At 39.8% G+C, this 554,561-nt stretch overlaps 9 protein-coding genes across 26 annotated transcripts; 5 read left to right on the plus strand and 4 right to left on the minus strand.

Moving 5' to 3' along the window:
- Positions 1–67,269: 67,269 nt before the first annotated feature.
- Positions 67,270–258,696, plus strand: GNAL (G protein subunit alpha L; the record flags this gene model as incomplete). Of its 2 annotated transcripts, none has more annotated exons than XM_080339408.1 (12): positions 67,270–67,723; positions 137,469–137,541; positions 138,397–138,451; positions 138,635–138,754; positions 199,904–200,001; positions 245,914–245,968; positions 248,798–248,871; positions 249,367–249,425; positions 249,661–249,781; positions 251,354–251,484; positions 253,544–253,611; positions 258,550–258,696. In XM_080339408.1, 12 exons carry the CDS (start codon positions 67,270–67,272, stop codon positions 258,694–258,696), a joined length of 1,455 nt encoding a protein of 484 aa, XP_080195534.1. The 2 variants fall into 2 exon arrangements, with proteins under 2 accessions (XP_080195534.1, XP_080195535.1); XM_080339409.1 differs by lacking the exon at positions 67,270–67,723 and adding an exon at positions 137,057–137,195.
- A 2,063-nt stretch (positions 258,697–260,759) lies between these two features.
- MPPE1 (metallophosphoesterase 1) lies at positions 260,760–273,182 on the minus strand. The gene is made up of 10 exons (XM_080339705.1): positions 271,989–273,182; positions 269,858–270,209; positions 268,952–269,060; positions 268,527–268,630; positions 267,871–267,951; positions 265,834–265,942; positions 264,889–264,960; positions 264,655–264,777; positions 263,744–263,884; positions 260,760–262,304 (listed from the first exon to the last, which is right to left on the minus strand). The coding sequence occupies exons 2-10, from the start codon at positions 270,100–270,102 to the stop codon at positions 262,122–262,124; spliced, it is 1,167 nt and encodes a 388-aa protein (XP_080195831.1). The 5' UTR covers positions 270,103–270,209; positions 271,989–273,182; the 3' UTR covers positions 260,760–262,121.
- Positions 273,183–275,184: 2,002 nt separating this feature from the next.
- Positions 275,185–283,280, minus strand: LOC308037719 (uncharacterized protein). Of its 3 annotated transcripts, none has more exons than XM_080339702.1 (7): positions 283,225–283,280; positions 282,319–282,458; positions 281,661–281,741; positions 280,143–280,233; positions 279,052–279,235; positions 278,033–278,130; positions 275,185–275,479 (listed from the first exon to the last, which is right to left on the minus strand). In XM_080339702.1, exons 1-7 carry the CDS (start codon positions 283,255–283,257, stop codon positions 275,351–275,353), a joined length of 756 nt encoding a protein of 251 aa, XP_080195828.1. In that variant the 5' UTR covers positions 283,258–283,280; the 3' UTR covers positions 275,185–275,350. The 3 variants fall into 3 exon arrangements, with proteins under 3 accessions (XP_080195828.1, XP_080195829.1, XP_080195830.1); XM_080339703.1 differs by lacking the exon at positions 283,225–283,280 and adding an exon at positions 283,049–283,206; XM_080339704.1 differs by lacking the exon at positions 275,185–275,479 and adding an exon at positions 278,423–278,480 and having other exon boundaries at positions 278,062–278,130.
- A 9,761-nt stretch (positions 283,281–293,041) lies between these two features.
- IMPA2 (inositol monophosphatase 2) lies at positions 293,042–314,346 on the plus strand. The gene is made up of 8 exons (XM_080339283.1): positions 293,042–293,256; positions 299,563–299,696; positions 303,841–303,945; positions 305,304–305,349; positions 307,571–307,679; positions 311,162–311,270; positions 311,433–311,584; positions 312,426–314,346. Exons 1-8 carry the CDS (start codon positions 293,152–293,154, stop codon positions 312,539–312,541), a joined length of 876 nt encoding a protein of 291 aa, XP_080195409.1. The 5' UTR covers positions 293,042–293,151; the 3' UTR covers positions 312,542–314,346.
- A 17,347-nt stretch (positions 314,347–331,693) lies between these two features.
- On the plus strand, positions 331,694–346,419 carry CIDEA (cell death inducing DFFA like effector a). Of its 4 annotated transcripts, XM_080339363.1 has the most exons (7): positions 331,694–331,742; positions 335,861–336,017; positions 336,322–336,468; positions 338,661–338,842; positions 342,035–342,192; positions 342,619–342,636; positions 346,055–346,419. In XM_080339363.1, exons 1-5 carry the CDS (start codon positions 331,705–331,707, stop codon positions 342,165–342,167), a joined length of 657 nt encoding a protein of 218 aa, XP_080195489.1. In that variant the 5' UTR covers positions 331,694–331,704; the 3' UTR covers positions 342,168–342,192; positions 342,619–342,636; positions 346,055–346,419. The 4 variants fall into 4 exon arrangements, with proteins under 4 accessions (XP_080195489.1, XP_080195488.1, XP_080195487.1 ...); XM_080339362.1 differs by having other exon boundaries at positions 342,619–346,419; XM_080339361.1 differs by having other exon boundaries at positions 342,035–346,419.
- A 13,133-nt stretch (positions 346,420–359,552) lies between these two features.
- Positions 359,553–368,146, plus strand: TUBB6 (tubulin beta 6 class V). 2 transcript variants are annotated; one of them, XM_080340539.1, is made up of 4 exons: positions 359,553–359,721; positions 360,351–360,459; positions 361,374–361,484; positions 366,511–368,146. In XM_080340539.1, exons 1-4 carry the CDS (start codon positions 359,665–359,667, stop codon positions 367,572–367,574), a joined length of 1,341 nt encoding a protein of 446 aa, XP_080196665.1. In that variant the 5' UTR covers positions 359,553–359,664; the 3' UTR covers positions 367,575–368,146. The 2 variants fall into 2 exon arrangements, with proteins under 2 accessions (XP_080196665.1, XP_080196666.1); XM_080340540.1 differs by lacking the exon at positions 361,374–361,484 and having other exon boundaries at positions 359,692–359,721.
- A 5,108-nt stretch (positions 368,147–373,254) lies between these two features.
- On the minus strand, positions 373,255–400,455 carry AFG3L2 (AFG3 like matrix AAA peptidase subunit 2). Of its 5 annotated transcripts, none has more exons than XM_080340033.1 (17): positions 400,286–400,455; positions 395,929–396,028; positions 395,389–395,457; positions 393,848–393,963; positions 392,790–392,942; positions 390,540–390,614; positions 389,165–389,286; positions 386,351–386,624; positions 385,696–385,833; positions 381,509–381,662; positions 380,826–380,933; positions 380,542–380,667; positions 379,358–379,468; positions 378,592–378,707; positions 377,432–377,632; positions 375,584–375,778; positions 373,257–374,518 (listed from the first exon to the last, which is right to left on the minus strand). In XM_080340033.1, the coding sequence occupies exons 1-17, from the start codon at positions 400,406–400,408 to the stop codon at positions 374,276–374,278; spliced, it is 2,424 nt and encodes an 807-aa protein (XP_080196159.1). In that variant the 5' UTR covers positions 400,409–400,455; the 3' UTR covers positions 373,257–374,275. The 5 variants fall into 5 exon arrangements, with proteins under 5 accessions (XP_080196155.1, XP_080196159.1, XP_080196158.1 ...); XM_080340032.1 differs by having other exon boundaries at positions 389,165–389,289; XM_080340029.1 differs by lacking the exon at positions 380,826–380,933 and having other exon boundaries at positions 373,255–374,518; positions 389,165–389,289.
- Positions 400,456–402,046: 1,591 nt separating this feature from the next.
- On the plus strand, positions 402,047–416,590 carry PRELID3A (PRELI domain containing 3A). 5 transcript variants are annotated; one of them, XR_013921862.1, is made up of 7 exons: positions 402,047–402,148; positions 404,876–405,044; positions 405,465–405,554; positions 406,318–406,388; positions 406,483–406,585; positions 412,224–413,420; positions 413,997–416,590. XR_013921862.1 is itself a non-coding variant. In XM_080340005.1 (6 exons), exons 1-6 carry the CDS (start codon positions 402,117–402,119, stop codon positions 412,335–412,337), a joined length of 579 nt encoding a protein of 192 aa, XP_080196131.1. In that variant the 5' UTR covers positions 402,047–402,116; the 3' UTR covers positions 412,338–413,907. The 5 variants fall into 5 exon arrangements, 3 of the variants coding, with proteins under 3 accessions (XP_080196131.1, XP_080196132.1, XP_080196133.1); XR_013921863.1 differs by lacking the exon at positions 413,997–416,590 and having other exon boundaries at positions 412,224–412,621; positions 413,155–413,907; XM_080340005.1 differs by lacking the exon at positions 413,997–416,590 and having other exon boundaries at positions 412,224–413,907.
- Positions 416,591–423,717: 7,127 nt separating this feature from the next.
- On the minus strand, positions 423,718–552,755 carry SPIRE1 (spire type actin nucleation factor 1; the record flags this gene model as incomplete). 3 transcript variants are annotated; one of them, XM_080338847.1, is made up of 16 exons in its annotated part: positions 552,416–552,755; positions 539,478–539,512; positions 494,430–494,669; positions 471,005–471,130; positions 460,867–460,950; positions 459,636–459,800; positions 452,411–452,497; positions 451,894–452,023; positions 440,570–440,733; positions 435,326–435,416; positions 434,343–434,485; positions 428,046–428,183; positions 425,805–425,875; positions 425,050–425,077; positions 424,822–424,958; positions 423,718–423,970 (listed from the first exon to the last, which is right to left on the minus strand). In XM_080338847.1, exons 1-16 carry the CDS (start codon positions 552,738–552,740, stop codon positions 423,718–423,720), a joined length of 2,217 nt encoding a protein of 738 aa, XP_080194973.1. In that variant the 5' UTR covers positions 552,741–552,755. The 3 variants fall into 3 exon arrangements, with proteins under 3 accessions (XP_080194973.1, XP_080194971.1, XP_080194972.1); XM_080338845.1 differs by lacking the exon at positions 539,478–539,512 and adding an exon at positions 447,991–448,032 and having other exon boundaries at positions 552,345–552,755; XM_080338846.1 differs by lacking the exon at positions 539,478–539,512 and having other exon boundaries at positions 552,345–552,755.
- Positions 552,756–554,561: the final 1,806 nt, after the last annotated feature.

Genomic DNA, 554,561 nt, shown 5'->3' on the forward strand with positions numbered 1-554,561 from the left:
AATTCATACAACTTTGCCATCCCTGATTTATTTGAGATCGGCTTTTCATATAGCAATTTGTCTTAGGCAATTGGACAAGCTGAATAATATCCTGAGTGCATGTGAAGCAAGTACAGAGCTGGGCATCACCTATATGCTGAGATATGCTGGTATTTTACACATGGCTAAACAAAACGCTGAGCTGCACCCACTTCTGGCCTGTGGGAAGATGAGACCAATAAAAACACATGATGGGCATGCAGCGATCCACTCTGGGAATCTGTGCAGATATTCCAGTAACAAAGATGGTTTCAGAGCTTGTGTAAATTGAATGTGTCGTGAATACAGCTGGACAAGTTTACATATGCAAGTGCGAGTTAGCAGGGCAGTAGGGAAGCTAGCTCATTTCTGAAAGGAAGTCATACAGCCTACCCATACCTGGAAGGTCTTACTCGATTCAATAACTGACAGTTCAGGATATATGATGCTTCTCACAAATTTCCTCTTTTGTATCAGGACAAAAAGGGGTAGTGATGTCTCCTGGAATGTTCCTTTTTGTACTCAGGTCATTTAAGATCACAGAGATAGCCCTGATGCTTTTAGGCAATAGTTCAGTCACTCACTCAGCAGGTCAGGGCAGAGAATAACAGCAAAAGCAAGAAACTCATGGGGACAAGATAAAACCGTTTAACAAGTGAAGGAAAGAGAAAGGGGTGAAAAGACGATGCAAAGGTAATCACTCACCACCTCACAAGCAGACAAATGCTTGGTGAGTCTCAAAGCAATGGCTGCCTCCCCCGAAGCCTTCTCCCCGGAGTTTTAATTGCCAAGCATGATGAGATATGGCATGGAACAGTCCTTCAGTCAGCTGGGGTCAGCTGTCCCAGATGTGTCACCTCCCAGTTTCTTTCCCACCCCCAGCCCACTCCCTAGAGGAGCAGAGTAGGGAAAAGAGAAAGCCTCAATGCTATGTAATGCTCAGCAATAGCCAAAACACTGGTGCGTTTACAACACTGGTTTGGTCACAAATCCAAAATAAAGCACCAAATCTGCTGCTACGAAGAAAATCAATTCCATCCCTGTCAGACCCAGATCAAGGACCTTTCCAGTTGTTAACATCACCCATTTCAGGAAATCCATTCTCTTCTACCTGAGAAAGTTAACTATTACTTTTAGAGGTCAGTGCCTTCGTCCCACGTTTTTTGCCTCAAGCACTGAGGTATATCACAAATGTGGACACTTTGGGTTTTGATACCAGTGAGAGAACTTGGTCTCCACATTTTTTCTGGCAAGTTTAAGTAGAAATGCATTTATTTTTATTATAAGAAAGTGACAGAAGTTTTCAAGTGCTTTGTTTCAGAGCATGCTTACAGGTATAATGGGAAAATGACTAATATCTCATTCTTCACTTGTCCTGACCCTCTCCTCCAGTGGGCATAATGAAGATGTACTCTGTATTTCACAAGATCAGAATATATTAAATCTGTGCCAGCAGCATGCTATTGGAAGTTAGTATTGCTCCTTGACAACAGTGATTTATATGCCAGCATTTCGGGGAAAAGTTCTCTATCAGTATCACTGAAATGCTCACTGGAAAACTCTTGATTTGTTTTTGTTTCCTTAATTTGGATTGACTGTCTTCCTTTTGGGTTCATACACAACTTGCATAATCTCATATTTAAATAGTGCGAAAGCAATCGCACCGCAGCTCAGATGTTCCAATGAAGTTACCACACTTTTTTGCAACATGAATAGTGTAATATTACTTAGGGCTCACCTAAAAAGGGTATTGCTCAGGAATCCCTATTACTTCACGGTTCACCGTTTATTTGTCTCCAGCTTACCTTGCAATGCTAAGACGAGCCCTTGGTTCTGATGCAGGGAGGTACGCTGTTGTTGCATTGTTTTTTCTCTTTGTTTTGTTTTTTTTTAAAAAAAAAAAAACTTCTGGTAATTGCTTTAAAAGAACAAAGCTCTTTGTTTAAGGGTAGCTCAGGGAGATCATAATTGCTATAAGGTACAAGACTGTTTCCAAGTATTTGTGAATTGCTTCTCTTCTGCATTAAATATTTAATGTCTAATGTTTGGCCAAACTGTAGAAATTCCCTCTGGAATATGGGTGATGACTTCAGGAAGAGAATGACGACCTGTCAATTCAATTTTCAATATGACTCTCTTTAGAAAACCACAGCTATTAAAGAGTGGAGTTTTTAAAAGAAAAATAGTAATAATAATTCTAGGAGTACATGAGCATGTCCTCAGCTAAAAATCTCAAGCAATTAATTCCATACTTTTGAATATTTCAGAGTCAGGAACCATCAGTCTAAGAAAGTGATAATCATGCTTTCTTCCACAAAGATTTTTTTTTAAAGGATTGTTGATAATGTAACCTGGTTGCTTGTGTCTTCCCCTCCCCCTCATGCACCCAGTTCCTCTTGGATTTAATCAGACAGACTCCTTACTCTTACATCCAGCTAGAGCCAAGTGTGATGATGTTATCTGGTGGCATCCAGCAGCAGGGCTGTAACCCAGCTGCCCAGGAGGGAAGTGTGTCAAGGCTTCTGTTGACTAGTAAAATCTTGCTGCATCAGCTAAATAGCACCTGCCTCTTGCTCAGATATTCTCCTTCCAGATGTCCTGTTTTCACCTAAGAGACCAGGGTGTCCCAGGAGAGCTGACTACTACTTTTTCATTGTATTAAGACCTGACAGCATGCTGGGAATAGACCATTTCGGAGCCTAATGAAAACAAGCATGTGCTTCCTCCTCGCTAATGATACACTCTGATGTGGGTGCAGCCGATCAGAGAACACGTGCTAAACATTACAAAGGCTGCCCATTTTGAAACTCTAAAAATTCCTACTATTTGTCAGGCTTTTTTGCCTTCTGCTATGATGTAGGGACATTGTTGTAAAACATGATCACTAACTTACCTTCACTAGACAGCTAGATATACCAGAGACTGATGGCAGCAATCAAAGAGCTGTCACACCACCTTCTTGCAACAGCTCAGGAAAGCCTCAGACAGGTCGTATAGCTCAATATGCTGAACTGACTTCTAAAAGGTTAGGAGAGAAACAGATTAAAACAAAAGTCAGTGGAAGAAGAAGAGCAGAGCTTATGATAGTTAGGACTGTATCAAAATGTCAATATTTAATGGTTCTAACAATTCAGATATGTTGCGTGTTATCTGGCTTTAAAGTTAAAAACATTTATAACATTATACATATTTCTATTTATAGCATTAAGTATATATAATGAAATAGGCAGGAGGTTTAGTACTGCTGTTTTAATGTTATTCAAAAAAATCTTTAACTGTTAAATATCTTGCCTTTTTTTGATCATTACTGTGTGTTCTCCAATAGTTTATGAACATAGCTTTTGTATTTAGTTTTACTGTGTCCCTTTTCCACATCACTTTTCCTAATGAAGCAGCTGCTTGGTTGGTTGATGTATGAGGGTTCAGTTGTTTCTGAACTAGCTAAAAGGTAGTTTTCCACCCTTCTCCTCCCTCCCCCTTCTTTTGCATATTCAATCCACATTACCCAAGTGCAAGGTACATATTCAACGTGCTATTAAGAAAAATGACCACAGGTGAAGATTAGCACACTCTGGAAACGCATTGCTTACATCAGGGGAGAAAGGCTCTCCCTAGAGAACCCACTCTCCAGGGCTCTCCCCGGACCCCAGGCTTTCATGGGGTCCGTGCAACCCGAGAGTGAGCTGAGGATCCTAAATTAGAACCCAAGTTCAGTTCTCAAACTGAATTCTGGGGATCCAGTAAATTTTAGTCTTTCTGAAATTTGATTTCCTCACACTGAGGCATGCCACGTACAACTGCCAAGCCACAGACTAGACCCAAAACAAATATCTTAAAAATGGTGAATGAAATAAGTAGCTTCTAAATTTGGATTTAAAAGTCCCCAATGTTGGCACATTCCTTACTTCTGCTGGCAATGAATTTTAAAAGCAAGTGACTGTTCCATAATCTAAGTAACAGTTAACAGCCCAGTGTCTATTGATCTCTAATAGATATGGGTGCAGGTGTGAGAGTGTGCACACATGAAAAAGAAATAAAAGGACAAGAAACAAACCAATGAGTCTTCTGTATTTACTGAGATGATCTATTGACGTATAACCAAACCCTTGGGAGCTGCATAAGTAGTCAAATATTATCATGATTTTGGAACCAATCTCACGCAGTCAGGGAGCAGGATTCGGGGTAGGTTAGTGTTTAGCAACACATGAAAGGAACCCCTCTGACATTCGGAGTGAGCTGACACACTTGCGTCTGACACACTTCCTTAATACTTGGTTTCAATAGCAGCTGAGGGTCCTAAATGTTTTTGAGAACAAAGTATCTCAGATAGGTCACCCAAAAATTGTGTCACATGAAACTATTGAACACTTCTGGAAACTTGGCCTGGCTGCTGGAAACTGGCGTTCTTAACAGTATGCAAGCTAAAATAAATACTGAGAAACTAAAATGTAAAGTTATTATAAAACAAGGCCACCTAAAAGTTCAAGCACAAAGTAAAAACATCTTTAAACATCCTAATTAAAATATAGTAAAAACTATTTTTAAATAAAATCTTAAAATCAGAAGAGTGAGCCAGCACCAGGGGGAAAATAGAAGCCAAACCACAATCTTGCTAGAAGACACCCTAGTATATAATGCCACACACTTTTTCCATCCTTGAACATAAGAAATTTGGACTGCACTTCTCCAATTTTGGTACCTAGGTATTGAACATGATTGTTTTACCACATTGCTTAAGCTCTCTGCCAACAAGCCACATAGCATGAGAATGGTTGAATGAAATGCAAAACAATTAAGTAAAAAGCATATTATAAATGACACAAATGTCATGTGAACTTCTTAAAGCAAAAAATAATCTTCATTATTTACATATGCCTTTCATTAGCAGGCAAGGAACTAATTCTGGAAGTTAAACCTGATTTCTTTATATAGTGTTATCACCTACATAAAGGTTTTCCAGGAGGAACAGAACAATAGAAACCCTTTTGAACTGATACATTATAGAAATAGAAGATCTACATAAATCATTTTTTAAGTAATCTTGAATGGTGAAGCACTTAGTTGTGCCTTTACAATCACAACACCAAGACTGCTAAGAAGGAGGATTACTGATCTGTCTGATCCAAATCTTATCCAGACAGAAGCCTAAGGGACGTAAAGAAATCTTTGTTTCTAATAAAATAACAGAACCTGTTGTTGATAAAAATATGTACAATAACTTTGAAGTTCCTCTTGGCATTGCTTTTTAAAATATGAACAGAGATCATCACTGTTAGCACATAGCACATTATTGGAAAGCAAATCCTTTGTCCAATTTACAGTTTTTTAACTGAACTGAAACTATTAATAAACTTATCCTTCCTGCTCTTTAGACTTCTACCCCAACTGCTATTTGGCTTTATTCATGACTTCCTTTTATTAGAGACATGCCAAATCTGCTGTAGTGTCCACCTGGAAAAATGCCCACTCTTCACAGCCACTGAAGAAGTAGCCAGGTATTAATCTTAATTATTTGCATTGCAAACACACAAACTGTTTCCAATCTTATGAAAGTTTTAGAACAATATATTATTTTTAACAATTTATTTTAAAACACTTTCTTCTGAAATGGATTTCTCAAACTTGAAGGTTTTGTCTCATTTATACAAATGATTTATTTTCAAATCTTATTTTGAATAAAAACTTGTGGTTCCAAAACTGTCTGGTATCTCTGAACACAGAATTCCTTTTAAGGGAATCAGAGATACTTTTCCTGTGTAACCATTGTTTTCAATTAGATACTGCTGGCTAGTGGCACAAGTAAAACAAAACACACACACACACACAAAATCAAGCCAAAATGAGCAATGATACTTCACAGCACCAAAAATTAACGAAAAATGTAAGTGAGTAGTATGGTCAGAAAAGACGGGTCAAATTATTTTCAGTTTGGGTTCCAAATATTCATATCCAGACATCTAGAGTAATCTAATATATAAGCAGGTCCTGAAATTATCAGCACAAAGTGTCAAAAAGGAATAAAGACAAAAGAAGAAAACCTGAGCATCCCTACTGCAAATTAGACAAGCTTTGAATAAATATGTGTAGTAGTATAGTGTTTCTTGCCAAAGCTATCTTTTTCAGACTCTGAACCAAATGAATGTTCAGGGTAAGGCTTGCAGAGCTGATGGCACAGATGGGATGGGTCAGAACCGACGTCTTAGCATTCCCACTTTCAGAGCAGCAAAGACACACCCTCAGGGTTCATTCAAATAAAAGGAGAAAATGCGCAGTATGTATAGTGCTTTGAGTAGTACTATACACTTACTAGACATTGAGGTGCTGGAGAGAGTGCAGAGGACAACGAAGCTGGTGAGGGGTCTGGAGCACATGTCTGATGAGCAGCAGCTGAGGGAACTGGGGCTGTTTACCCTGGAGAAAAGGAGACTGAGGGGAGACCTTGTTACTCTCTACAACTACCTGAAAGGAGGTTGTAGCATGGAGGGGGTTGGTCTCTTCTCCCAAGTAGCAAGTGATAGGATGAGAGGATATGGACTCAAGTTGTGTCAGGGAAGGTTCAGATTGAATATTAGGAAACATTTATTCACTGAAAGGATTGTCAGGCCCAAACCATAGTTAATAGAAAGTAGCAAAATGAAGTTTATATGCAGTAATGCTCTGTTGAGGGGTTAGAGCGTTACAGAGCAGAATCTGAGGGAGAAAACACACATGCAGATGTACTGTCCTGCTGTTATAGGCAGCCCCAAGTGACTAGCTGGCATGTCCAAATGGTCCTTGAAGACTCAGGGTTCTTGGGGTGGGCCAGCAGACAGGAGACCCAGAGCCCTAGAAGCAGGCAGAGAGAACAGGTAGTCCACCCCACCAAGCAGCTCCAGATAGTCTAAGCACAATATTTTCCCCCACCTCCTACCCATATTTGATGTCTTGTCCCTTCATAAGATGTTCAAGCTTCTAGGCACTTCCATCCCCTCATCTATTTGCTACCTGATGCTTAAAGGTGTTGCTTTCCCAGGTGGCATCTGGTGCCTTATCCTATTGCTCAGCTATGTTTCCTTGCCTCACTGCTGCTTCTTTTCTTCATTATCCCTAAAGCAGTTTCTCCTAGCTCTTAAGGAAACTCCAGTGTCCAGTACTTGACTAACAGTGACTTGCTTATACTCTGTTTCCAACCTCAGCTCATATTTTCAAGATTTTACTATTATCCCACATCTAAACACCAAATCATAATGAGAAGCACTGAGTATCAAGCTTTGGCTTACAAGGCAAGTCCATACAAGGAGTTGATAACAAGTGCAACAAGCCAGCATGGGAGCTTTGCACCATTAGTATTAAGCTTGTAGTCTGTTACTAGCAGCAACAATACTGTTTTTGCTGGACACCTGGGCAACACGTGTAGTCTCCTGAAACCCAGCTCAGTGTTATTCTTGAACTTTCCAGTTTTGGTTCAAGGTTCATGTTTGAACTGTGCTATGCTTTCCCTACTGCCAGAGTAGGGCTGGAGAAAATGCTTCTGGCCTCTTAGTGTCCTAGGAGATGCTTAATTTCATTGTGGGCTTTTATATGGGGAAACTTCTAAAAACTTAGCTGATCCTTCCAGTTCCACACGATAAAGCATCATGACCATTTCCACCTCATTGTTGCTTCATAAACGCTTCCATAGTGCTCAACATTTTAGCTTTATAGCCTTTAAATTAATGCTGAGAACAGTCTCCTGGTGTCTGAACCACAGGCTGAATCCCAGCAGTATGTTGTGGTTGCCATGATTCTGCCTTCCTTCCCACCATCGCCCATCCTCTATGTGTCTTGGAAGAGTTTTCATTGCTCTGATATGTCTTGGTTGCTGTTTTGGAAAAAAGCAAACGTCCATAAAATTCAATATAAACTTTGGAATTAAACAAAGGCTTCTTTGTTCACCACACACATAGATTTTTTTTATTATTATTATTATTTCAAAGTAGCAAAGGAGAATCTTATAATTTGTTATATTTCACAAGATTTAAGCAAACTTTGATTTTGGAATTTTTAATTTCAGGATGAAGAAAGACCTGCCCTGGAAGACAAAAGCCTGGTTACTTCCTTCTGCTTCAGCAAGAGAGATGAGAATGTTCAGAAAAGACCCATCCCTCACAGCACTATCTATATTGTGAGTTTTTCCTCAGAAGTTTGAGTGTATTTCTGCAACTAAATCACAATACTGCAACTCTACTACATAAACATTAAGCAGGAATTTCACAACTGAATATAAATGACCATTTTGAAATTCATTTGTATTGGACATTTCTTCCACTCAGTACCTGATTCATGTATCATAGACCATTAGATGAAAAGGTGTATAATAGTTCAAACCTGTGGGAAATGGTGGTTTTGTACTGTCAGAAACCAAGTAGTTTGCTTGGAGTTGCAGGGCGGATATGTGTGGTGGAGGAGATATTAGATTGTTCCTGGAATCCTTTCTAGGTCATAGTGAAATAAAATAAGCTTCAGTAACAGCCAGCAACAGTAATCAGGAATCTACAGTATGTTGTATGGGAATTTGCTTATATTTTGACATTTATCCAAAATATAGAAATTATCCCTGCCAGGTTCTCAAACCTGGGCCAATAATCCCTTACACACTCACAAGAAAAAAGAGAAGCTTCTCCCTATGTATAGCTAAAAGACTTCAGCACTTTGCTATATCAGATGAGGTTTTTTATAGCAACACCAGGATACTTCAGTCTGACAAGGTCATATTTAAGTCTCTCACCTGTAGAAGGGAATTGAGGGAGACTTTCAACAACTGTTTTGAAAATTATTAAATATTTTTCCAAATGGAAAGCCAGACAGAGATGGGAAAGCAATAAGAGTTCAAGTGACTTTTATGTCTATGTTTCATTACTATCAAAGTTCTGAACTAAGGAGCAGTGATTATTACCTCTGAGAGGATAAGATATAGAAGAACATTGATATTGTTGTTATAGATTTATATCCATGACTTTAAATAGGCCCCAGCAAACTAAAGCTAATTTTAAAAGGGACTGGTAATTAGAAGCTATTCACCAAATTGTCATTAAAAAACCCCACAGTGCATTCCTATTACATCCATTGCCCTTTACAATGGCATCAAAGAGCAAGAAATAATCACAGTACCATATCAGTTCTCAGAACAAATGGATCATAAATTACAAATTTTAGTTTGTGCTCTACTCCAGAATAAAATGTCATCCATCTGGTCTGAACAAAAGTACTTCATAGTTTGGGAGAGGAGAGGTGGAGCTTAGTGTGTTGCTGATGCTGAAGTGTTACAGATGACAGACAGCATATAGACAGACAGCAGCTGACTGACTGAAGAGAACAACATTAAAGGAAGCTTGATTTCACTCTCCCTCCACCCGTATATTCACACAAGTCAAATATAAGTTGATGGGACTAGAAATTTCATCCGCGTCATCTTGTCACCACTGGCTACATGTTCATTATTGAATTACATAACAAATTGCAAAGCATCCCATCAGACAACATAGCCAAGAAAATAAAAAAAAAGGAGAGGGAAAAAAAAGCAGCAGCAATATATTTCACAACAGAATGTCATACAAACGCAAGTACTGATGGCATTAGCATGACAGCCGAGGGAAAAGAAGTTCTGACACATTGCACACAGTCCTAGGTCCACAGTCCTACCCAAACCTGGGGAGATGATTTTGAAGCTGTTATTTGGGCTGTTCTGGTTAGTGAAAAGGAGCCAAGTGTTGCAGCAGTTTGGGTTATATCTCTTCTTGCATAAACACACTGGAGAGCATTTTCTTTTCTTTTCTGTTCCATGACACCACTTTGACTTCTTTCAATCGCTGTGTTTCACAAAAATGGACCCTAAGGGCCCATGAAAAAGTTCAAAGCAGGTCACAGACTGCTGTGGGGTGAGAACAGACTGTATTAATTGTCTGCAATGGGGAAACTGAGTTGCTACCAGCAATTAAAGGAGGCTAATAGTTCTTTGGCTGATGTAAACACTTGTAGCCAGTAATTGCAGCTATTTCATGTTCCCCAGACCTGAAGAAATTGAACTGCTGCCATTTTGTCTGAGAAGTGGTAACTGACAGCTTAATTGACTTTTTTAGATGGAGAATGGGAATTCAAGCTGCATGCTACAGTAAAGTTACTAATTGTAAATCAACATTTTTCTAACTTACAGAGAATTTTTAAGAAAGAAACATGTGCAGTATGGATTTCAATCCAGGTGTCTCATACTCCAGAGACTGGTAGTAAGACCCCAGGAAAAGAACTTCTCTTCAAATGTTTGAGAGACACTGCTCTGCCATATAACCTACCACAAGCAAAAAAAAAGAATGATCAGGGCAGAGAAGAAGTGAGTGAAGTATAAAAATTTTGGAAAATATCAAGCAGATTTAGGTGAGATAGATTAAAGGAATGGAGGAAGAAGGAAAAAATATTACTTTTTATTTCTACTTCGTTCCTCAATTGTCTTTGCTAGCTACGCCAAAATATTTGTGAATGTATCTAAAAGTCCAACAAAGAAATACCAAGTAATCATATTGCCCTTCCCAATTACCTAGGCAATTCGGCAATTCTTCCTTACACAAACCCTTGTCAGTCCAGCTTCACAAGCAGCTTTTCTCTGTGTGGCACTGCTTCCTGCTCTTGTGCCATGAGTTTCAGCTTAACCCTCACTTTCTCTGCTCCTTGTTTCTTTGCTGTTGTTGGCCAAGACAAGGCATTAGCAAAGAAGCATGAAGGTGCTGGGAACAGACAGTTCTGGGGGCTTCTTGAATCCCCAAGAAGAAGATAAAGTAAACTGAAAAAAGAGGTGAAGAAGGTTTAGCTCCTCAAGCCCTTTAAGAGCTCGGCTCTGTTCATGTGTAGAAGGAACAACATGTCAACACTCCACAACGAAGATGGAGAAACAAAGCAGCTAAAGAGAACTTGACTGGGGACACAAGGAAGGTGGGGGGATTTCATTGTTCCTAGCTACTACTCTCCAGACATACCCATCTCCATGTTTCCCCTCCATAAAAGCCCAAAAGCTTTCCTTTGGATGGCCAGCCCCACTCCTACAGGCAGGAACACTCAGTGCTGAGAAGGTGAAGGAAACAAGAGTAAACAGTGTTTTCCATTGCCATCCACTGAAAAGACAATTCCTGTCTTTGTCTCTCATTTGTTCTTGTGTTAGTGTAAGATTTGTCCTTAGATTTCCTCTAACCTGTCTATTTGGATTATACAGAAAATTAGAGTGGGAACCGGTGGTCACCTGCTTTGATCATAGAATCACAGAATGGTTTGTACTGCAAGGGACCTTTAAATATCATTTAGTTCCCAGGGGCAGGGACACCTGCGATCAGATCAGGTTGCTCAGAGCCCCATCCATCTTGATTTTGAACACTTCCAGGATTGGGACATCCACAACTTCTCTGGGCAGCCTGTTCATCACCCTTATCATAAAAAGTTTCTTCCTTATGTCCAATCTAAATCTACCATTTTCCAGTTTAATTCCAGTGTTCCTTCTCCTGTCACTACAGGATCTGGTAAAGAGTCTTTCTCCTTCTTTCTTATAAGCTCAACTTTATATTTTGAAAGGCCACAATAAGGTCTCCCTGGAGACTTCTATTCTGCAGTCTGAACAACCCAAACTCTCTCAGCCTGTCCTCATAGGAGAGGTGTTCCAGCCCTCTGATCATCTTTGTGGCTTCCTCTGGACCTGCTCTAACAGATCCATGTCCTTCTTGTACTGGGGGCCCTGGAGCTGGACACAGAACTCCCGATGGGGTCTCTCCAGAGCAGAGGAGCAGAATCACCTCCCTCAATCTGCTGGCCATACTCCTTTTGATCCAGCTTTCTGGGCTGCAAGTGCACACTGCTGGGTTATGTTGAGCTTCTCATCAACCAATACTGCTGCTCTCAATTTATTCTCCACCCAGCTTGTATTTGTGTTTGGGATTGCCCTGACACATGTGCAGGACTTTGACTTGCTGAACTTCATTAGTTTGCCTGGGCCCACTCCTCAAGCCTGTCACGGTCTGGCAGGCATCCCTTCCCTCAGGTCAATCAACTGCACCAGTCAGTTTGGTGTCATCTGCAAACTTGCTGAGGGTGTACTCAGTCCCACTGTCTATGTTGTTAATGAAGATAGTAAACAGTATTGGTTCCTGGAACAATGAAAGGATGAGGGGGTCTTGCTTAAAGGAAAAAGTCTCCAGCTCCTTCAGGACAATAAAATATGAAATTCTAATGAACATGTCCCCTCCGTGACAAGCCTTTTCCTGCCAGAGCCCATAGACCTGCAGCAGGATATTAAGAAGCAGAAAATTCCACTTCAGGTGACCCCTAGAGGTTTTTTCAATAATACATATAACATATAATAAAACTAACAAGAAAAGATACTCTATATTAATTCCCACTTCAGTGACCATATTTCTTTCTTTCCTGTTCCTGCCTACAAAAGCCGGGTAATAGAGAATTTGTTTGAATAGTAGCTCAGGTTTGGTCGGACAGCACAGCACTAATACAGCTGCAATATTAGCCATGAAACTATTTTTAGTACACAATTTCCTTCACTTTAGCTTTGAATATCACGCATGTGAAATTTAAAAATCATGTTCTGCTGACTGTGCCCTTGGAACAGCTAAGTTAATTTTGAGAGTCTTACATCTTGTCCAGAGACCACTAGTTTCATAGGAACTGTACTAAGTAAGGCTGCCAATCACTATGAAACCTTGAGTTTGGGTAGTATTAGGCATGTGATGAAGCTGGAATTTGAGAACTATATATGCAAATGTAAACTTCATTAGTTAAGTTGTGCAATAGGAACATAAAATATAAATAAAAATGTGTTAAAGAGATGTAGCTTGTACTTTACAATTCTTTAATACACAATATACAGTCACAGTAGAAGTAGTGGTTCTGACATCCTTAAAGGTTACTAAATTGCATGCTGCCTGCTCTAGGAAGAATCCTGATTTTCAGTCACGATCCAACCATAGATCGTTGACTACCACAGGAAGTGTTCTTCGTCTAAGAAATATACTTAGTTGGGAAAACACAGCACAGCCAAGGACTCATAGCTGCCTTCTTCATCTCGTGCAGAAGTCAGCAGCCATCTTGGGAATGGAGGCCCCTGCCCAGGCAATCGTCAAAGTTCATCAGCCACCTCCTCAGCCCAGACAAGCCCTTTATGAGGCTGTATTGCCAAAGCACTCAGTGGCTCATGAAGCTTTAGTATTCCATAAATTCAAATCACATCGTTGTTTCTGATGTATTGTACTACCATTTTTGATTAATCAGTCTGAATTTCATGGCATGAAAGCCAGTGACAGTCGCCAGGAAATGGTGATGTTCCTAAAAAAGTTATGCAGGATTGTTAAAATATCAACTATAAAATTGCAAAAGGATGTTTTGTTGAGGAAGACTTTTCCTTTGTATGTACAGAAGACTGAAAGATTTAGACAGACACTTTCCTCTTCATTTCTAATAGCAGTGACTATTTTTTTTCCGCTACTGTTACACTTGTGCTTCCATTCCTTCACCCAGCTTCAATTTCTGGAATGAAAATAAGTCTTGCTATGTAAAGGATAGTAAAGAAGTTCTGACCTATCTATTTCCCACTCCAATTGTGATGCCACCCTGTAGCCTCTTGAATTTTCAGAGGATTTGTCAGAATTAGAAACTATCATTAAAATCGCAAATTAGGCTAGACAAATAGCTGTATTGCCCTATGGCAGCATAGGCTTTCCTACCTCTCTCTCCTACGAAATTTCAGGTTTCACTCATTCAGTTCTTTGTGCAGGTGAGAATTCAGTGACAGTGAGTCAGAGTTCCAAATGCACCTCAGCACCTAAAAACTGCCTAAGCAGGATGGTATCAGGAATGAAGCAGCTGAGCTGGAGTCTCATTATGTATCAAAATCTGAAGATCCCCCAATTCTGTTCCATATGTCCATTACATCTTTTAGGGACATTTGAAATTTTTGTGTCCCTTGAGGGACATTGTACCACTTCTAAAAGCCACTGGCTGCGTGGCCAGTACTTACCAGGCCGGAATGTGCCACCCACTGAAATACTTTGGTTCAAATCAGGTTTTGTTCCATTTAATATCATTACACAGAAAAAATCTTTATCACTCCTTCCCCAAGTCCTTCTCTCTAATGTTTTTTAGCCTATCTGGTAGAATATTAAAGGCTCTATATTCTTAGAAGTAACATGTGAGATTTCTCACTAATTGGCATCAGAGAATCCTACATGTGTCAGAAGTCAGTGGAAAAACAAGGAAGAATAAAAGTGTATAGAAACCAAGAACCAAGAGAATGCAAAGAGTGAAATATAGTTAAGGCTGCAGATAGAACACCCTAGGTAAGTACCAGATAAATGCAAAATGGTCCAAAAACAATCTACCTGATTTTTTGCAGAGCAAGCAGAGCTCTCCTGAACCAAACCATGAAAAGAGTGGGGCTTTTTAATATTGCACTACCAAATTTGTTTGCTAATGTACTGCTAAGTGAAAAAGAAAAGCAGGTTACATTAATGTGCCAAAGAGTATCAGGAATATTGCACAGTTAGAAAGAGAGAAACTTCTGAGCCATGTCCATTTTATATGGGCATCCAGTAAGGAGATACTTTTAAGATGATTGTGACAGATATGAGACTGCTCAGTGTGACTTGCAGTTATGGAGGAACTAGAGGTAAAAAAAGAAATATATATATACATATATATATATATATATGCCTTCTGTACAATCAAAATTCTATACAGCCCTTTGCACAGAGATGATCAAACACTAAGATTTTACTATTCACAGGCACTACACAGTGACAGCTACATCCAGTGACTGGAATATTAGCTTGAACAAAAATAACCCAGAAGTTGATTACTTATGCATGATATATATGGCACTGGAAGATATGATAGCAAGTTTGAAGAAATACCTAATTAAACATAGTGAGGTAAAACTCAAAGCATATATCAAAGAAATTGTTCCTTCTCACAAGTTGAATGTAAAGAAAAAAGTCCCCCAAAAGATAAGACATGTAGTAGTTTCACAAAATATCTTTTCTGATGCTGAAAATGTCAGACATTCAGTGCGAGATTAATCTGCTCAAAAGTAGGCATCTCAAAAGATAGGTACTTAGACATACTATCTTGTCTTAAAGTAGATATTTTAAATGGTTACATGAATTAAGTAAGTTTCTTCTATTTAATCCTGGAAATCTAGAGGACAGTCACAGAACTAGACATGTACAGTATAACGTTAGCAGAACTGAATCCCATCTCAAATGTCGCTGAGTTTATTTTGTACAAGGATGGAAAGCTACACAGTTAGAATGAAGATCAGAGCAAGATATTGTACATATAAGTATGCTCAAAAAAACCCCAGAAAATTACAAACGAATTTATAATGTAATCTATCTATGTCAGATCTTTGTCCAACCATGGCATAAATTCCTTGCCTATATGGTGGGAAAATTACAAGCAGATTCTGTATTATTATTCTCACTAGCTAGCAAGAGAGTTATTAGAGAATACAATAGCTGAATACACAGCCTCAAGTTGATGCTAAGATGCTGAATGGATAGTTAAACAGCTGAGAAATTAAGATCTGCTTTGTTGCTGAACTATTTTTTCTAAAATGTTAGCACTAATCTTAGAATGACACTTTTTGGTTATATAGTCACTAGTGATAAAAATAGGAGTATTAAAAAAATGTATTGAAATGATTGAACAGAAAATACATTGTAAGAAAAATTAACTTGAACTAAAGTTTTGGCATATAAACTACATCCATATCACTGCAGATTGACATTGAAAAGAGATAATTTCTTATTAGTTGTTTCTTGCTCCCTAAAGTGAAGAAAGGTAGGTTAGTGCACAGAGTGGGAGACACAACAACCTCTCCCACAAGAGAATTTTAAAGACACCTGTATTTTTTCTTTGCCTAAAATATCAGAAGAAAGCAGGCCACAGATGAGCCAATGGATTAGACAGCAGGAGAGAAAAGACCATGGAGAACAGTGTAGAGAGTAAACCCTGAAAGGATTTTGAGATCCAAGTGTCAAAAAGACTGATTGAGAACTATTAAATATTGCACTTTTCAAAAAGAAAAGGTAAAGTAACAGCAATTGGCTTTTTGAAAGCGGAAATCTTAGACCCGCTGAACACAAGCTCAGACCAGCACATGCATTTAAATACAAAGGCCTCTTCCCTCTCATAGAAGCTCTTTCCTCTGATGCTTGTTCAGTATGTTAATATAATAAAGGTCTGTAACAGCTCTAAGTTCACATGTAGATTTTTCACAAGTCACTACCTGAGAAGGCTCTGTTTATAGCAGAGATTCAATTTAAAAAATAACCATTTCTCACAATTGTCTTTTGGACCGCCTTTAACAGCAGAACACAGTTCAATTAACACTTTCTGAACCCGCAACACCTTTTGAAACTCTCCAAGAATTACATACATTTTTATAAAAAGCAGATTGAACAGGTTTGCAGCGGATTCTGTTCTATCCTCCTCGGAAAGACAGTAGCTAAGGACAAAGAGTAGTAACAAGCTAAAACGTTCCCTTCTACTAAGGCCCCTAAGTTAAAAGAGCTCCCAGTATCTCCCCATAAGCTGTAAGTTGGCCCAGACTGATGACATACCCAAGTTAACATGAAACTTGAGATCTGCCTATGGCTGCAACACCATAAATGAGTAAGGATTCTGCACAGTTCCACAGCTAAGGCCTGAGGGGATGAAACTGTGACCATAACTGAGATGCCAAGGACCTTACAAGGGTATTAGATGTGTCTAGGGCAGGACAGAGAGCCCTACGTTAGTCATGCTGATCTCAGACTGACAGCCAAACTACCAATGGAAGTGGTGGAGAAATACATCAAGGTTGACGATGACAAGGCTGCAGCACAGGGTATGCCTAAAGGTTTTCCACAAAGATAGGGTAGTTGAATTTGTGGTTACAGATGTGATTTGATTTTTCTTCAGGAAGAGAACCAAGGACAGAACTTTGCATCATCCCCTGCAAAGCGGATGATGGTGATCCATAAAACCAACATGGGAATCATTTTGTTCGCACATGTTAGTACAAAACTGGAGATTGTTTCTCCTCTTCTTGTTTTCATTGATCTTTGATTCATATCTTGCAACAGCAATTTTCTGTTTGGCAAGCGGATGCTTTTCTGAGACATGCTGCTTTCTGACCTCACTCTGTGTGTGCTCTGTTTCCTTCCTCTTCATCTGCCTAAATTTACTCACTGAGAACAAAGCCATCATTGTACTAGACCAGTGGTCCATCTGTTCTAAGAAAGCTGTTTCCACTTGTAGTTAGCACCAGATGTTTCCTAAGGAAGCATCCTCATGGTCAAAATATTGAATATGCTCAGTGAATATTCAAATGTACTGAATGCAAGGAATACCATGGAGTATGTAGAATATAGGTCTTTTTTGCATGCTTTGTTACTATCCTTCCTCAAAGGCAGGAGGATAGTATTTCACAGTGAACTGTAACACATTCTATTCAATTGTCAATTAAAATCATGAAAGATTTAAGAGGATGGTGATTTATTTCATTATTCATAAAAAAAAACCCTCAATATTTCTTGCTGTGTAAAGCACTGTAGTGATTTGTCTAATGCTGAGAACCTACAACAAATTGCTGAGTGTTCTAAGTTCATATAAGCCTCAATGGAGGCTGGAGTGTTTACAGAACAATTCTGAAATTCAGCATCTTGAAGCTTTTCAGAATTCAAGTTATGTGCCTTTCTCCTACGTATCTGCCACTGCTTTCATCAACAGTTTCATCATACCATCATAACTTAGTGGATCTTGCCATTTTGTTGTGCAGAATTACATAAAATGGGAGCTATCACCTATAGCCGTTCAAATACTGGGTGAAGTCATGCCCATACAGATCAGACTGCAGGGGAAAGATTTTAGGGTCAGTTGTTCTTTCTGGTTTTTTTAAGACAGGAAACTGAAACGTAAAACCTTTTCATGATGCATTTCTTCATTTTCTATTTGCTTGTTTCTGAATTCTATTTCCACTTGTTTGATCAGCCTGTTTCTGCCTTTTGAGACTCCCAAAAGCTTATTCTCTCAATCATAACCCATATATGAACTGTCTCCTGAGCTGTATCTTTGTGCCAAATAGCTGTTGAGGAGCTAGTATAAAGTCCCTGTTTCATTCAAAGCAGGTTTTAAATTTTAGTAAATGTTCTGAATTACACGGAAAATGTCTCTGAGTTTACTTCCTTTTCCAAATTAATAATTTTTTTGTAGAAGTATTTTTACTTTTCAGAAAGCCTGAGAAATTACGAAGTTAGTAAATGAAATCCAAAGAAGCAGAGACAGAGCACATGTTAATTCTAAAACAGGAGGCAGGTCTTTCTTAATAATTTTATCAAGCTGTCATCTCGGAGTGACCACCTCTGAGAAGCTGTCAGCTTCACTGATATAAATGAAGTTGGAATAAGGGAAGATTGCCAAGCATGGGCTGCTCCAAAGGACCTTAAGCAACTGCAGCCCCCACCAGTTCAAGGGGCAGTGAAGTGAGCTTTTAGGAGTGTTCAGGGCATGCCCCAGTGCTCTTCAAAACTCTGGGGCCCTGTAGAAAATTGTCGTACTGTTGAATATGTTGGCAGCATACTGACCATACAATTTTGTCTTGTACCAGCAACCAAAGTGTTAGGCACTTCAAATGGTTTTAACTATTCTGTCTGTCTAATATTTATTTCTACTTTGAATTAGTCTACTTCCATCTTCCAGCTGCTAGATCTTGTTGCAGTTTGGGTTGCTAGACTGAAGACACCATTGTTAAATTTCTATTCCCCATATACCTTCCAAAATATTCTCTTTATATCTATCTTTTAATTTTTTTTTGCTTCCAATGAGAAAGATCAGCTTGATAGACCAACTCATCCTAAACTTGCTATTGCAAAGCATGTTTTTCAATTCTTTAATAATTCTTACAGCTTTCCTTAGTTACCAAGGGCCTTCTTTGAACATGGATATCAAAACCAGAGGTAGAATGCCAGTTATGCTAAAGTAATGAAGCCAAATGTAAGATAGAAAGCTTCCTAATTGCTACATGATACACCTGCCTATGCATCTAAAAATTACATTAATCCTTTCCCCACTGCAGTGCTCCAGGAGCTGATTACTCACCACAAACTGCATTTTTTGGGTTCCACTCTTACCACCATTTCCATCTTCCTTCCATTTCTGTCTGTACATAAGCCAGAATTCCTTGTTTCTAGAGGTCTGACTTCTCTAAATTCAGTGATCCAAATAACTTGGATCACTTTCTCTTCCACTCTCAGCCTTTCTGTTATTTTTTTCAAGTTGACCATTTAGAAATCATATGCCTGGTTTCCAGAGTATTTTCTCCCACTATACAAATCCCCATCAGGATGAGGATATCACAGAATTAGAAAACAATCCACCAGGCTTCCTGATATGTAAAACAGGAATGTGTCAATTCATGTGCATTTTCAAGCATTAAGAGAAAAGTAACTGATTTATAAATGTATTTATAATATATCTTCATTTCACATAGTGATGGCTGGTTTTAGGTTTCTACTGTTTCAATGGCTTTAAAAAGCACTGTTGGAAATGGAGCCTATAAAATATGGAGGTGGAGAGTAGTAGAGCACTAACAAAAATAAGACAAAAGCATTGAGTCACCTGAAGGAAGGAAGTGTAAAAGCTGGAAAATGTTAAAAAGAAGAACAGAAGCCTGTCTTAAAACAATTGGAGAAATTACCCCAAAGGTAACAGACAAGCTGAGTTACAAGGAGGAAGAACGTGTTACAAGGAGGGAGAACATGTATGAGGAAGTTAGATCCTTAGATAACTGGAAATGAAGGATATAACTACACAGCTGCATGAAGTTACCACATTTCTACAGATGTTAAAAAACCTACAGATAGATGAGCGGTTTGGTGCTGGTATATACCTATAGCCAGGATACCAAAGGGACTGAATATTTATCCAACTACACATGATGTGCCTATGCACAGGGGTGCTATGTGTCCGCATAGGTGCTTAACTTTTCCAAATGCATCCCAAAATGCCTTTATTCTTCGGTTGATAGTGCAGGGACAAGAAGAAGCAGTGAAATACACACATGTTCAATACTTTTGTGTGCATGTACACAGCCACACATTCATCTGAAACTGGACTGTATGAGAGGTCTGACTGACTTCAACTAAGTAAAACCTCTGTGGTGAGCATAATTATTTCTTTAGAGAATTCTGAATAAGCAGTCATAATGTCATTATTTTTTTTTTTGTCTTTTAATGGACAGTAAAATTATGCCATATACCAAAAACGTGTTTGGAAAAGGAACTGTATCATCATTGTCTTTACATCCACACGTATGATGGTACATTTTTTGTGGTTATGCATGTAGTCTTACCACACACTTCTTCAACCAGTAGATATTTTCCAGATGTTTAATATTATGAGTAATTTAATGGAAAGCATACAGTGAGGTCTGCATTTGTCAATATGGAGAATCTCATCACTTCACAAGCCCTGAGGGTATTCTAGAGTAACACAAAGGGTCTATTAATAAAATAAAGCCTCAATCAAAGTAATCCAAGCAAAATATCTTATCAAAAATTAACATCTAGTGCTGGTAGATATGCATTAAAAGTGATGTAAATGCAACATTTGAGACAAAAGATGCCTGAAATGTTTGAAACCATATTTACAGTTACTGATAAAAACTTGGAATTCTGGAAAACTGATTATTTATGCATTTACACACAGGCCTTGTTGTTAGGTAACATTTTGTTTTGTGGGATCTTATTAGCCAAAAAAAAAGAAGAAAATTGGTAACATTACATTCACGTGAAAATGCCCATAGAAGGTTCATAACAGCATTATGATGATCAGGATGGAATTTTGTGACAATATAGTTGTAATGTTTCTATTTTTATGGCTAGTAAAGTGACCATGATCAAGTAAGTCTTTTAACAAATTCAATAATCGTTTAATGTAGAGACTTCAACACCGAAATTAACTGTTCAGTTTGTTCAAAAGGAAATACTACCAGTTTCTGAATCTGCATTATAGAGTTTTTTCATTGTTCTGACTTTTCCTTGTGGTGACAAGGAAAATCTTTCCTTCCTTGTATTTACTGATGAAATCAAGCAGCAGGATTTCTCATCAGACAAAATGCCAGCTGCGGGTAGAACAGCTGTACCCATCTTCAGGCACTTCTCAAAGCTCTAGAAATTATTAACTTATCTTTTTGTTTTCTTAAGAAACATTTTAATCACTCCATTATAAATAAAATCAAAGCACTTAAGTAGCTGGTCTTCTGTCTGGATTAAAATTTTTCTCTCTCAAGCATGCCACATTAAACACTTGTACTTACTATGGTTTTTAGATTCCCAGACTAATAATATGTCATTAGAGCTACATTTATCAGTACTTCAGAGGAAGTATCTACTTTGGTTTTATTCTTCACTTGTCATCATATTTTCTGAGTTATGCTTCAAATGCAATTCTTATAGAAAATAATTTATATAATCAGATTCCAATATTGGACTACTAAATCCCAGAAAAAATCACAATAAATATCCTGGGCTGTTTGAGACTGGATAGAGAAAAACCTTTGCTACAGATTATATATGAAGCAACTTCTCTGTTAAATTTGTATACGTGCATGAATAAATATAAAGTACTAAAAACTTGTAAGGAAACATGGCTGTGCTTTTGGGCAGAGGAGTGTTTGAGAATGGGGCACATGAAAGCTATCACTCAGCTTGGATATTGTTCCCTAGCTCATGGTTTATCCCTGCCTATCCTTGAGACTGCCAGCTTGATTTACTTCTGGCTTTATCAACCCTAAAATCAGCAGGAACAAAGATAAGAAAAGTCAGAACAGAAAGGTGGCGTGAGAAAGCAAAGTACTTACAAAGTAGTTGGTCTATCAAGTAGAAAACTATCCCTATTTTTTTTTAAAAAGAGTCTAGCAAATTTATTTCTATGTTAGTTTCCTGTAACATCAGAAAAGCAGATCTGAATTACCCACTGTGTGGTGTGTACTGCAGTAGCACCTAAGGCAGCTGCACTGAAGAGCAAGCAGCTGAAGAGCGCACAGTGTGTTGAATAAATGCCTCTCAGCTTGGATGCCACTTCTAACTATTGCTGTGAAATAATCAAGAAACTGAGAAACAACTGAGGAATAACTGAGAAACTGATGAACTCTTGGAGAGGAAACGCTTTTCCCATCAGTGTTACCTTTTGCAGTTTGGCCCTAGGATAGCCGTCCTTTACTACCGCAGGTTGCAATTTACTTCCTAGACATGTTTACACACCCAGTAGGTACATCCCACAGTATGAGAAAGTCCTAGGAAGGGACCTAGTTCAAGCAATTTTTCTTATTCCAGGGGCTCACTAAGCTTCAGGGGGTTTCCTACTGCCTTCTTATAATGGGCTGGGTTACAAAATCCAGAAATAGACCTTCTCCCTTGAGGACGCATTCACCTATGGCAGGAACAGCCGGCAGCTGGTGCTGACCGGCCTCACCTCATCAACAATGGGGGAACAAGCCAAGGCTCTGACCCTCGAATTTGATTCATTTCCTTGGACTTCAGACACTCTGCTCTTGTCGATATGACAGAAAAGCCTTTCTCTGTTAATGCCATTCCCAAGAACAAATGCTCCTCGCATCAGGGTGCCCGCACAGGGCGCTCGCACCCTCTTGCGGTGCTCAGCAGGGGCCCCATGGGCGGTCCCGCTCCCTCGGTAACCCGCTTCCCTGGCATCTCGCTCCTTCAGCATCCTGCTCCCCCTGTCATTCCACTCCCCTAGGGCATACCGCTCCCCCCGCATCCTGCTCCCCCAGCATCTCGCTTCTCCAGCATCCCGCTCCCCCCAGCATCCCGCTCCCCCCAGCATCCCTCTCCCCCAGGCAGTGCCCTGCCCAGCTCCTCAGCGGGACAGATGTTTGGAGCCCAGCCCAGCTAGCGGGGCTGTGGGAAAAGCAATGAAGGTGTCTGTTGACGAGCTCAAACCACTTTGAAATAGCTACTGGTTAGGGCTGCTAAGAGACAAGGTGTTTCCATAACATGATGAAGGCACATCTTTCTGAAAGATTTAATCTTATCCAGTAATCTTTCTTACTCCCTGAACTCTTAGAGTGAAAAATCCATTTTCGTAATCACACAAACAGGCAAACAACATTTCAGTGAAAAGCCTGACTGTTATGAAAAAGATTTATCTGATCTTCACCCTTATCTTTAGCTGTTATACACTGATTGCCTAGACAGACAAACAATAAATTTTAAGGAAATGGATCAATAAACAAAATTTAATATATGCCTTTCTAATACATCTCCATTTAAAACTACTTTTATTTAAAGTGTGCTTTTATTTTAAAAAGTCAAAAGGAAATAAAAGATCGAATGCCTAATGTGGAAGTAATAACATCTAATTTCAAAGATATAGAAAAAGATTATTTAAATAAGTTTCTAACATATTTATTCATGTTTTCATAAATAATAATTTTAAAATATTTCCATTAATCTATTTTACCATATGGATTTTATGTAAATGTGATTACTTCCAGTTAACTTAGCATACTGTCAGCCATTTCAATTCATAGATAAAATGCAAATTAACTTATAATGAAAAGTTAAGTGGTACGATTATGTTGTATCAGTTAGGGTTTATGTTTTATCAGGGCAGTTTCAATCATTCAGTTGGCATAACTAGAGGTTCAACTTCAAAGAAAATGCCACAGAGGAAGTGGGAGAAAGCCACAGGGATAATGTCCCAGAAAATTCTCCCTACTCCAAGTGAAACATTTCTGTTATACATCATAATCTATAGTAGTAAGGCCTATATAAAAAAATGCCTTTCAAGAATTTCCAGCAGAATTTCTGGGACAAATCTTAAACCAGCTAGAAAAATGAATCAGTGAGGTCAAAAGCACCCACCTCAGCTTTTTGTTCAACAGAAAGATCTGAGTCCTTCTTGGGATATCAGTGCATTGCTGTAACCCACAGACAAATTCAGTAGAATTAGACTCTTTCTGTAAATGGCATCTCATATGGATTGTCACACACTTTCAATTGGATTAATGAGTAAATATTTTACACCCAAGTACATCCCAAGTATAGAACTGTAAAAATCACTGTGTATGATTTAGAAGTAGCTTTCTTTTAAAAGAAAATATTTACTAGTAAGGCTCAATTGCTTCTATATATACTCATTGCTATATATACACACACCCCTATACATATATATAGTGCATTTATATGTAAATAGAATGTGATTTTGGAAATTTGAAATAAGAGGAAAACAGAAAAAGGAAAAAAAAAAGTTCTTGCCCCACAAAATTAATCTTTTAATTAAAGTTGTGTGAATAACTAATTTATTCAATTGGGTGGAGAAACTGAATGCTCACCTCAGATCAACCTCAGCATTTAGTATTTAGTGAAATGAAGACTCTTGTCCTCCAAGCTTTGTTCCCATTTGGGGAGAAAAAATTAAGGTTTCTTTCCTCAGTTTTCCTGCATTTGGGGTCAGAGAAAAGCTTGTCCACGTTTAATTTCAAAGTTCATCAACCCAAAGAGAAGATGAAACCCCAAAAGCCAGCCAGACAGCAATGCCAGCACACAGTTTTGGCCTCTCAGTTCCCATTTTTCTTGCCTAACATGAAGCAGCTCTTGAGTTGCACTAAATCCATGGGCAGGAGGCAATTCATCTGCCATCTCTTCCCTGGATTGGATTGTCAGGTGGTTGCGAAACATCAGTTTAGTCTCTTCTTCGTAGGTTTGTCCTGTGTGATCACTTCAGCTGGAGAATCATGGAGTTCCCTCTACACAGGAATAAGATCTCCAGTGTAGGCAATACTCTGGTGAAGAAATACAAGAATAAGGATGTATTTTGGTTAATGTTTCTACTGCAGAATGTGCATTGATTCACACTCAGTGTGATCTCTTGTTACAATAACTGTATGCAGATAAGAGTTCAGTATTTTTATTGGCTGAAAATTGTTTATATTTATTTTGACTGTTTATATTACTTGCTGAGCATTTAATGTGTAAGTCTGCAAAGAGCCACAACCTTTCATATTTGACTATCACAACCCAAACTGATCTCTACCTTCTCTACAAGAGGATGACGCCTAGAAATATTTCATGTAAACGTTCAGAACTGATTGCATTTCATGCTATGATAGTGAAAAGCTCTGCACTGACATGAGGCTGTCGTCCTCTAATGGCCACAAACTAGAACAAGCTCTGAGGGTGGCAGGGGAATGGTCTTTTCTGTCCCCTTAATTCACCTTAACCTTGTATTAAGGAACTAAGGTAGACAGCTAATAAGGTAGACAGTTGCACTGGTGGATACAAGTCACCATGGACTTGCCTGTGTGGTCATACACCCAGTTTTAAGCACAAAGTTTCTAGGTAAACCATAAAGTGTCTGGTTCCACCAGAATACTTGAAAAATCATATCAAGGTCATTATATGTTCTTGTATTTCCTTTATTGCGAACAGGTGCCTCTTTCAGCTTGTCTTTGGTGCAGAAGAGTCAGAAAAAGGTTTGTCTTTTTGCAATATATTGCATTAGCACCAGTCTTGCCAACTAGATGTCAATAGTCCAGAGCCTGCTATTGAACCAATAGAGTTATAAAGAGGTATTATTATACTAATGCATCTCTCTCTGTGGCATCAAAGCATTTGTCTTTATGTTCTAAATCACTTAAATCATTATGGCCAAATCAGAATATCTAACTATACTGTAAAACAGAAAAGTATTAATCTTCCAGGAAACTGTATTTTCCACTACCCCAAATCTGGGAACCTGTTGCTTTTTTCAAAGTTCTGTAGAATATTCAGGCTTTGTATTTTTACTTTCTATTTTACTTAGCAGTATTCACAAACTCAATGTGAAAAAAAAAAAAAAGAGACTATTTTAACAAATAATAACCATCTCTACTGCTGCTTGGAAAAGTATTTCTCAGCCCCAGTTTTCAGAAGTAAAAAAAATCAGATACAGACACCGGATGAAAAAGTTTGTGCATGTAAATCTGTAATAATTCAAAAATTGAAAACAGCCACTATCTTTAAAAACTAATGAAAAGGATAACCATTAAATTGTATTATGTCAGTAGGCAACTCTGCCAATATCCAGATTTCCGTTTTTTCCAACTAAGAAAGCAAATATTTTTAAGTCTCCATCCAGTCACCTGTGTTTTCTGATGGTGTTGTTTTATCATTTTTGTGCACTATTATTATTGAATGAAAAATAACCTATAGGTGTCGAAAGCAGATGATAATCATTGTTTCATTTTAAATCGTAGACTTTTTAGAGGTACTTGGTCATAGCTGATGTCAAAACACACCAACCATTAATGAATAGATTCAAGGAACACATCTCTGTAAGGCTGAAAATTAATCTTAACTTTTGTTGCAGTTATGGAGGTCAGCGACTTTCATATTTCAGAGGGCACGGGAACTACATTAATGCTCAAAATTTCTAGCTCACCTTCGCTGTAGCCACACTGAAGTGACCATCTTGTTAACTATACTTCTTAATGTAATTCTCTGGGCTATAAAACAGTCTGAAAGTGCTACCGAGGCAAATGAAGCATCCTCACATGTCCTTTCATTCCAGTGGGCGCCCCTTTCCTCTGTGACCTCCCGACGCTTGGTTTGAGAACATCCCAAGACCTACAGCACTGGCCATTGTGCAAAGCTACGCTGCCTGTGAGAACTCACACAAGTAAGGGCTATCGAGTAGGGCTGAGACTGTTAAAGCTGACAAGTTCTTATTCTTCTGAAGCACTCAGGAAATGCAAACAGGAGATGCAAAACATCTGCAGTCAGAAATAAGAGTCTGGTTGATACATTTCACAGTGGCTGCTGCAAGAGACAGTCATTCTAAATAGATGTTTGGCCTCGGTTTGGTCTTGAACACAGAGAAATTAAATCTGTCACAAGGACAGAAGAAATGGATTACCATCAATAGGATGGTAATACACCTATCTGCTGCTAGAATTAGGTTATTAATATTTAAGTGATAATACAGAATGTAAAAGGTAGTAGAAGATAGAAGGAAAGTTTTCAGATATCTATGCTTTTTAGTATGCAGGAAATTGCAGCTCTTTTAATTTTTCTATGGAGATATAAACCTTTCTGCAGCTCTCATTTTGTTTATTTTTCAGAATAAGATCATTTAACTGTAGTGTTGAGTAAATAGGAGCCCTATTACAAAACATAATGCTGGATCAGCAGTTTCTTGGCTCTTTTAAAACAAAAGATTGGTGACAACAAGGCATGATGAGTAAAGAAGTTTTCAAAAGAAGACAAAACCTTGTATCATGTTACAGAGCCATCCTGAAGGACACAAAATGATTTATTTTAGGCTAAAACTACGTAGGACCGTGCACTCAGGAGCACAGGAAATGCACTCCCAATACTAAGGGATGGGCAGACTGCAGGACATAGTTTAGTTAAGCTGCATCTTTTCCATGCCTTCCTTGCCACCACAGACCAAGTCACCAGCTCTGAGCCAGAGGTTCTCCTGCATCACTAGAGACTTTTTTCTGGCCCTCAGCATTGTCTGTCTCTTAAGCAGGGCACATCCCTAAGCTCAGAGACCTTCTATCTATTCCAAAGCCCTTTGAACCTGGATATCTGAACACTTTCCTGACCCATTTGGATTAAAATGCATCAGGGCTTTGGCTTTGGATTATTTATGGGTGAGCAATGACCGCTAAGAACAAATACTCAGGGACACAGGATGTTTACTGAAGTGATTCAAGCATCTTCCACATGCATTCAGAGTTCAAAGAGTTGTTAGTAGTTGCAGCAAGACTGGAAATAAGAGGATAACCTTGAGAAAGGCAACGTTTGGATGTAAATTCTCAGGAAGGATACGCATGCTGGATTTATTTGGCCATATTCAGATAAAGTGGGTTATCATGTTCTTACTCCATTCAAATACAATCATTTTAGTTGATTTAAAATAGCATAATGGCTTATTTAGACATAGAAGCAAATGAAGTATAAAGTTGCTATTCTGGAAATTGCCCTTTACCCTCCCATCTCAGTCTTGTATATTAAACAGTAGTGCACTGTTTTTAAGTTGGCTTCAAATCACTAGTGTGTTTCTCATTTATAAAATACTTTTTACAGCCTAATTGGGAGCAGTTTAATTCTCAGATTCTCAACTCCTTACTACACCAGTTGAGTCCAATTGACTGTAACGATTCAGAAAGAGGCTCTTTTGGAGACTTTACAATATGTCACGTAAATTGGTGTTCAGGGACTTTAAAAATACTATTTATGTTATATTTAACTAGAATATTATTCACATGATAAGAGTCCCATACACATTATGACATAATGGACTGTTGATGCTTAGAAGAAGAGGTCATACTTTATGGCCTCAAGGCAAATGAACCTTTTATCCTGGAAAAGGATCCATAGCCTAGGGCATAAGCCCAACTCACTATCATCAGAGGAACTTGGAGATCTGAGATGCTCATTACTTGTTCAGTCATCTAATTCTATCCCTTTTGCATTTATCAGTGTTCAGGCGTGTCCCACCTAATCCTGTTGTAATTATCAAATTGTACTTATTCATCATTTCCATTTGAAGACTGGACAAACTAACTGACTTTTATACAGGACATATCTTCAGGGGTCCATTCTAAAAGCCCCCTGTTAAAGCCAGGCAATCTGTTTTTCTATTACTTCTAAATAGAAATAGTCAAAAATAGTGGAGCTTTTCCTATAAATGCAATTACTACACACTTTTTCAGCTACGTCTTTTTAGTAACATAGCATGAGTTATAACTGGAAGAAAATGATAAAAGGGTTTGTCTGCGGTTTGGGTTTTTTTTAATCTATTTCTAAAACAATTCTTTCATTATCCCACACACTTTGGCACTTGGATGATTCTTACAAGACATGCTCCAGATAGGAGAACTTTTGCCACATGGGTGAACTCCCCAGTAGGGAGAGGCAGAACTTGTTCTGTGGAAATAATCAGTGCAAATAGCCTTTTTCTTGAAGAGCTTTTAGTACAGAGACAGAAATGGTGCCTGTGGAGTGAGGTGTAGAGTGAACTGAATGAATCAAGACATCAAGAGGGGTCAGAGGCAGGATTTGGTAGCATTCTTCTGCTCTGAGGTAGCAGGACTAGACTTTAGGGTTCCATTCCCACCATTATTAATCAATTGGAACCTCAGAGTGAAAAAACCTCTTCATCTCTTAATTCTCCAGTTCTCCACATCCACCATCTGTGCTGTCTCATTAGATTTTTAATTCTGTGAGCAGTTACTCTTACTATGCATTCGTGGCTCCAGATCTTTATAGAAGCTTATAATACAAATCATAAATAATAAAATCAGAAAATTTTGCTGGGAAATAGTCTTGGCACTGCTAGTCCTATAAACAAAAGCATTCTTTGTCTAACACACCAAAAATGTATGTCTTGAGTACCTGTCAGAAAAACAAAGGAGATTTGTTGTGAGAATTTCAACCCAGTTCTTCTCTCCCACATGTTGATAGCAAGTCAATCACCTAGTAACTTCTCTGGGAGTAGATCTAGGTCTTATATTTCTTTTATAGGCAAAACACTAACATCACAACATGCTGCATATGGTCATTACAGTCACATAAGGGATCCCTAGTTCCAAGGAGGGAGGAATTGCCAGGCAGAATTTTCATACTATTTATGATGGCTATTTTTCTTTTATCAGCTTAAAAAATAGTTTTAAAAAATATCTGAAATGCAAATAAGTGTAACCTAGTGATAGTTCAAATATCCAAGCATATAAATAACCCTAGATTTCCTTCCTGTTTCAGCTGCAGGTACAATATGTTTACATGCTCTGAGATACTCAGTGTGCAATCCTTTTCTAAAGAAAACAAGGACATGAACACATAGAGGTATGTAGAAGCCAAGGAACTTTATGAACAATCCTATGCCAGACTTCCTAGCCTGGCAGGTTCCCTTTATGGCCCGTCAATGACAGACACCAAAATCTAAAATACTACATGCATTCCTGGGAAATTTTGTTCATGTAGCATGTCCTGATTCTGCTGTCCTACATTCCAAAAAAAAAATATAGAAGAAGGGAGGAGTCAAGCAGATGATGAGACATCCACTTTCCCACTTTGCATTTCGTATAAGGGCTCTAGGAGACACAGCATCAGTACAGCAAGAACTGTGTTGTAGTAGTCGTAGTTCTTAGTATTGTAGCTTCCTTCAGTAGGATTGTAGCCAGTCAAGACATGTGAGGCTCTGGCAATGTCCCTGATCATCACCTACTGTACCCCAGCAACCTTCAGTTCCATGCAGTGACACCCGAAGATGAGATCTACGTTCTTGTGTGGGCTGCATTACATTGGAGTTGCAGCAGCTTCATTTATTTGCTGTTCTTACAGAAGGCACTACACTAAACTTATTGCTAATTGTTACATTAACTACAACCAGAAAGTTAATGCAAAGCACACCCTGATCTCCTCCTGCACCAGCAGATGCTGTTGGTGGAGCACACAACCGCCACGCAGATTGATCCGATAACAAATAGGTGAGTTGTACTAAAGAAGCACAACCTGGTTTCTCTAAGCAAAGCATTTTCAGAGAGCCCAAAGAGCTACCATGCACAGCAAATGAAACTTTCAAGAAATAAGGAAACATTATTTAATCCATTCTTTCAGAATAGATAGCCTTCAAATGAGAGTAGCTTGTTTTACAACAGAAAGGGCAGAATTCGGGGTCTATATGCAGGTAAAATGCTAAAACTAACCTACTTCATGAAATGTAGCTTTTTCTCACAAGTTTGTGACTACTTTCTGTATGGACAATTACCTTAAAGTGTACCATATTGATCTGCAAAATACTTTGCAAATGTCAATATATACCTCGTCTTGCTGCCTACAGCACATGAGGAAGTAAAATGAAAATGCGTCTGGACTTAATGACATGTAACTATCCTGGATGAATAATGTATATATGGTCAATCCCCAATACCCAGGAGACCATCAGCCCAACTTTAATGTTTGAGATAAGCAACTACATGTTTTAGATTTATCACTTGAGTTCTAATGCACTTGCCAAAGGACATTAATATTTAAATATCAAAAAATATATTATCAGCAGAAAAGCAGACAGTTAGGGAGGTTCTCTTTGGTTAGCCTTAATGCATATCTGTTATTCTGGAGAGTTTAGGAAAACTACTAGTCTTTTCACCTAATTCCATGGTACAGAAGATATTTAACTTCCTATATTTAGCCAAGAAATATATGCTGAAGTGAGTTGTTAGGTAGTTGTGATGCAACTGAGGGTCTTCTGTCATCTCCTGACTGAGGTCTGGTAGACATATATAAGAATTGTTTAGAAACGACACAAATATGAATTCTTTTCAAGTCATGAGACCTCAAAACACAGAAAAAGAGGACAATCCAAATCAAGCAACAACTAGAGGAGAAGCTGTTATTGTATATCTGTTATCAAATAAGCAATGATTTTTATTATTCTTCTTGAAACATCCTCAGAAACAGTTAAAAACATAATGTAGCTCCTACAGATTGGATTTGTCTCAGTTTTTGCCTTAATCTGCTGACCATTTAATGTGGTATTAGCTGATATATTTGGGGGGTGACTTCCCATGTTATTGCTAGAACAGGTATAGAATGAGGAACCCTGTGGTGTTTCTCTCCAGGCTGCCTGGCAGGCGTTGTTTCAGCTTTGTTTAGGAGCCACTGCCACTTGTGGGGAAAACATTAAAACTGCAAACTTGTCTTATATTTGTCCATACAGTAAGATTCTTGGTAGACGTTGGTTTCTTCTGCTCCACTACTCGCCATAAACAGTGGAGAGATTGATTTTACATTTATATTATGAGTGTAAATAGCTATGAGGTATTTCTTCAGATTTGAACTGCATGGTAGAATAATGTGCTTCACTATGCCATAAAGTACAAAAAGATTTTTTTTTTTTAAATTTTGGTTTCTCAATTTGTAGAGTATAGTTAATAAATAATATACTTTCTGGTAGTTGACTGTTCCATTCATTAAGCTTAATGTAAAGAAATACAGAGCAAGAACAATTCTGATTATCTTTGGCTGCTGACTCTAACAAATCAAGGGCTCAGAAAGGTTATAGATGGATTCTATTCTCATGATCTCAGTAAAACAATGAGTTTAACACTAAAAGATGGCAAACTCACTTGCCCTGCCGTTTTCCCAAAGGTGCTCTGAAAGGATCCACGAGAAACAAATCTCACAGCAGATGTTGTTTAACAGCAGCAAGGGGAGCACAACTCCAGGCAATTGGTTGATGCCCCTTGATATTTCTCAGGGGTCATCAAGGTGCCTGTATATCTAAATAACGTCTGTGATACAATTCAGTAGTAAAATACAATGCAAATGATATTAAAAATATATACACATAATATATATGAATAATATACAGTTTTATGGAGCACAGCATAGTTTTTATAATCTCCTTTGTCCAGAAGAGAAAGACAGAAGTCATCCTTCCGAGTTCCTCCCAAAGCAATGACCCAAGTCTACAGCAGAAAATTGAAGTATTTTATTGCTCCATGGACATGAGTGGGTTATTACTTCACAGAACTTGATCCACCACAGCATTTGCATCCAGTCAGAAATCCTTTGTGAACAGTATTTTACAAGAGAAAAGCAAACTCCCTGTCTGAAGAAGCCCCACCACTGATTGCTGCTGCCTTAAATGCAGGTTCTACGGAAGAGTAGGCATGGGCCCAGGAAGCTGATCAGTCTTCATACATAAAAAGGCTATGTAATTTATATTATAAAGCCTTGAATTTGTGTTTTTCATTTGAAGGGACAAAAGGCAAATAATATTATTGATTAGATATATATATATATATTTCAGATTACAGGAAAAAGTTAATCATAACCGAAAAAACTACCAGAAGTCTCTGACTTGATAAGTTCATTAGAGATCTTAGTTATGGAAGAGGAGGTCATGTACCTAATTATAAAAATATTTTCACTGCTTTAAGAGATTTTATTCTTATCCTGTTATTAAACTTTTAAGTTGATTCTTTTTTTTCATTTCATTTTGGCATTCTACTCTGTTTTGTTTTGTATTGTGCCTCTGAACAAGGTATACAGATATCTGTAAAAAAATAGTAATTGGTTTTGGTGCTTCACACAGAATACCTGATGAAAGCCTTTAGTTGCAGATTGTTAAACCATTAAATGACTAATAAATGAAAAGTTACACATATACCTGACCAAATCAATTCAGGCAAAAGAGGAAAAAACAACAAATCCTGATATCAAAGAGGTAAAATACTACTTCAGTTTGCATGAGACAAGGATTTCTTTCACAAGGAAAAAAAAAATAATATATTTGTTTCACATTTTTTAGAGAGATCCATTTATGCAAAATAATGCAAAGATATCGGCTATTAATTAGATTAGATGCAACAGTGTCAAGATTCTAGGACAGTCACCAAGTCATAAGTGATCTCTATCAACTTTTCAACAGAAAATCTTTCATTTTATACCCCTTAATTTATTCTCAAGCTGTCCTTTTTAAAAATTATCTACTTTATAAAGACTCTAAATTGGTTTTCTAAAATTCAACAAGAACATCTTCACTACTGAGCATTTCCTAAGAACTTATATGCTACAAATTACTAAAATGGCTGAAGCCTTCTTCAAGATGTTGATATATGGAAGTGCATGGCTATATAAAATTATTCCATAATAATTTTGTACTGTAAGAGTATTTAAATAAATCTAAAATTTATTAGGGGAACTGCTTATCAATGAATGCTTAACTTACACCATGTCTTCGGGGAAGAAATTAATATCCTCAGCAAGAAAGGTGAGGCCATAATTTACTTTATAGCCATGCAAGTTAAAAGACTTCTAAAGATGCATTCTGAGACAAAAAAAAAAAAATAGTTAGAGGAAAGAGAAATGTCTGGAGTCATGTGGAAGCAAATATTATAAAATAAGCTGAATAAAGGACAACTGAAAACCTATATAAAATATTGCATACAAACATCCAGTTAGTAAGAAAATTTAAGAATGATAGCAAATTGAGCTTGAAAGGGAACAGGAAGGTTATCCAGTGAGCTCATAGAATCGTAGAAGGGTTTGAGTTGGAAGGAACTTTAAAGATCATCTGATTCTACCTGCCCTGCCATGGGCAGGGACACTTTCCACTAGACCAGGTTGCTCAAAGTCCCATCCAGCCTGGCCTTGAACACTCCCAGTTTCTTGAACACATCCACAGCTTCTCTGGGCAGCCTGTTTCAGTGCCTCACCACCCTCACGGAGAAGAATTTCTTCCTAAGATCTAACCTAAATCTATCCTCTCTCAGTTTAAAACTGTTATGTCTCATCACTACACTCCCTGATAAAGAATCCCTCCCCATCTTTCCTGTAGGCCCCTTTTAAGTACTGGAAAGCTGCTACAAGGTCTCCTCAGAGCCTTCTCTTCTCCAGGCTGAACAACTCCAGTTGTCTAAGCCATTCTTTAGAGCAGAGCTGTTCCAGTCCTCTGATCATTTTTGTGGCCTCCTGTGGACCCACTCTAACAGGTCCATGTCTTTCTTGTGCTGGGGTCACCAGAACTCAACACAGGACTCCAGGTGCAGTCTCACCAGAGCAGAGGGGCACAATTGCCTCCCTCAACCCGCAGGCCACGCTGCTTTTGATGCGGCCCAGGATGCAGCTGGCTTTCTGGGATGCGAGCTCACATTGCTGTGTCATGTTCTGTTTTTCACAAATATTCATATTCACATTCATTAATACCCCTAAGTCCTTCTTCTCAGGGCTGCTCTCAATCTACTCATCACCCAGCCTGTATCCATGTTTGGGGTTGCCCCAATCCATGTGCAGGACCTTGCACTTGGCCTTGCTGAATTTCATGAGCCTGTCATGGTCCTTCAGGATGGCATCCCTTCCCTCTAGAGTATCAACCACACCACTCAGCTTGGTGTCGTCTGCAAACTTGCTAAGGGTGCACTCAATCACACTGTCCATGTCCCTGACAAAGATGCTAAATAATACTGGTCCCAATACTGACAGCTGAGGGACACCACTCCTCACTGGTCTCTACCCAGCCAATGAGTCATTGACCACAATTCTTTGAGTGCATCATCCAGCCAATTCCTCATCCACCTAGTAGTCCACCTGTCAAACCCTTGTCTCTCCGTTTTAGAGACAAGGATGTTGTGTGAAACAGTATCAAATGCTTTGCAGAAGTTCGGGGAGATTATGTCAGTTGCTCTTCCCTTATTCATTTGTCCCTTATCTGTTTGTTCCCTATCCAGTTGCTCTACCCAAGACAAGATCATGAAGCCATTATAATCTATTCTAACACCCATATAAACTTTTATGTGAGTTTAATTTAAATACCCCTTGAAGCATTCGAAAGTCATTATTTGTTGTCCACACAGACATTATAAATAACAATATCTTCCCACTTTACAGACACTTTTTATGTACTGGGAGACTTTTATCACATCTTGTCTTTTATAAACTGTACACACCAAGAGCCATTAAACTTGCCATTTAGATTTAAGACTGTTTAGGGACTGTTGATCTTTCCTGTTGCTTTTCTCCTTCAAGCAAGGTCATATCTATTCTGAACAGCAGTAACCAAAACTGTCTTTGTCCTAGGGCTGGATATGCCACCACAGAGCAGAGCAGAAAGATTATTATTTCATATATTATGCAAGGTTTCTGTTATGATTTTGCTGTTTTCAAAACAGTATGGTGTTGCTGACTAGGATTCAGAGAATAAACCATGGAAACTTTCAGATCCTTTACTGAAAAAGTGTTCCTTAAACAATGTCTTTTCATAATGAATTGAAGATTCATATTTAGCTGAGGATGCATTTATAGTAGCAAGATGACCTATCAAAGTTGAATCAATGAAAACTGAGATAATCTCATACTGTAATCCTCCTGCATCAAATGATGGAAAAAAAAAAAACTTGTGCTTTTATCTGAGCACTTGTGTATCTCTAGCACTTTTGGATCCCTTATACTCTTAGTATTTAGCTCAATCTGTCCATGTTATTACCAAAACAAGAAAATAGCAAAAATACAAGAGAGAAGCAAAGTTACAATATTACAAGAAGAAGCTGCCATCTTCAGTCTCTCAGAACACTAAAAGCATTGTTAAATAAAGATAATTTCCAAACAATGAAAGTACTTGAATTCAGGGGTTTAAAAATATTTCATTATTGAACATTGACATTTTCCTGTTAAATAATTGCTTGATTAGACTACATATTCTTAGATTAAAAATGCAAAACAATACAATTAAATCTGAGTTTAGTATTCCTCAAATTCAATAGACACCCTATTGAAATGATGTTTCTTAAATAGGATGTAGTAACTAATAGGAATTTCAGATCTTTTAAGTCTTTCACTTCCAATATTTTGTAAACTGTTTGGGTTATCTCCATAAAATAAAGTTCCCGCATCCTGTGTTCCCGTAGTCCTAACTCATGTACCCCTAGGTTGTGCAAAGATAGGGTCACCTAGCATTAACTTTTGGAAAAATATTTTAAATTAAATTGACCACAGAGTGCTTGGATTAATTTCATGTATAATTTCTAGTGCAAGATTTCCACAGGGAGTTATAGGAAAAAAGAAAAAACATTACTGATGTAATCATTATTTAGAATCACGGAATAATTTAGTTTAGAAAAGACCTTTAAGATCATTGTGTCCAACCATTAATGTGGTGCTGTCAACTCCACCACTAAACCATGTCCCTAAGAACCTCATCTACATGTCTTTTAAACACCTCCAGGGATGGTGACTCAACTACTTCCCTGGGCAGCCTGTTCCAGTGCCTGACAACCCTTTCTGTGAAGATTTTCATAATATCCAATCTGAAGTTCTTCTGGCACAACTTGAGGCCACTTCCTCTTGTTCTATCACTTGCTACTTGGGAGATGAGACCAACCCCCTCCATGCTACAACCTCCTTTCAGGCAGTTGTAGACAGCGATAAGGTCTCCTCTCAATCTCCTTTTCTCCAGGCTAAACAGCCCCAGCTCCCTCAGCTGCTCCTCATCAAACTTGTGCTCCAGACCCCTCACCAGCTTCTTTGCTCTTCCCTGAACTCTCTCCAGCACCTCAATGTCTTTCCTGTAGTGAGGTGCCCAAAACTGACACAGGCTTTGAGGATGGGACTCACCAGCGCCAAGTACAGGGGAATGATGACTTCCCTGCTCCTGCTCACCACATTAGTTCCGATACAAACTGCTTAGTGCTCACACTCTTTGTTTGTCTTTCCTTTATTCTCACTTGCTATAAATAACAGAAGAAACATTTTTAACCATTGTTATTTGGTTTACTTATCTTCAATGTAGGGCCCATGCCCATATACTAAGAACCTTTTTTAGATAAAATAACAGGACTTATGCCCCTAAATAGGCATTACATCAAACATTTCAAGCATTCAGAATTTTTGGAGATGAAGTTGATCTCAGCACCATAAAACACACACTTTACTCCATGTAAATCTCACTAGCCCAAGAGATATCTTTCTTCATTGCTCAAAGCCTGGAAGAGGGAGGAAAGGGATTTAGCCAGGTTTATTGATGACTAAATAAAGAAGTTTTAAAGAAATCTAAGTTTTCACCCATGCTTAATGTTATTTTTAGACTTACAAGGATAAAAAACCCTTTTCACACAGTCCAGATCTCAATACTGTAGTTAAACAAGTATAGTTATACAGGCAAGGAACTTTTAAATAACTTAGCTATGTTCCTAACTTGTGAAGTCTCCAGGGTGTTCTTTTTCACGTCTCAGGAACATAATGGATGTGTTAATGATGCTCCCATGTAGCTTGGCTGTATTTCCCTTTATTAAAGTTATATCATACAATTCAGGCACAGTTCACTGTAAATCCCAAACCCGGAGCTCTACAATCAGTTAAAAACTATATTCAGAATGAATGGGATCCAAATTACATCGTTTTTCAAGATGCATGTAAAATGAAGCCTCTCATTGCTGCAGGGATAAGTCAAGCTTAAAATGACGTTCTAAAGAAAACGCATTTTGGCCCTTTATGGATCAACTATTATGTGAAATATTCCTGTCTTCTGAAAAGGCAACAAAAACTGTTCTTTCTGTGCAAAACATGAGAGATTTCATCCAGGACAGTACAAGATGAGGCCAGTGAGGGAAAGACTATACAAACCTTCGAGTCCAGTATGGCACCATCTGAGCAGTTCCCAGCTCACATAAGTGCAAACTGCAAAGGAAGGACCTGACACAATAATTTGAGGACTTAATCCTGTTCAAATTGAAATCAATGGAAAAATGCCTTGTATTTCCTTTTTTATTTCTTACTAGGGAGTTTTCTGTGCTACTTATGCCTTATGAAACCCGCCTTTGTGTTTAAGTTGGCCAGTAACCAGGCTTTCGTTTTGGTGACTCTCCGACTGGAGTCTCTGTTCCTGTTTGAGATCCAGATCATCTACGCCTCACTTTAAACAGAACCATAGGTCTTTCTGTTTTCTCATGTGTGTTTTAAGTAGTTACCATTGACTTCTACTTAGAACTTTCTGGTCTTTACTTCCTTAAAGTGCATAAGAGATGTGGGGTCTATATAAATTTTGCAGGCTGGAACAAGCAAAGAAAAATTTTGATTTGGAAATAAGTGTGTCTATGTATATATGTACATAACATTATTGGAGAAAAATAATCTTACCTGAAATAAAGGCATTAAATGAGGAAAAAAAAAAAAAAAAAGAAAATTTTAAAAAATGTACAAAACAGTTCTAGAAGAGTCAACAAATAAATAAATCAGACATAAATTTGTAGCAAAATAAGGCAGCAGAAAATCAGTTCAGTCTGCTCTGTATAGAGGCTTCTTGTGATCTACATATTTACTCTTTCACTCTCTCTCTGAATATGGAAAATAATTTTCAGGCTTAAATGGCTCTTAACTAGAAAAATACCAGCAAATTGGGCAGAATTAGAGAAATTTTGAAAATATAGTGGAAGGATAGAGTTGTTTGACATACAAAAACAAAATCAAGCAGAAAATCGGATGTAGCGTGACTTAAAGAACATGCAAAAGAAAAAAGATGCAATTAGGTTATTTAAGTGTAAATTACTAAGATGTAAAAAGAATAATGACTGTCTTCAAGGAGAATCATTTGTTCTCAGAGGTATAAGAATAATTAGAAATCAAGATGGAGGAAAACTGGGGGCAATGTTCTTGACAAGAGGCTGTCCAAAGGTGTGAAACAGCCTCCCAAAGGCAACACTGGCATCCTCTCCCCTGAACTTCGGAATTTGTCTTAGACAAAGCAATTGAAAAGAACAACCTTGCAGCATCCAGGAAAAAAAGTAATTACTGAGGAGAGGGTTGAGATATCAGCTTCTTATCCTGCCTCAGTAGTCCCAGCACAGTCTGCAGGCTTGGAAAGCCACATCCAGGGTAGCAGAAGGCGGCGCACATGGAAGAGAAGAGCTTCCAGAGGCAGATCTAACACCTTCCCTGCCTGATGCTCTAGGACCACAACGCTGAAGCGCCCGTTACTAGACCAAGGACTGTGGGTAGATTGTCCCTTCCCTTCTGGGCCACGCACATTGTTCTCAATGATCTAGACAGAAATTTAATTTAGTATGGAACATCTTTTTCAGGAAGATTTTGAAAATACTGTGCTAAGGAGTGTATCAATGGTTAAGCAGTACCCTGCAGCTAATACTTTCAGCAGCATAACATTATTTGTTTAACTTATTGTTTAACTAGATTGAAAGAAGGGGTTCTATATTTTTATTTTTATCAGGTACATACTTACTGGGAGTTTTAAAGTAAGCCCTTATGGCTAAGACTAATAGGATTTTAAATAACTTCCAATGGCAGCTTGAAGCCAAGCATCCTTCCTAAAAATACACACATTTTTAAAATCACTAATAGTAAATTGCCTATTCAAATAACAATCTAATACTTAGTATGAAATAATAGCAGTAAAAACAGTGTTAGCTAAAATTCATCACAGCAGCTCAGCAAGGCTCCAATGTTGTCTACAGAACAAGACAGTGTACAATCAACTACATCCTGACCAGTAAGTCAAGTTACAGTGAACTTGCTTTTACATTAGTTTTCATAGTCTGTTGCTCTCCATTAAAAAAAAAAAAAACCCACAACGTGTATATATATATATACATATAGAGAGAGATCAGATCATAGGTGATACAGTACTCCAGAGCAGAATGAATAAGTTACAGCACTACAAGGAAATTTCATCTAAATTACATAAAGTATCAAAATGACTTAGGTAGAGCTACTTCATTCATCTGCTTGTATCTCCATATGTTCACAAGCTAATGGAGGAATTATAGCCATCATATCCTTTGGTTTAGTATAACTTCCAAATAGCTTTAATTGTGAAGACGCCAGTCCTTGAAGGCAATTTGAAATTTTATTCCATTTCAATCTAATTCATTCCATTATATTTTAAGTACATATGTGATCTCCATGAATGATCTTATTGCATGGGTTAGGTTAATCTGAGACTACGACATTAATGATACAGTCAAGCATTACTACTGGCAGGTATTTTTCTCTTTTTCTAATTGGTTTTAACTGATGAATGACAAGTCTACTCAAAGAGCTTTTATATTTTATTGCTATGGTTTCTCTCCAACTCTACTGTATTTCCAAGTGTCATTGACTATTAACAATGGTCTCTAACAGAAAACTGTAAAGGGCAACTAGTGATTCACTTTAAAATATTTTCTTTTCCTTTACCAAGAAGAGATGTAATCATCCAAATAATTGCCTTTATATTGCCTCTAAATCTGCTATTTATGAAATAATTTTATGCCAGGGGACTTTCGTTGGGAATTGATCCATTTCAAAAGAGGCAAAAGCTGAATTAATTCGTAGATCTGGCTTTAGTTCAGTAGTAAAAGAAGCCAAAAGAGTCCAGTTACAGAGTACTCATCCAACTCATCGGAGAAAGTGACTGAAGGCAGAAAGAAAAACGTCAAGCTCCTTCTGATATTCAATACAATTTCATTTTTGAGAATTGGAAGCAAAATATACTGTATAAATATAATTGTTCTGCAGTAAATTATGTGGAGAATAATTTGGCTTGTCCATAAATATGACACCATGTTGTAAAGCTGAATTTAACAGTCTCACACTACTTTACACCACTCCAGGTGCTTTCACCAAAAGTAAAAAGGACATTTTAACATATTAGATAATGGCACAACCTCCAAAATGGATGGAGAACAGCTTAATATCCAAACAATCAGACCTGTTAAAAAAAAAACAAAAAAAATCCTCCATACATTCATGCTATAAACCTGTCTCAGAGAACTTTCTGACAAATAATTGAAAGACATTGGAATACAAATACACTAACGAAAGTGCTTCATTTCATAGAAACGGGTTTTTTTAAGGGGCTGATTCATTGACGCTGTACAACGGGCAGCTTCACAAGTAATCTTTTGGTTTTCTCCCTTAATTTTTCATTTCTGTGGGCTAGTTATCTTATGATAATGCCACCAGATATCTGCGATATCCTCCAAAGAACCAGAAAGGTCTCAAGAACCTTTAGTGCCAGTGTTAGGTTAATGGTTGGACTTAAAAAGAATGGTTAACTGAAAAAGAACTTTCAGTGCCAGTGTTAGGTTAATGGTTGGACTCTATGATCTTGGGGGTCTCTTCCAACCAAAATTGTTTTATGATTCTAGGATAAGAAGGAATTAAAATAACCAAGTAAATGTGCTGCCTCTACTGAGAAAAAAAAAAATGAAAGTATCATTTTAACTCCAGGCCTGCTAGTGGGACATAATATGTATGCAAAAGAGAAATGCCATAAAAATATAGACTAAAAAATAGAGTGAACTATAACTTTAAAACTAGTGTGATAACTGTACCTGATAAGGCAGAAAAAAAAGATGGTTTTACATGCACAGTTAACAAAAAATAGAAAGGTAAGAATTAATATTAATAGCACTTGGGATGAACTTGAAACTAATTAAAGGGGAAAGAGTAATGAACTGTGCTGTAAGCAAAAACTATTAAAATGGGAGGACATTGCAAATGTCCTTCTTGAGCTGGCTATTTCATATTTGCAGTAATCGTTCTGGCTCAAAACTATAGTTAGTGAAATTCACTCATAAGAAAGTTAAGATTCAGTGCAAACATAAGACAGGTCTGCAAAATAATAAAAAACCACAGGTTTGAGAAAGAAAATTATAGAAATCTGACAACACTTAGTAAATAACAACAAGCATTTGTGTTATGAAATAAGATACTATTGGTTGGAAAAAACATAGTAAAGGAAGATTCACTGGATCCACTCAGTCTCCAGTCTCAGGATAGCTGTTCAAATACAGAAAGGCTCGTTAGGAAAATTAGGAAGTGTAGTATACCAGAACAAAAACTACAAAAAGAGTCTAGTTCATTTAGTCCAGAAAAATGAAGGCTAGCAGTAAACACAAAAAGACAGAGGTGGTGGGAAGTATGTTAAATAGAAGAGAGAAGGTATTACGATAAAGAATGTTTTTGTCCTAGAGAAAGTGGATAATAAATAATCAATAATCAAAATAATTACTTTTTAAGATATCTTCTGGTAGGATAAATGAGGAAAAGCAAAAAAAAAAAAAAACAAATTCTGATATGGTCACCATTGAAACTTCGATCTAAATTATAGCTTTTCAGTCCCTCCCCTGATAATGTTTACATGTTTACGAGGAAAGGTCAGTGTCAGCATATTAATTCCTGTAATCCTATTGTAATTCCTAGAATAAGATTTCATTGCACCTAGCTTTAAACCTCTGTAGTATAAACATTGCCTTCTCAGTTATTTGTCTAGTTTCTTCATCAAATAAGATAAATTCTGCAACAAGAGTTATCTAGTCAGTTTGAGCATTTGTGTGAGATGACTTCACCCCTGAAAACTATTATCCTTGTCTCTCGTCTGCAAAGAGTCCAGGCAACTAGATCAGATGCTGTCTAGAGCATAGAAATGTATCTTCAATACACAGCCAGCACTGCAAGGATCTAAGGACTGAAACGTTCTGTTGTCTTCCTGTCTCTCTCACCATTCTCAGGACACCACACTAAAATTCAGGAAAGCTAAACAGAGACAAAAGAACTTCCTTGTACAGAGTCCATTTCCCTTTTTATCAGTGTTTCCACTTTTACGGCTGGAAAATAAGCACATATTATTTTCATTTTACCCATCAAGATAATATTGAACTTGGAAGAACATTGAGCCACTTCTGTGTTGGGGTATTAGAAAGATGTGAACAAGTGACTGGTTTTCTGAATGGAAGGCTTGTTTCCACAAATCTCACAAACTGTTTTTTCTTGCCCCGTTTCCAGACATACTGTCATTGTCACTGGAGCTAAGACTTTATCATGACTTTTATAGCAAACTTTATCACTAATTTAAGGAAGCTTGAAATGAAACCTTTCCACACCAGAAAATCTTTAATTGATTTAATATAACAGAATTCAAGACAAGGCAGCATAATATGTTCAACATACAAGGCACTGTCAGGAAGTAGGACTTGTTCATTACTTAAGTGAGAAAAATCTTATTTTAAATGTACACAGTCTCTTTCGCTTGATAGTTCTTCTTTCTGGGGATGGTTCTAGGGGCTAGAATCCCCATATGGAAAATTCATTTGACCCTAAAGATTTTCCTAGGAAATGTGATCTCCCAAGTGTGTGTGTGAAGATTCCAAAAGCACATTTGCAAATGTTAGCCTAAAAAGTCAAAGTAAAAGAAATTAAAGCAATGCGGTTAAAACTTCCTCTTCAAGTAGTTTGAGACAATCGCAGCAGACTGCAAAAGATTCCATGGGCAGTGTTAAAGCAATCACGGTTGACACAAACCCAGAAACTGTTTAGTTTGACAATATTTCCTAGCCAACTTAATGGTTTTGTGTCTAGTGGATAATTGTTTTTTGACAGGCAGGCTGAGCACTTGCTTTTGCTGAGCCAGCTTGTCATCCTCCTGTATTGCACTAGCAAATTTCAATAGGCGCTGCACGCTTCAGCATCGCCAAGTCCCACTTCTCGGGTGGCCGCAATGGATTTTAGCATAATTAGCTCAAAAAGGCTGGAAAGAAGACTGGTGACCGTGATGTGTTTGAAGCTATTTCAACGCAGCACTACAAAAAAATAGCCCAATGGGTATAAAGAGAGAGAGAGAGGAGAAGAAACGCTCACACAACAGAGCTGCATTGAGTTATGCATCAAGTATGCATAACATACACGCATGCTCTAATAATCCAGCTAAGTCAGTTTGCTAATATGAAGAGTCACCATGCTCCCTCGGCTTGGGATTGTCATAATGTGCATACATGGTTTTGGAGGACGTAACAATCTTTCATTGCATCTTTGTATTAATACTACACTAGAGAGCCTTGAGCTGGTCAATGGCCCTTCACACAACTGCAACATAAATGCCAAATAAATCATCACAATCTGTAAATTTTATATGTGATGTGGCATTTAGTGGCAAAAAAAAAGAAGTGGTCAAGTTCAAAATCTGCTTGTGGGGACACCCTTTTGGGTCTCTGTGTAAAAGACTGTCAGCACACAGCTTCACACACGCCTTGGTAACAAAAAAGGGTCCCCTTTGGTGCTTTTCAAATTGTGAGTTAACTTAAAGCTTATTTCAAGGCAGCTGCAGCTGAGGAAGGAAGCGCAGGAACAGATAAAGAGTGCTGATGGAAGAAACACATCCTAAAACGGAATTGGAAGGAAAGGGCCTTCTTCCTTCTCTCAGCTGCTGAAAAGAGCTTTGTTTAGGACTAAGTACATGCAAACTGTGAGGGCTTTGCAGAGATTCAAAGCTTCCAAAAAGGCAAGCAACACTGGAGGTATGAATCCATCAGAAGCATAAATAAGATCTTCTGCATATCATCTCCTCCTGCTTCAAATTAAAATTTTTGAGGTTATTTTACATCCTCATTAATGCATACACACACATAAATGCTTTGTTCCATCCACTTGCTAAGCAAACTTGTGTTCTACTCCATCTCACATCCTACACCTATGACAGTTATAGCAGGGCTCCTTTCAAAAGCACAACATGTGACAGACAAGGAAGTTCAAGTTTTTTGTCTTTTCTTATTCCAAAACAAATAACTAGGGTGGATTTCTTTTAATCAGCGTGTGATATCTTAGGTTTTGCTAATTGCAATGTTGCAATATTTTGAGTATGAAAGTACTAAGAGACCTATGATGATTCTCAGTGTAGCCTCTGCAGGGAATTTTCTTGGATTATTTTCTTGGATGCAACCTCATCAATTTAATCTAGGAGGTTCTTAATGTTTTCTGCATTTGTCAAGGACTCTCTTACATGGGGCAGCCTAATCGGATCAGTAAGTAAGCCCAGTAACTCCTACCTGTTACTGTACATTCTGGCATGCCTGGGGTTATATTGCACAGGCTCTGTAGACACAATTTGTTCAGGAAACCTCAAAGTTACAACATAACTGCACACCACGCACGATCTCGGAAGCACTGGACTTACTGTTGTACTCATGCTGCCTGAGCATGAACACTGAGTCTAACATGTCACTGGAGGATCAGATTTACTACACATCTGCAGGCCACCTGTGCTGTGCATGTACAATGAGCTAAAAAGAAATGTATAAAATTTATTTCTTAGCCCTTTAACCCATGGTTGTTTTACTGTTGCCCACAAAATCTTGCTTGGCATATGTCACTTTCAACAGGCTGGGAAAAGGAGGGAAGCTTTGAGTGATAATAATGTCGTATTCTGAATGTAGCATAATGTATTGACAGAGGGCAAAAAAAGAGAAAAGGACTCATTAATGTTCCTCAAATGGAGGGCCTTTGTTTTTCATAGAACCTCACAGAGCATGTTACACAGGTGAAGTCAGAGAGTGAGAAAAACACAAGGCTCACAAGATTTTGAAGAGTTGGAATTAAGTTGCAAAGGGCAGTTACATCCCCAGCACCTCTCCAGTTTCACATGAGAGCAGAGATGCTGGGTGTCACCCACCCTGTCCTGTGTGACTCCTGCCTGCAGCTCACGAGGACTGATATGCCCTGGGCTGCTTCTCAGAGATTGCAGTGAGGAGACTAACCCGTCCTCCTCCACTCCTCAGGGAGGTCTGCTGCCTCCAAAACTGGGGCTGCTGTGGTCCAAAACATGCCTTGGCTAACCCGGTTGTGAACCCAATACACACTCACCCACCTAAATATGCCATCACACCTACCTGCCACTGCACTTTCCTCTCCATTACAGCACCTGTCAGCTCTCTTCCTACTTCTTTTTGCCACAGCATGACAGCTACTAGGAGCTATATGATTATTTTTATGCACTACTGACTGGGGATACTGTACTGATCATCAATCAAAGCCTCAAATCAGTTGCCATTAGTACACTGGCACATAATCAAAGAACGGTCCCTGAGAAGTAGGCATAGCAGACCTGAATATCAATTTGAAATCTTCCCGCTAAAGGTAATTCCTGTATTTAAATATGCAAATTCATAACCTAAATTTAAAAAATATTTTAATTACTGCCCCATGTTTCTGAAAAATCGTGCCAATTATTTAGACTTCACATTCAAATTCATTTCTTAAAAATCTTCTTAACTGAATATCTTTCTTCTTTCTGTTCTCTGTTAAGTATTAAAGCCCTGATGCAATTTTGTCCCATGCATGTTTTGAGCAAAAATAATATTTTTTTTAAGTAAAATTTCAGCCTTACTATTCTACTAATTGCTTTCAGTTGAGGAAGCCAATCTTGTTAGAAGAGCGCATGTACATATTGCCAAAATGTAGTTCAGGAGTTCATTAGCAGATATGTGCAGGTGTAGACCATACAATGGCTAAAATTATATTTTTAAAGTGCAACAGAAAGTGATTTTTATTAGACGTTCTGAGGCTCACCCAGCTTCTAAAAGTTCAAGTTTAAGGAACTGAGGAAGTGGTCTAGTCATTTTTTTGGGAAGATTACAAAAACAACTATGACTAAATTCCCAGAAGCTGTAACATGTAAAAAGCTAGACTAGACAATGCCTTCTGAGCTCACTGTAACTGTTTATTTATGTGAAAGTCAAACCACCACTGCATCAACAAGCAAATGCTGTACATTTTTCAATGTTTAAGAGAATGACAAGTGGAAATAGAAGACAGGATTAAATGCATTACTTCCCAAGAGGCTTCTATGGCGCAGTGAGAAAAATCTTCAAAGTGTGGGCAGAAATCCTAGCTCTTGTGAAAGCTGTGTTGTAACTTCCCAGTCTACATCTATACTGTACTTGCTCTGGTAGCTGCCAGGAGAGACCTGAAAAGCAGCATTCCCAAAACCCCACTTCCAAGCACCAAGAGAGGGTGGTGGAGCACTGGAACAGGCTCCCCAGGGAGGTGTCACGGCCCCAAGCCTGACAGTGTTCAAGAAGAGACTGGACAATGCCCTCAGACACATGGTGTGAACTGTGGAGTTGTCCTATGCAGGAACAGGAGTTGGACTCAATGATCCTTGTGGGTCTCTTCCAACTCAGAACGTTCTATAATTCTACGATTTGTCCCGTGGCCAGCCTGGTTCAATTTGCTCACAGGGTGTCTCTTTTCCCTTCCTCCCTTCCCACAGCCCTTCAAGAAACAGCGCTGCGTCGCTTGTCTACCTGACGTCAGTCTTCTAGTGCTGTCAGACACCACCACAAAGCCACGCCAGAGAACAGCTCGCCAGGCATGGAAAACCAAAGCCCATCCAGAGTAACCCAGCCCGAGCAAAGTGCAGATGTGCTGGCAGCTTTTCCCCTAAGCGAACTGGCTGCTGGCTAAGAGATACCCCAACAGAGAAGCAGTACAGATAGTCTGCAGACTAGCTGGGTATAAGCCTTGTCCTCAGCCTTAAATACATTATCAAAAGACACCGCAGATTTATCCTTACTCTAATACATCTTTTTCACATGTTATCTCCATTCAAAGAACATGTGGACACAATTTGCAAATTGTTTTAGAACTAGAAAACCCTGAGAGGCTTATGGAGTAGGTGGTATTCTGTTTCCAGAAATTACTATAACTTATTTCAGGCATATCCTGAGACATAATAGTGGTCATGTTAAAGAAAAATTGTTTTAGCTCCAAGAGACAGAGACACATTTTTTGTATGAAAAATGCAAGACACCTTGACAGTGCTCTTAAAAATAATAAAAGGAGGTTGAGTCCTGAAGCCTCTGCTCAAACAAAATTTCCACTGTATTCCTTTATTTGTTGTGGTAATTTTATAAAATATATTACTTACTCCCAATTTTCTTGAATATTATATATAGGTTGCATTTTTAATGTTAATAGCATTTTCTAGTTTTGATTTTGACAAATTCCATATCACCCATAAACTATAATTTATTAATTTCTGAAATGACATATTTGAGGAGCATAAGGAACACTAGATTTAAACACAATTTCATCAATAGCATTTCAATAATGGTATAAAAGAGAGCTGAGACTGATCATTTACCCATCACTCAAATGTGAGTAGAACTGAGCTAGAAAAGATTATTTACAATCATTTTATACAAGACTGTTTCAGAAACAAAGCAGAAAAAATATTTTCCAATTTGAACTACCTGGAACATGTTCTGCGGAAGGCAAAGTATAATTATTCAAATAAGTATTTGGCCAGTAATAAGTATTCAGCCAGTTTACAGAGTTAACACCCAGTGCCATGAAAAGAGCCATGGAATTGTTCATCACAAGTCTTGAGACCTTGGTTTTAACACATCCTCTGGCACACAGCATCACCCGTGGCAGCGTGCTGCTCACTGCAGAGCTGTGGCAGGCTCAAAGGGAAGAGAGCCACTTGCTGCATCCAGCAGCCTCCCAGCACTTCCCAAGAGCCAAGGTGGTGGCAGACCTTTCTCCAAGGGAAAGGGGCAGGGAGCAATCTCAGCGACTGAAAAAAAATGAGACATTATAGTTTTCTAGGAAAGAGGATCACCATGCCTCACAGTGATTTTTCTTCAGCTTGGTATATTCTGAGTTCTTTTTATTGTAGTACCATGAAACAGAAGTTTCAAAACCTATCAGGCTAACGTTTGGGTTTTCTGCTGCTTTGTTTCTGTAAACAACAAAAATTATGGACAGTTCATTCCCTCATTATACTGTACCACATGGGGACCTCAACAGGGTACCACACTGAGAGAACTTTCAGTTTGGCATTGCAGCTTAACAACTAAAAAATCAGTCAAATAAGCTCAGTTTTCCATTTCCCATGATTCCACTTATTCCTTTCTTTTTTCTTCCTTCCCTACCAGCCCTTCCTAACGCTGACCACTCTGTGCTCCCTCTTCCTGGGCTTCTCTTGCCAAACTCCTTCATCCTCTGCACACCACCAGGGCTTTCTCATGGAATTAGTTCCCTTTGGACTCCTCACACTCATGCCATGTCTCACTGATTTTTTTATCATCTCCTCTTTCAAGAGAATGGTTTTCTAGCAGCTCTTCTGTTGGGCTAGTGCCAAGAGCTGGAGGAAGTCACACCTGCTTCTCCCTCCTCCTCCTTTTCTTTGCCCCCTGTGAGTCACTGGCACAGAGGAGGCAGCTGTAAAACTGGGCAAGGGACCACTGAGATTTTCAATTATTTAAGAAATAAGACTTATTCAATCAACAAAACTTAAGGAAAAACAAAGAATATGATGTTAAAACAGGATTGAATGTTCCAAATGATACAGTAATGACTATCCATCTCCCTCTGTTTTCAGAAAGTATATATGAATATGTCAAAGTAATCCAGAAATTAGACAATTGAATTAATCTTTTTCATTACATGTGGAGGATATAATACTTTTATTACAGAAAATAAGTCCATTAACTACTCATCTACAGTAGTCATTACTTTCACAATAGTGAGTTTTTTACACACTATTCAGAATATTATGACTAAAAATTCTGAGAGTTGAAGTAAAAAGGTATACTTTCATTTTTTAAATTGTAATTACACCATAAAGCTTATTTCTACTCACTGATAAAGCTTTGTTTTAATGATGTGCACATCTTCAGCCCAGCATCCTTAGTTTAACACATATTAAGTAATAAAAAAAAAAAGGAAAAACTACTTTTTTCTATTAATCTCAGCAGGTTTTGGCTAGCCCTGCCTCTTTGTAATTTTTATGGTGCAAAACAAGTATAACAAACACCATTTTTTTCTCTGTTACTTAGTTTTATTATTATTTACATATGATTATAGAATCATAGAATCATTTCACTTGGAAAAGTCCTTTAAGATCATCGAGTCCAATTGTATTGTATTGATTTTTACTTTTTAATTTTCTCAACTATTTTCTATCAGCTTGGTAGCATTATGTTGATTTGAGTCCATCCAAATCACGGAAACAACATGTTTTTTTGAGAACCGCTATGGCAGTTTTTTAATATAGTCAAATATACGGGTTTTACATTAAATGGTTGTAGTGAGTTGGTCCAAGTGTCTGCTATACATATGTGCATAACAGTGTGGGGGAAAAAAGGGCAGGTTTTTTGTTTCTTAGCAGGAACACTAGCAATTCAGGGAGGAAAGGTTTCTATCACATTGAGTTGGAAACTATAAATAATAATGCATTAAAAGTGGGATCCAATAGCTGCTATAAAGCTCAAAAATCTCTTCCTAGACTATTTCACATTTCTAATGTGATTGTGAAGTTTGTAAAGGCTTTGACATTTGTATAGAAAATAAGAACTTATAAGAACTTACAAGAACTTACAACTTAAAAACAAGAACTGGGCTGGAATCAGGATCAAAATTTCATTATGCACCACCTGACAGTCTCACAACTTCAGTTATGTAAACTGTTGCCCACAGGAAGTTGCCCTGCCTGTGAAGACACTCTATGAAACAGCAACTCTTTGCTCTCGATGAACTGAGCGTTGCTTTAGCATTAGAGATGTCATGTAGTTAGACTGAGAGGCAAGCGAAAAATTCTCTTTCTAAGGCCAACATTGCCCCCTTCTGCTATAAAGGGCTCATGACATGTAACTTTCCAATTCGGAAATTTCTAGGGATTTTGGCTTCTCAACAGGGTAAGGTGAACAACTGCCTATTTACCTTACTCTTCTGCTAACAAATACCTGGAGTATTTTTTAGTATTTGGAGTGTCTTTTAGTACTTGTTTCCCATTATTTGGATTTCCCACTCTGAAATTTTTTAAACAAAATTTCCTTCTCATACATATTTATTCCCCTTTCAGATCAAAAATGTTCTCTGTCTTGCACAGAAAATGGTTTATCTCCCTACATTTTTCTATATATCTCTACAGTCCACTAGCAAATGACCTATGTAAAGATATTGGAGAAACAACAGCGGGAATCCATGAAGGTGTTTTTTAATCATAAGAAGAAAAATACTCATGAAACTTTTTGAGATTTATGGTACTAACAGAAAGGGCTGACTGTTTTGGAAGTAATATTTTAATATTGGATAATGATAGCCTTAGCTATAACTTACAAGAGAAATCCTGGTTTCTTGCCTCTTTTCGTTTACCACATAAAAAAAAAAAAAAAGTGCTAGGCTCAAAGTCCCAAATATCAACTGTCATACTACAAAAAAATGGCTACACATATTTTAAAATAATAAAAAATATGTTGCTGGAGTCTGCTTAATAATAATAATAAAAATAATCATGTTATATAGCTATTAAATTACAATCTTCCTGACTACTTTTTCCCCCACATTCTTCCTGCAGATGCCAGGAAACTTCTCTTCAAACATTCTAAGAAAGGGACTCTATCTCTTTTAACAGTGGGCATAAAGAAGAAAAAATCTAAGGTTCTTCTACATTAACTAAGCTGCTGACAGGTTACAAGAGAGAAAATTCAATGAAAATTCCATTGAAAGCCATTGGCTTTCTTCTGAGAAGAAGTTGATGTAGTCATCAACTGAATGTTGTTGGGTTATTTTTAATAAAACTTAATCATCCTACTTGTGAGGATTTTAATTTAGCTATCAACAGCAGGTTTCTCCGGTTCTGGTCTCAATTGTTGTAAATCTTCGGTATCTCAAATAATTTCAGCTGGTGTATTTACTGATATATTTTCATCTGTGTAAGTAGGAGAACTAAGATAAAAATATTTTGCACCTGGAGTATCAGCCCAAACCCAAATACAGAATTAGGTACTATTTTATATTCATAACACATGGGAGAATTCTGAATGTTTATAGTACTTCTAAAAATGGTGTATTCTCATATGCATTCAAAATACAAAGTTGACTTGTGGTCACCTCCAAAATTAAAAAAACCTAGTAACTCACCTAAGAGTGCAATAACAAATATTTTTCCTAAATTCACAAAAGGAAAGGGTTGAATGTGCTTTTACTACAAATGTTCCGAAATCTTTCCTTTTCCTTCTCTACATTTGGGCATATTCAAAGACACGTAACATTGACAGCATATTAATACTGACATTTAGACAGAAAAAGTTGATCCAGAGAATAAGTACAGGATGGCTTTTATTTAGGAGTACAGTTTAATCCTGTTGCCTGTGTGATACCACTAGACACAATACATCTAAATTACTTCTTCCCACTTGTTCTTTAATAACAACAACTCCTAGTCCACTCCTCCAACATTCCTCCTGCTGAGTTTCCCAGTCTTTGCTGCTTACATTCTCCATCATGTTGTTGAAGTCTCTAAAGGCAGATGGTGGAAGTCAAAGACTACTTTGAGATCATACGGGCATTACCGAGAAACTCTTTAACAACCTTGTTGCAGGCACATGTAGAAGACAGACTGTCATCATGAAACTCACATTGGATTTACGTGAGTATGAAATAACACTCAAACTAAACTGGCTAATCCATAACAAAAAAACAGACAAACAAGCAAACAAAAAACCCCACTAATTTTAAGTGTGAGTTATAAATTTTCAGCCAGGCTGAACATTTCTTTGCTGGGTCTTACTCGCGTAGCTTGCTTCAGTATAATTGATATTTTTTGACATACTGTATGAGAGTGACAGAACAGCAATATACTGAAGATGAACACCACCTGAAGACAGTGTAGAGCACTGAGTAAACAAGGTTTTGTAAACTATTCTTAGACCTGGGCGCAGGTCAGAGTACCAGTGACATTACGTGCAAATAACCATATTCTACAAAGCACCAAGTAAAATACATCATTTTAAGCCAGATCAAAATGCTGTGCATGATATAATCAATGAGTTGTAAAGAATAAACGCCATGTGACAAATGGAAATCGATTCTTTCAGTCAATTAAGAAGCAACTGGGGCAAAGACATGCACATTTAACCTTGTTCTTTCATTGCACTAACATAGTGATTATTAAGATAAGATGCTATTATATGGCATATTATGTTACAATACGATCCCTAGGTTTTGTCCTCTGACAAGACTAAGTGGTGCACCATATAACCTCAAGACCTGAGGTGGACAGAACTGCACCAGTAAGTTGACAATTCAAAGAAGATGAGATAATGGATGCTGGAAGGAAGCCAGAGAAATGTCCTGAACAGCACTGCATCACCTGTGTGACTGCTGGAGCAAAGTACAGAGCCCAGCCCTCCCAGCCAGCCATTTGGGCCAAACAGCACCTCTCCAAATAATTTTTTTCTCTCACTGGCACAAAATTCCCATGCTAGGTGGGACAGGGAGAGGAGGGAGCAAGACAAAAACAAGGCCCAGCAGGATTCCAGCAGCTCTTTTCTGTGTAGGATCGCATTTGGAGCCCTGCTGCTGCTGCAGGAAGGCTGTGGGGTATCGGTGCTGAGACAGGCAAAGTGCCAAAGCCTAACAGGGAGTCGGGTTTTTTTAAATTTCCTCTCTAAAATAAAAATAGACACTCTTTCTGGTAACAGCTTTCAGCAACCCGTCAGCATGTACAACATTTGAAAATCTGCAACTATCCCACTCTGTTCCTTTTTGCCATGTATGTTAGCGTGTCTTGTCCTTGCATGTCTGTTTGAATCTGAGGAAATAAAACCCTGGATCAATGGTTTTCTTGCACACCACAGCAACAACAAGAAATAAAAGCTTGCATCAAGTTGCATTAAATATTTGGGTTTTTAATGATATTTAAACTGGAATTAATTCACTCAATAAGGATTAATATATTAAATCTCAGTGCTAATTATACCTATTTTTAATAATTATATTGCATCATATTATATATATTATAATGCATACTGATATGATTGATAATTTTAATGAAATCAATATTAATATTACTTCATGATTAAAGTAATACTTTTTTACATTTTAAATTTAAGTTACATGTTTGAAAATTGTTCATTCTTTAATTTAATTGTAAATGTTATGGTACTGTATCCTGACAATGTCTAAATAGCTGATCTAAGTTTGCCACTTACAACAAAAAAGGCAAAAGAGAGCACTATTCATCTTTTCATTTTGCAATGCGCTGAACATGTGATAGGAATAATTGAGAACTGAGCCCAAAATCTTCATAGTGTCCATACGTGCCATTCATGGACATTTTTACCACAAGCACACTGTCAACAAAATGGCATTTGTTCTTAATAGGTTTTCCACTGTTAATTGAAAGTGTCCCCAGATGCCTTGCATAAATTACAAATTATAATTATTTTTGCTGCAGTTGATCAAAGACAGCCCAGAGAACGCAGAGTGTGTTTCCTGTCTCTTACTCGAGTACAGGAATCGCCAGAAGCAATCCCACTGGTGCTACGGCTCCACACCAAAGCAGAAGTTTCTAATCACTCCAGAAGCAGCTGGCACTCCAGAGGCTGTGGCCTGTGCCCTGGTACACTCACACCCGCAGCACAGTGAATGTCCAGAGAAAAGATTCAGTCCTGAGTAGTGATCAGAGACCAAGAAGCCACCTCGCTGACGCAGGAACAGCAAGATACTTGTTACAGCTCTCTGTGGCAGCCTTGTCCCCCGCAACTAAAAACTCAGCTGCAAGGCAAACTGATTCATAGAATCATTTTGGTTGGAAAGAGACCCTTAAGACCATTGAGTCCAACCATCACATAAATCTAGCACTAAAACATGTCCCTAAGATCCTTGTCTAAATGCCTTTTAAACCCCTCCAGGGCTGGTGACTCCACCACTTCCCTGGGCAGCCTGTTCCAGTGCCTGACAACTCTTTTGGTGAATAAATGTTTCCTAATATCCAATCAGAACCTTCCCTGGCACAACATAAGTCCATTTCCTCTCATCCTATCACTTGTTACCTGGGAGAAGAGACCAACATCCCCCATGCTACAACCTCCTTTCAGGTAGTTGCAGACAGTGATAAGGTCTCCCTCAGCCTCCTTTTCTCCAGGCTAAACAGCCTAAGTTCCCTCAGCCGCTCCTCATCAGACTTGTGCTCCAGACCCCTCACCAGAAGAAGAAACTGTCTTGTGCCCTCTTTCTTGGCAGCTGTTGATGGTAGAGTTTCATTTATGAGAGTCCCCATCCACTCAAATTACATATTGTGCCCAGGGAAACAGGGATGATGGGGTTTGTTAACAAAGTTCTCTCAGCTCTCACAAGATTTCTTTGTACTTGGTGTGTTTAGGTGTGCTCCCCATTCTCCTATCTACCCCAGGTTTCCCCAGAATTATCATCCAGTGTTCTTTCATGTCACCAATGACAGCTGACCCACAGGGCTATACCAGAGACACTCTTTTCCTCATGGAAGCCTTTGAATAGAAAGTAAATGGCACAGTTCACAATGGTTTACAGAAAGAGAGTTTGACAGAAATGACCAGTAACAATTGCACATCCACCTGTCGCTGTGAGCTTTCTCTTCTCCTGCAAGTCCAGCTAACCCTGGCTGGTTCTGCCTGGCCATTGGACCCGGCTTCTCATGCACCTTTAACATCAGTAGCTAGCTTTCACAAAAGGAAATCCAGCACTAAGTGACTCTGCTTTATTTTATGGTCCACATCAAACCTTCGCCAGTTATTCAGGTCCAGCTCCTTTCTTATTACTACATTTAACCCAAACCATCAATTCAGCTCCTCCTCTGGAGATGTGAAAGTTCACTTGGTCATGTTTAAGAGTGAGACTAAACAGGCAGTCAATAATTTATTTCCATGCTTGGCTAAGCCCAATATAAGTTCCTAAGTGACATGGGGCTTCAGTCATGAACTTGATAAATGCTCACACTTTGTTGTGAAGCTCCTTTATAGACTATTTGTTGCTTTTTTATATAAACATGCATGAAAGGATAGATACAGTATGACAATGCTGCCTTACACAGACCTATGTATAGGATTAACATACATTGAACTTTTAACAATAAGCAGTCACTTCAGAATGACAGTGGATTCTGGATGAGCTGACCTCTTCCCCCTTATTTTAGGGATATTGTGGTAGATCCAAGAAAACCCTAACCCTTTACTTACATTGCGATGGTGCCTCAGAAACATCCTCTGCAGAATTTCCCTGTTTCACAAGTAACCTCATAAATGTGCTTGTCAAGAAGCACTGAGAAATTAACCAACCCATTGATTCATCTAAATATACCAAATTCTAGGTGTACCTGTGTGTATTTCTGGAAGAGGCTGTGTATTTATGTTTTGAAACATGCTACACAAGATATGCAATCAAAATGAGAGAGAGGTGTGAACATGAAGGGACATTCTGTAGATGTTTTTGAAAATATCTCACAGATGGCACTTTCTAATGTGAATTTTTATGCATCAAAAGAAATAATAGGGAAAGACAAGGATAACATGGTAGTTTTGAAGAAAAGGGATTTGTTGCCTCAGACAGAGGATAGTCTCTAAGAATAAGGTAGGTCTGGGGATTTCATCTAGGAATATATCACCCTCCTAAAGAAATTACTTTCCTTGCCATTCACAGCTTGCACTGGCAGGCACTGCCCTGGACCGAGTCACCATCCCACTGTGGAAAAATGCACATGTGAAATCCTACCACCTTCATTTTACAAAAGGCTTTTCTCTAAGTTGGTATTATTTAGTAGAAGAAACCAATACTGACAGCACAGAAAGTGGGTACTACCACTCAGGATGACTCAATTTTAGAGATCTGGTTTGTTGTTTGGTGGTTATTTTGACCTTGTATTTTGGAGTAGTCATCTGGAGCCAAAGACTGATAGTGTCCTCCTTCATTCAGTAACCAAATTCCCATTAGAGCAGCACTTTTTGATAATTACCATCTCTGTACTGATAAACTTGCACATATCTCGTCTTCTTTAAAGGTACAGCTCTTCACAGGACAAAGAGATAATTCAACAAAGCCTGGAGGAACTGTATTTTATAAGAAGCAGAAAAAGAGCATGCCTGTCTTTCATAAAAGACCAGGAAAAGCAGAGTTTTCCCATGTTATTTAGTCTCTCTGACAGATCTGGAACCACTTATCTCAGAAACAGTATCAGCTGCTCTCTTCCCACAGGCATCACCAGACTCCCAAAGCAACAGAGAGAGATGGCAAAAGAGATCTGGCTACCTCCTCTGGATGATCTGGCCAGCTGTTTTTCCCAGGAGGCAGGAGAGCTAGTGAATTAGAGCACTTTTCTCACATCAGCACTCCTAAATCTCTTGATGCCTGTTGTTTCCAGTTCCAAAAGAGATCAACATAATTTGAATCCAAATTATTGACTAGATGGATCACCAATTGCACAGTGTCTCCAGCTACAAAAAGAAGCCCATCACAAACATGAAACCCTGTTCCAGGATCTCCTTTAGCCACTGCATGGTGGCACTACAGGCAGTATGAATGGTTATGAACTTATTTGAACCTCAAATCTCGCCCTCCTGCCCAAGCCTAGCCATGAGAAAATGCCAAACAACTCTGGCCAAAGCATGCTCAGTATTCAAACAGCTGGGCAGCTTCATTAATTGTTCCTAGAGGCAGCAGTGGTAGAAAAGCCTAGGACCCACCTCTGCCTACAGAATCCAGGGAGCACACAGTGGACACTTTTTAACAGTTTGACTTTACCTTGCTACCATCCTTCCTAAAGAAAACAAAAACCAAAAAACAAACAAAAAACCACACACACACAAAAAAAAAAAAACCACAAAAAATATAGCAGTAGTCAAAACTTTTTTTTTAACCGATAGTAATTAATAATGAAGAAAATAAATAAGTCATACAGACAGAGGGAATACATTCCACTGTAAGCGATATATGCAGTTCCTTCACTAACATCACAGGCAGTTATTAAGCATTATCAGAGGAAACTTATCATAGCCTAAGGAATGTCCCAGAGTTTCTAGCACCTCTTTTTTTTTTCTTTTGTTTTCTTTTTTTGCCATTCTGGCAATAGTGTTCACAATTAAAAATATCTAAGACACCTTGGCTTTGACACTCGCCACTACTAAAGTGGACAAAAGATCTATGATAGCACAGAATGGCTGCAAGAACCACAAAGCAGGAAACAAAACAGTGACTCCTGCCCACACAGGACAAGTACCATGCTCTTCACCCACGTTTTGCCTCTATACCCCCTGATTTCAGGATTTTACTAGCATGATGACCTGTGTAGCCTAGGACAAGAGCAAAGTGCCAAAACCTATACACTCTGCATGTCCATTTAAAAGAAGAACGACTGAATTCTACATTTGCATTTAAATAACATTAAAGACTTCATTAAGGCCATTTAGGCATGAATAAAGGCATCATTTGTTGCAATGTACTGCTCTAAGACCCAATCTAACACTAAACTAAATCTGTCTCAAGTTGGACCTGAAGTTACTCATAACAGCCACCGGAGGGAAACTAATATACAGAAACCACAAGTCCATTTCTATAGAGTCAGGAAACTCTCTGTGTCACTGCACTGTTTTTCAATACACCTTAAGTGAAATCAGATAAAAATTAGTGACACTATCAGTTAGAACAGAGTGACACTGAGTTATAAAAGTGATCCTTAAGGCTAGAAATATATGTATAGGTATTAGTTATTCATTGATCATTTTTATTATCTGTTGGGATTTAAATGTTTCTCTGAAGTTACTTATGTGTAATGGGGTTTTTTGGTCATCTTTTCTCTTTTCTAAATATAAAGTCCCTTTGTATATTCTTCAGAATAATGTTCTGTGCATATTTTCACATCTTCATAGTGTCTCTGCTTCTAGCCCTTAAAAATAAATATTATCTAATAGCTACAGAAGTTTGTGGCAACGAACTTTAGCCATAAGCAGGCATCTATTCAAGAGAAACTGTAGTATTCAGGGAGTCTGCAGCAGTTTTTTGTTGCAGAAGTATTTAATAATAAGCATCAAGATTTAATAAAATCTTTAGTAGCAAACTACCAAACCTTTCTGGATCTCCATTATATCACCTGGGTAGAACCTCTTTAAAACAGGATCTTGAAAGACTCAAGGCTTTGTTCTGGCTTTCTGTAAAGCAGCTACTAACAACTGTCACTGTCTGGATGTCATTTGCGGGAGATTTTCTGTAAGGCTGAAAACTTCTCCCTTGTAAGAACTCATAGAGATCTACTGCTAATGTCACCTGAAACTAAGCAATGCAGGGGAGTGGATGTTGTCCTGAAGAACAACCAGGCATGCCCAGAGGATTAACAAGACAATATAACTAGTTACAGCCTAGGTTTAGTAGTAGTTTGACTTTAGACATATTTGTATTCTCGAAAGCTGCCTGGTATTTCTATTCAAATAAACAAATGAAGGATGAAAAGGAGTGAAAAGCAGAAGATAAGCAAAGCAGATGATCCTCTCTGTTTACATTCTGTGAGGAGGGGAAAGTTTGTACTGGTCTAGATTTTGGGTTTGGCATAAAGCTGCTTGGAAGGGACAGTCTCTCCTCAGAAATGAGAAATACAGAAGAGGCCATGCTTCTTGAGGTATTCAAACTTCTCTGCTGAGCCAATCCTGAGAAGTGTGGGAAAGCTGATGAGAATTCAGGTTCCTAATTTATTTCCCTGATAATGAATCAAGAAATGAAAAAGAGTAAGACATGGGAAAAAAAGGAATGGGAAAGCTTCTTCCATGTTAAAGCACAACTCAATTAAATTAAATTAGTACTGGGAATCTAGAAAACACAGGACTAAGAAATTATTACAATGATTATAAAAATTGTTCTGGGCTTGCCACCTTTGAGCAGATTTCTCAGTTAAAAAAAAAAAAAAAAAGAAAAGAATAATTGATTTTGCTAGCCATAAAAATCCACAAACATTTATATAACAATCTGTTAAAACTACTTCAATATTTTTATCCCAGAACAAATATAATTTCAACATGTTTTATAAATGCTCCTCTTCATTTAATATTCCTTCCTGCTCTTTCTCCTTGATTTCGACAATAACCATTGATTAATGATTTCCTATTTTCATTGGTTTCCCTAGTGTAGGCTATTTTAGTCCTGTTAAGTGGTTAATCTTGGAAGGAAGTGTCAGTACTGATTTAGTCTAATTTAATTTTTAGATTGAATATTCTGATTTTAACAATTCTGACAGTTTTCACTGAAAAAAATACATTGTAGAAAATAATTATTTTATAAACCAAATTTTACTGTCTATTCCCATTTATATTGTTGTCCCCTCTTCTTCTTAGCCTCCAAAATTCATATTTGAACTATGATAGCCAGAGTTCCTTTCCAATAAAGACTTTTCTATGATTCTATTATTCAATATATTGTTTAGGTTGATTCTCTGTTGAAATGGAAAGAATAATTTGTTTAGTACTAAAATGAAAGTTAAGTTCCATTTATGCATCTTGCATAAATGCAAGTTTTTGCATAAAGGCACTAATGTAAAAATGTCTTCTAAAATAAAAGATTTCTTTCCAATTATTTGGAAGGTTCCAGAAGTCCTTATAGATAGCTGAGACTTCTTTTACAGCTCTGCTGGCTGTTCACATCAAGAGCAGAGTCCTCAAAACAAACAGCTCAGTCTGGAGAAGTTGTTTGTGTCAAGTTGAAGACTGCATCATGATGCATATTTATACAAGAATGAATTGAGGTTGCACAGATAAAGCACGCTTCCCTGACTTAAAAGAAATGTGCTACGCGATAGGTAGATACTTTATTCACACCCAAAATAGGATCACAGTCTTTTAATAGAAGTGTTTCCGAAGCCACATCCTTTCCCTCTGCCTAGATCAAGTCTGTAATAAGCAGGACCATTCCTCACCACAGAAGAAGGCTATGATGGTTTTCTGCTCTGTGCTTCAGATTTTGCAAGTTACCATTTCTGAAGTGTTACGATTTGGTCAGATTCAATCAGGTTTTCTCAGTGCAAAAACCATATCCATAACAGAAAACCTATTACAAACCCCTGATTCAAACATGGCTCAGCAGACTTTTTAAAGAAATCTTTACAAAGATATTAAAACAGATCACTGGCAGCCTCATGAGTTTATTATTCAAATTCCTTTAGAGGTAGCAACCAACTAAAGGCTACAGAGAAATCAACAGTTATGCCTCTGACAATAGCGCATTTTGTTATCTGATAACACTGCTAAGCAAACAAAAACTCCCAGTTTCTCTGCTTTGCTTCTACCATTCCCTGTTTTATACAGTACTGCAGAAGATTATCTTATCCTACAATTTGCATTTTAAATCTCTTTCTAACTGTTTTCTTTCTTCGTTTGCTCAGAACCTAGTTTCCAAGCAAGCTGACCTACTTTATCTTATTTTGGTACTTGCAGTAAATTCCCTTAAGCTTGTCTACTCTGACATTGCTTAAAATGTCTTCTACATACCAGTAATCATTTCTCTTAAAGCAAAAAGATCTACTACAACTGATGCAAGAATTATAAAATATTAGTCCTCCTGAAAGTCAACAACGTTTTTACATTGAAACAGCGTGTTTCTCATTAAACTCCATGAAAATGGCTGAGGTATTTTGGAAGTGAAAACAAACAAAAGCCTTCAGGCTGAAACAGAATTCATCAGGTGAAATTTAGCTCAAATACTATCTTGTACGGTCTTAAGTTAAAAAAAAAAAAAAAAAGGATACTAGTAATGGGACATACAAGGCAACTTTAATACAGGTGACAGTAACAGCCCCACTTTTAATAAACATAAATCTTTTATTCTTTTATCACTGGCAACAAATGCAAACCCTGCTTTAAGATCTGCTGAATTGTTTACAGTATTTATATGAAAGAGGCTCTCCAAAAGAATTGGTAAATGGTTTTACCACTATAATGCTCAGATATGACAAGATGTAAAAAAATACCATGGTGGTGAGTGAGAGATGATTTGACAAAATTGGATTTGGATAACTGTTGCTTTAAAACTATTACATTTGTAGCTGAATCCCCACTATAAGTATTTTTTTTATTCCACTTTAGAATCTTCAAGCAACCAGCAAAAGTGGCAAAGAAAATTTGTGGTGAAGGTTGAAGTTGTTCTGTGAAAACAGAGGCATTATATTTATTGTGTCTGTGCATGCTACAGAAACTAGAAGGGCTCACTGCAGTACAAAATAATTTGCATAGCTGTTTTTTTATTTACTGATCTACCAGTGCAACAAAACAGCAGCGTTAAGGAATGAGCTTAAAATAATTTACAGGATTTATGTAGCTGAGATTCCTGCAGGTGTAGCAAATATTAGGTGACTGTATCAATTTAGCAGTTAAAATTTGCTCCCAAAATTACTAGTATTTAGAATACTAATATCAAGGTAAATTGTGAAGCTAATGTTTCCTCCTGGAGATTATAGCTCTGGACTTGATGTTGGGAAGGAGAGACTATAGGACGGAGAAGATATAAATCCTGGGTTCTCCTCTAAGCTTGGAGAGGAAAAGCAGCCATTGCATTCACACATAATACAAAAATCACCATTTTAGGACTTCCTGAGATTTGCAGACTAGGAGACCCACCTAATCTCCATACATATCACATAGAGATCTGTTGGCATAGCTGTGCTCACTGGTAGGCTTTCTATCAGCAACACAGATTCCAGGCTTTAAGGACCAAAGCGTATATCAAACACCAGCATTTCCCTTTCCCATATACAGGCAATGATACAGCAGGGCAGTACAGGCACACTATGGATACAATTTGGTGCTTATTATAAACCTTAAGAACAAAAATAATAGTATTCAACCTGGAAGAAGCAAGTAACTTTTTGAGAAGTGCCTATCAAAGAAGATACGATCATCATCTGATGGAAGCCAGGTACATCCTAGACCCTTTATCCATGAGGAGAACTAAACAAACGCAAGTATCCAGTGTTTGTCACAGCACACATTTCTCTGCATTTTTTTGCCTCTGTTGCATAGCTGTCCTGTTTAATAAAACCCCAAACCTTGCAACATTTTCCACTGATCATCACTGAGGTCCTGAAAAATCTTAAGGAAAAAAAAAATCAAAATCATCTAGAAATAATATCCCAATGCAGGCTCTGAATTTATAAATCCTGACAAAGATATAGAAAAACAACATGGCAAAACTGTAGCCAGAATATGGATAAACTCAGTCACTGACACAGAGACTCATCCAAGCTACAAGAAGATGACAAAGAAATGTCCAGCCTCAGGAAAGCTTCTCCTTATATTTAAGATTCTTGCCTTAGCGAACTTCTGACAGATATCGATTTCCCTGGAATATCTTTAATTCCCACACAGTTATATTTTCAAGGCAACTGCAGTTACTGCATTTGTTTGAGTAAGATGACAAGCATTCATCTCTTGGTTGAAACTTCGAACACTGCATAAATCTTAAAAAGCTACATAGAATAAGAAACCATTGTTAAATCAAAATTGTTATAAAATCAGAAAGAGAGCATGAATTATTTTCATATGAAGTATTCAAGAAATGTATACATTTCACTTCTTTTTAGGAAACGATAAAGGTGCTTTTTCACAGGAATAACATTTATAGATTTACTTACTAGAGTTCTGTCACTCCTTGGAGTAAGTAGAGCCATCTTGTGGACATATCTAGCTGATGCATACGACTAGAAACCACCTCCAACTACTTATTTCTTCGGTGGAATTATACATGGAAATGAAGAAGAAAAAACAGTTCAAAGTGTTTTACTTAAAGTTCAGATCTTACTACATTATATATATTTATTAATTGTCCCCACAATTCTAAAAAGTCCTGGACAGATTGGAGAAGGTCCAAAGGAGAGCCGCCAAGATGATCAAAGGGCTGGAAAACCTGCCCCATCAAAGGACTTAGGTCTCTTCTCCCTGGAGAAGGCTCAAAAGGGACTTCATCACAGTATTCCTGTATTTAAAGGGCAGCTACAAAGAGGCCAGAGCCTCTCTCTTCAGAAGGAGCCACCTGGAGAAGATAAGGGACCCCAAGTACCAGTTGCACCAGGAGAGTTTTCATCTCAATGTAAGAAAGATTTTTTTTACAGTGACAACAACCATTCACTAGAACAACCTCCCCAGGGACATGGTAGAGTCACCATTGCTGGAGATTTTCAAGATGCAACTGGACAAGGTGCTAGATAACCTCATCTAGGCTACCTTTCCCATGAAAGGTGAATGAGATGATCTCTTGAGGGATCCCTTTTTGGGTCCCTTCCCCAAGGATTCTAATTTCAGTTGACATAAGGAGAATCATAGATAATTAGTACTACTGAAAAACTAAACCAGTCATTAAGCTCTGATTTGGATTACTAACCTTAGAAAATGTTAAACGTTATTCTAGGAAAGGTTCTCCAAAGAGTATTCAGATGAGAAAACTACATCATACTGAATTTCTCACTTTAAAGTCTCGAAAATCCCGGTCCATGGTCATTGGGAAGTAGTGATGGTGACTATTCCTCTGGGGAAAGAAAGAAGGCAGGTTGTTTATTGTTCTCCCTAAAGACCCAATTTTCTCTTGTAGGTCACCGAAGAATCTTTCAGTGGACTGAAGATTTGACATTTATAAGGTTGAATATTTATATCAGTGTTTGTCTGAGTGCTTTGTTTTTTCAAGCCATTTTCAACTATCCATACTTGTTATTACATTGGCTGATATTTCAAAATTATTTATAAAGCATGTCATTTTACAGTGCATATTCTGACAGGTTTCATCTGTAACCCTGAATATATCACTCACCTTCCCTTTTACTCACTGAGCATACACTGTACATGCTCAGGAGCACTTTATTGGGAGAAATTTCACCTAATCTGAACTAATTTGGCCAGATGACAGTATTTCCTTTACTGTTTGGAAAGCAACTCATTATTCTGCAAATGCTGTTGTATGCACCAAACTCGAAGAAACACCTTCACAGAAATAAGTATGCACATCGACATTTGGTACCCAAATAATGAATCCCTAACTTCCATCATTACTTTGTTTGGTTGTTGGTTTTGTTTGGTTTGGGTTTTTTTTCCATTATTTTATTGTATTGTTGGATGAGTAGCAAATTCTTCTATGTGATCCAATTACACTGAAAAGTATACAGCTGCTAACGCCAGGATCATGGCTATTTGGTCCAGACTGAATGTTTAGATTCTTCTTATCCAAATTCCTGTTCCGTTTTCAGCTGAAAGCTGAAATCTTTCACTCACAACCTGAGAGGTGGTATATCCTTTTGGTCCACAAAAACTTTCAGTCAAGACACAGCGGTGCTGCAATAGTGATTAAAACATCCTCTGCTGTGATGTAACTGCCTATGTGTTCTGCAACAAAATTACAACCAGGACACAATATAATCCTGTATTAAAATATACAGTGGAAGCAACAGCTATTAGATTATCTTTTTGGAGGTAAGGCATCTGTCCAAATAGTTGGTAAGCATTTTGAAGGGTATAAGAGAACAATGTCTACAGTATGCTGGATCCTGCTAATATTTTCACTGGCAAAACCACCTTTGTGTGGTGCAATCACAGACAGTTGATGCTTTCAGTTAAAAGGCATCTATTTACTTTTTACTAATGTAGGGTGTTGGGGATTTTTTCCAGTGAATGTTAATGTACAACTCACTGCTTACTAAATACATATTTTAGAGGACGTTCTCTAAATCGTTTGACACAGATAGATCTATCACAAAAACAATTCTGTTTCCCATATCCAGGAACTAAAAACTGTGGCAAATTTGTTCGAATACATTCATCATAAAGAAGTATAGGAATTGTACTTCCCTCCGTTATCTTCACACAGCAGTATATAAATAGTGGCATCTATTAATGTAATATTGGTCAGTGGAAAAAAATAGGAGACTAAAACAATGACAGGGTCATTACAAAATCCAAAGAGACGCTGCATGAATAAAGAGGTTCATGAACACAGTCAATATTACTGAAGCAAAAGACTTTAAATTATGCTAAGGCGTTGTAAGTTGTAATAGTGGACACATGACCTTTGCTTTAAGATGTAGGGACACGTTGTTTCATTCAGTAGCCACACACCCTCAAAAAACGACTTGGAATTTTATTAAATGTTACCGCAGAAAAACTGCTGAGATTACGAAGAACATGGAGACAAAGCTGAAGCAAATCACATTTGAGACACATTTGGAGTAACATGGATGTGATGTAACTGCCTACGTGTTCTGCAACAGGGCTTCAGGTGGAGGGCTGCCATGGCTTTTGGACCCATTACCAGCACCAGCCTCCCCTGCAGGGCCCGCAGCAGCACGCCGCTGGAGTACTACCATCGCCAACGCTCACTGAGGGAGCGAGCACACCCCAACATCACCTGCTATTTTCTCTCGCTGTCGCACCCAAAGCCTTCCTCCCACCGCACTGTTAGTCAGCGTGTGGGCGAGAAGCCGACGAGTGTGTACAGGGGCTGAAAACCGTGTTGTAGCTGTGAGGGTGGCAGGTTGGCAGGGGCCGGTGGCACCCTGAGAGGTCCCTGTCTGTGAGAGGCCTCAGTCCTGGGTTTTCCCCGAGGATGCCGTCAGGGGTTAGGCCTGGGCCGCCCCTCAGGAGGCAGCCGCCGCCGTGCCCCCAGGGTGTGTGGGGGGCTCGGGTAGTGTTGGTAGCAAAGCGACGAGGGTCCCCCGGCCTGTGCGCGAAGCGGGAGCTGTGAGACCCTCGCCGCCTCGGGGGGCAGGCGGCCACGGGGCGGGGGCGGCGTGAGGGGCCGGCAGAGCCGGTTGGCGGTGGGGCTGCGAACGTGTGCATGTGTGTGTGTGTGTGTGCGCCTGTGTGGTGGTGGCGGCGCGGGCGGCGTGCCCCCGCCCTTCCCCCGCCGGCGCCCGGCGCTGCGCGGTGGGCTGGCGCTGGGGTATTTACGGTAAGGTAGACCCGGCGGTGGCAGCTCGGTGTCAGGTGATCGGCGCTGAGGAGCCGTTGCCGCCGCCCGGGGAGGAAAATGCAACATGGCCCAGCGGGGCCGTGAGGGGCTCCGAGGCGCCCCCTCCCCGGCGCGTAGGGCCGGCGGGAAGCGCTGAGGCCAACCCCGCCGCGCCAGAGCCCGTCCCCGGCGGGGGCACCGAGCCATGGGGCTCTGCTACAGCCTGCGCCCGCGGCTCTTCGGCGACGCCGGCGGTGGCGGCGGCTCCATCTCCAGCACCGGCGCCGCCTCGGAGCCCGAAGCGCCGGTCGAGCCTCACGCCGCCCCGCAGCCGCAGCCCCTCGGCGCCCCGCTCCGGCCCGGCGGTAAGCCCGGCGGGGAGGCGGACGGGCCGCCGCTGCTGCTGCAGAACGGTGGCGGTAACGGGGCGGCCCCTGAGCGGCCGGCGCTGCCCAAGGCCGGCGGCCCCGGCGGCGGGGGGAAGGCGGCGCGGCAGCAGGCGCTGCACCAGCCGCCGGCGCTGCAGAGACCCTGGGAGAAGCTGCGCCTGGAGGAGCGGGAGGCGGAGAAGGAGGCGAGGAAAGTCAGCAAGAGCATCGACCGGGCGCTCAAGGAGCAGAAGCGGGAGTACAAGCAGACGCACCGCCTGCTGCTGCTGGGTACGTGTGTGTGTGTGTATGGATGTGTGTGTATATGGATGTGTGTGCGGGGCGTGTGCCGGGGCGGGCAGGTGCCCCGCGGGGTTCCCCGACAGCGCCCCCCTCCCCGGCTTCCCCCGTTTTCCTTGAGCGCCCTCCATCCCTCCTTTGTCTCCCCGCTGCTTCCCCCCCCCCAGCCCAGCCCTCCCGCCCGTCTCCCTCCTGGGCTCTCCCTCAGACAGGTTTCCACCTTCTTTTCCCTTCCTCCTCCCCTTCTTCTCTCCTCCCTTTTTCTGGCCCTGGTTTTGCAATGGAGAACACGATCGGCGCTTGTCCCTGCGAGGGCGAGCGGCTCCACCCAGGCCGGCGGGGGAGCAGCGGGGTCTGCCCGGGGAGGGCAGCCCTGCCCTGGGCCGGGGCGGCCGCCATCGCCCCGCGGGGGCCGCCGGGGCCGGGAGTTGCCATAGCGCCCGAGCTATTGGGAAACACTAAAAAATAACGCAGCAGAAAGGAGGAAAAATGGCCATGCAGAAAGATGTGTGTAGCCTGTAGATGATCCTCCTCTGCCATGTGTAACCAGGGAAGGTTTGATGAGGAGCGGCAGCGTGGTCTTGTGGCTCCTAAATCAGAGGAGTGCTGGTGGGCAATAGGCTCTGTATTTAAGGAAGCAGTGAGCGGTGTAAGGGGGAAATAAGCGGGCCTGGGTATGTATATTCCTCGCAGGCTTCGCCTCTGCTTCGAGATGTGTTCTTCAGCTGTTGGCTCTCAAATTTTTTTTTAGGGATGACTTGTCAGCTTTTGTCCCCTCTTCTCTGAGGTGCTATGTGTGGTCTGTTGCCACTGCTCTTTCTAAGCATTAGTTAATAGCCCTCTCCAGAGGATTTGTATCAGCTGATACATTTACAGTATGAAAACCACAGGGGTATCTAATACAAGCATCTGATATCCTGCAGGAAACAGAACAGTCATACTGCAGGGCTTTTTTTTAATGGTTGGAGGAGAGGGCTTATTTCACCTCTTAGCTCTGGTCATAAATCTGTATTTTCTTTTAGTGTGGAAACAGTGATTTGCTTTTGCACTAGCTTGCTTTGCGTGCTTTTGTTGCATGGTGTGGAGTTTTGGTGGCTATCTGTGTTCATTTCAGATATTGAGTAGTCTTACGTCTTTCTTTGTAAAGAGGTACTTCCATGTTATTGGATTCCTTCGTTCCTTTTGGTGGGTGAGGGGAGGAGAAAATATGAAATACAGCAGTGCACAAAAGGTGTAAGTTTGCTGGAACTGTAGTGCTCTGGTTCCCAAAAAAAAAAAAAAAAATCATGGGCTTTATTATTTCCCATAAAATATCAGCCTGTAGGATACCCAGTACATCTAGTAAAACGAAAAAGGAAGAAGATTTAGTTCTGATTCAATGGGATTAATAATATTATTTGTAAAATATTTCTTTTGATACTTGAACTGTTACAGTATTTAACTCTAAAATTTTAAATATTCGATTTTTTAAAGCATATTTGAAAAGTTTTTTTTTTTCCCCTGTAACCTCTGGAAATGTGTTGTGACCGGTATGGCTTCAAGAAGACAAAGATACTAGTTGGTGGCCTTCCTCTGGAGAGCAATGTAACTGCTTGAACAACAGAATCTTGACAAATAGATACTGTGCGTAGTCTATAATATGGGTAGTTGTCATAGTAAACCAGAGCAGTAAACACCTGTTCAGAAACAATGCAATTTGAAAAATAAACCATCTCTGACCCGTGGCACCCTGAAAGAAACTCAACACTCCTAAGACTCTCTGCGGTGAATTTTGTATTAAATCTGTGTCATAATCGGAAAATAGTCTCTTGATCTCCGTATCATGGAGAGGAAATACTGGATTATTGTTTCAGCCCTGGCAGATAAGGGCCTGGCATAAATGTTTGATTTGGATGTAGGGAGAGCTGCAGGTGCTTTGTGTTACTGTTTGCAAGTAAGTGGAAATGCTGCTCTAGATAAGGGGAGCTATTTAGAATGAGGAAGGGTTTGTTTGTCAGAGGAGGAGTCAAGCAAAATTGCATTGCGCTAGGTAATCATTTTCAGTCTTGCACAGAGGAAGAGACTTAGGATGTATACAAAGGTCTTTTAGAATAAAGAATATTATAAGCTTGGTATCTTATAGCATTTCTGGTGGTAACTCAATCCCTGTCCCTAAGGTCTTTCTGGCAGAGCGAACCTAAAAAGTGCACCTTTGCTAGAGAGAGGAGGAATGTCTGTGCAGATCAACATGGAGGAAATGCACAGCAGAGGGGAAATGGTGAATGCAGTGACAGCAGAGCACTGTCACAGAATAAACAAAGTTGAGCAACAGCGTTGGTGTGGGCTTTGTTTCTTTTTTTTTTAAATACAAGTTTGTGAATAATTGCTTCATTTTGATTTGTATGTCTTGCATGTGAACTGGGGCAAGTTTAGAGAATATTATCAAAATTTTAGAGGAAAATGCAGTGTATATTTTAAGGAGCTACTGCAAGATATCAAAAGGATATGCATATAAATGCGCTAGTATAAGAATGCTAATAATCTCTAGAGTCTCTAAATAAGTAGTATATTAGAAGAGAAGCTTCTATAAATGTTTGAAAACAACCTTTCTCTAAAAGCACACTAATTCTCCCTTTATTATGTCAAATGAAAACAATCAGCTTTATGATGAGCTGTGCATATAAGTTATCAAAATATTATGAAGTCTCAAAGGCTTTTTTTAGTGTATGTTGGTAAATGGCTAAGAACACATTCTTGCCTGTCACAGCTTCCCTCCAACTAATGTCTCATACTGCACATAATGTTTTGATGCTCCCTTCTAACCTATATTCAGAAATGCTTAATGCATGTTGTCATAACCAATAATTGTGAAAAGACGGGTGTGCGGTAAGTCCTTGAGATCAGCTGCCTGCATGTGCACCCCACATAAATATGTGTATCTGTATCAGGTGCCTGTTAACTGTCATGCAGGGGCTTCACTAGTATGCTGGAGTAACAACAAACAGAGTTTGGATTGGTTTGCTTGTTTTTCTTCTGCAAGAAGATTAAATGCACGTAAAATGGAAACTTGCTTGCCATTGCAACTGGCTGTTTCTTGTTTAATGTGTTCTTTAAAAAGAGGAGAAGGAGCTGGAAATCTTGAATTAATTACTGTGTGCTGTCTTATTCGAGTTCTCTTTTTAAATTTCCTTTTATTTTTATAGGTGAAAATGTTAAACTATGCAGAATTCCTAGGATGCTTTTGCTAACCCTGAGATGAGGAATATTTTTTAAGCACAAATATTTATTGCACAGATTTACAGGGTTTGGTCAGTGTCTTGTAGCTTTGGTTTCTGTTGTTTTGTTTGGTCTCTTTAATTTTGTTTGTTTGTTTTTTGTTTCCCAGAGAACTGCAGACACTGTCTTCTACAAGAGTGTTTTAGCTGCTGATTTCCTAGAAACTGTACAAACATTACAAATCACTTTATAGAAGCAATTTATATTCTCATTTCCAGTCCTGCATTTTAAACTATTTTGGGAGTAAGAGAGGTGAAGGGGGATTGGCTTTAAGTGGAGTCCTAACCATTGTGATATAATTAAGGCTCATGTAGTGTTGAAGTAAGCTATAGATAGTGGTGTGTGGTTTGGGGGGGTGTGGGGTTTTTTTGTTTGTGTTTGGTTTTGTTTTTCCTAGATGGCTGTTGTCTTCCAGTCTCCTCTGGCTCCTGTTTTTTCCATTTCCCCTATTTTTGGTTGCTGTCCTAACTTTGGATGACTTTCTCAAGCAGAACTCATTCTTTTGCACTTCCCTGCTGTACTGAAACTGAAAGTGCTGGGGGTAAAAGCTTTTCTGTTCAACAGAAACTGAAAGTGATGATATGGGGATTGAGGGAGGAAACATGGACATATCATTTTCTTCATTTAAAAGGTAGTGTAGCTGCTTACATGATATTTGAGGGTTGACTTGATAGTGAAATTTGGACAGATTTGATGATGTTTATGTACAAAAGTGTATAAAACATACAAAGAAACCTAGCTCCCCTGAATTCAGGGAAATCAAGCACGAAGATCCCTTGTCAAGCTTGGGAAGTTCCTAAGCAGTAGATCCCAGAAAGCTCAGAGGTGTCTAACAGAATTAATGCTTTACTGCAGTTTTGTTTTCTTAACTACCCACCTGTTGACTGTTTTCAGAATTAAACTGTGTTGCAAGAAGGATTTCTGCTCTGACAGTGGCTTTTGGACTAAAATTGCAGTGTTATTTATGTGTGTTGCATCAGAAAACCATTATCATTCCAAAACCACTTTTAAGTATTAAACTGAAGTCTTCTCTTAAAAAAACTTGAATTTTAACTTTTATATATTGCCAACTCATGCTTGTTGATAAGTACCTGAATTTAGTTTAGCTTGATGTACTGATACTTTCCCTGTGTCTTCATAAGGCCCTTGTGCTTTAGGTGTTTTTGTGTTGCCACCAGAGATGATGCCATCCCTGGTCCATAATGGAGCTGGGCATCGCTGCTTGTGTTGCACATTTTTGTTATATGCTGTCTATGCCTGTCTTCTCTTTACAAAAAAAAGTTGTTGGTTTATGTTGATATATTTGGGATGCCTACAGCCAGGTAGCTCTAGCATGTAGATAATGGGTATATAATTGGTAGGAACAGATATTTTCACGACTTGGAGATAATGGCATGCGAATGCTCACCAATGTAATAAAGTAAATGGGTTTTATAATCCCTAATCCTTTGCATCATTCTCATGTCTTTCCAAATGCCCTCTGGTTTTGTTGTAACTTACGCCATCATTTTGGAGTGCATATGCACACCTTGCAGGTGAGAGAACCAGTAGACAGAAGTAATCAGGATGTGTTGGAAATAGTTAATAACTTCCAGCACACTTGAAAAAACCCCAAAGTTATCCCTGATTCACAACACTTAGCTTTTCTTTATTTTGTAGTTTACTGACAAATTGCATTTAGCTGTTTTAACTGTTTTCTGTTCTTTGATTTTCCCTTATTTTTTAATCAGTTAATATTTAAGAAGAAAATACACTTTGTTCCATGTTAAGTGTAGCAGTGCTGGGAGGCTCAAACTGCTGTGCAAGGGTGGCTTCTGCAGCTGTTACTTGGGCAATGTGAACTTTCAGTTATTAGGCAAGTCTTGTCTATTGGTGTGTATTTCACAAATGCTTATTGTAACATGGTGTCTTCATTAAGCAAGCTATGCTAATATCTTCTTTGTCATTTTAAGCTTCCATTACCATTGTAACTTCTTAACTGCAGAGACTTTAGGGTATAATAAAACTTCTGGATCTGCACATTTGTTTTCTGTTTCCCCAGGCCTTTTCTTGCGAGTTTAGAAGAAATACAGTTTGAAACTTTGTTCTCATGTCCATCCCTTTACATTGCCCAGCCTGCACTCCATATTTCATACCTTGCCAACCCTTTGACATTCCTTAACTGAATCTTAGATTTTTTTTTTCAGTCTTCAAGATAACTGTATAAATAATAGCTATATCATGGAATTTTTTTTTTCCATTTTAGCATCTTTGAATCTTTGACAGAGTGAAACCATACAAAATTTAGGAAAAAAAAAAAATACACACAGTAAATATTTCCTGGAGTTATGGCTTCATTCAGCTTACTTTTCAAGTTGGGTATCATTGATCTTAGGAAGTTGAATTAATGTTTTAAAACGCCTTTCTTCTTTTCCTGTTAATCCAGCAGCCTGACTGAGCTGTGGGGCAAACCTGTCCCTCCTTCTGCTTGCCAACTTAATTTATTTGATACCCTGTTCTAGAAACATTTTGCTTTCGATGAATGATGTGGAAATCTTTCTTTTCCATAGACTTCCAAATGATAGTAGAGAAACAAAGTGGTGCCAGTAAGATAACAGAGCTGTCACTTACCCTCTGATCGAAGGGATGGAAACTTCTGAGTTATCATTTTGCCTGTGGGAAATCTTGACCTTTTGATGTTTTCTTAAATTCTGTGTGGTTTGGATCTTTAGTAATGTCCAGTAAGAGGCTCTTCTTAGAGTAGATGCTTGGTGGGTTAAACAGATGAGTAAAACGAGGCATGGAGCATATGTTATTCAGCCTGTTTACTGGTCCCACGGTCCAAAAGTAATCTAAAGCTGTCTTTCCCTGAAGAGACAGATCTATTTCTAGAGATGGAATTCTTACTGTGTTCTTAATAAAAGCAGCCTTTCATAGATAGTTAAAATCCTCCAGTTATCGCTAAGATTTACAGCTTTGTGTGGCTGTTCAACACTGTGAGGTATTTGTTATGCTGCAGTTGTCAAAACATCTTTCACTTTATAGGGAGAAACTTTGTCTTGCTGTACAATTACTTACAACAGTCTGACACAACTTTTTGGTATTTTGAATATTTTCTTTTGACTGATAATATCATAAATCAATGAGGCTGGATGGTTGGTTTGCTTTTTAAATACCTAGGAGTGCAGGGTCTGGAAGAAATGCAGCCTTGTACCTGGCCTGTGCACATTGTATTTATGCCTTCTCCAAAAGGGGGTGAGCGTATTAAGTGTGCTGACTAGTGGTATTTCATATTATCCCTGTAGCACTGTATAGCTATATGTGGAACTTCTATCTCTTGTGATTTGTCTGCACATGAATATTAAATAAAAGTTTAAGGACTTAAAACCTCATTGGATGAGCTGTATGAAGAAGAGGAAGGACATAAAAAGTACTTAAGAAAAGACTTATTTCTTCTTTTTTGTGTTCATCTGCAAGCGATCAAAAAATTAAAAAAAAAACCCTACCAATTAATATCTGTAACATAAGGCATGATATCAATTGCCTGTAGTGGAAGATCTTAACTGATAAGATCTCTTTGAGATCAAATTTAAATTGCTACCTCATAATCTGGCATTTTACATTTGTTTGTTTTTAAACTTAAGTTTGAAGAATTATAAATTCCACTAAAAGTCATGTTAAGTTTTCAAGAATAATAAATTATTCTTTCCAAAAAATACTTACTATAGTAAGTCAAATTGAGGTTGTATTTTAAATTCTATACTATTATCTTTAACTTGATTTTAGCCAAGAATTTACATCATGTGCAAACAATATGCATTTTGGAGCTTATAAAGCTGTTTAAAAGTAGAAATCTTCCCCCTCCTTCTACTACAATAAATTGAGTCCTTGCTCTCTGTGGGTATCGTTTCCTCACTCCAAATCCCTCTTTTTTTTTTTTCGTTATTTGAAAATACATATTTTTGAAACTTGTAGCATAATCTGTATTTAATTTGTCATATGTGGATTCAAGTGGATAGAATTGTATTTTTCTATCATGATGAAGCCTGTGTTAAACTGCCAGAAGTGTGGATGATCATGTATCCTTATTCTTCTGTGTAAGTGTAATTTACATTAAGCAAGTAATCTTTTATTCAAAGCTGTTGTGAAAGTTTCTGGAGACATTACCAACTCTGTTGTGCTGCAATTCTCTTAATTATGGAGAATTAGTCATTATGATTCTTGAAGCAGATGCAGAACACACTGCATGGTGTTAGGCAGTGCCACCTTAATAATCTTTATTTTCTTCAACACCTCACACATGGAGGACTAGGCTACAACAGAAGCAAATTACTTTTTTTTGAGTGAGAACACTCACTGATATTTCACATGCTTATGTTAATTTCATGTTGATTGGAGAAAAGTTTTCTATTCCAGATGATACTTTTTCAGTTGGAGATACACAACTGTGTCTGTGCCTGCACACATGCAACCACTGAAGTCCTTGTAAAACATGGTAGATTGTCCAGGCGAGTTAAACCAACCCTCAAGAGTGTGTGGTTGAATTATATCCTGGTGTATCTCACAGGCTTAAGCCTTTGCAAGAGCAGGGCAAGTCTAATTGATTCTGTAACAAGATTGAGTTTTTTTCATCCTTTGACTTGCTGGATATTTGAATTACAAAATAGACTTACAATGTTATCTTCTGTTTCTTCTAAGCTTGCTATACTTGTCTAATTCACTCTCTAGGAGAGATATGAACAAGATATTAAGCACTTCTAACATGTACCAGCAAAGACAGAATTCTTTTTTTATGTTGTTATACAAATGGTAAAACCTAAGATGTAGAAGAACAGAATAGTTTGTGTAAAGGACATATGCAGAAATAACCAGTTCATAATCTCCAGCGCTATGGTTGAAGAAGTATTGTTTTTGGGGTTTTTTTAACTAAAAATGTCTGTTTTCCTTTCTAAATGGCAAGATGCTGTGGAAGGTATCTATGTTTCTAACGTGTTTTCCCACAATCATTTAATCACCTAATGTTAAAAACTGAATAAAGAAAAAAATCCTTGATGTGTGCAAGATAAGTTTTTCTGCTTCAGTTGTGCTTAAGAACCTGGTAGTACACTACAAGTACGCTACTATTGTGTGTGATGCTGTGCAACCTGGTCACGTATAAACAAGCAGGAAAACTCCATTAAGGATCAGCTATAGCTTAAGATGACTTTCAGATCTTTTTATTCATTTGGTTTACTGTTTTGTGAATATGGCTTAATGCAGAACAGTAGCTGTTCAAACTGTTTTGCTTTTATACCTTCTTGAAAATATTTCCATGAAGGAAAACAGATGAGCGCTACAGGACAATAATTCTGGTTCAGATTGCATAGTTGATCTTCCTTTGATTTAACATTTTGAAAGTAAAACAGAAATATGAATTTTTTTAGAATATTTTCTCACATGTAGGGGAAAGCACAACAACCAATCAACCAACAAACCACTCTCTTTTTTGCGTAAATTCTGATGGCTTGTGTTTGTTTAACAGACTGAACTTCTTGTTCATATTGATCTGGACTGTCCCTATAGATGACATAGCACTGATCGGGGGGAACACGAGCTTTTGGCACTTGAAAAAAGACTGGGTAACAAACTGCATTTAAATAATGGCCAAGCATTGTTCCTTTTAGAAAATATTGTTTTCTTCTTACTTGTAAGAATATTTCGAACAGTCTTACACGTCTTGTGATTCTTCAGTGCTCTAATGCATTTAATTTCTCTTACTGGAAGACTGATAACAGAAGCAGTAGAACTATGTTTGATTTAGTGCTTCCTGATGTTTTGCTTTCAGCTTGGGAGCTGTAGCAATTCCTCTGCTGCTTCCGTGAGATTCCAGGTTCACCAAGGGTGTATAAGGCTGATGTTCCAAATTCAGTTGCTGCTACCTCAGGTTTTCTTACTGTACTTGATATGACGTCTGGATTCATGAGCTCGTTTGTTAAGTAATGTCTTTCCAAATTGATTATTATTGAAACAGTACAGCTGGTGTGCTGTTGATGGGGTTTTGTTTTGTTTTAAATGGAGAAACTGCAGCAGTATTTAAGGAGGCAACGTATTCCTTCTTGGGGCCTCCTACCTCTTAACTCTGTGTTACAGCAGTGAAGATGTTTATTCAGCAGAAAGTTGGGAAAAAAGAACAAGAGTACCTACAGTGGTGTTTGACTTGCAATATAAAGAACTCCCTTTTCCCAGCAGATTCTAGCTCCAGGTGCATGTCAACTATGTCTTGGAACTACCAGAGGTTGAAGGAAAACTGTTTCATGGAAAAGGTAAAAAGGAGAGAATAGTTTCTTGGTACTTGGAAGTTGCTCATAATTTGCTGTAGGAAGGATCACCTGAAGAGTAATCCGCTCCAAAGGCCATTTGGCAATAGTTGTTGCCTAGTAAAAGAGCATCACAGGAATGTGATGCTTTCTAACATGTCATGAAAAGTTAATGCAGTAAAAAGTCAAATGGCCTTTCAGATGACTCTTTTACAGAAGGGTTTGCGGGGTGGGCAGGGGTGAGATGGGACTGTCTTTCATGCTGTGCCCTGCTATGCCCAGTGCCATCGCTGGTGCTCCTGGTCCAGCCATTTCAGGAGAAGGAAAGTAGGACTGTGATGCTCTGAACAAGAAAGAGCAGATATTTCACACTCACTCCACCTCCCTATTAGAAACTTACTTGAACTGAGTGTTTACCTGGCATGGAAAGAAATGCTGAATTTATGTCTCTTAATCCCATGTCAGAAAAAACAATTTGAAGATACTGCTGTGTACTAAATAAATGTACATACAGCATCTTTTGAGTTCAGTCCTTTGTCCTTTAACACAGTTCTCTCTAAAGTCAGACTGATAAAGACTTCAGTATTGGTAGCTGCTTCATCAGCATGAGGTAAGCAACCAGACTGTGGAGCAGTTCTAAGGAATTTATGAATAAGTAGACTGAAAGTCCAGAAGTAACTGGTAAGGTTTTTCCACTTTGCTATGTAACCAAGAAATAAATTTACATCCCAGTATTCTCTGTGCTCTAAATTAATAAGTTGTTTGAATTTTAACACTAATATTATTAGGGTAATCTTCATATAAAGTGTTGAAACAGTGGTGTTGCTTGGGACCTTGTTTGAGTTCTGAGCAGGACATACACTCTGTCCTACACACCAGCTTCAGCTTCTACTCGGTTGGAATTCATACTATGCTTGCTTTCTCCAGCTTGTTTGTAGCTGTAATTCATATAGTTCTTCCATTCTTTGAAAGTAAACAATCTGGAAAATATTCTTTAAAAGCTGACTGTGCTCTTCACCTATTGCTCTTGTCAGAACTGTTTTTCCAACATTTCGGAAGTGAGCAGTGCCTACTTCTAATGGTGTTTTTGCTTGTGTTTATTTTCTGGAGGAAGCATTCTTTTTTTTTTTTTTTTTTTCCCCCGCTTCATCAGACAATTCAGAATTACTTTCTGAAACTGGCCTATAAAAATCTTTATACTCTGCTTTGCTGCTTCTAGAGATATGACCTTGCAGTGGCTCATTGAAGAGTATTATTTGATGTGCTTATCAGAAGGTTGCTGTTATCCAGCATTATTGCTCCTCCACACTTCTATCTTTTGATAAGGCAGCATTATTCAATGCAGTGTCTTTAATCGGTGACTAAAAGTTTACTGGTCCTGTGTGAACCTTACTAGTAATACTGCAACTAGTTGATGATTCACGATTAGTTCTCAAAGCTCATCTATTAGCTGATTCCTGATCCACTTAAAATTTGTTATATAGATCATTTGCAGAATAACATCAGGCATACATGTGCTGCTTACTTACAATATCAAATGTCTTACACTGACATAACTTTAACTTAATCAACTGTATTTATTACCAATACCCCTCAAATATTTATTTTTAATTAAGTGAATAACTTATTACTGATTCACTGGCCTTAGGTGGTAGATACTAGTGCTGTGCTGGATGGAACTTGACTTTTCTTGAGCTATGTGTAATCTAAATATTAGAATGTCATGCCTGGAGCGACTTTCTTTTCTGAGGCACTGAGGTTATTTTGTAGAGAAACAGTAAATGTGATTGACATTCTTTATGCTGTTATCTGAGGTGATATGCAGGACAATATTAAGAAAAAAGTGTTTAGATTACCTTGTGAAGAAAAAAAGCAGGAATCTCTGTTTAAAGGATGACTTGTGTTGACACATGCAGTGTTATTTGCTGTTACTGTTTTAAGGTAAAGAACATAACCTGACATTTCTTGATGAATGTTTTCATTAAACAATGAGGCTTGTCATCCACATCTTGGTCTAGCATGGTCTAGAAGAGCATGGTACTATTATGATTTCTAGAAAAACAAATGATTTTATTAAGCTGAGGAGATATTTTGGAAACAGCAGTGTTTTCCTTTCTATTCCATCTGTAGAATGTAGTCTGGTTTTAGGGTGGTTTAAACTGTTCACTTCCTTCTCCTTTTCTTAAAAAATACATGCTGCTTATTTCAACCGATACTTTAGAGCTGAAAATGCTTTTTCAAGGTGAATTATTAATCTAATTGAACATTTACTGCTACCACAGCCCAGAGCAGGAGGAAAAAAATAATCTCATTATGTTGGTTTTGTTCCCTTCTTTTATTTGTTACTCCCTGTGGTCCAAAAGCATCTTCTGTGCTATGTTAGATCTTGCAGGCAGTTGCTTGGACCTTTTATGAAGGCTGTCTTTCAAATCAGCTGACTCCTGTTACTTTTTGCCTTCTTTCTTTGTGGTTGGGAAATTGCTGATCATTCAGGTTTTGAAATAATCTTTGAGTTTAACTCTTAAATCCCAGCACCTAGTAAATGAACGGTTTTGGTTTAGGTCAGCTTTCTGTTGGCTTCTTTTCTTTTCGTAGCAGTTAGGAAAGATAGTTAGTATCTATGAGAAAAACTGCTTATTGTCAGAAGTGTATGCGTTACATGTTGGAAATCGACTCTTATTCTAGCACTTTACCAACATAAAAGTAGAGTTCTTACCTTCATAATACTGTTCTTATTAATAGGTATTTGAGAGAAGAATTAAATCTTTGTGAATGCATTGGGGTATTCTCATTCTTTAACTCATCCTAAATGCACATTAACAATTATCTCAATTTATAAAATACTTGACTGAGTTTGTCACCTGTCATCACAGACAGTCTCCTTTTTTTTTCTTCTTCTTCTCAGGTGTTTACAGTTTTTTCAGAGCACTGGATGTCTTGAAAAGCTTTCTTGACCCCTATCCATGGTTAACAACGTATTTAACATTTCAAAGGAGAGCCCTTCCTCAGTGGGTGTTCTGATAAATGCTCTAGCTGGAGCCAGGTCTTCTAGCGTTTTAATTAACTCTCCACACAGGGTCCCTTCATGTGGAGGAAACATTCATTTTCTTTAAAAAGAAATTCCAAAATAGATTGCGAGAATAAACAGTGGAGGGGGAAAAATAACTTGAAGTGTAGGAGCAGTCATGTTACTGATTCTGCTGTGGTGTGTGTAAAGATCTGAAGTCGTAAGTCAGTGTAATGTACAAGTATGTAAAATGTGTGCTTACATTGAAAGCATAGTGAGTCTTGCTGTGCTGCAAGAATCCCAGATGTGAACGTAACTCTGCCTGTCTTAACTCTGTCATCAGTCTGGAATTTACTGCTCGAGTTGGAAGAAAGAGCTGAGACCCAGAGGCATGGTAGAAAATGGTTTTCATGAATGTCATCTTTGAATGTCTCATTTTTCAGCTTGAATGGGGTACATGTCATCAGAAGTGCTTCAAAAGTACTGAGTAGTTTTGTCTTCCAACTTCAACTGGAGTCAAACAGTTAGCATCGAGGAAGCACTGTGTTGCATACTCTGAATATATCAATTCCTTCAAGAATAATAATATTTATTTTTGTTTTAGTGTTGTTTTCGTCACTTTGTACCTAGTTCAGTCATTGGGTTCATGTTTAAGTCATGGTGATACTTCATTCATATAAAATATATTTTATTTATTTTTTTTAAGGGAGCTTTTGTTCTGAGACTTTAAACTGAAAATGCGGTTTCTTTCATGGAGCCCATGAAATACAGTGTGCAACTCCTGACTCAATAACAGGATGCTGAAAAAATTAATATAGATTTCAGAAAAGCAGACTTCTTAAAATATTGACAGAAAAACTCATTTGCTTGTTTTCTTTTAAGTTTTCCCTTCCAATTGTAAATATCCATTGGTATTCATAGTGGAAAGCTTCAGGCCAAGAGGTTAAAAGCTAACAAAATCAGCTGAATGGTGTCATAAACCGAAAATCATTAGGAAGACTCAACTGTAACAATCATCAGGGTTTGGTTCTAACTATAGTTCACCTGTCAAATACCCACACAAAGGTCAGGCATTTCCATTGTGCAGGGTATCTGTTCAAACTTTATATATGCTTTATGTCAACATGCACTATGTTGTCTTTGGTTACATGACTGTGCTTCCTTTCTGCATTCTTTATAGGTTCATGCTTACCTTATGGTATATACAGTAGAGAGTAAATAATAACTGAATAAGACATGCTGACTGCAGGTCATCTTCATTTTTTTTAATGTGCAAGAATTCTTGTACAGTATACAGAAGCCTTCAGTGTCTCATAGATTTTTCTAAGGAGTGAACCATACGTATGTTGCCTCTTGTACAGATGGAAAATCCAGGTAGAAGTAGAATGTACTCAGACTTACCCATCATCTTGATTTTAATTATTAGTTCAGGTGTCTCTACAGCCTACTTCTAAAATAGAGAGCTGGTACAAAAAGCTACTGCCTTTGGTGTCCAAATTGCTGTATTAATGTTTGCTAGAATTTCTGAAAACTGCTTCTCAAATTAAATACTCTTGAGAGTGGGGAAACCTAAAGATAATGCTGCAGCTGTGTGTCCTTCTCTGCTGGCCATGCGTCCAACATGTGAAAACTCAGCTGGGAAGAAACAGAACCTTCTGGTACTGTTTTTATGTCCCAATGGCAGATTAATGATCTAGGCCTCTCAGATGCTGGTCATGAAAGTTCCCTGTCAGGAGAGCATGAGAAGGTCTTAAAAACAGACGGTTCCTGGCTTTCCTCCTGTTTTGAGGCCGGTGAAGAATGATGACTTGTAGGAACTGTTGATATCCTTTCACCTCACTTCAGATAAGGGTGGGATGCAATATAGTGAAGGGTATTTTGGCAGCAGCATGATTTGTTGGGAAAACAACCCTAAGTTGTTAAGGTTATCAGACTGTATTGCTACTGCAGATTTTGGTAACTGAAAATTCTCCATCTGACCAGCTTTAGGAGCAAGAGGATAAGCAAAGAATAATGGGAGTCTCTTACTGCACCAAGGAAAGGTCTTTGAACCTAGACAGATGGACAATTGTATTTCTGCAAGGGAGAACTTTGTCCCTGCCCATCACTGCTAATGCATGACGAGAGTGCCTGGAAAAAAATGAAACAGCTTGTTCTTGCAATCAGTAACTTGATTTGCCACAAGCTGAAGCAGACTAGTAGTTACTGAATTGGTTGTTACCAGGATTTTCTTGTATGGTCAAGCTCCTTCATAATCCTTACTGCTTTGGTTTATCACCTCAGCTGATAGAACTGTTTATGTAGTGGTACAATTTTTAGTATAGAGCTTCTGCAATAGTTACTTGATCTGCCATTTTTCCTGAGAAAATGTTCTTTACTATAAAAATTACATTTCACAAATATTTCTGAGAGCTGTATAACTTACTGAACATGTAATCAGTGGGTGTGATAACAGTGGATATTGGAAATCCTGCATTCCTTAGTTGGAATGAACTGGGATCCAAATCCCATTCAAGACATGATGCAATTTTATCTTACTATTTTAGAACCCACATCTATTCTGTTGCTCAGGGCTTGTCTTATAACTGTGGTACTATGCCTGAACTAATAAATGCTGTGGGATCTTATCTAAGCTGAGGTCAATGTTGGATAAACCATGTCAGTAATTCAGCAATAAATGAGTTGCAGAGCTGGTTTCTGACTAATGTAACTTCTGGATATTACCAGTTGCTCTAAAAAGACCAGAGGAATTATGAAGGAAGTTCAGTGACTTGGTCATTCACATTCTGCTAAAATTTATTCTATATTTGTGAACAAGTGGATGTGTAGTCAAAAGAAGCTGTGACTTGACTGCAACTAGAGTGGGAGACCTGTATCAGTATACCAAAGGTGCCACATGATTTCTGTGGTAGCACTAAAGCTTTGTCCTCTGTTTCCAGTTACCTGCTAGCTCAAGTGTAAAGAACGGTGTCACTGGATATGAAGGCACTTGTGCATGACCTGCTATGCAATCAAATGTGCAGTGAAGCAAGCCTCTCTGTGGCAAAGAAAGGCTATGGTTCCTCTTCCTTAAAGAAAACTGTAACAGCCTGTTTGCTCTGCCAAGCATCTTTCTTTATACTGGTTTCAACCAGTTTCACCAGTTTCCAGGTACCACTGCTGTTTGCTCTATCACCTTGATTTGTTCTTTACTCACTGTTTGCTTTGCGCTGAATGAAGCAGGATTCTGTGGCCAAGCTGCCGTGGCTTGTCCCACAGCTTAATTAAAACAGTTCATGCCATCTTTGTAATCTTGTGAATTGAAAGTAAACTTGAAAGAAAATTTTGGTTTTGTGTTAATTTTGTTTTAAAGGCAGCTTGGAGATATGGCTTGTGTGTTGTGTGTGGGGGGCTTTTGTTGTCTTTTTTTCTTTCGTAACAAAGCATGGTGGTTACTTTCAAGATCAGCTCATGAAAGGTCGTCTTCTGGTGAAAATTCAATACAAGACAGGCACTGGTGTGGCATTTTCATAATGGTAACCATTCTTTTTAGTTCCTGCTGAAGTGAATTCTCAGCTTCCTGATGGTCTCTTAATGAAGAGTTGCAAGCTTTATGTGGCTTAGTGGATTTTATCAGTTTCCACATCTTGCCTATGAATGAGTATATCCCAAAGTCAACTTTTGCTTCTGGTTGTTTACTTTTCAGGCCCGTGTATTTTCAGTCAGGTAAAACTCTCTTCTGTGAGACATTCTACCCGCTAACGGTAAAGCATAGTTCCTTTTGGAAGGCCAAGTGATCTCAAGGAGCGCTTTGATGGAATGAGATGCACTGGATCGGCACTTGTGTATCACACCCATCACACCATGTTACAGCAGATGCAGCGGATAGAACATTATGGTTTTCCATCAGAAAGGCAGATGCAGTGTTCATAGATACAGAGATTTGAAGATGTTAAGTCTAGGAGCTTATGTTTAATGGTATCTCACTGTGCAATCTTCACATGTTTATAATTCCTTTAAATATTTCCTGAGCTGTTCTCTGACATTATAAGAGAAAGATTGTTCTCTTGCATCAATAACTCAAGTCACAGATAAACCTGTAGCCACCAAACCAGTAACTGTGAAGAATACTGTGAATAGTCTCAGTGGATATGCATGGTACAGCTACAGGTTGCGTTCATGCACTGTAGATCACCAGTGATAACTGGTCAACTGTAGACCTAGAAGTAGTGGTTCTGAAGATATCTGACAAAGTTTATTACGGCTTGTGATTTACTTTTCTCTTTCCTGCTCTCACTCCCATCCCTCTTCCAGCTTACACAATATATGGGATTAAATGCATACACTTCTGTATTGATTGTGAAATTATGTTAGATGTTTAGATATTAGACCACAGCAATACAATTCAATTATTTCCTTCCTGTCTCACAGTTTCCCAACTTGTCTTTTTTTTTTTTTAGTAGCCCCTCTAATGCACAATCTACTCTGATTGAAAATAGATATTGAAGTCATTGAGAGCTTTAAAACCAGTTCATATACCCTTCACATTTTTTTGCAGCTGCTGTTCCAGAAACCATATGGGAAGGAAGGAATGTTGGTGACTGTCATTGACTTAGTAAATCCTTTCTGTTTTCTGTTGGAAATGGTTGAGGTTCAAATGGTGGTAGTACCCAAAGTTATTTAGGTCTGTAACTGCCTCACCCTATTTTTTTGTAAAGCAGTAATTCTGACCAACTTTGTCATATTAGGCAAGATTGATGTTAATTCAAGATGCATCTGATTCCTCTTTCATGATTGTTTGTCTTCATCCCTTACACCTTCCTCCAACTTTTGGTTTGCTGTATGCATCATATATATATGAGACCACGTGTACTCATCTAGAAAAGTGGTTGATCAAGCGAATAGACCCTTCTGCTGGCTGGAGCCTCAGTTTGCCTTCTGATATCTTGATCCGAACCTTATGCTATCAGAAGCCATGGAATTCACCGAAGGAATTATCCATTCTTTAGAGATGAGAGATTCCCATCTGTTAAATTTTGTTTTGCAATAAGTCTCTTGGCCAAAGTGTGGTAGATGTGATGCTAAAATCACATCTGTCCTTTTTAAGACATGTGACTATGTATTCATGATGCTCTATGCCTGTCATTGCTCTGGCAGAAAAAGAGGAAGGACAGAGGTTAGGTGGTTTCTGATGTGGCTGGTGTGTCCATTCAGTAGATTGGATTGTTCATCAAGCTATGAAACAATCCTGTCAGTGTTAAATGGGTGCACCCTCTTCTGGGTGTGAAGCTCACCCACTCAGTTTTGTTATGCAGAAATTATGATCTTGGGAAGAACTGAAGCTTCACGCCATCTTTTTTAGCCATTCAAAGGCCACACAAAATGTTGCGTCCCACCGTAGGAGATCTGTACGTCCAAGTGATGTTGGACATCTCAGCTATGATATGTTAGAACCACAGGACAGCAGGGACAAACTCAGGTCTCCTTTGCCAGATTTGATTATCCACTGTGATTGGTTTCTAGACAACTCAGCAGTTTGTTCTGCTCCAGGACCTCGAATTTTTAGTGGAGGAACTAATCAGAGCATTGCATCTCATATTTTGATGGGCTGATCTTATGAGTTATGTACCTTTGAAAAAGCAGTAGAATTGTTCATTTTACAATGACTTCCACTGTCCAATGTCTTACCATCCCTGAAATATCTCTTACCACTTGCAAGTGGAAAGAACAGCTAATTAGCAGAAAGGCAAGTTACTTGGTATGTGGACCAGCTGGACATCTGCCTCTAAACCTTCTTCTCTTCACCTTCACCTCTGCTTATGATCTCTTAGTCATTGTTTCTCCTTGTCTGCACATTTGCTTTGCAATGTTACTGGATTTACTGGATTTACTCTTTTGTATGTATGCATGTGCTGAGCTTGAGGAAGGCTCAAATACAAGTGTTGCCATAGGCTCCTGCGCTTTGTTTTGGAGCAATATGATGTGCACATATGCAGTACTGGTATGCATATTAACTGCAAGAGTCAGTCATTTGAAACTCGTGAGTACTGAGTAAATAATAAACTCACAAGTCTTCAGTGAGATGGGATGTTCATAACTTCATGAAATCTCCTGGAAGAGTTTTCTTTAGATGCGATTTTAGCTTGTATTTTGAGACGGAACTAGCTCAAACTAAACAAGTGGTGCCAAATTCTAAGAGAAAAAGTAAAGCTGAGAAACCTTTCCATTTTCTAGTGCAGAAGGGATAGCGTATTATACCTGAGACTTGGATTAGGAAGGTTCAAGTACAAGTATTTAGGAGATGTGGTGTTTCCCTAAAGATGCTGGGGAGTGATCTGCCTTGGTATTTTTATGACTGAATTAATATTGTCACTGTGAGTTTTTGCCTTCTATGGGAACCATGCATCCTCAACTACTACATTTTAGTGGATGTCAACCTACCAACACAATAAATAATGTTCTTATGCAGGTTTAGTCTCCTGCAAAAAAACTGTTTAAGGCTACTCTCTTCTAAGGTAGGAGAAACTATAGCTGGATAGTTCAAGTCCATTCATCCTGATAATCCCTAAAACTACTAGTGCATTGTTTCAATTTTAAGAAGTAAAATGTGATTATTCTGTTACATTTTGAGAAAACTGGCTAATTGACAACTTGAGATTTTTTTTCTTTTTTGTAAATAGATTGGTTTATCAAAACAGCAAGCATGGCATTTTAATGGAATGGTGTTAATGAAGTGGTGCTACTGTCACCAGTGATACTGGTCTCTTTACCAAAATTTGCCTGTTTGTGTAACCTATGTGGACAACTAAGGTGATTAGAAGGGACCTTATTTTACAATAAAACTTGAGATGCATAAGTAATGTGTAAATGTGACAGGAGGGTTGGACACTGTGAATCTCAGCTGTAGACTCTCTGCTTAGGACATCTTAGCCAGTTCGGAAAGTTTTCCTGCTTGATTTGACACTGACTTCTCCCTACTTTTCACCCTTTTGAGGCTTTCAGAGAGCACCAGGAGCCATTGTCTGGAATGGGGTAACAAAACCAGAAGGGAGACTGACCACAGAATGGCTTACAATTGAGTGTTATTCTTCACCCTGCATTCTTCTCGATGAATATATTTATTGCATTTTATCTTTAATCCTCATGGTGGCAGCAAATACTAAAAGAAAAGAAGCTAAGCTGGTGCCATCGGCCTGTATTTTAATTACAGTTTAAAATAATATGCTCGTGTTCTTATTTTTAGCTTTTGTTTCCAGTGGGGCAGCTAGAAAATAGAAGGTCAATTTGAGCTGTAAAATGTCCTCATCTGAGACTTTGGTTCAGTTTGTATGAACTGCTGAGAGCCATTTGGTTGGGAAAAAGTTTTCTTCCCCTTCCCTCCCCGACAGCAGCAGGTAAAGGTCATATTACTGAAGACCCTCACCTGTTGAAATAACTTAAATGGTAGGGCTACAGTTTCAGAGTCCAAAACATTGTCCAAAAGTTATTTTAGTTGTTGAATTGTGGAATTTTTTTGTTAACCACAGCACAGGTAACCAGGACTTTGTTCTTCTAGGCACAGCACAGCCATAGTCTTTCCTAAAGATAACAATTTGCCTACAAAGTCAGGGTTTGTCTGGATGTTGTCTGGAAGCAAAGCTATGGTATCAGCCTGCATGATCGATAGCAGTATAACTGTTGTCAAGTTTATAGCATCTGGCCTGGAATCCAGTGAAACCTATCAACGCAAAGCAAAGAAAGAAAGATCAAGTGTTAGTAATATGGTACTGGTAACCCAATAATTGAACAGAGACATCACTAATGCGTTAAAAAGTTGGCCACAGGTTTAGTCTGTGCTAATTAAAGAAGGGAGACAGAACTACCTTTAAGTATCTGAATTTCCAAAGTCGTATCACTTGGCTTGATTAGAGGCAGGTGAATTTCTTTCCTTAGTCTCGTTTGTTCAAATGTGAATAAACAGTTATTTCAGGGCAGTACTGCTGGTTGGTAAACCAGCACAGGGATGGGTTCACTTCATGGCATCTCCCTGACCTCAGGGTCACACTTCACTTTCCTGTGACATTTTTCCTCTGCCCAAAGTTGTCAGTTGTTTGTTCGCTCTGTCTTCTGTGTTTCATTTGCATGCTGTAAAGATATCATCACGTATCAAACTATTAAAACTTAAGCCAATACTGTTGAAATTCATGGAACACCAAGAAAAAGGAAACAAGATAGGAAAGCAAACAGCAATTCATATGGAAAACAAGTAAATATGGTCTATGAACACTTGCAGCAGAACTGCTTCTGGTATCTGAGCTTAAGTTGTTAAAAACTAGTTTGAATGTCCCTCTTTCAGCTATGGAGGAAAATACAGTCCATCCCCTGCACTACATTACAGTTAGAAAACTCAAGAGTTGGAAAAAGAGGAAGAGCTATTTATATGAGGCTATTTGCTGTATCTCAGAAGTAAGCTAAAAGGCCAGCTTAATGGCTCTACCTTCCTGAGCTGCTTAGGATAAAATGAATTTTAAAATAATAAAAACAGAAAGGATAAACTATTGTGCCTGTAGACAGCTGCTCATTTGCCTTTGAGTCTTTTAATTGTTTGAAATATTCTTTTTTTCAAATGAATTTCAGAGCTTAAGATAGGAAACTCTGCAGAATGAGTTATAGGACTAAGATAAGTTGTTACCTTATGAGAATCAAGATAATTTTTTCACTTCTCACTCTATAAAGGGCATTAAAATACTACTAGGGAAAAGAACTGTATGTTCTTCGTATTCATATTGGTCTTAGAAGGGGCATGCATCAAACCTAATTTGACTAAAATGAGGACTGGTCTCTCTAATAATATGTGATAACTTCTATATGAGCTGAAGCTGATGCATCCTGAAGAGGACAGGCTGATGTGTGTAGCTTTTCATTGCAATCATGCAAGTTCAGGATCTAAACCAGCAATTCTCCAGAAAATCAGTGCTGCATCTTAAAACTATGGTGTTATTTAACAATTGGCAGATCTCTTTTCCTTTTTCATAGTACTTATTTTGCCTTCTTGCCACGCTCTCATCCAAGGAAGTTTTGAAGCTAAATAATCCTTGTTGTTAAATGTGGTAGATTTATGAACTTCCATTCCCCAAATCACTACTTGTATTGTAAGTGTTAATGATGAGATTGCCCTTTCATGTACATATAAATATAGTACAGCCTACTGACCGTCACTGCTGAAAAAGCAGTATTTGATGCGATGTGGTTATGGAACAGACTACACATAAAGTCCCCTTTCCTTCTTGGTGACTGAGATGGATATTCTTTTACTTTGTTCATACTGTTAATTACATGGTGTAAAGCAAGTTTGCGGGAAGAGAACTTAGATTAGACCAATCAGTATAGTTGGAAGTGGGCAAACTGTTGTGTACACAAGACTTTGTGTAGTCTATGGTCAGAGCATCATTTTCATTCAACAACCCAATGTATTGCAAAAGCTGAGCCACCTTTTAAGGAATGCAAGAGTGTAGCTGTGTTTTTTTTCTTCATCATCAAGAACAGGGATTTATTTCCTTTTTCCTCTCCTTCATGTATGCTATTTATTTTGCTGAGAGTTTTGAAAAGCTGGGGTTGTCCTACCTGCAAGGTATCCTAAGTTTGTATTCTAAAACAGATCTGGTAATAGAAAATACCTTGTGCAAGGGTAGTCTGACATGCAGCATCCTAGACTGAAAACTCAGATGGAAAATGGACAGGATGTAGGATTTCAGAAAAGTAATTAGTTCTTGAATGTTGGGAGACTGACTTCTCTGTGAAGCATCTTGGTAACTACACTGGAATGTGTTACATGTTGTGAAGAGGTGGCTACTGCTTTGTAGTTGGAGGGAAAGGGGGTGATGTACGCTTGTGAGTATTGTGGATTCATTCAAACCAGGCTGGCACCCTATGCACTTACCAAACAGTGGGTTTTTTAATGTGCGACGGGTGTTGCCTGCAAAATTGAAAGGTGCAGAAAATAGGATGCAATTGCTGGAGTCATTTATAGGTATATAATCTTTAGAAACTGTATGGTTTCTGCAGTGAATTGATGAGCTACAGCACTTCAGTCTTTTCTGTGAAATGACTTGCTTCCATTTTTCTAGCTTACATCAGAATGTGACTTTGTGACTTTATTGCCCTTTGCTACTTCTTTTTTTAAGGCTGTGCAACATATGTAATCGCTACTTGTTGGATGACACTAATTCACAGTATTTGTAACACTGATGATATAAGAAATAATTCCCGAGGTCAATAGGTGTGTGCTACGCCAAGAGTAATTGCTTAAGAAACAGGCTGGTTGCTTCATCTGTTACATATTTTGCATTTAAAACTTTGTGGTTTTCAAACCACAATGTTTCAGTGGTATTGGCAACATTCAAATACTAATGTTGCTTATGGGTGGAGTCAAAAAGATTTCTGTACAAAATGTTGGCAACTGAGACTGGCAAGATGTACTTTACAGACTTAGTAAGCAAATCCATATTAACTGGCATATGATATTATGTCTTCCAGCACTTACAGAGTAGGTTACCAAAATGTTAAGGGCAAATCCAGTGATTCCTCGCTTTGTAACTATACAATAAGGCAAATAACACTTTTCACTTTATGGAGTTTAGCTGTGTCAAAAAATAAGTATTTGAACTTGTTATCCCCTCCAATACCATGCTGCATGGGGAGGGAATCTGAACTTCCTTCTGCCATTCAGCTATCAAGAGTTCTGTAGAGTAAAGCTGTAAACTACATCTTGAATGCAGCTTGTGCCTCACTGAATAGAAAATGTTTATATATAGCCATTTGACAACATTTACAGTTACCTAAAGACTTGTATCACTTAGGCTATTTCTTTACGAAGGTTAAGTTTATGAGTAAGTAAACAAAGGCTTTGGGTCTATTTTGAAATCATTTTATAAACACACAGTCTTTTGTGTCTCTAAGATTCTTTGAAGCATAAGTCAGAACCTTAGTGCATGAAATGAAAATATTTTTATTAGCTGGGAGTGATCTCGATTCAGAATTTGAGACTTTTTTTTGTATGTGTCTGTGATACTGATAAATTCTGTTTGTATATGCATAAAAGATGTATATGTACAAGTGTATTGGATAAAGTAAATGAATTTCTGTTTTAAAATGTAACCAAATCATTAACAGGCTGTCTATCTGCATTGATTTATGAAGGACAAAAAAAAATACAGAGTAAAATTAGGAAATCTGTTTTAAGTTATCTGTGTCACAGTCACTGAGCTCATGTCCTTTCCCCTTCCTTCTTGTTAATCATTCCCTCATGAGCTCCAGTCATCCATTTGGTTCCAGGATGGATGGGTCATTTCTCCCTGAGTTTAAATGCTGGATCTATAAACTGTGACTGTTTTAACATGTCTGTCTTGCATCCAGATTTTTGAGACCATGTTCCTTGTAGAAGAAAGAGGATTGCTAACCCCTGTCTGAAGAGTCTTTCTAAGGCACGGCATTGTCTGTTGAAAAGAAAAAAAAAAAAAAAAAAAAAATATGTGGAAAATGTCCTTTTAAAATCGTGAACATACCTACAAGTTTGCTTGTCTCTTTTCTGGATTGGGGAGGCCACAACAGTTCCCTTCACAGCCCTTTTCATCCATGTTAGTCTGTTTTGGGTTTTTTTTTTGTTTTTTTAACAATCAACATGTATCATCCTGTTTTCTTTTTCATTTTATTTCAGTTTTTTTCCTGCAGAGGAGCTTTTCAACTCCAGACTCTGCTTTCTAATTTTTTTCAGAACGATGCCTTTTGCAAATCCACATTGCACGGTGCTGTGGGTAGAGCAGGGGCTTACTGAACTCTGTGGCTTCCTTAGCACTCCTTCACCTCTGTTTGAATATTTGTATTCAGTAAGCCATTTTGGTGGTCTCATGAACAGACTACAGCATCAGAGCATAAGAGCCTGTAAGCTAGTTCAGTAGAATCAGTTACACAGGATGATTTTAGTAATCCATCGAAATTTACAGAAGCTTTACCTTTTAGGGGATTATATTCACGGTTCCTAAAATGTCGTGCTTTGGTGGTTTTCAGTTATGACAGTACTGCAGCAGTCAGTCTGATTGTATTTCTCTTTAATGTTGAGTCATATATTTTAATAATAGCTATTTGTTTAGCATTTCCTAGGATTTTGCACTTTCTAAAGAAAGCATGAGGTAGATAAATTAATCTTTAATTTGATCATGTGTCTGTAAACCTCAGATAAACTTGTTAAATAAACTTGTACGTGTTACGGGAGTGCTGTATTTTTATTATGTAATCATGAAGTTGCTATTAGTGCTTGCTATAAAAAGGTATTTTTAAGGAGTTGGTGTCTGTAGAACGTACGTTCAAATAAATACATGAAAAGCACTGGAGATGGGGTTTGGCAAAATGTGAAACTTGTTGATCAAGTGGTACCATTTTAATTTTTCAAGGTAAATTTTTCACAAAATGCCTCCCTTTTTGTCTTCTTTTTGACACCTCCACTCTCTTCCCCTCTCCCCAATATTATAACACATGCATTTCAACTTTTTTTGGATCCTTATAATTTGTGAACGCTTGCACAATTCACACTTCCCACACTTGTCAGTCTTCAGTAAAAACGCCTTCATAAGGTAGATATTATACAATTTAAAACATGAAATCCCCTTTACAATTATTTGTTATAGCTGTCTTCAGCTTCATCAGGGTAGCGGCGGTGAAATATTTCCCACTTACTGATTTCTCTTTGTAGCAGGAACAAAATCTTTTTCAGACCCAATTTAGCATGGGTAGCCAGAAGTGGGGGCGTTGGGCAAGAGGGAGATGTTCAAGGAGCACCTGGAGTTGCAGGAGATGGCCTTGGTTCTTTGCTTGGTTGGTTGGATGGTTCTTTTTTTGGTCCCGAAGCATCCAGCATTCACAGTCAACAAAATGATGGTAGAGGAGACAGTGAATTGAGAGCAATGTAGGTGATACTGCAGTCAGAAAAAATGCCAGTCTTGCCTTTCTCCCAGGGTTTTACTACTAAGTATGTGCTTTGTTCCTATTTCTTTGCATAATGAGGAGGTGAAGCGTATCTGGAAAAGCCTCTTCTGCCTAAAAATGATTTTATTAAAAAAAAAAAAATCATTTGACAGCCTGTAGTTGATAGAAAACATCTTCACTGGTGTTGGTAAAGCAAGCTCTTTTTCTGCTGCAGCCTGGGCCTTTTCTTGTGCTCGCTAGAAATGTGACGCTCGTTCTAATGACGTGACTAAGTGAACTAATCTCTTTAATCAACTAGTTGGATGAAATCCTGCCTACTTAGGACCTTTGGGAGAATAGTATGTGCTCCAGCCTGTGAACATGCAAAAAGATGCAGTTTATAATGCTTTTCTTTGTGAAAATCCATGCCAGTGAATGCAGATGGTGTCACCCAGCTTATTCCTCCTGTCACATGCAGCTGAGCAGGGTGTGTTTTTAGTAACAGGGGTTGTACTGTAACCAACGCTGTAGGAATTCAGACTGTAGATGAGTTTCCCTTCCAGACTTAATGACAGTTAAATGCACTTTCCTGAAATCTTAGTGGTGTCTTAGCACAACTGCAAGGTCGTGTTTGATTTCTTGTATTTGTGTGTGTGTGTTTTGGTTTTGGTTTGGTTTAGTTGTTTGTTTGGTTTTGAGTTTTCTTTGTGTACTGTCTTACCTCTCTTTCTACACTACTACAGTCTACCTCAGCTATATAAAAAGGGATTTCCAGAACCTGGTTTAATTTATATGTCTAGGATCTTCTGGCATTCACTGCTGCAAAAGAACTGGTGTGATGAATCTTGGTGAGCTTGAATGCAGTCTTGCAGCTGAAGAAGCAGGTCTGTTGTAAGAATAACTTAAATATTGCAGGAAGGCCCTGAAATAATTTTATGTTCCAGAGCACCCAGCACCAAAACTTCAAGGCTTAAGGATTGCAGCAGCCTTGGTGGGAATAGTGTGTATGGGTAGGTATTAAGAGGATTTGTAAAAGGTCATGGGAGACCATCAAACTGCAGTAAATGAGGACTGCTGAGAAACATGGTCCGCCCCCCCCCCCCCCCCCCCCCCCAAGGAACTAGTGCCTTTGATGGCTTTCTTAACTGCTCTGCTTTCTACCCCAGGTTTCCCAAGAGAGTTCAAGGTGGGCTGTTAGCAGCAAAGTTATTCCCATGCTTTGGTAGTTAATAACTCTTGACTGTCCTAAGTGCCAGGGTGGAGGCCGGGGGACACTGACAACAACAAAAAGCCAGCAGTAAGTCATCTGTATCAGGATTTCATATTTTTTTGAGTTGCCTCACTGTCAGGAGAACTGGGCATCAACACTGCCTCAGAGAAAGGCGCTGGCTGGAGACCATCTATTTCCTGTGCTAAGCCATGGACCAGCTGGAAAATGAGCTTGTGTTTCACTGTACAACATATACCATGGTTTGGGAGTACTGGTCTGTAATTAAGCTTTAATGTTTCACTGAAACAAAGACTTCATGGCCACTCAAGAGTATTGCGGTTCTGCCACAAGTTATTATTGTAACTTTCAATGAATGGCTGTGTATTTGCAGAATATGTGAAATTTGGGGTGGTATCCTTGCATGAATTACATGAGAAAGATATTATTGGCACCATTACTGAATTCAAGTTTTGAAAATAAGTCTAGGAGCCGTGTCTGGTTAGCAGCACAGTGGTGAATTTTGTGTTTGAGAGATGCTTCTCGCGTACTAGTCTTTTACCCTATTTTGTAAAAGTGCCTGAAAATCTCTCATGGAAATACAATGAAAATTAATAATTTTTTTGGGAAATACCCTGTGTTTGCTAGTCCATGTGTCAATATGTAATACATCAAGTGCTATATTTTGGACCATTTTTAAATGCATGTTATTGGTTGTGGCCTGTATGCCTTTTAAATAGGAAATAAAATGATCTTTGGCATACCTTTCAACTCTGACAAGTCCACTTTGTTTGTCTTACTGAGTGTCACCTAAAAACAAAAAAAACCTAAACAAACAAACAAACAAAAACCCCAAAAAGAAAACAAACAAAACCACCAAAAAACAAACAAACAATCTATCTAAAGAATTAATTATTCCAAGCTTTATGGTTATGTTATGAAAGGCCGAAATTGCCAATAGTCCTCTAAGGTAATAGCTGGGGTTAATGTGTATTTTTTAATGAGACAGATTTATTTTCATCAGAGCCAAAGTTCTTTCTTGCTTAGACTGTGAATTCCATAAGGGAATAGTAGGGAGTTAAGAGGGAAACATGATGAAATGTTGGTCTTTGAATCCAAAGAGGATTTAAGTCATGAACTCCTGAACTTGTGATCCTCAATTACTTATCCTGGGTGCGGGAAATCTGTTCTACTTTAATGTTTTTATTAATGTGACTTGGAATGAACTCAAGCATTCTTTTCTCTTAAAATGTGTTTAAAGAAAATAACTCTAGATTAAAAATTAAAAGATCTAGTATTTTTTAATCTGCCTTTTTTTTTTTTTACGCAATCAGCTTCTTACAAAAAAGTTCTTAGAGAGGTTTGTTTGTTGTTTTACAAGTTATGATGAACTTTGACAGCAGTACACTGAGAGCTGATGGCCAAGTATATTCAAATGTTACCTAATAAAGAAAATATTGAAGCCACCTGTTGCTTCTCCCTAGAGCACCTTGAAGGCTCAGTGCAAGGATTAGCCAGTGGCTGCACTGACCCATCTTCTGCAGTTATTGCAAACCATCCCAACACACCACCCATTTTTAACAAATTTCATACAAAAATCAGTTTTTTTGTTTACTTTATTTCTAACATATTTTCTCTTCTACCAAAAAAACATGGAAAAATCAGGCTCATGTTTTATATTCCTAGATGTCTTTCTGCTAGCCATTTTTTAACTCCAGGGCTGTTTTCATATACTGTGCCATGTTTGCCTTTATTGTCTGAAACACCCAGATCTTCTGTGCAGTGAAGATGTGAAATGTAGGAAAAGCAAGGCAGATATGTTCATGCAGCTGCAAATTAGTTGCCACTTTAGAGAATTCTTTTTTAGGTCTCAGGGTTCAGTGCAGCTTTAGTAAAATGTGAACTCACATGAGGATGGAAGAAGGCAAATTGAAATGAGTGCTAGAGCAACGTACTTCAGTATCACCGAAAGCCAACTCCTGACCTAGCAATGCACCCATTTTTAAAATCTTGTTTTTCAAATGATAAATCAAGATGTCGTAAAAGCTAAATATATTTTTCGGTGTGCCATAGCTCAAGGTCTGCTTTAAGTTAAGGTTACTTAACTTGTCATTCTGAATGCTTGTGTAATGTTTCATTAAATGTTTTAGAATTCACAAAGCATCACATGCACTTGCTTTCCAGAGCTGTGGAAATCTCTGTAGGAAAATAAGTGAAGAGAGAAAGGGAAATGTGATTTTCAGATCCTGGGATCTGACCTGCATGGTAGTCCCACGCTATTGATTAGATTGCAGTTTGGGTTTGCAGGGCAGACTACTGGATTTATTATGTGGATGGGAATCTCAGGTTTTTTTTATCCAGGTTATCAAAGAACTCTTGGGTTTCAGTTCTTTGTTTCGTATTATTAATGCAGTAGATTTGCAGGTATTTTAGCAAATATCACTGGTCTGAAAGCTATTTTTGTCAAATGTTGGAAATGTGTTTTAACAATTCCCAAAGATTGCTTTAGAAGTTTATATAGGCTGTCATAACTCACATGTCAGTTAACAACTTAACATCCTTGAAGTCTTTCTTTAATAATTTTTGCATGTAGAACTTAACTTTCGTGAACAGAAATAAGTAAAATTGTTCTCATTTGAGAAGTCAAATGAACATAACCATGAGAAATATCTCTCTGAGAAGGCCACTGTGCTGCTGTGCATACTCAGTGTGGTGAGAAACTCTTCCTAACTCATTTTCACGTTCGTACACTGAAGTTAATAACACTTTCTCACTTTTTCTGAAGCAGAAGTGAAGTGTTAGGTCATTCATAACTGTTAATGTGAGCACAGAAAGAGTGCTTGCTTAAAATGTGTAAAAACTGTTGTTTCTGTTTTCCTGGTTGATCTCTGTAAGGGCACATCTTTATTGGGATAAGCAGCCTGTGAGCTACAGGCCTGCTGGTGAATCCACTCTTGGCTGCCCCTTGATTAGGAAGCTCCTTACAAGCTCTCTAAATCGCTCCGATTTTGGCAGTCTGTTCCTCAGGCATGGACTCTTGTTGGGGGATCATTGGCATAAGCCAGGGCTGACTTCAGACTTGTTCTTCTCTGACTTTACCCACCACTGTTTGCACAGATTTCACAGGTGAAATGTGATGAACATACACAGTAATCCTATTTACACGGTAAGGAAAGATATTACATGAACTTCCTGGCTGTAAGGCTGGGATACCATGCAACGAACCATTTAAATGGCGCCTTGAAGGCTGAATTGTAGTTCTGAGGCTTCTTACAGCACTCACCACCACCATGTATGTGGATTTCACAAGTGCTGATAAACTGATGTGCATAACACCTAATTGAGAAGAGATTTTAGTTAGCATAGGTACCTGGAAACAGAGTCTCACAGCCTTTTTTTTTAAAAAAAAAATAAAAATCTGTTATCTAATTATCAACTGTTTGTTTATCTGGGGTTTGGGGTCTTTTTTTTCCTGGGGTGGTGGGGTGGAAAGGGAAGTAGAGGGTGTATTTATCTAGTTCAGGGCACCTAAGACTTATTTCCATGCTTTCCAATAAATGCTTTGAATTTTATGTTACACTATGTGTTAAGAACATACCAGTATATTATTATAATTGTGTAGGTGCCAAGTCCAGCATCTGGAAAACAAAACAGGTGAGATGAATGCTTGATTTAAACTACTTGTCTACAGTGACAGTGAATTCCTGTGAAATCAGAAGAGAGAATGTGTTTTATGTTCTGTTTTGGTTTTAAGAAATGTTCAATTGCTTTAACGACTTTTGCTGTTCATGAACTTATTCACTACAGCTTTGCAAGAGGGAAGTCAAGAGTCCTAGAAACAAGCATCCCTTACAGTGGAACACTTGTTTGTTCCCAGGGGAAGTCAGTTTTGTGCTTAGCATGAGGAAGGAATCCTGCTGGGAAAAATAGTGCCTTGTCATCTAATTGGAGGTTGCATCATGAAACAGGTTCATGAGGGAGGTTGGTGCAGAGAGAATTAAGGTCGCACAGGTATCCTTAGTTTAGAAGATTGCTTAGCTTCTGCATCTTACCAGTTCTTGTGTGTGGCTTGCTGAGTGTTTTCTTGTTGATGGCATGCCTGTGTTTGTTTTTAAAATAAGCTTATGAGACATTCTAGATTATCTTACATCAGCTTAACATGAGCCATCAGAAACATTCTGGATCTACTGTGCATCCTGTGCACACTGGAACATCTAAATTGATGTTAAAAGTGACACGTTATCCTTTCTGCAGATCAGCACTCGGGTTGGGAAGAAGATGCTTTGTGTTAGCTGTAGACAAGTGCCAAGTTTCAGCTCCCTGGGCATCTGCTAAGGTAGATGGTAGGGAGCATAGGGACTTCCACGTGATTCCTCCCTTGTCACGTCTTCTCTGCTTCTTTCCCCGTCTAACCACATTTCAGTCTTATTTCTCTCCCATCCTGATCTCAAGCAAAGTTGTCGGTGTGACTGAAATGCATTCTGTTTCCACTCTTCTAACCTCTTCCACGATGCAGCATTTGAGGATGCCAAAAATTAACTCATTCTCACAGGACCTCTCTGTGGTGATGTTCAGTGCTTATCAAGATATTCCTCAGTCCATAGGTTGTCAGATTCCTTTCTGCTCACTTTTTCCTTAGGCTCAGTCTCTTCTCAGAACTAGTTTGTCTTTCTGTGATCAGGTTCTCAGTTGGCAGACATCACTCCTACGGGTCTGTCCTCCACAGTTACTGGTTCTAGGTTCCCCCTTACCCTCTCCAACTCATCTGAAGTCCCAGTAACTTCTCTTTTAGCACACCCTGCTCCTGTTCTGCATGTTGGCAGTGCCACTTTTAAGTCCATGATGCTTGAGCCTTGCACAGGAGACACTGGGAGCATATCTCTGTTCTAGACTTTCATGGTCCCAAATCAAGGGCAATTGCAGTTTGGAGAATTAAGAATTTCTAAAATATTGAAGGATTTAAGCATTCCAGCTAGGAGGAGAGCAATTTTTCTCCTTGACTCCATTTCAATAAAAGGAAAGTCTTGGAAAGTTAACTAATTTTGGCAGATTTTCACCTGGATAGCAGGTGGGTCCCATTAGCTTAAAGTTTACATTGTCTTGTAGACTTCCAAATCTTGACTCAAAGCATGTGGATACTCAGACTTGGTTATGTGGTATCTGTGGGCTTTTTGTTTGTTTTTAAGAAGATGTCATCAGAATGTGTTAAAACAGGCAAATTAACGTTTTCTTCTTCATTCACAGAAATTACCTGTTTTGGCTAAATTTTCCAAATGTTCAGTCTGACATGACTCCCAGCATGTAAAATTTGTGCACAGCAGCTGACATTTGGCAAAGTCATCACCAGTCGAAAACAGGGTCTTGTAAAGGAAGTTGTCAGACAATCTTATTAATAGGCAAGCCTTGAAGCACTGCTGCTGGTCCATCTGGAGGCCTTTTCTCTTTGAGGTGCTCATGTGTTTTCTGCTCAAATGGCTGGATTTTACCCTGTTCTAGAGAACATACATTTTCTAGTGATGAAGCAGACTTTCTGCTGTATAAGATAAAAGATATAAGAAGCTGTCACTGTACAGCTACTGCGTCTTGGGCTCTAAATGGGAACGTAATGTCTATCTGTCTCTCAGAATTCAAGGCCGCAAACAAATTAATTACATTTGCACTATTAACAAGTTGATAAAAGGGAGTTTGGATTAGCTGTAGATTCAGCATCGATTAATGCACTGGTAGAGAAAGCTCCAGTGTGAGTTAGGAATATCCCCTCTCTCCTCTGGCCTGCATGCTGACATGTTAACAGTTGACTGTAAAAGGAAGAATCTTGTGGAAATCTTGCCAGCTGCTTTCTTGTTATGGAAGTCTTCAGTTTTGTAAACATACACTTCTTCATATGAACCAGCATTTTTGTAGTCAAATAAAAGAGAATTATTTAAACTACTGTTTAATGTCTTCAATTTTGGGCAAGTATACCTCTCTCTTTCAGTTTATAATGCTGATACACCTTGTATTTAAGTCATGACATGTACAGAAGGTTGATTTATTTGTTTTAGTGAAGGCACAAGTACAATTGTTTAAATTTTGTAATCATGCACAAACACATGAATGGAACAATAAGTACTTTTCTATATAACTTGAGTAGCTAGTAATTGATGATAGTCACTTAATTGCGTGGTTATGTTGCTTATGCGGCAATATGGGATGTTTAATGTGTTTGTCCATTATTTTTTTTTTAAACCTCAGCGTTGGAAACATATTGTTGATAGACTAAGGCCTGTAAAAAGTTTAGGAGTTGCTTTTAAATGTCTATTATTAGACATTCCACTGAAATTTTCAAATGGTTTTTTATAATTTGGTGATAGATGTGTTTCATGCAGTACTGTTAGGAAGTCTGGATTGAAAAGTGGAGACTGTATTTGGGTTGAGATGTCAGCTGTAACTTCTCAGTGATGCTGACAGCTTGCATATTCCCCTTAGTCTAGAAACCACAGTCTGAGCTGTTTTAAACCAGGAAAGTCAATGGATAACTAAGTACACAACTTCCTGTCTGCAGGGAAATTCCGTCTTGGAAAGTTTCAGGTGTTTGTCGTTACTTAAAATAATAATCAGAAAAATAAATTTGAACCTGTGTTTACATCTGTCAAAGCAAAAGAAAGATGAGGTTTGTTGGAGGAATGCAGATTGGGCCCATGATAATGGGCTATCTTGTTTAACTGTTGAAAAGTTCCGTTTTGTTGACATATTCCATATACTATTATGAAATTCAGGGTATGGTTGGTTAGGACTTAGGGTAAAAGAAGGTATACCTTAAAATGTTCAAAATACAGGGAGATATATACGTGTGTATGTGTAAATATATATATGTATATGTGTGTCTATATATATAAAAATATATATATAAAATACAAGTTTCAGATAGATTTTTCCCTGATAAAGAGGTATATTTAAGATCAACCTGACAGATAGGTTTCCAAATTGTTCTTGGAAATTCTTCAATGTTAAAGATTTTGTGATCTCCTGAATTAACGTGTTGCAGTGCTTATTTGCTTCCTGTAATTAAGCATTTTTTGGGTATTGAGCTGAACTCTCTTGCTACAAATCAAGCTGAGTATTTCCTGTTCTCTCTGGCTGAGCTGATCAGTATCTTTTTTGCAATAGTCTCCTGCATCTTAAAAACTATCTCATATTTCTTTCAGGCTAATTTCTTCTGTGTTAAACACAATTCTTTCAGTCTTCACAGGTAAGGCTTTTAATACATCTTACAGTTTTCAGACACTGTGCTCTAGTATTGATTTGAGAAAATCCCATCAGTTCTTGTTAGTATTTGCTGTAAAGTGGCTTAAAGGAAGCTGGCCTCTACTGGATACTTGAATTTTCTCCTTTCTGTTGAAAATCTACATTCAACGATCAAGATTAAAACACTGTAGTAACAGGTGGGGTAGTCACCAATGAATAACAGCCACCACTTTAGTATTACCTAGGTCATCCAAATGCTGTGTAAACAGTGGTTTGACCTCTTGACATCGTGGCTCTTAATTTTTTACTTACATGCTAGACAAGTTGTAAGTGGGCTGGTCACAAGTAAATCCAGGATAGAAACTGAAAGCTTCTTATCCACCTCAACAGTGTTGTTTGGAATGGCCTTCCTATTTCCTATGAAGTTGAATTACTTTACATTTTGAAGCTTCCACAAAGTGCGTTATGATGATGTATTTGGAAGTTTCTAGGAGAAAAAAACTGTACATGCGATATGAATCCTTATCTGTGTTGACATATCCAATGAGTTTTTGTTCATTTGTTTACATTCTTTATATTTCTTTGATACTCATTCAGTCTCTGTGTTCCTAACTATAGAGGGGATCATGGGGAACTTCTTTCCTTTTGTAATTTCACTTAGCGCACAACTGGAGTTCAGGCGTGTAATTTTGTCTTCGAAATAATCTCCTGCATGATCATGAATTTTTTGGTTAGAGATAGAATATAACTGGCTGATACTCTGCTGTTTGTGGTTTATTGCCGTACCATAGGTACCCAGCTGGCGTGCGCTGCTTGCAGGTTCACTAACACATTTCCTGCCATTGCAGGAACCTCGGCTGTTGGCGATGCCCTTGACCTTGCTGTTCTTCCTGGAACAATTTAGTGTTACGGCTTCTGCTCTTTTCTGACATGCTCACATAGATCAGCCTGTCACGTTTATGGCCTGTGGAGCAGTGCCAGCACCACTGGTGAACTCTGGACTCTACTAACTAGGGGCCTATTGAATGATTGTCTGTGATTGCATGAGCTGGTAAATTTGTTTCCATTTTGAATTGTTCCTGCAGGTGGCTTTATCTGGATTTTTGTTGTATTTTGGAGCAGTACTCTTTTTTTTTTTCTTTTTTTCTTTTTTTTTTTTCCCTAGGGGGCACTTCTTTCTTCATCTATTATGCATCCATGTCTTGAAAACTTACTTATTCAGAACATTTTTGATATATCACTGGTTCATGCAAGCACAGAGGAAAACAAACAACTAATATGAATCTGAAACTTCCAGTGTTGTTCTAATATTCTAACTGAAATTGAAATAGTCCACAATATTTAAGCAGCAGCAAGACCTAAGTTGTCTTCAGCTGAGCTGTGACTTCCTTTATGGATGGACTTGTTTCAGAAAACAACTCAGGAGCCTATCCGTAGCTACTGCTTGAAAGTTCTTAAGAACTTGGAATTGTTCCCTTCTTAATATTCCTTGAAAACCTTTTTCTCTTCAACTGGTGATGCAGAGGACTGAAGCCCAGAGTCTGCTTTAGGTACCAACTTAGACCATAAAAACATAATACAGTAGTTCTAGAGTAGAGCCAGATCTTGAGATTCCGAGAATCAGAAATGGTCAGGTGTACGTATTGTAGCTTTAGGCGTTTTATACAGAGACTATGCATACTTGTCTTCTGACCTTTTGCCTTCAGCCATGTATGAATAGACTTTATTTACATAGCACACTTTTAGAAAGTGCATATTCTAAATTACGATGGAAAGTCCTATTGGATTTCCAAAAAACCCAGAAGCCATCAAACCTGTAAAAGTCCACATATATATGTAGTGCTCTAACCTCTCACACCGTGAAACAATAAATGAGTGTTCTTACTGCAAATGGATCAGTGCTGACATTTCATAGCGCTAATACATTGCCCAGAATTATATTTAAATTTTTGTATTTTTCCTCTTTCTTGCAATATCACCCACTTCCAAAATGAATACTAAGTTAGAGAAATAACATTAGTATTTAGATTCCTGGTTGTAATACAAACTGTACTTTCTAGTAAGATGTAACGTATGTATTTATACAAGATATTGCAGCACTCCAGTTTTAGAATGAAATCAATTAAAAACTAAAGTCAAATCCAGAGCAAGTTATTCTTAGTTATACCTTTGAAATGTGTTTCAGTCCAGATGGTGTTTACAGTGTTAATGTCTGTCTTGAAGGGGCTAGCAGACTTTGAAAGGCTTCTGTCCTTGCTCACTGTAGTTTGTGTGGAAGATCATGTGGCTTTAGATTTTTTTTTTTTTCTCTTAATTTGGGGAAAAACACTAAACATGTTTTTATCTATTTTTAAAAGAAGCTGTAATTATGTCAAAAATACCACAATGAGGAAATATTGAGTATGTATAATAGGGTTTTAATGTATTCAGCATATGGTAAAAAGGGAGCCTGAAAAGATTTATACAAGAACATACTAAATTAGCACAGAAACATGCTAAACTTCTTAAAATGGATAACACTAAAAGACCTTTCTAGTTTTGTTCCAAACCACAATGAATAGCTTGGTGAAAAACATATTTTGCTTGAACCAAAGTCTGAAGTGAAGTAAGTATGCCAGAACTCTAGAGAATGAGTTCCTTGGCAAGCCTAGTAAGCATAGACTTCTTATTCATCACGTAACTTATCTGTTCTTACAACCCTTTAAAATTAAAATCCATGGAATTAAAGAAATAAAAATTATGAAGGCATATATGGCAAAACATGCAACTATAATGTTTGGATTTATTAGAAAACAGCCATTTGTTTGCTTTTCTGTCCTAAAAAGTTACTTTTTTAATGGAACAAATTTATTTTAAGAGGGAATTAAAATTGGGAATCGGTTTCAAATATTTCACAGCTTTCATTTTTAAATATAGGATTATCATAATGGTTAAAATATTATCATCATATTTAAAATCTTAAATTCCTCATCAAAATTAGGAATTAAAAAATCAACCTACATAAGAGTAAGAAATCTTAGTTTTAGTTTCTACAATACTTTGCATTTGTGAGGTTAAATGAGTTTAAACTCTTTCAACGTGCATTGTTGAGAGGCAGAGTGGTCTCCCTAATTATTCGCTACAGCATCACAATAGTAACAGACTTGAAGAGTTCTTTTAGTATCTGAAACAGACTTACTCTTCAAAATGTAATCATGTCAAGTTGTACAGGTATTTGAGATTAAAAAAATAATAGTGAACTGTCTAGAAATAGAATAACTTATGCTAAATACAGTGAAATTTCTGCTGAAGACACCTGTGGCAGATGGTTGAATCAGTACTTCGGCAAGACAAGAGATTAGTAAAATGTTGCATAGATGTCTGTCTCAAGAAAAGCTACTGTAAAATGGGTTAAATTAATAGAACTAGTTTTATATAATTAGCAATAAAATAATAAATTAAAGGTATTCACAATGCCTGATTTTAGGCTCTTTATGTATAACTATCTCTACCATAAAATGACAGCTTCTAGGAATCAGCTGAAGTAGATGCCTCAAAGCAGTAAATGTTTCAGCAATGTAAGTTTTGTTTTCCTGTGTCACTCTTTCGTCCTCTGCATGACCCCAGGAGAAACTTCCCTCTTTACTGCCAAGAGTAGGAACGTGGGGAGAATCACCACATATTCTGGGTGCCAGAATGGTCCTGTCAGCTGGTCTGAAGTTGGGACCTTTCCTCAGCCAAACTGCAGATATACTTGAGTTTCCTATTACTGTAATCAATAGATGTGTGGTCATTTTTTCTCACAGTGTGTTCCCTAACCTGTCTTAAGCAGTGTGCTCTTTGTGTTACAACACAAGCAAAATCACCCTCAGTGCTGTCGGCTCCAAAAAGAAAATGCTCTTCAAGAAATTCTTCTCTCAGTAATGCTCTTACATGAAACATTCTGACGTTGAAGGGTTTTTTTCTTATCTGTGTTTTCCTATCATAGATCTTTTGAACCAGATGGCTTCAGTTTTATGAAATGCGTGTCAATACCTTCCATTAAATTCTATGAACTAATAATTTTGTGTTTATATTTTGTAAAGTGATTACTACGCTACTGGTACCTGCATGAGGCATCATGTTTCCATTTTCAAGGAAGTTTTGCTTGAATCTGAAGCTTAAACTATCCAGGATGGGGTTTTGTCTTACTATCATGCACATTTGTTTTCTCGATTTCACTTGGTGTGTCTTTATGAATCTCAGTTGTTTGTGTTGGTGCCTCGAAATTTCAAATAAGGATTGGAACTATTTCCTAACTTGCATTATAGGTGTGTGCATAACAAATTGATGGCTGTACCTGGTTTTATACTGCATCTTAAAGATGAAGCCTTATCACAAAGTATGTGGCTGCTATAGTAGAATCCTTGAAATTTCTCCCCCCCCCCCTCCCTTTTTTTTGGTTTGTGGTAGGAAAGGTTTATTCATCTTAAGAAGAGGGTTGAATTCTGTATAGGCTGGCCTGCAAAAAAGCAGTGGTAGGATTTTAAGTTTAAACTGTACTTTTATGTTTTCTAAACTTATTTTATTAAAAGTATTTTGGTATAGTATGGAATAGATTTGCACCTCTTCCTTAGTGGTTTACTAAGTATGGCTTACAGTAGTGTACTTTATGTAACTCTCCTCTAAAATAAAAATTATGTTTATGAACTAGAAATGTATCCCATCTTCAAACATGCCGTAACTTTTTCAAATAGCTAAGAATAGGTTTTGGCAGCTGCTGATCCTCTGAGGGGATCTAAATCACTTCAGGGATAATGCGAAGCCCTGTTGGCTGTGGCAGGGATTTCATCTGTCCTCTGCATGTGTTCTGGGGCTGGATGGTCAGGCAGCAATTGCTTTCTCTGCGATTGAAGGCTTTGCTATGTAATTATGTTAACATGGCTGATATTGTTGTCTTTCTCTAACTCTTCCCCATGTGGAAATTGTGCCTCTGGGTTAAAGGATGGACAAGGAATTTCCAGACTGAGTTTGCTTAGCGGCTGCTGTCAGCAGCAACAGCTATACATTCGTGCCTGGCTTTGACAATGTTTTTGGGTGTAAAGCAGGCTTTAGACTTCCTGTAAGGATTTCCAAGCTTTTGGAAGCTTGTTCAAGCTATTGTAGAGTACTGCTAATCAGGCTGCCATAAACTGAAAAACCTCAGGCATTTCTGTGCATGGGTATAAATCAGCTGTGCAGTACAGCTGCAGTAGGGCCAGCAGAGGAGGAAAGGCCATGTGCATTTATTTTCATCCAGGAAATCCTAGATTAATATGGTAGCCCAGTGTATTCATGCAACATCTTTTTCGAAAGCAGAAACTGATCCTCCTCAGAGTGCCTTTCATCCCCCTGATCTGGGGTGCTCATTTCAGCATCCGAAGCCCCACACTTTCCTACCTCTGAGTTTTCTAGATTTGAACCCCAGCCCTTGCTCTGTCATACATGCTGATCTAACATCTGCCAAGTGAGAAACGTGGATCCCAGGCTGGGTGGTTCGGCCTGGCCTGGTGGCTGTGGGCACCCATGGACCTCAGTCAGCTTCTCAGAGCAGGAAGCTTCGGTTGGCCAGCAAACCATCCTTGTCTTGCTGCTCCTGTTAAAGGCTGAGCCCAGCAGGTGCAGCACTGGCTCTGTGCCTGTACTGCTGACACGGGACAGGTGGTGCAGCACAAGGCACCTCCAAAGAGCCTTCTTGGGCACCAGGTTGAGGAGATCTTAAAGTCACAGTGTAGTAAATTTGAGCATTTGGCACAGGATGGAAAAGGACTACATTAAGCTACATTAACGACTACATTAGCATCATTTCACATGCTAAATTGTTTACATTGTGGAGAACTGTCTTTATATCTCTTTGTAGAAAGTAGGGAAAGAACAGTGCATTTGTTGTATGCACTATATTACATTTTTTACTCTTCTTGTTTTTGTTTCCCTGTCTTTTATAACAAATATTTGGCAAATATGTATCACAAGACATCAGTGCGTCACCATGTCTTGTTTACCCTGTAGTTCAGCATGAGATGATACATGTACCTTCAAGGAAACTGACTTAAAAAAAAAAAAGGAAACTTGACATTTGAAATGTACCATGAAAGCCAGGTGCCAGATGTTAACCTGGAATTAGGTTAAGTTTGGTGCCTGGAGAGGCCCTCATCTCATGTTAGTTGGTTGAGGCCTGTGTTCAGAGATTGCCTCATCTGCTCTAACCAGGACAAGAAGCAACTTTCTTACTTCCTCTTTAAAGAAAGCCAAAAAGATAAAAAGTTCTCAAATGCTTTCTGACAATAAAATTAAATTAAGCAAATATAGAATAAGATTTTTAGATAGTAAAATTGTTCTCAGTACGTTCTTCAGTTTGTTACTTTCTCTGCGGAGTGGTGAGTAGTATTTTTTGCCTTTCCTTCCACCAGTGCCCAATATTTTCTTTCCCCATTCCCCAAATAACATTCATGCCTCTTTAAATTTCTCAGTCCATTAGCTTCAAATGAAGAGAAGACAGTGAATTAATTTTCTGAAGATAATCTTAGGATGGAGAAACACACCCTGATTGAAATCTTTCAAAAATTACTTTATCCTCAGAGTGAAAAATCCATGAAAAAAGTTGTATGTGAAGGCTGTAATATTAGAGACATTTGTAATATAATTTCTTAAATGAGAAATATATTTTTTCACTGAAGAAAATTATTCTCAAATGTATTTTAAAGCTCCAGGGGCCTCGGATCAAGTATTCACTCATTTGTCTGAAAACAACCCTTAAGTAGAGTTCAAACTCCATATTTAAATTTAAAAATGCTAAATCGGGTAACTTCTTTTTATAGAAGACAGGAACCTCCACACTACCTACAACTGAAGTTAAACCTTGCCCTTTTTATTGCAGTGAGAGCTGCCCTTAACCAACCGTGGTCTAACCATGTTAATATATTAAGCTAAATCTAAAAATATTGAGAAGGTAGTTTGGCATGCCTTATGCTTTACGTGGCTTGTTGTATTTATTAACTATATATATATATGGTTTCTAAAATAGTAGAAAAATGTGGAAAGCAAAGCTTCAGCCAACCTAAATTCCTTGGAGATGGGATTCCAAGGTTGAAAAAGATATTCTTAAAATCTCTGTCCATAAAAAATAAATATTCATTAAGCATGCACAAGCGAGATGTACTTTACTCATATGTTTACTCTCTTGAGTTTTGTGAGACTCTTTGAGCCTGGATTTTCCATGTTGGCACATGAGCTAGCAAAGCTGATGTTCTTGTGTGTTTAGGCTTGGTTTCTTCTCGCCTGGGAAGTGGAGGAGTTATTATTAGCTATTACTACCGAAATGAAATGTGATTTCAGGCCATATCAAATGTGTGACTGTCTTCCTGCTGCATTGCATAAGGGACCAAAAATTAGGCAGGACTTGGAACCTGCTGCTGTTGAGGCTGCCAGATGTTTGTCAAATTTTAAACAATTACAAAATTTCTACCATATCTTCAGAGTAGAGCTTCCTTCCTTGCCCCCTTGGCCAGCCTTCCCTCCCTCCCTCCTCCTGTTCCCTTGGCTTTTCTTGTAGTTGTGAGTGCTTGCTGTTCCTGCAGATCAGGCAACAGTTTCTGCTGACTACGTACATTTATTTATGTTAAGGCATTTTGCAATACTAGTAAAAGCTAGTGAAGGGTTCTTTTTTGAAAGAACTAAAGTTTTTGAGAAAGAGGGAGGGAGAACCAGTTTGGACCTTGAATATGAGTGAAATGGATGTGTAACGATTTAATACAAAGTTCATAGTTGTTGATAATGACTTGACATACAACATTTCAATCCTGGTAATTTAAGTGTTCTTATGAGAGAGGGGGCAAGTTCAGTTGTGCTTTTTTCAGATATTTGTAAAACGTTTTCAGATCACTGTGATTCTGGTGATATACAATGCAGAAGAAGTGGAGATCAAAAGAAGTAAGTACATAAGGTGCATAACCTTATTTGAGGTCTAATACACATTTGTAGTTTTTCATCAATTCAATTAGAGTTCAATTAGAGCTAATACCCAGAGAAGAAGTTTCTAGTATGTAGTGTTATGCAGCTGATGGCCTGGATGGGTGTACTCGGCAATCGATGAAGAAGTGGCCGGGTGGCTGGGCCCAAACAGTTGTGGTGAACGGAGCCAGATCCAGTTGGCAGCTGGTCACAAGTGGTGTTCCCCCAGGGCTGTTCTGTTTAGTCTCTCTAGCAGCGATCTGGATGAGGAGATTGAGTGCACCCCTAGTAAGTTTGCAGATGACATGAAGTTGCGCAGGAGCATTGATCTCCTGGAGGGTAGGAAGGCCACACAGAGGGATCTGGACTGGCTGGATCGTTGGGCTGAGGCCAGTTGTATGAGGTTCAACAAGGCAAAGTGCTGGGTCCTGCACCTGGGTCACAACAACCCCAGGCAGCGCTACAGGCTCAGGGAAGAGTGGCTGGAAAGCTGCCTGGTGGAAAGGGATCTGGGGGTGTTGATTGACAGGATTGACAGCCCGCTGAATAGGAGCCAGGAGTATGCCCAGGTGGCCAAAAAGGCCAACAGCATCCTGGCTTGTGTCAGGAATAGTGTGGCCAGCAGGACCAGGGAAGTGATTATATCCCTGTACTTGGCACTGGTGAGGCCACATCTCCAATCCTGTGTTTGGTTTTGGGTCCGTTGCTACAAGAAAGACGCTGAGGTGCTGGAGCAAGCTCAGAGAAGGGCAATGAAGCTGGTGAAGGGTTGGAGCACAAGTCTGAGGAGCAGCTGAGGCAACTGGGGCTGTTTAGCCTGGAGAAAAGGAGGCTGACAGGACACCTTATCGCTGTCTAAACTGCCTGAAAGGTTTAGTATGCAGGGTGTTGGTCTCTTCTCCTAAGTAACAAGTGGTAGGATATGAGGAAATGGCCTCAAGTTGCGCCAGAGGAGGTTTCAATTGGATATTAGGCCAAGCTTCATCCCAGAAAGGGTTGTCAGGCATTGGAACAGGCTGCCCAGGGAAGTGGTGGAGTCACCATCCCTGGAGGTGTTTAAAAGATATAGATGTGGTTAGTGGTGTACTTGGCAGTGCTAGGTTAATTGTTGGACTTGATGATCCTAAAGGTCTTTTCCAACCTAAACAATTCTTTGGTTCTATGATTTACAGTAGTAATAATAAAGTTCCTTAGAAAAAACAAATTTCCTCAGTAGTAGAGCAAATGTTTAGATGCTATTTCTAAATTCAAAACCAATCAAACAGGTATTCAAACAACCTCTTTTTATCTAAGCATCACTGTTTCTCAAAACAGACATCCATCACATGGAAAAATTGCAATAGGGTCTAGAGATGAGGATAGACTCTGGTGCTCCAAAACAATATTCAAATATTTGAAAGAGGAGAAGCTGTTTTGTCTGTTCACAGTCCTCTTCCTGTCCACCTGTTTGCTCATGTTATTTGACCAGGAACTTGCTTTGTAGCCTTTTCCTTGTTGCTGTCCTTGTATTGTGTGGATGTGCTTCCATACAGCTTCTATGAAGATGAAGCAGAACTGTGAGAAAATAGTCTTTAACTTTGCCCTGAATCATGCTGAAATCAGCTGACTTGCTCACTGAAAGGAGCTAGATGACCTATGGAAAAGTTGATACACCAATCTTCAATTACAGTCTTAGATCTTCCTGTCTACACAAAGGAGCAAAATAAGATTGTTCTGGCATCCTTTTTGTTTTCATAATCCTTATATGTCACTGCTTTGTTTAGCAGAGTCTGTAGTTATTATTTGAGTGTAGTTCTTGTAATTTAATAATCATCTATGATCACCAAAGACTGTTTTGTCTTGGGACAACAAATTAAACATTTCCTGAGAAAAACTGAAGAGAATGCACAAATTGCAAGTTACTGTACGATATCAAACTTTGTACATGTGCAGTTGTTTATCAGTTACAGTGTTTTGGTTTTATCAGCCATCAATTGTAGAAAACTTAGCCTTTGTTAAAGACCTGAAAGCACCTTATGGGAAGTATTGGCAACTCATTCTGCTTTGTAATGGCTGATTTAGACTATTTTCTTCCTATTCTAGCACCTTTGGCTGTGAAATAAGTTGGGTGGTTTCAGTGCATTGCCCTCCCTTTAAACCTTTGTATTTCTCCTAAGATATTGTATACTCTCAAGTGAGATTTTATTAGTATTATTATTATAATGAATTCTTGATTTAGAGGTTATAAATATCTTCTTTGGAAGTAAACTCCTAGCATCTATTTTGAAACAGGCTTTGAAGCATGTGTGAGGAATACTCCAGTGAGTTTTAGCTGTGTGGTTTCATAATGAAGGTCTCCCACAAGTTAGCTTTGAAACAAAAGTAGGCATTATCAACACTATTTGAAAAATAACTACGTGACAACTTGCACTGTTACCAAAACCTGAGATTTCAATGTAGGGAATCCTTCGGCTTCTAAGAGCTGGGCTTGCTTGCAGCTGGTAATGTGTCAGTGTCTTCTCTGTCACCAAGTACTGTATCTCAGGATCTGCTGAGAAACTCTTTCCGACAGCCTGATGCTTCTTGACTGTCTTCTCTGACAACAGAAAATCCTCTGAAATATTCTTGATATACTGAGATGGCAGTGGAAACTGACCCTTGGTATGGCGAATTTTCTTTGAACCTCTTAACAACTATTTTACTACAACTACCAGTTGCCATGGACCATTGGTATATTCACTGAGAGCAGTGCTTCCTTAGGCAGAGAAACTCTAAAAATAAACGAACAAACAAAAAGAAGAACTGCTTTTGGTTTTCTTCTCAGATGTTGACTTTGGGTGGCTATGATACAAAAGCAGTAAACCAGAACAGGTAAAGGCAAGGTATTTTGGGATCTTACATAGGTATATTTTTCTGAAGATATATTATAATGCTGTACTAATTACGCACATTATTGGAGTTTTTTATGAGTGTTTATATGTTTTTCCTTCCTCTTGGAAGCTAACCAAAGAGCTTGAGGATTTAAGGATTTATGAAAAGTCCTTTCCAATTCATTTTTAATAATTGTTTGCTAGAGTATAACTATTTTTTTAAATTAAAATGTGCATCTTATTAAAATAATAAACTGCCATCTCTTGAGCAAACATTCAAAGAAATATTAGACTGAATAAATTAGTAATATTCAAGTATTATTTTAAGTGAGGGTTTTTTGCACTTTTATTGCTGTGAAATTAGTAAGCGTGTAGTTCCTTAATGAGTACCTGAACAATACTTTCTTTATGCATTGCTTTTAATGTAAATTTTTAATTCTTTAACATTCATTATGCACATTTGGAGCCTTGCTACTGTGGATTCAGACTTTTGTGTCTGATCCACTCACTTTTTAAGTGAATCTACTCCAGCCACTGTGCAGTTGCCCACGGGACTCAGCTGATGGACCACTGAGTTGTTGGGGGATTGTGGCTTTGGAAGTGCAGTGTTATGTGTATATGGCACAGTGCCAATAGCTGTGCACAGATGAGAAATTCTTAATTTAACAGTTCCTCTAATTTTGGCGTAACCTTTATAGGTTAAAATAACATGCACGTTAGGATTATTGTTAATCCAGAGACTGTAAGTGTGGTCTCTTAGTAATCTGCTGGTAGCAGGGAAGAAGCTCAGAGTAGAGCCACTTCAAAAATACGCTGGTTGCCGGAGTTGAACTCCTGTTGACATTTAAATAGGGTGTCATGTTCCACAACAGATGAGAAACAATGCTTGGCAAGAAGACCATTTCAAGAAGTGTACAGGAAAATGGGTCTACTTTCTCTTTTCCCAGTGGTGGAAGAGCTATTTTGGTGCTGGAAACTGTTCCTGTGTGAAGTGTATGGGAAAGAAATAACAAAACTACGCTGAACCTGGAGAAGGAAAACAAATGATTTCAGGAGGGTAGAGCAGAGCAACCTCAGGACCATCTTTTTACCTGGGGAAACTGGAACCTGACCCTATGGCAAGAAGCAGCTTTGGAGAAGACTAGTAGCTAAAAAAAGCTTAAAAAGACTGGACTTTAGGAAAGAGCTCACTTGGACAAAATAGGAACATTAGAAGTACTAGCTGGGCTACAGGTTGCTTCTGCAGGAGTGCTGGTGGTATTCCATAGCTGAGTCATTGGCAATCATGGAAATAGCAGGAGTTAATCATTAACTGGTTTGTCGTTTGCCTGATTTTAACACACCGCTGCCAGAGCGATGAAGGATATTATGAATAATATACCACAGCAAATATTTGTAATAGCTTTACTGCTAGCACAGGTATATATATAGCTATTCTATTACCTGCATGTAGTACACAACAGTTTAAAACTATATAATTAGCCTATCACTTTAAGTAATAGCTTGAGATGGAAGCTGCTTCTTTGCTTGGATTACTTTAGATACTCAGTCAAGAGACAGATAATTTAAAATGTAATTTTCAAAACATCCTATTTCCTCCTTATTTTCTAAACAGATAAGTAGCAAGAGTAAAATCTTGGGCGCGTTGTGGTCACTAGAAGCTTTTCTTTGTCTTGAGGCATAGGTTGTATTTATCTAAGCGTAAGATAACTCTAAGCAAGCTAAGGGAACGATTGACAAGAGTCCATTTTCTAACTTTTCTTGACAGGAATACTTATTCTCCTTGTTTTTTCAAACTCTTCTGTGGTGTAAGAGACTGAGGACTGTTAGTCAGAAAAAGTTTCCTCAGAGGTAGGAGTAAAAACTCAATCTTCAACAATTTGAGGTTGGTTGTTTGGTTTGTTTGTTTTTACTCAGTAAAATGTATCATGTAATAGCTAGTTCCTTGATGTTTTAAATGTATACAACTTCATGCCAAGGAAGGCAGGAAAGTGCTGTTCAGATGATGAGTTCACGCCATGGTAGGGCATCTGTTGCAACAACAACAGCGTGTACTGGATAAGGATGATTTCTTTCTGGAGAAATCAGTTTGGACTTGTCACAGAAAGAGTATTCTAGCTGCCTGATTTCTGCTTAATAATCCTACTGGGCTATTTTTAACAAGGCCTAATAAACTTTGCCAGGAGCAAGTAGAGAGTAAATCCATGGGGCATCCAGGAGCAGGGCTGTAGGTAAAGGCAATATGTGCACTCTCAAAATTGCTGGGTTGTGAAAACATACTTTCTAGTTGGCCTGTGGTAAGAGAGACCTTTTCCGTACTAGAAACTTTTAGAAGCTGTCACATAGGAGGTTACTTCTACTGTCAGTGAGTATCTTCTCTTTTTTTGTATATGCAATTCTTTTTTGCATATCTATACATATTGAGTGTTACTTAAAGTGTTGCCAAGCATATTGATTTAATTTTCAATTTTTATCCTTCACTTTCCTAAGCAGCTTCTAACTTCTAAATAAAAACTCCTTTTGAAAATGTATTATTTTTCATATTTTCTCAGCCCTGAATAAGGGGTAATGTTAGGATAAAAATGGGGAGATTAGGCAAAACAAGTTCAGCAATTTGAAATCCCTGTGTTGTGAGGGTTTGCTTGGTTTGTTTTGAAAGCCAGTCCAATCAAATTAAAAGCAGACAAAACTAAATTTGGTTCAGAGTTGGCTCACCTCAGATTTCAGCAGGAGCTGTGAAAGCCAAGTTTAAATTGGGACAGGAAGGGAGGGAATGTGGTCAATAGCCTTATAGTTGAGCATTTTAAATAGGAAATCTGTTTATGCCTCCAATAGCACTTGCTGTTCTGATTTGTTTAGAAAAGCTAAAACAATTCAGAACAGTGCAGTTGCTTGAGGTTTTTCTGGCTTGGATTGAACTAAACGTTGTCAGAAATTTAAGCTCATCTCTAAGCTTTGATTCATCCAGTGAAGTGGTGTGATTCCAATCTTGACTTAAAGCACCGTCTTGCCATTATTTTATTTGTTTTCCCATATTGAGCAAAGCATTTAGTCTTAAGACTACATTGTATAACTTATTCCATATGCTTTTTGAAGAGAAGTTCTATTTTTGTCATAAATACTAAAATAATATTTCAAGGCAGAATTAATGCATATAATATGGGATCACAAAAAGTAAGGATCTCGAGAGGTGTTTTTGGAGGAAAATATACTGATACTGCTCACTGCTGAAATGTGGCAGGGATAGTTTGGCTTATTTTTGATTGGAGAAACAGAAGAATAAGTGCTTTCTCAGAGAGATAAAAACCTAAGGAGAATATAACCACTAGATAAAGATTTTTGTCTGGGATGAACACCCTCTCCCTGTCTAAGTCTGCATGGAATTTTCCATAGGCAGGGTCTTTGCATTATTTATTATATTTCTTTTCACTCTTTAGCTTCAATTGCTGTTCTTCCCTCATTCTTACTTCTTTCCCACCTGCCTCCTCGACTTCAAAATGCCAGGGGTTTTCAACTGAGCAGTTCTCAAAGCAGTCGTCTGAAGCATTGAATCACTAGTGACTTCAGGTGTCATCTTTGCTGATTCACTAAGGCTTCTAGCTGGATAGTTCAATGACTTATGTAATGCATTGTATTTATATGTACAATTTATATACTTTGTGCAATTTATTGTGTTTATGTAATTCATGCAAATAGTGGGAACAGGAATTCTATTCAAATTACTGTGTTAGAAATCCAGGGGCTGCTGATGTAGAAGAAAATAACCACATCCTTTTTTCAAATAACAAAATTCTAAATCTGCAGCAAACAAATTTGGCAGAAAGAATACATGCACGTGCAATTGGAGTTTAATCAGTCCTTAATTTAGTTCATATCAAGTTGTCATTCATACATTTACTACATGTGATGTTTGTAGTCCAAACCAGGTCTTGCATCTTTGGGGTCAGTTTGCAAATTACCAGTTAGAATGTTTTAGATACCTTTAACATGGTTGTAGACAAATCTCAAGACTCGGCACCTCAAATCTGGCAGCTGTAATGAGAAGATGTGCTGCGTGTTAGGAGACATAGCTCAGAATTTGCAGTCCAGATGTGGTGCATTCAGAGGATTTGTGATGATAGTTCATGGTCTTCCAGAGTGCCAAGTTTTATAAAATTCAGTGAGAAGGATGTGAGACATGCACACAAGCCATCTTTGCTCTGGCCCTAATAAATGCTTAGCAACGGTCTGGACATCTTTGTGGGAACGCTGCAGCCACCTTCCAGCTCTACTGAATGGTGCAGGGAACAACTGGAGTAAGTTGGCAGAGCTGGAATTGTAATGTGATGCAGAAGATCATGCATACGTTATGAAAAAGATGTGATTTCATAAATCTCTGTCAGCAGTGAAGGGGAGGTGATCGTGGCTTGTAGGCTTAATGAGACGTTAGTGAAAAGTGTATTGTTACTGGCATAAGAGTGAAGAGACTGTGAAATTTGGCAGGTATTTCATTTTACAGGGAAGAACACAGTACATATTTGACAGCGTTTAAATTTGTAGTCCCTGAGTAGTAGGACTCTGGTGCCAGGATTTTCTTTATTTGCCCTAGATCATGTGCCCTGGTTTCAGCTGGGATAGAGTTAATTTTCTTCCTAGTAGTAGGTACAGTGCTGTGGTTTGGATTTAGAATGAGAAACACAGGTTGGTCAGGGAAAAGGTTAAAACTATGTAAAGGGTCAAGGCTCTTCTAAAGAATAGCCAAATCCCTTCTCCTCCCTCTCCCCACCACAACCACCAGCTCTGCTTCTTTTCTTGGTTTTGACAGTGGTGAAGAGTATGAGACTCACATCTGGGGAGCAGGGAGATGGTCTTAAAGGAAAGGGTTACTCTGATCCTGCCTTCAAGGGAAGGGAATGTGAAGCTGACAAGGATTCCTCCCACTAATTTCCCTCTTCTGTCAAATACCTGTATTATTTTCTTTGTTATCTGGATTCTCTGCATCTGGATCAGGATATTCTTCTCTCTTCTCTCTCAGCTGTGCTAAATTTTACTGCTGCTGAGCATCACCCTTTTATTCCTGTAATCTTTCACTGTAGCTTCAATCCCCTTTTCTTATTAGCTCGTTCTTTCATTCTTTAACTTTCTCAGTCCTACAAGTATGCATTCATGTATACAGTTTTTATTTTCAAAAGTAGTTTGATTCTTCAGAACTTTGCTATACTCTGCTCACATTTTTTCAAAATAAAAAAGTCTACAAATGCCAAATGTAGCTTTTTTCTTACTGGTTTTCAAATGTCTGCCAGTCATTTTACGCAAACTGATACTGGTTGAGCACAGTTCAAATTTGGTGCTTAGCTCAGCTCTGCTCAACCAAAAACTGATAAACTAGAATTTCATTTGGATATATGGTTTTTGCAGATGCACCATCTTGTGAGTATAAAGCTTGTGCCTGGGATAACATTTGGACTCTAACTCTTATTTTCTTTTAGCCTTTTTTGAATGTACAGTAAGTGCCATACTCTAAATATGGGCAAAGTGTCGAGACAAGAGAACATTTTCAGTCTGAACCACAGTTTGATGTGTCACCTTCATCCTGCAGGAAAATAACAACGTTTAGAAGAGTTAAATGTGGGAGGAGAAAGAAAAAGTTAGCTGTATCTCAGTTTTATGTATGCATTTAATTACAAATGCTCAAGTCAGGAACATTAATGTTGCCAGATTCCTCTCCTTCCTTCTGTCCCAGTCCCCAAAGAATGTGCCAGACTTCGGGGCAATCCGAAAAAAGCCCATATAGTTTGGTTTGGTGTGTTTATGTTTTTGTTTGGTTTGCTTTCTGATCTATTAAAAAAGGTACCGTTTTACATAGAAGGGCATTACCTGTTTACATATCACAGTAGAAATTTGACTTTGTAGAGATACAGAAGAGACAGTTTTTCATTTTCGGGGGTTGGCAGCTGTCAAGTTTGTGAAAACATTCGTAGTTCTAACCAAGAACAATCTCTGAAGTTTCTCTTTGTTTGATAGTGACAATTTTGTTCTCTTGGTCAAGCAATTCCTGTAAAAACCTAACAGCTCATAGGAATCCGTCACAAATACAGATGGACCCCAGAATGTCTTGCTTGGGCACGCTAGTCTGTGCCTCTGGAAGAGGTGAGTTCTGATCTCGCCAGGACGGTTTCTGCAAAGGGAAATAGTCTCTGGCTCATCTTCTAGAATTCTTTAAATGTGTTTGCGGAACAGTGGAGCAAAGACAATCAGCAGGCAATTTGTTCTCTTATAAAAGGCCTTTCACAAGTTTTATCAGGGAAGGTCAACTAAGGAACTGAAAAGGTCATGAAGGGAGTGGCAGAGTATTCTCATGATATTAATATTTTGTTTGTCTTGTTTTAACAATGGATTTATGAGGAAGTTTTATGTCTTCACACATCTGTCAGTAGGCAAAGGATATATTTTGGCTACTCACATCAAGAAATGGCTGAGGAACTTGGAAAGGTACCAAGCTAGGGGGATGAGCTGGAGGATTTCTGCATTTGTGTCATCAGGGAGCCTATAACTTTGGCACAGTTACAGAAAATAGGAATTTCTTTTTTTTCACTTTCCAAATATGAAGTGGTAGATTTGCATTTAAAAAAAAGACTGGTTTATTTTTTCTTTAATTTCCAAAAGCAGTTCAAATACCTATAATGACATTTTAAGCTCTCCTCACAAGAACTCCATTTGCTTCTTACAGTTTTTCGTGAGTTTGCTTTGAGCAGATCTCAGGCTTGTCTATGCTGACCTTAGTTTGAACAATTTTAATTTTGATATGTGTGGCAAATAGCATTTCAGCTCCTCTCTCACAATAGTCTTCATGCTGCTATTCCTCTCTGTTCAGCATCTCACTTGTGCTTCTTCCCTAGTTAATGCAGTTCTGAGGTCTGGCCAGGTATTAATTCCTTCAGTCTCTGTTCCCCTAGTTGTGTTGCATTAAACCTCCTTCAATCTCACTGTTGTCTCTGTTATCCCTCTCTCTCATCTACCAAAGCTTTTTTGGAATTAAAATTTCGTTCGAAATGCTTGAATGGTTTTATTAAGTTGCCTTCATACCTGTGCTCTTGAGTAACATGTGAGCTAGAGCTAAAACAAGAATTAGTAAGTACATTAGAGATGCCTCTTAAAATGTCAGTGGTTTAAAATTCCATACATCCAGATCTGTAGATTTAGAGAGAAAATGTCAAGCTTTCCTTTGTTGTCAGAACTAGAGATGGTATTTGTAGACGCTATTTTGGAAGAGGGTTTCAAAGGAACATTGAAATTAAATATTAATGAAATTGGGAGGTATCTAGGAAAAATTCTACCACCCCCAGCCTCAGTGGTTGTCAGGTATTCTTCAGAGATTAAAAAATACCTAGTTGCTGGTGAATTATTTCATTTTTTAAAAATTATGAAAGCTTGATTGATTGTGATGTTGCTTGTCTGCTTAGAACCTAATTTACCTTTCCTTGTTTCTAATTCAGATCTTAGGGAGAATTGCGTAATTTATTAAGTACTGCAAATACATATTCAAAATAAATTTGTGGGTGGGCTAGTTATGTGTTAGAGAGGAAAGAGAGATGCACCTAGGTCTTCATATTAATGAGTCTGTGTTTATTTGAAAGCGTCTTCCTCAGATCTGCATGATCTTCATATCCTGCCTTAAGTCAGCTCTGGCCTGTCAGCTCTTTCACCTTCTGTCACCTCTTGCTTTTTCATGCCCTGTTGTTTGGGAAGAAGTCACCTGGAGCAGAGGACCCTAACCTGTTCTGTAGCTGAACATTGCTTCAGAAAGTTACCACATATATTCATTTGGAGCATTTAGGCTTTTTTAATCACAGAAGAACTACTTTGCAGAATGAAAGAAGAGCTGACTAAATTCAAGACAAATAAATGAACCATCTTTATCTTCTTAAAGAGAAGTATGTACCTACCTCTCATGCCCCAATTTGCCAAATCACCGGTGTCATTGGAGACTCAGGTAATACTGGAGATAAAGTATGAACCCTAAGATGTGCAGCATGTTGGTAGGAAAAGCTTTGACAGGTAATACTGGGCAGGAGACAGATCTGTGGGAGATGGATGAGTTGATGGTCAGAGGACTTCTGTGGAAAGCAGAAGAAACTGGAAATGGAGAATGAGCAGGGTGAGGTTTGTATTCATGGAAGTCATCTTAAGGGTAAAGACTTTGGCTTTTTCACACCAGAACTTCAGCTGCCATCACTGTTTTACCCATATGAGCACTGCCATCGCTGTTTTATCTAGATGACCATACTAAACTAGGACTAAATAAACGTTTGGCATCAAGTGCTCCAAAGTCTTGTGTTTTTTGAAGCAGACTATTGAGTTCTTCTTCACAGTGTGATCTCCTCCTGCACCAGGAAAGCCTTCTTGGTTGAAAATAGTTTGAATGTTTAAATATAGCTCCAAGATGAGCAGTTACAATCCTCATGCTGTATAGTGTTGCATTCTTCAAGCTTATTGAAGATTTTGCATCCACATTGCACTAAACTTTGTGGCTAAATCCCCTAAACTAACCAAGTGTTTAATTTTTTCCCTTTCATTTGGGCAGAGAGCTCAGGGAGCAACTCTTGTGGAAACCAGTCTTTTTTGCGTTTGATAACCCACAATAGACAGCACTAATTGCTTATTGGTACCTTAGAGCAATGATTTGCTGCTCTCCAGTTCTTTTACATGGTGTTCAGCTTTACTATTATAACCAGAGAAGTTGCTTTCAACCAGGAAGAAATAAAACAGAGAAACAAAAACTCAAGTTCCCTTTTTTTTTTTTTTTATGTGATCTATAGCTTGAAGCCTCTTTCATTTGTCCTGCAGAAACCACACTGCTGTGAGTGGTGATGCCTATCTCAAGTGCCTGTGGAAAACTCTCGTGCCTTATAATGTCTCCTCATCAAATGACCAGGCACAGGTCTTCTGTGGCCAAAATGCAGGCTCCTGCATCCATGTTGGGTATGCTTTTGGTCCCGTGAAGGAGACATAGGGAGCAGCTTGCTGTGCTGTGACCCAAGCAGTTCAGATATATGGTGGGGAACATCTAGTTTTGGACCTGTAATGTGTGTGGCAGCAGAGGCACCATGGAGCAAGCAGGGAGAGGGTTGCACAGAGGCAGCACTGGAACAGGCCCTCCCTGGTCCTCTCCTGGCTCCCATGGAGGGGATGAGAGGGTAAAGGAGCACTTCAAGGCCAATGGTTTCTGATATCCTGGACGTGGCTTTTACAGGAGAAACTCCTTTGCTTGTGCTTTGCTGTGCTCACATTTATGAGTATGGCTTTGCTGAAGCCTTCATTTTTAAGACAGCTTTAGAGGTGCCTGGTGTTATCCTAGTCTGAAGACCTCCCCCTTACTTTTTATCAGAAGTAGTGCTTGGAAAGGTTGATACATTCTGTTTTACGGACCTGTAGTGTAATTGTTGATGACTTTTTGGCAGCAGCTTTCTGTGCACTTATTTGGGGGGTTTGGTGGTCTTGCTGCTGTTCTGGGGCTTGAAACTGCAAAGAATGACACAGCTAGTAATCTGCAATAAAATTCAGGTCTTTCTTTTCTTGAGAAATGAACTATAAATGTCCTTGTTGCCAAGCACTTGATAACTATATAAGTGGGAGAACCTCTCAGTGATATACCTTAATAGCAGAATTAATGATGTTTGAACTTAAGTCTGTTTGTTGAGACTTCATTAGCTTCTCAGCTGAGAAAGCAAGTGGGGGAAAATGCACTTGCAGCACATGCGTTGTGCACGGGGCACACGGGGAGACGAGCACCCGGCTAAGTCCTCTTTCTCACTGTTAAACTGCTGTTGTTTCCTTCATGAGTTACATATATCGTGGGTTGCTTTCACCTTTTAATTTTTTTTTGTCTGCGCTGGATATATTGGGTTTATTTCAAGTCTACGTGTCTCTGTTTATGTGCCCAAAAAGTGTTTCTGTGTGTGCATATATACGTACAGCCTTTGTTGTTCAGGTTTCTGTAATGTGTTGTCATGACCAAAGATCAAACACATGAGCTATTTTTACAAGGTGATGAGTCCTTAGACAATCCTGTTTAGGGTTTGTTTTTGTTTTGATTTCAAACTGTCTTTTTCCTAAACACTGAGATATGACTGGCTTGGAAGTATGCTAACCATGGTACTGTGTTGATGAAGGGTTGTCCCTGTCTTAAGCTTTTTCATCTCCTGCAGCAAACTTTGTCAGTTTTTTAGGACAAGAGGATCTTATTATAGTCATAGGGGTGGAATCCAGTACTGGATTTTATTTGCAGAAGAGCCCCCTTTTAATGAGAGTAAATTCCTAGTGCTAAGAGCCAAAAATCATGTTTTACTGTTTCTTTTTTACTATTTGGCATGTCCTCAGACAATTTGTTTGTTGTGCTGGATCATCACGGGGTCTGTTAGATCATCTAACTGAAAAAAAGGGAGTTTGTTGTCCTGGAATGTCTCCAGAAGTTTTGTTCCACAGCCAAGTCCCTCCTATGCTCTAACTCTGAGGTCATCTACATAAGTCACGTTTCTTATGTTTAATTTATTTCATTTATTTCACTGTTGCACACTTGGAATCTAAAAATATACTTTATGCCATATATTTAATTAAAAAATTTTCAAATAACAATGTAAATATTTCTCTAAAGTTAGTCACCTGGCCTTTGGCCTTAGGTTGAAGGTTACTCATTCTGTACTCTTAACAGAAATGTACTGATTATTATTGCGTATGATAATTATGTCTACTTCTAAGATATAGATAAGGTGCTGAACGTTAGGGAAAGTTTTTAAATGGTTATGCATTTCTGTTTGTGAAAAAAAAAATCAGCATGTTTTGCTTTTCATGTTTTCTCATCTGATTTTTAAGGAGCAGTAGTTGTTGATGAGATATCTGGCAACATGCTTTGTCTGATAGCATCAGGCTTGCACAGTATACTTCTGTTTCTGTTCAGAATGTCCCAAGTTCCTTCTACAGCAGGTTTGATAGAATTTTTTGTGAAAAGTATAGCTGGGGGTAGGGTGTGTTTGTTTCTTTTATTTCAAGGTCATTCGGAACCTAATCTACATCCTAAAGGGTGCACTGAGAAATGTAGTTGCTCTTTAGGATTTTTATTTACTGATTTATGAACACATTTTTTTTAGGAAACATAAGTCTTGTTTATTGCCTCTTTTGACAAAGAGGGATTTTTATGCTCTGTAAATCAGGAAGGAGAGTTTCAAAGGGCTAGTTCCTATCTTTAGGTAATTACATATTCAGTGTAATCTTCTGAAACATGTATCATCTGTGTCTAAAGGAAACCAGACTGCTGCTGACAGCTCTTATCTCATGAGCATGAAAATTGGGAGGGAGCGGGTTTTTAAAGTTTATATTGTTCTTTTATGATGGTTATGAGCTCTCCTACAACCATGTGAAATCATCTACATGATTTCCTGCAAAACTGATGCTGCTGGCATTGATTGTCGCAGTGGATGGCAGGTACTGAAGAGTTCCCAAGTAAGAAAGTTAAGTGTGGAAGAAAAAGCAGAGAATAAAAAAAATCAAATAATTAGATAATGTAATCTTTCAGAAAACAATAGGTTAGTCCTGACAGTTAGACTTGGAAATCAAGTAAAGGAGATGCAGAAAGAAAAGGCAGGTGGTATTATTTAATGCACTTACTTCCTATTCTAAAGATAGCTATCTGGATAAAAATGTCAGTGGCATTACGGAGTAATTGTAGACCAGGATGTATTCAGTTTGCTCCAGCTGCTTGACCTTGCCTGGCTGTTGACTGGAATAAAACAAGCCATGTTGTGATCAGCTGTGAGAAGTTATATGAACGCCCATGGCTGTGTCTATAGGTAGATGGGCAACTGAACTGAACCCTGCTTGCTGAAGATTCTTTCAAGCTGAAAGCAAAACTGTGCTGTGTGCGCAGCTCTGCTGTGCCTCTCCAAACATGTGGATACTCACCCTAGAGAAATTAGTATTTGGGCCATGTGGCCCATCAGGAACTAACAATCAAAACTAGGGTGCAGCTGCTGTTAGAGCAAGCAGCCCAGTGAGGGTGCAGCTTCTCCCTGCAGGTCATCCAGGCACTGGACTGTCATTTTACGTCTTGCTAAACTTATGCAGACTTTGAGTATCTTGAACCTAGGTTTTTTGACATTTATTATTGGTGGGGTTTTCTTTTGGGAGATAGAAGAGGTGAAGAGGTTGACAGAAAAACCCTAAAATTATAGGAAACAGAGCCATAAGAGGTGAATTCAAACCAAAAGGCAGAAAACTCTTGTGTGTATGTGTGTTGTGAGTAACAAACGGACAACATACCTGTCACCTTAGATTTTTACTTAGGTAATCCTACATGGAGAATGGAGTAATCTGCTGCTTGCTTTTTCCTTTTTATTTTAAGAGGAGTTCAGGCTTACCTGAGTGTGTTGATAGGTAAATGCTAATTTTTGTATATATTGGCATCAGTGCATTTTACTCAAATTGTATTAACTTGTAGTTGTGGTAGAATCTGGGATGGAGGAATATGTCAGACTCTAAAGCAGGGATGTCAAACTCATTTTCACCAGGGGTCACGTCAGCTTTGCAGTTTCCTTCAGAGGGCCGAATGTAATTTTAGGACTGTATAAATGTACGAGTAGCTATACAGTCCTAAAATTACATTTGGCCCTCTGAAGGCAACCGCGAGGCTGACATGACCCCCGGTGAAAATGAGTTTGACACCCCTGCTTTAAAAGGTCAAAATGCCAGCTTTTGGAAAAAATAATGTATTGTCATGACCACTGTAGTGATGAGAGACAGGGTAGTTTACAGTTTAAGCGTTTTTCTTTGTGTGGCTCCCTACACCTTTGCGAAGCATTACTGAAGCTGGGCTGGTCTTAGGAGACTTGGGGATGTGAGTTGCTTGCCCATGTGGAATTTCTCATTGCCTGAGGTAATTGATGGCTTATTGACCAAGTTGAACAGTCCCCTATTAAAAGAACTGTTCCTTTTTAAGTGGAGAAAAACATTAAAATATATTAACTTTATTTTGTTATTTTAATAAAATGGATTCATTAATACTACTAAAAATGATCATGAGCAGAGGTGCTAAGCTGCGTGCAAAAGCTCTTCTCATAGTGAAACTTGCTGGTGACCATCTCTGCGCCTTTACTTTCCAAGCTATTAACACATCACTGAGAATACACTGATTTTGGCGTGCTGCCATGCAATGCAGTTGCTCAGCTGTACTTCCTGCTAGTAACCTTTATTTCCATTTTACAGTGATTTCTGATCACTGATTATTAGATCTCTAGATGAACTCACCTTGAATCCATTTATAGTCTGTGAAGAGAAATAGGCATTTCAAGGGAGGAATTTATTAGATAATAATATAACAATTTTCATAATTATTAGATTTTAAACATCTGTGCAAGAATGAGGTACATTGCACCCCACATTTGATTTATTGTATTAGCTTGACATCTGGTAAGAAGCTTAGCTGTAGAAATCAGCCTTTAGGAAGATTAATTGCATTATGAGACTCAGTCGTTTTCACTGCAAATGGTTAAAGTTGTTATTGATTACAGAATTTTGCATAATGCATATGGTTTTAACCCTTAGTGGATGTGACTGCGCATGATTATAGCAGACTTTCTGTGTGGGCCATGTCAGAGGTTTCTCTTCTTATCATGTATAAGACATTAACCCTCCAAGTGTTCACATGAGCAGATTCTAAGCATAAAATTGGAATGTGTAATAACATTATAATATATAAATCTGGTGTCATGGTTTTCACGTGCCAAATAAAAAAAATTATTATTTTTTTTTAAACACCATAGTGTACTTTTGGAATAGAGCAAGCTTAAAAAAAAGGTATTATATATAGGTAATATAGCATGGATTTGTTTAGCTTATAAGTAATCCAAGTAATCTTATAATTAATCAAAAAAATAAAGTCCCATGCCTAATGGGTATGTAGTATCTGTATTTCATGTCTGTCAATATTTTGAATTTTTCAAGTGCAGCCTTTCTTTTCAGTATATTCCAAAAAGGGATAGAAAAGGATTACTGGACATTTAAGAAGTGCATGTAAACTCTATGTAATGTAAATTGTATACTAACAGTAATTCAGATTTCCGTAGGCAGTTGAAATTACTAACAGTCTGCGGGAAGGGAAACACAGAATTTGGCACTATTGGAAGTATTTTGCCACAGCATCAGTTTTTTGTGTTACTCTTTGGCTGTGTGCTCTCTACAGTTTACAGAAGACAGCCACCAGCTCCCATTATAAATCACATAAAATTTTGGAGACAACATATGGAAAGGAACCAAGTTAAACGTGAAAATTTAGGCATTTGACTGAGTGACATCTTTTTCTCCTTTCTACTTACCTTCTTGCAGAGCATGCAGAGAAATAACCGGGCTGTTCAGAAGGCTGTAAATAGTGGAGAAGGTAACTTGGGCTGGGGAAGCAGGATGGTAAAGGCATGAAGAGAGCCTGAGGAGATTCACAGATTAGCGCGGAGGCTATTGTTTGCTGACACAATAGAAGGAACAGGCTCTGAAAGGTGTATGGACGCCTGCCATCTTCTGCCTCCTTTCCCTCCTCCTGACAGGACTTCCATGGCTGAAACAGCAGCTCGGTGTGCTGAGGTGGAAGCATGAGGAAAGACACTTCTCCATCCCTGGGTCCCCTCTCTCCCCTCAGCCAGTTGTGTTGCTCTCTGAGCTGGACTGGTCTGGGCATTGCTGTTGTTTCCTGCAGTCATGCTCTGACAGAGCTGTGCTCTTCTGGTGGCTCAAAACTTTTTTTTTCTGTTTCATTTATACATAGAATCATAGAATCATTTTGGTCAGAATAGGCCCTCAAGATTGAGTCCAACCATCAACCTAACACTGTCACTAAACCTTGTCCCTTAGAACCTCATATTTTAAACACCCCCAGGGATGGTGACTCAACTACTTCCCTGAGCAGCCAGTTCCAATGCCTGACAACACTTTCTGGGAAGGAATTTTTCCTAATGTCCAGTCTGAACCTTCCCTGCTGCAACTTGAGGCCATTTCCTCTTGTCCTATCACTTGATACTTCAGAGAAGAAACCAACACCCTCCATGCTACAACCTCCTTTCAGGTAGTTGTAGACAGCGATAAGGTCTCCCCTCAGCCTCCTTTTCTCCAGGCTAAACAGCCCCAGCTCCCTCAGCTGCTCCTCATCAGACTTATGCTCCAAATCGTTCACCAGCTTTGTTGCCCTTCTCTGAGCTCACTCGAGCACCTCAATGTCTTTCCTGTAGTGAGGACATGTACATGTAGTGAGGACGTCTTGTACATGGCTCACTGCCTCACAAGACAGAGTTATTAAATTAGGTGAAACAGTCGGGATTGTATTACATTAAATACTTTTCTCTAGCCGAGGGAACACTCTCTTGTGCCTCTCTGGAAAGCAGTGTTATGCCTTTGATTTCTGTCAGGCAAAACCAGTGGCTGGGCTTATGGTTCTGGATAAAACATTGCCCCCAGTAGCCCTTCATGTGCTTGCTGTGGCAGAAGCTGCAGCCCTCATTGCCCAGGGTGTCATGGCAAGGCACAGTGCACTACGTGCTCCACCTGGTCATTACTGGCAACCATAGGGATCCTGGGTCAGATCAGTCGCACTCATTCTCATCTCCTTCTCTGATACCAGCTGTCCCTTCATACCGTCTTCATAGCTTTTCTCTGTGCTGCTGCCAGGTTGTGATCGTGTCTCTTGGATGGAGATGACCAATGTTGATCAGTTTTTCCATGAATTCCTATAAGTATAATATTAATAACTTGATCTACATGAGGAATATTTTATTTGATACATATTGGGCCTCCATTGTGGAGGGCTGGAGGGTGTTTTCCTTTTGTTTTGCTTCTTGTTTTCATGGTGTGTGACTCTGACAGCTCATGGTCATTCTGAGATGAAATATTTCCAGAAATTAAGCTTTCAAAGGAGGACTCCATGATGATATACACATGCAGAGGTACTGCATTTGAGATGAAAAAGCAACTCAAATTTGAGCATTTGCTGTCTTCTTCATAATTTGCTTTTGCAGCCTCAATAAATTATTTTTAAATGAATTGTAGTGAACTTCTGCCATGTATTATGTGCCTTTTACAGATGTAATTCTTGAATCTTTCAGAGTGTCCAGCTGTCCATTCCCAAACACACTGTAAATTGTTGTATGGACCACAAGCATTTGAATGGTACAGAGAAGTTTTAATCTAGTTTAATTTAAGTCATTTATATGTTGAGACAGAGCATCTTTGTGTGTATTCTTCTAAACCCTCTTCTTTGTATAGAGTGTTAACACTGGTTTGTATTTCTGGTAAATGTTTTGCAGGACTAATCCACTAATAGCTGGTTTTCCCTATATGAACATGCAGCATCCTAAGCTGTCTAAAGGTTAAGAACTGATTTGTCAATGAAAATTTATAGTGGTTATTTTTATTTAAATCAAGTGTTCTCAATTAGTGTCCACCTAAAAGAACTATGTAAAAAATACAATAGTCATAATGTGTCTAATGATCCTTTAGTGGTAGATTATGATCGTATCTTTATTAGTGGTAGTAATTGTGGTGACAGTGTTGCTGACAGGCGAAGCCATTTCATACAACAATAGCTTTTGTGCTGTTGCATCAGGATCAGAAATGCAGTTCCTGAAGATTTGCATATTATGGAGAACAGGCTGCAAAGACATGGAAGCACAGTCTTGTCATTGTGTGTGGTGATGTGGGTGGCAGATTGCTATCGCTGATTCTGAGCAAGCAGAGCTGCTGTGTGGGTAGGTAGAAGGGCCTTTAAATGTTTTAGGATTGGTAGACAAATTAATTGGCTAGGTGTGTGGTGTTGAGAGTTGTTAAATACTCCAGCTATAAGCTTTTTAAAGCCCTCTCAGTGTTTTAGGATGCATAGTGTGGAGTCTCAACAGCTGCCTTAGCTTGGGTTGCTGAACTAGACTGCTTTTGCATTTGTACTACTGCTGACTTCAGACTGCTGTGATAGTTCTGCACAGCATTGCTCTACATCATTTGGACATTAGCTAAGATTTAAAATTTCAAGAAGGTTGCAAGGCACCAAGTTAGAATGGTTCTCGTAACAAAAGAAAACAAAAAGTACCTGTAATTATGCAGATTGGTATGGAAACATGACTCCATTGTTGATCTATCTGAAACTTTAAAAAATAGAGAAAATGTTGCCATATTTTAGAAAGTTTTCTCATATTATGCATTTTTATTTTTAAAACAAGCAACTTCTTTCCCAATATATGTGAGAAAATACAGATTTATCAGTAGCTTACTTATTAAGAGACTTGTTCCAAAATGTCTGAAAGTTCTCTGCACTTTTCAACCTTTTCTCCTTCTTCATGCATACACCCATGTTTTTTTTACCTTTCATCCCAAGTTAAATGGTCCTATGAGATTTCATCCAAATTCTTGATCCTTAGGGTAAATTAAACAAATATTTGCTCCAAAGAATCTAACCCATGTTACACAAACAGCCCGGTGTGTGCTGGAAAAAACTTTTGCTTTCTAGTAAAAATAGAATCAGTAAAATCATATGGGTTTGAGTTTCATTAACTCATTCCATAAGGGTTCCAGCAGAATACCATTGTAATTTTGAGACTAACAGGGAATAGAATGTATGGAAAAGAGAATAAAAGAAAACCAGAATAGAGGAAGTAGACTTGTTTCCCAGGAAGTGGTCACACTACGTTTACAATTGTTTTTTCCCTATCTGACATAGGTATGCAGATGGAATAGTCACCTATATAAGTAATCTGTGTGCTTAGTCTTTTTATCTATGATTTTATCTGTCCAGAGAAATAAATAAATTAATGTCACGAAAGCACAGAAGTTTAATTGCAACATAAACCTGGTTTTGGAAAGGATCACTTGGGTCCAGAAGTCATGTCTCCAATTATGAGCAAACATGTAATAGCTATTTAATCCAAAAGATCTTTTGCTTTGCACACATATACCACAAAAATACCTATAGGAAACTTAAAATCTATACCACAAAAGGCCAAGCTGAACATGACTCAACAAGTATTTGTTACAAGCAGGTGTATAGGTTAAGAAAAGATAGATGGATGAGGAGAAAAACACTGTGGTTTGTTATTCAGTAAATGTTGATGTTTTATCTGGATTTGCTAGTCCAGACTCATGCAGTTAAGCAAAAGCTCTATTTCTGCAATAAACATCATTGATATAAATCAGGGTGTGAGTCTGTGAAGCTACACACATCTTGGCAACGTTACTACCTGAAGCCAATTTTTACTGATTACTCGTGTGTGTATTAACATGTTTGGAGCCTTAAACAGGGTTAGGAAGCAAGCTTACTTGCTATGAACTTTCCAGTGCTTCTGGGTATGGGAATTGCATTAATATGCACTTGCTGGCTGCGGTTACAGAATTCCTTGATTCATGTTAAGTTCTTGTATGCAAGGATTGTGTTTATTTGTAACACATTTTCTGTTGGACACAATTGACCATTACTGACAGCATTCAGAAGAATTAGGGCATATTTTTTAGTTTGAATGCCAATAACTTAACTACGTAGAGATTTTTTTTTAAAATCCCCCATGTGCTGGGATAGCTCAAACTTAAATTTCTCCGGCAGAAGAGTTAAACAACAGTGTATCTCTACATCTATATCAAGACAAGAGGGGTGATACAAGCACGAGTAAATCACAGATCAGATATGTTTGTGGTGAATGTAGAGGCAACCTGGCTCAGCAGAATGTTGTCTGATGAAGAGGGGTGGAGGCCGGCGTGCTGCGACTGCCAGAGTTTTGCTGAGGCGTGTGCCTCGGAGTTAAAGGTGAGATAAGGCACATCTCATATATGTTCAGAGTCTCACCATTTTTTTTTCCCCGTTTTTCAGTCTTGTCCAAATAGGGAGATGGTGATAGTGGACCTGAGCATTTACTATTAAATGCGAAATTCTATATGACATACAAAACCCTTTATGAACTGCAGGTGAATTATTTGGCTTCATTGTTACAGCTGTGCAAGATGTTGGTCAGCGTGTTGCAGAGAATCCAGGACATATCTCCTGTATAGATCTCCCCTCCCCGCCCCCGCCTTTTTAAAGTAGCAACTCCATCTATAATTCTAGATGACTTCTTTATTTATTGATGAATTCACTTCTAAACTAGGGTGATATTAGCTTGTTTTGCTGTTTAAGTGCCTCCTGTTTTGCTAACAACATAAAAAGGTAACAGGGTTTCACAGATTCATCAAACGAGAGGTTGTCCTTTTTGCTTATTGCAAAAGCATCCATATCAGGTTGTTTAACAGTGTTATTTAATTGTAATATGTAAGAATATTCAAACCACACAATGTTACTTAGTCTTTTACATGTTATTAGGCCCTTGCTGAATTTATCTTAGTTTTGATCAGCAACTTCTGTCCCAGTACTGACAGATGCTCATGTGTGCAGTGCTGCCCTGTGAGTCTCTCTTCATAGAAAAGGATTCCTAGTCTGAAAAGACAAGTAATAAACACATGAAATTTTACCAATAAGTATCTAAATGCAAACACTGAGCTACTGGGATGGCCAGAGCAGAAATTCCCCTTTCCCTCTGCTTCCTTGTGGGACATGGATGATGGGTAAATAGGTTGGATAAGGAGTAACTAGATTGAATGAAAGAGGATTGTCCTTTCTTTAATATGATCATACTGCAAATATGGTTTTCACCTGATGCTGCTCAGCGCAGATTTCCCAGGAGCATCTGGCTCCTTGGAGCTAATCCTCCCCTTCACAAATGCTTTCTCAGGGCAAAAGTCTATCAGCCTTACTTCTTTGGGCTGAACCCAAGCTCCCTGTAGTTTTTCTCTGGAAAACCTTTCTTTCTCTTCAAACCCTGTCACCTTTTTTCCATAGTCTTTCACCACATCACTTCACCTGCTTTCTTCCTCTTCACTGCTTGCCTGTGCCTCACAGAGATGGGAGGTTGTGGTTTGTGGGACAGGACCAGGTAGGGGGGTTAAGCTGGCTTGTCAGGTGAGTTATGTGGTGACAGCTGCCAAGTAAAGGAAGTATGGCATGGGAAGGGGACAGCAAAACTGGGTCAGGGAGCCAGGGAACTCTGCAGAGCATTGCTGTGCCCCTCAGCATTGCCTGACCTTCTCCTGCATCAGTGAGTTTGTCCTTAATCCATGGACGTGAAGTCAGTTTGAGCTCAGGTCCGCAGTCACTGTGGAAATGCATACCTCACCTTCTCTGGCATGTCTCCCATCCCACTTCTTAAAACCAAAGAGCTCCTCTTGAAATTCTTTTAATGGCTTTTCTGAGGCTATGGGTTTAAACACGAAAGGATAAAGTATAGATTTTTTTTTTTTTTTTTTTTAGCATGACATTCACGTCTCTGCAAAGCAGGTGCTGTTTATTTTCCAGACCCTTAGTACTTTTAATACAGTCAATGTCATAATTCTTTGGTTCCTGGTTCATGTATCTTACAAGAATCCATATGTAGCATTTTAGGGAGTGTATAGTTTTGTGTTAATATTTGACATCTTCGGGGAGGCAAACTTACCAAGAATTTATTACCAGAGAGAAATATCCTTTTTTTTTTTTTTAGTACCTATACAAATACCAACTTATTTTTCTCTTTCAGACCATGATTTGACGATGAGGTGGAGCAGAAAACATGAGTACTAGTGAATTGCATATTCTGATGCGCAGTGACAGGCTGCAAGAAAAAGAAAGGTCAGTGAGGAGAAGCAGCCCAGGTCACCACAGTGTTACCCACTCACTGTAGTGCCCATACCTGAGGACAGTGACAGCAGACAGTTCAGGGACCCCGTGAGTGCAGAAGCAGGAAGAGCGGAAAGCAGGAAGAATCTCTCTTCCAGTTACTTAACTCCCCCTGTCCGCCTCCCCAAGCTTTTGTTTACATCTGTCTTTCCATTTGCCTTTTTTTTTTTGTTTGTTTGAGAAACAGAACCAGAGCCATAGTAGAGGCTGTGTAAAGGGAAAGTGGTTTGCAAAGGGTCTGGAGGGTTTCTGTAAAGAAGCTTTCTGGACCTCTGTCTAACGTTTGCATGAAAAAGCTCTGCATCAGTCCTCCTCAGGATTAGAGGGCCAAGAAGCAACTGGGTCTCTTGAGCTGCATTTATAGGAGCTCCCCATTAATTGTCACTGGGTTTTGTCCCTCTTTAGCCCAAACAGAATGGGCATGAGGAACAAGACTGTGAATTTGTGCCTGGGGTGCCCACCCAGTATAACTGTTTCCCTGGACTTAGCTTCAGCTGGGTTCAGTTCTTGTCCATTCAAGGAATGCTAACATGGCCTAACAAGGAAAAGGAAAGCAGGAAATAAAGGTGTCTCTGATTTCCCTCCAGGAAGGCTTGTGGTGTATCACCTGGTTTCACAATGGGCCCACACCAAGTTTGAGCATGAAGCAGGGGAAGATGAACCTTATGTGTACATGCTCAGTGTGTATTTATATTTATAGATATATATGTGCACGTGGGCAGAAGCACTGTGAAATCTCTCATTTTCAGGAGGACTAGGAACTTGAAGAGGATGCCATGTTGGTTGTCTGGGAAAAGCAGGAAGAAGCTTGCTCAGGATTTTGCTTTTATTCACACATACGATTTGTACTAGAAGCCAGTTTAGTAAAACAGCATTGATGAAACCTTTTAGAGAGGCAGTTATTTAGATTATGCTCACAGTTTGGGTTTGTCCATGTGCAGAGGAGACATACATTCATATTATAGCTGTGATTTCTCTTAGGGGAGGGAAAGGGGGGAAATTGCTGTGTCCAAATTGGGTGAAAGCTTATCTTGTGTTCATTATTGCTTCTAGGATATTGTACTTTTGAATGCATTGGGATAAGTGCTGTATTGGGAAAAGCAAAGGGAGGATTTGGAATATAATTACAGCCAAAAGTTCTTTCTGGGCACAGGTTGCTTGCGCGTGTCATTCTTGAACTGTGTGATCTTTTCTCAGGAGGAAGAGATCCAAAAGGGTCATGGAGGTTTTTGAGGGGGAGAGAGGAAATGAGAAACACTTTCCCTCTTTTGGAGAAAGGTAAAAGCAGGATATACTAGGATCCTGTCAAATCCTATTTATTGGCACTGAGCCTTTTCAAAGCTGGGAACAAATCTGCACCGAAAATCCCAACATTAGTAAATGCAGGAAGAAAACTGCTGAGGAGAGGAGGGGAAGAAACAAGGCACATTAAGCTTCTAGGACTGAGTGACACTAGCCAGATTTGGGATCTAGGTCCCAAACTGAGGTATTTGTTTAGGAGATAAATATGGCTACGCACATCTCGTGCATCATAAATTACGCCTTCTGACATTGAAGAACTATGAAAATCCAGACCCAGTTAGTGAATTCTAGCCAAGCCTGTCCAGTTTTGAGCCCTCTTAGGGCTACAGCAGAGAGTAAATGTGACTGCTCTTCACAAAAGACATTCATTGTGTATCTCATGCCTGACAGCCTCCAAAACCAGCGGTCACCCTGAATTGTGCTTCCAAACCTACCTGGGTCTGAGGAAGCTTTTGCCCCTCCAGACAGGAATATGTCAAGAGGAAAAAAGCAGTCTGTCCTAAAAAACGCAGTACAGTAATGCTTAAAAACGCATATTTTGGCCTGGCAGATCCTGTCAATTTTTTCCTGTAGTGTGTCTGCCACCCCTCCGCCCCCCGCTATGTAAGGAGGAAGATAAAACAGCTTCCAGAGTCTAGATCAAGCAGTACCACAAAACTACCTATCTGATACTTGAATTCAGTAGTCTCTTGAAAACTCCACATACCCAACCACAGGTGGAGCAGTACCTGTTTCTCTTCTGCATCCTGCCCTTTTCACCTTCCTATGGTGTGTGCTTAAAACAAACAGTACCTGTTCCTCTTCCTTGATCCAGCACTTCCCACCTGAGAGAATAATTGAAAATAACTACATCCTTCTGTTTGTAAAACATAGTTTCTTTTTGCCACATCCATCTCAAGGCTTTTTAGATAAAAATCATGTTGAATTAAGTTGATGGCAAATTTCTCTTGATTTTACTCGGGACCAGGATTTTGTGCACATACGTAGCTATCCAAATACTAATTTTTCACTAATCCATCTTCAAAAGTCTGAAGGAACAATAATATTTGGAGATAAAGGCTGATAATATTTTGGGACTTGAGAGGTGTTGTGTCCATTGTTCTTCAGTGCTCTTGTGCTGCAGTCAGTTGTGGATCATATTGGAGTTGTGCAGGTAGTTTCTGTGCAGTGGGAGTTTAGGAAGGGCCAGATGCTGTACTGCCATTTTTATGCTGAAATGCCAGTTTGCAGGGTGAGAGGAGATTTGGAAGCAAGAAGGAATACCTATGATGTTGTCTAGATTGATGCTTCATTTCAGGACCTAAAATGGAGGTAAACGAAGCAAGAAAGGTGGTTTCTTGTCTTTAGAGGTTTGTGGTGGTGGTGGTGGTATTAGCACCTATGTTTGGATTAAACAGTATTGTGGGCTTTTGGGAGAGCTTTGTTTTTTCATTCAGCTGATACAGCTTGGAATATTCAGAGGGGGTGGGGGGGAACCAAACACCTGTGTGCTGCTGTGACAACTTGCAGAAAGGGACGCTTTGTTTATTAGCAAGTCAGCACATGCTGTTTACATATGTGTGCGTTTTGTATAGGTGTACATATGTACGCCTTTCTGAGGGGGAGCAGCGTGCCCTCCGGGCAGGCTCTCGCCACCTTCCCGCCCCGCTGGCACCGGCGGGCTCCCGGTTGTTCTCCCCGAGGCCAAGCAGGATGGCAGCCATCACCTGTGGCAGCCGGGGATTTCAGCCCCGAGAGTGCCAAACCTTGCTCTGGTGCCAGCCGGCCTCTTCCACTACCGCCGAGGAAGGATCGGTGGGAACCCCCCCTCGATCCCAGACTGCCGTGACCCGCAGTCCCTTACCCCCCCCATCCAGGGCTGGGGGTGCTGCTGGGCCCGGAGGCCGCGGGTCCCGGCGCGGCGGTGCCAGCTCCAGGTTTTCGCGGCAGCGGCGCTGTCGGGGCGCAGGGGCCGGGGCTGCCGTGCGCGGCGGGGCCGGGGCGCGGTGCGGGGCGGCCCGGAGGGGAGGGCAGGGCAGGGTGGGAGGCGCGGGCCCCGCGGAGCCGCGGCCCCGTAGGATCCAGGTAGATCGGTCCGGCTTTTACCTTTCTCCTTCGGCTTCCCTGCGCGGAGGGTCTGGTAGCTGGGCTGTTTCCTGCTCTCGCAGAAAGAGGCAGTGCTGAGTTAGGAAGACAAAAATAGACCTTTACAGAGAAATATAGGGATTGTGTGCGCGGTGGGGAGGGAGAGCGGAGAGCGGCACCCGGCTGGTTTCCAGGAGGAGCCCTCCTCTCCCTCTCGTTGCATGTTAGGCATTTTTGCACAGATTTCTCCCCCCCACCCCCTCCCTGCCGGGGCACGGGTACCGCTGCCGCCTGCGCTCCGCATCGCTGCCGGGGAGCGAGCGAACCAGCTCGGTTTCGATCAGAAAGCGGCTAGAGACCATTTTATGTGAACAAGCCGGGGGGGAAGAAGAGGAGAGAAGAGAAACCGTCGCAGGGACACACGGATATAAAGACTTGTCTTCTGCTTCCCCCCCCCGCCCCCCCTCCCCCTCCTTCGCCTTGTAAATATTAAATCTGTAAAGGCAACGATTTGACATCCATCCTAAGCAGCGGCTATGGGGTGTTTGGGCAACAGCAAAACGGAGGATCAGCGTATCGATGAGAAAGCGCAGCGAGAAGCCAACAAAAAAATAGAGAAGCAGTTGCAGAAGGAGAGGCTGGCTTATAAAGCGACACACCGCTTGCTCCTGCTGGGTAAGGGCGGAAGGGGACAGAGATGGGGGCCGGGGACAGGAGGGGAGATGGTGTGTGCGGATGAGGTATGGAAAATGTAGGTTGTTGTGTGGAGCAATATGTGAGACGTCCACGGGTTGAGCTCGGCGCCTGAGCCACATGGATGCATACATAGAGAAATGCTGCCCGAGGTGGGAGATGCTGCCGTGTCCCAAAAAAAAAGGCAGCCAAACTCAAACCCCACAGCCTGAACCATGTATCATAATGTTCTCCCTTTCCTTCTCTCTCTTTTAGGGGCTGGTGAGTCAGGAAAAAGCACTATTGTGAAACAAATGAGAATCCTACATGTCAATGGATTTAATTCAGAGTAAGAATTATTGATGCTTTGTGAGTTATTTTTTAAATGCTGGAAACAGGTTAATGCACAGTGGGCTAGGAAATTTCTCCTTTCATCCCCTGTGTTTCGGTGGCTTGACGCTGCGTTTTGGGGGAGGGAGGGGAGGAAGGGGAGCGAGAATAAGGAAATTACTGCTACTGTATATTTGCATTTTCTCCTTCTGGCCCCTTTACTGTATTTTACACTGTTGCTACTGCAGCGCTTGACAGGCCCTTGTGTAGCAACAACATGGCGACTACTTTTTACATAGAAGCAAATAACTAAATATTGCATCTGTCTGTAATATAAAAATACATGTCAAGTCATATTCAAGATGACAGTGGCTTCTGTGTTTCCGGTATTTGCGTTAGTGTAAAACTGAAACTAATTTTGCATGTTTGTTAGAAATCATTCTGTTTACAGAGGCTACATCATTTTCTCTCTGAAGAACTCTTCGCCAGAAATTATTATTAATCCATAGTGTTCATTTTAGATAAACGTTGGCTTTCAACTGTGTATTGTTAATTTAGAGCATGTTTACAGCATGCTATAGAAATGAAAGAATGACTTCCAGTTCTATCAGGGGAGGCTTTGCAGATGTATGTGGCAATGATTGTCTGATTTTAAAAGAATACCAGGGATGAATGTGCATTGCTCTTCATACTCAACCAGAAAAGGGATAAGGGGAAAATATATTTGTCTTGCTGCTCTTTTTAGTTAGTATGTTGTAATGATTGAAGAACAGATAAACAAGCGATCAGTGAAAAAAAAAAAAATCAAATGCAACTGACTGAACTGCTTTGGAAGAAGAAAATCGAAGTGTTAATATTTCTGTTTTTAATGCAGAGAAAAGAAACAGAAAATACTGGATATTCGGAAAAATGTTAAAGATGCGATTGTGGTAAGAACACACTTTATACTGTTCTTAAATGCTTGGGTCTACTGGAAATAATAAGGATTGTGCTCTCCAAGATTGTGCTGAGAGAAATCCCATTTTGCTGATCAGATTGGATTATCTTCTATTGATCCTGTAGCCTGCATTAATCCAGATTAATGTGTTTGTTTTTGTTTTATCCAATTCTAGACTATAGTTTCAGCTATGAGCACTTTAATACCCCCAGTTCCATTGGCCAACCCAGAAAACCAATTTCGAATGGACTACATCAAGAGTATAGCTCCTCTTTCTGACTTTGACTATACAAAGGTAAGAATAGAAACCACTGATTTACTCTGCTTCAAGAGGCATTGTGTTGTTTCACTTCAATTTACTGAGATGTTGGGGTTTTGATACTTTGTGGAAGATGGGCATGAGAAGTGCTTATACCAGCATTACCACTAGGTTAAGTTTTTTACAAGGCTGTAGCCGTTGCACCTGTTTTAGTGGTGCAAGGTTTTGTTGTTACTGATTCTTTTGCTGCTGTTTGTAAATGCTTTTTTCTGCATTTAGTTCTTCTTATCAAAATTTCTGATCTGCATATTGACATTTCAAGTAAGACTTTGTTGAAAGCTGGTTTCCTGTGTGGAATTAGATGCAGGTTGTCAGTCTGAGGAGTTACAATCTATCTACAGAAAAGGATATAAAGGGATAGAGTGGCCCTAGTGGTGTTTTCCATACTTACTGCACTTCAGAGTGAAAACTCATGTGACTGGCAGTCGAGTAAGGTGGTTTGCTTCCTTATGTATTTATTGTGGCTGGTGTGAGCAGTGGTTTACTTGTTTTTACATGTTGTCCTCTTTTGATATGGAATAATTAGAAGACTAAGGGTTTCTATATAGAGGCTACTCTTTTGTAGACAAATGAGATATACCTTTCAGGTTAATTTGCATAGGCATCTTATATTTTAGGATTTTCAACTGTATGTTATTATTTATAGGAACATGCATAGAAATGTTTTATATATTATGTATGCCATGAAGCAAGTGCATAGAAATTCTGAATATTATAAGGAATTTTATCTTTGCAGTAGCGTAATTTTTAATTTGCCTTAAAATGATATCAAAAGCAATTTATTATGGATAAGGGACTAAAAAAAGGCTTCATTCATTGGCTAAAAGATTGGAAGTTGTTCGTGCTATCAACATTACCAAAGAAGCCATTTACAGTCAAGCGTCTTTAGGTTGTTATAGCTTCAAGGTGGAAGGGGGAGAAGGGGAAGAGTCGTTTCTTTATTATATGACTCATATTCTCTGGTGTGTGTTTTTGCCTCTGGTAAACCTACCACTTTGAAGGTTCAAGACAAAGAAGAAGTATCAGACATCTTGTACAGTTAGAATTTAACACAGAATGCAGATGTTAAGAAAACAACTGCAAGGTACACCCACATATTGCATAATTGCACAATTGGTAGATGTAAGTTGGTAAAAATGATAAACTCTTTTTAGAAATGGAATGCGAGTTTCACATGAAATATTTGTCCTACACAGGTATTGCAGTTCTGAGGCATTTGTTGCTCATTTTATGTGGGGTATTTTGCATCAGTTTTGACCCTTATATATTTGGGTTTAAAAAAGGGTTTAATAAATCTGGGTTTTTTGAGTTTCTGGGTTAAAAGAAAACTAAAGTGGACTTTTCATAGAGCTGCAGATATTTTTAATTTCTTTTAATTGTTCACAAAATTTCCCTTTTCATAGAAGCTAACTATATGTAGTCAAATTTGACTCACTGTGTTATATTTTATAGAGGGGAAAACTTATTCTTCTTGGAGGGGAAGAAGAATAGGAACCAGTGTACGGTTAAACAAGTAATAATTCATTTGGAATTTTGATTCAGAGTCCATTTTATTTTAAAATAAAACCTCAATTACTGTTTTTCTAATTAAGTGGGATTTTTGAAAATACTATCGCATTGTTTGAGATAATGTCAAATAAAAAGCTTGAAAGCTTAAAAAAATAAGAAAAATGTAGTGTTAGTTTAGAAATAAATATGTTTGTGTCACCTTCATATTTTCCCTCCTGTTTTCTTCTCTGCTCAATTAATAGCTTTAATATTTGGAAAATGTACAGTCTGGCTACTTGCGGGGGGGCAGTGCTAGTGTGTTATTTCTCTCCAGGAAGATGTATGAGCAAGACAGATTTGAGAAAGGGAAAAAAAAAAGTGCCGTTGTGCTTCAGGGCTTGATTCTATTGATTCTACTCCAGTTTCAGTCAATGATAACTTAAAGTAAAATTACTTTACCAACTGAAATAACTTTTGACCCATTTAATATTTTTGGATAAGGACAAATATAAAAATAAATACTTGGATAGTAATCAGTTATGCATCCTTTGCTAAGCATTACTGATTCTCTTTTTAATAGCAGATATATGGAATAAGACCTTCTGAGCCAGGGAAACCAAACACTATTTAGTAGAAGACACTCAGGACTTGCGGTTCTGTCATCCATACTTAAAAACACTTATAAAGGAAAAAATGCCAGCATAGGCAGTGCTTTGGTGTTGTCTCTGGGGTAGATTTTGGCATATTTTAAAATGTGACAAAGGTTACCCTTCTTCCTTTGAATGAGGGAAGAGGGAATTTTAGGGTTTTTAACAATATGGATGATAATGAGCTGCAAAAGACAGAGCCATTAGCGATGCAATATGAAGTAAAGATGTGTTATTTTTTTGGATGGCATTAACTATATAATCTTTGCAAAAATCAATGTATTTTAGTTGAAGATACATTTCATACACATTGGATGCAAAATGTGGGAAAATGACTGCACTGTATCATGAGTCCTTAAAGAGAGATAGCTGATGCAACAAGTTCACTGATGGCACAATATCACCAACGCTCATGAGGCACTAATTTAAATATATTTGTGACATAGTGAATATACTTGGGTATGCATTCTTAAATTGCATAAAAATTAACTAATACACATTGAATTGTGAAGATTTTCCTGTAAAATAAGTGGATTTGAAAATACTGCTCTCCTGAGGGTGAAACAATACTCCTAATTGCAATTTATGACTGAAATTCCAAGAACTTCAGTAGGGATGGGGTTCACATTTAGACTCAAAAACGTATTTTGAATTTTTGTTTGTTTGGTTTTTTTTTAATTGCATAACTCTCAACAAAATGTAAGCAGAACATCTTATGTAGTAGTGATACAAATTTTAAAACAAATGGTTTTCTCTTTACAGCCTTTTAACAGTCCTTTAGTAGTCTCTGGAGTGCCCCCTTCTCCCCCCATACTTCTGCTTACTTTAAAAAAATTCTTCAATTTGGTTTAGTTATGCTACCTTTAGCTGGTTTAGCTAATTTAGCTAATTAGCTACCTTTAGCTAATTTAGCTAGTTGATATAAAACAAAATGAAAGGTTTCTTGATTTCTTCTATGATTTCTGTATTGTCTTTCATTTCTTTTTATTAAAAAATTGTACCATTTTTACAAAAAAATTCTTAGGTGACTGATGCAGTCTCATTGTGTTAATCGTAAGATTTAAGGCTAGAGTTTTTGCAGAGTTAATAAATATGGGGAAGGCAAGGATCCACTGTAGTTTCTTCCTTGAAGTCTTGAATCAAGATAAATTTTCATCTGATAACTAGTTTAGGCATTAGCGTAGCTCTATATTCCAGGGTGGAATCAGCAGAAAAGCTTTAAAACTGAAACGGAAGCATGCACGCTGTATCGAAAAGGATTGTTTATTATTTTTGGCAAAGCGTTGATTGATATTTGCTAAAATTAACAGGAATTGACCTGTGCCGGTTTTAATCCTTTATTGATGGGGATTTATTTTGTCCTTTGTGAATGAGAGTGAACATATTAAGGGCATATTATGCTGGTAGCTGTGGAAAAACATGGTGTATTATGTAAGCGCGTGTTTACTCAAGTCCAGTTGCCTTTATTAAAGTATTTGAATGTTGTAGGCACTACAAAGCTGCTTGGTTCGTAAGTCCTTTCCCCTTTGTCTTCGCCAAAAATGTAGTCAAATTAAGTTGTTTTCCATAATATTTGTCTTGGGTCAAGCTCATCTGATCAGCTGTGTGTTGGTCTATAGCAGGTAGTCAGTGAGCTGCCACCAAACTCTCCAGTCAAATGTGTAGTTATACAAACCAGTTACCAGTGAAAGTCAATCATTTTCTTGATTGGGAACATGTAAACACTTCACCCAGGCTTTGAGTAGCGGGGAGGGTTTTCAAAAGATTCATTTTCCTTTGCTAAGAATGTTTTAGAGAGGCAAAGTTGTTTTGTTGAGCCTTCATAAAACAGTGAATCGTACAAATGTAGTCCCTTGTGCTGATTTTAGAACATGAGCTTTAAACACAACTTAAAAAGCTGTTTTATTAATCAGACAAGCTCTTTTATTTAGCTCTTAAAAGTGAAATGTTAACGTGGGTATTGACAACAGGAAAACTGTTTAGGTTAATCTGGTTTACTCTGCGTTTTCATATATTGCAGTTTGAGTTCAATGTGATGACTTGGATTTTCTTCCACACTTTCTTCTTAAAAATCAGGACTTTATATTAGTCATATAAAGACACAGGAAAGAAAGAAAAATATTTTTGGTCAGAATTTGAAGTTACATAGACTTTTTTTAGGCATTTCAAATATTTATTAGACCTGGTATTCAAATTGGAACTGGCGTTGATGCCTAGTGATGGCTGGTTTTCACGGTGTATCTCTCAGTGTTTGAAGTAACTGGAAACATTCCTCAAGTGAAATGTATCATTGGGCTGTAGAAAATCTTTATCCTAAATAAATACTTAAATAAAAGATTAAAAGCGTGATAAATACAGTCCATACACAGTTAAACTTGCTTGGGTTGTGTAGTTAATGCTGTGACTTTAATATCCTGTTCGACCACAATGTGTTTAAGTTTCCCTGTACTTGATGTGGCCCAAAGGAGTTACAAAATAGCATCATCTTACATTTTTCGATATTCAGATAACTCGCAGTATTTCCGTGTTTCTCAGGAGTGTGAAAATATACTGTATTTTACATGAAAATATCATAAAAGAGAGAACACGGTGAATATTGCCACTCCAGCAGCTTCACTTGCTTTTTCTTTTCTATCTAGTTTTTTCCTTTAGTGTTTCGTTTACCATGTTAGGTAGAAAAAACAGCCACAAGCTTTTATAATTATCTGTGATCATGATATTTCACATTACTCCAGTGTCAAGTCAAAATTAACTTTTCAAAATCAATTAGACTTTAAAAAATCAAGTCATTTGCCTTTTTTTGTCGTCTAAGATGGTACACCGATAGTTCTTCATTTGTTCTTCTTTCGCAAATGTAGAACAGGATCTGGAAGGCGGGATAATGATTAGATTGTGTAGGTCCAACAACATTATTACTGCTCTGAATTAATAACATTTGAAAAACTAATGAAGGTGGCTGTCAGAGGAGAACAGCTGAAAATGCTGCAAATCCGGATGTTTTTGGCAATGCTTTAGTCTTCACACACAGGTTAATATTGTCAATAGGAATGGTGCTGAAGAGTAGTGGATATTGGGGAGAAGCAGCAGTTAGGTGACAGGTGAAATTTCTTTATTGTGATAGCACTCGTTTTTATGCTGTACACTAATTACTAATTAACAGCAGAAACTGAAGTTGAGCTCATGTCATGTTAAGAGCAGATTCTGCTGATGCCCAGCAATGCCTTTCCTTCCGTATGAAATACCTGTTTACATACTGATGTAGCATGTGTCTACTTTTCATTAAATCAGCAAGCTGAGTCCTTAATGTCCTGATTAGTTGAAGTACAAAATGCGAAACATTTTGCAAATGAGATCAATAATATATTTCTGCATTACGTGTTGTGTTGTTCTTATTCCTTGTAAGCAGTAAGTTTGCTGTTGATGGATCAGTCAATCCAGTAGTGCTTTCAGAAAGAATCAGTTGTTACGTTGACTGTGTAGCTTCAAAAATATAAAGCTAGAATTGGGATCATACCATAAACAAGCAAAGGGCAATTTTTGAAAACAAAACAAAACTACTTCTCAACTTGATAATATATACTGGAACTGTAAGAATATAAAATTCTACACGAATTCTCTTCAGTTCCTTTATTTTGCTTCTTTAATAAATACTCTGATTTTACTGAAAACACAACTGGGTCTCTAAAATGGAAGTGGTTTATGTGGAGCATGGCTTTTCTCTGAGGCTCAGAATTTCTTGCTTGAAATACACAGTTTGTGTTTGGGGGGTGTTTGCTTTAGGATGAAGGAGTTGCTTACGTTCAGGCATAAAAATAAACTAAGATTTTTGCCTCAGTAAAACACTACTCCATTTAATAAAAGTATAATAGCATATTTATTCCTCCCTTTGTTCCAGATTCACTGCACCACTACTGTTAACAGTTGATACCAATTATAAGTAAATAATTACATGAATTTCAGTTTGAAAAGACAATTATTTGAGAAAGTCTTATGAACAGTGCTGATTATGAATCAAGTGCAGTGTTACATTCAATATTACATCATCATAGTAACACCAAATTAAATGTTTTCTAGCTTATATTGTGAATCGGATTTCCCAGATAGCAGGGTGGTATTCACACATTATCCAGCCTGCCTTATTTATTATCATCGCACAACACAGACTTTCACTGTGAAACTGGAAAGACATAATTTATTATTACTGCTAACTAAAACTTAAGTTACTTCTGTTATCTCCAAAATTGTTGACATTTACTGATATTACTTCAAGTTTTGTACCTATGAATACAAATTAGTTGGAGGTTTCTTGAAAGTCAAGCCAGCATCCAGTCAAATACTGTAAATTAATAAATGCCACATTCTTTTTTGCTACAATTTTAGCTGAAAACTTTATATACTTCTATCGCACTTTACAAGGATAAAAATATTTTTACATCTAAATTTGGATATTTGATTTGATGGCAGCAGGAAGAATAATAACTTGAATTATCATTTTAAGTGGGAGTGACTGATTTTCCTCACAGAGACAAAAATGTATTCCAGGGTCATTTATGAGCTTTAGAGTATTTTTGTTCATCAGGTATTTTTCAGTGTATACCCTAATTTTAAACTAAAGAAAGGTGGAAGCGATACGTTAAAGCCTGTGCCATCATTACCTTTGTGGTGGCCACAGGTCTGTGAAGCACACTGATTTATTTTCTACTCGGGTTGCTTTGGGGGGGGCTGTTGTTTTGTATTCCTATGCAAACTCCTGGCTGCTGCTCAGGTGTGTCCCCAAAGCGATTCTGTGATGTGCAGGTGGCAGCCGTCCCACTCCAGCCCAGGCGGTAGGAGCTGCAATATCAGCTGAAGGAATAACGTGGGTCACTGGGTTGGTGCCTGGCAGAGGTGTCGTGGCCTGGCCAGGGTAACAAACTGATACTGATTCCCCAGCTTCCTTCAAGGAAGAAACAGGAAATAAATTCTGGCAATTTTTAGCACTTTGGTTGAGCTACAGTGAAATCTCCAGAAGATTTCATTACGAATCAGTGTGTAGTTTATTAAGACTTAACATGCACTTAAGAGCGTTTGCAAGAACTTCACTTGTTTGTTCTCTCATGTGTAAATCAAACTGAATTATAATGAAAGCAAATGTAAATACATGCAAAGGGTAACCGCACTTTTAATGAGGACACGCTGTCCAATTAGTCTGAGGATTATGACATTTCAGAGTTTTACAAGTGGCAATTTTCAGAGGAAGGGTAGTAAAATATTTAATGAATTGTCATTATTTATAAACTACACGAAAACAGATTTTCCATCGCAGCCAGAGAAAAGGTAAACATAGCAGAGTATGTTTCACAATTGTCCTCATTACCAATTAATTATTTTAATCTCTTAAGCCAAAGATAGCAGGTTGGCATACTGCTTTTGCCATTTTCGAGTGCTCTGTAAAAGTAATGTGTTTACTAGTCAGGGAGAATCTTTTGGTTTTACTTCAGTGGCTGCGATAAAAATGGACAGATGAGGGATAAATCATCATATGCGTGCATATTGTCACTGGTGCCAGTGGAGACCTATGGAACAGGAGATATCACCTACTCAAATAGTTGAAGTGTCATTATTGAGACTTTCAAAGACGTGAGCATTCACCTGTACGACAGCCAAGAGCTGAGTCCCCTTTCTCCAGCATATGATGAGATTTTAACTTGTGTTTCTGAAACAGTATTGGGTGTTGCCAGCTTAGATCTTTGCTCTTATTTTTTTCATCACCTCCATAGCTTCATCCATAGCTTGTACTTATTGTCAATAGCGGATTACCTTTTTTAATGTTCAGTATAGTCTGCATCAACGGACGGGATATTTTGTTTGCAGAAGGTAGCAACCTGAGCTGAGGAAGAGGGAACAAGCTAAACCCTGTTAACAGAAAAATATCTGTATACCTTGCATACAGTGAAGTAAATAAGTTTTAAACCAAAAAGTAGTATGAACAATTTTTTTTCCCCTTTGTATCTAAGAAGCTCTTTAAATGTAAATAGGACTCTAAAGCAGATGAAAAGCAAGAACAATGTACATTTGCAGTAACTGTTAAAAGTTTCCATAAAATGTTTATGGTTTATTTTCTGCCACCTATTTAATTTAATTTGCTTTTCTGTAGCTAAAAGAGATTAAATTCAAGTGTTGTAGTCAAATTCTAGGACCTTCTCTTAAAAGGAGTCAGGAGGAGAATGTAATTTGTACAACACAGTTTTAAGTTTATATTGTCTTCTACTTTGGAAACTCTTGCAATAATTTCTTGGAACAGAGCTACCTCTGGCTGTAAGCATTCCAGATATTACTTGAAGCATGCAGATTATGGTTTCTTGCTTTAAATCAGTAGATTAATTTTGGTTGGTATAAAGTGCACTCTTGTAATTAATCTGCTAGTATTTGTTTTAAAAACCTATGCTGGATGTTTTGAAAGGATATTTACCCTTAGGCAAGATGAATATTGGAATTTTTGTCTGTTATGTCGACGTTAGAGATGAACTTTGCCTTTTAAATCTTTTTAAAGTAAACGTTTTCTGACACTTCTGCCAATTCGTTCCATTTGAGTTTTCTTATTGCTGTCAGTTGGTCTTAAACATATTTTAATGCAAATAATTATCCCACTGTTTTGAACTGTGAAATTGTTTAGCAAGATAAAATAGGCTAAAGATATGCGAGCCCTCTTATCTCTGTTAATTTGGTGAACGCTTTTTGATCACGTCCACCCTCACTTCCATAGGATGTTAAGTGACAGAGCTGTGCAGATCATTCTTTTCTTAACATACGCCCACAGACTTTCTTTCATAGGAGCTAAATAATATCAAATTTAAGAGCTGTCAGGTTGGAAAACAAGTAAAGGCAGAGAATGGTTAAGTGAAAGAGGGGAAAGTGTATCCTCACTTCCCTCTGTGCAGAGGACTACCTACCCTATTCCCTCAGACCTGCAGCTGACCGCAGGACCTGGGTGTCACTCAGCTCCAGAGAGCCTTTGGTGCAGCCCCTGTGCCTCAAGGAGTTCCCAATCCCAAGCAAAAGGCAAAGGCAGAGGAGAAATGTAGATGAAAAAAATCTATGCAATGAAAGTACGGTCACTTCTGCTTAGTCACAGGGTAGAGGAAGACGTCGGGTATCTCCGCTTGCTGCTGAAACTGTGTCATTAATTATCAGATTCCCATTAATTATCAGATTCCCAGCAGGTAGCGCAGAAGAGTGAGGCTTCATGGCAGGATCTGGAGCCTTAAATGTTTAAGTGAGAATATGCTTTCTGGCAGGCAGGTGTTCCTTAACTTGAACTTTAGCTTCTCCTTCCTTCTCAGGGTGTCAGTGTTGCCCGTTCTTTTTGAGAAGAGCAGACTTGCATATTTAATAAGATACTGTACTTTTAATTGAGCAGTAGAACTTCTATTTTCCAACCCTAGAATTATCATTTCTAATCATTGTTGTTACCTACTGGATTTCTCTTTAGATTTTAACAACAGCAAACTAAACAAGATAACTAACTAGCAACAGTGTGGGCATATGATGGACCAAAAGAGTGTTTAGTCAGGGAATACATAACTCAGAAATTGTAATTAAAAAAGGAATCTACAGGTCAAAAATCATGTCAGTAGAGGAAGATGGCCCTTAACGTTTCTGAAAGCAAGCCATTCAAACAGCAGAGGATTTTCACTGTATTTTGAAGAAATAAAGAATTAGATTTGCTCCCTGGCCTTTGGTTCTACAGAGCAGGGCTTGATTCTTCTCACTGATGAATGGGAGCCTAGCAAGAAGTATAATGTTCCATAAATTCAGAAGACATCCTAAAAACCTGTATTCCCTGGGGTCTAATCTTGCAAATGCAAATATATGCAAATATATAATATATGTGGACCTAAATGCATTGTTAATGTACTGCTAGCACAGCATTCCTGCAGCTCAGCTTCCGGTTATGCAGTGATATTAGTATCAAAATCACAAATAGTTTCAATTGAAAAACATAGCAAGCCAATAATTTCTCCCTGTTAAATTTATATTTGGGAGGTCGTTGAACACTTTTATGGATTTTCTTGGGGGTGGGAAAAGTTGTGTAGGTTACAGATTGGCACAAAACTTGAAATAAGCAAAATCTTTTTCAGATAAGTGACAGTTCTCTGGATGCTATTAAGCTGTGAACAGTAGGTCTTTTCAATAATCACTGTGATTCATTTTCATATTGTGTTTTTTTTAATAATAATGTCTTTAAAGGCTCCCTGAGCAGTAGGCTGCACAGCATAACTTTCTGTGCAGAAGGAAGGGTTTCACACAAAGAATCTTAGATAATTTACCATAAGAAACCATAAGAAAATTGTACCAGCTCAGACACAGGTTCATTTAGCACCAAATCTTACCTTTGCCCATGGCTGATAGTGAAACTGGAAAAGGAGTTTAAGAATGGGGCAAGCACATAGCCATGTTTCCCACGTTGATTGTCCTGGTCTCCACAGATTTATTGCTGAGGTATTTTTTGACTGGGAGTAGTATTTCTGTATTTAATAACTTTGGTGGACTTTTCTTCCACAATTTTTTTTCCTTCTTCTCCAGCCTCTGTGAACTTTCACTTACGTCAGTGAGTTCTGCAGTTTGTATTGTATGAGGAAGTACCACTTGATTGATTTCCACCCCCCCTCCAAGCCTGCTACCCACTGGTCTTCCCTAGTTTGTCTATTAGAAATATTTCATCTTTTGTACCTTGCCCTTCTCATTGTGTATCGTGTCATATCCCCCCAATATTTATAGTTTTGCTTAAAGTGTCTATTAGACTGGTTCTCTCACAGGGCTTGTTCCGTATCTTTGCTTATTCTTGTTGCCCTTCCACCTGTTTTCTAGTTTTACTAGACCCTGTTTGCAATGAGAGGCCAGAACTGCACACAGGTGTGGGTACGTTACAGATTTATGCAGTAGCATTGTGTTTTCTTTTTCATTCTCTAGTCTTTTTCTAAAAATTTCTAAAATTGTTTTGCTTTTTTTTGGACACTAAAGTTGATATCTTTATGGAATTATAGTAGATTATTTAATAATTCTAAGAGAACTGAACACAGTTGCAGGTAAAAGGAATATGCTTTAAGGTCTCTGTGCCACCATTAGCAGAGTCCAAGGGGTACTATTAATGGCAATTATCCTTATTCTCTGGTATTTTCAGATCTGTCAAACATATTGACTAGTTTGTTCAAAAAATTCATTGCATTCAATTTTTTTTAAGTCTTTCATGTGTAATGACGTCTTATTTGCTATGCTGCCATGTATGCCTTATGAAAAAGCGTGGTTTAAATTATCTACCGTGACTAATATTTTCTTCTGTGCAGAAGGAGAACACACTTTATTTTTGTTCTTAAAATGGAAAAGAAATTGGTCTTCAGCCTGATTTTGGAGAGGCAGTGTTTACAGTACCACGAAGGACATTTGTGCTTTCAAATCTGCTTATCGTTCCTTAATCGTTCGTTAGCATTTGACTGATTTAGCAGAAAAGACGACCATTGTTTGGAGCTCTTCTCATTAGAGAAATAAAATGTTTTAAAATACCAAAATAGCACTTTTTTTTTTCCCCTTGCTTTTCCGAATGCTGTATGTCACTGAGAGAAAATGTTTTGAACTTCTTGATCTCCCTGGGGGAAATGCTGCAAGTAGCAGAATTTTGTTGTTTTTATGTCAGTTTAGGTCTTACATGATTCAGCACTTATGGTTTGTGGGAAAAAAAAGTTTTAGATTATGATTAAAGGAGCAGAAATAGTAAGGAGTGGCTACTAAAGAAGGCGTCTTTTTACTGTTAATTTTTATTTATTGGCTTTTCTTAATTTTTAAACCTCTATCTCTGTTCCTCATATTTTCTCTATCAATTGTGACTGGTACCCTTCAAAGAGAATAGCTCCATTCTCTTCCACTTCTTGGCTTTTTTAACAGTTCAGAGAATTTAGAACCAGTTGCTATAGAATCTCCATGATACTAAATCTGTACGTTTAAGTCTGTTATGCGCAGTTGTCTGCAATAGGCCAACCAGTCATCCCCATGTGGCTGCCTCACGGGAGCAAACGAAGTCTCTAGGAAAGGGGATGGAAGAGGATACAGGATGCAAAAAAACTGCTTGCAGTGCAGGAAAAATTCTTTGTTGTAGTAATGGACCACAAACAATGAGTTAACTCATTCTGGGATGCATTAACAAGCCTGCTCTACAGAAAGACATGAAGTAATTATGCTATTCTGTTTGGCACTGGTGGGTCCTCAGCTGGGCTATTGTGTCTAGTTTTGGGAACTGAACTTAAAAAAGTAGACAAATGAAATCCAGAGGAGAGCATCAAGAGTAAGAGGAGACTCAGAAAACTGGGTATGTTTATTCTTGGAAAGAGAACACTCTGAGTTGAAGGGGAAAAGGAGCTGAATACAATTTTTAGTATTGAAAAAACTTTAATTATATGTTCTTGTGTGAGAATGGAAATGGATTTGAGGAGAGGAGAGAATTCTTTTCTTCTGTGTTGCATGGTAGTCCACATGTTCAGGATATTCTACAACAGCAAGTTGAAGGATCACAATCCTTAATCATGATCAGGTTTAAGCATACACTGAGATATGACTGCCCAGTTTTGTGCATTTAAGACTGTATTTTCAGTGACATGAATCACCTCAAGCTCAGGTGGAAAACTTCTCGAAATCTGGAAGACTTTGGAAGAGACAAGCTCCTGTCAGTTGGTCTTTCACATTAACCACTCTTCTTTCTGTTCACAAAGGTCCTGTGGGCATGTTGGTTGAAAGCCTCTGGGACTTCTTTTCCAAAACTAAAGCTTCTGTAATTATGTCTCAGATTAATCTGGACGCTGCATTAGTTATCTGCCTGACTTGTTGTGGCTTTATCATGTAAACAGACATGATAATTTCTCTTAAATAATCCATGTTCTTCCAGGTTGCTATTCAGACAGTCTTCTGGACTATGTTAATATAGAGTATGCAAAGCTATCTTGCATGTCCATGAATTGATTGTTTTAAATCTAAATCCTGGCAAGATGCAGATGATTCTGTTCTTCTGGTGGAGAATTATCCACATCTGCTAATCAGACAAGGCCTAACATTTTCGCTCCTAAAAGCACAGAAATATGGTTGGGGGAAGTAATGCTTTCAGGAGTATTCTCTCTAACAGCTCAAAGGAGCAGAGAGCATGCCTTCAGGTACTTTGAATTGAAAACGGCAAGTGGGAGTGTTTGTTTTTACACATGTATGCACTGATGTACATACATGCATTTAAATGTAAGATTTTTTCTGTTTCTTTATAAGGTTCTAATCTATTCAAGAGCGAGGACAGCTGGTGACTAACAGTGGGGTGAAAAATCTAGTTCATGAGCTGTTAGCTGTAGGCCCTTGAGCACATGGAAATGAGAAGAGGATTTGTAGAATAAACCAAGTTGTATCTCAGGTTTGTGGCATTAGAGGGAAAGTTCTTCAGGTGAAGGATGACAGGTGAGTAGCTTTGAAGTGTTGGTGACAGGTCCTAGCGGTGGCAGCATGGAAGTGCACGTGGGAGTCCCGCGCAGGTGCCATTGGTTGGTAGTCTGCAGGCTTTTTGGAGATGCGTGTTGTGGATTTCTTTGTTAGAGAGGCTTGATAGGAGAGTCATGGTAAAGCTGGTAATTTTGCTCGTGGGAAGTTTGAGGAGCTATGGAGACAGATCATAAAAATCGGGTATTATTAGTCCTCTTGCTCACAGAGGCAAATTCTGTAGAAAGGAGAAGCACCTCTCATTTAGTTTTCCCATTAGGAGTAGTTGCTTCTTTCATGATGGAGTAGATTTAAGGGGAAATAATGCTGAATTGCATCTTGCAATGCTGTGGACTTAAAGGATGATCACATTGAAAGGCATATCTTTCTTTTTTTTTTTTGGTTCTGCAATCACTAGGGGCGGTGCATTTCTTATATTTTAAGTACAGCCAGATGTCGTGCTAATACTATTCCTGATCCATGCTTACATGATAAATATGAGCATATACCTAAATTTTAGGGTTTTGAATCCTGAGGGAAACACAGAGATAAAAAGTATGGAGTAAATCAAAGTTTTCATTTTGTTTTTCCCTTTCTGAAATACAAACAACAACAACACATCTTTGCAAATAGGATAATTAGGTGTTATTTTTTTCTAAGAACATATTGCTTTGCATGCTCCCAGTCACCGAGAGGGAAATTTAAAACAAAATGTTTGCTAATCAGTTTATGAAGGACTATTCTATGGAGTTTGAGGATGTAATGAGGAGAGAATCCTGAGTGTGATAGCTTGACTGCTGGGGGAATTCCAGGCGTTTGCTTCTAGCAAGAGAGCACCTTTGCTCTGAGCACTCTCTGTTTGCTGTACGTATGGGCTGGCTGAGTTGTGTCAGTGCAGACTATTTCTGGGCAGGTTATTCCAGTGTTGTTAAGGGTGGGTTGTTGTTGGGACCTGATGAGTGGGTTTCACAACTGGAGGGCATTTTGCTGGCCAAATGACATTCTGATTCATTTACTTTTTGGAGGTGCTTATTTGCATATGATACCGTTTTCTTTTCCCCACATCAAATATTTTTCTCTCCAGGTTTTATATTTTAAGCACGTCATCAGCCTTTGAATTGGGTTACTGCTCGGAGAGCGCACACTAAGGAGTGCTTGCTGTGTAGTTTCACGTGCATTTCCTCCAGCAGCGCTGTCAGGCTAAGCCATCATCCTCCTCTTCCTCCAGCCCTCCCCCCTCACTATCCACTCTGCTTTCCCATTTTTATGTGCCCTCAGCTGTGTCCTGGTAAAGCTGTTTGTTTGGCCTGACCAAATGAGGTGGAGGGAAAGGCTATTTTTAGTGCGGATCATTTCCGTGGTTTTAACCGAGGGCGGGTGACACAAAATGAGGAAGAAGAAAGCGGAGATGGGAACAAGCAGTAGAACATAATGTGAAGGTGATGGCTATCCAAACAAGCAGGCTTACTTCCTCCACCCCTGTAGCTACAGTCACAGATTATAGTCAGACTGAAAGCCACTGGGCATCCATGGATGGAAAAAGTGTAGTGGGCTAGCAAGACCTCTGGTGTCACCCTACACAGGCCTTCCCAAGTTAAGGTTTAAGTCATTTCCAGAAAATTACTTTCCGACATATCCCAATCAGCACTACACTGATTCATTTTTAAATGGATTAGCTAAAAAGAAATTCTCGTAGCTGTTGTTCAGATGAAAGTTTTGCTTTATGTGCTGGTAAGATTCCCCTGTTAGCCATTATTTAATTTTTCCAGTTGGACCCCACAAGTGTGAGAGAAGACATTGCCTTTCTTGCCAGAATGTGATGGTTTTATTTCTGTATGCTAGGAGGGGCTTCTACAAAAAGAGAACCACCAACTCATTTCTGTCATCCTGTCCTTCTATAAACTGTTACCTCATAATCTAAGATCACCTGTGGCTGGCTAGAGGGGAAATCGCTCTCAATAGCAGTTTAAAACCAGGCCATTTTACATATATTCAGCAGTGAAACTCCCACATTTTCACAAGCTGTGAGGTACTATTGGAGAGACGCACTTGTGTCTAATGTATACATTTTAAAAGCCTGAGGGTCAATTCAGAATTTAGCTAAGCTAAATTGTGTTGTTTAGGAGATAAATCGAGAGCAAATAGGATATGCTCTAATGTTTAGTCTTCATGAAGTCCAGTGAAGCTTTTCAGTTGAACTTTTCAACTCCTCCTAAAAACATTAAAATACAGCCTCAGTATCTGTGCCTGTATTAGCTCAAGCATTAAATGATTTCATATCTTTTCCCATGGAGGAAAAAAAGATGATGAATTTAAATGTCTTTCTGGTGTTTCAACCTGTATTTACATTACCTGAACAAAATGGAAAAAAGAATATATCCATCCGTACAAAAATATGGACACCATCTTAGCTGAATACTTGAATAACAAGTACTGTGTGGAGGCAAGCTGAATGCCTCTCTGCATCTAGCAGCATTTGTAATTTGTTTTAAATTGTATTACTGCCATTCTTTACCTTAGTTTCCATGTTCACTTCTGTACAATCGGAATGATCTGTTATCACAAGGAAAATGTCCCAGTGATATTTCCGAAACATGTAAAGAGACACGTGGAAAGGAAGTTCACTATTTTTGTAGTTATGTGAAGTAAAATATTGGCATGAGCATGTTTGTCACCACGTTTGTTTGAAAAAAAAAAAAAAGCATCCTTAGAGTAGAATAAAATTACCCTCCATCTGTGTCTAAAACACAAATTATCTAAAATATAAATATACAAAAATGTGTTCAAATTTGGTATAATGATATATCAATAGAAGCCAATATTGTTGCTTTTTTTCTTCAAAATAAGTACCCAAAAAAGAAATGACATTTAACTCAAAATTTGATTTCAGCAGATTTTGTTATTATTTTTATTTTTTAAGATCAGAATTAATTTCCAGTAAGATTTGCAGAGTTGTAGACAGAAAAGGTGTTTTAAGCCCAGCCAATTTAGAATTAACCACTGCAGCCAACTAGAACTGAAAATTAACAGTAACAGAGAAAGAGAAATAACTGGTTTATTTTCCCATTTACATGAATGGGTGCCAAAAATATGTCAAGAACAAATAGAATAAAACTTAGAACTGAATCATTAAGATTTTTTTTTTTTTTAATGTAGACATTTTAAAAGATACAGCTTTGGTTTATTGGAGAGCTTGTCCGCCTTAAACTTGTGACTCTTCATTTTACAAGCAGAGAATGTTCAAGGGATGTAACACAACTGTTTGCATCAGTTGCAAAAAAACAGTGGGATGTTGTTTATTATAGTGTTTGTATTTGTAGGGTCATTTATTGTCAGAAAGAAGTGGCAAAAGCATTGATACCAATATCTATCTAACCACAGGAATTATGTAGGATTTTTTTTTTTCATGGATACACATAATCAGCACTGCACACTTGAATTATTCATCAGAACATTCTTTATTAGCTTTCCTTCTCTGCTGTCCCAGCTCTCCATGGGCCTGCTTGATCCCTCCTTGTCCCGTCCAGGGACATCTGCTGTGGGATAGGCGAGGTGAAGGAAAGGGGATGCTGAAGAAGACGCTCCAGTATCTCCCTTGGTTTCCTCTTCTTTCCTCCTTCTCCTTAGACTTGGCTTTTCCTTCCCTGGTGGGACCTGGGCAGTAGACTTCCCCAAAGGTGTCTTCTCAGCAGGAGGCTTGTTGGGTATGACCGGGCTGTTTCTGCTTCATGCCACCTGGGGAGACATCACAAGAGCCCGAGTTATATTTTTACCTGACACAAGCTCTCTGACGTGAAAAATGAACTTTTGCCCTGCATGTATGTGATGCTGCCCCTTTGAATTGTTTTCTGTCTAAAGTACATATTTCTCAATGTGGAACATTTTTAGCTAATCAAAAGACACTGAACAAATACACTTGGATAAAAGGAAGCAAGTTGATAGTACAAACTGTATGTCAGGTGGCATTCTTAACATCTGTATTTTAAAGCTGACTGTACAAAGTAAGAACAAATAACTAGCGATGCTTACAAAAATATTTTTATACATATTACCTGAAAGCAAATATCTTAGAGAACACGTTACCTAAAATATAGGAGATTTTGATAAATTCTTTAAACCATGTAATGTAGCTTTAAACTCATGCACAGTCTGCCTACTAAGCTTTTACTGTCTTCCTTTAAGGTTGGGGTTTGATTAAAGGTCAGTGTTACACACATTTCCACAACACATAGTAAAACCCTGGAATGAAATGAGCCTCACTTGAACATTTGATTAGACAAGATAATGTATTTCCCCCTGGAGTACTTTGTTATTCAAAACAAGCTCTTTAGGGAAGGAAGTTCACACCAGTTGGTAACTGTTCCTGTGGATACTAAAGAATTTTGTACAGCACACACTCTGCTAGATTGCACTGCAGGTCATTTAGGAGCTGGAAGCATAGCCCATGTTGATGTAAATGTATCAAAATGTGTTTAAAAAATAATAAAGAGCCTAATAGCAGACAAACAGCAGGCAATGATACTAGAAAAAATAACACCCAAATTCCCAGAGCCAGTCATGCACAAGAAGTTACGCTTGTCTAGCAGATGAATTTTAGGAATACTGTTTTACACCTTGTGTGTCAAAAAAAAAACCACTAAAAAAAAGATCTAGTGTGGTCTGATGCCCTTAAATTTAATATGGAACTGAGTAACTTACGGTTTTAACTTTCCTGTAAACGCAGTTGTAGACTTCAAGATCATTAGCTATTCTACTCTGTATATTAAACAGCTTTTTTTCCTCTATCGTTGCCCTATTTTGACGCTTTTGTTCTTCGCTTGCCATGTATCTTGAAAATTTTAGTGATTGGCAGAATGTGATGGTAGCAGGTTGTGTATGTTAGGATTCTACTAAGTTTTAACTTCTGACTGTTTCTGGTTATCTGTATGAATTGACTTTTGAGGGTAAGCTGGAAATGAATGTTGTATTCTGGACTCTTGAAACAAACACCCCCTAAACAAAGCCTTGTTTTCATGGGATGGGAACATTTCTTCAAGTTAGTAAATGTTTGCTGCTATGGAAGTGGTTTTAAAACATTTCATAGTATAGCAGTAAGTCTAGTATATCTCTGGTGGATACTTTGGTTTAGAAATCCTATTTAAATCTAATTTTGACTTTATTTTGGACTGCCATGATATTTCTGTCTTTGATTACAGAAGCCTCTGTTAAATGGTCATCCCAAAGAGTTATTGTGTTCTGAGTTCGCTGAAGCTGCTAGCAAAGCTGTCATTTGTATCTTAAATTTGTTGTATGGAATTATTATGCTGGTGGTCATCATAAATGTTTCTTGCATTTGGGGGAAGTGTTCTGCAAGTTTTACATAGTATTATGTTATATAATATCATTATATAATATTAAAGAGTCACTCAATATAGCTGTTTATGAATATGATACAAATGAGCTAACATAATTTTATATTGCCACCCTTGGTACCTAGCATTTCAGCCACAGTTTGACTCAGTAAAGAATCCCCCGTTGGAAAAAGAGACATGTTTTTGCAGTTAGCACTGATCTCTTCTGCGATTCCAGCAAGTAACTTAGTCATGTTTCTTCCATTCCTTCTCCTGCCTTTCTCCTTAGCTAAAGCAGAATGGGGTATGTGCCTGGCGTAATGTGCTTTTGGATCTTCACCAGGAGCTCTTCAGTGTTGTTCTCACTCTGGTAAACTGTAACTTGTTCCATAAGTAATGGAACTAATAATAAATTCTAGTTGCCTGTGGATGTATTGTAGATGCCCAACCTACTTCTCCAGTAACAATAAATAGCCCATTTCTCCTTTGGGTATCCTATTGCTTGATTTTTTCCTCAGGGTAGTCCCAACTGGCCAAGAGGCACCTTTTGGTGAATATGTGCTGACTGGCTGGTCAGACTGTGTGTGTCAGTCAGCAACTAATCTAGCAAAACCAGGTAACTCATTGAGGTCGCACTAAAACTTACCTTCAGTAAGAAAGTGTTGAGCCGACTCTTTTCCTCCAGCCAATGATGTTCTGCTTAGACTTTGAGCCCTCTGCCTTTTTGTGGCATTTGGTTGGAACTGGCCAGTATGTTGCATAGTTCAGTAGAAGGCATGGATGGTTGATTGTTGGACAGTTGATAATGACAGCATAGGTCTCCTTTTCTTAGGAAACCAAGCAAGGGAGACAGCAAACAGTTTAACAAGTTAGGTTACAACTGGAATTTAAATGCAACATTTACATTTTATGCTAATGGCTGCAGATAACCTTTCTCCTTGGATACAGTATATGTTTTAAGAACCATGGAGTGCTGCATATTTTTCCTTCTCAAGGAGAATGGAAACTCTACTGCTGATAAGAAGTCTATGTGAAGGAATTCTTGTGAACCGATTGGTGGACGATGGGCTCAGGTGCAGGATGTCAAGTGCAGCGTTACCCCAGGGTGTTGCTACCTGGGCCTGTCCTTGGCCAAGTGAACAGTGTCTTGTAAATAGTGTCCTGTATAAAAGTGGGTATTGTGTCATTTTTGTTCATGTATATCTTTGCTCTTTTCAACAACTTGTGAGATGTTTGCATGAACTAGTTATGCTCTCATTTCAGTCCTTTCCTTTTTTTAATGAACTTTTCTGCCAGCCGGCTTCAGTCAAGCATAACACGTCTTGATTTCTGTTCTTCTATTTGCATAAAGTGTGCAATACTGATTTTCAGAAGTGCTTACAAATTCAAATTTTACATGGCTAATTTGAGGGAGAATAGTTTATAACTATAAAAACTTTTTTATAACTGTTTTTTTTTTCCCCAGGAAGATACTTTTCCAGAACATACTGTGGAAGAAGATATTTTACATTCTATACCTTATCCAAAGATCCTGTCTTAAAACTGCAGTATCTTCACCATAAAGAATATGATTTTCTCGAGATCAGCTCATGGTTTGGGACTGGTGTTCAGCATCACCAGTGCCAGTGAGATTTAGAGCGACTGCTTCTATTCTAAGGTCTCATCAATAGTGAAGCACCTTTGGAATGCAGTTCACTAAAGAAAATAATAACTTCTAAAATAGAAAAATTGCACCATTCTTAACTAGTTCTAAAAATCCATTAACTACTACATTTTAATTCGGTATCCCTTTTAAACATATATTAAAAACTGAAAATATGTAGAACATAGAGCAACTTACATTACAATTCCAGGTTTATTATTTTAACTACATATCATTAAGCCCACAAAAAGATAGTTCTTGACAGGGACATCTGCATAAAATGTTCAATTGAAGTGTTTGCTGCTAGTTAGAAATACCCAGTGTCCCTTTTGCTTGTGGTTCATAAAATGAATGTAACAGGGAAAGAGGATAGCTGTTGTGGAAAGTTGTTACTACAAAATATGGAAAACATGAGATCTAACAGTATATTAAAACAAAAATAACCTTCAAGAGCTGTTCTAAATTAGGCAGAGCTTAACGGCTAAACAGACATGCATCAGGTTATTATTTGAACAATTATTCAGCTGATGTGCAGTTCATCCATTCAAGTCTTTTAGATGGAAGGCCAGTGACAAAGTTGTCCGTGACTCTAGTGGCATTAGGAGCCAACCAATATACCCCAGCACACCTGTGCTCCATTTTCATCCAAGAAAAGATAAACTGTCATAGATCTGTTTCATATAGTATTAATTCACCATTGTCCTGGTCTGGTTGACATGATTGTGAGTGGTATGGAATACAGGATTGCACAGCCATCATTTTCACGCTGTGCTATTAAAAGCAAGGGAAAGTTGTTGCTGCTGGAGAGGAATTTACAGAAAGCGAGTTCCTGACAGTAGGAACGCTTTAAAACTTCTGTCCTGCATGGAACTGACAGTTTGATATTAGTATATTGAACAGTCTTTACAAACTTGTTTTGATGTCTGAATTACTCCATTAATAATGTTGTTTTTTTTTTCATTTACTAGTATTAGATCACTCTTTTGTATGTGAAAGTAAATAGCTGTTTCACAAATATAAGTGTAACGTGATATTGCTGAGGTTCAGTGAATTACAACAGAGCTCTGCTTTTGCCTGCTGCAGATAAGACACGAGCAATGTGGTGCTTTTCAGATTACTGAACACTTAATGAATTTTGAGATGAGATTGTTCCCTTCATAGCTAGATAGTTTGAAGGTATGTTTTCTTCAAACATGACAGCTCTTCATTAAAAGCTGCAGGTATAATTTTGATTTTCATAGCATAATCTTAAGTTTCTTATGGGAAAAAGCCAATCTTATTCTAAAAAAAATGTTCAGTTTAGTTACAAAAGTGAAAATATTGATGAAAAATGTGAGAAAATCTGAAAATAGCAGCTAAAATTCTTTGTTTATTCAGTACTGTTACTAACTTAACCAAAATCCCTTAGATATTTGGAGTGTTTGTTTTAAGTTTAGTTTTTCAGGGTGGACACTGAAATTTGATTTGAAGTAAGAGATAGGAAAAGGAAAAGTATGCTTTTTACCTGTCTTTATACTCTATCAGCAGTAAGTGATGATTATTTGTAGCATTATTTTTTGTGGTGTATAACTAATTCATAAAACATGGAAATGGATTTACATATCCACCTAGTCAACAAAACCCCATTGCAGTAGTCTCAGTTTAGCAGAGTTGAAAATAGGTAGGTTGAAAGACTGTCATCTTCCTTAGTATAATCGTAGAGTAATCTATACAAAATACGTTAAGATAAACAGACGTTAAAATGTAGAGTTTAAAAGTCCTTCAGAAAAAGGCTACAAGCAAGCAGGTGGCTTAAAAAAATGTTGCCTGTCCTTACTAATCCCTTAATGGTGTTCCTTCTAGCTCATACAGTCTCTTTTTTTCAGTCCACTGAGTGAATAATAAAGGCCTTTCCCCCTTCCTGTTCCCCTGTCAGCAGGGCTGGTTGAACTGCTAAGCTGCCTAAATAGTTTGTAAGTATATCCTGACGTAGTTTATTAATCTATGCTTAAGATTGCAGGGATTCAGAACATTGTAAAATACATTGTATCATGCAGGCTCAGGCAGTAGTATGATTGCAGTACAAGAAAATACATTCCATTTTATAAATTTGTATAATTCTCCCATTAAAATGCTTTCCAAACAGTATTCCTTATTTTTATTTTGGAACCCTAATGCTCACTTTCCGGGACTCCGTTTAGTTGCTACGGCCTCTTGACTATTTTTATTCCACTTCCTGAGAAACGTGGATGTTGACAGAAGCCTTTTTCCAATCCACACATTGTCTGGAAAATCTTACATACTACATAAAAGTTAATCTACTTACCTGAAGACTCAACTTCTGCCTGAAATATCTTGGATCCCTTCCAGCATCACCAAAGAAAGGTTGTTGTTAGGAACTATCATATACAGGGGCATTGTTGAAAAAATACCTTGTTGTTTAAATTTAAACTTCATTGTTACGTGTTTAGTTATTGACCCATGTATGTGTGAAGAGAACTGCATTTCTTCCTTCCTCTCTCTCTTCCTTTCCCTCCCTACCAAGGGTCCTCCTGCCACTTTTCTTCCTCTTTCCTGCTCCCCCATTAAAAATAGAGATCTTCCACTTCATTAGCATTTTCCTGAGCAGCCCCAGCCCTGGTGTGCTCGGTCACAAGATTCACTTTCCACTCTTGCCAGCATCCCTACGGATTTCTTTGTCCTAGATAGCGCTTCCCCAGTGAGACACCAGATGACTTAAGGAGATTACAGAAGGGTGACCAGTTCTGTGAGAAGAAAGTGGGACGCATCTGGGCTCTGTTTGCATGGGAATCCTCCTGGTAGGCAGAAACTCTCTCCTTCTACTATGTTAGCACCTATGGGAAAACCCAACAAAACTCCTTAAATTGGGATAGCAGGTTTTTGCTTGCAGCAGAAGTTTGGCGTTTTACTTGAATTAGGATCCAGATCAGTGGTAGTTTTTAGTCATCCATAGATTTTCTCAAAGAGCTACTGTTCCTCAGTGGGATGTTTTATTTTCTTATTCCTCCAGAGGGGTGATTTCGCATTTTCTCCATGGTAAATTGTCAGTGGAGTTTGGAGAAAAGAAAACAAATATAGCAATATATCCAAGAAAGCCCACGTACAAGGACTGCTGTCTGTCAGAAAGTTTGTGGGCTTCTGAACAGAGTAGATTGGTAGTGAAGGGAATCAACACATCTTGTGGGTACTGATCTGGTTACTTCATTGCCCCTATCCCCTACAGATGATTAAAGGTTCAGCAAGATGGTTACAAGTTTGGAACTTTGGAGTATTTTATATTACTCCCAAGTTATGGTCGTGACCATTAGGCTGTGTGTGTGTGTGTAAGTTCCTCCTGATTGATACGCATTTTTTTCTAAAGAAAAAAAAAAAGGACCTATTTTAGAGTTGTCATGGTTAAGAAAACTGTCCAGCTTGTTTCAGCATTCTTTGGAGAACTTTTGTCTCAACCCCCAATTATGTTCTACTACCATTCTTTTTGTTAATACAGATGGAAAATTTAAATTGAAAATAATATGCCAACAATTAACTCTGAAGTGCTTACTGATATCCTAAAATAGTAATAAATGATTATTCTTAGTGAAGTATCTCAAAATTTCCTAGAGATGACAGTAGCATTTTTTTCTAATTTGTAGATGGGGAAACTGAGCCACCAGAGGTCACAGAGAACAGTTCGCAGAGCCAGAAATAGAGCTCAGGCTTTTCCACTTTCAGCTCAATGTTCTTGTCACTGGATACCACCAGATGGTCGCCAGATTATTCAGTAAATAAGCCTCTGCATCCTCCATAAATATTCCGCCAAAGCCAACTGGCTGTGTCTCACGCTTGCTAGTTCCCAGTCTGTGAGAGTGGCTGACTTGGCAGGTAATGCTGGAGCTGGCCCCATTGAGCAAGACGCTGTTCTGCAGGTTCACCAGTTTTACCAGGCAGAACAATCACTTCTCTACCACTGTTTTTAGCAATTCTTCTCTGCATCATAAAGGACTTTTTTTTTTTCTTTTAGTGTAAAACTCCTCTGTGTACGCTTGAGGCAAACAATCTGATTTAAAGAAAAAAAAAAACTCTTATGGTAACTGCCTGCAGATGTCTGAAAAGTGTCTAAAGAAATATTTTATCTGCTTTTGAAAGTCTGGATGACTTAATTGTTACTGTCTGTGTGCCTTGAAATTCAGAGGGTAGAAATGTATACATGTATACATATATATACATATATATATATACATGCACTTGTGTGTGTAGTATAAATACCAGATGGGAAGAGGAGGTTCATGACTGCAAAAGAAACTGTTTTCTAGTCTCTCTTAATTCAGTTCTTCACTTTCTAGTTCATAGGCCTTTTACTTTTGTCTGTTCTGGTGAGGGTTTTCACGGCTCTTCACTTCTCATGAATTTTGCCTATCCCATGATATGTGGCTCATATAGAAGCGTTTGAAGTGGCCCTTACAGGTCCAACATTCTTCTATTGGGGAGTTTAATAGAATAAATGCTGGCTGATGGCAGCTTTTCTCAATTCACAGTGCTACCATAGTTGTGCTACTAGTATTTTGCAAAATCTCAGCTTCTTTCAAACTAGGTAGTTAACTCCAGGAGCTAAATTCACCACAGGAGCTGCAGGGTGGATGAACCAGCTGACTGGAGTGGAGGTCTGACTGGTATTCTCTGAAACTGGGGGAAGCGGCTGGTTGGCTGGAGGCAGGACTGCCATGCACAAGGACGTTGGCATGCTCTGCAAGGATAAGCTGCCAGGAACCTCAAAGAGTTCAACAAAGTGCTCTGTCCAGGACTTGGGACAAATCAACCTTGAGCGTCAGTATGGACAGGGGACCAGTCCTCCTGGCCAAGTGGCAGCTCCACTGAAAATGATCTTGGAGGTCTGGTCAAGATGTTAAACATGAGTCAACAGTGTCTTGTCCATACTGACTTGCATTAGGAAGAGTGTCAGCTGGTCAGGAGAAGGGATTATTCCCCTCTACACAGCACTTATGAGGCCACCTCATGGACCTTGTGAGTGCTGAGTTCTGCATCCATCCACAAGTGTCAGAGAACTGCAGCAAGTCCAGTGGAGGAACCACTGAGAAAGTTAGGAGGGTGAAGGACGTGGCATGTGAGGTGAAGCTGAGCAAAATGATCTTGTTTAGCCTGGAAAAGAGAAAGCTGCATCAGGATTTAATAACAGTAGGCCCTCACCTAAAGGAGGAAGAGAGTTACGGAAACAGAGCCATCTCAGAGGTGCACAGAGATGAGATGTGGTGAGATGAAATGACAGACACAACCTGCAACAATGGAAGGTTGTGTTAGACATTAAGCAAAAAAAAATCACAGTGGCCAGATATAAGCAGGTTGCCTGGAAAGGCGGTGTCATCCCCATCATTGGAGATTGTCAAACTCATGTGGACAAGGCCCTGAGCACCCTGCTGTAAATGAGATGTGAGCCCAGCTTTGAGCAGGAAGTTGGACTGGATTATCCAGAGACCCCTTCCAACATAAACTTCTGTGATTCTACACCTGCATGTATTTTTTTGTTCTCACCCAAGCCTACAGTTTTATACAGCTTGACAACGTGTAGATGGAGTTTGTACTTTTGATTTATGAATTTTCTTGAACTTGGTGACAGAGAAAGAACACCTTGTGAAACAACATTCAAGCTATACGGACTGAATCACCAACAAAAAGCATCTAGATTAGCAGCTGATGAACTATTGTTACTCAGCTGTGCAGATCCTTGGTGTGCAAGAGCCAAGTAAATGTGTGAAGAGGTGTCCAGGGTGGTGATGTTGTAAGATGGTAACAGAAAGCTGTGTTAATTTGTGGCAGAGTTGCTCCTCCCTGTCAGGTAGCCTAGCTGAAACTATTTCTGTTGCAAGCATGTTTCTTGTATTGTTGCCACCATTGTGTAGCTGTTGGCCATCATCCTTCACAACCTAAGACAACTCACCAAGAGGTCAGTTGCACAGTTTTATAGGGCCAGAACAACAAAAAAAATCACATGCCACAGAAAGGACAAGTTGGTCTTCAAGGGATAGTGCTATTAAAGAGGTAGTATGTAAAAGTATCCTGTATCAAAAATAGCGTGGTCAGCAGGACAAGGGAAGTGAACCTTCCCCTGTGCTCTGCATTGGTGAGGCCACACCTGGAGTATTGTGTTCAGTTCTGGGCCCCTCAGTTCAGGAAAGACATTGAAGTGCTGGAGCGGGTCCCGAGAAGAGCAACAAGACTGGTGAAGGGACTTGAACATAAGACCTATGGGGAGAGGCTGAGGGAGCTGGGGTTGTTTAGTCTGGAGAAGAGGAGGCTCAGAGGTGACCTCATCACTCTCTATAACTACCTGAAGGGAAGTTATAGCAAGGTGGGGATTGGTCTCTTCTCCCAAGCAGTCAGCAATAGGACAAGGGGGCATGGGCTTAAACTCTGCCAGGGGAAATTTAGGCTGGATATTAGAAAGAAATTCTTTACAGAGAGAGTGGTCAGGCATCGGAACGGCCTGCCCAGGGAGGTGGTGGACTCGCCGTCCCTGGAGGTTTTTAAACTGAGATTGGACATGGCACTTAGTGCCATGATCTAGTAAACAGACTAGAGTTGGACCAAGGGTTGGACTCGATGATCTCTGAGGTCTTTTCCAACCTGGTCGATTCTGTGATTCTGTGAAAAGTAAATGTGAGAATTGAGCATTACACTTTCTGCTCTAACAGTTTCCACATTGGCAGGATCATCCCTGCAACATGTTGCTTCTGCTGTGTTTTTTCTGGGAGTTCTCAGTCTTCTCTGTTGGCCGGTGTTGTCCATGACCCCTGGTTTTGTCTCTCTACAGTAGAGAACAGGAGCCAGGCAACTCTTTTGTGAGTTCTCCCATCTCCACAGGGTTTAACTGAAAACTGGAAGATAGGGCAATTTAACAGCCTTTGTCTGTCAGCTTCAAAGTTCATTTGGTTTAAAAATAAGTCATGAGATGGAGGTCAGCTGCCTCTTCATGCACATCAGTGTCATGGTTTCAACTTAATAATTTTGGTACTGTGGAAATCATTGCTCATTTGTTGCAGTGTGTTCTCAAGTTTCTCTGCCTGACCTCTAGATGCCCCAAAAAGTATATGAAAACTGAAGGGTGGAGGAGAAGGGAGAGAGATGTTTATTGTAAACTCTACTAGAATTTTCAGATTTTACCTGTGTTGGTTATACAATTTTAAAAATCCTCAGTAACTAATTCCACTTAAAATGTTAGGACAGCAAGGAATTTCATGAAACCAAATAAATTGATCCTTGCAGTATATTTCTTTGGAGGTACAGACACATATCACCATGCTTTATGATTATTTGATGTACAAAACTCCTGTCACTACTATCAAAACTGACTTTGGAATCTGCCAAACATGGTGACATTGGAAAATGTAGGCTCAGGGGAATAGGGATAATGTGGAGTGCTGTCAAGTTTGCTGGCCTAAAAAAGTAGGCACTTTGATGCATGATACTCACACCCACCTGACGAATCATATTGTCCCCTTGCTTTCTAGTGGAAGAATTTAAGTATGATTTAAGAGTTACTTTGAACTTCTGGAGAACAGGGTTATTGTACATGAGATGAGGAAAATGCAACCCTCATCCACGTAGAAGAATGTGGCAGAGGAAAGTGTTTACACAGGCTTATGTCACGCTCAGCTGTACGCTAAAACAGCTGCTTGCTCTAATTTAAGACTAAGAACATTGACAGTGTCCACTGAAAACACTGGACCTATTGTGTTAGCAGTGCAGATAACCAATAGTTGGTATCTAGGCTAGTGCCGTCTTCATTTTTCGGGGCGGGGGGGAGTTTGTGGATTTTGTTGTTGGTGTGTGTGTTTTTTTTTCTTCTTTGGTTCTTTCTATGATCATAGTTGCAGAGCCTTTGGAAAGCAGCTCCCATTTTCATGCTTTTACACACATATCACACATATGCACGTCCACACCCTATTTGCCTTTACTTCTCACTGTTCCAAACATTTTGAACCCTAGAAAAAGGCGAGACCCTAACCTAATTGCTTTCTTCCTACAACGTCTAATGGATAAAAAAGTTATAAGGATTCTAAATTGTAACCTTCAGCTTCAAGTATCCTTTGCTTTAAGCCTAGACTTTTTTGTTGTAGCGATTTACCAGTTTAGTGTAAGGTTTTATTTCTAGAGAACAGTTAGGAGTGTAGTTTCAGATATATTCTTCAGCTGCTGGAATCCTATGCCTGATTTTAAGGGGTCAAGAGCTATGCTCCTTTTTGTGTCTTGTTCTGTTTGGCAGCTGAGGCCTCTGCAAAATACACAGGCTGGATTGAAGGGGAACCTTTCTTTGAAAATGCTGAGTTTGCAGAACTTTTGAGCAGGGGGCACGAAGCTCAAAGTGGTGTTTGTGAGAGAGGTTTTGTCTGCAAGGTCTCTTGAATCCTCTTCTTCACATAGGTCTGTCATGTTCACGAATGGCCATTTGCTGCTTTTCCCTGAAGGTAATAGAGGTAATAAAAAGTTCTGCACGTGGTTATCTTCTTTATTATTGATCTCCAAAAGGCTGCTTTATCTGGAAGGATCCTTGCACACTGCATGTGAAAACAATAATCCTGAGGCAGTCCACTAACCAGACTTCAACAAACAAGGATACTCCATCCCAAACTATTAACCCATCAAGAGAAATCGCATTCTCATCAGACTGAAAAACAAACTAATTTCCGCATCTTTCTCATTAAAAAACAACAACAAAAAACAACAACAACTGAACCAAAACGAACAAAACCAAAAAACACAAACACAAAACAAACAAGCAAAAAACTCATAGAAGTACTTTACTTTCTCTGTGGTAAGGCAGCACTGACATAATACCAAAACTCATACAAATTTAAAGGACCAGACAGCCTTAAAAAGGAGAAGTCCCACTGCCCTCACCCCTTTGAAGGACCTCTCTGCTTTATGGGCTGGTGGCAAGAAAATCAGGTGGGGTCAAGGTGGATCTCCAGGGTTTGCTAGCCAAGGTGATCCTGGGTTCTCATTCCAACACCAAAATCATGGTTTTATTTTTAGTGAAACTCAAGTAACAAGGAAAATCAGGTTTTTTCACTCCTGCAGATGTAGAAGAAGTAATAAGGAAAAATGACACCAAATATACTGGTGTACTAGTTTTCGGTTGTCTCCAACTGTGCAGCTCTAGTTGATACGTGTAACTGTTCAGAGACAGACGTGAACAGCTGTAATTCAAGCCTTTATGTAGAGAAGTGTGTGGACAGGACATAGACAAGAAGATATTTTTATTAACAGTATTGTCATAAGCATATGAAGTCTTTAAGCCACTGTAGCACACTATATGTTGTCTTCAAGAAAAAAGGGATGCAAAATCTTTGTAGAACAGAGCATAAGAAACTTAGCTGGTGCTCTGATTTTTGCATGGTGGGCGTGTTGCACGAGATGTTCTCCACGTGTTTGGGGGTTATATGATTCCTCTAAGGTTTTTGTAGTATGAGTGATGGTTTTGTTGGGTTCAGTTTGTTTGTTTAGGTTTTTAGTTTTGTTGGTTTGGGTTTGGTGGGTTTTCTTTTTTTCATAAAGGGGAGTGTTTTGTTGTTTGTTTTGGGTTTATTTTGTTTTGTTTTCTGTTGAACATCACTTTTTGCTTAAGGTATTTTACTTTTCACAAGCTAAGAAAGGTAGAAGAAATTCCAGTTGATGGAGATCATTTGTATAGCGAATGCCAACAAAATCTTTAGAACAAAATAAGACTGTAAGGTTAATATATGTTTAAGAATATATTAACAATTCAGAAGAATGCCCAAAGTTACCTTTATTTCTACATCTTGTTCTCAAGGGTATTGGAAATAACAAAAGCAGTAACACTAGAAACAGTCTTTCTAGTGCCACTCAAAGGGGCGGCCTTCAGTTTGGCACATAACTGTGACCAGTTTAATAACTACCAACTGTCCCATTTGAAAGTCTCTGAATCATTTCTCAGAGAAAAGGAAAAACTCAGAGATTATATGGAGTGGATACTATTGTCCCATTTAAATTCTGTCTTTCCCCCTGTCATACATAACCTGTTAAAATCAAATGTTCATTTTCTTATGGGAACATTTTCTCCTGGAGACATAAAAGAAGAGCTCATGGAATGTGAGGAAAGGTGTGAGTTTTTTCTTTTCCAAGGTCTTTTTATCTCAAAAAAGAAAACAGAAATAAAGGGCTTAAAATAGAAATAAAGGAACTCTCACCTGGAAGGATATGTGTTTCTCCTGAGTTGATGTGCAAAATATGTTTTTCAGAGGCATTTTATTTCTGATTTAAGATCTGTGTAACAGTTTATTTAGAGAGATGAAAATGGGGATCAAAGACCCCAAACTGATGAAAAGATAATGATTAAGATCGTCGTGATTTAAAGAAGTAATCTTTTTAAATTGTCGAGCAGAATCAAACAAGGCTGTACTATTTAGAGGGAGAAAAAACAACCTAGGTGGTACTTAGTCTAGCTGCTACTGTTCTTGCAAGAAGTGAAGCTATTTGCAAAAACCTATAAGAAATTACCAAAAATATGTGAAGAAAACCAATTATACATAAGGAAGAGTAGTTCAGCAATACTTCACCAGGCAGGGCTGCAGCAGCCATCGAGAGGGTCCCTCTGCAGAACCGCTCCAGTCAGTGTGCAGGTTAAATGTGACATCTGCCTCAAGTTGAATGGTTTGCAAAGCAAACTCTATGAGTTTATCTCAATGTGTTCAGGATGCCTCCTACTCCAGGGAGTAACCGAACTGGATGAAGAAAATCTACAACAATTTTTCTTTATTGCTCTAGGAGAGGAAGTTCCTATTCTAAAATCAAAAGTGTTGGACAATGGGACCATCTGCAGACTCTGTCCAATGGAAAGACAGGTGCTTGTGAAGGTGGGAAGTCAGTTCCCAGATGCTTTTTGAAGGCGCAGGAAAACTGTCAACATAATCTAAAATAAAGTTCTCAACAAAAACAAAAAAAATCCCTTTGCTTTCAGGTCGTGGGTGCAGCTCATGAGACTCGGTTGCTTAGACAAAACTAAAAAGAACTAGTGATCTCCTACAAATTAAAATAATGGAGAAAATTCATAAAATCTAAGGCCAGTATTATTTTAGCAATTGTGAAAAAGAAAAGTAATTTATTGCCTGTGCCTAGATCATAAGAAAATATATGAGTATCAGGGACAACACTTACAGAAAACTCGTGATGTTTCTGTTTGTTTATGTTTGCATGGTTGTACTTCATATTACGTTTATAGGGTCTTTAGTGTTTAAAATCCAGAAACAGTAAACAGACTGTCAGTATGAAATGCTGGGAGAAGAAACTCCACCTCCAATATATGCATTTTTTAAAAAAAATAACTTCCATATTGAAAATAAGTGCAAGTTAAAATGTGTTGATGGTCATTTAAAGAAAAGCATCAACTGTAGTATTTTATTATGTTCATCCTTATTATAATCTTCCATTTACTATGACAGATGTAAGTGTATTTTTTAACTCTTATAGACACTATGAAAAATGAAGGGGTATAATGATGTAAAGAATCATGAGGTAAAACATTGGCAGCTACATGGCAATACATTTGTACGTAATAACACAATAAGAACAGGATCGTCCTGTGAAGGTTTCTCTTGTTTCTATGAGAAGATGACTAAGTATAAAAAAAAAAACCCATAGCCAGAAGACATTTCCAGCTTTAAATCTCAACAACGGCAAGTCAGGCAAGAGCCCGTGGATCAGAATGGATCAGACAACATCCACAGAAAGTGCAGAGCAGATTCTTGCAGAGACCAAAACCTGCAAAACACTTGGGGATCCTCCGAACAAAGGAGACCAACTGGTTCTTTAAGGGAAAGGCCCTTCCAGTTTGAACCATTTGCTGTTACTCACTGGTGCTGGCATCCGGACAGAGGATCCCTCCCTCATACATTCCTTTCTCACTAGATATATAATTATTCCTTTACATGTTGTCATAGTTTTAAGCTTCTGACTCAGATTTCTTAAATACCATCTAAGACAACTGCATATTCCCTTCTCAGAAACAAGAGTAGAGGATGGCCTGCAAGGAGACGCAGTTGCTCTCCACTCTGACCTCCTTTTTCCCCATGACTTGCTGCTCTGTGCTCAAGGAGACAGATTCTCTTCAAGAAGGAGATTTTTCTGAAGATTTCTTACAATACAAATTTCTGCTAATGAAAAACTACATCTTTTGGACTTCAGTGGCACTCTGCATCTGTCCCAGTACCGCTATAAAGTCGGATGGTCACTTCCTTTGATCCAGAATGACACAGCTGGTCCACAGCTGCATCGGTGAGAGTCACTTCCTTCATGCCTACTGCCTCAATGCTTTCAGGCTTTGTGAGACTTGAGAGCAAGCTGTGACCAACTCAAATGGTTTTTACTTCATCTCTGCCACCACATAATCCAGGCTGTTGCGGGTAACCCCGATATAGTGATACATGATGCAAGTGGTTGGGGAGGAGTGTCGCCCATTCAGCTGTGCAAGCAGATGGTGCTGTGGTGGAAACAAGCGCACTCAGCAAGGCGTCTAATTGATAATCTACATCTTGTGAACCAGCCATGCAGCGATGCAACAATATCCTCATATGGAGTCATAAGATATGTATATCAATAATAGATGCTATTCGTGTTGCTGTGTTGTCTGATACAGACCTCTCTGCAAACACAGAAGGTCCAGGTTCTCTTGTTTTTTATTCGGGCTGGGGAGACAGTTGATAAGATTCTTTGGAATTCCTGACAGAATAGGGACAAAATCTTTTATATGCCTTTCATCGCCTTTCTTTTTATCGATCAGAGAGCAAGGAAAAGAAAATAGTTTGAAGAAATACTAGTTGTACAAACATGACCAAAACAAATTTCCTGACATACTTAATTTATTCTAGGGAATTAACCACATTTAAGTGCTGGACAATTTGTTGTTTGTTTATTTGTTTTTTCTAATTGTTCTATCCTAGCTCCTTTTCACAATTTTTATGGCAAATATATTTGTATTTCAGGCTCTGGCTTGAAGTGTAGCATTTGGAATTGTGCACCTATGGCATGTCGCACACGGAGTAGTTGAGATTGGAAGGCACCTCTGGAGGTCATCTGGTCCAGCTGCTGAGCTTAAGCCAGGCCACTGGGGGCCAGCTTCCCGTGACCATTTTCAGGCAGTTTCTGAGTATCTCCTACGATGGAGACTCCACAGTCTCCGTGGGCAACCTGTGCCAGTCCTTGGCCACCTTACAGTAAAAGAAGTGTTTCCTGATGTTCAGAGGGAACCTTCTGGGTTTCAGGTTGTGCCCAGTGCCTCTGGTCCTGTCACTGAGCACCACTGGAAAGAGGCTGGATCTGTCCTTCTTACATCTTCCCTTTGGATATTTATAGATGTAGATGAGGCCCTGGGAGCCTTCTGTTCTCCAGGCAGAGCAGCCCCAGCTCTCGCAGCCTTTCCTCACAGGAGAGATGTTTCAGTCCCTTCTTCATCTTTGTGGCCCTTCACTGGAGTCTCTCCAGTAGCATGTTCCTGCCTCTCTTGTAGTGGGGAGCCCAGAACTGGACCCAGTGCTCCATCTGTGGCCTCACCAGTACTGAGCGGAGGGGAAGTACCAACTCCTTCCACCTGCTGCCAAAGCTCCTCCTAATGCAGCCCAGCATAGCACCACCTTTGTTGCAAGGGCACGTTGCTGTCTCACGTCATTGCTGGTATTCATTTCGGAACCTGTTGATTTTTTTCTCTAAGCTTACTTTGGAGTAAAATAATGTATCTCAAGTTGTTTTGGATGATTGGAAGGTTAAGTTTTGTGTACTTTGCAAGATTATTAATCTGTCTTTGGGGCACTGTTTCAAATTTCTTCACAATTTATGTACATAGAATTCGTTTAATCACTGAAATGGCATATGAAGTGCTTTTCAAGATCTGAAACTTAACATTATATATTATTACTTAAAAGCCAGTTCATAGCTCTTCCCTACGTAGAAAAGGAACTATTTACTAACCTATTCCAAGTGATATTTTCTATATTTACAGTCTGTTCCTGTACAGAAAAGAGACGGTGGACTTGCTGGATTTTCTTACCAAAAAATTTTCTTGAATTAGTGTATTTTAATTAAGAATTCGTTAGAAAATGACAAGAAGAGTGTTGATTTTGAAAGACCATTTTTAATTGTTCTGTGTTAATGCTAACACTTTGAAAATGGGCATCTGCTTCCTTATAGATATTTTTAATTTTCATTGATGTATGTTGCTTTTTAGAGCTAGGATTATGAATAAGAAGGAACAAATAGTATCTAAAAATATTAATTATGAGAGAAACTTTTGCAACACCAGAAATCGTAGATCTATTTTGAAAGGCACAATCACATGGCAAAAACAAAGCAAGTATAAAATTGCATCAATTTTTTGAATTTGTATTCTTTTCCCTTATCTTCTATGGGTCTTATTAAAAATTCACTGACTGTGGGCCCATGTCTGTGACATGTAAATGATAAAGTGGATATAGTTGTGACAAAAGATACTCCAGTCAGGTCTTCAAACACGAATTTGACAAGACTGAGTTGGAGTCATGGCTACTAGGAGCGTGCAAAGATCTTTCTGTGTTGAGCTGGTGTTGTAGTAGTTTTTCTCATTACAAGGTCTGTGATCATTTACTGGAGCCCATCTCAGGGACACGGGTCTAATTCTGCTCCTTCCAGATTCAGGAATTCACCACTGGCATCCATAATGTGAGGCAAACAGTGTCTCTGTACTCGGAATTTGTCTAGAAAGTGTCTAGCCCTTTTTGTTGTCTATGACTTCAAAAGCACAACCTTGTGCTTTATTTGGGAGCGCTTCTTCATTGATTTTTTTCCTTCAAGTAAAGGTAGATGTCTTTAGAACATGTTACAAATTAAGTTTCAAGAGCCTTACACAGTTTTTCATTTTGGTTTCTGTTTCTCCTGGACAGGACTGTTTCTCTTAAGCTTTGAAATTGAAGAGCTGAGAAATTCAGCTGCTTGAATGCACCTAAAATAGATTATTTCAGTTGGTTTATGGTGTCATGTAAGAATAAGTCTCCGACATTCATTTTGATTGTGGAAAAGTATGCTTTGGTGGTTTGCAGGGGCACAGTGACTTTTACTGATCATTTAATGTTCCAGCAACAATTTAAATATTTCTGGTTTTTACATTGTTTTTCTTTTTAAATGATGCTTCCATTTAGTTAAGTAGAGGAAAAATTTGTATTCTTTCTCATTAAACTGGAAACTCTTTTCATTGTCTTTGTTCTCATGCTGTAACATTAATGGCAGATCCTGAGTACAGGTGTGGTGTAATCAACTATGAAACTATTTCAGAAGCTAAGCCTCGAGAATTATGCCGTGACAGTTTGCAAAAGAAAAGATTAAGATTTGAGCATAAACTTTTGCAAGTTTAACTTTCCTGGGAAGTGGAAAACTGAAGAAAAATCACATTGCTTGTTTAGAATATCCCATCTCCCTGGAAATCCATGGTGTACTGTGGCTGAAGTGTTCTGTTCGATGATTTGAAAATCCGGTGATGTATTCATGTTGATTAAGGGAATCTGTGTTGTTAAGTGTCCAAAGAAAACACTGTAGGATTAGCAGTTACAATAATTACTGTCTTAGGTCTGTGACTGCAGCTGGTATCTTCTGTGTGGGTATTGAGCATCTCTTTTCATACTTAGGTGTCACTTAGACTTAGGTGTCACATTTCTGCTCTGCAGACAATGCATGCTCCAAGAATACCGCATAAAAAGCAGTATGTGGCACTGCAGTTGAAGAAGGACACTTGAAATCTCAACATGATTTTACTGCAGTGGACTATTTTAGTAGTAAGGAAACCTTCGTAAGACAACATGTCTCTATGTACCTACATTTGCTTTTGAAAATTCGATCGTTGAAGGAACAATGTGGTGTATTGAGAAGGCAGGCATATGGGAAAGTGCAGGACAAGGTTTTCATGTGCCACAATACATTATTAGAATTTTTTTCTTTTATATTGACTCCAGTAAGAAATATTTGTGTTTAGAGGCTTTTTTCGTAAAAGTGTGGTGGACAGATTTTATTTTTGGAATGGTATATTGCATCCTCCTGAATAGTCTGAATAAAAAATGGTGTTTAAAAGTTACGTAATAACAAAGATTTTGGAGATACAAGCTGCACTTAGCTACTGTATAATGTGATTTAACTTGGTTAAAAAGGATTACTGCTGCTGAAGGAGTCAGTTTCCCATGGTAACATCAGAACACATCTATAATATTCAATTACAAGTTACCAGGGATTGTGCTTATCCATGTCCATTTCAGGAGTAGCATACTAAATAAAAAAGTAATACAGTAGTGACATACTGTGCTGTTAACCTAAAACACCAACCAAGTTTCAGCTAATTACAGGTAATTCAATGTAGATTGGACTGTAGTGTAATGTATTATCTCATCATGACTAATTTTTTCTGCTTGAATTAGTCCTGGTACAAGTGGTAGGTTTCCTGAGCTGTGAGTGAAGAGAGGTATTTTGGGGTGGGGTTTATGTGTTTGAAGGTGTCCATTCTTGCCTTCCATCTATGGGGGCCACACGTTGCCCCTCTTGCTGTGGCAAACAGGAGCTTTTGCCTGGGTCTTCAAAGCAGCAGCAGCAAGAGGAATCCTCAGCACACTCTAAAGGGGTCTTCTGCCAGGTTATGAATGGCATTTCAAAGTCCACAAAAATTTACATTCATGTTTTAATCTCAAATGTTTACACCGGCTTTTGAGAATGATCAGAAAATAACGCTGACCATATCAAGGATAAACATTTTGTACTGTAAGAAAACTGAGTAAGTGGTTCTTCTGTGGATCTTGCTTTACAACAAGAAGTAGTATATATATATATTTTTAATGACATATTCTATTAAGTCCCATACAGTTTATCCTTATTTAAATGTCACAGCCTGAAAGAGAACAACGTGGTCATTCTAAATATGCCATGATCATTCATTGCAGTGAGGTGTTGTCTTCTGTGAGGTTATATTTTGTGACTGTTTCCATAAGAGGAAATGACCGATTCCCTATTTAAGTTGTAAAACTCCCCATTTCTACAATGACACTAATACATCAACATCACAAGAATTTGTGTTCTTGAAATGACAGTTTATTTGAATTTTAAAAATTTTGAAGTTCTTAATAACTTCCTGTTTTAAATCCTTAAATGCATTTGGAGAGGAGGGGGGCATGTTCTAGCAGTCCAGAAATACACAGCTAACTGTTCAGTCAGAACTACAAAATTGATAAATACAGTCTCAGTGGTTATTACAAATACAGCTGCTCATTAATTTTTCAGTGTAGCAACCTTTCATCTGGAAATGCTGACTCATTAAAACCAAAAGTTTTTAAGAATCCAAGAAAACCTGGAATAGCGTTTCCTAACAAAGCTGGCTAAATGTGTAGCCAGGGAGAGCTTCCAAGACGGACGGTCAGAGCGCTCATCTGGGAAATTGGGATTTCTGCTCTGCCTGGTTCTCAGTCAGAGGGCAAAGCGGGATCTCTCTTTTCCAGAGGACCAGCAAGAACCACTGGCTTGCTGGAGTTGCAGAAATTCTCTTTCTCTGTTTTGGGTAGGAAGTTAAAGGCTTAACCCTGATGTATGTTGAAATAAAACATACCTTTTTTTTTTTTTAAGCAGATATATCTTTTAAAACGTTTCGTGCAGGCAAAGTGAACAAACGCAGCAGTTCATGGCGTTGTGTCATTTTACTGTCCAAACAGAAAATGAACGTCTCTCTATAAGGAAAAAAATCATCTGAATCCATTAAAAACAGACAGTCTCAGCTCGCTTGAGCTGATGGTGCTAAAATGCCTGTCCCCTCAGCACAAAAAGCAATAGGCAGGAAATAGCAAGGTCAGATATTATACTCTTCAGCCCTTTTACTTGCTAGAAAACACTTTCACCCTCAGCTGGTTTCCTTCCGTAATCCGGGACACTGGAGCCGTCGGGTTGGCCAGGGTGGGGTCTTGGCTCCTGGGCTGCGTGGCTGGATGTTGATGTGTTGTGCTGATGTGTAATCATTGACGTGCTGCATACTTCCATATGTGATTCCATAGTCGCAAGCATTGCTGTACTAAGTACCGTAACAACTTGTAAAGGGCAGGGGGAAAAAACGACTGTTCTGGACTTGGTTCTTACACAGAAGTTAGAGAATTAAAATAACAAAAGAAACATCTATGCAGTGATGTGGAATAATTATGATCTGTTTCTCAGGAAGAGGATGCGAGTGTTGGATCTAGGGTATGTTAAGAGAGAATGATATGAAAAAATATTACAGCATTCCTGTTTCTGAATCTTAAGAAAAATATAGCCCTAAGTAAAACTACTGCATAAATAAGGTCTCAAGTAAGTCTTTTATGAGAAACTGAATAAAAATGAGTAAGTTATGTTCCATGTAAAGAGTAGTTTCAAAATTCTTTGATCATAGAAAATATTAATTCTTACAAACGGAATATCTCTTAGGAATTTTGTTGAAATAGATTCCTAAAATGAGGATTTATGTCTTTATTTGACATTTGTCCTAACTTCTTATCAATCCTTTTGGGAAAAGCCAGAATCAAGTTTTAAAAATCAACCTTCTATTTATCTCTGCAGTTTAATCATTTGCAAATTATCATTCTTCCTGATAGTGCTCGTAATAATCTACTCTGTAAGCATGTGTATGTTCCACTGAATGCATTTTTCCAGTTATGTGTGTGGTTCATTTAGGATGATTAGGAATTACAGAGGTAAGTCCTGGGTTGAGTATTCTGTGAAAGTTTTACGAAACGTTTGCCTTGTCTTTGTGCAAACATATATCTAGAAATGAAGATACTGCTTACATTCTTCTCATGTAGCAGTGTTTCTAACTTGAGAAAAATTTGTATTTTAGCTGCCACTGATTTTTTTTATTATTATTATTAATTTGGTATTAAATAGTGCTAACTGCTGAATTGACAGGTCAAAAGGGGAAAAATAATTTGATAGTAAATAATTATGGAATATTTTTAATTAGTGTTTTAAATGTGAAATTAAGTTTTGCAGTAGAAACAAAACAGATACTTTTGGCATTTACGGTTAGCAACACAGACTATTGTGTAAAGTCATTCTCTGTTACTTCTGGTGTTACAAAACCAAGGATCATATTTTTTTAATTTGACTAATGATGATACAATTTGGAAAGCAAATACAAGACTATTCCAGAACCAGTGAGGGAAATCTTATGGTGACTCTTACCAGCAGTTACATGTTGCTTATCAAGTAGGAATTTTTTTTTTCCTTTGCAATGTGGTCTTATCTTCCCTTATTTTTTTTTTATTTTTGGAGACATACAGCATGCATTGGTGGAGAAGTGAAATGTTAACCATCAGCCAAAAAAATGCCTGAATCCTGATAGCCATGCCAGTGTATTGCTAGACCTCAACAAGAAATCTCTACAATATGTTGTCAGTAGATTTTTTTTTTCGTTTTTTTTTGCTTAATTGGAAATAAGAAAAGAAGGATTACCTTAAAGTATTTCAGTGAAACTGGAAATGACAGTAGAGAATGCCCTTTTAGTCAAAATCTAAACACATTGTAAAGCCCAATTGCGATACAATGGAGATACATTATAATATGTGAGCCAAGGTAAAGCTTGCTCTAGAAATGTATAGCAAAGGGGGAACAGAACACTACGGGTACCAAATGTTTGAGGTTGTTGGGTTTTTTACAGAGAGCATTGATTAAGAATCATAGGCAGAAATGCATGTAGACCTTTCAGTCCCTCTCAACTAGAGCACTTTCTTCTGCTCCTTGTCTATAGAAAAACAACAAAGACACATAACTCTCATGCTATATCTCTAAGATCCTTTGTAATTTGAGCAGCTGTGCTAATTCTACAACAGCAACTATCTGATATCTATGAGGTCTTTTATCTTAATTACTTTGAGAGTGATGCTTAAGGTGTTGAGGCTGATTCACAGAGCAAAGATTCATTTCCATTATGAATGTTGGAAATCATGGGATGCTTAATTTTTTTCATTTTATTCTGTCTATTTTGACTATTGCAAATTTGCTTCTTTCCTTATCAGCAAGAAAACAGAGATGTGACATACTCTACTAGCTTAATTAGATGTTCATAAAATTGCAAAGGAAGAGGAAAACAAGTTTTCAGTGACTACATTCACTCCAGCATATTCTGAGAAATTTTTGCTTGCCCCTGGCTGTGCTTTTGCTTTCTCCTTGACACTTTGCATTGTTAAAGTCTGAAGATAAACCATCATAACCAAACTTGCACATTTGTTCCCCACCCATTTAAATACATAATCAGAATATGTTCTTTAAATTATTTATTCTCTGTCTCTTTGTGAAATGTACTCAAAAAGCATTGCCTTGGGCTTTGACATTGGGCTGCCATTGTCTTATAGCCATTTCAACCTATTTATAAGCCTAGTTTTATACCAGGTTTTGTTATTTGATTATTTGTTACAGTGCTCTTTAAACCATCTGCTACAGGCTTTAAGTGAGTTGCACACACTGACATGGCTCAAGTGAAATACTTTCCACGTTAAAGCTTTTTGTTGATAGAGAGATCTTTAGAATTTCAGAAATTGAATTAAGAAAGGATTCTTGAATGCCATAAAAAGTAATTAAAAATTGCTCTTTTATGTAATACTTTGTTGCAAAATACTGTAGAAGTCACAAGACATCATCAGTCAGGGCATTTCTGTAATTGCTAGAGGGTCGGCTGTGATGGTTGTAAATTTTTATCAAGTAAATAAATTAGCTATTAAGGCTGACCTTTTTTCCTTCAAGTTTCAAAAGTTCCTCTTAAGAATACCTTATTTCCTGTTAGGAATATATATATATTTTTTCCTTCTCCAGTGCAGATGATTTGGAAAGCTTTATTGCTCTCCAAACTCTCTCTCCCTTCTCCCTCTCCTACCAGCCATATAGTGGAATAGATAACCAAATTAAAACCAAAAATGACAACAACAACAAAACACAAGCGAAAAAGCCCCCAAATACTATCCTTTATGTTGGAGGAAACTGCTTTTTAACAGTGCATCAAGTAAAATTGTGTTGAAAACTATGTCTTGCTTAAGAGCTATCACGTTAAGGGGAGGGAGTTCCTGACCTCAGACAACCTCTGGTGATTTTTCTACAGCTTGACTGGAAGATCAGAGTCTCTTGCTCAGGATTATACCTACATCTACCCCCAGATCCTCACTGTCACCGTGGATTGCAACCTTCCCATGCAGAGCTGCAGGACTTCTTGTCCTGAACTGCAGCACTGTGGCAGAGCCCACCTGGTTCTCCACAGCCTGTGGTAGCACCAGTGATGAGCCCACCACAGGTTTACTTGTGCTTTGCATGGAGAGCACGTTGGCCAACTCCTTGTCTCTCCCTGGTCCATCTGCCTTTGGGCATCAGACGGATCGTGTCACTATCCCTAGTCCTGAGATGAGCCTGTGGAGCCACAGCAGTTATTTAATGCTGTTATTTAATACCACAGCTATTTAATACTATGAACCTGCTTGCTAGCTGGTACAGAAAATCTGTTAAATAACTACTCATAGGTTAGATCTCATCCACATCATAGGAGGCTTAGTAATATGGGAGAAATGACATGTTTCAGAGGTTGGATTATGCCACCAATTTAAATCTTCAGCGCTCCTTAGTTGTGGGGCCTAGACTAAACACATTCCTGAAGTGTTTAAAAAAAATATCCATCTCTAAAGGTGGGCGATGCTGCATTTGATATAAATTGGGAGTACATTCATGTTTTCCAGGCAATTTCTTCCCAAAAACCTGTATTCTAGCTAAAAAAACAAACACAAAACACAGAGCTGGGCAAAAAAGCGGTCATTGTAGTGAGCATGTTCCTATATCAACTTATTTCTTCTGGCAGGTTCTCTGGGCTGAAGTCAGATGCTTGTGAGGTTCCTGCTTCTCCTGGTGTTCTCCTTGCTGGTGGCTTCTCCAGAAAGGAATCTTTTCCCCATAGCACCTGCCTCATTTGCGGTTTCTCTTATGTTTTTGTCACACGTTACCCTTTTCCTGAAGCAGCCAGGGAGAAGCTTCTCTTCACAGTTTCTACCCCTTTTGTCAGGCTAAATCCCCAGCTAAGCAATCTTCCGCTCTCTGGGATGTTTCAGTCAGAAAAACTGATTTGTCTGTTGCAGTAACTATTTATTTTTGTCCTAGTACTCCACAGTCGAAGCATTATGTTTCTCTTTCATAAGCCTGTTGCCCATAGTTCCAGTGGTTTTGTGAATCTGTCTCAAATATATAAAGTTTAATAAAAAAAAAAACCTCAGAAGTAGAACTTGTTTTCCCAAATCATCTCCAGAACTCATTATTGCTACATTTGAAACTTGCTTAGGTAATTGGGGTTATTGCATGGAAATTTGCAGATAAACTCACATTCACAGTGTGTTTTATATTTTTCATAATTTATATGGCTATAATTGCTTTTAAAAATGTTTGTTAGCCACCTTGGGATAAATTTAAATGTTGAGACCTAGTAATTCAGTTTAAGTAAGTAACTGTGATTGTGTGGTATTCCAAGGAAATTTTTCATATTTTTTAATTTAAAATTAACTTCTTTGCCTCTCAAATACGTTGCTAAATTTTCTATTCCTTGACATGTATCTGAATCTTTTAAATGCTCTTGCATCTGCTTGAGGATCCTCTCATAGTCCTCTGGAGACAATGTGGTGGGACACCATGTCAGTATGAAAGTCTCTCCGTATTGAAAAGCCAAAGCTTTTGCGGTTTAACTCGTTCATTTTTGAGTTTGGGGAGGGTTTCCATATTGGTATTGGTTTCAGAAACATACACATTTTGCAAGCAGAGTTCAGGGGCTAGTCAGTGACAAGGGACATTGGCAGAAATATTCTCAGTTCATATTTGTACTGTTCTTCAGCTGCAAAAAATAACAATCCAGCAATACACTGAATCTACTCATGGTGAATATGCTAACAGGAACTTGTGTAATTTCTGTCCAAAAAGTTATCCAGTTGTTCAAATCACCTCCATGAACAGGTATTTCCATTGGTGTGCTGTACTTTTGGCAGAATTATTTGCGTATTACGGTCTGCTATTTATGTTAAAATACTGAAACAGATGTGGTGTTACAAAAAAAAAAAAAGAAATCTTAACAATGGTATGGCAAATTCATAGAGTACATGGTCCAAACTGTTCAGAAACTGAAAAGTGAGATGGAACACTGGAACTGATTGCCCTGGTAGAATATTTAATAGTTTTTGGCTAACTGATTGAATAGTTAATAAAATGGATAGCAATACACTGGTTTTCACTGCAGTGATCCAGATAACACAAAGACTGCTTTAAAAAATATAATAATAAAAAATAAATAAATAAATAAATATATATATATATATATATAAACAAAGCTTCAAAGAGAAAATTCCTGAAGATAAAAGCATGCTGTATCTGTTTCAGCAAAGAATTCAGTTATATGCTGGCAAAGATGCATTGGAACTCTATTTAATGATTGCCCTGGCTCTCTGAGTGATTTAAGCAAGATATATAATCCCAGATAAATTTAACCATCTGAAAAGTCAGTGTAATGATTTAATACAGAGTTATGACATGCTTCAGTTGCAGTTGAAGTACTTTGTGACCTGTGCATAAGAGTCATTTTGGAAGTGCGCACAAGTTTTTCTTACTGTTTACACTTAGTAAAAGCTATGGAAAACACTTGTTTTCCATGGGGTATCAGTGTAAAACTTAGTACTTAAATAATTTAATTAAAATAGATTTTTTTTTTTTTCATAAATCCTCAGAAGTCCAAGTTGTTTCGTAAAGCCAAAGAGAATGAGATCAGTTGTCCCACTATTTACTGCTGTGTTTAATTTATCTCTGTTAAAGGTTTTGACTCTAAATCAAGTATAATGTAGTCTGTTCTTATGCATTGATTTGTGTTTTCCTTGGGCAATGTTAGTGCCCAAACCAAGATTGGACACCCCACGCTTGTGGTATCACCATCTCTCTCCTGGTTATAGAATCATAAAATAGTTTGTGTTGGAAGGGACCTTCCAAGGTCATCGAGTCCAACCTCCTGCCATGAGCAGGGACATCTTCAACTAGATCAGGTTGCTCAGAGCCCTGTCCAGCCTGGCCTGGAATGTCTCCAGGGAGGGGCATCTACCAACTCTCTGGGCAACCTGGGCCAGTGTTTCACCACCATCACTGTAAAAAATTTCTTCCTCATATCTGCTAAAACGTCTGTCCACATCTCTCTTATAGGCCACTTTTAAGTACTGAAAGGCCACCATAAGGTCTTCCCAGAGCCTTCTCTTCTCCAGGCTGAACAGCCCCAACTCACCCAGCCTGTCCTCATAGCAGAGGTGTTCCAGACCTCTGCTTGCTTTTGTGGCCTCCTCTGGCACCTCTCCAATGGGTCCATGTCTTTCCTGTGCTGAGGGCTCCAGAGCTGGATACAGGACTCCAGGCAGGATCTTCCCAGAGCAGAGCAGAGGAGCAGAATCACCTCCCTTGACCTGCTGCTCAGGCTGATTTTGATGCAGCCCAAGATACCATTGGCTTTCTGGGCTGCAAGCGCATGTTGCTGGCTCATGTCCATCTTTCATCCACTCCTACACCCAAGTCCTTCTAGGCAGGGCTGGTTCTCATGCTGTCCCCTGCTGGGCTCCCACCCTAAGGCTGAGGCAGGGGGCAAGGGTGTCTGTGCAGATTGCTGCTTCTCCTGGGGCAGTGGCCCTTGGGAACAGGGGGACGAGCATTTTCTGGGAGCTGCTCCATGTGGGCACATGCCCTATGGGTGGTCATGTGCCTCTGGGGAAAGCCAGCGGTGGCCTCTCTGTCATCCTCTGGCTTGGGCATCCTCATGGTTTGGCATGAAAGCGTGGGAGCCCTGGGTTAGACAAGAGGTGCCTTGTTTTTTTTTTTCACAAGCCATTAGGGAGAAGTCCATGCATCCACAAATAAAGTTAATACTTTTCTTCTAAGACTGTTAAGATGCTGACACTAAATACTCTGGCTGTGGAAGAACAGATTGGATGATGATGCACAAGTAGGTGTGTTAATCATACATGTGCTAATTTTCAAAATATGGGTTTTTTTCTCTTAGGTTTTTGATTAAGGTCTGAGGAATAGCAGAATAAGAAAGATGACAGAAATGTTTTCAGATTTCAACGCTTTATCTGTTTACTTAATGTTTTAACAAGAGGGCTGGAAGGTGGATGTGAATACTTCTGTGTTTGATGACATGTAATCGAATGATATGGTCATAGAGCATCTGTTTTCTCTGAGGTTTGTTAGATAACCTGTAGGTTTTCTAACTTGGTTCCTGGAAATTTTGTCTTTCATTTTGCTAAGAACATTATGAGCAGATATCATTACAGTTGCTACAAGGGAATAACAGTGTGATATAGCAGTAAATTACATTTGGGAGTTGCTAATGTGGCTATAAATCTGCAAGCAGAAAATTTCCAAGCCAAAGTTTGACTCTGCATTTTAGAATGTACCAGATTTATACTGCACTAAAGGAGAGTAATGTTATATATACAGACGGATGTTTTAATTGTTCTTTAAGTTGCCATTGGAATTTCTTGATTTAAATTAATGATCAAATACATAAAGTTCAGTAACATTTAGAAATTGGTTACTGTGGGTTACGTTTACAAAGAGAAATATTTTGAGGAGTAAAATTTAACAAGGACCAATTGCATGTATAAAAACAAAAAATAAACATAAAATAAAAATTGCAAGATGTAAGGCTGATGAGGGAGCTTGCAGGATGTCACCATTTCACCAAAAAGTTTAATAACCATTTTGCTTAGTCACAGGGAAAATAATATATTAAAACATGATACCAATCAAATTTCTTCATGGCTTGTCTCCACTTACATCTCTGAAGTTAAATTCATATATACTTGCTTGTGTATGCATTAATGGATCAAGGTAGTATAGCTATATATTCTGACCAAAGGAATCTTTCCACCAATATAATCATGCTTTCTTTTTGAATGATGTGATTAATCTATCAGAAGTTCTATCCTATGAAATATTTGTGTTCATGCTATGTTTTTGCTCTTACACTACTGCTGTTTTGTGGGTATGACTTTCTCAAACACTAATCAAGTGTAATTATTCTGAAAACACCAAACCAAAACAACAAAAAAATCAGTTTACAGCTTGCTTTGTTTGTGGTTTTTTTAATATATAAAAACTCTGTATTGTTGCTGTTACCCAACAAAGATATCTATTTTATGCCAAAGATTGCATTTATTTAATGATATTCCATCATACCTTTGTAGTCATTTTTATCTGTAAAAAGGATGAATATTTTTTCTGTTGCGATTCTGTTGTCTACAGTCTTTTTAAGAACTTAATGCAATTTTCCTTTTGGAAATGTTTAGTTCTTTCAACTTGCCTGAAGCCAGCTGACAGGAGCCACTTAACATTTTTGATGAGCTATTATATTAAGTCAGTTCAGTTAGCTGTCTAATCTTTGGCATCTATTTTAGCAAGGCCTTTATAATCTACACAATTGACATGTGGCAAATACAAAAATACATATTCTGGCTGCCTGTTGCTTTACTGAAACACTGAAGTGTCTCTTGAATCCTGTTAGCCAGTTTATTTCAGAAGCAGCAGATATGTTTATCTTGTTGCTTACTTCCAGAGGGAAAAGTGCTTTTCAGTATTCTCTTGATAATAAGTATTTTTTAGTTTACTAGCTATGCTGTTAGAAGTATATCTAGTAATGAACTAGACAGTAATTGTGTGCTAAGGGACTATCAGCATTGACTTCTAATTTACAAGCATATAATAAACAGATAGGATCACAGGTCAATTACTGACAGTGGGCAACTATGTTTATTTATGCTATTTTAAGGTTTCCTTGCACACCTGCATTTTTTCTCTGTGTACTGGATTCCGTAGCTATTGTTGATCAACTAGGGCAGTGTGATTGCCCTCTTGTTTCTACTAGAAATGCAGAAATAAGTTATTGATAGGTGTCCAAAGCAGTCACCATTAACAGAAGTTTAAGACTGCTGCTGTGGTAAAATGCTGTTTTAAGAAGCCATTGTTTTCACAGGGTTTTTAATGATTGTTCAGGGGAGACCAGCAGTCTCTTCAGGCTGTATTGGGCGGATGGTTCTGCCAACCCACTCACCATGAACGAGGCACTTGGCCAGTGTCCATATTGAAGGTATTGGTGTGCAGGGATCAACAGACTGCAAAACTGTCCTGAAAATAAGTGGCAATCACTGTCTTTCCTTGAGGAGAAATTGGGGAAGAATCAGGCAGTCCCTTCAGCTTCCTTTTAGTAGCTGTATTAGCCTTGATATGGCATTAGCATTTAGGCTACAGCCTATCCCAAAACTAAGTCAGTGCTTGAAAAGCCTTGCCCTGTCTGTGATGCCTGAAATTGCTCATGGCTGTTGGAGCCTTTCATGAGAGTTACAGTTTATGTACTTGCATAATAAAAGCATCAGAATGTTCACATTAATATCAGAGTCCTATTGCACCCGATGCATGAGCATGTGAAAGCAAAACGTCCTCTAAGCTTGCTGAGATTTGCTGCCAGTCTGTGGACTCCATGTGCTCAGTGCAGAGCCATTCTGGGTTGGAAACCGTCCATCACTAAAGGACAGAGCGAAACACTAGGCTGCTTGGATAAACATTAAGAAACTAGAAATTGTACGAATACAATGCATTGAAGAGCCAATTAATTAATATACAGGATGTTTCAAAAAGGCGGACCCAATTTGAAATCACTGTGTCTTTGAAACTGGCTCCGTCTTTTTGAAACACCCTGTACTTGACTGTTCTCTATCAGTTTTCAAAACGGTTTGTAAAAAGGCAATTAATGTGTTAGAGAATTAAGATAAATTTTTATGATTTCTGAGCGACAAAAATAGTAGTTTATATAGGGGATGTGGGTGTCCCTTAGTTTTGAACAGAAAAGTCGCAAAATTCTGTGATGTGGATCATTGGTCTCATCTGAAGTTTACTCTGCTCTTTAGCCACATTTTATTATAGTTTCCTTTAAAAAAACTATGTGAAAAAATAGGACTCTAACAAAAGGATACTAGGCAAAAGGCTTTGTTATTTAGTTCCTGTTTTAAATGCAGCATACTGTTTCTAAGTGTGATGCTGTAGAAAGAAATCTTGAAAGCGAAGTTTTAAATTGAGTTTGTTCATCTTACAGACTCAATTTGCCGTGATCTTATCTGTACAAATAGCTTATATGTATATTTACATATATATATCTCAAATGATTGCTTAATTAAATTGTATTGCATTAAAAACAAAAATTGATCTATATAAAGTAGATAAGAAAGCCACAACTTGAAAACAGAAACAATTGTATATGAGGAAGGCATTTGTTTTTAATTAAGTGTATCATACACCCAGCCTGACTGATCGATGAACTGATTGGAATCTCAAGTTCTCCAAGTCAATACTTGTTGTTTGTTTGGTTGGTTTTTTTTCATTGAAATGAAACAGCTTTTCTTTTTTATACTTAAAATGCATTGTTTGCTTTAAATGTAGATGTTCTCCAGATATATTGGACTATTTCATAGTGTTAAGGTTGGGACTTGCTACAACTCATAAAGAATTTCATTTCTGGTATGCAGATATTTTCTGGTTTAACTACATAAAAGGTCTATGGTGGAAGTAATGAAGAAGGCTCATCAGTGGTGAAATGCACTTCAACCTGCAAATGAGAAAAAGTGTGGATGAATAAACAATGGATCAGTGTGCACACAGGGAGGAAGAGAAGGTTACGGCTGGGGTGTATTTATTTGTTTAATTACAAGTAACTACTGGTGATTTTACTACCTTCTGTTCTAAGAAGTTTATGGTTGCTTAAAAGCTGTACTCTACAACACATCTGCTCCTAATGTCCCTCATGACGGATATTTAAAGAGTCAGGAATAGCCTGTATGCTTTTGTAGCCCAGCCGTATCTTCTCTTTTAGTCTTTCACAGGAAACAAGAGATCCTTTCAACCCAGAGAAGAAAAGGCTGAGAGGGGATCTCATTTACACTTACAAATATCTTAAGGGTGGGTGTCAAGAGGATAGGACCAAAGTCTTTTCAGTGGTGCCCAACTACAGGATGAGGAGCAGCAAGCACAGACTGAAACCTGGGAGGTTCCATGTAAACACAAGGAGAAACTTTGAGGGTGCCAGAGCACTGGAACAGGCTGCCCAGAGAGGTCGTGGAGTCTCCTTCTCTGGAGATATTCAAGACCCACCGGGACACATTCCTGTGCGATCTGCTCTGGGTGACCCTGCTTTAGCAGGTGGGTTGGACTAGATGATCTCCAGAGGTCCCTTCCAACCCCAAACTTTTTGCGATTCTATGAAAAAAAAAAAAATTGTGGAATGGAGCTTCCCTAGAAACTGAGAGTGATTGCTACTGGAAGAAGTTATTTCTCTATTTCATTTTAGAGTCAGTTGGTCAGGTTTTATAACAGACGGCAATGAAAGTCCTTGTCTGAATTGTCTTCACATAATTTCAAGGCCTTGCTCACAATTTATGTGTATCTATCTAAGGTTTTCTCCCCAGATCAAATTGAATTAGGTTAGTTCACATTTTTCTTCTGCCAGGTATAACATCCAGTAGCCCATTTTTGCTCATATATGTGGTAGTACCCATCTTGCATGGAGGTTGCTGATGGCCCCGTGGTGGCCCTGACAGGCACTATGGCACAAGTAATATCTGAAGGAAGCTGGGGAAGGAGGTGCAGAGAAGCTTCTTGAGGCCTTGTATGGTGGTTTCGTCTCAATTGCAGCAGGTTGGGGCAGATCCTATTTCAAAGACTTCAAATTCACTAGTTCTATATTTTACTTCAGTAGATGATACTTCAGTTGGTGGCAGTTTGATTTTAATTAATCTGAAGAAATGTATTTCCTACAATTTCTGACACAAGCGTGAACCATTTCTTTCTGTTTAAGGAGCTCTGGCAATATTTGCCTTTTAAACTGAGGGAATTACCTGTTTTTATAGTTTCACTCAATTCCATTATTTTATCTCTTGTCTATGCTTCAACATCATGTATTGAGATTCATTAAGTTATTTGGCAGTCACAGGACACTAATCATCTGTTTACAATATTAATCAGCGGCTTTCATGTTAGATTACATTTGAAGTGAGCAATAATCCTGCAGCGAATAGTAAATGAAAGACTGGGAAGAAGGGGAAGAAGCTAGCTTAGGCTCTGTAAAGTATTTTTTGAGGTACCCTGGAAATGCATCTCAGTAAGCTGGGCCACTTTAACAACTTCCAGCTCTGAAATGCCAACAAATTTCCCATCCACAAGTGTCATTATCTCTAGTCACCTATATACATCGAGATTTGTATTCCTACAGATACAGATTTCTTTTCGATTCTAGGCAGTTTCTGAGTTGCAAGAATATTTATGGGCTAGTAAAAAGTCCTTTGTTTCTGATGCCTCAGCAATTTCATTTGTTACTGAATACACATTCTTGCTATATTATACATATTAGGATGTTATTATCTCAGTTCTTCAAAGTGACATACTTTGCAGAATGGAAATTAAGAACTAAGCACTAGGAATAAAAATATTTTCTGCAGTTGGTAGCTAGATTTCATCTGAATTAATCTGGGAAGTTTGATTTATGGGGATCATTAGAATTAGATTCATAGGGGCTGGCACTGTGAGAATGAAAATTATTTAAAATGTGGCCAAGATTTACTTAAAAGTCTGTGTTACTTTTCAGAACTTTACTAAGACACCTTAGTCTTACTGAATAATAAGATACAGTAGTTGTACATCTATAAAAGTTATGAGCACATGCCTTCAAACGATGGGGTTCCTTTGAAATATATTACATTCAGATAGTCAAAATTCCTAGTTTCTGCAATTATATCCACAGTCTTTTTCCAGAATAGCTCTTCAAGGCTACAGCTGTCAGAAAAGACAAAATTTTTTTCCTTTAGAATCCTTATTCATATACTTACATCTACATTTGTGGTTGTTAATTTACAAATATTTGTTTGCTGAAATTCAATTTACTTTAGTCACAGAGAAAAACTTGTATTTCCTTTTCCTACTGTTTTAAATATTTCAGAATGAATGAGTTCCTGTCTTGAAGCTAGTCTGTCTTTTGCGTGTGGATGAGGACAGGAGAAAGTGACAAAGAGAACAGATAAAGTTGAAGAATTTAGATAAAACTTGTGCAGAGGAGTAGGAGGCTAAAGAGATCTGGCAGCAGCAGGCTGACTTTTCCATTGCTTTTGGATTTAATTATGAGAGTTGCTTGAGTTGTGGATTCTGCCTGTTAGTCACATGGTGTTGCCAGCATTTATTTCCGAATCAAATCTATAAAAGGAAATGAGAGTTCTTGGTCCTTGCAAACCACTTGTCTGGTAGGAAATCACTTACAAATAATGAAGTGCATACTAGACCATGAAATAGTTCCTTGATATATGACCTTCAAAACTGGTTTAAGGAAAACAGTCGAAGCTGTGAGCAGTAGAAACTTCTCAAACTGGAAGAATTATAAGCTGCAGGCTTGTGTTTCTTCAGCTCGCTCGGTGGTTGTCTTCGCTATGGAACTGTATTTACATAAGCAGCAGGGCTTCCTTATGGGCAGGGACGGGAGAAGCTGCCTGGGGAGCTGGGAGAGCCTCAGCCCTCAGCTTTGTACCCCACCATCCCGACTTCATTGGGGATATCCCCACCATCCAAGTTATGAAAACTGAGGCAGACTTGTAAGAAGGGCTGAGAGCACCCCAGGAGTAACTTGCATAGCGGTGAGGTTCTTATCGTTGGAAGGTGACAAAGTGCACATGTAGCTTTATATCTTCAAAACAGCAGGCAGGAATTAACTACGTGATTTTCACTACTCAATGAAATAACAATCCACCAGAGGATCCCAGTTTTTTCTATAGATTTGTGCCCAAGTGCATTGTGGCATGATAAAGACAACTGTCTTACTGTACAGCTAATAAATGTGATCAGATACAATACTACTCAAGATTTAAAACCGTAGGGGATGCAGATCCAACTCTGCCATGTTGCAGCATGTAAGTTGCTATTATTGGCTTGTGTTAAAAAAAAATCTTGATCATATTTCCTTCTGTGAAGTGTGTGGAGTTTACCAATATGTAATATATGTCTTATAGCAGTACTTCTCACTTCCATGACAGTCCCTTCATCGGGGATTACAGAGTGATTTGTCCATACTCACCAACTGTGTAACACATTGTGGTTTTGTGGGGTTTTTTTTTTAATGAAGAGCTTTCTGTGCACTCAGGGAGAGGTTCTAACATTGACAAAAACAAAATACCTTGGAGGAGAAGAATGTGTGTGAGTTTTGCATCCTGGGCACAACACGGGTTTTGGGCACTAAGTAATTTGCTTAAATTATTTCTCCTGCTTCCCTTAGTAGAGAGCTTGATGGCTCCCTCTAAATAGCAGGCAGGTAGCAGCATTCAAGAATTTATGATGGCAGACTGAAAGTTGAAATACACAATTAAAATGGAAACTAGAAGATTGAATCAGAGGTTTTTGTTTTAAGTATGATAAAAGCTTCATTGTTTAGCTCAGAAAAAAAAAAAAACAAAACACCAACACTATTTAATAAGTAGTGAAGAAAAAACGTGGAATTGCTCTTTGACATATAATGCATTTTTGTCTTCAAAGGCTATCTTATCTGCAGTGCTGGCCCCAAAGTATGCAAAAACACAACATCATGGGTATTTTGGCTTTGCTAGTATGATCAAAAGAACTTTCAGACTTCTGTGTTTGACACATGTGAGTTTGAAAAATATATTAATATGTTTCTCAAACCTTGTAGATGGGTTCTGTGGTCTACAATAGTGAACTTGTTGGTTTCTGTGAGATAAAATGGCAGATGGAACGTGTTTCTAACAAGCAGAAATAGAACTGCCGAGGCATTCAGGCTGATACCTTAACTGTACACACTTCTTGGAAATGTAGTGTAGAGTAAGAGCTTAAAAGTCAAGTCACAAAAATAGTTGAAGAAAGGGACATAAAATGTACTGTGCTGGTTGCATTCCTGGTTTTTGAACATTGTCAACGAGCTCCACAGCTTGTACACTTTGTCTAGATGCAGTGGCATGTGGTAGCTATATGAAAATGCTGCTTTTATACCTTTATAAATGCTGTCTGTTTCCCCAGCCTCTTTCCTTACACTTCCAAGTTGGATAAGATTCTCCTAGGAGTTAATAAACTAATTTTGTTTTCTTGGAACACAAGATGCACCAAGACCGGTGTGTTCTGTGAAGGTGGTATTTACCATCCTCCCATGTTTGGTTCTAATGAACTGAGGTTGTGCTTAGTGCAAACCGATCGTGCTTCAGGGCTGTTGCTTCCAGCCTAAAAAAGGCAAAACAAGTCAAATGAACAGGGAGAGGAGGTAGATCTGGATGTATTATTCTCTAACTCTCTTTGATAGATCCACAGTTAGGTTTTGGAGGAGGGTTAGAGGCCAAACTGCTGCTTTGCCTATCAGAATGAGTCACTAACTAGCAAAGTAATTGCGTTGATTATTGCACACCCACAAATTACAACAAAGAATACCTTGCAGGGGGTGGAGGTTCTACTTTTCCCAAAGGTTTCTACATAATTAATCTCCTGTAAGTGTTGGTGTTTTAGGAACATCTGAACCCTACTGTTAAGCATGGTCCTTGCTTGCACGTGGTTTCAGTGTTTCCCCTACCCTTGCTTGGGTGCTAATGAAGGTTTTGACACCACTGCCGTTGGAAAAATTCAAGTCATGTATTCTGCTTTTGTTTTTAAATTGTAACTCTGTTTGCTTGTCTTTGTTGTGGGCATTAGGAGTTTGAGCAGCTGCATTTTGTATACCTAAAGCAAAACAGCTCCCTTGCTAGGCAGAGCATTTCATGAAGGATTAAGAAGAGGAGCTGGCTGAGCCACAGGGGACACTTTTGTCTCATAAACAAGTGTCTGATTATCAAGAGACTACCTGTTTGTGGAAGAAGTAACTGAGCAGGCTTCCTTCCCTCTTAGCTGTCTTACCTGGTACTTTACTCTATAATTTCTGCATTAAGTCCATTAAAAACTTTTATTCCTACATCTTACAGTTGCACTCAATAGATGTTTGGGAGGCAGGAGTATTTTTAATAGAAGATGAGTTGCTACACTTGACACAAGCAAACCAGTAATAATTTGAGGCACTGGGGCACATTGTTGCTCATTCTCCATTCTGGGCTTCTTGTAACATCAGTTTATAACCATCTCAGTTAAACACTGAGTTAAGATTCAAGTTTAAGTCAGAGTCTTAAAATTAAGACGCTTTATGCAACACCTCTATATACAAGATTATTTAAATAGCTTTTTAGATTTTTCTTTTTTTTCTGTAAGGCCCTGAGTCTTGAATTCCAGAGAAATGCCCAGGCAAGGAAAGAGAAATACTATACAAAAAATAGCAATAAAAGGTTGCCTACTTGATTTGTTGCATAGCATAGAAGTACCTTTTTTTTATTCTCATCATTCACCTTGAAGCTCCAGGTATTATTCCCTCAAGTTTATTCACTCAGCAGGTTTGCATTATCACTTTTATTGTACATTATTTGTAGTATTCTTAAAACAAAAAGAAGATTAATTATTCTTTGCTACATATAAAGAAATCTTAGCTGTTGAATTATATTGAACTGCCATTGGTTCTTTGATCAGTTTTGTAGCTATCTAGTGATTACATTGATCAGCATGTGTGTTTAGAAACGTAGCGATTTTCTCTGTTGTTTTTTTCCCCTTCATTCTTAACAGTTAAGTTGTAGAGAATGTTCAGTTTCAAGCAAAATCCAGTCACAACTGCAATGTTGGGAAAGTTTTACTCAGATTCCAAATACACAAGCCTTTAATTAACAGGAAAATTAATATCAAGAAAAACACAGAAACTAATGCATCTAAGAATGGAACTCTTAAATGTAAATTACTCAAATCTTAATCTGAGTATCTGGGAATCTGAATTTGCAGTGAGTAGAGGAAAAGGGCTTCCTCCCTGGAGCTCTTGGGAAGTGGAGAAAGTGCTATGCTGGAGTCCTGGTCATCTCTCCCAAGCCGTGCTGCTGCCCGTCTTCCCCTGTAACACACAGCGCAGCATCCCACTACTCGCTGCTGCTGCGTTCGGAGGCTTTGGCTGCAAGCTCATGGATCCAGTTCCGTTTTGAGCTCAGATGTGGTATGCAGAAAAGGATGCTTAAAAGGATGTTGTTTGGATTGCGGAGTCAAGCACATCACGTTTAGAAAACCCTGAAAGTAGTTTGCTTATGCAGCTTTAATTTGCCTCCGCCGGGTGTCATCCTTATGGTATTACAGTGTTATCCATCAGCTGTCATTATTTTATGTCACAACACTTTAATTTCACCGTGGGAGACTGGGAATGCCCTTACACACTCTGCCCTGGGGGGAGGTATGAGTGGGGTACACCCTGCTCGGTAGGGGGACACCTGTCTCCCTTCCCGTATATATTCTGTGGATCATCTTGCACCGCAGTCATCACTTAAAGTCTGGGAGGTGTTTTAAATGAATTGCACTATTTACTTTTTGTTTGGTTAAAGTATGGGAGAGAAGAAGTAGTAACTGAAATTCAGAATAGAATTGACGACTTCGTTTCACACTCACGGTGGCAGAGCTATGAAAATGCGTAACGTTTGCCACTTTAAATGCTTGTCAGGCTAATCAGACGGGTTTAATCTGTGATTTAGGTGAGAAATTGTCTTATGGGCCTGATTTTGAGGAGGAGAGGAGCATGAATTTTGGCTTGAGGGAGATCGATCTTATTTCACATTGATCTAAGCAGCTGTTTCCAGGTTTACGATACATTAACAGAAGAAATATGTGGAACAGAAAATGTAGTGGAGCCTTCCACATCCCAGTTTCTGGGAGTCTCAAAGGTGACATCAGGATAGCTATTAAATGTATGCTCCATCTGGAAGCAAGACAGAAAGGAATCTTAATAGAATAAAAATTGTGTTCCTGACCTAACATGAACTTTTGTGGTTTGTAAAGCAACTGGAGGAAAAGTTCTGTTTCCAAAATACATAAAGATTTGTTCGCGAAGATATGTCATTGTTTAATCGTCACTAATATTTATTCCAAATTTAGGCAGCTGAAAAGTGAAACAAGTCCATTTTTTAGCTACTTGGAAATTTTTTATAGGAGTTATAAGGGAGAGGAGGTTTCTAAGGTAACCTTCCAATAAATACATTTATTTCCAAAATAAGTAAAATTAAATTTCAAGAGCATGCTATAACTTATGGTAGGATAAAGTTGAAAAACAGTGTTTTGAGACTTAGCTGTACTGTGTCTGCATCTGTTATCTGTATTTGTTTCTGGGAATGTTTTGTTTAGAAATATATTCCCTCCTTTTTTTATATCCAACCTAAAAATGTTACCTTGAAATAGGTGGGTAAAAATATTTCTACAAGACCTTTTTCAAAATATAATAAAAATATAGTACTGTTAACATCAGTGATAACAGCTCAGGATGTTTCTACAGTTATGTACATCTTAACTGATTTGTTTGGACAAAAAAAAAACTAGCTTATGTCATGCCATGATTTTAAGATGTGTCAGTGCTGTAGCATAAATACATATATATATATACATATTTAAAGCATAAATATATATAGCAAAAATTATCTGCTATTGAAAAGGAAGCTCAGGGATGCAGGGCTGAGTTTTTTATATTGTCTCAGGAAGAGTGGAAGATTTTCGGATAATTTTGTATTAGTAAATATTTGAGATGTTGTGTGTCACAACTTCATTTTGATCACATCAAAACTTTGGTATTGTACAGTCTAATCATCACTATAAATCCTTAGGTAACTGGTGTAGATTAATGTGTGTAAAGTAAAAAGTACCTGTAATTCACAAGGCATATAATTCATGAGACCTGAGGCATCATCATTTACTTCTCTAATGCTCTAATTAAAATACTACATCAGAAATATTTGAGTGGTTTTATATGTGTATTAATAGGTGCAAAGATTTGTATACCTCAGTCTCTAAGGAAGAGTTTGGATGAAACAGCTCTGTTTTGTTTGATTTTCATAAACATGTCACGATGAAGGTGTTTTTCTGCTTTCAGGCATAGCACATTACTCCTGGTTCTCTTCAGTATACTAAATATTTTTAGTAGATTTCATTGACTTTGATCGATAGAGGTCCAGCTGCATGTGCTTGCAAAACAGGTGCATCAGACGGCCTCAGTGATTTTCATGGCCTTGTTTTCTTCTGACCCAGTTGAGGTTTCTTAAAAGACCTGACTCGAGACTTTTAAGAACTTCTCAACAGAAGAAAATCTTAGTTTGGCCATCTCACAATGTAAGTTGCTAAGGTCACAACTTACTCTTAAAACCATTTTTGCATTATATTGACCTAAGGTAATGTGTTGTTTGCAGTTCCCTGCCCCTCAGAAGCATGAACTGAAAAGTTTTAGCCCATCTTCTTCTGTCAGTTGGAGGAAATCTGAACTCTCCATCCTTTGAATTGACCCTGCAATGGGCATTGCCAAATGTGGCTACTGCCCCAAGGATGCTGCAGCCCCAAGAGCAGGTGCTGCACATTGGCCTTAGCCCAAAGCCAGCACCTTTGTTAGCTCCCCAGCACCTGCGTGCCAATGAGGTGGTCATGGTTGGAGGGAGAGGTGATGGGCACCATGTGTCTACAGGAAGGAGTCTTGGGGACTGGGGAACAGTTGCTGGAAAGCTGGTCAGGCCTAGGGATTTGCAAAGGCTGGTGTGGTGACTGAATATTGTCCTGTGATGGGGAGTAGGTTGGGATCCAGATGTGTTTGGCACATGTAAGCAGGATCTTCCTGTGTGCTTGACTGTGTGCAATGGGAGCCTCCAGCAGCTGAAGAGAAAAAAAAACACTGAAGAACTTAGAGCAGATGAGAAAAGGGTTAAACACAAGTGTGAAAAGTCGGATCATGGTACTCAGTGTCTTGGAATGAAGGTGGATTTTTCTGGAAGGCTTTAGTCACCTGGGAAAGAAGGATCGGGTAGCTGTGTGGGAGGCAATTTGCAGGCAAGTGTACTCCTCTGCAGCAGATCAGTACATTTTAATGAGGTAAGTATATTTGCTCCATTTTACAGGATTTGCTTTGGACTAGAAGGCTGGAAGTAATTTTAAATAGACTGCTTTGAGATAATTTAATGGTCAGGTAAAAATATTTGAAGCATATAACATGGAAACCGTGTGTTTACAACGTATTCGTAGGGTCTCAGAAGTTGAGCTTAAAAGATTGCCTCTTTTCTGGAAGAGTTTTTTAAGAGTAAATAAAGCTCATACAGAGGATGTAAAAACAGAAGTGAAGTTAGAAACTGCTGCAGCTATGCTTTTTTTTTTTTTTTACTTATTTATTTGCATCTGCTACAATCTCTCAGTCCATCCCACGTTGCAGGAAAGGAAGCTTTCACTCTGTCATCTTCTTCTTCTTCCCATCCCCTTCCCATAGGCTGTGTGAGGCTGAATGGGGCTATTTTTTAGACACAGGTTCTCCTCAGAAATGGCCTTCCAGGCAGGTGGCATGCATTCGGCTGATGCCCTAAATATCAATAGTCGAGCATAAACCTCAAGTTTGTGGAATGTTCTGTATTTTCTGATATTTATCATTTTGACTTTTCCAATTGCTTCTTTTTCTTGTAGTCATGCTCTCTGTTATGTGTGTCCGCTTTCTCCTTCTACTTATTTAGTTTGATATCTTGCCCTTTCTTGAGCTAGTTTTTGCTTTCCTTCTGCTGTAGGAACAGAGAGTTTTTCATAGCCGTAGTGTAACTTCAAAAGGTGGATCTGCAGTGTTTTAAACAATCATTACATAAGTCGTTAAAATAACAAAGACAAAATAAACACATCCTCGGGATGGTGAAGAAGTACGTTCCAAGGGCAGTATAAGCATCTGCCAATCTCTAACGTCGCTTCCTCTCTTCTTCCAAGACTTTCTGTGAATGTTTTTCATGCCTGCTTTAATATCTGCTTTTCTCTGAAGTTTCGAAAACTTCTTAAAGAATGGGGTTTTTCTCCCTCTTTACATTGTGCGCAATATAGTGGAAAGGAAAAAAAAAACCACAACCACCACATTTCTGGGGTTATTCAGGACTTCCGTTGTCATGTTCAAAGCTTAACTAAATAATTTTCAGTACTAGTTTATTCTGAAAGTCTCGTCTTGTGTTTTGCCTCTCCCCAAAAACGTCACCAGCAGGTCAGAGGCAGTTGCTGAGGAGCGGAGTGTCACCTTCTGTGGCACCTCACAGGGTGACGTGCAAGGCTGGGGAACCCATCCAGGGTAAAAGTGAACTCACTGTGCTGCCAAGATCTCTAACTACCAACTTTGTCTTTTGAGGGGAGGTTTTATTTCTGAAGAGGTGTGTGATGGGGCTGGCAAACAACTGAGAAAGTTTCAAAATTCAGATATTTACACAACATTTTGACAGTGTTGTGAAGTGAATAGTGGTGTTACAGCCAATTTACACAGAGCCAGATTGAACACTGGAAAAGTCATTTGTTAGGTTTCACAAGTTTATGACTGACCAAAGGACTCTTGATGATTTAGCAGCCATGTTGAGGTGTTAGAGAGATTACAACTTGTGTGTTTAAGTTGATATACTGCTTCAACAGTTTGGTTTGAGGGAGGAAAGACTCAGTCATATAACGAAGGAAATATTTATTTGTCTAACCATTCTTTGTTTGATTTTAGAAAGCTTTAGCTGGAAAAACTCAGTTACAGTTTGAATTCCCAATAATGATATACTGTAAAATGGACTCCCAGCTTGAAAACAAACTGGGGCCTGTGGAGCTCCAGAGCAGCAGCTGGAGGAGCCGGCAGGCAGGGTCGGGCCTACTGCCCTGCGTGTGTGCCTTCTATACAACAGAGCTATGGCTTCGCCGTCACCAACTCAGCTTTGATTCCTCTTTCAAATCATTCTGAAATAAGCTTGCGGGCAGATATTTCTGGATGGGGATGCTTGGGATAGCAGGTTGGAAAAGGCACGTTGTGCCAGGCGGCTGTGTGGAGGAAGCGGTGTTGAACAAAAGCTCTCAAAATCTTGCAACCAAATTATTGTGTTGCATGAGAAAATACTGAGCAGCGGAAAGCTGTGTTTTTCAGGAAAAATTACACAATCTTTTTAAAGTTACAGACTGTTGTTTTGGTTTTTTTTTTTCTGGGAAACTAATGTTTATAATCTGAGCAGCTTTTTGCATCATTTTTATTCTTTTGCCATGACAGAAGCATAAATTCAGTTAAAAATTAAGTTTGTGTGCTTCTAAGTAACATTCATACCTACCTTAAATTTTATATATGGACTGGTATGTATGTTGAAGATAGTCTACATTACGTGTTATGTACTAGAAAGTGTCAGCACCCTTATGTTCAGTATATTTTACTGCAGTTTTGCTAATAAATGTTTTTTGCTTTTCTTCTTTAAAGGTGTAATCTATCATCCTGCAAAAGCATAAAGCGTGAAAGTTGGAGGGAGGGAGCAACGCATATAGATTAGAGATTGAAAAGATTGGGAAATGTTCTCTTATTTATTGCATTTTCAATTTTCAGGAATTCTTTGAACATGCAAAAAAGCTCTGGGATGATGAAGGCGTAAAGGCATGCTTTGAGAGGTCCAACGAATATCAACTGATTGACTGTGCACAGTAGTAAGTATTTCTTTTTCTACAATTAATAGCCAAGAATGCAATCACTTCTAACAAGTTAGAAAATATAGTTTTATTAGCAAGATCTGAGCATTTCAGTGATTAACATTTTCATTTGCTGTAGAGCCCTGGCATGTATAGCAGAAGTAATTTATGGTTTTATCATAGTTTACCATTAGCATACAACTAAATATTTAACAGCTAATAAAGATGACTATGAAAAGACATATTTAATATTTTTAGTATCTTTATTCCTTTTGAAATAAATTTACGTAACACGATTTCAGTTTAAACTGTTACTTTTTAAAAAATGTATAGCCAATCTAAGAAAAACACTTTATTTTAAATTCTGGGACTTGGTGCTGAAGTTGCTCTGCATTTTCACATTCCATTAAAGCTTATGAGATTTTTACCTAACCAGATGCATACCTGCATTACCAATATATTTTTGGATAAGGGGGAAATGATAAGCAGTATTGACTTAAAGATAGTACATTTGGTGTTCTCTCCTTCGTATACATCAAGTGAAAAGGTATATGTGTGTTGTATCACAGTCATAATCATCAAACGGGTTCATCTGCTCCGAAATGTTCTGAAAAGAGATGTGTAGTAGATTGCGAAGATGCAAACCATAAATACATAGTACATTGATGCAAACAGATTAATCAGGAAATAGTCCATTAACATGCCAGCACTACAAACTCAGCTATCCTCAGTAATAACCCAGCTCTGAATTAGACTTTGACCAAAAATACACATTTTGTGTGAGCTGCTGTTGCGAAAATGTGTGCTCTTACAGTTGCTATGTCATTTAGGGTTTTCAGAGAGCATACTCCAGCATGTTATGATTTGTCTAATTGGCAGTGTGGTCAGGAACAATGCCACAAGTCTGTTGTAGCCCGAGTGTTTTGCTTCAGTGTCCTCTCTGCTCTCGGTGCTGAGGCTGAAGCAGAGGAATCGGGCCGTGTCGCTAAAGGACTTGTCACACTTCTGCCGCAATGGGGAATTTTGGTCCTGTGGGTCATAGTTACTTTTCCCTCTTTCCACACTGTTTTTGGGAAAGAGGAGGATCCAGCAATGATTCATCAGCACATGGAAGTGAGGGAAAATTACATATGTATGGGAAGGAACTTATTTGGCCTCAGTTGAGTGAATTTACCATAACTTGGGCATTTGCTCACAGTCCAGAGTGGCTAGAAATGTTTCATTTCAGTGGTTGTACACAAAAAACTAGAAGATTATCCTAAATCATGGTCAGTGGGTTTCCCCTCTGCCCTCACCCACCACTGCTGCCATGCTATGCTTGCTAAAAAATCCAGACAGACTGTTTGTCTTATCTATTAATACATTCAAAGAAGACATAAGACCAATAAAATAGAATCATGATAGGTATTTAAAATAAATGAATTCCAAACTTACTTTACTGATCAGTAAAGGTTGAAGTGTCTCACAGTCTTGCTTTGGAAAACAGTGTTGAAAAGACCGGGCGAAAAAAAGGAAGACATTGAATTATATTAATAGTATTTATGGCACTGTGCTTTCCCTTGGAAAAAATGATGCCTATCTGCAGGCTTTGAAAAGAAGAATGTTAAGTATAGCAAAACCAAAACACAAATGGGCAAAAAAATGGATCTAGAATGAAGTCCCCTGCCCTGAAACATAAAACTAAATCCTACTAACTTCTTTCCTAAAAGCTTAAAGGAAGATTATTTGGGTTTGTTTTTTTTCTATTTATCTTCCCTCCATATCTTCTAACTGGCTTGCTTTATTCTGAGATTATTTATTATAGTAGTAAATATGGTGCTTGCATAATTCTTCACCTTCAAGACACTTTATGAAATAATATTTGATACTTAAATACCCCTTGAGTCTATTTATTCCTTCCATTTCATGATCTACCTGAGCATGTAACAGCTAAGTGACTTGTCCATGTTTACAGGCTTTGAGTGTTAGAGCAGAGACTTGAAACTTGGGAACAGCCGTGTCACTGATCTGTTCCAACAGCCTTTTTCTCACAAGCATTCATGATTTGAAATGGTGAAGTGTAACCTTAACAGAAAGAAGACACTGAAAATACACCCAGCTCTTACCTGCCCCTCCATCATTTCTTGAAAATTGAAGTGCTACCAATAGAGCCAATGAAAAGATTTAAAAGTTGCTGTGTCTTTGCCTGTGTGCGTTTTTATATTGCACAACAACGGTAATTGCTTTATGCAGAACATTTCTGTGCTGGCATTGGGTGGACCTTATTTGGAGTGGTGGGGTTGTGTCTGTCTTGTAGCTGATGGAGCACGTGAGACAAAGTTAGAAATACAATTGTGATACAAGCATACGTGTTCTTATATGCACTAAGAAACCCCTGACTGTGAAGGTTGCTGTCTTTCTGGCTCAGCAGGAGCGGGTGATGTTTCTCTCAGAACCTGTCCAGGGTCAACTTTAATAGGTGAAGGAAGAAGGGGAAGGGGTGTAATGCTGGTACGCATGCTTACTGTGGGGTTTTGGAACATCTGCAGTGCTTTCTTTACATTGGCTCTGGGAGAAAACATCCCATGCCATCAGATAAATCCTGATGGTTTACTTTATAGTGAAGGAAGAATATTATCAGTAGGTCACCAGTAATTTCTCTGGTTTAAAAAAAAAAAATTAAAAAAACCTCAAAACCTAAAAAATCCGAACATGTGTTAAAAATATCGTCGGACTACAAGTTGGGCAGCTGACTTAAAATACTGAAAAGCATGGTTAGCAGATTATAAAGTCAGCTGCCCAACTTGCTGACTGTTAAGAGAGTTACAAATACAGTGGATTAGTTTAATTTGGCGGCATTACAGAGCTTCTGTATTTTTAAAACTTAACCTAATTTTCATTATTACTGTGGGAGACATATTTGGCTGGAAATAGAGGTAGTAGAAAGACACAAAGGCAAATGTTTTATTAACATTAGGCCTGAAAGTTGCTTTTCCTTGATCTTTAATGCCCTTTTAAATTACCAGGGTACTGTTCCTTCATGGAAATGAGGATGAGGGCCTGCTTGTCAGACCTTTTCAATGTTCTTACATGACTCTCCAGGTATCCGCACTTTTTCTAAGTGTCATGTTGGTACATGATGTGATATTTGTAACAATTACAAATCTGTGACCAAGACAGAGGTCAGACCTTGTGGTCTGACAGTGTTAAATGGATCGTAAGCCAAGACCTGAATTGTTCTTTATCACTAACTACAAAGATATTTATGTAACTCTGGGAGGAGGTGGGAAGTATTGTGTGACCATCAATCATATTTTTTCCTTAATGACCTTCATAAATTTCTTTGAGATTAATATCGTAAAATTGGCTGGTTGTTTTCCCTGTCCTTCTGAGTTAATATTTCTTTCAGTTAAATATCAAGTTTAATTTCAAAAAATGGTGTTCAATTTGAAAAGTTTATTTGATTTAGTTGTGTCCCCATTTGACTTATCTAGATTTCAGTACATTGGTTTTGTTTATAATGATAAATCTTACACCTTACTTTGATTAACTTTAACTTACTTTGAACTATTGTGATTATATCTGTATTCACATGCTTTATATTCAGCAAATTCTAGGTCTATAAGGGACTCGCAAATTGTGATTTAGTGTTGTTTTGGCACTGAACTGCCTGGTCTATAAATAATAGACCAAACCATGTTCATTAAACATTTATTGTAATTCTAGGACAGTTTTCTAAAAGATAGTTTCCTATAAGATGAATGCAACTCCATTTTTTAATATTTCAGTTTCTTCATGCTAGTTATCAAATGCCCAAATTTTACTGTGTGTATGGAAAAGAACTTCAAAGCAAAATTCTACAAATGTAGAAGAGACCAAAACAAATAAAGGTCCAGGTATAATGGCCTTCATTTAGAAGAAAAGACCCAGAAAAGAGTTGATGTGATGAGTTGATTATATGTCTTTATAAACTTCATAAATTTAAGTAAATTAATTTATTTAGCAATGAAGAGGTATAAAATTTTGTTTTAACTAGTAGCATAGGTAAAATTATAGGTTGTAACCACCATTTGGTGTTACGTGTGTGAGTGGGTTGACTTCACCCTAATGCTGGTGAAATGGTTTCTTTATTATGAACCCCTTTTCTTGAGTGCAGTCCACACTATGTGCGAGCTGATGGCTGCTCTAGCAATCCCAGAAAAGCCACTGAATTTACACATGTGCCCACAGACAGCACTGAAGTTAAAGACCTTTGCAGAACATCAGTCGCCTTTGGGGGATATCAGACATGCCCAGTCTGGTGATGTCCATCCATTGTTTTGATAAAGAAAGGGTTCAGTTGTCTTAGTTTTAGTTACTCAAATGTCAGTTATTCAGATGACTGCGTAAAATCAGTTGCAGTGATCAGAAATAAGGTGTGGGGATACTCTCCGGGCTTAGACACTGTCATGGGACAGTGGTAGTTTTAGAGCAAAAGAGTAGACAAGCAGAACTAGGTGCTTTTGAAAGGGGAGAAAAAAAGACAAAACTAGAAAGTGCAATTCTGTTTTCAGGCCACACACAGTTTGCTCAAGGCATTGTTGCTGGGGGCAGAGAAGAAAGAAAGAAAGAAACAAACAAACAACTTTCAGGTTTATTCAAAGCTTCCAGAGTTTAATTTTTTGCCATTCCTTTCACAAGAAATAACAGCCTGTCTGTGCATGAGTCGTCCTAGCTGGAAGGGTTGTACTTCAGCTCACTGAGTTCCTCGGTATAGGGAGTAAACTAAGGATTTAAGGGAACCCTGCCCTCAGACAACACTTTATACCAGTTTTTCCATCTGTCTTTGTTTCCTGATAAAATACACCACTTCTGATATACTTAAATGTGAAGGCCTAAACCAGTTGCTATCCATTCGGGCTAATAAAATCTGATTATCTAAGTTCTCAGGAAAGCAAACACAAGGGATGTGACCTTGGTCAGAGAAAAGTTCTTTTTCTTTTCAGTTATTCTAATTTGGAGAAGGTTATCAGGCAACTTCTGAGGTGTCTAACCTTGTATTAGTTGGAGTAATTGGGAAAAAAAAGTTCTTTTTGGTGTTTTTCACAGACTCAGCTCCTGGTTTTATTATTATTGGTTTTTTTCTCAGCAGCAGCACTTCTTGAAACCAAGCATATTTCTGACTTTCCTTGTGCTCTCCTAGACATAAGGTTTAATTACTAGCATGGATATAGTCAACCCTAAATTCTCGCTTACAGTCTGAGGTCAGAAAACCTGCGTTGGCATGATCTGCTTCTTTTGTCCAGTGTGGCACCTCAGTCCAGTGTGTTGGTATGTACACAGGTTACACACGTGACTGTAAATAAATACGAGCATTAGTGCAATTTGTGCACTTAGTGTAGCTTCAGGATTTATTACTTAATACTGCTTATTCTAGGGATTTTCCTAGAAGACTGACTCCAAATTGGATTCTGCTAAGGCTCTCACAGAGACAGGTCACACACAGGCTGACCGACGCAGAGGCAGCTCCATCCTTCCCACAGTGCCCTCCCAAAACCAGTTGTCAGTCAGCCCACGCCATCTGCAGCCATGCCGCTTGTTCTCAATATTAACTTTTCCAGTGCCAAAGTCTTTATTCATTCCTAAGTCCGTCTGCTTTGAATGTGCCATATACAGTAATAACTGCTAGTGTCTTGATGATATCAAGCAATTTTTTATTCTGGCAATGTGTGAGGCTTCAGCTTTCCCAGCTTTGGTAGTGGAATAGCAGAATTACCTTTTTTTGAATTTTCTTCCTTACCATTAGAGAGTAGGAAGGAGGTGCTTTCTATCATGTCAGCATTTTTGTGTGGTTTATAATTTCTACCATATATAGGATTGCATGTAGAGATTGTGCTCTGTTTTGTGTATTTGTTGCTGTGACCCCCATCCACTGTTTAGCTCTGTCTAATTTAAGAACATTGAAAGATGAAGAAAAATAATCTCTTGGACACCCTTCAGATCCCAAGTTGAAATTGTGCTGAAAAATTGTAATATTTTGCATAAAACTGTCACTGATAATTGGCTGTGTTGATTAGTGACTGACTGTTACAGCCCATCAGACCTTTCTGATACTTCCCATATCATATGCCTTTGTCAAAGGAGATGTATGAAATTGGGTGCCTTCAACTGGATTTGTGTTCTCTCAGCCCTGTCCTGGGTTTCTTCATAGTAACTGCTGTGTAGGAATAATTCAGGTAGTAAAGGTCACTGGAAGTCACCTGAAAAATAGAGACCCTCCAGAGCTGGATTCCTGGAGCCCCATAGCATCCCTGTTCTCTACAGCTGAAGGAAACGAGAACAGTTTCTTCATCATTTCTGTTGTCCAGCAAAAGGCCAAAAGAATCTGATCTGGTATGCATGACAAAACTGCAATAGAAATTACGAACACAGTTACTGTTGAATAAGGGACTGTTTTCTAGTTTACACACATGTCCTATCTGTAAAATCATTAATCAAGCAACCTGTGTTTAAACCGACAAGTAACAAAGATCGATCATCAGAGTATCTGCACCACTTAGGGAAAAATTGTTAAGGAACTTTAAGTCTTCTGTTTTGTCCCTAGAGGAGCAGTGTGGTATCTGTATGTTCTGACATCATATGACACAAAATCCCAAATTATTTTCTTTCAATCTGCTGGCTTTTCAAACCACCTGGGAGTGCTACAGTCTATGACACGCTGCCATCTCTGTGTCTGGAAAGTTTTTTGATGTCCTGTTGCTCCAAAACACACCACCTACGTGTTAACAATCCCGGTGCCAGACTCAGTCGTTGTAGAGAAAACAGAAATGGAGAGGGCAGACGATCAAGTGAATTTGTGCAGATGTCCATCATGGAGCATAACGTGTGCAGCTTCAGGTTTATGAAATATCCTGTTTGTGCTTTCTTGGTTCACTGCGTACTTTGAAGATGCCTTGGTATTTCTTTGCGTGTGCCTGAGAAAGCAAGGTGGCTCATTGAAAGGGAAGCTGGCCCATGAAATACAGCTGCTGAAATCACATTTTTGTTGTGGAAAGGAAGGGAGCAGAGGGAGGGTGGGAAGGAGTAGCTTAAGGAGCAGGAAGGAGGAGAGAAGTTGTCTTGCATACTGCCCAAAGCATTGTTGTCTAAAGGTTTTTGAAGTCCTTTATACAATGGCAGTAACTTTTATTTTCAAATGTAACGTAATATGAACTCAGCTTCAGAGTCCTGTTTGAAACATGCTTTTTATTGATGAACTAGAGCCAGAAGGTGTGAAACAACTCAGAACCCCCTTTCATCTTCACTTTTTGTCTTTAATAAAATTTATTTCATCATAATGGATGGTAAAGTAAATGTGGATGTATGTATGGTAATGTGAGGTAAACATACTGATTATATGCTAGAGAATATTATTTGTAAAAGCAGCGATTCTTTTTAAACTTGGTAACTGCTTATTAAATATAGGACAGATACTTTTTGCTTAGAAAAATGAGGAAAAGTATTAATTATAAATGTCTCATTTCTTGGGTAACTAAGATTTTGATAGCAATTTGGGAAAACTATAATAGTGTGATTTTTCTTCCATCTAAAATTCTGTTCTGGTTCATATACAAACAATTCATTGTGATTATGAAGTTTGTTCATTTTTCTTTTTAAGACTTCTCATGCGGTATCATTTTCAAACCTTAAAAAAATCATTACATAAGTTAGAAACAAATTTTGATCGGTTAATTCATGAACAGGTTTTCTTCACTTACCTGATTTAAACTATAAACCTTAACCAACCAGTAAATTGATATTTAATGATAGAAAATAAATAAATACTTATAATTATAGAGTAATTATTTCAGCCATGATCAGTCTTCTAAACAGAGGTGTTTGCCAGATGGGACAAAAGTAATTCTGCAGTGTGTAACGCTTAAATTTTTCACTGTTTACTAACTATTAGACCACACTGTTAAGAGGCAGAATTGTGGTTTCCTAAAATATGCACTGTGAATTCTCTGAAATAACCTTTTCATCTGTCACTGTGATTTTGTTGTTGTCGTTTCCCTTTTTGCCCTCACGAGGCAAATCATTAGACTTAAGCAATTCTGTCTTAATTTTGGTTAATCAAAATGTGGTGCTGATGTTATAGTCCTAGTAGTTAGAAGCACAAAAATATGGAAGAAGCAGCAGCTGTAGAAACCCCCCAAAATGCTGTAGTGTTTCCAGTTTGGAGGAAGTAACGGTATGAAAGGGTTGTCGGGCATTGGAACAGGCTGCCCAGGAAGTGGCGGAGTCACCATCCCTGGAGGTGTTTAAAAGACGTATAGAATCATAGAATCATTTCAGTTGGAAGAGACCCTCAGGATCATTGAGTCCACCAATAACCTAACTCTAGCACTAAACCATAGATGAGGTTCTTAGGGACATGGTTTAGCAACAGTGTTAGGATAACGGCTGGACCCAGTAATCTTAAAGGTCTTTTCCAACTAAAACGATTCTGTGATTCTGTGAAAATACTGTTCACAAATAGCCAGTATAGCGTACTAGCATATTTTAGCTGCTTTAGTTCACAAATACTTTCCATACCTAGAGAAGACAAAAATATTTTTCAAGTAGTTTATAAACACAGCACACTCTGTCTTTTAAAAATTAATGGGACAAGTATTTTTCCTGTTAACCATTGGAGAATCCTTTAAGCAATCCTAGACGAGTTGCTCAAACATAACATTAAACCACACCTGTTTCTGTGTGCATGTTGGTCTGTTTTCAGCAGTTTTAGAACAAGCAGAAAGGTTGGAAGTGTAAGGCACAAAAACATAAAGTATTCCTTAACCTCGATTTAAGGTACTTAAAAAGTCTAAAGACCATGCAAGTTATGACAAATGCATGAAAGTACACTTTGACTCTTTTTAAACTGCTTTATTAAACATTTCTAGTTTCCTCTGAAAAACACAGCAAAGCTGACTTTATTCTCTTGAGTGTTCTTTCTTGCCTAATCAGCCATATTTTTCAGTTTTTCCTGAAGGTCTGACAAATGGTTTTCTTAATTCTTGTCCTGTTTGCATACACAGTGTAATAGTAGGTGTAGGACATGTTAGTCTAACGCAGCAACTCAGCCCATTTGGAAATACAATCCATTAAATGAATTAGAGGATCACAAATAAATCTGTCAGCTGAGCTTGTCTGCATTTACTTTTCTGTGTTAGTACCCTATATTTGATTTGGAGATACGTTTTTCCGTATCCCTTCTTGGAGAGATATACTGCAGACTTCCAGAGGCTTATATGTATTTGCAATACACACTTCAGGCGCTTCTAGAGCCTGAGAAAAATCCTGCTAAAGAATTGAGGCACTCAGCATCACCCTCAGTATATATGCACTTAAAGCCTTAATATCACTTAAAACAAAAAAGGAGCATTCTGTTGCATTTATTATTCAAGAGGAAAGGTTCTGTTTATTTTCTATCACAGCAGTGAGGACAGAGGTGAACAGGGACTGGGACAGGGCTGAGTCAGTGAACTGGCACAGTGGGTCGTGTGACTGGTGAAAATGGCCAGAATCTGGGATAGTGAGCAGAGGGAAAAGAAGGCTGCTCCATAGGGCTGGACCTCACTGGGGACCATTTTGTTTGAATTATGTGTATTGCAAATATAAAGTCTTCTTAAAATATATGAATGTAAAACAACAAAGTTAAAAAGCAGGCTTTGAAAGTTGCCTTGAAGTTGATGTCTATCAAGAGTACAGATAACTGCCAAAAAAGAGAACCTTAAAAACTGTGCATTCCCTGCTATCAAGTCAGAGTAAAACCGATCATCAGTTACAGTAGTTGTGCTGATACAGCTTAACTCCAGAAGTCCTGATTGTGAATCATTGCTCAGCGTCAGCATCTCAAAACAAATGAAATAAAGCTGCAGATGTTGGTTATCTGAAATCTGCCTGCAGGATTTATGAGTAGATTTCAGAAGGAAGTTGTAGGTCATTCTGTCAGTTCTGGTGTTATTTATATGCTGTTCTTGCTTCAGGATTCTTCCAATGTATGCGTGGGAGAAAGAGTAAACTATGACCAAAGGCAGCTTCATTATATTGCAGGAAACGTTAAGAGTCACTTAGATTTACTCCACTGTTCCAGCCTATGTAGATTATACAGAATTTAATTCAATCTGTTCATTTACAATTCATTGTCAAGTGTGTGTGTGTTCTCAGTGGAAGAGATTAGTTGGTTAAAGAATACTTTAGCTATTAATAAGCTTATTATGTAACACAAATGTATTTTGAATTTTTTCTGTGGGATTTTTTTTTACTATGCTCTAGAGGAAAGCGTGTTCCATATTCTGTTGCCTTGAACCTAACCTACTGCGAAACATTTGTTTACATAGTAAATTTAATATAATACAACAACTGTATAATAACTGTAACAGCTGTAAGTTGGGTGCTTGAAAAAGAAATAAGAGCACTGAAAATCTGATGGCAAGTTATATATTGTCAAATTATTTACGCTTGGGATTCAACTTTCTTTAAATGCCGCGTGCATTTTTTCTGTTAGAGATGGTCAGCTTTTCTTTTTTCAATAGACACTTTCACACCACTGGATTGTGAAAGGTCAAGAGTCATATCTCTTCCTTCAGGAACTACTAACTGGCCAGACTCTGCACACATGGGCTCCTCTGCTCTAATGTATGTACACAGCCTTGTTTATGTTAGGATCTACAAGAAGCCAGGGTTTGGGTGGCTGTGTTTTTCTAAACTAATGCTGCACCAACAGATTGGAAAAAAAGAAAGATGTTGGAATGTAGAAGAGATAAGAAAAGAAAATAAAATACAGTTTATACTGTGCTGGAAAAATATAAAGGCTAAGCCTCTATGCTTGACAAAGAAATTATATACCTCAGACTAAACCAAAATAGAGTCGTGGTATTTGTCAATTTGATTGTAATCCCAATTTTAAGGTAAATCAGACTGGGAGACTAAGCACTTTAAGGGTGTCTCTTTACTTCTTATAATTAAGTTAAAGCTAATTTTGTTCGTTTTAATACAAGACAATAATGATGCTGCCAGAATTTTTAAAAAGTTTATTTGACTTTAGAGAAACTGTTTCAGTTGTGTCTGTTGTAAAAGTATTCTTTCTGATTTAATTAGAAATGTTTGTTATAATGGTGGGGTTTTTTACACAAAGATTAATTTGAGCCTAAATTAAGCAGTGGAAAAGAAAATACATATAACATGTATCAGTAGACTTCCTGCTTAATGGGCACACCAAATAATTGTCTTCCAGAATAAAATCTGTGAAAGTTCATTTTTATAGAATTGGTTCAAAAATTAGGTTGTTCCTCAATTTACTAGTGCCCTGACAATTCCCCTATTCGTAATCAAAAAAGAAAGGTGATCTGAAGCAGCTATATTTAACTGCTAACGCAGGAAAAGGTGAACCTTGAAATCAGTTGTATGGGTTTTCTGAGAAGAGTTCTCAGTTTTAGTTTCCGTTCATGAACATTGTGAGGGAGGTTGGGGGGTGTATTTCTGTTTTTCAGATACTTTGTCGCAGCAAAGGAGTTGGGCTGAATATCCAAATAACATTTAAGTACAATTTTCTGACTGAAGCCTGCTGATGCATTTCTTGACTCCTTGCCATTTTTGTCTCTGTAAAAGGTGGCTTCCCTACCTTTCTTCTGATTTAGAAGAATGTATTTCGGGTTGGGGAGATCTGCATCCTGGACATCCTGAAAGTCTGATGCTACAGATTTTGTTTTATTAAGTTTCCTTCCAACCACATCGTGAGCAAGTTCAGTGATCAGCAATGGGTGGAATTTCTTGGCCTCCACTTATTTACTGGCATAGCTACTTCAGACCTGCAGCTGCCAACGCTACTATAGCAATTATTAAAAAATAGTTTGTTAGAGAGCAGTAGTGTGTTAAAGAGCACTGTTGCCACTAGGGTTTATTCTATTTAGGGACTGTAGAAGTAAGCTCTGGTGGTAAAGGAGCTACATTACCCAGAATGACTTCTGTCTTCTTTGAGTTTGTTGGTCTATTACCTTACATTGTCAGGGTCTCAAACCTTTTTTTCAGCAAGTTTACCATATACTAGATTTTCTCCATGAACTTGAGTCTGCTTTGAACGACTTTTCTCTGAAGAGACAGTTGCCAGTGAACAAACATTTTGCTACATTCTACAAAACTGGCAAGCCCTGGTGTGAAGTAATTACAGTAAACTAGAGTTCATTACATCAGCATTGTTACTATTGTTTAAAAAAAAAAAAAAAAAAGAGAGAGAGGTCAAATGTAGTCCTTAGTTTTCCCCCAGTTTCATTTCCTATTAAGAGCTACATAGTAGTCTTTCTAGTTTGTTTGTTGTTGTGTTGTGTTTTGTTTTGCTTTAGCTTGTTTTACGTAGTGGATACTCACCTCTTTCCTCCATGGTTCGTAGGCAACTCACGCTTGTAAGGTTGCGCATGAAGGCGAGAGGTTCTTCAGTGGAGGCCGCGGTGCAGAGGGCAGACAGAGCACACATTGCTGCCTGTCAGTGCCAGCCAACACAGGCAAAGGTTTAGGGTTTTGACCTGATGGTACTTCAAAAGTAATAATTAACAAAATACGTTGTGTAAAACTGTCAAGCTTGAGACCTCTGTTAAAGCTTATTCATAGATACTGGTTAACTTATTTATAAATACATTATTCTGTGCTTCCAGTAGGGAGCTCATCGTAATACACAATATGCTGAAAGAGTGATCGTATGATAATTAAAACTAATTTTAGGAATGCTTTTACGTAAGTTGTAAACAAATTATACCTATATAGAGGATGAAAAGAAGAAGAAAGAGAAGATTGTAGGTGAGCAAAGATAAATACCAGGTTTAGAAATACAGCAAAAATAATAAAGCACTGAGTATTTTTAGGCAGGAATGCAATGTCTCGAAGCACTGGACCAACACAAAACCTTGCTAGTAGTCTCTTATATCTGTTTAATGAAGGCATAATGTTAGATGTATGAGATTATGCAGTGTCAGGGGGTTAACCTATGTCCTGATGGGATTGAGCAGAATGGATATCGAAGGGGAAAAAAACCACCACCACATACGATTCCAAAAACAACCACAGAGGAAATTTGCTGGGGAAATCTTCTATTTCCACACACTATGAAGAGCACAGCACAGGTGAATGTTCAGAAATTTGACAAAATACACAGCTACATTCCAAGCAATTAGCAAGCCTGGCTAAAAGGCAGTTACAGGGAACAGGATTAGTATCATTATTGTGACATTATCATGAATCTAAAGGAAAATCTTGAAATATAGAAAGAAATGCCTTCAACAACAAAGAAAAAATCAGAAAAAAAAAAAATCTATAGACATTCTGTGAATTTATTTAGGAAGGAAGGATTTGAAGGACAGTTCCAAAAGATACATGAGTATTAATGGGTTCAGATTGGAACATAAGAGGTTCCACTTTAATTTGAGAAGAAACTTCTTCATGGTGAGGGTGACAGAGCACTGGAACAGGCTGCCCAGGGGGGTTGTGGAGTCTCCTTCTCTGGAGACATTCAAAACCCACCTGCACACATTCCTGTGTAACCTCATCTAGGTGTTCCTGCTCCGGCAGGGGGATCGGACTAGATGATCTCCTGAGGTCCCTTCCAATCCCTAACACCCTGTGATTATGCCTGACTAGGCTAGTAGCGCAACTCCCTTTTTTTCTGGAGGAAAATAGAAAAGGCTTTTCAAGAAAAACATCCCAGTTTCATTCTGCCTTTAGTAAGATTGATTGTACTTGTCTTTTTCTGTGGGTTGCGCAGCGCTGGGAAGGGTTTCTCTTTTAATAGGTGTGTTACTGTCCTCTTTGCCTGAAAAGGGAGGATAAGCCCACCACAAAAAAGATGGGTAAGAACAGTGCTTTTGTAGGCACAACGCTCAGTATTTCCCTGTACCTTGACAGAAGTCCCTGAAAACTTGTGAAAGAGATTGTGACTTCTTCAGAGGACTCACTGGCTTTCTCCAACTCTTGGAGAAAACAAGTATTAAGTTTTATATGCATTCCTGCTTTTATATAGTTTAAAAGGAGATCGGTAACTTACCTCCTTCTCAAGTTATTACAACCTTGCAGAATACAGTTAACAAGTAGAACCTGGTTTCTGGAAGCAAGCTTCCTAGGATCATAGTAATATTAAATATCTATTTAAGTGTGAAATACTCATTGTGTGTAAAAAACTACCTTTCAGTTGGAAGGAGTGTTTCTTCTCCAATTACATTGCCTTCGCTGAAATTCTTAAATCCTAAAGTGCTCAGTTGGATGAAGCACTTGAGCTCATTTTTGAGAAATGTGAGGACTCCTTATTTATTTCTCTCTTGCTAAGAGGTGAAATAATCAAATTCCAACTGTTTCTCAAAGCGAAATTAGAAAAAGGCATTGAAATTAATCCTCTGTTATGTGCTGGAGGCCAATAAAGAGTGTGAAGGAAAGAAAATATACAGAATTGCATTAACCTGCAACACACTTAGTAACAGCAAAAAAAAAAGCGTACCATTATCAGTGGAAGATTTGGAGCAACAGGGAATGTGACAGCAGACTGTGTGCGGCACTATAGGGGCACCTGGCCCTACAGAAGAGGTGCTGCCCTTCATTGACTTTTTTTGTTGCGTGATAGGGCCCCAGGTTGGGGTTTGCATGCCTTCCCAGGCTCACGTGTTTAAACTCAAGACCTTTCTCAAAGCACCTCTCCTCTGGGTTAACTGTAACCCATCTGCATACCTTCTCTGGTGCTCTGAGCTAGAAGTGACTTACACTTGAAATTTTCTGCATTGACATATCCATATTTTTCCGTATGTACAGTTGTGTGAGCAAACAGTGCATGCATTACACACGTGCAGGTAATACAGAATATTTCTCCCCAGAGTCATGTTTTGCAGATCTTCTGCTGGCTTGAGAAGGTAAGGGAGCTCCGAAAATAAGCTGCTTTCCGTTGTCCTCCCTGCCTGGCTCTGCTGCACTACATAGGGCTCTCTCTTAGTCCCTCATCTTGTCTTCCAGTCCCCTTTGTGACTTCCCCTCCCCAAGGCACCATTTAGTCTCATAAATATTTCACGATTTATTTGGGGGGGTGATGGTTTTCAGAGTAGTACGCTGAGATGTGATATAGAGCCAAATCTGCAGCTTCATACTCTAGTTAGATAACGCCAGAGACATTCTGCAGACTGTGAAACAAAGTATTGTGCATATTCCTAGAATATCGCAAGCAACAGTGTTTCTCCGTTTTAAAAACAAAAATCCTTCCAGGTCACTGCATGACTCTCTGTTCTTGTGCAAGATTGAATTATAAGTAAATTGGCTTTGGTTTCTTAGAATGACTGTGCTCATGTTGCATTGTACTCGGTTCAAAAAGCTCAAGGCTGATTTTTGTTCTGGTGGTGTAAGTTGTCAGACTATGGCAAGATAAAGCAGTATGGAAGCTGTTTTTTCACTAATCCTATTTGATTGCTGGGTTTAGAGCAGGCTTGTTAGTAAGCCCATTTAGTGAAATCATACATGTTTGGGAAACTTTTGGCCATTCTATTTGTAATGTTCTGTTCTATTTGAAGAATGGGACTAAATTGAAAGCATTCCTCCTCTTCTTTTTTTTTTCCTTCCCCCTTTTCTTTCCCTTCTCTCCCTTGACACGTTGCTTTGTATTTTCCTTCTTGGTTGAGATACTTTTAGATGCCTTTCTGAGGATCAGTCTGAAGCTCTGCAATACAAGGCACAGTGATGTGAATCACCTGTTGTCAGCACTGGTTAAAGAAGCTGTGACGAATCAGCAGTGGAGACAGAGCAGGGAATCAGTTTACAGCTAGGAAAACTATCATGGCAGTTGGATTGGGAAATCAATGTTCTCTTGGTGTGTGTTTTTTTTATGGCCCAAATGTCAGTGTTTCTCAATAGCTTGCTCGTAGGAATAGGAGTCAAGGGAATTCTCAATGTCCAAATCGCTGAACATGTGCTATTGTTTGAATTTTCCTCAATTTGTGAGCTGCTCGCAGCAGGCTGTAATCATGTATCATGCTGATTTTTGGTATCTGTTATGCATTATTTCAGTTTCTTGTGACTTTTGTCTTCCATATTTACACAGAGGGAGCAAAAGGGCAAACTAAGTCAGGAAAAAGAGCTTTGAGATGTAGCTTTACATGAGAATACATTACCTGGTTTGGCCTTGGGGAACTTTATCCATGTGTTTCAGTTTACCTATCTGTGAAAAAAAAGTAGTGCCTTCCTTAAGACCTTGTAAAAGCTGTTACTGTGTTTGATACTAAAGGTTATTGTGGAGGAGTTGCAGGTTTTTTCAGTACAATGCAGTCATAGGTATTGGCTTGTCTTTCTGATTGCTGTGAAATAATTGTTAGCACTGCTCTTTGCCAAAGACGTCATTATTCTGTCTAGGAAGTATCAGTACAGCTTCATTGCTTCCTGGAAAGTGTTTGGTGCAGTACAGATACAGGTCTGGTCCTTCTCAGTTCTCTTTGTACAGCACATGAAATGAACTCTGCTTCGTTCTACTACAGCTTTAGATGAGACCAAATTATAAGTTTGTAAGAAATGGAATATGAATCCTAATAGTCAGCTTTAGTGAAAGTAAAATTAATGTGGCCACTTTACAATTTAATTTTTTAAAATTTTGTTTAATATTGCAGATGTTTTCAAATTTTTAGAAAAACATTTACATTAGAATGAAGGACACAAGCAGCAAGACTAACCTAATCTCTGATGTACAGGTTGTTGCAAGGTCCCCTAAACAGGAGGGGAAAAATCAGAAAGTGATTGAGAAACATTTTTCCCTAACCAGCACAACTCTTTGTCCACACTGGGAAAATACACCAGGTTGGCAAGCGGTTAGCCAATGGTTTTGTGTTTCATGTGCCTAAGGACCACTGTGTAAACTGCGACCAATTCAAACGTCATTAAGTACCATTTTCCCTGTCTATATTAACAGTAAAACTGTGCTCAGTACTCAGTGCGTTTTTACTGTGTGCCAAGTGTAGACAAAATCTGAGTTGATCATTGTGAAATCGGTACACCAAAGAGCTTTTAAACACAGTGAGTCTATGAGTAATGTTAATGCTTATAGGACTGTCAGGGACAATGTAGGTATTAATGTAGATATTTCCCAGTAATGTCTCTGAGGGTTATTCACTTTAGACTGTGGAAAACAAACATAACTCAGTCAGTTAGGAGCCTTTGCTCCTCTCAACGGAAAGAGCATCTTCTGTGGATGATGCTTGAGAGAAGCCCAGCTGGATGATAAGAAACACCCAGGTGCTTTCACTCACCAAAGGATATTCTTTTCAAAAGGTTACCCAGTAGCTAGTTCAGGCTGCATTTTGGAAGCATCAGTGAAGGCAGCGGAGCAGCATAACCACTGTATCTCCTGGAAGAGTTCATGCAGGGGCTGTTTGCCATGGGTTTCCAGTGACCCTGCAGCCTCAGGAGAAAGTGAGCATTCAGAGCTCTGAATTGTTAGATGCCATTGTCTGTCTCTAAAATGGATAACACTATATAATCCATGATTATTGCATCTAGAATAGATACAGGAAGGCATCTCTTTTTAATAAATGTGGTATGGGTAGGCAGTGTTTGAATGGAGTGTCCTTCTGTAGGACTGACTGCTAAGATTATATATGCTATTTGGTTTCGTGCTGATTAAATTATATTACAATCTCATCTGCCATCTGTCTGTTTCAGGCACGCTAAGCAATTGACCTGGGTGGACTGTGCCTTAAGAGAAAGGCTTGGCTCTTCTCTAAGGTTTTATTGGTAGAGGAGCGTGAGAAGAGACACACCCTTAATCAATGTGTCTGTATTGACACAAGGGCTTTTCCTGAGACGGTTTTCCAGAAAGGCTCATTCTAGTGCAGACAAAGCCTTGGATCTCCACCAGCCACAGGCTGTGGTGGGGACTAGTTGAAGATGTCCCTGCTCATTGCAGAGGGGTTGGACCAGATGACTTTTGAAGGTCCCTTCCAACCCAAACTATTCGATGATTATACGACTTCTGGTGTTCTCAGCAGTGGAGCAGCCCTTGCAATGTCTCTTCATGCAGCCAGTGCAGCTGCTCTCTCTGCATCTGGCTGTTTGCCCCGTCTGCTGCAGGCAATGCAGCAGCATCTCCTTGCAGTTAGAGGAGAAGAGAGGACTTTCAGAAGAAAAAGGGACTTTTCATAAGAATTGAAAAGACTATCGTTAAAGCACAAATTATTTGTTTTGTATTTCAGAAATAACCTTAGGCTGGCTCGATCTTCTTTGCTTTTTTTTTTTCAATTATTATTAGGTCTGTTGCTTGAGCTGACCTTTTAAAAATTTCTTTTGAGTGGCTTTGATTTTCACAGGGGAATTCGCTATGGTGTAAAAATACAAACAGTGGAGGGGTTCACTGCCATATAATATTTAATTATTTTAAAATAAGTATTTTCTTCCAGTTGCTTTGGTTGGTAGTTGTAAACTGCTAGAAAAATATCTACGTATTTTAGTTGTGATGTGATAGAACTGGGAAGGAAAGCAATAAATAATGGTAACAACTCTTAACATTAACTTATTTTCCATTGGTGAGGCTTATACTGTTTTCTTTGTCACACAGTGAGTAGTCCCAGCATAAATCATGTCTGTATTTAAGGTTTGTGTTTGAGCAGTTCCCAGAGTTGTCACCAGATTTTTAACAGTCCTTGCTATTTTTACCGTGGATTTTCCAGCTGATATTAGGAGGCACTGCCTGTATACTGGCGATTTGTGCATGTGTGGCAACTAGTCCTTCTAAACAGACACATTTGTGGAAATTCAAAGATAACTCTACTAGAATAAATTCTGAGGGCTAAAAGGTATAGCACAATGGCAATATATTTGAATTGCACAGTAGCTCTTTACAGGAAATACTGATGGTGTGTTGCACAGAGTTGCATCAGCCAATATCAGTGTAACTCACAAGTGTGCCATGTCTTGTTTGTAATCCAACAGCATGGTGTGCTACACCAGGCATGCTGCATCGACTTGCTTTTATTTTACTGCTTACAACATGTGAACTTGGGAGGGGACTTCAGATGTCCTTGCACAGAAAGGAAGACCCTTGGGTCTGTTGCAGCCAGTCTCTTGGCCACATTTTGAGATGACAGTCGCAGCTGCTGCCAGACCTTTTAGTCCTGATGAGTGATCCCTGGTGCCCTGGCAGAACAGGGGTTTGCCACCCAATCCCCAAGTTACAGTAAAAAAAATAACATTTTCTGGATTGGGGGAGCTTCAAATCACTTCAGAAACTCCTTCCCCACCCATATTGGTGCAGGTGATTAGATGACCCATGGCAAGCCCTTAAAATTCTGTGCATAGATAGATTTGGTCTCTATTTCTCCCTGCACTTGAGCCTGAGAACAAATAATGGCAATGAGGCTGGTGAGGGGCCTGGAACACAAGTCTGATGAGGAGCAGCTGAGGGAACTGAGGCTGTTTAGCCTGGAGAAAAGGAGGCTGAGGGGAGACCTTGTCACTCTCTACAACTACCTGAAAGGAGGCCATAGCATGGAGGGGGTTGGGCTCTTTTCCCAGATAACAAGTGACAGGACAAGAGGAAATGGCCTCAAGTTGCGCCAGGGGAGGCTTAGATTGGATATTAGGAAAAAAATTCTTCACAGAAGGGGTTGTCAGGCATTGGAACAGGCTGCCCAGGGAAGTGGTGGAGTCACCATCCCTGGAGGTATTTAAAAAACATAGAGATGTGGTTCTTAGAGACATGGTTTAGTGGTTGACTTGGCAGTGTTAGGTTTACCGTTGGACTCAATGATCTTAAAGCTCTTTTCCAAACTAAAGAATTCTATGATTTTGTGAGATAATCTGAGGCGTAGGATCGTGGTCAATAAAGCCTTTCTCTGGGCCTGAAAGAGGGAGGTGCTTGAATATGTCCCTATATCCTTTTGCCTTGTCAACCCCAAGTCTGCAGCAGATAACCACATGGCTACAGGGCATGTTTTGTAGCTGCAAGACAAATCTCACAGCAAGCAATTTCCTTCCATCAGTTATGGACACGTGCATTTTTTTTTTTTCTTAAAAATCCCTGAAAACTTGCCTTCATGAGAAACAGTGCTCTGTATGGTGTCTGGGAGAATTTGCTTCCGTTTTTTTAGTGTTGGGCAGCCAAAAGCTGTTTCCGGTTCTAAAAAAGTTGTAAGATTTGAGAAAGTAGAAATCAAATCATATTGAATAATAAAAGATCAGGATTGTCTTTTTCTTCTGGACTTCACAAGAAATGTGTGTCTTTTGGGCGATGCCTCATGTCTAACCTGAGATGGTGATGGGTAAGCAGAAGCAGCCGCCCCTTTAAGGAGTTACGAAAAATAGTGGCATGTGCTGTTAAACCACTTAGAAACATAATAAGGCAAGGCAATTAATAGGATTAGAGAAGTGTGGAGGTTTGTAGAGCTGGTGACAGTGGTTGACCGCTTCTGTCTGCCAGTGGATCTTGTTTGCAGGGGAAGCTGGAGGAAAGCTGGCGATTACTACGACTTTGTTTGCTCTAAAGGAAGAGGGCCCAGCAGAAGGGAGCTTCAGATAGCAGTAGTGGGCATTCTGATGTATATTTTTAGTACAGTTAAGATAAGGTTTCTACAAGTGTAGCTTATGCTAAAATTCTCCTTTGGGGTTCTTGGTTTGTTTCATTTTGTTTAGGGTTTTTTTAATCAGCACTTCCCATGAATTCTTTCTTTCTTTTCCTTTCCCTGGCTTTTCTAGCTGCTGTTCTGGAGCAGTGTGCTTTTGTTTTAAGGTAAACTTTTTTAAATGTAGGTTTTTAATTGACTAGAAACATACTATGTTCAGTAATTGCTTAGCAGTGTGAAGCTGGGTCAGTTGGCTTTCATGCTTTTATTTTTATGGCCTGTATTTTCAACAGCCTCGGGCTTTTATTTTCATTCAACAATAAGACAACAGATGCAATCAATATTGTTTTAAATGTTTCCCACCCGGCCTGGAAAAATATACATTAGACATTGCGTCTGAGGAGTTTTTTCTGGGATCTTTTGTGACATTGTATATGTATTTTGTGCAGTGGGACATTCAGATAATGCATCTGACAACTTCTATCCTAGTTATTGTCTGGAATTCACTTTGCAAAGCCAAGAAATATCGTTTACTTTGTAGTATTTTTTTAAAGGTGCGTGTTAAACAAGTGACCTATCCTGCGTAGCTATGGGTAAGTAGGAAAATGGTTTTGAAACGCCTGCTGTATTGCCAACCATTTTACTCCGCAGCAGCAGGGGAGGGAAAAGGAAGTAAAAAAATGCACATGGTGTTAAAAACTGAGATGCCCTAAAAGAAGCAAGAATGCCTTCAGAGATTGGTATTTACGGTGAGTTTCTTTCCTTTTATCACAGCCACAGCACACTAGCTGTGAATCTGAGTAAGTGGAGTGGTCTGCTGAATATACATATGGCTAGGTTATCTCATTCTGAGCTGCCTGCTTTGTTTATCAAGCACTTATGTAATGTTCCAAAATATACTAAGGCAGGGCCGAGCTTCGTATTCCCATGCTGTTATCCTAGCACTGATACAGGAGATGCAGAGAGCTGGGTGTGAGATGTTTAAAGGGGTGGCTGCCTCTGCTTGCTCTCTTTCTCTTTCTCTCTCTCTCTCTCTTTCTCTCTCTCTCTCTTTCTCTCTCTCTCTCTCTTTCTCTCTCTCTCTCTCTCTTTCTCTCTCTCTCTTTTTCTTTCTCTCTCTCTCTCTCCCTCTCTCTCTCTCTCTCTCTCCTCTCCTAAGCCTCAAACCTTATATCTAAACCCTCTTCTTTTGCTTTCTAGCAATTCCAGTGCAAGGCTGCAGGACTTTCATGCCTCACGCTTGTATCAGCAGCATGGAGGCACAGAGCTGAGGCCACAAAGGCAACAAGTGCCAGACTGTAAACATCGATTTGAACGCTATCAAACTGATTTGGGTTTGGAGACAGACCAGGGATTTTCAATACATGTTTATAATTAAGAATGTAAACAGAATTTTGTGTTTATATGCCCCAGATACAAAAAGAGGCTTTTCAAGTTCTGATTTGAACTCCTTGAAAATAAAAGAACTGAACAGTTAGGGTTGAAAGCAAAATGACACTCCTGCAAGCATTAAATGATAGTTTCCTCGCTCCCTCTCCATCACACACAGTTGCATACAAAAACGCTGCTGCAGAGCTGCTATTTTTCATTCTTCTCTTAGACTACACCCTGTTTCTGAGCATGTATGCATGCAACAGGATTTTATTTGTCCTTTTTTTCCCCATGGCAGGATGTAAAAAAAGTGTTTGCCTAAAACACATATTGAAGTTAATAATTATCTGTTCAATTAAAGACCTTTTAACATTAACACAACACAGTATTTTTTGCATAGATAGTTTGATATAGACTCACTGTGACCATTACTTAGTCATGTAACTTATAGCAGCCAACTGTGGCCAGCCTAAACTGGTTTGGGGATTTTGTTGAAGTTTTTTGGTCAATAAATCATAACCTCTCTTGAGACTTATGAAAATTCCTTTTTAGCCGTAGTAGTTGCTAAGTAATGTCCCTACTTGGATAACAGTTTAGATACCAATCCTTAAATTGATAGCTTGCAAACTGACTGCTAAATTTATGCACAGAGCCTTTCTGGACAAAGCCAGTCAGTTTATTTGCTGGATTTTTACAAGATTAAAGCCTTGAAATCTCTCTCCGCTTAAGCTGCTGATTGCCATCTGAAGTTTCCTTAACTTAAAATATTGTATCTGAAATAAAATCTGAATCCAAATTTCTTCATTGTCTTCATTACTCACCCTGAAAACTTTTAAAGACAAACAGGCCTTCATTTTCAGATTTGGAATTTTTATTTATTACTTCAATGTTCCTGTCTTTGCAGATTTAAGTCATTAAACAAATAGTGCATTAATACAGATAACAGACTTATGCCATCCCTGTTTCTGATTCAGTGTTCACTGGAAACTAGCTCCAGCTCAGCCGGTGACACTCCTAGATATGGTGCCATGATTGAATATCTGAAAAATTCCACTTTGGTAAACTAAACCCACTTCTTCTGTAGAAAGAAGAATAATCACTTGCTTGATCTTACTTTGGTGTTTGAATTTTAACATAAACTTTGATTTTTTTTTCAGACAGGGATATGTGTCAGATTCATGTTGAGGTATGCACGCAAAATACTGTTTCACACAGAGGCAGATTTGTGGCAAAGTTTGTAAAATCATTTCTTGAAGGATGTTGTTATCTGATGCCTTATGGCACAATGAAGCAGTTTATATGGAACACCTGAGAGCTCTTACAGCAAAAACGAGGTCTGCAATTTTACTGTAACTTGGAAACTAAGAAAATCTTTACAGCACTTTTCCTAAACAAGTGTAGGCACTAGTAGACCTCTGTAAATTTCTGTTCTAAATTCTAGGCATAGGCTGACTTCTACATTTTCAGTTAAGTTAGTGCTAAACCACCTTAAAAAGAAATGAAACATAAAACATTGTCTTATTTTCCCCCAATCAGCTTTAACTGCAGGCTTAAATTTTAAATTTTAAGTGATGTATTTCAAGGGACCAAGTGAGATTAACAGCACCGGCTGCAAAATCGTCCGTCGTTCACCCACTGACAGGAGCCATCTTTTCTGTGAGTTTCCATAAATTAGATGTGGAGCCAAAGCAAGCGGAAGCTATTTTTAGTGCAGCAGCAGCAGCGCTGCCGAACAGAAGCCGGCGGAGCGTCACGTGTGTCAGGCTGAATCAAAGGGAGTATCCCAGCAATGCGCTGTAAACAAAACAAGGGCGCTGTCAAAAAACAAGCTTCAGGTACCTAAAAAGCCCGAATCAAAGCCTCTCATGAGAGGGGCAGATGCACCGACTTACCAACTGTGTTTCTTAGGAGATTTTCCTATTTTGCAAACACGGAAGTGTGATGAGAATTCCATGTTTCCTCATGTCCCATTGTCTCGTTTGATGCAGTCCTTGCCATTAGGCATTTTATTTAGAAATCTTTTTATTTTTTTCTCTGTATGTCTTACCAAGTGTAATTGTTGCCTCAAGGTGCATAAGCATAGGAAAAGCAGATGCAGCTGTCTGCAGAGCCACTGCATAGGGGATGTCCTTGCTGTTAAACCACTTGCAGCATGTGAGATGTTGCTTTTCAACAAGGATAAGAGCATTATGAACTAATACTTTATTCTTACGTCTGAATTGGATTGACAAGTTCAACTCCAAGATTTTCCATTCCTAATTAGTATTTTTATTATTTTGTGGATTTTTTGCATGAAATGTATCTGTCCTCGGAAATTATACATTAACCTGAGTAAATACTCCCTGAACCTTTCAAAGATTAACTTTTATTTACATTTGCTTTGATTTCCATGTGTCCGCATGCTTTTGAAGGCACAAGTATATTTTAGCTCAGTAATTTCAAGACTGTTTGTTACTTAAAATCACTTGCCAAGCCTGTGATATTTACACCTGATAGTCGGTCAGTAGCATCAGTTTATCGTTACTCAAGCAGTTGAGATGCAACCTATATGAAGGGGGTCAGAAATTTTTGGTTTAGTTGGTAATTTTAAAAGAAAAAAAGGCTTGCTTCCCTTCTTTCTGAAAACCATCTGTTTAGGTGATGCATCCTCTGTTGGTCCTGCAGGTGCATGTATTTTAGTCATCTCCAAAGTTTAAACTTGTTGGGATTTCTCTTTCGGGAGCCTGAGGAATGGGAGGATGATTGCTGCTCCTACAGTTAGTGCACGTAGCTGTGAAAAAGTGACTTGGAAAGAAGGACGTCTGCCTGAGAAAGCTGAATAATACAATTTCCCTACAACAGCAGCCTATGCATAAAAGAGTTAGATGACATCAATACACAAAAGGCACATAAAGACAAATGCAAACACTGGTGCCAGTTGTGTCAGCATTGGCACAAAGGGACTCTTGAGTTCAGCGAGTCCCTCTGGTCACCTCCCTGCCACTCCTGGCCGGGATTTTCCCCTGGGCTGGGGGAAAAGTCACTCAAGTCAGCACCTGGATTTGGAAAGAAAAAGGATACGGGTGAGCTCTCAGACACATCAAACGTGGCACAAGTCCTGTATGCGTGCAGGGAAGGGCTCTGTGATTCTGGGAATTGTGAGTTGAATAGACTGATGTCAAAGAGAAGCTGTAACCTCGTCTGACCCACTGCCTATACATTTTTGTTTAGTCAATATTTTAGGCAAATTACAGCCAAGAAAAAAAAATAGAATGTATTGTTAGGAATAGGAAAAGCTAAGAGAAAAAAAAAAGGTAGAAACAGTAAATTGTTAAAAATTTTTGCATGCATATCTTAACTCATTCAGTAACTCTAAAGATGTGGATTCTGAGCTGAGTGTTTGTAAACTATTCAGACATTAGCCTTTCTGGTTTTCTAAGGGAAGTGTTTTTATTCTTTTGTGCCAGAATCCCTTTCCAGGTGTGTTCAACGTTCTCTTATGAAAAGACAGCGAAAATATTTAGTACAATTTATAGAAATTATCACTTTATATAGAAAGAGGAAAACAACAGCTTTTCTATTGGTAATAAATAAATGTTTTCAAATGCCTGTAGCCAAATCCAGGGGGTGTCCAGCTGAGCTCAAAATCCACAGTTGCTGCTTGAGTTGACAGTTGAAGTGTCCTGTGCTGCCTTACCATAAGATACAACAAGAAGATATGGCCATATCTCTGAATAAACACCTGGACGTCAGCTACTTGTTCCTTGTCACAGAGTTCCCTCGCACAGATCCCTGCCTCCTTATTCAAATACCCATCTCTTTCCCTTTAAAATGTAAACTGAGACACATTGTCATGTCTGGTTTTGCTAGAATAGCTCCTACCATTGTAATTTTAAAAAAACAAATAAGCTAAAACCAATTTGAAATAACTGTAGGTGCCTGGAGCATCTTTCTTATGAGGAGAGACTGAGAGCTGGTCTGTTCAGCCTGGAGAAGAGAAGGCTGAGAGGGGATCTCATCAATGTTTATGAATATCTCAAGGGTGGATGTCAAGAAGATGGGACCAGACTCCTTTCAGTGGTGCCCAGCAACAGGATGAGGGGCAATGGGCACATTCCGTCTGAATATGAGGAGAAACTTCTTTACTTTGAGGGTGCCAGAGCCCTGGAGCAGGCTGCCCAGAGAGGCTGTGGAGTCTCCATCTCTGGAGACATTCAAAACCTGCCTGGACACATTCCTGTGTGATCTGCTCTGGGTGAACCTGCTTCAGCAGGTGGGTTGGATTAGATGATCTCCAGAGGTCCCTTCCAACCTCAACTGTTCTGTGATTCTGTAAATCACAGGAAGGGAGTTTGGCTTCAGCTAGTGTTTTTATGATGTTTTTAGGCCTCAAGAACAGAATTTGGAGAGCAAGAACTAATTGTGATTATGCTGATGCTAGCAAACGATGGTCTGTTTTCTGTAACAATAACTTGATGTTTGTTCTTAGCAAATCAGCCACAATTAAACAGAAGTTGGTAATCACCTACGTGTTTGTGGCTGAAATAAGTGACCTTTGTAGCGCTGAGGCTGCTCACAAAAGGCTGGGGAGCTGCGTCTGTCACAACCACTGTGCTTCCTGTCCCAGCCCCAGGAGGAAACCGCAGCAGCAAGGGTGGGGAATCTCCCACTTGCTGGATGCTGCGTCTCAGCCTTTCAAACACACACCTCGGTCTTACTAGTTATATGCAAAATAAATAAAATGGTATGCCCGCAAGGCATCGTGAAGCCAAGCTAGACGTCACATCCAGCGCGCAAATTATAGCTTCTGCCGCTCAGCTCACCACTAATGCATCTGTGAAACAGTTTTTACTGAATGAAACGTAGAGATGGCACACTTAGGAAATAATTGCCTTGAGCTCTTAATGATGAAAAAAAAATAATAATTTAGAAGTATAGTAGTTGCTGTGAATCTGCTATCTACAAGGAAACTTGGAACAAATGCTTCTTTACTGAAATATCATGAAATCTCATCTCTCAGCAGGTCAGTTATGACATGTATATATATTTTTTTTTTAAATCTATAAAAAGCTATCCTGTTAAAATACAGCAATATATTTGAAAAGGAAGAAGATGTCTTGAAAATTCACTGGCTTAACATACAGCTGCTTAAATTAACTTTGTCTTATAGGACTATTTTAATTATGTCATAAATTAAATACAAGTAGATCAAAGCTTGCATTATTATTTATAGTTGCAAAACCTTTTCAAGGACATAGTATTTGTAGTCAGCTCATAATAGCTGTAATTTTCTTGTTCCACAGCCTCTCGTAAAGAAGCTGCTATATATGAGTCTTAACTTTTCTCTGGTGTATGTATTTTGGAATATTTTCTGAATTTCTTTATTTTACCAGCTCCTTTTCAGGCTCCTTGAGTCTTTTGACACAGACTGAAGGTGCAATCACAGCCCATCTGGACACACCCAGCCTTGCATTAGCCCAGCCAGTTTGGGCACCTGTGCAGAAGGAAAAACCTTAAATTCAGCCAGGTTTCTAAAATACTGGGCTCAGGCACTGAAGCCTTGGCATAGCAGATATACTGCTATGTGTAATTGAGCTGACTAATTTACATTTCTGTAGATGTCTGTGGTAATTCTCTGTACACCTGTAAATCGCCATGAAGATAATGATTCAGTTGAAGTTTTCTCTTATCCATAGTTATGTACCTATCCTGTGGGTGTCTTCTTTTGTCCTGTTACATGAGTTTCATAAGTTCTACTTAAGCATTTCCTTTTCCTTATCCATCCCATTTTTTCTCGGTATTTATCTTTCTTAATTTCTTGCTGTCTGATACATTTTGCAGCGTTATTCTCAGCTCTTATCATTTGAAATAATGATCCTGCATTTTAGTAATATCGTCTGTTTTTCAGTGCATTGAGAAAGCATCTTTTACTTATTCTGCAAATGTGACTTATTTAGCAACTTCCACACACCTTGCTGAACTTTAAAGGTAAATTGCAAAGTGTGCTTGATTTCATTCTAGGGGAGAAGGTAAGGTTTTGTTGCATTGATTTCAGTAAGAGTGCAATCAGCTTACGTTTATTCCTCCAGCATCTGAAACATGGGTAGACACCTGTTCCAGAAGCTAGATGCAGAGCAGAAAGAAGTCTTCCCCTTGGGATTAAATAGCTACTAAACTTTGTCACAAATACACAACAGGAAGCACAAAGATGCTTTTTTGTGTGCTATATATTGAGTAAAGCATATAAATGTTTTTCTGCTCTTATTTGTTTGTTTCTCCTTTGCATTTTCTCAGAAATATGTAGTCTTATTTCAGTAGCTTTAAGTAGTACCAGCCAGTTTGCTTTTAATGGATATTGTTGTGTTCATCGTTAAATACCACGTATTGGTAGAATTGCGTACTGTGCGTACAGCACCATAACCAACATGCAGAAGTGGAGCCAAGGACATGATATTATCTGGACTGTTGTCAGCATCAGTAAACACTAGCTTGTCTTTACCCTCAATTTGTAAGCAGAGTCTTTGCTGTCAGCAAAATGTCATGCAAAGGGTCCCCTCCCACAGCATTGTAATGCTTGTGTCATACAGCAGAACTGCTCCTGCTGACACACGGGCTTCCTTCCTGGGGTTAGCTCTGCCTCTTGGTTTTAACCCTTCAGTGACAGAATAATTAGGATTTGTGTCAGGCAGGTGCATATCTCTGATGGATATAACAACTTAATGAAATATATACATATAGTGGTATCTCCAGTGATGTTTAAATTGTCTGAGCGATGCCTTAGCACTGATAAACGGTGCTACATGTTAAAGCTTGCCATTGCCAGTGCGTCCTTCCTCTCAGAAGCGCTTTTTATGCTCACTTTCTACTTATTGATAAAATGAAATTCAGCCCTTTTTGCAGTAAGTGGGATTTTATGTGAAAAAGCAAGACAGGAAGGAGGGAAAAAGCATCATTTTGCCTCATTGTGCATCTCTCAGGTAGCACTTCCCTCAGCTGTTACTTGTCAGAAAGATTTTTTTGGATCTTTGGGTCCAACTCAATATCCTGCTCAGCACTGTCAGCTTAAGCTTTCTGAGGAGGCTCTTGCCCCAGCACTTACTGGAAGTATAAATTGCATCCTGAAATATGCACCTCTCTTGGTCATTGTTGCCAAGATGACAAAAAGTTGTTGAGTTCCAAAATTAAAACTCTAAGCAAGCAGAGGAATCCTGGCAATTAATAGTGATACGATCAAGCAATTTTCTGAACTGCTGAAATAGCCTTTTCTTTGGATAATAAATCCATGTGGGTTGGAAGGAGGAAATAGTGTATTTGGGTTCTAAGAAGTTGTGTGGCAAAGTCAGGAAAATAGCACTTATGTTAGTGGTGGGGGCTGGAGACTTTTTTGGAAGGATTGTGAGAGAAGGCATAAGCTTAGAACAATTGAATTTTAGAATAAGACCGTGTAATGTAACTTTGAACTATTTATAACATGCAGAGAGATATAGTGCAGGTACTTGTGTTTAGTGTAATTATGCTTATGCAATCAGCTTTTTTAGGAAGATATCCATTTGACTAGTTTATTTTTGGAAATGTACTCCAGGGTGCTAAAATGTATATCTATGTATCTGTCTTTATATAATTTTCAGCTTTGGTTCTAAATCTGTTTTTTGTATCTGTCAGAAGATATCCTTCAACCAGCAAACGCTATGAGACTGATTAACGACTGATGGCAGACAAATCTACAAATATCAAGCTTTTGGCAACGTAAATGAAAATGCCTTGCTTTAAAGTGGGGGGAGAGGGAGAGATTAATTTCCTGTTTAATTTCTACAAGAAAAGACCCGCAGCCTAACCAGATGGAATTTCTTTGTACTATAAATAAGCAAACCTTTCCATTTTTCATGGCTTCAATTTTGATATATTTCTATCTAAATGGTTTCTTCCACATCTTTCCTTATACTGCTGGGTTCAGAGATGTTCCTCAGATGCTCAGTAGATGATGTAAATAGTGGAACAAAGCTCTTCAACACTGATACAGATGTGTATATATAGATAGATAGATAGATAGATATAGATAGATAGAGAGATATATATATATATAATTCTAAACATGCTGTGGCTGGCTGGGGCAGACCTGATCACTGGAATGTATATTCTGGGGGAAGTTAGAAAAAAAATACATCTTGCCATCTTCAGGAGTGCTTGGTGCTAATCTAGCTAAATGGTTTTACTGACCATTATAGAGAAAGAGCAGAGCAATTAACTTATGCACAGCCTAAAAATAGATGGTTACAGGTTTATGTGAAATCCATTTTGTGTCCTTCAAAATGTTCCAGCTGTATTTAATCTCATGTCATAATTCATTTTATCCATTAGGTATAGTTTTACAATATTATTTTTATTAATGTTAATCCATTGGTTTCTCATTATACCTTGTATTCCATTCCTCACCATAACAATTGTAAGTCACATTTTATTTTATAACATGGATTATTTCGATAGAAATTATGACACCACAATGGCTCTCTTGTAGAACTTCCAGTCCTTCATCATATTGAATTGTATTTTCATTGTTATGCATGGGCATGTCCTTGACATGCAGTGTCTATATGGTATCTATACTAACTTTCAATTCTAGCCAGCTTATTGCCAGGCCTCTGGTGATCAACAGTATAGTTGTGTTTAAAGGAGTAAATACAGCAAATTCTAGTTGGGTAACTGATACTGTTCTCTCATATTCTACTTCCAGACATCTCTCTTTTCTGTCACGTTTAAAGATAAAGACCATAGTCATTCAAATTCCGATACAAATAAATTTTATCTTAAAAACAATTTTAAAAAGAATACAGGTGGAGTAGTGGTGCAAAGGCGTGAGTTCCTATAGCTTAAATCTCCTTTCTGGTCTTTTTTTCTAATTCTTCTGCTGTAATTAAGTAGGACAGGGGTGCTGCACGATGTTGTATGCCTTGCCAGAACAGAAAACATTTTAAGGTGAACTGCTGAAGAAAATCAATTACATTGGAAAACAAATTCTGCATGCGTAATTGAAGATACCTTGAAATGCTCGTATGGTCATTCTTCTCAGAAGATGATAAATTAGCATTAATGACAGGAAATTATGACCTGAGCATAGCATTAGCTTTCCTAGTTGTTTGAACAAATCGATGTGCAGATCTTGCTTTACAAAGCAGTGGGAACCCCTCAGCTTACAGACCAGGCCCTGGGTTGGTGTGGCGGGTGATCGACAGGTCAAAGGCACTGCCTAGAAAGTGAGCTGGATCGTGGTTTTGTGCCGCTGTCCTCATAGGATCATTGAAAGCCATCCACATTGTATTGAGGAGAAGCTGCTCTAGGAGGTGAAACTGGAGCCTAGCTTGTTCCTGTTGGCTTGATGGAGGTTACAGAGGAGCCCGTCTGTGCTGGGGTCTCGCTGTACTCTGGTGATTTCTGTAGGGCAGGTGCTGGCAAAAACTCTATTATATAAACTATTATTACGTTTATTATATTCTCTGTTAAGCACGCTGCTTGGAAGATACGAGAAAGAGCTAACGATCTGTATCTAAAGCTGAACTTAATAGCAAGATAACTGCACTTGCGGAGAATCATAGAATCATTTGATTGGAAGAGACCCTCAGGATCGAGTCCAACCATAACCTAACTCTGGCACTAAACCATGTCCCTAAGAACCTCGTCTAAATGCCTTTTAAACACTTCCAGGGATGGTGACTCCACCACTTCCCTGGGCAGCCTGTTCCCATGCCTGACAACTGACACAGGTGTGATCATGCCCCAGAGTAAAAAGCCACCTCTGTACCTGCAACATGCCATGCAATGTCACATATTGCTGGACCGTGCTTCTGACTCAGATGTTTGGAGTCTGGCTGCTGCGAGCAAATAATGGGGTCTCCATTTGCTTTACGGGAAGGACCTTCATTCAGGCTGCGAATGTCCAAAACTTTGCACACATCACTGATCTTTGGATTTTTGTCCCGTTGAGTTCCAAAGTCTTGTTATATTCAGTAGGATTGCTTATATCCTTAAAACTATGCTTGTGAGTGAATCTTGGTAGAATCAAAGCTTTTCTTGTACTGAATTTCTTAGTAACTCTGTGTATCTGAAATATTTAATCATTTTGACAAAAGAAAAAAATAATGCAGGAAAGTACAAAGCTGCCCTGCAGTTGGAATACCTCGCTGTTCATTTGTGTTTATCCACGTTAGTTCTGCAGTTATTAAAATTCCCTCTTACCTGTAGCTTCTATGAGGAAATAACTCACCTTGAAAATGGTGTCAGTTTTGAAGAGTATTTTTTCAATGCACTTTAGTATGCTTCAGATTAATTCTGGTCTTAATTTCTGTCCTACTGGCATGGGCCGTCAGTCCTACATAACATCCACATCTTGTGTGGAGTGGCAGAGATGGCCTGGGACACCCACAGTGTGTCATGGTGGTGCCCATCATATGGTTTCTCAGCCCTGAGATGGGAAGAAACACAAGCAGAAGGCATAAAAACCAGTTGCAAACATCCCTGTTTCCTCGCTTCTGTGATTTGACCTTTGTCCACCCAGTGTTTTGACACCGAACCTCCTCAGACATGCGTTTTGGTGGTCGAGCTGAATTTAGGTCAGAGCAGCCCCAGATCTGACACGTGACCACTAAATGAAGGAGCTTGTCTTAAAGTTGTTTATTACTAACACTTCTTGATTTGTTTTCCATTTGTTGTCAGATTTTCAAGAGTCTGTGTAGAAATATGTGATAAAATTCTGAAATTTAAGAACCACAGTCAGAAATGATTCATTTCAGTGTATGACTTTGTGCTTTTTGAATATGGGTTTCACTGAGACCTTCTTAAAAAGGCATCTTGTAAAATGGGGAAAGTGCAGCGACTGCCCAATTAAGATATGGGTTTTCCTTTCAAAATGTCGTCACAGTTGTGTTGTATAGGTGTTCTTTTTGAATTTACTTAAAATTTTTGTCAGTGCACCCCTCCACAAAGCCATTATTTTTCTGAAGAAAGCCTGGACTTCGGGTTCTTTGAAGTCTAATGCATCTAATACCCTGTTGCAAGACAGACATTTGTTGAGGGCAAGAGATCAGTATTTACAATGCTGGTGTTAGGACTGGATTATCTGTAATCTAATTAAGAAGGTTCCTAACAATTTGAAGGGATTATACGATTAACAGTTATCTGTGTGTTTATTTAATTAAAATAAATGCCCACAGATTTGGCTGCTATACCTGTGCTCTGGTATTTGGGATCAGAAACCCCATTTAGTTGGAAGCAGAAAACCAAACAACAACAAAACTTGTGGTTTGATTCTGTTTATGTGATGACTTTAATAAAATGTCTAGTGCCTAATTAATTTTTGCTCTATTTGCACTGAACTGCAATGCACCTTGTTACTGAAAACCATTTTGGAGAAAAGTTTTTTATGGGTTTTTTTTTTTTTGGTAAGGGAGAGAAGAGTGGTTGTTTTTTGTTTTGTTTTAAATACTATACCATTAATTTAAAAATTCATGTTTGCAGTGCTAAGCAGAAGCAGTAATTTTATAGGATACTCCTTTGCACAGGGCTGGTGGTTTGTATGTAACTTTGCAGTTTAGGTCTGGTATTGCTTAGTGAAGCTTCCCAGTTTTCTCGTTTGAAAAATTTCCAACTCTATGGGATCAAGAGTTTCATCCCATTGCAGAGCCAAGATCCCAGAGGCCCAAGTCCTCATTCTTCTTCACACCCTGCTTTAGATCTTCCTGGGACTACCTCCTAAGGGTGCTCACTCTCCCAAGTAATAGTTTGAGGAACTTCTGTATTACTTTGGTTAGTATGGACTTCCCAGGAAAAAAAAGGTCGGGTCCTTAGAGGTTATCACAGAAGTGGTTCTCGCCCTCAGGACAGGTGTTAGGCACACTCCAGCATCTCAACTGCAATGTCACACATTGCAAGTCGATGGGAAAAAACAATCTAGTAAGGAATTTGTTGTTCCAGGAGCCCTCAGGTCTGAAGTGGGAAAGAAAAAGCAAAAGGATAAAACTGCAGCTACTTTTCTTGCTGAAAATACAAAATTTTTACCTGTGCTCACAGCCCAACCGCAGGATGACCTGCCAGTATATCACCAGCTACACATCATTACGTAAACATGTGAGTGATGGTTCCCTATTTAGAGAATGAATGATTCCTGGTTTTCATTTCCACAGGTTACATGCAAGTTGGGAATGGTATTTTTAATCTTCTCTTCAAAAGAAAAAGAAGGAAGAAAACACAACATTTTGAAATCTGAACTGACAAGTGGTTTTGGGTTTCTGACAGTTATGCCTTATTTGTATATTCCTTTTCAGGCTTCTTCGCCTGCTATTGCATAAATCTTACACATTTTTTCCACTAACTGTATGGGCGGAGAAGACAGATTGGGAAGTTCAACTTCCTTCTCGGTGCCTGTTTTTAGGAGCTTCAGAAGTTGTCCAGGATTTAAAATTGGCCTCAGTGGATTTTTTTTTTTTTTTTTCTATAAAGTAAGCTTTTATCAAGCTTCTGCCTTTCCTTGCAGATGCGTGCATGGTACAAAGCAACAGCTCCTACGGAAGTGGCAGGGTGACTTTTCAGCTGTGAAGGCCGAGGTTGTTCTCACAGTAGCACCACAACACCTTAAGTGCTGGTAATATTGGCCAGGACCCTGCAAGGAGCTGCATCTGCCAGACTTCCAGGTGGCTTTGGGCAAGTGCCCAGGTTGGCTTGGGCGCTGCTGCCATGTGCCTGGTGCTGCTCAGCCCCCTCCTTGCCCATCTCTCGTGCCTGGGGACACGGGCAGCAAGCACCTCAGCTCAGTGTCAAATTCTCTCATATCCACAAACCAAAACTACCTTTGCCTCCAGCTTTTTGTAAACCAGACCCCCAAAATGACAACCGCATGTTGAGTACAGGGAAAAGAGATTTAAAAAACAGAAGCATCATGTAATCTTTAAAGTAACTTGAAGCAGGGCGTAATGAGGTTGTCACATAATTATTTTCCTCATTCTTCAAACCCAACTCATTGTTTTGTTGTTTTAGTAGTACAAATGCACTGTATACTGAAAATATCGAGGAAAATTGATGGGAATGGGAAGAAAGGTACAGAGAGTGTAGAATTAGGAATGCTTTCACAAAATGCCATATTAATAGTAACCAGTATTGTTAACATGACTTGCTGTCAAATGTACAGGTAGAAGGGTTGTAGGGCTGCCTGGTTTTGAACACTTGAGTTTTATAACCCTTGTTTTGTTTAAATAGCTTGTAACTGTGAAATGGAATCAGGCCAATTATTAGTAAGTTGGACATGGTCACTGTATCCTTCTGCCTTCTGTTTTTGTAGTAACAATTCATCTGCTTCAGCTCCGTGCCTTCCTCCAGCTACCCGAGGTAATCACTCAGCCGAGCCGTAGGTGTTATGACCAACTGCTTGAATACATTCAGTGGTTAAATATATCCTGTTCTAAAATGGGCAGGATAATGGTGATTTAGTGAAAACATTTCAGCAGTATCAATTGTAAAGATACAGGAATTTTCTTGAATCTAACGGTTATGTCTAGCGTTTGTTTCTGCACTGCTAGACCTCTGCTTGATGTTGTTCATATTTTCACCTCGTATTTTCTAAGGCAGCTGATCAAATACAGATACTTATCTGATACTGTTTTTAATGTACAGCTCCAAAGTGTGTTTTATGTTGGAATAAGAAGAATAAACTGACTGCTCTGGACTGCCAATAGGGAAGTCCTAATAAATTCTGGTGCATGGCATGGACAAGTTTGGGAAGAGCAGACTTTGTGTTCTTCCCATCAAAGGCGAAAGGTTACAGTGTCTCTTTGCTAAAGGGAAAGCAACAGGTCTACCTCTGAATGATGCGTGAAGTGCTTCTGGTGGGTGTTTAAGGCTAAAGTGTTCTGGAACTTCTGCAAGGAGGTCAGTCTTCATCATCCTTCTGTCCTTTAACTCCTGAGCCGTTGATTTTTGCCCTGCTGTGTAAGTTTTCTTGCCTTGAACATTGACAAGGTGGTATCCTATTCCAATAACTCTGAGAACATGTTGGTGAACCACGCAGTAGCCCTGCACATCAAAGGGCTGCTTGTAGAGTTTGTGTCCAGCACGTCCTTTGCACAAAGTTGAAGGCATGAGAGTGCAACGTTAGAGCTGGGGCAAGGATTAAGGAGTGTGGAAGAGAAATGATCTGCCACCACACCTTATAAACTGCAAAAAGGAAAAAGAAATGCTACCAGGTGCTCTGCAAGGTCTGTGTTAACACTTTCTCTGTTCCCATTGTGTAGGAAGCTAGTCACCTTCCTGACTTTTCTGTAGAGCAAGTTTTTCAGTTTTCTTAGTTTGCACTGACGATGTACTTGATGTCTTATATGCAACCCTAGAAAGCTGCTTCTCTGGTAGGACGCGCATTAGGAGCCCTCATATTCCTCAAGTGGTAGATATCTGTAGGAACTCCAGGTCATGTCTATGTCTCGGAGCCTGTAAGATGTGCTCACGAAAGCTAATCCTGTTATCCAAATGTTAAGCCTTGGAACTAGTGCCAGTCCTCCTGTTTAACCCCAGGACTCCAGCCATGTCAATTCTCTGGGTCATGTCAACACCTGACAAACACGTAGTAGGTGAAAGCAAACAGATATGCTCTCCTTTTGCTCAGGATTTTAGCACACTGTTCCTTTTATTTAGGTGTCACAAAAAATGCACAGGTCTGAAAACAGTAATAAACATACCTGTGTATGTGTATTAGGACACATCTTTTCCTGGCCCGGACCATTCGCCACCCGGAGGAGTTCATTTCTCTTGATCTGCATTTTCTGGGAGCTAGTAGCATCCTCTTTTTTGAATCATCTGCTTTGACTTCTAGACATGAAATCTCTTGGCAGCAAGTTCTCTTGCACTGAGCTTGGATTGGTGCCACAGGTAAACACAAACTTCTCGTGACTTCCTTTTAAGTCTGTGTTTTATTGCCTTTGCTTCTCCTGTTTGGGGATTTTCTGCTTTCTCTTTTATCAGCCTCCTATAGAAAACTCCAGTCAAATTGTTTTTTCCTTTCTGGCAATCACCATAGCAGACTTTTTATTCCAAACCACATCCACCAGAGTAAGTGATCTTTAATTTCCAACAACCAGTGCTGTTTCTAACCTAGATTTGGCATTCTTCATGGCTCGCAGTACTTGGTGGATTTTGTGAACACCAAGAGGATATTCACAGTGCAACCATTTTTGAAAACAAAACCATTAACCAGAATGTGTAAGTTGCACTGAAATAATTTTTCCATCTTACAGCAAGATAAACTTGCAAGTAACAGGGAAAGCTGAGTTTGCAACAGCCAGTGGAAATACATTTTGTTAACTTCTGACGTCTCCTGGCAACCTTGTGGTATGTAGCTGGTGCTTGTAAACCTGATGCATTTGACAGCTCCAAATATTATCAAGGGTTTTGCCCATAGTTCAGCTTTCCTGAACATAAAAGTCCAAGTTCTTTTTGAAGAATTCACCTGAAGAGGTGGAGGTGAGATCTTTTATGCACTTTAATTAGTGGGACATAAAGTTAAGGTTTTGATCTGTCATTCTGTCTAAAGGCATGTTCTCCAGGTTCTGACAGGATGGTTGTGTTCTGCCCATGTAACTCATCTGATGTTTCAGGTATTCTCTGCTTCCCTTCCAGCACTGCTCTGTGTAGTTGCTGGAAGATGTTAAGCAGTTGTTTCCATCAAACAGTGAATAAAGAGATCCTAGGCTATCATACGTTAGCTCATGAAGCAGTCAGGATACAGATCTCTCCGGCTAATTCAATATGAGCTTTCTGTTTTCAGGTTATCATCATTTGGTCCTCTGTTCAAAACTGCACTTAAAATTGCAGCATGTGCTCTGTGTAGCCTTTGCATTGCAGAACTCAAATCTGTCTATATAAACGCTCCATGGATGTTTCAATATGTGCATAATTATTATCAGCCTAGGACTGTCCTCTTGTGAGGAAGAAGAAAGTTCATTAGAGTCAGTGGATTCAAACTGGTGTGAATGTGGTCAAGGGGGTCTGCATGTGCCGGTCTAAGCCTCAGATTTTATCAGGGCTTCATTCTTTGTCTGTGTTTTACAGCAACTCAGCCACTTGCACCCATGGGAATAAAACGTCTGATCACACACAATACAAGAATATTGTCCCTTTTAAAATAAATAAATAGCCTTTCCTCTTCTTTCTCTCTTTGCCCATCTTCTGCCCTCTTCTCTGAGATCCCACGTAGCAGAAGTTGCAGATGGCAAGTCTCATTTCTGCTGGAGCCTGTTAACCTTTCTGTGTGAATGACAGTTTTCTAGATTTAAGTCTTAGTCAGTGTTTATGTTAAGAAGAGGGTTAATGATGATCCCCATAGGCCTCTCGCTTGGAAAGCAAAAACATCTGCTAAGCCAAAAAGTGGTTAGTTTGCTAAATTTAGAAGAAAGAGATGCATTTCCCAAAATTCACACTGCTTCTTAAGAAATTTAAGGAGCTGGGTGGGGGGGAGGGGGGCAAGCAGTTATGGAAGTCATCCTGTTTATTAATTTTTTTCATTTAGTTAATGTATTTTCAATTAAAAAAATAAAATGAGATTGTTCTTATCAGCAGAAGAGGGGTACTACTCACATATCTGAACCATTTAATGCAGTTGAACTTTTTGTACGTTTGTTTAGGTTAACAGATGGACACATGCCAAAGCCTGTGAAGCTTTAAGATGTTCTGTAGCACGTACTGAGAAAAGACAAATTAGTAGTGGAGAAAGTGAGGTTAAAATGGATGTCTGCTAGGAGAACTTTCTTAACCGAGGCCGTAGACTAGGAAAACTCTCCTGCAGATTTTAGCCATCTTCCTTTATCCTCACCAAACGCACTCCTGATTGCCACCAGCTGTCTGGGTCCTTGCGGGAAAGGGTGACCTGGTGAATGGTAGATGAGCCCTTGGTTCCAGCCATCATCATCTGTCTTTGCTTTTAACGTCTTGGATAAAATGGTTATCTGTAAATAGGGTTTCAACTAGAGTTTTCCTGTTCCACGGGATTACTGGTACCAATAAAGTGTCATGTGATGACTTTGCTCTTCATGACTTCATGGTGGCTGTGGCCACAGCAAGCAGCAGCCACAGCCCAGGCAGTGGAACGAAGTGGGGTTTACTCTTCCCTGTTGAGCTGCTTGTGCCACCAGCGGCGGGACGGACACTGGGACAACAAAGAGCCGTCGCTTGCCTATCCGAGACCCTTCCTGGTCTTTATACACCCATCCCTCTGAGGCAAGCTCAGGGCGCCCAGTGCTGTCCTGGGGAAACACGCAGCTTCTCCATAAACCCTACAGCATCCAGGCTGTGTGTCGGTCATCTGTGGTCGCCAGCAGGCTGGTGGTGGGTGACAGCCCCTCCAGCTCTCTCCCGGCCACGTTCCCCCAAGCAGAGGGCTAGCCAAATGCTTTAAACCACCATCCTTCAGTTTCACTGGCCTGTTAAGCCAGCTGGCTTCAGGCATGGCTGTACTTTGCTCTCGCTCTCTAGCTTCTGTTTAACCTTTTTATCTCCTGGCTGCAAGAGTTTTCTTGCAGCGAGCAGTGCGTTGCAGATGCGTGAATGTGCATTTCTGTGGAGAAATCCCACCTTTTTTTGTTTTGCTTGTCTTCAAGCAGCCCTTTGCCAACCCCTTGGGGCGAGACGGCGTGAGGTCCCCTGGGTGGCTGGCCAGCCTTGGGAAACACACGTGTGATGAGTGAGCAAGGTAGATTCTGGGGATCTTTGTGAAATTCGGGTTTCAGCTGTATTTTAGCAAAACCTGACTGGGATGAAGACGTTTTAGGAAGACGCTGGGCAAGGGGGCAGAGGCTGCCCCCTGCTGGCCGCTGCTGGCATCGCCAGGGCCGGGGGGGGCGGCAGCGTCTCCCTCTCTGCTGTCACCTCTCCCCTCTGCTGTCACCTCTCCCCTCCGTGCTGTCACTTTCTCTCTCCCAAGCATGTCACCACCGCACCAGCAGCTGAAGTGACAGTTGGCATTTGTGTTGAGATAGAACCATAGAATCGTGGAATTGTTTTGCTTGGAAAAGACCTTTATTAATCGTCCAGTCCAACCCTTAATCTTGCACTGCCAAGTCTGCATCTAAGCTGTGTCCCTAAATGCCTCATCTATGCATCTTTTAAATATGCCAGCTTTAGTTATGGTCACACTTTCAGGTATGACAGGAGTTTCCAGAGTGAGAGGAAATGACTAGTAGCTTTTTAAAATAAAAGTTACATTTTCTACAGCACAGGTCAGTGAGGAGTAGAAACCAGTCTGTTACACCTAAAACATGAAATATATTCCTGATACATGTTTAGCACCACAATCAACATTTCCAAGCTACTTGCCAGCAGAACTCACAGTGCTGAACATCAGCATTGTCAGCTCCTTGGAAATCTCTGACATATTTTACATCACCAGAATAGACTTTTCTTCTACATTAATAATCCTTTTGCACAGAGAGGCAAGCTCTTGAACAGGAAATCAAGACAGAGCACATATTACAGCTAAAGAACATCTTGGCACAGTAACTTCTCTGCACATAATCAGCACGGGATGGATGAGCAGAGTTCAGTTAGGTTAGGTGAGGACCCCTATGAAGCATGAGAGCTGGTGAGGGTTCTGTGACTGCACTTCTTCCCATCTTCAGAAGTGAACAGATGCTTTTTCACCGCTGGGAATAAAAGAGAAGTCCTGAGGGACCAGCGCTGTTAACAGATGCCAAAAATGCTTCACAACGAGTATCAATACAAAGACTTCTAACCCTTCAGAAATAAATATACAATTTCAGTAGCCTCTTCAGTGTTTGCACTGGGTATTTTCTTCTGTAACAGCTTACACGGCAGTTGGTCATTCAAAATGAGAGCAGTGTAGGTGTGCCAGCGTCAATCCAAAACTTGTTTCGTTCCCTCTCTTCCCTCTGCCTCATCCTGCCTTCGCTGCCATCCTTAAACTGCATGAGAAGCAACTGCCAAGCAGTATGGAGGGAGAGAGGGGAAAATCTCCACTAGCACATGGAAGCTTTATTTAAAATATATTCGCTATTTAAATTTGACAGCAACTGTGAAGCGTAAGGTATTCTCAAAACCAGAAATGTGTAGTTTCCTACTTCAAATATTGCAGGAAGAGTTAACAAGATTGTAATCCCTTGGCTGATTTTTTATGTGTGTGTGTGTATATATATATATATGTATATAGAAAGAAAAAAGGAAGAAAAAAAGTTTGAATCTTAATATTGTTCCTGATAACTGCAGGAAAGAGAGAAAAAAAAAAAAAAGAAGGTGAAAGTATTTTTTTCCATTTCAGCTCCCTAGGGACTATGGGTAGGTGTTCTCCTTGTGAAATGTCTGCCTCACGTGTGATTTATTGCAATTCAAGGAGGGTGGAATTCAAAGTCCTGGTCCTGGATGGTTTTATTAGTAGACTACGGTGCTTCTGCTGGGTTTTGAGCCTGACTGAGGAGTTTGCAAAGTTCTTGGTGGTCCTTCAAAAACGTAAAGGTTTGCTGACCCTGACAACTTACTTGAGGATAAATTTGCAATTCTTCACTCTGAGAACTCAGAGCCACAGCATTCAAGATTTGCCACGTTACCTTTTTCTTTTAAAGAGACAAGCATTTTGACGTGTGTCTGATTTCTTGTTTTCAACAGCAGCTTTTTGATATGAGGCGTTTGAGATGTTGGGGTGAGATCATAAAAAATGGTTGAAGTAGATGGAGATTTATTAAAACGTGTAGTTTATTGTATTGATCTGCAATTTAGCACTTCGTCTTTCTGATTCTTTGTATGTCAAAATACACTTGAAAGTACAGCATGGGTTTTGTGTCTATCATATCATTCTCAAGATGTGATTTTTCTTTTAGTTGTGGTTTTGTTTGTGGGGTCAGAATATCTATACAGAGCCGTGTAGTGATTTACCCAATGAGAAGAGGATTTTCCTGTGTGATTACCTCCTCTTTATTTGTGCATTTATGAATCCTTTTTTTTCAGAAATTCTTATATAGCTGCTGCTGCTGCTCAAATTGCCATGGTTTTTAAAGAGAATAATGCTTATTGATAGTTCCCACATGCATTGGCAGGCACATCTAAAACCTGTACTTTTGTGTTCACGGCTTGCATAATATAAAATTTAGAGATTGCTTGTCAAACTAAGTGTCAGCTGAGTTTCCTAGGAAACTCACTGAAGATATTTATAAAACTACAGATCAGCTTAATAATAGATATAATAATGTTAGTAGCTCGTGATTTTTTTAAACTTTATCAGTCCATTTTTCTTTGGTTTAATTTGTTGGCAAACCAAACCACTGCATTTCCAAACAGAGCAGTGAAGATTTGCCTTCCAATATCTCATGTAATTTATTTTAAAAAAAAGGAAAATAAAGTCGTTTGTACTGGTCCATGTAAGGAAATGCAAAACACCCTACCGTAAAATTAAGAAGAATCCAAGTGTCGTACTAACTATCAGACTGAGTCCTTCATAAATAAAACCACAATTGTGAAGTAGAAGTATAAATATTATATGTTATAGTTTTATTCACGATTGAGTTGACTGCATGAGTCTAAAGTTCATTGTACATGCATGCAAAGAAGCCATTGCAGAATTAACATAAGTCCCAAATATGGGTTTCTATAGAAGCTGCATAAATAGAAGACCTGTCAGTATTTTAAAAAGGCATCATTCTGTGACAATAATTTTATCCCTGAGCTGGAAAAAACAGGATCTAAAAAGAGAGAATAAGTGATACTGCTGTCCATTTTTATTCATTTTTCTGCTGTTGTGTTTTCCTCACACTTGATTCTTGGAGTGAAGACATGTGTGTTACCACAGTTGGGAAGTATCCTCATACTTCAAATTAAAATTTTAGTCATGTAAATTTAAAATTCGCTGGTGTGTATATATATGTATATATATAAAAGAATGTGTATTATGCCAGAACATAATTATTGGAGGCATTTAGGATTAGTAGGAATTAATGTTCTTTTAGAAAGCAATTTTGAAAAGTGATTCCAATTTTCCCATTTTAATACAGTAATGAGAATGAAGTTAATGCATTTATTAGTGAGGCAGTACTGATTCCTTATCTCATCTGGAATCCGTTACTTGCACCTCCTATGTACATTCGGCTGTCAAAGCTATTTTTTTTTCAAGTAAGGAGCTTATATGAAGGATATTCAAGAACTGATTTGCGTTCGAAAATAAAGAGTGTAGCTTTTTGTCTTTCTGTGTCTAGAAATCTCAGTGCACATATAATGTAGGTGCAAAAGAAATCTTAGGAAGCCTGTCCATCACATACTGAAAAGGTTAATTTTCTGTAAAGCTAAGAAATTTAGCCAAATCCTAATAGTCGTTGCGTTTTGATGTATTGAATGCTAGTGGTATCGCTGCAGTTCGATACAGTAGGGTGGCAGGTATAACCTTGTAAGCCATAGCATTTATTTTAGCATAGATAACATGTGGCCAACAACATTACAAGCGTAAAATGTTAGGGCTGCTATGTCAAGTGATATTTTTTAAGTGCATGGTATTCGTCAGAGCTCACCTTGTAACTGCAGGGTTGCTATTTAGTGTATTTGAAATGGGTCCTATTGCTGGGAGGACACTGACGATTTCTAAATGGAAGACGACTTGGGCTGATACTTAGCTATCTAATTTGGAGACTTATTCCCAACCCTGCCGTGGATTATTTGCAATGTAACTCTGCGTTACTCACTTCTCTGTTCTGTAGCGTAATTGGCCTGGTTGGAAAATGCAAATGTTCAACAAATAACCTTCCTGAAGTGCTTGTTGTATAGGTGAGAGAGATGTGGATTGGTAGTAAAACCATGTTTAATCTTTTTGGATAAATTTGACCAATATGACTTTGGTACTGGGGAGACAAGATTTCTCTCTTATCTCTGATTTATACATCAAATCCCAAAGGAATGCCTCTGCAAGAAAAATACCGCTTCACACTGTCTTGCGAGGTTTGTGACAGAGTCATATATGTGTACAAATGCTCACTTCTGTCCCCAGGCACAACCAGAGCCCTTTCCCGCGTCAGCCGTGCTTGAGGAGCGTTTTCTCCCCTGACTTCTGTTGTGTTTATTGACCCTGGGACTGTGCAAGCAATTGCGCTGCCCACAGCGGCTTGCCAGCTCTCCCTCAGGCTCCTGCCCGTTTACTGCGGGCTTGTTGAACCTGCCGGCCTTGCAACCTCACTGCACTCAGAGACCTGGATTCACCCCTCTGCTAACCATTTACCAGGCCTGTCAGATCAAACTGTGAAGAAACTGGACAGAAAAGTTATTTGGAAATACAGGATTGCTGCATGAATAGCCGTATTAAGGAGAATTACTTCTCATTTAGGAAGAGATTCGGCTTAGAGATGGTTTTGTTTGTTTCATCCCGTATACTGCAAGCCTGAGATGAGAGTTGTGTTAATGGTAGGTGAGCCAGTTAAAAACACGTCGCTCTGCTCCAGCATCTGCATTAACTGTGGGGGTAACTGAAGTTAAATTTTGCTTAATCAGTAATCTCAAGGTGATTAAAATCATCTGACCAGAAGGTTCATTCTGAATACAGCTGCTTTCTCATAGGCACTGTAACTGACTACAAAGATGTACTTTTATATCTTTATGTAAGTTTTTGGTAGGGGAGGAGGATTTGTGAACAGATTATTTTTCTTTAGAGTTCATTCAGGATAATTTTATTATCAAGCACCCTTTGTGTTGCGATCAACAGTGATTTTTTTTAAACAATATGCTTAGCCATCATACCTTGACCATCCGGAAAGAAAAACTGGATATTGTAACTGTAGATACTGCATTTTGTTTCTGTTTTGTAACAATAGAGGTTCAAGAAGGAAAAATAGTATAAATAAATCTATATGTAGTGTATTTTCCTTTCAGTTTGTATCCGTGGGAAAGTGCTATGAGGCTTTTAGGGGAGTATTTTTTTCAACTGGTCAGTGTGTGACCCCGGTGTTAACAGTGAGTCACATTGCAAGTCAAGAGTTCAGTTTTTTGTCTTTCCCACTCCATCTAAGGAGATTCCACATACACGCCTGAATAAAATTGGGAAAAACTTGCAAATTGGTAAACAAATCTTGATAATATTGTAACAGGGTAAGTCAGCTGGTGGCATATTCACTGCCAAATACCAAATAAGAATGTAAAAATTCAAGAGAGTTTCTAAGGCATACAGGCAGTCCGGGGAAAATGAGGCAGCTGGGCTCACACAAAATCTGAGAAATGGGTGAAAGTGAGAGGGAAGAACCTGCCTATTTTAGCTATACATATAAAATCACATTTTTGTGTCCTTACTACTACCATTCTAACGTGTTCTAGGAAAGAATTAAAGCTTGAGAAGATTTTTTAAATAACTAGAGAATGTGGTTTCCCTCTCTTTTTCTGGTTCCCTTTTTTCTTGTCCTTCCATACAGCTTTAAGTTTTTTTTTCACCTTACTCATCTCACAGAATTTTCACAAGGTAAAGAGTCAGCCTAGTGAACCTCCACTTCATGGTGTTTTTGCTTTCTACTTAAGCTTTAGTTGCAGTGTTTGAGAGTAGCATGTCAGTGCAAAGCTATTTGTATATATTAACAAGCATTTCTGCTGACATTAGTGAGACCATAATTAACATAACATTGTGCTAGATTAGCATTATGCTAAATAAATGCAACCCTTCACCCCGTTTTCTTTTTTAAACCCCCAAATATTTTTTATGTGTAAACATCCATATAATATTATGACACATGGCTAGTCTTAGTGCTTTTTAGTGGACCTTGCAAAATTATAACATTTAACTGCATCTGGACCGCTTGTGGGTACCACATAACGGTAAGTGCAGAAGAAACAAAGTGTATTGGAACAAAGTCTGGGTAAAAAGTTATTTGGCTCAGAAAATGTAACCTCAATCAATGTAAGTAAATCACCAGACTCCTACCTTTATCACTGGACTTGAATTTTACTTTGCAGCGGAAGTCTAAGCCGGAAAAGGCACTGAAGAGTGTTACACTAAGACAGTATTTTACACATCTAAGTGTATGTTTTGTTTTTCTTCTAGCTTTTTAGAAAGAATCGACAGCGTCAGCATGGATGACTACACACCCACAGATCAGGTTAGTGTAACCAGTGGGGCAGGGTCTGAACCAAGACACATACTGCATAATATCAAAATAGAGTCTAGCAGTTTTAGTAATGGGTAATAAAGAAGAGGCTTTTGGTGGTGCTCCCTTGTCTTTTACTGTTATTATATGTAGGTCAGAGATTCCTGTAATAGGTCTGTTATTTCTTCTTGCTTTCCATTCTGTGTCCCAGAAAGCAAAGGGAAGAGAAGACATAAATGTAAAAGCCTGTGGTTTTCCTTGCCAGCCATTTCTACACAGAAGCAGTGTTTTGTTTCAATGGTAGAGGTGGTGAAAACTCAGAGGCTTGTCATGTGCATCAGACGGTTCCTTCAGAGGCAGAAGCCTGCAGAAAGTCTAGTGTCCAAATTCAGGGGAGAGCACCAGCGGCAACAGCAGACCTCATGGATTCCTCTGTGGGCTTGCAGACATCTTTCCAGCCTGTGCCCACCTCCTGTGGGCAGCATACTTTCTGTTTAAGCCTTATTTGCAGAACAGTACACTTTTCTTCCCAGATGTCATGATACAATGAGAGTGGTGAAACACTGGCCCAGGTTGCCCAGAGAGGTGGTAGATGCCCCACCCCTGGAGACATTCCAGGCCAGGCTGGATGGGGTTCTGAGCAACCTGATCTAGTTGAAAATGTCCCTGCTCATTGCAGGGGGTTGGACTAGATGACCTTTAAGGTCCCTTCCAACCCAAACTATTCTATTATTCTACATCCTGATAGAGTACTCTGATGACAAACTCATTCAGGAAGGTGAAGGCTGAAGTGGTGCAGCCTTGGAGGAAGGAAGGGCTTCACCATAGTATATGGCTTCAGCTGCCTTCCCTGAGCTCTGACTGTGTGGTTTCCTTGGGCAGGTTGTCTCTTTGGCAAACGTAATCTGAGGTTATTATTCTTCAGTACTGGTGTCCCACTGTCACCTACTGGTCTCAGCCAACATTGTGGACCATGTCATAAACTGCACATACAGGTGGCAGAAGATAATCCCTGCACTGGATAATTCAGTCTCACTGTGCAAGGTGTATAACGGGTGGATGCCCTGAAAAAAATTGAATCACTAAATCTCATAGTGCAATCAGGGACTGAAATACAGAGAAATGAAGTGACTTGCCAGAGATCACATAAGGAAGTTTGCGAAGCAGAGCCTGTTTCTTCAGAGCTGGTTCAGGTCAATAACCACCAGCCTGTCCAATTACTCTGACCATATCCTGAAACAGAAGGCAGTAAAAAGTAGTATACCTTGTATTATAAGGTGAAACTTTGTATAGTCAACCCAGTATAGGATCAATTACTAAAGCCCTCAAGACATTTTCAGAACAGAGCAGCAGCCCTAGGATTTACTCCATCCAGACCTCATGGTCTGATTTTAGCATTGATACCACTCAGCTGGAGAGAGAAGTCAATGAAGCAAAGCCTCATTTTTGCTTTCATTATTTACGTGAGCATTGGGCTATTTGTTCCTGGGAGGCCTCTCTCTACCTGGAGCAGTCATTTTGTCATCTAGAAATTATTCCTGATATTTCCTTTGGGAAGAAATGCCCCGTGTCTCCAAAGAGCAGAAGAAACCTTTGGTATTTGGCAGGCAGAAAACTTTTGCTCTAAAGAAGGGATTCTCTTCTGCTTTTGTGTTTTCGTCCTGTTATTCTGTATCAGTTGTCCTGCTGAACTAACTGGTAAAAATCACTACTTTACTTTTTTCTCCTACTTTCTCTAGGTTTTTTTGCATCATCTCAAAATAATGACTGAGCCCAATAACAAACAAATGTCGGCAGGTGACAGAAAATGACACTAACATGTAAAATAACTGAAATAATTAAATAAGTGGCCTTCAGCTGAGTTCATGCAGCTCAAAGCAGCTGAGATTTGCCAGCTACTCTCAGCAGTAGATGTTAGGGTAGGGGAATAAGGCGAGCTGTGCTCGGGCTCTACACCGCTGCCTGTCTCCTTCCCTCCCCACTCTCACAGCCTCTGCGTGGCCAGGAGAGCCAAGCTGCACCGTGGGTCCTGCTCGGGGCAGGGGGGGTTCATCCCCATCAGGCAGCCCGCAGCTTTCGCTGGCCTCCGTTTCGGTTCTGCACCTGCTGCCCAAGCAGTGGTGCTGGATAGTGAAGGTTAAAAATGCTACTGGTGATGACGATGGCACACAGTGAGCTAGTTGCCTGAGGTATGCATCATAAATGGCTTTTGCCTATTTCCTTTCAGAATCTAGGAAATTATAATTTTTTTTTTATTAAAAGAATGTTATTTAAGTTGCAAAGTATTGCTAGTTGAAAAATAAGAAAGAAATTCCAGATTTATGTACAACCTAAATTCTGTTCCCCTGTGTTCTGTAACAGAGCTTTAATTACTCAGTCACAAGCTATTATTTCAATAGGATTCCTGTCTCATTCAGTACAAAAGAGGGCAGAATTAAGGTTGCCTGGGCAACTGTAAATCTGGAGTTTTCTAACATTTGAATACTTGACTTTACAACATGAATAACATGTTTTTCTTAGTTCTATGTAACTTCAGAATTCATTATCCACATCACATACAAAATTACGTGACCATCAATAACAGGTTTCAGTGTGCACTAAGGAGAACGTGTATATGGTCTCCTCCTTTCCAAGAGTGCAAAAGCCACATACAGATATAATGTTTGTGTATATCCACTGTGTCAGTATGGACAAATATAGGCTTACCAGCAAGTCTCATTGAACTTTAATTAAATGGAACATTTAAGACTTTTCATGGAAAATAATATTCCATGCTTTTAAAAACAAAATGTGGTTAGGAAAAAAAACTTTGCTAATCAGCTGCTGTGTTCTCATTTCCAGGACCTATTAAGATGCAGAGTGTTGACATCAGGGATTTTTGAAACAAGATTTCAAGTAGATAAAGTAAATTTCCAGTAAGTCTATTAGTAATTATTTATTAATATCATACTAATTTTTAACAGCTTAGTTCAGACATCTGTGCTCATGTATGCTTGGTATAGTAGGTTTATGGTGGGAGCTGGGTGCGGGGTTTTTTGTTTGGTTTGGTTTTGTTTTTTAGCTCTCTTTCCATAGATCCTACAAAAATGCCTCATATTTTGTAAAAAGAGCTGATATTAGTTATGTGTATTAGTGATGCTCTATTGTGGGATTGTCTGTGACTGAGACACTTGCCCTGGAAAGAGTGTATTTCTCATTTTAGGGGTTCCATAGCCTCCTCCTGGCAGGTGGAGCTGTGCAGCTCTCTGACATGCAGCACAGCATCAGCAGATCTCTCTCCCCTTTGGGTGGTATTTTACTACTGCTGTCCTTGGGGCTGTCAGATTTTTAAACCGAACCCTCATGCTGCATGCTTCGTGTGACTTTCCTATTGCACATAAGTGATATAACATCCTATGGCTTTTTAACAGCATGTTTGATGTAGGTGGCCAGAGAGATGAGAGAAGAAAATGGATCCAGTGCTTTAATGGTAAGTAAAAATATTCCACATTTTATTTTGAACTTATTTTCTGAAGTGTGAGCAGCTTAGTATTCATATTCACACATGGTGTGTCACTAATACAGGAGTCCAGTGTTACAGATATTTTCTTTGGGTATTTTTGGCAGTTTGGGGAGTAATGGCACTATTACCCCAAGGAGTATGTGCTGGGATAATGGAGATGTTCTTTGCTCTCTCCTTTCTCTCTTTTGTGTGTTCTGCCCAGACGTCACGGCTATCATCTTCGTTGTGGCTTGCAGCAGCTACAACATGGTAATAAGGGAAGACAATAACACAAATAGACTACGGGAATCCCTGGACCTTTTCAAAAGTATCTGGAATAATAGGTAAGACATGCCTCATTTCCCAACCACCCTCTCCAATTTAGCTACAGTTCATCTCCTTACAAGACAGGACTCCCCTTACGGAATGCTCAGGTTGCTTGTTTGGCCTAGAGAAGAGAAGGCTCCAAGGAGACCTTATTGCAGCCTTCCAGTACTTAAAAGGGGCCTATAAGAAAGATGAGCACAGACTTTTTAGCAGGACCTGTTATGACAGGACAAGGGGTAATGCTTTTAAACTAGAAGAGAGGAGATTCAGGCTAGACATGAGGAAGACATTTGTTTTCAATGTGGATGGTGAAACACTGTCCCAGGTTGCCCAGAGAGGTGGTAGATGCACCATCCCTGGAGACATTCCAGGCCAACCTGATCTAGTTGAAGATGTCCCTGCTCATGGCAGGGGGGTTGGACTAGATGTCCCTTCCAACCCAAACTAGTCTGTGATTCTATGATTCAGAAAATGTCCAGGTAGGGAGAGGTCACAGGGTGCCCCCGCAGTGGTGGTCGTGGTAGGGACTGTGGCCTAGGTGTACAGGGCTGCTGCCAAAACAACACAGGGTATGGGGACAACTTGGGAAGGACAAGCTCCCTGTGCCAGCTGCCACCAAGGAAGCAGGAGAGGCCCCTTCCTGGCATCATGGTGCTGCTTGGCCAAGAACATCCTCCAGGTTACATTTGATCTCCTGGAACACAGCGGCAGAGGCAGCGGCTGTCGGCATTGCCATTGATTCACCGGCTGGTGCTGTGCTCGATACCCATGTGGGCAGCCGCTCTCATAAGACCTGTCTCCGATAGCACACAGTTTCTCTGCCTGTGGGATGATATTTCAGATCGTAACTGCTGTTAAATTGCAGTTCTGTCATAGTGCATGTAAGTTGTAGATATGTAACCAAATTGCAATCTGAGTGTGTTCCTAATAGAGAATAAGTACAAACAATACACAAAGTAATGAAGTTTCCAGCACATACCTATCAGGATGCTCTGAGGTGATTGAAGGAAGAGTGAGAAAAAACATTAAGTGCAAGTCCCCAAAGGCACATGATCTCAGTGGTAGCTAGGTACTAATTGGGGAAAAAGAGAGATTATTTTCTTTTGATTCATCAAGTGTCATACAGGCCACCTTCAAAGACGAGCTGTGTGTGTCGATGAACTATTAATTAAGACAGAGCAGTCTGAGGGGAAAGCAGCTTTCCAGTCTTTTTCTCTTGCTTCAGCAAAACTAAAGTAGACAGTAATCTCTGGTTTCGGACTATGGTACTTTTAGGAAATGTCATAATTTTCCCAACTCAATATCAAAAGGATAATTTAGAAAGCAATATTTAAAAACTTCTCCCTTCAGAAATATCTACTGTAGTTTTTATAAATGTTTTTACAGATCCTGTAAATATACCCACCAGCACAGATGCAACCCAATCAAAGCTAATTTAGATCATCTTTTTTTTTTTCTGTTGAAGCATGTTCAACACTACTTCACTCTCTGTCCATGCAGAGATAGCCAGTGAATTTTCTGTTTAAGTGATATGTTTTCCCTGATGAACGTGTCAAAGATAACACAAACATTTGGTTTGTTTTCGACAGGTGGTTACGGACCATTTCTATCATTTTGTTCTTGAATAAACAGGACATGCTGGCTGAAAAAGTCTTGGCAGGGAAATCAAAAATTGAAGATTACTTTCCCGAATATGCGCATTACACTGTACCTGAGGATGGTAAGGTTTCTCACCACGCAGGGACTGAGCCCACTGGCATCTCTGTGCCTCTCTCTGTCTCTCTCTATCGCACACACACAAATTCACAGTCATGCACTGTTCCTTAGCACGAGCTGTTGGTCAGGTGAGGAGCAGGTAGCTCAGAGGTGTCCCAGCGTGGGCAGGGTCTGAAGGGGCTCTAGCTGCTGTGGGGGTGCAGGGGGACTGGGGGGGACTGACTGCAGAGCCCCTGCCTTCTTCTGCTTTGGAGCAACTCAACAGTCCCAGGGAAGCAAAGCTGCTGGGGCAGGTTTGTCCCCTGCCAGTTGCTTCTGCCTATGCATTCCACGATGCTGAACTTCATTAGGGATTTGTTAGACTTACTTTGCAGCCGTCCTGCATCCTCCAACGCTGTAAACTTCAGCCTTTGCAAACACAGGTGGGAAACCCAGCAGACCAGCAAGGGAACTTGAGTGGAGGAAAACCACATAAAGTACAAAGAGAGCTGTGACGACAGAGCATGGCTTTAGTTTCTTATCGTTTCAAGAAGCACAATAATTCCTGCACTGCATTAAAGTGTTGCATAAGTAAACTCTGGCACTATGCCAGTTTTATACCAGGCAGAAGGGCTTCCAAATATCTCAGGTGTGTGTCTAGTGAAAGTGGTAAAATTTCCACTTTCTGACCACTCGCCTCTGCCATACCCAAGTGATGGCCCTGGCGTGGTGCTTGCAGCCACCTGTCAGAAAAGGCTTTTGTTCTCCGCTGGCCATAAACAGCAGCCAAGGTTATAAAAGTGAAGATGGTAATAAGCTATTTTCAGCTGTCACTCAGACCTGGAATTTCACGAGTGCCACACTGAGTTTCGAGTGGAGGGGATAAATGAACTGTCCTAAAACCTGAGGTAGTCTAGCTCTGGTTTTACAGTGCTAAGGGCTTTCAGAAGAAATCTTGGGTTGCCATCAACAGATTTCCCTCTCCCAAACATACACCAGATACGCCAAGTTTGCGTAAATTTTCAACATTTTTTTTTGTAGTAGGCCAGTTGTCAGAATAAAGTAGCTTTTGGTGTTTCTCTGTGGGATTTCACAGCAGATATCCAGAGTGATCTAGAATACTGACACATGAAACAGCTCTTTATTTTGAAACTGTAGTTGTTCATTTATTCTGTAATTTCAGCTGACATTATTTAAGGACAGCAGCACTGAACTCCCAAAATGCTGCTGATTGTGCTGCTGTCCTATGTTTACCCCTAGTGCTGTACATAAGAGTAAAAAATATGTTTCCATGTTCTGATAAATTCTGCTCTTTTCCACATTGCATTTATAATCTTCTGATTTGGTATGTTAGATGAGGAGAAATCACATTGAAAGGATATGAATAGGTTATCTCTTCACTGTATTAGTTTTTTACACTTACAGTAAATATAGTTGTTACGTGGCCTAGGTAGAGATCACTTCATCTGCTGATGAACAGTACTGACCAGTGAGTCTCCGGCTCAACAGGAATTTGATCTAAGGCCCCTCGATGGGCAGTATATTTAAGTATTCTGCTGACTTGAGGCCTGATAATAATATATATATACACATACATATAAAGACCTTTTGATGCCATCATTTTTTTTCAAGTATAATCTTGGACTAACCATTTAAAAACCCAAATTCCTGCCTGCGGAAGTTTCATTCAAGAGATGCTGTTGTGCTGCAGAAACCGAACAGCTCTGCTGCTTTTTCTAGTCATATTTTCTGATAAAAGTTAAACCCTAACTCCCACTTGTTTTATATCTGTGTGAACAAACTTGTGAATGTGATTTAGCCTCTTCATGGTATGACCAATGACATTGTTGCAATGATTTCAGCAATTTTCAGGTCCATAAATGATGTTAAAGACATGGAAGTTCATTTCTGACTTTACAGTACCTTTCTATCTTAGAATTACCTATTGGGAATCTACTGTGGATATTTAGTATTTTAATTGCTGTATCAAAGAACTACTTCTTCCTTGTTCGGTCTTTTGCTATGCTAAGTGGGTGATTGTTTGCTTTTCATTTTTCTGATGGCATTTATTTTTAATTGAACAGCAACACCAGATGCAGGAGAAGACCCAAAAGTCACAAGAGCCAAGTTCTTCATCCGGGATGAGTTTTTAGTGAGTAATTTTGATCTTACGTGATTCTGTCATAGGAAATACTGGCAGATGGCATATCTTATTTTTAGGGAAAACTCATGGATTTTTGCAGAAAGCTAGAAAGAGAGGAGAACATCTGACAATTCCCTAATTTTCTTCAGCCACCCATCTTGCACAACCTTCCCCACCGCGTGCATGTTTTTGTGCTCCCTGCACAGTGGGGCAATGCCAGGCACTATTTCCATTCCTGATTAGCTGTGTTTTCTGTGGTTGTCTACCAATAAGATACTACTGGCTGTTGCCTTGAATGTTTGTTTTGTATATCAGTCCAGTCCGTGTTTAAGTAAATAGGTGCATTTTTTTATCTTGCATTCCTCCAAGGGCTTTGGCCGTGGTCAGCTGGCAAGAGGGAGTGAACAAAAAAGCAGATTTGTCCTTAAGTAAGATTTGTTGCAGCAGTTAAGAGGTTTGCCGCACCCTAGGGCTGAAGTCATGGCCCTTCTGAGGAAGCATAAGAAAGTTTCCTTGTCTTGTTGGAGTTATTCTTGTAATTAAGGTTTCCTCCAAAGTGCGGAGCAGTAACAGAGACCAGAAGCAAAGCTCAGTGCTCTCTACATCTGGCAGAAACTGTCTGGGGGTGTTTGAGAGAACAAGTTCAATAGTTACAATTAAGAATTTTAAAGTCATTCCGCATTTACGAGTATTGTTAGGATTTACAGCTGCTGATGCAACAAGGAAGAAAGAAGCAATTAACTGTATTCACACTTCAGGGATTTCCATTCACCACCTTAACCTTCCAGCTTACGAGGAAAAATGTCAGCTTGCACGGTGTTAGCATAAGAGTTACCAAAAAAGGCCTGCTCCAAGCCAAATCTCTCTTGCAGTAATGCTGAAATGCTATGAAGCAGATGAAGGTGTCCAATTTGGAAGGAAGGTCCAAGAGAACCAAATTATGGGGAAACTAGGGTGAAACTCCCCACCTTTATCTATTTTCATTATTTAAAAACAAACAAACAAACCCCTAAACTCAGGGGTGAGGTCCTTACCTGCTGTGACTCACTGGTGTTATATAAAGTGGCCACAAATGAAGCAGGTAGGTGCAACCAGAGAAGAAACCACAATGTGGCTACACAGGCCCTTTGCCACAGGGAGAAGCCTTAGGGGTGGGGACAGCACCCACCAGCTGCTGGGCTGTCCCTGCGGCTTGGGTATGGAGCTGAAACAGCTTTCCCTGATCTCCCCACAATCGCCACAGGCCTGGCAGAACTGTGCCCATGCGAACCTCAGGAGGTTCAACAAGGCCAGGTGCAAAGTCCTGCACCTGCATTGGGCCAACCCCCAACGGCAGGGCCTATTGCAGTAGGACAAGGGGTAATGGTTTTAAACGAAAGGAGGGGACATTCAGGTTAGACATGAGGAAGAAATTTTTTACAGTGAGGGTGGTGAAACACTGTCCCAGGTTGCCCAGAGAGGTGGTAGATGCCCCATCCCTGGAGACATACAAGGCCAGGCTGGATGGCGCTCTGAGCAACCTGATCTAGTTGAAGATGTCCCTGCTCATTGCAGGGGGTTGGACTAGATGACCTTGGAAGGCCCCTTCCAACCCAAACTATTCTGTGATTCTATGATAAGCAAGTTTATGTGTCTGTTTCCTGGGTTTGTGCTTGGTTTTTCAGCGTAAACAAACAGGGGGACATACTCATTTGAACACTCACTTTCTTTTCAAACAGCCCAAAAGATTAAAGTCTCGCGAGCGATTTGTTTCTGCTCCCACAAATGGTCTGAACAATCTGCGTGTGCCCCAAGCAATGGAGGCCATCCACGGGCCCCACTGGGAGGGCAAGGGCTGCAAAGGACAAGTGGAAACAATATCTTCAGTTTTGTGAGGTCAGGCATGGAAGGCTGAGGTTTTGGAGAGGCGGAGACGAGGGAAATAGCTTACAGACTGGGGAAGGGTCCAATGTCCTTAGCCAGGTGCAAGGAAGAAAAGGTGTATATTTTCTACCTACAGCCTTCTTGGTTTTGTTTTATATGTTTCTTTCCAAGCCTCTTCATTTTTCACCTTTTCCTTGTTCCATTCTGTTATGTTTTCAGACACGATTCTGGTACTGGTACTGGCAAATTTAAAGCTTATGATTCTAAGAATATTAGAAGGAGGTTAAATATAAACACATTTCCAATAATAACTTGCTACACGGTAGTATACGAGTATTAGGAGGTCAAAATACATCAGCTCCTGATTTCAGGACCAGTGTGGGGACCTGTGGCTGCTGGTGACCAGGCTGGCAGGCCTGGTTGCTGGGTACCACTGGTTTTTAATGGGGGGAGCGGTGGGTGAGGGCTGGCAGGACGTATCTTGTAGGAAATCCTCTTTCCTTCTGCTGGGGCAAGTCCTTTCTCCTCTTGGGCTCTCCACGGAGGCACCATGCCCGTGTGCTCCTTGTTTAGCTCACCCCCCAGCACCATTTTGCTGTTTCGTCATCAGGGCTCTCCAGCTGCTGGTGTTCTGTTTTAATACATCCCCGGTGTATCAGTGACCCCTGTTAAAACAGTGGCACAGCCCCTCTGGTTCATCCTGGGGTTTAAAAACATCTGAATCTGGGAAGCGAAGTAGCTGCTGTTCAAACACACAGACCAGGCTTCCCCAAATCGTGCGTTTAGCTGAAAACTGTCGTGCTGATCCCCACAGTACAGGGATGTGGTATTAAGTAATCACGCTTGTGTTAATGTTCTTTCGTCGCTGTCCCAAGGGATATTTCTTTTTTCTTCTCTGAACTGGTGCTAAGTAACGCACTACTGTTCAAAATGAGTTTTGAGTAGCATTGAAAATAGTGTGTTTATCTTAAAATGAGAGAACTGTAGCGCTGTCAGGGGATCAAAAAAAAAAACCCACCAAACAAAAACCTAACATTTTGAAAATACATTTTTTGTTATGCTTTATATGGAACTGGGTGTCACCAGAACATTGTGAGCAGCTTACTGCTGTAGATATTAGTGGAATCAGTGCGTGATAAACAAGTGAACACTTAGTGAAAGAACACCTTTTTTTTTTACCAAAACACAAGAAAAAGATTGAACAGTGAGTCGGTAGGGTGGTCTCTCCTTGCTGCATTATAGCACTGTTTTATAGAACAGATCTGCAGAAAAAAGCAAAAGTAAAGCGGCTATTGTATCCAAAACAGAAACACCACTGTATATTTTTTTTACTGTTTTAAATTAGTATCATCTTTAATGTCCACGCACAGACCTGTCCTTTCAGCCTTTGGGTTCCTAAGGGTCTGATTTCCCCCAGACTTTGCAAGACAACAAAGGTCTCCCCAAACCCTTCTGGGAGATTTTGCAGGTAGACAATACAATCTATATTTTATCTGAGTTTCAGCATCTTTCCTCCGCTGCAGTAATTTGTAAAACTTTTTCTTTTTACCTCATTATTGCTTTGTGTAGTTTGTGCTTCAGATGTGGTCCGAACAACTTAATCAACAATTGAGTATGTTATTAAATCAATATTTTTCATCAGGGTATAAGCCTTGAACTAGGCATTCACTGTAGCTTAGTAAGCAGAAAATAATTGTTAGCATGCACATGGAATGTCCCCTGTTTAATTAGTGTTGAATATCTAATGTTAACTAAATTATCTGCGAAAGTCTGCAGTTTCTTATTGATCTAATTCCATAAATCACAGCTTGTAAATGTCTATAGTTTTGCATAGCTGTACCTGCAGGTAAGTCGTATATGTAAAATAATTTGCTATGTTAAAAATAAATAGTGTGGCCAGAGGGAGAGAAAACATTGTATTTTGTTGTTTAGCCACCATAATTTGTAATAAAATTCGGAAAATACTTATAAAAATTATTACCCAAGAACTGACCTTCTGATTTCATGACGTTCCACGTACATCTATCCTTCAAGATAATGATCTAGAATGGTTTTGTATTTATCAGTCCTACAATAATACAGAACAAAATTGAGTTGTTGGGTTTTTTTATATATATATATATTTATTTTTTTTATTTATTTTTTTTTTTTTAATCTTGGGGAATTTTTAAGATAACCACAGGTGAAGTGATGCTGGAGCTCAAGTTAGCAACCTAAAAAGTTGTGGAGTAGCCTCATGTGGCCTGATGTTTGCAGGATTTGTGCGTATGTTATTATTCCGTGGGAACCCGTCCACTCTAGTGATAATTCCACTGTGTTCTGGTCTCAGTGGAAATAGCAAGCCCTTGCCTGGCTGAGTGGCTGCACAGAGGACACTGGAGCAGCAGAGCCACTGGCTGCTGTTTCTCCGCCGCTGCCACCTGCGCAGCTGGGAGGTTTTCAGTTTTGTGTTGCTGACTCAAAACAAGAGTTCGACAATTTGCCACATGATGGCACCAAAAAAGAAGAAGAAGAAAAAAACGTATGCTGGGAGGGATGTGCGGCAGGCTGCAGCACAGTCAGCAGCACCCGCCAGTGGCACAGGGATGTGCAGACGATGTAGTAACTCGTGCACATGGTGTCAGTGGCTCTGACAACATAGTAATGTATGGACCTCATAATATTTCCCTTTGTGTTTTCCTTTTAAATTTGAGAAGAAACTTCTCAGTGAGGGTGCCAGAGCACTGGAACAGGCTGCCCAGGGGGGTTGTGGAGTCTCCTTCTCTGGAGACATTCAAAACCCGCCTGGACACCTTTCTGTGTAACCTCATCTAGGTGTTCCTGCTCCGGCAGGGGCATTGGACTGGATGATCTTTTGAGGTCCCTTTCAATCCCTAACATTCTGTGATTCTGTGATCTTTGTTTCAAATCTGTGATTAGTGTTGGACCAGCCCACAGACCTTCCTTCTTTTTCTATTTATTTTTAACCATGTCTATACAAAATTTCCCATGTTTCTTGGTACTGTGTAGGTCCCTGAGAGGTGGAAGTTCCCACAGCAGGGCACCTGACCCTTTCTCTTTCTGTGTTTCTCCCTGTTTCCACAGAGGATAAGCACGGCGAGCGGGGACGGCAGGCATTACTGCTACCCACACTTTACGTGTGCAGTGGACACAGAAAATATCCGCCGGGTGTTCAACGACTGTCGGGACATCATTCAAAGGATGCACCTCCGCCAGTACGAACTCTTGTGAGGGGGATCACCGTGGAACCTGTGGTTTTAAAGTCTTTGCTCCTTACTCTTTCTCTTGATACTACCCCACACAGGGTGGAGGAATATACTATAGAAATGTCAGTCTCTTCACTTGGTTTACTTTAATTATTTAACCTTAAAGCTGAAAGTTTGGGTTGTTTTTTTGTTTTCCTTCATGCTTTTTGGGACTATTTCTGTGCTTTATTTTGACATGCCACTTCTTCGTCATTCCACTAAGCCCTTCGGCTACCTCTGTTCCCTTAGGTTTTGTGTTTTTTAAACTGAACGCGACCCGCTAAATATTTTTTCCAGCAGGTAAGCGTCAGTTCAAACTGGTATGTCAGCTGGATGACACTAAAGTCATGCCTGTCCCTCTGTGTGGGTTTCCTTTTTATCATGACATTGAAGAGTACTTGATGGGTGAGGAAAAAAAAAAGATTAATGCACTTTGTATCAGGTTATTAAATACTGTTGAGGAAGTAGACACACAATGTAGCAGCACCACAATATTTATTACTCTGTCACAGTTTTTAGCATTTCTGAGTTGCAGGTCCGCTGATGAAGTGACCTCCTCTTTTAAGCCGTTCCTGGCACAGGAAGTAGAGTAGATAATGAGAGGAATAGTGAAGACAAAGCAATTTATTTCTGGGGTTTTGGAGCGAAGTGTCTCTGCACACCTCAGGCATTTGAATTACAGCTACTTTTCAGCCTGTTGCATCTGGGCAGAAAATTTACCACCCTCACTTACGTTATTTGTGCTGTCCACAAATGATCCTTTTAGTTCTGATCATTCTTGGACAACAGTCCTCTCCCTATATATATATTTTTTTTTGTTTTACTGCTGGTTTATTATATTGTACAGACTGTAAAATGTAATATTATTTTGTACAACTTTATTGAAGAAAAATACTTGTAGAAGATCTTTGTGCCTTGATTATGGCTGTACCTGTAAAATGAGCTAAGATGTAAGTATGTTTTTGATTGCGCTGTACAGCTTGATGTCAACCTTACCTGCAGCAGTGACTGGAGGTAGGAACTTTATCTGTAGAGTTTAGGGGTTTTTTTCTGGTTTATATAAAAATGCTCTTTAGTATAAAAATTATAAATTATGCAAATTAACCACTTACCTTTCCAAGTAAGGTATTACAGTCACCGGATGTTGCAGCAAACATGCCTTTCTCTTTCGAAGTCTCAGCTTTAAAACATTGGAATTCATTCGAGTGTCCAAATTGCAACCTGGTGTTGTTTTAATGGGAACCAAGGATTTTGGTTTTTTTTCCTTTATATTTCGAAAATATGTTGGGTAATTCTTTGGTCATTCATAGAACTTCACAATTGCACAGACCAATTGTGAATGTGTAAAAGCACCATTATATAGAGCTCTTCAATCTTTGTACCAACAGCGGCTTTCATTGTGCAAGTAAATAGCGAGAAAGAAGAAAAAAAAAGGTGTATAAACCCTTGTGTCTGGCCTAAGAGAATTACAAGATGACATTTTTATTTCTCTTTTAATAAAGAGACACATTAGAAAATGGTTTTATTTTAAATATTGTAGAATCAAAATGTGTGAATATTTCTCAAACTTGAATAATTTATGCAAATGACATTCTCAAAACAAGTTGTGGTACAGTACAATATATAAAAAGCAAGAATTGCTGTAGCAATAAGGCATGTCCTTTTTAGTAACTATAACACTGCTTTATATTTTATACATAGGTGTTTTATGTCTGTGACTATATACTTTTCCTGTGTCCAAGATAACCTGTACAAATGTCTAAAATTACAGTTGCAATAACAGAAACCTAGAGAAGTGTTAGACTACATTACTTTATAGAGTGTTTGACCACACTTCGGACCATTCCCCCACTTCATTTTAAATTGAGGGAGATACTAAGAGCTAACACATTGCCCACACTGGCATATAAAGCTGCAGGTTTGATTCACTTTTTACTGTAAGCATTGTTATTAGTTACAGACCCCGATCTCTCAGATTTTTAAATTCAGGCTACAGCCAAATTCAGAACCTGTTTCTATTTGATGACAAACAAGCCCATTTTAGATACTGTTAATAAGACCATTTCCCCTTCTCAGAAATGCGAATACTTCGATATCTGTATGGTCAACGTAACTATCGGACGTTTCCCAGAAAGCGAAAGGCTGGGTGGAATAAGCTAGTACTAAACAAAATGCCCAAATACAAAGATTCTCTCACTTCCCATGCCAAAGAAAGTAGTAGAGCGAATACAAAGAGACGTCTTTTCTTTGAAAACAACCCCCCGCCCAGGAGTTTAGGTTGGAGCTCCCAGCCTGTGCAGGAATGTCAGCAGGAAAACTGGTCCTGGTGTGAAACAGCCCCTCTGGTTTTGCTGAGGCAGGTGGGGAGGAGCTGTAGGTTTGTCACCTCTTCCCTGGCACACAGCAGGACAAGACGCCGAGCTCACATTTTGTACGTTCTCCGTGCTGACATCCAGGCCGGGGACTCAGCCTCCCCACGGAGGAGCTCGTGCAGTTCAAAATGTGACTCTACAAGACGTGAACGGAACTTGGCGGCCCTGCCGGCATCTAAAGTAACGTGTGTTCCTGTCCCTGTCTGTCCGTAGCCTGAGGGCCAAGGTGTAGGATAATGTTACTGCAGCTGTATTTCACCTTCCTTCTTGCAGAAGATCGGCAACCGGAGGGCCCCTCACCACACAGATCTCTGGGATGCAACAGGGCCCTCTTTTTTTTTAAGCTCATCATAGCACATCTTTTTAAAAATAGCAGCTTGAGGTGTCACCCTAATTTTTTTTAGCAGGTTTCAAGCGTGTATCAGCAAACTGGATCCACAAGCTTCTTCCTGTTGTTGTCTGCTAGACAATAACTGCAAATCGTAGTCAGCTAACAATTTAATCCGTCAGGAACTGGAAGATTTCTTGTCCCAAACCACAGTCCCTTACATCTGACATCCTAAAAAGGTTACGGAAATCCGCATCTCTCAGTGCTGTTTGTAGTTTCTGCCTGACCCTAACAAAGAGAGTATGACATGAGAAGGGCCATGCAGCAATAAAACAGAGAAACCTTTCCAGTTTGCAGGACTGAGCCTCCACCAGGGGTAAGACACTAGTGCAGAGAAGTGATGAGGCTATAGGATTTACATAATGTACAGTTACACTTTTAATATACATATTTGATACAAAAATTATAGCAGGAAAAGGACTCATTTGATTGTAGAATACAGTATTTTTGTACAGCATGAAACGTTCATTTCAGTTAATTATTTATCCTGTAGTAGTCATATCAGCTGTATAGGACTTCTATGGTATGTGTAAATGCAACCTGCCTTCAGACTAGCAATCAAATTAGGTCATTTGCTGGCATGAATATAGTCTGATGTTTGACTGTTCTCAGCTTTGGTATTTCAGTGACTGAATGCAGATGTCTGGCTCTTCATACTGCTTTATGCTTACTGATTAAACGCTGAGCAAAATAAAATGGTGGAGTGAGAAGCTGAAAACGAGCTAGTACCAGGATTACAAGCAGAGCACCTGCTGCCCAGTAGATAGTAAAGACTCTGCTCTCATACGGAAGGAAGCATTTTTGGAGGGAGAAGTCGGTTGGTGTTATGCTGCCTGGAAAAGAATGAAGACTGTCACTTTGCTGTTACAGTGGGTTCTGAATCAGGGTCAGAGTAAACACGGCGGTATGGGTGGGGGGGGGTGGGGGGGGGTTGGTGGCGAGGGTTGGGGGCCAGTTTCCCAGTACCAGTGCCTTCTCCAGGGGGCTGAAGAGTCCGTTCCTTGCGGTGCTGGGCACTAACTGGACTATTCACCAGGCCAACGTTAGCCCAGAGGCCAACCCTTCCCTCTGTTCCACCTAGCCTGAGCAGAGAGCTGGGCTCCTCATCCGATCTGCCTTCAAGAGAAGCCTGACTTTAGCTGCTGCAAATCCACCGGGGAGGAGCCTTCCCAGGCTAAAGTTAGGTGTTAGGAATGTGCCCCTTCCTCCCCGCAGACCCTCCTCCTACCCAGTACGTGCTGCAAAAACCGCGTTGGCTAAACCAAATTACGAACATGAACTATCAACAACAAAGAACTTCATTGGGTTTTGGCTCGACTTTGCAGTTTAAATTAAAGTTTACAAGGGACCGAGGCTGACTTAAACCAGTAGTGAAGATGATGCAACTTTAATTAGCCAACCTCTTGTTTTGCAGTGAAGACGCGCTGTCTGGTGTGCGCAGAGAGCATTTTTGTAGTATTTTGAAGGCAGCTACTCTCAGGAATATGGAATAAACAGAACCACTTTGGACAAAAAATGTTAACAGTTGCATAAAACTAATTTAAAAGTTTGGGGTTACCTGTGTATTAAGCGGCCTAAGCTCAGCAGTAAAAATAACATGAAGGATTTGCCCCCCAAGTCGCAGACTGCTCCGTAAACAGATTGTAGGTTTTGCTTCTTGCTCCAATTTCTAGGAGTTCTGTTTTATTTTTGAACTGGGGAACTAATTGATTTACCTCTAAGGATATATACTGAGCACTGGAACTGCCTGCGAGAGCATAACCAACACACTGTATCAAATGTGAATGGCAAAGGAGGTGGCAGACGGTTGGCCTGTGACAAACGTTTTCACTGTGTGAAGCGGTTCATGCACAAGTTGGAAAACCACGATCACCGTGCGAAAGAGTTTGAGGTGGATACGGTCTTGTTTTCATAGCTGGTAAATCAACCAAGCCAAACTACTCTTTCTACTGTTCAGTGCACAATACTGATTATTTTTACAAGTCAATAGTTTACAATGCACCCTCTTTATAAGAAAATGGTAGATGCTTGTACCCAGATACTAATTAGATCTTTAAGAGCATTGCTTTGTACCACACAGAACGTGTGGCTCCCACAGATGTACTTTATTATAAAGTGGATGCAGTGTACTGAGTGGGTTGGGTGGGTAGGCAATTTTTTTTAATTTTTTTTTGTTTTTACAGGTAGAATCAGTTTTAAAATATAGCTGACTGCCATGTTGATTTATTTATGAAAGTTATCTGACAAAAATAAAAAAAACAATTAAAACTTACCATGATGAAACTAGGATTGTTTCTATTCCTCCAACTGAATGACGGGACGCTGATTTCTGGAATTTTCCCTGCGTGTAGCACTTCACAAGCACTATGTGTGTGCCCACTGAGAATCAAACGGGGATGAAACCACCACATCAGCTAGAATACAAAATGGTAAAGCACAAAATTTAAGTCATAACTGAAAAAAATGCAGCTTAAGACCCTTCTTTTTTTTCTTCTGACAGAAAGACATTCTGAGAATTCCAATATTCTCACCAAGTGTTTTGTTGAACTCTGTTTTCCAATAAAACACCCATTGCTCTTATAATATTACTGATACCTGTTTGTCCCTCATCCCAAAAACTGGAACTCTTTTTTTGGCACTAAAGATGAGAAAACAAAGGCAGCAGCACGCTGTTCACATCACAAGGAGAAAAACCTTGGGTTTACTAAAGCAATGCTATTTTCTTGTCTAAGGGAGAACCTCGTACTGCCAATCTTGAGTGAAGACATTTATGCAGAAGGAAACAAATACCGCCCATTAGGTTTGCTGAGAATATTTCCTTACAGTAACTAATTCAGCAAAAGCAGCGCTTTCCAAGTGTTGGAACGTAGTGGCTTTCTGCTGGGTCTGTCAATAATTACACTGTACATGAAGCACAAAATGCCAAACGGGAGTTAGCAGCCCCGCAGCAGACAAGAGCTCTGGGACTTGCAGCCAGTACCTGGGAATCCCAGCAGAACTGAGGCCAGGACAGCGATGAGCCTCAAGGGAGCAGCTCTAACGAGCGGCCTCTCAAAGGCCTCATTAAAGCCGGAGCAGCTGCGCTCTGTTTGTCTCAGCTAACATTTCCACCATTTTTTAATCTAACCTTTCTGCTCGTGTCCCCCAGCCACCCACCAATAGTCAAATAATTAAGAAATCAAACCTTTTGTGATGCTTCTTGAGACAGCACATCATACTTCTCTTTAAAGGAGATGTTCTTCTCCTCTGGAGGAGCAGAATCTTCTCCGCTGCATTCAGCATCGCTGCTCCGATAGAGAGGGTAATGCTGGGAGACATTCAAAGCAAGGGTCAGTTGACAACAAGGCAGCCGTTCTGCAACAGTAATAAATACACTAAAAACATGTCAATGTGTTGCCTCACCCCACCCCCAACAGACCTGTAAAAGGATGGGTTCTGAGGCTGGAAGCTTTTCCACATCACTGCACTTTCTGTTGGAATGATTCGGTTTCTGTGAATAAAATCAATCCATACATTGTCTTCACCTCTGTGTACCTTAGGGGTGGGGAAGGGAAGTAAACAATAGCCACATTTTCAGGGGTTGGGGTTTTTGTTTGTGGTTTGGGTTTTTTTTTTGTGAAAAGCAGTATCAGCTCAGATGCAGAGTTCAAATACTGTCCACTGTATAAACTTTTAAGAGCCTCTACTGTGGATGGAAGGGGAAATGCTTTAATTCTCCCTTGCTGTACACACTGCAAATAAGGTTGCACTCTTCTTGAATGCAGAAAGCAACGGCCAAATCTCACTGCACCAACAAGGCGGAAGAGATTTAGGGCAGCCCAAGAGCGAGAGCAGTCAGACTCCAGCAATTTTTCCCTAGGAACTGGTTTCCTTGTTGACTGCCAGCCCAGTCAGTCCGCCCGTGAAAAAGAGAAGAGGAATGAAAGACAAGAAGCAAGGGTATTTGTTGAAAAAAATACTACAATTAAAACATTACTAGACTATCAAGACAGAACTCCAGCAGAATCAGAAAACTCAAAGAATAGGCTAGCCTGAAGGCTAGAAAATACAACAATGTGCATAAATATAAATGCAGGGATTATTATGTATCTTAAGTCACAAGGAGGGTTACAGAACTTCTGCCATTCCTTGGAAGGGAGGAAATGACACCCTCTGTTGGCAGCACTGACAAGGAAGTTAACACTGAGCAATGCAGTTAATAGTGAAGGAGAAATGGAAGATGCAGATGAGAAGAAAGATGATTTGCTAACAAGTTGCAAGATGAATTGGAAGCAGATTTTTTTTGCAGGAGACTCAGTTTATCAGTATTCCCATTGCAGCAGCCGAGTTGCCGGCTCTAATCACATCTTTGATAAACTCTTACCTGCTGGGAGCAATTCAGTTTGTGAGAAAGCGCCACAAGCTTTGCCTCTGCGGTACGGCAGAGAGCGCAGCCATCGCCCTCCATGGCCACGCTGTTCACCAGGACAAAGCTGGAACACAGCAGGGAAGGGAAAAGAGAAGGCAAGTGGGGAGGGCAGGAAAGCATCTGCTGTTCATGCACATATGCGGAAGAAACTTCATTTTATGAAATGCAACAGCTTCCGAAATCACGTGCTATAAATCCACTTTTGAATATCCATACTGTAGCGCAGTAGCTACTCCTACATTCATACAGTCCCGGAATTGCATTCAGCCCTTTAAGGCAATGCAAGGCTGATGTGGCCCTCGGTGAAAATGAGTTGGACACCCCTGCTGTAGCTGTTTCTCCACCTGCTACGCTGCTTTATAATCAGTTGTTAATTCAGTTGCACACTATGCTGGGTGCTGTGCTGCATGTTTACACGGCAAGATTTTTTTTTGTATTGTAAGAGATACTTAAGCAGCATTCTAGTGGAATGTTAGAAGCCCACTAAGCTGAATTCTAAGGGAAAGGTGAACTTGCTTCTCTCCCCACACAGATTTTAGATTTCAGAGACATCAGTTTAGACATTGATTCAACTAAAGAGCAAAAGCACACCCATCTGCCTGGCTGCCCTGAACAAACTTAATTTTGTACTTCGCAGTCTCTCACAGTGAGCACAGGATTTTATTTGTAACAGAGAAAGATTTCTCTGTAGATTTCAAATCAGCTTTGAAGTTCTGCCACAAGATTCATCCCTGCTTCGTCACTCCTTCAGGACTCAAGGAAGAGATATATTCCCAGTTCCATTCAATATTTAATGGACATAAGTGGCCTGAATGCCTCCACTTGAATCCTACTGATCAAAACCAAAAAAAAAGTAACTCCCTTTTCATCAAACTAAGCTGCTTTTTATACCAGTTTTGTTATAAAATAGTTTATCCAGGAATGTTTCATTAATAATGCAGCTCATTTTAGTTAATTAATATGATACTAGACATACCATCTGCAACTGGATGCAAGAATTCTGCTGTTCTGTTTTATTGAAGGGGATGTGGAGATATTCCTTAAAAACCATTTTTTAGAACACGTGAAATACATATCTAGAGGACTCCACATCTGCATCAATTAGCATTATACTGAGCATTCATGAGGCTGATAGATCTTCCTAAAAAAGACACACCATTTCTAGACCTGTCCAGAATATTTTTTTCAACATTTGCTTAATTAAATCAATCAGTATAAACTTCTAAAGTTTGGAATTTTACGACTCACGTGAGCAATTAGAACCCGATGGCGTGTCTGCCAAATGCAGAGTGGGAACGGGTCTTCCCTTCATATACCTGAAGTTTAAAGACAAACGCCTTTCTGCAAACCCATTATTGCTTTCCCTCACCAGATTCCTGTGTGGTATCTAGAAGTACCAAAAGGGCAGAGAACAGCGGCCACAGACACACAACTCTGAGCACAAGCTCTGGAACAAGGTCTCCTCTCAGCCAAATCCAGCCTGTGCGTTATTACCCCACCCTGTGGAAGAACTGTGGACAAGCAACTGTTATATCCCCAAATTCCGCAAACAAGAGTTAAGTTCTGCAGACTAAAAGAGGTATTAAAATTAATGAAACTCTTAAATTGTAAGCACAGAGGGAGGTTGTTTGTGTTTCTTTACTGAATCCTATTCCTCTGCTATGTTTACAGCCATGGGTCATTACCAGCTGCAAGGAAGTAAAAAGGCAAAATAGAGAATTTGATTCTGACTCCACAGTACTTTTCCATTTAAAAGGAAATGGTTGCAATTCACCTAGCTCGAAGTACATATCAAACTACAGGTTTGCAGAAAGTGTTTGGTGATTAACATCTCACAAACTAGATACAAAGTGGAAAAAAATAGGCTCTAAGTTAAGCATTTTTAGGCTATTTCATTAGAAATTCCATGTCCAGTTTTCAGTTTTCATCACTCAGGCCTGATAGCTCAGTAATCAGCACTCCAAACATGGGAAGAAAATTAAATATACTCACTTTATTCCTTTTCGAGTTATTAGCTTTCCTGAAGTAAAGTTGAAAACCTTTTCAAATCGATTTATCTTGTAAGCTGTCATCCTGTGGCACAGAGCAAAAATACAAGTGAGGTAAGAAACTGGCATTGCAAATCATCTACCAGTTGCTTTACAGGTTGTAGACCGTTCATCCATTACCTAGGTCACATATTCCATCAGCAAACTCACGGGGATGCGCAGACGCTCAGTGTGCTCTGTCCCAGTCACCCCAGTGCAAGCACAGCCGTCCTAGGGCCGTACAGCAGAGCGAGGGCACCTACACCTGGCTGTGCTGAGATAATGGAAAGGGACTGTGCTCGGACAAGAAGCCCAACACAAGGAAAAGCAGCTTCCAGACTGCTCTGCCAGTGCAGAAACCAGCTATGACAACTTCACTTGTGCTTGGAGAAGCACAAAAACAGCCTGGAAACTGTTCTAAAATGTATTTGTAGGGCACACTGTGCACAGATGGGTACCTTGTAAGATCTTGCTCTAAATTACAATGCCTTCTCATTTGGTTACAATCAAAAACTTTCTGTATAAACCCACAACAGGTCACTCAGACACAAAGCAGCTACTGTGCGTGCGCCGAGGTTTCGTTCCTGGCACTGGCATACTCCTTTCACGGACAAGACTTACTCATAGTGAAATCCAATGTCATGATTCCCAACTACAACCACGAGCTCAGTAGAAATCGGGTACTTAAACATTTTCCGAAATCTCCTGACATCATCTGCCCAAGCCTGCATGAAAAAAATTAATGGAGAAATTAATGCTGTTTAACAGTATCGAAGGGAACCACCTCCATATAATACAGAAGCACACAGTGAGATGTTTACATTTCCTAAGTTTTACATGAGGAGGGGAAAAGTTCCAAAATACTACCAAAAATTAAGGAGAATCACAACATTTCAACTCATATGTAAAACACTAGAAATTCTACCAGTAGGATATCTACGGCAATATTAAACAAAGCCTTGCATACCTAGTCTGCTTCCTTCTGCCATCCATTTCTCTCAAGAAATCCTCGTTTTTCTGAAACAAGAGAGCTGTTGATGTCATACCTGAGGTGAGCTCCATTTTCCTTCATCAAAGATGTCTCCCAGAATAAAAACAATATCTGGTTGCAGTAACCACACAGCAGTTTGGAACGATCTCTCCATTTGCCATTCCCTGAAACGAAAGCACATGTGTAGTCAGCACTGCCCAACTTCTGGGTCCTCAGCCCTGGATACACAAACACAGCCTGGCAGGAATGGGAAGATGGGTCCTACACACTGAGAGCACTAATATGAAATTCAAATTAAATACTTAGAATTCAAGCTTAAGTACAGCAGGTGCATCTTACCTGGTGGATAATTCCACAACAATACAATCATGGCAAGAAGTAATACCAGTTTGTTTATTTTTATTCATTACAATTCCATTAAACAGCAACTAATTAAAACAGTGAATTACTGCATGTTTTACTATGCTATCATTTCTGCAGCAAAAGTTTATAATGTTCATATCATGGTAGAATTAGTACTTCCTTTCAGCATTCTGCTTCTTTTGGACTAACAGCAACAACATGGCTATGTGCAGCAGCCACGGGATTGGATTATCTTTGTTTCCAAATGTGATTCTTCTACTACAGAGACAAACTTCTACCAGCTTCCCTACCTCTGCAATTAAAAGTATTAACTATTGGGACATGCAGTTACATGCTGGAAAAGACAATCTGACCCACCTAAAGCGCTCAGGCACCTCCATCACATACGAACAGAACATTCAAGCGTGCACCCCCCCAGTGAGTCCCATTCATCAACCTTTCAACATCGGTTTATTATCAAGCGCAGACCCGGGTATGCAAGTCAGAAGCAGCACGCTCGCTTCTTACAAGTGCCACAACATTAGTTTTAAACCTCTGTCCCATTAACTACTATTAAAAACTCTAAAACCAGGAGAGAGATTACCAAACAAATTATTACCTTCTTAGCTTATCCAGCCAGTGTCCTTTGATTTCACCAAGTAAGTGCGTATCAGCTAAAAACATGGCCTTTAGGACTGAAGTCGCTTTTTCACCCGCGGGAGCTCCAACTTCCACTTCTGGCCATTGACATTGAAAAATTACCACATAGTAAATCAAAAATTCACAAAATATTAACACGGAGCTGACAAAACACACAAGTTTGAGCAGGAAACAGAGTCTCTTCTTCAAAGGAAGGCTCAGCATTGCAGTACCAGCTTAAGTCTCTTTTCCAATGGCTCTGTTCTCTCTCGGGTAAAAGTGGTAGGAGCTACTCAGAGGACCACTCTGGGTTTCGTATCAGCACAACATCCCTGTGGAGAAAATACAAAATAAAAATTAATTAAGCCAGCATTCCCTGTGAAACACTACCATGTGAGGCCTACAGTGTTAGCTTCTCATCACTATGAAAGACTTGGAAATATGTAATTGACCTAAAAAGCAAAGTTGGTCTCCTTCAGGTATGCAGACGCCGTGCTGCTGAGAACAGAACTGCACTCCTCCCTCCCAGGACCAAGGCAACCAGCTTAAAGCAGCCAGGATCTTGGTGCGTGATGCTTTTTCTAAAACTATATATACAGCGAAAACACTGTGAATAGGGGGTCAAAAGCAGGTAGAGACAAAGCTTAGCTTGAACAGCAGAAAAAAGTCCATTAAGATCCATATCATCCTGGGCACTGCAATGGCACGTGCCACCACTTTCTGGCACAAGTCTCATAACACGACCACGCCAAATCAATGCAATTACCACATTTAATATGGCTTGTTATGATCTCCAAGAACCGAAAGCAATTTACTATCCCAGAACAAGTTTATTGGAGCTTTTTAGGAACACAGGCACAAGCACGTGACTAGTTAACTAGTGCCACTTCATTTCTAACAAGGGGAAACCAAAAAACATCTGAGCCTTGGAAACAGAAACTGCGCTGAAAAGAAACATGGGGAAATGATCCTAAATCGGTAAACTTACTGTATTTACTGATTTCTTCCACCTTGGATAGTTTGTAACCCAACCAGGGAACTTACCCCTTTTGAAACTACAATTTTATTTTATGTCATTTTAAAGGCTAATCCAAAACAAAAGTCTTCCCTCTGCTAAGCCAGTATTGTAACAGGGCTCACTCATTGTTTCACTTTTTTTACAGGCATCAAACAGAAACTCATTATTCCTGCTGTAAGGAGGAAATACCCGCATTTCTATGGTCCTGTTATTTCTACATCCTTGGCAAAAACACACACAAAAAAACAGTTTTGCTTTCTACAACAGAAAAATTCAGAGTACTGATACCCAGGCTGTTAGCAAACACACACTACAGTACCGGGTGACTTGCAGCCAGTGTTCATTTACACTGACTAAACCTGATTAGCACTACAAACAGTAGCATTTTTGTATATTTAGATCCTAAATATTAGGAACACCAGGACAAAATTACAGAACCACACAAAATTAGACTTGGATTACATTTTAGACTAATTACATTAATCTAATTACATCTTAGACTCTGTTACATGCACAACACAGAACAAAACTTAAATTGCTCCATCGCCCTATGTGCTGGCCCATTTGATTGATGTCTCAAAGAAATAAAAAGCTGATGTGGTTATTCCTATTTTTCCAATCAAAACCACTATTTGATAATAAGAGCGGCTACTGAGCCACTTATTTTCAAACATGACCTTCCCATATCATCACTACAAAGTACTTATTCAAGTACTGGGTACTAACCTAACCTCAAGACAAAGCACAAGTCTGCATCATGTAACATTTCTAATATGTATTATTTTATGCTAGCATGACTGATACTTAATTCTATCTAAACTTAGTTTCTCAGGAGAAAGCCACTGGCCAGATGTCACAGTTCCACAATACAGAAGAACTGATAAAGGTGGATCAACTTGTTTAACAGTAACCTCATCCACACCTTAACTAGTAATAAAAGTCAACAAGATCTTGTTTGTACAACTCGCAACAAGGCAAGATTAAAGCATAAATGTCTGTTCAATAGATACAGCAACAAGGACAAAAGTCAGATAAGTTCTTAACTGCAAGCACGTAAGTTCCTATGGCCTTATCCTGCACAAACTGCACCTACCTCAGAATCTGGAAGTAAACTTGGCAGTCCTAGACAGTCTCCTCTTCCCACAAAAACAGCACTGATTTGAACAGGAAATGCCAGTAAGTCATTTAACTTGCATTAGTATGTCAAAAAAGGAAAAAATAAAACACTCTATGATTCTTATTATTCACAACCTACACAAAGTTTAAAACAAATAAAACCTGTCATTTTGCTATCGATGTCTATACATTCCCTAGAAGGTTTTCATTACGTTATTTTTCACACAACAAATTTCTTTGGAAACTGTCCAAACAGCTACAGAGCTGCAGCAAGAAGCCAGTGCTACAGAATGGTGAAAAAAATTAAGAAGGAAGAAGAAGAAGAAAAGAAGAAGAAAAGAAAGAAAAAAGAGAAAGAAGAAAGAAAAAGATGAAAGAAGAAAAGAGAGAAAGAGAGAGAAAAAGAGAGAGAGAAAGAGAGAGAGAAAGAGAGAGAGAAAGAGAGAGAGAAAGAGAGAGAGAAAGAGAGAGAGAAAGAGAGAGAGAAAGAGAGAGAGAAAGAGAGAGAGAAAGAGAGAGAGAAAGAGAGAGAGAAAGAGAGAGAGAAAGAGAGAGAGAAAGAGAGAGAGACAAGAGAGAGAGAGAAAGAGAGAGAGACAAAGAGAGAGAGAGAAAGAGAGAGAGACAAAGAGAGAGAGAGAAGAAGAGAGAAAGGAGAGAGAGAAAGAGAGAAAGAAAGAGAGAAAGAGAGAAGAGAAGAGAAGAGAAGAGAAGAGAAGAGAAGAGAAGAAAGAAGAGAAGAAAGAAGAAAGAAAAAGGAAGAAAAGAAAGATCTTCAGAAGAAAAATGATCCAATCAAATGGGGTGGGAGAAGGAGGGGAAAAAAAAACACCACCTGCAATTAGTAGAAAAGAAAAATATCTTTCATGTATCCTCATGGCAAAACTGCCGTTTTCAAAAGTCACAAGCAGCAACTGACAATCAAAACCCCAGAGCCAGTCATCTCTACATACATCCCATCCCAGCGTTTCTGCTGCTGCTACTATTGTGGGAGTGGTGCCGCAGATGTGGAAGGTGCCAGAGGTCTCCCATCAGCACCCTACGTTTCCAGCTTCCCTGAGAGTGAAAGGAAAAATAAAACAGAAGAAAAAAATCACAGAAAGTCAGTGATGCAGGATGAGCTGACAGCTCCTCCCCAGCCTTTGCTTCCCAGCCTGCAGCGTTTGCACATCCCCACGCACCAAAGCACAAGCAGTTTAAAAGCTGGCACCCAGGCACACGCAGTCGTAATCCCAGCTCACATACGGGTACCCAAGGCCCGGAGACCCACGTCCTCTTGCATGTGATGGAAAGGTCAAAAATAATGCTGTCACACTGCAGAAGGGCTGCAAGATGGAGCTGTGGTTCAGTTCGTCACTGAACAACACACCGCTGCTGCTACTCCTTGCACATCTGATCATTAAGATGAGACTAGAAACTGGTTTTTCACCAGGGCTCAAGGACCTTGCTTATGAGAAAAGACTGAAGAATTTCTTGCTTTTTCTTATTCTAAATAGATGGGAGTGGCCTGATGCAAAAGTGATTTTCAGAAGCTCATCATAAAGGTGAGATCAATATTTTCACCATATTAATGATTTTCAGTTGTGTGGGCAGAGAACATTACAAAACTCTGGACTTCAGTAGCTGGAAAAGAGCAAAATTCTGCTAGTCACGACAATTCTGTATCCAGTCAACATACACATTTCTTTATGCAGGGGAAAAATAACCTTGAACTATTCCTCACCTACACGATGTAAGAACCATTCTGCACAACACTTAAAAATCAGCCTGTGGACAAGGACAATTACTGATTCGTTTAATAATGTCAAAGTTTAAACATGCTGGAAGTATATAACTTTATACCCCAGAAATGTGGGGCAGAAAAAAATCTCAAGTGACTAGTGCTCAAATAAAGAAACATTTGATGCTTTCCATCTCCAGTGTTAATGTTTATTTTGTTTACTAACAAATATTAGATACATTTTTGCACTTCAAATACTTCCATCATACATGCTATTCTTCCTATTTCCATCCGTCAAGTTTACTGGCAACACAAATTTGCAACCCTCCCCTTTTCCAGCTCTTTTCAGAACTTTATCCAGCTTTAATTTACAAATGAGCCAAGAGTGAAACAAGGAAAACCTGACACAACGGTCTGTAGCCAGAGCAGAAAGCAACTACTTCTGGAGCTTTAACCTCTCTTCTATGATTCTCTCTCTCACTATGTGAATATGTAATTCCGAACACCCCACATGCTTGGAGGCAAATTTATTTATTAATTTACAACTACACAAAATCGTCCTAACAAACAAAGTGGGATACATGAGCCCCAATCCTAGTCCTATCCCTAATGAGCATGCAAGTGTTTTTATGAAGCTAAAGAAGCTATATTAGCTTATAAATAAGTTTAGCATTTCTACCCTTGTGATAAAGGTTTCGCTCAGTTCTCCCACTGCGATGCCACAATGGTACAGATCAACAACTTCTTCCAGGGAAATGTATTTGTATAATGTAACTACGTTAAACTTTTGCAAAATGTCGTTACAAACAAGCTCAGGTTCAAATCTCACAAGGTTTCCCTTCTGCAAGGTGCACTCGCACACGGGAGCTGTCTCGCACCATTCCGAGCTCACGCTCTCTGAAGCAGCACCACATTTCTACCTTGTGAACTGGGACTCTGTGCACTCCAGTTTCCTTTCAGCACTTCAAATGCCAGAGCTCCTCAAATACCTCACTTTTCAATCAAATAAGAGCTGCTGATGAATTCTTGTTTTGCTACTGCAAGGCAGCTCTCCGACCCATCTTTCTGAATACACTCTTTTCAATTCTAAACCCTAAATCCTTCCTTCTCCTACAAATTCTAACTTATTATGGTGATTAAACAAACACTCCAAGCAGTGATTTAGCACTTTCAAGAAAATCCTCTGTAACAATTTAATGACATAATTAATTTCTGTCTGCACTGGCACATCGTTAAGGGCTGAAATTTGTAAAGGCTGCCCAATCTACACACCTTTATATAGTTTACAGAAAAGGACATATTGGGAAATTCTTCAAATTAAAATACAAAGATTTTATCATATTCCCATAAACACCCACAACCCCTCCTACAATGAATGTATGTTATGAGTGTGAAAGAGAGAGGTTTTGAAACTTAGTTGAAGTTATACAGACCACGCTTTATTTAAAAGCCATATAAACAAAAATCAAAGGCACACAATACAAAAAGACTTCAGGGCAGCTTGCCATGTTGAGATCATATATTTAATCCATAATGTTATCAAAATGTGGTAGGTTTAAACGTTGCAGTAAGTATAAAAGAATATGTGGAAAATCTACTTGCCATTAAAGGAATCAGTATTACAAGTGTGCTGTAAAAGGAAGTCCATACATTACACTTATTTGTTTCAAGCACTTTTCATACTGATTATTCAGTTTCACAGATTCCTGTACAGCGTGCTTTAGATCTTCTACCTCTTCAAAAAAATCCTAGAAAAACCCAAAAATATTCACCTTAAGTTTTCTTTCAACAACATTCTCAAGAAGAGCTAGTCAGCATTTCAGTTGTTTTAAGTTCAAAGACATTTTCTGTATTTTTATATGATTGAGTTATGCAAACACAGCTATGGCGAGATACAGCAATCAACTCTAACCCTAGGTTAGAATTTAAAACTTTGCCCTGAATATATAACGCAAGTAGAATTCAAATTATGTTAGAGCCTGAAATACAGACCAATAATAGGAAGGCTCAACTAAGAGAAGGGAAAAATGTTGATTAATCAGGAAGCTACAAAATAACAGTCCGAAGTGTCAAGGGAATAATGTCAAACTCATCTGTGCAAAAATGTAGCTCTACATGCTCAAGTGAGCCAGCAGCTCACAAAACATCATTAGCTTTGAAGATCTGAAAGTTGCAAGATTATAGAAAAGGGACAATAAGCAAGGAGAGACATTAGGAGAGTGAATTAAGAAGGATGATGTTACCATTTGAAGAACACAACACTAAAGACTTTAAGATGGAAAAATGGATACCATATTTAGACCTAGAAAGACATCAAATAGTTTTAGACCTGAACTTTGTAAATTGCTAGTATCCCTTCAGAACTTTAAGTACAATTACATTTTGTTAATGAATGTCCTATTTCAGAATAGGATCCATTATTTACTACTATGCTTAAAAGTTTTTCACATTCAAAAGCATAAGATTTAAGATGCATTAAACTTGGCAGAGTCTAAAACATATAGCTCTATCCAACCGGTTCAACTGGCTCAGATAAAAACAATTTACAACAAAAGAGGGAATGAAAAAGAGCAATATGTAAGGCTACACAGAACATAAAGAGCCAGTCCCATAAGAAAGCCATAAAAAAACCAAGTCCTGTTGAACTTTTTTAATCTCAGCTTATGTCATTTTACTTTCTCTTACTGATCCTTTCATAATGCTGCTATCCCAGAATGTGTAACTTAACAAGTAGTTCTAGCTATACCTAATTCAACTAGCAGATAAATCCAGCTTCATAAGCTTCATTCATTAAAAATATTGAAGGCCCATAGCTTAAATGGAACTATGTTTTGTTTCGCTCCTGTAACTCAGGTCTACTGAGCAATTCTGGTCTTTTGCAAGTGAAGTCAGAAGTTGTTACGAAATACAACTACAGTGACCAGAGTGTAATCGCCCAAGACTTCATTACATGAACCTTGGATAGTTCTATCTACCAGAGTAACACTGTATCTACTTATATCCATCTACATGTTACACATTCTCCTGCCTATTCTTCTGACTTTTTATTTTCATGAACAGCTACATACATCTTAAATAACGTACAGTGACTTGAAACTACCTAAAAGAGTCACTGATAAAAAGCCAAAAGCTCAGGTTTATACACTTCTCTTCTGAAAAACTAAGCTTCCAGCCACAAGTTGTACCTGACTCCCTAATATGGGGATCTAGAACTCACTGCAGCTCAACGTTCTACAAGTTTCACATCCAATGAACTACCTCCATCTCTTCCTGTTACCCCTGCAATGAAAGCTAGCATATTATTTAGTTTGTGAGAAAGGATTGCAAGATAACAGATTCTCAAAAATTTAAAAAAAAATTCAACACAAGACTTGAAGAATAAGCAAAAAACAATTTGTTGCTGAAAACAAATCTTAAATCAGTACCCTGTTTCCCTGAAAATAAAACCTACCCAAAAATAAGCCCTAGCATGATTTCTCAGGATTTTTGAGGATGCTCGAAATATAAGCCCTACTCCAAAAATAAGCCCTAGTTACAGTTCATTATAAAGTCAATTTAAATAGTGTCCAGGCAGCTATACATGTAAAAAAGTAAAATATTTTGGAGCAAAAATTAATATAAGACCCTGCATTATTTTTGGGAAAACAGGGTACATTAAACTGAGTCCTCCACAGTCAGATCAGATCTATTCATCTTCTCACATAAGTTCAAGAATTACCAACTATTCACACTTTCACTTTCTACACATACCAATGTATCACAAAAACTTCAAGGCCCTCCCCTCTGCCCCCAACCCCAAGCTTCGAGTTCTGTCAGAGGCATAACTTCAATATGTTTAAGTTCAAGAGGAAATGGCTTTCTTTTCACTGACACCATGGAGCAGAAGTGATCATTCAAAAATACACTTTTATTATTGCTGCAAATGTCTGCTGGAAGGAATTAAGACTGTTACCAGCAGATACAATTTTAAGATCATAACGAGCTGAGGCCAATAATCTCTCATGAAGGAAATCAAATTACCCAGATATTTAAAAAAAAAAAATCCATGAGAAAATCCACAGTTGTTTTTAAAAAAGAAATAAATCAAAATTTGCACTATTCCTCTTCCCTAACCAAGCAGTACTGTAGGCCATTAACATTCCAAGGAGTCATTCATCTCCATGTCTTTATCAGAATGCCATAGACTTATGTATTTTGTTTGATAACAGAGTAAGTTCAGCCTAAAGACCAGTTTTCGTTCAGGCACAAAAGTTAGTTTTTCAAAAGTCGCCTATTCTTAAACTTGTCCTAAAATAAATTACCTTGTCTAATCCAGCTAATTCATTTTTTAGTGCTCTCCTTTCTGTAGACAACTTTTCATTTTCTTTCTTCAGCTTTTTAATCTCCTTCAACAATAGCTCTATATTCAAATAGAAAAATACATTCTTCAACCATTACAGTCAACCTCCCCCGCATATGAATCATATTACAGCTAAAGAGCTGCCTACGTTTTGTGATATTAGAAAATTATGGTTCAGCTTTTTAAAGTACATTTTTCATAAAGTGATTTATTCTTTAAAATCAGCCAAGCACACTCCCAGGTTCTATGAAAGATAATAGGGCCTGTCAATTGGATAATCTGAATCTGCCAGTTTCTTAGAATGTGAGATTACTTTAAAATCCACACAACATACATCACATGCTTTGATTACCTTTCTCTGACTTACACAAGAGAGTCGGTCACATTAGCCCTCACAGTCAGCACAGTTCCTGAAAATTAAGCCTACATTATTTGATCTCTCCAACCTCTTTCTTGTGCTTTGAAGTAGAACAGATAGCACCTTAACTTGTGGATTGATTTATTTATGTGAGAAAGAACATGCTCAAGCCAGTATTGTCTGCGTTCATACCATATTTTAAAGCTAAAACCAGGTTCTTTTGTGTATCAGTATCTGAAAATCAAAGAATGGAGCAGCAAACATTATCCCTAAAGGATCTGCATAGGCAGAGTTTAGTAGAATAACTAATAAATAGTCCTAAATCCAGCCATGCACTCCCACCCATAATTATAGCAACATACCAACTTCAGAAAAAGAGAAAAGCAGAAAACATTTATTTTTATCACAAACAAATGCCAGGCTGGATCCATAAATAGGATATTGATTACGAGACCCCATTTTTACATAACAGGTTTTCAAAAAATGAAAAACATTTTGTTAATAGATATGGCTGGTTGAAGTAGAAGAAATAACCTGGAGTGTGTCTCCGGACCAGAAAACAAATGCATGCTCTCTGATGGGTATACTGGAAGGAACATCATCAAAATTAACTGTACCATTACCTAAATATTTACTGCAACAGGATTCCTTTTTAGAAATGTCCCTGTGAGATGTTACTTCTCCCTCTGGAGTTCGACTTCTTTTTCCAGAAACAGCACTAGCTTTCCAAGAAACTCTTTTACTTTCCAGTTGCTCAATTCTTTGCTTCTGCTCTCGAAGATTATGCTCTAGCTCATGAATTTTAATCTGTGAAGAAACTAATTTTTTAAAAAAATGCACAGAACACAGTTCAGCTGAATATAACTGGAAACAGATCCTGAACGTAAACCTAGAGCTTTCAGTTGCTGACTTAAAACTACATTCACCCAAAGGATCTGGAAGGAGAAAAAAATACAGCAAGTGAAGTCTTGCATACGTCAAAAGTGTTTTTAAAAAAATCTGCTACTGAGCACATGCTCACCAGACAGTAGAAAAGTACATGCACAAAAATAGGAAACCTTTCTGCACAATAAAGCGTACTTTTATGGTAGCAAGTGCCAACTTTAAGAAAAAGTACACATAATCCAAAGCATAATGAATATTAATTTACAAGCAAATATATCACATGCTACAGACTCCTAGGAGGACATTAATTAGACTGGTCAGCTGTAATGCATAACCAATGCCTAACGAGGCAATACCCACTTGAAGCTTCTTGAACCACTCCTGGCCGTGCAACCCTACCTCTGCTCCCGTTATGATGCCAGTTTCTTTGCACAGCAAGGCAACAGATCTTGCTACCTAGTAGAAGACTGTTTGACTTCGTTTGGTTACCTTACTGCTGGATTTCTAAAATAAATCAGCTCACGACACATACAGAAAAATATCAGTGCTGGTGCAAGACAGGTCAGAACATGCATATGTGGCTGAAAGGGGTAGGTATGTACATGAGTAAAGAAAAAAACAAGGGAAGGGGACGCAGCTTTCAGCTACAGACTTAGCAGTGACAGAGTTCACTTTCAAAGGGAACTAGAGACTATTTTCCATTATCACAATGGCATGGGAAACAAAGATGAGTATGAAAAGAAAAACATAGTCTCATTTTACAAATGTAAGAATTACTTTTCAGCCTCCCTAAAAGCTTATAGTTGGCTATCTGACACCATCTACTTACAGTGAGATTTTTAATTGCTTCACTTTGCTCCTGGTTTGTTTTGATTTCTTTAACATAACGTTTCTGTAGCTCATTATACATCTGAAGTAGTCTAAAACAGAAGAAATGCATAAAGTGCAATAAAATACAAAAGCTAACAAAATGTGGATCCTTTGTGATAAAAGTATTAGACACCCCATAGAGATCACTTGGACTGTAGCTCTACTGTAAAGACTTGTCACAGAAATATTTAGGATGAGTGTGAATGAAATGTGACCTGCAATACAGAAAGCAACAGAAAAAAAACAGCAAAGTAAGAGTTAAAAGAATGGTCTGTATGGACAGCAAAGAATCCCTTTCACACAGCCAGACTGAGGACCCGGTTGTTTTTGTCCAGCCCACATGGTCAGAACTCTGATTAAACCTCAGTACAAATGACTCATTGATGGAAGACCCAGACATTCGCAACAGGAGGGTGGCAACAACTTTGCAGCATGTCACACAGATCATTCTTCTCCCTGACGGCACAACAGGAATAGCAGAAGACCACTCCTGAAGTACATAAAAAAGCTTGTCCAGGAACTACTTTCTTGCCACCAATCAAGAACCCACAATGAGGACTCCTGAGGCAGCGTCCCCAGCTTTGTGTTGCACAAAACATCTCATTGCTCCTGAGTGTGCGGGTGTGAGGATATGAGTGAATTAATTCTATAAGATAACGAGTGTGAGTGGGTAAAACCAATAGAAAGATAATATCCCAAATCTGGTTTATTTTGCCTTGCATCAAGTTCTGTTACACTCATTTCCTACCATATTTCATAGCATTCAATCTACATATATCAGGCCCATAATGCAACTGATGAACATGAACATTTTTCCTGTTTTATTAGGAATTCTAATAAGAGCTGGCATTCATACTAAGTCATGCCTGCGCGCCACCAGCAGGATGAGTAACACTATAATACAGAACAACTTGGTAAAATAACATGCAAATAGACGCTAGAAAACAAGCTAAGTCAGGTTATCTGTGTACAACCTAATACAAAGCAGGTCCAGCACTAGATTCAAAGAGTAACTCAGACTTCTTCCACATAAGGATCTAATTAGTTACCCGATGCACGCCCTGAGCCAGACACCCAGCCTTCCTGTGTAATTTGCAAAGAGAGTCTGGAACACTGTAAAGGAGGAAAGCGAAAAGCAAAGGCAAAGGGAAGTTTCATAATTATAGGTTAAAAATATACAAAAAGTATTGTGTGTGTGCACACAAGCATGAAGGAGCTTCCCCAGCTCATCCAATTTTTATCAGTGAAAGATTTGAGAAAGAAATCAGTTTCGTTCTTTGTTTAGTGCTATTTTCAAGTTTAATCTAAGATTTAGTATTTCCTTTTAAAAATGTAAATTGTTTTCCATTGTTTCAAAGGCTGAAAGCAGCTTCCATAAAAGTTAACAAAAATTCAACTGGTTTAACCAGGAACAACACATTCTACCCTACACAGAAGAATATTTAATTCTGTAAAGAACCATTTTCGAAGAACTCACCTGACATTGTCATTCTCTAGATTAAGATCCTTGCTGTATCCACCCTTATGCCATAATTGGGTTTCTGTCTGAACTTGAACACTTCATTAAAACAAACACAACAGCTTAATAAAATTAGATTTTACGATCTTAATTGGATCAAACAAAGCAACTGAAAAAGGCTAAATTACTTTTCAGTTTGATTTGACAATAGAGACTTCCATGCAGGATCATAAACATACCAAAATTTCAACTTCAAATTTTTGCAAACAGTTACTTAAATCCTGGCAGGACTTTCTCCAAAACACTACCACTATGGCTTTTCAGGTCCTAAGGTCACAGTTTCTGAATCTCCTAAACAGCATTGATGCAATTTAACTATGTTACTTATGTTTGGTGGAAAAATAGTCTAAAACAGCATGTTGGCTAAGCAGGGGTACTACTTATTGATATTAAAACTGTTTATTTCACTAAAACAAGGAATTTTGTCCAAGTTGCCCCAGCCATCCTTTGTTTCTTTACACACTTCCAGTGTTCTCCATCCCCCAATCCTGTTCAACGGCAGCCCCTCAAAATATGGAGAACACACGAGGCCTGGGCCATCTGAAGAATATAAGGGTAAAAGTCCTGAAATACTGCACTTCTTTTGATGTAAAAAGAAAAGTTTGACAATTCTTACTCTCTGCTTGTGACATAGTCATGCATTAACTGCTGCAGATGCAGTTTTTCTTGGATCTGACCCAGATTCTTTTCTAGATCCTTATTTCTCATGTGTAGTTTTTTCAGCTTCTTGACTAACTGTTCATTTTCATCACTGAGCTGAAAAGGAAGAGAATTGAAAAAGAAAAATCAAGCAACTTTTTCAAATCAAGCGTTAATTGAGCTGATAATATTTCAAATTAAAATTACCTCCCAAAAGTTTTACTATGGTTACCTTGAACTATATAAATACATAAAGGAAAAGGACTGGAAAAATAACTGGCTTCAAACTTTATGAAGAATTGACTAACACACAGCTTTTTTAACACATCTATTAAAGGCTTCTAACGTAATTCATAATTCATTAGTGAATGATAAGGTGAACTGGTTTTGTATTAAAAAAAATAAATTGCAAAGGGACAAAACAAACTTTCAGTTATAAACTCTAAACACCACCTCTGCAACTAAGCTCAGGCACTTTCTAGTTTCAGCTGGGCAGGCTGTTGGGCCAATAAAGGTTGGACCAGACGATCTGTGCGGTCACTTCCAACCTGGTATTCTAGGATTTGTTGTTATTGCTGTTTTAAGCCCACCAGAGCCAAAAGAGCAAACGACAGCCGCACTAGCAGAGTTTCTTGCGTGCAGGTTTGCTGAACCCCGCCCGGCACCATAGAATGATGCCTATCGCTTCGTCTACGACCCAAATGCACCTGCCCACATTGCCCTGACCCACGGGTTGTTCAGTAACACCGACGCAATCGACCGATGCTCTGTCCAGAGAAGGCAGAGCGGCGGAGCAGCAAGAAAAACCGCCGGACGGACGGACGGACGGACGGACGGACGGACGGCGACCCCGCGGGCCGGCACTACCGCGGTCCCCACTCACTCGCAAGCACTTGTGCACAGAGGGCAACGCCATGGCGCCCGTATGGCCGCCACAAATCCGCCCATCGCCCGCGGCGACCGCGCCGCGGAAGGACCTCGCCTAGCTGCCCTATTCACTGCCTGCCACCGCCGCTCGGGCAGGCGTCTGGCCACCAAAACCCATCCGCACAGGCGCCGTACAGTAGACGTCATGGGCGAGCGACCACACTGAGTCAAAGGCCCCCCCGTTGCCAGGGAAACGGAGGCGCTCGAACCGCCCGCCGCGCCCCCACAGAATCACAGTATGTTTGGGATTGGAAGGGACCTTGAAAGATCATCCAGTCCAATCCCCTCGCTGGAGCAGGAACACCTAGATGAGGTTACACAGAAAGGTGTCCAGGTGGGTTTTGAATGTCTCCAGAGAAGGAGACTCCACAACCTCCCTGGGCAGCCTGTTCCAGTGCTCTGGCACCCTCACTGAGAAGAAGTTTCTTCTCAAATTTAAGTAGAACCTCCTGTGTTCCAGTTTGCGCCCACTGCCCCTCGTCCTATCATTGGTTGTCACCGAGAAGAGCCTGGCTCCATTCTTATGACACTCACCCTTTACATATTTATAAACATTAATAAGGTCACCCCTCAGTCTCCTCTTCTCCAAACTAAAGAGCCCCAGCTCCCTCAGCCTTTCCTCATAAGGGAGATGCTCCACTCCCTTAATCATCTTTGTTGCCCTGCGCTGGACCCTCTCCAGCAGTTCCCTGTTCTTCTGGAACTGAGGGGCCCAGAACTGGACACAATATTCCAGATGCGGTCTCACCAGGGCAGAGTAGAGAGCGAGCAGAACCTCTCTCGACCTACTAACTACCCTTCTTCTAGTACACTCCAAGATGCCATTGGCCTTCTTGGCCACAAGGGCACAGTGCTGGCTCATGGTCATCCTGCTGTCCACCAGGACCCCCAGGTCCCTTTCCCCTACACTGCTCTCTAACAGGTCGTTCCTCAACTTATACTGGAACCTGGGGTTGTTCCTGCCCAGATGCAAGACTCTACACTTGCCCTTGTTATATTTCATTATGTTTTTCCCTGCCCAACTCTCCAGCCTGTCCAGGTCTCGCTGGATGGCAGCACAGCCTTCTGGCGTGCCAGCCACTCCTCCCAGTTCGGGAGAGGCACGGCTGGAGTGCGAGGCAGGCGGGCAGTGCCGCGCCTGGGAAGGGCTCGCCCCAGGGCTGGCCCGGTGCGTTTCGCCGCCCGTGAGGCAGAGATCTCCTGCCCAGCCTGCGGCGGCCGGTGACACAGGACTCTGAGCCAGCTGTGGGGTTCCAGAACTGGCTTTGCTGCGGCCTCTGACGACAGCCTAAGAACACCCAGTTCCAGCCCATCTCTTTCACGTTGTCCTTAGTTTTATTCACAAGTTAATTTTCCGTGACTAGCGGCAACTGAGTGTTTAGAATTGAGAACGCTGCCAATTACAGACCTGCATGGGGACATTTCTACCTCAACACACACCAAGTCACGTATCTCTACAACAGTGTATTCTGCATCTCTTGCTCCCATCACAACAGGCTGTCCAAGGTACAACCACGCAGTGCAGGATGGGTTGTGTCTTAGTGTTTGTGGTACTTGGTATTACTGCTATTTGCTGGGTTTTGTCTTTCTTCTTTTTTTTTTTCCGTATTTTGCAGGTATTTTTGGCAGAGCAGGCTGGAGGGCATACAGGCAGGGCAAAAACATTTCACCCTCGCGGCAGACTGGACCATAACAGATAACATGCCAGTAGAAGGTATCCACAGCCACAAGATCATCCATCACAGCAAGACTGACCCAAAGCAGTGATTACTGCTGCCCTCTGTTGCCTGGTATCAGCAGTTCAAAACCTTTCCTGTTTCTGTCTCTCTAGGTCTCAAATCAGAGTCTTTTGCTCTCTGTCTTTGTATAAAATGTTGCTTCTCTTGTTACTTACAGCCCATGACATGTTGCCATCTTTTTTTTTTTGATAAAATGTTGCCAGATACCACCGGCCCCTCCCCCTTGACCATGTAGCTCACCTGATGGCAGGGCCTGGCAATTTTTGCAAGGAACCATTCATGCCCAGGAAGAGACAGCAGCAGGTCACTGCTGCCTACCACAGGTTTACAACTTACCTAACACAGTACAAGGCACCCCGCGTACTGTAAACGTAACCAGATGAAGGGAGGTGGGGCGTGCACCTTCAGCTCCAGGGTGCAACCGCAGCATCCCTCGTGCTCCACCATCAACCTGGATCAGCCTGCCACTCATCTGGCTGACCCCCTGCACTCTGCACACAGGTCACAGTGCAAGGTAAAAGCCATTGTGCTGAGCTGAATATACGTGAGATCCAAGCTATGACGCTGCTGACAATCCGAGAGCATGTGGGAGGGAACGATGTGCCTGTGCTGCCCACTGCTGCCAGAAATCCTCTCTATCTGCCAAGATTTCTGTATTGGTTCCATAACTGCTGAAGCAGCCACACAACACTGCTAATTCTTGGGGCCCATGAGGAGTCACCTTGTCCCCAAATAGCCTGGCAACAAAATTGCTACTTTAATCAGCAACTAACACTGAATAAATTAGCAACTGACAGTTCATAGTATGAAAACCAGGAAGTCACTTCTTGATAAAGAGACGGCTGGATGTAACTAGCTACAGTAGCAGTAAAAAAAATAAAATAAATTTGGGAGGTATAATACTATCGAGCAACGCAATGGTGCTGCAGAAAAAGGGAGATCCTGTTTTCAGATGGAATAGCAATATCCTGAGAGGTAATTACTCAGTTCTATTCTGGTTTGTCCAGCACAAACAATATCTCAGGTGAGGTCCTGAGGAGTCTAGAAAACAGGAATAAAAATTCCATGAGGAAGAAAATACAGCATATCAGGAAGGGCTGAAATAACTGTGTTTGTTTAGTCCAAAAAACTGAGACTGCCAAGAATCATTTTAACTGACTTCATCTTTTATTATTGAAAAGGACAGCCATAATTGTTTCCTGTGTCCTCCAGAAGAAGATGGGCAAGAATAAAGTTACTTTCCAACAGAGGTTATATCAGTTGGATGACAGGGAAAATTTTCTTAATATCAAAGAAGAAAAATACACAGAGATCTCCCTCACTAGAGCTTTTAACAAGTGGATCAGAGAAACAGCTGATCAGGCGTGACTTTGGACACAGGTATATCCAATATGCACAGCATACTGACATTCAGCAAGTAGACAAAGACTTCACTTTAAAGCCCCTTTTAGGCCAACATTTCAATGATTCTATTTTAGAAATTATTCTCATTTAGAAAAGAACACACTCTGACATAATAATATCGATATTTTGCAAAATTTTGTAGAATGACCACTTCAGAAATAAATTTTAAAGTGACAAAGGGGAACTGTAGTACAGGACAGTGGGGTGGAGAAAGATTAGCACAGTGGAACCCAGCAGACCCCACATACCAGTATCTCACTGTACACAGCACGAGCAGGATAACAATTTTTTCCTCAATATTGGGAATGTCAGGAGTAGTCATAATTGCTTAATACCATGCAAGGCAAGGCCACTTGAATATCAGGAATAGTATCTTATAAAGAATGTAGAAGGCTCATTAGGACTTCCATTCCCATCAATTAAAGATACTCAAAAGATCGGTAAAAATGGCCCAAGGCTGGTAGCACTGGACATCAGATTTTGAAGAATACAAAAATCAAAAGATAATGTTAGCCTGCATGTATACATAAACCACATTTTATACAAATGATAAAAGACTTTTGAGTACTTGACTGGGAAACACGTTCATCTTCCAGAGATACTAACAATACATGATTTTTTTAAAACTTCTCTGTGGCAGTAAATGCATGAAATGTCACAAAGATACTTGTTTTCCACTGTAAACAATTACTGCAGGAGAATTTCCTTACACTATTATTCAGTTCATTTGTTGAACATGTTCTTTCTTCTTTGCACTTCTGTTTCTAGCTCAGCTTGGTACAAACAAATTCATGTGCTGGCACACATAAATGAAAATGTCATCGATTCCAGCAGTGCGGAGCCTGCTACTTACTGCCAAACAGCTACATGTGCACCAAAATCATTGATTCCATTTGTCAGAAAACATATGAGCATGGGATTACTTGATGCAACCCTACAGTAAGTCCAAGTGTAGCCTTTCTTCCATGCAGATTAAAGCGCAGTATGTGTCCTTTCAATCCTCAGAGACTTGCTATCCTCATGAGATTTTCCAGGAGTTAAAATCCTGCTGTGAAAATCTACCTGCCTTTGCAAAAAAGCATAAAAACTTCACCTGCTCCAGACTAATCTCTCTTTTATTCCATCCACAAGCTATGTCAGCAACGACTCCTGAGTCCCTTTCGGGGCAGAAGATGGCAAGCCTCAAGCCATCTTTCTGCCTGTTTCATTCTTTGCCACCATCAGTGCTGCCAGTCTCACAAACAAACAAGCAGCTGAAAAATCACAGAAAGATCTTGAACAAAATGGCCAACGGGAGAAAAAGGCCCTTTCTCCATCTTGTTTTGAGCTCAGGTCAGGAAGTAATAATCCCACTTGTGTTCAGGTGCCTTCCCTGAAACAGAAGCCTTGGCACAACCACAGAGGACAGGTAACTGCAAAAGTTCGGAATTCAATTCCAAACACAAATATTTCCTGCATATCAAGGTGAAACACACCATGACCTGACTGGATTTAAGATGACTGTTTGCCAAATTAGAAATAAGAAATATTTTCTCATAATACAGAGGAGGAAATCAATTTAATCTTAAGGCTGACAAAACCGAACAGAGGTAATATTTATTAAGCCAAACTAGGCTACAGGGATCCCTGCCACAGCACACTGACAGAAGTTCTGTATTGCTTTCAGTGACAGAAATATCAGGTTATAATATCGGTTAGCTTTTGCAGGGTGGGGAGCACATTATTTTTAGTATTTCCAGTGGATAATGTTAAAAAACACTGGCATGCACGTTGCAGACAGAGTCTACCACTTCTTCCTTCAAAGCCAGGGAAAAAGACCTGTATCACATATTATTCTATACCCACAGACACAGTCTAGGAAAAAAGAGTAATAGCTTGGTACTGTATTACCTTGTCCACAGAACTTTCTGCAGAGAAGAAAAACATCTCTCGGCGGAGAACAAAAGGTACTTGCACCCTAGGACAGCTCTCGCAGTAGTACCTCCTGGAAGGGAAAATTCCCCAGGACGACAGAGCCAGTCTGAAAACGCCAGAAAACACTGAAGGACACTATTTTAGCAGTAGAGCTGCCTGTCAGACCTTGAAGGCAAAAATGTCAATTTCCAGGTTAGCCAACCCCCAGGGCAGATCTGACAGGAGACTCCTGCCCTGCATGTCTGAGACTATCTTGCCTTAGTTTGTGGCAGGAGGGAAAATGCAGAGGGCGTCCAAGCAGCGATTCCTGGGCCTTCTGGATGTAGAGGAGAAAGGTGGTCAGAATATGACTGCATGACAGAAAAGGAACACAAGAAACACCGAATACACCACTTAGAATGGTGCATTAATCAAGGGCTATGTCATCAATGAGCATCATGAAATAGGGTTAGTAATTTCTGATTGTCTCTGACGAAGCAGAAGTGGGGTCAGCACAGCTCTTCTAGGGAGTCCAGCAAGAACAGAGTGCATCTCCTTATGATTTACCTTCTCCTCCTGTATACCCAAAAGGCAAAACAAAAATCTGGGCCAAACATCCTCTTTTATCAGCCATAAAATCTCTCACTGCAGCACTACAATTGCACTAAACTATTACAATATTGTAGCAGTTTGCACAAACAAAAAGCTTGTCATCTGGGTTACCTCTTAAAGGCAGACTCAAACTCCATTCTTTGTGAGACACTGATAAAAGCTCCAGGGAAAAGGGCTAGAGACAGTAAACAACAATTTTATATGACTAATCCAACATAATCCTATGCTGTGTAAAAAGACCATCCGCATGGATTCCCACTGAAGTGCTTTAATAACAGTGCAGTAAGCCTGTGGCTGTCATGCTGAGGAAATGCTCTTTCGCACTGAGGCTAATAATTTGAAAAGATTACTTCCTTCTTCTTCCCTCCCCGCCTCCCCCCCTCCCCCCCCGTATTTTATTAAAGCTGTTGGCCACTTGCTTTCCCATTTAATTCCCTATTAAGAGATCATCCATCAAACCCACAAAGTGACAAGGATCCGCACTGGAAGACATCTACAGATTCCATGTCAATTGCCAGCTACCTATAGAGAGATGTCACTGTCCCTCTGCAAACTGCAACTGATTTCATTGCATCCCTGCAGTGTGCAATTACTCCCAAAGAAGAGGACTGCAAACTGTTGGCTGAGGCGTAATTAAACCAATTTTGGCTGCAGCAGCTTCCCTTCTGGGCTGACCCTGCTTTTTGCACTGCGGACCAAGCAGACAGCGACAGGGATCTCCAGGCGGCACACAGAGCAGCCATCTCCGTGAACGCTGCGCTGCGGTTTAGGAGAGCGAGTGAAGGAGGCTGCCACCTCCAGCAGAGCCACACAAGGGCTTCACACCCTGGGAGAGAAGGAAATCCACGACTATGCACCGCTTTCTGCTCTGAGGTCAGAGAGAACAGGTTTTCCCCTTCGCTGAGCATTTGCTGTCTCAGGGAAGGAAGCCCGACCTCTACAGGAATCTGATCAGGGCTCAGAAGGATTCAGGCAGATGAAGCACCCGAGAAACACTAGTATTTCAGGTTCATCCGGGATGGGCCTACACGGAGCAGATGAGATTAAACACGTGGCGTGTGTGTAGGTTACGAAAGGCATGAGAGAGACACTGGCTGCCGTTTGGGGTTATGAAAGATCAGAGGTTACGAAAGACCTTGGCAGTTATGAAAGATGAGCCGAGAATCTGATCCAGCAAGGCAGAGAAGCAGCTTCAACCCGCTTGGAGGTGAACAGACATTCAAAAGCACCCAGCAGCTCACAGGAGGGAGCTCACACTGCCTGGCAGGTCTAGGCTAAGGGAAGGCTTGAAAAAAACTTCAGAACAGTATTAAGAAAATAGTCACCACAGACTAGGAGAACAACAAAGAGAAATATTGCCATCTGTTTATAGGCCTTACAGGCAGCTGTATTTGTTTTGCAAAGTATTTGGAATGGTCTTAAAATACTTGCTGCAGCCACTGATTTTCTAAGAAGTATCACTTCCTGGCTTTTTAGTTGTGTTTTAAATCTTCTACCTGCATGAGCCACATAGCTGGTATGAATCTGTAAAAAAACAAGGGTTCATTACATTGATATTTTAGCCCCTCAAGTTCAGCCTTTGGTGATCATGTTACTAATATTCTAGCATCAGGATGAAGAGAAGGTTGGGGAAATTTTCCTGACCCAGATGGAGTCGCTTATTTTCCAAATGCCACTCAAAAATCACTCAAGAGAGATTACTTGCTCCTGCTTAGAAAAATATTGAGAGCACTTCCCTCTGCTTTCCAACAGTATTTCCTTGTGCCAGTGATTTTCTACAGCTGCCTTCAGTGAGGGTATTTCTGCATCCAACCTACTACACTGTCATTCACACTGCCCTGTTTTTAAAACATGAGTTAAATAGACCCTTCAAAGGCCTCTGTGGCAGCCTCATCATAGCAAACCTCCAGGCATTGCAGTAGATCTGAGACACAAGGGAAGAAACCATCTGCTCTACATCAGAATAATATCTAGCCAATTTCAGCAGAAGGTATAGACTCTTTTACTGTTGACCTATTGAGCAACTAAAACTTCCCCTTTCAAGGGAAAACACAGAACACACTTTTATGACGGTCTGAGATGCTCCCTAGAACGCAGTGCCATGGTTAGCTGTGGATTTTATTTCCCAAAGTTAAAGCTGTTCTTACTACATCTCACCAGCACACACATCTAACCAGTAAATATGTTTATTCATCTGCTCCAGCATAGAAACTCTCTAGGGAATGTCCTGGAGCCAAATCAAGCTATGCTGAGCATGGCAACAGTAGAAAGCATGAATTTCTAAAACCCAGATGTCACTAAAATTAAGGAAAATCCAGAGCAATTCAGTTCCCTGCTACTGACATCATACTACATATGTTTATAGGGTTATTGCACTTAAATAAACTAATCTTACATGAGGACAAAGCAGATACAAGGTTGGAGGAAATGAGTGACTGAGAAGCAGAATAATCAGCAGAAGTATTGACAAATGTCTGTTAAGGATTTCATCAAGCAAAATTTCATCATTTCATACTTTAAGCAAACTTTAAAACTTCCTGGTATTAGTCACCTCCTCTGAGTTTGTTACTGTTTTTTTCTGAATCAAAACAAGGCCTAGAAAATATTTTGCTAAGTAGACTGACATCCTTGCTGGCCTTGTGGTATCCACTGCCATGGTGCAGCTTAGAAATTTAAAGAACAAAGCAGAATTCTTGCACTATAATCCATTAGGTTTTGTCATTTATTCTAGAAGGAAACGGTCCAAGCCTTTTATTTTTAAAAACGTCAATTATTTTTTGTGAACTAAATGACAGGAGTGTTATGTCCTTCTCATCCCAAAGTCATCCACGTCCTACAAGATAAACAAGAAAAGAAAACAGATCTAGACTTAGGGTCTGTCAGAATAGACAGAAGACCCAAGTCAATTAAACTTAGCCTAGTCCATAGAAAATTAACAATTAATTTTGTGTTTGCACCAGGAATAGTAAGTGGTGGTATTATTAACTTAATGCAAATATGGTCACTGCTAAAGCATTTCCATTCTGAAAATGAAACTTTCAACCACAAAGCAGGTGCTGAAAGACAAACAACATAGACCAAATGTGTTTAACACCTTTTTCAAAAAGCTAGGCTGATAGACTCCATCCTCGGCCTCGCTTTTCAGCACCAAGTGTGCATCAGAACAAGTCACTTGGGAAAGCATCACTGTGGCTGTTAAAGTGCTTGTCCCAACGCTCAGTGTTGGTGTAAGTACTACAGACTGGCTGCTCTATTGCGCAAGCACCTTATTTGTTGTAGGCCGCCCTTTTCCTACAAGGAGGAGCTTGAATTGCTCAGCTTTCTGCCACCAGTCCCCTGCTGCGCTGGCCCAAGTGCATGGTAATTTGCCTTATACCGTTTCTGGAGCAGCAGGTTCTTAATTCTTTTCTTCTCATCCTTGACAAATCCAAAATGACACACAAAGACAAGCAAAAAATCTAAAGGGCGATGATGCATTTGCTACCATACGCTTTAATTCGCAAGCTGCTGAAATTTAAGAATCTGTGGAACTGCCTTTCCACTCCCGGGGCTCTTCCCCTGCATTCCCGAGACGGCCGCCGCCGGCCGCCGGCTCTCCCCACACCAAAGCCCCGGTAACGCCGCGGCCGGGATCGCCCTTCGCCCGGGACACCCCGGCAGGCCCCGGCCCCGGCTGAGAGGCCGCTCCCGCACGCAGCGCTGGGGAGGCGGGAGCCCCGAGGGGCCTAAGGGAACGGCGGCCCTTTCTCTCGGAGGTAACAACACCCCGGGCTGGGGAGCCAGGCCGGGCGGTCACAGCCGGGGCGCCATGTCAGGCGGGGCGGCCGGGCCACGGTCGGGGCGATGGCGGCGGCGCGGGGCGGGCCGGCCCGGCGGCCTCGCCGCCACATCCTGCCCTCGGCGGCGCGGCGCGGCCTCGGCGCTCCTCTCTGTGACACCCCCCGCCGCTCCCGGCCCTTCTCCGCCCCCAGGCTCACCTAAAGTCAGCGCCCAGCAGCCGGGCGCCGCGCTGCAGCCCGCCTTCCCCATTGACCGGGACAGCCGCTGGGCCGCGCTCCCTCCGCCCCGCTCCCCTCGGCGGGGCGGTGCCGGGGCGCGGAGTGACAGCGGCGGCTGCGGCGCATCGGCCGGCGGCGTGCGCGCCGGACACCCCCTCGGCGGCCGCTCCTCGGCGGGGAGCCGGGCCCCCCGCGCCCCCCGGCCCTGCCCCGGGCAGCAGAGCCGCCGCCGCCACTATGAAGCCGTGCGAGGAGGAGGAAGCAGGGGCGGCGGCGGCCGGCGGGGACCCCTGGAAGGAGTGCGCGGAGGTGGCGGTGCAGCTGGCGCTCCGCGCCGGGCAGGTGAGTGAGAGCCGCGCCGCTGCCCGCCCCGCTCCCCGCCGCTCCGGGGGGCTGCCGAGCGGCGGGACGGGGCCCGGCGGGCGGGCTGGGCTGCCCGGCGGCTGGAGCATCCTTCTCCCGGGCGGTTGTACCGGCCGCGCTTCGAAATTTAAACAACAACAACAACAAGAAGTCGGGCGTTTGGACGAAAGGCCGTGTGGGCGCTCGGCTGGGGAGGAGGAGGAGGAGGAGGAGGGCGGCAGGGCTGTGCCCCTCGGCCGCTCACGGTGCAGCGGCAGCGGGGCCGCTTCGCTCGGCGGCCGCGTCCGGCGTGAGGGCGAGGAGGCGCCGCAGGTGAACGCGCATTGGTTTTGTGGCTGGGAGCATTTTTGTTTGTTTGTTTGTTTTTTCGAAGGGTGAAAATATTTGTCAGCGTGAACGTAACTTTTTTAGATATACACCAAGCGTTTATTCTGCTGCTGCTGTGATGTTTTGGAGCACGCTGTGAAGCTGAGGATGAATTCATGTGCAGCTGAGGGTTTATGCTGTTGTGGGTTTATCCAGAATATTGTGTATTTACCCATCATAGCACCAGCCTTTGTTATTTGAGTAGCTTGCACAGAGACAAATAGTCATGTCAGGGAGGTTTTATCTTCTTGCTATGCCGCTGTCTTCAGAAAGACTGAAATTCACTTACCTAGAGATAAATCATTAGTGGGTCTGTGAAGATCTACAGTAGCTTATTTAAGATCTGTGTTTCAACAGAGCAGGTTAGTCATCTCAGGAGACATCCTGCCCCACTGTATGCAGTAGCAAACTTCCACCGACTCTAACAGAGCCAAGAAGTGGGAACAGCAGATTGTTCAGACGAAAAATTGAGTAAAACATAAACTTCAGCAGCGTTTTTTTCTTCTAGTTCCATTCTGCTCTCTTTTGAAAATCACTTTGTACCTGTACACTATGATTTAAGGAGCCCTCTTTTCTGTTGTGAGTGCAGGACCTGTAACTTTTCTTTAGTATGTCTTATTGTGTTTGCTCCTTAGTAGAAGACAGACAAAGTGCACAGAATGCCAGAGGAGAGGAGACTTGTTTAAATAATACAAGGAATAAATGGATAATCCAAATCGGGATGACAGGTCATGCTCTCACAGACTCTACAAACAGGAGTTTCTCCAGCAAACTCATTCTGCCAGCCATTTCACAAGAGAGACTCCCATGACTTGCTCAAGCTTCCACACCTTATTTCTCAAAATAACAATTTGTGAAGACAGCCATAACCATCTCCAGCCATTTCAGTCGTCCAGAAGATTACAGCTGAACACGTTTTCCTGGAACAAATAAACATCCCAGAAGATTAATCCTTGCATCTCTTTAGTTCACGGTTTGCCATCGCTACCTTGCAACTGGTAGGAAATGGCCGATTCTTTGGCAGGTCAAATTTAAACCAGTCAAGGATGTTGTTTAAGTAGGACTTTTTTGGAACTGGCTAGGGTTTTTGTTAACTTTGTGATGTTAAGGAATGTTTTTAGTTATGAAAACCATCAGAGATTCTTGTGGAAGAACAGGTCAGGTAGGGCTGTATCTTTTATTTGTATGTCAGTCCACTTTCAGCTGTTCCCAAAAGAAGACGGAGATAAGGACACCAAATGCAGTGTAACATGGGTTTGATGAGACTGGATTTTTGTTGGAAAATTGACTGATAAAGTTGAGTTTTATTTTGGTCACCAAAAATAGTCTGTTCCCCTGGTCAAGTTCATCTTTTTCTTCTGCCTCCCTTCCCATTCCTCAGATCTCTCCACCTTCACCTCCACCTCCAAAAATCTGGTTGTACTCTCCATTTCCCCAGATCTGAATGCTGTCCCCATCCCTGCAGGAAATGTTGCCACTCCAGGCTTTCTTTGAAGGCCCTCCCTTTCCCAGGGCCTTGGCAAGTCAGGGAGGCTTGGAATCATTAGCAAATGTCTACAGGAATCTTGATGTAGAGTCTAACCTGAAGAAAGGAATGCAAGTCAAGGTTTTGACTTTCTAGGAGAAGTTCATGAGTAATACAGTTTCCTGGTCTCCCCTTCTGGCTTATACTACTTTTTGTTTCATATTGCATCATGTTTCATGAATATAAGTAAAATATCTGTTCTTTCCAACAGAGAGGTATCTTTGCTCTGAAATAGTTTCTTCTAGACCTAAAAGGGCGATAAAGAAATAACTGCTTGAATATGTGCCAAAAGTGATGTTGCTGGAGTAACTTCTGTTCCCAGGTTAAAATCATTGCCTCTCTTGCCTGCCCTGTTGCCTAGTTCCATTATATTTTATGAAATATTACGGGCTCTCATTTAATATATATGGCTATTTCATAATCAGAATGGCCATGGGTTTGTAATCTCTGAAATTGTCCTGCATTTAAATTATGTCTAATTCACTCTAATGCCACATATAACTGCACTTCTTCAAACCTCTCTTCTGCTTTTTCTTTGAGGAAGCTCTGCTTTCTATGTTCATGAGAGTATGCCCATTGGCTTGATATGACTTTTTGCTAAAGAAGAGCATGCATGACTAGTCTCTGAATCTTTGATGTTAATGAGAGCACTGATTAATATTTGCACAGTTCACTGCAATTACAGTTGGAGACACCTCACCAAAATGGGTAGATGTATATCCAGGTGAAAATGAGGGTAAGAAACTGAGACTAGTAGCTAGTATGTTGAAGTTCACACAAACTACTTTTTTCTCTCTTTTTTTTTTTTTTTTTCCCCAGAAAATAATTTTATGAGGCATAGGAGACCTAGCAGAATTTATAAAATAAAATAAAACCCACTGATATTCTAAAAAGCCAAAATTTTTTCTCCCATATTTTCTCCCAGGGGATATTGTAAGGCTATTTTCTATGAAACATGGACAGACTTTTTAGCAAACCAGACTGGTATTTCCTAAATTATTTGCAGGTAGTTACCTGCAGGTAGTTATCTAGATATTTGATTTTACCAATGGGCAATATTGCAAAGAAGTAAACCCGTCTTGGAGCTCCCAGGAGTGTGTGGTGAGTGCAAGCAGTACGGTGAAATGAAATATCTAACACAAGCAGGTGGTTCTCCTGGGAGTACTGGGGAAGGAGGCATCTCAGCCCCCTGTCCTCTCTGTTCTCCTTTGTATGACTTGGTGTTGCAGAAGCATTAGGAAAGGAAGAGTCCAGGACCACAACTGCTCTGAGCCCTCACAGCTAGCTGCATTTCCCCAGCTCCCTGGCAAATGAAGAAGGGAGCAGGAACAACCTGAGTCTTGCTCTGTGATGTGGTCCTCATGCAGGCACTGGTGTAAATGCCCCTCGCTTTGCATAACCCCCCAAATGCCCTAAGGATATTTATGCCTTAATACCCCAAAAGAGTATTAGGATAAGATCTAGCCAATTCTTCAGTAGAGGAGAGGCAGCATGGGCTAAAAGTGTGAAGTGACTCTGCTCTAAATAACAACACTCCCAACAATCAGCTGCTTAAAAATTGCTGTAAAATCTCCATAATCTAGGGACAACCCAGAACACAGTGGTAAAGCCTAATAAAATACATCTACAGCCAAAATTCATTGTCTTGGTGGCCAATTTCATTGTACAATAGTGATAAGGAACAATCAGGTGTTTTCATAAACCTGTTATTCCTTTGGTCTTCCACTCACTTGCTGCCTGTTAACTAGAGAGAGACTTTTGTGGCCAGCTGGGAAGACCAGGCAATTGCAGTAGATATCTAGGAATCTTATTGTAAGGCTTCTGCAAGGAGAGGAGCTGAGCAATGCTGTCAGAGTCCTCTGAGGCACCAGGCTCTAACACTCTTTGTAGGCGGGTGATTTTTAGGGATTTTTCAACTTAAGGAGGAGATGGGCGAGAAGGCCATCAGCCACTGGGTCCCATCAGGGTCACACCCGTGGCTGTTCCCACCTCCAGAGTGACTGGAGCCTCAGGTCATGCAGATGCAGGTCATCAGAGAAATGGGTAGGATGGGTTTTGTTTGATGTTGAGGCCATCAACCAGTCTAACCACATCCTGCTGCCAGAGAGCTACTGGGCAATAGTTATGGAAATGGTGCGTTTTTAGAAAAGCTTTTGATAAGAGTTTTTTCCATGTGATTTTTGTGTAAGTACATTGTGAATCTGGTTACCGTCAGGCTACCACAGAACACTCTGGGAAACCAGGGTATTTTTAATAGCTGTAAAATTGGTGACGCGTATCAAGTAAGATCCTGCAAAAATCCAGGTTTTGACCTGATAAATGTTCAGTGTTTTAATGAAGATAGAGTATATACCACCCTGCATATAAAACCCACAAACAGATCAAAATGAGCCAACTGGTGAGTGCTTGGGAGGACGGGAATCAAGTTTAAAATGGTCATGAGCAACCACAAAAATAATCAGAAATGAAAAATATTAAATGCAGTGATGAGAGGTGCCTAGGATTGTATTCCAAAAAGGATAGATGAAGTGCCAGAGCAGATGCTGAAGAGCAACTGACTGCAGAGGACGGCCACAGGAGAGAGCCTTCACCTCCGCTCTTTGCAGCAAGGCTCCGGTGTCACCTCACTCCTCTGCTGAGTGGCAGCACCTACTGATTTAAATGGCTGCAAAAATCCCTTCAAGACACTGTGTATTAAAACGGAAGAGGAGTCAAGAACACAGCAGTGCTAAAAAGAAATTCAGATCTTCTCAAATGAAAGGGTGTTTTCCTCATCTTTCACTGCACAAAGTTCCGAGCCCAGTTCTAAGCAGGGCATTTAGTTATACATCGGCAATACAAAAGTTAACAGCAACAAAACTAAAAGGCATCAGCTTAGCAGGATTTTTAGAATATACAACTGAGATGGTTGGAGTGTTTTGCTTTGGAGCAAAAAGGAGCCCGAACACCTTTGTAGAGCTGCGCTTTTATGCTTCTAGGGTAAAACCATCAAGAAAACCATGCAGAGCATTGAGGGACTTAAAAAGATTAAATCAAGCTAATATTTTGATATAGTACAATGAGCTTTAGCATGAGCTCAAATGAAAAAGTATTAACCTGCCCTCACAAACTTAGTGAATAGGCATAACTTGTGTTTTAGAACTCACAAAATAGAAACATTAGTCCAGATACTTTCAGTACTAAGGCAACAGTCAGCATTATCCATTACTTGTCAGAACAATCAGTACACCGTTCAAACATGGTATTTTATACTATGAAAACCAAGAGCTGAGTCCGAAATTTGGGAGTTACTAGTCCCTCTCCAATGCATAAGACAGCAGAACTGTTCTCTTTGGTCATCAGACATTTCTTGATGGTTTTAAAATACTTTGCTCAATGGAAATTTAGTTAAACAATTGAAATATAGAAGTTTTAGAAGGGACTTGGAATATTGATCTTGTCAGTGCTGGTTTTAGTTAATGTAGCTCTATACAAATAAGTGAGGCTTATTTTTTGCTTTGTTCTGGTTTTCCTAATTTCAAATAGTTTATCATTTTCACTGGTTAAAAACCAAATCAGCTCATTTTGTATACTGCCCTCTTATTTTTGTTTATAATGGAGTGGAAAAAAACCAGAAATAAAATGGAAAAACTGGGAAAAGGCTTTTATTAACTGTTTTCCCATATGTGCATTTGCACTTGATGTTGTTTAGTTCTGAGTTTGTACCAGGAAAACACCTGAAAAGGAGATAAGACTTTTCCAGAAGAGAATCCAGGGTTAGATCACTGGTTCCATATCTGACAAAAAGTCTACATTTTTGTTAAATATGTAGCAATTCTTTGGGAACTAGTGGGTGGTCAGTGCTTGAAGTTCTAAAAACCCACATACACAAGGAAAAAAAAACAACCAACCAACCAACCTTTGTGTGTCTTTGTTGGCAAAAAAAGAGAGACCAGTGGGGTTTGCCTTACTGTGTGTTTTTTAAAGTAAGAGAGCAGCAGGATATTTAAATTTAAAAAAGAAAATTTAAAATGTAATGTAAATTTAAAAAAGAAAAAAAAAATCCATGAAAAGTTCCTGAGCCTCAAGGGTCTTTCTTATTTATGTGTGGTTTTTGTAATTTCCTAAATCATGGTGACTGCCATCATCCTATTATTCTGTTAGCTCCATCCCATTCCTCAAGCCTTTTCTGAACTGTCAAGAGAGGTTCTCGTAGGGTGATTCAAAATCCCAAGTTCCAAAAGGTTGCTTATTATCACAGGTGGATTTTTAGTCAGAAGATTTAGAACAGGCTCTGGTAGAATTAGCCCTGCAGTTGTTTTTCAGGCTTAGGTATAATTTTTAAAGTGAATATATTATTTTAGTGTGCACAGGATGAATGGCCAACAAATCTGATTTGTGAACTTCTGTTTCAGATTATTAGAAAAGCTCTAACAGAGGAAAAGCAAGTGTCCACAAAGACATCTGCAGCAGATCTTGTGACAGAAACTGATCATTTTGTGGAAAATTTAATTATTTCTGTTCTGAAAGAGAAGTTTCCCTCCCACAGGTGAGTGCCTATAGAAACTATCAAAGACTTTTTTCCTATAAAAGCTATATGTCTGCCTGGCATTCAAAAGAAGTCTATATATCTCTCTTAAATGTTAACTTATTGCTCGTGCACATTTTAATCTAATTCCTTTTAAAAAAACTATGACTGTCCTATATTTAGTGTATTCTGTAATTGTTATATCATGACCTGTGCATTTTTAAATGCTTTTTTCATCTTAAAATGTATTTAGTAATAATGTTTCCTCTGTAAAGACATCATGTATGAAGATCTCATATGAATCTCCAGGATTTTCAGAATTCTGATCTGTTCTCTATTGTATAAGAATTATGCTAAGGATATCTATTAAAATATATCTGGAATTAATGATAGCAAAGGTCCCATCCTGCAGACCTTTCCTTCACTTTCTTTTGCCATCACGCAGAAGCATTTGCCAGATCAGGACAAATATTGTATTTAATCACATTTACCTTGTGTTGTGTAGAATTCTAAAATCAGTGAGAAGCAGGGTTGCTTCATCATCATCATTTGATGCATATACGTAAACAAGACATAAATTACTATGTGGGGTGTCTATTTAAAAACAGATCAGATCGTTGACTCCTCTTTAATTATTATGGTCAATTTGAAAGTAACAACCCCTAGCACAAGCACAGATTAGGGATTTTGTTTTATTTGGCCAGGTTTGATGCTGAGACTCTGCAACTGATTTACACATTTCACTTCAGTTGACAAGGATAAAAATCTACCTTCCTGCAGAGCCAGGGCAGGGCCTGTGTGTCCCTTAAATACTGTATGACTCCCTTCTCGCTGTGTGCGTCTCTAATGGAGATGAGCCTTGCACTCCTGCACTGCGCAGAAATCAACAGAGATGAAAATCTGGAGGGTTTAGCTACTAATCTGATTGTTGGCGATGATGCCGGGGAAAAATAATAAAAAAAGAAGGAGCAGAAAGAACATTATATGCTAAATACGGCTTTCTAAATACGTGTTGTATGTGATCATGTACTGAAGCAGTACTGTACAGCATAATATGTGGTTCTTGGTTGTGATTCTCAAGAGAGTGCCAGGCTTTACATGCCTATTATTTGTGTAATATTTCTTCTGCTTATGCTGGCTGTGCTCTTTTCTCATCTCTTATGTTGTTTTTTCTTTTCCTTGAACAGTCTGGCAGTGAATATAAAACATACACATTTCTCATAAAATGACAATCATCAGAAGCACTTGAGTTACTCAGCATGATAACAAAAGTTTTAAGGTCAACATAGACATAGGAGCTAAAAAATCCCTGACTTTATTAACACTGTACAGTTAACTTTAAGCAAATGAAGGAATTGGCATTTCTTCAAGACAATTATTTTTTGCTGATATTTGTTGGTTTTGGAGTTTGTTCAGCCAGTGAATCTGATTAAATAGATTAAATAATGGATTAAAACTAGATTTAACTAAACTAGATTAAAACACTTGCAATGAGGAGTCCACAGTAGCAATCAAGGTTTAATTTAAAGTGCAATCAAAACATTAAAAGATCATTAAAATTATGTTCCATCTTTCCCCTAATCTGGATGTTGAAAGCTTCTCTGAAGATTCATTTCTTTTTCTCTTAAATCATCTTGATTCTAATATTCTCTGAATCAAAAATGTGTCTTAGGAGTCAGAAAAATTAGAAGGGATCTCATTACAGCCTGTGCCATTTGCACTGTGGCAGTGATGAGTCTTGAGATATTGGAAATGTACTTGGAAGTAAAAAGAAATATTAGGAAAACGTGTGAAAAAAGGTAATTCTGTCCCACATTTCTTTCTTCTTCTCTCTGCTTGGCTAAGTGGTATGTATCATCTTCATTCATGGTTCATGCAAGTTTTCATCTTTGCCCACTCTTTGGTATTCTGGCATGCTCCAAGTGAGTCTTTTCAAAAGGATGTGTTTTTTGTTGTGAGTATGCACTAGCAATTAATTTCAGAGTGGCACTGTGGTACGAACAGATGTCCACTAAGGCTAGGCTAAAATTACTGGGCTCATTTTCAGTGGGAGGAATCTTAAACCCAGATTTGAAGAGAGATCAACAGAGCTGACAGGCTGGCATTTTAAATGAACTGCTGTAATAGCATGGCTACCCCTCCTACTTCTCAAGCTGTTCCTAAAATTTGGTTTCTAGATCTTCAGGCTGAATGTTTTGCTTAGTTTGCCTGTTTTTACAAGATAGAGCGCCATAGAGCAACACATCTGATGTTGGCCTTTGAAGGCCTCTCACAGTACCCAGTACTGTATAAAAGCAAGGGGGTCATTTTAACTTCTTAGCCCAAATTTCATAAAATGTGCTCCTAATTTCTCCTACATCCATTTTGCAAAAATCATTCTTGGACATCAAGACTTTTATCAATGGCACTGCTGTGCTTTTCTGTGTGTGAGGGCTACAACACCGTGCCTTCCTGTATGGAAAAGGTAAGGGAAAGGCTTAGGATACTTGAGGGCAAAACACATTACACGGAAACACTCTTGTCTTTAAAGAGGTTCCCATTTCACCTTTCTTTGACTGGTAGGACAACAGCTGCAGTTCAGGCTCTGGTTGGGGAGGTGGCAGAGAGTTGAAGCAGAGTCATAATTCATGGGGAGGATGGACAATCTGAGATGGGATGTAAGGTGCTCCATCTGCAAGAAGATGAGCCTCCTCCACAGCCAGCAGCACAACCGAAGTGTATGGTTGGGTTTAGGTGCTAATTACAAGATTTGTGGAAGCAAAAGCCAAATCATACAGTACCAGTGAGACAAAATAATTGAATATTTAGAGCAAGGAGTCTGCAAAGTGTTACGTTTCACTGAGAATTTCAAGCACTTGTTCAAGTCTTTCTTGTTTCTCAGTTGCACACTAACATTTTGTCCTTCAGCTGTTATTAGTGGAGATGAAAATAGTAACAAAGCCATCTTATTTCCCTCTTCATACCAACTGGGGGCCTCTAATGCCATCAAAATAGTCTCTTTCTACAGAGGAAAAGGCATGGTAGCATTAGGAGAATTCAATAAGTCTCCTCCTGTGCTGTTTGCAGAACGTTTTGAGCTCGTGGTCACAAGTGTTATGTGGCATCATGCAGTGTGTGTTGAGGACACAAAAGAAAATAGCTGCTACTCTAGTCCTAGGGAAGCAACTGTTTCTGCAAAAGACATTTTCTCTGTATCTATTTTTTTTCTCTTTGTGTCTTCAAGAGAAGCTCTTTCATCTTCAAACATTTGCAGAAACTCTTGAGTACCACTACCAGTTGTTCAAATATGAAAACAGAAGCAAAATTCAGTCCTGGCAGTCTGACTCTAAACCTTCTGTACATATAGGACTTTATTCAAATCTGTGAGAGTAGCACCTGCACAACACTTACAGAAACAGACCCTGAGCAGTTTATGGGAGAACAGGGATAATTAAGGTCAGCAGGAAATGAGCCAGAACTGGATGTTCATTTCCCAGGGAAAAAGAAGCCGGGGGGGTGGGGGGGGAAGCGTATCTACTAAAAGAAATTGGGACAGAACAGAAGATGAGCTCAGTTTTCAATGTGCATCCAAACAACAAACAAAAAATTAATTTGTTGATTTTCTCTGGGTCATGGGAAAAAGAAGGTTCAGCTTTGTAAACTTTTTATTTTCCTGAGTCAGACTACTGTAAAAAATTCAAGTAGGAGTGAGATTGTGGATTTTCTAAGAGTGCATTATTTCCCGCTGACTGAATTTGACTGCAAAAGAGAAGCAGCTACAATTTGCAGTTTATATTACTTACTGCAAGAGACAGGCCTAACCCATAAAATTACATTCTGCATAAAAAATCTTCTAGAGTCCAGGCATGCCAGTTCAGATCCATTTCTGCATTCATTTTCCTGACTTTCTTAATGGTATATTGGGAAAGTGAACAAAAATTCAGTTCTTTTTTACCATGTAAAATAGTATGCTATAAATTTGAGAATTCTCCTTCGACGTTTCTATGAAAGTTCCCCATTCCCATACAAAAAAATATGTGTTTTTATACATACATATACAGTTATACACAAATTTTGTACATACATAAATTATCTCTTCAAAAACAGAAAGATGGAGATTGACTTTCCAAGTCACATATCTAAGCCAATTTTTTGGGACGCTTGTTTTACTCCACACCAAATGCAGGTTCATTGCAGAAGAATCCACTGCTGCTGGTTCAAAATGTGTCCTCACCGACAGTCCGACCTGGATTATTGACCCTGTTGATGGAACGTGCAACTTTGTGCACAGGTAAGTGGAAATACGTAACGAAGCAAAATACGGCTTCTCAGAAATCCTCCCTTCCACTTACAGGTGTTTTACTGTGGTAGATTTATTCCTTTGACTCATAAGTAGGAGTCATCCCTTTATCTTTTTGTAGCTCACGTAGTGTGTCTGAAGGAGTGTTTGTGCTGGAGAGAGCTCTGCAGCTTATCTAAAGCTAAACGAAAGTTTCTGCTGATTGCTTAATGACCCAGAGCTCCTGATTCACGGCTCGTTTTGTATAACCACACATCAACGTGCAGAGGCTTGAGCTGAACAAGGCTGTGCTGTGATGACACTTGGCCCAACGCCTTGTGTGGTTGTTGCATGTTCCTCTTGGTAGTGGTGTTCTCTCCCTTCCAAATGCAAATGCTTCATTGTTCCTGGGAAGCACAACCATTGCGTATGTGTAGAGTAGAGCTGAAAACTAAGTTGTGCATACATATGGTTTTTTTAAGATACATAATACCACTCTGTGAAAAGAAATCTAGGGATCATTACTGCAAAAAAACCAAAAGTTTAATTTATCATTTGAGTGCTAGGAGTTTTAAATTAATGACTGTTCGTAATAGTTCTACTTAAAATCCTAAAATATGTCCTTCCTTATGGTTAGTGATTTAACATGACTGGAGTTATCATTAATTAAAAAACAAACAAACAAACCCACACCAAACCTTTTGGTGCAATTCCATAGAATTCAAGGGGAGGTGGGGAGTGTCATGTGCTGGTGTTTCGTGCAATTAAGTGAAATTTTGTCTTTGTAGCAATATTTTTTGGACCTTTACTTTACAGCCCTTTTAAAAATATGTTTTTAATAGATTAATTTATTTCATTGTTTAAAATGCAATAATTATACTTCAGTCAAAAGGACCAAATTAAATACCTAATCATCACTTTGAAAAAAGAGAGGGTGGAGAAACGGTTTTCTTCTTATGTTGATGTCAGCAGCAAGGTATCTTGGGGCACCTTAATTGCTATCTCAGATGCTTGAACTTGAACAAAATGTGCTCTTGAAAGTGATGACTTGTTCTAACAACATTAATTATTTTATACTGGATAATTCAGTTGCACTAAAGCAAAAATATCACTAAAACATACAGTATGTTTAGTATAAAAATCCTGATATCTTCATGTGTTTATTTCTAGCCTTCTCCAATATTAAATGACATTTTTAAAGGAACTGACAAAATTAAAGAGGCTGACAAAAGAGAAATAGCACAATGTCAAGTGCACTTTGGCACAAGTAAAATCGCAGAGCTCCACGTGGGGTTTTGTTGCCTAAGGGAGATGCATAAGTAGTAAGTTTAGAGATTTTTCATTAATAATGCTAAATTTATTTTTCACAGATTTCCAACAGTGGCAGTGAGCATTGGATTCGCTGTTAACAAAGAGGTATGAAGTATGTTCTTTAAGATAGGTACCTGAAATCTGATTAGAAGCCTCAAAACTGTGGGAACTTTAAATATATCTTTTTTTTAAATCAGCCACTACTCAGGTTTTTCCATGGTTTTTAAATGCATTTGGTCATACTCTACTAATTTAAAGTCGTAGTCCTTCAAAACTTACTTATGCAAACCAGTAATTACAAGATAACTCTTACAAATTATAATAAATAAGATTTAAATGGGGAGAAAAAAGGGAGTACTGATGGGTGCAAGGTTTTGTAAGACAAAACCATAGTGAGTTAAATATAGTGCTGCCATGACTGGATCTTATCTCCCAGTGTTCTTATATTATTATTCTTGCTTCTTTCCTGTTAGCAGTTGCTGTGAGGCAACTCAGAACTGATTTCTATGAAGAGTGCAAAATCATGGGCCTAGTTCATTTAATCTGCCTTTGTGGTTTTCTTGACATAGTCAAATATTTCCCACATGAGAGCTTGATCATAGGGGGAAAAAAGGACCTACCCTTCATGTGTGCCACTTTGAGTTTCCTAACTATACTCATTCATGCTAAAGCCTTTTCTCCAGATATTGCTGGTTTACAGTTTGATCTATGCAGCTATCCAAATTGCCAAGGAATGTGCCTCTTTCAGCCTGATTCCTTGATCTTAAATGTATCTATAGCTGTAAGTAAAGCCAGCAAGAATTCTGTACAATAACAACACTGTTTTCAGATGTGCTGGTGGCTCTTACTGATTTAAACAGAATAATGTTGTGGAAACTACAGAGAAACATTTCCATGCTTTTCTGAAGTTTATTCATTCCGAAACATCCTTGTGAATACTACATATTATTACCAGACAGCTCTCTCTGATATTTATGTTTTCTAGAACACCACTGTGATTTTGATGCTGCGTATTTTGGGTTATGTAAACTAAACAAAGCTGAAACAAAAATAAAGAATGATGTTAAATCTCCTTCAGTAAACAAATGGGAAAGCAGAAAAAAGTAGTAAGCTGAAAAGGAGCCAAAGTACACACAGGGGAACTGGCCTGAATGTAAGCCTTGAACAGTACTGAAGAAGTTCCTGCAGTGTCTTGAGGGAAAGAGTCTATTAATAGCATGTTCCTCAAAGAAAAAACCCTTTGGTTTAGATGGGAGTGAGGACAGTCTACTCTATTTGAATTATCTCTGAACACCAATTATGATTTTCATTTAGTGGAGGAGGGCGGCAGGAAAAGATTTGGAGTCTAGAATATCTGGGATGTTTTCTTTACCTTGTTACCAACTTCTTCTGTGGCTTTGGGCAAGTCACTTAATTTTTGTGTATCTGTCCACCCCTAAATAAAATATTGGTAATAGTACTTAGGGTGATTTTAGGAGCTGATCATTGAAGTTTGTAAAGTGCTTTAAAATGTTTTGGTGAAAACTATTAAAGTAATGGAAATATTAAATACCTTGGGTTTAAATCAGTCAAATTCTGACCCTCATCGTTAAACAGATACTCCCACAAAAATTCCAGTGTTGTTCATTCTCAAGCTTTCATTGAGGGTCACAATATTTAGTATTTACCTTCTGACTCCTTCTCTTGGAGTTGTGTGACTTCATGAGATACTCACTTTTATGTGTAACCAAAAGGATTTTGCAGAGAAACTTTTGAACAAGTGACTGGAGTTCATGACTAGTTGAAAAGGTGGGCAAATTCAATGCATCATGAAAGCTGACGTGCACCTAAAAGCATCCACTGTGAATAAACAGTGTGCCATGGCTTCCGAGTTTGGATGCCTGACTGATTATATCCATATATTTGGGGTTGCAAATCTTCAGGGTGCAGCTGAAGTCAGTGGGATTACTTCTAGGTGTAACTGCTCACCAGTGAAAGCAAAGCGTTGAGAATCTGGCTTTCGAGGACTTGCATACTTTCCATAAAAACATACAATTGAATTTGAAATTAGCTTAGCATTTAATCTATTCTATTGTGAACACAAAGAAGCTTCAATTAGAAGTTTAGATCACTAACAGATTGCATTAACTTCTCTTTATAAACTGAATTTTATATGACCTATATCTCAATATCACAGTAAAATTATTCCAGTTTGTTTGCATCAATATAATCTTTGATTACATGTACCAATTAAAATATTGCTGATCTTTCTGCCATTAGTAGTTGTTTATATTTATGATGAGTAATTTGAGATGCATTCATTTCTTTCCTTTTCAAAATCTTAAAGCTTGAATTTGGTGTAATTTACCACTGCACTGAAGAACGGTTATACACTGGTAGAAGAGGTCAAGGGGCATTTTGTAATGACAAAAGGCTTCAGGTATCAAAAGAGACAGGTTGGTCTAGATTTTGTTAGAACTCTAAAAGGAATATGTTAATTTTGTTTCAGAGTTGTTGCAAATCATCATTAGGATAATGAACATCATTATCCTGATGGAAAGTATTTCACTTGCATGATAATTTTGTTGTTATGTGTTTGTTTTTTTCTGTAAAATCATAACTTTCCTTATTTTCTTTTTAAAATATACATCTGAATATGAACTACTTAGATAACCCTAAATTGTTTTGCTTCACGACCGTTTAAAATAAGGAAGACTGAGTAGATTCACCAGTTTCATTCCAGCTATACATTGGCATAACTTTTTATGAGCAAGATGCAATGGGAATGGTGAATCAAATTCAGAGTACTATGGCAGCCATTATTCACTTATTTTCCAATAAATTTGTACATCATAAGGTGTATTATGTCTGTAGGCATATATGCTAACAGTAAACTAAAGGATGCATGCGTCATTAGGAATCCTTTAACAGCTTGCTTTTGCGTGTGAGATATGTTTCAACATACAAAGAGCTAGCAACACTTAGTCAACACTTTAATGTAATTCTTTTATTGGTAACCCAAGTCATAGGTCTGTCTACCTAATAATAATAGATATCAATAATCAGACGTGTATAGATAAGTTTTCTTTTAATCAGTCAAAATGCAGAGGAGAACATGACACTCATTTGGACACAGAAGCCAACATGTGCAAAAAATATACATCATTGTACAAAATGTTTCACTCCAAAAAAATATTTCATGAACTTGAAACACAGTAAATTCAAGCAATTTATTGTACAGATTTGTTGTAGTGCCCCAAGCAGACCCTGCATCAAAGCTTCCCTGGAATTTGGGGAAGTTTGGCTATTCACCTAAATTAATCGTGAGCTGAGGCCTTCCTATTTGGAGAGATGGAGCAAATTGTAAAGTCAGTGACCACTAAGATTTTAATCCTTGACTATACATCACATTTTTGTCAGTGCTTGAATATTTCATATTCCACAAAAGCCCATACTGGCAGATACTATTAGGAAAAACTAAGGGTACTCACAGTTGGGCTGGCTGAGCCGCTCTTGAAATGGCCTCACTCGCTTTTGCAGTCACAGAGTTCTTGCTTCCAGTTGAGCAAGGAACAATTTTGTCACATGCCACTTTCGTCCTCCTTTCTCTGGACATCCAGTCTATGAGGGTGTCTAGAACATAGCAAGGGAAGTGGACCTTCTGCCCTTCCAAATGCTTTGAAATTTTCCTTTGTTTTGAGACACATCATTTGGTGGTGGGCAATTTCACCAGTGATGATGGATCTCCATTAGTCTCACTTCTGTTGATGTTTTACACATACAAAATCCCAGTTGCTCTTTTTCTGTTAATGATTGTGGCTCCAGTGAAATAAACCAACCCTGGAAGAGAGTGTTTTTCCCTGTACCTACTGCTGGAACTCAAGTGGCCTTCACCAGTGCATCATGTGTTGGAGACCTAGGTGTCATGTTACTTCATGCCTTTTGTTTTCAGGAAATGTGATTGTTGTTCAGCATTGATCTACACTATACATTCATTGTTCAGATTTAATCATTTGAAATCACAATCCAGGCAAACACTGTTCTTTGTCAACACCAGATTTTTAGAGGTCTGGTCTGGGAGTCCAAGCAGTCAGGATACACTTAAATGAGGGATCCATCTTCCCTTTGATCCTGAGTGATACTTTCTTCTCATGCTTATATTCAGGTCAGGCTTTACATGTGCTAATACTGTAAGGGTATTTTTTTTTCAGTCTTCCGTGGTCAATAGAATTGGTCATTTCCTCATAAATCTATCCATATACCTTGTTAAATCTCTTCTGTGAAGCCTCCTTATTTTTCTGGCCTCTGTCAAACTTAGGATTAGTCAGTAAATTTTCTCCTGTACCTTGCATTACTGAAACCCTGTCTATTATTCTGATCAGCCAGCTCCTTCTCCTAAGCAAACATCTCCCTGTTCCTTGCCTTTATCTCTTCATCCAATTTCTACCTGTAGATGTGATGAAAATTGAAGAGATCCATTTATGCATTAGAAATATATTTAATAACTTAAAAGAACAACTGTCCTAGTCATGACCTAGCTATAACTGGTGTGGTGTGAATGCTTAGTGCATTTCAGCAATGAGGCATGCATTAAATGTTCTGTAATTATAAATTAGGCCTGTTATGCAAAAAGAGCTGTGGCAGTTTGCTTTTGCCATCCAGACTTTTCAGTGGTGGCTAAACAACTAATACCCTGCAGCATGCCTGGATTGGTGTTTCTATATTTTAATGCAGTAATTTTTAAAATGGTTGTTAAATATATGTTCCTACAGTTAAGTTTTGTGATACCCTGTAACTTTTAATCTAATTATATACCTGTTACTCACCAACCATTTACTGCATTGCTTGAATCCATAACGTTCCTCTGCAATACTAAATTAATTGGTAGCCTGTTTAATTAAATGATGTCGCACTCCAGCCTAATTTTATTTTGAAAAACTCTTTGCTACTTCTGCTATGGATTTTTTATTTATGCAATTAGCTGTAATAACCAGGTAGACATTCCCTAGCTGAATGAATGTCTGACCTTTAACCCAGGGTGGAAGGTGACACCTAACACTTGGGCACAGCCTAGTTAGTAAATAATCAGCAGCTCAACCTTTGAGTTTTGTTATACTTTTAATGCCTCCAACTTCAGCTGGCACAGCAGAAGCAGGGACACTTGGCATTTGATCAGCCATCTCCACCTACATTGGCATATGCTTGTCATGTACTAGCAATATTCAGATCTCACATGAGGACTACTTCAACTACTTGCAAGTCACTGCGAGTCTCTCCTTTGACTGTACACAAGACTGATATCCTCATTTGCTCTAGGTCAGAACTGCCCTTGATGAATACAATACAAATGTGTATTCATATATTATTATTAAGATACTGGTTTAGTTTGTGATCAGAGAAAGTTTTTCAGTCATAAGGTGTTTTCAGTCTTGAATGAGTGGGAGCTATTAGGTAGAAACTTCTCTTTCCTCTTACTAATATTCCCAAATGCTTATAATTTGTTAACAAATTACAGTAAAGTTCCCTGTTCAAGAACCGACTTGTATTCAAATGTGATTAGATTAGCATCACTAACAGTTGTGAGGTCACTGGACTATTTTTAGTTGACTGCTAATGTTAATTTGCCAAAAGCTGACTGGTCAATAAACTAAAACAATGTATGGAAAGAGAAGGAATGTCAGAATGCATTCCTGTTTCTAATCTTCCTGTTCTTTTTTTTTTAACAAAGTGTTTAGATCAGACCATTTCATATGAGAAATCTAGTCTCGCTTGAATTTTGTGCGGAGTTGTCACTTATCCTATGAAAGAGTCTGTGGTAAAAAAGGGGACATGAAAATTGTTTTTCTGTGAAAAGTCTATTAGTGTTTAATTTAAAAACAAATTTCCAGAATCTACCTGGAAGCTGTTGAATTAATGGAAACAACTACCTACATTGCAGATATCTCGAAGGCCTTAATTTTAACAGAAATTGGTCCAAAACGTGACCCTGCAACTTTGAAATTGTTCCTTGGTAACATTGAGAGATTGCTCAAGGCCCAAGCACACGGGTAAGATATTTTACAATATATGTCTCACTTTTATAACAAAAAGTAATTAGAAAAAAAAAAAAATCATCAGGTACGTTGCACATTTTGCGACCTCAACACATAGGTTAAAACCAAAGGCATTTTCTGCTTGATGTTACCTTGTCCCCTTCCCATGGGGTTTAGGGTCCGTGTCATTGGGAGCTCGACACTGGCTTTGTGCCACCTGGCATCCGGCGCTGCAGATGCATATTACCAGTTTGGGTTACACTGCTGGGACATGGCAGCGGCGACCGTCATTATTAGAGAGGCGGGTGGCACTGTGATAGACACTTCAGGTGAGTAAAATACTCTTGTTTTCATTGACTTTTGGGGGACTGAGTGGCTATTTTAGGGCAACTTGAGTTACCTCAGTACCATCCTCTTCCCATGGATCAGTCTCATTTCTAGCAATGTTCTCTGGAAACATCTGTAGTCTCCACTGGACTCCGGCTGGTCATTCATAACACACTGATGTAATTCCAGCCTGGGGTTTCATCACATCAAAGGTCTTCTGAGTCAAACTGTATTTCCATGACTTTGAGTGATTCATTTAAAGCATGAGATTTACAGTAAAGAACTAGCCCAGGAGATTGGTAGATACACTAAGAGTCCAAACAGATTTTGGCAGAAGCAGCCTCCCAGAAAAGGACTGTCAGGTACGTGTCTGAACATATATAACTAGGAACTACTTGGAGTAAAGGAGAGCAGTCTCCTGATTATTATTTTCTTCATTTGTGTGGTACACATTTCAGAGTAACGGTGACCAATATGTGGATACTGTAGAAAGATGTGGTAGATTAAAAAAAACAGTGTGGTTGTTGAACTATTTTCTGTTCTATTCCTTCTTGTAGTTAAAAAAGGGAGTATTGCATTATTGTTGAATACTGAACAAATCTAGACATTTGCTGCTTCTGTTGCATACTTAGGCACTGATGTAGAATTTCCTGAAGTAATTTTTTGCCAGAGATTTCCAGATAGGAGTTAATGAATTTTGTTGTCCTTCCCACCCCAAAAGGAGCTATGTATGAAGGTGTTTCAGTGTTTCTGAACCTATCTAATTACAGCGTGGCTTATGCTTAGAATATATTGCCATTTTACATGACCTAAGTCAGTTCTTATTAATCCTCTTGTCCTCAGGGGGACCTCTGGATCTTATGTCTTGCCGAGTGATTGCTGCAGGCACCAGAGAGATGGCTATGTTCATAGCTCAGGAAATACAAACTATTCAATACAGACGGGATGATGAAAATTAAATACCTAGAGCATGGAGTCTGCCCTCCTGAACTACATAACTTTTGCAAGATGGGTGGCTTAAAGGGTATGTGATTTCAGCAGGATGATTTCTGTGGAGATTTTCTGTGTCAAATATTTTTTATAAATTTATTACAATGTGGGAAGGCATAGGGAGATTTTTAAACTTCTAAGGATCGTGTTTCCTTTTTAATATGTATCTCTTTCAGCAGTATCTTTTTATAAGATAGCATATTTTACTTGTAGTAAATTGGTCTCAGAATTAAGTTGTAATTTCTTATCTATGGGGCTGATATTTAGACTTTTGTAACATGCAGCTAAAAATGGGACTTTATTTTTACAGATGCAGATCTCAGGTAAATAAGCTTTAGGACTATAGTAAGGACAAGTATTTAAGATGTGTGCCTATAATACTCTTGTTCTATGATAATTAAGAATGCAATAACAATGACATTATTTTTTCCTAACGACATCATAGCTATATATCCATACATATGTGTATGTACATATACGTATGTCTGTGTGTATGTGTGTATATCTATACAGCTATACATGTATATGCATGTATACACACACATACCCATGTGTGTATATATACATATGGGTATCTTGGATGTTTACAGCAAATTAGAGAATGCATAGAAGAAAGCAATATTGAAAGTTATTTTGAGGTACAGAGTATAAGTTATGTGATTTCAGTAGGTTCTATCCAAATGGCAAATAACAGAGCTGATGGTGGAAAATGTTTAATGATTTTATAACCTGTCCAGCTAGTTCTTGTTGCCCTTCATCCCTCTGCCTGGGAGTAAATCATACTGTCCTATAGGTCTCTGTAAGATATTAAAACTTGCAAACACTTACTACCATAGAGTAATTATAGTTAAAGCCAGAAATAATGAAGTCCACTGAGTTATTCACAGTATTAACTCTGACACAGTAGGAGACCAGCAGAATAGAGCACAGTGTCAAAGAGCTATTGACTTTAGAAAAACCTCACGCAGAACAGCAGGATTTTTCCACTTACAGGCAAGTTATGAAAAATATGCACATATGATATGCTTGCAAAAAGTTGCAAATCACATGCCCTTCTCGCACAGTTTTAATCGCACTTTTTGATCAGAGACCCAGTAGTATACGTTTCCTAAATACACAGTTGTTCTCTGTCCTTATATCTAGCATTGGTTTTAATTCCACCAAGATGATTATTTCTATTTAGATTATTTTTTAAATCATGAGCACAGGGAAAATATGTGTGTCCAGAAAAGTAGTTGAGATTAAATAATTTCTATTTTTTTCCTAAAAAAATGAATTAAAATATGTCTGGTTTTTTTTTTTTTTAAGAGTGAAAATTAAATAAAGGAATGAGCCAAAATGGAACAGTTGGTTAAGAATGTTTAACTTGCTTTTTATACTGCATGCGTAGACTTTGTAAACATGTTCTGCGTAGAAATACAAAGGAAATGATATTTTTTAAAATTAATCTTACATGTGTTTCTTGCAATGAAAAATATTTTTCACTGAATATAACATAAAATTCTGTGGGATTCCTTGATGAGTTTTTTTGCACAAGTCTTGACTGTGTGAAGAATGTCTAAATCCAACTAAGCATTTAAGAGCTTTGATGATTCCTACCAGAAAACCAATGCTGTCTGTCACAGTGATCAACATTTTGTCACTGCTCCCATTTACTCACCCCCCCACACCTTTGTATCCCTCACTTCAGAAACAGATTGTAAGCCCTTTGGGGCAGGGACTGTCGTACTTGGGCTCTGGGTTTGCACAGTGCTAATAGGATGCGATTCTGGTCCACGACTAGGCACTGAGGTGCTATAATAATACAAATAATAAATACTAATAGGCTCACTTGTCTCTTATTTGCCTTCCCTCCACTTTCTGAGCAGAGGCCAGATCTGAGTGACAGATGCCGAGCTCGGCAGCACCGCTCTGATCCCAGGGCGCTGACCCTCGGCAGCCGGGGGAGCAGCCGGGGCTTTACTGGGACTTGTGCCGTGGCCGTAAGCCCCATAAGGAAGCTTACACTGGCAGGAGACCAAGCATGGTGGCAGCTCAGCCCTCCTCCCCCCGTCCTCACCCCATCCCATCCACCGCTCTGGGAGAGGAGTGTGTAAGAGAAGCTGCTGTGTGGCTCCGGCGAGGCTTCCCAGCAGCTCAGCCTGCTCGTACAATGAAAGTCTCTGACCCAGTTAGATGGGTGTGCGCCAGCGTCCCAGAGCTCGGCGAAGCGAGGAAATCTATGCATCGACTTCAGCGGCACACACCAGCAATTTGCAAAGCTGGGGGCCAAGCGTGGTGGGAAGGCAGAGGTGCAAAAACCTGCTCACAAGTTCTTGTTCGTGCCCAGGATGCAGATTTTGGTTTTATTTATCTGGGCTGTAGTTCAAGCGTGTTAAACTGGCAGTGTGTGTGTGGAGCAGAAATCCTGTCTCTCCACCTCCTCTGCTGCCCGTGTCCCCATACAAACATTTCTGAACCCTTCCAGCGGACCAGACGAATGATCTGCCTGTAAAGTACCCCAGGAAACAAAAAAAGGATTATTTTACAGACAGATCGTTTTCCCAAGCCACTTCAGCCCCTGGCCGCCGCAAGCAGCTGACCTCAGGCACCAGAGGGGGTAGTAAGGGGGCAGAGAGGATGGCCCCATTCACAGATGGTGCCACAGTACACCAGTTTGAAGTTTTCATCAAAGTGCAGTCTTAAAACTATTTAACTACACATAGTGACTGAAATAAACTGTACTGAAGTTTGTCGTCCATTTGATTTTTCTTGCTAGCCAGAAGAAACTTCACTCAGCACACGTGTCCGGCAGCTCTCTGCATGAGAGCGAGCATTCATAATGCAGTTACTGCAGTGCGTTAGCCAGACGCTGACATCCCCCAAAATGCTTAAACGTGGACTCTTCACCCTGCCAGCTGTTGTAAAATGCTGCAGATATTTTGCACCGCATATATTATGGAGTGCATAAGTGTGTCTGTGATTAGGCATCCAGGGCAGATGAAGGTTTTCTCCCTGAACACTGGCACAAAGATGTCTGTGCTCTGGAAAGTGCCTGCTTCCTCTGCAAGCAAATGGTGCTCAGATTCCCAAAGCTGCCCCAGTCTGTATCTGCAGCCCTCACCAGCTCACTGGTGAAGAACATTTTATACCTCCAGGCTTGCTGGCCTCGTCTCAGATAGTGTGTTCTGGTAAAATAAAGAGTGGAAATAGCTGTAAACTCCAGCAAAATGGTCAGTGGCTGAGTCCTTTGCAGCGTGTTTTGTTGAGCTTGTCAGGTTTTACGGAACAAGTATCAGCACGTGTCATATGTGCTGAAGGATCGGTATTTTCTCTTTGATTACACTAGCTAATCTCATCATATTAAAGAAACTTGCATGTATTGGAGCACTTACCTAGGAGCCCACAGGCAGTATTCTCCATTTTTCATCTAGAATTTGGTTTCTGTTTGCAATGGCTTCAATTAAAGCAATAAAAGCATCCACTTACCACCAGCCATTCTGTTACCAGCACTTGAGCTGTGCTGTTTCCCCAGCAAAGCTGGATCTGTTCAGTGTATGCACAGGACATGTGCAAGGGGATCTTAGAATAATGAAATCAGACTTAAGCCACTATATCAAATTAACAAAGACCGCACCTTTTTTCCTGGTAACTTCCTAGGGCTACCAAGACAGTTTAATGTTTTTGTCTTTATCTCATTAGGGAAACTGTATGCTAAAATGTGCGCTCTTTCAGTACTATATTGCCAAGACTGAAAATGTAGAGAAGTCAGAATTATGGTTCCTACAGCAGTTTCCAACAGTATGTTACATTTGAGTCTTTCACAGAACGTCTCCCCAACACTAAGGAACGTGACAAATCATTTACCAACAGCAGAAAGAGGAATTTCCATTTTCTTTTAATCCATGCACAAGACATGACAATAGCACTATAGGACACTGCATTTACATACATGCTGTGTTCAAGTAGCAAAAGAACTACTTTATTAAAAAGAGGAATAACTGTTGACACTAACTCTGGGTTTCCATTGGGTTTTGCTCCTAAAGTTTTAATTTTAAGATGCATACAATAGTGGGTTTGTGCTTCTGTACTTTACAGTCCATTTTATTTACACAGTGAATTCTAGAGTAAAATGGACTGGAGGTCAAAGTGTGCCCTTTCTCATCACAGAATGGGAAGGTACTTATTTCTCAAGACAGATAAACAGAATTCTGTATCTCAGCATGGTAAATGTTACTATTTTACTTATTAAAAAACGTGGTATTTCCCTTGTATACTGCTAAGAAATCCATGCATACAAACAATGTGCTGCAGTGCAGCCTGGTAACAAGACAGACAGACCCAGACCCACCTCATACAGATGGTGTGAGAATTAATTAATGTTCACAAGGCACTTTAATTGTCATTGGTTTTATATAATTACTGAAATCCATTCCATCATACCAAATACTTCAGTGCATACCTAATATACAACATTTATACATTCATTCTACAGCATTTATACATACACTCTCTGCAACCTTTCATGTACACTACCACTGTGTGCTCTGTTAATATGACAACCTAGTACACTGTACTTTCTTCAGTTACCTGCTGACTTTCAGTTTTAATAAAAGCTGTTATTATTTTAGTGAACGCTCCAAATTTTTATAATGTAGCTATTAAAACTATTGCTTCCTAAGTCACTGAAACAAATGGACCCAAACTTGAGGCCTGAGCCTTCTTGCCAACACTTACTGGGGTGAATTGGATAAATTAGTGGAATTGCACCTGTTTGCAGGAGGAAATAAAATAGCCAAAATAATTATTCAAAGGTAGAACCTTCTATCTGATCACAGGGAGGGAAAGTATCCTCTGGCTCAGGAATGCCCAGTTTGCAGTGCGGAAAAGTAATCAGATCTGAAACCTAGCAATGTCAGTCAAAATCACTGCTAATGGATGTGTGCCAATACTATTTGAAAAAAATATTCTTCATATACTGCCATGCAATCTTATTTTTCAGTATTAATTGAGTGGTGGAACAATAATATTTTATTTATATATATATATATATATATATATATATAAAATAGATGACAATTGAGACCAGAATAGGTTTTTTTATTTACAGTTACTCATGCAAAGGGTCACAAAAATTATCTTAAAATTTCTGAGTGTTTGTACCTCCAGCCACCTGTCACTATCAAATTCGAAGTATTAACCAGTGGAAAGAAAAAATGTATTCAGACATGTTTGCGAAAGTAAAAAGGCTCACAAACACACTCTTTGCACAGAAGGATTATGCTAGGTATTAAAAGGGTCAGTAGGGAAGGGATAAACTTCATCACATTAAGCTGGAAACCTCTTCAAGCGTGAAAGGTCTGTGTCTTTTAACAGCGCTTTTCTTTAAGTCATAAGTATGTTATGGTGGTATTTGAATTTAAGACTATTTGAGAAAGCAGAAGTATATATGAGAGTGCACTGTTGCTGTATCAGTGACACAGCAGTCCTTCGAAATACTATGACATTAATGGTCACTTATAAGACCGTGAATTGGATATATTCATGGTGGAAATACTGGTTTATTCTATTTTGAAATTAATTCAAGCATTATTAGCCAGGCTGTCAGACAACATGGAACTAAAATCAGAATTTCATCACTTTTGTTTGTCCATTGCAATAAGTGGCACATTGTTCTTCTGAGAAACACAGATATTCTCTCTTGCCAAATGCTGTTTAATGTTGGTTTTGTTGAGGAGTACCACCAGATTATGCTGGTGAGCCCAGCTTAAGAAAATGGGGGCTAAAACCTCTACTGGCACAAGGGGACACAAGTTAGGTGATGTTATGAAACTCAGGGTATGGCATGACTGTCACTGTAGCTCAGCAGAACTATCAATTGTCTTTGTACTGAAATAACAGCTAACAGTCTTCTGCAATACAAATACTTACATCCATTAGGCGCCACAGTCAGGATTTCTGGATATACTGAGTGATTCTAAAGCGTTATTTCAAGCGTTCAGCGTGCCTCAGGGTCACACTTAGCATTTCAGACAACAAATATTTTAATGATTCATTTACTGTAAAATATAGTAATGATTATACATACATGCAGAAACTTAGAAATTTGATGCTAATCCTCTCCTGCCTGGCACCTGTTATAATAATTTACTACTTGTAAAAGGGATAAGATGTGCTACTTTAACAGAATATTAGTAGTTTGCATTCACTTTTCAAATGTAGAAATAAATATACAATGTACAAGGGCTCACCAGTTTTTAATACTGAGAAAATTGTTTATATTTTCCTGGAGATTTTTTCAGATGCATTGCATCCATGAATTATTTTATCTAGACATAAAACCACAGTGGGAGGAGGAATTAGTCTTAAAGATGCAACCTGACTTCAAAAGATATTAAAGCCAGTTATTTACACCCCACTGACTCGCTAGTCTGTATTCAATCTGAACCTAAGTCTACATCTGGAAGCAAAGAAGAAGACATGGAAGTTATTATAATCCATATAGACTTTTCTTATCCACAGTTTTGTCTATGATGTCCTTCTGTAATTATTATATTGGAAGCTAAGAATAATTACCTTTACATGTTTTATAAAGTCAAGGCAAAGATGATACATTATATGTCTGATAACCTACTTTGGATCAAGAAATCAAAGACCTTACTAATTCCTCATGTAAGCATGTGCAATTTCAATGAATGTTCTCCACCTACTGTTATCAGTTGAATTTAAGCTCATTTCCACCATACAGAGATTTCATCATGCAAAAATAGTTTTAAAATGCAGAAAGAAAGAGAAAGTCTGTGTCGTTCTATCTGTAAATAACTTTGATGTTGCACACACCTCTCAGTTTAAGCAAGTTCTGAGATCACACAAGCTTTAATCAAGTTATTTCTGTTCTCAGTTCTCCAATTACTGAAGAAGAGACCGAGAAGTGACAAATCCACTCAGGAGGCAGTATAGTCAAACTTCACATGTGAAAATGATGCTCAGATGAAATAAATACAAAGTGACTTATAGTAGCCATAGAAGAGTAGAGTTTAATTAAAACCTGCAAATGTTGAATAGATCCTTTTTCTTCTCCCCACTGACAGAGGTTCAAGCCCTAGATTTTCATCACTGTTATGACTGCTTTGAGTTCCACTTCCCATTTACTCCTCCTGCAAATCAGACAGTTTATCCTAATAGCCAGCCTCACAAATTCACTGTCAGGGCCCCAAGTGCACTTACCTGCCCCAGACATTCAGCTGGCCACATCCAAGACAGGCTGACAAGTTCTGTTTTGAAGAAAGACCTGGAAAAAAAGCATCAGAAAGGCTTCTTCCCATGGGACTTGCTTTAAAGCTGAAGTACTGCCTCCTGAACCTGACACATGCAAATTCATGGAACCGGACAGGGTGCAAATAAAAGTGCAGCGAGAACTGGCTGATGTTGTTGTGATGCCACTTCTGATGGCCTTTGAAATGTTATGGTGATCTGGGGATGTTCCTGAGCACTGGAAGAAGGCAAATGTCACTCTTACCATCAAGGAGGACAAAAAGGAATACCTCAGACAAGCCAGTCAGCCTCACATCAGCCCCTGGGAAGATGATGTTCTAAGTAATCCTAGAAACCATTTCAAAACACATTAAAGACAGGACTGGGAATAGTAAGCATAGATTTATGAAAGGGAAGTCAAACTTAACTGACCTGATAGCCTCCTATGGTGTGATGACTAACTCAGTTTATGTTTATCATTACTTCAGTTAGGCTTTCCCCATAACCTCCTCTAACATTCTCATACACAAACTGATAAGGTACAGGCTAGACAAGTGGAAAATTAAGTGGGCTGGAAATGGACTGAACAGCTGGGTCCAGAGAGTTGTGATTAGGGCAAAAAGTCCAGCAGATAGCAGTCACTAGCGGAGTATCTCCAAGGGTTGACACTGGGACCTAAACCTCTTTGTTAATGACCTAGATGATGGGGCAGAGTGCACACTCAGCAAGCTTGCAGATGATACAAAACTGGGAGGAGTGGTTGATACACCAGATAGTTGTCCTGCCAGTCAGAGTGATCTCAACAGCCCAGAGAAATGGGCAGACAGGAACTTTATAGACTTCAGTGAAGGGAAATGCGAAGTCCTACATCTGAAGAGGAACAGCCCTACACACCAGTACTAGGCTGTACTAGTACAGGAGCTGACTGGATGGAAAGCAGCTTTGTAAAAAAGACCTAGGGGTCTGGGTGAACAACAAGTTGATCATGAGCCAGCAATGTGCTCTTGTCTCAAAGAAGCCTTGCAGTGTCCTGGGCTGCATTAAGAGAAGTGTTGCCAGCAAGCAGGTCAAGGGAGGTGATCCTTCCCCTCTGCTCAGCACTGGTGAGGCCACAGCTGGAGTGCTGGGTCCAGTTCTGGGCTCCCCACTACAAGGGAGAGAGACAGGCATACTGGAGCAAGTCCTGCAAAGAGCCACTAAGATGATTAAGAGCTTGGAGGAGAGGCTAAGAGAGCTGGGATTGTTTAGCCTGGAGCAGAGAAGACTCAGGAGGATCTTATTGAAGTATAACACATAAATATTAATATCTGGTGTAATTGAGTAAGGAAGATGGAGTCAGACTCTTCTCATCAGTGTCCAGAGACAGAACAAGAGACAATGGGCACAAATTGAACTATAATAATTTTGTTTAAACATAAGAAAAAGCTTTTCTGCTTTATACTTGAAGGGTGACTGAGCACTGGAACAGGTTGCCCTGAGAGGCTATGGGGTCTCCATCCTTGGAGATATTCAAAACCCCACTGGACACAGCCCTGAGCAACATGCTCTGGTTGATTCTGCTTTGTGCAGACAGGTTGGACCAGGCAATCCTGAGAGATGCCTTCCAGCTTCTGCAATTCTGTGATCCCTCCTCAGTGGCTGTTACAGGATTCTTAGACAACATCTTCTCCAAGACACAAATGAAAACAAAATTAAGCACCATCAGCATACAGATGTTAGCAGTAAACAACTGTACTCTAGGATATCTAGAGATCAAAACTAATCTTCATGGTTTTAAAGCTTAAAAAAAGTAAAATGAACAAGATGGGCTAGGTAGCACCAATCTGTAATGAAAAGCTGGAAAACTCTTCTTTGCAATGCAGTGTGACAGTAATGTGACGAGCAGTAGCTCTCTGCCATTGCAAGGCTGTACTGAAAAGCAAGGTACACAGGTAACCTCAGGAACCTGATCTACTTCTTTGCTCCCTTAAAGCTTTGCTTTCAGTTTACTTTAGGTAAACCACTACTTCGAGTGAAGTAGAATACTAAAACCAAACAAAAATCCCCCTGTCTCAAAATAACCTGAAAATAAAGCTCTAATTACAGAGAAAAAATTCACCGCCAAGCAGAATGTCACAGAACAGGATTGGTATGACTAGATAATGTCTGAACTGAATTTCATTAAAGGATGTAATTTCTTTCTGAATCTCATAAAAAAAGATCAAAACATCAGAGAGAATCTTTTGGAAGTTACCAATACTTCCAGATTTTAATTTCAGAGGTGAGCAAATTTCTGTCCACACTGATTCTCTTCAGTAGTGAAATGAGCTGCCAAAGCCAGGGGGAAAAGAGCACGATGTGACACAGCACATCTCTGACCCGCGTTTGGATCAAGAAGATCTGATGGAGCAGCTTGCTCTGAAAGACATGTTCAGTCTGGAAGTTTGAAACTGGCTTGTTTTCAGACTGATTATTCAGTCCACTCTGCCTCATGCACCTGGGGACATTTCAGATGCCATCATCTGTGGATGCCTGAGAGGCTATGACAAAACATCTACATTCAATCTCATTTTAAACCAAACAACTAGTTCTGGTGTATTAGCTGGCAAGTACATGTGGTAGCTTAAGGCCATGCAAAAGCAGAATATTTTCTGCAAATCCTCATGACTGTGTTTCATTATTTCTGCTTAGAGTTGTATGAAAAAGTGAGGAGGGTGCATATACAAGATCCTTAGGTATTTTTTTCTTTCCTTCTCAGTATTGTACAGAAAAAGTCAAACAAAATCTGATGTGGTTATTGATCTAGCAACATTTGATCCCTTTCTGCTCGTTTTCCTGAAATGTCATTGATGTGACAAGTAGATGGCTGCTTCCTGGGGCTGTCCCTGGCTGTCTTGCTGTCCCACACCACCTGTCAGCTCAGGGCTTGTGAAGCTGTCACTTGCCCTAACTCTACTCCTGTCAATTCACAAAAAATATCCCTTTCCTAGAGGCCAACAGACCGGCCTGGCTTGCCCATAGAGGGCAGTCCTACATCGGGATGGGTTTATGTGCCCATGCACTCAGACTCACACCGCCTGGGCTGAAGGCCCACTGACCATACTGGAGTTCTTCCATCCATCCCAGTCAGCAGGCCAGAGCGAGGGACAGACTCACTCCAGACCTCTGGCATTGCCGATGTGCTGCAATCCAGGAGCACAAGAGCAATGGTTACAAAACCTCACATTACACCTCTCCTTGAGCTCCATAAGAGGAATTAATTTCTGTGCATGCATCTTTCTGGTTAATGCTTGCCTAGCCTCTCAAGCAACACATAGGCACTGCATACCTAGTGCTTCTGCACTTCTACAAGTATGTGTGTTAGGAGGAAAAGACTTAACACATAATCAAAGACAGAAAGGATTCATTCTATAGGATCACGGTTCTACATGTACCCATCATAAGAAATGAAATGGACATTTGACACTGACAGAAAGAAGCCGGCATCACAGAAGGGAATATACTATGCAGAAAAGCCAATTAGATGTGAATATGATTAATATGTCAAAATAGGGTAAGGTGCTCCATATAGATCTGTGGAAATAACACAAAGTGTGACCAATCTCTACAAGGTTTAGACCAAAATGACAGTTTGGCCTAAGAAAGTGTGCCTCAAAGCTGGAGCAAGAAGGCAGCAACTGGCAGATCTTAGCAGGCATGGCCAAAGCCTTTGTAGGACACCTGCAGCCAAGAGCCCTGGAAAATCGACTCTGAGCAGATTCGAGCTCCCAGGTCTGCACTCAGCCCCAACACAGTGTGCTCATTAACCTCTTCCAGGGGATGCGGCTCAGAAGGCAGTCAGAGCACATACTTCAGCCAGATCCCTCATCCCTACACTTTCCCTAAAAATTGAATTTAATTGGCATAAAACTCTTAGAGTTAAAACAGGCTGACCTTTTACCTTGGGTATGCTTATGTCAGTATATTGCACATATCAAAGTACAGCTTGTTCTCTCCCCGCCCTCGGGTAGTCCCCAGGAATGACTGCATCAGCATAGCTTTCTTCTTTCTCTAAAAACAAACAAAAAAACTCAACCTCAAAACATTCAAAAATGGTGAGTAGGCCAAAGTTTAGCTGAGAAAGTTGTTCAGACAGAGGCCTTGGCTGAGTGCCCACCAAAATCAATAGGAGTCTTTTCATTTACTTAATAGACTTTGACTGACCCCTAAGTGAAGGAGGCAAGGAGGAGAAATCTGTGCTGATTACCCACTAACAAAGAAGTGTTTGAAATAATCTGCTGCCATCTGTCTTTGTTTTGCTAACCCACGCAGCTGGGCCTGAATGGAAAATCCATCAGATGAACAGAGAATCAATTATCGCAAGAAGGATATGTTTGCATTTCTCACCTTCCATAAGAACTACCCCCATTGATGATGTGGGAGATTTCCTTGCATAATTACAACAAACCATCATGAATTTAAGAGGCTGTGGCAGTTACATACATATGTATGTATGTAATGCAAGTTATAAAAATAACTAGGTTTCTTCAGCCTCAAAGAGCTGCTATAAGATTCATGTTCTATTCAGAGAGACACATTACATTATCTGGGTTTGAGGGTAGAAAGGAGTTTAAGCCTCTTTTAATAAAGGATTGGTAATATTTCATGTGATTGCTCAGCTCTTGCCAACTATATTAACATGGAGCTGATTAGAGGAATCTAATGCTATTGCATGCAGTGTTATATGTATATATATCTACCTGGAGGGGAAAAAGTAATACCACTATGGAGATCAGAAAAGCTACAGAAAACCAGATTATTTGATGCATTCTAACAGGAAGACAAATCCTCTTTTTAGAGTAAACACCTATAAGCAACAGTATAGAAGCTTAGCAACAATCTGACAAATCATTATTCAGTCAGTGTTGCAGAGGGAAGGAGAGGACAGCGTTGATGCCTGTTTAGGGGATGTGAAGTCTATTTTTGTGGGAAGGAGTGGTACATGCAACAGTCTGTGAGTCAAGTGAGCTGGTGGGACACAAAAGCCCTTCAGCCTTTTGCTCTCGCTGCAAATACATAATGGTTTATCAGGCTCCTAACCAAACAAAATAAGTGGAAATATAACTTCTTTGGCAACTCTTCATCAGGCAGTAACACCACACAGAAAAGTTACAGGTCTTGCTTACATTTCCTCCAGAGGGGAAAATCAACCACAGTTTTACGTTATTCCCTCTACCAGCTGATCAAGAGTGGGATTTTTCCATCAGAGAGCACTATCCTTTGCCCATGGTAAAATAGTCTCCTTCTAAGTGAATATGCTTTCCTCAGACCATCACAAATCATGACCAGCCTAAGGTGATCTGTAATAAATAGGTCTTCAGATTCCAGGGAGTTATTTTGGGTTTAGTCACATAAAAAAAGGGCACACATACAACTGACGCCCACATCATGTTTTTGGGTACCTTCCTGAAGCATCCAGAAGATTTTACTGCCTGACTCCAAAGAAATCGCTTCCTAATTTCAAATTTGCAGAAGACCCAGGCAGTAGTTATAATTTTCTCAGCACACTACGCTTTGCAGATAAAACAAAGATTTGGTATAACTTTACATGAGTTGAGTGCCATTTCAGAAGAGATAAATTTGTATGACATGCATGTTCAAAGCTGACAAAACAATGATAAAAGTATTTAACCTTGGTGACTCATGCAGAAGAAGCCCATGATTTCTGCTGCATGAACATAGCCATAACCATGTTTTTGAACCTCATGGAAGCCAGCAGAATGACAGGCAACCAGACTCACATCTGCTTTTTGACCCTAAAGTCACTCCACAATAAGGTGTCACAGGAACAGAGTCATTCTCAGTTGCTCATCATGGGAACATGGGTGAATGTTACAGTGGATATTCCAGCACTGCATGTGTTTAAGAGCTCCCTTATCAGGTAGTAGTAATATGTCCCTAGTATCCGTGAGAAAGAGAATGGCTCAAGTGTGACCATGAGATAAGACTGGCAGCCCTGTATCCTCCTCAACATGTTCCACTCACTTCATTTCAGAAACTAAGCAAGACTAGGCCAGGTGCTACTTGTATGGTAGGCCACCAAGAACACACGCCCATTTGGAGCAGAGTGATAAACGGCATGATTTCTCAAGAATCATCCAGAATTACTGTGAATACTCACCTGCTCTAGCCTCACCATAAGTGAAAGGGTATAGTAACCTCATGCTTTCAGGTGTCATGACCCACACTCATTGGGTTTGTCAGGCATACTACCCAATGGTCAGAGTCAAAACCAGCAAAGCCAAACATGAGGGGTTGACAGGCCAGGAGACAGCAGATGGGCTGGGGCCAGTGGCGGAGGCACAGACAGAAATCTGAGGTCGTGAGGTGAGAGAGGAGAAAGGCTTTGGAGCTGAGGTGACCAGGGTCAGGAAGCTGCGGTTGAGCAGTGTTGGAAAGCAAGGGGTGAATATTAAGGCTCAGTCATTCAGATCTGGTAACTATTGACCTTATGGCATAAACCTGTTCCTCTCCTTCTGCAGCCTGACCCACCTAAAGGCAGGTCTGAGGGAAACGAGTCCATGTTGGGGTGCACCATAGACCAGGCCAATGGCTAACAACTACCCCTGTTCCAAAGGGATTATAAAAGACAGCTACACACGTATGAAAATAGTCACAGTGTAAAGAAGGACCTGTTGGAGTCTGAAGGCTGACTGTGGGTATTTTGAAGGGTTGGGTACAGAGGCAGGCCAGCTCTGGTCAGAAGGGGCATTTAGCTCCTAAGTCAAACTTGGACTGCAAACTAGGTCTGACAGTTGCTTGACTTGGAGGGTTCCTGCAGCTTACCAAGAGCCTTTTTATCCAGAGAGCAAAAGTACCTGAGCAGAATCTGAAAGCAGTAAGTCATAGCAATATTTTTCTCAGTCTCTTTCAATCTGTGGTCCCTAAAAATTTCCTAGTGGAGCTGCTTTGGAAGTTTCATGTGCACGTAGATTACTGTGCAGCACCTATGAATCTAGTTCCTATTTGTGCATCCCTTATAAAATAATCAAGCTCAGAGGTCACTGGATCACAGGCTAAAACACATTTCAAATGCAGTGGGACCCTCAGAAAGATCACCCATTAAGATGTCTGAGTATTATAGCCCTAGTTGTTGTGTTTTGGATAAAACAAAAATACAATAATTGTTATTTTTAATTGAACTTTGAGAGTATGCAATGTAAGACACAAACTAGAGATGCTCCTTGTCCAAAATATACTTTTTTAATTAATTAGTGCAGCTACCAAAGAAGCATGAGCTCCCAGTTCAGTTTGGTGGCCAGTAGTTCTGGAGTGTTGCCTGGAGTCTGAAGCTCTTCAAGATCTGCTATAAAAATCATAACATTGCTGTGCAGCTATGGGACAATTCCACACTTGACAGCCTCTTATTTTGTGGAGAAAATCCTTATAAAACAAAATTTAGAACTTATAAAATAAAAAGTCATCTTTCTTTCTGAATAATATTTTCTTTTCTTCCTGTAGGGACTATCACTAAACAATAATAAACTGTAAAGATGTTAGAAACAAAAAAAATTAACAGTGATTTAGTTTTATTTGGAGCTTATACATTTTTGAAATTGCTACTTTTGAAATGTAAAATTAAATATTCCAGTTTGTCTTTGGCATGATCAGAATAAACAAATATTAATTTTCCAGCACATTATCTTCAATAATGAATCTTATGGGCAAAATTTCTGCTTTCCATTACTCCTGTCATAATGTAGCTCTCAATGCGTCAGCTTTCATCTAAATCCTGCCCACAAATATCTGCAGTTCATTCACACAGTATTGCAAAGGGGGCAAATGAGGGTGAAGCCTAACTTTCTGATCTTAGTATCTTGTCTAACTATAAAACATCTAAATTTAAATTTGTTTTTGAAGAATTTCACACCACTGAAATACTCTTGGCAGGGTTTTTCTCGTGTATACAGCATGTACCCATCCATCAACACTATCTCGATCTTATTGTTAAAATAATTGAAAACCAAAAAGAACAAAATAACAAAATACCCACCCATGAAATCTCCTAATAGAGAACACTTTTCTTGGCCAGATGGTTCACTGAAGCAAAGGGTTAATCTTTTCTTCAAACAGGGCTTTCAATATCGGGATCTTTGCCGGCCACAAAACCATTTCCAGTCAGTTACAGAGGATTTTAACTAGAACACAAAAGTGTTCCCATCTTCTTCTGTATAGCCTTGCAGAGCAGCGAGATCACCTTTAGGAGGAGCCTTATTCCCTCCTGTACATCTTGGAAAACCACTCAGCAGCTCCTGCAAAGATAGACATTATAAAATACGGTTTCATTAAGAAAGATTCTGGAAAAGATGGAAAATTATGAAAAGCAGCCTCATTAGAACTTTTACTCCATAGTCTTATCTCAAAATAATCAACCATATCTAAGCTTTCTGTGACAGATGCTTGTCTAATTTGCTCTTTAAAACTTCCAGTGATGGTGAAGTAGTGGTTAACACAAATGTTAAGAATGAACAACCAAATCTTCAACATGAACAGCTTGGCAGAAATAAAGTAGAACCAGAGGCAGGGGTGATAGAGATCTGCTGAATAGTAAAAACAGTTTAGAAACAAAAATAGTTATTTTGAGGACACAGTAAAGAATAGAAAGTCATGTCTCTACGAAAGGGATAAGAAATAATTAAATCTCCTTAGGGGTGGTCACAAGAGTGGTTCTAACAGAAATCAGGATCAGGCTTAGCTGAAACCAGGAAAGGGCAGAAAGGTTGAACTTTGTTGCTAATGCTGCTGTAAATACACCTGTTTACTTCTTGCACTCTCCTCTTTGGTCCAGGGAGGCAAGGTACAAAAGCAGTTGTACTTTGCATTAACTCTGCATTAATCTCACTCATATAGTTTGTCGGAACTCTGAGAAATAGAAGGAATGTCCAAATTGATCCTCAGTGTCCTGATTTGTCCTTTGTGTCACTTAAACGCTGGACCAAGCAATGTCTGTGTCTGAATTCACATCTTCAGTAGGCAGCTGATCCCAGGACCTAACTGTCCCCTTACAGTCTAAGTGTTTCTTAATGGACAACTTCATTCTCCTTTCCTACAGGTTAAGTCCCTGTAGGCATCAAGAAAATTTTATTCCATCCTTCACAGAGTTCTGTAAAATCATTGGAGGCTATGATTCACATTTCCACTCAGTCTTCCTATTTCTCAAACTACACAGCCCATACACCATGTTTTCCGGATCTCTGATCATTCCTGCTTTCCTCTGGGTTTGTTCCAGTTTGTCAATATTTTCTTGAGGGGTGGCAAGGAAAACCTGGCCTGATACTGCATGTTCACCAATGTGAAGTTGTGTGTAAAACTACTGCAAGTACCTTCTCCTCCCCACTGAATGTACCATGTGCAGACTTTTTTTTTCACAGCAATACAACCTCTATGAGGAGTAACTTAAGCAAGCTTGTTTAACTTGAACTGCAGTGGACAAGTAACATGTATAGACTCAGTCACTGCACCTCAGCAAAGAGATAGTAAGACAGTAATTTAGTAAGAGGGATTAATACAATTGCTTATTTAACCCCACCTCTAATGATCACTCCCTTCAACATCAGCCACGTACTTTGTCCCCACATGATTAATGTTTTCAGTGATGACTGAATCAAAACATTGCTAAGTATTCTGGTCTCCTTACCTCAACCTATGTTTCATTTTCCCTCCCTGTAAAAGAGCAGAATGATTCTGCCTTGGTTTTCCTCTTACAGCTAGTGTCCTTATACTGAATGTTATGTTGTCACATCCACATTTAATGAATGAAATCTCACTTTGCCTTGGCCTGCCAGATTTGGCTCATGCTACTGTTTTATACTCTTCCTCAGTAGGTTCTGCACACATCTCATCTATCCACTCCCTTGCCGATGTTCAAAGACTTCTTTGCTGAGATACCCAGCTCTTACCCATCTGATGGCTTCACTGCTGCTTGCTCAGAAAAAAAAAAAAAAAGGGAGCATCAGTGCAGTTTGTGAAACTACAGGTAATAACCTTCCGTTCTTACAGATCAGGACAGACCTCACAAGGACCTGTTTTTCCTGTTGCTATTAAGTCAACAGCTGCCTTTACATTAGTTAGTACAACTGTCACGCAAGTTGAAGTACTAATGCCTATGGAGGAGCACGTGCTTGCAAAATACGCTGTCCCTGCCTTAGAACTGTGGCAGGCCTTGCAATGGGTATGTTACCTCGGGGTCTGCTTGACAGTGGCTGCACTGGTTGGATGTCTCTGCAGGGACCTCTGGGAGGAGGTGTGTGACCAGAGAGGAAGGCTCAGCTTCTGCAGGACCAAAATTTCTACCTCCTCCAGACATTTGTGTCCCAGCCTGTTTGGAAAATCCTTGAGGTTACTGAAATTTCCATATGGTTTCTAAGAGGCACTCTCCCTTCTCTTCTACAGGCAGTGGTACTAAGAGACAAACCATCTGACAAAACATCTCCTTCTCCCCTGTTTTCTCCTTCTACAGCAGGAGGGAGTATATACACAAGTATTTTGACAGTAGGGAAACACTTGATACGAATTCCTTACAAATGTGCCACTTCGCATTAGTAATTTCAGCTGTGGTCCACAATTAACCACAACAGAGAAATTCAGGGTAAAACAGGCTATTTGGAGTCTAGTACTCAGAGAACTCTTTACTGTTCTCCATTTCCCACTCTCTGTGACATATTATCAGGGACACATTACAGAACTGTCACAGAATTAAGTGTCATAAAAAACAGGAAAAGAAGGGGTTAACATTTAAGAGTCCCCACACACCTGCAAGCCCCAAGTGGCCTGAGGAGGAAGAGATAAAGGTCTGGGCTGTCTCACAGTGGAAAGTCTGTTGGTCTAAGCTTTGCTCTGAGAAAGGGAGCTATTTACTCTACCAAACTGGGAAGGAGATGCCATCCAAGAAAACAATTTGCCCTGGACTAAAGGTCAGTGGTTTTTCTAAGAGCTGATAAAAACCCCCAAACCAAGGACTGAAGACATCTAGCAGTTGTCAGCCTGCCTGCTAGAGAAGCCTGGAGAGTAAAAAGTATGGTGAGTGGCTCTTCTGCCCTAAACAGGTTAGTGTAGGAAAAACAATCCAGGCAACCACCTATTCCTGACCCTGAGGGTAACCTGATTGCTGATGGTAAGGGATCAGCAGTGACAGGGTTTCCCAGTTCAGGCACTGGCCTGCGGTCAGGCAGTTGCCTGAAAGGCATGTTCTGAGGCTCCTGGCTCTGTTTTCCCTGTGCAATAATGCAACGGTGATTGCACAGCCCTGAGAAACAGAACATGGTTTTAAAGCCAAAAAAATACTGTATTTGTGCCCACAGGCATACATAAAAAGGAAATAACTGCCTTTTTACCTGCTTAGTGCCCAGAAGTCACTGCTCCCTTGCCTGTAGGAATAACACTAAATACCTCTGCTGAAGCTACTGTATATATTAATCCAAGCTGTAAGCTTATTCACAGGCTCTAAAATCAGAAGCTGAGACACTTAATCTGTTAATTTGCTCTAATGCTGAGAGGCTTCAAATGAGATTGGCTTCCACTGTTGCTATATTAGCTGTAACTAGCTTATGTGTAGTAAGTCAGATACACACTAAACAAAACCCTTCTTGCTCCTTTCCCAGGTAAAGGCAAAGCGCACCTGAAGAGATATTCCTTTCCTACGTGGGGCGTCTTGCACCTATTATTACCTCCCTGCCGTTTGTGCTGTGGGCAAGCTTGGAACTTCGCTGGGGCCCAGCACCGCCGCGACAAGCTCCGTGGAGGGGGCTGTCCCCTCCGTCCCCGCCGGGGCCGCCGCTGGGGAAGGGCCGGGCGGAGGGGCCGTCCCGCCCCGCCGCGGGGAGGAGCTCGGCCCGCACCACTTAAGCGCCGCGGGCGGCGCTGCCCCGCGGCCGGTCTGGCCATGGAGGCGGCGCGGGAGTACGCGGGCTCGCTGGTGCGGTGAGTGCGGGGACCCTCACCCCTCCGGGCGGCCGCCGCCTCCCTCCCCTGCTGATCCCCGCGGTGGTTCGGAGGTTGGCGGTGGGTTCGGCTGCTGGGGAATGCTCGGGAGGAGCCGAGTTTGAGTAACTATTTGTCAGCTCCAGCTCCTCGGGAGCAAGGGGCGCTTCTCAAGCGCAGTGTGAGGACTAGGCACAGAGGGCGTTGGAGACGGGGGTCAGGTTAAACGTGGTGGACACTAGGTGGGACAAGCAAGAAGGTGTGCTCTCGCAGCAATTCGAGCTTCAGATGAAGTACTTCTGAGGGATGCACAAGTTGGAGCTTGGCAGTTTTAAGTCCTTTCTGAGGTGTAATGGCTGGGATGTATTCACCTCTCAACAGTAGTGAAGCTGCTGTCTTGTGTGCGAAGAGCTTGTATGCCAGGCATGGAGCTTCAGTGTAGTTAGGAGCCACTTGTACTCAGTGAAAACAGGACCACAGCTCCTGGCCTCTGTCTGCATTTTGGTTGTGCTGACCATGTCTGTGAAGTTGTCCATCTGTGTGCAACTCAGAAATGCATCTAGTTCTAGCTGTGCTTCTGACATCTCTATGGTTCATGTTTTAACAGGGAAATCAAGTCTGCAATCTGGGTGAAACCTAAGTCTCCTGACTAATTTCTGACTCTTTTTTTGGCTTTGCTGTTGCTGCCATTGTCATTTGTCAGTGAACTTTAACCTAAAAGTCAAACTGTGCTGCGTTCTGAAGCCACTCACGTTGTGCAACGTTGATTTTTCTGAGTGAGGCTGAAGACCATTGCACCACATTCTTAGACAAACATACGAGGCATATTGCAAACAAAAGACAAAGAGGGAAATACATGTATGGGACACAAGGCAGGCTTTTAATTACCAGGTGTTTCCCAAAAAAAAGATAATTCATCTGTTCCACCAACCAACTGAATGTGTAGTTATACAAAGCAAGTTTGAAGATCTTTGCTCTTTTGAGTATAAATATATTTTTGTAGTTTCCACTGGCTGACATAAGATCTCACTCTCCTTTAGGGAAGAGCTAGGATTTGATCTTTTTGACTTTAAAGAACAACAGAACAGCAATGGAGTTGTCTATATCTAACCTGTCACTCAACTTCCTAATAAAGCTGACTGCATCTTAGTATGTTTCTTTTCTCTCCACTGATTGTTCCCTGGCTTAGCTTGATCAGCTTTTAGTAGGAAATTATTTTTGATAATGCCAATCTAGCAGAGGAATTTCCTGCATCAAGAATCAGTTTGTCTGGTGTCTGCAGCAAAAATTTATCTTTTTAGGAACCCTGATGGTAGGCTGGCCTGTTTGAGTCTGTAGCCTTTGTGTGCGGGGGAAACAAAGGAAGAGAAACAAGCTTTCAGCAACAGGCCCAGGAGTGGAAGGCTTCACACTCTGTTTATCTGGCTCTTTTTAATCACACTGGCTTTTGCTTTCTAGTTGACTGAAACCTCAGCCTGCACTGGAGCCTAGACTCACTGCTTCACAAGCAGAATTATTTAAAGATGACGTTGGTTTATTGAAATGTAGGTGTAGCGGCATCAATGTTAAATAACTCCCTAAGACTTGGACTCCTGTGAAGTAACTGTCTGATGTTGCTAGTGAAAGTCCTGGTTTGATAATCTGGTTTGTGGTGGGTTTTTTTGTTTGTTTTGGTTTGGTTTTTTTCCTCTGACTTTTTACATCTGGTGCAACTGGGCAGCAGTGTGACATGAGTGATCTTGAATCCTGATGAAACTTCTGCTCAGAGCTGCAAAATGTGGCTTGTATAGTTGGCAGTGCTAATGCCAGATGTTGAATCCCGTTAGCTTAAGTCCTGCCTGTGCCGCTAACGCTTTTCTGTATCAAGATATACGTTCAGGTTTTTTCCTTATGCTTTGTCTCTTGTCAGTAACAACCTGGCTTAAGTAATGGGAAAGAAAACTGTTCAACAGGACTGCTAGTTTCTGTCCTCACCAGAAAAAAAAAAAAAATCGTGGCAGTACTGTCATATATACCACTCAAGTAACTATTCTACATGCTAGTTTTCAAATGTGTGAAAGGGAATGGGGCATAAGTAGATCTGAAAGCATTGTCTCTTGAATCCTGACTGTTGTGCCTTCTGACATAAGGGTGCCCTGTGAAGTGATGTCATCAGCCCCAAGATCGATGAGCAGGCTTCGTATCTGAGGAGAAGACTTGGGTGATTCAGAATGGGAGCTGCCCACAGACCAGAGGAGTGTCTGGGGTACTATTAACTTAGTCAGTGAAGAGATTAGCCAACATGCCCTGTCCTAGCACACTACCCTTCTGTGTAGCTTCAACGCCTTTGCAAGTGCTACTCTGTCACCTCATCCTCCTCCCTGGTCTTGACCCTTCTCCAGGACAAAAGTATTTATTACCTCTTTAATTTGAAACAGTACCTGTCTCCTGAAAAACATTCTGACTGTTTATCCTCACCAGCTTTGTTGTGAGGAGGAGAGAGATTTCCACCAGCCATGTATGTGTATGTGCAAACTGTTGAAAGCCAGGGACCTAATGTTTAGACAGCACTACTAAGAAAGTATTAGCTTGAGCTAGAATAAAACTGTTGAACATTCTGCTCCCTTAAAAAAATAGAAGTTCTAACAATGCTGAGGAGTTTTTGAGGGAGGTAAACTTTGCTGTACTAAGGAAAGGCAATAGCCCAAAGCCCTGTAGAAGGGCATTTCAGAATGAGAGCAGAAAATGAATTGCCAGCACTCTATCTGGCCAGTCGAAAAAACCCCACAAAACTTTCTGTGCATCTCAAAAATATTCTTAAAGACCAGATAAGAACTTTGGAAAATAAAGTTATTCTCCCTGGTCAATGTAGACTTGCACAAAAGATGTGACAGGGACCATGAGTAACTTTATACCACTTCATCATTGTTCTAAAAATTCCTGTATTTGCTTTCTTGCTGCAGAAAGAGACTGCCATTTCACTCCCTCCCACTGTGTGACAGTGTCCAATAATAGATTTTCCTACATAAAGCTGGCTTTTTACATCTGTGTGGGAGAACAAAGTGGGGATGCATGCCTTTCCCACCCCTGTGCAATTCAGCATTAAGGAGCAAAAGAGATACTGAGGGTGAAGTCCAGGAACAGGGGAGACAAAATGTTTTCTCCCTTTAAAAGACTTGTCAGAGATCAGTCCTTTCCAGGTGTCATGCAGAGGGTGATTTTTGACAAGCTGGATATTGAATCAACCAGTGTAATTTGACAGCAAAAAGCTGTCATGAGATGTAGTTGGGAGCAGGTCTGTGCCTTGGTGTAGGAGTAGGAAGTTAGAGTTATGTGTTTGGTTTACCTAAGGAAACATAAAGAGTGACTGTTAAAACATGTGACTGCTTAGGAAAATTTACAACCTCTTTCTAAAAGTGTTTGAGTTCTTCCAGCCTCTCTGACAGCCTTCCCCAACCCTGCGATTATGTACTTTGATCTTAATTTTCATTTTATTTTATGACTTTTGATACATTAGGGCACAAATAAGTTTTATTTTTGATTTTTTTTCAAAAGTAGATGAGGTTTTGTAAGCTGTAGGTATTTCTTACAATATAAACACCTTGGCTGTTTGGAAATCAAGCATAACTATATTGAAAAGCTTGACTTGCATTCTGGTGCTAGGTGTTTTGAGTATGGATAATGTGTTCAGTCTTCCTAAAGCAAACTCGTATCTTAAATAATTAGTTGAAAGTAGTCTTGTGTATTGTCTCTCTGAGCATTTATCTTGCAGGTAAAGAGAATGATCTAAGTGGCTGAATGCAGTAAGACCTGCTGCCTTTCCAATTCAGTGTTAAAACTTGTCAACCTCACTGTAATCATGACCTTGACATCAGCTGAGCTAGAGGTGGCCCACATCTGCTTGAAATGTTTTTAATTTTAGAAGTGTATTCAAATGTCACTGGCAAGAGACGGTTCCGAGACAACGTGTCTGTAGGGCAATGTAATATTTAGTTTTGAAAGCAAGCTCCACGAGCCTAATGTGACCTGTGAATTACTTGTATAATGTGCTTACGTCACTGAACTCAACAGTCCTCCTCCTTCTCATGGTACTTGAAGTGACTATTTTTATAACTACACTAAATTTCTATTTGTCTTAGATCTTTGGTATCCATGGGAGCATCTGTGGGAGCGGTAACAAAACAGACCCTGTTCCCTCCTCTCATGCCTGCAGGGCGACCTTTCCGTGTGTCGAATGCCTCCCGAAGCAGTCGGAAAGGAATTGTTGCAAGCAGTCTGCAAGAGCTCATCAGCAAGGTAGAGCAAACATTCCCACTCGGGCTGAAACTTATAGTGAAGTATGGTATGCCAGAAAGGCAACCCACACACTTGTGTTCTTCTAAAAATCATTACTGGGGAAGTTCAGGAGAATATGGCAGATCAGCAAATCTTAATATGAAATCATGTCATTATTTAGGTTGAACAAGACCTTTAACATCAAGTCCAGCTGCAAACCAAACACTGCCAAATCCACCACTAAAACATGTTGCTAAGTGCCACATCTATACATCTTGGACGACAGACCACCTTTCGAATGCTAAAATTTACTGGTTTTTTGCAGACTCTAGATGCCTTCCTTATATCTGCTGGAATAGTTACTCTGGTTTTGGAGGAAGATGGCACGATTGTGGATACAGAAGAGTTCTTCCAGTCCCTGGATGATAATACGCACTTCATGGTTCTAGAAAAAGGACAGAAATGGACACAAGTAAGTGTTGACCTGCTCTCTGTCACTTAAATATAAGTGGATGGAAGAATGTCTATGGCTGCTAAAATTGTTGGAAAGGAGAGAGATGAGAAAGAAAACTTCCACTAAAGAAGGCTAGGTATAAACTCTTTGAGCGTCCTGGATGACAAATCAAGTTTGTTTTTTGGTTGGTTTGTTTCTTCTGTCCCTTGCTTGAACATAGAACTCTTAGCAAAGATCTGCCAAGAACTGAAGTGAAACATTACAACTGAAAAGAATTATAGGGGAAATCTCCTGCTTTTGTGGATCCTCAGAAATAACTTTATTCTTGAGCCTTTTTGTAACATAAAGAAAACTAGGACTGTAACTGCATGAAGTTAAAAATACGATGTCTTTAAAGGTTAGCTTTAGAAAGGAAAAGAATTCCCAAAGGTAAAAAAAGTTTTGCCCTGTGAGTGCAGTAATGATTTAGTGAAGGTTAGAAAAATGCCTGTGTTTAATCTAGCAAACAGCTAAAAGTTATCATCAAAACCCATTGTTAGCCTACATGCTTCAAGATATTTTAAAAACTGTTAAAATCAGCTTGCTTTAGCCTTCTGTTCATGTCAACACAGTGTCCGACTTGTGGTTTTGTGGGGGAATAGTCATCTGCACGTTAGTGAGATAAACTCCCAATTGTCTCTCTGTTAAGTGGTTGTTGCTAGAAAGGTAGCATCAAAGTTTCTTCTACTGGGGCAGAGCTAGCTGAGGAGCTGTATACAGGCCTATGATTTGTCTGCTTGTACACAGGTGGCTTAATTGTGTGGCCCTGTTTCCTCAGTCTCCTATTGCAGTGTGGGCAGTTTGTACATTTTTCCCCGAGATACCTCACTGACTTATCAACCTGCTGCATCTAGGCCGTGAGTTCCAAGAGCAGAAAAGAAGTTGCAGCTAGGGCATGACTCCACCTTGCTCCTTCCCTCTCTGCCCTGTGTCCTGTCTGGCATGGAGCAGAACAAGTTTGAATGCTGTCCCTCTTCAGGACATGCTGAATGACAGGAGGACTACTGCAGCTTCACAAATCATCTAGAGGGTAGCACAAACTCTGTCGTGCTTTATCCAAATATTTTGGGTGCTAGTGGGGGATACACTACCAAGAATACCAACGACTTCTACGTATCCAAAACTTCTGTTAGTGGGGAGCCCTATTGCTAGAGCTTTGAGGCCATTGAAGTAAAACAGGCATAAAATTGCTGGCTAATTATATACTACAGTGTTTAACTTGGTTTGACTTATCACAGGACTGTCTGAGTGCTGGGGTAACAAGTACAAAAAGGCCCAGTCTTACACAACTTTATTGCTTCATTTAGCATGCAAAAAACAGTGTGGCAGCTGCCAAGTCAGTAACCTTGAGCGGGATGTGCTGAGCGGACTATCTCGTGTTTCCACTAGATGTCTCTGTAAATATGGGTCTGCTCTACTATTTTCTTATTTTTCTTGAAGCAAGCATGGTGAAAGCATAATTGTCAGCCCTGAGGCTGACTAAGGCTGCTCCCAATAAAGAAGGCCGGATTTAAGGTGGAAGATGACTTTCCATGCTTTTCCTCCTTTGCTTTTTCCTCTTAAAAACCTCAAACCCTAGGCCTAATCAGTAGTGGCTCCCACTTCATGTTACTTTTTTAGCAGGAGGAAAAAGAGAGCATTATGAGCCAGGATGTGAAATGACTTTTCACAGATGTCATCTTTGCAGCTCTCTCTAAGAGTGCTTATCAGTATTGTGGTTCTTCCTAAACAGAATAACCTAATGTCATCCTGGTAATTTGGTGGCCTACTTTGCTGTTGACTGTGCTGCCCCAGGTAGCAGCTGGAACATATTGGGATAATTAAGTAATGACACTGTGCTGTGGCATTACCAGTGGTTTCAGTATACCCTGAAGAAGCAGCTATATTATATATCAATATATATATATCAATGGGTGCTACATCACTCTAGAACTTCTGTGTCTGTTTGGGATACCTTCAGGCTCCTGGTCAGGACTTTTACAAAATTACGTGAGCCAGGGTCTTGCTTTTCTCTGTGCGAATGCTTTTAATTCTATTTTAGAGCTGATTGAGAACTAGCCCAAAGACTGGAATAAGCAAGCTGTTTCTGAAAAGCTGCACTGTTACCAATTGTCTTGCTGTAGTTTCCTGGCTTATAGTACAAATTGCCTCTTTCTCTCTTTTTAAATTAGACACGAAATGGAGTCACCACCCTGAGACAAAAGAAGAAAATGGGAGTAGCTAACATCACATTTGATTTGTACAAGCTGAACCCTAAGGATTTTATTGGCTGCTTAAACATCAAGGCAACCTTCTATGAGATCTACTCTGTCTCATATGACATCAAATGTATGGGAGCGAAAAGTGTATTGCGGTAAGCATGTTTCCACTACTGGTGAGGCGTATGCATTAATGTAAAATCTGTGTTTGCTTATTGTTTCTGTGAAGCAGGTGTGTTTATAAATTTAGTATTTTTATTCTTACATACTGGCCAATGTACTGAATCCCCAGATTTCTTTGACTTGTTTGAAGAATGCAGGAGGCTGAGGAAGAAGCAAAATACTCTTTGAAGAGGGGTCTTCAAGGAGATGAAATGAGAGAGGAATTTGAGGTCTGATGGCAGAGGTCTTAAAGCTTGTCCAGACTTGGCAATCACTGGTTGCCAAATTCATCACCCGAGCTACACAGAAGAGATAGGACATTGTCTACTGTCATAATGTGAATTTATAATCTGTAGTAAGATTGTGTAATGTCACTCTTAAAACCAACTGGTCTCTAAGCAAACTAATGGAGCCTAACAAGGACCACTGTTCCATGCGGGACCAATCTGTAGTGGGTTGTGAGTTTGGTAGAACTGGCTGTTGTGAAATGCTGTCTTAAGCAGGAGCAAAAAGTGGTGGAGTCTCGTTCTCTGGAACTTGCTTTAGGTCAACCTGCTTTAGCAGGTGGTTTAGACTAGGTGATCTCCAGAGGTCCCTTCCAACCCCAACCATTCTGTGATTCATTTGTGAAAATAATACCTGTCCTCTCTGCTGCATTTGTGTGTTGAAAATCTGTACCTTGTCAAAACTAGCTGTGTCCTGCCCTGATTGAAGAAAACTTTTGAGTTCAGGCTCCTTCACAAAGGTGCCCTATTTAGCAGCTGTTTAAGCTGCAGCCCTGAATTTCTCTACCTGACCTTTCAAATTCTGGTTGAGAATCTGGTTGAGAGGTAGTGGAGAGTTGATGCATTATATTACTTGAGGACCAGATCTGCTCTGTACAAGACAGATGTATTTGCCCGTGAGGTTTTCACTTCCCCTGTGCAACAAGTAGTCTTTAGTTTGAAGTCTTCAAACAGTCCCTCCTCTCATGATGCAGCTATTAAGAATTGTAATGCTAATTTTGTTCCCTGTTTTTTCTGTCTGACCTCTCCCACCCTACTTAGGTGGTCCCTTGCTTAATCTTTTAGGCTACAGCTGATGTGACTGTAGATGAGACCCATCTCTCTGGTCACGGCACAGTGATTCTCCAGCTATATGCTATGCCCTCCTGTAGCACTGGCTTCATTAGGGTTCCTTCAAAGCAAAGGGTTACCCTTGAACAGCTGCGCTCCTCCAGTTCCTATGTTTGTCAAGTCTCTTGAGCCAGAACAAACTCTGATTTCTGGCTATCTGCTATGGAGATGAGTATCAGCACTGGAACTTGCACTGTTACAGAGAATTTGAAGTGACAGTTCTGCTTCTCTGCCAACACAGGGCAGCTGGTCAGAAAGAAGTGATACTGACAGACAGCTGAAGTAGCTGTGGAGTTCTGGAAGCGCTGTTATGTTACAGAGTTGAGATGTGAGGGAAGTGCCAGTGTCAGGGTGGGAAAATAGTCCACTAGCAAAGAACAGGGGTGACAGAAGAGACAACTGTGGATACTCATGAACACAATAGTGAGATGGCATGTCTCAGCTTGCTATTGAAATTGAAGACAGATGATGTTTGGTTCTTGGTGTTGTCCCCCTGCTAATGAGATCCAAATTACTAACTCTGATGCCCTCTCCCTGAGCCCACCGGCGGAGTGTGAAGGGAAAGGACTTTAAAATGCTGCAGTTGTTCATTGGGGAAAGGGGCTCAGAGCCTGCCAGATCTGATTAGTGCATTTCCCCTAGCAGTTTCTCCCTGTAGTGTCCAACTGAAGGATCAAATGTCTGGTTCAACAAATAACTTCCTCTGTGGCTTAAGTGACAACTGCACTTGTGTGCAAGTGACACACTACAGCTGCTCAAAAACTCAGTACCAGGTGCAGCTTTCTTTACAACTGTAAAGCTCCTTGGTCTTGTACTATGTGGTGGAAGGAAGGACATACTGAAATGGTGTACATGAGGGAAGCACGAACAAGGGGTTTGTTTGGTTTTTTTTAAGGCTTCCCAGGCTCTCTAAGTATAGGGTATTCTACTCTATTGAAGCACTGGATTTTCACTGCAAACTTTATTCATCACAGTGGAAAAAATGAATTTTTAGGAAAAAGACTTTGCCTTCTCCACTAGAGCTCAAAGGAGAAGTGAATAGCAGCATAGGTTTCACAGCTGCATATTTTCTCAGACAAATTCAGAAAATCTTCCCCCTTTTTTGCAGAAGAGGGAAGCTGGTCTGGTTTCTGCATCCTCAGAAAGGGATGCATTTCCAGTTTTGGAATTGTTCCAGTTCTTGTGTACCACATCCCCAATGCCTCAGCTTCACACTTGTGAGGGCCTACTTAACTTTCAGGGGATGAGGCTTGAACATGGCTCTTAGTACTGATGTCCCCATTGTTTTGTGGAGAATAGAAGGAAGGTGCAGCTATAACTAAGTTGAATAAATGACCTTTTATGATGATCTCTATTCCCTTGCAATCCTGTGGTGGTCTACAATTTATATTGTAAACCTCTGATGCTTATCTGATCTTAGTTTAGGGATCTGTACTGGTTCTCAGACAGTATTATATATTTGAACACTGATACTTATTAAATCTTTACAAAATAGAATAGCTGTGAACTGAGAATTCTTAAGGTTTGCAGCTTAGACAACATTAATTTGCCTGGCTTCACTCATTTTGCTGTTGGGCATCCACTGTAAGGTGATTGCTCAGCTTCAGATCTAATTAAGTTTGATCTGCAGCTTAGAGATACACACAGTGTTGTATTAGTCAATGGCCTAAAGGTGAGATGCAAGATGGATTCACACTGCAGGAATGCTGCTGGGCTCCCAGGCAAAGTTGTTTTCAGTGGTGCTCTGGTAGTTTGAGTGATGGCTTTGCAAAAAGCCTGTAAATGTCTAATGGGATGACTGCCTGCTTTCTTAAATGTTTTTTCTGCTTCTGCCAACATGTCAATAGTTTTCTGTTAATCAATGGCCACAGAAGTGTTTTTTCTGAAGAAGATACAAAAAAGACAAGCTTATCAGATGTGAGGAGAAATTAGAGAGTTTTTAAATGTATCTACCAAAATCATCCTAAAGGTGGTGTGGGTGGGGAGAAAGGAGTAATGTCATTAAGAAAGGAGTAATGTGATTAAGAAAAAACAAAACATATTTTCTTCTATAATTAACTTTTCTTCTAGGAAGATACTTCAGCTAATGTCCCATGCAGCACAAATAATCGGACAATTTCTTCTCTATACTGGAACGTATATGTTGCAGTTGATGGGTGAATATGATGAAGACGTCCCATGTAGAAGATCAAGGCGGGAGTAGTGAGCACAGCTACACTTCTGATATCGAATCCTTTTGCTTAAAGACATTCTCTTGCCCAGTTTTGATTGTAATGATGTTACGGTAGGGGGATGTCCACTGATGTGAGCTAACATTTTTCACACTTGGGAATGCTTGTAGGCCTTAGTCATAAAATAAGTGGTTGGTGTTCACAGGCAAAAGCAGCAAAAGGATGGGTGCCTCATGTCTGAGAATGGAGCAAAAGGAGAGAGGGCAGGTTTTTGTCTCAGCAAAAGTATACTTGGAAACTTGCCTGCTTTGTAACCAGTGGGATCAAAGCATAGTTGGTTTTTGGTTTGGTTTTGTTTGTTTTTTCCTGGTTTTTGTTATTTTCATGGCTGTCAATTTGCCTTGTGAACAGACTGAGCTGTAAGGTGGTGGCAGGGGGTCTGGTTTTTTGTTTTGTTTTAATCCTTAACAGTTTTGGTATTAGTGCCCAGCTGGCATTGAGGTACAAAAGTGTGAAGTGTACTCCTTTACTCCTTCTGACAATGGAACTACACAATACAGCTGAATCCTGATTCTCTCATTAAGTCTGATTTGAAGAAAGTGCAACTAAACAGAAGCTTAATATTTAGCCTTATTTCCCTTAAAACAAGGAAAAACATTTCATTATGACTCTTTATATTACTATAGCTCATACCAGTTGAAGAAGCTGATGTATTTCTTTAATGAGTCTGATGTCTATTTCTTCCTGAAGTGTTGAATAATTTACTGTAGTTTCATGAATGCAGCTTACAAGCAACATGCTGAAGCTTGGTTCAGGGGTTAAATGATCACTTATGTAGTTTCTAATGTTCATTTACAAGATGACACTACATTCCAAGTTGTACTTGAGGTACATGTAAGAGATGCTGGATTTTGATGCCCCTGTGTTCAGGGGAGAGCAGCAGGACACTATCTAGTCTTGTGTAACATACATATGCTCTTAACTGGATATTTTGGGGTTTATAGTTTCTCAAGACAAGCTGTATTAAAGGACAAAATTTTTAATCCTTAGGTAAAATTGTTCTTAATGTTTTCTACAGTTTAGTGAGCTGCTAGCATGACCAGCTTCCCACAAGCTTTTCCTCAACAGTGTAGAAAACTGGAAAACAAGCAGTGTTAGGTGCCCTGTATTAAAATACAGACTTCCATTGGTGAAGGGAAAAAGCCCAACTTTGGTTGTTCATAGGTGTGGCTTTTAAGATTTTCATTTGCTCGCTCATGAATAATTTTAGTAAGTTGTTATATTCTTGCTTAGGACTGAAAGCTGGTAAGGAGACAGTGGATACAGTTAAATATGTCTGAGCTGACAGCAGGTGCCACCAAGGAAGAGAAGCTCTGGTGACAGAGTGAACAAGTGGGGCAGGAGAAGAAAGCAGCGGGGGTGAAAGGGAAAAGACCAGTGTGGACCCTGCATTGCCTGCCATGCCTCTGCTGAGACAGGGATCCATTAACTGTGCATTAATTGCACTCATCAGTTGGAGGAAAACCTAATCTAAAAGAGGAGCAGGTGGACTGCAAAGACCAAGACCAAGCGTCTTGGTTGAATGGATCTATTCTGACCTGTCAGCTGGGTCTGTATCATGTCAAATGTCACTAATATGTGGGAATATCGCTCTCACTTTAATCTGCAAATGTCACCTTCATATGCTTATTTTTGCCTTCGCTTCACGGATGTGAGTTAGCCAGCTGGAACTGCATCTTTCAAATCACTATTGTGATGAAAAGCAGCCTAAATCCAAGTGTTAAAGGGACTTATTTGGCAAGTTTGGCAGGTGTCTGCCTGTCTCTTCAGTAATGGTATTGCAAATAAGTAGACAGCTAAGAAAAACCTTGATTTCAGTTGTTTTGCATCTACTGAGTGTTGTCTGGAGCAGTGTGCCCTCTTCCAGCAATGGGGAGGACTGATTCTTTCCTAATTTCTCACAGGGAAGAACGTCTGTAGCTTGCAGCACTGTCAGGTTTCCTTCAGAAGAAAACAATAAACTATTCTGTGAGTAATGAGAAAGAGGTTATATTAAAATGGAAGCTGTATACTTCATCTGTGTTGTTCTTAACACCCTTCCCTCCTATCCCCCCCAAATGATTGTAGCTGTGATAACTGTTGGCCGAAGTCTTTCTACCCCTACCAAAGAATTGCGTTTAACTGATGCAGTGCAATGACTTTGTCAATAATTCTTTCAGCTTTTAAGGACCATTTATTCAATTAAAAAAAGCACACCTCTTGAAAGCAAACTCTGTGTAATGATCCTAAGAGTATTTATGTTGCTAATGGTGGGAGCACAAACATTTAAAAAAAACAAAGCAACTTGCATAGCACAATATTGCTTTGTGTGAATTGCTTCTTTGACATCTGTAATAAAAAAAGCTTTTGCAAGTCTGAACTGTGTAGATCTCAAATTCCAGCCTTCTGTAGCCAGAGGCAATTGTTACAGAACTAACACTCCAGAGGTTCCAGTGGCACTGTCTGAGAACCTAATGTGATCTAAAATGTTAACTCAGTATGAATTTGCAATGTTTTGAAGCAGCTGCTTCTTTGACAGCTTAACACTTAAAATGTGAACTGCTGAAGGTCATGTGAGCTGCAAAGTCTCAATCTCAGAACATCTCCCTCTAATTCAAAATGCAAACAGCTGAACAAAGTAACTCAGCTTTGATATTTTCTCAAAATGGGAGATGTGTCTTGCAAGTTGTGTCTGAAATTGTTTCTTTGCTTCTGAATCTTGTTTTGCCACAGGCTTGGTATTTGGGGGGTGATATTTGCTACTGTAGCAACTGCTTTCCAGAGATAAAGTTTTGGCTTTGGGTCAAACTGGAGGAGTTTGTCATTCTCTAGGTTGGAACCAGTTCGGTTTTTTTGTTTTACAGAATGCCTAGAAGGCATAGCTTTCGCTTCAGCTATGTGTGGTACACAGCAAAGAACTACTTCAGCATTATCTGCCTTTCAAAAAGTTATATACAAGTTGCATACAATATTTAGCAAGAGACAGAAAAACTAAAAGCACAGGCTTTTCACTACAGGTATCTAGAGAAGAAGCCAGCTTTTCCACTTGACACTTTTAGCTTTAACTTTTTCCCATAAACTGGGTTAATCTGCAATGGTTACTGTTGCAGTCGAGGCTGGTGGCAGTGTCATGTGGAAGGTGTGAAATGTGTTTACTGCCTCCTTGCTTGCACTGGCCCTTTTTGCCTGTTGCTTTGCATCACTTGCTAACAATGTACCAAGTCATACTCTCTAGTTACCAAAAAAGGAATTTTCACTGAAGTACTCGAACTTGTTGACTCAGACACTGTTCATGTTCTGCAGGCAAAACAAAGTTGCTCTCTTCATGACTGGAATGAAGAATCTAGTAGCTTTTCGTGTGTGTAATTTATCACTACTTCATTTCCTTCCTTTCATAAACCCATTAAGTTGTTGCTTTCTTCCACCTTCCTATTCTTTCAGGAGAAACAGGGTTACAAGAGGAAAAGGCAAGGTCTAAATTCCTTAGATAATTTAGAATATGCTCTAGGAAACATCCTGAATCCCTTCCCTACAGAGGAGGGCAAATAAAGGAAAATAGGATTTTTGAGCTGGAATTTTTTTCTTAGTACTGTGAGAAGATAGGTAGGTGCTAACAATTTAGGAAATATTGGTAAGACTAAATATTAACTGCGAAGTTAACTACATGTGATCTTTTGTAACTGACTAGAATTATAACTAAATAATTTCAGCATGCCTCTTCCTGAGATAGCACTTGAACTAAAGGCACGAGCTTCTTTAATTAAAACCGAAGTTAAAAAGTATATTTTTTTACTTGATGCCTCAAATTTTACTGGAGGTATTAATGTGATTAACATATCACTTCAGTTATGTATTAATAAGTATCCTTTTGTGTTTACAGGTTATCACTGCTTTCTCTACCTTACCTTGTCATATATGCAGTTAAGATATTTATAAAATTGAGGATCACTGTTTTGCTAAGGGTTGAAATAGTATTTTACCACTTCACAGTTTTCAAGCTCAGTAGTTTAACTTGCTATCACAATTGAGGCAGGTGAGAATTATGTGTCATTGTGGTGCCAATTTTAAGGAACACTGTCCATGAATAAATAAAATCAGATGGTGGCTTTGGATGTTGTCTCTATTAATTTCTAGAATAACTTATTCCTGAAATAATCATGAATGTTAATGGATCTGTGGTCTGGCACAGACAGTTTCTAAATGCTGGACTGTGGCAGTGAAGTAACTGGATACTGTTATGTGGCTCTGAACTCTTAACTCTTTACTGCTGACTCGCTTTCTGGCCTCAGAGAAGCTGTGCAAACTGTGTTTCATTTAATACAAAAGGAATGTCTTCCTCCATCCTTTACCAAAGCTGGAGAAGACTACAAGCTACTGAATACAGGAGTCAGAAGGCTTCAGCATTCTCTGTTTTTCACAAAATACTGTAAGGATCAAGGACCTCTTTTTATAATGCCTCATGAAAACTCCCTGTAGTCATTTACCTACAGATACAATAGTGCACATTTGACTGCAGAAAAATATGAATTTAATTTAGTCAAAGATAGATTTGTCTGGTTTGGAATTAACTTAGTCTTCAGGAGGAATAGCATGCAAGTATGATCAGTCTAGCACGCTTCCATCTAATAAGTACAGTTTTGCCAAGCTTGATTATTGAGCAGTTCTCCTCTTGTGGGAGAACCTAGGTCTGATTTCTTGCGGTGGAAAAGCACAAAATAGCACTGTATTTAGCTTACTGGTAAGGTGTTGGTAGTGGGAGGTGAAGGGGTGCTATGGGGATGGCCTCCAGTGAGTAGAGACTGGGGTTGCCTCTGCATGGTTCAGAGCTGCTTCCAGCTGGCTCCAAAATGGACCCACCATTGCTCAAAGCTGAGCCCTTCAACCAAGTTTGTGGTGCCTCTGTGTGGTAAGGGATAAAAAATGCTGTGCAGCAGCTGTGAGAGAGAACTGAGCAAAATGGGGGAAAAACAGCCCTGGAGACACAAAGGTCAGAAAGAAGGGGGAGGGGGTGCTCCAGGTGCCAGAGCAGAGGTTCCTATAGAGCTTGTTGTGAAGACCATGGTGAAGAAAGTTGTGCCCCTGCAACCCGTGGAGGACCTCACGAGAGAAGATATCCATGCTGCAACCCATGGAGGCCCCATGCTACAGCAGGTAGCTGTGTCTTGAAGGAAGCTGCAGCTAGCAGAGACCCCATGCATGAACAGGTTCCTGTCAAGAGAGGAGCCCAGGCTGGAGCAGGTTTGCTGGCAGGACTTGTGACCCCACAGGAGACTCATGTTGGAGCAGTCTGTTCCTGAAGGACTGTACCCTGTGGAAGGGCCCCATGCTGGAGCAGAGGAAAAATGTAGAAAGGAAGGAGCAGTAGAGAGGAACTGTTGTGGACTGACCATGACCCCTATTCTCCTGTGCCACTTGGGGCCAGGGAGAGGAGGTGGAAGAGTTTGGAACGAAGTTGAGCTTGAGAAAGAGGAGAGATGGGGGAAAGGTGTTTTTAGTTTTATATTTGTTTATCACCATCCTTCTCTATTTTTTAATTTACAATAAATTAATTTAATCTTCCTTGAGTCTAATCTGTTTTACTGGTGTTGGTAATTGGTGAGGGATCTTCATCTTTATCTCGACCCACAAGATTTTTCCCCATGTCCTGTTGAGGGTATGGAGTGAGAGATTGGTTTGGTGGGTACCTGGCAGCCAGCCAAGGTTAACCCATGACAAGCATAAAACGCTGAAAGTAAAAATAAGCAAGAAGACAGCTGTCTGTGCTATAGGTGACCAGTAAAATTGGAAACAAACAAAATCTGAGTGTTTTCTGAATGGCTTTTCACAGCTGTGTTTGCAGAGACTACATCCAGTCATACACAGACAGGATTATTATTTTCAGTTGTCATGGTACAAACTATTTACTAACCTCAATCTCAAGTATGCCTTTTCTAAGGTTATGCATCTGTTTGAATTCATTTGTAGTAGGCCCTATTCCTAATGTATTCTTGGTTTGGAATATTTATTAATAAATATTAATTATCACTTGAAAGAACATTGAAATAGTACTGCTAGTTGTTTTATGAAAAAGCTAATGAAATTTAACGCTAGAAATACCGTATGTCTTTATAGACTCCAGAATCCAGATAGTGCATTCTATGCAGTTTCAACATTAAAAAGTTGATTGGTCATCAGTTTTTCTAAAAAGACTGCTTTAATAATCAGCATGCATTATGTAAAGATTGTGTTTGGGTTCTTGTTAAAGTAATGTAACTATTATCAAAGGTTGGTTGTGAATCTGTTGTGTGGGTTTTTTTTTTTTAAAAAAAAAAAAAGCTTAGATCCTCAAAGAACAACTATATTTAAGAAAAGAGTAGCTTAATGATGTGGGTAGTCAGTCTATTATAGACCTAGAGAAATGTCAGACATCGAAGTCCTTTAAAGTCTTAAAGTTAAGTATAATTATTTCTGACACATTTTATAATTACATTGTGAAGTCCATAATCCTTTATGTTAAAAGCACTTCTAATTACAAAGCATCTTCCCTTGCATAGGTATGTGACTTGGTTTGCTGCTGCTCTTGATGAAGTAGTGGTTTCAAATGCTCTTCCTCCATCTCAAAAATCGGGAAAGAATAAGCAAGAAAACAATAAATAATCTTATTTAGATGTAAGGACTACTAATTTATTATTTGAGCTAGAGAAACTGAAGTCTACTGTGCTCTCTGTTTTGTTCCTGCAAAGTTAAAGTGCAAATGTCATTATTTCAGTGAGCCCTGTACCAAATCTGCTTAATTCAGGTGCTCTTCCAGCTGCATCTGTCCTGCTTTCTTGCCCACTTAGGGAAGTTGCCTAGAGAAGCCACCTATTTAAAGGCTTGAATATTGTTCTAATCTGCACTCAACTCTCTGAGTGATCATGCTTTCCAAATAAAAGTCACTGCCTTCCAGAATAACTGATGTGTTTTCAGAGACAATCGATTATTCAACAACAAACCCATTTTATCTGAAATCACAAATTACTGAATAGTTGCTGAAAATAGCTAGCTATTCCAGTCACCTAGAAAAGCCATTTCATCTTTTGATGGGATCATCAAGCTGGTTTTCCTCATAATTATATGTGTTTGCTGCAAACTACATGAAGATCAGAATTTCATGTAGATAAATACAGCTTCACCTGTGTGACCACTGAATTCAGTAAACAATTCTCTCAATTTCTCCTAGTCTTACCTGGCCCTGACATGCTACCGTGTTTAGTTTTCACATGAGTTATGAACAGTGAAAACAAAGCAGGTTTTATTACTAGTAGCACCAGCAATGACTAAAGGCAGTAGCAATCTAATGGATAAAAGTCACCTTTGTTTCCTTTACTTGTACCTCTCCAAAGAGTTGGTTGTGGGTTTTTATATTTTCTTTTCTTCTTTTTTTGTGTTTTTTCTGTGGTGTTTTGGGTTTGGTTTTTTGGTTTTGTGTGTTTTGGGGTTCTTTTGTGTTTTGTTGTTGTTGCTGTTTTTTGTTTTGTTTGTTTGTTTTCTTTCCCCAGAAAATTTCAACTGCTACATTCTGGTTTTCTCTTGGAAGCTCCCAGCACTTTTTGCACTGCTCTTGTTTTCTTTCATCTAAATCTTTCTCTCTCTGATGCCATTACTTAGATGTCACCAGCTTCAAGCGCTCAGTTCTTTCTTCTGTTTTTCTATACCTTGCTCTGGTGACCCCTTTACACATACAACCTGTTATGTTGTTCCTTTTGTGGCCTTCTGTCACCTGTTCCAGATTCCCTTTGGACACATTCAAACTAAAAATACTTGAAGACTGAGGAAGTGGGCAGGGCAGGGGGTCAGGTGTTTAAGCAAATGTAAATCTTTTTTTAAAAAAGACATTTCTATCTGTCTTGCTCTATCTGTAGTTCATATTAAGTTTTTATATAGAACTGGTCAGCCTCTTTGTTTATGCAGCATTTTTACCATAACTGTCTTCCACACTAACCAAGCTACTGTCCTGAGATAAAAAGCTTTTGACTACTTAGAGCTGCGCCCTATTCCTGACAGGCCACACATAATATAAAGTCCCTATTCAGTAGAGAGACGGGACACCACAATGAAATAGTTTTACACAACAGAGATGTATCTCTCTGCAAATCTGTGCACAGGCAACAACTGCATCTCCACACCCTTCCCACAAAGCAATGGCATTTAATCATGCAGTCAACATATATTGTAACCCCATATCCTCCTGCATTCTGGTACACTGTTTAACAAACGGACCGTGAAATGGATCATTCACTGTGGGTGGGCAGTGGGTTGAGTCCTGGCCATAGGCCAAACTGACCTCTTACATTCTTAGCATTCATAAGCCTTTAAATCATTAATATGGTAATGCTGCTAATAGGCTGCAGTCCAAGGCAACAGGCACACACCCTCAGTCTCACTGCTACGGAGTAGTTTTCTAAAAGAAAAATTATCAGTTCTCTGTGTGTAAATGCTGTTTTGCCCTCCTAATTCCCAGTCAGTAGCTCTCAGGCTACCCTGCTCAGCGGGGGATGCTTCAGCTGCTTCTGTGCGTTCAGCACCAGACCACATTCCTTCTGTGGCTGTACCCACCCGCCCTTGACAGTGCTGCAGACTGCACTGTTAAAAATAAGCCAGACTTTGTCCAGTCGTAGCTTCTGCTGTGCTGTTTGTCCTGGGGCTGATGAACTTGCAAGGAATGGTGCTTTTCTCCTTACAAATGTAACCTGAGAGAATCGTTTACAAAGCAGGCTAGAAGCAGTATGCTGATTTGGTTTGGACATGTGTGGCAGATGAGCAGGATCTATGCTGGTGAGGGAAGCAGGTCAGACTGGAGCCACTCACCACCTGAGAAAAAGGGAAAGGAGGAAAACCATGACTCACCTGTGAAACCCAAGACCTAACTGGAGCAATTTATAATTGATTTTAGCTACAAAATTACTCTTTTAAAATAAACGTTTCTCACAGTGAGATGAATCATTTTACTTGGAAACCCATGCATTTGATCTCAAATATATGCTTGGCTTAGTAAGTGTTAAATAACTGACAGTCTAGACAGGACTCCAGTCCTTCATCTTCGAGGTCTATTGCTTTGTCTTTTTTTCTCAGAGAATAAAACCATGAAAAATTATTTGTGTAATGCAACCTACACCTGCCCTTTCCCCCCATCCCCTTGCACACACTGCTGTACAGAGCTCTACTGTCAAGCACTGCAAGGTGTTTTACTCCAGAGTCCTAAGGAGATGGAGCTAGATGGGATAAGATGCAGGTGCTCTTCTGCTTTAGCAACAAAATACAAGAAAAAAAGTCTAGAACAGATCCATCAGTTGTGCTTGGACCTGTTCAACTTAATCCTAAATGATCTAGGAAAAACATAATGAAGTGGTGAAGCCTTTTGATTGTATAAAAATCTTTAGGGTAGCCAACACTGCTTGGAATGAGTGTCAGAAGTATTTAATTATACCAATTTGAGTGAAACAATATCTGATGAAATTAAATATCTGTAACTGCATAACGCAAGGCAAAACAACTGTGTCTCTGCAGTTAAGGGATCTAATTTAGCTGTCACCACTCTCAAAAGACGTGTTGGAGGTCAATGAAAATAAAAGCTCAGCAGCAACCAAGAGGGCAAACATGATGTTGAGACCTCTTAGAAAATAAAGACCAGATTAGGAAGCATCGTAGACCACTGCATATATCAATGGTTGTTATTTGAATATTGTCACTCCCATTTCACAGAGGCTGCAGCAGAGCTCATAGATGTAGAGAAGGGTGATAAGCAATGACTAACACAGGAGTGCAATGTCCCCCCCTCAAATACAGGAAAATTAATTAGGCTAGTAATTTCAGCTCGGAAACGTTGGACAGACAGGGAAAGAAAGAACAGAACAAATACTAGAACCTTCATCTTACACACAACTACAATGGTCATTAGAAACTGTTAGTCCCTGTTTCTCAGAATAGAATAATTATGGGGCATCAAATTAAGGAATTCAGTTGGGCATGACAGGCAATGCCATAGGAGACTTTGGAGGCTGAAAGTATAAGTGGGTTAAAAATCAATTAAATAACTTAATAGATGCTTCAAAAGGACTATTAAATGTCATGGGCCAGATTCAGTCTTTGGCTCAACAAATCCTTAATTACTGATAGTCAGGATATAGAAGGGCATTTTTGGGGAAGCATTACCATACTCTTTCCCTGGTACCCATCACTGACTACTGTCAGAGATGTAATTCTAGATTAGATGGAGCTTCCATCTAATCAAGACGAGCTGCTGTCAGTGTACTCATCTAGTCAGAACTTACTTTTTCTCCTGATAATCTTTAGTGTGTCTTCTGGTTAAAAGACCATTTTGTCCTCATTCTGATGTCTCCCACACTCAGAACACTAGGACTTTACTGATAAGCCCTGCATTGTATTGACATCTATTCAGAGCTGACTAAACTCCAAAAGCAAGTCAGCAATATCTCAGATTCATCATCCTCTTACAGCTGTACCACTCACTGTGTGATACAGATAATGCAGAGTACACTTCCCAGCTAAAATTTGTTTTCATTCTGTCCTTCAAACAACTCAGTTCCTCCTCATGTCTGATGTCCAGAGAGACTGGAGAGTTTAATATAGAGAAATTCCTGACTTTTCATTCCTATGTTCTTGGTTGAAGCTCTAAGAAAACACTAACCTAGATATTTTACAGATTTTGTGCAGCCCGTTCTCTGGCTCTGTTTGTTTATGTAGCCAAGTGATCTATTAAAATGGAAGTTAAAAACATAGCCACACCAGACACACATTCTGCCTGACAAAACAGGCAGGTACATGCCTCCCTCTTCTCCAGCTGCTACAGCTGTTGCATAAAAATCACTATGACCAACTCTGCAAAAAGTCCTGGATGAGTATTATGAACACTGAGGCTAAACACAAGGGGAAACAAAAGAATATACTCATTTCCAAAGTACAGACAATGTGTTACAAATTAAAAGACAACAAGTGCTGGAAAGTGCAAAGGTGACTGAATTCAAACATGTTAATATTCTGGGCTGGACTTTTAGTGTTTTTGCATTCATCTTGTCAAACAGTGAGAAAAGTGTTTGAAAATGTAGGTGGAAACACCGTTTGATGAGATGGTGGAATTCCTCCAGCGTTTCTTCACACTCAGACATTTCAACCATAAACATATTTACCCCTGACCTGAAGTAGTGACCTCTGCTTTAACGTTACAAAGTTCGGACCACATCTTGTAGGCTAAAACACAAACACCAGCATTATCTCCACTGACAGCTACACTTATAAAGCAGACATATAAACAGCATTAAAACAAACCCCTGAATAATATGTTTGAGCATAAGTGACAATTAGTGACACTACATCTTCCACAGCAACAAGCCTGATGGGGAGGAACAAAACAAGAAGCTTTCTGAGTACCATATGAAATATAGTAGCTTTCCTAGGCAAAATATGTAAGCTGCAAAACACCTGTGATACATGTGTACACTGGTGTAAGCCTTATTAGACTGTGTGCTTCTCTGTGTGTCTTGCTGTTTTCAACCCCTTTTCAACCTGTCTGACCATGCTGTTAGGTTCTTGGGCTGTTTCTAGAGTCTTCTGCACCTGCAATATCTCTGGAACTCACGTGCCTGTGACAGATATTCTCACAAGAGGCTGACAGATTGAAAGGTGGTGACAGAGATAGATAGGCACATGCTTGCACAGAGCATGGCTTCCCATACTTCGTTTCCTCAGGAAGCCAGGCAAAAAACCCTCGAAGCCAAACTATTTTAAGATTTTTTTCCCCTCTTTTTAAACAAGTGAAAGATTTTCAGACTAAAAAGGAGAGAAAGGAACAACATTCACCCTGAGATCTTTCTCCTAAAGGTGACCGTGGGGTTAGTGGCATTTCCTAGTCTGCTACAAGCTGTCATAGTGAATCCAGTAGGTGGATTATATTTATTGCTCTGGCAGTTAATGTGAGTGCTAACAAGCTACGTAATACTGGATGGACCCTTGTTGATATTGTTATGAATCAAAATACAGCATACTTATCACTCTGAAAAAGAGAATAGTAGCTATCATGTTAACTGTTCTGCTATGACATGAATTTCTTTCTAGTTCTTAAAAATGCCAGTAAATAGAAATAGTCCTAGCAACAACCCTGATATAAACACAAATGTGTTTCCTGAAAAGCAGGAAGCAGCTTAACAATCATATCATATGACCAGCTAAATAGAGAGGAACTTTGCTGGGGTTTTTCCAGGGCATTAAAGCAAATTTCCATGTGAGTTTGTGGGAGATGACTATCGCCTAAGTTGCTATAACTGGAAAATCCTTCTAGTTGGTAGCATAGGCATCTTACACATTTTGTCCTGCCTTGTGAAATTCATCATCTTGTAGGTATCCATTTCTATTTTAGCCTTTGCAAGAGCAAGGAGTACGTGAGAAGGGCTGAAAGCAAGAACTCTGGAGGCTCTGCAAGCCCACATGGCCCCATCAGTTTGTCTTGACCATTAACATATTCAGCTTTTTCAAGGCAGCTGTGTCTCGCACAGGAGCCCTATGAGTATTTTGTTTGCTGACACTCTCTGATACCACTGCTAGGACTGACAGCCAAGATCCTTGTCAGTGCTGACTAGCAGGAATAAAGAACCACATTGGGGTCTGCCCACCACATTGGAGCACCAAAGGGCTTTCCAGTGGAAATGAACTGTTCTAGCCTTTAACCAGGTAGAAATCTCAGACTAATCCAGACTTTGCCTAGAGTCAGATCTTCCTATTCTGTCTAGATTCTTCCAGATCTGTCTATTGTAAAGGGTTGTGACACTCTTAAAATGCAAGCATGGACCTCTCTTATTATTTTAACTTTTGCTTCCACATCTGGGAATAAGAATTACCTTGGGTATGTAAGTTGTGTGAACAAATTGTTCAAGAGGTTGTCAGGAACATGATTTTGAAAAGCTGGGCTGATATTCGGTAGCTATCACAACACCTTAGTAATTTTGAGGGTTTAACATATTATCTATTTATTTATTTTTCACAACAGAAGTGGAGTTAAAATTGCAAAAGGAAGGAAAAAAATGAAAAAACAATGGAGTAAATTTACAAGTAAAATATTAAGAAAGATTTCTTCATATTTTTTTGCATTAAGAAAAAAGGCATAATCAAATTAAGCTATGAAGTGAATGGGAAGAAAAGACTATGAGTTAAGAAGAGCTCAATATATATTGTAGATATCTGAGAGAGACTACACAGCCAAATACAAGTGAAAATCCATTGTACAGAATTTACAGTGTATTCCTATGTTAATCTATTTAAAGAATGAATCTTATGGACTCAGTCAGATGAAGCACCTAGAGAGAAATCTTTAAAGGCATTTAAGTGCCTTAATTTTCAAGAGAGGTTTTAAAATACATCCAAAAGTAATCCATAGCAGCTAAATACATAGTAGGATTTTGAAACACTTAAGTGCCTTTAAAATCCTGGACCAAACCTATCAAAACTTAAAGAGAATGGGTAGACTTTTGTAGATGTGGGTTATAATGGCACCTCCACCTCCTACGTCAGTTGAACTACTAAGTAAACACAAACATGGATGAAAAGGATTTGAAAGTACATTTTTATTCAATGACCAACAAACGGGTGTTGCTTCTTTTCAGATTACTAGCAATAAAACATAGAGAAACTGCAGGTTGATTCAGGTCTGACTGAATATTAGAACATGCATACTTAGTTATGAGTACAAGTGAGGTGCAAATTTGTTGGGTAAACTATTGCTCACCTTCATCACACACACAGTTCTACAGTCTTACATGTACTGCAATGGGTTACTTTGTAAGCGTGGGAAACTGGTTGAAGTTTTGGCCTCTAAATGGTGTTTGACCAACTACTGCTCCCAGAAGAGTAGACAAACCTTTTGAAGACAAGAGACACTGGCTGGTACAACCTACACAGATTTTCAGGAGGCGTGTGGATTAAAGACTCTACTACAATATTCTCTTATTGCTTCTTTTAACCCCACAAATACTAAGGAGCACAGAGAAACAGTGGCAGGTAGGGGAATCCCAGTAGTATAGCCAGACAAGAAGAAACTCTGCCCTGGTTCCTCCCAGAGAGGAATCAGCCCACGGGCCAGGAGTGACACCCATCACCAACAGTCAATGGGAAAGGCTCCATGGGTCACTGTACAGAGTGGAGTTACTGCCTGCAGTGGTACAGGTCTCTTTAGGGCAGGAGTTTCAAACTCATTTTCACTGGGCACCACACCAGCCTCGTGGTTGCCTTCAAAGGGCCAAATGTAATTTTAGGACTGTATAAATGTTTGACACCCCTGCTTTAGGGGATGAAAGGGAAGAGCATCTTTGGGACTGTACAAGATGACTTAAAAGATGTTTAGAAGAGGAATCAAAGGTGGGGAAAGGAGGGGGGAAAGGTGATTTAGTGTAGAAAAAAAAAAAGAGTATGGGGCTAAAATGGCCTAGTTGGCTGGCCAGTATGCTTATCTGACCATGCCTTGCACCTGATCACCTCAGTCTGTCTTGTCACATTAATCTGTATTTTAATTATTTTCCTAGGTGAGACAAGGTCTGTATTCTGTATGTATGTGTGTGTGTGGTCATCCGAGTGCCAGCAATTAGAGGTTGGGGCCACAAGTCATACAGTCTTCTGTGTCTGTGATGGAGCAAATGTAGAGACCAGTGTGCATGCACATTATGCAGATCTGTATGTCAATGTGTGGTCAGTGGTAAACACCAAGCCAGGCTAGCTGGAGAGTAGGGTAGGAAGCTTGGGAGTCAAGTTTTGGAGGAGCCATAAGTCCAGGTAAGATATTGAAGAGACCAGAGGGTCTGTGAGTTGGCTACTGAAGGGATGAGGGGGTCCAAGACAGCTACTGGGGAGACTGTGTTGCGGTCTGGGGGTCACCTACTGTTTAGGTCATGAGTTTGTACCAGCTACCAGAGGGACTCTGCCTCTTTGTGTCTCTGTGTGAGGCAACCAGGGAACCATGGGCCAGCTACTGAATAGGCTGAGTGTCCTAAGACCAGCTACTGGAGGAGTGAGCTATAGTTCATGTGTGTGACTGTGTCTGTAGGTCTGAATACCAGCAACTGGAGCAGAGCTGCAGGCCTCTGGGGATAACATTTCCAGGTACCAGCAACTGGGAAGACTTTGGATCCAGAGGTCAGCAACTGAGTGGATGTCTAGGACCAACTACTGGAGGGATTCATATTGCATAGATGTATACAAATTCGTATTTATTTTCCATTAATGGGCTTCTATCCTGATCGGCCAGAGAGGGCAACAAGATGAGGCCATTAGTGCTGTTTGTGTTTACACGAGTGCTGCGTTTTTTGCCTGTGTTAATTGGTGTGGCCAGCTGTGTGTGCATGTATATGCGTGTGGCAGAGTGTGCGTATGCACGTGAATGTTCATGTGCCTACTCAGCTTCACCACTAGCTGGACCCATGAACTGACTGAATTTTGAAAAGTAACATACCAGCAGAAACGATTGCAAGTCAATGGCAAGTATGAGCTGTACAACTGTATACGAAAGGATCTACAAAGTGTGGGGAAAGCCAGGCCTGGAAGGCCTATTCAAGGACGTATAGATTCAAGCAAAGCCCAAGACAACCTCATTGATCAGGCTACTGAACAAATGACTTTTTTTCATGGACCTCTTCAAAAAATGCAGATCACACACAGAAGGACATTTATTTGAGTCCTTCGGCAGATAAAAAGGCACATAGTATCCCATGCTGAGCTGGTGGCTGCTTGCAAGGCAAACAAACTGATCCTCCAGCTGCTACATTTATATCGGAAAGACATTTGACTCAGCCAAATGTGGTGTGCGGGAGCTACTCGGACAAACAGCAAGAAGCTGTTAGCCCAGTTGAAAAACATTTATGAAAAGGCGAGATTGATGCCCTGTACACATAGTCTAGCTGGCATCAGTCCTGTCACAGCAACATAAGGGTAGGCAGGCAGGAGGTGGCCTCTCAGCCTAGATACAGATTTTGGGTTATTTTGTGATTATTCATTGATTGATAGAGGTTACCTTAACTGTGTTCAAGATGAAGAGAGCATGCAAGATTCTTCTTCTGTAGAGTCCTAGCTGGGTCACCTTTCCTCAAGCAAATAATGAGGTTCTGTAACTCTGGCCTCAGGGCTGCTCTTGCACAACAGCAGAGATCAGGTCAGACAGTAAAGATGTGCATAGATAGATGAATGCTTCCCACCAGGGCTATATATCACAATAGGCTATGTAGACAATAGCATCCCACAGAAGAGTCACGCTGATGTTAAAACAGGCAGACAAGCTAGGCAGCTTTTTTCTACCAGGGAAACCATGAAACAGCTACCTAAAGGGATGATAAAGGAGATACATCAGGTGTGGGAACTTGTTTTCTGTCTGGAGGAGACAGAAAATCTCCCTTTTAATTAAAAATCAAGCTACTAAAACTCAGCGTATTCCATAGCACACTTTGTATTGTGGTTACATGGACTTTCAGGGAAGCTGCTGCATAGAGACTGCTTGCCTTTCCAGTTACAAGTTTCAGGCAGCAGCTTGTTATCTGCTGGCAAAACCACACCAGCAAACAGCGATGCAAAGAAGATGGCAGTTGGCGGGGCATTGAGAAGGTCCTCCACCCATTCCTCTGGATGCTGCCACTTCAGTGGAGGTTGCAATCTGACCGTTGTACAGGGCAGCAGACAAAGGCCAGAGATGGAGAAGGTGATGACCACAGAATCACAGAATGTTGGGGATTGGAAGGGACCTCAAAAGGTCATCTAGTCCAATCCCCCTGCTGGAGAAGGAACACCTAGATGAGGTTACACAGGAATGTGTCCAGGTGGGTTTGAATGACTCCATAGTAGGAGACTCCACAACCCCCCTGGGCAGCCTGTTCCAGTGTTCCATCACCCTCACCATGAAGAAGTTTCTTCTCAAATTTAAACGGAACCTCCTGTGTTGCAGTTTGAACCCATTGGCCCTTGTCCTGTCTCCATCCTCGTGACACTCACCCTTTATATATTTATAAACATTAATGAGGTCACCCCCCAGTCTCCTCCAAGCTAAAGAGCCCCAGCTCCCTCAGCCTTTCCTCATACGGGAGATGCTCCAGTCCCTAAGTCATCTTTGTGGCTCTAGTGCTGCCCACCTGCACACAGCAAGGGCAGGATTCCTCGACGAGTGAAGACGCCATGCCCATCTTCACCAAACACGGGCTGGGCGGAGAGCACAGCGGGGATGAGAGACACCCCAGGGGCCAGAGGACCCTGGCTGAGGCCGATGTTAGGGAGCGGGTGGCCCCGAGCCGCTGTGGGTTCGAGGGCGGTCCCCGCTGGGGGCGGCCGTTGGCGGAGCGCGCGCGCGGGGCGCCGGCCGTTGGGCGAGACGCAGCGGCGGAGTGTGTGTGGGGGGAGCGCGCACCGCCCCGGAGCCCATAAAGCGGCGAGCGGGCGGCTGGCGCCGCGCAGAATCGGGTGCGGCGGCGGGAGAGCCGGGGCATCGCCATGAGGGAGATCGTGCACATCCAGGCGGGACAGTGCGGGAACCAGATCGGGACCAAGGTGAGCCTTGAGGGGACCCCCGCTGCTTGCGGAGTGTCCCAGTGCCTGCAGGACGCTCCCGGCCGCTCCTGCGGGGCTGCTGTGCCTCGGCGGGGCGGGGTTGTGCCCGCCGCTCCCCACCGCCGGCCGCTGCCGTCCTGCTCCCCTTGCCGAGCGGCGCCGGGCGCGCCCGGGACGCCGCGCATCTCGCCTCTCTCCGTGACCATAAATGGCTTTGGGAAGCACCGAAACCAAACGGGGCTTTTCAAATTCCTATTATTTTATTATTATTTTTGTGTGTTTAAACTGGCCAGGCCGGGGCTCAAGGGCGAGCCCGAGCGGCCCCCTCCAGACGCCGGGGCGCCACAGCCCGTCCGGGCGTGAGTTGGCGGCCGGGCCGCTTGTCCGTTGGGTTTAAATGCTGTGCCCGCCCGGCTTGTGCTGTCCCGTCCCGTCCCGTCCCGTCCCGCGCAGGGAGGGGCAGCGGGCACGCCAGGAATCCGGCAGCTGCGGCCGGGCCGAGCCGAGCCGCGGGGCTGCCGCCCCCGCCCGCCCGGCCGCGCTGAGGCCGGGGCGCTGGGCAGGGCAGGGCAGGGCCGCCGGTGCTCCGCGGGGCAGTTCCCAATGCGCTTCTCCTTTTCCTCCCTTAGTTTTGGGAAGTGATAAGCGATGAGCATGGCATTGACCCAGCCGGAGGCTATGTCGGTGACTCAGCGCTGCAGCTGGAGAGGATCAATGTCTACTATAATGAATCATCGTGTGAGTGTGGGACGGGGAGGGGTGCGGGACAGGGGTCTCTGTGGGAAGGGACACAGGTATCTGGGAGAAAATGGATTTGTGAAGCCCTATTGCACATCTGGTTATGCTTTTCATGTGCCATCAGCCCCCATATCTGATCCCAACTCATCCCATTATACACAGAAAAGATTTTCTACTTTCTCAGAAACATATAACTGGGTGTTACCTCCCCTGGCAGAGAAAAATGACACAAGGAGTTGTCCTCAGAGGTGGAGGCTTATTTATTATTTAACACTCTGCTAGACCTTTGCTTTTTAAACGTATTATTATTTCATCAGATGTGTCTTATCAGTTTCCCCAAATTAAACAGTTGATTATATGAGCCTGTGTCTGTAGTAGAGCCTGTGTCTGTAGATTTTGTGACTGAGAGGACTGGGCCACAGGTAATGCAGAAGTCAATGGTGATTCATTAATAAGATGTGAAAGGTGGCTAAATCCTCTGAGTCAGTCTGTTGTTAAAGGGTGTTAACAGTATAAAATGGGGATCATGAGTCCTTTGGTCTATTGACATGAACCCGCCAGTGCAAATGTTTCACCTTTTGTCCAGTTCAGGTTAATTCGTATTATTTGCCTTGGTTTCCTGGAGCAACTTCAGACGGATACAGATTCTATATCTATTGCTAAAACAGAGTTTACAAAATGTAATCTACCATCTGTAGAACCAAAAAGATGTCAGCTCTGTCTTTCAAGCAGAACTGATTTGTTCCTATGGTGCTGAGTTTTTTCACCACCATGATTTCCTGTATCAGAAATATTTATATATGTACAGTCTTAATTAGAATAATAGTATGAGATATAATGTATTTGTGTATTGAGACCTGTAAATGTGTTAGCTTATTTCAGAACATTAAGGGCATGCTTACTTTTTGTTGTAGCCCAGAAATTTGTACCAAGAGCAGTCTTAGTGGACTTGGAGCCGGGAACCATGGATAGTGTGCGATCTGGTCCTTTTGGTCAGCTCTTTCGGCCTGATAATTTCATCTTTGGTATGTGAACATCACTCTTTAAAAAATGAAACTATCCAACAGGTGCTTGATTACCAAGTGAATAGTCAAAAAGCATTTAAGCTCCCTATTCCAAAGTAGTTGTTTGTACTGAGAAATCCTACTAGCTTAACAATACAATTACAATTATCTGTAAGTCAGATAAAGATCCTGTTAACTGGAAAAGTCATTCTTTTGTTAATCATTCCTTCAATTAGCAAACTACTGAAACTTTCCTATGGTGTTCAGACAAAGTACATTGGCTTTCCATATACATGAAGTCCAGAGAAATTCTGGGACCACTTCTTTACAACAAAATGCATGGAAATTTTGCAGAAAATGGAGAGGGGGAAAAAACCTCAGACACAAACCAACTGGACTACTCTTCACTTGAATTCACATTAAAAGCTTGAGCATTAAATTTTTTTACAGTCTGTGTAATTCAACTTTTTCAGCAGATTCTTACAGAATAGTAAACAGTACAGGAAGACCAACTGTAATATGAAAAAGACTGTCATATATAGCCACTTACGGGGTTATTTTCCAACATAATGAGGAACAGTCTGAGAGCACATGGGGAACTTCTGGGTTTGCAGTGTTCTAGAAGAGGGTTGTTCTAACCTTTACTGTTTCACTTTGGACTTTTGTAGTACTTTCCATCTAAGCTTAAAAATGCACATTACCAGGGTTAAATTTTGTAGCATCCTTACAAAGTACAGTCCCTTTGCACTAAACAAGAAACAGTGTGTGGAAGTTAAGTGGTCCACTTGCTGAAACAGGAAGTCTGAATGAAAGCTACCATGAGAACTCTCATGTCCTTTTGGTTTCCAAGTCTGCACTAGCCACAAAACACATTTCTTCCTGCCAAGGCAAGCTTAAGTTGCAACTTAGTTTGGTATATTGTGTTAACATAAGGAAGGAACAATGCCAGGGACAGACAGAGAAAAGATAAACATTATTTAGGTGGTATAAACCAAACTTCAGTCTGTGTTGTTGCTGTTGAGGTGGGGAGTAAAGAAGCCATACAGAGTCACTTTAAGTCTCTAACTGACGTCAAACTTTTAACACTATCACTATTGTTCTCCTGTATACCCCATAGCAGAGATATTAAGGGTCTTTTTTCAAAGGAGTTTTAAGTTACAACATACAGAAGTCATACTGGGGAGAAAAGCCATAGACATAGGCAGCTTTATGACGTATGTTTCTATATTCAAGTTTCTCCTTTCATTCCTTTCTCCTGCATGGACCACACGAGCCTCCGAAAGTGGATTCACCTGACCTATGGAAATACCTGAACTGGAGATTTAGAGTTTGGCATACCACCAGTAAAAACAGAGCAAAATCAATTCAGAGTGTCTTCAACAATAGTCCAGTTCACTGTACTCCCTTTCTGCCAAACTAACAATGAACCAACAGCATGTGATCAACTTGCATCTGACAGAGGCCCCTGCCAGCATCAGGCACCGTCCTTCCAACCTGCTGAATAATGCAGAATGGCTGCCTGAGTGCTGAAGTAATGATCTTCTGTGTCAAAAGCCAACAAAGCATTTTATTTTCTCTTTTAAAAATCTGGCCTGGGCTCACAAAGGATTTTGTGGCAGAAGCTGGCAGTTCCATACTTCCTGTACCCCAGGCTGTTAGGGTTCATTCTGATGGAGATATTTTCTGCCTCTGCTTGTATATGCCTGCATGCATACCTGTCTCTATAGCAAGTAACTGTGGACCATCAATCAGGATTTCATTCAGGTATTTTGAGTACCTGACAACACACTCCAGATACCCGAGTTTTAGCTCAGACTAGCAGGAGACTCAGGTGGACACAAAATAATCCTTATGCTTTAATGCTTGTGTTGGCAAGGTGGTGATCCAAAATGTGAAGAGGTGCAACTGGAATGAAGCTGCTGTACAAGAGCAGCAGGTTTCCTGGCCTTCTGACAGCATACAGTTGCCCACCAGGAGTTGTTAAGAACTCTGATTTATCTCTTCTTGTTAGCCAGTTTTCATTTGTCTATTTTGCATTTATCATTCTTGTGTATACTCCCGATAGTTTTGCTACATAGATGCCACCCCAATTTAAGTTGTCTGAACTGGGAGGGGCAGCCACAAGATGGCTGTTAGTCCAAGAAGCTGTCCCTCCCTCTAAATTATACCATTAGTTCTACACCAAGGCTGTTCACACTGGGCTTCTAAGTGTTAACATGCAAGCTACTGATCTGTCAGTTTATCTTGTGTTTCCAGCAGTGAAGAGAGGAAAGGAGTGAAAGCAGATTGCAGGAAATAGTTGCCATTTTAGGGATTAAAAAATAGATGGACTTTTAGACAAACAGCTTCTATGCATGTGCAGCTCAACCTGAACATGTGTGATAACGCTACAATGTGTTGTAGAAAGAAGCAGTGGTAGGAGGATCTGGAGGTACCAAGAGTGCACATCAGTTGTGGGATTGTGTTGTGTAAACTCAGTAAATGCACAGTGAGAAAAGGCAGATGCAGGATACTAGAGGTGGGCTGCATACAATCATTGCAGTTTAACCCGAGCTAGCAATCAAAACCGTAACAGCTACTTGCTTACTCTTACCCTCACCTCCCCACCAAATAGAGGAGAGAATTAAAAGGGGAGAAACTTGTGGACTGAGATAAGCACAGTTTAATACAATAACAAAATACTACTACCACTATATATATATATATGTAATGGAAAATAGAATATAAAATAAAATATACTCAATGCTATTCCTCAAAAACTCATCTGTTCTGAGCAGCCAATCCCAGAAAGAGAGAGAGCACCCTGGTCTTGAACAGTGATCCAGGGGGAAGAGAGAAAAAAGGCAGAGGCTCACTGTAAGGACTGGCAAAAAATCTGCTGAGGTCTGGTTTCTATGGACACGTGCTCATTTCTCACATAGAGATTTAATCCTGGGGGGCTTGATGATTTTATGTGTTTGTCTAAAATTTTTCAGAGGTTTGGTGTATACTTGGTAAGTAGAGGGTATCCAGTAGGGTTTTACAGGGTCATGATTAAGATCTCCAGGTGTGTGACAGCCTAGTCAGTCCCATGGCACCTCCAGACTGTACTGCACTGTCGTGGGTAAGAGGTCTGAATTCCTGCACAGCAGAAAATTTCAAATGCCAATGTCAGAGATCTTTGACAGGTGACTGAGTAGTGGATGAAGTGCATGGGAGTAGCTGATAGTTGTGGGCTAGAGGGAACCTATTGGTACTGGTGTAGGCAACTGCTGCTACAGTTCCACTCAACAATTTAAATACAAAGGTTGTATTAGTGCAATAGAGAGGTGGTAGTAGTTGTGTGAGCATCCAGGAGTTTGACTCAGATGGAGACGGAGGGAGTGTAGTGCAGTGGAAGGCTCGAAAGAGGACAGGTCCACCTCTGTGTTAGGCATTTTACCTCCTAACTTAATTTGCAAACTAAGCAAAAGCAAGTAAAATCAGTCTTTACTTATTTCCTTCCCCCCCCGCCCCCCCCCCCCGAATATTTCCATATTTGTGAGAGTAATTCCCATTCTTCTTTTATCTTGTTCTTTGTATTCTCCATTCTCTCCTGTTCTCCATTCTTTCCTTATGTCACTGCCCACAGAATGATAACACAATCTTTATGCAAGGGGCAATCTATAAAATGAAGTCCTAAACTCAGAATTTGGCTTTGTTAGGATCCTACTGCATCTTGAAGTGTTGTGTGCTTGTTAGTGTGCATCCTAATGTGCTGCCCTGTCTGTAGTAAGGGATCTGCTCAACCAGACCCCAGATGGTTACAAACATGTTTAATTCTGGAAGGATATTACTTTGTGCTTTGCCCAGCTGGAGAGGAAGTGCTGAGCTCCCTATGTTCAAAGAGAGAAAAATATAGCAACCTGCAGAACAATGCATTAACTAACCAAATACATCATGAGGAAACCAAGCATTTATGCAGTGAAAATAAAGTGCATCATATTTAAACAATATCCCAGCAAGTAGTTTCCCTGATTCATGTGTTTGGCACCAACACAGTGCACTGGGAATTGAAATGAGATATGGTAATAGGAAGGAAGGGGAAGGTCTTGTGGAACAACACAGAAGCTGACAGCCCTACACCTGATTCTGAAACTATTGCTCTTTCTGAACACCCCTCACAAGACTACCATTAAGTGACTTCTGTGGCACAGTGTATGTATGTAGTAGACACAATGAGGAACAGGAGTATTGGAAAACTGGCCCCCCGTTTCATCCTCCTTATTATCTAAGTAATAACAAAATAGTGACATAGCAAAGGATCCAGATTGTCCATCTTAATAAATTGAGTGGCACATAAAAGGCAAATGGAAGCCAGGGACTCATGAAATGTCAGTGATCTGACTTTGCAAGTTGCTTTGCAGATCCTGAAGAACAGTGAGTTCGTAGGGAGAACAGTAAAAGCTAAAAGGCATTTATTAACTACCAGATTTTTTAAATAACATTCTCGAAGCTTCATTCTGTCAGTATTTTCAATCAGATTACGTAACCGTGAATTAAAAAAGCTATAGTTCTTGATATAACAAGTTAAATAGAGCTCCTGAAGCCCAGCCGTATCCTTGAATGACAACAATGCCTCCATGTCTCATGGGAACGGTCCAAGAACCTTTCGTTTAGGAATGTGTATCTGTGGTTTAGCTTTGTATACCTCATGGTTCTTAAAAAAGTATTTAAATATTAAACAGTCATCTTGTGTTTATGGAATAAGCAGGATTGGGAGTGTGAAAGCTTTCAAAACAAGGAGACAAGGCCATCTTTGCATTTATGGAAGGTTAAATACCGAAAAAGAAAAGAAACATGCAAAGGCATAAATGAAAATTACCAGGGATTTGAGACAAAATGAGACTATATAAAAAGTTTCTGTTTATACTTACAAAGATATTTGTGGGCAAAACTGAAGAGCACAGTTATCTACCTGACAGATTTATAGCAGCTTTTGTTACAGATGTAAATCCATTTGGCATGCAAATATCAAACCTTACCAATAATTTTGTATGTTTTCTTTCCCTGTTGTATGTTATTTTAGGACAAACTGGTGCAGGAAACAACTGGGCTAAAGGACACTATACAGAAGGGGCAGAGTTGGTTGATTCCGTACTTGATGTAGTAAGAAAAGAGTGTGAACACTGCGATTGCTTGCAAGGATTTCAGCTCACTCATTCCCTGGGAGGAGGGACAGGGTCTGGCATGGGAACCCTACTCATCAGCAAGATACGAGAGGAATACCCTGACAGGATAATGAATACCTTTAGTGTCATGCCTTCTCCAAAGGTTTCTGATACAGTGGTGGAGCCTTATAATGCTACACTTTCAGTCCACCAGCTGGTTGAAAATACAGATGAAACCTACTGCATTGACAATGAAGCTTTGTATGACATTTGCTTCCGCACGCTGAAGCTCACCACTCCAACATATGGTGATTTAAACCATTTGGTTTCTGCCACCATGAGCGGGGTGACTACATCCCTGCGGTTTCCAGGCCAACTAAATGCTGACCTCCGGAAGCTGGCAGTAAATATGGTCCCTTTCCCACGCCTTCATTTTTTCATGCCAGGCTTTGCTCCTCTGACAGCCCGAGGCAGCCAGCAATACCGAGCACTCACTGTTCCAGAGCTCACCCAGCAGATGTTTGATGCCAAAAATATGATGGCAGCCTGTGACCCAAGACATGGGCGATATTTGACAGTGGCTACTGTCTTCCGTGGTCCCATGTCCATGAAGGAGGTCGATGAGCAGATGTTGGCCATTCAGAACAAGAACAGCAGTTACTTTGTGGAGTGGATCCCAAACAACGTCAAGGTGGCAGTGTGCGACATACCTCCTCGTGGCCTCAAGATGGCTTCCACATTCATTGGCAACAGTACTGCTATTCAAGAGCTCTTCAAAAGGATCTCGGAGCAGTTTTCAGCCATGTTCAGGAGAAAGGCCTTTCTCCACTGGTTCACAGGAGAAGGAATGGATGAAATGGAATTTACAGAAGCAGAAAGCAACATGAATGATCTGGTTTCAGAGTATCAGCAATACCAAGAAGCAACAGCAAATGACGGAGAGGAAGCATTTGAAGATGATGAAGAAGAAATCAATGAATAAAGAAATTAGGTGCGCTGTTTTGCAGGCCAAATACTCAAATCTGGATTTCTAATAATTAAGCTTATCAATTTCTATTTAGGCTTATTAAAGAAAGAAAAAAGAATAAAAGGAGCATGAGCCTCAGATATTAGAGGTGCTCTTCAGAGTCCATTGAGGTCACAGAGAACTGAGGACATTCAGCATTTCTGGAAATCAGGCCATTTCTATTAATGAGGCAAATATAAGGTATTCAGTTAAGACTTTGACCTAAGAATTGGAACACACAGATTTCTAGTTTGGGATATTTTTTTTTTCCCCAAAGTTCATAACTTGTGAAGCTGTACAAGAGAAGATGTAAAATAGGCATGAAAATCTACAAAATAAAGCTGCACTATTTTCATCCAATTATGAGTAAGAAAATTTTGTGCGTTTGAAGTATTCATTCTGCACCAAATGTACACTACTAAAGTGCCAGGAACAAATGAATTCATAATAAAAAGAAGAAAAAAGTTTTTGCTATTCTGTACAGTAACTGTTAACAGTGATATTTGACTCCAGTCCTCTAAAAATAAAATAAAAGAGATGAGTATCCCTTCAAGCAAAAGTGTTTCGAGCAGTCAATGCTGTATAAGTATCCAGTGAGCTGCAGGCCAGAAGCTGGATTTATGCTAGGCGACTCCATCACTTGCTGCTGAATAATCACAGATTATGTATATGAAATTATCCATTTTGGATGTATTCTTTAAGGATCCTTGGGGTTTAAAGTGGCACCTCAATATCTGGCTGGTCCCATGTCTTTCTGGCTGTCCCCAGTTGCAGGTGCTACTCCTATCTCTGTTCCACCTGGCCCATATAGCTGAAATTCAGATACTCCACAGAACATGGTCGGAGAGGGGACATAGGCTATGTGCCGATATATCTCACTACACAGGTTTATAAGTTCACCACACATAGATGCTATGGATGTCTTGTTACCATAATAGGTTAAAATCACTGGACAAATTAAAGTTAAAAGGCAAATAAAAAGCATTTATCCACAATATTCAAAACTGCTGGCAAAATGAAAGATGAACAACAGTTAATCTGCTTACGCTAAAGCTGAAACAGAAAGGTCTCTGTCTTACCCAGCTGACTTACCGCCTTGACAAAGTGACTGTTGGGCATTCGCTCTTCGTGCGTGCCTTATGTTTCTGCTCATATCAATTAAACAGTCCTTCTCCATTAGAGAGCCTCTACCAGAGAACACTCTGTCTACATGGAATCTCTTACTTAGGCCAGTTTCTAGGCAACAAAACAAGCAAACAGAGGAGAAACCCTCTGGAAATCCAAACTTTAAATGTTTCGGGAACTCTTTGCTCTTTTTCTTCTCGCCTTCAGAAGCAATTTCTAAGCAAAAGTGTTGCTCAATACTTAAAAAGGCACTTTGCAAACAGTGTAATTTCCAAAGATCCATTGCTCCTGGTAAGATTATGTTACATGTTGTTAGTTTGAGATTCAGGGAAGGAGACAGTATTTTATAAGGTATATGACCCAGGCAATTGTTAATCACATAAGTTGAGGCTGTCTGCGCAATTCTCTTCTACACAGAAATGGAACAGAACTAGTTTTAATCGAGGAGAAGTTTTCCATGTGACATGATTTCATGGCTTGAGACACAGTCATTAGAACATACTAACCAAACTGGCTTTGGCGTAGGTGTGTAGGCAGAGGTGGGAGGGCCTGGCTATCTTTTGCAGGGTCATAATGGAGTCAGCAAATTCACAGGGACCATGTTCTTTGCAATGGCTGGTGATGCCTAAAGAATTTGTGCACAGCAATAGAGCACCTTTAAATACACATTTTATAAATGTTTAGATATGCTGTGTCTGCATAGTTATCGTGGCACGAGTTTATGCTAAAACACAATATGCATTAAATAGAAATTAATATTTAATGCAATACAAAGCAAATTCCATACGGAATAAAGTAATTAAACTTAGAATTTTAGGTGCTGCTTTGTAAATGGCAGCTTTTTAGCCTCAAGAGGGAGGAGAATGTGTTAGAGGCTCAGAGCCTGCCATCATACAGCTGTGGCACAGGCTTTTCAATTAAAGCCCTAGCATAACTGCTTCTGAATGAAGTAGAACCAACCACCCCACACCTTGTGGAATTGCATGTTGTTGTAATACAGAATTTGTAACTAGGTCCCAGCCATAAATTCTGATTTTATTGGGGAGAAGGGGAGAGGAAAGTTAATACTTTAAACATGCCAGGAATCTTGGAGTTCCTAAATAACTGAATTATTCACTTGGTAAGCCAGCCTGTTCTTTACTGTTTTTCACACATGGACTCAAAATCCAGAATAAAGACTTTGAGCCTGTGGAATCCAGACTGGACAACGTCCTCTGATCCTGGTTTGACTCAGCCATTCCTTCACATGTACTTACTTGCAGCCGTTTGATGTGCATTTCTAGAATGCGAGGATGTGGGAGGCAAACTAATGCCCTCTTTAGGAAAAAAAAAAAAAAAAAAAAAGATGATAGGTTTCTATCTGATCTTAAGAAAAACAAACAAACAAAACCCCCACCAAAACGAACCCATGAACCTCTAGTAGGAACATATGCAGAGGACCAGCTTCCATGTAAGCGGTAAGAAAGTCACGGGAAGCACAAATGCTTCCTGTTCCTCTTCAGTCAGCCAACTCACATCATCTTTTCCTGGTATAAAACTGAAAACTGTTTTAGTAACAGGTCTGGTGAACAATTCCTTCAGTTGCATTTACTTTCGAATGCAGTCCTACTTTTTCCTTGGAAACTTTTCTTTTAAAATCTGCTTGCTGAATCCCACCTAGCTATGTCCTCTTCACATTCCTTACCTATGCATTTTTCATTTTCCTCGTAGTTTTCCAGCCTAGTCTCTTGCACCTGTTCTTTCTGTGCTTCACTCACCTTCATTTTATCTTCTTTTTACTGCTTTGCACCTGCCAACTCTAAGAAGGCCTGGAAGTCCAGCTCCCAGTCCTGCCCAGTCACAAAGACCTCTGCCAGCATTAGGATGAGGGGGAAAACAACTAGCAACCTGCACAGCTGACAGCACTTGAGAACAGGGAGTGGGTGAGGTATGCCATGGGAAGAACGTGTAGTATTGGGACAGAAACAGGAATCCAGCCTGAAGGGTCAGGTCCTTTGCAAAGTCACGCTGGTCAAAGTGACAGTGATCAGAGGGCTGGAACACCTCTCCTACAAGGACAGGCTGAGAGAGTTGGGGCTGTTCAGCCTGGAGAAGAGATGGTGCTGGGGAGACCTTATTGCAGCCTTTCAGTACTTAAAAGGGGCCTGTAAGAAAGATGGAGACAGACTTTTTAGCAGGGCCTCTTGTGGTAGAACAAGGGGTAATGGTTTTAAACTAAAAGAGGGGAGATTCAGGCTGCACATGAGGAAGAAAGTTTTTACAATAAGGGTGGTGAAACACTGGCCCATGTTGCCGAGAGGTGGTAGATGCCCCATCCCTGGAGACATTCCAGGCCAGGCTGGATGGGGCTCTGAGCAACCTGATCTAGTTGAAGATGTCCTGGCTCATTGCAGGGGGTTGGACTAGATGACCTTGGAAGGCCCATTCCAACAACTATCCTATGATTATGTGATAATGGGGTAGACCCTTAATTCACAGACATGACAGTCCCTGCATGTGCTACCTTAACCAAGCCACTGCTCTTGATTTCTCTGTATCCTGGGGGTCACTTGTTTCTATTTCTATTCTTGCGTTTACACCCTAGAGGAAAACATGGGACATCTCCTGGGAACAGGATCAGGCTGGGAAGGAGGGTCTCAACCTGCTCCTCCCAACAATGGGAGGATGAGGGAAGTCGGTGCCTCCCTCCATGCTGTACAAGCCCCTACTAGTTGAAGCAGCACTGCCCAGTGTGTTTCCAAGAAAAAAAATCAGTTTGGCCTCACCGGCAGCCATAGCACAGACTGAACTTGATTTTTTTTGGTAAACCACCTGAACTTTTAAAGCTGTGAGTAGGAGGAAGCTAACAGTCCTCTTGAAGAAGCAGGGTGGGTAAACAGCTTTAAAAAAATTTAAAATAATAATAATTTTTTTTTTCTCTCCATAGCTTTGTTTTGATTCAAAAATCCCAGCACAGTCAAATTCTGCCACTTTCGGCACACAAAATACTAAGACTTACTGAAGTAAGAGTACACAAAGCAAGTTAATGCTCTAAAATAGGGGCAAAGGGACTTCCTTTACATTATCACATGCTTATGAATTGCATGCTGAAACTAAACAAGTGTGAAATATAAAAGTAGAGGGCACAAGCATGAAGTAAGAGAAAACATTTTCTGGAGGGGAGGTGATTCTTTTACAGTGTGGTAGTGCCAACGTGAAGAGTTCAGTTAGGGCTGTGCTTTTTGGGGGGTGTTTGGCTGTGGTTTGTGGTTGGTTTGTTGTTGTTTTAAATAAGGAATGGAGAAATGCAGAATTCTGACCTTTACAACATAAGCAGGGTTAGTCCTCAACACTGGATACAAATTGCCTATTCTAAACAAGTGCTCAGCTAAAAGCGGGGGGTAGGGTAGGGGGGCTGTAGGGAAATAGAACAAACAAGGCATTAATACAGAATACATCTAAGGTACAGCACTAGAGTATATGCACAGAAATCAGTCACTACCATGTGTGCAAGACTTAAATTTTGTAAAACAAGTTTACTGTTGCAATAAATAATTTTAAACTTTTACTCCAGTAATAAAGAAACTGAAGTTTAGTTTTATTGAGGACGCTTTTCTGTTTATCATTTATTCTACAACAATAAATCCAACAGGCATACATAGAAGTGTTGTTTAACAACTGAAAGCTCAGTAAATATACCCCAATTTGCTATATTTGCTCTGTTTCTCTTGTTTCCTCTTCACTGTAAAGCCAAAGCAGAGACAGCAACAGCTTCATCATGAAGAAAAAAAAATATTCCCCCAAAATAATTTCCATAAACAATTCACTGCAAATAACTCAAGCAAAGAGCCAGTGTCTGACCTTTCAGAGCCAACTTTTTCCTTTGTCATCTCACTGCTTTCCAATATGTTGCAACATACAGATGGAATCAATCACTAGTTATTCCATTAACCTGCCCTTTCAGTCATAAACCTTAGAAGATTTGTTGTCCAGCAGAGAAGCTTGGCTCCTTCTCCTTTCCCACTTCCCCACCACCCCAACCATGCTTCCCTCTCTTCTTCTGGGACAGGGAGATGGTCAGTTCAATTTTGAACAGTTAAATTCTCCAACTCATAAATCCTCAGCATGTAGCAGACGACCAGAAGCAGATTACGATACTAAGGCAACTGTATTCAACTAAGCAGAGGAAAAGAACAGCTTTAGGTTAAGCAAACCTATACGAATCTCTGACAATCTGATTTAGCAACTTCGGATCTAGATGCTGGTTTTGGTATTTGTGAGCACAATCTTGCTACCCTAATTTAACAAAATCTTACGCTTAAGTGGAAGTTTTGTATTGGTCTGAATTCTATCACAGTATCACGGTATGTTTGGGATTGGAAGGGACCTCAAAAGATCATCTAGTCCGATCCCCCTGCTGGAGCAGGAACGCCCAGGTGAGGTCGCACAGGAACATGTCCAGGCGGGTTTTGAATGTCTCCAGAGAAGGAGACTCCACAACCTCCCTGGGCAGCCTGTTCCAGTGCTCTGGCACCCTCACTGAGAAGAAGTTTTTTCCCAAATTTAAGTGGAACCTCTTGTGTTCCAGCTTGATCCCATTACCCCTTGTCCTATCATTGTTTGCCACTGAGAAGAGCCTGGCTCCATCCCCATGGCACTCACCCTTTATATATTTGTAAACATTAATAAGGTCACCCCTCAGTTTCCTCCAAGCTAAAGAGCCCCAGCTCCCTCAGCCTTTCCTCATAAGGGAGGTGCTCCACTCCCTTAATCATCTGAAAACAAAACAAAAAAAAACCCCAAAAACGAGCTTTGTTCAGAAAAGTACTGATTTTATTGACCCAAACTGTATTTACACAACACATTCATATGTTCAATATCTTACAGAAGTCTGTAAAAAACCTGACTAATAAAACTGCAGGAGCCAAGCTGAGTTTCAGACTTAAAGACACTGAACCACGAGAAAATTTTAAGGTATCTAAGTGGGTGTTGAGCTTCACTGACAACTTACATGGCAGTTCTCTGTAGGAAAACTTTTAAAAATCAAAATGAAATACAGAGGGGAAAAGGGGCAGATGAAAGAACTGATAGTTTTGCAAAGCTAGTACTTGGTAAGACCAAACTTTTGGCTAAGCATTCAACAATGCGTTTTGTATGATTCTTTTTTTTTGGCAACAGGCCACATAGAGGTATACTTTAATAATCAGAAAGACTTCAATTTTTGTAAGCTTACATACATCTTAAAAAAAAGAGACCAGGGCCGCAAAGTTTATGCATGAATCCAAACTGTTTCAAAATTTGAGAGGCTCAGTCCTGGCATTCCACTGCAGCTCAAATCCAATGTATGTTTCTTCAGTTGACAAATGAAAGATGATCATCTTTTACCAGTGAACTGACGATATCACATATGTAAAACAGGAGCAGAATATCCTTATCTCATCACAAGAGATCACTCTTCCACTCATCCCTAATACAGTTTGGTTGAATAAATATTTTTTTTTGTTTTGAAGTACAAACTAGGTGAGCTTGTTTCTCTTCCAGAGTGCAAGTCAACATCACCACACACTTTGCAGTTAAAACGGTACCCCTCCTGTGGTCTGCCTAGCAACCTGTTCATCTGTGGTCTCCTCTTTCTCTTTTTCACGCTCTTTGTTCCAGTCTTTAAGGCCTTCAGGTAGTGAAGTGTCCTCATCCAAACTTCCTGTACCTTCAACAAATTCTTCATATGTAGACTTTTCTGCAAATGGTCTTGGGCCAAGCAAGTCTAGCATATCGCTTTTATCAAGCACTTCCTTCTCCAGTAGCCGTAGTGCAACCTGGAACAGCAATAAGTTATGTCACACATAAAATACCTAAGCTAGCTAAGTTGTTAAGGCAGTTTGGGACCAAATACAGCACTGATTAATTTTGACAGAAAAAAACAGGTTGCTCAGAGTTCACTTAGTACATGATTTTTCTCCCCTGTGAGCATTTAGGTAGCACAAATACTATTTTTTAAATCCTACTTCTAAGACTGGGCACAGTGCCACTGTTGCTGTTATTGCTGCTTCAGAACAGCAGTCTGTTGCTGCTTCCAAAAGGCTCCTGAGGCAAGACATGAAGCTATTGATGAAAACAAGCATTCCCTTCCTATCAAACCAGATGGTTCAACACGGCTGCTGTTATGTTACAAGCTAGAGAACACCATAAAAAAACAACGTGTACAATAGTGTAGTTTGTAGCTTTCTTGGGTTTGTGAGTGCTCTGTTCAGCACAAACCCCATTCAGGAATCTTTTGTGGGATGGTAACCTGCTATAGCACCATTTACTGAATCTATACAAACTTGTCCTCTTGTCTGTAAGTCTGTCAGATGCCTATCCCGGAAAATTAACCTCTTGCTGTATCAGGCTTTCTGGTGTGGAGGAAGAAGATAATATGCACAAGGGTAATGTCAGCTGCAGTGAGGCAGATGATAGAAAGATTCTTTTTATATCATGTTCAAAAGGAATTCAGAGAAGGGAAGTTATACGAACTTCCCTTCTTACAGACCTTCTTTTAGCCTAACAAATTGGAATCTTGGTATTTCATGTTTGGGTTTTTTAAGTTTCATAGTTGTCTAATACATCTACCAAATCCTTCTTTAGTAGACGGACTCTTCCCTCCAACTTTCCAAATTAATAATGACCATGTAAGGGAGGAGGGATGTTAAATCACATTCTTGAGAACCTTTGAGGCACTCCAACAAAAAAGCTTTCTATTTACTCACTTCAAGTCTTGTGACACACTCTCAAAATTACAACAAAAAGTTTGAGCAAACTTCCTCATATAACAGTCGCTATTTTTAATCTATTCAGTTCAATTCAGATTCTGGCTTGGCAGCTGAAAACATTGCAACGCTCACCTTCTCCACTTCAGCTTTCTTCTCGGTTAGAAGACGTAATGTCCTGTCATAAGCAATGTTAATAAGTGACCGTACTTCTTCATCGATCAATCTGGCAGTTGCCTCACTGTAAGGTTTCTCTAATACCATGTCTCCTTGACGAGGGAGGTCGAAGGAAATCTGCCCTACTTTTTCATTCATACCAAACTGAACAATCTGAAGAATAAAAGAAGAAAATAAATAAATAAATAAATCAAACAGAGTAAGATTTTAGGGTATGTTAATGTAAAATCTGGTAAATGAAACTGAAGGGAAGAAGTTATTTTGCTGCGACCCAACCTTTTCCTCTAAGCACAACCCTCCCCTGAAAACTCAAGTCTATCTAAGCTAAACTACTTTACTTGACTTTCACCTATTCCTGTTTAATGATTAAATTGAAGCACCCAAATGTCACCGTTCAAAGGCAGTTACTCATGAGGTACATAATACTTCACTCTTTAAGTACTAAGATATTACAGAAAAAATACTTCAGCCTTCACTAAGCAGTAAAACTCTTTTCCTTTACCAGAAACATAAGCATTTTTCCAATTTGAAATGCTTCTAAAGATAACATATTCCACTCACCTGTATAGATATATTAACTTAAGGGTTAAAGCAGAGGGTCTTGAAGATTTTGGCTTACATGTAAAAATCATATGCTATATTTCATCCCAAGACACCCCACTACAAAGGTGAAAAAGATTCTGGTCTTGTTTGACTCATTACTGAATCTTAACTTCTCTGGTTACCAAACATGTTTTAAGTTGCATTTTAGTCCAGCAGAGACAGAAATAATTTCAAACTGCTATTTATATATGCACTCCATGGTCACTATCAATTTGATCATTACTAAAGCAGCACTCCCCTGCTTGGCCTTGCAAGATGAATATAGCTATGACAAAGAACATTCAGAATTCAAAGAGATCTCCGTATTAGAACCAAGCATCTTCACCTTAAGAAAAAGTCCGTACTTTTTTTTAAGCCCCAGTTCTCTCTGGAGACAATGTGTCTGGTTCATTCGAACAAGAGGCTACACCTAAACAACTTTTAATTTAAAATTGAATGAGCGCCACAGAAGGTCCTGCAAAATTGACATTAGCAAGATTTCCTTACACATTTACTTCCAGAACTGGGGCGACAAGTACCACACCAGCACATGGGTGTGGTTTTGGGGTAGGAGTAAGTGTTGTGCAGAGCAAGAGGAGCATACTCCAAAATGTCCCTCCTGCTCACCTTGTGGGTGTCTTTTAAAATGACAGCTGTTGTGGTGATGCAGGAAATGGAATAAAGTGCCCATGTGTAGCACACGGCTCTACTCAGGTGAGTCATTACACTGATAAGATTTTGAATTACTCATCAACACTAGTTAATATGGTACAAACAAATTAATTTCAGCAGCTTTAATTGACAGCAAATACTGCTTAAATACAAGGTTCCCTGGATTTAGTTACACGTGTGAATCCAAACTGGGTCTTTAAACTGGGAAACTGTAAATGTAAGATAAGATGATCAAATCTGTGCACTACATTTCTTTTAAAAATACATAATTTCCACATATATTTGAATCCAATTGTGGCATATATGTTTCTGCAGGCAGATGTAGGATAGTAATCAAAGCCTAATGCATGAACTCCTGTTGTAAGACTAATAAAATACTTGAGTCATCAGCATCTCTATACAACAGCATAAAGTTTAGTTATACAATATTTTTTGCAACTAGGCTTTTGAGGGACATACCTGAGTAACTAAATCCGTTCAAAATATTAGTGTTAGGTGGTAGATAAGGAAAATTGTAAGAAAAAAAGCCCGCCTTCTTACTGAAGAACCTACCTGAGCATATGCACTCTGGGTCACTTTCTTCAAGTCATCCTGGGCACCAGTTGTAATTCTTCCAAAGAAGATTTGCTCAGATACACGCCCTCCCAGAGTCATGCACATTCTGTCAAGTAATTGCTCTTTGGTATAAAGATACTGTTCCTTGGGTAAATACTGAGCATAACCCAGTCCTTTACCACGTGGGATAATGGATACCTACAATCAAAATTAACAGAATGCTAGACCCAAATAGTGTTAAAAAACAAAGCTTTCTTTGGTTTGACTTAATTTTTAATACCACAACCTATATCATACTCACCCTTGAAGTTTAATTCAGACATTACTTCCATTTAGAGTTTTGCCCTCATTGTGATTTATCCTTAATAGCCCTGGCTAGCTCTAAACTGGGATAACAACTACTAGAATATCTGGAAAAGAAAGGTAAGACCACTGTCATATCCTTTCCAAAGATTGTATGGTATTTTAAAAATCTTTAAATGAAAAACCACAATTCTTTTGGAGTTACATATTGGGCCTTAACTATTCTGTAGGTGACATGGAATTTCTGCATCTTCAGTATTCTGAATAGTTGGAGGAGTTTCTGTGTTTACCAATGTCCATCCTTCCAGCAAAAATTGTATGAGATGAATTTTAGGCTTAAAAGTCAGATGAGATTAAGAACAGAATCAAGCAAAACTATGAATGTTAAAGCAAGTTTGGGAGATTGAGGTGTTTTTTCCTTTCTCTTTGACTTGTCAAGCTGTGCATCCAAAAAGCAAATTAAACTAATCAGCTTCTAGATGATAAATTTTATAGCTACATTCCTGAAGAGGCATCTACCTGCATAACCTGCTAAGATTAACTTTAACCATTGAGATATGCTAAAAGCCTCAGAGAAAGAGCAGCTATCAAGGCAGGTAGACTCATGGAAGACAAGGTCCCTTTCGCTTTCCAAGGACAGTTATAGTACAAATCCTGTAAAAGCTAAGTCAGAAACAGTTAAGAAAGCTACAGAAAACAAACCAAAAAAGTACTCTAAAATTTACACACACTATCTTTTGTGATATTATGTATTTTAATACCCTCTAAACATTGGGGAGTGCAGCAGGTAAAGAAAAGAAAAAGATGCTGTCCATGCTACTATTAAATTCCAAGTTCAAATTGGTTTCCTTTACCTTTAAGAGTGGGTCAGCATGTTCCAGAAACCATCCTGCAACAGCATGCCCTGCCTCATGATATGCTACTGTCTTTTTCTCCTCTGGTTGCAGTACTTGAGTTTTCTTTTCCAAACCTTTATAAAACAAGTTTGATTAATAGTTTCAGACATACCTTTTCTCCACTGAAATCCCTTATCTCATTTAGAAAGATAGTGAGCAATACTTAGATGCCATGTATACTATCTACTGAAAAAGTTAAAAAAAATGAAACAAACACAAACCCCAAACCTGCAGGTTTCAGAAATTTGTTATCTTCCAGATTTTACTGTAACCTTCTCCTTGATTAGGTTTTCTAGTTTCAAAGTATAAGTTCTTAAGAATATTCAAACACTTAAATAAAACACTTGCACTTTAAAAATCAAATAGTTTTTTAGACTACCTCAGGCTAACAGCAGCTAAAAGTATTGCTAAATCCAAACAGCTATTCCTCTTGCCAATTTGAAGCAATTAGAAAAGCATCCTGATGAAACTTCTCTCCACTACACTCTTGTCCATTACAGAAGTTGGCAATATAGACAGGATATTTCTTTCCTAAATATCAAGTTCAGGAGAGGAAAAGAAATACCACGCCTGAAGAACAGCAGAAACATTTAAACTGTGACTTGAAATATATATACACACATATAAAAAATATATAAACATATATATATATATAAATGTATACATAAATGAAGTGGCCTGTCATATTACAATTTTTGAGAAACGACTGATGCAATTCACCTACCTCCAATAACTCTTTCAATTGCTTGTTCAAAGTGCTTTTGGTTTATAGCATCTGACAGATGTCTCGCAGCAATTAAGGCAGCTTCATTACAAACATTAGCAATATCAGCACCTAAAAGCAGAGAAGGCATGAATTACTGACCATTTTCAACAACTTTCTCTCAGTCTAACATAAAGATAACCTCATCCAGAATCAGATTTCTATAGATTCACACAGACCTTGAAAATTAAAGGCAATGCTCTCTGAAGCAGTTAATTACACATAGCATAATTTTAAAAGACATACTTAAATACACATACTACAGTTATAGGCGTTTGGATTTTTCTCTTGGGTAGACAGCTACTAAACAGAATTTATTATCAGTGAAGTACTTATTTGATACATCCTACCTTCCATAAGTTTTCTGTCTGCAACAGGCTATACTAGTATATATTTACCAGAATTCATTTCCTACATATGGATCCAGGACAGCTCAGACCTTGATGTATCTCTAGAGGATCCCCTTTCACATCGCTGGCTTCAAGCCATCCACTTCTTGTTAATATAATTTGCAGTAATTCTACTGAGATAACTTAGTTTAAGCATCATCACTGCAATTGCCAGAAATACTAACCATCAGACCTCAGAAAAACAGTTTTATACAGACTACAAAAACAGTGAAGAATTTAACTACTGGTCAACATGGATTTTAAATGGATTAAATTACAAGCCAGTAATGACAGTTCTCATATCCATTTGTATCCATTCCTATCCATTCAACACGAGGTTGCAATACCTTTTCCAGAGATAATTTCTTACATTCAGAAACAGAAATCCTCCTACGAGAAGCATGCAAAAACTCCACAAAAACCAAGTCTTCTCTAATAATATTCAAATAATCTAACAAACATATTAAAGAAAGAACACAGGCACAAGTGACAGCAATGAGAAATCCCTGGATTGCTTTTGCTGAAGAGAGAAGAAACTCCCTTTTGGTATGTCATCCTGACTGTGGCAGATAAAACTTAAGATCCTCAGAAGATAAGGAGATAAGAAGATAAGGAGAATTTCATGCTATACCAGTATATAAAATAAGAGTGCCATCCAGAAGATCAGGTGCAAGAAAAACAGAAGCAGTAAGGAAGTAAAATATATACAGCTTATATAGTAAATGCAGAAGAATAGTGGCACTAGAAGTCACTTACCAGAAAAACCAGGTGTTAGTGATGCGAGTTTTCTTGCTAGGTTATCTTTATCTAAGACAGTGTCTAATTTCAGAGGTCTGAGGTGAACTTTGAAAATAGATGCTCTTCCTTTTATATCTGGGGGTCCTTGAAAATTAAAGAAATATGCTTTTACTTTTCATATATATATATATATATATACAGTAATTGAATGTGTGCGAGGAAATTACACATGTAAATAGCTGCAGTGATTTCAGTGGTATTCTACAAATGCAGAAGTATACAGCGATGCAGATAAAACTTACCAATGTAAATCTGCCTGTCAAAGCGTCCTGGTCTCATTAAAGCAGGGTCTAAAATATCTGGCCTGTTAGTACCTGCCAAAATTACTACATTTGTGGTTGTATTAAATCCTGTAGAAGAAATGTAATGAAGAGAAAATCTGTGTGAATATAACTTCCATGAAAAAAAAAAGAAAACAGAAATAGACTGTCTGCTTTACAAGGCCACGTAAGAGCTAGTAGTTTAAACAAATTATCTTCCACTTATTAGAGCACTGTCCAGCTTTTCATAACAAGCAAAAATTGTCCTTGGGCTCTGCTTTGTGAAGTACTACATCAAATCCTACTTTATCTTAAAAACACAGTAATAGATTAACTGCTCGGGAAATCACAGAACCAGCATGGCTAGTTGTTGTTGTTGTTTGTTTGCTTTTACAGACAGACTAGTCTCATGCAAATATTTTTTTTGGCCTATTTAACTATGACAGAGTTATCAGATGTAGAATGATGGTTCTTTTTTCTGAACAACTTAGAGCAAAACATCATGCTGTAGCAAAATGAGTCACCATTCTTCATCATAGGAAGCAAGGAAACACAGTTTATATTTAAGCTAGAACCCAGATCTCGGTTAACCAGTCTGAACAAGTGTACCAGTTCTTTCCCTTATCCTTCTTATTATACTGTAATATCAGATGTAAAATACTTACCATCCATTTCTACTAGAAGCTGATTTAGTGTGTTCTCTTGTTCACTTTGTCCTCCAAAGTTGCCCCTTCCTCTCTTCCTTCCCACTGCATCTATTTCATCAATGAAGAGAATGCACGGGGCATTCTTACGAGCAAGAGCAAATAAGTCTCTAACCTTAATAGGAGAACAGAATACGTATCAGGCCATTTTGTAACTGTTCAGGGGTGGGTAGGAGGGAAAGAAGCACATCAGTAACAGTATCACTGTAATTGAGTATGGTTGTTAATAAGTGTCACAAAGCCCCCAGCCAGCTCTCAAGGCAATAGTAAGTTACACTGTAGCTGCTGCTAAGCAAGAATCACTCCTGTGGAGGCCTATTGGTTAACAAATCCTCTCTCAATCCATAAATTGAGAAGATTAAATAAATTAAAAGCCTTAAGAAATAAACATTTTCCCTGAACAACTGATATATATCTTCAACTTCAGCTCCAAAAGCCTCCAAACTGCAGAGATTTAAAACAAGATTTCTCTTTTAAAAGCCCTTCTTTAATGCACATTATCGCAAGCAGAACTGGAGCAAGAACAGGCATGCCACCAGACAGTAGTTCTTCATACAAAGTACAAGTCTTTTAAGTTTTTCTGCAGTTACAACAGGGTGATGTATCTCCCACAGTGAAATTAAGGCTCACTTACAAGTGCTGAACATTGTACTCTAACCATATGCTGTTAAAATATTGACTCTTAGACATCCTGTCTCTCCACTACATGGGCTAGGAAAACTGAATTCACCTCCAAATATTTGGAAACTAAATTAACTTCTAGAAGCCTGGAAAAATGGCCAAGACTTCAGCAGATAGCAGAAAATTTTTTTGGACTTTCACATAATATATTACCTATCAAATTCTACTGTAGTAGTTACACCACAACATGATTTGCTTTAAGATGCAACATTACCATGTCACTCTGCTTGCAAATATATCAGAAGGACCTCATTAAAACCAGTTCAGTGAGTTAACAGAGCTACAAACAAGGAATCGAACTGGAGCAAACAGGAAATGAAAAATTACAGAACAATTTTGACCTGAATGGGAATCACATGCAGCTCAGAGCTTTACTACTTTGTTTGTTAGAGATGTAATTAGAGGAGGCTTCTCTGATGACAAACAATGTACAGCAGATATGAAGAGATCCTAATTTTGGAACAGTACGCTCTATGACAGAAAGTAACTCTGATTTATAAAAAGAAAGAATTTGGAAAAAAAACAAGTACGGCGAGTAAGGCATGAAGGAATGTGATAAAGAAGGAAAAAGTGTTAGATGCTCAAAGCTAACTATCTTTTGGTTGGAAAGAAACAGAGATCCAGAAATATACAACTATTTTTCATACAGAATGGAACTAAAAAATACTGTTATGCATACATAACTTAAAAACGAAACCACAACATCAAAAGAAACAAGGCTGTGCAACTGGTTTTAATTCTAGCATACCCTAATTTACAAATAATTAAACACCATTAAGAATTGTCTTATTTACTAAACTCATAGGAAATGAAACTAGAATTCTCTCTCCTGCTGTTTTCTACAGGCATCAGAAATTATCAAATGTGTTGAAACCTCGATTCGCAGCCAAAGCAGCAACTGTTATGTCAACAGATTTCACTCAGTAGTAAAAGCCGATAATCATCTGCATAGACCAGCAGAGAAAGGTTAAGTCACTTTGCTTTGGGGCTTTTTAGGTATTTACTGACATCTGATGACAATGTAGTTTCTGAGTACCGTTATTATTTCAGTGTACCTAATACTTTCCCAGAGGACATGGATCAGTTTCTTATAATTTCTTGGTAAAGTCTCTTCTACACTGTGCACTCCCTCTTTCAAGTCCCACTCACCCCACATACACGATCACTACCGCCATACCCTCTGGCTTTCAAACAATTACTTTTTACTGTCACCATTGATGGTTTTTATCATTAGCCATTTCTGCATCTATTTCCCCACTCTGTCTAAACCCCCTCCCCTGCTTTTCCCAATCTCCTGGCATATTTCCAGTCTCTCTCCACATCCTCACTGAATCTTCCACTCCTAACTAGCTCCTGCATCTGATTTTCTGAATACCTCCTGTTAGTCCCAAGCTCTGTGCCTACCTGCAAGTGTCCCCTCTCCTCTTCCCTTTTTTCTTTTCAGAAGACCCAAAATTATGTGGCTTCACTTATATTTTCCCACCTATCGTACTGGAAGAACTCCAGCGAGAGACCATCAAAAGAGAGCTGGGCTTGCAAGAGGCACATGTGTGCACAGCTGTGACAAACTTAGGATCAAACCTTGGAAAGTTTCTCTGCTAAACTCTAAAACACCTAGTTATGTGAAAATGGCAGTTTTTCATGGCTTTACAGAACTTAGTCAAAATGAGTTTTCCTGTGAATTTTCACAGGACATAAAGCCACGTATATCTGGTAAAAGCCATTGTCAAATTTCAAATGCAAATCAAGACCCTAAAGCATTTCCGTTTCATGCTATCAGAATAAGTTTTTAAACAAGAGTAAAAACCATGGCACACTTCCTTAAGTCTGTTTGCAGAGTTTGCGGCAAACAAATTTCAAGTTTTCCAAAACTGTGTCACCTTGCAGTAAACTTTTTGAGGCTTAAGACAAGATGGTTGGCATTTGGTGAAAGGACGAGCCGTTTGAAATGGAGTATAATTTGGGACATTATGAGAAACCTTTTTTTGTGCTAACTGCCTTGTTTGTAAAATATTATCAGTAACTTGATTTAAGTGTCCTGCCTTCCTTCCTAGAGGGAAGATAGATTTAAAATGAAATGTTTGAAACGTAGTTGTAATTAAAGAAAAATGGATGTACTGGAAAAGAGCTAACTCTCTCCACTTAATATGTTTTTCACAGAATAGAACGGAGTATTTCAGTTGGAAGGGGCCTACAACTATCATCTAGTCCAACTGCCTGACCAATTCAGGACTGACCAAAAGTTACAGCAGTTATTAAGAGCATTGTCCAAATGCCTCTGAAACACTGACAGGCTTGGGGCATCGACCACCTCTCTAGAAAGCCTGTTCAGTGTTTGACCACACTCTTGGTAAATAAATGCTTCCTAATGTCCAGTTTAAACCCCTCCGATACAGCTTTGAATCATTCCCATGTGTCTTGTCACTGGGTACCACGAAAAAGAGCTCAGCACCTCCCTTTCCACGTCCCTTCCTCAGGAAGCTGTAGAGAGAGATGAGGTCACTCCTCAGCCTCCTTTTCTGCAAACAAGACAAGCCCAAAGTCCTCAGCTGCTCCTCACAGGACATTCCTTCCAGCCCTTTCACCAGTTTTGTTGCCCTCCTCTAGACACATTCAAGGACCTTCACATCCTTCTTAAACTGTGGGTCCTAGAACTGTTCCCAGTACTCCAGGTGAGGCCACACCAACACTGAATGCAGCGAGATCATAATCTCTTTTGACCGGCTGGTGATGCCGTGTTTGATGCACCCCAGGATGTGGTTTGCCATCCTGGCTGCCAGGCACCACTGCTGACTCATGTTGAGGCAGCTGCTGACCAGCACCCTCAGACCCCTTTCTGCAGAGCTGCTCTCCAGCCACCCTCCTCGCAGTTTATACTTCTGCCTAGCATTACTCAGTCCTAATAAGCTATTTTAAGAGCGTTAAGGCAAAAGAGCACAAAAAAATGTTAGATAGATATATTTGGTTATATAAATCACCTGATCTCCAGAAATCATTAGCTCCGTGATCCTTGGACTCCTATTTCAACCTTAAGTTCACTCATGTGTCCCAGAAAACTATCTATATCTAAGAGTTTGGCACTACAAAGAGAATAAAGTTCTTCAGAGAAATAAGAAGAATTCAAAGCAGGAGAAGACACTCCCATAGCAGTAGTCAAACTAGCTACATATTTCTGAGCCAGCTAGTAAATTTACTTCAGAGTAGAGCTTGGAGAGTTCTATTCTGTTTTCTTAAGTTCTTGCAAAGAGGTAAACCTTTAAGGTCCCCCCCAACAAGAAAATGAATTGCACTGGTTCCCTTTATGAAAGGTGCATCTGTAATTCTTGGGTTTAGATAAACATCTGGCATCACTTATAAGTAATCTGCATAGATGAAAGAACTCCAGCTACAATCAAACCGCCACCCAAACTTGACAATGGCCTTTCAACAATCAACACTGAAATAAAAGAGGAAAGCAAAAGACTTACTCGAGCTGGACCCACACCAACAAACATCTCTAAGAACTCCGATCCATTGACTGTGATAAATGGTACATTAGCTTCTCCAGCTGTAGCTTTAGCTAGAAGTGTTTTCCCAGTACCTGGAGGACCTGTCAGAATTGCCCCCTGCAAGAGAAACAGGTGTATTTTCCTCATGAAGAAAACATAAGTAAGAAATACCTTACTTAAAAGATCTACACGTTATGAGGTCGAGTCTACTGGCTCTTCTTCCACCACAGTCAAAACGGTGCAAGGAAACAAACCGAAGATTCATATCTCATTCAAACCAGCAAAAAGGAAAAAAAAATACAACATTGTGATGATGTCTTAGATTTACAGGAACAGTAGGAAAGTGGGCTACCAAGACAACAGAGTCAAATGTCAATTCTATAACAATTATATGCAATGATGGTACACATGCATATGATGTATTATTTCCAACCTATGTGAAGAGATGAAGTATTCCACAGGCAAATCTTCTGTCACCATAGTTGTGCTGTTTGCACTTAATGCCTATATTTTTCTGACTGTGAGGAAAAGAAGCTTCCAAGCGTTGCCTAGGTAAACATTACTAGTTCAGTTTAGACTATTAAGGAGTACCAAAAGAATGAAGTCTTTATCCGCTAAGTCATCATTTTCTTACCTTTGGAATTTTTGCTCCCAGATCTTCATACTGTTTGGGATTTTTCAGAAAGTTAACAAACTCCATTATCTCTAATTTGGCCTCCTCACAGCCAGCTACATCTTTGAATTTAACATCTATTTCATCCTTGAGGACTTTAGCTGTGGTTTCACCCACACTGAAGAGTCCACCCATTCCACGCCCTGTTCGACCTAAGCCTGCAGGACCTCTTCTTAGTGTGTACAGTAAAGAACCAATAATCAAGATTGTAGGCAGCAAACTCAGGAGAAATGACCTGTGGAGAAAAACCAAACAAAGAAGAAAACGGTGTATATTGCAAAAATCCATTACTGCATGTAACATGTACGAAATGTTGGTTCCATCAGAAGTGAAAAAATTCAGGACTAATAGTCTATTAACTCGTAATATTTACATTTTTTGCAGGTTGTTCACACAGGGAAATACACAAAATAAATTTGGGAACAAAAAAAAAAATAGATTCTGAATTACAAAGCCAAACAAGCCAAAACTCTCATAACTACAATTAAAGGAAGTGTTGGAATTAGTTTTTCGTTGCCCATCATCCATCCCTCACAACCCTGGGAAAATGTAAATTAACAATCTTCAATGATAACACATTTTTACACTTGATGTTTAAAAAGTGACAGCTTTGGGGTTTGTTTTATTGATGTTTGTTTTTAAACCAAGCACATGATCATGTGACAATGACGAGTTTTAGAGGAAAACTGCATTACCTAGCACACAGAAGTAGCTCATTTTCTGTGCCCTTCAAAGGTAATTTCACGGGACTATTTATGCAAATGGTTATATTCTTAAAGTAAGTTGTATTAGGTAGCATATAGTCAGTGTATGCTACAACTTCAAGCATAAACTTCTACTCACTCTTCTTTCCTTGTGCCTTTCTCAATTTTTACATTTTCTTCTTCTTGCAATGTCTCTATTTCCATTCCCCAAGGCAATAGGTTAGGTTAATTTGTTTGGTGTTTGGAGTTTTATGTTTTTCTTCCCTTTTTTTTTTTTTTTTTTAAATTTATTACTCATTGCCCATTATCCTTCACTGTCTGTCCTCCAGCTTTCTAGCACAGCTCTGTACAAGCCAAAACTCCTAACACAGCCCTCATTATCATAGTCTCTGAGCAATGCACAGATTCTTCTGTGGCAAGAACTTCAAAGAACAGCTCACAAGAGGTTCTGTCAACACTCAGCAAAAACCAAAATGCTGAGAAGCACTACTGCAAGTGAGCACAGGATTTCCAGGCTTTATTGATATCCTGCATTCCTGGGATGAAGAGGAAAAGGAGGATTTTTCCTTGTCCTACGGTATCCAGCAGATTCTGATCTGTCAGGTAACAGCAGCACTCTGATCATATAGCTGCTGCTTTCTTCTGTTTCCTGTGGCATTTCTAGGGCAGAGCAAGAAGATGTGGGCAATGTATACTATGAAGAACAGACACTGAGGAAGAAAGGGCCAGAGACTGTGGTCAGAAAGAGGGGGTCAGCAAGTAAGGGATTTGTGTGAGGCTGAAGGTGGCACAGGAACTGGCATACTTTTCCCAGCCTGCTGTAAGAAGCCTCAGGCTGACATGCAGCCTCTTTGCACAAGCACTGGGTTGCCCTGTCCACTGTTGTCTTTTCCCCAGATTTGTCTAAATATGGGCTCAACAGGTTTATTTATGAACTGTCCTTAAGAGCATGCCTCATTAGACATAAACAGAGAAATAAAGCAGAGACAGTTTGTAGAAGAACAGGGAACAGAAAACTTCTATTTGAAGTTGCAGGATGGTCTAGAGTTAAGGCTACTGTTTTTCCGGTTGCCGCGAACACAAACATGCTGCAGCAGCTTGGTAAAACACATTGCAGAAATAAACAAAACTTTCCCCTCCATCCCCAAAAGCTGAAACACACACCATAGTATCAAGAATGAAAACGAAAGAGAGGCAGAAAATGAGCCTTTTTCATTAGTAATACAAGCTACTATGCCCGAAGTTGAATTTCCTGATGGTGCAAAACCTATTTCACAGGTAACAGCACGAGTAATTTTCAAGCTGCTCACTTGGATCAAAAAGAAATCAGTTATTGGGAGAAAAGATTACATCTGTCTTCTAAGCCATTCAGAAAACCACATCTAGTATCTTCTAAAGCCTAGCCCAATAAAACTCAGATACATAAGACTAATAAAAAGGATAAAAAGCTAGTATTGGAGCCATTATTCCCTACTGGGGAAGCAACAATGCCATAAACCCAATGTCATTCCTATTTTCCTTAACCAGTTTAGAGATTAAAAGCAAGATGCATCTTCCAGCTCCTGCTAACAGGCAGGATAAGGTGATTTACTTTATCACCAATTTCTTGCCTTTTTGCAAGGCAGCAGAATTTGACTCCTGCTGAATTTATGGGCAGATATTGGTGCTTGTTGTATCTCACTTGATATACTGGAGTTCTATGCCATATTTTGTACATCCGAAAACCTGTATGAGTGCCATCTCTGGAGCTTTACAGCTGTGCCTGGCTGATTCCTGTTCTAGTCCAAGTCACTTGGAGAAAGGGCTTAAATGAAGGGAGGACTAACTGTAAACAGTAACAATTATGTAATAAGAAGGTATATTTAGGGTAAGAGGATATGTATTTCTACATAGACAAAAAAGTCCTGAACAGCTGCTCTTACAGTTAACATTCAAAAACAAAGCCAAGATGATTGTTATTCTGATAATATCGCCACCTAGTGAGCATAAGGTGCATGTCTTACAAATCTACTTTTGTACTGTAAACATAACCATTTTTTAATCAAGAGACTTTTTAAAAGCAGCTTCTTACCCATCACTCTCTGTTGAGTAGACTACAGGCAATCTGTTCTCCACCTCTATTCCCAGATCTTGCTGCACAGCTTCAAGATTCCGTTCAAAAGTGTCCACGCTACCAATATTAAACCAGACGTACTGCTATTAAAAAAAAAAAAAAGAGATCACCACAAAGTGCCCTATCTTATTTCAGCTTTATTACAAGCCAACTTCTTCTAACATATACACAAGCAATTCTCAGAACAGATCCAGACTAAGTTTAAGTTGCCTTGTAAAGTGTGTAACTGATAAAAGATGCACCCGATAAATTTAAGTCCTACCAACCTGAACAGACTGTATCCATCATTGCTTCTACAGAAATCGTACATGCAATAGTTCAATAGTTTGGGGCACTTTAAATAGACTGAAATCCTGGCATTTTCTCCAGGAACAAATGGAAGGAGAGTAGGTAAACAGTCCTTTAGGAGAGAGCTACGCAATCAGAATAATACAGAGCACTGAACCAGCAAACACAGCAGCCATACACTGCTTCACCTGAAAGTCTCAGCTGTTCTAGCTAAAAAACACTATTCTCTACTGTTGGAGTCCATGCTAGCTTTAAGTTAGCTGTCTTCACAAGAGGGAGCATGAACTTACATTATACACCAGGAAAAAGATTCAGACATTACTTTCAAATGGTGTTGAGATTCATTTTTTCAAGAAAATCTCCCCTTTTGCACCATGACCTGCCTGACTTGTTCCTACTTTCCCTAACCTCGAAAAAGTAAAAAAAAAAAAAAAAGAAGAGTAGTCCTCAGTATTAACTGATTGAGAAACCAAGGCAATTAGTGGTATGTGGGCTAAAGAGTGGGTGTATAAATAAATCACACTGAACAACCACTGATGAAGTAATTGCTGCAGATTTCACTTTACCCTGGGGGGAACTTGCAGACCTTGTTTCAGAAAGTCAGTTAAAAAACTCTACCACCCAGGAAGAGGTAACCTGATAAAGCTTCTCTTTTGCTTTCCAAATAACTGGCTAAAAGCAGTCCAGAAAAGAAAATATCCAAAAGCATGTATCGTCAAGTCTGGGCTTTTCTTGAGCAGATGGAAAACAGCAGTTAGAAATACAGAACCTTCAGCAATTTCTCACTCTTTGTGTTTGTGTATTCATATTAAGAGCATGGCGCCGGAAAGGAACTACTTGCCATAACGAAGATATCTGTGGCAAAACAATTGATACAGCAAAGTGAAAAACACACAATGTAGGATAATATAACGGTAAATCAGAAAACATGTTTTAGATTAAGAGATTATTAATACTCCAGACCAAGCTTTCTGCATCAGACTTTACCTAAAAAGATTGCTTTCCTGTTTCTAATGTCTCATGTATATGTACTAAAAGCATTTACCCATTCATGAGGAGACTTTCCTGGAACAAAGATCACTCTAACAAAGCGCTTGTTCACCACTTCAAGTCTGTCAACCTGTAGGAGGAAAGCACAAAATGTGTGATGTGTCACGAGTGTACAGTCACTGCACATCAATCACAGCTAAGGGCTACATATACCAAATAGGAACCTGTTCTGTTTTTCAGTAAGAATAAAAAAAATCATGTTTGTAGATTAGGATGGTTCCACAATCTACAGTTTGCCATTAGGAATGACATGAGGAATCATGTATGTGATCAGTAAGCAAGTAATACTGGCATATTAGAATTTAGATTGAAAGGATGACCTCATATGCTTTTTCAAGGAAAAAATCCAATGCACTCCTCAGCTCAAGCCACAGGTACATAGAAATAGTTAAATAATATTTAACTATTTCAGTGGTCAACCACCAAAAGCAATAGACCACACAACTCCAAACACTTGTAACAGCTTCCAAAACAAAACAAACTGAAGAGAATGAGGGAAAACTTAACTTTGCTCTTACCGTTTTCCCTAATATAGGACCTCCTGTGCTACCATATTAAACACAGTAACATCAATTAGATGAAGAAGAATTTCATTGAGGTAACAGATACCATATAAACTAAAATCAAGAACTGAGCTGCAGTTCTGCAGATATGCATTGTTTTAATAGCAGAAGTCTCAAATGGTTAGTTTCTTGAATTTTACTAAAGTTTCCTTCCATTTTTTCTTCCTGTTTCCATGAAATAACTGGTTTCAGCATCTTTAAAGAATTTAAAACTAGCGATAGTTCTACAAGTTGGGCCTGAACTGTACACAGACTAGTAAAGTATCCCTGAATTCATTACATGTGGCCATTTCTGGCAGAATTTAAGCAAAGTATGAACTAAGAAGCCACTCTAGATCTAGCCTGACTTCATGCAAAACTACTTGAACATCTTTGTTTTGAAAAGTGCATAACCCCAGTAGTGCTGATGTCTTTTCCCCACTAACTGGCCACCACTATGGCAATCAACAGCATTTGATAGCTACATATTTAGCTTATCTGAATATCCAGACTACATCTTACAACGGCCCAAGAGATTTGGTTCTGTGCAACAACCCACTTTCATAATGCTTTTCTGCAACAAGGGTTCAGGCTTTGTTCACTGTAGCTCAGTAAAAAGATCAGTTTAACTGTTACAGTGAACTCCTATCCGACAGATCTAAACAGTAAGGTTTTTTCACAAGTTGTACACGATTGTCAGTTAAGAACAGGACTATAAGACACAGTCTAGGCAGAAAGAGAGAAGCACACAGAGCAGCTCTGCATAGATCAGTAAAACAGAGGAAGGTAGGAAAACACCTGTTTAGCAGTTTACCGAAGTAATGGAGGGGTAGGAAGCATGCTGTTCACACAAAATCCCAGATCTGAAACCTAGAGGAGGACGCAAGCCAAGGTTTTCCTAACCTGCAGGTGAAGCTACAAACAGGGAGGTAACAGAGCCAAGAACTAGCGGCTCCTGAAGTAGAAGACGCCTGTGTAAGATACTCGATCTCCTGAACTTCAAGGCGTCACCAAGCTATTACTCCAAGGGTGGAAAGCTGCCAAGTTCTATAGAGACAGGACACCGAGAACAAAATTGATTGCTTCAGGAGTGGGCCCAGGTAAAAACGAAAGAAGAAATAAGAGAGGAGAAAACAAATAAAGGACGCTATTTTACAACACAGTTATGCCAATTTATTGTCATCAGAATTTTTCCATTCCCTACTCCCACCTTCCTGTTTGCACTGCAGCTCCTCAGATTCCCTGAGGAACTGATTTAAGGCATGAAACAAGCAGGACACTTATTTCTTCAGGGGGGTGGGGCTCACGAAAGCGTTTCACGTTAGAATTAAGTTTCTTCTGAAGGCAGCTCACATGACTACTTAAGTAACTAGGCCAGCTCACCTATACTATAAGAGTATGCTGAGAGGCTGTGATCCCTCTGCCTCTTCAAACAAGCATGAACAGGAGCTAGTCAACAAAAAAGCTCTGTCCTGAGCTGCTCATTCCTTCTCCTCTCTTGAGTGGACACAAATCTTCAGACAGCCATCCAGAACATCAGATCAAGGAACTGATTAAGATGAAAGCTGATCCCCTTCTCCCTCAAAAGTTACTCTTGAGCCAGTTCTCACTCCACAGATGCAGTAATACAAGCATAAGCGAGGAGGCAGAAATGAGCATCTTCAGCACACTGATTTTCCATGTTAATTCCCCTCACTACTCACCAGTCCTTTAGAAAGGTAGCTATTGACAAAGTCTTTCCAGGTGATTTCTCTCCCAGGAACCCTGAAGAAGAAGTAATATACAACCATCGTCCAGAAGAAAGAACTTCCCACTACGTACATCCGAAACTCCCTGACATCCCATGGAATGTCACCCTGGGAAATGAAGGAAAAGAAAAGGCTTTAGAGTCTGTAATACAGTAAGAACATAACAAAAAGGTCCTAGTATCTATTTCTGCCTTCTATTCCCAGCCCTCAAGGTTACCACAGAGAATGTCAAACAAAGCTGTATTTTGTTGTATAAACACACTTCAGTAACTTCTGAGGAATTACATTAGTTGAAAATCTTTTAAGTGTTTTACAAATAGCAACTGAACACTTTTGAACTATGAACTACTCATATTAAAAAAGTTTTGCCATCTGTTATATGACCATTGTCTCTCCATTCTACAACAATTTTCCCTGCCTTCCAAGACTACATGCAAGACCTAGGAAATTAAAAAAATAACATGAAAAACCCAGGAATGAAGAAAAAATTATGCTCACTAAGTAAAAATCAGAAAAATGTTCTTTATATTCTTGTACTGCCACATGCTGTCATGTTTGTGCTACAGCTAATGACAATAAATATAAATTAAGAAAATAAACTTAGGTAAGTATTCTAATAAGGTCAGAACAACCAATAGTAAACTACATTTAACTAGTATTGTGTGGTCAGCAAGTTTTACAAACTGACATTCTGAAACAAATTACAAAGCCTTTAAAGGACTGAGGCTCCACTATAACAATACTGACTACTAGCAGCCATATCTGTATAGCTTAAAACTCCTTTAACCTTCCTGAACCAGAGTTAGATGCCTCTAAAGGTATATACAAAACAGTTATTTATGAAAGGCATTGAGCAGGGAGCCACCTAGAGTCAGTGACTACAAAATACTAGGCACAGGACGCTTAAGGAGGATTTAGGCAATCAGAATATGGCCCTAAAAAGAAAAAAAAAATGCAAGGTTATTACAAGGGACAAAACATTTAGTACCATAAAGATATTTTAAAGTAAAGACCTTCTGTAATCTGGTCCACCAGTTAGTTTCTTCTTTCTTGCCACCTTTTTTTCCACCACTGCCACCTCCTCCACTACTAGTGCCATTAGGCTGTCGGGTGCTAGATGGCTTTGCTTCTAACAAAAATAAAACATTACAGAAATATATCTTTACATCTTATACCAATCTCACACTATTTTTATTAATTTTAAAATTGAAGAGTTGTTCTGAAAAATGAACTAGTTTGCAATGCTACAATAAAAGATGTGAGAAACTGCATTTTCCATAGAAAAAGAGAAACATGGTCCATTAACTGTCAGAGAGACATCTATCTCATACAGCTGTGATCAGTAGAGAGGTCTGCTAACTGTATAACTGATGACACTTGGGCACCAAGAACTGAAAAACGTACCAAATGTAAAAGAAACCTGTTATGGAGACTGCACAAGACTTATTTGCACATCCTGGATTGGTGAAGTAGAATATTATTCTAAGCCTTTTGTTGGGGATTGGGAAGGGGGGGATGAGTGGAGTTTTTCATTGGTTTGGGGGCAGGGAGGGGTGTGCAGGTATGTTTTGGTGTGTGTGTGTGGTGTGGGTTTGTTTTGTTTTTTAATAAAAAAGAAACAACCACCCACATACCATAAGCTCTAAATAACACCTCCTTCTCCTATAATTCACCTCTCCAGTCACACTATGGTCCTCTCAAAGCTCAGGGTTTATTGAAATAACAGGTTGGCATCATTTCTATTGTTCTAGAGACAAGCACAGCACAGTAACAGCCAACTACAGCTGAGGAGCTAATCTTAATCATTCTTCTACTCACCCAACTCATAAGGTGCCTGCAGGGTGCAGCATAATGTCATATGCCAACATACTCAAGAGGGTGAGACAGAACACAACACCAACACATGCTCTTCCAGCCCCAGCTCTTTATAGAGCTTTGTAGTTTGGGCATCTAAGAATGACACTAGATTTTACTATTCAAGGCACAGAGGAAAGAAAACTACTGCTCTCATAAGAGACTCACAGGGTTGCCATCTCTCCTTCTCCTTGGAAGACATTACATCGATTTCCAATATAACGGAGGGGCTGTTATTGCTAATTTCCAGATTCATCCCCCTCCTTGTAAGGACACGGCTCCTTCTAGCACTGCCACTTCTAACTCCTCTTTCAAGCAGCAGGCTACGTGGTTGGTCCTGGCTCAAGAGCCAGTTCTGAATCATCACTCAGAATGACAATTCTGGTTATTCCATACAACAAAATGGGTATTTTAGCTTACTCTAGCAAAAGCTGAGAACTATACACAGTCATGCATTCAGAGATTCTCTATCTCAACTAATAGAAAACAGTAAAAAAAGAATATAAGGACAGCATTCCAACAGAAGCATAAGAGAAAATAAATGTTATTCCAGAAGATACACATGATATGAAAGCAAAATAACATTTAATAAAAATATAAAAAATTGCACTTTCAAACTAATCTGGTACAGTTGTGCTAAAATCTAATCTAATGAATACACATTCCACAAAAAGAACTAAAATCAAGCAGCTTTTTGTACCTTTTGTTTCTGCAGCTGTGCCTTTAGTTCCATTAGCTTTCTTCCCATTGGGAAAATATTTTTCAAATCCTATTAAGAAAGAGTCATAATTGGTTTTTAGCTTACAATTCTGTCATTACATTTCAGTAGTCACAAATTGAATGTATACAACAAAGAACTAGCAACATATAGACTGCAAAAATGGTTTTGTTCTTGTATTTTTGTTGAAGAGTTCTACCAGGCTCCCATAAATAAATCTACTACTGTTGACAAGAAAATATGAGATGTATCTAATAATGTGAAGTGAAGCGATCCTTTAAACCAGAGATAGACAAGCCCAGGTCAATAGAAAATTGCATTGCGTAGTGTGAAGTTGAGCAAACCACAGTCATTCTTTAAGAGCTCCCAAAAAACCCATAAATCAACATGCCATATCAAGATTAATGGCTGGTTAATGCAAGAACTTACTTCCTCACAGACAGTAAACCTAAATGACACACAAGTGCAGTCCTCAGCAAGGAATGCAGTCTGCTTCACTTCACTGATCAAAATTATAATCACCTTTGGGAGGTTGAGAGAAAAGCCTTCTGCAAGCAGCAATCACACTTGCCAAGATATTACTTCTGTCAGTGGGAACTCCAGTGGTAACTTTTTCATGGAGCTGAAAAATGAAAAACAAATATGAAGCAACAAAGATCTTCAGGCTCCCTAGTAGTCCTGACCTGCAACAAATCAGATATTACTTTACAGCAGGAACTTTACAACAGACTTCATAATAACTGCTGTGGACTAGAGCATAAGACAAAAATGGAAAAGTCAATCAAACAGGTAATTTCTATATCAAATAAATTTTTATTCTATTTGCTAAGAGCAGAGTTTTGTCTTACAGACAAACACAACATTCTTTATTAAAAGCATAAAATCAAGCAGGAAACACTAAAAGCTATGAACATTAAACACCTACAACTGATCCTATGGGAAGTATTTAATCACAGCCAGTTGAAGAACACTTAAATGCAGCACTGACTACGATTGCACAAGAATGGTCCACACAGTCCTGAATCACGTTTTGTCAAAGAACTGCAACTGCTTCCAAATAGTTAAGAACCTGTATCTTCTGAATATGAGAGGTGTGTTTGAATCCAAAAGAAAGGGATAAAGCAGACAATGTTTACATCAAGCTAAAAAACCAACACAGAGGAAGAATGCCAGTTCAAAAACATATGTAAAGATCCAGTTATATAAACCCAACAAACCCAAGTCCATACACTGTGTTCTCAGACTGTTTACTTTTATTTGCCATTTAAATGCAATGAAGGAAATACAAATATTTTAAATTACTAATTCTTAAGAAAACTTTTGGTATCATAACTAAATACTTAAAAATAGACTAAACTGCATTTTTTTTTTAAACAGAGAAATCAAACCTCCTTTCTCCAAGAAAGACATATTTTAGATAATATCCTAACTTATCCCCTTGTAAGAAAAAACAAACAAACCCAACATTATTCACATCAAGATTTCCCTACAGGCTTTCTTTCTGCCCCCATTCCCTTTTGCCCCATTCAGACACTCAGTCTCCTCCTGTTCTTTTTAGATCAGAAGCTATTTACCTTAAGATTCAGAGAAATAGTAAAAAACAAAAACAAAAAAACAACAAAAAAACCTCCACAACAACCCAAAACAAAATAAAAAAACAAACCAACCGAACAAAACCACCTCAACAAAGAACAGAAAACAAGAGATTCTGGAAACATGATTCAAGGTATCCATGCAAGACAGTAAACATCCATCTAAGACTAACACCTCTAGGACTATGTGAGTGAAGCAAAGCTCAATGCTAACATCTCCATAGCAATTTTGTTACAGTCAAGTTAAAATGGTTACAGACAAAACCTATTTTGACATGTTAAACAAACTTGTAGGATACTAGAACACAAGCTAAGACTCCCCTAGGAATGGTGATGTATCATTAAATGAATTCTAACACTCCTGAAGCCTTCTGTCTGGGAGTTTCCCCCTACACCCTTTATTAAATGATGAAATACATTAGACTTATTTCAAGCAGTCATCTAGTTCCACCTGCTGGAACCAAGAGGAATACCAAATCGTCCTTGTTGCTCACTTTGGCTGTAGATTTAGGCTGCTCAATTCAACCATTATTTTGTTCCACTGCATGTCTTTGAACAAACTCTGACACTGAAAATCCCAGATCATGAAAAGCATGTGTAGTACAGATAGTATGGAGAGCAGCTGATCTAGAGAATAGCTGCTAGGTCCAATACATTATGACCTTCACTATGAGCAATTGCATTTGTGCTGCTAGAAGAAGCTTTAGGACAAGTGGGATACATCCATGTGGGGGGAAAAAAAAAAAGAAAAAAGAACGTTCAAGAAACCTTTACTCCAACTAAAATAAAGCAACTGCTGACATTTTAAAGAAAAGCTTGGAGTAAGCCAAATCCCATTCCGTGGCTCAGCTAGGCCAGCATGGGTTTATTACAGAGTTAAGTTATAGTTTAATCAGGTTGTGGGGTGGAAGGGAAGAAATGAAGCGAAGGGTAAGCAGATTGAGCTTTGGGTCAGACCTGGATAATGGAACTGGTTTGTTGCTGGATTGTCTCTACAGATCCTAAATTCCATTAATAAATAGAGAGCCACCTGTCAAGTTAATATGCAGAGAGCTGAGCGTTTTGAAAGTAATTTTGTGAGAAAAAGAAACAACTGACTTCATGGCACATTCAGTAACTCACCCAAGTCTGGGAGTTGTGCTTTTACGCTACCAACAGGCCTTGGTGAGTCAATCTACTGAAACATGCAGTTTCCTTTCTCCATAGCATTCCACAAATGTGAAAGTTACACTTGTAACAACTGCTTGGGTTTGGCTTGGTTGTTTGGTTTTTTTTGACTTTGTAAATCATCAGCATGAAAACTAATCATATTGGTCTTGATACAGGAGCTGTCCTGGGGTTGGCTGGCAATGGGAATGCCAAAGCAAGCTTAGTTGATATAAGCACACCCACAGCCTAAGCAGAGGAAGAGAAAACAAAGCACATTAGGATTGGATGCTTAAATAGTACAGTGGCTGTTCTGGGCATTGTACCATGAAATTGTCACAGCATATAAGGCAAAAAACATTATCATTTCTGGTTTGTTTGCTTGTTCTCAGACAAACCCTGGGACACGTTCCTAAAAAAAAAAAAAATATATATATATATATATATATATATATATATATATATATATATATATATAAATAGAAGTTCAAGATAAGCAAGCTTAAAGCATACAACAGTCTGTTTTACAAATGCAATTGAGGTGTTACTACTCCAGTAAAACATAAACACAAGATCTGTAACAACAAAGAAATGCCTTCTCCCTAATTCCAGCATTAAATAGATAATTTTAAATAGACAGAAATATTGACTTCACAAAAACATGGTAACCATAATCCATGTTTTAAAAGAGGATACACAAAGCAAGAACATAAAAATCCACTCAATTATGTAAGTGAAAGATCAAGAATCTATTAATTCAAAGAAGTTACAAATTTACAGTTTTATTCATAAAAAAGTTCCAAATCAAACAAAATAAAGTCAAGCCAAAAGTCTTAATTATCTAACAGTCACCAAAATTTTACATAAGAGCATGTTAAAGAGGGAACAGAAAGCTGGTAAAGAAATCTAACTTCCTGCAAGCTACTTATTTTGTTTTGCCAAAAGCCATAACTTTTTTGTTCATTAAAAAAAAACCCACCAACAACATTGTTTTGTCACCTATACACTAACCCAGATGCTGAAGTGAATACAAAGTTCTCTTGATAGTTTCTGCTCCAAGTAAGAACCATTAAGTTTTAATGACAGAAACAAGAACTAGCTCCCTGACAGATTAGCAGTACTGCTGACAGAGCTTCATTTACTGTTTTAATTAACAATAATCATTTATTATTGTATTGTTTAGCTCCGGCCAAAGAAAAAACACAAATTCAATTTTTAAAAACCCCACATATTTACACTTAGGACTAAGTTACTAACATCCTACATTTACCACACAGTTATCACTATCCTAGTGATAGCCTTCATAACTATAAAGGTGCAATTTTTTTCCTCTACATGATACAGAAAAATGAAGCAATCTGCCCAAGATGCCACTGAAATATGCAGTGTTTCCCTTTTCCCAAGCAGTAGTATAGGCCTGTCACTACTCCGGTATGTTAGGGTTGACAACAAGGGTAATACACTGTCTAAACCATTTTACCAAGAGCAAACATCCAGCCACCATCATTTATCAGTTAATACTAGAACAGCAGGCTCAAATCCACACTGCCATAGCACGGTACAACCCCAGAAGGCAAACAACCGACCACTTGTTCAGCACTTCACCGCTGCACTCACTGACAACCCAAACTCCTAAACAAACCGCTCAGCCCGCAAGTCAGATCCACAAACCCACCTACCGCCAACCATCACCTTGAAGCAGCAATGGAGGTACTTATGAGTTAGAACACGCCCCTCGAGAAAGAGCTACAAACCCGGCAGTACCGGCGGGGCGCAGCAGCAGCTCGGAGGTGCTGCCTCATGCTCTGGCAGGGCAGTCTCTCCTTCGGCCGCCGCCCGCCGTGCCCGGGGGTGCTCAGGCACGGAGCCTGGCTGCCGCTGCGGGGCCAGGACGCGCCGCGCTCACGCCCACCCACCGGCCCTCGCTCGCCGCCGGAGGTACCGACCGAGCCTCTGGCGAAGGAGGTGAAGACTCCTCGGGGAAGGCCGCAGAGAGGAACCCTCGCCCCGCTGTCTCGGGCAGCGGAGGGGCCGCCCCGCGCGTCACCATGGTAACTGAGACCCTCCCGCCTCCCCCACCCCCCGTGCTTACAGCCAACGGGCCAGGGAGCGGCCGACTGGGCCCTTGCGGTGCCTCTCACCTGCGCCAGGCAGGGCCTCGCCCCCAGCAGGCCCCTCCCGCAGAGCAGCTGTTGCAGCAGGACCCCGGGGAGCCCCCGGCGCCGGCAGCTCCCCCGCGCCAGCAGCAGGTACCGGTGCGCCATGGCCCCAGTGCCCGCCCCGGCCCACCGTGTCCGCCGCCCCGCGCCGCGATCGCTGCCGCTGCCCCGCCCCCCCCGTTTACGACATCTGACCTCATCACGCTGTCGCGTGCATTTCCTCTACGTCCGAAGGACCCCTCCCGGAGACCCCGCCCCCCTCCCGGAGGCCCCGCCCCTTGGTGGCGGCAGAACCTCGCCCAGCCCGGCCCCCTTTTTTTTGGCCACGCCCACCGCCGTCACCTCTGCCAGGACGGGGCGGAGGGCGGGGGCCGTTCCGGCGGGGGAGGTGGGGCCGGTGGCTGATGCGTTTGCTGAGTCAAGGCGTGTGGGTGGTGCGGCTGCGGCGGGGCCCGGCCGAGGCCGCTAAGAAGGACGGGATTTCCTGCTTCCGCGGATGGAGCAGGTTATGGGGCTGCGGGAGGGCGGCGGTGACCGAGCTCCCCTCCTCGCTGGTGCTGGGGGGGACGGGGCTCCCATGGCGTTGCCGTTCTGTCCTGCGGGAACGTTCACAAAGCCTGGTGTAAAATAAGAAACCTTGTCTCCCTTTATTTTTTTTTTCCATATGTAGTGCTTTTTATATCGAGACGTTCACTATAAAATTACTTCGTGAATTAAGGCGTTTGGCAGCAGCATTTTGCGCGCATCAGGAATAGTGTGGCCAGCAGGACCAGGGCACTGCTGAGGTCACACCTCAAATGGTCTGTTCAGTTTTGGGTCTCTCACTACAAGAAAGACATTGAGGTGCTGGAGAGAGTTCAGAGAAGAGCAACGAAGCTGGTGAGGGGTCTGGAGCACAAGTCTGATGAGGAGCAGCTGAGGGAACTGGGGCTGTTTAGCCTGGAGAAAAGGAGGCTGAGGGGAGGCCTTATCGCTGTCTACAACTACCTGAAAGGAGGCCATAGCATGGAGGGGGTTAGGCTCTCGAGTAGCAAGTTAATAAGACAAGAAGAAATGGCCTCAAGTTGTGCCAGTTCAGATTGGGTATTAGGAAAAAATTTCTTCATGGAAAGCATTGTCAGGCATTGGAACAGGCTGACCAGGGAGTCACCATCCCTGGGGGTGTTTAAAAGATACATACACAAGGTTCTTGGGGACATGATTTAGTGCCAGAGTTAGGTTATGGTTGGACGCGATGATCTTGAGGGTTTCTTCTAGCAACAATGATTCTATGATTCTGTGATCATTTCACTCCTCGGCGCAGCAATGCACACACTACACCTGGTTGTGTGTTACACCCACACACTACACCTGGCTGTGTGTTACACCCACAACCGTTAGCACGTTGAAAGCAAAACTCCAACGCAAGTAATTCGCGACGCGGGGGGACCGCGGGGGGCGATCGGTTCGTTGCTGGTAATACGGGGCTGTTTTTTTTCAGGCCGCACGTTTCCAGAGCGAGCCGAAGCCGAGCAGCCCATCGCGATCCCGCAGGCGCCTGGCTCTGCCCTCCCTGCTGCCGGCCGAGCGAGCGGGCCAACGGCGGCGCCGGGTGCGCATGCGCGATGCCGGTTCTCCAGGGCCGGGCGGTAGCAGGCGGTGACGGCAGCGCATGACGCAGAGCCGGCCGGGCACGGCCAGTGCCGGCACCCGGAGCTCCGCCCCGCCGCTGCTCTCGCTCGCCGACCTGGTCGCGGCTGTCAGACACTGCCGGGCTCGGGTGCTGCTGCCCGCCTGCCATCCCGCCGGCCCTGAGGAGAGACGGAAAGCGGCCATGAAGATCTGGAGCTCGGAGCATGTGTTCGGGTGAGGGGCGCGGGGGGCAGGGCTGAGGGGCGGCGGGGCCCCCGGGCGTTGAACGGCGGCGCCGCTCCTTCCTTCCCCCGGCCGCGCGGGCGGGCCGCCGCTCCGCGCCTCACCGGGCCTGGCCGTGCGGGGGAAGCCGGGCACTGCCAGGGCGGAAATGGTAAGTTCGGCGGGCGCGGTCGGAGGAGAGAGGCTGGCAGCGGCGGTGGCTCCCGAGCGGCTGTGGCGGCACGAAGGCTCGCCCGGCAGGCGGGGCAGGGAGGGGGCACCGGCTTCTGGCGGCGCTGAGGGGTGGGCTGGGGCCGGGCCCGGCGGTGCGTCAGCGCTCCCACCGCTGCGGAGCCTGCAGCGTCTTCGGGCTTTTCCTGCGCGCCCGGACCCGTGCGGGGATCTCTCCCACCTCCTGCCGCTTTCGGCGGGAAATACCGTTCCAACGGGGCTCTGGTGGAGGTGGCCCGGCAGCGTAATCGCTTGATGAGATGTGGCTATTGAAGGAAAAATAACTTTCACACACTAAAAAAACCAAACAATCCCAAACTACTGATGTACTTGATGATCTATTCCAAGAGGTATGGACAGAGTAGGTGTGTTACCTTAGCCGTCAGATACTCTCACAGAGATGCCTTGCAGACAACATATGTGATAGCTGAGTAGGTTTTCTGACCATTAGTCCTTTCTTGCATTTCCTGCATTTTGCACATTGTTCTGGTCATCCAGTTCCACCTTTGTGTAACAAGGGAACAACAGGCAAAAGTATCAACAGGTATATAACGAGCTGCACTGGGGACCTGGTGTGGAGGACACAGGAGTTCCAGTGCAACTCTTAAAATGCCACAGATAACTCACCTGCTACAGGTCTCTTGAAAATCCTGAAACCTGAAGAGCATCAGGGGTGACAGTTCTTAAAATATTTACAAAATATCCCAGATATGCAGTTTTAAACTTCATTAATTTCATCAACACAACTGACATAGGTATTAGGTGTTCAGCTTTAACATTACTCTAGTACAAGTAAACAGTAGCTTCTAATATGAAATGGCAAGCAGAAGCTAGTAAAGGCTGCTTGTGTATGACATAACTTCTGAGTTTGAGATGAATACGTGTCACCTGGAAAACACAAAATCGATTTTTATTTGGCATTTTCTCATCAAGGTATGTATTGGAACACCCCCATATTATGGTGTAATGTGTTCAGGTGTAGATTGTTCAAAGCAACTAAACTGAACTATCTACAGGGGTTAATAAAATATAGTTCAGGGGTTTATAAAATGCTGTTGTAGCTTACCAGATCTCTAACCCTTAAAATCCCTCAAAGATACTTAACAGAAATTTGATGTTTTTCAATTTGTATATCTTCTGTTGATGATGGTGTATAGTTACTGCAGATAACAAGGAATAGTTCTCCAGTTCCCCTTCTGATGTAGGAATTGAGGACTCTGTTTTTCCTGCTTACACTAATAAAGCTGAAAGACCTTTTATTTGTCTTCTTGTTGGAAAAATAACTTCCTTTTCCAAGCTTCTGTTTGTTCTTGTGGTGGTATACTGTTGATTCTCCTCTGTACTGGTCTATTTTAAGATTAAAAGTAGGATTCTTAGAAATCAAATCCATTTAGGGCCCTAAGTGCAACTCTTACATACAAGTTGGCACACCAAGGCTTCTTAAGTTAGATATCAATAGCTGAATTTTTAAAAGCAGCTTTCAAGATTATAAACTTTTCATTCAAGATCTGTCAGTTGTGCTGAATATAGAAATCATTGCTTAGGGACAGAAGTTCAATATTGGATCAAGTCCATGGCTTGTCTAGCCCCCTCTTTCAGAACAAGAAATATGAAGTCCCACAACATGAGCCATGTGGACAGCCTGGCCTCCAGGAGTGGGTCTGCTCTGATCTCTGGAGTTTGAGAGTATCAAAACTTGTCTCACAAAAACAGTTCTGTATTGAGAAAAGTATCCATAAATGTGATTCATGCTAACAAGTTTCTGGAAGCAGTATTACAGGTACAGACTGCACCTATCATATCAACAGTGAGCTGATACGGTTTCTGAAAATCTGTTTCTTTATTTTGAACTTCCTGATTTTTTATTTTTTTTTTGGTTGAATTGACTTACACTTTGCTTTTTTGCTATAGGAAGAAACAAAAGCTAATCATTTCTTCTTTAGTTTATTTGGTGTGCTTAGAATTATAGAAGAATTTATGTGGACTTCTACAAGTCATCAAGTCCAGCTGCCTTCTTAAAGCTGGGTTAACTTAAATGTTAGGTCAGGTTGCTTTTCTGGTTGATTTCTGAAATGAATCTCAACAATCTTTGTGAACAGCTACCCTATTATTGTGGGGTTTTTGCACAGCTAACTGGAATGTCACTTGCAACAATTCGTGACTGTTGCCCATTGCCCTCATTTCTGTTAGTCTTGGGTTAATAATTCCTTTCTTCACTCTGGAGAAAGGAATATTTTCTTTTTCTGTTTGTGTGTTGATACTGTCTTATTGCCTTTCCACGCATCATTGTATCCTGCAGGGACTTTTGGAAGCTATGAAGTTACAGCATGTGCTGTATTACACAAACTAGATCCCTGATTTACAGGGTGTTTCAGAAAGATGGACCCATTTTCAAGATGTGGTGATTTCAAATTGTGCCCATCTCTTTGAAACACCCTGTAGTGTTGCCTGAATACTTGCAATTAGATACAAAAGAGTTGCAAATATTGTCTCCTCTTCTTTTTACAGACACCCCTGGGATACAGTGATCAAAGCTGCTATGAGAAAGTACCCCAACCCAATGAATCCCAGTGTGGTAGGAGTAGATGTCCTCGACAGAAGCCTTGATAACCAGGGGAGGTTGCACAGTCACCGTCTCCTCAGCACAGAGTGGGGACTGCCGAGTATCGTAAAGGCGGTACGCTTTTACAGGCTTAATGGTTTACTAAGGGTGTGATGCAGTTTGACGTCATCATCTGAATTGGAGCTGAATTCAAAGTAAAAGCTTAATTTATAGGAAATATCATCCACAAATATCACATAAGCTGCAATTAGTGTACTTAGTAGTGAGAATACGTTGTAGACTTTAATATGCTTATAGTGTGTGTGTGTCTACACATGCCTTCCAGTCTGGTCTGTGTCATGCTATATGGCTGATACAGCCTACCAGGACGTAGTCTTCCCACTGATCACAGTGTTGTGGTATTCATTAATTACTTTGTATTTATCTGGGGTCACTAAGAACTTGACATTTATGCGTTTCTCCTTTTTTTTTTTTTTTTAGATTTTAGTACTTAATTTTTGAAATTTGTAATTTCTTTTGTTTCTTCACTTTTAGATTTTAGGAACAAGTAGAACCCTGACTTACGTTGCAGAACATTCTGTGGTGGATCCGGTGGAAAAAAAGATGGAGCTTTGCTCAACGAATGTGAGTGGTAGCTAAAGAAATTTCTGGTAATTAGTTCTGGAGATTAGATGTTTTGCTCTTAATATTTAGACTAGAGATGTGTTTGTATCTTTGATCGGGAGGCAGCAATGTCCACGTCTTAGTTTTTTTTCCCCTCCGTCTTTCCACAAATAGGAAATTTAAATACTTAGGAATCAAACATCTGTGATTCTGTTTTTAATGTACATTTATTTCTTAGGATGTGTGTAAAATAGTTTGACTTTGAAATTAATAGCTTGTTCTACATTACACAACAGAAGTTTTCATGTGAAATGCCTTTTTTTTTTTTTTCCTCAAAATATAAATGAAGTATTATGCTGTATTTTGGTATCCTGGGAACTTGTAACTGTCAGATTTAAAGTGAAGTTGTCTGTAGGAGAGCCCTACCTCTGTACAGAGGCATTGTCTTTCCTGAGTATTAATTTTCTGTATAGTTCAAATAGTGTTATGGTCGTCTTGGTCTTGAAGAGCCTCTCTGAATCGCATGCCATAAATCAGGGAAAATTAATGGAAAGCTGTGCTTTGTACTGTGAATAGAAACTTTGATATAATTAGATCTAGGATATGAGAAGATGCATCACCCTTTATAGGTCTTTTTATTGAATGTGGTTTGAGTTTATATTCTGTGTACACTGCTTTACCTCTGACACTAAATTGAGTGTTCTACTCTTGAGTAGTGCTTTTGGTGACAAAAAAATGAAAGGTGGGAAGTGAAGATTTCAGCTTTTTTTATTTTATTTTTAAGATTACTCTCACAAACTTGGTGTCTGTTGATGAGAGATTGGTTTATACACCTCATCCTGAAAACCCTGAAAAGTAAGTAAGGATATTTGTGTGTTTCTTTGTGTATAGGAGACATTATGTTAGTCCAGTTCAGTTTAGGTATTAATTTTTCTTTGTTTTCTTCTAGAACTGTGCTAACTCAAGAAGCAATTATTACTGTTAAAGGCATTAGCTTGAGCAGTTATCTAGAAAGCTTAATGGCAAACACAATATCTTCTAATGCCAGAAAGGTACGTCTTTATTCTGTTTTCTCTCTTTCTCCCCACCACCTTTCTTTTCGTTGAAACAGTAACTGTCAGTCACATGTGCTGAATACTGTATTTAATTTCTCTAAACATTGTGCATGGAGTTTCAACTGATTTTTTTTTTTTGGACCTCAGCAAGTAGAATATAATTTCCCAAAGTATGAAAAGGTTTCTCTACTTCATCTTTGTTTTTCAGCTAGAATTGCACATCAGAACAAACAAACTGCTCTGTGGATGCTGCAGTTATGTGTAGCAGAAACATATTGTTAATTATTAGTTGATTTTTGTTTTCTTTTGTTGTTTTTGGTTTTTTTCCAAAGCACCTTTTGAAACACTATCCTCCTGTTTCCAGGAGGTAGTGCTAGTAGTGGATATAGCTTCCTTTTCAGATTAAGCAGTCAATGCTAGCATATTTTCTGTGCTGCTTTGTCAGTTGTTCCAGTTCCCTGTCCATTATTGAGCTGCTCCTTGCCTTTGGCTGAAAGTAATGTAGTGTAAGCAGAGGCACGATCTTTGAAGAGGTGAAACTATGCTGACTTTTGTAGGTAACACTACACCGACTCCTCTGTCTTGTGCTTGCTTTTCCTACTTGGCTTGCAGCCATGGAGCTGCACTTGAGCACAGGCAGAGCTATGGGAGTGCTTATTCTTGGGCACTTTGTCCTATGCTTCTTCAGAGAGGGTGGGAGAGAAATGGAGTTGCTGGAGAAGCACAGGCATCACTGCCAAACAGCGGGGTGAGTGCCCCGGCAATTTGAGTTTGTACTCTGCGCTGCTAGAGACGTTCAGCACTGTGGGAGTCTGGCCCAGGTAACTCCTGCTATGCCAGAGAGCTTGTGTTTTGGCCAGGCCTTGGTCCTTGTGAGAGATGGTGCTTGACCAAGGCAGTGTAAGCCAACTTGAGAGGGAATATTGACCAACTAGATCAGAGAAGAGGAGGCCTCCTTTTCCTCCCTTCTGTGCACTTCTCCAAAAATGAGAGGAAAACAGGCTAGAATCAGGAGATGGGGAAGGAGTGATAGGTAATTTCTAGAAACTAAAGAGTAACTTTAGCTGAGTGCACCCTGTGTTTGTTTGAAAGTCAGAAATAGGATGTATTTCAGTTAAATTACAATTCTGTTCTGATCCATTTTCCATTTAAAAGTCTACATGGGGTACAAATTCTTGAAAGAGAAGTCCAAATCTGACTCACAACCAAACTTCAGTCTGACTCAGAGGTAGCAAAGCACCAGCTAGTTGGAATGACCAGATCAAGTGGGCACACTTAAAAGTGCCGACTGAGTTCCTCTTGTGGTGTCTGTCACGTTTGCATGTCTGTATTGAGCTTGGAGGAAGAGTGTAAGTATTTCTTGGTGCCTCTTCAGGTGTTGCCTGTGTGGGAACTCTATTTCTTTTAAAGATTGTTCTTCTGCCATTTTCAAGGAATGCACTGGCTCACAAGCTTCTTGCAAATCAAAAAGACTTTCTTGACCTGTGTGTTTTACTGAAGAGTCTCTTCAGAGGTTTTGAGCTTGGCAGGAATTTGTATTTGCTGTTACCAGCCCTTTGTTTGCTAGCCAGTAATCTACTCTGCTGTTACGAGTTCTTCTTGCATGCTGTGCTGTGCTTCTGTGCTCTTAGCACCCCTCCTATACTTCATTGAAGTCACTGAAAAATGTGGTGTTGTTCTGAAGAAGTAGGAAGTATTGAGATTTAGCTCTGAGGCAAAGGTGGCAGATGACACATTATTACTTTTAATAACAATGGGGAAATCATTTGCCATGTGTTGTAAATCTTTTTTGTGTTGCTCCAGGGGTGGGATGCTATTGAGTGGATAATTCAAAATTCTGAAAGCGCTCTAAGCTAGCAGTTCTCCACATCTACAGTTTGTACTAACTAGTGGTAATGCCAGCATTCTTCTTCTTGGTACAGCATCTCAGCTTCCTAGCAAATATGTGCATGGATTGTTGTCATGTGAATTTCATAAATTAACCTGCATGTATGTTTTATATACATTGCAAACAGGAATGGCAAACATGTTCATTACACTGCAGTTGCAGAGAGTGGGAGTAGGTCAGATCTGGACTGCGTCACTTAACCTGTGCTTATGTCATTGCACAACCAACTTGCTGCAGCCATGTCTTGTGCCACGCAGTATTTCTTATGGTTTGAAAATGGAACCATGACTGTGGATAACCAGGCATGTGGATGAGTCCCTCCACCAAGTGTTCCATCTGCTCCTAGTTTCTGTCATTTCAGTATGTAAAACTGGTACCCAAAAGAAATTAATAAATTGGTTAGTGGCTGGAATTGGCATTATAAAAATGAAAGAGAATTGTATTCTTAGGATATAAAACTGATTTCTTGAAACAGATTACCTAACAGGGGTAATCTTTTGCATAGTGAAATTGTATTTGCTTTTCTTATGCCTGAGGAATATTGTTGCCCTCCTGTGAACTTCTGTGGGAATCTGTACAAAGCTTGAAGCTGTCAGAATGCCAGACTGTTTGTGGTTTTTGTTGCTCTTGTAGTTATATTCATTTCAGTAGTGATGTGTCCCTTAAGTGACGTAACTATGAAAAAATCTGACTTCAAGGTTGAGAGAACAGTGTGTGCTTGCCTCTCTGGTACCTCTGTGCAGATTGTTTTCCTTCCACTAGTCAGTGTAGCCTCTGTCATTCCTGTATTGGCTTATGCTTCAACTAATAAGATTCTTTTAAAAAAGAAAAAGAAAATCATTATGCTGCTTCTCCTGGTTAAGATTGTACAGGTTTTTAACAGTGCTTACTTTGAGATCAGTGTATGCCATGAGTTTGTTTTTACATTCTCATTCCACTAAGCTTTTATGGCTGTTTTTCTGGAAAACATCAACTACCAAGGCTCAGCACTTATCAGTCACTTAAGCTCTACCAACAAGTCTTCGTATGCAGCATTTGGTCTGTCAAACATGTCATACTGCTAACAAATGCAATAAAAACTAATATAATATGCATGCTTGGTTATGAATGTGCTTGCTTAATGACTTACTGCAGAATCTGTACAACATGAAACTTTATAGACCAATCCTCTGTCAGATTATTTTTTGGTAACTGGGTAGTCCTACAGTACTTGGAGGCTTTGCATCTGATTAAGATTTTATAACTTAATTTCCTGTGCAGAATATTGCTGAAATCTTCCTTGCCGATACCACAGGTTTCTTCTTAGCTGCAAAGTGTAGCACATAGTGTATGCAGGTCTAAGGAAATGTGCAGACCTGTGTAGTCTCAAAAGTTGAAGGAAATATCTTGGTGCTCCAGTTGAATGTCATGGATTTTTTTTTTTCTTTATGTTATCTATCTTATCAACAAATACATAAACTAAACCACTATGACTTGCTTGTTTTGTAGTCAGGACCTGGAAAGAATCTCAGCAATTTCCTGCTGAGCATTTTCTAGGTCAAAGGTGTTTGACTTCTGACAAGTCTTCATTGTGCAATTAGACAAATACAACATCTAAGATGTTCCTGTCTTTACTCAGTTCTCTGTGCCTGTGTCACTGAAGAGAGGACATTTTAACCTGACTTTTAAATATCCAAATGCATGCTTACTGAAAGATGATCCCCCCTCTCTCCCCCCACTTTGTTCCTTGCAGAGCACTCTACTCCATTAATTCATGGCTTGTTACAACTTGTTGCTATGTAGTAGCCTACTCCCATCTGGGTGCTTTTAGCTGTGCTTTGCTGGTGTTCCCAGGTCTTGCAGAGGATGTAGAGATGGTGGAAGCTATCACCTGCTGAAGCATGGCTGATTTGGTGCTCAAATGGAAGGAACACAGAAGTTAAATCATGCTGCTCTAAGGGCTTTTTTCAGCAACCCATACTTAAATTGGACAGTTTAGATCATGCTTTCTTGAATATTGTCAGTATTTTTTTAAAGGCATATCTTGAACTAAGTTAACTTAAAGATACTAGTTCTTGAGGTAATTCTGAGTGGGGCTGAATCTCCCTTTCTGAGCTCTGGCCAAGGCTTGAATGCTTTGTTGTGATATGTGGATGGCTTTTCTCTGTGTGAGGACTGTCAGTCAGTGCAGACGCTGCGTTAGTATTTATGGTGTGAGTCCCTGTAAATATGAAAAACTGGAAGAGAAGCAGCCAGCCCTTGACCGAACTTAGTGACGATCTTGGGATAAGTCTGCTTTATTCGTAGTAAAACTTAATTTCTTTTAAGAGGTTACACTGTGGAGTCTAGAACTGGGCTTTTAATATTGTTCCAGAGTAATGTTCCTAAACTCCAAAAACAATTCTTCAAGAATATGTATAGGTTTTGGGTTGACTTTTTTGTTACGTTTTGAGGTTTTCAAAGCTGTTTATAGAGATTCTTGTTCATGCTTAGTGATTCATAACAGGACAACAGCAGGTTCTGGACTCTTCAAGAGCTTTTGTTTGTTTGGGTTTTGGTTTTTTGCTTGTTTTGTTTGTTTGGTTTTGCTTTTATTTTTCACTTTATCACCTGTAATGCATGCAACAAAAATAGTACATCGGAGTTCAGAACAGCTCTGTGTGTGTCGGGCTGTTCTCCCTCCCTTCCTCAGCCTCTGCAGAGGACTAGAACACTGGCACTCTCTTGAAGACAGGACTTTTTGAGGCTCAGACCCTTTATCTCCAGAACCCCTCTAGACATGGCCAGAGCCACGTGGCTCCCAGTTACTGTTCTCCGGTGTTTGTACTTCTTATTCTTAGTGGGGTAATAGAGGTGAATATCTCTTGGCTTCTCTCTGTGAAGAAAGGCCAGGTGTTTTCCTGCTCTGATCCCATCTGCTGGTTTTGGCAAAAGCTGTGATTCTGAGATTGTGGAGCTCTAAAATCTTGCACTTTTGTTTAGTTAAAGTGTTTCTCTTTATTGTCTTGGCTTTATTGTGTGGCTGCTTGCTCATCTTATGGTCATTGGGGAGCAGGTGCTGCAGCAGGGTTTTGACATGCTTATTTTATTGGAATCCCCAGTTCTTACTGAAGTATTGGCTGTCAGTGCCTAGCTGTGAGGCATTCGCGTTCTGAGAACTGAACAGAGAAAGACCATGCCTTGATGCAAAATGTAGGACTGTAGTCTCTCAGTTAACCCTGTTTTATATGCTGAAAAGTTGCTGTGCATGAATACAGAACTCGCTGTGAATCCCTCTCTGAACTCTGGCTAGAGATCAAATCAATTAGCTGCTACTTCAAAGAGCACTTGGAAGACTATCTTTCTTTATCCTGGATCTTCTCAATAGCTGTACCTGTGTAACTCAGCTAATGAATCTGAGAACAGTATGTAGACTTTGCCATAAATGCCTCAGTGTTCTTCAGGCGGTGGGAGCAGCAAATATAAAACCAGCAATATGCTTACACAAGGGAACCTAACTAGTGGATTAGGCTTTTTGCCTAGGTGTGCTGCTGGGAGCTCACACTGATATGGCATTTACTTCTTGCTTATGGGTTAAGCAAATGACTTGGCAGTGAAGTTTCAGTAAGAAGATGCTAACAAATCACTGATTTAATTTGCTATCAAACCATGCAGGACGCGGAATTGATTTTGAAACAAGTTTCATGTCTGACAGAGGAAAAAACTATAGAAACATGAACAGTGGTGGTGTTTCTGTTCTGATTCTAAATTCCAGTATTTTCCTGGCAGGGTCGGGATGCCCTGGAGTGGGTGATCAGCAAACTAAACACAGAATTGGAGGAGCTGAAGTCAACACGTGAGGGCATGAAACCAGCCATGGCAGCAGCGTCAACAGAAAAGTAACACTGAAAATACCAAGTAACTGGCAGAAAAGTTTAATGCTGCAGACTGCATTGAAGATCTCCCTCCCAAGGCTGATCTGCATAGATTTTATATATTTATATGAATATCGCATCAGCGGAAAAGTAACCTCACCTACCATCTCCGCAGCAGCTCCTGTTGCCTACTGAAGATTAAATCGACCTCCTGCAGACGCTCTTTTCATTTAAACAATTTATTTTTAACACTGGAAACAAAACAGCACATTTAAAACTGCCTAGATGTGCCTTTTATAACAAAAGGAGAGAGTATGTTGTATTTACACCATCTCGTTTTTCGTACTCAAAACTTGAAAAGAATGCATGTGTGGTATTAAGAATTTTCCATGTGATTGTTTGCTCTGTGAAGGGCTGATCGATAGGTACTAGAGCACTGAATTTTGTCCGTTTTGTAATCTGATAGTGTTTTATAATCATTTAAAGGGAACTGTCTGAGTCAGAACATGATACTGTAGAATTAGAAATCTAGATAGAGGATGAGCCCGAAAAGATAAAACTTGTGTGGTACTGATTTTTCTTACGGTGTTTAAATGTGCTACCTGAACATGACACACAGATGTTTTTACCTCTTAAATGTTTCTATCCAAACAAAGAGAAAGTTTCTATTGATGTTAATAGCCTAATTTTGTGTATATGTGTGGGGAGAAGGGTATATTAATAATTTATTTTCATATTATTAACTTGCCCTAGTTCCTCCCCTCCCTACGAGGAGAGGAGTAGTGATTCCTGGAAGGTGCTGGAAAATACTTCTCTTATTTATCTCTTAAGAAATGTATTTGTAGGCTGCTTGAATGAAGAGACTGTGCTGTTAGGCTGGTCCTTACTCTTCACATCAAGTCTCAACTGAGGGAGAGACTGACGCAATAACCAGAAGAGTTGAAAAAAGCAGGAAATTTGAAATCCAAAGGGTACAGTTCCATGAACTTTTCATGCCCTGAATGGAGAAAACAAGAGTACAAGGAAAACAAATGGACTCACCTTTTTGAGTGCTTTCTACTAACCGCTGACTACCAGTGTAACTGAATTTTATCAACACTTTTCCACATCGGTACAGAACGGTTTTAGGATCATTTTAAGTGCTTCTCATTATCTAGAAAAAATACTCCAGTAACTGCAGAAATAGTTTCCTATGAAACATGCAGAATCATATATTGGTAATAATCTTTGCCTTGTCTGATGTTCACAACATTTTCATATTTGGGCCAGGTGTAGTACGTGTTTCTTAGACAGCCCTCTATTAGGGCATTTTAACTTATTTTTGGGTGTGCACACAAAGTGAAATAAATGTAAGGATGTTTACTTGTGCGAGTGGCAAGCTTGTGTTTAGGAAGCTGTTAAAGAGCATGAGTCACTTCTAGAAAACTAGAAGAATAAAATCTTGGTCACTGTTTGGATCTGGTAATTTTAAAGTGTCTATAGCTTAAGGGAAATTTCAGCATTTTTATTCTGGTTAGTTTGAAAGTGAACATTAATTTGGGTGTAACTATCAGTAAATGACATGATCCTAATGAATAAACTTAATTTTAAAAGATGTATATATACTAGTCAAAAGCAATTAAATGAGTGGCTAATAATTACATTGCTCTTTTTATATGGACCTAAAGCCTTTCTTGTTTTGGAACAGAAATTTAGAGCTTAAAGTCTGATGGCAGCTCCTCTCCAGAAGATACGCTGGGTAGCTTTGCTGTGGGTCAGTTGTGCTTCTCAGAGGAGGGATGCTGCGTCCTGGATAAAGAATGCAGATGATGTTCCGGCTCCTGCTGGGAAGGGGAGTGCAACTACGGCAGAGCTCTGCAAAGGAAAGGAAGATATGAGTAAGTGTGTGTGCATGGGGAAACCTGTGCTACAGCGTTTCCATACATGCCTGCTGGAGATGATGAAAGCAGAGCTGTCAAGCAGGGTAGAAATGTCTTTGGAGAGGCTCATGTATTGCTTCGTTTTGAAAAAAGAATTGTCTAAAGGTACTTCTTGCATCAGATTTGAAATCATTGCTTAGTGTTGTCTTGCGTATAGCACCTTCCAGCACTAGCTGGTGTCCCAGAAGAGTCAGCAGAGGCTCCTACATTCTGTCCAGGGCTGAACTCCTCTGCCATGCCCCAGGGCCTGTACCAGTTATGCATCAGTTTTCTGGATTACTTTCTGTGCACTTTGTTTCCTTCTTCCAGAAACAAATCCTTACTTGCTTGTATTGCAGTATCTCCTTTCAGTTTCATTCCCTGCTGTAGGTTTCGGGCGGTTGGCTCTCCATGTTTCATGCTGCTTAGGAAGCAGAGAGCTACATACTTTGTTTGCCAGTCTCTTTGATGCTCCATGTGCCATGGATCAGCACCTTGCCTGCTTGTGCTTTGTCCTCTTCTGCTGTTCTCTAGACTAAATGGCAGTGGGGAGACTTCGGGTAAGAAAAAGAGTAATTCTTTTTGTTTTAAAAGGCAGAAAATGCAGAGGCTGGTTCTGTTACCCAGCCGCCTCTCTCTGCTGCTGGACAGTGCTGCTGTTTCTCACCTTGTCTTTGGGGCAGGTGACACTCCTGCACATCTGGGTTGATCGATCTTCCCATGGTTGCTCATCTTGCCAATGTGTACAAAGGACCTTGCAGGCAGTGGTCACACTGGGAGCAGGTAGGCTCCGGTGTTTTCCAGATAAACAGATTCTTAATTTCCCATAAGCGTTCCTGGACACTTTCACTCTTCTGCTTTCTGCTCATCTAATTTGCACATGGGGCTCCCACCTTTCTTCTCCTTTGACCATGTCAGTCTTCTCCATGGGATCTGTATCTGTATGTTCAGCCCTGCTATGCATGACACTGGTTTTGAAGCACTCCATTTCCCACTCCAGTTCTGTCACTGTTACAGTCAAGTTGACCTTTGGGGCAAAAATCTCCAGCCTGTGTTTGAAATTGCTTATCTTGGTCTTGTACCCCAGTCCTTCCCTAGGGAACCCCCCCCCAGTCTTTTCTTTATTTACTGGAAATGGCTCAAAAATGTTTCTGAAGTCAGTTTTATGTCACATGCAGTGTGTGAGATCTCTGTCAAGGGCAGACAGCCACTTGTGAGAGAAAGTGCTGGGCTGTTGCTTTTCGGACTGGTGCAGAAACAGCCAGCTACGTAGGAGAAAAAAAGTTTATAAAGCAGAAATGGTGTTGTTAAGTTCATAGGTATTAACTTGGCAGGATGTTGATCAAGCAGAAGCAAGCTCAGCACTTGTAACCATGCTGATCAATGGGTAGCAAGTTCCGTTTTCAATAAGAATTCTGTAGAGTTGAAAATAGAAAGTCGAGTTTGGTGTGTTGATGGAGGGAGGTTGCTTGCTGCTGTTGTTCAGTCCACTGAGGCCTGCAGTTCAGTGTTTCTCAGCCATTAGGCTGCAATTTGAGGGAAAGGGAGTAGGGGGGTGTGCGTGCAGGGTTTGGTTTTAGGAATTGATTGCCGGTGTATCAGGGCTCCAGGCTGGTTAGATGTGTGGTTGCTCACCCTGCCCAGTAACAGCAGCTGCATCGCACCCACCTGCTGTGCACTGGTGAGGCTGGGGGAGCTGGTTTCTGACTGAGGGGGAAAACAGAGAGGGAAGCTGGCAGCGCCGGCTCTCAGAGTTTGGCAAACTGGGCACGGGAGCTCTTGGCCCTGTCAGATTGTAAGATGTTGATGGTACCTGACTTGAGGTCAGCTCAGGTTTCTGGTTGGTGTTTATTTTTCATGCTAGTGCAGAACAGGCTCATGTTAGCAACAAAAGGTGTTAACTTAGAGCAGTATGATCAAATGGTCGTGTGGGTCATTGGTTTTGTGTAGACTATCCTTTTTTTCTCTGATTTGCCCTAGTGCCAGTGGGAGTCTTCCATGCTCCCCTTTACTACTTATTTTTCCCCACCAGGTCAGCAGGTACAATGGGAGAGGGGTTGTATTTGTTGGGAAAATGGGCAATCCTAGCAAAAGTTGCAGTATTCTTGAAAGACCTGCTCAACGGAAGTAAAGGCACTGAACTGCAGCACTTAGCATGTATCGGGAACTGATGTATAGCATGTACCAGGCATTGATGTATGTGATGATGTAATAAAGTAGCACTAAGATGACCAGTGACATTCCTTGTTGTGACACTTTTCATTTAAATCTTCAGGTGGAGCAGTGGGTAACACCTGTTCTTGCATCATCCTAGATTGTAAGCTGTGAAGGGCAGGACTCTGTGAAGCGTCTATGTACACTACGGTGCTATCTTAAATAAATGCCATCCTCAGGTTAAAAAAACCACTCCTGGGTGTAACTCCTGTCATATAAAATGGGCTGTTGGTTTTCAGAGAAGGCTGAAGAAAAATGCATATTAGTCTGTGCTGTGTGAGCAGCAGGTCCCAGTACCAGGCTCCCTGGGGTTTGCTGTCAGCCAAGCTTCATTCTGGTCAAAAACTCTGCAGGGATCCTCTGCACCTCGGCTGGAACCTCCCTTTGGGTCTGGTAGCTGCGTCATTTTGCAGTAAAACAGAAGGAGTCACCTGAAATGATTAGCCTTGACTTGTAGGACCTTTTTAACCGAATAAACTGTTTTCTTACCCCATCAACAGTAATTGCCACTGGTCGAAATCCTGCAGGTTATGGGCTAGCCTTTTGATTGCAGCTCCTGGAGGCAGGTTGTGCTTTCACTATGGGTTTGTTCAATGAAAAGGCATTTTGGTGAAGCACAAGTCCTGTCCTCTGAATTTTCCCACAGCTAAGGTGACTGATGTATAATTCTCATTTCACTGGAAGGCACCTGCAAATAAATTCATCAGTAATGGTTCCTAATTTGGGGCCCTGCTCTTACACTCTTTCCCTGTCTGACTCTTATATAGTTTTGTTTCTAACCTGGTTAAAATCAGGTTAAATTCAGGGTTCTAACTGACCAAACTGATGTGGAACGTGCCCTTACCAGCTGCACTACGAAATGCTGCTTGGCATCTTTACAGGTAGCTCAAGGACGTGAGAGCAATGCACCGCCATTTCAAATAACTTTTTATTAGTAAAGCATCAACAAGAACTTGCCTTTCAGTACCACATCACATGAAAAGAAGCAGAAGCCAATTCTATTGCCTTTTCTCTGTTAGAGCCGATGCCCTGGGTGTGCCTGAAGCCGCACAGACGGGACATGTGCAGTGGCAGCACGGAAGCAGAAGTTCAATGGGGAAGGGTTTGTGCTTTAGACTGGTTGATGTCCAAAAAGTGCATTTTCTGTTTGGGATTTTCTTTTTTCGTTTCTTAAAGGAAGGGGTTGGGTAGGGAGCTTTAACTACAGTACAGCTCAAACACGCTCCTCATGGTATCTTGGTTTTGCTCTCTAATTCACAGGTAATGTAGCCGCCAGCCCCTTCAGCAGACTCGTGCCCATCTTAAACTGCCCAAGCCAAACTTGTCCCTGGCCTCCAGCTGTCCTGTAAGCTGGGCCATGAGAACGCAGCCTCTACATATATAATCAGCTGAACTGGGTGCTTACTCCCACCAAACTTTGGAAGCCAAATTTCTGCAGAAGTTGCATCAACTTATGCCAATATCTCCTTCAATTCCAGGTTTAGCAACCCCTGAAATCCAGTTCAACAGTCCCACCCTGCAATGTTTGGCTCACAGCCTGTCCTGCCAAAGCCAAGGTGTTGCTGGCTCCCACTGTTAAAATGCTGACGTGACTGGTTAAGGAAGCACAATGAGGACCCGTAGCTTAATGTAAACACTACAACTGCACAGGAGGCACCAAGAACCTAATTTTTTCATACTGAGTGTTCACCTTTTTTGCACTTGCAGGTTGTTTTTTTTGTTTGTTTGTTTGTTTTGTTTAAATTTTTTAATCAAACAGGTTGATAATCAAACAGCTCTTATCCAGTTGTGACTGTACAAGTAGCCTGGCACCTCAAAACACTATCTGCTTAAAAACGTAGAAAGGTCTATGCCAAATGGCTTCTTCTAGAACTGTTCTACCAAAACCATCTCGGTGACCTTTGCAGACTGCAGCGGCTGCTGCCATTCCAGGACACCGAGCCCAGGCAACCTGCTGCGTATCTGACACTCGGTTGCACAGGCACGGCCACTGCAAAACAGCCTGACCAGAGGAGAAACCGGAAAGTTACGGAATTGCAGTTCAGTGCAACTAAACCATCAAAGCTACCGCTACATAAAATCTGCTGTGTCTGTTTGATAACTATTTAGCTCCATCTCCGGATTACACCCTGTGACACTTGTTGAGTGCGGCCTACCATGGTAAAATTCATTCACAAATCTTGGCTTATTGAAGTGTTGTAAAGTCTCAGCTGTCTGGAATTCGGTGCTGCTGGTTGCTGTCAGCTCCCGAGAGGGGTGGAAGCCTGCAGCGCAGGATGCCATTAACTCCCACGCTCGGCACTCAGCTCCTCAGCAGCGGCTCTCAAAATTCTTTAAACCCTTGTAACCACTTTGTAGTCCCTGTTGTCACAGAGGGGGACCCTGAAGCATGGATGGGCGCTTGCGCCTGCTCAACTGAGCAACAAGAGCAGCTTCGGGATTTTCCCATGTCGAGCTGAGGATGCAAGGAGGGCTGGGGGCTCCGTCTGCTCAGCCCCCAGGCCTCGCACAAGCTCTGCCAGCCAAGGGCACTGCGGCACTGGACTGGACTGAGCTGCCATGAGGACACCACCAGTGAACTTACTGCTGTGTCTTTGTGTATCAGGTCAGACTGAGCCAATGCCCCTCTCCGGTTGCTCTACCAGGAAATTCTGGTAATGTCTGGTATCCAAAAAAACCTGAAACACGGTAGTAAAAATCAGACAGAAACAACAGAACACATCTTTATAGCTGGAATCACTATTGATGAACATTTTCAGATCGACCTTAAGATACAGACATACATATAAAAGAAGAAATAAACCAGAGCAGCTCCAAGTCATTAACATGGAATGTATAAAATTTGATGGTAACATTAACATAATCCATATGCTGTAGCACCAGAGTGTACAGTCGCAGCACCTTTCCCTTGTGCCTGTGTGGTGTCGCTGTTTCACAGATGAGACTGACCTCGGGGGAGAGACATTCTGAAAAGACGTACAGAGCTGCTGGATGAGGTAAAGCATGAAGGCAGCAATCAGCATCTAAAGTTGGAGCTTTTAAATTAGTTTTAACCTATGCAGCATGCAGCCAGTAACTAACCATGGAAGCTGATGCTGAATTTGCCTGAGGGAAAAGGGAGCTTGAAAGAAAAAAAGAGAACAACATAATCATTGTGGTTAAAATGTTCTCTCTGCTTCTGGTTTAAAATCATTCAAAAACCTCTCCAGAAGACTGCCAGTATTTCTCTCCTGAAGGCGAGGGATGCGCATTTTCCTAAGCCAGGACTACCTGCAGGACAAGCGCATCCCACCTACAGCCCGTCGGCGTTGGAAGGAGCGACACGTTGGTATCGGAGCCAGCTGGAAACAGTCACTATGTGCTAATCACATCACTGGGGTTACAGAAGCAGTTTTATTGCTATTCTAAGAGTACTTGGACATGTGGTGGACTTGGCAGTGCTGGGTTAATGGTTGGGCTCGAAGGTCTTCTCCAACCAACATGATTTTATGATTCTGTTCTATAATTCTATGTTTCCAGCCCTTCCTGCAGCCCAGCCGGTGCTCAGCTGTTACTCAATCCTTTTCATCGACAATTCTTTGCCAAAGGAAATGTCTGACTAATCTTACAAAACTAGAAAAGCATGAAAAAGGAGAGAGACAGAATATTTAAATCGGCTTCCACATGAATAATTAACACAGACAAAGGCTATAATGGAAAGGCATTTTATTTTTGCCAGGTAACACCCCTGTATAAAGGAAGCAATGGGGAGAGGGGGAAAAAAAAACCAACAAACCCCATAAGCACTATTGTCACCGTGAACATTTGACAGGTCAGGTTTGTTACCGCAGCACAGGCCTGCTCGCCTCCCCCATCGCTGCCGTGGGGCAGAGCTGCTTCGGAATCCTCCACAGCCAGGTTCACATACAAGCCAACAAAACCAGTGCCACCAGCAGCATTTTTAACTCCTTGGGTCTCCTATGAGATATTTAAACAGACTTTGGGCATATTAATAAAGCTAAAAAAAGATATTTTAAAAATTAATGGCAGGGAGGAGCTGTGCTAGTCCCATGTTCTTTTCAGCAGTAACTCGCTCTAAAATGCCTAAGGAGTGCAAACTGTAGTAAGGGGCCGAAAGCATTAACTCTAAGAAAGATAATAGCCAACACACATATAAATAAGACTCATTTCCTTTTTAAAACATGATGGGAAAGTTGATTTGAATTGCATGATGGATGGAGACTTCCTAAATATTAATAAATATATTACACATATTTACAAGCTTCTGATTTCATCCTCTGACGCTAAATATGAAGTTCAGACCGTAAGTAGGACATGCAGGGCAGCAGCGCGGGGTAGGCAGGCGAGCGGCTGCGGTGGATTTGGGAGGCGAGCGCAAGCAGCGAGATGGAAAGCTAAAAATATCCCACTCCGCAGAGAGCCGGGCAGCCAGCGAGCGCAGCTCCTCCAGGCTTTGCCTGGCAAACCAACCCGCCGCTTTTTCTTTTGTGGAATGAGATGCCGGGATAATGCGGCGCGACTGCGGCAGAGGGAGGGAAGGGAGGGAAGGGGAGAGGCAGCCCCCGCACCATGTTTTCTGGAGCTTGTCACAATGCGTGTCAGCAGCCCGGAGGGTTTTTTCCAGGGGGAAAAAGGCATCTGGAACCGGCCCCGTGGTGTCTGTGTGAGCAATGTGGAGCGGTTTGTACAACCACTGAGCTTTCTGGGTCCGTGCCTTGCCCAGCGCAGCAGAGCCTGGCCTGACCCAAGGGCTCCCAGGAGGGCAAAGCCAGAGCACGGCCCGAGGCACAGGGTGGCCCAGGTGAGCCCCGAGGGGCTCATTTTCTTTCACACACTCAGGATTTACTTAGTCCTTGATCCTGCCCGCTCTGTGACATCCTAAATCCTTCTCAAAGGGGAAAATAAACATGTGGGATACCGTGCGCCTCAGTGGCTTGAGGATGGCAGGGAATATGACTGCGAGCGGAGGACTGAGTGATTGTAACGTGTGGCCGGGGCATTTCCAGGAGAAAAGGTTAAGAAAAAACAAGAGGGGAGATTCAAAGCGAGATTTCACGCGTTTCTCTCAGTCCAGCTTTCCTGATGTGCTGTGCAGCAAACGCACGGGCTGGTTTTGGCACAGAAACAAGAAAAAGTGCTGATGTGACTGAGATCGGGTGAGCCTTCCAGCAACAGCCGACCTTTCCAATCAGCCCGCGCTCCTCGCCTCCTGCGCTCCTACATCCTCCTCTCACGCCAGGGCTCCGTGTGCTTTAACATGCAAGTGCTAGAGTTAGGTTAGGTTAGGTTATGTTTGTACTTGATGAACCTGAGGGTCTCTTCCAACTGAAATGATTCTATGAGTTTATGAAAAGGCATCTCCAGAGGTAGCCCAAGGAGAGGGCTGTGACAGCTACAAGGGACAGTGAGCCTCCAGCCCCGCTCTTCCTCTTTGCATTGCTTCAGGAGAAATTAAAAACTATTTCAATAAGCCCTGCATATGCAAACATTCTCATTTTCCAAGGCGGCATTTGAAGAAAAATACAAGGACGGGTGAGTCCCTGGGAAGGTTTAAGGAGATTTTTTTCATGTCCTTTTCAAATTGACTTAGAAAAATACGATACGAGTGGCTGCTCCAAAGGCTGCAACCCAACGTGCAAATACACTCTGAAGGGGAAACCTCGCTCCCCTGGGCAGCAGGAGGCAGCCCCCAGCGGGACCGGAGCTGAGCTACCATGTGGGGACAAGCACCCCTGGTACTGGGGCTGGGGGGACAGTCTGCCGTCCCTTGGGCTTTCCAATGCATGAGATTTGGAGAGGAGAGAAACTGCTTTGATTAATACATCTTTAAAATCATGTTATGGAATTCCAGTCCCAGCTACTTTGGAGCAGTTCTGAGGTATCTCTCATTAAACCCAAAGTATAGAAATGTTAATAAATAGATTTGAAACTTCTCTGCTATGTCATTCTATAATACACTGCTATATAGATATTAAATATGCCTCAGGGTATTAAAAAATTTATGAAAAAGTTACAGTAGTTGATTTTCAAGTATTAATAACTTGGCTATGTTAGCTTGTTTTTAAATGCCAAAATGTTCTGGCCCCAGATTATTGACTAAACTCTGGCTATGCCCGAATTAAGAAAAAAAAGTATTTTGAATACCAAAAAAAAGTGCAAAAAAGCATGAGATGTCAGTTAACGTTGTAACATTGTTGGGATTTCTAAACAACTAGTCCAGCACTCTTTCACAGGTGAATTAAAATGAGAAAAAGAAGGAAAAAAGGTAAAAGAAAAAAAGACAGATTGCTCCCAATCTGAGACAGCACTGTCCCAAATTTCAGCAGAACACGAATTTTTACAGCCAAGTTATAAACCCCAGAAAAAATGGGGTTGCCAGTGGATATGCTGTCAGACGTAACTATAGCAGTATTTGTGTGCTCCGATATAATACAAATGTACACCTTACCCACCGTATTCTCCGAGTAACCACAAGAAGAACTTTACAGGTTAAAATTAGAAGCCTCCCTTATTTCCCATCCTCCCCATAAACTGTACAACTCTGCCTACTGTGAAAATTCACTGCTACTAGTAGTCATCATCGTCATACATTCAAGATAGAAAGTAAACTACTGAAACCTGCTCAGGAGACACCGAGAAGTGCACTAAGGCTTCAAAAGTCCAGCATCTCAGGGGAACGGGCAATCACACGGGCGAACAGCTTTGTCACGTATTTTGCCCCAGGACGGTGTCCTGTGCTGAACCCTGATCTCAGAGCAACCAAACAGTTCAAACAAAGGTGGTTCTGACCACACTCGCTCACACTTGGTGTCTGGTGTGCGACAGGACCCTTCGCTGTTTCAACCAGGACGTGAGCATTACTACTGGGGTGGTAATGCCAATGTGACTTATTGCCAGCTACCGTGCTAACACTGACGCTTTGTTAGATTTGGTTCTTCGTTCAACTTAAGTTTTCAGCTCATCTCCTGAAAAAAAATGATTCAAAGCATGGTTAAAAAAAGATTGAAAGCAAGAAAAGGCTTTCTAGTTTCAACATGCACATACAAAAGAGGCAACAATTTCAAACTATCAGTTTTCTTCCAGTGCGAGCAGCTGACCTGTCGTGTATCATTCTGCCCAGATCTAAACGTAAGAGTTCTGTGTCCCTGGGAACCACTGGAGCAGGAAATCCTGTGATCGAATGCAAATTCAAGCCAGTCAAGTGAAACGAAGCGACGGAATGATGACCCGGTTTCAGTGACCTTGCTCATGGATGACGACCTCACGGAGACAAAAGCAAAGAAAAAGGCACAAGGCTCAGATCTCATTGATCGTCCTTTCAGAGGGGCAGTACTCAGAGGTGCCCGGCGATGACATGTAGAAGGATTGCGTTTTCCTTTTTAACCTGGCTCGCTTGTTGGCCAGGGACAGGCTGCGCCGGCTGGAATTGATGATTTCTGAAATGAACTTCTTGCAGTCCACGCACACCTCCATCGTGCTCCAGTCCTCCATTAATTCTTTGGGAAACTCTTCATGTGACTTATCCACAGATTTGGACCTTGAGGTCAACCTGAAAGGCAAAAGACAGGAGCTGTCACGTTATTTAGCAGCATGGGAGTGGGCCCCAAGGGACACCTTCAGGAAACAGCACGTCAGAATGGTCTTCATTCAAATCTTCCTTTCTTCTGTCCCAAAAATGACAGCAGGGGACCAAACACTGGAGACGACCCCCAGCAAGGCTGCAGGGTCACTAACTGGAGGTATGTGTAACATTTACCTTGACAAAAACAACCAACAACCTTCCTAATAACTATAAACAGATGATGTGTTTGGCTACTCTGACACAGCATCATAGAACCTCGTGATTTATGCAGGTGGTTTATACTGTAGATCCCCTCAAAAAGGAGCATTTCTTCTATATTTAATTTATCGGATTAACTCTGACAACCATCTGTGTATAAGATATAAAACCAGCAGAGAACTTCATAATGTCAAAGTGAAAAAAAAAAGGTGAAAATCAGAAAAATTAAGAAAAAAAAGGATAAAGTCGTGTAAGAGATCATTGAATTCCTGTTCAGTGAGTGAATCTGGCCTGCGAGATTTATCTCTGGAGATTCTACTCACACCAGAAAAAGACGCACTAGGGATATTTTTGCAGAGGTGCTACAGAAACACAGTTGTCCCAGACTCACATTATTTTTCACCTGTAATGTGAAAAAAGGTTTAAGACACGCTGTTAGTAATGCTGTTTCTCTAAATTAAAGCAATGAGTGGAAGCGACAGGGATTTTCAGGCTTCAGAAAAGCTACTACAAGCACTAGAAACATGGACAACTACAAAATGGGCAGCAATGAGTAACTCAAGAGGAAACGTTGGGAAAGTGTTTCCAAGAGGCAGGGGTGAGCTGGGGTTGTTCCTCACCGGGACATGCTCCGCAGCGATCGGTGGTGACTGGTAGAGGGTTTCTCCGGCCTCATAAAACTTTCTCCTCTTTGCAAGGTGGAAGGTCCCAGCGAGAAGATGGGGAGGGTAGAATATGGCTTTGATGGCAACCGCATCTGTCGTGAGAGCAGCAGAAGGAACATGCAGTATTCATTACAGAGATCACGGCTTTTTAGGGAGGGTCTAACCAAAAGTTCATTTACTTACTTTTTTGCAACACTGTGAGCATACAGGCCTGTGTAAGAAAGCAAGAGCATGAATAATTTCATTGGGCAAAATTACATTAAAATCAAGAATGAGAGAGAAATGTTTTTCAGAGTTAGAATCCTCCCTCATGCTCCCCTTAAGCAAACGTTTTTATTTTTAAGGCTTCCTCAATGTAATAACTTCAATCAGAAAATGAAGCCAAAGTGCTAAACAAGAACTCCAGCTAAATTAAAAAACAAAATAAGCTTTTTTCCTCCAAAGAAACCTCATTTGGCAAGTGATGCAATAAATTAGTGATTCCCTACATCTCCAGACTTACTGTCTCACTGTTCACCTTAAAAGTTTTCATTTTGGGTGAAAAAAATATTCTTTCTCCCTTCTCCACCCACCAATACTCTAAAAATAATTGAAAAGATAAATTGCTTAGAAAAGTTTTCCGCAACAATGGAGGTTATAAAAGCGTTGACTGGGGAGTCTGAATAAATTCTGTCTCGCTCTCCCATGACTAGAGAAGAACAAATGGGTGTTTCTCTCACTTCTAGCCTAAAGTTTCACTCCAAGGAAGCAATTCTGTCGCTTAGGAAGGATCTGGTTTTGCATAATTGTTACAGATAATAATTTTTTTAACCTGTTTTTCTGTTACAGAAACAAAAGTCAACAGTATGCAGCAGAAACATTTGGGGATTTCTAACACATAAATCAGTATTTTTCCCTCTGAAATGGTACTGATTTATTATCAGATGTTAAATATTTACCTCTTACAGAACTGACAAGTGTAAGACCACGTAAAGAAAGAAAACCTTCGCGTTCGGCAGCAAAAGCAGAGCTGAAAGAAGAACAGAGGAGTCCACAATGTTAGGCCAAGTCCCACACGATACTTACTTCAGCCACCAGTTAGACCACAGTTCTAAAGTCTGTACTTCTCAGAAGATATTGAAAGAATGGTCCAGAATTGTACCTTCCTGTATTTAGAAATACTCCTTAATTTTTTTACCTAAGTTAAATACTTGTCAGTTAATTGTTAACTTATTTTCACTCCTCCCTCACTGATGCTTACATCATTACTATAATAAAAGCAACAGGAAAGTAGCAGCAGTGAGGAAGGGTAACTGTTACAACCGCAACCATAAGAACAAATAGGCATAAATTCAGCCATGAATACATTTAGGCTGGAAACTGTTCCTAACCATCTGGGTGAGGTCCTGGGACACAAAGTTTTTGCTTGTGGTAACATTTGATGATTTTATTCCAATCCTACGCTCTTGAAATTTAGAGGAAAGAACTACTATAGCAACTTACTTGAGGAAAATCTGCTTTATAGTGGGATAATAAATCCCATCTATGTAGTTTATTCAAAGGAGTTAGGGATCACAGCTCAAGGGCATTTCTAGGAAGGAAAGGCACTGAACAATGAAAAGTTTTGGAGTCAAATGAAAGATGACATAATGAGATCCAAAGACCCAGGTGATGCTAGAAAGATTTAGTTAGAAAGAAAAGTGAACAGTTTTAATAGTACAATAAATTAACTGAAGCATCAACTTTGTGATTTGATAAAAGCTCATTACTAATGTTTATATATGATAATATGCAACAGCTGAACCTAATGAATGACATCTTAAGATTACTGTCCCTCTGCCTTAAATGTATTAACTCTTTACATTAAATCTGCATGCTAAACATGGGTAGGCCTGTAGGTAAAATACACTGTGAAGTCAAAATACACTTGCTGGAGGTGTTCAAGAAGCACAAGTCAAAAGTGAGAGAAAAGGACACAGCTTCTACTGGTAAATACCAATTCCTAGTCTGCAGTTTATGGAAAAAACAGTGTTAGTTAATGGGTTCTCTAATATTAAACTTCCTTCTGGGGTCACATGTTGTCTGACTTCTGTGAGGGCTTTCATTTCCTCTTGGTGTGGCAGTGAGGATTCAGATGAAAAACCTGTTGTAAGTTCCTACTGCCAGCTGTAATTCCATTTCTGGAATAGAAATGCGAAGCAATACTGCAAAAGGCACGGGGGCAGAAATCACTTTAGTCAATGAAATTTAAAAGGTACGTTCTATAACTGCAAACGCTACTGCATTTTTATAGACAATCTAAGCAAATAAAGTATTTCCATGAAAAGTTTTCACGGAATCACAGAATGTTAGGGATTGGAAGGGACCTCAAAAGATCATCCAGTCCAATCCCCCTGCTGGAGCAGGAACACCTAGATGAGGTTACACAGGAATGTGTCCAGGCGAGTTTTGAATGTCTCCAGAGAAGGAGACTCCACAACCCCGCTGGGCAGCCTGTTCCAGTGCTCTGGCACCCCCACTGAGAACAAGTTTCTTCTCATATTTAAGTGGAACCTCCTGTGTTCCAATTTGAACCCATTACCCCTTGTCCTACCATTGGTTCTCAACAAGAGGAGCCTGGCTCCATCCTCGTGACACTCACCCTTCACATATTTATAAACATGAATGAGGTCACCCCTCAGTCTCCTCTTCTCCAAACTAAAGAGACCCAGCTCCCTCAGTCTTTCCTCATAAGGGAGATGCTCCACTCCCTTAATCATCTTTGTTACCCTGCTCTGGACTCTCTCCAGCAGTTCCCTGTCCTTCTGGAACTGAGGGGTCCAGAACTGGACACAATATTCCAGGTGTGGTCTCACCAGGGCAGAGTAGAGGGGGAGGAGAACCTCTCTGGTCCTACTAACCACCCCCCTTCTAATACACCCCAGGATGCCATTGGCCTTCCTGGCCACAAGGGCACAGTGCCGGCTCATGGTCATCCTGCTGTCCACCAGGACCCCCAGGTCCCTTTCTCCTACACTACTCTCTAACAGGTCATTCCCCAACTTATACTGGAACCTGAGGTTGCTCCTGCCCAGATGCTTCTGCACAAAGTTCAAGGAAGCTGAACTATGCATTATACATTTAAGGGGAGTTTCATGGATATTCTTCTTCTCCAATTCAGGGTAAAAAATGAATGTGTAAACAGGAGGCTGGTGCCCTACCTTTCCTTTCTTGAGAGCAGTGTAGACATCTTTATACTGCTGGTACTTTTCCAGCTCCGCCTTCACCAGCACCTGACGGATGTGCATGACCTCCTCCACCGTCAGAGCCAGACATTCCACCGGGTAACAGAACTCCTCCTGGAAGCCAAAAAACCCGTATTATTTCAAAGCCAAGCGGCTTCTTCCAGACTTCAACCTAGACAACCAGCCACCTGGTTAGTAACTCCAGAAACAGAGGGTTTCTCCCTTCAAACTGGAATAGCACTGGCTCATTCGTGGGCATCACATGAGTTTCAAACCATTGCAGACTGCCTAAGTGTGACCTAATTGGTCTGATCTTTGGTCTTCACAACAATGACAGTTTTCTTCATTTTTCCTCCTCAAACCACTCGACCTTTCTCTCCATCTTTTATTACAAAGATTTCTTTCAAACCAATCAATGTTCAGGATTGTAATTTGAAAGGGAAAAGGTAATTTGGCAGATGGTATCACTATTAAGTATATTGTTTGAAGACAACGCAATTTCTCTGAGACTTTGTGGTGCCCAGAGTGGCCAAGGAAAGTTGTTAGTAGCCCATTCTAGCAGAAATTTTTATTCTGTGGTACCACATCTTGGTGCTCACACAATCAGAATCCCACCAAGACTACAAAAAGTTTACAGCAGTTCAGGCAAAAAAGTTCTCCTTTCTCCCCCAGGAAAGTAACAACAGCTATTTAATCTTTATAGAATAATCTTCAAATATAAAGCAGGAGAACTGGTTACCCAGTGTTGCATTATTAATGACAGAGACTCAAACTAACAACACAATTCCCCACTTATAACATTTTGTGTCTGTTCTGTATTGCAGCATTTAGGAGAATATTGAGAACTCCTGAATTTGGTACCAGAGAATAAAAAGCACCAACCCAATTTGTAATCCAGCCCTGTAGTTGATTAGACATTTCCAACAGAAAGACAGAAACCTCTGTGGGAACTCCCATGGCTTTATGCTCAGCGAACCTTTTCAGTCAGCCCAGAGGGGCTGCTGGGCGGTAATGACAATGACCCGTAATTCTCTCTGAATAACTGAGGGAAATTTCTCCTGCAAACACAAAGATGTGGCTGACAGGTCGGAGATCCCGTTTACAAATTGAAGTGATGAATTGGATTAGTAGTGAAATGCTCATTTCCATGTACTCAGAGGTCGGTTCTGTCTTTCCGTTAGATTACAAAGATAATCTTTCTACGTTGCAGACCTGGCAAACATTAGCATTTAGGAACCACCACATTTTTAAAAACTGTTGTCTTACCTATCTAGAAAGGGAACACAAAGAAACTTCACCCTGCTTAAGGTACCCCACAAAAGACTAGAATTGAGTTAACTTTGTTAGATTTGCCAGCTAAACCTTTGGGGGTATAGAGTAACTATTTTTCTAGGAAATAAAAAACTACGTGAAAAACAACTGCGATTCGCTCTGAGGTGTAAAAACTGCACAGCCAAACCAAAACAACTTTGTGTTTCTTATGATCAGACTTCACAGCTCAGCAGCAGCTCTCAGGGCTCTGTTTCTGGGCTTTCCCCATAGCAACTGCCTCGCCATGGAGAAGGCACGGCCGCTGGCCGGGGGTGGGAAAGCGGGACACGCACAATGCCGGCAAAAACCCCGCGATCCTGCACCGTGGGAGACCAAGAGAAACTGTCCGAGGTGAATGAGGCCGCCTGAATGCTCGTCGTCAATCGGTCAGAGCTTTAAGTCCTTTAGAAATACATTTCTTACTTGGAGCTCTTCCTTCCCCCTCACGAACGCCCAATTCCTTTAATTTACAGAGTGATGATGTTGGGGAATTACCGCTCCTGGGGAGAAAGGCTGCGGATCTGCTAAAGGTGTAGAGCAGGTACTAGGGGAATAGTGTGGGCCTCTTGTTGTACCTATCGGAAACGATTATCGCTAAAGCAAATAGAAAGAGCTGGCAGGCAACAGGGGAAACATAGAAAATGTTCACATGTTTAAATGCTAATGTTTTAATTCCAGCGGTTACACAAGGACAACAAAATGTTAATGCAACATTAAATGAGAGATAAATATGATGCTGATTTCAGAAAACGGCTTGATTTTTTTTTTTTTCCCCTTTTGGGAATAGAAATAAGGACACAAGAAAATCTTCTGTTTCAACACTACCTCTAAGGCATTGAAATGAATTAAAATTATGCTAAGCACTGACTAAACTTCATTAAACAATGATGCTTTGGAGTTATTGCTCAAACTTTCAACAACAATCTGCACCCAAATTAGGCAGCTCCAAGTGAGAGAACTTCAGCTCTCTGCAACACTTGCACACAACAGAACATACTAAAGATAAAATGTGGTTTGGATGGTGTTGATTTTCTGGAATTGTATTCAATATTCAATTTAATATTAAAGACAAGTCAGTATTCTTATTTTTAAAGGGAAAAAAATCTTACTTAAAAATACTATTTTGAACTTGACGTTTTCATAATCCTCATGAAAATTGGCCTAAAACTTTGACTGTGCAATCATCTTATATACATTGTAATAGCTTAAGGCGTATATGTGTAATTTTTTTTTAACTCAGGAAAAGCAGGCAGTAAGAATTACATATCCATAATGTGAAATAAAGTGCTTTGTAGGTCGTTCTCAGCATACATACACCTAGTAGGTCCTTACGACTAACACACTTTTACACTAATATATTCCTTGTCAAACTTCTCATTAAAGGACGTCACTAGGCATTCAAATGAGCTGCACTAGTAAATTGCAATATGAACAAGTGCTGGATTTGCCTCTGAATTCTGCAATTCACAATTAAGTCAAGCAATCTAAAATCTCATTGCTTTTGCAGGCTAAAAAGTTTCTAAGAAGTCAGCTAGATATCTCAAATATAAACTCTACTGCAACAGGTCTCATGCTTTCACTTACTGGTTGGGACAAGAAAAAGAAGGAAAAAATTAAATTGTTCATGTTCAGTTCTACATAGGGGTAAATGAATTAGCTTTTGTCTTTAGCGGATTTCCTTTCCCTGGTATGAGGCTATTTGTTATTCTGCAAGTTCTGATACGTAAGTATGTTGAGGACTGGAATCATATGTAGGTTTTCAAGTAAAACAGATTGCAAATGCCCTTCCATTCTACATAATGTATCTTGGTAGAAACATAAAACCTCATTATTTTCAACATAGTCCAAGGATTCCAATAGTTTTGCCGGATTTTTGCTGCAGGATCTTCACGTGCCCTAACATTTAAGGTCTGTCCCATTGATAATCTTGTGATGTTGCATTTTTAGTTTGCTGTCCTTTCAGAACTGATTTCTTTTCCCCGTGAGGTGATTGAAGACACACAAATATCCTTCACACATTGAAATCAATGTCAATCAGGTGCAGTGTCCCAGCCTAAGCTTTAATTCTTGCCACAGCTTAGGAAGTGCTCCCCTAAGGAGGGAACATGCTAGTGAAGGTGATTTCCAAAGCCAGCAAAAAGAGGCAAACCTTTGCGGGTTTCCACCTGCTGGCAAAAGCTCTCTCACAGAGATAGTACATAGCCCCTGCCACCCCGCACATGGCTGCTTCAACGGGATGAGAGCTGAGCAGAGAAGCTGTTTGCATAGTTGAAAAAAGTGGTCTGAAAGTCATCCTTGGAAATAAACTGGTTATCCTAGGAACCTGAACAATAGATAGGAAGCAGAGAAGCGAATGCTGTGCATGAACGAAACCATTAGCTTTGGTCCTCTGGCTCATGAAAAATTAATAATGATAATAATAATAATAATAATTTTAAAAGCAAACAGACTACAAAGGCATTCATATGTACATCTCAGGACACTGGCTTCATCTCTCCGATTAAGCACTGAGTCAGCTCACTACAGCGAGCACACCACCAGGACGACCACCCGAAAAATCGCAGAGCTGCCCTGCCTGTCCATGCAGTGCTGGTAGGGCGACACACCAATAGCACTGTGTTTGGCCTCTTTCCAAACCTGTTTCCCCTCTCCACCTCCTGAGGTCTAACTCCCTCTGTCTGCTGAGATGCCAGCTCACAAAACCATCATTAGTATGCAAGACAGACCAGTTCCTTGCTAATCCTGACAGGAGACTGTAGCAAACTCCTGCCTGTTTTCACTGGCTATTTATTGACGAGCTCTCTTTCACCTTGGAAAGAAACTGCGGTCATGGGAGCAGCTGATAAGAAATGAAACTCCATCAGTCCTGGAGGAAGGGATGAAGAAGTGTGAAGTCGAATGAAAAGTAAATAATATTCTACACTTATTAAGAAGCGCTCGCTCCAGGAATGTCAATGTTCCATATGCAGCACCCACAGAAAGAGGCTGGCACCTCTGCGGGGAAGGAAGGTCTTGCAATAAGCCGAAGTGTGGAACTGGGCCAGTGCCAGCATCTCAAAAACCATCGACCAGAACTAAAAAACAAAGCATTGTGCTACTTGGCTGTCACACCCTAGAGGGCACTATTGCCAAGCTAAAGAATTAGCTCTCTAGGTATCAAATAAAATCGGTTCTTATTAACAGAACATAATTTCATTGCTGATTTGCCTCGTTTCTCACTTCGTAGCCAAAACCAAGCTAGGTGACAGTGTTCTGAAGATTAAAAAACAAAAAATAAAAAAAAAAACCAAAACAACACAAAAAAGCAACAATACAAAACACAAAAAAACCCCAAGCACAAAAGAAACTAGTAAAACCCTTCTCATGTGTTCCCATATTCGCCTGACTTATCTAATGCCTTCTTCTCCCTTTGCCTTTAGAATTTTTAAGGGGAAGCGGAATAATCGCATTAGTTTTCCTGCAATAGCTTTATTTTGTATCTGTTTTTCTAGGCGTATGTCAGTGAACTGACTGGCAGAAGGAAAATACTCAAGTGGTCAAAAAGGTCCCGTTAAGAACTTGGCTGACCTATTTAAAATAATGGCTTCATAGATAAGATTTTTAAGTTGCATGATGCCGTCAAATACATGATATAAGATCAGCATTATGGTGTAACATATTTAGATACACTAAAAGCGTGATGGAGCAAAAGCATCAGTGTAACAGATAAAGCTTTCTCCCCTCTTCCCTTAAACAACATGTTCATGAATGACTCTGGGCCCATCGGAAAATAAAACTCGTGCTTCCACATGCAGTGAGTGTGGCAGGCGATGATAGCCCATTCCATCAGTGTTTCAGTGTTTTCAAACACACACTGAAGGAACCCTGCAGCTTGGTTCTAGTGCAATATGTTCTGCTCCAAGTTCACTTCTACTTGTGCTGTGCGCTTATCAACATGCTACTACCTGGCCTTCACCTGGAAAGAGAAACTAAATTCTAAATTGAAGGATATAACAAACAAAATGTGGCAGACTGTCAGAAAAGAAGAGGAGGAAGCATGTTGTGGGAATATTTGGAGATTTTTGTTACCGTTCAGGTTCATCACTTAATAGGGTTGGATCCCAGCCACCATCTCTTGGGCCAACAAGAACAATCTTCAAAGTCTGTTAATACCACTGCACTAAAAAACAGGGCAAGTGTCTATTCCCTTCCTTTTAAAACTAGGATGTGTTTATCGATTTCTCTATTCACCAGCACCTCATGGGGCATACTTCAAAACCCTGCTGGTAGGAAAAGAGATGAGGAACATAACCTGTATGAAATTACAAAGCACTAATCACAGCATAAATGAACCAGGATTTCATACCCTTTGCTCTTTATACTCTGTTGGAAAACAGCTCTCAATTAAGGCTAATTGATCAAATGTACTGTACTTTCTTTTCAAGCAGTAATACAGGTTTTTGCCTCAGTAACTTCAACAAAGTGACACAGAAAAACCTTGATTTGGATTACTGAAAGAGCTTTCACATGTATAAACATTATCATGTATGTTCTTAAGGTGGGAAGAAAAGAAACCATTCCATTCATTCAGTCGTTAACTAAAATACTTTCAGCAACTAAAAAATTCCCCCAAATCCCAAAATAGATCCTCTGCTTTGGAATTGTCTCTATTCAAATGGAAAATCAGTAAGGTGAAGTTCGTCTGGTTTGGTAGCATTCTGAAATAAAATCAAGGCACATGGCTTTACCCAGAGTCCTAATCGCAGTGCAAATGTTTTCTGAGGCACCTGTACCTGGGATTTTGGATAAATACGCTAGAGAAGCAAAGTTCAAATCTTGACTTCAAAATGTCTTTAGTAGCCAAGGGCTGTTTCTGCATTGAGGAGTTTTCTTTAAGTTCTAATCACATTGAAGCCACGTTTTAACTTTCATTATACTCTTAGCATGCCTCTTTTTCTCTCTTCTACCACCTACTCCACTTACAAGTGATCTGGAGCTCTGTTTTGAAGGTGGTAGGAACTGTCTCACATTGGTTGGTGTCTCCTTTTCAATGGAGTGTCGTCTCTGAGGTGGCTGCCGTCTCTCAGGCTGTGGTGTAGATGATATGGGCAAGAATTTCGGAGGCACTAAAGATTCAATCGGTATAAAAAAATTAGTTCTTGTAAGACAGACTGTTGGATAACATTGCCCAGTACTTAAATCAGCCATTGATTTGCTAGAATTCCCACTACTGGTGGCTGAAGTTACATGTTCATGCTCAGAGCATCTTCAAGAGAGGTATCACATTTTACAGATCGAGAGAATAGGAAAACTCATAAATCTGGCAAATATAGGCATGCTACTGTCCAGTTAACACTGCATATAAATTCAGTGTGTCAGGGTATTGGCTTGTTCTACTTATTTCACCACAGTGCACAGAAAATACATGCACAGATTACCTGTTTCATTACAAAACCTCTCCAGTGACACTGAAACACTTTGAAACAAATGAAAAATATTGTTGCACAGTAAACACACATAACTATGCCTGAAACAAACAAACAAACACATCAGATCCTCCCCTCTTCCCAGCAACTACTTATGAGAATTACTGGTGATTGCTATGTGCTTTTGCAGGAAACATTTAAATTTGTCTTACATTAGAATGTATTTCTGCAGCAACAAATTATTGTACAAGATGGATGTCGCTAAACTACCCCACACTGACTTGTGACTTCTTCTACAGTTCCACATCAAGGATGAAACCTCCTGTTTCACACAGGTACTCACATATAGTGGAGGCTAATGCCCTTCAATTGTTCATTATATTTGACCTACTCAGCAGGTTCTAGGGTTCAGATTTAGAAATTTATTCTGTTAATAACACTCAGCTTCAACTTTCCATAGAAGTTTCAGGCGAAGTTCATAGAACAGAAGACAATAGAAGTGTGTAAAAGCAGCCACTGGGCTCTCTCACGGAAACTCACTCTTTCTGCTGCTGGTGCCTTCTTGAGAGGGGTCTTCCGCTTGCGATGGGGAGATGCTGCTGCTACTTGCTGATTTGTGCACTGATTCCTCCTGTGAGGCCAGAGGAAAAGAAAGAGAATTTTTTTTCTTCTCTTGCTGCTTCTGAGCACACAGAAATCACAAGCTATCCAAGGTATTTTGCACTGTTCCATCACTCAAAGCCCTAGAACACGGCTGTCAAACTCATTTTCACCGGAGGCCACATCAGCATTGCGTTGCCTTCAAAAGGCCAAATGTAATTTTAAGGACTGTATAAACGTAGGAGTAGGTATATTTATACAGCCCTAAAATTACATTTGGCCCTTTGAAGACAACTACAAGGCGGATGTGCCCCCCCGTGAAAATGAGTTTGACACTCCCGCCCTAGAAGTTCTGAGAAAAACATGGAGTACACTGCAAGAGTGAGTACATGGGATTTTCAATGCTCTTTTTCTTTTTTTCTGAAACTGGAATAAATGGTACATGATTGGAATTCAGTGTATTTAACTATCCCATGAAAGAACATGACCAAAAGAGCGGTGCATGAATCCACTGTAACCTGTTGATTTTCCTCATTGTATTCAAGGACTTCTAAGGATTTGCAGCTACAGGAGATACATTAACTCAACTTTCTATCTTGCACTAGCAAGCAACCAGCACTTGGATTTCTTTGATCTCCAAAGGAATGAGAGCCACTCATACAAGTGACTCGGGCAAGGAGAAATTAATCTGATCTCTGCTGCATTGTTCTCTAATCCCTAATCTGGGTGCATTTATCCTTTCTTTGCATTGAAAAGACATCTCATTTATTATGTGTTTCATCACAACAGCCAACAGCAATTCCTGCAAACTAAATGAAAGTGAAACAGGCTTTGACTAACACCTTTCAGCTATCTAAAGCATTACACCGCCCAAATTATTAAACCCTTTTGGTTTCACCTGAAACTTCTGTCTTCAGCCACCAGATATCAGCAAGATACAGATCATCACAGGAGCCTCCCAAAGGAGTAGAGTTGAAGGACCGAGTGTGAATGCTCTTTAGCTCTAACGTGAACGCTTTTAACCAAGGAGACTTAGATCATTTAAGCTGTCGAGATTTACAGATCAAACAAGTGACCTGCTCTAAAATCCAGCCAGTGACTGAGCTTCTCCCTTACAGATTTCCTTAGTCATGGGAAGTACAAGCAGGAAAACCTCCACTGGCTGAAAGATGGTCCTCTTTGGTAACAGTGAGTCAGAAAAGAAAAGCTGGCAGGATCACCTCAGTGAGCACCATGCATCACAGGACAGAGGCCCTTACAAACTCCCACCAGGTGATCTGTACATCATGCTCAAGGGTATATGTTGTATGCGAGGACACTGGTGCACGCTGTTTCCAAACATGTGACACAACGCTGTGTCTTGCAAAGGGACCCAAACCAGCTCAGATTCCAAACCAAATCAAGCGTGAGCCCACAAAACCGTTGTGATGGGAAGCTCTCGGAAGTTTGAGCAGCACCTTTAGCTACATCAGCTGTTTTACTTCCAGAAATCAGGACAGTTTAGCTAAGAGCCAGTTCAGACAGCTTTGCAGACCACTGCTTCATGCTGCACCATTGCCTTCAAAAAACACTGAAGACCTTGTAAGACAACTGGATGCACTGCTCTCTAGAAGGGGTGCAACAGTGTTCACAAGTGTAGAGTTAAACATTTAAATCTTGTGAAGGAGAAAAACCTCTGTGCAAAGGGAATTACTAAACTTTTCACTTTGTAGAAGTCAAATTCTTCTGAGTGGAAGCTTACTTTCCCGTTGGCAGAGAAGCTAAGAAGCTAAGACTAAGAACTAAGTAGGTGTCGAGTAAAAAAAGCATAACCACGGTCCCATCCAGCTTGTTTTGAAGAATGAAGAGCAGCCAGGGCTTCGGAGAGAGCTTTTTGAGGACTAGGGGAGGAACACCCATCTCGAGCACAATCCAAGCAATCCTTGCTCTAGAGAAGTCTCTTGTTCTGTGGGACCCTACCTAGTCCTGACCAAAAATTAGAAGTGCTTCAGCTGTCGGCATCTTAGGCTTGTAGAGTTTTACAAAAGACTGAATCACGATTCAGGCAACAGCCCGTGCACTGAATTTGTTTACATGCTTTCCTGTGGTTTTTTGTTCTCCGTTTTCTTCTGTTTTTTCTGTGTCTCAAACACTGGCACAGGGAGAAGAGAAACAAAACAAGGTGCACAACTGAAAATACCAAAAGCCTATACATATTTTAACATAAAGCTGTAAAGTAGGTATTACAGAAATGTTTCACATGTCCGTCTAATTTTGCTAACTGCCAGCTTTCAGTGGAAAGATAGCTCTTGACCATCCTTCATTCCACTTCTGAACTCGAGATGGACATGATGTCTGTCACATGTTGTGAAAGCAGGCAGCACACAGATGCCTCCATGTTGCTCCCATTTTTGTGAAAGATTTCTAGGTATTTCATTAGTAATGGCTCAATGCTGGCTATTCCAGTGGCCCAGGAGTCTTGAAAAAAACAGAGTGAAAGAAATGGACAAAAATAGAGGAGTAAGGTGCTTCTCTATGGTAAAGACCTACAAGAAGGATTCCAGGAGCCACACTTCTTATTCTAAAGAATGAGAGGGAATGAACTGTCAGAGCCAATGGCTAAGTATAAAACATAGGAAGTATAAACAACAAACACAGGCAGAATGGAAGGCAGAAGTATGCTAAATTTGACATATCGCCCTAATAGACAACAGGTATTCCTGGTTTGTAATTTCAAATTACTTTTTCTGTACACAACTGCAGGCACCGAGAATGCTATTACTGCCCTACAATTTCTCAGACATTGAAGGCTTTTTTTGAGAATGAAAACTTGTGTAGGAAGTGCTGATGAACCATCAAACACATTTCTTCATATCAATACAGTAACTGTTGACTATTACGGTAGACTATCTGACATTTTACATTTGAGGTTGGATCAACCCAACATATGGGACTGTGCACTTCTCCACAGAGAGCTAAAAAACTAGAATTTTACATGTACTGAGAAAGCTGCAGCTTTAAAGGCATCACCTTAAAACATCTGAATATGTTACTGATGTGATTTTTGTCCATACAGCTCTAGCTTCGTTAGGAAGATAACATTTTTATACCTATATCAAAAATCACTTCTTTTAGCCACATCAAGCAAAATGGCACTTCTGGCTCCCCTTCTGAAACTGTGATTCTAGTGGTGATGCAGAAGGAATTATGGACAGAAAGCAGGAAAGGATTGTATAATATTCATTTTTGCCAGCAAATGGGCACAGGGCTGTATCAGACCCTTCCTTTCACCTCTGGCTGGAAATACTGAGTGTTCGGGTATAGTCTGCATCACAACACAGCTGAAAGAAGAACAGAGAGGATGCAAAGAAAAAAAAAGCATCTGCATCATAGCTCATTTGGAGGTCCACAGCTCAGCAGTACAGATTCTTGCAGCCTGTAATTTAGGGCATAACACAGTCATAATTTAACTCCCAGTGAGTAACTCTAAATAGGTTAAGCCCCATTCAAATTGTAGGCAAAGAGGTGGCCAAGTCATTCATAGGCAATCAGGACAACACATAGGCTCTTCTGTATGTTAGAGACAAAGTAAGTCAGGAAAGAAATAGGACATTTTGGACAAAAGTTATCCTCACTTTCTTCAAATGTTCTCTGGCCTACTCTCCTTGTCAGGTTTGAAAATTTCACCCGAACTCCCTTCAGTGTGTTTATATACACTACTCTAGTACTGCTCCTGAGCCCTAACCAGTATTCTACTGAGCATCTTAATCGTCTTATTTGTTTCACCAGCTACTTCTGTTGACTCTGACCAGTACAGCATCTGTTCTCTGTGACAGCTCGATGTGGCTGATTTATTTTCAATTCCTCTTTTGCTGTTATGTTCTAGGGCTTATTCTATATGACTTTGCTTGCCTACACAGTATTCTCCAATCAATAGTCACAGTCAGACATCTTATTTTTCCTTCCTATAAGAATCACTTCATGTCTCCCTTTACTGAATTTCCTTTTAGTGACTTCTGCTCATTTTTCCGTATGAAATATGCTACATTAGCTTCAGGATATACCAAGCTACAAGCTGGGAAGCTGCAAGTTCAAGATCCAACTCTCATTGACAGGTCTTATATTCCTGCATCCTGCCCAGCTTCATTCATATTAATAAAACCTGATATAGCCTCTATTGTAATTCTAAAGACTGCTGAGAGATTTCAGAATGCAAATCTCTTCTGCCTTCAGAACAGATGCACCAAATTATGCACCCACACAAGTCACCCATAAGATAACTCCTAATACAAAGAGGGTCAACCTTTCACAGATCAAGAAAGTATGCAAAAATATATTTCTCCTCACATATATTTCCACCCAGCCTTGTATCTTTCAGCTTAGGCGCCTCTGTAAGTGCCCTGTCAGGAAACTCCTCCTTCCCCTTTTACTAGAAAGAAAGAGTCAGGGAAGGCTGCTTTCCCCAGGCTAAAATGAGCCTCTGTGAATAAACCTTGCCTGCATGGGCTTTCCAGGCAGTTTCCCTTTCAGAAAGGTCCAAATTCAATTAATACTGCTACTGGTGCAGAAGACAAAGCTCATTCTTGAGGATGTAATGTTGGTACTTCTTGAGGGTCACGTGTAATGCAGCTTTTAAACTAGACAGCTTTTTTTAGCTTTTCTCCTTTTTATGCCTTTTTTTAAAAAAAAATCTTTAACTCTCCATTTGAGACAGGATGGATTCAAAGTCATTTCTCCATCTAAGTGAAACATTTGTTGGGTGGTACTTCCCAAGCCTCTATAGCAAACCAACCGACATCTGCACCAAACTGCAACCCCCCTGGCACAGCTGATGCTCTTTATTTAACAGCTGGTACAGTGAGGCTGTGACAGCTTTAGTGACAGCTCCTGCACAGGTGCCAGAAGGGTGCAACACATTTGCCTGCATTCCCAAAAGCATAATTGCTGCATATACACTGTGGACATTCAGAAAAAAACAAGAAAATACTGGGTTCGAGGCCAAAATTAGCATTTAACCTTCTTAAAGAATATTCTCATTTTTGAGGTCTGATCTAATATTTTTGAAGTTTTGTGGGTTGACAAAGCACTCACGGAAAATTCAGATCATAGTCTGCAAAGTCACTTCTCACCTGATCAGCTCAGCAAATTAAGGAATAAGACTCAATTCTGACGAATCGCGAAGCAAGTTGTGTTCTGATTTTTTACCTCTGAATCTGAGCTGTCAAGTTCAGCCAACGTGGGAGCCTTAAGGAGTCTCTTGCGTTGTACTGTCACTTGCGTGGCCCCATTCTGCTTTCCCTGTGGTGCCGGGCCACCGTTCACTACAGAGGCATCCAACAATTTTCTTCCAGCCTCTGGAGTAGCTACATCTACCAAAAGAAACAGAACAATTTTTATTTTGCCTTCTCAAATCTTACTGTCAAAGCAATACACACAAAAGAAAAAAAAATATCGTGATAGTTATATGTGTGCAATTATTTTACTTTAGCAATGCATTTCTCAGAGAACTATAGGCAATGGCTTGTGTTATAGAAGCAATATGAAAGAATGAAGGCAGTGGAAAAAAGCAGCAGTGCACAGTACTAAAAACCAACCTCAGACTAATACCAATCGACTTAAAAAAAACAACCCGGTGTTAAGCCAGAAAATATTCTTCCTTCAACTTATACTCTATAATTAACTATACAAGTATCAGAAGCATGCACAGCTGTATCTGGGCAAGTAGGTTTCCAGTGAATCTGAAGACAACACAACACAGAAATTAGGAGGTTTAGCATGGAGTAAACCTTGTTTTTCCTGTGAGGACAGAATTACACTTTATTCTGCAGTATACAGAAAAGGAATGAAAATGAGCTGAATAACTAGCGTTCACCAAAAAGATGCACAATTCCTAGGTTTGCATGGTCATTTGTATTAAAAATATGCCTGTGATGTCAAGTCTTCATCTAACAGCAGAAACATGAGGCTCTAGCTCTGTTTTCATCTACATGAGTTTTACAAGGATGTACCTCCACTGGATAAACTACTCGGGATTTCTGCCAGTGTGCAATGAAGATGCATTTCGGGTAATGTAAGCATTGGGTCTGCTGTGCTTAACCTAGCTTAGCTTAGACATTAAGATAATGACCTAAGCTTTGATATTTTAGGAGAGCTTAGAGTTTGGTCTGATAAATCAGTTCTATCCCTGTAAAAGTTCAAAGTGCAGTATTCCAATCTGGAGAAAATTATGTCGGAAGGAGAAGGAAGAGAAGCTTTTAATCTCCCATTTGCATGTGTGCCTAAGCATCTGGTCTTTCTACAAATGTGTTTTGCTACCCATGTAATTATAGGACTCATTCCCCAGTCTTGTAATAACAAAGTACCTCCAGGTATTTTAAAGCTAGGGTAATGACAAGTTATTATTCTCATACATGGCAAAAAGAGGCACAGAAGGTCAAATGACTCGTACCTCAGGTTACCGAGAGGACTATGACAGAGAAATGATATCACCCAGATACTCCCAGTGCCAACAACATTAAGTACTTACACATCATTTGGAGTTACTTCCACAGTTGCCCTGGTATAAACAGACACAGTCACTGCTGCTACAACACAATTTGCATTGATAAAAGCCATTCTTGCACTAGGTAAGCTAAAACTACACGGTCTAGACAAAGCTCCAGTTGCAGCAGTACATTTGTTTTACAAGATTCTCACCAGAGTAGCTATTGAAAAGGAATGAGAAGAGGAATAAGTGAAATCAGTATACCTTTTTAATTAATGAGGTTATTGTTAAATGCTGGAAACTGAGCTAGAAAGGACAAGGGTTGTATTACAGTTCCTCTATAAATCATACCTTCAACTAGGAGTATAAGAAAAGGCAATTATTTGGACTATTAAAGTCATGGTGACATTCCAAGCCTGTGAATCTGTGTACTACAGTGTCATTACTGCCTTCAGGTCCTCCCTACAAAGACTTGCAATCAAAGACTTCGACTCTCTAACCCTTAGTTCCTATCTTCAAAGGCTTTGCTAATGGGTGTCCTGACTACCACTATGGCTTATAGGTCACGGTTATTTTCCTCCTGGATTTCTGTGAGTACAGCATGGGCGTCCTCCACATCAAATGCATTCCTGCTCTAACAGCCACTCAATGCAACCCCAGAAAGCAACAGGAGGAAAACAAAACCTGAACTGCCTCACCGCCCTGCTGCCAATACCACTTTTCTTGAGACCTCATATTTAGCTGGCGCGCAGTCGATTGAGGCAGCTTTCCCAAATGAGCAAGCGAAAAACCTTTGGTTTGTCTTTCCATTGCACAGGGCAGTTCCTGAACAGACCGTCTGACGGTGCAGCCCCGGCACCACCACCATGCCAGCCAAAGGTGGTGTCCGTCCTCACAAGAGCTTCCCAGGTGGTGACACCCTTGCCCGGTGGCAGGGAGGCTGAAGGACGCCCTGCCAGTATTGTTGGACTCACCACCATAAAAATTATGGGAAGGCCAACAGTATCGCCCTCTTTCCAAAAGATAAACCACATAATAGCTCTGGGGAAAGGCAAGAGGAGGGAACATCCACCAGACATCCTTTAGCACTATGGGAGTTCATAACACATATCCAGTTTCTGTTCTTTTCTGGTTTGTGCTTTTGTTTGTTCGTTTGTGGGTTTGGTTTTGTTTTCTAAGAATTTAGAATCATAGAATCATTCTGGTTGGAAGAGACTCTCAAGATCATCGAGTCCAAGCATAATGTAACTCTACTACTAAACCATGTCCCTAAGAACCTCATCTCTAGGCCTTTTAAACCCCTCCAGGGCTGGTGACTCCACTGCTTCCCTGGGCAGCCTGTTCCAGTGCCTGACAACCCTTTCTGGGAAGATTTTTTTCCTAATACCCAACCTGAACCTCCCCTGGTGCAACTAAGACGGGGTTTGAATTCTGTGCAGCAGAACAGCTCTTGGTTCTGTTCTGGGAAGTAAAGCCAGTCTTCACCTATCTAGCGCCACAAAAAAGAGACACTATTTCTTTAGGCTCCAGAAAGGGAAATTTCTGATCCATTTTGGAGGTAATTTATGTAGCCAACCACTACTGACAAAGCCTCAAACAGGTGTTATTTAAGTTTGCACATGTATGAATTGTTCAGAAACAGATTGTTTGTAAGTCTTCTTGAAATGCCACGGAAGCTTAGGTGAATTGAAAATACAACCCACAGTATTTGTTTTGAAGGGCTCTTGAGTAGGAAATGTCATTTACTACCATTCTTTCCTCTAAAGAAAAAACACAGGAAGTGTTTTCACAACTTGCAACCACTAAATAAAACAACAATAAACCAAAAATTTGTTACAAAAGTAAAATCAGAAAATGATCCAATTTATAAATTCTGGTTTGACAACAGTGCTCGAGTTCAGTTTATCATTCCTGCACTTACAGTACTGGATATACCTGAATAAAAGGATCATAATAATTTAAGGAAGAGATCATGAACTTTTACAGTTTCAGCAAATAGATTTCAACAGATATAACTTGTTCCAAAATTAAAACCAGGATTTGTTACCAGATACAGTCCAAAAAGCAATTACTTGAAGCTATTTTAGTGAGGTGCTCAGGCAACAGAAACGTTACTATGTGGCAAATAATTGTACATCATCATAAACAAGATAAAATTCATCAGGATAAACAAGTCAGGAGCAACGATTAGACTAATGCTTATAAAAATGAATATGAGAGAGGAAATTAATGGACAATTCCCTGAAAGAAAAACTTTTTTTTTTTTTTTAATGGGCAGTAGTTTCACAATCTCTAGTTTCATACAGCATCTAAATGTTTTGGAGATGATCCAAATTATGCTAAAAAAAAAAAGGTCTTGTGTGAGTAACACCCTGGGGTTAAGATTTTATTAAAGAGTCAGACACACTGGGAGAGCGTCACTTCTCCATGTTTTCAGGCAGCAAGTACAATGAATAGTACTTGCAAATTGGATATGTTTGGTTTCTTTTGAGTTTCTTCTAAGCTATCATCACAACAGGCAAATTAAAGAAAAAGGGCTTAATTTGATACTTCATCTTTGTGTTGGCCTTTCCTGATTAGCCTGAAGAAGAGGCAGACAAAAAAACCCCACCCTAGGATAGTATGAAATGCACCTTTATTTACATGTACGATTATGTCTCTTACGAAACAAGGAATTAAGCAGACCACAGATTACATGCAAACCACAGTATTCATGTAATCATATGCTGTCTGCCTCCTAACCAGCTCTCCTTGGCAAATAATGACAACAGAAACCTGATTTTGTTCTATACAGCGAATGTACTCCTCAACCTTATCATTTTTACACTGAGTTTAAAAGGCTAAAATGGATTTGCAGAATGAATATAGGTATATGATGATGATATATACTGGGAAGGATTATATAATGAACAGTGGTAACCAAGGTGTGCTGTTCCTTTCAATGGACTTAGCTGTTAAAGTCAAACCTGAGAACTAATAATTCAGGATAGCAAACTGCCAGGTTTTCGCTGGTGTTTGCTACACATTTTTCATCGTGTTATCTGAACTAAGCGATTACTGGGACCTGGTGGAGTTCCTTCCTCACACTGGTCTGAGGCGCAGACCATGTAAAGCCAACAGTGACAAATGTCACCTTGCAAGGCTGGGAACAACGGGAATAATCCCCGTGAAGTCTGGGTTTACACATTTCCACTCACTTTTTCTTCTCTCCCTGCACCCCTCCACCCCCAAGATGCACAAACTGTCTCTGAAGTAACAACTCCAAAGCAGTCACGCATACAGCTTTCAGGTAGGAACTTGAGAGTTAACAGTGGGAATTACTGGTCTTTCCAGCTGCGCATAGAAGTGAAGCTGTTTTTAAGCTATGTTTCTATTAGAAGAAGCCGGCAACGATTGCCCTGGTCCCTAGTTGATATCTGAGTACCTCTCAGATTAGCCTCATTATAGGTAGTTACTGCATGCTCCTTGTGTTCCACCGGTAGCAAACAGCAGTGTGAAAGGAGGTCCCAGGCACCTCTTGGCTGCCCTTGGGGGTGACAGCAGCAGGCAGGTGCCTGGAGCCGGGCAGTGGGACACACCAGCTCCACCGGCTCGGTGCCAGCTCAAGTCTTCTCAGAGTTGGTCTGCATCATATCCCCGTTGCAGAGAGCAAACACAATAAAAGCCTGCACACCTGTCCTTTAGTGCTTCGTAGGAAACACTTCTGGTTTTCAGCTGGTTTGTGTTTTTCCATGACAGCAATTCCATCAAAGCAGAAAACAATGAAAGCAGTGAAAAAGCAAGCGTGTGGAAACGGTGATCACAGAATGAAAGCACAGGACAGCTTCCCTGACTCCAAATTAAGGAAAAAAGTAAAAGCACACAAAGCAACAACATTTAAAAGTATCTCTTATCTGCTTACTATTGACATCCCAACCCACCTCGTTCACTTGTACTGCTCATCTGGTGTCTCACAGCTACCTAATTTGAATGTTTTAATCATCCTCAGTTTCCTTCTACAGACAATTTATCAGATCACTCAGTCACGCCATATGATACTACTTGCTGAGAACCACATGACTTAAAGAAACAAAGAAACAATCACATTTGGAAGATGGATAAAGAAAACAGGAAGAATTCTTCAATGGTCAGTCAAATAGAGCAAATCCATGTCCAGTATAGATTGCTATGGAGCTACTTCTTTCAAACAAAAACATTATGGTAATGAATTATTAATGGATTATGAAGAAAGCTTTTACAAAATGTTGGTTGGATATAAACAAATGATGTCTTAGGATTCTTAGAAATAAAGAGCAAAAGAAGAAGCAAACAAACACATGTAGCAGGACAGATCTGAACATTTCCCTTTTGCTGGTCACTGGCACATTCAGTTTTATAGTCTTAAAACTGAAGGGTCTTCTGGTGTTTCTGAAAGCAGCAAAACTTTTTGAAAACTGAAGTTTGCCTGTTTGTGTTGCTCTCTGACCCCCTGAGGACCCTTCACCTTTCAGTGGAGTAAAACATGCTACCAAGTACATCCATAATTTGAATCCCAGCAGGCAGCTGTAGTAGCTGCAGAATATGCCAGTGTAAGGTTTCACAAAAGGGCTTGAGCTGGATTAACAGCTTGTCACTGCCCCTGGCAGGGAGAGCCTGTCGCTCCCTCCTTCCCTCCCGTGCTCATCATCCGTCCTCAGCCAGCCCTCGGATCATCTGATCAGATAGTCAGAGGGTTTAAATGACTGAAAGAGCAGAAAACCAACAAAGTATTTGCTCCTGGGCTACATGGGTTTAACCAGGTCATTTTGTGAGTAAATGAGCAGGCCTGGCACAGGGGAGGGGGAATCACACGCTTGGGGGGGAGGGAGCATCGAGACCCCCTCCTTGCCTCTTGACAGGAGGACAAGCTCTTTACTTGGCTCAGCCAAAACATGAAGCCACGTTCACACACAGGTCACTTGTGAACTTCATTCACTCCCATACTACAAAACTACTGCATTTTTTATATTATGGTAATAAAAAAACTTCTGTGTGGTCTTTCTAGTTCACAATATGCTAGCACTTAGGTCAGAAAATAAGCACACGAGGTGACAGGTTGCACAGAGAAACAGAGGATGAAAACTCTGCAAAAGTCGCAGATGAGATGTTTCTATGTGCAATTGGAAGAGGGAAGGGTACAGCTGCTGTTGCTTCTTCACAAAATGAGAGCATGGATTTATTTGGAGACTGTTTTTCTTGGGAGTCGCTTAGGGAAAATTAGGTAAGAGCTAGCATAAGAGCTCTCCTCAGCTGACAGACCTTTGAGGCTAATGTAGGATATTTCCAGCCTCAATGACTGTGTCTGTGGGCCTGAGCATCCTGGGAAGCCAGTGTACAATAAGTGAGGACTTGATTTATTTTCTGGCTAGTGGGCACAAGCTCTCTCTGACATTGCTGTCTTTGAAGTAGAACATGTTCATACAGTTATTGCATGTCCTAACTAATGACCCGCCAAAAGGAAATTTGAAATTAAATAGTTCATGAAGGACCAATCTATCGAATCTGCTGCATCAGGTATTACCAGCAAACCTTAGCAGCTAATCAGTAAAGAAGAAAGGTTTAGCCTCTTTTGAGTGAATGTCTTTGATTTCATGACTCACAAAGCATTTACTGTAAAGACACTCAGTAGAACTGACAGTTCCTTTCTAGATCAGTATTCTTAGGTGTATTTCATTACATCCAGAAAGGTAGATGAGTTCAAAACTAGTTTTTGGACCCTTGTGAGAAACGAAGTTCTGCAAAAGATAGTCTAGTCAAAAAGTGAGTGTAAAGACACTAAGGTCAGATGAATAAATAGGTAAATCAGACTTAAAGGTGATGTTGTATTCTGCAATCCTTTTTAGAGTTTGGAATATCTCTGGGCCGCCTTACTTTGGTTATTTATTTAAACGGAATTCTAGCATTCTATTTCAGGTAAAATGCAGTTGCTTCCTATACCTAGGCATCCTTTTGTGGCAAGGGAAATGTAGGTATTAGTAAGTAATTTATCTTAATTTTTATTTTCACTGACCATATATTGGAAGAATCCCTTCAAGTTTCTTTTTAAAATGGGAATTCAACAAACAGATGGAACAAAATTCACAATAAGCACAATAACCACGTCAGGTGTTGTTGCACCTTTTACCTGACAAGTCAAAACTGTAAGACATGCTAAGTGGCCGCATTGCTGTAAAAAAGAAACAAAAACAACAGAAAGAAAACAATTCAGCTATTAGAAAAGCAAAGGGATAATGAAAACAAAATATTAACTCCACTTGAGACATTTTGGATTCTGTTGCCTAAATCCAAAATGTGTCAGATACACTATTGCTTTACTGTAGTAAAGCTCAAAGTCTGAAAACTATAGTAGCACAAATGAGACTTGCAAACCAAGCAGTTATAAATGTATTTGTATAGTTTTAGAATGAGATTTTTGGAATTCAACAAATCAAATATCAAAACAAGAGGCAAGTATCTTAAAAATGGAATATTTTTCAATTAAAACGCCATGAAAGAGAGAAAGGGGAGAGGGAAACGAGAGATGGAGGAGAGAAAGAGCTGAAAAGTACAAAGCCACACTTCACACAAGTTTCAGTGACCTGAAATAAACATATTTCTAATTTTTTAAAGCATAATCTCCAATGATTATAATTAAACTAATAAAGAGAGACACTCAAGCTAAGCTTGAACAGTAGTTTCCTTGAAAAGGATGGGAAAAAAGGCCAAATACAGTGTGATTTGTGCTGATTCTTTTTCTTTTTAAAAACCTTAGGTGGAATTAGCCTTTAAAATGTATTCATAGTATTATCCTCATCTTTCTGATTCTCTAACCATTTTATTCTTCGATAAGAAAGTGGTCAAATGTTCTTTATTTCTGGAAATATCTATGTATATTTCTAATTAAACTGTGTAATTCAGGGAGCAGACACTCAAAATATTTCTCAACTGAAAACAAAATGCCAATGCATTAATTCAAGTAAGCAGGCCAAGCCCAGCCACGAGAATGTACAAGAATGCATCGAAACTGACATCAGCTTATCTGTCTTACTTGACAGGTGATAAACATGTAAAGTGGTAGGAAAGGGCCTGTCAGACTCACATACCACTGCATTAAAAGATTTTTTTAAAAAGTTTGTGCTGGGACAAGTTTTGCTCATGAGAACAGATCCATGTCAGGGGTGTCAAATTTATTTTCACCGGGGGCCGCAACAGCCTCGCGGTTGCCTTCAAACGACCAAATGTAATTTTAGGACTATATAAATGTAACTGCTCCTAAAATTACATTCAGTCCTTTGAAGGCAACCACGAGGCTGATATGGCCCCCGGTGAAAATGAGTTTGACACCCCAATCTATGTGGTGAACAGAGTAGGTGGTTGTCTCAGAGCCAAATTTGGGAGTCAGGGTATTTTTCCTGTAGTTCATTAACGAGACAACATCAGCCACAGACAACAGGTACAGAAACAGCATCTAAATCCTTGTCCAAAGGTAGCAGAAAGGCAAATACATTTTAAAGCATAAGGGTATTTACCACCTAATGCTGAGTCCTAACTGAAGGTTGATAAAACATATACCTGAAAAAAAAAGCTTTCTCCACGCTTCATTAACTCAACTTGCTGCAGTCACAAATCCATGCTTTTAATTAAAAGAACATGTACCTCAAGGCTGTGCTTGTCTCTTTAGCTCACTCTGATGATTTCATGAGGTCATTTGAAAGCTCACCCCAATTCCTCCAGTCAAACCTCTCCCTTTGTGAGAACAGCTACCAAGAATTAAATTACCATTTCCAATGAAGTTTTAGACTGAGAACAGCCAGCCCTGGCAGCCCAGGGTAGAGAAGATCTTACCCGTGAGCATGTGCTGTGCAGAGCAGAGGGACAAGGCCTGTGGCTGCCGGGGAAAACGTGCCAAAGGTCCACCCGTGTCACAGAGGAGGAACTGAAGGAGTGCAGCCTTGCTCACCTCAATAGTCAAGTGTAGTTGTGCTCTGCTATCAATCGAGCAACAGGCACTAACTGGCACATGTGCAACATACCTTATACTCCCAAATATTTCACTGTAATGCTCTTTTTTTCCACCTTCTTTTTAATAGCAACAAATGACAGAATCATGGAATTGTTTTGGTTGGAAAGGACCTGTAAGACCATTGAGCCCAACTGTTAACCTAACACTGTCAAGTCCACCACTAAACCATGTCCCTAAGAACCTTATCTATGCATCCAGATGGCACAAATGTCCCACATGGTGTTTCTACTTAGATTCATAATCCTTAAGTCTCATTACCTTACACGCTGTTACACTGAATTACATTCAGTGGTCATCTAAACTATATGGCAGATCTATTTGTACCCTACTGAACGTCACTAGCATTACTCTATTCCCAATTTTGCAGAAACACGTTTTATTCTAAAAGGAACTTTGGACATAACAATCATTTCAATGTGAGAAAGAAAAAAACCTCGTATTTCAACATGAGGAAAATTATCTTCAAGGCCTTTGCTCTTTTTTCTTCTTCATGCCAGCACCAAATAAACACTTGAGAAGTAAAATGTGAATGCATCCCCTTCTAAACCTCCAGTAATATGGCATTTAATAAAAATGATTCCCTGGACTAAAGGGGAATAACCATAGTTTAAAAAAACCTCAAAAATTTAATTCTTTAACAAAAAGGGAAGAATTGGTTGAAGACAGGTATCCCTCATTGGAGGGAAATCAGCACATGAAGTCCTAATCAGTAATACTCCAAAATTTAACAGTTTTTAGAAACTGTTTACTAAAGGGGTTTGACGTCATTTATATCAGTCAGAAATTTTAAAGATCTATTAGATCAGATTTGCTGCCCCTGAGAGGACATGATAGTTCCCAGATGGAGAACATTTCAAATACTGAAATTGAGTGTTTGAAAGAAAAGTAAGGAACCATTCCAAATTTTTACAAGCTTCCTACATTTGGAAAAACGTCCAGGCCTATTAGAAACCTTAATTGATACAGCAAGCACAAACTGCATCCAAACCAGAAATTGGAAGGCCCAAAGAAACAATATTCAAAACATCATGCTTTTAAAAATGCACCCAAGCATTCACCAAACTCTACCAAGCACTTCCAAAACAACACAACAAAGCAAGACTGATGAAATTGTTTTTCTCCGGAGACAATGGGTCATCACAATCCACTTGAATCTGGAGCAGTGCCTTTAAGCACATATGGCAAGCACAAATATTTTGCAAAAAGCAGTGACAGGGAGTACATACGTGGATTATTTCATGCATTTCAGCCATAAGATGCCACTTTTGCTCTTCAGAAATCCAGCTAGGTCAGTTTTTCTGACACAGATAAATACCGTGCGCTTAAAGAAGTGTAAGTCACAAGGTAAGACAGTATTTGTCATGCTGTTGTCATCAGAACCATAGAACTAATGCAAATTGCTGATTGTTGGAAAGCATAGTATTGGTGAATTTCATAGCAGGTTCTTGAATATACACTGTGGAAATGAAATGCTGTGCAGTGCAGGTCTGAACTATTTGGCCATGAAAATATATACAAACACATGTTCCATAACTGAGAAAATGAAGCAAAGATTTGGATTCAAAATTAAAGCAATAGATTCAGTAAATGAAATAAAAGATTTTAAATTAAGATAAGGACATTGATGACAATAACAACAGGAAACAGAATAAAATTAATTAAAAACAGATATGTAAAGAATTCTTGCAGACATGTGTGGAATATTGCACTGTGGAGAAGCAACACCAATGCCATTCTGAGCAAATCTGTCATGTGCAACAAGCAATATAATGCCATTAAATTTAGATAATACTTACATTAAAAACTTGAAGGGAATCAAGCTGAATGATACAGTATCTTATTTTTGAATACAACTTAGCACAAAGATCGCAGAGCCCTAGCAAAGCCTGTAGGTTCCTTCTTTTTCTGAAGGGACGAGAATAATTTTATCTTCTGTGAAATCTGCACAAGTATCACTAATATTGCTGCTTCTTATGTGGGCAGTTTTCTGTGGATGCTGCAGGTGAAAACCAGCAATGTGCTTACCCAGCCGGCTGCGCCTGATCTCATCAGGTGAGACTGGACGTAACTTCCTCTCTGCCTTGATTTCCTCCAGGATCCTTTCATGAAGGCTGCGTGGCCGTGGTGGGGTTGGTTTCAGTTTTCTTGCTGACGCCTTGGGATATAAAGATAATCACGTCTACGTAAACCAGTCCTTCCTTGAAAGTAGATTCCATTTTTTTTTTCAAAAAAATGTTTGGAATGTTGTGATGTGATTTTATATGCACTTAATTGTAAAACTCACTGAAATTGGAAAAAGGATTGCATTTTTCCCCAATTCATAATGATTTATCAGAGATAAAGGGCTGCTGGTAATTACAGCTGCTAACTGGTAGTGCAAGATATTACACACTGTTCTTTTAAGATATCACATTCTATACACAAAAGACAATCTTTTTGAAATCCCGTGTCAGAAAACATAATATTTAACATGTTCCCTGGACACAAACATGCTTTTAAAAGCCACATTTTTGTTAGGAAAGAAGCCCACTGGATTACATACCGGATTTAATGGAGGTCGCGATCGGATGAAATCCAGGATTATTTCATGGGCACTCTTTTTTAATCGAGGTGGAATGTCACCATTGACCTGGAAAGGAGAAAGTGAAATATGCATTCTGTGTTTTGCATTCATATTCATGCAGATGATGAGATCAATTGAAAGCTCACAACAACCCTGACAGAGCTTGCAGTGTTCTGGCACCTGCACCCAATGTAAAACCCCACCAGTCCTGAGCAGAGCAACCATCCATGTGCAGAGCACAGGCAGGCAAAAAAAGCGGATGACAGCTTTTCAGCTTTGCAGATGGCTGCAGAATAACCACAGCTTCAATCAGTAATACTTAGGATTTTGAAATGATGAAATCGCATGTCAAGGCTGCAATCGTGTCTATGGGAGAACGCAGATGAAGACTCTATCTTGCTTGGGAGAAAAGTTGCCAACACCATTTGAAAAAACACTTATTTGAACCATGTCTCACTGTCAACCATTACACAGTCTCTAAATCTCTGTTCTTAGCCCCTGAGGAAACAGAGATGCTCTTTAAGGCCCCAGTTTTCTTGAGCTTCGTACCATCTCCCAGGCACTGACCTGAAAGCTAAGCTGTATCTGGCACAATCACCAATGATTTGCTTGCAGCACTGGATGAAAAATATGTTCCCCTTGTTTTTTTGCCTTCATCTTGCTGCTCTGGCCATGAAGAGCTGCCCTTGTGTGTAAATCCCAGAAAGAGGAGAAGGAAGCCCTGAGCGTAATTTCATAGCTACCTCTTCACCTGTGTTTTAAAGGTTACTCAAGCGAAAAATGAAGTTTGTTAATATGTCTAGAAAGCAAATCACTAGAATGCCATGGCATGCCAACTGAAGTGCAGGAAGCATGTTTCCTCACTATAAAGCATATATTTCTGTAGAACAAGGGCTGACTGAGGGTTGTTTGCTTGTTTGGTTGGTTTTCTCCAGAGAGACAGACATGTCCTTCTCTGATTACCTCATTTAGACGTGACACCATATACAACACGTCACAGGAAAGAGTCAGCAATTCACTGTATGCACAGGATATAGAAGAAGAAAATGGAAGTTCTCCTATCACGTGGAGAATTTAGAGATTGGTAAATGGGAATAAGTGTACAGATTTGCTTAAAAAAATCCACCTGTCAGGTTCAGCCTCCATGTAGCACAGTGCCCAAGCACACTGTCAGGGACGAGAGAGCATCCTATGCCAGGCATCCTTCTGGTACCTCCTACCACTACAAAGTAGCTGGCTATCAGCCCTGTGCTCCAATTTGACAGAAATTCCCACACCACCGTATTTCTTAGATCAAAGTGTCCCAAATTTCAGCAGTTTTGTTTTTTTTTTTTTTTTCTTTTTCCTTTTTAAGTGTCGGTTGGCTCATTATATTTTGGGAGACTATTCATACAAGTTCTGTAGCCAGAAAATACATGTAAAGACACCGCTCTGGTTTGTCAAATCGCATGCACTTTTGTTAACCAGAAGGAATGCTGCAGTCAGAAAAATGGGTTTAAATGCCCACAAAGTCACCTGAATGTGATCCCAAATTGAAATTTCCCAATGTCATGCAGCTGCCGTACGAGCTCTGCCCTGTTTCCAGGCTGAGGCAGCGTGACAGCCTCACAGAGAAGATTCATCACAGCCACGATAAGGAAGCCGATGAGAGTCTCTCCTGGGGAACACTTCATTGCTTTCCTGGGAACTCTTTCTGGAGGTATCCTACCCCAGACATGGTCCAAATTCTATTTGTTCCCCCCGCACAGCTCCTTCGCTTCCTTAAAAGTAAATTTCATACAGCTTGGCAGAGAACACCAAGCTGCTAAACTCCGCAACATGCATCACCTTCCTAAAAATAGCTCAGAAAAATTAAAATTGAAGAGGTTTATGTTAAACAGCGATCTGACATTTTATCACGAGGAGAATATTATTATAAGTGGTGTGATTGATTTCTTCTGTTTAAAGACTGAGCAATTTTTTGAGGCCAGCATGCTTTGTGGGATCGTTAATGAAATGAGGAGTCTCTCTTCCTCGAGTTACTGTTCATCAGATGTCAAAGTTGATAGCTGGAGCTGAGAATTATCACCATCAGAACAGCCATTTTGTAAACTGATAATCTCCATTCCAGCCTTGGGGAACAACCCTCTGCATGACAATATGAAATAAATTATACACGGCTCTGAGCCTTTCACCTCAGGGCACTCTACGCCCTGACTTAGCACCACCAAGAGTATAATTAGTATCAGTATTCCCATTTGATTGGAAAAGGAGGAATGCAAGGTTTGCTTAAGTGATTTTCCACAGGATATGCGGGGAGCTGGTGGTGAAGCAAGTGGATGTTTCTCAGCCAAGAGCAGGAGCGCTGGTGGCAGAACCCAACCTGTATTCAGCACCCAAACAAGATGCTGATATGAAAGACACTGAAGGGGAAGCTTTTATACTCTCTGTCCATGCTAGATCTATTTCTTTACTCAAACTAACTTTCTGTAATGAACAATTTCATATGCATCCTTTAATTAATTAAAATGAATGGCTTTTGATTAAAATCTAAATCAGAGATATATTGCACAGATGCAGCCATGATACATGCAGGAGGAAAAAAAAGACAAAACACCACACACCACACCCAACAAAATTATCTTTCTTTTCCCACATACCAGATTGGTCCCAATTGCAAAATAGTATTTAAATAAATACCTCAAAACACTGTAAAACTATCCTAAGTCTTCATGTGTATGAAACAGCTTTTGTACAGAAGTATGCATTAAAACTGGCAGTGTAGGGAAAGCATAACCAAGGATTATAAAATTCAATCAGAAATTTAGACATCTAGACAGCTAAAGCACAGAAAAATTACCATGTAATCATCTACTCACTCACAACCTGCTACCATCACATTTTAATATATAAATATGGATTTGTAGTTTAAAAAATAGCTGCAAATGGTACTTAGTAACCTTTGGCTAAAGCCTGAACTTTACATAGGGTGATCCTGAACAAGAAGTACATTGCACGTGACATTCACAAAAGAAACACCTCTTACCATTGACATTCAATTATCTCAGCCATTTCTTTGTCTTACTGTAAAAGGTGACAGCATGAAGTAGGAGAGTGCTATCTCTAATTAAGAGGCATCGATAAACTGATATTGTTTTGTACTATGTAGAAATTTTCATTTAAAATGAAATTGCATGGACATTGAAAGAGCCAGAGAGGGCATGTTACATCATTTCCAGAACAGCTCATGATAAAGGTCTGTTGCGAATTAAAGCATTTTAGGTAGATACAGATTTGCCATGTTTCATTATGCAGACAGGATAATGCTTTTGGTTAATATAGTTGTTACACAGTGTGTATTTGACACCACACAGAAAGCTCAAGTGTCCAGGAATGAAGTGCTTTGGTGCTTCACGTCCTAAGCCACTGTATTCACGCTGCTGTTCCTGCACATCTGTTACAGATCCAAGTTTACAATCCCACATAATAACCACAGCACTTGCACAGGGCCAGTCCTTCTCGGAATACCCCTAAAGCATGATAGGAACCGCAAAGCTCACTGCTCTGCCTAGGAGGACTCCTGAACTTCTGCAGAAACGTGTGATGAGGACAGAGGATGAAAAAGGCAAGTTCCCCGCTACAAGCAGCTGGATATCCCTCAGTGACACCGAGTCAGAGCTGTGCATTAGAGCACGACAGACTCCACAATGCTCAGCTGGACAAACTGGGCAAAGTCTTTTCCTCACATTCTCTGCGTCCAGCTTGAAACATCTGAAATCTTGCTCATGAAAATCCTGTCCATGCACAGCTGTTAAAGCAATTAACGTAAGTAATGTAAAGAAATAAATAATTTTTTGTTAAAAATACCCAAACAACTACGCCACAGGATTCTCAGATTAGACATTCAATTTACTGGATATTTTTTATAATAATAACTTCAACCTATAAGCCTATATATATTATATATTCACCTTCTGCAACATGTCCAAGCGAATACCATTGCATCACAGGTACTTGTGAAGAGTTCGAATACAAAGAGCATCGCTGCCTGGGAAGAATTTAACTGCTATACAATTTAATGCTGAGTTTGGGTACTACATAAAAGGCACCTCATGGCCATTAATTGAATAAGTAACATACAAGATATCAGTTATCATCCAATAAGCGCTGCTCAAGGAATGCAGTGAAGGGTGCACATCTTGGAGGGGGGAGGTGGGCAGGAAAGGGAGCTAATTGGCAACCAATGTGGAATTAGAAGCTGTAGCTTAACACATATGCATAATAAAGAAAAAACATGCCTGTAAGAGTAATTTAATTCTCAAATTTCCCCATTTCCAAGTGTTGACTCTACTCATGTTCACAATTTTTTACTTTTTTTGGGAGTGAGTGCTCCATAGAAGAAAAATACTACTAAATCTCTTCAGGTAGACATGCAAAGATTACAAAATGCCAGGATTCAATTTATCTTTTTCCCACAACAACAACACAAACACTGACTATTGCACTGGAAGGATAGAGAAATGACAAATTTGAAATTCTTTTCATTTGTACTGAAACAGAAATGCCAACGTGACTGAAACTAGTTAAACCAGTTATTTACAAAAAGCCCAGAATTTGGCATTTTACATCTTCAGAACACTTTTAATATTCGCACGCTGACTGAAGACGGGCGAGAACAGACAGCTCCAGTTATTGGCATCTGTTAACTAACACTTCTCATAGTCTGAAACACCAAAATAGTTCCTGAGTAATGCACCTATAGGAACATTTGTTCCTTTCCTGGTTTCTACTCAGAGTACTGAGCAGTCAGGGACAAATCAAGCTACCCTTTTAAATACAGCATTATATTAATAAAAAGAACAGTAAAGACTTCATGTTGCATCTCATTTGCTTAAAAAATGTACTTAACCTCTTGTTATTATTAGTAGCATATGCATTTTCACAAGCTAACAAGTCTTAAAATACTCTCTATAAATTTAAAGCAAAAAATTGCTTTAAATAAAAATTTTGCCAAACATCTGTTTTGACTGATAGAAAGAAACATAATCCATCTTGCCCAGGCTGCCTCAAAATTAATATTTCAGATTTTTGTCCTTTTCTCCTCTTCCCAAGAACCACAGCAGTTTTCTCTGATGGGATTACATATAGAATCATAGAATCATCAAATCATTTCAGTTGGAAGAGACCCCCAGGATCATTGAGTCCAACCATAACCTAACTCTAGCACTAAACCATATAATCAGCTTCGAACCATGACGGTCAGCTAAAAGATGCTGTGATCTAACTAAACTTGCATTTTTGTTTGAATCCTTCAGGCTCCACACATTTCGTGTCAATCTGCACTCATCGTCGTGCATGCTTTGCACATTTTTCAAGGAGACTGTGCAACAGAATCCAAGTTAGTGAATTTAAGGTTTCCAATAAGAAGATATTTTTTAACACAATGTCATTAGCAGTTGTCAAACTAAGCCAACAACCACATCACAGACAGCACTACAAGTACTGTACCTGCAGCTGACTGTAATCCCAATTCATGTTTATGTCCAGAGGTCACTTTGGACAACCTACCTAGCAGGCAAGATAGCAGGACAAAAATAGATGCTTGCAGGGATTTCGTATACAGTGAGAGTCTGGATAAACATAGGAACAGCTGTGCCCCCATGACCTACCATATAATGAAGAAAATCTCTTCTGAAGAGGCAGGACCTTGCTCAGCAGAAGGTGAATTTGAGGCTAGTCTGACAAAAGCAAAATTAGATGACCCAGGGGATCCCAATCAAACAAAACTACTACACTGACTGCACACAGGAAGCAAGGTCCTGAGGGGACTGTTCCTCTTCTGCACGGGGAAGCAGGAACACTTAGCGCAGTTCTCTCACTCGTTAGCAGAAAGAGATCACATCAAGACCTGGGTATGTATTTTACCCTATTGATTTAATATTTAAGCAACATCTGCTGCAGAAAATAAATACAATCTGATAGTGAAAATCCAGATCTTGATTAGGAAAGTACTTTCAGCTCATACATAAAAGGCATTTATACTTCTAACAGAACTCATTTATTTGCTCCCCATGTAGTTGTTCTAATTTTGTCTTCCTTTATTCTTTTTTCAAATTATCTCGGATAGAACAAACCATACACTTTCTGTCTCCTCTCCACCCCCATCTCTGATTTTTTCTGGTGGAATCATGGCTTTCTCACTAACAAAGGTTATGTGAGGTTTTGTTAGGAAAGCAAATACATTTGGACGCTGCATATTCTAAGACAATGCTTCCACTGTAACTAATGCCAGGCAAAGATAAGTAAGTGCAAGGTATAAATATTGACATTGACCAAATTTATGCCTCTGACAAAGGGGTTTAAAATGTCCTACGAGGGTAAGGGGCCCTTCAGATCAGTTGCTAGCTTATCAGGAAAACACCTTAATGTTGAACAGACTATAAACCAAAAGGAAAGAAAGAATAGGGAGACACCACTAAATATCAAATGGTTTCTGGTAAAAAGAGTGCCTTAAGTCAATCTTACATGCACCTTTATGAATATCTAGGAGGATGAGACCAACCAACACTCTCCAGCTTGCTTTGGCATAGTGTTGACTTGAAGGCAGCAACAGGATATGCTGAAAATAATTAAGCTCATCTTCTACAAATTGAAGATTTAAATTTTTTTACATGGAGTGTTCCTTGAAAATTCATAACAGATCACGGTAACATAAGTTTTCAAACACTGCAATATAGTTCATAGGTAATCTAAGTTTTCGATCACTGTAGGTTTTCCTTTCCTGTCACAGTACCACTCATGTAACAACACGGTAGCACTTTACGTTCTGGAATTCCAAAAATTATGTTGTAACTCAAAATAAATGTTCTCCCCAGTAAGAAAAGCCTAAAATAATCTCTCAGCAGAAAGTGTGACAGGACTTCTGATGTGACTCTTAGCATTATCATAAAACCAACACAAGTTATTTGTCCAAGCATATGATATGTAGGTATTTCTTTCAGAATGTTAAATGTCTGCCATATGGAAAACAAAATACACAATATTTGTTGTTTTCACATTTTTTACCCTCAATATACTATGTAAATTCGAGATGCCATATCAAAACCATAAACATTACTATTTACACGAAATCATAATTTCAAGGTTCTCCGAAAAAAAAATAAGAAGACAAAAAAGGAAAAGAACATTTCAGATTTGACAAATTCTAGTCACTCTGTTGACTTACCATGACCTTCCTTAAGGTATAGCGTTTGGATCTAATATCATCCATCAGCATTTCATAGGGCGTGAGCTGATATTCTATTGGGAGCGGGTTGTACTGACGCTCTTGAACTTTCTTAAGTTTAACACCATTCCGGAGATCTCGCATCACTTGTACCCAAAAACGAGCCTGAAGAGAAAACAGAGAGAAATTTTATTTGATACTTTACCTTTGAATACCACCTCAGATTAAACCAAAGTTGTTCATTCCCCTTTCATTGTTGTTCATTCCCCTTTCCACCAAATAAGTACAGTTGTACTATTTTAACACATCAAGCAAACCCTATTTTATTTAAGTCTATTTTTAACCCTCATGAATGTAACAAAACTTTGTTGCAACTCAGCATGACTGCAGTCTCACCTCAAGTGATGGTTGTCTCCAAGATAATACAGAAAAAGAATCTGAAATTCTCATATCGTACCTCTGTATTTCCATTTCAAATATACTGCAAGCACGTCAGGAAAGCTTCTAGACTGAGAGCTAACAGTATGGGAATTAAAAGAGTGATTGAATCTAAAACTTTGGTTCCTGTAGGCCCAGAACTTTCTTGCAAAAATTCCCAGTAGTTGTTCTTCAAACAGAAATTTTGGAATAGACCCCAAGTCCTAAGATTTAGCAATATCCTCTCAGTACTGAACTTCCATTTGCTCTGAGGCGCTAATGCCTCCCTCTCATTTTTTGGGCAGCAAGAATGGCTGGAGAGGAGGAAGAACATGTGGTGGATAGAAGAATGGGAGACTGAAATCAAGTATTTTTAAGAACCTCATAATATTCCTCTATGAACTGGCAAGAATAGTAACTAGAAAACAAAACAAGCTACTTTCTGTTAAGAGTTTCTCTGCAACTTTTTTCTTTCACCCTTGGAGAAACTGAGTTGATGGCTCTGCCCTTTGAAGGGCAGTCAGCACGATACCTGCCTAAATGTCCAGTTCTTCTTAAATTGCAAAAGCTTCTCTACAAAACCAGTCTGAAGGAAAAAGATAATGCTTGGATACTTGTATTATTTCATCTGTCTGAGAAGGAAGGTTGAGAATTCATTTGGTTCTAACTTGTCATGGCTTACTATGAATTCTTAGGTTACAAAAACAACACGCACTGATTTTAAAATAAAACAAAGGACTTTAGGTAAGCATTATAAAGAAATATAAACTGCTAGTAGTAATGATGCTGAATCACTATTCAATTGTTGTCTTACCCAGTCAGCATTTTTTAAGTCATCAAGATCTGTGCTGGATTCATCACTTGCCTCTTTGTCCATTTCTTGAATCTTCTTCAGATTCTGCCAATGAAAAGAAAATGAGTCAACAAACAAATGGTGGCACTGCTCTCAAGTAAAACTGAAGCTTAATTGTTGACACTGGTTAACTTATGTTGCTTAGGTATTCTACTGAATGTTTCGTGACTGTAAAAGTAACTTGAAGTACTATTTGAGTATATTTCTCTTCATTGAAAAGTTTTCCTTAAATGCTGGAAAAAAAATCTGAAGTTTTGAGTACAAGAGTACTTCAGATAACAGCATACCAGATGAAAACCATGTATAGAAATTTTAATATTGCTAAAATCAGGCTATGCACAGAAAAAAAACCCCAACCACCTAGCAGGTCTGTTCAGCTACAACACAGAAAATGTTACTGACTTACTAAGGATGCCATTAATACCAAAATTATTGTTACTTGTTGAATTCAAGACAACTCATTCTTGTAGAGGAGAAATTCCCAGAAAGTCAGTTGTGAGGAGAAATAAACTTTGAGAAATCCTTTAAACTGAATAGTGACAGACTTGCATTCATATTGATATCAAGTAGTCTGTATAACATGGTTATTGATTCTGAAATCTGAATAATAAAATCATGTAAGGAAGAGAAACAGATCTTTCAAAGGTAAAAACAGCTATTTGTGAACAAGATCAGATCATGCAAATACAGAAAAGGTTGTTTGAAAAGGGGCAAAAAAAAGCTTTCATACTACTAATAAAATGAAAAATGATTAAAAATTACAGTAGACCAAAGAATAGGCAAGCTTGTACATAGGGAAATGCAAGTAAAAGATTGAAAAGGCCATAGCTTTACAGAAATGATCTCATACACACGAAGAACTGTATATTCAAAATGCTATTTTTTAGTTTACCTCTGTATTGAAATGTTCTGGAATCAGATGTACAAACAAATTCTTAATACTACATTCCACTTGTACTTTCCAGGAAATCCCTAACAATGTTTCATTTGATCTGCTTTCTAAGTACTCAGCAATGTATTCAAAATAGATAGTTAAATCCTCTGCTAACTACTTGTTCATTTTATGAGACTAAAGCAACAGGTCAGAAGTCCAACAGTTGTATTTCTCAATAATCTTTTTCGCACTTTTGAGTACTCAAACTCTTTCTTTAATAGAACTGAACAAGTGGTCTCAATTTAGTTTTTGAGCTTCCCATAAAACTTAAAAATAAACTTATTCTGTAAAAAAGTATTTTCCTGGAAGCAGTTCCAAAACTGTCATCCTTTCAGTGGAAGAAGTGAAAGCCCTCACTGGAACAGTGTTTAACTTGCACATTTATCAGAGTGCAAGTATCTACCAAACCTGGTTACAGGGAGAGCACATGAGAGTAAGCCACCACAGAGGTTTTGGAAAGAGAGCAGATGGGTTGTTTACTGTCTTATTTAAATAACATACTTGCTTTCATATCAAAGAAGAAATACTACCATTGCCCTATAAAAATAAAATACATCATTTACTGAAAGACTCTAAGAAGACCCATAAATCACCTACACTACAAAAGCAAATATACCATGGGACAATGTGGGAACATTTGGGCATGACTTGCAGCATCACCAGAGGATACCCAATCGGGAAAAAATGTCTTTACAGAAACGTGTGTTGGTCCTGTTGCTGCAGTCAGTCTGACACTTACAGACAATCACCCTTCTCTAAGGAAAAGAAAAATAAGGAAAATGGAAAGAACGAGTATCTTAAAGGCCTCACTTCTGTGTATTTTGCTGCCTAGCGTATCTTCTTTTCTGTATCACAGAGTTTCAGTAATCATTTCAAATGTGGTATCTCTGAACTGTAAATTAGTTGCTTTCTTGCAAACTGCTAACACTGATAAAAATTTTTAAAAAAATCCATCATTTTCATACTTTCTCGTTTTCCTCTTTGTAATCAAAAAGCTAACCTCAGTAAATGAGCTCACAGCTGTCAGGTTTGCTATTTCTTTCCATATTTGAAGGTACACATTAATTTTTCAAAAAAATAACATGTTCCAGCTGCTTAACCTTTGCTCTGACCATTCAACAAGATTTGCTGCAACTACCCACCTCGGCAATCACGTTTCCTACCATACAGTTTACTGGGCTGGTTTATGCCCAAAGGCTCATGCCTTTGATTGACATAAATATTCCATGAAGCTAAAAAGATTGCAACCTGTTTTTCTTAACAGTTGAAAATAAGAAGGGAACAAAAAAAACCCTTGAACAGCTGAAAGATGTTCCAAATAAGGCAACCATCCAATTAGTCTCTCTGGAACATAGCTAGAGGGGCAGTTTCTACCCGAGAAAGCCCAGGTGTAAGCGATGCTGGAGAGCTGCAAAAGCAAAACCTGCCAACCAAGAGATAAGTCTCTCAAAGTGCAGTTTTATGATCCAAAGGAGCTGATCCAAGCACAGGCCACTGCCAAAGCTGGGCTCCTGCTCCTGCCCATCGCAGCTGAGTGCTCCAGCTGCATTGCTCACACCAGCACAGACCCGCATTTTGCAGGGATGGTTCATTCCCCTCCACGGCACCCAGCTCGGATCTCTAAATGCAGCTCACCACGCAGTTAGTGGAGAACAGTAGAAAGAAAAGGAATTTCCATCATCATAGATGTCAGAAAGCTTTGTAGGATTGGGGAGAAAAAGAAACAGCAAGTTCTCTATCCTGCAGCCAGTGCTTCTTTAAACTCTTCTGCACATGTCAGGTGCTGCTTAGGAAGGAATAAATTCACAGTGACAAATGATTATCTTTAAACTTCCAGCCTAAATGAAATATTATCATTTCCCTCCAGCATCCCGGCCAGCATCAGTGGGTTTCAGCATCTGTTTCGATCATAAATTATGGAAACCGACACATTCACGATACAAGAGGCCATTTGTCAGAACCTAACTGGGATCCAAAATCTGAGTCACCACAGTGGCTGTAGCCACTTGTACTTACACCCTTGGCACAACGGCTTAAGCAAAGCTATGACAGCATAACAAATACATGGCCTAAATGGGTTTCCATTTCAAAACACAGAAACATCTTAGAAGGGTTTTTCTAAATGATCCCAGAACCACAGACCTGATTCACCTATTATAGCCTGGGCATTCATTCAGGAAATAAGGGTTGGATGTGTAGGAAGTGAGTGTTTCAACAGCTTTGGCTTTTTTAAAACCATTACAGCATTTGGTCACTAAAAAAAAATATTAAAAAAAAAAAGCATTTTGTGACAAAAGGTAGTAATAAAAATACCAAATGTCTTCAAACGTCTTGCTGTGCTATTAAAAGCAGGCAGTTGATTTGCTGCTGCTGAGTGTCCCACATTTTAGACGCGCTCTCCTGGGCTCGCTGACAGATGGGAGTTTATATAAGACACTTGTCAGCGCAACGTCAAAGGCTCGCTACCACAAAATGCTCTCTAACACGCAACGTTTTAATGAAGACGGCATTCTTGGGAATCCAGATCTGGACTTAGTCTTTCACCAATTGCAGAACACAGTCTACTGCAGTTCTCAGTTGATTTCCTTATTTAGGAATCATTTCTTACGCTGCTACCTGCAAAACTAATAAAAAATTCTTGCACTTCTAGGCAAAGCTTTAAAAAATATAACCTTCACATAGGGGAAAGCTTGCTTTTATATATTCAGCTATCCAAGATGGGTGTAAAGTCTAAGGGCTTGGCCAGCAGTATTACTCAAGTTCTTTGAAAAGATCCAAACCCCTTGTAACTCAAATGTGGGAATAGCATCAGTTACACCAGTCCATGAAAACCTCATGAATGGGTATCAGACAAAGGTCTTCATATAATAGTGGTCTGGACCAACACACTTTGCTCAGCTCTGGAAAGGGTAATATTCAAAGAGGCAAAAAAGCTTCAAACCAAGTGCATATAACACTTACTTAGTGACAGTGCCTGCATCACCTAAGAAAAACAAACCAACCACAAAACCAAACCAGCAACCTTTTCCCTTATTAAAGCACCTAAATTGAGGGATCAAACGAAACACCATGGGTCTGCAAGCCTGATGGCAACACAGTTGCAAAAGTGGAGTCACTAGAAGTCTGGATGTGCAGGCAAAAGTGAATTTGGAGCAGAAAAGTTTGTGAATCAACTCCTTTCTCCAGCTGTGCTTTCTGAAAATGAAAGCAGCAGGGTATTTAACAGCTTTTACAGTCACAAGACTATTCAGAGTAACTTAGCCAATAACCACCTTTCCAAAATAAGTTAGCCATTAACATTGTCTAGGTACCTATTAACTATCTCTATTATCATATTTTGCACAAATAATACACCAGTATAGCCATGGGAAGCAGCACTTGACTTTTTTAATTAACTGTTTTCAAATTGAGTCTTCGCATGGCATGAAACCGGGAAAAAACGAAAGGAACCATTTCATTTCTGCTCATATACTTAATTAGAATTTGTATGTTTACATTTTCATACAGATCAGATTGAAATATATCCAGGTAAACGGAAAGAATTTTGATTCCACATCAGAAAGGACAGAAATGAAAGGCAACATGATTTAAAAGAATAGTATGAAGATGACAGATTGGCAGCTTTATCTGTATTCTACCAAAAACTTAATTGCAAAGTGCACTGTGGATAACGAAATTATGGACGAGTTTTTGATGAACACAGACTTTCACTGCAAGCAAAGATGGCACTGCAATTATAAAACTACACACCATCTTAATTAGTTTGGAAGGAATATTAATTTTTATGCTTTAGGGCATAAATCAATCTCTAAAAACTTTTGAGAGATGAGTCAAATCTACTGCAGCAGATTAAGACACATCTGCCTACTGGACACTTGTTCCTGTGCAACCTCACCTAGGCGTTCCTGCTCCAGCAGGGGGATTGGACTAGATGATCTTTTGAGGTCCCTTCCAATCCCAAACATACTATGATACTGTGATTTTATGCTGCGCAGCACCGCGTGGTGACTTTCAGCACCAGCCGTGCCAAGTTGTGGAGTTTATCACCCACAGCACACCCATGAATGCTTGGCTCTGCTATGGGCTGGCATCACCATTTGCTGGTACCACTCACAGGGCGGTTGAGATTGGAAGGCACCTCTGGAGGTCATCTGGTTCAAACCCTCTGCTCAAGCTGGGCTACCCAGAGGCAGTTGCCCAAGGCCATTATCAGGCAGCTTTTCAATAACTCCAAGGATGGAGATTCCACAACCTCCCTGGACAACCTGTGCCAGTGCTCAGTCACCTTTACAGTGAAAAAGTGTCTCCTAATGGTCAGAAGGAATTATCTATGTTTCAGGTTGTGCCCAGTGCCTCTGGCCGTGTCACTGAGCACCACTGGAAAGAGCCTGGATCTGTCCTTGCACCCTCCCTTCAGGTATTTGTAGATGTAGATGAGACCCCCAGAGCTTTCTCTTCTCCAGCCTGAGCAGCCCCAGCTCTCTCAGCCTTTCCTCACAGGAGAGAAGTTCCAGTCCATCGTCTTTGTGGCCCTTCACGGGCCCTTTTATGTCCATGTTTCTCTGGTCCTGGGAAGCCCAGAATGGGACCCAGTGCTCCAGCTGTGGCCTCACCAGTGCTGAGCAGAGGGGAAGGATCACATCCCTTGACCTGCAGGCAATATTTCACATTTTTTGGTGACAAGGGCACACTGTGGGCTCACCCAGGCATGAAGCACACATGGAGCACAAACTCCAGAAGACAAGACTGGGCAGCATGAGGGAGCTGCAGGACGCCTAGGGCAGATGTCCCCTCAATAAAGCAGGTTCACTATGTGGACAGCAGGGCAGGTGGATCCCTGGTCTGATCCAGAGCAGAAATTTCTGCTCTCCTGTGCTTGCACAGTCTCTCTCTCTGTCTCTCTCAGTCACACTTGTTGCAATTTCTGAGCAACATGCATGACCTTTTCAGATACTCCACAGCAGAAGCATTTGCTTTATCTCACGGGCATCACTTATTTGTGCCTACATTCCTGTCTATGGCTAGGTGCCAACAAAGATGATCTCAGTGACTTTTGGATGATCCTGAAAAAGATTAATCTTTTCTTTTACATGAGGTCCATTTTCAGCAGATATTCAAACTACCTTCCCCTTGACCACACATGCATGCATTTCCTCCACCTTGCTGACCATTTTTCCCCACGTACATTAAAAAAAAAAGGGAGGGAGCCCCTTTTTTTGTGGAATCTTCCTACTGCAATTTTAAGAGCTCACTGCCTGAGATGACAAACAAGTTGTACTCTATTTTTGCCATCAGTGATAAATGCTTAAGCAGTAGGAAACAGAGTTAGGAGGTACTGGTCCATCAGAAGACCACTTCTGGATGGCAGCAGATGGTACCCGGGGTGGATGTGCAGCAAAGGCAACTTTCAGAGTCTGAGCAGCGTACAGATGCTGCCAGCAAGCTGAAAAAACACTGCAGTAAACTTGCTAGAAAAACTTCAGCTTGCAAAAAGATGCAAAGTTAGATCAGATTTGTTAACTTAATTTCAAGCCTACCTTTGGAGTTGCTGCTGGCATTCCACACAAATGGGTATTTTTACTACTGTTACTCTGTTTATTTTTTTTCTTATTGCAATAGTAGTATCACACCTTTCTCAACTCTGGCTTGAGTCCTGCCCTGTGCATCCACTGCATTAAACATTTAATTCTCTTTAAGAACAGAAGTACCGTCTTCCTGTCTGCAAGTCAGCTTTACTGCTGACCTTTCATACACAGGCAGACTGGAAATATAAACCACATAGCATCGAGTATGTGACAAAGTGCCTTAAATGTTTTATTTGACATCCATTGAGATGACCTGAACAGCTCACTCATTGCTTCATCATTTCTGATTAATGCACTCACCCAAATGCATGCCAATAAAACCCTTTCTGAAACTGCATTCCATTTGTTATATGACAGGGATGTTCACATGATAGACTGGAGAGCACATGACTGCTCAGTATATATATCAGCAACAAAACATGTTACAACTCTCTATGCCTGTCCTTCCTGCCTTGTGATCTGTCCCTCATGAAATCCCGTAACTCTCAGAATCCTGACAAGTTTTTACAGTGCCAAATTGAAAACAGCATGACAGCAATATTTTTTCTGCCTCTTTCACAGTTTATTTACCATCTAAACCTGTCCTGGGCTGTAGTAAAAGACAGGTCAGATTGGGTCCAAATGCAAGTGCATTTCTGCAGATAAAAATGCTCCCTCTTCCACCACAATGAATTGGGCTGTTTAAGCACTCACTGAGTTAAAACTATGATCTTCATATACCTGGGAAACAGATACCCAGATGCCATCCAGTGGCCCTAGAAGGAATCCATGGGATTTCACATCAATTTTATTCATAGGTAAGCTATTTTAAGTAATTTTAGAGGATTTTTTCCTCCCTTTCAGTGTTTTCAATTTCATTTTGATCTTCAATCCTCAACTGTGTCTAGGTCTGAGGGATTTTAAAGGAAGACCTCCAGATAAAGCCGTCAGGTTTTGAAATAAACTAACAGTTTAAAATTCCTGGCATCTTTAGTGTGACAAACACAATATCACACAGCATAAGGTTTGTTAAAATTGGAGCTGATGTATATAACTTTTTTTTTCCCAGTTAACTGCCAATACAAACACCACAAGGTAATGACAACAAAATATCCTTACTGAAGTATTAGGTGTTTCTCTCCTTTATACCCAATACTCATCTGACAATAACAAATGGAAAAGGAATTTATTGACTTAAATGTATTTAACTGTATTTCTCATGAATTAAGATCCTTCTACGTATTTGCAAGAGAGAAAAGCACATAAACAACACCACAGCTTTTACTGGCACAAACCTAGTGTGATCATATGATTCCTGCTTGCCTAAAGTATAACTACAGAGGTCATTTTAAAATGGTCTAGCAAGATTTAAAGCATTCTACCTCATATTTTCTTCACACGGATCTTTTTCTTTGTATGCTACCTTATTTTCAAAATTAAATACATTCTAAATCTATAGTCAAATGAAAGCTATAAGCAAGGATCAAGCACATCATAAAACCAAAGTATTCAGATTCCAAAAGCTGCTTGTAAGACAGTTTTCTTGGTCACTTCTTGCATGCCTACAGGGAGACTGACCCAATGTAAAATGAAATCAGAATATCAAAACTCTGGCCTTGGTTGGGTGCAGCAATAAAAGTCTTGCTCATTTCAGTAGGGCCAAAATTCCATCTAGAAGGATTACTTCCTTTGACCTAAATGTGCTTTGAATCAATGCCTAACAACCTTTGAGAGGCAAATGGTTTCTTTCATTTGGGATTAACTCATAGTATGCTCTATGGTGCGATCAGATACTGTTGGTTTTTCATATCCAATTACAAGGTGACTAAATAATTTGCAAATTCAAAACACCCCTTTATTTTAAAAATAAATTTTAAACCATCATTGTTAAGTTAACTTAAAGTAGTTATAAAAGACGATATTTTGTTTTGACATTGACAACAGACATGTCATAATAGTGCTTACTGTGGCCAAAATGTTCAAGAACTACTGGAAACATAATTCCTATCTGAGTAGAAAGAAAAACTCCAAAGGGTCTTATCTTTGAGCCTCAACATGGCCTTTGCAATAGTTATTAGCTGAGGCATTTCTAGCACAGGTCTCTCAATAAGTATGTCTGGTGGTCAGAACATTAAGGAGCAGTCAAAAACCAAGATGTGAAATTAATGATGTCACGGTTCAGAAGACAGAATTAGCACAGAGACATTCTACACCGTCTGCTCGCTGTATCAGGCGTGTTGGATGCAGATGAACCGCAACACAGGCACTTTGGAAAACAGGTGGCTCTTTAGTTGCACTGACACTGTCAAAATTATCCTTGTGTGATGCTGCTTGAGTTAAAGGAGGAAAAATGGAGATGAAACTTGACCCTGTGCAACAGAAAAACATCTCTGAAGGATTCTCCCCCTTGGACAGATGCATCTCCACCAGGAAGAAAAGACAGCGCCAGTCCTCTATGCCTTTGCCTGGTTTGTGTCTTCCCCCAGCAGCGTGAAGATAAAAGCTCTCTTGTGCTGCTTTGAGGTTCATCTGACCCTCTGATGAGCTGATTCAGCTCATTAATCTGACAAGGAATGACTTCTTGTTTTTGGGTGGAGGTATTTGCTGTGTTTGTTTCCAAAAACCAGACGAAGGAAAACAGTGGGAGTATGTGTGCGTGGGTGGAATAGCTCTGTCTCTTGCAGAAGAAAAGTTTTGAGATCAGGCTGTAAAATCCCATCCTGCTTTTCAAAGGTACTGACTTACAAAGAAAGGAAAATTCTTCAGGGATTTATTAAAAAGAAAAATTATGAGAGTGTCGTTACGTGACAAGATAACTTTGGTAAAGAAACCAGCTTTAAGAAGCATCTTTCCCTTCCCTGCCCTTCCCCTCACCCACTAGTTTTCCAATGTAGCCAACACCTCCACTGTGTTAATAAAATTGTTTATGGAGCCATTCTGCAGGCCAGATCACTAAAGCTATCTTAGCTAAAAATCATCTGCCCACCCTAAAACTTATCCTTCAGTCAGACTATTTAATTGCAGTGGTTCATAGGATGGCCCTTCAGTCAACAGTAACATCCAAGCGGGCAGTGAACATCAGCATCATGACCTATAGGAGGAAATATTTCTTTTTTAAGTTGGCTCTGTGGTGAAGCCTATGCAAGAACCAAACAAGGCAATCACACCATAGGTAAGGAAAGCTGCTGATTGGGGACAAAATATCAGCAAGAAGAATCTCGGGTAATTCTCAGCCAAAGATATGGCATGAGAAGGAGGTGAGGAACAACAGGTAAAGCTCTGACACTTCACAACATCCCTGAAACACCAGAGAAGTTTTTAGACCTTGCACATATGCAATGTGTAACTCCCCCAAGAAAATCTTTTTTTTTACTCCCAAATAGGTTAGTCACAATTAATAACTATTTCTACAAGACACTTGTAAATGGTTACAAGCCAAAAGAAAAAAGAAATCTCAGCTGTAGAACTGCTCTCTCTGAACACTACAGATCATTTCCTCAAGTATCTGACGTTCACTAGTGGCTGAGTACAAAAGTGATTTTGTAAGCCTGGTTCACACAGTAATGAGCTCAAAAGTAGAAAACCTTCTCAGACTGCTTACCTCTTTTGCACTTTTAATTTTGGCCAAGAAAGTGTACAGTTCCATTGTTTCTGTAAACAGAGCCCGACATACTGCTTGATAGTGGTTTGGTGCCTCTGATCGGGTTGGCAGGTGGGCAGCACACAGCTAGAGAGAAAAACAAAGAGTAATATCAAAACAATGCTCCACTGCTTTCATTAATGCTACAGAGCATGAGCTAACGTGAAAGCAAATGCAATGGAATACTTAGGGCACAAAAATCCATGAGACATTCAAGTTCAGGCAGAAATGGGGGTGCATCTTCTAAACCTTCTGCTACCATTTATTTTATGAGATGAGTTCTATATGGATGGTAAGGGGACTGGTTGACTGCATCCTGAAAATCTTTGAAAACCAAGACACTGTCTTTTCACTTTAAAATAAATAAATAAATAAATAAATAAATAAATAAATAAACAAACGAGACAACATAATTGTGAAGAAGATAAAAAGCAATCTTACAATATCAAATTTTGGGAAAATTTACTTAATTCAAACCAGCCTTAACACAGTAAGTGTTGTTTAGCTTCCTAAGAATGTGGACAAGAACAGTGTCCCTATCAATTTATGAGAGGACAGAAGGTGAAGCAAGGAAAAAAGTAAAATGTAATCATCAAGCTGAAACTCTGATTTAATTTATTTAAAGCAATACAAAGGTTTCAAAAATGAGCAAGAACCATGGAAGCACAGGCTTGTTGCTTCATCTCAGACATTCATTAACATTTCCAGACACAAGCCCAGCTGATGTAAAGAAACACTGATAAATGCTTTCAGATACGCTAAACCTGCAAAAACTCTGAAAGTCTACACAAATCACTACTGGTAATTCACAACTACTGTTAAGCAGTAAGTCAGTCCAGGGTTGCTTTTAGAGTGAAACATGCAGCTCCCATTTGCAACAAGACAAGATTCACTGAGACCAGCCTTTTTATTTAAAACAGAGAACCTGAACGGTATGAGCACCATCAAGCTTCACGAACATCCAGCTTCTACTACTGTAGAATTGCTCAGCACTGATGCTAATAGTTGCAATAATTTTTTCCCCTAAGGCAAATCCATCACCTCTAAGTATTAGTCATGGAAATCTTAGCTGGAAACGGACAGAACAAAATAACATCTATAATTTGTTCCCTAAACAGTTTTAAATAAAAAACCCAAAGGCAAAACGAGAGCAATCATATAATATATCACACTGGTGCATATATTAAAACAAAACAAAATATTAACCAAGGCCTTAAAATTTATCTTGTTGCTGTGGTTTTATAGTAGCTATTTATTATATATATAGCTGTACTTATATATATATATGTATTTTATATATATATATTATATATACTTTGTATATGTATTAAAATATATAATATAATAATATATTTTTTAAATTTTATTTTATTTAAATATATATATTATTATATTATTTTTATATATATATTATGATATATATAGCTGTACTATAGCTATAGAGCTAAAACTAAGAACAAACCAAAACCTGAGGCGCTAGGTGGCTGCATTCAGACCTCTAGACCTGAAGCTTGAGACAAAAGTCTCTTTAGAAGAAGAGCCCTTAATGAGCCTAGTGGCACATTTGTCTAAATCTCTCCCGTTATTACAGTGAACACGGCGGTAACAAGGGGCACAACGCGTGTAAAGCTCGGGCTGCTTTTCCAGATTGCTTTCCATTTGATTTAAATCCATACTGCCACTGAAAGGTGCGGTCCTGTGGCCTCCAGCCGCGCGTGTCCACAGACGTCTTGATGTTGGCACTGGAGTTCGTGCCCTCGCTCAGAGAGAATTACTCATCCGGGCAAAAATTAACACCACAGAGGAAGCGGGGCAGGAGACAATAATTCCTCACGGCACGGATACAGGCGTAGTAGTGCAGGCAAACAGGAGCAAGGGGAATGCGCTGCCAGAGCAGGGAGAGAGGGGGAAAGTGAGGAAGGGCAGAACCATCTCTTCAGGTTTAGACTGGCTCCGTCTCACTGACATGTTACCTTCTGAGGCCACAGCCCCCTCGTTATCTTTTATTTTTTCCAATTAGTACAACAATACAGACTTCAGAAGTAGATAAGATTTAGGCAACTTCTTGCATAAATTTTCATAGGCACAATTTGGACTCCTGCAATATCCTATTCTGATTATTATATCCACATATATATATATATATATATATATATATATATACACACATCTCCTTTTAGTCATAAAAAGACTATAAGGTAAGAGTATATGTCTGTGTGGAAATATGCCTTCCTTCCTTCCAAACCATATCACCTCCTTTGAAGGTAAAGGGAGGAAATCTATAACAGATGGTCCTCTAGTGTGTGCTACAGTGACGATGCATACCACAAAGATAGAAGCTACTAAATATTTCCTTTGACATAATGAAAAAGTCGGAACATTTAAAAGAGCAGATTTTAAGTATGGTTAATTTGTGTTCCTTTCTCTCAGTAACTAATCATGTGCTTACCTGCCTTACTATATTTTCAGTAAGCTATTTCTCGTTATTAATTATAGCACAGATAAAAAGGGTTTCATTCTAAAACAAATAACTATCAGAATAACAACAACAGCAATTTCAAAAAGGTCATAAAATGGTATGAGTCTTCACAGCTGAGAATAAAGGTTTATTATTATACAGATTGCACACAGGTTTTTAAGAATGTTTTTTGTCTTTATTTAGAAGCATGTTAATTAGATGCAATTTGCATTAAATATTGAGAAATTAATGAAATGCGGTGGTGACAAGTGCAAGCAGAGGATGGATATAATCTTGATTCTATTATTGAACAAGAAGTAAAGCAAAAACCAAAAAATTAAATGCCTGCTGCTAAACTTAGTTACAAAAGCAACCACATAAAAAGTTAACCATTTGGTTTGTAAATGTTAGACTGCAGATATTAAAAGAGGGGCACCAGCTCCTACTAACTTTCATGTTCTGAAAAATCAATCTCTGAGTGATATTATATTATGTGAAGATGCATTACATACAAAAAACTCTTGTGGTAACATTAAGTCAAGTGACTTAGCATAAATTTTTGAATGGGTGAAGGTAAGCCTGAAGAAAAAGGAAAATGCATGCAGGACAGACTTTTTTCCCCTTCATTGGAATATATTGTACTTGCACGTTAGTCAGAGCATGTTGTTGACAAACTATAACTTCTACATCAAAAAATACTGCAAAATCTATGCAGGCAAGGCAAATCAAGTACAAAATGTCACTTGTAGACCAAGTTCAGGATATTTATCCACTTAAAAAAAAAATTAAAAACAACATATTTGATTTTTTGATAGTAGTGCTTGAAAAGCTATGTTACTGTAATACAAAAATCACAGCCAGAATGTCTGAATAACTGAGATATGAAAGGACAGCCACCTAATGAACTCCTGCTCTTGCCATGTCCTAGTGGTTGAGGTGCAAGAAGGATTAAGATCAGGTCTCCAGTCTTTTCCAGCCATGTGGTGTTCATCGAGGAAAGGAAGCTCCTGTACGCTGCTTATTCTGATGCTTTCCTTTTCATCCCTCATGGTACAACTTAAAACTGTCCTAAGGAGAATAAATGCAAAGAGTGTCCAGAGCTTAACACAAGGGATGTTTGTTCTGTTTCCAAGCAGTCTCCAAAAGTACGGTTGAAAACAAATTACATGGTCTTTGCAAACTGGTAAAATATCAAAAATATTTTTAACAACCGAAACATCACCTAGCTTGGTCTGTAAGTGTTTCCATTTGCAATCATTGTGAAGGGCTGGGATTTTAAAAAGATTTTATTTTTCCTAACTGAGCCTATCCAAAACCCTGCTTGACCTAAAGCATTCAATCTTTGCTGAGATCACTAAGAAGATTAGAGACTGTTTCCATCCATATTCAGGGTTCACAGAAAAAAAAAGGGCATTATGTAAATACCATAGCCTTGCCAGCTCCTCCATCCAAATTCATCCTCAATTGACCAGGAAACAGAGTGCACTAAGCCAAAGCAGTGTTAACAGAGATCACAATTTAACCATCCAAAGAGATCAAACAGCATTTCTTGCATCTGTTTGAATATATTGCATCAAGGGCTCCATAACATTGCAAAAAAATACAGCTGATTTACCCACTAAAACTCAGGTAGGCTTTGCAAAACCTTTTTGGCTAGGTATATACTGGAAGCTTCACCCAAACACCTGGCCTGCTGGAATTAAGATTTCAAAAGACAAAAAGGGTTTCTACTTGCAGTCATGTTGGGCAGAGGGCCTGTATGAAAGCACCACAAAGAAGAGAAAGCAAAGACAAGCTATTGATATTATGCAAAACATACTACCAGCCTGCAAATGCCAGGCTTGTTAAGTGCTTTGAAAGCCTTAGAGTATTAACACAGACTTAAAAGATGTGCTTTTTCTTAAGCAACAAGAAGAAATCACTTCAACCAGCAGATGGCTGAACATGCAACCGTACTAGGTACCTGCCTCATCCTTTTCAGTATTGTACTGCATAATAAAACTCAGTTTGAGATGCGATCCCAAGTTCAGGTTATTTTCTGAAAGGTTTTATCTCCATGCAGATAAACTAGACTTTTTTCTTTTTTTTTTTTTTTTAATATATATCCTTTTATTCCTATAAAGATGAACTTCAAGGAGCCATTTGCCTTACCAGAAAAATCTTACCAAGGCAATACTTGTGTATTTGTAAAACCCAACTGAGCATTTTGCTTCACTTTATTATCCAGAATAACGTTAAGGGATGGACCATTCAAAGGAATAAGAAGTGTTCTGACATGAGTTTGTAAGATGTTTCTCCCTGCTAGGACCACCCCTGTGCACCGTACACCAGACAGGCCCAGTGCAAGTTTTGAGGTGGTTTCCATAGCACCTGGAGCCCTCTCGGCAGCTCTTGACCAGTTCACAGCTGCTCTTTCCAACTTTCCGGGCAGAGGTTTGTCCCCAGCTCCACCATTTGGAACTGCAGTAAGCCAAGGACCGGCTGATCCCTCTGATAAAGGACCCGATGGGAATACTAGCAAGGTAAGGCAGTGATGAGACAAAAGGGATGGGAGCAGAGTTAGCTACTAATACACAAAATAAATTCACAGGAAGTTACTCTGCCCAGACTAACTGCAGAAGCTTTGTAACTTTTAAAATTGAGATTTTAAATGATCATTTTCAAGCACTCTGGAATGTCCATTTGCTTGACATGTGAGCTCCTAATTAATTTTACACACCTCAAGGAAAAGGTAGGTTTTGCAGAAACAGAGGCAAATTGCTAGTTTGCTGGTGTCAGGCACATCTACCTTGTTATTTAAGTGTTCTCCAGCAATCTGGTAAGGCTTTGCCCTTACACTGGTATTTGTTGTTTTGATCATGGTTTTTATCGCTTTGAGGTGGACAAGAGAAGAACTACATAGTTCTCCACTTACACAAGTTCAGAATTTGATGTCTTAAGTGATCGTCCCCACAAAATGACTTGACAAATACAATCTTTCTTTACCGACTTTCCTTTCTAATTGCAACTAAGCTACTGCATTTAGCAATAACAGGTACGATTTGATTAAATCATGGCCTTGGTTGGTTCCCTCTTTCAGGATTGTAAAAAGAAGAAAAAAGTGTAGCTGCTGAAATTAAAATCAAATCTGCAAATGGGAATTAGATGATGCAAGGACTAAAACCAGTGCTTTTCATAAGATCTTGATCCATAAAGAACTGTCCAGTTGTTTGTATCATGCAATCTTCATTAACTACCCTCTGACTTGCAAACTCGGAGGATTAAAGGCCTTGAGCAAATTATTTACATATATGCTAAAATGTCAAACAGGAATGGACTAACAAATGTTTGCAAATGCTCTCCTGAATCAAAACTTAAGTCAGCGTGGATGTTAAAAGACTCACGTGGGTCGACTGGGAAATGCTTCAGTGCTCTTTCATGTGCTGTGGTTGTTTTTAGAAACACAAAGCAAAACCCAAGCAATTCAACAACGCTCAGGATGAAACTGGTGCACAGTAAAGGTTTCTCCTCCACTATTCTCTTCTAAACAGAATATCTGTCCTGACACTCTTTCCTCCAGGTACTGATTGCCTTGAGGTGCTGAGCACTGCGATTCATTTTCTTTCTTAAAATCTGACATTTCATAGCCACTTGAAGAGTCTTAACTACTTTTCCACGCTCTTAGACTGAATTTAAGTGGTGATGAGACTCTTGATGAAATTTCAGCAGACAGCAACTGCAAGACTAACAGCTCACTGAACTATCTCACTTATAAACTTGAACCTTTTCCAAGGACAAAGCAATTAAAGGTGAAGACAATTTGTATTCTGTTACATTTATTTGATACTATCTTCAGGGAAACAAGTCCTATACATATTCAACACAATTACAAACGTGTTTGAAAGCATTTAAAACTTACATGAGTTTTAAGAAATGGAAAGCAAACTACAGTATAAATTACTGACTACATTTCAATTTTTAACCCAAATCCTGTATTTTTAATGCTCAGTGAACCCTATTCTTACTCTTTTTTAGCTGTCTCAGTACAGAATGACAACCTTGACTATAGAAATAGGCTTCCAGTTCAGGTAAACCTATGTTTTTGTGAGACGATGATACTTCCACTGGACTTTTTGACATTAATTTTTCAATGACTGGCTAATTTTATGTGCTCATGCAGACTTCTTGACAAAGCTGCATGCGTGTAAATTCTCATTTCTTTTTGAGAACTATTGAGCTATTTTGACCTCTCAAATATATCCCCTGCATACAGCTGTTTCTGGAATATATGTTAGGTGTATTGTTACATTGTCTTTACATAGTGGACTAACAACATCCTGCTTCTCAAAGAGGCTTGTTTCAAAAGAGCCAATTAAGTGAAAACCAATTCTGCATTCTCTCCCAGTTTCAGAGAAACTGTGCTCTATTGTTTCTTAGCAGAATAATGGAGGAATTTATAATATAAATACACAGTAACCTGAATTTGCTAGCTCTCGTTCTATGACTAGTCAGTGGAACATCAATGGGATCATTCACGAGCAACGTCAAAATCCTACAATGTATATTTTTCCCATTCTTTTACACGAAATGTCAACCCCTGCAACGTTTACCGAAACCACTAGTTAGCCTGTCAGCAGCCGTTTTGTAAAGCTTTCTGCTTCACAGCAAGGCAGCAGCTCTCTGTACGTTCTCTGTACATTGGGCAGCTCCCATCTGCATTTTGCGCAGGAGCAGCAGCGCGAAGGACAGGATGAAGGCATCCAAGTAAGAAAACCAGCTTCAGAAGCCGTGTAGAGGCGTAGATGGGGAAACATGATACAAATGGATAATTAAAGGAAAAGGGGAGTGGCTGCACATATTCGCAGGGCTACCTGTACAGTTGTTTAGCTAACAGCCCATTAAACCAGGGAACCACCCTTTGCACTATTAAATAACTTAAGACTCAAACAACTGATAGCAAAGAGTAGCACCGCTGTAATGTCATTTTGTATAGCTGTTTGCCACGCTTCTCAGGCCCTCCTTAAGGCCAGAGCGTGCCTTCTTGCTGGATAGACTGCTTCTGTTCAGCAGGAAAGAGAGGAGAGCTGGTTTTGTACCAGGATGCTTGGCACACGCAGCAGAGAATGAGAGCAGAATGGATACCCTGCTTTTTTCCCCCCTTCTCTCCAAGCCTCCATCCAAGCATACAAAGCAGCTATTACACTCAGGGTACTGCTTGAAAAACAAACAAAACAGAGCATCTCTGGAAAAACAGTGGCACACAGTGAAATTTTCAAACAGAATAAAAGAGAAAACAATTTCCTCAGGAGGCAGCAGAAAATGGTAGGGAATGACTCTCAAATCAGAAACCAAATCTCACTGACACACATGGAAAAGGAGGGAACAATAATGCAGAAAAGAGGTTGTTTCTTTATCAGTTTTCCAAAAATGCCCATCAATCTCCTTACTAAACAATTCAGATGCTTGCATACTTACTAAATGAGAGACAATATATTAATGTGACGCAGTTTTATTCATGACCCACTTAAAAGCCAATTAAAATGTATCAACTCAAATAAAAACATGCACTCTCCTTGGCAGCAATTTACAGTTCACACACAGAGCTTTAAAATGTATGTGTGTGGGAAGCTTTTCTGTTTTTATGTAAAGTGCTGAAACTTCTCTTGGTAGGCATAAAAATAATTTGCTTTCATGTTTTGTCCTGAAGCATGACTTTTTATTCCTATCCAAAAAAATTTAAAAAGAGATTTTCAGCTGCATAACCAAACAAACTGCATTACTAAACATAACAAGCTTTTAAACTTCACTCCCAATGAATAAATCCGGCAACTTCTAAACAGTCTCATTTTGCTTTGATTCATTCCCAGTGTATGGAAACCTATTCTGTTCCTCCATGTATACTGTACTCCTTATTTGTAGTACATTTGTCAGGGAAATCAGGTCTTGAAACTCTGACTGCATGGAAAAGGCCTAAAGAAAAATTTTTCCCCTTCTTCTTCCAGGCAAGTATGCTTAACATTTTTTTCTTAAAATTTACAGGCGAAGGATCTACATTGAAATTGTCTTATCAAGCATATCAGTTACATAAATGTTAATAATTAAAACATGCCACTCTAAGATAGGTATGAACGAAATTATCTAACCCACAATTTATTGATTAAATTAATTTATTAAAAATAAAACACTATAATTTTTATTCAAATGTATATCCTTGCTTATTCAAGCAAAACAGATATCCAGCAAATCAGAACTTAAAAGGTGTTATTTTCTTTTCAGTTCTCCCTGTTTCTAGTGGTGGTGCCCTTTTTTGTCCCTTTCCTCTACGCCCACCCCATTCCTGGAAATTGTCTCCAGTATGGTAATTACTAGAAATTGAATTATCTGGAGTCAATGGCTTTGACATACGCGCTGTATATAGGCGGGATTAACCACCTGTAGGGACTGCAGATGGTGTTTATACTGCCCCGACTGCTCAGAGACTTGTGGTAAAAACAGCTTTACTTCAGCTCCATGTATTTCTCGCCAACAGCAGCAACAGGAGTGAAACCACTGCTCTACTCCGCCAAGCATTCAGGGCCACTTCATATATCCCAAACTGCACAGGGTCTGCACCACAGGGTCTGTAGTCAGTGCTGCGGGGACTCTGTGACAGCAGTTGCCTCGCAGTCCACACCGCATGTATTCTCTGACCCTTCCAACACTAAGAATTACCTATTCTATTGTACTGATGGAGATCTGAAACTGATGCAAAGCCCACTGAGTTTGTCACAAATCTTTTCTGATAAAGAAAACTTATTTCAACCGCATTAGATAATTCTTAGCATTCTTATCTAATAAGGAGACTTGTAGAACCAAGCATGTTCTACAGTAAAAAGGAGATGTCCTTGACAAAGAATAGTTAAGGGAAAAAACAACAATTAAAAAACCACACACCACAACCCAGCAACCAGCTGCCTCTTCATCAAAATCTTATTATTTGAAAGGAAAAAATAGAAAATGGAAGGAGGCAAATCACTTTCCTAGTTCTCCAGTCAACTGCTGCATGAGTGCTTTGTTTTCAAACACAGCTCTTAAAATAATTAAACTATTTAGTGCCAGGTACTCTAAGGAGCTGCACCATAGCCAATTATTTACCTGTTCTCAGTTACATATGATGAAAGATATATCTCTGCAAGTCAGGCAGGAACTCCCAGCTCAGTTCCTCAACTTCAAAGCCACCTTTAAAACCCCTGGCACTTGCAGAGGCCTCTACTACATGTCCATTGAAACAGATGCCTTTTCATGATATGTTTACCAATGCCTTCCAAAGCAGAAATATAAAAGGAATTAAATCTCTGGAAGGTAATTAATACTGTAGTGACCTCAGTCCATGGAGATTAAGGTAATCAAAGGGCTGATCACGGTGGAGCACCCTCCTGCATGTAGTCAAAGACCAATTGTTACTCTTGGGTAGCTCTGTTCTGTACTGACATTTTAATAATAAAGCCACTTCTGAGGGCCAAAACTCACGGCAGTTATTTTTGAAAGAAACAAGACTCAAAAGCAAAGTACAGGTAACTAGAAATGCAAATGTATAAATCTATCTCAAACATTGCTACCTTCGACAAAATGAAAGCCTGTTTAACACTAATTTCATACAGAAGAACTCGACAGCGATGGGGAAAGGGGCAAGTCTAAGGCACTGCCAAAATGCCTCAACTGGAGTTTGTTGACAGCTCTGAACTGAATTTAGGACACACCATCAGATCTACAACAAGTCTGGTGTAAAACCGATGAGTGTTAAACCTTACAGCTTGTTCTGTCAACCAAGAGAGCTGAGAACCTCGCTCTCTTGTCAAAAAGCCCCAAATGAAGTGTTTCTCAAGGACTTTTTGCCAGTATCCTTAAGCATACCCCAGGATCCCACAAGACAGATGACTTCGGATGGAAACTGGGGAGGCGAGGGGGCCCCAGTTCCCCCAAAGTCGGTGGGACACCAGCAGGCAGCAGCCAAGAAATCACTCTGCTTGCAGCATCTTCATTAAAAGGCCTACATAGCTGCCAAATTAACCTCAAAGAGAGGTTATCTTTATCCGTCGGAGTGGTGAAGAAATTAATTGTTTTATTGTGGCAGGCCTCTGGGACAATGGAGGTTGGCGAGGGGGTGGCCTCATTATCTGCTCAGTTACCTCACCTCAGCAGTTCGCTGCTGGGCACCCAGGCAGCAATGATTCCCGCTGGGAGAGATTACAAACCTCTTGAGTTTCACCTTTACGGCAGAGAGTGTCCCGAATGTGACAAGAGACGCCCGTCCTGTTTGACCTGCTGGCCTGACCCTGGAGCCAGGCCGAGGGCAGATGGGTGCCATGCAACATCCCCCGGCCTGCTGGAGAGCATGTGCAAGGAGCGGGCATGTCCCCTTTCCCCTTCTCCTTCAGCCTCCTGACAGAAACTGGGCCCACGTAGGAAAGAAAACCCAACCCGTAGTGTTCAGAGGTACACTTTGTGCGACTATTTGGCAGTTTGGTTTGTTATGTTTTGTTTTCTTAAGGTTTCCCATAAGGACAGATTTCAGCACTCCTGCAGAAGGTGACCACCATGAGGCCAAGTGCCAGGCTCCTCACTGGAAAATCTCCTGCTCTGAATGCAGTTAAGCACCATTTCCACAACAAGAAATTGCAATAAACACCCCTCCTTTTGCTCCCTAACACATTCAAATGCGAAAAGGACTGACATCACCCTTTTAAAATGAGCACAGTGGTTACTTTCAAAGTAAAGCAGACCATGTGTTGACCTCCAATTACACTGCCCGGAATGAAAAAGCAGAGCATCTCTTTAAGACACCAAATGACATCACTTTAATTAATGAAACCTGTCTATCAACATAATTCACTTAAACACTTGTCACGTTCAAAGCTGCTTTAAAATTATCTTAAAGGGATTTACACAAACTGTCCCCTGCTTTCTTGATCAAGCTAATGTCCAGGAATTCCTTCACTTTCTGTATAGGTTTATAAGAAATCAAATTCAAACACAAGGACAAAAATAACTTACTGAATATTTTTATTTCCAAATGTGTGTGTTGCCTGGAAAACATATTTGCCTTTTTTTTTTTTAAACCTCAGAGCCATTAAAAATATTTCTACTGTGGCACAATCCTTCTGCCCAGACTTGAAGAGACTTAATAAATCATGCTAATACTCTCCTGAGCTTCATTTTTTTAATTTGTTTGTTAATATTACATGCTACCACAGAAGTCAGGTTTGTTGGGGTTTTTTTAGGTAAGCCTATAGCTCATGTTCTTCCCCCAACACCATCATGTTTTCAAATATCACCTTATAATATTTCCATTTTGATAAGTGGACTAAGGACAGCGATATTTTACATCTACCTGTGCAGGTGTATGTGGCTACATAAAACACATATATAGGGACTTGTTACACATTGTATGATATAGCAGAGTGTATTGATTACAACAGACCACTTGATAAAGAGATTTGGCTTTATAACAATTTGGTCATCTAAAGCAAGCATTGCTCTTAGTGCTCAGATGAAGAAATCTTGGCATGCTGAAAAGGAAAAACAAATAAAATTGCTCATTAGGACCTTCTTGTTCCAACTCCAAGCTTGCTTTGTCCTAAGAGAAAGCCATGCAAAAAAACCATAGAACTCTCTTTTGGCTTAAATTACCCAAAGTATCTTGTTCTTCCTTGCCATCATGAACTCAATAACAATCTAACAACCCGCTGTTTTTTCTAGTGTTTAAGATCAAGTTTCTAGCCTCTTTCTCGGAAATGCAAATACACAAACGACAAGAAAATAAAGGAGTTTCTTCTCTCTCCAGGGCAAAGGCAGAAAAACTCCTCTGTTTTCCATCCAAAAAAGTCTTCCCAGTGCCTGCTTTACAGGCATTCCACAAAGCAAACTGAGAGCAGCATCTGAAGCATTGCCTCTGTGTGCAGCCGGCTTCCTTCAGCACAACCCCTTAGCCCACTGCCCTTGCCAGTCCCTCAGCTACATCTTCTCCTTCATATGATTTACTTTGCGTCTCCAAACACCAAGTAGCCACAGTTGCTACTCAGCTCTGCCAGTTGGCTTTGCTTCCCCACACAAAATCCCTGAATCCCCTTGCCTGCTGTCTTCCCATAGCATCCGGGCTTACCTATGCCTTCCCGTCTACAAATGCTGTCCCTAACTTCATAGATTCAAGGAATTTATCTCTTAGGATCATTTTGTTCGGTTGCATAAGTTAGTGTGAGTTACTGGGAAGGCTGCTAGATTAAAACGTTCAAATAATTCTCCACAACTATGCATACAAGACTCATGCACAGATGTGCAAGCTTTGGGACAGTGTAGCCCAAGCGATGCGGTAAGGGATAGCTAAAACTACCTAAAAAATGCACTGAAGCCATCACCCAGAAGAATACTGATTTTCCCACTGGGTTATTTCATTATTTACAAATCAATCATTTACAATACACCCAGGGCTGTGCATCCTGCAGACAATAGTATTTTGAAAGCTACCCCTTAAGACTACTTCAGTTATGATAGTACTGAAGGGTGTTGCAGCTACAAGTTTTAAACAAAAACCTACTGTAAAAATCCTTTCAATAAGAAATGCAAGACATGCCCTGCCTTCAGACCAGTCTTTGGGATAAATATGATATTCTGACATTTTGAGGTAGACCTTCAGACGACAGCGCCATCTAATATACACTGTTTATTTCTTTGTATCAAATGGCCTTATCTCGCTCAACTATTTTTCTAAAATACAGCATGCAACAGTACACTAAGCAAAGGGGTACAGAAAATAGCTAAATTAGAAAAATTATTCTTTTGGAAAATGAGCGGTACTTTTAAGTAAATTCAAACAGCTTTCCTCCAAATGTTTTGTTTCTTTTAATACTGTTACCTCCACTGAAATAAATACACCAAAATAAACTTTGCCTCAAGCCCAAAGCTCCCTCTTGAATAATTCAAAAGCAAGAAGATCACAGTGGCTTAATTAAAGGGCCCTTGCTTCATTTACTTTTCCCATGTTGCTGTTATAGGACAACATAAGGAATTAAGTAATTTTGTAGCACCTATGTTGCTTCCATTTTCTTTGACAATGCAATTATATCATCCTTAAAGTGACTCTGAACTTGCAATATTGACAACTGAAATACCCATAGTTTTTTTACACAACTGTTTTCGGCAAGAAAAACTTCCAAGCATCCTCCAATCTGGTCATTTGTGTCCTGGGAAGAACCAGAAAGGCAAAACTTCCACAGACACTTTTCCTCTTGACCCTTCTCCTGAATTCAGTGGTGGATTGTGAGGCATTAACACCTCACAGAATTTAGAGACTTCAAAATTTATAGCAGACCAGCGCTTGGAGACACTGCCCTTGAACCTTCCATTTCAGCCTGGATGAGCTAACATATGTTGCCCTGGCTAAATCAGTTGGCCTAATTAAGAAGTTTTCTCTCTCCCATCCCAGAAATTCTGCTCCTCTCATGCCTGTAGAGCATTACAGCTACAAGAACACCTTTACCGCCCATTTCAAACAAGAGCTGTGTGTGTACAGCTTAAAACCTGGAAAAACAAGTTAATCTACTGTTTTGAATCTGGTATTTAAGGGCAGCTACTGGTAACCTTGAAGAGATAACGGTATATGAATGAGAAAATTGTACAGCAATTTTGCATGTCACCATTAATTTACTTGTCTACTAAAACATATATCAAACACATAAATAATACAAGCGGTACTGATAAGGTGCATGGGAGATGCCCTATGGGATGCTGGCATTACATAGAAATCAAAGAACATTTGTGCCTTACAGACACGGTAGAAGATGTCACATGAATCGGTATAAAAATTGACTGTATTTTTAAAGGAGAGAAAGGAGCCAGGCGAGGTAACAAGCTGTCTGCGACACCATGGATATGCAAAACTGCAAAGTCTGCATGGGTGAAAACCAGATTCTGAGAAGATGAACCTTTGCCAAACGCTAATGTACAATAAGCTGCCGTCCTGGCTAATTTTTCTGAGCAGATCTACTGCCTTTTACCAGGCTGACTGTGAACCTGAAAAATCCATCATGGCCTTCTGCGTACTTATCATTTTCAACACCTGGAGCGGGAAGAGAGTTGAGAATTGCGGGACTCTCAGGTAGATCCCTGCAGCTTTGGGCAGGTCAGTCTGCACCCCCAGCTGAGCGCTGGAGTTAATTCACAGCACAGATTAGATATGGGTCACTTTTGTAACAGCAGCTCTGCTCTTTTTATTTTTTTTTACTTTGTTATGGGTCACTACAACATTACTGTGTTAATTGACCATTACCCTGATTTCCAGTCATTAGTTAGAATTTCAAATTAATCTGATCAAACAAAATGGTACCTTGTTAAAATAAACACTCATTGATCTACTTTAGTCTCCAGGGTCTATTTTAGGCAGCACAGGCTAACACAGGCTCTTTGATACTTCAGATTAAACCTCATATTCAGACATGTTATTTCTAACAGATTGCTTTGGATGTTTTAGATGTATTTATTTTTAAAGGGAAAAATAGTGCTCTGTCATGACAAACATCTGTATTTTATGCACTATGGGATATCACTACCACCAAAGAATCCTTCCACCTTCACTAAAAATTAGGTCCTTATTTTTACCTATGTATAAATTATTTATAATACTTGCAGCATAAAACAGATGGGAAAAAAGTCCATGCCCTACTCTGCTTCTTTTAGATGCATAAAGGCCACACACAAATTTCAGGTGTATTCTAACCTCCCCATACATAAAAATAATCTCAACACCCAATCTGTGTTTCCTGTTTTTTCTGGACAACTCCTTGGATTCCTCAGACTATTTTAGACCTTAGACAGGTTATACCAGTATAATTATGTGAATTATGGGTACATGAGTTTTTAACCAGTGTAGATGTGTTACTGTGAGCCATAATGGCAAGGTAAAAATCATTGCAGAAAAGGTGATACGGTTTTGTCTCCCAGCCCAGAATAAGACACTCCAATCTATCTAAACCCATGCTTATAGAAAGGGTGTTTCTTCCACTGTTCTGTATGAGAATAATTAAGGAAAAACAAACCAAACCAAACCCCACATATTTTTTTAAGAGGAAGACCAAAATCATGAGGGACAACTTCCTTGCAAGTACATTTGGTATAATGCAGTTCTAAGCAAAACCTCTCAAAATAAGCATTGTGAATAGTGCAAAATTACTTCCACTTCTATTTTTACCTTTCAATTGCATACTCCTCGGTTGTCATAAATCCACTTGCTCCACAGCTGTTTCTAAAGCCCTTCGCATCAAAACCATACTATGGTTGTTAAATAATTTTAATTTAAAGCCAACAACATGGAGATAATGCTCATACATTCTGAAGACTTAAACATGCAGAGAGACACTTCTGCTTTATCTTGCACAGTCTGTCCTCAGCTCAGCTCCCTGGGCCCACACAGTACTGGAGCTTCAAACACTGGCTCCTTTCATGGCTCAGCCAGCAGCACAGTTTGCTCTACCAGTCCTTCAGTTGTGCCTGCACAAATGTTTGAGAGGTCTTGCAGCAAAATAGATAAAGGAACTGATGGAGTTAAACAAAAAAAATAAATCTTTCAGGATGCTTTGACTAAATATAGGTGACATGGAGCCCAGCCAAGGTGACAGGACACACAGAAGAAACACTCTGTGGTTTGGATGAATAACCATGATGTACAAGGCTTGCTAGGACAAGAGAAAAATGTAATAGTGGGTTTATTGCATTTCTAAGTCAGCCCAAAGAATGGTGAAGGAATAAGAAAACACGAGTGGATGGGTCCTATTCAGTCAAGATGCATATATTCCTTTGTTAACCCAATCTCAGCAATTGTTTTCCAGGGAACTCCGTGACATCTGTGTGTCTTGTCTGAAGACACTGGGTAGTTGATACAAAAAGGTGTACACTCAGTCATCTTTGGGAGGGTAAGAGCCCAAAAGTGAATGTTTTTAAGCCCCTGAGCGCATGACATGAACACTGGTCCTTGGGATTTTGCTGCTGAACTCAGAGATCCCACTTCTGTCAATGCAGCACAGACAGAAACGGTGGCCTGGGAATGTGCCAACACATGTCATCTACCTGCTCAGACCAGCACCATGAAGGTCCCTTCAGAGGCCCAAACTCCCCAGAGCCATCCACAGCAGTACGATACGGAGGCGTGTTCACAAGACCATTCTGAGAGATGTTTGGGTTTCTTTCTAGCTTATGTCTCCCAAAGACTTAAACTACAAAATGCAATAGCTAAAGGAGAACTTGCCCCCACAGAATGTAACAGGTACAAAAATTAGGTAGCTGCACTTTCAGGGACACAAACAGTTGGGAAAGGAGGTTCTTCAACGTTACAAAAATGGTCTCAGCACCAGGTCTCTGTGGACAACTGAAGATCCGGGGGTAGAAGGTAATTAATTTTTTGTTAAGACAACAAATCAAGCTCAAGAATTGTGACAATAAAAGTGAGGGGAAATGAGGACTTCCAACCTACTGCAATTTCAGTTTTTCTCCCCATCAACATATGGAGACACAGATCGCCTTTTTCTAAAAGAAGATGCATCAAGATAAAGACTAGCGTGTGACATTTAAGTACACTAAGAACAGGACTCAAGAAGAGAGTTGATCACTTGTCTTTATTGAGCGTCATGATTTTACAAATGCTCAATGTTGTTGCCTTTCTTTTTTAATAGAAAATGTAGTTACAACATCTGAGGCATGGATCACCATCTCAGTAAGGTTCCAAAATATTTACTCAAATATTAACTCAGGCAGAGTTGCAGGATACACTGCAAATTGCTTCTTTTGAAATGAAGCATAAATACTGTTCTGCAGACTCAGATAAAAATGCTTAAACCAACCCAGCCTTAACCAGAGTTACACTCACAAAGCTGCTTCTTACTAATTTTAACCTCATGGACTAGGCAAAATTATGGGCCTTTGAATTCCAGTAACATGAACTCTTTAACTGTCTGTCATAAACAAATTCCAAGACTTGTTTTTAACTGCATTTTCTGGTTCCTCTCTGATAGGTTCTCATACTATACTTACATGGGGTCATACCACATATATGATAATAATGTATGTCCTCAAACTCAGAAGGAGCCTCCAAAATAGACCTAAATGTAGATGATCTTATCCTGCCTGTAATTGCATGAAGACAGAACATACTCTCCTTTTCCTCTCTAACTCTACACATGCCACAGATAGCTGATCTGTAATACCATCAGAGTACTCAAAACACAAGCAGATCAATATCACCACTGTAATTTTCAGTTCCTTCCAGGTGAAAGAAGTCAGTCATATACTTGAACTACCAAGACACATGAGTCAGCTTGACTAACAGGTTTCTCATTTTAGAGACCATGCTAACGATTAAAGGGCAATTAAAATACGTGAAACATGGGGGGATGGGGTTGACTGAAACATAACTTATTCTTCCTCTTTGCTTACAAGCAAAGCACAAACACGAATTTCTACCAATAAAAATATTGCAAAGCATAATCTTGTTTACATTTGTAGTGAGATAACACAATACTGCACATGCTGCTCTGCAAATAATTTTCATACAAATTAAAAGGTCAGCATGGAGATTTCCTAAGTACAAGTTTTGTTCAGTGTGGGACCTGGGTAATTCAACTTTGCGCAGCACCAGTTGCACAAGAGTTAATTTTTGATCAGAATGAATGAACGAACAGTATTACTGCACTACCTAAAACCAATTATTTAGGTAAGGCCTGGGACCAGAAGCCACTGCGCACCAGGAGCCAGCCACCTATATTTGACTCTGAGACAAGAAGGTGTGGCTTGGCTTCAGATAAGGTTCCTGTTATAGCTGAGTTAACTTTTGGGATGAAAGGTGAACGTAAGTAAGAACAAGATATTGGTTCAGGAAAACCGCTGCCTCCTGATGTATCTTCTAGCAGACCTGCAGAAAAAGGTAGCAGAGGCAGTGGCAAAGGTTAGTGTCATAACTTGCAGATACTGCTGACAACACTTTGCTCTGAAGCAGAGCTAAGCTAACGTCTGGTACTGGCAGTAGCGATTTGGCTATGATGACACTCAACATGGAAGAAATGGCAGGGCTAGGGCTGGGATGGCGGTTCAGCCCAGCAAATACCAGCACAGAATAAAACCTGCTATCAAAGGGTAATGTGGCTTTATATACATCTGTAATTGAAGAGAGTGCTGGCCTAAAATAAAGGATAATACTTGAAATGGGTTTAGGGTTGAAGCTCAGGCCAGCAAATATTGATAAACTACAGCTCAGAAAGCACCTCTGGGTTAACATGAAAAGTGGTGCTGGCTTAAATCATCTGACTGCAGAGATCTGTGTGATAAGGAGTGAGATAACATTAAGATTAGGAGTGGAATTAGGGTTTGAGCATACTTTGGAAGAGGTTGATCATCTCATTTCAGTATCAGGGATGGCCACACACCGTGATAAAGGTGCCACATGACAGGACTTGACACACCTTTGGCAAGCCCAACACTGCCCAGCATGCTGGGCCTACCCTGTCTATAACCTCTGTTGACCCAAGGCTCCCCAAGCTGTACATGTCCTGTCACAGACTCACAGAATCATTTGGTTGGAAAAGACCTTTAAGATCATCGAGACCAACAGTTAACCTAGCACTGCCATGTCCACCACTAAACCATGTCCCTAAGAACCTCATCTACGTGTCTTAAAAACACCTCCAGGGATGGTGACTCAACCACTTCCCTGGGCAGCCTGTTCCAGTCCTTTACAACCCCTTCTGCGAATAATTTTTTTCTAATATCCAATCTGAACCTTCCCTGGCACAACTTGAGGCCATTTCCTCTGGTGCTATTGCTTGCTGCTGGGGAGAAGAGACTGACATCCTTGTTGCTACAACCCCCTTTCAGGAGGTCAACCTGATGGGTTCCCGACCCCCTGGATGACTGTATATGTATATTTCTGTCCTTCTGTATCTGCACAGTGAACCTGGCACTCCCGAGATGCATAGATTTCCTATACCGTATGTGCACAGTGTGTATGTACTGTGGATGGGGGCAGGGAAGAGGGCCCCAAACAATGAAAGCATCTGTCTGAAAACATCCAGTCCTTACTGTCTCTGTTTGTCCTTTCATTTCCGCTAGGGTTGCCATATCCAAAATACACCAAAAACTAAAAAAGTTAAGTGTTTGGCAACCGTCACCTCCTTTCTTCATAGATGCATTTTTAAAAACAGTGCATCAAGTCTGTGCAACAGGTTGGTCCTGCCAAGGAAATTAAAAACCAAATCAGCCCAATATACCAAGAAGCACCACAAAAGCTTGTCTGTCTCTTCTCCAAAGAGAAGTTTTGCCAATTATTTATCTTGGCAGTACTATTTAGCATTTAGCCTTTTCCCAGTTCTTGCAAATAGGTGTCTACCACATTACTCAGCATTTACCAGGCTAGGGGAGAGTTCAGGATCGACCTTGCCTACTTTACATTACAGAAAAACCCAACACATATCTTATCTAGCTCTGCGTTTTAATCACAAAATGGGCTCACCCACATTAGTGATTAATGGTGAAACATTCAGCACTAGTGGCAGACAGGCTTTGAACCTGACAATGACACTTTCTGGAGAAGGACAAAACATATAATCACATTTCAAGGACAAAATAAAGTCTGTACTGGAGACTATATAGTTGAAAACCTTAAAAATCAATGTAAGTAGCTCACAGCCCATCTCTGCCATTTTCCAAGCTTGCAATTTAGAGAATGCAGGGTAGGCACGAACATCACTTGCTCAATTCAATGAGCAAACCAGATTCAGCATTCACTACAAACTGCAGAAGAGGAAGCTTCACAGTGAGACTGGCCAAAAGGGAATTAGAATAATTAAGCCTCATGGTCACAAGACCACACGCTACTGTTGTGAAACAGTCACTGGGTAAATAAGGGTGTAGCCTGCAATGCACTTTATTACCACTGCTGGAAAACAACAAAAAAAAAATCCACGTGACAAACCTGGTCTTGCCCCTGAAAAGGTACTAAGAAAAAAGTACCTTACAAATCTGCACTCGTGTCAAAAACATGGCAGAATGATGCTGCCATTCTAGTACTGTTAATGCAGTAATGACACAGAGTAGGGAATAAAGGCAAGTCACAGAGTTAAGCCTGCAGCAAATGATTCAGGAAGAACAGCAAGAAAAGAGAATTCCAAGGGATGGAGCAGTGAAAGTTAGGATGATGTAGAAATGACAACTGAACTTTAGTTCACTAAGGTGAAGTCACAAAAGCAGTACATTTCTAGAATGACAAAAAATTAACAGTGAAAGATGATAAAAGTTAAAATGCAAGACACTGATCTTAAAACATTTAAAAAAGCAGGTACCTCAGACTAGCAGAGATATGCATTAACAAAGCAAAACCAGAAAGATGCCATTCAGTAGCTTTAACAGTTGAAACCTGACTAAACATTTTCTTATCCTTTTTGTATTCCAGGGATGCGTACCAGTGTAACTGAAGGAGTTAGTTGAGCAAAGTTTTATGAATTTATCTTATTTGCAGAAATCAAGTAAAGAACTTGCAAAGTAACTTCTACAAGCCACTGCCCTCTGTTCTGTGTATACAAAGGTCTCATCCGCCCCTACACTAAGCAAAACTACTTTCCCTAACAATTCAACTTTGACTGTCCCACCAATTCGCGGCATTTTTGCCAAACCGGGGCCAAAGAGGATGTATTACATCTATCTTCTATGTAACAGCATGCTGTTTGGAGCAGCTCCCAGGAGGGCTCAGCCAGGTGCTGCTGGCCACATCTAGAGAAGGTGACTGGGTGACAGGGAGTGGCAGGGGGAGGAATGAGCAAAGCACCTGCCCGCAGCCGGGGCACCGACTCAGCATGGCTGGGAGTGGCAGGGGATTGAAGTGGGGAGCGCTTCATCCAGCCAGGCTGTCCCATCATCAGTGACAGAGACAGCGGAATCAAGTGCACCTTCAGCAAGTTTGCGGGTGACACCAAGCTGAGTGGTGCGGTTGACACACCTGAGGTCATGCCAAGCAGAGGGACCTGGACAAGCTCAAGAAGTGGGCCCATGCAAGGTTCAGCAAGCCCAAGTGCAAGGTCCTGCACCTGCACTGGGGCAGCCTTGGTATCAATACAGGCTCGGGGAGGAAGGGATTGAGAGCAGCCGAGTGGAGAAGGACTTTGGGATACTGGTGGATGGAAGATTAAATATGAGCCAGCAATGTGCGCTTGCAGCCCAAAAGGCAAATAACATCTTGGGCTGCATCAAAAGCAGCATGACCAGCAGGCCAAGGGAGGTGATTCTGCTCCTCTGCTCTGCTCTGCGGAGACCCCACCTGGAGTCCTGTGTCCAGCTCTGGAGCCCTCAGCACAGGAAATACATCGACCTGTTGGAGAGGGGCCAGAGGAGGCCACAAAAGTGATCAGAGGGCTGGAACAGCTCTGCTGTGAGGACAGGCTGAGAGTTGGGGCTGTTCAGCCTGGAGAAGAGAAGGCTCGGAGGAGACCTTATTGCGGCCTTTCAGTACTTACAAGTGGCCTATAAGAAGAATAGGGACAGACTTTTTAGCAGGGCCTCTTGTGATAGGACAAGAGATAATGGTTTTAAACTAAAGGAGGGGAGATTCAGGCTACAGACACGAGGAAGATATTTTTTACAATGAGGTGGTGAAACACTGGCCCAGGTTGCCCCAAGAGGTGGTAGATGCTCCAACCCTGGGGACTTTCCAGGCCAGGCTGGATGGGACTCTGAGCAACCTGATCTAGTTGAAGATGTCCCTGCTCATGGCAGGGGGTTGGACTAGATGACCTTGGAGTGTCCCTTCCAACACAAACCATTCTATGATTACAGGGGAGCAAAATGCCATTTCATTCATTTCTCCATGTGACCCTTGCTCCTCTGAAGGAGGGAGAAAAAACTAAGGCATTGAGTACTTAGCATTATTTCTGATGCAAGGAGGATCCAAAGGCATCTCAAGCAAAAGTTACTCCCATCCTCGTCTCCTAAGAGCTTCTGTCATTAGCATCAACCCATCAGAAGTGGCAGGTTTTAGTGGGGTTTTGTTTCTGCGTGCAAATGTGTCCTGATGTGGTATCCAGGACACTCTTCTAGTCCCAGCTTCCACCACTACACTCTTAATTTCTGTGACACTGTAAGCTCCTGGTCCTTAGATGTAACTTGCATTTATAAAGAAGCAATATACAGGGTTCAATCCCCCGGCACAAGTTAACATACAATTTTCCAAACTGCATTAATCCCTCAGATTATTTATGAGGTAAACCAATTATACAAGTTTTGTCAAAATATGTGTTTATTAATACTTTTGTCTGTATTAAGAGCTCACCGGGCTCTAAAATCTGTACTGAAGACTACTCTATAGAAAACAGAGGGTTAATACTTTTAAATGATTGTTCACAGTAGCCCAGATAACATTAAATGACCTGTTGCAATTAAAAGTCATAACCTATATTTCCAAATCTCACAACTCAGGTCAAGAATCGCAACCATAGCAATTGTCAAAGAAATCCTGTGTCCTGACTCACTCCATACAAATAAGCTACTCTTATAAAAGCCCTTCACTTCTCTGCTTCAGTAGAGGAGGGTGGCAAAGGAAGAAACTGATAAGGAATAATTAAATACCGCACTAATGAAAAGGTGAATTAATTTAAACACCCCGTGAAGTATTCAAGTGTACACAAAGTAATTCAACAGACATTACACTGGAAGGCTGAGTATGCAGTGCATGGATGAAAACAGAACATGATATTAATGGCACATACAACAATGAAGTTGATGAAATACTACTTCATGTCATTTTTGAAAGCAACCCTTACAGAATGACCAGGAAAATAAAAATATTATAAAGCCAGTATCACACTAGGCAATAACATGGAAAACAGAGTTGATTTTCTCATAGATAAAACCAATGAAGTATCATGTAATTGCCCATTACTGTACCTTCATGACATCTTTATAGGAATGAATGGCCTCAACTTCCTCTTTGTCATCATCATCGTCATCATCTTCCACTCCTTCATCCAGAGCATCATATCCTTCATCCCTACTCCCATCTGTTTCTGTGGTGTTAGTCATGTGGTCAATAAGCTGCTCCAGTGGAGGACTTAATTCCCGCTCTTCATTATCCTTCAAACCATAGTCCAGGGCTTTATATATAATAATCCCTAGTGATTCAATAACCTGTAAAAGTGAAAAAGAAACGTTTATTAATGCCACTTACATGAATGAATAGGTCAGTCTAGGAACACCCTTTTATGGTGTTTTTATAACAAACTTAGCAACTGAGAGGGCAATAAAACATCAAACTTAAAGAGAAAAATGATCCTCTAATACCTACAGCAGTATTTCAGTAATGCAGCACAGAACATGCAAGAGTAAGTCATACCACATACCTACCGCTTTCTTATTTCAAAGTTTGAAATAAAAATTCATCATTTAAAAACAAAGCAGGACCTTTTTAGATTATTTTCCTTTTCCTTCTAACAAGAAAAACCTCAAAATAATTTACTCAAGATTTTTTAAAGACTATATTACATGCATATGACCTTTTAGGAGGGGACAGCAGGGAAGAAATTAAAATATAGAATAAACTAATGTGAGATGCCTCCCTCCTCCCACAGATTAATGACACTTGGGAACTGCCCTGCAGTTTCTGCATCTCTTTGTTGACCTGAGAGGTGTCTGGACACAGCTGTGGACATCCCAATACTGACTCGCTGAGCACTGGGACATCAGATCCCAAGAATTCCTTGGCTGTTGCACAGCTGTTGAGGGTACACGTATTCCACTGAAACTACCAACAAGTGGATGTCATACTAATGAAGCAGGACCTTGATTTTTAATTGAACTTAAGGCTTCTCTTTTGTTCTTTGTCAAGGGCAAAGCAAACAGACAACCTCTTACTCAGTATAAGCTAGTGAAAAATGGTCATGAACATCCCAAAATGTTAAATTGACTCTAGCGGTTTACACAGCAAAGTATTTTGGGTCTGAGAGGCTGGAGGTTAACAAAGATTTGAAATGATGTCCTATTAGTTTATCAAGACAGACAATTTAATGAACTAGCTATAGTCTGACAGCTTTACACTTGCAGGCCTCATTCCTCTGTTGAGATTACTTTGCAGTGGAAATTTACATTGCAAGACAGTGGCTAATAAATAAACAAACATAAAAAACAATTAACAAACCTCACCCTTCTATAATTTATTTCCAATAGTTTTGGTAATTCAACAGAAGTAATTTTTCTATGCTATTCTCTTGAAATGTTTTTATACATATTTGGAAAAAATTCTTAAAATGTAGTTAAGAAAAGTGATCAGGCAAATTAATGGAGAAAAATTTGTCTTGGTTAATTCAGTTCAAAGAACAGCTTGTGACTTGGGGAATGCTAGTGGGACAGCAAAGTATCCCACGGAAGCATCACTGCTCAGTTCTCATACCATTCCCTAGGCTTCTGCCATGAGGCCCTTTGGACACAGGACACTGCACCATGTAGACCTTACAAACAGCTGTAACAGATCAAACTTGCGTTTGCAGCATATCTGGTTTGCCTCTCAGAGAAGCTATTTTCTCACAGCTGTCTTGTAAACCTTGCACTGTTCTAAAAAAACTGAAAATGTGAAGATTTCACAAATATAATATATTCTACTGGTAGATATGTATGTTTCCTGTAACTCAGGTTCTGAGTACAACCTCAACATACACCTCTTCAGTAACTGAAAGGGAACAAAGAATACCAAGTTAATTCCAGTTTGAAGTAGACCTAAATGAAAATGAAGCAGAATTGAATAATTGCTTTGATATTTTAAACACTTGGGAGTAAATACAATGTGAGTAATCTCTAATAAAATCTACATTTGAAAGAGCTTTGCATACCCGAGGAGGACTGAGATGTTCAAATTAGATGCAAAAAAATAACATCTTGTGCCATGCAGTGACAGCTGCTGAAGACAGCTTCTGGATTTTGCTGTACCAACACTTAAAAAAAATAGAAAGTGGGGGACATACAAAGAAAGTGTGCGCGCTTTGCCTCCTCCGGTTTGGGAAGAGGATTAAGGCATTCAAAAGCACCGTGGCTAAAGCTGGATGACAGCTGCTGCTTGCTTTGATGTATCAGCAGCGGAGATTTGCAGTTCAGTAATAAGGTTTGTGCATTTTTACGTACTATGAACAGATTTCATAATACATGCAAAGCTGACACAACACGAAAACCTGCAGTGGCACCAACTCAGACCTATATCTCAGTCTCTCAGCTCCTTATTTAGGAGTCGTGATCAAAACCGTATTTATTCAGCGTCTGTCAGCATCACAGATTCTTCTTGCCGAAAGACAAAGCAGCAAACACCTGAACTGGGAAACTTTGCTTTGCACTAAATTCAGTTGTTTCAGTAACACTGTTTTACCCAGGATCTTGTAAAACCACGCAAGTGGTTCCGTGACAAAAGTCACGGAATCCTCAACACTTCTTCACATGGACAAAACTAGCAAAGCAGTTTCACACACATAAAACTCCTATGACTGTATAACTGGAAACATATACAAGGTTAGATAGTCAGCTCACTGCTGCTTAAATGCATGAGTGCTGTCACTTTGCCTGTAATACAAATCAACTACAAACAAAAAAGGAAAAGCTTTTCACAGCTGAATTTATGAACTGATAAATACTCAAGTTTTTGAGTTGGATAATCAGGGACTATCACTGGTTCTAAACTGCAGTATTTGCTATTTTCACACAAAATAAATACTTCTGGCACCTAACAAGTGACAAGCACTGGCATAGTTTTCAATATATGTCAAAACAGAAGTATAGTAGAAAAAAAAAGGGGGGGGTAAAAATGGACCTAGCAAGGCTCTTTTAAACTACAGAGTTGTACATGAACACACCAAAACAACCGCATGGCACTGAAATAAGTGCCAGCACTGATGAAAAATAATGTTGCTCAATTCAGATGGGAAAAAAAAATAATCTGTATCTTGAAATTTAGAACTCATTTGTTCCTGATAGATTAAAATTTTAGTGAAGGACCTGACCTTTGCAAATTGATCAGTGGCTAAAGAAAAAATAAACAGGGAAGTCTGCATTATTATGCTTTACACCTTCTCACCAAGTTCTTTTGAAAGTCATGGCTTCAGACCAAAAAAAAATAACCCAACTAAACAACACATCAACATTTCCCACAGACTGAACTTGTACTCTGTTGTGCTTAAATCATTAGTGAAAGGGGAATTTTGTCTCACCGTATGTGAGCATTCTTTCAGTTCCTACACCAGTCTGGCCTCTTATTATACTGTTCTTTTATAGCAAGTTGTGATGAAGTTGCTGGAGCTCTTAGACATCAAACACAATATAAAAACAATATCCTCACGCTCCTTTTATACATGCAGGAAAACCCAAACAATTCAGATTATTTTCATCCACCAACACCGCATGGAACTTTCCATTCTATATACCTTCCTCCAAGACATTAAGGCACGCCTCTCGGAAGGGGGTTCATTAGGGTTTTAAGCCTTGTATATGACACAAATTATGTTCTTCCAATGAACACTGCAAATTGAAAATTCTCAAAAACTCCTCAAATATACAGACTTTATATAGGAAGCAAACATGTTTGAGGCTTGCAAAAATCTCAAGTGAAATTACTTCAAGTGCTTCACATATATATATATATATTTAATTTCAAGGAAGAACCCTTTTTTCCCCTCAACACGTACATCTCTGACTTGCTGAATGGAGCGTAGATGACAGCAGGCAGAACCTCCATGCCATTCCCCCCACTCGCCACACACACAATAGGGCACTCTCTCAGTTTTCATCCCCTTCCTCAGCTTTGCCTTATTTTTTAAACAAAGCAACAAAGCCTAAGGGCAGGCTTGTACTTAGAGCAGCAAAGGTTTTCATGTTTTTTTGAGCTCAAATGCCAGTCTCTCCCTAAAGTTCTCCCTTCCTCCAAAAGCCACTCAGGTTTTGCATCCCTAAATTGGGATTAAAGACCCTGTAAAAGCTCCAGCTCCCAAGGTGAGTCAACTAACTTTGAACTTTCCCACAGGGACCTCAGATACGGCAACCAGCCACAACAATATTTGCATTGCTACTGCACTGTCTTTCAAGCATTTGCATATTTGTTTTAATTAAAAACTTACACTGCAATTATTATTTTTAAGTGCTCCTCTTTCTTACCAGCAGACCTCCAACACAATTTACGAAGGAGAATCACCCTGCCTTGCAGAAAGCGCCGTGACAGCGCCGGGCTGGTGTTATCCATGGCACTTCTTGGGACACAGCTCCTCCACCACCACCCCTGGAGTCAAGCAGTGCTTAGTCAACCTGCAAAGACAAACCTGTCCTACTGCCAACTTTCAGCCAGCCTGGAATCGTAAGACATATGCAAACATATCCATAGACACTCCTGAAGCCAAGAGTTATGTACCTTAAATCTTCAGTGGCACAATTAGAAGACACGCAAGCATGCAAAAATTTTTATGCTAGAACTCTGTAATACAGTCCAAAAGACAGGCGTGTTAAAATTTTACATAAACCAAACTGTTTCTCTCCAGCTAGATGAGCAAGCTATTGCCCTGTTACTGTCTCAGTCTGTAACAAAATAATTTTCCTGTTTCTTCAGTATCTAATTCCGGAACTGAAAAAAACATGCTTTTAGGAAGGCTGAACTAATAATGGGGTTAGGATAAACCAAAATACACTTTTTGGTTATTTACCTCATCCTTAGACGCCCTACATAACTCTTAAGAGTACGTCACGGAAGAGCACGTTGAAATAGGTTGCTACAAGAGATGCATTGCTGTCACTGTATACCTTGGCTATACTACAGTAGTTTTTACCACAACATTCCCTGGTGGAAACAGGCTGGCCTTACTCAGGTTTTAATATTATAGCTGGGGACATTGCTAAATTTAAATATGACCTTCGCTAAATTAGAGCAACTTGCAACTGACTGTCAAATGAGAACAGCGAATAAAACTTCCAAGCGCTTCCAGGTAAGCAGCAAAATTCAGAATATTTCCAGAATCAGAATAAACACTCATTTCCAGAGAACACAGACGTAAGACACAGAATCTTTTAACTTCTGGGTGACGTTGGTTTCCTACTGAAATAATGAGATACTGCTTTCTGCAAAGTAATGAGCCTTGCTTTTTAAGACAAAGTAGTAATGAAAGCAAAGAAAAAAAAATCTAAGTATGTAGAGCCTAATAGAAAACAAAAAGGAAAGGAAATTAAATACATCCTTTTAATCAGATTCAGTCTGTTATAGATACATTCAGGGACAGGAAAATTTCTCTACCATATTCAGGGGAGATCTTTCTCAAAGTGATTTTGTATCTATGAGTCTTTGAATGCACTAAGCGGGTAGAGAGACCTACTTACTGAATTCTTTTTACTATTCAGGAAGAACTGCTGATCAAAGACCCAGAAGGAGCCTAAAATATACAAAGGAGATGCTAGCTTTTTGGGACTTTGTTTTGTTTTCTTCTCCTCAAAGTGAAAGTTAGTAAGCAGTTAAATGTTGTTGGACTCAGCTGCCTCTAATAAAATAGCAGTAATTTAACTCTAAGCTTATTTTGGCTCAAGTGCAATATATCTTTCCAACTCATTCAACGGTTCAGATAATTATAAGCATGTTTTCAGTTGTTCAAGTTTCACTATAGATATTATCTAAGGAGAACTGTCATTTATTAGCATAAATGAAAGCAAAATTTATGCCATTGTATCAGTCTCAACTTACATTTTATCTGCTGCATTAAAACACTGAAACAAAAACCTCATTTTACTTCCAGTTTTTGTTCATACATTATAATCCTCAAGATTAAGACAAATTGTTACTCTGTTATTAAGGAATTTATCCAGCCTGAAGGAATTTCACCGAAGTGACAGTTCATCCCCAGAGAAAAACAAAATTTAATTCCCTGATTTAACTCTGGAGACTCTAATAATAGCTAAAACTCCAGTAAAATAATTAGGTGCAATAATTAAGTAATGCAGATGGTGCAAGTCAGTTGAAAGTTCTTAAATATACCTCTACTCATATAACGGTTCTAAATACAGGTCATGTTATCCCTACCCCATTTAAGTAAATGGCAGAGATGGCGAGGACCTTAAGAATTCTAAGGTTGGAATATATTTGCTGAAACAAATAGGCAGAATAGGTACATTGTTGAATTTTAGGCACAGTATCTTGTGTTGATTTTTTTAGAACATTTTATTATCATAGTCTATAAATACAATTTGCTCAAAAATTTCATTCCAAATATTAATGACTTCAGAATTAATTACATCAAAATTACACAAAAACACCACGGTCTATGGAAATGTTATTTGGAAATATCAAGAGAATATATGCTTTGTATCTAAAGTCAAAGATACAAAATCAGACCGTGTCACAAACTTCTGCTCTAGTTCCCTTCTCATGCACATCAAAGCCATAAAATCTACTATTACTCTTCAGCATAATGTTTCTTACACATAAGGGATAATAAAAAAAAATTCAATCCAGCATTAATCTGATAAAACAACAGATAGCATTGCTCTATCATAATACTACACCTATCCAACCAAATAAATTCTTATTCTTTTCAACACACATAACCCTTCAGTATTCCTGACCTTACTAAGGAAAGTCAAGTCCCAAGTTTTTGTTGTTGGTTTTGTTTGGGTTGGGTTTTTTTGTTTGTTTGCTTGCTTGTTTTGAATGATGAAATATAGTTGAACATATATATCTGGTTTTATATAGAAATAGAAAGCAATCAGGTGAACTTCCCAAGTAAACCAACAGGTGCAAACACAACCAGGCCACAGAAACTCCAATGGGGTCAAATTGTGTAAGAGGCAGAAATTGCCAATTTGTCCTATGACCCTTTTGAATAAAGCTTTATCTAAACTACACAAGAGTACCACATTAACTACAGCAAAAGATGTGAGAGAGAGAAGTGACCAGCTCAAGGAAAACTGGTATAAAGAAGAGTGAAACTAGTCCAGTAGCTCAGAAGAATTTGTGTGCGACTGGTTTAAATTCAGCTGATACTGCATACATTCTTACAGTCTGCAAAACAAGCTATGGAGTAAAGAAAATAAAATGCTTACAGTAGCTTCGATTCAGCTCAATTTCAGTAGTCATGAAGCAATGCAAAATCAATGCCACTTGTATTCAAAATACCTACACAGTTCAACTAATCTACTCAAAAAGTCAGTTTGTATTAACTTCTCAGCCTTCTCACAGGTTTCCTTTAAACCACTACAGCTGTCTGCTACAGGCTTGGTCCCCGTTTAATAAATCCAGAAACTAAAGTGACTAAAACCCACTGCAATGTAAACCATCTCCTCCTATGAGTCAAGAACTTTCTCACACCTATTTTCCCCAAAATTAATGACTGCAAAAGCCAAGTAAACAAAATAACTGTACAATGAAAGCTATTCTTTTAAATACAGATTTTTGATTAGTTAACATTTCACATCTGCATATATGTCTTATAAACTTTCCAACAGCAGCTCTCAACAGACTTTAGAAAAATTAGGCTGGTTTTACCAAATTTGTCAGAGGTATGTCTGCATTTCAAGCCTTTCACAGATGATCAACTTCACAGAGACAGATGAAGCACCTGAACGAGTTCACACAGTTGGGAACATGGCACCGCTTCTGGTTTCACTGCAGCCTTCCTAAAATCCATCGTCTTCCATTCCTAAAAAAAGATGTTGTCCTGACAGACTTCTCCCATCATCCAAATCATTGTAATTCCAAGATTTCATGCCTAAACTCAATGATGTCAAGAAACAAGCTCAAATGCAACCACGCCACAGGTCCTTTTTAAAGCCATGTGCCACAAAAGAAGGCTGACATATGCTGCTGTTTTCTAATGACTGGAGTATTCATTAACTACACACAAAGCAACACAAATTTAATGCTGTTTACCTTAAAGGTACTGAATATTGATGGAAAGTCAAACAACCACTGATAAGGCTGTAATTTTCAACCCTACCGAAGGAGGAACTTCTGAGATGTCTATGGGATGCTGGCATTCATTACACAGCCCCTCAAGACGAACCATGCAGAGCTACCTCCATTATCCTGTGTAAGAGCACTCTGCCAGACCTAGGTAGACATTTATAAATTACTTCTTTCCTAAAGAAACTAATGGGAATTCACAGACATGGCCTGTAAACAAAAAGCTAAAAACCAGAGACTCTTACTGAGAGGTTTTTTGCAAGGAAATATGAGGTTGACATTAAGGACATGATGTGAACATTAAATACGTGAATTTTCACGTGGACTATTATGATAGTCCAAGCAGTTACTGAAGTAGCAGACAGCTATGCATTTAGGTCACGTATGATGCCTAGCTATGTCACGCAAGCATAACACAGCAGACTGACAAAGCCTCTGCAAAGCTCCTGATTTTATGACTATTCTTCCACATCCTCTTTGCCATAAGCAGCAACATTGGATACTGGCATTTGGATCACTGGCATTCAAACAAATATTCCTCCGAGAGTGAATGCCTAAGTGAACATGAAATATTTCAGTGATGAGAAAAGGGAGTTACTGCACAATTACCTTTGAGCCCTCGCAATGGCCTCGTTGGAGAGATCGGCAGTTGCTAGAATAATTCAAGAAAGCACCAGTAGGTACTGTCGACAAGTTATCTACTCATAACAAGCTATAAGCTTGATATTATTTTTTAGGTCTGAAATTCAGATACAATCACAGCATGGAAGACTGACTTATCCTACACCAAAGAGCAACAGAACAGGTGGCCAAGCCTCAGCAGAAAGCTGCCAACAGCTCTTTGGACCCCAGAGGACCCATTTATGAAATGACACTCACCGTTCTCTGTTTCCTTCACTGTTCCTCCAGAACAGTGAAATCCTCCCAGAAGAAATACAGGTTAAAACACACCTCTATCCCAGTGAAAGGTTATTGATATAGAAAACATACAGTTTATAACCTCAGGCATGAAGTACCATAGCACAAGATATTCCAGCACCTGCCATCTCCCAGCCGTCAAAGCGCTCAACTGTGACAGTTTATTATCCCTAATGGGACAGCCGTATTCCTGGATTACAAATTGCTGAGCGCTGGCTGTTTTATTGCTCTCTGCCAATAACGATAATATTCATGTATTCCAGTACAGTGATGAAAAAGATTTGCTTACACTCGCAGTTTAGAGGTGTTATGCTATTTCAAATAAAATGCATATGCATTTTTTTGCTTTGATCAAAAAAACCCGAAAACGTAACCAAAGTAACTCCCAACTGGCTGGCTACAGAAACCTATATCACACAGCCAGATTTTTTACAATGGTCAGAATTTGGCCTCCTAATAAAGTAGAGATTTTAGCTAGACAATTTTTTCGCTGCTTAGATAGCAGCCAAGTTACTAAATATCCAGCCATTGTGGAAGAGGGATTAATTCCAACACTTATATCTATGTAAGCTGCACAGGTACTTGGGAACAAAAAAAGAGGCTAAATTAAAAAAAAATAAAATAATAAAAGGTATATGCATACCAATTAACTGGATTGCTGCCTCAAAATCTATAGTGAAATGCTCCATCCTATTCAGTGCATTTTGCACTGCTTGGAAAACTTCCAAGTCACATAAACTTACACCTAAAAGAGCAGATTCTGAGTTTCTTCTGTGCTGAGACCCCGTTAATGGATGTGCTGAAGTTATTTAGTGTACAAACCACTCTCCCGTCCTCAGCCCAAGGAAAAGCAAGACATGTAAAGATGCACATCGGAAGTAACATGGTAGAAAGGGGAAAGGGGAAAGGGGCAACACCAGGGCAGAGTGACCTGTCACATCCATAGGACCACTATAGGAGCACTCGAATGTGGTTCTGCAACATTCATCCCCTGATCAAGGATTCACACTGAGCTCCTCACAGCTGCCTCGCTGGCCTGCAAAGAACAAGGCCGAGCTCAGGTGTACAATTCCTTTGGAATTGTCATGCTTTGGAAATTAAAATGATGCTGCAATATTACCCTGTCTTTCTAGCCAGACAGTCAGCCTTTAAATGACAGAATGGGATCCCTGCCTGGAAAAAGAAAATGAAGGTGTTATATTCATATTATGTCAAGTTTCCTGATTTCAAAAACATCACACTTTTTTTTTTTGGTAAAATATCAATTACAACTCAGAGTTTAGAATATCCAGGTAAGTGATGTCCCAGCACCTCTAGGTCAAAATACAGTCACTTCCACAATTTTCATAACACAAAACAACCAAAGAATCCCAGTCCTAAATTTAGTCTCATCTTTATGCCCCCAAACTCCCCAGCAAAATAAACTCAACTGCCGTTCCTCAGCACCCTGTAAAACACGGGCATTACCAATTCCATGCAGCACTTGAGCCAGTTTCAAATGTAGGAAGCGTATGGGGCTGAAGGTCCTGTGGGGTTTTCCTAATTGCTCATTTCTGGTGAGACCTCACACTCGTCATTTCCCTTCTCCTGTAATAGTTTTGCCACCTGTTCTATGAGGACATTGACCCATTTTCAAAGCTTCGGATGAGAAGTGCTGTGCAAGTTTAAATTATATTTCTGCATGTCACACACACGGGCTTAAAACCCAGCTGGAAGTGCCTCTAATCATCCACTTTTCCCTGTGACTTTTGTTTCCTATAAACCAGGGGAAGAAAAAAATGAAGAAAAGCCCATGCCTGAGGCTAATGGTTGGGCTTATCAGCTGGGTGCAATGCAACACACAAATCTGCTTTTCTTTGAGAATATAAAGTAAGACGTACAAGTGATTTATTTAAATGTAAGTGTAATAGCACAGGTAGCCAGAGAAAACAGCTACTAAAATTAGACTATCAGATTGTTCTAAACTTCACAGGAAATAAATCCTGACAGCATCATCCCTTTGTCTTGTTATACCAACATAATTATACCTACCAGCCTGCACTCTAGAAAATTAATGTCTTCAAGTTTAAGAAACAGGAAAAATGGCAAAGTTTTCATGATTTTTGACACTGTGGTTTTAAATATTGATCCTTAAATTAATTACAAATCCCTAATTATTTTTAGTATTCTTTAAGATGTAACATTTTTTACAAACTTGATCATATCCAGAGACCCTTTTGGGAATACCTTTGTAATACGCACAGCATGACAGTTCCTATTATAGCTCAAAAAGAAACAACCTGGCAATTTCTAGACCAAGCAAAATGAAAAGAAGGTTGTTTCTTCAGACAGTTCTCTAACAAGTGAAATCATTTTCCTGGAAGGAATTTTTATTTTTTTAAAAAGGTAGCAATGTAACAGTCAGAAGTTCCATTCCAGAAGGAACACTAAATTATGCTGGACTTCCATAGGAAATGGTAGCTTTGGAATAGCAAAACCATTCCTGCCTAGCCAAGAAACAAGTTACTTAAAAGTAACCTCCTTAAATCGCAGAGACAACCACTCGATTCCATCAGAGAATATTTTTTCTCGTTCTTTTATCTTGTAGACCCCCAAAACTTTAAGAAATGTAAAAATAAAATAAACTTATCATTGTATTACAAACATAAGCCTAGATTTCTTTAACTAAATGAGCACAGTCATCAATACTCTTGAAGGAGTTAAAGATCTTCAATCAAATCAGTTTGAAAGAGCATCTACTCAACTATCTCCAGGGAATCAAACATGCAGTACTTCAAATGCCAGTGAACAATTATGTCTGTGAATTCAGGAGCTCAGCGTGATGGCAGAATTTGTTTCTATTTTCTTCCCATTAACCCTTTTGTAAGGCTTATATTTCTCCTTTGTCCAGTCATACTGTGCTTCATTAAACTGCATATTCGCATGTAAACTACAGAACAGGCAGCAGCATGTAAATGTCAGCTCATGGGCAGGTGAAACCTCATGAAGGAGGGGAGCCTTTTGTAAGGGTTGGGAGCAGGAGTAAGTGTTGGACAAACTGCAACACCACCATTCCAGAGAACACGGGTTTTAAGGAATAACTAGTACTTGCTAGAGGATGGGGGGTGGGTGCCATCCTCACCTCTCCACCTGCTCCTTGCTACCATCATAGTGGTGTGTTGCAATGGGGTCTGCTGGATCACAACGCTGACTTTAATGAAAAAAGTCATGGAGAGAAGGGGAGAGAAGGGGAGAGAAGGGGAGAGAAGGGGAGAGAAGGGGAGAGAAGGGGAGAGAAGGGGAGAGAAGGGGAGAGAAGGGGAGAGAAGGGGAGAGAAGGTGAGAGAAGGTGAGAGAAGGGGAGAGAAGGGGAGAGAAGGGGAGAGAAGGGGAGAGAAGGGGAGAGAAGGGGAGAGAAGGGGAAAAAATAAATAAAAAGAGAGAAGAAAAAATAAAAAAGAGAAAATAAACCCCCAACAACCCCAGCCCCCAGCTCTCTATGCTACCATATGCAGTCTCTACACATGTGCATATACATTCTGTGCTCCCATACATCAACTTTGACATCAGGCCAAAAGGAAGCATTAGCACTGCAAAAACCCCAAAGCTATACTTATAGATAAAAGAAATGACTGTTTTAACTGGAAGAGCTAAAATTAGCCTTAGAAAAAGAGTGACAGCATGAGTTTGGCCATGTTTTTAGATAAAATGCTTGGTGTGAACATAATCCTTTCTCTGACAAGTTTTCTGAGTTTTTTCAGTACACTGACTTCCCTAATCTCCAGTTTTACCTATGAACATTGCTTTTTACCAAATACTATAACAAAGCTGAGAGGAGGAAATGTTAGAAGGTTTTGCTTTGTATATTTAAGATTTTTTTAAAAGGTTTAGTTATTTAAAAACTATTACATAAAAATTAATCAAGTCAACCAAAAGCAAGACACCATAAAATAAAAGAATACTAACTGAAATAATAACATCACTTTAAATTAACATTTATTAGTAAGAGAAATCTAATAACATTAGAGAGATTTCAAAGTGGAGCCAAATACTCCAAATACAATGTTTTCTTTTAGATTTTATTTTGAAACTTAATTAAATAAAAACCCCTAAAATCAAATTTCTAGGGATTTTCCCACTACACTTCAAGGTGTTTTTACAGCGTCATACATGACATTCCAACAAAGCCCAGGTGCAAAGGAACAAGCAGACTGGAAACACAACAACCCTCTCTGCTCATTGCCCTTATCTAATTAAGCTAATAAAAAGTATTCTACCAGAAGATACTAAGCTTTTCTCTGTCCCAGAAAGCCCTCTATTTTTAGATGGTAAAACTGGGGGAATGAACGTTTATAATAATTTCAAACACACCTCCCAGCTAAAACATTTATTCCATGACTTGACAAACCAGTGGCACTACCTACGTGTCTGACCTAGAAACTTGTACAAAATAAATTCAAGAGAATTGTTTTTTTCTTTATGCAGAAGGTACACCTGGAACTGTGGATTCCTGCTCACTAGAAAGCACGGCCTCAGGGAGAAACTTCTTGCAGTGAGCAGATGCTTCAGTACTTGCTGCTCATATGGGAACACACCATGAAATATGAAATGTTGGGCAGGATGGCCAGCGGCCACCACAGAGACAGACTGCAACAATTCCTGAGGAACTGTTAACTGAAGACAAGACTTAATATTCTTACAGTATATGTGATTTTTGCCCAGATCTCTCTGACTGTTCAACTACAGCTAATTTTTTCTGAGCTGATTTACAGCTGCTTCCTCCAGACATACCTCATCTTACTATGAAACATCTAGTTAAATCTCTGTTGGAGTATTTTGCTCTTTTCTAAAGTTTAAAAAACTCTGGTTGAATGTTAACATTTAGCTGTTCTCAACAGCCCACTTGTCACTGTTTCCCAAGGAACAGTAGTCATTAAACCTAGGAGAAGAAGCTTGAGATGACTATGAGACCTACCAGGTCTACTCCGAACATTTACCAATTTTGCAGCATTCATTACTGAGGCCCCACATTTACGCCTCTTGTTCAGTCACATTTTTGGGCTACAGCTTTAAAGAAACACTGGACCCATAAAAAAGCACTGTCTTCTGTAACTCACTAATTAAGTAACTGCTTACGAATTATAAACATATATGAAATACATTCACAGTCCTGGTTCTGCATTTATTACTCATCCCATGATGAATGTGGTACAAAGTAGAATGATGTTTCGGACTTAGTGTGGGTTGCTAAGCTGACAATGAAGCACCCACAGTCACTAAAGTGTACTATGGTACTTTAGTTTTCAAGTAAAATGGGCTTTTGTTCACCTTACTTGAACAGAGTTTTGATCAACCACATTCTTCTTTGGGCAACTCACATTAGTTTCTACATTAACAGATCAGACCAGCACTTTTGAAGTCAACCTCCCCATCATCTTTCTTGGAGCTTTTGGGATGCATCATGGTATGCTGTGCACAATGATGAAGCGAAAAGAGAAGATGAACACACAAAGCTCACCTACTATATTCACATTTTGCTGATGGCACATCCAGCCTAAGGCTCTCAAAAGAGCTAAAGTTTCTTTTAAAACCAGAAATGTCAATAATTCAGATATTCTAAAGAAAATAGCCTGTTTTTTCTCCTTTAACAACATCAGTATATTTTCTTCCTGCTACACGGTTGTGAAACTGCAAGTTAATTATCATCAATGTAAAATTACCAGAGGAATATAACAGATCTAAAAAAGAATTTGGAGCTTTGGATATTAAAAGGTGAAATAATACAGATACACCTATACTGCAGTTCAAATCAACACCTACCCACTCTTCTTCACTCTGTGTGAAGGAAATCACACACAGAGTAGGCAATGAATACTTTAAGTAAAAGAATAAAAGGTGGTTTAACATTAATGACAACATTTGGTCTTCTTTTTAAATAAATACCAGTGCGTATACACATGTTGTTCAGCAATCTATTTGTCTTCTTTTAGGACATCTACGTTTCTTACTTCAGGTCCAACTTTAATGGGACTACAGATCATGAAATACGGATGAAATAAGGTTATAGTTATATGCTAAACATTTACAACACCCTGTGAATAATTAAGGCACTGTAATTATGATCTCCCAAGCCACACCTTTCCCATACAGGATGTTTTTCACCTGTGTGGTACCCAGCATGCAACTTGGGCATCTCCTCTCTGCTGAGTCCCTGCTTGCCGAGCAGAGCCCTGTGAGATGGGAGTGATGCTGGAGATGGAATTCACCATGGCTTGGCCACTTCTACTACCAGAATGTGGATACATCTTCTAGCACCTAAAAGAAGGGATTCCAGAAGGCCAGAGGGGTTCTGGAATCTCTGCACTCACCAAATCTAGTCCCTCTTTCCACCCCAAGGTTAAATTACTTAACATTTTTCAGTCAGCAACGAGTAGAACAACAGCTTCTCAATAGAAGCCAAACATGGACTGCAAGTTAAATTCTCAAAATGTTTTCTTTCATTCATAACCTTAAAAAGGCAGGAAAGGAGGTATATGAAAAGAGCTACTAACAAGAAGTGACATGCTGGAGCAACATAGTGGAGAAAGAATATTCCCCATCAAAGAGTTCCTCGGGGCGGAAAATAAGGCTTCTTTTGTCTGTCCTACAGGGCCTCTCAAACACTAATAAGTACTTGCTTCATGACAAAAAATATCAGATGACTTTGGACACCTTGTGAATAGGTGTATAGGTATATAATAATACTTTTTAATCTCATCTCACAGTGATTGATAAATTCACTCCACTCTTCCAGAAGCCTCTCTTTTACCATACACTTTGCAATAGGATAAAAAAATCCCACACAGATTTAAAACTCCACATTTTTAACCCACATAGCCCTCACCTGAGATAACCTGCTTCCTATAGGGAATACCTGTATTTGAAAGTAAATCTTCAGATAACATGTTGTCTCAGAAAACCTGCACATGTGTAAGGGAGCTTTTGAGGGATCAGAAGCAAGGGTGGGAAAGGGGAGAGGGGACTGCAAGGGAACAGAGTGCTATGAGTAACCTACATCTTATACAACCACTCACATATACAGGAAACTGCACTGATGAATCTCTGTGGGGAAAAAAAAGGAATCAAAAACCGATAACCCATGTGAAATGCACCTGCAAATACAGCCATTAACTGTGATCCAGGGTGCCTGAAACAAATGGTGCTGGGAACATGAGGGGATGCAGTGCTCTCAGCCACTTCATCACACAGATCTTTACCAGAGAGATCCCTCTCAAAGGAGCATTTAGTCCAAAGCGGAGACGACTTCTGTGCACATCAGCATTTGTCCAACATCACCTTGAACAGTTTGCCAGGCGGGAGCTACGCTCCGAGAGACTATAAAGGACTCTAATGAGGACCTGACTCACAAAGCGGCATTGATGTACAAACCTACTTTACAAGTAGTTATTGTAGTTATTTCACAATGCCTGGCCTGTGAGATGCAATCTCAGGTGGTCTACACCTGTTCTGCAGGGCTCTGGGCTGTCAAGGTCAGGTATCTCGAGCTGGCTGTAACCTGAACTCGGATGGAGTTTGGATAAACGCAGTTAGAGAGGGAAGAGAGAGCTTCAGTGTCTCCTGAGCATCCTACTCCAACAAAGAGCAAAGGGAAACAGAAAGAAAGTTTGTGTTGGTAACACAAACCTGGCTCTGTCTTTTTTCCCTTCTTCTCTCCTGTCCCCAAATCCACAGGTATTGTTAGATGTCTAATTTCAGTTTCAGATAGCAGATATCTTTTTCATAGCTTCTCCAAGCAAAATGAAATAACAAAGGGGGGCTTCTTCAAAGTTTAAAGGGCAGAAGAGAATCTGTTGAATCTCTTGCTGTTACTGCTAATTACAGGCACTAAATAGATTTAATTAGAACCAACCAAACAGAAAAACATATGTAATCTATGCCTTTGGCATAGCGTGAATTATGCAAAGGGCAATGAAGCAACTCCCTGCTGGACAATTCAATTAATTTTATTTTAAAAGGAATATTCCAATCAGGATTCGGCAGGGTTATTTGCAGTAACTGATATATGATCATTGTTATGAAGGACAAGCTTTAAAACCACATTACATTTTGAGACAATAGATCATGATACATTAAAATCTTGCTATGTGAGCACAAGGGGCTTCCTATTGTGATTGAATGGGCAATACTAATTTTGACAGTTCCCAACTCTCGCATGCATGAGTTCATAGGTTTTACTTCATGAAAGCAAGAAGTAAGAAAAGGTGGTGGGAGAGCCGAAAAAACATGAGCTCTGTCAAAGCATTACTATCAAGACACCTGTAAAATTGTAACCTTTAACCCAGAACCAAAGCCCAATACAAGGCTGCTGTCTTCCATGTGGATTGTTTTATCCTTGGCAGACATTTGCTGAAGGAAAGAGTTTTCCCTGATACTTTTGACCATAACCCTCCAAAAGTGTCTGGCTGTCTCTCTTTCACCCCCGTGCTTTTCAACCCATTCTTCCTCATGTTTCATCTCCTAATGGAAAAAATGAAGATATATTGTGTTAAGATTGGGCAACCTTTTATTGGTAAAACTTTAGTCCTCCCCACTGATTTGAAGACTGGCTTAAAACATGGGTGTCCATGGCTCTGGTTTCAGGAACGGCTTTTCTTAGTTTTTAAAAAAATCTTTCACAGTAGATCTTCATAAATGGCCAGAAGGCCAGCTGCACATACTTTGTACAGTCAGCCACTACATTTTATACCCCTCTTTTCCTGCAAGCCTGAATTGTAGGTGTAGGTCTGAAGAGGAGAGGTGTGGAACCACTGGAGCTGAAATGGAGATCAGTGCTTGAGGTGCTATACGGCATTAAGTATTCTGAAGGTCAGGTTCTGGGTATTCAGAATGAGGCACCTAAAATTAGATGGTCTGTACAACAAAATGAAAACACATTATGAAAATATACATTTATAAAACCTTTTGAAATTGCAGCAATTCAAACAACAGTAAAGTTCACGAAAGAGTCAACCCTTCTTTAAAAATTTACTTGAATAGTGCTATTGTAACATAGGATGACTCAGTAAAAATCCTATGGAAAACCTGTAGGATGATGCAGACACAGAAAGAAACCAAACTGCTCTTGCAAGGCCACCATCAATTACGGGCATTCTTAGTTCGTGAACTCTTGAATTTACAACCTTAGGTTTTTCATTTTTAAAACGTGTGTGTGTATAAATAGTATTAAACACAGATCTTCCTTCAAAATGATATTTTGAAATATATCTGCTGTACTAATGTTTTAACGTGTGCACCTATCATATGCACATGGGTAAGTGCACAGACACACAGAAGCACCATTACCTACAGCAGTAAACAATGTTCCCATCTACCCCCTGCTATGGCTTTGAAGCTAAGCTGTTTATTTTAAAAGAGTTGAACCTAATGAACCTACTCTATTTACTCTGGAAGCTTATTAGGAGCAATTTTACACCATAACAGTTAGAGGGATAATTGCTTTAAAAAAATATATAGGTTTGCCTTTTTCTGAAGACCATAAAATGGTCAACCCTCTGTCTAGTGCCTGAGTATTTCACAAAGTAGAGATCAAACCTGTACTTGAGTGGCTTTACTCCTGGGGGAGAAGCTACTACAGAGAAGACAGGCAGCCTTTGAGATAAGGCTGTCTGAGCCCATTTAGGCTTTGAACTTAGGCAGCCAGATTTAAAGCCGCACCCAGGATGCGAGCGGCAGCTGAGATCAATGCATGGCGCAGGCATGGCCCTGAGCACTCTCAACAGTAAAAGAGTAAAATTGGCATTTGTTCCCTTCATGTGGCCTCTTAGTCATGGACTGGTGAGCTACAGATACCATAATTCAGCCCTTCACAAGACTATTAACCACAGCCCAAGAAGCAGTCAAGAGGAAGGAGTTTAGAGCCCCATCAACAAAAGGTATCAGATGTTAACCAGCAGCACTTGTTAGCAGCTTGCTTTAAATTAAAACTAATAATTTGAAGAAATTATGCAAGCTTTTCTTAACTACCAACTGCTAGTACCACCTACATATTTCAAGCATTAGGTCAGTTCCAAAGAGCCTGTGAAAATCAGCTTAATTTTAGCAAGTCTTGTTTACAAGTGTTTTACAGTGTGATTACTCAAATGGTGAATTCAAGCATAGTTTGAACATACCGAAGTTCCATTTATGAAATTTGACTTTCAAAGGTATTACATGAAACTAATTAGGAAAATAGTAATTATCTGGAACATAGTAATAACATTTTTTAAATTAAATACTTAGCAAATTCACAACTATCCAGAATTAGGGGGTTCATAGCGAATATATCTAATATACTGCTGTTCTTGGTGTTCCTTTGGTAGGTTTGGTTGCCTTTTTTTTAAAGGAACAGCCATAAGGCCTGTTAAAAGATGAACCTTCATAATCCTGTCACTCTTTGAAATTAATGATGCCATACGGTGAGGGGAAAGAGCAATTATTTCTAGACATTTAACAGACTTAATGATTTTAAAATAAACTCTTAATAAGATCATGAATGAACATGTGAACTTCCACACCGCTTCAAAGATATATGAGGAAAAAGATAAGCATTTCAGTCAATATAAGCATTACTAGCAAGCTGAAATGAGTGGTCTCTGTCATGACAGATGGGCTTAATTTTTTGCACATGCTTTTACTGTGTACCTATTCACATCATCATATTCTGCAGGATTCCATTTCAACATCATTTCAAACACCTCTGCCAGCAATTGCTAGGAAAAAAAGAAAGTCAAGGGTGATTACGTATGTCCTGCTCAATTCAGATCTCTTTACAATATAATTTTTGCAGAATTTTGTGAGATTAGAGTACGTGATAGTAGGAAAAAAAAAGGATTTTGGAAATATATGCAAATATTCCGCCTAATAAAGAGTATAATCTGAACATTAATGTTGCAAGTATACAGAATAGATAGCACCAAAGAGGATTTCCTGGTGACTTTTAATTAGGGAGTTTGTTAGTAAACACTGACAGCATAACTAGGAATTTTGCTCTGTGCCTGCAAGGGCAGAAAGGTCAAGAGCACAAAGCTCCTTTTTCATGAGCAGGAAGAAAGAAGGCTGAAGAAAATGTCACAAAAGGATTCTTTTCCCCTCTTTGCTTTCAAATAAATAAGGGACTGGAGAAAAGCCTGGTTAACTTTTAATCCACACCAATAATTGTTCTGTTCACATAAAGAAGCACTTTTATTATAGCAAGTACCTCTACTGATTTTGCCTCTATCCTAAAAAATAGTCAAGCCCAAAAGCATCTTGAACATTATCAGTTTAAAGAATTCAAAACAGAGGATGAAGAGTATCAGAATAACTGCCAGTAAAATTCATGATAAAGATCTTTTGTTTTTAAAAGCACACAGACCTTCCTGCAGAATATTTCTTTCACTGGCAGACTGCTTTCCCAATATGACATTCTGTTTTCATGAGCACTAATTCAAAACTATTGATGTATCTCAAACATCTCCACTTATTCTTAGAGCTCGTTTCAACAAAGCCTTGACGAAGCAATCCAAGAAAGTCTCCAGAAAACAAAATTACATGAGTGCTTACAACAGATTCACGGAAACAGATAATCAGATAATACAGGAGAGCCTATTATACTGCATAGTTCAAAAGCTTAAACTCCCTCCTTATTAAGATTTCATTTTTAATCATTAAAATACCCTGTATCCTTAATTATAAGGTTCTTACATCTTTGTAACGCCACTTTTCAAAGCAGTGAGTTCCTCAGACCAGGCTTTGATTGTGAATAGGCCGAGTTTCCTTTCAGTTCAACTTCACAGTGTTCTGGAGATGTTCCTTCCCATCGCTCCTCTCCCCTCCTCTGCTCTAACTAGCCCTTAAAATATTTGTAGAAAAATCATAAAAAACAAGACTTACAAAGATAAGGAAAAATCCCTGGATAAGACTGTCTTTATTTCATTTATTATAGATGGTTGGGTGCTGGAGTATTTGCCATTAAAGTCAGATAGACTTGGGCTTCTTCAAGGCTGGAGAAGATAAAATGTTGAGGTAACCAATATCTGAGAAGACACAGCTGGGCTCTCCACTGAATTGCACAGGGTGAGAACAAGAGACAATGATCATATAGTGAAACAGGAGAGTTCCAGATCATATATAAGGAAAAACAAAATAAACAAATCACCTGAAGGACAACTAAACCATGGAACAGGCTGTCCAGAGATGATGTGGAACTGCTGTCCTTGGAGGTTTTCAAAACCCAACTGGACAGAAAGCCTTGAGCAACCCAGTCTGAGCTGAGAGTTGACCAGAGGCCCCTTCCAGTCTAATGGCTGGACATTTTTAGGCAAACGTTTATCTTTAAATTTTAACATTGCAGTTGCAATAGAAAGAGTAGTTGGCCTAAAGTAATCGTATTTATGGCCATAAGCAGCAAATACAGAGCAGAAGTAAATACAGAGCAGCAGCAAATAGAGAAATGAGGAATCTTCTTTTTTTAGAAATACACTAATTAATTATCACGTATATATGATTTAAAAAAAAAAAAGCTTTCCCTTAAAACCAGTATTTATTAGGATTTATCTTTTCTTAAGATGGCATCTTTCTGTGGGCATGAGTTCATGCACATGCGCACAGTATTATTACCTCTTTATGGAGTAAGTGCTACTGATATGTGTTATTTAAATTGAACTATAAAATTCATTATATATTTATGTATGGATGTTTTGAAATAAAACTGTTTGCAAGATTGGTGTCTTGCCTGGCTAACAAAAAATAAAAGAATTTTCTTGGCAAACTGATTTAAAATTTGCACATGACAATTCATAATTTATGTAGCTGTTTATAATTAGGTAAGTTATACAGTCTTAAAAGTACAGTTTGCATCAAATAGAGTGCAAATAATAACATTTAAAGAGCCTTCCCCTCCCTTTTTTCTGAATAACAAATATAACCAGTTACCTTACTTGAGCTCCTGTATTCTTTTCTACCACTATTTTATGTGCCCAAATGACAGCAATGTACTGAAGAACTTCCAAACATTGTGCTAAATTATAATATGGGAAAGCAATCAAACATACCAAAGAACTAGAAGTCCCTAAAACACTGTAAGAGCCACCTGATTTAGCTGCCTACTTTTTGGTACCAAAAATAAATGCATTCGTCTTGTTTCCAAGGCTGTATCCTAACGGGCAGAAAACCAACTGGAAAACTGTCAGCTTAGGTGAAGACAGGCTGGCACCCTGTCACATCTGAAGGACAGCAAGTAGGAACAGATTGGACATAACAGGGAAACACATCTAGGAAGACTCTGGCATATTCAGGAGAAAGCCTGGGTTACGTAGATACTTTATGAAAAAGATCAATATTGACTAGTTCGATAAAGTTTTCTCCATCTGAACAATTAAATACTTTAACTGACTCACAGAAGTGCTGCTGTTTGACAGAGCTGACTCTGAAATATTATGTAGAGTCACACTATAAAATCTAGGTCACACTCTCTTCTCAGTTCTGGGCCCCTCAGTTCCAGAAGGACAGGGAACTGCTGGAGAGGGTCCAGCGCAGGGCAACAAAGATGATTAAGGGAGTGGAGCATCTCCTTTATGAGGAAAGGCTGAGGGAGCTGGGGCTCTTTAGCTTGGAGAAGTGGAGACTGAGGGGTGACCTCATTCATGTTTGTAAATATATAAAGGATGAGTATCACGAGGATGGAGCCAGGCTCTTCTCAGTGACAACCAATGATAGGACAAGGGGTAATGGGTACAAACTGGAACACAAGAGGTTCCACTTAAATTTGAGAAGAAACTTCTTCTCAGTGAGGGTGACAGAGCACTGGAACAGGCTGCCCAGAGAGGTTGTGGAGTCTCCTTCTCTGGAGACATACAAAACCCGCCTGGACACCTTCCTGTGTAACCTCATGTAGGTGTTCCTGCTCCGGCAGGGGGATTGGACTGGATGATCTTTTGAGGTCCATTCCAATCCCCAACATTCTGTGATTCTGTGATCTAGTCACTTTTGTACTAAAACCTGTTCTGCCTTGAAACATCTTTCCAATTGTACTTGAAATATTAGGTACCAGTTCTCATTATTTCATAAAAAAAGTCTCATACAATTTAGTCTGTTCCTTATAGTTCCAGTTTCCAAGTTGTAGAACAGATTTTTGCTTCTTTGTATTAAAGTGGGAGTTTTAGCCTTTAAAGTTCAAGTAAAATAAAAATAAAACCTCAAGAATTGTGAAAGACCTGGGGCTTTAAGGAAGAAATGAAAGAATTCATACTCATGAATTTCTGAGGGAAAAAAAGGATTTTCTAAAGTGTGACCTGATTGTGAATGCTTGGATTTTATTCTACTGCTTAGCATAATTTCAGATTTATCATTCCCATAATAATTGTTATATAACTTCTACTTCTTAACAGCTGCAGATTTTCTAGGGATGTTTAGCATATACAGGCTTTATATATATTTTATGACAATATTATAAGTGCTAGGGAGCAAAACAAAAAAGAAAATAATAAACTCACACTATCCCAGTATCAATATTCTTGCTGCTACAACCATTAAGCTATTTTCAAGCACCAGTCCAATCCTACACAAAGAGGGCAGTATTATTAGTAATTATCATTATAATACTTCCCCAGTGTCCAACTAACCAATCCCAAAACATATTCCATTACAAAACCCAAGCTTTCTGCACCATATTCCAGTCACATGCAGTAAATCCACACACTTTCAAGTAATTAACTTACTGTAGCATACAAAATAAAAGCAAAATACAAAGAAAAAAAAAGAAATGCACCATTCTTAAAAAAATCACTAAACATTCAGGAAACAGTTTATATGTTAAACCTCTCCTAAACTTAATCTTAGCTAGGCCTTTGTCTTTTGCTCAGAGACAGACCAGGCAGCCCTTTATTGTATCTAAAGGATTTTAAAAAATCAGGAAATATTATCAAGAGGATAAAATATTTACAACAGAGGTGGCAGATCTATTGTGATTTATTAACCCAAAGCCATGAAAGCTACTACCTAGAAAGCAAAAGACAGGGATTCACGTGCCTTCATAGTGGGTTATTTTTTACACTATGATCATTAATCTTTCTTGGTAGGGAAAGCAAGAACAAAGAGGAGCAGCACAGGACTATGCAAGCAAATTGACAGGAACAAACAAGCAAATTGACTACTTTCTCTAAGAAGAAACCATCAACTGAGTGAAAAGTGATGATACAATTTAGATGGATTTTTTGTTTTTCTGGTTCCATGAAGAAGGGAGAATTACACAAGATTTCTAAAAGTCCCTTCTATCTACATGTTTATGATTCCGTGCTGAACACAGCTTGAGGCAGCTGTAATCACCAAAGAGTCCCACACTGAGTTTGCAAAATGTCATGAGACCTAAGAAATAGAATGTTTCTATTGTTCTGATGAGACTGCAATATCTTAAAAAATATTTTCATTCTTCCTAAAAGGCAGATGCAATGTATTTATAGCACATCATTATTCTCTTAGAAGTTCATCTATCTTGCAGAATTTCATATAAAACCAACAGTCTTGTGAGATTTCTCACTTCCACATCCTGCTGCTAATGGAAGAAAAAGAAGCTCCAACCAGTCAACCATAGTATGACAATTTTTGACTTATCATAAGACATGACATTAGTTTTGACTATATCTGTTAGGCTGGCACACATCACTACTTCTATTGCAAAGTGACTTCAGTCTAATCTTCCCTTGGAGAGTACATGCACATAATCCTATAAAATTTGTGTAAAGGTACAAAGAAAGTTATCAAAAGACAGAAGGAAGGGGGGAAAAAGGGCATTTTGCAAGAAAAACAAAAATCAATTGTTCCCTGCCTCCCTGATACTTTTAAGTCCAAATACCATAAGTAACCTCTCCCATAACTGTAATAAGTTTGACTCATCGATTATACCCTACATCAAAGTGGAGTAGTACGTAGGACTCTACATACAGTTTTGTTATGAAAGGGCATATTTCAGCAACAAGTAAAGCACCTATTCTGCATGTTGACTTTGAGTGCACGGAAGATACACCCACACTACGCACGCCACCAGAACTTCCAACAAGCCAGAAAACCCTCTTGCAAACTGGTTTACAGGAGCATCACTCATGCAGAGCTGTGGGCCATCATGGTAACCTGCATTCAGAGATTGCTCAGATGGGCTGACACAAAGAGCCAGGTATTCCCTGTTGTTACAAGTCTTAAATTTTGTGTCTTCTGTTTGGAAGCTGTGCCTGTCGTCGTCTTTCAGCAAGACAGACTCAGGGCCCAGACTTCTGCACAAACACCACATTGCAAGGCAACCATTGAGCCAAGAGTTAGTTACGTTTCTGATTGAGGTATCATGCATTTATCTAACCAAGGTGGTTCACTTGTATTAGGTATTATTATACAGATGGCAACATCACAGATATATAGGTTTTTTTTTTTTCCCAAGTATTTCCTTTCTGGAAAAACTGCATGCTCAAACCTGAATCTCTGCTCCTTTTAGCCTTGAAGGCAGCCCAAATACATCAATCAGCTCAAGGTGGAAGAATCTCAGCTACAACTCACTGGTTGGGGAATTTCTGTCCACTCCACATCAGTCAGGAAATGGCACAGTCATGCTGAATAGGCTCGTCCTCTTGCAAAACAGCTACCAAAAAAATATCTGTACGCCAATTCATATTCCAACCACTCCCCCTGATTCACAGCCTCAGCCAGTGTGTAGCCCATATGTAGATATTTTAGTTTAAAAAAAAAGTGTAATACATGGATTTTTTTCTGTTCTTGTTTTTAATGAAATTTCTACATTAGTAAAATAGCAGTGCTTAATCAGAGGAGCCAGAATGGCAGAAAGATGTGAAAAAGGTGGCATCAGATGATGATGTGATGCTCACCTTGTAGGATGTTAGATATAACCAGTTGACTAAATAACAGATTCTTCATTTAACACATATAATTCTTTCAGTCACAGAATGGTCATGTCTCAGATAACAGCTGTCATCTTCTCTGCTGGGCTTTTCTGAAATATTGACTTAACAATTTTGAAATGCAAGATTTTTGATGTTTTCTTTTCCTTTGCCAGTTTGCAATAATAGGATAAGCAAAGCTATCTAATAAATACTTCCAACTTTGGAGTTCCACAGATACATGAAGTATGTCATCATTCCTCTTTGGACAGCAATGAAAAATGGGCAAAGGACAATTTTCTGTGTTCTGCAGAGTCCAAAATTAACTTTAGTATCAAAATTTTGACTAAAATATTAACAATATGGAAGTTACAAAACTGATGTTCCTCGAAAACAGCTCCCAGTTTAGATGTTGCAAGAGGAGAAAGGACACAGTATTCACTTTGTTATGCATCCTTAGAAAGGACAGGCTTTTACTGCTCCTATTTGGAGTTCCCTCTGCATGTTCTTTCCTCTCTTCAGAGAGACAGGATACACAAACTGTATTAGTTTGCTTTAAAACACTTTTTGCAGTACCGTGTGATGATGTTAACACTGCTAATGAAAGTAAGTGGGAACACATGGTATTAGATGAGATTTAGTATTTATTGAATTATTTTAGTTGGCCTGAGAGTTTAAGCCTGCTCTTTTCTGACTCATAAAGTAAGTGGACATCATCATTTCTCTTCTCAGAAGTTCAGTAAGAACATTTCTTTCCAAATATAATTTGCTATGAAACAATTGAGACGTTTGTCTTTCCACACAGGAATTTTTCTCAGTCACAAACACGTCCCTGACCTTCAAGCAAACAGGCACAATGATCCCAGTAATAATCTCAAGTTATATTGTGACTTGTTCACAATGGCCACATAAAACAGACATCAAGGGTGGGAAGATGTAAAAATGGGCAGGTCACAGTCACCCCACTGGCTGGTGGCTCTTCCGCAGATGTTGCCCCTGTCATTGTGACATCTCCACTGGCTGGGAAGAGGAGGTGGATATAAAATACTGCAGCAAACCTGGAATGAATTTGTCAGACGCTGGGGCATGCTGACTCCTGGCAGCAGAGAGGACATGGCAATGCATTGGGACAAACATAGACAACTCCTTGGTATTTACTTTGATATGCTATTATGATACTCGCAAGATGGATGAGGCATTAAAGCTATGACTTTTCCAAATCCTTCATAACTTTACCTTAAAATCCTTTGCATTCTGTGTTCTGCAAACCTGTACTCACAAGCACAGATTGGCTGCCACTGCAGCAGGGAGAGAAAAGAAGTGCGTGTGTCCTTACCCACGAGGTTCAGCATCCATGCGTGTCTATTTTCTGTACTGTTTTTCTACGCTATGATCAGAGAAAGGAAACAAGTTTCCCTGTTTTTGAATGAGCCAAGAAAACCATGCGAGGCAGCAGCAAGAGCAGCCACCTCCGCAAGGGAAGGTGAGTCAGGAGCTGAGGGTGACCACAACAGAGGCAGAGGCTGTGCCATCCCTGACCAGGGACACAGCCCCACGTACCCAAACAGGAAAAGCAGAGCAGGCCTGGTGACAGAGATCAGGGTCAGCTACAGTGCACAATCACCAAAGAGGTCTCAGGGTGACCAGGCAGGTCTGAGGCTTGGCCAGGAGGGCGAATCAGAAGGTCAGGACCAGTGAGGGATGTGGCTGGGCAGTGGAAGAGCCGCAGCGTAACTCGAGACAAAATGCAAAGGCTCAGCTTAAACACTGCTCCTGAGAAGAAAGGAGGAATGCTGGCAACAAAGATTCTCATTACTCTTTACAGCTCTGACACGGCTGTTTTCAGAGCCACCTGATCCAAAGCCGAAGCTGCACCATAGCAGAGCTGCCCTTGGGCACGGGCAGCCACCGCACCTGTGTGTGCAGGGCTCTGGCACGCGTGCTGTGCCCCACTACCATGAAATACCATAGAATCATAGAATGCCCTCAGTTGGAAGAGACCCACAAGGAACATCAAGTCCAACTCCTGCCCCTGCATATGACAACCCCACAGTTCACACCATGTGTCTGAGGGTGTTGTCCAGTCTCTTCTTAAACACTGTCAGGCTTGGGCTGTGACACCTCCCTGGGGAGCCTGTTCCAGTGCTCCACCACCCTCTGGGGGAAGAACCTTTTCCTAATGTCCAAATTAAACCTCCTCTGGCACATCTTCCTGACATTCCCTCAGGCTCTGTCTCTGGTCACCAGAGAGAAGAGTTTGGCGCCTGCCCCTCCTCCTCCCCTTGTGAGGAAGCTGTAGCCACCATGAGGTCTCCCCTCAGTCTCCTCTTCTCCAGGCTGAAACAACCAAGTGATTTTAGCCGCTCCTCATACAGCTTCCCCTCCAAACCCTTCACCAACTTTGTGTCCCTCTTCTGGACACTCTCCAGTAGCTTTATATCCTTCTTATCCTGTGTTGCCCAGAACTGCACACAGAGCTCCAGGTGAGGCCGCACCAGTGCAGAGCAGAGCGGGACAATCACCTCCCTGCCCGGCTGGCAATGCTGTGCTGGTGCACCCAGGACACGGGTGGCCCTCTTGGCTGCCAGGGCAGGGCACACTGCTGGCTCATGTTCAACTTGCCATCGACCAGAACCCCCAGATCCCTCTCCATGGGGCTGCCTTCCAGCATCTCATCCCCCAGTCTGTGTGTGCAGCCAGGGTTGCTGTGTCCCAGGTACAAAATCCAGCACTTGCTCTTGTTGAACTTCATGCACTTGGTGATTGCCCAGTTTGTCCAGATCCCTCTGCAGGGCCTCTGTGCCCTTGAGAGTGTCGACAGCTCCCCTCAATTTTGTGTCATCAGCAAACTTACTAAGCAATGCCTCAAGTCCTGAGTCTAAGTCATTTATAAAGACATTGAAGAGTGCTGGCCCTAAGCTGGATCCCTGTGGAATCCCACTAGAGATACCAGGGGGAAAAAGTGTGTACTCTACTATTAAACAGTATGTGGCAACTATCAGAAAATAAAGTGTTATCGAAAGATCAGACGTCTGAAGTCAAGATCAAGAACAACTCAGTGTCCAGACATGATGCAAGATACTGAAATATATACTGACTTTGCAAGTTAGCTTGTGAGACAGCTGCACTGAACTCTATCTTTACCTTGAGTTTTCCTGACCTATGAGACAAAATACTAGTCATGTTCTTCAGCAAGAGAAACACTTCATTCTCCTAAATGAAGAAAATTTGGCAATTTGCTCGCTACACTTGTTTCATAACTGATCATAAGACCCACTAACAAACTCGTGTTGTTCATTTTTTAATTAAACGAAGTCCATTATATTTAGGCATCTCCTGGAAAAAAAACTTGTAATAAAGTCATTAAAGGTTTTGTGCAAGAGAACAATAGCCTTTTTAAGCCAATATTTTTATGAAACTAATATCAATTAGATCTATCAACACTATCACATAAACAAGACCTTCCTTTAAAAGAAAGGATGCCAACAACTATTGCAGGAATTACCGAAAACAAACACACACAACTTTCGCATCCGCAAACCAGTTTTGGGTATCGCGTTACTGTGAGTCCTGCACTGGCAGATTCATTTTGGGCAGCATCGGCCTCCCCAGCACACAGGTGGGGGCTGCAGCAGCAGCATCCTCGTCCCGTTCGTACTTGGTCCTCCAGATGGGCCCCTGACTTTCTTTCAAGAAGCAATAAAGCTGTTTGAGCCAACATCACGGCTCATTCCTTCCAGCCATCTGAGCATCCTACGCTCCCAGTGACGGGCTGTGAGTCAGCCAGGGCAACTCTTCTGCCTCCTCCCTCAAACCTCCCTGCCCCGTCTCCAACACCTCATCTCCATGTGCCCGGTCAGCGAGGGCGTTCCGACCTATTAAAATATTTCGGGACACCCACATGCTACACTCTCTCCTCTCCGAACCTGGAAAAACAAAACAAAACAAAACAAACTTTCTTTCCAACCAATAGTTGGAGAGGATAATGCAGATGAATAAATAACACAGCTAGAATAACCCTAACTCCGAGCATCCGAGGAGCAATAAAAAGGACCAATTTACACACAGGGATTTGGCCTTTTTTACATAAATTCCTTCATTACAGCAACATGAACAAACATATCACCAAAGTGCTCCAAACAGCATATGTTTGGGCTGGTTTAACAAAATGAGCAGCTAAGAAAACATTACTAATATCTGGGAAATACGTAAAAAATTTTGTTTATCTTGAAGCCTTCTCATTTTACAACTGAATTATCTATATAGGCCTTAAAAGAGCAAAAGTTTTATAATACATATTGCTTGTTGTTGAGTAGCTATCCTTCCTTCTATAAGTAACTTCTATACAAATAACCACGGGCAAACATGTATTTAAATTTGAGACATCCACGTGGGGAAAAAAAATGATGCATACAAAGTGAGAAAGATCCAAGATACACAAAGAGCTCTCAGTTTATGTAGAAACTGTCCAGTCTCATCCGTCTGGAAAACATTTCATCATGAGCTTTACTGCCAGTTAACAGTGATACAATCTAAACCAGAAAATGAAATATATCCAACTGTCTAATGACAAAAGTTGCCTAACAGTCTTTTGGGGATCATTCGATTAAATTTGAAACTGGCTACATGATGGGGACACATGGTGTGCATTTTAAACATTACAATCCATAAGACTTGTTAAGTAACAACAAACTTTATGTAACATTAAGTTCAGTGATTTGAAATCTCTTCTAAAACTTGTGACCAGTCACAAGGGTCTATGACTCTTGAGATTACCATTTCACTTAAAGGGAAACTGTCTTTTCCCTCAGATATCTACATATTCAGGATGAGCACATATGCACTTACCACAGTTTAACAAAAAGCTACCAAGTCTCACTTGACTTTTACGCTGTGAAACACAAGCTAATTCCTGATGTTGTTTTACACCTGTGCAAATTAAACAATACAATTGCGCTGCTAACAAGAAACACCAACACTATGCCTTCTTTCTGTCTGCTATTTCACCATGACAAAAATGAATATAAATACATACACAAAACTGTGGTTTTGTTTGCTATGCATGATAAAACATGAGCTTGTATTAGAAAAAAATGATACCATTTGCAAAGTTTAAATAAGAACAGTCATTGAAGACTCTCATGAAATCACTGGAATGAAAACTGTGTCAGCCATTTTCCAAACGTACAAATACAAGGTTAAGCACAGAAACCAAGAACAAGAGGTTTGTTACCAGTGATCCAAATTCCTCAAGATCTGTAACCCAAAATTTCAGTACAGAAGGGCAGTAGAGTTTGGAAAGTCTGTTTCTACCTTTAACAGTTCTCTGAGAAGGAGCTCATGGCTTTGTCTGTCATGTTGTGGTGCCACATCAATGCTCTAACCTCCATGCCCTCAGTATTTCTCAATCTGCACTTCAAAACAAGTGCTAGTAGATTAAAGACAAGACAGAAAGAACTCATACCTGTGGATAACACTTTCAAGTAACTACTAAGAATTTCTTTTTCTGTGTTTACGTGGCTGTCTGCATATGTGTTCTTCACAATTAAGGTGGTGAAACAGAGGAGTAGAATTCCCAGAGAGGCTGTGGAATCTCTGACCTTGGATGCAATCAAAACTTGACTGGACAAAATCCTTATCAACCTCATTTAACATGAAGTTAGCATGATCTTCAGCATGCTGGTCATCTGGTCCACCCCGTCTGGTCCCTTCAAAGGTCCCTTCTAGCTATATTATTATACAATTCAATAACATCCTAACTTTGGTTGATTTCAAGACCTGTCTCACAAATTTACAGTTATTAAAGAGCAGATCACAGAGGTCTTCATACATGCGAGGACCCAGAGTACAGCACAGTCCTTAGCACACAGCATCGTCACCAAAATTCTCAGCAATCTCACACAGCTTAATGGTGGCCATGCGGAACAAGTCAATGCTGGAAATCTTCCCAACATGAACTCTAATGCAGCTGAGGCTCCAGTGAACAAATGGAAATCAACAAAGCCAGCATGGCCACAGCTAATTAAATCAGTCTTGGCACAACACATTAGCCATGTCAAAATGATTTAAGTAGAGATGGCCAGACTCCGCAGTGGAGACAAATATCTGAGAGATAACAGGAAGGGCTTAGACCTGTGAATGTCAAAAGACAGTTTTTCACACTCAGAGTAAGTAATAAAGTTCATAAACTTTGTGGATGCACAAGGAAAACACAAGTAAACTGTCTATATAAGAACAGCTGGCATAGGATCTTCAATGTCTCCTCATAAATAATGTGATTAACAGGAAGACCAACTTCACAGACACACCGGTAAATATGATGCCAAACGTACAAATCCAACAGGATATTGTATAGTTCAGTGTCTTGTGGTACAGGAATTGAGTTGCTTAGCATCTTATGACCCAACAGTGTTCTCTGAAGGCTGGAAAGCGACAATACTTGTTTTTCTTGACCGTAGAAATCCTGGAAGACGTTCTTGAGTCAGTCACTGTAATGAAAGAAGCTAAGCAAATCAGAGACTTTGTGTAGTAATTACATGAGTTATTCCTCCACCTCAGAGTCAAGAGGACACAGTGCCACACTGCACGAGTCACAAAGTTCAGATGCCAGGAGCATACAATAGACAGGGACACAGCATCCATAAGAGTCACCAATTCATTCAGTAACCTGACCCTCTGTAGCCCTAGGTGTTATCAGGGAGTGCAATGGCAGCAGCTGACAGGCTCAGGGCAGTCAGTATTTAGCAGCACTTGTGGCTGAGGACAACCGTTTGCTGTTATCCATTCATATCTGTTTCTTTTGCTCACTTTTTTGCTCAGGACACCCTCATGAGAGCAACAGTGGAATTAGCCCCAACACGGTCTAAAAAGCCACCCATCACCCTCGCAAGGAGGATTTCTGCAGATGTGAGCTTTGCTCCCTCTGTGTGCAGAACTTGAAACCACTGACAACTTGATGCTGAGCTCCTGGATCTCTGTGGAGCAGCAGAGACACTCAGAGTGTGGCTGGATGACAAGAAGTACACTTTGAGCAGGCTATTCTCAGGAGGTAGGTTGCTGTCTACTATCAATTTACAGGAAAGCAAAAAAAAAAAAAAACCACACAAAAAAAAACAAAAAAACAGGCAAACTGGGATCTTAATTCACTCAAGAGATAGAGGTCTGTCACTAAGAGGCGACAGGCAAAATAATTAGAAAATAATTATTTTAAGGGAGAAAAGGACATAGAAGAGTAGTATGAGTGAGTCAAGATCATTACAATAGAATGAATAATAAGTAAATTCAGAAGAATCCATAAGACTCAGTTTCTATTGTGCTGGGTGATTCAGAGGGATGGATGTGCTCTCAACTAGATCTTCTGCACCTCACAGGGAGCCAGGACAGAGCAGCTCAGATGAGCACTGTAAGAACCTCCAGTCTTGTATGTGTCCTGGTGCACAATAATCCAGGTTTTGAATGAACGTGGGAACTAGCACTGAGAGACAAAGTATCATTCCTCATTCCAATGCATGTATCAGTGGAAATGTAATTACACACATAGTTGCTCTGTATATGGGACTGGGACTATAAAAACATAATTTGTGAGGAAAATAACACACTGTTTTGTAGTTTCTGCACAACTGATGTTAGAAGGGCTTTTCATTTCACAGCCTAACAATTCAGTTTCACTGCATTAAAGCCACAGAAGTTGTTACTGCTATAAAGCCTGAAGCAGCTGATGTTCTTTGTTGCTATAGCCATTGAACAGGGAAAAAGCACAGCAATTAACACTTTCCTGGCTTCTATTCAGAAAGCTTTTTTAAATCTTGGTTTCACAGTCACATCGTGAAATGTGTAATAGGCCAACTCAAACAAAAAAAAACCCAAACAGTGTCACATAAATTCAGCCACCTTTGATGAACAGTATCTTTCAGTTATATCAACAAAAATACAAATACAATCATCCATTAATCCATAATGTTCGAGTTTCCATGCCAAGATAAGAAATGCAAGACACTGTGTATCTGCTGCAGTGCTCACTGTCTGGTAAAATCCATCTATCTAGATACTCACATAGATGTAAGATTGAAGAACCAAGATCTTCATACATATGCAAGCTGTCTTTTCCAAAAACAAAAGGATGAGCCACTGACAGGAAAGTGGATGGAATCCCATTAATTTGACACTTAGTGTTTCAATATGACATTTGAAATGCTAGAGGAATACCAAAACACCGTGTTACAGTGTAAACCCACAGTGAGGTTTGGGTTGATTTTAATGATGATATCTTCGTTCATGATATGCCTGCTGAAAAATTATACCAGTCCTCTGAAGCAGATTTTGTGAAGTGAAATTCTAATTTTAGGACCACTAGCTTGCTCACTTCTAACAGATCTTTTTTTTCTTCAAGTTTTCTGTCCTGCTACTTCTTACTAGAGTACTACCACAATGTGAAGCTAAACATTATTTCATTCATATTTTAATGACAATAGACCTTGTTTGTTTCAATGTCATTCCAAATGCTGCAGTAAATAAAGGTTTCCTTACTCTCTGATAATTTTTGATGCTTCTTTCCCTTACTACTGGAATAGTTTCCCTCTTCTCATACCTAAATACGACTCACACCTCAAATCCTCCCAAGTTTGCTTTTTTTTCTTCTCTGCAACTATTCATTTTTATTTTCTCCAAACATTCTACATCAGTTTTGAAATGCTTTCTCTGTCTGAAATGTATACATTAAATTTATGGGTAAGTTTGTCTTCTGTTGAGGAACAAAGCCCTGTCTATCTACTGCCAGTAAGTGAACAATAGAAAGTAAAGACTGCTTTCTTATTACATGGCAACATCTACATGTATAACCCTGAAAGATAAGGGATTTATTTTGAAAGAGAATGGGTTACTACTTAAATAGAATTTTAAAGTATTTAAGAAATCTGCATAGAAAAAAAAAGGAATAGCCTAGCCTGAAAGTAAATTCCCAGTATCTTGATTCAATGCCTCTGAAGGGAATTATTATTTTCTTGGCAGTAAAGTAACAGGTTTGCTATTTCAGGCAGTATTTTAAAACTGAAGATTTTTGGCTTTGTGATTAAGGCTTAAATAATCCAGATTCTATGCTGGCTCCACCATGCAGCCTAAACCTCACACTGGCTTCAAACTTGATTTTAATGTCTCTAAAATGAGAACAGCATTTATTTTCTCCCACCAAACACTCATCTTGCCTACTCTAGTATTCATATAACTAAGTCACTGGGGCAACTCAGTGAATGTCAAATTCAGCGTACACCTCTTTTACTACTGGTCTGAGTTTTAAACCGTAAAGTCTACTGCTATATTTGCATATATAACTAGCTAACAAGACACAGAAATAAACAGGAGGATCTGCAAGTTGCAAGCAGACAACACTTCAGAAAGTTGGGAGCCCAGGGATTAAAAAGACTTTAACTTTTAAACAAACATGTTGGTGGTGTGAGTGAATGAAGTACTTCAAATTGAAAAACAATTTTACTATAATAATCCCTCTAAATAAGTGGTAAAACTCTCTCTCCATTGCAATGGCATGTTTCTCTTCCGTTCTCTCATTTAACAATTTTTACCTAAATTTTTCAGATTAACTTTTTATTTCACATCCAGTAATGAATCTGAAACATGAAAACCAAATTGCATTCCCATACATTATCCAAGTGCCGATGCTTTAAACATTACAGGCATAAACATACAGCTGACTCTCCATGCACATGCAATATTACTGTTCAAATGTCCTTTAGACTGTGCAATAAAAGCACCGGACTTTACATAAAGCAAGCCAGGTTCAGCACCAGCTCTGTCTACCACACCTCAATAAAAAGCTAAGTAAGAGCTGACAAGAGTAAAGGCAAAATTTGGAGGAAAACTGTATTAGAATAAAAAGGTTGTTTATTAAATGAAATCACAGCAGGAATCCTCAAGTACATTAAGTTGGATAAGAAAAGCTAAAAGTATTTTGAAAAAGTAATGCTGGATGTTACGAACACATCCTGGCCAAAGTTCATTAACAACATTCCTTCTGTGAGTGTACAGACAGATAAAGAAAGAAGAAAAGGCAAAAGAACGATTTTCTGCATGCCTTACTGGTTGTAGGTTTAAAGCAAACTCCAACAGCAAACAATACAAAGAGTTATAAAGAAGAGCAGCCCTTTGGAAAATTACAAGGCATAAAAGTGGCCAAGGACCAGAGACCACAATGACTTCACTGTTTTCATGCATTTCCAACTGTATTTATTTTCTCCATGCCCAACTAAATGAAACATTTGTGGAACACCTAGGAATTTCATGGAGCTTTCAATTCCAGAATAAAAGTGAAATACTCAAATATTCAAGCACGAGCAACATGCTCAGAAAAAACAAGTGTAATCTGACATGCTACAAAGTGTATTCAAATAAAAGCATTGATTCACGGTCACCAAATGGTGAAGGAGTTAGAAATACATGGTTAAGGGGAATACGTGCACACTTTTCTCATGCGTGTTCTCTGAAACATTTGTAAGAGTTTTGCTCCGAAGCAAACAGAATGCCCAACACGAGGAATGGCACATCTTCCTCAGCGAACACACCAGATGGAGCAACTTGTTTACTCCGCAGTGGGCATCTGCTCCAGACATACTACAGTAGGAACAGGATAGTCTGAATGTGCAGGCCAGAGGTGAAGAGCAAAGCAACATGCAGCAACCCCAAAACCACAATGCAGCCAGAAAGGGTCTTTCAAAAAACTCTGAGAAACTATTTTACACAATCGCCAAGGAAGGAGTAGGTGCCAGGCAGTTTGCATTAGCCAAGACAACCTAACAAAAAAAACCCCATAAAGCCTGACTTATCTTCTTGGCAACAGAGAAGAGAGGGGTGCTTTGAGCAGAAGGCAATTAAGGATTTGGCAAGCATCTGGAGGAAGGAGTGTGAGTCAAAGATAACGCCGGTATCACAAGTCCAGATAACAGAGAAAGATAAAGACACAATGAGAAATACATCGCAGAGAAATAATGAATTTGGGTAGCAGTACAACATCCACTAGGACCAACAGAAGGAACAAGGAGAAGCGCAGGGAACTGTGAAAGAACACATTTGGAGCAGAGAGTCATCTCTGCAATGCTGACACTCATCAAAGATTGATCACAGGCACTAACACACACCCACAAAAGCAGATTATTAACTTTTTGGTTAGGGAGAAACAGAAATAAAGGAAGTTAATGAATGATCTATAGAAGATTTTGAAAGAAAACAGGAGAGGGAGGGTTGGAAGAAAAGGTACAATACAGATGAGAAATGGGACAGGAGTCTTGAACAAGAGTGTTTCAGGCTTAGGGACAAATAAATGGAAGAGAAAAAACATCAGCTTAGCAGAATACCCCTACCTGCTTAAATGAAGCAGGAGTTAATCTACTAAGTGTGAACAGCTTGCCTTGTCCTAGTTAATTATTTAACCTCCGCTTCTTGCTGAGGGTGAAGTACTAAAAGCATTAGAGGTGCTTCATAATTACTACTGGTTAATAGAAGAAAGGGACGTGATGAAATACACATTTAGAATTCGGTCACCCTTTTTTTTACCTGCATGTTTAATTTACACTCTGTGTTTCCTTTTGGAAAATAGAAGTATTTTACTTCACCTGCTATAACACGCAGCAACACTAAATGATAACCAAAGCGTTCAGCACTGAACATCTTTTAGAGTCTTTCCACCACGCCATTAAGGAGAGACCTTGGAGTTTGCTTTGTTTTCCCATGATTGCCATTACAAACATGTAAGCACCAGACAAAAAAAAAATCAAAGAGTTTAAGATGAAAATGTTGGCACTGGTAGGTCATGGGGAGCACAGAAACTTACCAGTTGCTAAAAAGTTCACTTTGGAACAAAAGCTCAAATGAGTTGCACTGTGTCAAGTCAAATAAAAGAAAGCACAAGACTAACAAAAACTCCTTTTTGGCTCAGTGAGCCCCGAGACGGATTCGGTACCCTCTGTGCCAACGAAAGCACGCAGCGCTGCACACTCTCACGACTCGACTGCAAATCTTCCTTTGTTAACATCTCAGCTTCTCAGGTCAAGTGATTTAGATAAAAAGCTACATGTTAGTGTTCGTGTGAAGAAAAACATTCAGTTATAAGCACAAAAAAAAAAAAAGAAGTTTTGAGTATGTATTAACCAAAACCTAGAAACTAACCTAAAAAAATGCAACATAGTGTTTTCAACAGTTTGTTTTGTGCTGCTCTCACTGTATGCTAGAATAGGCCTTATGATCTTTGAATGCCCAAGGGCAGCATTGCCGGGAATTTCTGAACTGGCCACCACGACCTGCCCTGTTGTTAACCTACTGAAAAAGTGTATCTGGCTAAAATTCCACTTAAGCTTTACTCTTAGTATTTTTCCTGAGTAACCTTCAGAAATCCTGTGACAGGACACATTTCTACAACTCTCCTCCGTTCTCTTGCAGTAACTGGAACTTCTGTAGGTTCAGAACCCGAGGACAGCAGCTCTTCTTGCTCTCAGCAGAGATAAGATAGCAGGAGGCAGCGAAAATAAATTAAAAGCTAAACAAATATTAACCACACTTCCTATTTGTTCATAAAAATTCCACATGTTCATTTTCATTAGGTCAGCTAAAGCTACATGAAAAAAAGTCTTTAATAATGTTACTCCCCTAAGTATTATATATATATGTAAAGTGGCTAACAAGAATTTATACGCTAAAACTTCATCTGCTTTATACATGAATGGTATAGATGAATTAGATCAATATTTCTAAGCACATTCAAAGAAGGAATGTTAGAATGACTCTATGTTACTGTAAGCTATTCCTGAAAAGAAGAGCACAGGTGTCGTTAAACAAAGTAGGTGGGAGTACTCTGGATTCACCTTATTCATAAATAACTATTTTTCTCACTTCAAATCTCTTCATTTTGAAAATACACTTACCAATATTATTAGTTTCATCTTTCAATCCTTGCTTCATTTTCTTAATAGTTAAATTAAAAAAAAAAAACATTTGCTTTTAAATTATAAATTGGGAAACTGATAGCTGGTAACTGAACTGCTGAAGCAAAATTAAGTGTTTAGCTCCCCTGAATTTCTATTTTCTTTGACCACTGACCAAATTAAAAAGTGATAAACAAGCAATTAGGTTATCCTGGCTATGTTAAAATTAGCCTAATCTAGTAATGCATGTTATTGTTGAAATATGCTGCTTAGACATTGAAAGGCCTTTATGCAAGAGTCAGAGAGAGCTACAGCCACCCAAGATCAATTAGGAACACACAGACAAGAGAAAAAAACCCATCTCAATTGAGCCACTTTATCTCTTAAAGTGATTGAATAATCTAGTAGGACCATAACATTAAAAAAAAAAAATCTCTATGTTTATGTTTCATTAAACACCACTAATACCCACTTCAGTCAGAGGAAGTTACTCATGTCCTGCAGTGAGATAACTACAATATCAAAAGTAGAATATCTGGAAGGAAAAATGCAGTGCAAAATTAATGCAATATTGTATTCAGATACTCAACCAGCTCACTAGAATGCTCCTTGCTCTCCTAAAAAAATATGTGCTAGAGTCTGATTTCCCTTGGCTTCCCAAAAATCAAACCACCCACTGAACCTATTCAGTACTCGCAGCTTCATCAGTGCAAGTGCCACGTGGATTGAAGAGGTGCAGGGAAAGAATGGCTGTAAACCACAGGAAACATTCAGAGATTCAGCTTCTCTGGCAGCTGTTGGTCTGTTATTTAATCTACATTTTATGTACTTTATTCTCATTACCTGTAAATCTTCTGCATACTTTTTATATTGTGGATGTTGGACATCTGAGTAAATAGAGATCTTTAAAAATGGAAGGCTTAGGTTGTTTTTTGTCGCCCACAGACCAAAAAGCCAACATTATCAGGTCAAACTTACCATAGAAATTTAATTTAGTGAACTCTGGGGGTGTATTTTACCTTAGTTTCAGAATTGCCCTAGGCAAAATCCACCAAGAAATAACAAAGAGCTTCCTCCATGCAATCACTCTAAGAACTATTATCCTGTTTCTATTCATCTCCAGAAAGCATAACCCTTGTTTGGATTATGTTTTTCCTATTAACTAGCTACTACATAGTACAGAGGCAGGAAAACACAGCATCTCTAACAGAAAACTCATAACTAGCAGACTTCATAGAAAAAACAATGTCATACAATCTCAGAAGCCTTTGAAAGATTTAGCAGACTAGAGATGTAGTAATAAATTTTGTAGCTTAAAATTTATTTCTGACAACAAGCAAAAGTATGAAACATAGCACTCTCATTTCATACTGATACTCTAAACTTGTATTTTACTATATACAACAACAAAGGACAATACAAAGGGCTATTAAGTTGTAGGCATGCAAACAACATTTAATTCTTAATTTTTTCCTGCAGTTTGAATGAGCAGTCAGATTACGTTCTTGGTCTGAACAGACAGACAAACATGTCCACAGGCACTGGTCTGCTTAAAACATAGCACCTAAAGCTAACTTATACAATAGTTACGTCCATCAGTATATTTAATAGCTAAGATAGATAGGATAGCATGCCATTGATATAATAGGTATCTTCTCGAGGAAAATATAATATAATCTATAGAGAAAGGGTTCTGCAAAAACTAAAGATTGGTACAAATTATCTTATTTTCCCAAAAGTCTGAGAACCCTTTCAGGGTCAGATAAACTAAATTTGCAAACTTTCACAGTTAATCTCATGAAAAAAACTAAGTAATTCTGTAGTTACCACAACTACATAGGGAATATTTTTGTGCTTTGAGATCTAAAAACACAAACCAAAAAACATCAGAAAATGCAAGCGCCAACTAACTTAATGCTCCATGCTCTGCTCTTTGTGCTTTTCACAGGCAAAATGTTCCCTGGAGGGATCAAAGTTACGGCAAGATGTAGTTTTCAACCAGCCATTATGTAAAATTGTCAGATGACCAAGGCCAAAATCTGCCTCTGGACTCTCCAGCTGACTGAAAGGTTCACTGCTGGCATCACTAGAGTGAAGATTTTGTCATAAATCCTGTGCAGCTTTAAAGCGTGTAGATTATGAAGGCACATCACACCACACTGCAAAATTACAAAGCCTTCACAAGGAACAGCTGAGTTCTCTTCAAGGCTCTGGACAGATGGCAGGATTTGACTATCACTAAATCAGCTTAGTCAAATACATTATTAGTTCTCCAGCCCAATATTCACTGTGTATTCCTAATGAAATTGCTGAATGAAAAGGGCAATGTGCCAAGCTTATAGCAAGTAAACAACAGAAATCCATCTTTCTCCAAGATCAACCTCCTCCCAATGTGATGCAAACACTTATACAAATCACAAAAAAACCACAAAGATCCTCTTGAAAAAGCAGGTCATTACAAAACACGAAATTTCAAAACCTAAATTCTGCTCTTGTGTGTGTTCACTATTTAACCAAGTGTCTGTTAAGCTGTTTCTCTGTGACTATGAAGTAATACAGGAAAACCAGGAGGTCAGACTGACTGCCACAGAACCACCACATCAATGAACACACAGAATGGGCTTTCAGGTATCTACAGTAACAGGTCCCTCAAATGCTGGACGTGCAGCTTCTCTGTGAGATAATTCCATCAGCAAGGGATGAGTGTTTTGCTTATCAGAACTGGCACATAATGCCCAAGCACGCCTTAACGCTCGCAAGAAAAGATGCACGATTCTACAGGGTGTTTCAAAAAGATGCGCCCAATTTCAAAGCAGTATATTTCACGATGGCAACATGTTACAATTACACAAAAATTTACAAATGGTTTAAAGAGTTATCAAGTTTTAGTAACCTTTTTATAAACGCTCTATATTCACTCCACCTCCTGGGGTCCCATGTGACCCATCCAACATTGAGTCAGTGTGTCCATCTTTTTGAAACACCCTGTACCTTGATTTCTAGAAGCCAGTCCTGAGTCTCTGTTAATTCTCCTCTTAACAGTGCAAGGAATCAAAAGTTTTCGTAGAATTACCAGATTTATAACCAAGCATTCACACGGAATTTTATTTTTTCAAAGCATAATAAAAGCTTATTTTGATGGTAGCCACAGTCATATCTTACTAAGAGAAACAATTCTCCTTAAAAAAAACAACTTGCCTATCCTCCATGCAGTGACATTTCTTCTCCCTTTTCATCATAAGGTTAACACTCAAGAAGTATTAATAGAACAAAGTAATTATCACTGCACATGACAAGCATTGTTTGCTGCAGCAATTACTCCTCAATCATAATGTTACTGCTGTGTACACTCAACAAGGATAAAAAAATAAGTCCTATAGACCAGTATATACTATATACCCCATTTTAAACTGCCTGAGTGGGTAGTGTAGGTGTGGTAGTATTTTTAGGCAAAATTACGACACCTCTTTTGAAATCCTAACATGCTGTGCTATTAAATACATACTCTCATTTTCATCAGCAAGAGAGAGATGGTTGATTTTGTTTGCATCAATACAATAAACTAACAAGTATATTCTTATTTGTACCAAAATGAACACAGTATCCTTATAACCTATATATTTATTTCCCTAAATTTTTATCTGAACTATTTCAGATAATATTTCAATATTTCAAGTTCCCAATGAAAATGTAAAAAAAGAGCAATTTTAGCTCTAGAGACAGGTACTGTATAATTTTCACTGTATGCTAAGATTTTAAATGATTAGAGATACATATAACTGATAGCTCATGAATAGAATTTGCATATAGAGCACACACAGTCTCCCTAAAACATTTCTACAATTGATTCCTTTTGTGATTTGACATGAGCTGAATGGTGTTGAACAATTTATTCACCATTGTTTGGGACAGGCTATTTAATTCATTTCTGACTTCAAAACAAATGTGCGTGTATCTTTATATTAGCATACATACTGGTTAAGTATATTAATCACACACAACAGGCCTGTGCTCAGTTAGGTGGGTCTTTTCAAATACACAGCAATTAAACCCTCCTACGTATGAATCACGTAGCGTTCACCGAATACTTTCTGTATGAATACTAAATGTTTACAAATGAGGCTGGCATATTTTATATAATCTTTACCATCTCAGCCGAGACAAGGAAGGAGCGCTGTCATTACATACGTAGCAGAGTCATCGGCAGATGCAGATTAAATAAAGTCACCTTATTCCTTATTCCCATCTTCCCATTATGGCCGCTGGACTCTGACCTTGACACACCACTTGTATTGCTAACTTGAAATAAATGGTGTACCAGTTCAGGGTAGTCTACATGTTTTGCAAAAACATTACGACTGTTATTAATTGCGATTTTAAGAAGCTTCCCACATATTTTAATACATTCAACCAGGCCGCACTCTTTTCCACAGCAATCAAAAAAGTGAGATGGGCTGTCACTGCTGAATTCCGAGTTCTGAAAAACACAAACATCGTCAACTCCGAGCCTAAAGCTGCAGCCCCAAAGGAATCTCGGAGGAGGAAAAAGCCACTGACTCCTTCATAACCTCCTTCAAAATGACAAGGATAAACAGAAGAGTCAAAATGCTAATGGTCGCAGCTCTGCTTATGAGAGACAATTTAAAATGAAGCCTCTGTCTCATGGGAAATTCTAATCTGCTTTTCTTTCCAGCTATCAACAAAAAAACATTTTTAAAATATCAAAATTTAAAAACTGTTTTCCCAGGAAAGATCAAGTATAGCATATGCAGTTGGCTCTCACTAGACATTTTCATTTGAAACAAAAGCAAATGAAATATTTTATATTTTGTTAAAAATATTTTAACAGGTTTATTATTATCTGTATTTCTAGTGTTAGGGCCTTTCGTTTCCTTCCATTAAAAAACACAAAGCAAAACTGTAAACAATATTTAGTATGCAAAGCAAATGACACACTAGATTATCGTTTGCAAATAAAATACTAGATTTATGAACTGAGATTTTACAAATGCTGAAACAAAACCAGGATGCATTTGCTGAAACTGAACACACAAAAACCCAAGATGTGCCTACTTCCAGTTTCTGTATGCACATCAGTTAGGAATTACTCCTTACACTGTATCCTGCAGAAAGAACATTTCCTTTTCCTATTGTTATAAATACTTGCAAAGATCAAGATGGCTTCAGCATTTTACCATTTGTAGTTGAATTAGCTCGTTTTTCATTTTGTCTTTAACCAGCTGTTTCCGTGAACAGTTTATATGTACAAACCGTTCAGTAACGGCAGTTTGTCACCTTCATATATATTATTGATGAGAAACCAGACAACCCGCCAATTAAGATGCAGGCACTTGCCCCATCTCCAGGCTCAGCCTGAGGTACCGATGGAATCACTGAAGTAGAAACTCAGTTTTACATTTCAAAGAAAGTTCAAAGGCAGTGAGAAAAGACTGCCCTGCAAAAGACACAGAAATTGTATTTATTGCTGGAAAAGTTTATTTAAGGAGTAGACTACATTATTTACTCTGTATGATAATAAAAATTATACTATGAGTCCATGTCTTGTTCAACAAGACATTCTACTAAGTTTTCCTTTCAGTCTTGGATTAAGTCTATGAATCTGACAAAATGATAGTTTGAACATTCTTCGAACACCAGTCACAGCTTAGTATCAAAGACAGAGCCAAATAATGGTCAAGGTATAAACCAAGCAGACTTAGCTTGATTTGTGGTTCTGTAGCTACCTCAGCAAGACATAAAACAGCATTTCTTGGGCCTCAAAATATTGCCAAGTGATAAAGGAAATAAAAGTATTTGAAATTGGGATGTCTTTAGATGGACAAGCAACTCTGAGACTACTTATCTTCTCTGCTTCCACCCAAATTTTTGGGTTGTTAAAAATCACCAAACCAGTCCATTAACACTAAGTATTTATTCCCTGCCCTACTAGTGCTTCCTAAAGAATTCAGAGAATTTATCCAACAGAAATTATTTAAATAAAATATTCTGGTGAAAAAAAAAAGTATTTTAAAGAAATTAATATCAAACGAGATCACATTGGCTGCATAATGTATCTTCAACCTTGCTCTTGGAAAATCATGTGGCCTTTCCTCTGTTTCTGAATGTGAGACCAAATATTCCACGCTAAGACACATTTATGCAGCTGTTAATGAAAGTCATAAATAAAATACGCATTTCACGGTACAATATTGCAATGACAAGTCCACACTATAAATGTACCACATTGCACTCTATGTTAATGAAAAACAGCTGAGTTAAACCAGCACCAGTAGAGAACACAAAATACTTCACTCACCTCCATTTCTGTGCAGTGTAAACGGCTCGATGTGTCTGTAATTGGAAAAAAAAGAGAAAGTTTCAGATTAAGTAAAAGACAATTACCAAATAAAAAAATAAAAACTTGAGTAACTTTTTTGAGTAATCGCCAAATATTATTTGCCTTACTTTATTCATACATTTAAATAATAGTGCTATTATGTATGCATCACAGAATTCACAAGAAGGCAGCCCTGCCCTCTTTATGTGGATTCTTCACAATACTCTCTTTTTAAAAGATGTCTTCAACGCCTGGCTTCATTATTTAAATTGTATGACTGATGCTTGGCCATGGAGAGAACATGAAAACATGTTGGCTTCAATTAAGCAGCAGCAAATAATTATTTCAAGAGAGAAAAACAACATTGATTCATAAACCAGGGAAAAGCCAGTGTTTCATCTGATACTTCTGGGATATCAAAGAGTTCAACAACACAAAGTTCAAGGAAATTAAAGTCAAAACATCACTATAATATTTTTCTAAGCCCCCTCTTGTCAATTTTTGCATTTTCTCTGAGTTCAGAAACAACACTTTGGAATTTCTCTAATACGGAAAAATTAAGTTTCTGAATTGTTTTATCAAATTGAAATCTCAATTTTCTCAAAGACAAAACACTTGGGAAAAAAAGTTTAAATGGCTTGACAGCTTACAAAACATAAGACTGAAATTTCACAGCATATTAGGAAAGTACAGTTTCACTATGATCAGCAAGATTATAATTTCATATTAATAGTTCATATCAAAGTAGGGTGAAGTAATTCTGACAGGATGATTTTCTGTTGGAAAAAATGACATTCAAATAAGCCAAGTATTCCACAGAAACATACTCCTTTCAAAGGGGAGCCACCCAAAACTTTAATTTCCAAACACATAGAGTTTGGTAATTAAAAAAGAGCAATCTTTTTGTCTTTGCTTTTTGGCTGCACCGCACCCGCACTGCTAGTTTAAGATTTGTGACTTGGGCCTGACGGGACTCACCCTTAGGAAATGCATGACACGATTTTGAGTCCCCATGTACTCAAAAACTAGAACGGCGCGTGTTTGCTTGCCTGTGTGTACAATGAGAGCATATGTTACAAGCAATAGTTGCTGAACGTTACCCAGTGTAGCCATAGGATTTACTGCAATAATTCTGAAGAGCCTGCAATTTGTAGCCCTAAGTGGAGGGACTGTTTCATCACATTGCCCAGCAAGCCCAAGGAAGCTCAGCCAACTGGTTAGCACAATGTTTGCACAGAGGAGCGACTGACTTAATACATTAAATCTGAACGGCATGCAAAACTGTCAGCACTAGGGGAGAGTCACCTGCTGAGAAAAAGATTAATTTTTCATATTGAACTGTTCATCTTCCCCTTGAAACTAAAGGTCAAACACATCTTGGATGAATTGGGAATATCCACCAAACCTTGTGAAAGTTGCTGACCTTCATTTTGAGCTGCTGCCAATGCCAGCGGAATGCTCAGCACTAGTGTCTTGACTTCAAAATGAAGAACACATGAGCGGCTTTAAAAGGCAGTTTTTGCATCATGTATCATCTGTTCAACAGGACTGGTGATTCTGGTTGATTCACTTCAAGATCCACGTAAGAGACATATTTTGTCTTTCAAATGGTAACAACATTTGTGTGATTGTTATAAATTATAAATGGGAGAAATCTGCTGAGAACTTTTTTGAAATAACCCTACATTTATTAGCAGATTTATGAACACTAGGGGCTACTTCTGTAAAACTCAAATGACAGATGACCAGAACAACATACCTCCATGATACAAGATGATGTAAAATCAAATCACAGAAATGTAGGAGCGGGTAGGGGGAGAAGTGTGCTGCCTCTTTTGGAAAAAAATACAATTTTTTAAAAGATACTGCTTCAGAAGAAAGTAGTAATTTTAAACCTAGAATGATACAAGGGCATACAGAAAGCCGCCAATGTTTGCAATCACTGATAATTTAAAATATCCTGATTTGCGTCTCTGACAGTCTAATGGAGTAGGAGTCAAACTATATATTATAATAGATCCTCTCAGTAGCACAGATGCAAAGTATTAATTGCTACACCTCACAGCAACACTGAGATTCTATGAAGATCCCTTTAATAGAAGTCTTAACCTACACCTGAAGCACAAAACAAATTAATGAGCCCAGACCAAAACAAGTAAGTTAAAAATTGTGAAAGAAATAGCAAGAAGCTTATGTCACAGCCCCTTTGACATATCTTCTTCAATAAACTTCCATGAAGGCTTGTTTTCAAGGAAAAGCACTTAAACTTTGAAAACCTTCCTTAATTCATACATCGTACCATCAAAATTCACTACCACTTTCAGAGCAAATCATCATTACATTTTTGTTTTATTATTAAAAAAATGTTGTGAACATCTTAAACTGGATCACTTATTCCTATTACTTGTGAAGCGGGCAACAACAGAAGAGAAGGGCAACATTTATATCAGCGCTTTTAAAAGCAATAGTGTTGTCATGATTCCTTGTGCTTAGAGGAAAGGGGGAATAACAAGTAGTTTAAGTCCAACTTAAATGCACCGTGGACAGTACTCCAGACAGATGCAAACTACTGACTTACAACATTTTAATATGATATTCTGCATTATGGTAACTATTAACCACACTGTAAGGAACATTTAACGAAGAACTGTTGTTTATACATAACTGAGGACCTGGCACCTGACCCCAGCAGGGGGGAAGGACCGAGAGACATCGGACTATGAATTCTTAATGTAATACACAGTCTCTTCCCGTGATATGTACTGACACCTGTATACATACTGATACCTGTATTGATAAGTTAATTTAGGGGGAAGTATAGCCAAAGTACCAGGAATCCATATCTTAAATAGATTGATAAGGGGAAGGGTATTGTGTGCCTCGGGATAGTCTGTAAACCCTGAAGTACCCCACCAATGGGGAACAGGGGAGGGAAATTGCAGCCAGGATTTTGGGGGGATATAAGCAGGGGCCTTTTGCGCTATTAGGTGTGCCTACCTTTATGGAGAACACTCGGTCTTGCAAAATCATTATTAAAATATGCTTTGCTGAGACATCCTGCCTGGGTCTATTACATTTGCAAAAGAATGTTTTCCTACCATACCATTCCATATCCCTCTGTACCTTGAGTCCAGCTATACACTTAACAGACTTCCCTGAGCTGTTTGCAGTGACTTATCAGCTCATTCCTGTGGGAATCTTGAGACCAGCATTAACAGTACTGGCCCAAGAAACATGCACTTACTGCATCTATCAAGGCTGAAATGACTTTGCTTTTGTATGGCCGATGCAAGCCAGTTTACTTATAGTGGCTTTACTTACACTGACTGAGAATAGAAATTTCTTCTGTCTTCAGCTGATATGGCTGAAAAAGCAAAAGCTTTGCAGTGTAGCCGAGGGTCATACTTAGGCTGTATTCTCTGCAAGAAGCCATGGAATAGTCTCTGCCTGTAAGCAGTATTAAGCGCTTATCTGGTAAATAGGTGAAGACTTACAAAATTATTTAAGCTGCTGCTTCTTAACACAGATCCAGACTTCACAACCATTCAACTAGATCCTAATCTGTGTAGCATTTTCACCACTCTTACTGACAAAAAAATTCAACAGTATTTTTCCATGACAGCTTTCCAACAGTGACTAATGCATTCATTACTAGTAAGTAGCATAACTAACTGTCAAGTTAACTTCAATTTATAAACAATCTGCAATTTGGAAGATTAGATGATTGCTTGAATGAAAAAAAAAATGCACAGTTTTTGCAAGAAGGTCTGAAACTTAAATTAGAGGTTTCCTGTATCTCCGAAAACAATCTTTAAAAGAGACATATTTGCTGCCAAAAAGAAAAAGCCCCAAACCTTCACAGTCATTTTTCATTCCTCAAAATTTCTATTTGAAAATTATTCTTACTTCAAACCCTCAACAAGAGGAGTCATGCCAAACTTACATCAACCATTAGGGCACACTGACTCATTCCTCAAGGCAAGAGCTTCAGGCTGCTGGTTAGACAGCGAAAAATAATTATTTTCTCAAAAATATCTCACAATGCTGTTAAAAAAAGACCGTGGTCAATTTCTCTATAGCCTGTGCTTCACTGAAGCACAATTTAAAAGGTCATGGTTAGAAAGGGTCTTCATAGATACAAGAACAAAGAGCAAGCATGTTAAGTACTGCTGCCCGTAAGAAGTACAAATGGAACACCAAAATTTAAAAGCAAAATAGATAATTCAGTACATTAAAATGGACAGACACAGGATATTTGTAAGAAAACGTGCAGAATGTGCAAGACCATTTCCACTCCACTATCCAAAGAAAAATTAAGCAACGTGACACCAGAATCACACAGCCACTGCTTCAGCTGTAACCAGCTACTCCAATGAGCCTCTGCTCATCGCAGCTTAGAGCCTCAGAGCATCTCCCCAGCCTTCCTCTAATGCCTCAGATTCTTCTGCATAGATCCAAAAGCATTTGCTTCCACACAGCTTCTTGCAGAACTGAAATGATCAGCACAGATTTTTCAGGCAATAGTGTAGCTGACATATACACTGGCAACAAACCCCAAACTTATTTTGTGTTAGAGATTAATATTCTAATTAAACACCACATTTCTTCAGGTTTTGGGTGAAATCAAGCTGCTATTTCCATGACAGCAGAACTCAAGTTGCCCTCAGGAAAGACAGTCACTGCCCAGACGTATTGGAGGACAGTGGAAAACATGGCTGAAGAAGGAACACAGAGGTTCATAGAAGGAAAGGGAGCAAAGGAGAACATGGGAGTCTAACTCAAGATCCTTAAATTGAATACTCTTTAGTCAAGCCCCCAAATTAACCCGTTGAATAGGTATTTGCTTTCTAGCTTTTTTGTCTTCAAGAGGCACTGTAGCTAGAATAGTGAGCTTTTCCCCACACTTAAGAGAACAAGGAACTCCTTAAAAAAAAGGGGGAAGGGGAAGTTCAGACTCACATTTAATCATCTGATTGCAGGAACTGGAGTGTTAGTTACCAATTCTGACACAGCTGTCAATGCAAGAGTCAAGATTAGTACCAATAAAAGGGAAAGAATGAAAAAAGCAAAGGCAAACAAGCAACATAAGGAAAAAGAGATGAGTACGCGAAGAATAGGATTCATAATTAAATGAAGGGAGAGGGAAATATTGATGTAGCAGGAGTGAGCCAGACTTCTGGCAGAGGATGGATATTACAACATAAACAGAGGAGGACAGAGAAATCTTGCATGATAAACGGGAAAAGAAAAAAGTGAAAAAGACAAATATAGGTAAAGTAAAGCTTAGGAGTAAGAGTAATGTAGTGTTTAATTAGAATATTAATCTCTAACACAAAATAAGTTTGGGGTTTGTTGCCAGTGTATATGTCAGCTACACTATTGCCTGAAAAATCTGTGCTGATCATTTCAGGCTGCAAGGGAAGGTCAAAAGTGAGGACATGAGGAAGCAGAAAGAGGCAGACTGGATGAGGAGGGGTAAACACAGACCCCTCAGAACAGCACCCACAGAGAGCCATGTTTTCAAGTAGAATACTTGGGCTTGGAAGATCAACACATTCTTCCATTAAACTGTAATTGGAAGGCAACAAGAAATGGGATGAGTTTTTACAGCTTGTGGCTTTTTGGATCAGAGTCGTGATTTCTGTATCAGCCTACAGCTGATGATTTAGAAATGGTACACCTCATTTTTCTACTTGGGAGAGGAAAAGAGAAAGAGAAAGAAATGTCTAAGAAAATACAAGGAAAATTCTTAGAGAGGTTACTAGACCAAAGGTGTCCAGGACTTTCCTTCCCTGTGTCAGTCTTTTCTCATGCCTTCATCTTTCTCCATTCAACACTTCACTGAAGTTACTCCTCATTTTATACAGTCAAAAGCAATCCCCTTGCACATTGCAAAAAGCAAAGGTAATCACTGAAAGGTCTTTGGTGCTAATACCCAGTTACATTTTGTAATAAAAATTATTTTAAAATAATATTCTTTAATTCCAGTTAGCAAATACATACTACCTTAGTGCTACCTTCTAAGATATAATTAAAAGGTCATTCCTCATCTTGTTGCATTTCTACTCTGCACAAGGAAACCGGCTGTGGTTACCATACAGCTCTTTTCATGTTCCATTCTCGTCCTCTTTAGCAAACTCTTAAGTTTACCTAGAAATCACCTTTTGTTTTTTAATTCTAAGATGAATGCTGTGGTAGATAAGCATCTCCAAGTGCTGCCGAGCTCTATTCGTAGCCGCCAGTCTCTTCTGCAGATGCTTAACTACAGATACTACATTCGCTTTCCTCTGGCCTGTCCAGATAGCAACCCTTTCCAAAAAGTGCGAATTTGCAGAGTTCATGTCTCTCTCTCTCTTTTTTTTTTTTCTTTTTTTAAAGAAACAAAAGTACTGTTACTCTAACCATATTCTAATTTTTCCTGGAGCTTGTGTGCTTGTGGCAGAATTCTGACTCCATTAAAGTCAGCAGAAGTTTCTACCATCATGTTTGATGGATCCAGACTTTTAAGCAGGTTACAGGTTTTCTAAATTGATAACACAGCACTGTAGGATCTGTTAAGAACTTTCATCAGCTGTTAATAAACTCTCTCAAGTAGATTAAAAAGTAGTTCTCTTAATTCTCCTCTACCTCAGCTATGTCTTTGCAGTCTTGTATTTACACTGTAAAATCTGACTTATCTCTTTTTCTTCCTCTTAAAGTGCACAGTAATAAAATCCAATAACACACTCATAGTTGCATGTGTCATGCAAGCTAGCGTAAGGTTTTATTAGGAACAATATTAGTTTTGTCTCTTTATGAGATCCAATGCTGTAAGGTGATAAATTCATTCAGAAAGAAAAAGTGAGCACCCTCCAGCTTCCTTTTAACAGACATTATGGAAAAGCTTTCCCACTTCTGTTCATTGCCAACATGGATCTAGGATGTTGTGTACCTCTAATCCTCTTGTCACCTGCAACATACCTATGGCACACTTGGCAAAGGCAGCCACGCTCGGGTCAGACCCATTCACAACGCTGCTCCTGCGTGGGCTGTTTTCACTGCCCGTTGCACTGATCGCATCTTGCTCTCTGCATCATCCTGTTAAAGGCATTCGCTCTCTCTCCCTCCGTCACATCATACACTGCTATCGTCTTCGTTTTCAAAGCCCTTCTTGTGCTACCCCAGTCTCACCCATCACCCCATTCCCTCTCACTGGGTACTGCGGTGTAAACTGTCACCTCCAGCCCCTGAAGCTGGACTACATTACACTTCTTTTTTTTTAATTTTTTTTAAAAAAAAGGCAGCCCTGTTCTTTCTCCAGTGACGCCCCATAGGGACACGATATTAACTCTCTGCAACATCATGGCAGATGTCTCATTTTTTACTCTAGTCTTCAGTCACGGTTAACAATGACAACCACAATTCCGCTTTCCTTTCTACAGCAACATTTTTATTGCACTATTCAAGAAAACCTCCATTAAATTACAAACGTGTTATGTTTTACTTTAAGCCATTATGAACATCAAGAGCCCACAATTCCTAAGAGTTCTGTGCTCTCAAGTTTTCCTTAGGAACAAAGGCAGATTTCAGTCAACACCAAATTAGTTTTTATTCCTTCACTGCCTACTTACCATTTTCAACATCTCTGCATAAAAATAGAGGTAACTGTGGGCAACTTCCTTCCATTTCTTTTGTGCAAGCATTTGGAATATGCCTTTTGTTTGGCTGGGTTTTTTCTTTTTTCCTCCAGAGACGTTATTTTTGTTACGCTGATATCTTTTCTTTGCTTATTTTGTCCTCCCCCACCAGAGCTGTCTACAATAGGGCCCCTACCCATCTGCCTACGTTCACAGAGTGCCCATGTAATCCCAGTGCATGGGATGCATCAGCATAAGCCATGACTGGAAGCCTTCCAGTTCACCCTTACGTACTGGGAACCACACTGACGGCAGAAAGCCTGGCACAAAAAAGACCTAAGCTTTCCCTCTTCCACAGATCAGCAAAGCAAGCGAGGACAGATGAAGTATCAACCCACCGAGGCTCCTCTCTGCTGTCCAGTGACATTTTCTTCCTGCCTTGACTTCCAACATTAACATATCTATATATCTATCTTAAAACTTAAAAAGGTGAGGTTTAGCACATCAAACCCTACTGGTTTTAAATACAGATGGTTCTGAATACCCTTGAACAAAATCTGAATTCAGAACATAGTTAACTCTTAATTCTAGAGGTACTACTTATTGTAGCCATATTCATAGCAATACCTGTTTTGAAATTTAAACAGCAAGCAAGGCTACTCGCATTCATTATCTTTCAAAAGGGTCGACAAAATTAGAAGCAAAACGTCAGTACATTCATTTTCCTCTAAAAATCCTGCATATTTTTCCCCTGTGCTCTACAAGAGACTGACAGATGAGAAAGTCTTGATGCACACAAGCTAAATTTGCATTTACTCGTGCTATATTTCTCCATGCTACCTTCCAATACCTGGGCACACCAGAGTGTAAGAAGGACATGAAAGTCATTAAAACTGCCAAGACACTGTAAGCTATTCCTCTCCAGTGTGTCTCATCCTCAGCCCTCTGAGTCCCGTGAACGCCACCATGCAGTCAACTTCTCTGTGATCTTTTTGAGGCAAAGCCAGAACACTCCATGCATCATGACCTCCCGCTGAATGCCTGGCAGATTTCCAAGAGAAAAATCTGCATAGGACTTGCTTCTGATAGAACCAGCAGTAATTTCCTTCTTGTGCTTTCTCCTCTGGGGCTGGAGGACAAGGCAGAAGAAGGGCCACTGACACTACCCGCAGGAGACAGAGGGAAGGCCAAGGAGAACCACACACATTCCAGCCCTCAAGAGCCAGCAGATGGATATTGGCATGGTTTGGTTTTCCAGCTACCTGCCCTTGTCCCTTTCCGAGATTCTCAGGGCTGTTTCTCTTCAGGAACTCAGTGCAATGCCCAAAAATCAGCGTCTGCCTTTGCTAAATCACAGACCTGGTGCTGACAAAACATTTGAGGAAGACTCTGGGTTTCTCCAACTCTGCTCATCCCTGCGGGAGGGAGACAGCACAGCCGGCACTCTGAGAAGCAAGATCCCCTTATCCAACTCATAGTGACAACACAACCCCAACAAAACAACCTCCCATGCCCCGGGGCATTCTGCTGCAGCTATGTACTGCGTATGAGGTCGATTGTCAGCTCCTGTGCAGATTTTCTACTCCTTTATTACTTCATTATTGCTTCAAGTTTTAAAAAAATGCTCGTAAGTACCATTCCACAAGAAAAGCTTAGAGGAGCCAAACCATGTGTTTACACCAAGCATTTTAGCTCTTTCAGAAGTTATTTTTTATTGCACCTGGCACTTTACTGGATGCCACTATTAGTTCATTTCATATAAACTGGACGGAACAAAGAGACTCTTAAAACACCCATTAGGTAAAATACATTCTACACTGTATCTCCAATTTCATCGTGGGTATTTCTAAGCAACCCACATTTCTGTGGTATTGAGACGTCAGACAGTTACAATGATTCATACTAAGATGACCACAGCGAGCTCCTCATTTTTTGCACATTCATGCTTATTCCTTACTCACTTCAGTTCTGGCAAAACTGTAAGTTTTGCAACACATGGTGAAAACATCACTCCGTGAGCATCTCTGAAACAGACTCCGTGACACGGCTGTGCTCACTCCCGACTTCGCCTGAGCCCCCACTGACAGGCATGACTGATCACATCGTTCTTCGCCATCCCGAACAAAGCCTGAATGTTCACTACCCAAAGACACCATTCTTCGGGGACTCCTTTATTTGCCCACACAGGATTCTGCTGTTTGCGAAAACAGAAACTAACAGCTGATATTTGTTCCTGTGAATTATCCAAAAACCTATGCACCAACCTACAGCTATACATTTTTTTATGTATGGCTAGAACAAAATAGCTTTGCAGCTCAGAGCATTAACCCATAGAACCCCTACTGGCTCTTCCAAACCTCCTGACATGGGCATTTAAACCTAAGTTGTCTGAAATAAAAATGCAGGAAAACAATTAGCAGCAATCTTTCTTGATCCTGCTCTTTCCAGGGATTCAGGTAATATCAATGCTTACATGAAAATGAACAGCTGAGCAACATTTTCATTCTTAATCTTTTAACTTCTATTTAACCAAAACCTTATTGATTAAAAACAAAACAAAACCACTAAATATTAATAGAAAACATAGATAAAACTGGAAAGATCTCAGAATCAGTCTCTGGGTTTGGTTAAGCATGGGGATTCAACTCCAAGGTTGTTTTTCTGCCTCAGTATCAGTGAAAGTCATCTTTGTTTCATATCTCAAGGACATTTTCTTCAATTTCTAAATATTTTTACTTGGAATGTCAAGTATTGCACGCTAATCGGAAAACTGATTCACAAGAAACAGCTTTGGAAAAGTACCATCAGTTTCTACATAATCAGTATTTAAGAAAACTTTTATTTGTATCTCAAGAGTAAAATGAACATGGCCAAACAGCTTCAGGGCCTGTGCTACAATGTGCTGCTCCCCAAGCCATAGCACTGGGACAATACTGCTTCTTAAACTCTCATTCCTAATAAGCAGAATACATGAGCCTAAGAATAAATACCTCTTCAAGAGGCTCAAGCTGAAACCGGCTCAGAAAGCTAATCATCACCTAAGGACACTGCAGTGAGCAATAAGGGAAAAAACTGGGACAGCTCAAAAGATGCCAAGGAGAAGCAAGCCTACTGTCACCTCTTCAGCATTCAGGGTAGTGAACTACCAATATTTGCTGTATCACATACATGGTGTTTCCAGTGAAAACCTCCTACAGGCTCCACAAACCAAAGAAGAATGAAGGCCAGCTGACTAGACCACCACCTTTGTTTCGTGTTGTTGACAGTTACTGCCAAAACCATATAAAATCCTTTGTGAAAGCTTGAAGGCTGAGCAATAGCTTATATTGTAGAAGTCTATCCAAAGTTAAGAAGACTAGGAAGATGCAGGGCAGGAAGGGGACCCCAGGGAGAGGAATTCTGCCTCCTTTCAAATCCAGGTGCCTACCAGCCTACGGTTGATGCAAAAGTAGGATCTCCAAGTATGGTCTAGGAATGGACATCTGGCAGAAGCCTCCCCTCCTCCCCTTTCCTATTATCCACACTGGAGGGGGTACTCTCCCCGCTGGGATATCCCCTGGGATATCTCCCGCCTCATGCTTCCCTGGGAGGTCTTAGCTGACCGGTTATCTTTATATATATACACGCATGCACTCTCTAAGATTTTCAAGAAATCAGCACATATACATGGTGTTAACTGATATACAACAGTACACATACAATAACAAGGTTAAAATTTATATATATAAGAGAAAAATAGTCGAGGTTGGAAGATTTTTAAAAAAGGTCTCCAAAGATTTAAATGCAGTATTAACATACACAGGTTAGCACATGTTAAATAAAACATTTAAAAGACTAATGTAGATGCAGCATGCAGCTTTAGCATATACTAAACACACTGGATGTCAGTGAGGGTCCTGAACTTTAGATCCAGATATATCAAAGACCTTCCTACAGGCCACTAAAGATGTACTGTAAAAGGAAATAGAATAAGCCCACAAATAACAAGGAAAAAGCAACAAAAGAAAAAAATACATAGTAAATCAATATATTTCCTACAGTAAGAGAAAGAAAGGAATGATTCTGATATCATGTCAAAACACAGTAAGTACAAGCAGCACACAATATGCAGCACAGAACTCTTCAGGGCTCTTGTGACATGCAGATGCCTTGGTCAGGAAAGCATTTTCCTGGAACTTCTGGGTGTTGGTCTGGCATTTCATTAACATTACCATAACTCATTTTTAAAAATAATTTTAAAAGCACATTAGATCACATTTAAATGGAAGTCATTATTAGACTCATTCCAATCGCGGAACAAAATTATGTCCCTTCTTCTACCCAGTACATTTTGATATTTGCATGTAGCGCTAGCTCCAAACTGGATTACTGCAAATCTCTGCCAAAAGGCTTTTCAGACAGGCACTCACTCTATTAAAAGGCTTCATTAAACTGTAACACCAGGCGTAATATCCAGGTTCTAAAGGCTGAGGGCTCAATTAACCCCATTTTGTGAATTTACCATTGCCTTCTGCTTCACATAACTTTAAAATGCCGAAACCTCTGTCTTCCTGGAAAATTCAGTGACGTCGAACATGGACCAGGTTGATACTGGGGAACACCATCACTTGTGATATAGGAGCGCAACCCTCTGCTGCCTCGCTTCAGGTTCTTTTCAGAAATCAAGTTTTACTTTCAACAAAAAAATATTCATTTCCACATTCATAACCAGAAGCTTTGAAGCACCAAGAAACAGACATGCACCCTTCTTTTCCTTTCCAATGCCAAATATGTTTTCCTGGGTATTTTAAGGAAACAGATGGTAGGTGCTAAGCCTCTGGAAGGTCTATAGGGCTTTCTTATTTACTTAATGTCAGCGCCGTTCTAAATTGATCTACACCTTTTGAAGCTAACCTATTTCTGAAAGACACCGAGCAATATGGCCAAAGTGACTCCAAAAGCAGGCGCTATAGGTGCTGATGACACAGTGTTACGCACCAGGAGACGATGCGATTATAAAACCCTAAACCCGCATTGACCTCCCCTGTACCCAACACGCAGATGACTGATTAAATTCAAGGCGACAGTTTCTCCCTTTCCGCGCACAAACCCGAGATGGTGCAGGGACACCCACCCGCCCCCGGCACGGCTGAGGAGCCGAGCGCTCCCTCCCCGCAGCCCTCCGGCGGGAAGAGACCGTCAGCCCACGGACAAAGGGAGAAGGAGAAGGGCGGCCGCCCGCACCCGGCACCCGCCGTTGTTGCGCCGGACCGGGCCGGCCCCGGGGGGCTGGGGGGGGTCGACGGCGGCGCCCGGCCTCACCTGCGGCGGGCGGGGGCGGCCGCTGGGGCTCGCCCTGCTCCAGGGTGACGGCGCCGTCCCGCCAGATGCGGAGGTGTGCGGCCGGCCCCAGGCGGGCGGCGGGGGTCTCTCCGCGGCGGGCGCGGGCCCGCAGCGATCCGCAGCACTGGTAGCACACGGCCCACGCCTGCTCCTCGTTGATGGGCTGGTTGTAGAGACGGAGGATCTCCTCCAGCGACAGCGCCTCCGGTTGCCCGCCGGCCCCGCCGCCGCCGTCCTCCTCCTCGTCGGCGGGGCGGGAGGCGCCGGGCTGGGGCTCCGCGCCGCGCTCCCCCGGCAGCGCCATGCCCGGCCTCCGCCGCGCTGCTCCTCGGGCTCAGTGACCGGCCCCGCCGCGGCGGCTGCTGCTGCTACTTGTGCTGCTGCCGCCCGGTCCCGCCGTGCTCATCCTCCCCGCCCCGCTAGTGCCACCAGGCCGCCGGACAGCCCGGCCCGCGCAGCAGGCAGGCAGGCAGCGGCCGGCCGGCGGGAGGAGCGGCGCCCGCGGAGGACAGCTCATAGCAACGCAATGGCGTCCTCCCAGCCCCCGCCCACAGCGCCCGCTGCCCGCTGCCGCAGCGCCCCCTGCCGGCGCCAGCCGTCATGGCGGGCGACGTCCCGGCTGCGCGGGGCTGCGGAAGGCGGGATTCGCTTCGGGAGCTGCCACGGCAACGTCCGTGTGATTGAATCTCCAACTGCTGGGCTTCCACGTCTGCCTTCGTCACGGATAACGACCTGTTCTTACCTCATAACCATCGGGCTGCTGGTTCAACGACCCCCGCGAGAAACAGACACCTCCAGTGTGACTCCTGTACCCCCAAGAGTTAAACAATGATACCAACCAACATCTCCAGCATGGAAGCGTGAGGTTTGGGCAGAAAGCACAGCCCTGCTGTCGCAGCAGGAGGGCAGCTGTCCACCCCACAGCCTGCCTGTGTGATGCCAACACAGAATCACAGAATATTGGGGATCGGAAGGGACCTCAAAAGAGCAGCAACACCTAGATGAGGTTACACAGGAAGGTGTCCAGGCAGGTTTTGAATGTCTCCAGATAAGGAGACTCCACAACCCGCCTGGGCAGCCTGTTCAGTGTTCCATCACCCTCACTGTGAAGAAGTTTCTTCACAAATTTAAGTGGAACCTCCTGTGTTCCAGTTTGCACCCATTACCCCTTGTCCTATCATTGGTTGTCACCGAGAAGAGCCTGGCTTGATGCTTGTGACACTCACCATTTACATATTTCTAAACATTAATGAGGTCACCCCTCAGTCTCCTCATCTCCAAGCTAAAGAAACCCAGCTCCCTCACCCTTTCCTCATCAGGGAGATGCTCCACTCTCTTAATCATCTTGATTGCCATGCACTGGACTCTCTCCAGCGGTTCCCTGTCCTTCTGGAACTGAGGGGCCCAGAACTGGACACAATATTCCATCCCACAGCACAAAAGCTTCTTCCTCCTGCAAATCTCCATTTATGCAGCAACGAGGCAGGAGATACCAAGGGAAAAGAGAGAGGCTGGACACAGTTAAACAAGCACAGTCTGGAAAGGGTCACAAAAGGAATGGTCTTCCCAGCAGCTGTGAAGTGAGGTTCCCGTCCCTGAGCACCTCAGGCACCAGAAGGGCCAAGCCTCCCCCTTCACACCAGCTTGTTCCCCAGCCCTTACCATGCCAGTGGGCACTGCATGCAGAAAAATCAGCTTCATGCTGTAGAGACTAAATAAAAGTCACATCAAATAAACATTTCTATGCTTTTTTTTTTTAATTGGGTATTCGACAATTTTACCTAGCATATGCAAAATGAAATTTAAAATTTCCCCTCAGCATCCACTTTATATGAAAAGACCGAAGTGCATAAATGACAAGACAGCACGGTGCAGTGTTCCCTTCCGTACACACAGTTCACAGCACACTGGAAAGGCCCCGCTATGCTCTAACAAGTCAGCTCCTGTATTTCACTTCCAGTTATTCTGAACACTCTCTTGCAGCAACATACATGTGTGTAACATGCACTGCTCAAATAAGTTACACCTAGTATTTAAATAAAGCTACTTAATTTAGTAACAGGCAAATTAAATTTTAAACGTTAAAAGAATTTTTAAAATCCATAAGGTAATAAATTCATAGATT

The sequence above is a fragment of the Nesoenas mayeri genome, assembly GCF_963082525.1.
Source record: "Nesoenas mayeri genome assembly, chromosome: 2".
NCBI lineage: Eukaryota > Metazoa > Chordata > Aves > Columbiformes > Columbidae > Nesoenas > Nesoenas mayeri.

What these genes read in the sequence shown, in the direction of transcription:
- MPPE1 (XM_080339705.1), bottom strand. Translation starts at nt 270,102, where the DNA reads ATGCTGAGCCTTCCTTTGAAGAAGAGACTCTGTTTCCTGCTCAAACTT. An exon ending in TGGCTGGATAAGCTAAGAAG is followed by an intron (nt 269,061 to 269,857) that starts GTAATAATTTGT and finishes CTTTCGTTTCAG; the next exon opens with GGAATGGCAAATGGAGAGAT. An exon ending in ATAACTCGAAAAGGAATAAA is followed by an intron (nt 265,943 to 267,870) that starts GTGAGTATATTT and finishes GCTGTGTTCCAG; the next exon opens with CTTTGTCCTGGTGAACAGCG.
- LOC308037719 (XM_080339702.1), bottom strand. Translation starts at nt 283,257, where the DNA reads ATGGCGTTGCCCTCTGTGCACAAGTGCTTGCGA. An exon ending in CTGTGCACAAGTGCTTGCGA is followed by an intron (nt 282,459 to 283,224) that starts GTGAGTGGGGAC and finishes CTTCCTTTTCAG; the next exon opens with CTCAGTGATGAAAATGAACA. An exon ending in AAGCAATTAAAAATCTCACT is followed by an intron (nt 279,236 to 280,142) that starts GTAAGTAGATGG and finishes GTTTCTTCACAG; the next exon opens with ATTAAAATTCATGAGCTAGA.
- IMPA2 (XM_080339283.1), top strand. Translation starts at nt 293,152, where the DNA reads ATGAAGCCGTGCGAGGAGGAGGAAGCAGGGGCGGCGGCGGCCGGCGGG. An exon ending in CTCAAGGCCCAAGCACACGG is followed by an intron (nt 311,271 to 311,432) that starts GTAAGATATTTT and finishes CATGGGGTTTAG; the next exon opens with GGTCCGTGTCATTGGGAGCT. An exon ending in CACTGTGATAGACACTTCAG is followed by an intron (nt 311,585 to 312,425) that starts GTGAGTAAAATA and finishes TCTTGTCCTCAG; the next exon opens with GGGGACCTCTGGATCTTATG.
- CIDEA (XM_080339361.1), top strand. Translation starts at nt 331,705, where the DNA reads ATGGAGGCGGCGCGGGAGTACGCGGGCTCGCTGGTGCG. An exon ending in TACGCGGGCTCGCTGGTGCG is followed by an intron (nt 331,743 to 335,860) that starts GTGAGTGCGGGG and finishes TATTTGTCTTAG; the next exon opens with ATCTTTGGTATCCATGGGAG. An exon ending in AAGGACAGAAATGGACACAA is followed by an intron (nt 336,469 to 338,660) that starts GTAAGTGTTGAC and finishes TTTTTAAATTAG; the next exon opens with ACACGAAATGGAGTCACCAC.
- TUBB6 (XM_080340539.1), top strand. Translation starts at nt 359,665, where the DNA reads ATGAGGGAGATCGTGCACATCCAGGCGGGACAGTGCGGGAACCAGATC. An exon ending in CTACTATAATGAATCATCGT is followed by an intron (nt 360,460 to 361,373) that starts GTGAGTGTGGGA and finishes TTTTTGTTGTAG; the next exon opens with CCCAGAAATTTGTACCAAGA. An exon ending in GCCTGATAATTTCATCTTTG is followed by an intron (nt 361,485 to 366,510) that starts GTATGTGAACAT and finishes ATGTTATTTTAG; the next exon opens with GACAAACTGGTGCAGGAAAC.
- AFG3L2 (XM_080340032.1), bottom strand. Translation starts at nt 400,408, where the DNA reads ATGGCGCACCGGTACCTGCTGCTGGCGCGGGGGAGCTGCCGGCGCCGG. An exon ending in CACAGCTGCAGAAACAAAAG is followed by an intron (nt 393,964 to 395,388) that starts GTACAAAAAGCT and finishes TATTTTTGTTAG; the next exon opens with AAGCAAAGCCATCTAGCACC. An exon ending in TGACAGGCAGATTTACATTG is followed by an intron (nt 380,668 to 380,825) that starts GTAAGTTTTATC and finishes TTAATTTTCAAG; the next exon opens with GACCCCCAGATATAAAAGGA.
- PRELID3A (XM_080340005.1), top strand. Translation starts at nt 402,117, where the DNA reads ATGAAGATCTGGAGCTCGGAGCATGTGTTCGG. An exon ending in TGCCGAGTATCGTAAAGGCG is followed by an intron (nt 405,045 to 405,464) that starts GTACGCTTTTAC and finishes CTTCACTTTTAG; the next exon opens with ATTTTAGGAACAAGTAGAAC. An exon ending in TATCTTCTAATGCCAGAAAG is followed by an intron (nt 406,586 to 412,223) that starts GTACGTCTTTAT and finishes TTTTCCTGGCAG; the next exon opens with GGTCGGGATGCCCTGGAGTG.